This window comes from Macaca mulatta, chromosome 2, assembly GCF_049350105.2.
Source record: "Macaca mulatta isolate MMU2019108-1 chromosome 2, T2T-MMU8v2.0, whole genome shotgun sequence".
Lineage (NCBI taxonomy): Eukaryota > Metazoa > Chordata > Mammalia > Primates > Cercopithecidae > Macaca > Macaca mulatta.
In genome coordinates, this window is record NC_133407.1 from 143,213,304 (window position 1) to 143,790,019 (window position 576,716).

At 42.5% G+C, this 576,716-nt stretch overlaps 3 protein-coding genes, 2 long non-coding RNA genes and 2 pseudogenes across 5 annotated transcripts in view; 2 read left to right on the forward strand and 5 right to left on the reverse strand.

Annotated features, from left to right (window-relative positions):
- The first annotated feature begins 26,070 nt into the window (after nucleotides 1-26,070).
- Nucleotides 26,071-381,492, forward strand: ITPR1 (inositol 1,4,5-trisphosphate receptor type 1). The gene is made up of 62 exons (XM_077993346.1): nucleotides 26,071-26,331; nucleotides 27,154-27,228; nucleotides 49,241-49,348; nucleotides 53,810-53,880; nucleotides 159,584-159,699; nucleotides 170,967-171,053; nucleotides 174,001-174,159; nucleotides 176,052-176,150; nucleotides 177,294-177,377; nucleotides 177,489-177,635; nucleotides 183,968-184,063; nucleotides 185,713-185,757; nucleotides 190,022-190,176; nucleotides 192,881-192,980; nucleotides 193,987-194,147; nucleotides 194,971-195,112; nucleotides 197,070-197,228; nucleotides 199,315-199,487; nucleotides 201,839-201,958; nucleotides 202,908-203,105; nucleotides 205,311-205,562; nucleotides 206,041-206,182; nucleotides 206,904-207,084; nucleotides 208,411-208,598; nucleotides 209,973-210,111; nucleotides 210,781-210,839; nucleotides 212,841-213,002; nucleotides 213,079-213,249; nucleotides 213,733-213,798; nucleotides 214,520-214,657; nucleotides 217,947-218,072; nucleotides 220,566-220,766; nucleotides 223,235-223,486; nucleotides 227,231-227,356; nucleotides 229,912-230,040; nucleotides 232,947-233,067; nucleotides 236,240-236,424; nucleotides 240,381-240,529; nucleotides 241,803-241,914; nucleotides 247,406-247,438; nucleotides 255,514-255,549; nucleotides 257,098-257,145; nucleotides 263,054-263,186; nucleotides 265,151-265,341; nucleotides 300,001-300,181; nucleotides 301,998-302,251; nucleotides 308,798-308,998; nucleotides 310,820-310,930; nucleotides 313,111-313,206; nucleotides 316,505-316,627; nucleotides 317,699-317,803; nucleotides 321,835-322,027; nucleotides 328,836-328,958; nucleotides 334,274-334,449; nucleotides 339,943-340,107; nucleotides 344,972-345,167; nucleotides 346,856-346,948; nucleotides 348,131-348,270; nucleotides 348,761-348,926; nucleotides 351,775-351,935; nucleotides 370,277-370,438; nucleotides 380,136-381,492. Exons 3-62 carry the CDS (start codon nucleotides 49,257-49,259, stop codon nucleotides 380,220-380,222), a joined length of 8,277 nt encoding a protein of 2,758 aa, XP_077849472.1. The 5' UTR covers nucleotides 26,071-26,331; nucleotides 27,154-27,228; nucleotides 49,241-49,256; the 3' UTR covers nucleotides 380,223-381,492.
- On the reverse strand, nucleotides 97,322-97,367 carry LOC114676569 (U7 small nuclear RNA; annotated as a pseudogene).
- On the reverse strand, nucleotides 282,482-355,466 carry LOC114676384 (uncharacterized). The gene is made up of 4 exons (XM_077993344.1): nucleotides 355,404-355,466; nucleotides 354,886-355,040; nucleotides 298,611-298,761; nucleotides 282,482-284,457 (listed from the first exon to the last, which is right to left on the reverse strand). The coding sequence occupies exons 3-4, from the start codon at nucleotides 298,699-298,701 to the stop codon at nucleotides 284,168-284,170; spliced, it is 381 nt and encodes a 126-aa protein (XP_077849470.1). The 5' UTR covers nucleotides 298,702-298,761; nucleotides 354,886-355,040; nucleotides 355,404-355,466; the 3' UTR covers nucleotides 282,482-284,167.
- Nucleotides 381,493-412,161: 30,669 nt separating the features above from the next.
- LOC114676630 (small nucleolar RNA U13) lies at nucleotides 412,162-412,256 on the reverse strand (annotated as a pseudogene).
- An 18,331-nt stretch (nucleotides 412,257-430,587) lies between these two features.
- LOC144339270 (uncharacterized) lies at nucleotides 430,588-433,022 on the reverse strand. The gene is made up of 2 exons (XR_013414108.1): nucleotides 432,799-433,022; nucleotides 430,588-431,773 (listed from the first exon to the last, which is right to left on the reverse strand). It is a non-coding gene; the product is annotated as an uncharacterized LOC144339270 (long non-coding RNA).
- Nucleotides 433,023-506,378: 73,356 nt separating this feature from the next.
- BHLHE40 (basic helix-loop-helix family member e40) lies at nucleotides 506,379-512,008 on the forward strand. Its single transcript, NM_001257518.1, is given in 5 exon segments — nucleotides 506,379-506,719; nucleotides 506,883-506,952; nucleotides 507,213-507,320; nucleotides 508,222-508,345; nucleotides 509,668-512,008. Coding segments are annotated over 5 exon segments (1,239 nt in total). The 5' UTR covers nucleotides 506,379-506,639; the 3' UTR covers nucleotides 510,525-512,008.
- A 59,164-nt stretch (nucleotides 512,009-571,172) lies between these two features.
- Nucleotides 571,173-576,716, reverse strand: part of LOC144339269 (uncharacterized) — a 14,844-nt gene continuing 9,300 nt past the window's right edge. Inside the window, exon 2 of the long non-coding RNA XR_013414107.1 lies at nucleotides 571,173-572,045. This is a non-coding gene — a long non-coding RNA (uncharacterized LOC144339269). The remainder of the gene's footprint in view (nucleotides 572,046-576,716) is intronic.

Sequence of the window (576,716 nt, forward strand, 5' to 3'; positions counted from 1 at the left end):
TTCATCCTCACAAAGACCCTGTAATATTGTGTTCACAGAACAGTGAAGTGACTTGCCCAACATCATGACATAAATATCAAAAGCAAGATTTAAATGCAGAGAATCTAACTTTAAACCCTGAGTTTTAACCATTATCTTGTACTGCAGACAATTAAATAAGTTCCTCCTAACAAGAAATAGAGAGGAAGATGAACATGTGTAAGGATACTTTACCAAGGGATAAGGAAATCCAGACTGTGGGATATGCAAAACAATGGTTCTCAAAGTGTCCTTCCTGAGTGCAGTATTGGCATCACCTGGGAAAGTGTTAGAAATGCAATATGGAGGTGGGGCATGGTGGCTCACTCCTGCAATCCCAGCACTTTGGGAGGCCGAGGCAAGCGGATCATGAGGTCAGGAGATCAGACCATCCTTGCTAACATGGTGAAACCCCCATCTCTACTAAAAATACAAAAAATTAGCCAGGCATGGTGGGGCACACCTGTAGTCCCAGCTACTTGGGAGGCCAAGGCAGGAGAATCGCTTGAACCCGGGAGGCGGAGGTTGCAGTGAGCCCAGATCAGGCCACTGCACTACAGCCTGGGCAACAGAGCAAGACTCTGTCTCAAAAAAAAAAAAAAAATGCAATACGGAATCAGAATCCCTGGGGACTGGACACAGCAATCCCGGGTTTCACAAGCTCTCCAGATGATTCTAATGCACACTTAAGTTTAAGAACCACTGTTCTACAGTTTCGTAAGCGAACAAAATGCAAAAACAAAACAAAAAGAAGATTAAGGAAAAACTTACAGATTAAAAAATAACATAGCAGACCGGGCGTGATGGCTCACGCCTGTAATCCCAGCACTTTGGGAGGCTGAGGCAGGCAGATCACGAGATCAGGAGATTGAGACCATCCTGGCTAACACGGTGTCTCAAAAAAACAAACAAACAAAAATAGCAGCCAACTGCAATATATGAACCTTATCTAAATACTAATTCACATCTACTGATTTCAAAAATTTTGAGATCATCAGGGACTTTTGACCACTAAGTCAAATTATGATATTTGATAAAATTAAGGAATTGCTGTAAATTTTGTTTTTATGCTTTTAGGAGTAATAATGGTATTTGTGGCTATGTTTTTTAAGATAATCCCCTCATTGAGGTATATACATGGATAAAAATATAGGCAGTCAAAGATTTGCTTCCCAAAAAAATGGGTAATTAGGGTCTGGCTAAAGATGAAGCATGATTGGCCATGAGTTGATAACTGGTCATAGCTGGTTGATACGTGTCTGGGTGTTTATTGCACTATTCTAATGTAGTATATGTTTGAATTTTTTTAGCATAAAGAAAAGACCAGCCAGTCACTGTGGCTCATGCCTGTAATCCCAGCAATTTAGGAGGCCAAAGCAGGAGAATCACTAGAGACCAGGAGCTTGAGACCAACCTGGGCAACATAGCAAGACCTTGTCTCTACAAAAAATTAAGAAAATTAGCTGGCCATGGTGATGCAAACCTGTGGTCCCAGCTACTTTGGAGGCTGAGGCAGGAGGATCACTTGAGCCTGGTAGGCGGAGGCTGCAATGAGCCGTAATTGTGCCACTGCACTCCAGCCTGGGTGATAAAATGAGACCCTGTCTCAAAAAGGAAAAGGAAAGAAAAGACCCTTTCTCCTTGTTGACCATTTTACAGTTTGCCAAGGCCTTTCACACATTTTCTCATTTGAGATTACAACCACTTGGCAAGAAATGTATTATTACTATACCCATTTCAAAATTGATGAAGCTAAAAAGTCAATGTCTTAACCAAGGTTGTATGTATTTACTGTGCATAATATATAGTCAAGGTCTAGGTCAACGGTAATCTTTGTTCGCCTCCTTCAAATGTCATTCTCAGCACATGCTGTGTCAGCTGCGCTTCAGAGACCTGAACTTCCTTGATTCACGGTCCAGCTACACCATTAGGCAATAACCTCCATGAAGGTAAGGCTCCTGCCTATTCATTTGCCACTGTATCAGCAAAATCAGGCCAAGCCTGGCACATGAACACTCAGTGTGAACATTTATTAAATTATGGATAAGTGAATGCATGAATGAAGTAATGATTAGCTCTTTCTCTTAAGGGGAAGCAAATCGTGGAGAAAATAATATAGGTCTTAGACTCAGAAAGAGCTGTGGTTAAAGCTGGCCACTACATGAAGTATGACCTAGGCAAAGTATTTCACCTTTCTGAGCCTCTATTTCTTCATGTGTAGGAAAGGGAATTTCACAATGGGAATAATAATTCCTTTTTCTTAGAGATTTCATAGGGATTAAATAAGACAAAGTATGTAAAAGGCTTACCTTGGTGCCTGACATTTAGCATATCTCAAAAATAAGTTTGCTATTACTAATCATTATCAAAGATGGAACTTTGTTCGTTCTCCAGGAAGATCATTCTTTTGTCTCAGTCTAACTTTTTAGTCACTAATCAATGAGTATGTGGAAAATATTGATGAGAGAAACACTGATGAGAGGTTTCTCTCATCAATATTTTCCACACTAATATTTTCCTCCTCTCAGTGAGGATGCTTGTTCTAAAAATTAAGAGTTAAAAAGTCCAACTCTGTCATTGGCTCTGTATAAATTAGTGTAATTATATAAAATATCTCCCACCCTCCATCTCTCGTTTGAGCTCCTTCTGCATTTTGTAGCCTTTCTTGTTTCTTCTATCTCATGAAGCTGGATGAAAGACCCCAGTCCTGAAAGCACCTTGTCTGCTCACTGAACATCAAAGAGGTCAGCATGGCTACAGTGGAGTGAGCAAGCGGGAGAGAAAAAAAGAAAGGAGATCAGAAAGGTAACATTGGGCCAGGTTATGGAGGATCTGGTAAGCTTTTACTGTGAAAGTTGGTGCCATTGCAGTTTTGAGAAGACACCTGACACTCTTCCTGCTGAGCAGTATCAATTTTCCTTCCAGGTTAGAGGCTTCTCTTGCTTTCTGGTTCCTGAACACGGGGAATGCAAAGTGCCCTGATGATAGCCATGGCTTGTAGTTCAATGAGATCCTTGTTGTATCCACAGAAAGAGAGCATCCCATTGGGGATCAGGACCTCCAACTCTGCAGAGCTCAGAGTCGCAGGGATGGGAGAAAAAAAATCCCAGTGAGTCAGTAGGAGTAATAGTAAGTGGGGCTACTTCTACTTCTACCCCTTGGTTCCTGAACCTGTATGTTCTTCCTACGTGGGGACACGTCTGACATCTCTAATTGAGTGCATATACTGCATCCTTATAGATGGCCCCATCTTTGCAGGATATTGCATACAAGCTGGCATTTCAGCTGTGCCTTCAGTAAGTCATTTTCACCCTTTTATGAGGCCAGCTGCTTTGGGTTCATATTGTATGAGATAATACCATTGGATTCCATGATCATGGCCTACCCCTGCACCTCCTTCACTGTGAAGTGGGTCCCCTGGTCAGATGCCATGTGGTGTAGGAATATATGCCTGTGCATAAGGCATTCTGAGAGCCCTCAGACAGTGATGCTGCCTGAGGCTCTTGGAGTAGGAAAGGCACAGGTCAAAATGTTATCTACTTCGCATGTGAAGGACAGTTGGCTCCACTTTTTGGGTGTGATGAATAATGTTGATATGAACATTCATTTACAAGTTTTTGTTTGCAAATGTTTTCATTTGTCTTCATATATACTAGAAGTGGGATTGCTGGGTCATATGGAAACTCTAACCTTTTGGGGTTTTTTGTTGCTGCTGTTGTTTTTTTTTAAAAAACAAACAAACAAATAAACAGGATCTTGCCCTGCTGCCAGGCAGGAATGCAGTGACATGATCACAGCTCACTGCAGCCTCAACCTCCTGGGCTTGAGAAATCCTCCTACCTCAGCCTCCAGAGTAACTGGGATCATAGGCTGCTACCACACCCAGGTCAGTTTATTATTTTTTTGTAAAGATGAGGTCTCACTATGTTGCCCAGGCTGGTCCTGAACTCCTGGCCTCAAGTGGTCCTCCTGACTTGGCCTTCCAAAGTGCTGGAATTATAGGTGTGAGCCACCACTCCTGGCCTTGTTTAACCTTCTGAGGAATTGCCAGACTTTTCCAAAGTGGCTGCACCATTTTACATTCCCATTAACAATGTATGAGGCATCCAATTTCTCCATGATGTAGTTAATTCTTCCACTTCCTTTAGAGTAAAATCTCTTCTCCTTTATCAGGCCCAGCCTACCCTCAGCCAGGTTATACTGAAACTTGACCCTGGTTATAACCCGGCAGCCACAAAAAGATGTGGAGGCACTTTCTTGCTTTCTTGGGGTTGGGAGGCTGTTGTTTTTTCAAAAAAAAAAAAAAAGCTCTGGTATATGCAGTATTTTCCCCATGTGGAAACTACTGGTTCTCGACAGGGAGGCTACCTCTGCAAGCTCCCTCCGGGGTCCCAAAGGAGTCTGCAGAGCCACATTTCACAGGGCCATCCATCTAGATGTCGCTGCCCCACTTTTCAGGGTCCAGGCCCCATGTTTTTCCAACCAGATTCCTGACTTTAGCATAGGAGACTACTTTGGCTGAGCATCCAAACATCTGTAGAGCTCTGGGTTCTGACAGTTAGATCATCAGCCTGCCGCTCGGCTGGGCCTGCTCTTGCACAGCAGGAGAAGAAGACTTCTTTGCAAGCTACCAAAGAGGCCCTCTGGCTCTCACACTTGGTTCTCAGCTGTTTATTAAATGCTCTCAGTTTCTCATTATCCCTTGTAGGAGGGTCAGTGCAGCTTGGTAATAACCAGCCAATTCCATTATCCTTTCATTCGTTGTTCCTGTACACTTTTCAAACTCCTGAGTCAGCATGCTGGCGCAGGCATTCCTTTTCACCTGGACATTTTCCCGGGTCACTGCCGGTAACATTTTTAGCAGTTGGGCCTTGTGCCCGAAAATAGTCATACCCTACTCAAGATGGGATCCTTATCATCAGGCAGGCAGTGGGTGACCCAGTCCCCAAACTCCACTTTACCACCTGCTTTCTCAGACCATTCCCACTACCAATTGTTTCAGTGTGGTTCCTCTTAAAAAGAGATGCCAAGATGTCATTAAAATGCAAGAGAAAGCCAGGCATGGTGGTGCACCTGTAGTTGCACTTGAGCCTAGGAGTTCAAAGCCAACCTGGGTAACAGCAAGACCTCACCTCTAAAAAGAAAAAGAAAAGAAAAAATATTAAAAAGGAAAAAATGAACAAGCAAAAAAAGGAGAGAAAAGGAAAAGAAAAAGAAAAAAGAGAATAAAAAAAGAAAAAGAAATACAAGAAATTTTAATGGGGCCGGCGGGGGGGCATAGAAGTCGCACCTGTGAAACCCCAAGGAGTGAGGGAATAGGAAGCAGTCAGAAGGGAAAGCCTCCAAACTGAATACAAGTCTGATACCTGTGGAAGGAGGGAGGCAGGAAGGAACATGGAGGAGGAAAAGCCTCTGAGTCTGGTACTGCACTGAGAAAGTCTAGTCCGGGTCAACCAGAAGTCCAGAGCAAAGGCTGCTTATTAGAGGAGGTATGCATTGAGCCAAAATGGTGAGCCCTATTCTTCCCACAAGATTCAATCATTTGTTGGAGCTGCCCAGGAAAAGCGAGCGTGGCCTCAGTTGGAACACTGGTCAATCCCACGAGAGCTCTGCTGTGGGCTCTCCGTTGACTGTACACCTTGAGGCAGGGTCTGTCTTGGAGAGCAATCTCAGCCCATACTATAAGGCTGCCACACCGTGGCCAAGAAGGTCCTCCATGATCTAGCCCCTGCCTTCCTTTCTGATCTCTTCCATCGAACTGTCCTTTACTCACCATGCTCTGGCCATGGTATCCTTCTTACTGCTCCTGGAACATATCAAGCACAGCCCTATCTCAGGGTCTTTGCACTTGCTGTTCTTTCTACCTGCAATATCCTACTTTTTTCAAAGCTGGCTGTTTCTTGTCATGTAGGTCTCAGCACAAACCTTATCTCCTCAGAGGAACCTTCCCTGATTGTCAAATGCAAAATAACCCTTTCCCATTCTGCTCTTTTACCTCACCTCTTTTATTGTCTTTATAGCACTTGTCACTACCTGAAATGACTTCGTTTATTCCTCTGTCTCCCCATGGGGGCAGCTATAGCATCTTTAGGATTCAATAGTGTAACCTCAATGGCTAGAACAACACTTGGTATGTATAAGTGCTAAGTAAATATTTACTGAATGAATGAATATATCATCAAATGAATAAAAACCTTCATGGTCTTGGTCCAAGTAGAAACTTGCTGCCTGACAGTGTTATGCTCACATAGACATTTGAAATGTGGCTTTCCATTTTTACGGTCAGGAGGGCCTGCAAGATGGATATAATAGTACTCAAGGATTGTATGAAGATTCTCATTAATTCATTTAACAAGTGTTTATTGAGTGTCAACTAGTAGCCAAGCACTATTCCAGGCACTGAGAATACATCAGTGAAAAAAAAAAAAAAGACAGAAAAGAATTCTTGCCCTTGTGAAAATGACATTAAATAACTTAAACATGTGACATACTTACACATTGCTTGGTGCATAAGAATAGCTCAAGAGTTTTTAGTTATGATTATTTCTATTATCAACCCATTTAATATCTAAACTGAGCATTTCAAAGTAGTTTTTTTTTTTTTTGAAGGACACCTTCCTCTATACTTAGAGAGTGAAAGAGAGAAGTCCAAATAATTAGATGCAGAAAAAAATTGTTCCATATGGTTCTTTCTTTAGACTCTCTTCGGAGCCCTTTATTGGTGAAATCATGATTGGAAAGCCTATTAATTTAGGCTTTTTAGTTTTACTAGTTCACGCTTTAGAGAAAGTTATGTACAGAGAATGTTTCATTTTCGTTTGTTCATTTCCTCTTTTCTTTTCTTTTCTTTTTTTTTTTTTTTTTTTTTTTTTTTTTTTTTTTTTGAGATGGAGTCTCGCTCTGTCGCCCAGACTGGAGTGCGGTGGCGCGATTTCCGCTCACTGCAAGCTCCGCCTCCCGGGTTCACTCCATTCTCCTGCCTCAGCCTCCTGAGTAGCTGGGACTACAGGTGCCTGCCACCGGGCCTTGCTAATTTTTTGTATTTTTAGTAGAGACGGGGTTTCACCGTGTTAACCAGGATGGTCTTGATCTCCTGACCTCGTGATCCACCCGCCTCGGCCTCCCAAACTGCTGGGATTACAGGCGTGAGCCACCGCACCCAGCCCTCTTTTCTTTTTCGAATGCTTCTGGTCTTACTTTCCCCACTCCTTGAAAGCACTGGGGTAGAGGGTGGAGGGCATGGGGAAAGCCTTCCTTAAGGAAAACGCAAAGAAAAGATACATTTTAAGAATACAGAGGACAGAAGCTGCAGACAACAGAATGATTAGTTTCAGAAGGCACTGGCACACTGTGAAAAACAGAACCAGGCTTAGAGGCTGCAGCAGCTCTGGGAGCTCAGCAGTGGACTTTCTTGAACTTCACTCTCCTGCTGTCCTGGTTCACTCCCCAGCTCTCCAAGTTCTGCTTTTCCCTGCACACTTATTTCTTCTCTTCCAGTTGGCTTGCCTTCTTCACCCTCTCCTCGTTGTCTTTTTGTCATTGTTGTTTTTGGCTTCACAGCTTCTGCTTAGTCACAGTTTCTGTTCCCAGCATGCTCATGACCCTTCATGGCCTCAATGCTACTGCACAGCCTCATTCAGCATCACTGTTTCCCCATTCACCCGCTACAAAGGGGAAGCCTGGTTTGCCCCGCTCTTCTTTCTCTCGCCATAAGACACCATAGACCAATAGGAAGCCTATGGTTTAGCTGCATTTGAGTCAGGTAGCTATTTCTGGTCCAATCAGTTGCAATTGGGTCAGGCAAATCTGTAGCTTGCATCAGACTCACTTAGAGGCCTTCTTAAAGCAATGATTGCTGGGGATGCCACCATATTCAGCAGGTCTTGGGTGGGACCCAAGAATTCACATTTCTGACAAGCTCCAAATGATGCTAATCCATACATTTTGCAAACTACTGTGTTCACAAAATAAGCCGCTAGTTCTACCCCTTACTACCTGTGCTGGGTGGGGCACTTTTCTCTTAGCAATGCTAGCAGCATTGCAGGCATTGTGATGGACTACTCTAGTACAGCCTATAATTATTCTCCTCAAAACTTACCGTTTATCTTCCTGATGTTTCTGGACAGTGGTGTTTGGAGAGAAGGGTGAGAAGTAGCCAGAATGGCACCAAAAGAAATTTAGAGCAAGTGAAAGATGCTTTATGTGCCTTCGGAAAGAGAGAGGAAGAAATAATACCAGAAATCACAGTCATGAGTCTCTTTTAGAGCCTAGCTATCACAATGTTTGAAGTCAAATAAAATGAGGAAGAAAAATGATTCCCAAGTTTTTCACAAATGAGAGCTTAATTGTAGAGAGGAGATATATATGTGTTTGTGTGTGTATATATGTATTTTTTTCAGATGTTCATTCAATAGCAGTTTTACTTTACGTGTTCATTTTTTTTTAGAAAATGGAATGTCAAGATGCTGCTGTGAGGCTGTGCATTAGCAAAGGAAACTGCACATGAAATCACATCAGCAGCACCTGTATATATTTGAAGGTACAAATATACATCACCTTTTCAGACTTCAGCTAGTGCTTAACATATGAGTGAACTCTCAATCCTTGTAATTACTCTGTGGTTTCCCGGGGGTCTGTGACTAAAGCTTAGGGGATCAGCGAGGAAGTAACTTCTTTCCAGGAAGACTTACCTTTACTTAGAGCAGTCTTGCCTACTATAAAACAAAGAGTCCTGGAGTTAAGAGTCAAAGATTGGACTTTGGGTCCTGGAATTTATTTAGGGGACTTTAGGTTTAGTCACAAAGCTTCTGTAAGCCTGAGTTTCCTCTGCTTGCCTACTTCATAACAGCGCTCCATTGAAATCAAGCAGGCAGGTATAAGAAGGAAAATAAACACTAGATGAAATTATTATCATATTATTTTGCTTATAAGACAAATTTCTGTCCCAGTTTATGGTTTCTGAAATCTAGACGTATTTTTTTGAGCTACAAATGCCTATAATGTGGTAATACTTCCTCTTCCCTAAAAAAAAAAAGTTTTTAAAGCAGAGATATATGTTTTAGCAAATGGTCTTGGAATAAAGGAAAAATGGCTTTATATATTCCTCTTATTGATAAATAATATATGAATTCATTTTCTCTTTTTTTTCCTATCTCACCTGTAAATATGCCACCTTACATGATAAAAAGGACTTTGCAGATATGATTCAGTTAAGGTCCTTGAGATAGGGAGATAACCTGGATTATCCTGAAGGTCTCAATGTCATCACAAGCGTCCTTATAAGCAGGAGAACCCCTCCTGGCTGTGGTCAGCAAGATGCAACAATGTGGTCAGAAAGCATGGAACAATGCTCAGAAACATGCAACATTGTTGGTTTTGCACATAGAGGAAGGAAGCCAAGAGCCAAGGAATTGGGCGGCTGTCACAAGCTGGGCAAGGCAAAGGAACATTTTCCTCTACAGCCCCCAGAAAGGAACACAACCCTGGTAACACTTTGATTTTAGCGTAATGAGCCTCAGATCGGACTTCTGACCTATGAAACTGTAAGATAATAAATTTGTATTGTTTAAGCAACTAAGTTTGTGATCATTTGTAATGGCAACAAGGGGAAACTAATCCAAATATTTCAGTTCCACCATCATCACTAGGTGCAGGCTGGAACTCAGAGGCAAAAGGGTCAACAGATGTGTGTCCTCCATCCTCTCGGCATTCTTTGGCGAGTCAGACAATGTGCTTTGGCTATGACACAGCTGGACCACAGTGGGACTGTGACCAGAGGAGGGACTCTGCCCCTCAACCTCTCACCACTCTCCATTTTTTGCCAGGAAAGTGGGAGAGTGGTCTTGCATAGGGTAGAGGTGGTGATAACCATTTGGGGCTCAGGCACAGATAGTCTGAGTTCAGATGTCAGCGTTAATGGGAATTTTGAAAAATGCTAACTTCCCTGACTTGGAGATGCCGGGGGAGTCTCTGAAACACCATGGGGGTCTCAGCCCTCCCACTGAGAGATAGGAAACCTCAGTTCCCAGCAAGTTCCTGGCCAACAACCCAAAGTTTTTGGAGTCATTTCCCAGACAATCTTTGTAGTTCTCTGGTTATATGTGTGATGTCTTTGTGCATGTAAAGCATAGCAAGGTGCAATTAATTCTCTAACTTCAGCATCCATCAATCACGTGGAGTGCTGGTTGGAACATAGATTGCTGGTCCCCACCCTGGGAATTTCTAATTCAGTAGATTTGAGGTGCAGGTTGAGAATTTTCTTTTTTCTTTTTTTTTTAGACAGAGTCTCACTTTGTCACAGAGGTTAAAGTACAGTGACACAACATAGCTCACTGTGCAGCCTTATGCACAACTAATTTTTTAAATTTTTTTACAGAGATGGAGAGTCTCACTCTGTTGCCCGGGCTGGTCTTGAACTCCTGGTCTCAAGCAGTCCTCCTGCCTTGACCTCCCAAAGAGCTGGGATTACAGGTATGAGCCACTGCCCAGTCCAAGAATTTGCATTTCTGTCCGTTTCCCAGGTAGTGCTGATGCTCCTGGTCTGAGGACCACAATTTGAGCACCATGGGAATAGTGGATAAGAGTTTAGGATTCAGGCCATCCTTGCTGCTTCCAGGTTGAATGATCTTGGACAGCTTACTTACATTTTGGAATTCTTAATTTTCTTAATCTATCAAATAGAGTAAATAAAACCCGCCTCCTAGGATTGTGATGAGGATTAAATATGATGATCTATGTGAAGGACTTAGCACATAGTAAGACCTTAATAGTTTCTATTATAATGTGTTACCATTATTATAATTAATGACAAGTTCCTAAGTAGCATACAAGGCACCAGAGGCACACCCATGGATAAGCCAACAGAGATGATAAATGTCCACTCACAAACCGCTCACCTCCCAACAGTGAGAGCTTTCTCCAAGTCTCCCGCCCATGGAATGTCATTTAACTTTGTAACTCAAAGGACTCCCAGAGGAAAGAGTCTGAATATAATGATTTACCCACAGAACAGAATGAAGAGGAAGCAGACAATTTTCAAATATTTTGTGAAAATTTGTCCAACAATAGAAAGAGGAAACTCATTTGGGTGTGATGCAATGGCTACAGAAATGAATAGACGTAAATTGGGCCAGGAGCAAACTAATTTGGAAATAATTTCAGAGAAGAAAAAGGAACTATGCCATGCTCTTTCCTCTGGGAAATCTGACAAGAAAGTAAGAACTTTGGTTTTTTCTCCTCCTTGTTCTGGGATAATTGGTATCATTATGTGAAAAAAGAAAAAGCCATCCGTGGAAGGACCCCATTTTCCTTCCGCTATGAGGAATTCATTCTCTGGGTCACAGCAGCAGCAGAACAGGATAGGTCACTGGGAAACTAGGACAGTCTTGTGATTTCCCCCATGGAAAAGTGTTTCTTTCCTGGTGACAGTTGGGCATATCAATGGACAATAACCCAGTGGAATAAAACTGCTGTAATAAACAGTGAATTTATTATAACATAACATGTGTATAATACAGTAAGTAGCATTAGGACTTTAATCATGCCTTTGTTTAAAAAAATTTTTTAAATAAAGAACTAGGCTGGGCACAGTGGCTCCCACCTATAATCTCAGCACTTTGGGAGACCAAGGCAGGTGGATCACCTGAGGTCAGGAGTTTGCAACCAGCCTGGCCAACATGGTAAAAGCCCGTCTCTACTAAAAATATAAAATTTACAAAATACAAAAATTAGCCAGCTGTGGTGGCACATGCCTGTATTCCCAGCTACTCTGGAGGCTGAGGCATGAGAATCCTTGAACTCGGGAGGTGGAGGTTGCAGTGAGCCGAGATTGTGCCACTGCACTCCAGCCTGGGTGTGTCTCAAAAAATGAATGAATGAATGAATGAATGAATGAATAACTGGAAAAGAGAATAGGTATAGAAAAGTTTGCTAAATGTATTTAGTAGTTGAAATCCCAGTAATCTGAGAGTCAACAGACTGAACTCAAGCCTGGGGTCAGGAAGCTCAGCCTCTCATCCCGGCATAGTCTGTTTGGTTGTGTGATCTGGAAGGATCTTTAGGTGTCAGTTCCTTACCAGTACAAGAAGGGATTGAGTAGATCACTAACATTTCTAAAACTTTCATTACCAAGTATCCTTTTATAAAAATCAGTTTTCAACCAAAAGACTTCACATTGTGAATAACTTTGTATAACCAGCTATTTAATTAAGTATCTTTGCTTGCACGGAGTAAAAACACATTAATAAAAATAGACTGTAGTATTAATTAATAATAGTTCTCATTTATTGGTACTTACTATGTGCTGAGCGCTTAGATTTCATGTGGTTCTTTCAACAATCCTGTGAAGGAAGTTCTATCATGATGCCAGGTGGACAGATGAGGGGAGTGAGGCTCAGAGAGTTTAAATGACTTGCCCAAGTCAGAAGTCTAGTAGGTGGTGTGGTAAACTGTGGTTTGAATGTGGGTCTTGAACCTCTGCAGTCTGGTGGTGGCACCTCACACAATGGTGGTGGCGTATTGCAACGCTCCAAATGGCTTGGGGTTGGATCTGTAAATTACCAGGAATTCAGACAATTTTCGGGACTGTCCACCCAGACATCACTCACAGAATTTCTCCTTCTCCATGGCGTCTGTGTTCTCCTCTCACTACCTACCTATCTTTCACAGTTCATGGTTACTTCTGCTCCCTCATCATGACAATTTGCCTGTTGCTCACCCAACCCCTATGACCGAAAATTCAGGCCTCACAGTCATTTGCCCTAGTCTGTGTTTCACCACTTAAATCTAAAGAGCAGGAATTTGATTGACCCAGGGCACGTTTTACATAAGGCAGTGCTGCAGGTTGTCAGGCATAGGACCTGAGATGCATCCTGAATGGTACAAAGTAAAGCAGGGTGGTCTGTGAATGGACCAATGTCCTTTAACAATTAATTAATAATAGCCTGATGAGTCCAGGAGTTCTAGACTAGCCTGGCCAATATAGTGAGACCTCATCTGTACAAAAAACAATTTTAAATTAGCTGAGCGTGGTGGCATGCACCTGTAGTCCCAGCTACTCAGAACGCTGAGGCAAGAGGATCACTTGAGTCCAGGAGGCAGAGGCTGCAGTGAGCCGAGATTGTGCCAGTGTACTCCAGCCTGGGCAATACAGCCAGACTCTGTCAATAATAATAATAATAATAATAATAGCTACTACTTATTTTTGCTTTTTAAGTTAGAGGCTTTTTACCAGGATTTTCTCTTTATAGCAACAATCCAGTGAGGTAGAAACTATATTGGTCCCTTTTCACATAAGTAATTTACCTAAACTAGTAAATGGCAAATCCCAGGATTCAGATTCAACTTTTTTGTTTTTTGGTAACTACTTCATTGATAAATAACTGGGCTGAGTGTGGTGGCTTATGCCTGTAATTACAGCACTTTGGGAGGCTGTGGCAGGAGAATGGCTTAATTCCAGAAGTTCCAGATGAGCCTAGGCTACAATTAAAATATCAGCCAGGAGTGGTGGTATACACCTGTAGTCCCAGCTACTGAGTTGGGGGCCGAGGCTGGTTGATCACATGGGCTGGGGAGGTTGAGGCTACAGTGAATTGTGATCATGCCACCTTACTCCAGCCTGGGGGAATGAGTGAGACCCTGTCTGAAAAAAGAAAAATTAACATGCTATACAACTCGCCCATTTAAAGTATACAATTCAATGATTTTTTTGATAATTACAGACTTTACAATCATCATCACAATCCATTTCAGAACAATTTCATCACCTCAACAAGAAATCCCATCCCCTTTAGCAATTTGCCTCATTTCCTCACAGTACCCCCTCCACCAACCAGCCCTAGGCAACCACTAATCTGCTTTGTCTCTATATGTCTATTCTGGACATTTCATATAAATGGAATCATAGAATAAATGACCTTTTGTGACTGGTTTCTTTCACTTAGCATAATATTTTCTTTCTTTTTTTTTTTTGAGATGAAATCTCGTTCTTGTCCCCCAGGCTGGAATGCAATGGTGTGATCTCGGCTCACTGCAACCTCCGCCTCCCGGGTTCAAGCAATTCTCCTGCCTCAGTCTCCCAAGTAGCTGGGATTGCAGGTGCCTGCTACCACACCCAGCTACTTTTTGTATTTTTAGTAGAAATATTGGCCAGGCTGGTCTCGAACTCCTGAGCTCAGGTGATCCACCTGCCTCAGCCTCCCAAAGTGCTGGGATTACAGGAGTGAGCCACCGTGCCTGACCCCCACTTATCATAATATTTTCAAAGTTCATTCATGTTGTATAGCATATATCTGTAGTTCACTTTTTATAGTTGAATAATATACCATTGTATGGATATTCCATGTTTTGTTTTTTAGTTGGTGGACATTTCTTTCCACTTTTTACCTATTACGAATAATGCTACGATGAACATTTGTTTACAAGCTTTTGTGCGGATGTATGTTTTCATTTCTCTTGAGTAAACAGATAACTAGGAGTGGGAAAATCTAGGCACTTTGAGTCTACTGTACTTATGGGCATGGTAAGCTTCTTGAAGTCTGGCCGGTCTAGGGTACAGATAGCTTACCAGTCAGTATTGTCTATATCTTTTTTTTCTTTTTTTTTTTTTTGAGACAGGGTCTTGCTCTGTCACCCAGACTGGAGTGCAGTTGTGCAATCATGGCTCACTGCAGCCTTGACCTTCCAGGTTCAAGCCATCCTCCCACCTCAGCCTCCCCAGTAGCTGGGACTATAGGCATGTGCCACTGTGCCTGGCTAAGTTTTGCATTTTTTGTAGAGATGGTATTTCACCATGTTATCCAGGCTGGTCTTGAACTCCTAGGCTCAAGCAGTCTGCCTCAGACTCCCAAAGTGCTGGGATTATAGGCATGAGCCACTGTGCCCAATTGGCTGTATCTTAACTTAATTAAAATTTCTAAGTGAATGAATTTTGCTTAATATATATAATTGAATATTAAATAACCAGGGTCACCTAGTTTGTTTATAATATTTTAAGGATCTTCATTATCACTTTAGAGACCCATAAATATGTTGACTACACATACCTATATAATAAATACATATATAAAGTATCCACTATGTGCCAGGCATTGTGGTAGGAACCCAAGAACCAACAAAATAAAAAGGCATAGTGTTGAAAATTATCCTGAAATCCACATGTGCATTCTAAATTCTACCCAAATCTCTTTATTATTGTATGCTTTATGTATGCCAATATTTGCTAAATATACTTCTCTAGAAGAGTATATCATCCTACGGCAAAAAGTCTTCTACACTTCCTGAATAGGCTTCTTCCCTATGGAGTAATGATAGAGGTCCATGATTTCTTTCACCCAAAATAGACCTTTAAGACAAACTCAACTGTTTCCTTATTTCACCAAGAATTTTTCTGTTTCTATTGCTTTTTTTTTTTTTTTTTGACAGGGTCGTGCTCTTCTCCCAGGCTGAAGTGCAGTGGCGTGATCTCAGCTCACTGCAACCTCAGCCTCCCAGGTTCAAGCAATTCTCCTGCCTCAGTCTCCTGAGTAGCTGGGATTACAGGCACTCACCACCACGACTGGCTAATTTTTTGTGTTTTCAGTGGAGACAAGGTTTCACCATGTTGGCCAGTCTGGTCTCGAACTCCTGGCCTCAAGTGATCCACTCGCCTCAGCCTCCCAAATTGCTGGGATTACAGGCTTAAGCCACCTCACCCAACCTCCATTGCATTTTAAGTGAGACAGTGACACAAAATATGACTCATAATTTAATATCACAATTAATCAGTTTACTTATTAAGAGTTATTACATGAAACACATGACAAGTGTTTTTCCTTTTCCTTTACCTTGTGGTATGGATTAATATGTTACCAAGTGCCACTCTGTTGCTTCAAAACATCATTCTAAAATAGGTTAACATTATAAGAAGTCTTTTTTTCCCTTTTCTTTTTAACATTGGTGCCTCTTCCCTTGTGATATGCTCTGAAAATAATTTAAGTGGAAGAGAAATAAAGGCCAATTTAATCTGAGAACCTAGTTTCTAATACTGATTTGGGGTCAGAATGTACACATTCTTCCTTTAAGAAAAAAAAAGTAAGGACAACAAACATAATACAAAGATTTTCTATTTTTTTAGGTTGGTGAAAAAGTAATTGTGTTTTTCCCATTGAAAGTAAAATCTGCAATTATTTTTGTACCAACCTAATAATAGCAACTTCTCACCCTACTTCTCTAACCAAGTGAAAATTTCCAAAACCAGATGGACTTAAACTCCTTTTTTTTTTTTTTTTTTTGAGATGGACTCTCACTCTGTCACCCAGGCTGGAGTGCAGTGGCCCTATCTCGGCTCACTACAACCTCCGCTTCCCAGTCTCAAGCGATTCTCGCCTCAGCCTCCCGAATGGCTGGGATTACAGGCGCCTGCCACCACGCCTGGCTAATTTTTGTATTTTCAGTAGAGACAGGGTTTCACCATGTTGGCCAGGCTGGTCTCAAACTCCTGATCTCAAGTGGTCGGCCCACCTCGGCTTCCCAAAGTGCTGGGATTACAGGCATGAGCAACTGTACCAGGACCATTTTGCTTTTTCTGAAGGCCAAATGAGTGTTCAATAATACACAAGTTAAAAATGATTAACAAATCCCACCCCCCTTGTTTTTTTGGAACAAAATCTTGTTCTTCTGACCAGGCTAGTGCAGTGGCATAATCATGGCTCACTGCAGCCTCAACCTCCCAAGTAGATGGTTCTACAGGTTTGTGCCACCACACTGGGCTAATGTTTTTATTTTTTATTTTGTAGAAAGAGTCTCATTATGTTGCCTAGGTTGGTCTTGAATTCCTGGGCTCAAGCTCATCTTGGTCTCCCAAAGTGCTGGGACTGAATCCTTTTTTGGAAAGACCAAATCTATTTACATATTACCGCATGGAAATTTTTTCATTGAGCCTTATAACAATGTTTCCTCATTCAGGTACAAAGAGTATATTCAGAAACTTAGAAAGAAAAGTCTTGATCTGCCTATGAGTGAGATTCTTTTGGAAATAACAATATTTTTCTTTTAAATATATTTATTTATTTATTGAGATGGAGTCTCGCTCTATTGCCCAGGCTGGAATGCAATGGCGTGATCTTGGCTCACTGCAACCTCCGCCTCCTGGGTCTAAGCGATTCTCCTGTCTCAGCTTCCTGAGTAGCTGTGATTACAGGTGCCTGCTACCACGCCCGGCTAATTCTTTGTATTTTTAGTAGAGAAGGGATTTTGGCATGTTGGCCAGGCTGGTCTTGCACTTCTGACTTCAGGTGATCTGCCCACTGCGGCCTCCCAAAGTGCAGGAATTACAGGCCTGAGTCACCACCCTTATTTATTTTTGATTATAAGAGTACTATTTGCTGTTTATTTATTTTTTCTAATAAACACTGATCTTTACAGAATGGTTAATTTGCTTTAAGATAGCCAATCCCTCCCTTCCCCTCCCTTCCTGTCCCCTTTCCTTTTATTTGGATAGACTCACTGTGTTGCCCAGGCTGGAGTGCAGTGGCATGATCTCGGCTCACTGCAACCTCTGCCTCCTAAGTTCAAGTGATTCTCCTGCTTCAGCCTCCTGGGTGTGTGTCACCACACCCAGCTAAATTTTTTTTAATGTATTTTTAGTAGAGATGGGGTTTCGCCATGTTGGCCATGTTGGTCTCGAATTCCTGACCTCAAGTGATCTGCCCACCTCGACCTCCCAAAGTGGGATTACAGGCATGAGCCATGGCCGCCTTCTGTTTCTTAAGGTATTTCAGGTATTGAGTAAGACTTAGACTACTTTTAAATTAAATCGATGCACTTTCTGTTTCCTCCTCCTCCTCCTCCCCTTCTTCCTTCTAAGCGGTAACACAGTTAAAAATTGAAATAAAAGGGCTTGTTTGGAGGAGAGTTGAGCAAAGAAACTACTTAGAAGAAGCTATTTCCCTCATTCACTCACTATATTATATTCAACATAAATGTTTTAGTGACAAAGAATCATCTTGATAATATGACCTATAATGGAGAAATATTCCAGTGTGAATAGACAGGTGCCTGGATGGTGGTGAAGAAACCAAGGAAGATCAGAGGACCACAGCACCTAGCTGTTTCCTAGGTCACATCTACTAGGTCTGCAAACTATTACTTGAAAGAAGAAACAAGGAGGGAAATGGCATGAAAGACCAGCTGATGACAATAACCTCTGATAAAAAAGCAGCCAGTCTTCTTTGTCATCCTCTAAGCACCATGTATGAAATTCATCTGTAGGAAAGGTAGTGATCAAGAAAAAGGCAGAGAGCAAAAGTACTTTGCATTCTGTTCAGTCTTTTTAGTGCCTAGTGTAGCACCCGGTAGGGTAGGTAGGTACCCATTCAATATCAGTTTAATAATGACAGACATGCAACCAACAAAATGTTCTTAATAGCTCCCTCTACCCTATTCCTCACCACTCCAATCCCACTTCCCTGGGCTGACCCTACCTAAATGATCTGTTTCATAAAGGATTGACTCAAATTCTCTCTCTGAGTTGAACTCATCACACAGGTTACCTATATCCTAAAGCTAAAGTTAGAGGGGGAAATATTACTTAAAAATCTCAAAATAAAATTAAGTGGAAGCAAAAGAAAGCAGTTAATTTGCAAGAGTCTACACTGATAGAGCATGGCAAGTGAAAAAAGCTGTAAGTTCACTTCACTGGTAACTGAATTACATAGTGGAATTCACTGCCCAGTTTAGTAACTAAGTCTGTTGATCATTAAAAAACTTTCACAGGAGAAGGGAAAGATGAAGCCTGCAATACTCAAGTTTTCCACTTCCTTTTTGGAGATGGAGTCTCGCTCTTATTGCCCAGGCTGGAGTGCAGTGGTGCGGTCTCGGCTCACTGCAGCCTTTGCCTCCCGGGTTCCAAGATTCTCCTACCTCAGTCTCCTAAGTAGCTGAGACTACAGGCATGTGCCACCTCACCTAGCTAATTTTTGTATTTTTAGTAGAGATGGGGTTTTGGCATGTTGCCCAGGCTGGTCTCGAACTCCCGACTTCAAATGATCCTCCTGCCTTGGCCTCCCAAAGTCCTGGCATTACAGGCATGAGCCACCGTGCTTGGCCTTCCATTTCCGTTTTCTTATGCATAATTCTTTTTGCTTTTCTGGTTGATTTGAAAAGACACTAAGAAGGAAATACTGCAACAAATACAATTACTCCTAACTTGGAGACTGACACAAAAGTTGCTTAGTTATAGTAAGTAGCTTGTTCTGCATTTTACCCAAAAAGCCAAGAGTAGATTTTTCAATCATTTGTTGAAACATGGCTATCACCTTCAAAAGTAAAAAATAATTATTTCTCCAGCATAACTGTAAAACTATCACAAAAATGGGCACCAACATTTCTATGAATGTGGTGAGATTTTAGATAATTTTTTGAATAAGATAGGTAAGTGTAAACATAAAAATATATACTTTTTAGATTAAATGGGCATGCATTTTATTTATTTATTTATTTATTTATTTATTTATTTATTTATTTATTTATTGTGAGACAGAGTCTTGCTCTGTCACCCAGGCTGGAGTGCAATGGCACGATCTTGGCTCACTGCAACCTCTGCCTCCCGGGTTCAAGGGATTCTTGTGCCTCAGCCTCCAGAGTAGCTGGGACTACAGGTGCATGCCACCACACATTTTTGGAGAGTGAGTTTCAGATACCATGAGATTTTACTTCAAAATGCTTTAGTATACATCTCTTGAGGACAAGGACATTTTCATACATAACCACAATGCTATCATCACACCTAATAAAATTATTTACAATTTTTTATAATATTCAAATTGTTACAGTTGCTCAAAAAGTCTTCTATAGATTCATTTTAATGTTTCTTTTAATCCAAAATTCAAAGGTCACATGTTGCATTTAGTTGTAAAGTTTGTTTCAGTCTCTATTTTAAATTTAGTTTTTAATTTGTAATTGACACATAATCATCCATATTTATGGGGTAAAATGTGATGTTTCAATGGATGTATACATAGTATAATGATCCAATCAGCATAATTACCAAATGCATCACTTTAAACATTTGCATCTAGATAATCCTCCTGCCATATTTTTTTAAATGACACTGATTTATCTGAAGAATACAGGCCAATGGTCTTGTGGAATGTCCTGCATTCTGAGTTTGTTTGAGTGCTTCCTCACGAACATTTTTGGCAAGAACATTTCATATGTGATGTTTTGTACTTCTTATAGAATCATATATGTATGTAAATAGTGTCTAGTTGTCCCAGTATTGCTGGTAATAAATTTGATCACATGGCTACGTGGGTGAATCATGTGGGTGATTGCCATTATCTCTTTACTGTAAAGGTCCATTTTTCACTTCAGAATTCATGTGTGATGTATAGAGTGATTTTTAGGACCACATACTCATCAACATTTTCCCCACATTTGGCATCTATTGATAAGCTGCCTAATTTATTTACTTATTTATTTTTTGAGACAGGGTCTTGCTCTGTTGCCCAGGCTGGAGTGCAGTGGCACAATCACAGCTCGCTGCAGCCTCTATATCCCTGGGTTCAGGTGATCCTCCCACATCTGCCACCCAAGTAGCTGGGACTACAAGTGCATGCCACCATGACCACCTAATTTTTGTATTTTTTGTAGAGACGTAGTTTTGCCGTGTTACGCAGGCTGGTCTTGAATTCCTGGGCTCAAGTCATCTGCCCGCCTCGGCCTCTCAAAGTGCTAGGATTATAAGCTTGAGGCACTGTGCCTGGCCTATCTAAATAAATCATTATACTGGAAGCTGCAAAATGGTGATTTTCTAATGTTATTATTTCTCCTACATGTATTAGCTGAATTATTCTGTAAGGAAGAGCTTTATGTTTTTCCTTTGATACGCAGATTTCATTTCAGTTTAAACACTAAGATAAGACAAAAAAGCCTTTCCCAAGATTTCTTCAAGTCTCCAGATCTAGCTTGTCTACTAGAGCAATTTAGGATGACAGTCTTGCAGGTGGGAGGCAGGAGATGGGGTAGTTAATAATAGACCCCTGGCTCTGCATGTTTTACAGGAAAATAATGAATAAGAAAGTAATAGTTCTCTTTACATGCTTACATGATTCTAGACAATACTGGCAGCAATCATCAGAGATGGTATAGCAGCTACTTCCATAAAGCATAGAGTACTAGGAACTCCTTAATTTTTGCATTATTTTGTAGTTATCATGCTGCCTTACAGATTTTAAATTATTGACATTTTGTCCATGTTCCCTCCACTCACAAGGTGACTGACCAGCAGTTTCTTCCACACTTCAGAGATAGGATAACAAAAATAGGCCCTCTTGCTGTGTCTTCTGTCATTCTCACAGGACATCTAGAGCCTGGATTCAGAAAACATCTTACTTTCTATAGCTCCATACCAAATTGTCCTCTCTCCTCTCTCCTGCCCTTGTTCGAACAGCAACTCCACTTTTTCCATGTCAAGTAGCGTTGATTAAGTGTCTGCAGGTCATTTCTTCTGGTCATCTTTGTAAGTTCCAAGTAGCCAGTAAGTGCTGAATGCTTACTCTGTATCCAGAACAGAGCTAGATGCTACAAAGGGTCCTATATTTAAAGGACTTAGTCCCTATCTTCAAAGAGGTTATCTGAATGGTGAGATAAAAATCACCGAAAAATGGAGCTGAAAGATAATCTAAGCTTGTGGGGGTATCTATGAATGGTTTTTAGAGGATTGGTACAAGAAACTTAAAGAACTGGTGCAGAAATTTGCAGTATCTGTGTTGTGCTGGGGCAAGTGTCCATGGATTTTATGAGTTTCAATGAGGGTTGTGACCCTATCCCTCCACCATAAAACATTAACAATGACCAAGAGAGACAAGTTGGACTAGCTATACAGTAGCTATTTCTCTTTGCTGATGTTTCCCATGGTAAATGGTAGTCCATCATGCTAGAAAATACATTGTCAGCGCCAAAATATAGATTGAATTCTATGATTGGGTTTTGGACATTCTTTCTTGCCATTTAAACGTGACTTAGCGTTATTAATTAAAGCACTCAAGGCTCATCGTGACATTCATAGGTGATTCTGTTCTTTTTAATTTTTTACGGGTACATAGTAGGTGTATATATTTTGGGGTACATATTTTGTTACAGGCATGCAATGTGAAATAAGCATATCATGAAGAATGGGGTATCTATCCCCCTCAAGCATTTATTTTTTGAGTTACAATCCAATTACACTCCATAGGCAATTGAAATCTTATGCCTGAGAGAAAATTGGAAATAGGGCTGCCCCACTAATCTGAAGTTTGGTTTGGAACTGAGTACTGCATCAGGACACATTAACATTATCTTCATTCTTGTTGATAATGTTCTCTTTCTTTAGTATAGCTAGGGTGAGTTTGCAAAGCCCTTTCATGTCCTATGACCCACTGACCCAGTGAGATTGACAAGGCAAGGATTGTTAGTATTACTTTATTAAACAAAACAAAACAGGATATAAATGGTACAGCTGGGTGTCAAAACGATTTTCTCCAATCCCTTCTTTCTCCAGCTTATCTTGCTCTCTTAACCAGGGCAGCATTTGAGGTGGGCTTCTAGGCAGATGAATTCAGTTATAGTTTTCAGCTGTGTAATGCTGACAAAACATGCTTCTATTTTAGGTCTTCCGTGGAGGTAGGCTTGAGTGCTAGTTTTGGACTTTCTTCAGACTTTTGCTCAGTCTATGATACTGTACTGACCTTGCAAAGCCCTTCTAGTTCCCTGCATGAACATTTCAAGGGCAAAGTCATAAATGGCCATCTTAATGGGCTGGTCATCATCTCAAATTGTGATCCTAGGAATCAGATTCCTGGTTTTCTACATCAGTCCTGCATAATATGATACGATATGATAGAAGCTACATAAGTAATTTTTCATTTCCTAGTAGCTATATTAAAAAAGGAAAAAGCAGGTAAAATCAGTTCTAATAATCTATTTTATTTAACACAAATATCCAAAATATTACCACTTCAACATGTAATCACTATACAAATTAAGATATTTTGCTTTTTTTGTACTAAGTCTTTGAAATTCAATGTGTGTTTAACATCTATTTCACATCGCAGAACTAGCCACATCTTATGTGGCTAAATGGCTAGCAGTCACTGTACTGGAAAACACAGGGATAGAAAATTCTTCTAGAAAAAAATACAGTGAAGAGAAAGCAGCTCCTTTCCCTCTACTGATAATGGAGAATGAGTTAGGCAGTGATTCTTTTATTCTGACATTAATCATCATAATTTATCAGTCATACATCATCATAGAGAACCTCTTCACATCACAGCAAAATTAACAAAATTACTTTCCAGTGACCTAGTGAAAATGGAAGAGGTTCTCATTCCATTGAAGAGATGAGAGGGGGTGAATGAGAAACATTTCCTTTATATGGCAGATGCGGGAGTTTCTTGATGATGGGGAGAGCTTCTAGACCTTACAAAATGTTGAATAGGATGATCCATACACACAGGCAGAGAAAACAGGCTATGATAGAGATGGGCTACAAGGTGTGCATGCTCCAAAAATATGGTCATGTATCCTGCTATATGCCTGACAAACCTTCCATTAAAACATCTTTTTAACAAACTTTTTTTTTTTTTTACACATCTACTAAAATGTGCAGAAAGAAGAGTAAGTCCTTCTGAGTCAGGGGAGGTAGAGAGCACAAGCATGTATAAGACATAGATGCTGCCTTCAGTGAAGGTCTCCAAGGGAAGACAGTGGATAAGACAGGTAGGAGATAAATGTCCATTATATGATGAAGATGAAAATTGTCCAACTGGATCTTCAGAAAACCCCTGTTAATATTCCATTGTTTCTGAGTTAGAAGCACATGAAATAATTACCCTTCACTATTTACCAGTTACATAGGCATACACTGATTTGTTGAATTTGCTTGAAAAGTAGAGCCGAAGATCCTTTGAAAATGGAAGAAGTTATCATGGGGGAAGAGACGAGAGGGGGTGAATGAGAAACATTTCCTTTATATGGCAGATGTGGGAGTTTCTTGATGATGGGGAGAGGCAGCTTAAGGTATTAGGCACTAGACTCCAGCGCCCAGTGACCAGGGGATAATGCTGAAAGAGAAGGGAGGGCAGGAGCGAATATCGTGAACACAAACTTTGTCTATTTCAAGAGCTTTGCCCCTTCCTGGACTGGTATTAAATGCATATCTGAGCAGGTAAATGCAGTGCACGTGTTTACATTGGGGAGGTAGCGGAGAGTAGTAGTTTAGGTCTAGGGTTCAAGAGTCAGCTATTTGTGTGACTTTGGAGGAAGTAATTTAACCGCTTTGTACCCCACCACCCCCAGTTTTCTAATAAGTAAAAAAAAGTCTTAATAGGATTTAATTAGGTGCTATACAGAGTTTAGACCAATGCCTGACATATGGCATTCATCCAATAAATGTCAATAATTGTGATTCGTTTTGGCATTATGTCAGTAATAACTATTAGATATGATGCTCCTCTAATTTGTTCCTAAAGTTGCATAAGACTCGACTCTATATTAAGGAATCCTGCTAAAAAGTAGACATATTCTAATGAGAATCTCCTTAAGATGGCAAAACTGGGGCAAAGAGATGAAAATGACTTGCCCAAGGGCTCAGAGGCTGCTCCTAAAATGGGGAGAGAGGCTATTTAAGGCAATGGTGATGGATTTCCCCAAAGACAAGGGTTTGATACACGTAGAGTATGGAACCGGAATCCAGGCTGTACCACTTAACTCGAGGCGTCATTTGGGAAGTTACCTGATTTCTCTGAGCCCTGGATTGTGCACCTGCCAAATAGGTATAATAAATATACCTACAGTTGGTGAAACTCAATAGCATGAAGTATGAAAACTGCGTGTGGTCTGGGCCCAATAAAATCAGCCTCTCCATTGATTATTATCATTATTATTACTATTGTTATAACAGATCTTTAGGCGGCGTCAGGAAGTGCCTGTCTGGGATGCTATAATGCGTTTGGCTCACCACTATGCCCCAGCTCCTGGCACCCAGTAAACACTCAGGAAACGTTTGAGGAATGAATATACGTCATTTGAGGCAAGAGAGGGCAGTCGGCTGACTGCCTCCGGGCTTAGCTCTCCCCTCCTCGCAAAAGCTGGAGCCCGAAGCAGCCCGTAACCCGGGAGCCCAGGCACTACTTGGCAGCGGGTGAAACCCACCTCGCCCCAGTCGGAGCTGTTGGAGAGCGCCCCGCCTGGACGCGCATCTCTGTGTGAGCGGCTCTCTCCCAAGCCCTTATTTTTCTGGTTTGCGGTTTATTTACTTAAGCATTTACAGCTCCCAGGAGCAGAGGGACTGCTAGAGGTAGGGTCAGGACTGAGGTCGCGGTATGTATTTTCTGCCTCCCAATCTCAGAGCCCGCAAGTCACAACACGGCTCCTTTATTTGTGCACCGGAGAGGTCTGCGTTTCTTTACCTCCTGAGGGGCGACAAAAGACACGCAACTCGGGCTCAGAAAAGTGCTCTCACGCGACTTGCCTGTGTCTCCGCTTGCGTGGACCGTCGCTCCCAGGCTTGGTTTTTCGTGCAAACCCGAGCAGGGCGGAGCAGATTAAATAAAGACAACCTCGCGCCTTTAATCCTTGACCGCAAACACTGGCGTTTTTGTGCCCCGGATTTCTGAAATTCTTGGCTCGGGACCCAAGGCAGGGGGAGGGTGGGCTTGTAAAAACTTCCCAAAGCAGAAATCCGAGCTCCTAGCCCCTCCCCGGCCCCAGTGACACCTGGATTCCAGGGAAGGGGGGCAGCCGGAGGAGAGGCGTCCCCAAGGGTTGCGGGCGCTTCCCAGGGGTGCTTTTGGATGGCAGGCTCCAAGACCTACCCACCCAGCCAAGGTACGGGACAAGCAGCCTGAAAGCCTCGCAGGACGCCCCTCCCCTGTCCCCGCGCGCGTCTATTTAGGGCCCAGCCCGGGCGCCCAGGGGGTTCTGGGACTTGTAGTCCCTCCCCGCTGCCTCAGGCGCCGCCACCACCCGGTACTCGGACTACATTGCCCAGGGAGCTTCCCGGCCTATATAAGACGCCCGGAGCCGCTTCAAAGTGCAGTAACCATGTGGATGTGCTGCTGAAGCGTTTCCTCAAGCTCGCTGGGGTGGGAGGAGAGGAGGAGGAGGAGGAGGTGGTGGTGGAGGAGTAGGCAGGGGGTGGAGAGAGAGAAAGCGCACGCCGAGAGGAGGTGTGGGTGTTCCGCTTCCATCCTAACGGAACGAGCTCCCTCTTCGCGGACATGGGATTACCCAGCGGCTGCTAACCCCTCTCCTCGCCCTGCTCCCCCAAACCGGCGTGGCTCCCCGGGCACCAAGGTAGCGGCTGGGGCCGGGCAGAGGGCGCGGGGAGTTGGCACTGGCTTCCCCGGCGCAGAAGTTTTTGCCCCGGTCTCGGGGAGATATCGATGGATGTGCATGCACTTGGCATGCATTTGGGGGTTCCTTTACTGCGGGCAGTGTTTTTGGAGGAGCTCATTTGAGGCTTAAAAAACAAATATCCTCGACTCTAGTGCGTGGCTTTGGGGGCTCCCTATTCTGGACTGGTGTGGCATTCCCCCAAGTTGGAAACTGTTGCTGCAGCTGCAGGAAATAGTTTTTTTTTTTTTTTCGGAGAGAGGTTGTGGGGGTGTCATATGTGAGCCTGCTCAAGGAAATAATCTTTCTAAAAATGTAGCCCTCTCTTGCGCTCCATGGTTGGGAGAATAATGCATGTGTGGGGGGCCCCCGTGGGGAGGGTTTTTAAAAACGGAAGAAAACCGGGGAAGCGGTGAGGGATGAAGTGTGGACGAAGCTCATGTCCAGTGAGGATGCGGGCTTCGGATACTTGGCCTCCTCACCGGGAAACAAGTGCTTTGGGATCTGCCAAACACTTCCCTTAGTTCCAGCCTCCCGCACGTTCGAAGTTTGTGCGTGCCTAGTCTCACTTGTCAGTTACATCCTGGAAATAAGAGTAGTTACCTGTAATCGTCGCCCAAGCGATCCCACCAACCTGCCTGCCAAATTTGGAGGGTGGGGTGGGGAGGGGTCTCCCCAGGGAAGGAGGCTAAAGAAGTTGGAAACTTGTAATTTGGAGCACTTCTGTTAGAGACTCATCTTCCGCGGTCTGGTACTCAGTCTTCTTTCTTTCTAAATATTTAGGAGCGACTACAGAGGAGCAGGATTTGCACCCCTCGCTGGGCTTGTTTTGGCAACAGAGTGCCTGACCCGGGTCAGGTGAGTGTGGAAGCCTGAGTGCTATAGTCAATAATGAGTTTTTGTCCTAAGCCTATTTTAAGTTCTATCTAAATCGCCAGTGAGGTGGGGGATAAGAAAGAAAAAGAAACTCCGTGGCTCAGCCTTCAAAATTTGCCTCTGCCTTTGGTGAGGGCTTTTGGGAGCAGAGGTCCAGTGGACTGTCCGTTTCTTGGACGTAGCTCAGAACTGAAGGAGCCTGAAGGTTTATGAAAGAGGCGGGGGGAAAGGCCATTAAATGGAGCAATAAAACGGCGGCCCATTGCCGGTCTGAAAAGCGTGCTGATTATTTAAATTCTAAAGGACGCAGTGCATTTCATATGCCAAGATGTGTAAGCAATATTAACTGCTTCTCTCCTTCAAAAAATAGTCACTCTTTTCTAATTTTGAACGTGTGCTTAATCAGAGTAGGTTGGATTGCAAGAAATGAAAGTGGTTGCTGCAAGTTGAAAGAATTAGAACTTTAAAAAGGGAAGTGAGTTACTGGAGCTTAAGATAGTAGCATCCAGCCCTTGACTCGAGCCACCTGAAAGTCAAGGAATCTGGCAGGGCCCTGTTGTTTTGGGGCCTGTGGTGGAATATGAGCTGAGAGCAGCATTTATCTGTAAACACAACAGTTCCTATTTTTTCCCCAAAATGGTCAGACTGCATTTGAAGAGTGGGAGGTTTCAGCGGGTTCACGTACATCACTATTGCTGCAGATTTGGCCATCAAAAGTTTTTTTCTCCTACAATGCTCAGGAACATGGTAAATAACAGGGTAACAGAGGTGGGTAGGGGTGGGTGGCTGGGTCTTTGTAACTTTTATAACATTCTAAATATTTAGCTGTTCCCTGGGCTACAATCTTTGGGCTTTTCTAATGAGAAAATAAAAGTCAGACACTTCATTATAGTGGTATAGTGCTTTTGTTTCCTGTTGATAAGATCCTTAGGAGTACTGGCAGAGTGAGAAGCATTTGGATGTGAGAACTCTAGTTTCTTCTTGAAGTTCTTTTATTGACTCACATGGCTGTGTGGGTGCTCTTAAAGCCAAAGATTAGGTCCAGTTCCCCTCTTCAGAATTAGCTGTACAACAAGGAGAAACTGGTCCACAGACTGTTTTCTAACTGGTTGCTAAAAATAATAAGATGGACACATTAAGTACCTGTAAGCCGGGTCCACAGCAATGTATCTCACAAACTCTGTGCAACAGATGCAGGTGAAGAAACTGAGGTGCAGAGAGTGAAATCACTTGCCCAGTAGCTAGTACAAAGTAGGAGCAAGGTATAACCTCAGGCGGTGAGGCTGCACTGCATCCCACAAATGGACCTAAGTTGAATTGGGGATGGTGGTGGTGAGAGGGAAGCAAGGAAAAGTGGTAAACTTACTGCTATTGATGAAATAACTTGCTTACAGCCCACCAATGACGAAATAGTACTTAACATTGATATAAGAAGGAAAGGATGTAGCCACAAACATAGGGATAAAAGAGTGCAGATATTTGAGGAGGTATTAGATGTTGTAATGAGTTCATTTTGGAAAATCTGAATGGGAAGAGTAAAAAGAAACAAAACCAAACCACAAGGAACATTATGTAAGTTAAGCATTAGGCTCACCTCCTGGCTGAAATACCTCTTGATTATTTACATCAAAGCATCTGAGTAGGTTAAAAGGATCAGGCATTTCCCCATCTGAATAATTCGAAAGTTTAAACTGCAGTTAGTCTGCAATGTGAAACGTTGATACCTTTTCATATACCTTGCAGTTTGCTTTGCAGCCAGTTGTGCAGATGTTTTTGTTCTCCATTTTTTCTTTCAAGTTCGTGTGTGTGTGTATATGCACATGTACGTTGAAAGTAAAATCTGCTCTTTGAATAATTCAAATCAGAACAGAAAATCCTTTCAAGATACCGTTCTTATCAGGCAGGGAAAGTTCTTCATGTTCTAAATGAATTACTCTGGCTCTTGCATTGAGACCCGTGAAAGTCATTTGGGGTTGACAATGGTATCGCTTTAAACAAAGTGATTGTCTTTTGGAGGGAATTGGCGTCTTTTCTTTAGGAATGAGAAGTGGAATGGCTGCTTAGAAAAAAAAGAGATAGATGAACTCCACAGAAAGATCAGCAGTCTTTTTCTTCAAAATATTTTCAAGTGAGGAAGATCAGAGTGTTGGTATTACAGGGAGGAAGGAGAGTGGGCAGAGAGAAAGATAAAAAAGAAACCTTTAATCCAATGGTGTGCAACCAACTGACTTCCAGAGGTGGGGGAATATCACATGGCTTTTCAACTCATTTATAAAGATATCATGGAAACTCTGTCTGATTTCTTCACAAGCAGCTCTTAGAAAACAAACCAAAATGAAACAAGCACCAAAGATGAACAACAGAAAAAACAGCCAAAATAAAAGTAGGCCTGAAGTTAGGTTTCTAGGTCAAGCTGTCTTTGGCTACATTTCATTAAGGAGTCTCTGCAAGGCCAGTGTCTATCTTGTTTACTATTGGTTTGATTTTTTAAAACAAAACACATTGCATTTGCAGGCTGTCAACCAGAAGTGCATGCAGTTGTTTTTTTTTTTGTTTTTTTTTTCATTTTTGCTGTTTTAAGTTTGTACATAGCTCAATTGATGAGTGCAATTAAGGCTTGAAGTCAGTGATGTGAATGACGTAACTCCTGTGCTTCCTTACAATTGTCTTGGTGTCTGTGGTTCTGAGATGATTGCTAATGAGGATAAGCCAAATACACCACTGAAACCGTCACCCATTCAACTTTGAGATTTCTGAATTGGATGTAGTTTAAGGCACATGGTGTGGTAAATCTATTTAACAGACTCTAAGGCCTGTTCAAGTTGTTGTGTATGATTCAAGTGTTTTATTCTTTATTCAACAAATTTCTTAAGCACCTGCTATGTACTAAGGTGTATTCCAGGTGCTCAGGATATAGCAATGAAGAAATCATCCTGTTCCCAAGAGGCTTACATCCTAGTTAGTGGGAGGTAGCCAATATAAATAAATAAGTAAGTATTACAGTATTAGAGGTAGTAAAGGCTATGGAGAAAAAGAAAACTGGTTAAGCGGGGAACTGAAAATAACAAGTGGAGAAATTAGATCCCTTGTGCATTGCTAGTGGGAATGTAAAATGGTGAAGCTGCTGTGGAAAATAGCATGGCAGTTACTAAAAAAAATTAAACATAAAACTACTTTATGTCCCAACAATTCCACTTGAAGGTATATATTTTAAAAAATTGAAAATAGGGACGTGAGCAGATATTTGTACACCTGTGTCAGTAGAAGCATTATCACAGTAGCCGAAAGGTAGAAACAACCCAAGTCTATTGATGAATGAGTAGATAAACAAAAGGTGAAATATACGTACAATGGAATATTATTCAGCCTTAAAAAGGGAATTCTGACACATGCTACAATGTGAATGAACCTTGAAAACATGCTAAACGAAACAAGCCAGAAACAAAAGGATGCATAATTTTATGATTTTTCTTACAGAGGCATCTAGAGTAGTCAGATCCCTGCAGACAGTAGTAGAATGGTGGTTGCTGGGGGAGAGAGAAGACAGGAAGGGGGAGTTAGTGTTTATTGAGGATAGAATTTCAGTTTGGAAAGATGAAAAAATTCTGGAAATGGATGGTGGTGATGTCGCACAACAGTGTGAACGTACTTAGTGCCACTGAGTTATAACATTTCAAAGTGGTATATTATGTTATGTATATTTTACGGTAATTTTAAAACAACAAAACATGATGAGGGGTATTAAGGGAGTACTCAGGTGGGGATTAGATCTTTACTACATGACATCTCAGCACAGATCTGAAGGAGGCAAACGAGTTAGCCCTATAGATATCAGGGAAAAAGTGTATTTCAAATGTCAGAGCAGCAAGTACAGAGGCCCTGAGATAGGAGTGGGTGTGACATGTTGGAGGTAGGAGAAGAAGGCCAGGGGAGAGTGCTCCGAGTTCAGGAGGGAGAGGGAGTCAAGGTCCAGACCTGTAGGGACCAGATTTTGCAGGTCAACAGTGGTTTATCTGAGGACTTGTAAACTCTCACAGAATTCTCAGTGTGGTTTTCAACATCACAAAACTACATTGTCCTTTCCGAAGAGGCTCTGGTAAGGTTGGCAGGATCATATACCAGATGGGAACTCGATAGGGGGTAAAACCCAGATTTCTGGACTGTCTGGTTAATGACAGGACTTACCTGGGATTGTAACTCACTTCAGTAGAAAAGGAAAGTTTGACAAATAGGTGAACATACAGTTGACTTGAAGAGCAAATTCTAAGAACTCAATGATAATCATGGAGTTTCAGCACAAACCTTCTATGTCCTACCGCCACCCTGCGGTGTATCCCGTGTCATTTTAAGAGATATTTACAAGGAGGACTAATATTCTGCTCTCCAGCATCCTTGGGGAATTAGAAGCTTCACATCAGTGATTCTCCCTAATAAGTGAAGTGGACCCCTGCGTATGTGCAAACTTAAAGCAAACCTCAAATTTTATTACTTAATACATAAGATAGTCATATTCATGTAGCACACACCCTGGACTCCGCTACTCAGGAGACTGAGGCAGGAGAATTTCTTGAGCCCAGGGGTTTGAGGCTGTAGTGCACTATGATTGCATCTGTGATAGCTACTGTACTCCAGCCTGTGCAACATAGCAAGACCCCATCTCTATTTAAAAACATTTTTTAAGGAGAAAAAGATAGCATATTCATTGTAGTGCAACATTAGGAAATAAAGATGAGCAATGAAACAAAACAAAGCAATTCCAACTATTCGAGATTAGGGTTTCAGGCTTTTCCTCTAAGCATGTATATGTAAAATGTATGTATATATTTAAATTTCATAAAAAGGGACTTATCTAGTACCACTCATTTGGTAAATCACCTTTTATACATCTCGAACATCTTTTCTAAATGTGTCTACCCCTTTGATGGCCTTTCATTTTTACTGAGTCTATGTTTATACTTCCTAGATATATATACATATGTACATAGATATTTGTAAAAAATGCATATAATAATTTTACACATAAACATATTTAACAGTTTGAATTAGGATCCAAATAGGGTAAATACGTTACAAATGGTTGATATCCACTAATCTCTGTATTTCTTCTACAAATCTTTTTTCCGTGCATTTTGTTGTTGTTGTTATTGAAGAAACTGGGTGATACACATCTCCACAGTTTAGACTTTGCTGACTGCATCAGTGCAACGTGGTTTAACATGTTTCTCTATCCCCTTGGTCTACTATAATTTGGTAGTTAGATGTAGAGGCTTGGTCAAAGTTAGGTTCTTTTCTTTTTTAAATTGAGAAGGGGTCTCACTATGTTGCCTAGGCTGGCCTTGGACTCCTGGTCTCAAGCAGTCTTCCTGCCCTAGCCTTCCCAGTAGCTGGGACTCCAGTAAGTCTACTCTGTAAACTTTGCTTAGTTGGGTGTAAGATGTTGGATGTCTACTCTTGTTATATTAGCACCCCTTGATGCTCACTACCCGAATCCATTAGTTCTTTAGTCTGTGAGAAATGGGCTGGTAAAGTTCTTGAGATTTTGACACAGCCCTTGTAGTCTGTGCTAGCTTTTTTGATTTCTATATAACAAGATGTTCTAGGCTCATCTTCTCTATTTCTTGTCCCAGACCAAGAATCAGCCTTTTCTTCAAGGAGCCTTTGCTCTTTTAAGAGGGGAATTTTTTTAATTTTGTTTTTTCGAGACAGGGTCTTACTCTGCTGCCCAGGCTGGAGTGCAGTGGCACGATTTCAGCTCGCTGAAACTTCTGCCTCTTGGGCTCAAGCTATCCTCCCACCTCAGCCTCCTGAGTAGCTGGGACTACAGGCATTCACCACCACATCTGGCTAATCTTTTGTGTTTTTTGCAGAGATGGGTCTTGCCATGTTGTCCAGGCTGGTCTCAAACACCTAGACTCAGGCAGTCTTCCCACTTCAACCTCCCAAAGTGTTGGGATTACAGGCACGAGACATCACGCCTGGCCAAAATGGTATTTGGAGATCTCCACTTAGGACCAAGATCATCCTCATCTTACAGACGAGAAAACAAATTAAAATGAAGAAAACTTAAAATTTGAATTTCCTAGGTGAAAGCATTTCCAAAATGCTATTGACCTATCCTTGCCTTTTTGCAAAGAATTCTGAACATAATCTAAGCTTTTTAAAAAAATTGGTTTTGGGTTTAGCCTTCGTGTCCTGAGGCTGAGACATCGTTGTTCTCCCCAGATGGGCAGGAATGTTACTCTTGTTCTGTATACATGTTTTTCAAACTCTGTGACAACCCACGAAGAGGTTGTTAAATTAATTTAGTGGGCCTTGATGAACTTTTTATTTTTAGTTTTTGAGACAGGGTCTTGCTCTGTTGCCAAGGCTAGAGTACAGTGGCATGATCTTGGCTCACTGCAGCCTCAACCTCCCAGGCACAAGCGATCCTCTCACCTTGGCCTCCTGAGTAGTTGGGACCACCAGTGTGCCCCACCACTCCTGGCTAAATAATTTTTTTTTTTTTTTTTTTGTAGAGATTGTGTCTCCCTATATTGCCCAGGTTGGCCTTGAACTTCTGGGCTCAAACGATCCTCTTGCCTTGGCCTCCCAAAGTGCTGGGACTGGAGGTGTGAGTCACCAGGCCCGGCCAAACTTTTTTTTTAATGACATAACCTAGAATAGAAAACATGGAAGTGTATTGCATGGATACTTAAGAAGAACTATGTACGTCACAACAAAATTCTTTGTCTCACATGCACAATGAACATTGGTTTGTAAGCTCAATATTTTCCTTACTCTGAGCTGCTGTCAAAAGTTTGAGAAACACTATACTACATCTTTGCCACTCCAAGTGTGGTCCCCAGACCAGCGTTACTGACATTAACTGGGAACTTGCTAGCAATTGCAGGCTCTCAGACCCTACCCCACATTCAATGAATGAGAACCTACATTTTTGCAAGATCCTCAAGTGATTTACACACACGTGAAAATATGAGAAGATCTGCATTGGAGGATGCCTATTCCTGTGCTTTTTCAGTCCTTGTCATTTAGTGGTTCCTTTGCTTTTTCATGGCTAGCTCTCACTTGTTGAAGCTGAAGCGGACCTTTGTACTTTTCCCCTGCAGTCTTATTTTTAGTGAATTGGAAAGGTAGGCTAATCACCAACCTGAGGTGAGAGTAAGTAGCTCTCGCATGGTTCCCTCTCCGACAAACATGGGAACTTCCATGCTTATGTTTGGGGATGCTTTTATTGGCTCTTCAGATGAAGACAGAAAGAGACCAGAAGGTACATGTACCCCTACTTAGAGTTGTGCAGTCACTGCTGTTCACCTGCTGTCATGGGACACTGAGGAATTTATGTTTCATCATACTTTCTGACCTGTCCCATCAGCATAACTTCTGGACTGCTTGATATAATGCAGCTCATCAGAAGAAGGTGAACATAAGAAGAATATCACTAGCCTCCAAGTTTCTTGCTGTTCATTTTCATTTCAGAAGGAGCTTTATCTGGGAAATGATTTTCTTTTGCAAGAACAGCTTAAAAGCATCCCAGGCACATATTTCTGAACAGAAAAAGCTGATATGACACCCAGACAATGGACGTTCATTTGTTTGCCTTGTTGTGTGTGTGTATATTCTGCCTCATGTGTCCCTCCCCACCCTCCTCTGTCCACCTCGCCAAATCCTTCTATTCCTTAGGGCCCAGCCCAAATGCTTCCTCCTCTGGGAAGCTTTTTCTGATACTTGAAAATCTGTCATTCGAAACTCCAGGGCCCTGAAACCTATTTTCCTTATGGGCCTTTTGTTTTTTTAACTCATAAGAATACCTGGCACACAGGAAGTGCTTACACAATTAAGTAATTTGTATATGTTTTTTTCTCCCTTTGAAGGCTGCTTGGAAAAACTGATTTTCTATATCCCTCTTCTTTTTTTTTCTTTGAGAAGGAGTCTCGCTCTGTCACCAGGCTAGAGTGCAGTGGCGTGATCTCGGCTCACTGCAACCTCTGCCTGCCGGGTTCAAGCGATTCTCCTGCCTCAGCCTCCTGAGTAGCTGGGACTACAGGCACGTGCCACTATGCCCAGCTAATTTTTTGTATTTTTAGTAGAGATGGGATTTCACCATGTTGACCAGGATGGTCTTGATCTCTTGACCTCGTGACCTGCCCACCTTGGCCTCCCAAAGTGCTGGGATTACAGGCGTGATCCACTGCACCTGGCCCCTGTACCCCTCTCCTGATTAAATATTTCTTAAACTGGCATCTTTCTTTGAAAAGCCTTACAGTCAGGCATTGTGGCTCATGCCTGTAATCCCAGCACTTTGGGAGGCCAAGAGGGGTGGATGACCTCAGATCAGGAGTTTGAGACCAGCCTGGCCAACATGGTGAAACTCCATCTCTACTAAAAATACAAAAAAAATTAGCTGGGCATGATGACGGACACCTGTTGTCCCAGCTACTTGGGAGGCTGAGGCAGGAGAATTACTTGAACTCAGGAGGTGGAGGTTGCAGTGAGCTGAGATGGCACCACTGCACTTCAGCCTGGGTGGCAGAGTGAGACTCCATCTCAATAAAAAAAAAAAAAAAAAGAAAAGCCCTTTATTGCAGAGGGTGATGTGAAGACTGTGAAGAGATACATTAAGCATTTCCTTTTGATAGTTTTTGAGGTGTTGTTCAGTACAACTCTAGAGGACATTCGTCTTGGGAAACTGTTGAGTATTCATAAAAGGGAGTGGAAAAATCAGGTAGTGAAACCAAGCTGCTCTCAGGTCATAATGGTGTTGCCCTGGTGAGCCACAGGATAGGGACTCCGCAGTACCGAGTGTTGACTGCTTCTTGGGTAAGGGGCAAAACATGGAACATCTGTGCATCTGTTTCCTCTTCTGTAGAATAGGTGTAAAAATAAAAATACCTGCTTCGGGTCATTGCTGCCGAGTTGTCTAAAAACAAATGTTTGCAGAAGGCCTTACAGATAAAAAACAAAGCAAAACCTATCTATGTCCTAGAGCAGTGGTTCTCAATGGGGAGAGGGAGGGTGATTTTGTCCTCCAGGGGACATTTGGTATCATCTGGAGACATTTTGGTGGTTCTGTCTGGCAGGCAGGGGTGGGGTGCTACTGGCATTTTGTGAACAGAGGCCAGGGATGCTGCTCAACAGTGCACTGGACAGCCCCCCGACCCCAATACACACACACACACACACACACACAACGGAGAGCTCTCTGCCCCAGAATGTCAGTAGTGAACAGGTTGAGAAACCCTGTCCTTGAGTGAATTTTTCAGGCTTGGTGAGACTTTTATCCCTCTCTGAGGATATTGACCTAACTAGATTTGCTGTTTTTTTGAGGTTTGGGCTGTGTGGGCAGAGGGTTGTCTTTTCAGGCTGGGACTGACTTCAACTTTTTAACAAAATAAGAACCCTCCCCCTCTCGCCCCCTCCCAAAAACCCAAAAACCAAAAAAACACTGGCCTTGGTATCTGGAGCCCTGTGGTCTAGCTTTGGCCACTCGTCGGGTGTGTGACCTCCAAGAAATCACTGGGCCTCAGGTTTGTTTTTTCTACCCGTAAAATAAGGAGTTTTAGCTAAATGCTCTCCACTCACCAAATCTGCAGCTCTCTGCCTTGGAAATGTTGAGCTTTGGGTTGGCTTCTCTTACTTTGGCCTTGAAGAGTAGAAGCCATGAGACCGAATGTCAGAGTGGGCATCTTTTTTGAGAAATAACTGTAGATACTGTACCTGGTTGGGGAAAAGGTTACTTAGCAGTCATGTCTGAAAAAGTGAGTAGGTTAATTTTTGTGTGTGTATGTGTGTGTGGCAGGGGGAATGGAGAATGGGCAACATTGTATTATACTAGAGAATCATTCCTCCGAACTTCAGATTTACAGCTGCTATTTCTGGGATGTCATGAAGGGCCTTGCTTAAAGTTGAAACTTCTGAGTTGGTGACTTCCTTTGGGACTGCCTGAAAACGAAAGCAGAATACGATTTTCTATGCTCCCAGAGAAGTGCTTTTTGCAAAAGAATAAATTATCTGATGATGGGGACATGCTGCATTTCTGAGGACGATCTGATTAGCAGCTAGTGGGACAAGAAGGCAAGGAGGGGGAGCTGTGTGAAAATGTGTGGGGAGGAGGGTGGCATTGTGTCCAAGTCAAAAATGTGCTGTTCATCCTCATTTCACAATAAAGATGATATCGCCAAGCATCTTTGCTCAAAGGAAGTCCAAAATTAACCCTGAGAGTGCCCAGGAACAGAAGCAGAGACTGTTGTAAAGGGAGCCTTTTTCTCCCCCTTGAACAAGTCAACCGTAAACGTGTTAGGTTTTCTCTACCCCGTATTTACAGCCATATTACCATATATGTACCTGGGTGAGGACATCGCAGGGAGACTTGTGCTTACTCTGGAGGGAGTTTCCTTGGCCTCTTGCCAGGAGATTGATCAAATGCCAGCAGCTCTTCCTTTTCCTGGGCATACTCCTTTTTTTCCTGTGAAAGACCTCATGGTTTGCTGGGCTCGGCCCATCGTTAACCTGCCCTGCTGGGTACTGCTTGACCTAAAAAGTGAAACGGTGCTTTTTTGTCTTCATCCTTATCTACGGTTCTGAGGGGCCAACCGCCTTAAGGCCTTTTGGCTCGGCAGGTGCTTTGAGCAAAAGCCCTGTGTGTAAGCCCCTCTCTTTGCACCTAACTTTAAAGGAAGCTTTTTTTTTTCTTTTTTTTTTGAGAAGGAGTTTTCCTCTGTCACCCAGGCTGGAGTGTAGTGGCATGATCTCAGCCCACTGCAACCTCTACCTCCCAGGTTCAAGCAATTCTCCTGCCTTGGCCTCCTAAGTAGCTGGGACTACAGGCACAAGCCACCATGCCTGGCTAATTTTTGTATATTTAGTAAAGATGGGGTTTCGTTATGTTGGCCAGGCTGGTTTTGAACTCCTGACCTCAAGTGATCCACCCACCTCAGCCTCCCAAAGTGTTGGGGTGACAGGTGTGAGTCACTGTGCCTGGCCTTGAGGAAGCTCTTTGATTTTTATTATTTTTTAAAGCAAGCAGCAAGAAAACCAGCACCAAAGGACTTTGGCAAGGGGCTTTTGTCTTTTAGGAGGTGGAGGTAGTGTGGATATACCAAGAAAGAACGGGGAAGGCTGATGGATTTGTTGTTGGCTACATTTTTTAGCAGAAGAATGTCCAAATGCAGGTGCTTTGGGGCCAGGTGGCAAAGCTTGGCGACTGGAGATAGACGCAAAGGGTGCTGTGTGAGTGAGATGCTGGCATTCACTCCTCACCTGGCTGTGCTTTGCTGGTTCTGGTTTTATTAGGAGTAGTGGGGAAAACATTCTGTTGGAGTTGGCATTGACATGTCCAGGTCAGTGCATCTCATGTGTCCCTTTTGTATATTCACTTGTCATTTGAACTTTGCTGTTTTGGCAGAGCTGATCCTCTGCTGATTATAAGCCTAAGAAGTTTAGAAAGAGTAGTTTATGAGAATAGAAAATAGAACAGATTTGAAAGTAGAATTACGACAGCGAATAGGAATGCTTCCTGTGTCCCCCTTTCTATTTTCTTTTTCACAATTAATTGTCAACATAACTATGAGATAAGCGCTCATTATCCCCATTCTGCAGATGAATAAATTGAGGGCCAGATAAGGGAAGTAACTTGATTGAGGTTACAAACTTCCCATTACATTTAGAATAGAAGGCCAACTTTTTACCCTGGCTTGTGAAGTCCTACTGGCTCTGTCTTCTCTACCCTGCCTTTAACCTCTACTTTCTTCCTTTCCCCATTAATGCTGCAGACATTGGGCTGGCTTTCTGTTTCTGGAATTTGCTAAGCTCTTTTCTGCTTTACAGCCTTTGTACTAGCTGTTTGCTCTACCTAAAATGCTCTTCCGCCTGATTTTTTTTTTTGCATGACTGCCTCTATCTTGACTTTCAGGTCTTCGCTTAAACGTCTCATCTCGTTTCTTCTGACCAGCCAAAATTGCATTGTCACTTAATCATATCACCCAGTTTTAATTGTTTGCATGTACTCATCACTATCTGATTTGTTTTGCTTATTTCATCTGTTTCCTGTCTGTCTGCCCTCACTAGAATATAGGTATCATGGGAGCAGGGAGCTTATACGTCTTGCTTTGATCTGTATCCCCAGTACCTAGTGTAGTGGTGGCGTATAGTAGGTATCAATACATATGTTCTATAAGAAGAAAGATTTAAGTTTCAAATCGAGCAGTTCACTTTCTAGAGCCCTGGCTGTTCAGTTGTATATTTTACATTTTCTTCCTGTTAATATATAAAGTTTCCAAACTTATACAGTGAGAGTCCTAAGCATACAGTCGATGCCAGGGCAACTCTTAAAGAAAAGTTTATGGCAACAGTTTTCAAACTTCTGGCTCTCAGGAGCTCTTTACATGCCTAAAAACAATTCAGGACCCTAAAGAACTTCTATTGATGTGAGTTACATCTGTCTATATTTACCATGTTAGAAATTAACACTGAGAAAATGAACACTGAAAAAATATTTTTAAAAACCCATTACACATTAACCTATTGACATATTTTTAATGAACAATAAGAATATTTTCCCAAACAAAAATTTTGTGAGAAGAGTAGCTTTTTTTTTTTTGCGAATCACTTTGAGATCTGGCTTCATAGAACATAGTTGGATTCACAGATCTTATATCTGTTTCTGTCTTCAGTCTGTTGTTACATCATGTGCCTTGCAGCCTCTGGAAAACTTCACTGTACATGTGTGAGAGACTGAGTGAAAATGAAAATAATGCCTCGATGTTATTGTGAAAATAGTTTTGACCTTGAAGTTTCCCTGACTCTTGGGCCACCATTGAGGGCCACCAGCTCCTAGAGTACATAGGTAATTTGAAATGTGGGGTTGTGGCATGGAACATTAGAGAGAGGGAGAAATTGAAGGCTTAAGAGACAGAGTGCAACTGACCATCTCTAAGTCTAGGTATTGTATCAGATCTTCCTGTTCAGAAATAAATGCACGGGGATACTTTTCAGTTGTTTTTGTAACAAAGCAAAATAGTTGTTTTGCTTCCTAGTTAAAGCTCCTTCTGAAATGCAAAGGAAAGCTGCGAATGTGGAAGCTAGTGGTACTTGTCTTACGTTCATCTTTTTCTTAGGAGCAAGATTATACCAAGCAGTCCAGAAGCTCTGCAGTGGGATGGGTCATTAAAAAATTATAAAGCATAGGTTCCTCTCTGTGTCTGAGAATAGCAGCTTCAAGTGTAACTTCCTTTGTAACTGTTAGTCTCCAACCCTTACTTGGTTCTTTTTGTAGCTTTTGGCCTCAGATGAAGTTGTGTCCTACAATAGAAATTAGATTGATGCCTATTGCTCTTAGGTTCTGTCATAACTGGTGTTTAAGGAACCAGGGTAGAAGCTTTTAATAATAGATGAGCTATATTCTGTGCTAGCCAGCTTTGCTGTTTAAGGAGGTTAAATGATTACAAATTCAGGTCTCTGGGGAGTATGTGTCTTGGGTCAGTGATATATAAGATTTTCACTGTTAAGGTAATTGTGTGGTAAAATACAGAGGAGCTTGGTCATCAGGAAATTAAAGGTGCACTGTGGGGAGGAGGTGAGGGGGTGCAGGCATGGCAGGGGATCCGAAGTACCTGATTCTCATGCTTAGAAGGGTCTCATTTAAGGTCAGACTGTCAGTGGGACTGCCCTGCCTCCCTATTACTGAAAGTCAGACTGTTCCGCCCCAGTAGCCAGGCGACTTCATCTTAATTAAATATAGGAGGCTTGCCTTTGTGTCTTGGTGAAAACTGGCAGGTCTGTGGTTTTGGCGTCCCTTAACTAGAATAGAGTCAGTTTCTCATTTCCTCCCAAGCCTGTCCACCCTTGAGGATTAAGTGATCCCTTAGGTAACTTCTTGGTTAATGAAGTATTCTACTTTAGCCTCAGTTTCGGGAGTTGTTAACTTTTAAATTCGGAATTCTGTGTAGGTGAAAATCGAGCTGTTTTTTTGTTTTTTTTTTTTTTTGTTTTTTTTTTTTTTTTAAATGAATGTAATGCAATTAGTTAAGTGTGTGCAGGAGAAATAATAGATGGAAAAATTTCAATAAATGAGTTTTCTGCCACAGTCAAATGAGTGAGTTTTCTATCATACTAAAAGCTTTTAGAAAAAAAAAAAAATTCCAAACCTATCTTGAGCTGCTGCTTAAAATTAAATGAACATATTTCTTTTTTAGTGAGGCTGTGCTTTGGCCTGTTTTAACACCAAAGTGGAAGAGGTTCTAAATATTGAATTACTATCCCTTTGAAGAGGTTTCTACCACCCCCACTGCCAGCAGGGGACCTAGATTGATGTTAGAAGGCGGGGGAGTTGAGTTGAGGTCTGGCCAGCTTGGGTATTGTGAGTTTGGGTACTGAAAAACAACAGTACTTTGGAGATGCTGTCCAAGTATCAGCCACCTCGTGGGCTTACAGAGGATTAAAACATTTCTGGGATCCTTGTTTCTCCAGATGCATTTCCTACAGTATTGACCAGGTAAGCAACATTCATCAAGTAGAGGAATCATACGACAGAGGTGAATGAAGACTATGAAGGAACAAAAACGAATGTTTTCATTTCAGACTCATTCAGACATACAGAAAATGAGCATAAAGGGCCAAGTATTGTGTTGACCATTTTATGTGAATTATTTGGTTTACTCCTTACAATGACCCTGAGAAATATGAAAGGTTGCCCCCTTTTTTACAGATAAGAGAGCTGAGGTTCAGAGAAGTTATGGAAGTTGCTTAAGGACACACAGCTGGTAATTTATGAGGTTAGAATTCAGACTCACATGTTCTGAGTCTGTTTCCAAGTGTACACTCTTGTCAGTACTCCAAGCCATTTTGGACATGTGGAGGGGATGGTCAATGGGGATAAAAGTTACAGTATCTTTCCAGGGATAAAAGTTAGATATTTTGTTTCTTGCTTCCAAATTTCTCATAGAAATCTATTGAAAAGGGCCAGGTAGGCTTCTGTTCTTCTTGATCCAACACTGTAAATTTGGCTTTAATTTGTTTTGGAAAACAGTCACCTAAAAAACAAACCGGGTGTGGTGGCTCATGCCTGTAATTTCAGCACTTTGAGACACTGAAGCAGGAGGATTACTTGAGGCCAGAGTTCAAGACCAACCTGGGCACCACCACGGTGAGACCTTGTCTCTACAAAAATAAGAATGAAAAATTTAGCCAGACGTGGTGGTATGCACCGGTAGCCCTAGCTACTCAGGAGGCTGAGGTGGGAGGATCACCTGAGCCTGGCAGGTCAAGGCTACAGTGAGCTATGATTGCACCACTGCATTCCAGCCTGGGTGACAGGGTGAGACCATGACTCTAAAACAAAACCAGTATAAACTCTTCTAGGCAGCAGCAAAGATGGCACTAAAGTGACGTTGAACCCATATTTGACTGCTTGCTGTATCCCAGGTACTACCAGGTACTAGGATGCAACAGGGAAGAAGACAACTAAGGTTCTTGCCCTCATGAGTTTGCAGCCTAGTGGAGAAGACAAACAAGTGAATAAGCAATGTTAGGACAGTGGTAGTAGACCCAGGTTGCTATATAGAAGAGTATGTTGGAAACATATAACCCAGATTTGGGAGGTCAGAGAGGGCTTCCCAGAGGTGGAGACATCAAACTGGGACTGTGAAGGTGAGTGGCAGTTAGCCACAAGTGGTGGTGGGGGAGGGAGGGAAATACCTCAGGCTGCAGAGACAGCATGTGCAAAGGCCCGGGGAACAGAGCATGGTGAGGGGCCTGGAAAAAAATCATTATGTCTGGAGTATGGAGAGCAGGGGGAAAGGTAGGCAGGGCTAGATCATGAAGAGCTCCAAAGAGATGTTGGAAGCTTTTAGGCGGGGAAATGATATGGTCTGATTTATGTTTCTAAAATATCATGTGGGATGTTGTATGCAGAATAGATTGAGGAGGAAAGACAGATTCAGAGAAATGAGTAGGAAGGCCTTAGGGAGTCCAGTTGAGAAATGATACTGGCTGAGACTGGTTAGCAGGGGCAGGGGGAGCTAGAAGATTCAAGAGAGATAGTAAAGCTTAAAGTCAGCAAAAATTGATGCTGGATTAGACTTTTTCATTAATTTATTCAACAGATATTTACTGAATATCTACTATGTGCTAGGCATTGGTGTTTGGAATACAGTTGTATATAAAACACATCACACACAGATCTCTAGAATACAGCTTGTGCCTTGTAGGGTGTCAGACAGGAATTGCACAAATAAATGTGAACTTGTAACTGAGATGAAGGCTGGGAAGGAGAGATCCATGGTGCAGAGTTTGTAAGAGTAGAATTTAACTTCATCTGAGGGGATGGGGAAGATTTTCTGGTGGAAATGGTAGTTGAATTTAGAGCTGGAGGGTGACTTGGCTATAATTAGAGCAAGGGGTGGGGTAGGGATGAGAGTGTTGTGGGCTTGAGAAAACAACACAGGCAAAGGCCCTGTGGCAGGGAACATGAGAGAGCGAAGACTGGAGGAGCCACCAGGCTTTGCTGGTGGTCACTGAGAAATGGCTATGAAGGAGGAACAGATTGGGCAGGCAGGTAAATTGTTTTTGGTACATTGAGATGCCGTGAGCCGCCAGGAGCAAAACTCTAGTTGCTGTGGGTCATGAGAGACAGATTTGGGAATCCTCGTCATGTAACAGTGACTGGAGCCAGCAGAGTGGACGAGAAGACCAGGAAAGGTATAGAGAAGGTAGAGAGCAATACAGATTCTGAAGGGCAGCTCTGGCTTCTCTTCCCCAAAGAGATCTCTCTGCATTTGTTTTTTTCTTTATTTGCACCTTTCTTGGGAATAGAATCAAATCCTCCCTGCCCCCCCTTTTTTAATGCACAGCTCTGGGAGCAGTTTCAATACAGGGCAAAGGGAAACTCAGCCAGAGGGTGGTGTGAGGCTCAACAAAGCTGCCACAGCCCCTCTGCAAGAGTATCTCCCAGAGGCAGTGATCTACTTTTCTTTGCCTTGGCCAAAGTCACCCTGGAAGAACCCTGTTTTAACAGGTGATTCCACCCATCAGAATGGTGGCGGGTGGCAGTGGCGGTTTAATAGTAATAACATATATTGATGGCACGCCTACTTCATGCCTGATGCTTTGCTGAGTGTTTTGTAAACACCATCTTGCTGAACCTCATGCCAGCTTGCTGAGGTAGGTGCTCTTATTTCCCCCATTTTACAGCTGGGAAAAGCGAGGCTTAGGGAAGTTCTGGAACTTGCCTGAAGTTCTTCAGTGAGTAAGTGGCAGAGCTGAGGTTTGAACCTGGGCACTTTGACTCTGGAGCCTCCGTTCCTGCCTGCTGTGGGCTGAGAGGTGCTCTTCACGTCATGCTGCATCAGGAATTGTGGGGAGGATGGTGATGCTTTGTGAAAAGAAGCAAAGCCTTAAGGAGAAATAATCTAGATAGCATTCACATATGCAGAGGTCTTAGATGCGTCAGAGGACAGATAAATAGCAAAAGTTCTGGCAGGCAGCTGTCCTTTGTGGGGCTAAGGGAGGGGACAGGAGTAATTGTTTTATTGTTTTCATAGGCAGGGTCTTGTTCTGTTGCCCAGGCTGGGCTGCAGTGGTACGATCACAGCTCACTGCAGCCTGGAGCTCCTGGGCCCAAGTGATCCTCCCAAGTAGTTGGGATTACAGATGTGTGCCACCATGCCCTGCTAATGTGTTTTTGTTTTTATTTTTATTTTTTGTAGATATGGGTCTGGCTGGTCTCAAACTCCTTGCTGCAAGCCATCCTCCTGTCTTGGCTGTTTAAAATGTGATGATAGGCATGAGCCACTGTGCCTGGTTTAGGAGTAATTGTTTGAACAAGGCTGTTTGAACATAGAGTAGTCTCTATTGCCCAGTGAGACCATCCATAGGCAGCATGATGGGGAGATTCCATTATTGGGCAGGAGGTGGAATTACATGCTTTACAGGGTTCCTTCCAACTTTTATTCTGTGATTCTGTGTTTTTTGAAAGGCTAGAATGCTCTGTGGCTGTGAGTTGAGTGTAATTCACTATTGTTCACCTTTTTTCATCAGGGGAATTAGGAAGGATAAATTATCTTCCCTGAAGTAAAATCTGTCATCGTGGTTCATATAGGAGTTCATTTGTTATGATACACATATGGCTTTTTAAACAGGGGATCCTTTACTGAGTTTAAATTTTGACGCCCTGGAATCTTTCAGAATTCCACTTTGTCTTTCATGGAAGAAAAATAAAAATAACGAGCATAGAGCAGTTTCAAGTATGTCAGCCACTGTACCAGGTGCTTTTCAAGCATTATTTCATCCATTCCTCACCACAGCCTCTTGAAGTGAGTATTATCCCCATTTAACAGAGGAGGAAATGAAAGCAGAGAGGTGGCTATGGGCTCCTAATAATAAGCTAAATAATAATAATAATAAGAAGAAGAACTTAGGGACAGAGAGCCAGGGTGGAGCGCGGGAGCTGAGTGCCTAAGCCTGCCCTTGTGTATGTCAGGCATGGCTTGTCAGCAGAGCCCCGGGTGTCCATAAGCGTTTGAAGTTCCGCAGCTCCATGGCAGGTTGGCGCCAGCTCTGTTTTCTCTGAGGTGGTCCTTGTCATGGTGTGAGTGACACAGGAGCCCTGAGTGCAGCTGCTAGAAGTTCACAGGCACAAATGGTCCATGATCAGATAAAAAGGCGGGCTCTCCCACCCAGCTCTGAACAACAGGAAGTCTTCCAGAAGATTGCTCCTAGGCCCATCACTTCTGGGCTGACTTTCCACCTCCACCCCTCCAGGCCACAGAGGCCTGTTCTGTTGACTTTCCCGACCTTTGTTTTTCCTTCCAGGACATCACTGATAATTGCACTAAAACCTATCCTCCTCCCCCCATCTTCTTCCTCCACTTCACTAAGGGGAGGCCAGAGGAGATCTCCAGAGGTTTCTAACTAGACCAGCAAGCTTTCTGCCCGGTCTTTTGTGAGGGGAATTATCACATGAGACCCCTGGGGAAGGATCTGTCCTCCCCCACTTTTTGGTTGTTTTTAATTAGTACCCCTGGCAGATTGCCCAGAGGATCATTAGCTGTGGTGGGTGGACGGGCCTGTGATTTCAGGGGGAGATGTAAAATGTAGCTAAAGGTTACTTGTTCAGTTATCTCGGCCACTTAATAAGTATCTTGGTTAGAAGATGCTTATTTTTTTTCTGACTTCTGAAAGTATTACAGAGCCATGGTAGAAAAATTAGAAAACAGAATTGTGCATAAGAATTGTGCATCAGTTCTCTGTAATCATCTGGAGTATAAGAACATTTAACTTTTTAACCTATGTTCCCAGGATCGCTGTTGATAAACACCTCCACTGAAGAGTCAGATAGACCTAGGTCCCGTGCAGTGGCTCATGGCTGTCATCCCAGCACTTTGGGAGGCTGAGGTGGGCAGATCACTTGAAGCCAGGAGTTCAAGACCAACCTGGCCAACATGGCAAAACCCCATCACTACAAAAAATACAAAAATTTAGCCAGGCTTTGTGGTGGGTGCCTGTAATCCCAGCTACTCAGGAGGCTGAGGCAGGAGAATCGCTTGAACCTGGGAGGTAGAGGTTGCAGTGAGCTGAGATCGCATCACTGCACTCCAGCCTGGGCAACACAGCAAGACTCCATCTCAAAAAAAAACGTCAGATAGACCTGGGTTATAACAACCCTGGTCCTCCTGCTTGCTAATTATATGTGACGTGGGCATCTTACCTCTCTGTATTACACCTCAGTGTCTTCAACAACAAAATGGCAATAATGGTAGGTGCCTACTTCCTGCTGTGGTCATGAGGATTCACTAAGAGAACGTTTGTAAAGCACTCAGCACAATGGTGGGCATGAGAAATCCTTGATAAATGCCAGCTATTATTATCAGAAAAGAAAATAATGCAGAACTGTGCTGTAGGAATGCAATGTCCAGACATCTATTGCAATGATCAGCTGCAAGCAACATGGGGTACATCATGCTTTGTCACTTGAGGACACTGAATCGTCTGCTTCTTCCCATTAAGAGCCTGGAATCGTTCAGCAAGGTATCCAGGTGGTGGTGATAGTTCACAAGACAGCAGGCATTTTCTGGCCTAGTCTCTACTGGGGCTGAATGCTTATCTGAAGGGTGATCCTGAAAGGAGAGCCTTAGTCGCACTAGACAAGGCCCTAGTCCTCTTGCCGGAGCACATACCTGTTCTCCTGCATTTGGAAATTCCCTGGTGTCCTTTCGGGAGGCCAGGGTGTACAGACACAAATTTGGTCTGGCTCAAAATTCAAACAAATGGTCTTCTAATAATTGATCTTAGAAGTATGCTGACTTCCTGACCCTTTAAGATAAAGTTTTACAATATAAGCACAGAGGGAAATATTAATCTCCCTTGATGTGTTCCATTTGTGCCACTTTTCTGGATGCTATTTAAAACATTGGTTTGCCTTTAGGTATAAAATATGTAGTTATGAAGAATTAAACAATGACGGACATGATTCCAGAGAGAGGTACTTGGCAAACTGTCCTTCTGCACATTATTTGTGTGTCTTCCCTCAAGGTCTAGAGATACTGGCTCTTTCGTTTGAGAGTTTATTCTGTGTTCTCAGTTGCTGTCTCCCTCTGTAAATAAGTTCATGTTTAATGAAATGCTCTTTATCTCCACTGCAATATCTGGGTTGTTGGAGGGGAGGGAAGGGGATGACAAATTAGCTTTTCCCTGCAGCTTCTCACAAGCAGTGAACTGAGGTTCTTTAACATGAGTTTGCTTTCAATAGCTGACATTGCTGCTAAGGTAGGAGGTTGCTTCCTGAAGTGTCATGCTGATCATTGCTGCATAATTCTTCCTGAAAGAAAACTTGGCACCCAGAAAGCAATTGAAGGAGACACAATACTGTTCCACACCATTACAACTCTTGTGACTGTGTGGGGTAAATGGCTTCTGGAAGGGGAAGTTGAGTAAATTGATGGATAAAGGTGTCTGGGGTTGGAGGAGGGGTTTTGGGAAAACCTGGGTTGCCCTGGGCATCTCCACACCAGGTGCCTGAGGAAACACGGGGTGATTAGCTGCAGTCCACACCAGCACCCAGTCTTCCCACATAACTGACATTTATTTTTTAAATGTCAATTTAGCTTTCTACAATTGGTTCCCACTCCTCAATATTTATGGCCCTGTTGAAAGCTGTTTCTAGGAGTCACATCAGTATTTTTGTTGATATTTATATGTGTTTGTGTGTTTAATGGTTTCTGGGCTATGTACAGATTTCCTGAGACTTAAGAGCTTTTTGTAAGACTGCCTCTCAATAGCTGTGTGTTCCTGGGCAGTGAACCTTATTATTTTTACCCAAATACTGAAGGATCTGGGCCAGGTTCTGTCTAAAGGGTTTTCGTCCTCTGGAAGTGTTTCTTGGTGAAGGATGAGAAGGAAAGACATTTAAGTAGCATTTGGGTGAAGTGCATACAGTTGTGGAATTCTTAAAAGTCCTAAAGGGCTGCTGGAAATTTGTGGTATTTATTACCAGGTTTCCTTTTATTAATGTCATTTTGTTGGTTTGGTACCTTAGCCCAGGCACTGTGGCCTTGCCAGAAGCAAGTTTTTATACCAGGTGTTTCCTTCTGACTTAACATTCCCTGAGGCAAATTGAATATGTTAATGTTTCATAAGTCAGACTTTCCAAGTAACTCCCTAATCACTGCAACGTTCTTGGCTGAGTTCCCTGCAGGCTTTCTACTCACTGCAGTTTTTATTATCAAGGGTCCTCAACTTGTAGAATCTGATTCAGGCATGGTTTTGTTAGAAACAAATGTTACTGTGGTTGGAATATCCTGAAATTAAATAATATACGGGGAAAAAATGTTGTTGCATATGTCTTTACTTGGCTCATTGAATTGCCTGCCTGTCAAACTCTTATTTAAATTTGGCTTTTAAGTAAGGCGCTTTGGAAAATTGAGCTAAGCCAACTCTTAGTGACTTTTTCCCCCTCTGAGCATTTCTTTTCTTCTAACAATGTTGCATATTTTACTTTGTCTAGGATTTTCAAGAAAGACATGTCTGACAAAATGTCTAGCTTCCTGCATATTGGAGACATTTGTTCTCTGTACGCGGAGGGATCGACAAATGGATTTATTAGCACCTTGGGGTAAGAGCATGCAATTTCTTGTGTGGCAGGATTTGTTTAAGACATCATAACATCAGCTTAAAACTGATTTTTCTAACATACGAACATTACCATTTTACTTGGCTTTCTAAGTGCGGTTGAAATCACAAACGCCAAATCCCATATTAGCCAAGTTTAACCTCTCATACAAAAACACAATTTTCTGTATATTTCTGAAAGAGTAAAACCTCATTATTTAGGACACTATTCTGAGTTTATTAAAATTTGCTCTTCCTTTCTATATAAAAGGGAGTGCCTTTATTCCACTATGGAGTACAGTTTAAATGGAATAAAGTGTAAGGATGAATATTTACAGAGCCCAAAGAAGTGCTTTTTAGTTTTGTAACGGCTCTTCTTTTCAAATAGTGACTCCTTTATAATATAAGCAAAGACCAAACCTCCTGGGCTGCCTATCTTTTTTCTTTGAAGCAGACATTTCCTACTTTACATTGCTGTATACGTTTGAAAATTATAAATTGCATAAAGTTCTGTAAATCAGATTTTTGTTCTTTTGTGCTTTTTTCCCAATCTTTATACAACTTTTAAGGGTATAAATATATTTCATAATGTACTCATTTGATTATCTTCTCCCTTCTCCTCCTACGCCTATTGTCTAGAAGAGGAAATGAGAGGTGAAATAGTCCCAAAGGCAGACAGAAGCAGAATGGAGAATCAAGATGGTTAACTCCAAAATAGTTACGAATGGTCTACATTGTCTTTGTGTAGAAAGGAGTAGTGAGGCCCCCCGGGTGGCACTGTTGAATCTGGCAAGAGCTGGTCTCAAATAAATTGGGGGAAGGAAGACCAGCAGCTTCTCCAAGAACCTCATTTTTACAGCAGCCAGACCTTCCTTTTAATTACAGCTATTATTTAAAGCATGCTTGTTTTCTGGTATTTGTGCAGAACGAGTATTTCTAGGCTGTCATGCAGGTTACTCCACACTCAGGGAGCAAATTATTATAGATACAGAATTATAGCTCAATTAGACTTGTGCTCCCACTGTAGAGAGATTTTGTTTCAAATGCCATCTAGTGAAAAGAAGTCATCCATGACTGCCTGATCACCAGATCCAGTGACTTTCTACATTTGACCTCTCTCCGTTATGGACCTACCCTTAACAATTTATCTTCTCTGGCTTTTGGCAAAGAGGCCTCCTTCTGCCCTGCCTCTGACTGTCCCTCCTTTCTTCATGGTTGGCTCCTTCCTCTTTTCATCGTCTGTGGTTGACTCTTTTACCCTCTTCTTATTTTCAGCAATGACAGCAACAGTAATAAATGGAAAGCACTACATGAGCCCAGTGGGTATTTGCTGTGTGCTAGGCATTATGCTAAATACTGTGCCTACATCTTCCTTAATTCTTACACAACTGTCTATGGTGAACACTCTCATCATTACCATTTGTGGAGGCAAAAGTTTTGAGCTTCAGAGAGGCAAAGTCACTTGCCCAAGATTTCACAGCTCAGAAAATTCCAGACTGCAAGGCTAGGGCTGCCAACAGTTGCTCTCTGCAGGCCAGCTTCTCTCTTTCCGGCTTCCTTGTCTGCCCACAGCTCTCCCTCCTCCTTGGCTGTGCACAGCCTCTATCTGGATGCCGGGTTAAACCTCAACCCACTCTATGCCCATGTTTCCCCTGGGGGTCTTGATTTCCCAGTCACCCAGGTACCTCCTGAGCCCCTGAGATCTTAGTACCTTCTTTCTCTTCCAGGGCATCCCTTCTTGAAAATCATATGAATTGCTTTTTAAGTGTTTTCCTCAAACATTGCAAACAAATTAATGGTGAGTCCCTCCTGCCCTTTTAAAGTGAGGAGGGCTGCTTTTTGAACTTTGGGCTGCTAATACTTTATTGAGATGAATACTTTATTTTCTCAGTTGCTTGCACATATTTGAGGATAGCAGTGTAAAAATGGGGTTAGAAAGAAAGTTTGACAACCTTTCTGTCTTTAATATTTTTAGCATTTATGGAGGACCTGTTGTGGACTACAATGAGTGACTGCCAGTTGTTAATGGGACTCACTGTGTAGCACTCCAGCCCCATCCCTTTTGTATAGATGGTGATTACCTCCAAATGGCTTCATCTACTGATTAAACTTTAGAACTCCAATAGGATCTTGGAGGGCAAGTGTGTATGTGTGCACGTTACTCAGTGGCATGCTTCTGAATTGCCTTTTTAGCTTGTTAAAAATAAAGGTTCAGTTTGGTGCAGTAGCTAACACCTATAATCCCAGCTACTTGGGAGGCTGAGATGGGAGGATCCTTTGAGGCCAGGAGTTCAAGACCAGCTTTTAAGACCAGCCTGGGCATCATAGCAAGAACCCTGCCTCTTTAAAAAAACAAGGCGGGGGGATTCTTGGGCCTCATCCTGTAGCACAGCTTTAGTAAGCTGGGTTGACAGAGTCCTGGTGTCAGTATATTTGCAAACAATGAGTCTGATGAACATCCCCCTCGTTAAGAATCCCTGAGACCAACTTTCATTTTACAGATGAAAAAACTGAGACCAGTAGGGGTAAAATGCCATAGTCATGATCATGCCACTAGTAGGTGGCAGAGTGCCATCTACAATTCATTTGTCTTTTGAGCTTGACTGGGGCTCCTCTTACCACTTCCTCCCCATTTGAGAACTTGATGATTTATTTATTTATTTTTTTTCTTGAGACGGAGTCTCGCTGTGTCGCCAGGCTGGAGTGCAGTGGCGTGATCTCGGCTCGCTGCACCCTCCGCCTCCTGCCTCCTGGGTTCAAGCGATTCTCCTGCCTCAGCCTCACGTGTAGCTGGGACTATAAGCACTCACCACCACGCCCAGCTAATTTTTGAATTTCTAGTAGAGACAGGGTTTTGCCACGTTGGCCAGAATGGTCTCGATCTGTTGACCTCGTGATCTTCCCGTTTCAGCCTCCCAAAGTGCTGGGATTACAGGTGTGAGCCACCACGCCTGGCCATGAGAACTTGATTATTTATTAACCTAGCCCTACCTTGGATTCTGAGCTCACCCTGTCAAGCATTATGTTAGCTCTGGGGGCATTACTGTACTTACACTCACAGGAGCTCAGGGTGGGGGTTTTATATATGTATATTCTGCTCTTGATTTTTACATGAGAACTCAGGCCATTGGCTACACTGTCCCTCTTGTTGATACAGTGAGGTCTTGTGTTGTGAAGCTGAAGGAGGCAAACTGCTGGTGGGGTACCATGGATACTTCGATTTACCTACCAAGTAGATACTGAGCTGCCAGCCTTGGGCATCTTCTGGCCTTCATGGAGCTGGTAGCCTGATGCACCTTTGGAGTCTCAGTCAGTGAGGTTGGGAGGACGGAGAAGGAGAGGCAGAGAGTGTCTGAAGCAGGAAAGGCCTGGGGGGCTTTGTGGAGAAGGTGGGGCTCTTAATCTGAGTCCTGAAAGACAGGCAGGACTTTAGGAGGCAAAAGGGAATCTTGGAGAATAGAACAGTAAGGGTAAAGGCTGAATATTTAATGGTACCTTGCATTTGGGATAAGAGGAGGCAGCACAGATGAATGGAGGAACCCTGGAAAACCATAGCATGTTAGCTGGGAACAAGTGCAAGTTCTGTGGTCACTTGGAAGATTAGCCAGTTCTATCAGTACCAGTTTTAGGAGCTTGGACAAGTTGTGTAACTTCTCAGAGTCTCAGTTCCCTCATCTGTTCAAAAATATATTTTTAAGTGGTTCTTCTAAAAGAATTGTGCAAGTTAGACTTAACAGTCAGGATTTCAAATACTGAGTCTTTATGTAATGTCGGCTTATTTATTTGTAATTTTTTTGTGCTTTCCCCACTAGTTGCTTTTGATGCTCCAGAGTCCTTTCATATCTTCATGAGTGTGCGCTCATGGTTCTCTCCACCTGGAAACGCTCCCCTCTAGCCTCTCACATCTATTTCCACTCTTCCAGTAGTTCCATTAGAACTTCCTCTGTCTGCAGCTTCTCAGATGACCTCAGGCACAGTTTGCTTCTGGCTGTTATTTTTTTTATTCCTTCTCTTACAGCCCTTAGATTATATTCTCCTTATCAGTTTGTTCTTAAGGCTCCTGCACTAGCCTTGAGCTCCCAAAGGGCAAGGGCCTGACTCATCTTCACTGGGCACAAAGTCAGCTCCTCAGCTACCCTTAGTTGAATGCAACTGCCCCTTGCTGTGTCTCACGACTTCAGCCACCTTGCATGCTATACTCAAATCTCCCATGGACGTGGTTATGGGAAAGGAGCCACAGAAAACAGTAGCTTAATGTGTCCTTCACAGAACAGAACCCTGGGCTTTTGGATTAGGTTTAGATCCATGCATAGGAAGTCTCTAGTGTAAAGAGTTCCTGGCAGGAGAATATGGTAGTCTAAATGTTGCACAGGAAAAGCCCTGGGATATCTGATTTTTGCATGGTGCTAAGAGTTTCATTTTCATACACTTAACTTGACAGAGCATTTATCTGTCTTCTTTACAGCCTGGTTGATGATCGTTGTGTTGTACAGCCAGAAACCGGGGACCTTAACAATCCACCTAAGAAATTCAGAGGTAAGCTTTCCTGGAGTGGTCACCTTGACTCACTTGAAAATTCATGAAGTGTGTTGTTGGTGTGTGCGTGTGTGTGTGTGTGTGTCGTGTGTGTTTATTAGCAAGATAGGCTTAGTATGTTTTTTTCGGAGTATGATTTCAGTTCTCAGCTTTACAACTTCTTGAAAAATACATACATAAATTTAGTATCAAGATTGTGATGTCTTTCACTGGGTCCTTAATTTGTCTATTGAATATGTATTGACAAGTGCTAATTCGGTTTAAAGTCTTACATTTGTATGGATATTTCTTCAAACAAATAGGATTTATGGATCCAGTCACAGGGAATATTCATTATTTTAGCGGATCTCACTGTCCCTTTGGGGATGCTGATATTCTTAGATACCTTCTTTAAGGAGGTGTGTAATGATACCTCACTGAACGTCTCACTGGAATGAAATGTTCTTAATTATTGCGCTTGTTTTTTGAGTTAAAAGACGTAGGCAGGCTGGGCGCAGTGGCTCATGCCTGTAATCCCAGCACTTTAGGAGGCTGGGGTGGGCAGATTGCTTGAGACTGGGAATTCGAGACCAGCCTGGGCAACATGGTGAAACCCTGTCTCTACTAAAAATACAGAAATTAGCTGGGTGTGGTAGCATGCACCCGTAGTTCCAGCTACTCAGGAGGCTGAGGTTGGGAGGATCACCTGAGCCTGGGAGTTCCAGGCTGCAGTGAACCGAGATCTCACCACTGTACTCCAGCCTGGACGACAGAGTGATACACTGTCTCAAACACAAAAACAAAGAAAAGGCATAGGCAGGGCAGCTTTTCTACCCAAATTAGTTTTTTCTTTAGGCCTCCTGAATTTGGTATCTTTCTCCAAAGGTAACTGAGTTTACTGTAGGAGGTCTTTGAAGTACACTTGGTGTCTTATATGATAAACAGTGGTTTTTCTTTTCTGTTCTTGTGGTTGGTGGTCCTCAGCTCTAGCCACATATTAGGATTATCTGAGGGAGCTTTTAAATTAAATAGATGCTTGGGGCTCCACTGTAGAGCTTAGGACTAAGGGATCCACTGGAGAGCCCTAAGCATCTATTTAATAATTAAATTATTTATCAGTTAAGCTCAACTCTGGAATTAGGGCTGATTCTTTACAGCCAGGGTGGAAAACCACTGGGTTAGGTATTTGACTGATGGCCTCAGTCCCAAAGGGCTCAAATCTTGCCATTTGCAGATTATATAATTCGAGTTCTAAGTTCTTATTGTTTAGTGGTTTAGAAACTGTTTGACTTTTTTGGATAAAAGCTAAATACATTAGAATAAAATAGAACGCAGACGTTCAGATGGAGAAAAGCCATTTGGAAGACATTTGGTGTTGAGTTGCATCCAGTTGGCGTGAGGCTATCAGGAGAATGTTTTCACCTGAGGATGGGTGGGGGTTGGGGGAGACTGTTAAAAAAAACAGAAAGAAAAAGAGTTGTTGATATAAGCTGTAAGAGGAACCCAAGGCGGCTATTGCCTCCACCGCCTTTTTCTTCTCAATGCTTCTTTCATGTTTTCTTGCAAGACAAGACAAAATCTTGAGTGCTGCAGAAATGAAAGATTTCGTCCAATGATCATAATTCAGTCACTCAGAGAATTACTTCCCCACCGTGAATATTGAAAGGGACAAGATCAATTGACTGTGCCAGGCCCTGTGCTGAGCACTCTGCCTGCATTAGCTCAGGGAGCCATCCCTCCTCCCTAGGAAGAGATTGATACACTCGGAACTTAAGAACCTTGTCTGAGGTCACATGGCTGGTGACAGATGGAGTGGGAGCCATGGTTCTCAACTTTAGCTGCACAGGGAAATCACCTGGAGAACTCTCAGAAACACTGATATCTGAATCCAGATCAGGGATTTTGAGTTAACTGGACATTGGGATTTTTGAAAGCTTCTCAGGTATTTCTCTTGTGCCACCAAGATGAAGAACCATGGCTAATGAAATGTAGGCTAATAAAACCTGGACTTCGTTATTCAAGGAAGAGCTGGTCTAGATTTGGCTTTTGCAGCTGGAACCAAGGGGAGGGATATGCATCAGGAAGGCATTGCTTGGTCCAGTGTGACCTCTTATCTTGTTCTATAAACAGGCCTGGGGAGCTGGGAGATGAACCTGGGAGAGATTCTAATGTACTGTATGAAGTTAACTAATGGCTATTTGTCTTTTACAAATATATGCACGTAATTTGAAATTTTATTTTTTAAATCAACATATATTTAAAACACATGATGTTTTAAAATATGTATATATAGTGGAATGGTGAAATTGAGTTAATTCACATATACGTTACCTCACATGCTTATTATTATTTTTGGTGAGAACATTTAAAAACTACTCTTCGTGAGTTTCAAGTATACTGTATATTGTTATTTGCTGTAGTCGCTATGTTGTACAATAGATCTCTGGAACTTATTCCTCCTAACTGAAATTTGTATCCCTTGGCCAACATCTCAATCCTCCACCCCAGTCCCTGGTGACCAGCATTCTACTCTCTGTTTCTAGGAGTTCAATCTTTGTAGATTCCACATATAAGCAAGATCATGTGGTACTTGTCTTTCTGTGCCTGGCTTATTTCACTTAGCGTAATGTCCTCCAGGTTCATCCATGTTGTCACAAATGAACCAGGGGCTGTTTGAATACAGGGTTAGAATGTTAAAAATAAATAGGACTATAGCAGTGGAAGTCGGAGGAGATATGTTTTTCTGGCATGACTGTAAAGGTGCCTGGTGCTTGGGTGTGTATGTGGTGGCTGATTTGAAGCGACTGTTTTGAGATAACAGTAATAGTCTGACAGAAGCTATTTGGAAGGAAGCAAATTCCTTTTACAGCCTGGCCTGGTTCTACAGGTGGTCACATGACAGTGACTTGATTTGTTGACTGCCTTTCTCCCTAAATTAAAAATAAAGGTTTCTGGGTTGTGAGCTGCTTTGTCCTTGTGGGAAAATCTGGTTCAAAACAAGCTCTGCTGCAGGCTTTGGGAATGTAGGTCAGGACTTCCTTAATTCCACGTGCTAAACCAGAGGCCCCCTGCACCCAGGTGAGGGGCCCAGGCAGCTCTGCCTTTGCAGGCTGCCTCAGTGCTGGAACGATCTGCTCCTTCACCATGGAAGTTGGGCAGTGAGGTTTAAAAAATTTTTCCAATGCATTCCTTCAACTGCGGTGCAGCATTCTTTGACTTTTTTTTTTTCTAAAATGAAGAAAAAGATCTCTCTTTTGGAAGCAATTGCTGCCTTTCCAAATATAAGTGTATTTTGGAGCTGAAGTCATTTTGATGTTTAGAAATTGTGCATAGGGCAGTTGGGCAATTTGGAGGCATTTCTAGTCCATTTCCTCACGGACCCGTTGCACTCTAGAGTTTAACAAACACATATGGAAAAGCGAGATGCTGGCAAGCAGCCGAATGGGATGATGGAGTCTTTATCTGAGCAATCAGCAGAGCTGCATGTAGTCATTTGGGTTTGTTCTTGCTTCCATTGTTTCCTTGCCAAGTTATTTCCTATATTGAGAACCATCATAACCTGTTCTTAAGTAAATGGAAATCCAAGGCCTGTTTATGCAGTATTCCCCATGGCTTCTGACTTTGCGTCTTTAATTTTGTGAGCTCCTGAGATCTGCAGCCCTGATGGTTAATAAAAGAGGCTGTTGGATCAGGCTTCCTGGTTCGTATCCAAGTTCCATGAATTCTTTGCTGTGTGACCCTGAACAGATTACTTCACCTTTGCAAACCTTGATTTTCTTACCTGTAAAATGGGAGAGGATAATAGGCTCTATCTCATAAGGTCATTGGGAAGATTAATTGTGTGTTAAGAATTTAGTACTGGGGGAGCCTGACCCTTAGTTAAGAGTTTGGTAAGACTTACTCTTTTCTTTGTGTTCCCAGTACTTAGTACAGAGCCTAGTACTTGTAAATCTCATATTTAATTATATGAGAATAATTATATATTGCTATTCTTTTTGTCTTCAAATTGTTTGTGGGTGGGGACATGCACATGAACCCCTGGGCTTGGATTTGAACCCCATTGCCCCTGTGTACAAGCTAAGTAACCTTGATAGATTACATAATATTTCTCAGCTTGTTTCCTCACCTGTGAAATAGGGTCAAATAATTCCATCCTTATAAAAATAATATGCATAAAGAGCCGAATAGAGTGCTTAGTACACAGTAGTTGTTCAGTGAGTGGTTGCTGTTAATTTTTGCAGTAGATGTAAAAGAGTTCAACATCGAACACACTTGCTTTTTTTTCTCTGATGGCTGAAAGTACATTTCCAAAGTGTATTGCTTTTTTGTTTGTGTGTGATTTCCTTGAATATATCTCTTGCCTCTCACTTTCTCTGTAGAAAGAAAAGGTTGGCTGCACGTGTGTTTCACATAAGCCACATCTTTTTCATCTGAATGAATTTTGGACAATATCATTGTCCTCGTAAGTGATGAGAAGAGCTGAGACTTAGAATAATGCAGCAATTTTAGTTCTTTGATTAATGTGGTACCATTTTAAAGCCCCATTGTCCATGGAAGGTAAGGCAGAACCTCTTCTACTCCCTGATTTGTGTTGTCTTTGCCCATAATCTTGAAAGAACAGAGAAGGCAAACATCAGATTGAAACAGGGAATAGGAACTTGGTGGTTAGTGGATTCCTTTCTCTGTATTATCTTTTCCTCTTCCCACTTTTACCAGTCCCTCCCCCTGCTCCCTCATGCTAAATGTAAAGGCATCTTCTACAAAGAAAAGGTGGAAACTAACAACCAGTCTTCATTTTGCTCCCAGAATCTCTGCTCTTTTTAAATGTAAATCACCTCCAGGGTTGTTGGCAACTGGACCTTTGGGCAATTAGATAGGCTTTAGTGTTGCTCATGCCATTATTGCATAAGATTGGGGCAGTAGTCAGGCTCTTGCTTTCAAAACCTGATCTTCTCTGTTCATATCAAGAGGCCAGTCATGGCTCCACATTCTTGACGTTGGACAGATGTTACCATATCAATAATATCAAAGTGTGCGGCTTTTAACCTTACAGGGAGCCCCTTAGTTTCAGAATAAAAGCTGTTGGAAGGGGAACTTACAGTTCAAAATGAGGAGAAGTTGGGGCAGGAAAAAATGATATATAATATATATAAACAGTTGCAGTGAAGACAACAAATTACATCAATATGTAGTGAAAATCTTTAAGGAACTTGTTTAGTATAATTTGTTGTCTTCACTGCAACTGTTTATATATAAGTAGAAGCAAAGCAGGTGAAATTTCTTCCTACCTAGTATAAAACCTGGCCTACTGGGGAAAAGTAGATGAGGATGCTTCTCATGTCCTAATCTTTCGCTGTGCAGCACCCCCTGAGACCAGAGCACATCTATTTGGTACCTGATGCCATTTGAGATGACAAGAGTTACGAGCTGGCCCAGTGCCATGTGACTTATGAGTGTCGTAGCCAGAGCCCTCTTTCAAAGGCTGGGCCCAGTGCTTTTCTTCCTTTGTAGTTTTATAGAGACAAGGTCTCACTCTGTTGTCCAGGCTGGAGTGCAATTGTGTGGTCATGGCTCACTCACTTTGACCTCCTGGGTTCAAACAATCCTCCTTCCTCAGTCTCCCGAGTAGCTGGGATTACAGATACACCCTTCATGCCTGAGTTCTTTTCAAATTTTTGTAGAGATGGGGGTCTTGCTATGATGCTCAGGCTGGTCTTGAACTCATGGCCCCAAGCCATCCACCACCTTGGCCTCTCAAATTGCTGGGATTACATAATATTTCTCAGCTTGTTTCCTCACCTGTGAAATAGGGTCAAACAATTCCATCCTTATAAAAATAATATGCATAAAGAGCCGAATAGAGTGCTTAGCACACAGTAGTTGTGTACTAAGTAGTTGTGTACTGGTGTGAGCCACTGTATCCTGCCACACTTAATACACTTTTAGCCATTGCCCCGACCAGCTGTGGGATGCGCAGTATGTTACTTACAGTAGAATGAGTCCTGTTTGTAGTACAAATGAGGGTCTGGCCTGGGGCAGTATAATCCAGTTTCTGGCCATTTCCAGAGTAAAATGTTGGTGGAAGACCCCAGGTTCCTCAACATATGCCCGGCTAGAAATAATGACAGGTGAGTATTGTGCGGTCACCATGATACTGGCATGGAGAAGAGTATGTTGCTTGGCTATAATGAGCCACTCTTGGACTTAAAGCATGGCCATGAACTTGAGGATCAGACTCGTGGCCTTTTTATTTTTATTGGAGCCTTCTTTCCCCAGTCCCAGAGTGCTGGCACTATGTTAGCCCCTTCTAGTAGGGGGCTGGTGGATTTAGTAGGATTATTTTATTGAGAGAGAGAAGGGTTTCACATATCATTCAAGCTCTTTGTAATTGACTTTGAAACCTCCCAGCGGCTTAGGAAGGGTCCTCAAATAAGAATGGCATTTTTCATGGTTGAGCGATAAGAAACACTTGAGTGTCAGTAGTCTGCTTCTCTGATCTTGGTCTTGCCTGCAATTTAGGTTAAATGTAGGGGAAAGAGCAACCTCTGGATGCCAGAGCTAGCATACAGCCCAGAATCTGCCATGAACAATATCTTAGAGAAGTCATTTCATCTCTCTCAACTTCAGTTTCCCTACCTGTTAAATGGGGTTTTTCCAAGATTTCATGCAGCTTGAAACTTTGCTATTAGTGGCGGAAACAGGCAGGTTAATGTTAGAAGCCTTGTGCTGTCCAGTAGTAGGTTCTTATTTCTTTGGGATTACAGGTCTCTTTGTCAAGATAGTTGAGTGCCAGTAATAGCCAGGCCTTAACCTTACCCTTAGGCCAGATGAGGACACAGGCAGGGTCTTGGGTCACAAAGTTCATCTGGGGTGGCTGTAACAAACTCACCGGCTTAGCTTTCTTTCAGACCACTCTCCTTTGCTGCACATTGTTTTAGTTGTTGCTAAGCAACGGTATTCTTTCATTTTTTTCTTTTGGCAAGGCATCGAAGGAATGAATCCATATCTTAGTTTTAAATACCCTCCTGCAAAGGGGAGGGCCTAACTTAAATTTTGTTTGTGCTTTTGATTCTAATCCATGACAGGCCTTTCGCAGTAGGGGTTCAGGACTTACTTTCTGCCTGTCTTGTTAAATAAGTCAGAAAAATCAGTCTATTTAAGGTGCTTGTCAAGTATATGCCTCAAGGCATATTGAAGGTTTCAAGAGTATGTGCAGCTGCCTTGTAGAAGAGTCTCCTGCAACTTGTTCTCTATTCACAAAATCAATTCAAATTTAATAAAAAGATTAATAGTTTTTTATAATCTTCATTTCAGATTTACTAGTTTATCTCAGTCTTGGACCAACAGACTCCATTTAAAGGGAACAAAACTGTAATTTAAGTCAATTCCCTGGGCAACATAGAATGCTCACTGTGTGTTACACAATCACTGGGGATGGTGCCTGCTGCCTGATTATGCTGGAGTCCCACACACTGCAGCGTATCCCTCACTGGATTTCTGCCTACTTGCTTCAGGCTGTGAGATGCATGTCTGAAGGCTCTTGGTACCCTGAAAATGAGCATAAGGGAATTTATGTTTACTTTGATGCCCTGGATCTGTTCTTTTTTGCATACCTGAGTCACCCTGGAAAGTAGACCTCAGACCCCTCTTTTATAGTCATTTACCCTTATAATTTAGTTGCTAATGGAGAACCATTTTCAGCTCTATGTGCATAAAATGCTTCTAGTGCAATAAGTAAGTTTACCTTGTCCTCTAATTGAATCACAGTATTGCTTTTGGGACTTCCTCCATTGAGGGTGAAATTGATTTGGAAATCTCAGCAAGCGTAATGGGGTCATATTGTCATATTGTTATATGGTTCTCCTGAAAGCAGTATACTGTGGTTGATTAAGGACTTTTTCTTTTGGCAAAGGGTTTTATAATCCTGTCTTCAGAGCATTGATGAAGATGTGTGGTGAATCACTTGAGCTTATGATAACTCTTTTCCTTTCTTGTTTGACAAGTGAGAACATTAGAGAGATTTAGAAAGTCTCCTGGGGTCAAAGAGCAATCCTGTGCCAAAACTGAGATTGGGATACAACCCCAGTTTCTCCTCACACTGTCTTTTAGGCTACTGTGTTTGAGCCATGAATTAAAAAAATTTTTTGACTCCATCACCCTGTGTAATTAATGATAACCTAATTTTTATAAATGCAAATAATAGTGAATACCTTTGTCTAGTGCTAACAGATATTAGTGAATATAATCTATTTAATATACTTTACATATACTCATTTATTTAATCCTCATAACAACCCCATAAGTAAGGCAGGTACTTTTCTACAGATGAGGAAACTGACATATAAGATGTTTAGTGTCAGGTCCAAGATCACGTAGCTAGAAGTAGCAGAGCTGCGATTTGAACCCAGTCAATCTAATAACCAGAAATCCTCCTCTTAACATCTACCCTAAACTGCCTTTAGAAGTGGACTGGCCTTGAAATATTCTTTGACAAAAATTACCCGATTTCTTAACTTCCTCCTCTGCAACCCCAAAATATGTCATTGTGAGCTGCATTAGCACAGGAGCAAATGTCTATAGACAAGAGGGGCATGCTAACTGCCTACTTAACAATCTTGAGTATAATGTTTATCACAGTCTGATAAATACACAGCTACTGTTTTCTCCTTGCCAGATTTTGGAGCACTCAAAGGGACCAAATCTTGCCCTGCACTCCTGGCCCAGCATCTGGCATAATGTTGGTCCTTCTTTAAATACTGATTGACAAGGAATTGGTGTTTTTTTCTGATATGATTTTGACTGCTCCCAGTTCTAACAGTGTTTTCGCTGACATTTTAAGTTGAATGGCCGCTGATCTTTTTACACTGATTCCTTAACGCTGCCCTGTCATCTTGCTCCAAACTACCTGAGCCTGTTACTCTTGAAAAGCTTTCCTGTAGGGTGGGCATGGTGGCTCATGCCTGCAATGCCAACACTTTGAGAGGCCAAGGCGGAAGGATGGCTTGAACCTAGGAGTTCGAGACCTGCCTGGGCAACAAAGTGAGATTCTGTCTCTACAAAAAATGAAATTAGCCAAGCGTGGTGGTGGTCATGTGTGGTCCCTGCTACACAGGAGGCTGAGGCAGGAGGGTTGCTTGAGCCCAGTAGGTTGAGGCTGCAGTGAGCCATGTTTGCACCACTGTACTCCAGCCTGGGCAACAGAGTAAGACCCTGTTTCAAACAACAACAATAACAACAACCCCTAAAACTTTCTCGTAGTTGACTTGTCTTCTCCCTGGAAAGTGGATCTTATTGGTCTCATTCTCTGAGACTCCTTGACTCTTAATGTTTGATCTTTTTCTCTCTTTCATGCCTATGGTTTTGAGATCCCTTGGCTGCATTCAGTACATGAGCATGAAAAACAAATAATTGTTAAGTACCTTCCTCCTTTGTGCTTGGCTTTCTGACAGGGTCATGCATGCTTTTGTTCTTGACCATTGGAGCACACTGTGACATGGGTACTGTTATTGTCCCCATTTTACGGTTGGGCACCCTGAACCCACAGAGGGTTTGGAATCAAGGTAGACCTGGGATTTGAACCCATGTCTGGAGGATCGCAGAGTGTCTGCCACTTAAATGAAATCATAGAGTCGTGCTGCTCAGAAAACACTTGAGGCTTCTGATGTCCTAGGTTCCACTTTTAAAAGGCATATTGCTTGGTGGGAATAAAGCTAATGCAGGGGTAACTTGGCGGCCAGGGCTCCATTCGATATTGAATGATGACATTTTAGATTAGCTTCAGCAACAATATTTCTCACCAAAGTTGCTGCACAGACTCCTCACCTGTTTCTGTAATTCCACCTTTGCCTCCTTTGTGTCTGAGTGTGGACACCTCCTCCAGTCCACCAGTCCACCATTGACTGCGGGTAGGGGAATCAGCACAGATCTGAAGATGTCACTCAGCTGCTTGGAACCTCTTAGGGGTTCCCCAGTTGTGCTCAGGATAAAGACACATTTTCAGGGTTCCCAGCAGTCTGCATGAGTCACCACTGCTTACCTCTCAGCCTCATCTGCAGTAACCCCTCCAGGTTCTGTGCTCCAGCCAGACGGATTGACTTCCTTCTGGCAGTCAGCATACTTGCTCTATACTCTGTCCTTTTTCTTCCGTCTGAAATATCTCCCTATCTCTGTTGTTCCTTCCTGGACCCCCCAATCTTTCTAATGCCCACTCACCCTTCATATCTCAGGCATCTCCTCTGGGGCACTTTTACTGAACCTTCGTGTGCAGACAAGCAGCTGCTCCTTTTGCACAGACTCTGACGCCAGACCCTGTGGGTTTGACTCTCAGCCCTGCTTTTTACTCGTCATGTCATCTCAGATGTATTACTTAACCTCGCAGTGCCTCCATTTCCTCATCTGGAAAAATGGAGAAATTATTATATGTGCCTCATGGGGTTTTTATGAGGGTTAAATGAGTTAATCTGTGTAAAGCACTTAATGGACTTAATGGACTACCTGGCCCATATTAAATACCATAACACTGCTAATTTTTGGTTTTGACTTTTAACTTGCTGGTTTTGACTTAGCTCTTCCCCCCTACTGCATTAACTGTGAGGACAGAAACCATGCCTGTCTCCTCAAGGCTTTGCACAGGTTCTGGACTATATTAGACACTAAAATGTTTGTGGAATGAATGAGAAGAGACCTCTAAGGCATTGCTTCTGAGGCCTGACTGCGTACAGGAACCACCTGGAATCTTGTTAAAATGTAGATTCTAATTAGGTAGGTCTGGAGTGAGACCTGAGATTCTGCATTTCTTTTTTATTTATGTTTATTTTTATTTTTTGAGATAGGGTCTTGCTCTGTAGCTCAGGCTAGAGAGCAGTGGTGTAATCAAGGCCCACTGCAGACTTGACTTCCCAGGCTTAAGTGATCTTCTCCCCTCAGCCTCCTAATCCTGAGTAGCTGGGATTACAGGCGTGTGTCGCCACGTCCAGCTAATTTTTGTATTTTTTTGTAGAGACGGGGTTTCGCCATGTTACCAAGGCTGGTCTCAAACTCCTGGGCTCAACTGATCCTCCTGCTTTGTCCTCCAAAAGTGTCGGGATTACAGGCGTGAGCCACGGCACCCTGCCGAGATTCTACATTTCTAACAAGTTGTCATGCTCCTGCAAGGCTCTCACGAGCCACTGACTGTTGTCTTCTTTTATTTTAGGGCTGTCGTATAGAAGACAGATGTTCTGAGCCCAGAGCAATAGAGAATGAGGGCTAGTGGATCAAAGTGCCCAGAGGTAGAATTTGAGGCTTAAGGAACTTAATTCTGACTGTTAGTGCTGAGCAGTTACTCCAAGAAGAGGCCTGCTTCAAATTACTGAGTTTCCCCCGAGTCAGACGGGGCTGACCATCTGTCAGGGATTTTGCAGAGGGAATTTCTGCTCTGGGACAGAGGTTAGATGAATGATTCCATTTGACTGTGTGTGTTTTCCCACCGAAGGACCCAGCTGTTCTTTCTGTTTTTGCTTCCTGTGGAAGCCCTATGGTTGGGAGCATTGGGTCAGTAAACAGCTGGGGAGAGCACAGATACACTGGAGACAAGAAGCTCTCTGGAAACTGAATGGGTTCAATCTAATTGGTAGAGAACATTAGTGGAAAGATGGCATTATTGAATATTTGAAAACATGAACAAACAGAAAAAAACAATAGCTTTCTAAGTCAAGGTCCTGCCGAATCTGGTAATGAGTGGGTAGGATGTCCTGGGAAGACACTAGAGCATGGTGGTTAGGAGCACAGGCTCTGGAGTCAGACATGGGTTCAAGTCCCTGCCCTGCTCTTCCCCTAGTTATGTGACCATGGGCAAGCCATTGAACCTGTCTATGCCTGAGTTTCCCCACCTGGCTGCCATGATGAATAACACTGTGGAGCTGATAGGCTTGTGTGAGGATGAGTCGGTGCGTGTGTAACACAGCAAATACCTGCAATACAGCCTCAGCACTCAGTGAAGGGTGGCTGTTGTGACTGAATTTGCAATTAGCAGCTTTCGGGACATCTCTTAGGAAGATCAGACACGGCCTTTGCCATCTTGTAAAACATCGTTAAGTCTGTTTTAAAAACTCAGTCCGTGGAGTATATACAAAGGAATCCATAGCCAGGCAGACTTTAGCCTTCCTGAATTTTTTATATTTTATTGAGTGGACCTGGTAACCAGCTATGACAGAGCTTGGGGCTATTAGAAAAGAAGCCATCAGGTCTTTTCTCTCCTGACACAAGGCTTGATCAGAGCCTCAGTTACTGACGGGTCATTTGCTCGAGATGGTAATCCTGCCTTCTGTATAGAATTACAAGCCTAGCCAGAGAGGAAGTTGTGTTTATCTTACCCCAAACAGCAGGCATTCCAGTGACTCTTGACGGACAGGAGGAAGATATTGCCAATCTGCTCTTTCCCAAAAGCTGCCCTTCCCTGCCCCCCACATGCTCCTTGCATGTTTAGAGAGGTTTCTGCCAGCCAGCCTGCCAAGTGGCATTCTCTCCTGGGCTTTGAGGGCAGTTGCATTTGCAGAAGGGATGTCCAGAGGCTACTTCTTTTTCTTTTTTAACAGATTTAGGGGATACAAGTGCAGTTTTGTTACTTGGATGTATTGTGTAGTGGTGAACTTTGGTCTTTTAGTGTACCCATGGCCCTGGTAGTGAACATTGTACCCAGTGGGTAATTTTTCAACCCGTACCACCCCTACACCTTTTGGAATCGCCAGTGTCTATTATTCCCCTCTATATGTCCATGTGTACCCATTGTTTAGCTCCCCCAGCAGCAGCTACTTCTATATTATTGACCAAGGTGGAGGCCTCTCTCCCCAAGGTGAGAGGTCAGCCTGGCTCTTATAGAAGGCAAAAATTGTGCTTATTCTCATTGGCACTGGCTTGGGAGAGATAAGTGGAGAGGGGCAGTAGATGTGAAGGAAAGAATACATCTCTTCAAAGAACCCACCTGTTTTCCTTTCCAAAACAATAACTGGAGGTCGGTGTAGAAAAACTCCAACTTGAGCAGTTGCAGTAATTGAGAAAATAAGTTGGGCAATTATTCCTCTAACTAAGATTTAAAAGTTCCTTTCTTCGTCTGGTATTTTTCCGGGTACATTTGAGTTCCAATTTGGGTGCTTCTGAAATGTCTGGATGTTTTGTGCTGCTAAAATTATATGTGTCTAAAAATGTTATCAGTGATGACACTTATATATAAGCTCGCTTGGACTTATGCTAGCAAATTTCTGTGACTAAGGTCCTCTCCTCCCCCCATAACCATTCCCAGAAACGTGGCATTTGAGGTAAAGGTAGGAAATAGAATAACCCAACTTAGGTTTAGCAATCAAGTGGAGGACTATCACTTGAGAACTTTGCTTCGCTCTTGTCGACAAAGAATACTGGGGTTTTGTTGCCATAGTTTCAGTGAAAAATTTGACCTTAGCTACAATAACATACAGTTAGAAAGAACCAGCTAATCGGTTTTCTAAAATTAGTGTTCTCTAGTACATAAACCAGTAGGAACAGAGTATTTAATTAAATATTATACAAGGATATAAAAGCCCAAGGGAATGCGGTCCCTTGATCTGGGCCGGGGGGAGGGAGGAAACCCACAGTGCTCCTTTACTGATCTCTTGCAAGCTACAAGAACTTTACTTCTTTTAAAAATGTTAGTATTCATTTTATTTTCAGATCTGTCAGGAATGAATTTATACAGCTTGCTGAGAGAGCAAAATAAAACATTCAGCATTATTTCTAGTTGTCCCCTGCAGGGTACAAACTAACAAGGCAAGATGCGAAAATGATGTTGGGCCAGGATTCTGATAAGGACACTTGTTGGTGATCTTCTAGATGGCTTGATGTGAAGGAAAGTTATTTTATTTATTTATTTATTTATTCGTTCATTCATTCATTTATTTATTTTGAGATGGAGTCTCGCTCTGTTGCCCAGACTGGAGTGCAGTGGCGCTATCTCGGCTCACTGCAAACTCCGCCTCCCAGGTTCATGCCATTCTCCTGCCTCAGCCTCCCAAGTAGCTGGGACTACAGGCGCCCACCACCAAGCCCGGCTAATTATTTTTTTGGATTTTTAGTAGAGATGGGGTTTCACTGTGTTAGCCAGGATGGTCTCGATCTCCTGACCTTGTGATCCGCCCACCTCAGCCTCCCAAAGTGCTGGGATTACAGGTGTGAGCCACCGCGCCCAGCCAGGAAAGTTATTTTCTCTCCAAAATTTGGGCATTTTAAAGCAACTAATTTCTAGACTCTTGTTCCTTTGAATGCCTAATGTGTGATTAAGCAGGGCCAGCATCTCCTTGTTCTGAGTACAGCTATATCTGCCTCCCCCAACTCCACAGGCTGTAAGCAATAATCTATGTGAAGATTATGTAAAATCTGGCATCTCTTTTCATCTGCTTATTAAGAGCCCCAGCAGCAACTCCTCTTTCTGACAGTGGCCGGAAATGTCATCAATATTGTGTGAACTTAGAAAGCTGTGGTACCACTTGTGGAATGAAGTGGCTTCCAGATTTTGTAATTTCAGGACCAAGAGGTTTCTGGTCCTTCGATGACACTCTTCTCTGATTTTATTATCACCTGCCCTGGAGGGTGTAGAGGTGCAATTGAGTTGAATTGTTTGCCAGGCTTATCACCAGTTGGAAACATTGCTCTGGGTTTTCTTGAACTTCTATTGTTGTATCTCCTTGTCAATTACATATTGATACAGTTTCTTAATTTCAGTTTTATGATTTCAGCTTTTTAATTGGACTTTAAGATAACTAATAGAATTGGAAGGGTGAGGTATATTTAAGGGAGTATAAATGTTTTTGTTTGACGTTTTTACAATTTTGCATGTTTCTGTAGTGGCATCTCAACTGTTGCAATGGAAAATATGTCCTTGGCAAGACTTTTAGAAACACAGCCCCAAAGGTCATTGGATTGTGCAAGCTTCTTGACTATTTACAAGGTCACCTACCTGAACGAATAGAAATGCTCCCTGCCCTTAAGGAATTTGCAATTTTATGAGGAGAGATGAGTGAGAACTACTTTGTGGATTATTCTTGGATAATGTTGAATCCCAGACAAGCTTCTAGTCCCCTGGTGTTCATTGTTTTTATCTATGCCATCAGATCACTGTGGCCAAATAATTTGAATTCATGTTAATAATAGCTTACGAAAAATGCAGTACGAGAGCTTGCTGGAAAAGTGACAGCATGCATTTTAAATTACTTCTAGTTGACCTGGCTTTCATTACCCAAATATCCACGGGCCCTTCCATGAATATGGATAATTGAGTTGATATTTAGCAAATACCATTAAAGAGGTTAGATGTGTCAGGTTGGTTGTTGGAATGGTGAACTAGTCAGGACTCTTGATTTTGGATGATAGCTTAAACCTAAACAGAAAGGGGATTTTTTGGGAGGTCAAACAATCCCAGTTGAACAGCTGAACTGCATGAAGGACAGGAGTGCAGCAGGAGCTCAGGAAAACACAGATTCAGGCATTTGAGTGCTGTCAGCAGCCTACATCCATATCTCGTGTCTTCTTTCTGTGCGTCTTTTACTTTGGTTTCTTGTCCTTCCTCTTCTGGTTTTGGTATCAAGGTTATACCACACTGAAAACGAGTTGTAGAGTGTTTCCTTTTTTTATTCTCTAGGGGAGTTTGTGTAATATTGGAATTATCTGTTCCTTGACAGTTTGGTAGAACACGTGAGTAAAGTCATCCCAGCCATCTGTTTTCTTTATGTCAAAATTAACTACTGATTCACATTCCTTATGTCTTTTAAGGGCTATTTCTTCCTGGGTAAATAGTGTAAGGTCTGTTCTTCTAGAAATTTACCCATGTCATCTAAGTTTTCAAATCTGGAGTCTCCTTTTATTATTTTGTTCCTGGATCGACTGGTTTTGTCCTTGTGGTAGGCTGAAGAATGGCCCCTGAATGTCTTCATTCTAGTATATGTTACCTGTGAATATGTTACCTCATATGGTATGGGGACTTCACAGATGTGATTAAGGCTTTTGAGATGGGGAGAGTGTCCTGGATTTCCAGGTGTGCCTGATCACAAGGGTCCTTATAGGAGAGAAGCAGGAGGATTTGAGTTAATAGGAGATACGAGGATAGAAACAATAGATTGGAGTGATGCAGCCATGAGCCAAGGAATGCAGGAAACTGGAAAAGTCAAGAAAATGGATTATCTCCTGAAGTCTCCAGAGGAATGCAGCCCTGCCGATACCTTGATTTTAGACTTCTTACCTCCATGACTTTGAGAGAGTAGATTTGTGTTGCTTTGAGCCACTACGTTTTTGGTTATTTGTTAGAGCATCGGTAATAATACAGTAATAATTGTCCTAATATTGTTTATTTGTGCATTCTTTTTTTTCTTGAATGAGCACTGATCCATGTTTTTTCTGTCTTATTACTCTTCAAAGAAACAAATTTTGGCTTTATTCTTTCTACGGTAGGTTAGTTTTGAAGTTCATTAATGTTTGCCTTTGTTTTTATTATTTTCTTCTTTCTCTTTCTTTAGAGTTATTTTGTTCTTCTTTTATTCTTTTAAATTAGATAATCAATTTACAAATATGACTTCTCACATTGTAATGTTAAGCATCTTAACCTACAAATTCCCTTAAAGTATTGCCTTAAAGTTAAACAAATTTACAAGGAAAAAAACAACCCCATTAAAAAGTGGGCAAAGGACATGAACAGACACTTCTCAAAAGAAGACCTTTATGTGGCCAAGAAGCATGAAAAAAAGCTCAACATCATTGATCATTAGAGACATGCAAATCAAAACCACAATGAGATACCATCTCACACCAGTCAGAATGCTAATTATTAAAAAGTCAGGAACAACAGATGCTGGTGAGGTTGTAGAGAAATAGGAATGTTTTTACACTGTTGATGGGAATGTAAATTAGTTCAATCATCATGGAAGACAGTGTGATGATTCCTCAAAGACCTAGAATCAGAAATACCATTCGACCCAGCAATCCCATTCCTGGGTTTAAACCCAAGGGAATATAAATCATTCTGTTCTAAAGATGCATGCACATGTATGTTCATTGCAGCACTATTCACAATAGCAAAGACATAGAATCAACCCAGATGCCTATCAGTGATAGACTGGATAAAGAAAATTTGGTACATATATACCATGGAATCCTATGCAGCTATAAAAAGGAAAAAGATCATGTCCTTTGCAGAGACATGGATGGAGCAAACTAATGCAGGAACAGAAAACCAAATATTGCATGTTCTCACTTATAAGTGGGAGCTGAACAATGAGAACACATGGACACAGGGAGGGGAACAACACACACTGGGGCCTTTTGGTGGGGGAAGGAAGAGCATGAGAATAAATAGCTAATACATGTGGGGCTTAATACCTAGCTAATAGGTTGATAGGAGCAGCAAACCACCATGGCACATATTTACCTATGTAACAAACCTGTACATCCTGCACATGTATCCCAGAACTTCAAATTTTAAAAAATGTGTATGTATGCATATGAAATAATTATAAACATCGACTTTAAAAAAAATTGCCTTAGTTTCATCCTACACATTTTGACATGCAGTATTTTTCTTATTGAGTTGTAATTATTTTCTTACGTCTGTTATTTTTTATACCTATGAGTTATTTAGAAGTATTTTTATAGTTCTGATTTTAAGAGATGTTTCTAGTTCTCTTTTTTGAAAAAATGTTTTACAACTTAGTTGTGTGTTGGTCAGATAATATCTTTGTTTTATCAGTCCTTTACAACTTGAGAGGCTTGCTTTGTGGCCTAGCATGTTATCAAATTTTATGCATCTTCTACTGTGCTTGAAAGAATATATGTATATTTGTAATCTTAGGTACAGTGTGCTATATATGAGTTTGTTAGGTTTTTTATCTCCTTGATCTATCCAGTGTTGAAAGACATTTGTTAAAATTTTCTTTCTTTTTTTTGTGGGGGGCTTATGGAACTATTCCTGATTATGGTGGTGGTTGCATGAATTTATGTATATGTTAAAACTCATAGAACTGTATACGGTGCTATGGTTTGAATGTCCTCTCCCAAAACTGAGGTTGGAACTTGGTCTCCAATGTGACAGTGCTGAGAGGTGGGGCCTTTAAGAGGTGATTCATTCATGGACTAATGGATTTAATGGGTTAATGGATTAATGAGTTACCATGGAAAGAGAACTGATGGCTTTATAAGAAGAGGAAGAGGGACATTAGCATGCTCAGCTCCATAGTCATGGGATACCCTGTGCTGCCTAGGGACTCTTTAGAGAGTTCTTGCCAGCAAGAAGGCTGTCACCAGATGTGGCCTCTGGACTTGGATCTTCTTACCTTCTATAACTTAAGAAATAAATTTCTTTTCCTTACAAATTACCCAGTTTTAGGTATTCCGTTATAAGCAATGGAAAGTGACTAAGATGCCAAAAAAAAAAAAAAAAAAAGGGGGGGGGGGTAAGGAAAATTACTTACAGTGAATTTTACTGTAAGTAAATCAGTTAAAAGGGTTACAAAATTTCTCACTATGACAGGTGTGCAATTTTGCCTTGTCGTTTTTAAGTTTTTAAAAAACATTTGTTCGTTTACCTCACCCTCTGTTTTTTCTTTATGTATAATGAGGTTATATTAGTAAATGCTTAGACTTATACAGTTATTATCACTTTCTGGTGAAGTAAATGTTTATCATTATGTAGGAAACATTTTTCTCTCTAATAGTGTTTTACGTCTTGTAGTCTGTTTTGTCTGATATTAATATACCCACACCAGAATTGTTTTAGTTAGTGTTTGTTTAGTATACGTTTTATTTACTTTTAAATTCTGTCATTTTATTTTAGAGATGTATCTCATAAACTGTACATAACTAGAGAACTACTCTCTCTGACCATCTTTGTCTGTTACCTATTAATTGGAATGTTTAGTCCATTTACATTTGTTGTAATGTATATTTATGATTTTAATTTGTGGGGTTTTTAAAATCTTTTTTCCCCCTTCTTTAAGTTTCATTGAAGGCTTGTGTGTGTGTGTGTGTGTGTGTGTGTCTGAGACAGGGTCTCACTGTATCACACAGGCTGGAGTACAGTGGCGTGATCTTGGCTCACTGTAACCTCCACCTCCTGAGTTCAAGTGGTTCTCCCCCTGAGAAGCTGGGATTACAGGCATGCCACCACACCTAGCTAATTTTTATATTTTTAGTAGAGACAGGGTTTCAACATATTGCCCAGTCTGGTCTTGAACTCCTGGGCTCAAGCTATCCACCTGCCTCAGGCTCCCAAATTACTGGGATTACAGACGTGAGCCACCACACCTGGCTGTGTTTCATTGAAGGTTTTTTTCATTGTTGTTCTCCATTCTATTATTTCCCCTTTACTGATTTGGAGGTTATACTTTATATGTATTTTTTTAATAGAAGTTACTTCAGATATTTTAACGTGCATATTTAACCCTAAAGTTAATAACTATCATTATTCTCTCCTACAATACTAGGACATTATAGAATATTTAAACTCCTGTCATACTCTCTCAGTCTATGCTCTTGTTCATGATGTTAGTGCTTTGTTTTATGTTAAAACTTGCATATTAGATATGATTTTGTTTTATACTGTCATAAGAAAAATTGACTTATGTATTAGTATTTACTACACCTATCTTGGATAATTTTTTTTCTGCCTCAAGCACATTCTTAGAATTTGGAGAGTCTGTTAGTGGTAAATTCTATTTTGTTTGAAAATATTCAGTTTTAATTCTCTGAAAGTTTTACTTTTATTTTCAGGTGACAGTTTTGCTTGGTTTAAAATTGTAGACTGATGGGTACTTTCTGTCAGCATCATTGTTTTTTTGCCTTTCATTGTTGTTGAAAGCAAGTGGCAGAGCCTTTGCTCAGTACTTTTTTTCCCCTCTGGTTACTTTAGGGTAATCTCTGCCTTTGATTTTCTGTAGTTTTACTAGTATGAATATAGGTGTCAGTTTCTTTTTGTTTATCCTGCATGATATTTATTAGGTTCCTAGATTTGAGGTTGTTTTTTGTTAGCAGTTACAGAGAATTCTGAGCTGTTATCCATTCAAATACCCCTCTTTTTTTTTTTGGGATGGAGTCTCCCTCTGTTGCCAGGCTGGCGTGCAGTGGCGTGATCTTGGCTCACTGCAGCCTCCGCCTCCCAGGTTCAAGCGGTTCTCCTGCCTCAGCCTCCCAAGTAGCTGGGACTGCCTGCACGCGCCACCACGCCCAGCTAAGTTTTGTATTTTTAGTAGAGATGGGGTTTCACCATGTTGGCCAGGATGGTCTCAATCTCTTGACCTCATGATACCCGTGCCTGGACCTCCCAAAGTGCTGGGATTACAGGCGTGAGCCACTGCGCCTGGCGCTTTAGGCTACTTTTTATCTTGTCATCTTTTTCATCTTTGCTCCATAGGCGGGACTCTAGGTAATTTCTTCTCATCTATCTTTGTTTACTATTTCTGTTCTATTATAATCTGCTCTTTATTCTTTGAGAGTTTAATTTTAATTATATTTTTCCATTTCTAAACGTTCTATTTGGGACTTCTGAAAACGTTTGGTCATTCTCATTGCTCTATATTTTCAAGCTTCTATTTTACTTCCTGTTACCAAAAAAGCATACTTTAAATATATTCTATCTCTAAAAATTACAGTAGGTGCTATCTCTACAGATCTTATTCTATTTTCTACATTGGCTGTTTCTAAAAATGGTATCTTATTTCCCTGTGTGTTTTGTGATTTTGACTATCAGCTTGTGTTTTTTTGGCATTTCATCTGTGGGAATTGTTTGAGGCCTGGGTTAAAGTTATGTTTCTCCCCAGAAAATTGTTTCCTTTTGCCAGTTGCCAGAGATGCTGCCAACTCAAGACTATTTAAATCAAATTCTTTGCCTGAAAATTTTAAAATTTTGTTTTAGGTATTTTCTGCTTAAATTTTGTGGATTTCCTATACCTGTCAATTAGGGTGACAAACGGGTATGAGGGTAATTTGTTTATCTTGACTTTGGCTCTAGGTATAACTCTCCCAGTAGTTCACAAACAAGTTACCTTACCTTCCTATTTTAAGAGTTGGTTGGTTTGTTGTTCACCATTGCATTGAAGCTGTAGCTTCTTGTGTGTTGCCAGAGGGCGGGGGGTGGTGGTGGTCTGAGCTTTATGCAGTGGTCTCTTAGGGGGGTAGTGGTGGTCTGAGCTTTATGCAGTGGTCTCTTAGAAAACTTTTGATCTTGAGTAGGTGCAGAACTTTATCCCCTCTACGTGGCACTAGTATCATAATGGAAGGTTAAGGTTACTAGGTTCTACAGATATTCTCAGAGTTCTGGCTTTAGAAATGACATACCTTCCAGGGGTCTTGTTTCCACTTCATTACTAGCTTCTCTGGATTCCCTTCTAGCTAACTACTTCAGTACGTGATTTCAAATGTTTTTTAATATTTCGTCCAGCTTTTTCTGTGTTTTAATTGAGAAGTTTGTTCTGGGTATTTTGGCCGTCGTACTGTAAGAAATGCATCCTTGCTTCCTGCTTCTTGTTTGTCTCACTGTCATTTTCTGTGTGATTGAAAACATGGCTACCCATAGCTCTTAAAATGTGTAATTTTGCAGTTATAATCATTGGAGAGAGACTGATCTCTGTTTGAACATTTAAACAAGTGGCTGGGTGTGGTGGCTCACACCTATAGTTTCACCTACTTGGGAGGTTTAGGTGGGAGGATTGCTTGACCCAAGGAGGTCAAGGCTGCAGTGAGGTGTGATTACATCACTGCACTGCAGCCTGGGCGACAGAGCAAGAGCCTGTCTCAAAAAAAAAAAAAAAAAAAAGAAAAAAAAGAAAAAAGAAAAAAAGAAAACAGCAATTCTAGGTAAGGAACTTTGTGGTTGAGTTTGGGTCAGATTTGCTCCTCTGGGTCAATCTGCTTAGGCTGGGGACTTGGATTACCTGTGTTAACGTGGAAGCTCCAAGAAAACCGTTTGGGCTAGACTCAGTTTCCAAAAACAACAACAGCAACAACAAAAACAAAACAAAACAGGTAATAAATGTACAGTCCAGGTATCCACTGTGATGGTAATCAAAGGATAAAGAATGATACTTGTTCAAGTGATTCTCTTGTCTCAGCCTCCTGGGTAGCTGAGGCTATAGGCACGTGCCACCATGCCTGGCTAATTTTTGTATTTTTAGTAGAGATGGGGTTTCACCATGTTGGCCAGGTTGCTCTTGAGCTCCTGACTGCAAGTGATCTGCCCACCTCGGCCTCCCAGAGTGCTGGGATTACAGGCTTAAGCCACCACACATGGCCATATGTAAGTCTGTTAGGAATGATTTTTGACTGCAAGTAAGAGAGAAAATCCACCTAATAGTGGCTTAAAACATAAAGGCATTTGTTGTTTCCTTAGAAATCTAGAGATAGGCAATATCTTGTGTAGTGAAAGTCTCACAATCCTGTCTTTTTGCTCCACATCCTTAGTGTATGGGCTTCCCACCCACCCCGCCCCACCGCCCCGCCGCCCCCACCATGTTCTTGTCACCTTATGGTTACAAAATAGCTGCAGTGGCTCCAGGCATCCTGTTTCCTTTCATGGTAAGGAGTAAGGGGTGGGGACAACACAGTGAGCTCTCCTTTCTTTCCTGTCCCTTTTTTTAATGCAACAAAACTTATCTTCATGCTTCTAGCAGTCTACTTTTATTTCATTAGTCAAAATTGAGTTTAATGCTTATTCCTAGCTGCAGAGAGTTGAGGGGAAGTGAGGTTTTGTCTTTTCAGGTTTTATATTAGGAAGCAGCCAGGGCACTGTATGTTGGAAATTGTTTGGGTGACAACAAGGTTTCTATACGGTGGTTTATTGATTGCACATTGAGGGATCCAAGCGATTCTCCTTCTATCTAGTTTTTAGTGTCTTGGCGATTGAAGAATATAAGCTTTTGTCGACAGTACAGGTAATGTAACTATCCATAGGAGCAAGTAGCTCTTATTATAGTTGAAGTTACCCATGAAAAAACCATCTCAAATGGATGCAAGTAACCATATGTATTCACCTGATGCCAGTATTCACCATTAATAGTACGAGTATTAGTGACAGCAGAGGCTTTAAGGAGTAATAGCCACTTCATTTGTTTTATTGGCTTGCATCTGAGAAGTACCCAAGCTAATAGTTTCTGCTTTTTGTTAGTGATGCCTTAGTTTGGCTAGATAAGTGGGGCTAGGTAAAGAAAAAAGCATTTTATACACAAGACCAAGTTTGGGAGGGATCCTCTCAATCATTTTGGACTGGCATTGCCAACTTCACAGAGGGAAATGCGTAGTCTGAGATTTTCTCTTTATCTGTCATCCCTTTTAAGTGATGGCGTTGGCAAAGAGTCATTCTCTTAGCTTGCCCATAGGTTTGCTTTCATTGCAACAACAACTTTTTGTTTTTTAGACAGGGTCTCACTCTTTTGCCCAGACTGGAGTGCATGTGGTGGTGCAATCACAGCCTGCAGCCTTGACCTCTCAGGCTCAAGCCTTGACCACTTCAGCCCCCAAGTAGCTGGGACTATAGGCGTGTGACACCATGCCTGGCTAATTTTGTTTATTTTTGGTATAGATGGAGTCTCCCTGTGTTGCCCAAGCTGGTCTCGAACTCCTGGTCTCTAGCAATCCTTCCACCTCAGCCTCCCAAAGTGCTGGGATTACAGGTGTGAGCCACTATACTCAGCCTGGAACTTCTTATGAATCAAAAGCTCCCTGGTAAAATCAAGAACAGTTTGGTTAATAATTTTTACCCTCGAATAGATGAGAGAAAAGTCCAAAATGAGTTAGTTGATCTATTTCCACTTTAATATTTTGTTTCCTTTTCATCCTAAAGGAGGAAGTAGTTTTTCCCAGAAAACAGTGTGCAAACCTTCCTGTTCTTATTTCTATACTTGTATATGGAGGCTGCTTATGGTATATTAAAGAATTTGGACTGGGTACGGTGACTCATGCCTGTAATTCCAGCACTTTGGGAGGCCAAGATGTGAGGATCACTTGAGCCCAGGAGTTTGAGACTAGTCTGGGCAACATGGTGAGACCGTATCTCTACAGAAAATAAAATAATTAGCTGGGCTTGGTGGCGCATGCCTTTGGTTCCAGCTGAGGAACCATACAATTTTGTGAAGTTGGTGAATTATACCCATTTTCCAGCCAAAAGAGGATGACCTCCTAGGTTATGAAACTTGCCCAAACTAAAAATTCTAGCCAGAGGTAGAGCCAAGACTTGGAGCTAAGAGTTCCTGAATCTTTCCTCCTCTCCAGGAGCTCTTGCCTCAGACAGAGCTCCTGCACCGTTCGCTCTATCTGGCGTTCCTCTGACCAGTCAGTAGCAAATGCGTGCTCCGCCTTCAGCCACAGAAGTCTGCAAGCAGTAGTGTCCTTTGTGTTGTTTCTTCTTAAAACGTCATCTACTTAAAAAGGTTGTGAATCTGTCTTAAGGGTAGACAAATAATTTAATAGCAGAGGTGTAGGGTGGTGATTCAAATTCAGTGATATAAACCAAGCACTGGGCCAACTCTGGCCTTTTTTTTTTTTTTTTTTTTTTTTTTTAATCCTTTTGAATGATCTTGTGCTGCATTCTGATGAAATCTTGACAGACCACCCTGGAGAAAGTGCTGTGTGAAGAAGTGTGGGCTCATAAGATAGGACCAGGGAAGAGAGGGGCCACTGAAGGCTGACTTTGAGTGTTCAGAAAACAACCCTGGTGTAGGAGCTAGAGGACTTGAGTCCCAGTCTTTGGTTTGTCCCTGACTAGCAGTGTGACCTCCAGCAACGCTCTTGACCTGTCTGGGCCTTTGCTTCTTCATCTGTGGTATGAACTGTTGGACTAGAAAGTGAAACACAGCAAAACTTTTATTGAGTATCTACTCCATTCAAGGCTAGGCATGATTTATAGTACAGTTGTAGTTACAGTCTCTTTACTCACTCAGATCCCCTCGTGTCCCTGATAAATTTTAATTTCTCTTTTAGAAAAGATTAGACCTGACATTTTATTTTTATTCTTGCATCTTAGTTTTTTTTTTTTTTTTTTGAGACAGAGTCTCTCTCTGTCACCCAGGCTGGAGTGCAGTGGCATGACATTAGCTCACTGCAAGCTCTGCTTCCTGGGTTCACGCCATTCTCCTGCCTCAGCCCCCCGAGTACCTGGGACTACAGGTACCCGCCACCATGCCCGGCTAATTTTTTTATTTTTTTTAGTAGAGACGGGGTTTCATCGTGTTGGCCAGGATGGTCTTGATCTCTTGACCTCGTGATTCACCCGCCTTGGCCTCCCAAAGTGCTGGGATTACAGGCGTGAGCCACCGCGCCTGGCCGCATCTTAGTTTTAAGAAGCACATAGATTTCTCACTCACATTTACTCATATGAGTAAATAACATATGCATTTATGAAAGCCACTTAGCAAAGAAATTATGACTTTTTTCTAAACTCACCATTAATGGAAAGCTGTAATATAAGCAACGAAAAGACCGTTCTTCACGTGTGTCTTGTATTACTGCTCCTGGGCCTCCTACTTCCATTTCCCTCTAGATGACATGGATTTGTCTCTCTTAATTGTTTTCCAGGCCTCTATGGCTTCAAAGGACTTTAGCATATAGGGCGATAGAGTGGCATGGTGACGATATCAAAGACTTTGTAATGTAACTCTGGTTCAAATACTAGCTTTACCATTTATTACACGTTAATGCCTTTGGAACTCAGTTACTTAACCTGTAAAATAATATCCACATCAAGAAAGATGATCTATTAGAAGTCTTGTAGGCACATAAATGGTTAATTGCCAACCCCCTTCCTATCCAGTTACACTGGGAGTTTCAGTATTTACCCAGTCCAAGGAGTTCAACCTAAAACACCAAAAACACCAAAACACCCTTGCCCTTCCCTCCTTAGGACTTAGTAGGTGATAGGTGGAATCTCAAACAGGACACCAGCCTGTTTCTTTGCAAGGAGGCCTTAGAGTATCATTCAGATTATTTTATTTCACTCTGTTAAATTCAAGTTATTTCTGTATCCACTTATGAAGCGTAGCTACAGGATTGGCTCAGCATAAGTACTGGCCTGTGAGTAAACCATTCTACTTATTTCTCACGTTGAATTTAATAATCAGACCCTCTCTTATTTGTCAGCACTTTGTCAGAGCTATGTAGGATGAGGGAGTCTTTCCCCAGCTCAGCCCAGGTTTGTTTTTAGTACTGGATAAAGTTAATAAGACTTTATCTGACTGTAAGTGGAAAGACATGGCCAAGATTAAATTGCAATTGAGTTAAAACTGGTGGAATTGGATTTGGTTAATTGATTGTGTACTATGTCTCAGTCAGCATTCGTCTTCAGTTTTTCACCTTTGGGCTGCAGTAAAATGCCAAGTTTGGGTTGGTTACACATTTGGATTTCCTTTTCCACAATATTTTCTAGCAACATCATCCAAGAACTTGTAAAGTGAAAAGGGGTGTGCATATGTGTGAAACTAGGATATTCTTGTCTTTTTAGTAAATACTCATTCCTTTATTTCTCATTTCTCTAATGGCATGTAACTTTAATTTGGTCTATTTAGCAACTGTTTAATTTCTGTCATGCAGAAAACAAATTTCAGCACCTTTTCCCGAAGCCCGTATGCCTCCTTATGAAATGTACAGGTAGTGATGAATGAACTCTTTGTCCTGTTTATTGGAGTTGTGCCAGTGACCCTTTCCATTGGTCACCTCAGCTCGTTCAAGGTGACATGAAAGGCATTTTATTTGGAGGGATGCCTCAGTCAAGTCAGGAGTTCCATTTGGGGGCTAAATTTGAGGGCTAGTAGCTAAATCAAAAAGCCACTAGCCCTCAAATTTAATCTGAAATAACTAATGACCTTTTAATCTAAAGTAACTTCTTAGAACCCCACATTCTCTGTAAGTCAGAGAAACAAGTTTCCAGTAAGTGTTTGCATTAGACACTTGTTCCAATTCTCACCTAGACTGTTAACTCTATTAAGAAAATCTGCCTTGTTAATTCTCCCTTCTCAGTAAAAACTGACTTCTTGAAATGCAAGGCCGATGTGTGTTCCCATGTTACCAAGGAGTCACTTTTCGGGAGGGGAGGACTTGCTTTTCTTCTTGGTCACAGAGTGGAAACAACACCAGGGCACTCTTGGTTGTCAAGTTAGCAGAAAAGAACTTAAGCCCTCTCAATTTGTTAATTTTTAGGAATTACTAGTTAACATGAAAATTGTAGTATGTAAATGTTTACAAAGAAACTTCTAAATATTAATTTGCCCTATAGAACATAGTTTAAATAAATATGATGCTTTTCTTTTTGTTTTTTGTTTTTTTTTTTGAGACGGAGTCTCGCTCAGTCTCCCAGGCTAGAGTGCAGTGGCTGGATCTCAGCTCACTGCAAGCTCCGCCTCCCGGGTTCACGCCATTCTCCTGCCTCAGCCTCCCGAGTAGCTGGGACTACAGGTGCCCACCACCTCGCCTGTCTAGTTTTTTGTATTTTTTAGTAGAGACGGGGTTTCACCGTGTTAGCTAGGATGCTCTCGATCTCCTGACCTCGTGATCCGCCCGTCTCGGCCTCCCAAAGTGCTGGGATTATTACCAGGGCTGTGTAAGCAGAGGGGCCTGAAGTTATTTTTCTGTGGCAAAAAGTAAAAAATAGGAAAGAACTTCTAAGCTTCTAAAATCCTGACAGCTTCATTGTAAATGAAGCATTAAAGTGCTATGTTCATTTCTCACAAACGTCAGCCCTTGAATTTGGAGGGCCCCAGCCTCCCTCTCTCCGTCCCTCTGTCCCTTCCTCCCTTCCTCCCTTCTTCCCTTCTTCCCTTCCTTCCTTCTTCCCTTCTTCCCTTCCTTCCTTCTTCCCTTCTTCCCTTCTTCCCCTCCTCCCTTCCCCTTTTCTTTCTTTTCTTTTTTTTGAAACCTGGAACGTTTTGGTGTCTCTAACCAGATGAATTTTTCCCAAGTGGCTTAGGTGCTGTCTTCCATCTGAAAAGTGGGGGTGCTGTCCTCTTCTGGGGAATGGAACCGAAGTCTTGGAGTCTTCATCTTGGGTTCTCTTCAGTAGCCTCCAGCTCTTTTTTTCCTCCTAGACCTATAACTTGGAATGCTGAGAAGTAAGAAATTGTCAGAATTAACTGTCACTTTCTTTCTCTTGGCCATTTGTCTGTATATTCTCCCATGGAGGTGATTCTGACTCAGGAAATGCCCCCACATTGCCTGAGCCTTTCGAGGGCAGAAATGGGAGAAAAGGAAAGGACGTGGATACATCTACCAAGTGAAAAGCCAAGGGTGGTTGGTTCTTCCCTGCCCCCAAAAACAAGAGAAGATTTTCTTCTTGAGAGAACCCTTCAATGCCCCTGTTTTCTTTAGAGGACTGTTTTGGCTGATGAAATCAGTGTCTGCAGGATATCCTGTGCTTTCAATCTCTTTCTCTATAGTTTTAACATTCACCTGTCATTATTAGCAAGTTGTCTGCTAACAGCTTGTCACATGCCAGAAAGCTGTTCTTGGTGGGGTTAATTTCTGGCTATTAAAAGTTCTCTGAGACCCCAGATCTCTCAGAGAAGGGCCATATTGGGGATTTCCAGCACATGTGCTATTTAGATTCAAGGGCCACAGCAAGCTTCCCCATCCTCACAGCAGAAACACTGTAGGCACAGGTGACAGCAAATGGACATTGACAAGTCTGCTGCCAGAATGCTTGGTGACCATCCAACCCACAGACGCTCTGCTGTCTACCTAACAGGGTTGTGACAGTGATTTTATTGGGTGCTTCATGAAAATCAGGTAGTGCTTGGTCCATAATAAATGATTGCAGACTATTGTTATCCTCATGCCTGGAACATAATAAATGTCCCTAAACTGTTACATGAAAAATAGAAATTGCCTGAGAGTGTAATTAGACCAGTTATCTTCAAGTTAGATTTCATTCATGATACAAATGGCAGGCTTTTCCAGCATAGGCTAAAAGAAGTAAAAAAAAAAAAAAAAAAAAAAAAAAAAAGAAGAAACACTGAGAGGTGGGAGGATTGCTTGAAACTAGGAGTTTGAAACCAGCCTGGGCAACACAGTGAGACCTTGTCTCTACAAAAACTTTAAAAGTTAGCGAGGCATAGTGGCACATACATGTAGTCCCAGCTACTAGGGAGGCTGAGGCAGGAGGTTCATTCAAGCCCAGGAAGTAGAGGCTGCAGTAAGTTATGATCATGCTACTGTACTCCAGCCTGGGTGACACAGGCAGACCCTGTCTCAAAAAACAAAAAACAAAAAACAAAAACTGACTTGTTAAAGATTGAGATGACTCCGCTAGGAACAAAAATGGTTGGAGAACAGGAAGAGGACTGAGAATAGAATAGTGCTGCCTGGCTTTGTGTTTACATCTTACATAGAGCTATCTTCCCCTCTGCACAGAGTAGATGTAGCTGAAGTGCTCATGTGTACATATGTGAGGGGACAGCAACTTGGAAGAGAAGATACCAGCTGCGGCATCTCATAGTGGAGGTTTGGAGGCCAAGGCAGGGCTTCAGGGAAGTACCTTTTTTACAACATGTGTTTTGTTGCTCTTATTCTTGTCTTGGTCTGCTCGTAACAACAACAAAAAAGACCATCTGGAGTCTAGAAGGGAAAAATAATGGGAATGGAGAGATGGTGTTAGAATCACACCAGCGTCACTGAATTTGTAGGATGAGCTCTTGTACTGGCCTTCACTTTTGGTGCTGAGATTGAGATGTGAAATCATGAAGCAATTCAGAAATGTGTCCTTATGAAAACACTGTCTTCTGATAGCTTTAGCATACAGGGGTTTTTATGAGAACAGATCTTTCTAATCTCTCAGCGTTGCCAAGAAGTGTCCATGCTTCTTATCTAGAGAGATTATTCCATGTTTTAATTATAAAGGGTTGAGTAGCTGTTTCAGGGCTGACGTTGGTTCTTGCTCATGAATCAAGGTCACAACAGAGCTCACCCCTGGCCTTGGCCAGGGACTTAATGTTCATTCAACAAACATCTGCCAAACCCTCGCTATATTTACAGCATGTGTTAATTGTAATGGGCTAGATACAGATAATACTCCATGTATATAGTACTTTTAACAGTTTCTAAAGGCTTATTCTCTTACTTACATGAAGAATCTAAAATCAGAGAAGTCAGCTTAAGTTATATAGCTGGTAAGTCAACAAGCAATAGCTGCAACCAGTCATATCTTATTCTTTTGACTACATCTCTGCTGTCTGAGACAAGGTCCCTACTCTCAAATGAGTTAACTTTTAATAGAAAAGATAATTTGATTGTAATGGACATTTATTAAATATGCTCTGGAGGTTCATGTTGAAAACGGGCTTGCCTTTAATCTAGGTCTCAAGACAGCAGAAGTAATCCCATTTGTATTTTTATCTGTTTTGTTTAGGATGCCTATCACAATTCTAATGCAGAAATTATTTGGATAATTCTGATCATGGAAAAAACAAACTCAAAGTGCTTTTTCTAGTCTCTCACTCAACAACAATCAACACAGAAGACTTCTGTGACCAAATGGGGTGGGGGCAAGTTCTCCGCATCACCAAGCAAGCAATCAATTCTGCAGTGGACAACAGCTGGGTATCTTATAATTTACTGTTTAACTAGAGATAGTATTAGATCCCACAGGTTGGAGGCTCAGCCACCCAGAGTGCCCCACCTCCCACCTGACACACCAGTCTGGGCCTCTGGAATGTCTGACTGACTGGCTTTAAGTTTGGATACCTATTACCCCTTCTTTGGGTTGGATTAATTTGCTAGAGTGGCTCACACAACTCAGGGAAACATGTTTACCCACTTATTATAAAGGATATTACAAAGGATACAGGTAACCAGAGGAGGAGATACATAGGGCGAGGTCTGGAAGGGTCTTGAGTGTAGGAGCTTCTGTTTCTATGGAGTTGGGGCTCGCTATCCTCCCCAGTGGATAGATGAGTTCTTGTTCACCATCCTGTCTGCCTCCACATGTTCACTTATCTGAAGGTGGTCCTTTTGGGTTTTTATGGAAGCTTCATTATGTAAGCATGATTGATTAAATCATTGGCCATTGGTGAGTAACTTAACCTTCAGCCTCTCTTCCCTCCCCTCTTTCTGGGCTGAAAGCTGGACCCTCTGATCCTGCCTTGTTTTTTCTGGTGACCGGCTCCATCTGGAAGCTACCTAGAAGCTGCCAGCTACCAGTCAACTCATTAGCATGCATAAGACATCACATTGGCATTTCTAAGGATTTTAGGAGTTGTATGCCAGGAAATGGGGTCAAAGGCCAAATGTGTACTTCACAATGTGATGGTAATGATTTATTTTATGCCTAACTCCACAGCTGGACTGTGGGCAGGGACTTTCTCGTTGACCCCAGCATCCCCGACACAAAATGCAACATCTGTCACAAAACAGATGTGTCTTTCATCACAAAAGCATGTTGTATGAGTGCACTATAAAGAATAGATGAGGTGCTGTTTTAAAGTGCCATGGCACTGTGGGACCATAGATGAAGTTTATTGTGGTGGGAGGTGCTATCATGAGTAGAGAAGGCATATTAAGCCAGGCAACAAAGGATGTGTGGGAGTTAAAGATGAATAGAGTGAGGGTTGGGATAGAGGAGTGGGACATTTTTCTACAGTGAATTACAGGACCAAAGACACAGATGGGCAGACTCCAGCTATTATTTTTTTGACAGGTAGACAGGGTGTGTGATGTTGAGGCTTAAGTGGTTTATTGGTACCAGATTTTGAAGTCTTTGATTGACTAAGACATTTGAAGTTTGTTCTTGCTATTATTATTATTATTATTTTGTTTTGATGGAGGGTCTTGCCTTGTCGCCCAGGCTGGATTGCAGTGGTGTGATTTCAGCTTAATGTAACCTTTACCTCCTGGGCTTAAGCAGTCCTCCCACCTCAGCCTCCCGAGTAGCTGGGACTACAGGTGCATACCACCACGCCACGCCTGGCTAATTTTTTTTTTTTTTTTTGAGACAGAGTCTCCTTGTTGCCCAGGCTGGATTGCAATGGCATGATCTTGGCTCACTGCAACCTAGGTTCAAGTGATTCTCCTGCTTCAGTCTCTGGAGTAGCTGAGATTACAGGTGCCTGCCACCACGCCTGGCTAATTTTTGTATTTTTAGTAGAGATGGGGTTTCACCATGTTGGCCAGGCTGGTCTGGAACTCCTGACCTCAGATGATCCACCCACCTTGGCCTCCCAAAGTGCTGGGATTATGGGCGTGAGCCACCATGCCCAGCCTGGCTAACATTTTTTTTATTTTTTATAGAGATGGGATTTTGCCATGTTGCCCAGGCTGGTCTTGAACTCCTGGGCTCAAGCAGTCCACCCTCCTTGGTGTCCCAAAGTGCTTGGATTATAGGTGTGAACCACAGCACCCAGCCTTACTACTACTATTAATTTTAAAAAGAACTTTTATTGGTATCTTACCACGCTAAATGTGTTGTGTGCATTACTTCATTTAGCAGTGAGGGCAATCCCATCTTATTGATGAGGAAACAGGTTCAGAGAGTTTAAGTATCTTGCCCAAGATCATAGTCACTGAGTGGCATAGTTAGTGATGAATTCTGTTCGCTTTGGTAGGAACAGAGGCCCACTGATACCTGTGAGGTTAGCAGTGTATCATTTTTTATTTTGTCAGAAGTGAGTACAGTGTTTGGCACATCATAGGTGCTCCAGGTTTTAGAGAATACATTTTTGCCGGGTTGCAGAAGGAATCAGTACTTTGCTTTAGGAAGATTAGTCTGGTAATTACATGTATTGGCCTAGTTAGTAAATGTTTTTTGTGGGCGCAAATCAATTGAATTGTGGTCTTTGATGCTGGCTATGTGCCAGGCAATGGTGTAGGTGCTGGGGACCTATGGTGGTGAGCTCACTGGTGGGTTGGGCTGGAGAGAAAGGGGTCGTAGGGTGGCAGGAAGGCTGGATGGGAAGGAGTGAGAGTGTGGCTACAGGTTACATCAATGAGAGAGAGCAGATGGGCAGAGACTGAGGACTGAGGTTTCGGTTCACCCAGTGGTGACCTAGAATCATGATGGGGGCCAGTGACTCAAAGTATCTGTCTCACTGGTGATTGGATGGAGGATGACAACCTGACCCTGATTTTAAAACGGCAGTTTCTTGTCTTCCTGCTTGTGGGTGGATTAATTGGGTTACATATGTTTATGAATGATAGTGTAAATACATTTCTGATGATAATCCAGGGCAAAAAGCAAAATGGCAATAAAGGAACTGTTGCTCTTATATCAATGGATAAGGCAATTATCTTCTCTAGGAGCACACGGCATTCATGTGTGGGGGCCGGGGGTGAAGAATGATTTCGTTACTGAGAGCATGATCTGGGGATGGAACTGTACCCACGGAATGTGTTTCCATCTGTCATAGGCTGTGCTTTTGAAACAACACACCATGTTCCACAGGGCTTCTAATAAAGGATGAAGTGTTGGAGAATTCATTGCTTTTATTTATAGAAAGCACCAGAATCCCATAATCAAAGTCAGGGTATTTGGGGGATTGGAATCAATGAGAGGCATTACTGAATCCAGTCATCCCTGCCTCTCCTGCTTTAAGTGAGGAAACTACCTTAGGTGTTTCCTGAGTTAGGTGATTTAGCCAAGATTGTACAGGTAGTTATTATAGAGACAGGACTAGAAACTCGGTCTTCAGAGGCAAGCAATTACTTTTGGCAGTTTGGTGTGTATCTTTCCAGGATGTTTCCTATTCATTTGAGGCATATAGGTGTATATTAAAACATACATTTTTATGAATTTTCTAAACATGTAATTATTCTTCTGCAATTTGGTTTTTTCACCTGACTCCTTTCTTAACCCATTTTTTGTTAACGTCAATAGCAAAATAATAAATAAACCATATCCAGGCAATGGAATATTAGTGTTAAAAATAAATGGGTTATCAAGCTGTGAAAAGACATGGAGGAAACTTACTAATCTACCATCTAATTTTTTTCAGCGTTTGAGGATTATTCCATAGTAAGGATGTGCCAGAGTGTAATTAGCCATTCTCTGAATGATAAACTTTCAAGCTGTTTATGTTTTACCATCATGAGCAACACTGCAATTTACTTAACAAAAAATTTATACAGCTCTTACTTTTGTGCCCCATGCTATTCTAAATGCTGTACAAATATTAGCCAATTTAATCCTTGCAACTGCATAATAAGGCTTGTCTGTCTTACAGATGAGGAAACTGAGGCAGGGAGAAATTAAACCATCTGCTTAACATCACATGGCTTGAAGTCAGGATTTGCATGCAGGCAGTTCAGCTCCAGGGTCTGTGCTCCTAGACACTGCGTCATGCTGCATTTACCTGTGAGATCCTTCACCTAGCTCTTCGTTCACATGTGCAAATATTAACTATGTGATGGGTAGCATAGAAATAGAATTATCAAAGGAACTTTTTTTTCTAATTTAGTTAAAACATTATTATTTATTAGGTTTGCAACAACATTAATAGGAAGGTACAGAGATTTCTCATATGTCCCTTCCCCTACTCCACAGCCTCTCTCACTAGTAACATCCCCCATCAGGGTGCACAGCCCCTCTCTCTAGTAACACCCCCCCATCAGGGTGCACAGCCTCTCTCTCTAGTAACACCCCTATCAGGGTGGTACATTTGTTACAATTGATGACCCTACCTATACCCATCATTATCACCCAGAGTCCATTGTTTACATTAGGGTTCATTCTCGAAGTCATACATTCTACAGATTTGGACAAATGTATAATGGGATGTATCTGTAGATCACTGAAGTATCATACAGAATAGTTTCACTGCCCTAAGAATCTCTGTGCTCCTCCTATTTATTCTTCCCTCCCTCCAACCCCTGGCAACTACTGATTTTGTTTTTTTTTTTGGTCTCCCTAGTTTTATCTTTTCCGGAATGTGATAATGTTAGAATCTTCCACTAGGTAACCTTTTCAGATTGGCTTCTTTCACTTAGTAATGTGCATTTAAATTTCCTCCATGTCTTTTCATGGCTTTATAGCCCATTTCTTTTTAGCACTGAGTAATATTCCATTGCCTGGATATACCATGGTTTACGTATTCATTCACTTACTGTAAGATATGTTGATTGCTTCCAAGTTTTGGCAGTTATGAATAATGCTGCTATAAACATCCCTGTGCAGGTTTTTGTGTGGACATACTTTTTCGGCTTCTTTGAGTAAATACCAAGGATCATCAGAGAAGCTCTTTTGAGGAGAAATGGTCAAGCATTCAGGCACAAGATAGCTTTTGAGTGTGGATACTATTATCAGTGACTAGACTTTACTTAACATTGTGCTGAATGTTTTGTATGCAGTCTCTCATTTAGTCCTCACAACACCTAATCAGATAGCAAGTATTTACAGAAAGGACAATGTACTAAGATTTTTACAGCCGGATATCACCAATTTAGTGATTGACACTTGATGACTTGAGCCCAGAGTCTCAACTCTTAATCACCGTGTGTATTAGTCTGTTCTCACGCTGCTAATAAAGACATACCTGAGACTGGGTTATTTATAAAGGAAAGAGGTTTAATTGAATCACAGTTCCATATGACTGTGGAGGCCTCATAATCATGGCTGAAGGTGAAGAGGAAGCAAGACACATCTTACATGGTGGCAGGCAAGAGACAGCATGTGCAGAGGAACTCTCCTCTATAAAACCATCAGATCTTGTGAGACTTATTAACTATCACAAGAACAGCATGGGAAAGACCTGCCCCCATGATTCAATTACCTCCTGCCAGGTCCCTCCCATGACAAGTGGGAATTATGGTAGCTACAAATTCAAGATGAGATTTGGGTGGGGACACAGCCAAACCATACCACTGTGTCATTCGCCACCCCCCACTCTTTTTTGTTTTTGCTATGTTGCCCAGGCTGGCCATGGTAATTCCTTTTTGCCTGTGTTCAGTTGGGCCTGCTTTTGATGAAATATTTTGGCTAAAGCTTTTGACAGACCTCTGAATAGTGATCTGTGGCTTTCAAGCTTCAAGGATTATATATTTCTTTAGCACTTGGCATTGTTTGTAAACTAATTGTTTGAGGTTTCTTTTTCCTTTGCATTATTTTTGAAGATTTTATACTTTTTTTCCTCTATCAAAGTTATAGTGTAGGGATATGACTCAGAAGCCCGATGGGGGTAGGGGTGTTCCCAATTATTCTAAATGTAAATGTAATTAGAGTTTCATGAGGATGCATACCTCCCTTCTAAAAAAATATGGTTATTTTAGCACTCACTATAAATTCACTGGTATTCATAAATTTATGGTGAAACCCTCTAGTTATAAAGTGAATTTTATTACATCCACATAAGCTTCTTTTTAAAACCACCTCCTTCACTTTATTTTCTCTTTCCTACAAGAACATCATTTGTCCCCTCAGAATAAGCTTATAAAAGTGTTTGGACCATTCTCAAACTGGCCAGCTTCTCAATTCAGTTTAAAAAATTGGAACATATGCTTAAGAATAGATATTCTGAGTTAGAATTTCTTCCATCATTTGGCAGGTTTAACATATCTAAGATGTAGGGGGAAAATCTTAATTGGACATACAGCTACCCAATAGAAGGCCTGATATGATGAAGAGTTTGAAGAAAGTTAAGGACATACTAATGGCAAATGGTGCAAGGAAAAATAAAAGCAATTAGAAATTCCAGGAAAAAGTGAAACTGAGCTAAAATTGAAATGTATTCATATGATATTATTTGAGATGCATAGAAAATGTTTACATGGTTATAATATAAACACAGAATCAATTTATAGACAAAGTACAAAGCTTGTGGTTATAAAACAGTAATGCTAATCAACCTCGATGATATAAAAGTAAAAATATAAACAGTAGATGGTAAGGAATGGAAAGACGTGGAAAAGTGAAGAGGGCTCTAATAATATCAAAGTTGGGCCATTAAGAGCTATTGTAGGTGATGCAACAGGAATTAAAGGGACTACTTTTTTAAAAAATGAAAACATACATAGGCAAGTAAATAGCAATCTTTTTAAAAGGAAAATAATGACTAGGAAGTACAAGAACTATGAATATGTCTTCTCTGGAGAGGCATTTGGGAAAAGGAGCTCCTGGTGCAGGTTCAAATCCAGAAAAATAGAGTGATACAGTTAGCCCCCAAGAACCCACCAGACTTAACAGTATTCACATTTTACCATTTTTGTTTCATCTGTCTTATTTCTTTTTTTTGCTGGTATCTTAAAAAATTCAAATATCATGCCATTTGACCCCAGATACTTCCAAATGCATCTCAAGAAAAAGGACATCTACTTAGATAATACCATTATCATAATCACAATACCATTATCACAATACTATTATCATACCTAATAAAACTAACAGTTCCTTATTACCATATTGAATTTTGTTTGATTGAAAAAAATACTCTTTAATTTTATTAGTAGTAGTATTATTTAGAGATGGGGTCTTGCTATGTTGCCTAGGCTGGTCTCAAACTCCTAGGTGCAAATGATCCTCCTGCCTTAGCCTCCTGAGTAGTTAACTACAGCTTGTGCCACTGTGCCCACCTGAAAAAGCTGTTTTTTAAAATAGTTAATACATTCAAATCAGGTTCCAAACAAAGCCCCCTCTTGTGTATGGGTGTTATGTCTCTCTAGTCTCTTCTGAGTCTTTTAACCTTGAATAGTCCCCTTTTCCTTTTTATCATTCCGTTGAGTTACTGAGTAATATTTGATGTTAAAAATGTGTGCATGCATTAATTTGATTAAAAATTTTCAAAAAGTTTTAATTTGCTTTAAAAACTTTAAAGGTTAAAAAGTATAGACAACTTTATATATTTTAAAAGTCTTATGTTCTCTGTAAGTATATTTTTATAAAAACTTGCTTTTAATGACTAAATTTAAGCATCTCAAATGCAGGAACCTTTACATATCAGTTATTTTGGGCACAATTCTTTGCATGCCAAGATGAGTAAAAATAATTGTTCTCTGGTATTTTTGAGTCTAATCAGAGAGGGCAGTTTGTGGACATGCCTGCCGAAGCATTTTGCCACATGGAAGTAATTATTTTTAAAGCTAATAGTTAATGGATTCCTTACTAGGAGCTATCTGTTTTACTAAGTGTTTTAAATTATTTTTATCCATACCACACACTGTGGGAGAATCCGTATAATCCACAAAAGGAACCTGAAGCCCAGGGAGATTAGGTAACTTTGTGTAGGGTCACCCAGCTAGTAAATGACAGCCTGTATAGGAACAAGGTCTTTCTAATACCCTTAATCACTAAACTATATAGGGCCTCCCAATTTGACATGCTAGTCTCCGCTCCTAAGAGGCAGTGTTATGTACCGGTTCAGAGCATGAATTCTAGAGCCATACTGCTTGGTTTTGATTCTGGCTGTCTTACTAAATAGCTCTGTGATTTTGGGTGACTTAGTTAACCTCTCTCTGTCTCAATTTCCTCATCTGTAAAATGGAGAAAATAGTCCTGGCTCATCAGATTAAATAGTATACTATTTGAAACAGCCTTAGAATAGTACTTGGCTTATGCATAAATTAAGAAATGCTTAAGTAACTGCAGCACAGAAATACTGCATTTGGCATATATATGGATTGGTGGATGCACAGATGGACAAACAAAACGTGGGGAGCAAATTGTAGGCTACTTTTTCTTATATTTCACCAATAAAAGGTAAAGGCACCTCCCCCAGTTAATGTAATAAGGTTCTTTCTCAGGTCTCAGAATATTATGTAGATTTTTTTAAAAAAAGGTAATAAAATTTTATTGATGGTATACACATACATTATTTATTATTTTGTAGAGTTCTTAATGCTGAATGTTTATATCAACTTCCTGACTACTATTTTTTTTTTTTTTTTTGAGATGGAGTCTCGTTCTGTCGCCCAGGCTGGAATGCAGTGGTGTAATCTTGGCTCACTGCAAGCTCCGCCTCCTGGGTTCACGCCATTCTCCTGCCTCAGCCTCCCGAGTAGCTGGGACAACAGGCGCCCGTCACCACACCCGGCTAATTTTTTGTATTTTTAGTAGCGACGGGGTTTCACCATGTTAGCTAGGATGGTCTCGATCTCCTGACCTTGTGATCCGCCCGCCTCGGCCTCCCAAAGTGCTGGGATTACAGGCGTGCACCGTGCCCGGCCCCTGACTACTATTTTTAAAGAAAGAAGGAAAAACCAAATTGAATAGTATTTGTTTTTTCCTTCTTTCTTTAAATCATGTGTTTATGGAATAATCCAGAAGCATAAGAGGCGACTTTCATATTAAGCTTTCTCTGGAAGAAGAGAGAACTGGATTTGGATTTTTTCTTTTAAGGAGAAAGAAAAAAATGTTAGTCACATTACAGCCTTGAAAGAATCTTCTTGAATAGTTCTGGAGGAACAGATTAACTTTAGCATGTGGGTAGTAGATACAGTAATTTAGCCTCTGCCACTTAATCTATCCCCAAGGTCTCATGGAGGGAAGAAATAGAGGCGACAGTGGCTTATTATAACGTGACTGAGTGGTTAGTGAATGCTTTAGAACTCTATCTTCATTTGATTGGCTTTTTGTTGGTGTTCTTTTAACCTTTAGAATTTTGCTGAAACATAGGTGCTTTGAATCCAGGATCCTAGACAACTTGGAGGCCAATGAATTGATTTCAAGATGGCCCCTTGCTGCTTTGAGGATGCAGGCTGATGCCTTAGGTCCTGTGTTCATTGATTCTGCTGGAGATGTCCATAGAACGAGGAGGAGAATCTTGGGTTTAATGTCTCCTGATTTATTTTCAGCAGCTGACCTGGTTAGCTGTGATTTGCTGATTGTATGTATGTAATATATGTTTGTAAGTGCTGAGTCGTTTTGAATAAGTAGTCTCATATGAAATGAGATGATCTGCTTGGCCTAGTAGCTGATTCTTCCTGTAATTGATAATGATGAGAGTGAAATTCCATCTTAACAAATGCAGCAGCTGTCCTAATGGAGAAGGATGACATGGAATTTCCCATTGTCTACCTGTACTGTCCTAAAAATATACGACCAATTCCAGCGACTGATAATGATAATGTGACCGAGTGGTTAATAATGGCTCAAGAAATCCCAGCTTGATTTGACCAGCTTTCCAGCTTTTTTTTTTTTTTTTTGGCAGGTAGTGGGTGGGGTTTTAAACCTTTTGACTTTTGCAAATACATAATTTTATGTAATATGTGTCCTAAGAACTGAAACTCACTATATTTCTAGGTTCAAACTTACTTTTTTGGGTCCAATGCTCAATATAAGCCAAAAAGAAGAGGAAAGGAGAAAATAAGAAAGAATGGATATTAGTTAATTTAACTCTGATTTTTGGATCTGAGTGGATTTGGGGTGGTGTTAAATTGGTCTGGGGACTTCTTTATTATTATTATTTTTAATCATAGCATTGGTTTGTAATATTCATGGTTTAACCTGAATGACTTAAAGGATTTATTTTTTAATTTAACGTGGGTTAAAAGAACATGAGCAATAGACCTGCCAATAACTATTTTAAAATATAAACAGATAACTGTTTGTTTTGCTCTAAAGGTCACATTGAGGATTCAGAGCTCATGACTCAGGATGGCTATTTTTCTTAGAGGAATGATTTAGACAAGTTGAATTGAGCTCCTAGGCCATTGACATTTATTCAATTTTGTCTTTAACATTTGTTTACATTTTGAACCTGTAAAACAGGGGTGTCCAATCTTTTGGCTTCCCTGGGCCATGTTAGAAGAAGAATTGTCACACGGAAAATACACTAACAACAGCTTATGAGCTTAAATAAATAAATGCAAAAAAAATCTCATAATGTTTTCAGAAAGTTTACAGATTTGCGTTGGGCTGCATTCTAAGCCGTCCTGGGCCGTGGGTTGGACAAGCCTACTGTAAAAGATTGGAATTTAGATACAGCTCATCAAAATATCTGCTATTCTAAAAATAATTCTCAATTTCTATTTTTTATAAGAAAAATTATTAGACAATAATGTTAAGTTGCAACAAGTAGGTTTGCATTTTGGATTGTAATAGTCCCAGTTTTATTAAAAGGTTGACTTGTGATTTCTTAATTTTTATTTTATTTGTTTTGTTTGCACATACTATTTTACCGATAGTATGTGCAAAAAGATAGTGAGTGAAGCAGTTGGACTAATTGTTTACACTAAGATTACTTAGGAAGGACTATCTGGCCTGTTTATATTACATTGAACAAATTGTTTATAGTAGGGATCATTTAAATATGCATTACCAATATCTCAGGTTTTAGATTTGCCAACCCTGTATGTTGAGATTTTCCAGGATCTTATAATTGCACTGGCTAGTGGTTCTCCCTTGAATAAACTGCAAGACTTTGCACTTAGCTAAAAATGACTCACCTTTGAAGGTGGTATGCATTCATTCAAAAAATATCAAGTTCATGCAGTGCATTGTGCACCATGCTAAGCACTGGAGATAGTGCTGAGTGAGACAGATGTAGTCTCTGCCCTCATAGAACTTACATTCTAGTGGAGTGAGACACTGAGAAGCAAACAATACATAATGAACAAGATTACATCAGAGTGATAAACACTGGAAAGAATATAAAATAAAGATGATGTGATGCAGCATGACTGGGGGTGGGATGGGTGGGCCAGCACTAGATAGGGCAGTTGGGGAGATCTTCTGGAGGAGGTAACATAGAGGTTGACACTTACAAGTTTAGGAAGAGCTGGCCACATGTATCCATGGGGACATGGTATGCTAGCATCAGGAACACCAAGGGTAAAAGCCATGGTGTAGGTACATGCAGTGTTGGAGAAACAGTAAGAAAGCTGAACAGCAGGGAGCCAATTGGTGTGTCTTGGCCCATGCATACCTCAGGAGTAGTGAAGACCATGTAAAAATTAATTTGTTGGCTGGGTATCACACCTGTAATCCCAGCACTTCGAAAAACCAAGGCAGGAGGATTGCTTGATCCCAGGAGTTCAAGACCAACCTGGGCAACATAGGGAGACCCTACGTCTACAAAGAATGAAAAAAATTAGCTGGGCACGGTGATGCATACCTGTGGTCCCAGCTACTTGGGAGGCTGAGGTAGGAGAATTTCTTGAGCCTGTGAGGTCGAGGCTGCAGTGAACTGTGATCACACCACTGCACTCCAGCCTAGGTGACAGAACGAGACCCTGTCTCAAAAAAAAAAAAAAAATTTGTCCTCTCTTTATGCATATTGAGAATTATTACATAAGTTGGGTTTTTATAAGCCACGTAAAGTTTGGGTGATAAAAATTTGATTTCCTACCAAATTGCAGGGTGCTTGATTCTGGTACCCTGAGTTGTGTTGATGTCCAGTGCTCCCTTTACTGTCTTTGGCATCAAGATTGAATGGTGCTAGATTTTTTCATTCAGGATACTTTTGAGTACCTGTGACTTCACAGACCAGTATGCTTGTGTGTAGGATTTGGTGGGTTCCTGGTTGTTTATTAAACAAAACTGATCGTATATAGAGGTTTTATTCATTTGCTAGGGTTGCTGCAACAAAGTACCACAAGCTGAATGGCTTGAATGACAGAAATTTATTGTGTCACCTAAATTAAAGTGTCAGCTGGATTGGTTTCTTTTTTCTTTCTTTTTTTTTTTTTGAGATGGAGTCTCACTGTGTCACCCACACTGGAGTGTAATGGCGCAATCTTGGCTCACTGCAACCTCCACCTCCTGGGTTCAAGCGATTCTCCTGCCTCAGCCTCCTGAGTAGCTGGGATTACAGGCTCGCATCACCACGCCCAGCTAATTTTCGTATTTTTGTAGAGACGGGGTTTTACCATGTTTGTCAGGCTGGTCTTGAACTCCTGACATCGGCTGATCCACCCTCCTCGGCCTCCTAAAGTGCTGGGATTACAGGCATGAGCCACCGTGCTCGGCCAGGATTGGTTCCTTCTGAAGACATGGGAAGAAATCCGTCATGCCTCTTGCCTAGCTCCTGGTGGTTGACAGGAGGGCTTTCGCATTCCTTGGCTTCTGCTCTATTTCTTCTGCCTTCATGTTTGCATGTGTTCTTTGTGCAGGTGTGGCCTTCTCCAAATGTACCCTTTTTATAAGAATCTAAGTCATGTTGGAATAGGTCCCACCCCACTCCAGTATGAATTCATCTTATTGACATCTGTAATGAATGAATTACCAAATGAATCACATTCTGCATGTTTTTGTCCTGAAATTCCTATGTTGAAACCTGATAACCAAGGTAGTGTTAGGAGCTGGGGACTTTGAGAGGTGGTGGGGATTAGTGCCCCCTTGTTCCTCCCACCATGGGAGGACACAGCAAGAAGGTGCCATCTGCGAACCAGGAAGTGGGCCCTCACCTGACTCCAAATCTGCTGGCATCTTGATATTGGAATTCCAGGCCTTCAGAACTCTGAGACACGCATTTCTGTTGTTTATGGGCCACCTAGTTTGTGATATTTTGTTACAGCTGCCTGAACTGACTGAGACACTTTCTGAACTACTGAAGGTTAGGACTTCAACATAGGAGTTTAAAAAAGGGGTTTTCCAGCACTAGACAAATTCTAAAAGAGCTGTAACACTCAGCATAGGAATTTTATAGGGGGGACACAGTTCAACTCATGAAAGAGGTGCATACAATTTGGCTAAATTCATTGTCTCTCACAAATGAAAATACGGACAATACCTGCAAACATTTTGAAGCTGTTTAACCCATTTTTTGCTGAGACACCTGGAAGCCACGGCACCTTTTTTATTTAATAACAGCTGGTGTGTACTGAGCACTGGTAGGCTCCTCTGTGATAAGATCTTGAATGTGTCACCTTGTTGATTCCTCATAAGCACCCTCTGGAGTTTGTTCTGTAAGCAGCTTCACTTGACAGTTGAGGGAACTGAGGCTTAGTTCCAGAAAGAACCTTCAGCTCATTATCGCTGCAGCCCTAGTTTCAGCATTATTTTTCTTACTGATTTTAAACTGCTAGAATTGATAGAATAGTCACAACCACTAGCACTGCAGTCTGCCCTAACCACTAATAGCACCTCCAGGTAAAAGGTTTTTCATTGTGAGGTTAGTTTCTTATCTTCGTAATTCTACCACCTGGTCCATTCAGTGCCTCCCTTGTTCTTTATCCCTGAAAGAGCTTATGTAATATGCAGCAGTACTGAGAAGATTAATTAGTTAATATTTGTGAAGCACTTTGAGGATGAAAAGCTCATGGACACTTAAAGTTAAATTAAATTTTGCCTCCTGGTGCCAAGAAATAAACAGTCTTTCTCCTTCCTGCTTGGGGTCAGCATCTCCCCTTGGCCTGCAGGAGAGCGTGTTCCCACAGAGAGCAGGCTGTATTGATTATCTCCCCAAGACGAAGATCGGAATGGCTACCAATTCTCTTTTGAACTAGATTGGTTTCTACAAACAATTGAACCACTGACTCTCTGCTAAGCAGAAATGTGATTGATATTGAAACAGAATTAAAATGTCAACTTCTAGGGAATTAAAGTGAGCGCAACTTCAGAAATTTGGAGATGAATGTCCAAGTGGTTTGAAAAGTGATTTTCATGTTCCACTAAGTATATTAACATCAAAAGCGATATTGATGTTTGAGAACATTAGGCTGCAGTTGTTTCCTTGTCCATTTCATTTATTGCCATTTTGACCTAAGGTTTGTGCCAGGAAGTTCAGCTTCACTCCTAATGAATCTGAGTGGTGTAATGCTGGCCCCGTCTTGCCCATTGCTTTTCCTGGTAGCCAAATCCCTGTACAATGAGCTGTAACATATCCTCAAATGAACTGCATAAAAGTATGTTGGAGATGGAGAGGAGATCTATAAATTCAGAGGACAAATAAAATGTCAGTGACTTGTAAGAATTCATAAGCCAAATTCAGAGCCAAATTGGAAAACTGAACCTCAGATTTTTCCAAGGCTGTCTTCATTCCTTCTCCTGTTGGATAGATCTTCTAAGAGCCACCCTCAACTCGTGAGTCTAATAATTGCTTTTCAGATGGACAGTTACCTTAATGAACTCTGACTTTATGTACGAGTGGTAGTTTATTGCACAGGAGTTGTTTTCCCAGAATTTATTGACCTTTATTCCAGTCTCTACTATGAGCAAACCTCTATCTGTTGAATCAGCTCCTAGAACCTCAGCTCTGAATAAATAAAGAGCTTAAAGGTAAGGAATAGGTGGGTCAGTTCAGCCAAGTGAGGCCAGATAGAATTAGAGTTCAGAGCCAGGTCAGAGTTGAGAGTGGGAAGAAATAGCCAGGACTCTTTGGCCCAGGATACGTGAACAGGGAAACATACATACATACATACACACACACACACACGCACACACGCTTAAACACACTGCAAAAATAGAGGTGTTTCCCAGGTTCATAACCTCCTGAATGCAATGCAGAGTCTTTCCTCCACCTTCCCTTCATTGTTCCCGTGCAACTCTGACCTATAATCAGCCAACCTGGGCCTGGGCCTTGGTCACTACTAGATATACTGTTGGCACCAAGAGCAGACAGGACCAGTTTTCCTTCTCTTAATTTCCTCCTCAGGAGAGTTGAGTGTTTATCATGTTCTCTTCTTTTCCTCTCTCTTTCTCTGTTCAGCTTAGGCAATCTTCTGTTCCACAGTCTTTCTCCTAGGTGTTTATCTTGAGAGGAAATGCAATGTAGGTTAAGACTGCCTGAGTTGAATCCTGGCAGTGCCACTTATGACTTGTATGACCTCAAGAAAGACATTTAATCTCTTTGCCTCAGTTTCCCATCTGTAAAATGGGGATAATAATGTCTATTTCATTGGAATGTTGTGAGGATTAAGTTGATATGTGGAAAGCTCGTAGGGTGTGGTCTGTAATGTGTTCAATGAGCATTAATTGAAGAGAAGTGGAGTCTCCCCTTCAATCCTTACCTGGGTAACACTGGACAATTTCATACTTTGTTGTCACTATTTTTCTTTCGCTCTTACTGTTATCCGTTCCTGAAGCACTAGTGATCAGGAGAAAAGATGTGATTGCTAATGGAGTAATTCCTTGTTGAATTTGTGTAATGCTCCAGGTTGGAGGGGGGAAGATAAAGCCTAAGAAGATCAACTCCTTATTTCTTGCAACTTAAATTGTTGTGGGAAAGGAGACATGTTGATAATGGTTTGCAGTATAACATAGAACATGCTAGACTCCAAGTCCAAACTGAGGTTAGAGATAGGCAAATGAAGACAATAGTCAACCATGTGCAGTGGACTTGGGGGCTAGGGTGGGTCATGGAGGGCTTTACAGAGGAGGTGACACTTGAGCTAGTTTTTTTTTGTTATTTGAGACAGGGTCTTACTCTGCCACCCAGGCTGGAGTGCAGTGGTGCCATCTCAGCTCACTGCAACCTCCTCCTCCTGGGCTCAAATGATCCTCCCACCTCAGCCTCACAAGTAGCTGGGACTACAGGCATGCGCCACCATACCCAGCTAATTTTTTTGTACTTTTAGTAGAGATGGGGTTTCACCATGTTGTCCAGGCTAGTCTTGAATTCCTGAGCTCAAATGATCCACCTGCCCTGGCCTCCCACAGTGTTGGGGTTACAGGTGTGAGCCCCTCCTTGAGCTAGTTCTTAAAGGTATGAGAGGTTCAATGATAGACACTATCATCACTCCCAATAAGTCAAACAATAGAGGTGAGACTGCTGCTCATTAGATTTATCAGGTATGTGGTCATTGGAAATCTATGCCAAAGTTCGTGCAGTAGGGTGAAGGTGGGGGAGCCTGAAGGCACAGACCTGAGAAAAAAAGGAGATTAAGAGTCTGTGATTTTTACATAGTTGGGCCCTGGAGGCCAGGGTCATTACATAGAGTTTGTGTTAAAACTTTGTGGTAGCTAGTGATGTTGTTTCGGAGAACCTCAGAAGACAAAATCAAAAACTTTGGGGTGAACTGAGACAAAGTAAAAACTAGGCATACTCTACTGCTGAGATCCTTACTGTCTTTTAGGACTGCATGCTTTCATCTTTTTCTATTTTAACTTCTCTTTTATTCTTCTCCCCTTTGCTTCTGGTTACTCCACAGAGCTTTGCTGAACACCTATTATGTGCCAGGTGCCAGGGGATCCCAAGTTGGATTAAGGCATTATTTGTGCCCTGGAGCTAACCTCACCCAAAAGGGGCAGATAGTTGTGTGAAGAACTAATTGACAATGTGAAGTGTAGCTGGTAATATAGGGAGCTGTGTGGGAAGAGGAGGTGTGTCTGGGTTAAGAAGGCAGGGATGCCTTCAAGATCTTGAAGATCTTGCCACATGGATAGATAGTGACTAGGTGGACAGAGGCACTCCAGCAAAGGTAACGCAGCCTGCAAAATCAAGGAGATATGGAAGGCCATAGTTTGAGTAAGGAATGAGCCATGTTGTGTGGCTGGAATAGAGGGAGCCAGGTGTCAGGCAGGTATGGTTCCAGATGAGGCTGAAAATGTTGATGAGGGCTCTATGAGCGTATTAGGCTTTTCTTGCGTTGCTATAAAGAAATACCTCTGAGACTGGGCAATTTATAAAGAAAAGAGGTTTAATTGGCTCACAGTTCTGCAGTCTGTATAAGCATGGTGCTGGCATGTGCTCAGCTTTTGGGGAGACCTCAGGGAACTTTTAGCCATGGTGGAAGGTATGTCACATGGCAAAAGCAGGAGCAAGAGAAGGATGGGGAGGGGGTCACACACTCTTAAATGACCACATCTCTGGAGAACTCACTCCATTCATCACCTCCCACCAGGCCCCACCCCTCACACTGAGGATCACATTTCAGCATGAGATTTGGGTGGAGACAAGTATCTAAACTCTCCGAATGGGGCAGGTTCTTTTTTGCTCTCTTCAAGGTACATGGACTTTTATCTCATAGAATCCAGGGGGATCCCATGAAAGTTTTTAAGCTGGAAAGTGGCATCATTAAATTTGCCTTGTTTTTATTTTAAAGAAAGTTAATTTTGGTGACAGTGTGGAAGATGTGTTTCCTTATATTTAGCCATATAAAATTTGATTTTTAAAACATTTTAAAACAGTTTCTAGTATTCTAACAGTATAACAGTATGTTTATAGATTTATAAACAAATGACGTTTTATGTTTTTATAAGTCAAATCCTTTTTATGACTTCCTTTTCTGTGGAAAAATGAACATTGAGCATCAACATACGAAACGGTGTGTGACAAGCTTGTGCATTGCTGATCCTCTGTGTTGGCCTCATCTATAAACTAAAGGCTCTTAAACTCAAATCTCTGATGCCTTTTAGAAATGCCTTTTACTTTCTTCTTGTGTAGTAAGAGGGATCCTGGAACCTATGATCTAAAAACTGGGAAGCAATGATGCCATGTGTTTGCAAGCATAGGTAACACAGCTATTTTAGAGATGTCTTTAAAAGGGTGCATGAGTGTTCTGGTATTTGAGAACAGATCTTCTAGCTTGTCATGGGAGTTGCATAGTTTTAGAAGTCAGTTCTTAACCTTAAACTTTGTTCACATTGAACTCTAGAATAGCTGTGGTTTTTGAAGACCAACTGTTGAATGCATTTATGCATATTTAATTTTTTTGAATGGCTATTAAAGACCTAAGACAATTATATTCAGGTTCAAGGAAAGAACTTCTTGTGGGAGTTTAACATTTTTAAACTGGTGGTTGGTGGAGGGCTGGTATTTACTGATATTCTTGAGTTAATGAGTCCCAAGTATACAAGTATAATAGCCACAATTGTGCTACCCTTCACTTTGGAGAATTGTGTATTTTTACACTCATACTTTGAGGCTTACTATTTCACTATGGAAAACAAATATAGTTGCTGAAAGAAAATGTGACTAGATTTCAAACTTTATCTGAGGCAAACGTGAGGTCATTAGACTTCTTTCAAACTTCTTAAGTTCCTGAGCCTCATGATATTATCAAATTAAAAGGGTACACTACTGAAATGTTAATTTCATTTCATCATGAACATTTGCACTTCTCATGAAATAGCTATTTCTATGTTAAAAATTTCTTATAATCTGTAAATAGCATTTAAGAAAGCAATGCTAATGTGAGTGTATTTAAAAATCATCCTCTAAGTAATGCTTTTGGAAGCCAGCGTACAATCTGTCCTAACATGTACAAGTAGACCATGTAACCACTCATTGAAGATGAATAATGTTTTTATGCTACAAGAATTAAAGACTGTTTCTTAAAAGGAAACAAGAGACTGCTTTTTTACTTTTTAACCACCTGTACAGCAAATCATGAATAGGAGAATCCGAATGCCTGATAGCCTTCTGTATTATTTTGCTTATTTATATTTATTTTACAATAAACCTTAAAATGATATTTAATTCTACAGTAGCTGTGGATAGATCAGCCACATTCTGTATAATCTAGATTTTTTTAAAGCTCCGTTTTCTTGGTCTATCAATTACTTTCTGTCCATATTTGGCCATTTGGGGAAGCCAAGTTGTCCCCACGTATCAGTGGTGATAACTGGATAAGAAAAAAGTTGATCAAATCCAAGTGTGTTTTTATATATGATGCATCAGTTATCTCTGCCACATAGCAGTTCCAAAACCTCAGGCAGACACAACAAGAAGTGTTTTTTCTGCGTGTGCGTCTGGGTCACAGAGGCTCTGCTGATCTTGGGTGAGCTTGCCCATGTGCCTGAGGGTTGGCTTGCTGTTGGACAGAGTGAGGTGACTGAATGACTTGGCTCTGCTCCGTCTGTCTCTCATTCTCCAGCGTTGTGGCAATGACAGTGGCTCTAGAGAGCAAGCCCAGTGCACAAGTCCATAAAGGCTTTGTTTGTGATATGTCTGCTGACCAAAGCATGTCTCTTTGGGCTGAGTCCGAAGTCAAGGGGCAGAGCTGGCTAGCTCACCTATGGTCAATTGGCATTACAGAGTTTCATGTCAGAGGGCATGGATACAAGGAAGAGTGAAGAGCTGGGGCTAAATGATGCAGTTCACCACATAAGATTTAGAATTTTTATTGATAACAAGTAATTTCACTTCTTTTTCTTTTTTTCCTCTCCCCTCCCCTCCCCTCCCCTCCCCCCCCTCCCCTCCCCTCCCCTCCCCTCCCCTTCCCTCTCCTCTCCTCTTCTTTTTCTTTTCTTTCTTTGGAAAGAGTCTTGCTCCATCACCCAGGCTGGAGTGCAGTGACATGATCACAGCTAACTGTAGCCTTGACCTCTGGGGCTCAAGCGATCCTCCCACCTCAGTCTCCCGAGTAGCTGGGACTACGGGTACATGTTACCACACCTGGTTAAGTTTTTAAAATTTTATGTAGAGTTGCTGTGTTGCCCAGACTGGTCTTGAACTCCTGCGCTCAAGCAATCCTCCTGCCTGGGCCTCCTAAAGTGCTGGGATTATAGGTGTGAGCCACCATACCCGACCTGATTTCACTTCTTACTACCACATGTGTTGTCTCCCTTCTTTAGGCCTTCATCAGGGAATATTTGGGGGTCAAGAACAGAAACCCACTCAAGTTGCTTGAGAATTACCATAAACAGAACAGGCAAGCTCACAGGCCTGTAAAAATAGGAAACCTAGAATGGGCAGGTCTCACCAGAACTGGGACTGCTAGATGTTAGACTTTAAGACCCTTCTCTCATCTCTGCTCCTCTCTCTTTCTTCCCCTCTGCCCCCCTCCCCGCTCTTATGACCCTTTGTGGCCACATCAACTTTAATTTTATGCAGTTTTGTGGCTCAAGCACCTACTGTGAATTTAGGGATATGAATTAGACTTCACTGAGTCTAATTCATATCCCTAAATCCTAGCTCGTGAGTTGGTTATTCCTAAGTCTACTTGTGAGTCTCCTAGGGCTGAGTGCTCAGTCTTCATCTCTTTCTAATACTTTTCTTATTGAGCTGGTCCAGTCCTATGACTTTAAATGCTGTCTTGATGCTGAAGACCCGTAAGTTTCTGTCTTCAGCCTAGACTTCTCCCTTGAACTCCAGACTCACATACACTACATCCTATTCCACATCTCCATTGGGATATGTCTCATAGGCATCTCAAACTTATACCCAATATAGACCACTTGATTTCCTCCTCATAAACCTGCCTCTCCCAGTCTTTTCTCAGTAAATGGCAATTTCAGTTATCCAGTTATTTAAACCTTGGAGTCAAATTCTTGGTTAAATATTAATACTTTAAAATTATATGCATATATTATAGTTCTAATATGGTATATATATTATTAATGAAAGCAAATTTGAAAGCTTCATGTGACATTGATGAAGTAAAATAGATCTTTAATGTCTTGCTAATCAGGATGCTTCATATTTTTATTTACTGATATCACGAGCATAATAGATAATGTGAGTTTCATTTTTTAAAAAATTGTGGTAAAAACACATAATACAAAATTTACCATCTTAACCATTTTTAAGTGTAAAGTTCAGTAGTGTTAGGCATATTCACATTGTTGTGAGACAGATCCCCAGAACTTTTTCATCTTGCAAATCTGAAGTTCTGTTCGCATTAAACAATAAGTCCCCTTTTCCTGCTCTTCCCAGCCCCTAGTAACTACCACTCTACATTCTTGTTTCTATGAATTTGACTACTTTAGATACCTCATATAAGTGGAGTCATATTGTATTTGTGTTTTTGTGACTGGTTTATTTCACATAGCAGAATGTCTTAATAGTTCATCAGTGTCATAGCATGTAATATGATTTCCTTCCTTTTTAAGGTGAAATAATACTCCACTGTATGTGTACACCATGTTTGGTTTATCCATTCTTTTATCAGTGGGCATCTGGGTTGCCTCTACCTTTTTGACGATTGTGATTACTGCTGCTGTGACCGTGGGTGTGCAAATCTCTTTGAGACCCTGCTTTTAATTTCTTTGGCTATATACCAGAACTGGAATTACTGGATTATATAGTAGCTCTACTTTTAATTTTTTGAGGAAACTCCATACTGTTTTCCATTACAGTTGTTTCATTTTATAATCTCACCGACAGTGTACAAGGGTTCTAATTTCTCCACATCTATCCAAACCTTGGAGTCTTTTTTTGGCTTCTCTCTTTCATGCCCTAATCTAGTCCCTCAGTAAATCTTCTTGACTTACATTTGAAATATATCCTACATCTGACTGCTTCTCATCTATCACTGTCACCTTTTTCTGAGTCACCATTGGTTCTTGTCTGGACCATGATACTAGTCTTCTAACTGGTCTCCTGGTCTCAATCCTTGCCCGCGCTACAGTCTGATCTCCATAGAACAAGCAGAGTAGTAATTTAAGAATATAAGCTACATATTGTCATTTCTCAGCTTAAAACTTTCTCATGACTCCCATCACACACTGAGGATAAAATTCAAAGTTGTTTCCTTGGTTTACAGTGTCTTAAAAATTCTCATTCCTTTGCTTGCTTGGCTTCAGACACTGCTGTTTGTAGTTGCTGTCAACACACTAAGATTGTCCCTGCCTCAGGGCCTTTGCACTTGATGTTTCCTCAGCCTGAGTGGCTGTATCGTCCCTGCCTCAGGGCCTTTGCACTCACTGTTTCCTCAACTTGGTAGCTGTATTCACAGACATTTGCCCTTCACAGGGGCCTCTGCAAACAGCCTTCTCTAAAAAGGCACTCACTGTCAACTTTTTCTATTCTCTTACAGTGTTTTCTTTTTTCTCTGCGCACTTGACACTGTCTGACATCATATTGTATTTATTTGTGACTTTCTTATGGCTGTTTCCCCCAAGAGAATGTAAACACCATGAATACAGGGATTCTATCTCAGCATCTGGAAGAATGTCTGATACTTAAAAGATGCTCAATAAATATTTGTGGAATGAGTGTGTAAAATAATATTTTGTGGCCTTGTGTCTAAGCAGCTTTGGCCATGGTGACAGAGGTACCCCATGTACACATGGCGCCTCAAGCTGGGGTGGTTGCCCAGGAAAATGCTGTAATCTGTCCACCATTTCTAGCCAATTTCTCCAGCTAGAAATAATTTATGGGCTATTATTGTTCATGAGGTCTAAGTGCGAAAGTATAGATGCCTCATCTTCTTCTTCTTCTTTTTTTTTTTTTTTTTTTTTGTTTCAGCCTCTTATTGAAGAAAACAATTCAGGGATTGATGGGAATTATTTGCCTCTGCCCTTTTGGCTCCAGATCATCCTTCCTGAGTCTTGGCTGCTCCTTATTACCTGCAGTCACATTTCCTGTTGTAATGTGAGGACAGTGCTTCATTTGCACAATGAATGCTGGAAATTGATTTTAAAGCATTCTAAAGCAAAGCCAGAAATTCCTCCTGCAGGGGAGATGGTCGGTTGACAAATCTGTGAATTATATAATAGAATCTCCTCTTACTCTCCTTGTAAAATATACCAAAATATCAAAAAACAATGGCCTTTTCTTCCCAGTTTGTTTGGGATCATACTGGCATCCTCCTGTACTTTGGGGCTCTGGGATTAAAATCATGTATAACAGCTTTGTTTTCCCCCAGCTGGGTTTGTGATGAAGTTATTCTGATGGAAACAGTCAGTTAACTCTACAGGATCTGCACACGCTTGCTGAGCAGAGTACTTCTACCTTAAATGGTCTTCCATGCTGTGGGAGAGAGCTTCTGATGCGTCAGTCACAGTGATAATGTCATAGGATTGGAACATCAACTTTGCCTGTTCATACCGCCTCATGGCCTGGAGAAGTCTATTTCAGTCTTAGTAGTCTGTTAGAAGCAACAATAATTAAAATGGATCTGCAGGCTTCTGGCGTCTTTGGGTAGGTAGCCAGAGGTCTATCAATTGCAAGAGATTCAAAGATGATTGCAAATGCAGTGTGAGGGACACTCCCTGAGGCACTCCTAGAGTACAAGTGATGGCTTTTTGTACTGGATGGTGCTTACACATGCATGTACCTTTATGAAAATTCAGGTTCTCTACTTACGACTTCTGTAGGTCTCTTGCATATATGTTATATTTTAGTGAAAAAGACTTTCTTAGGAAAACAAACCAACCATAGTTTCTACCTGCAAGAAGATCACCTGGTGGAGATAGTCACATAGAAGATCACACAGTCAACTTAGTGCCAAGATTAAGCAAAGCGTATTATGGGAGCACAAATTAAAGAGATCACACTCATCTTTTGGGGAGGATAGAGGAAAACCAGAGAGAAGGTTTAAATGGAATTTATCTATCATCTTTTCCTGGCTTCCTCCATATAGAATAAGGATTTATATGAGGAAACCAGAGTAAATGGGTTCAATCCTGATTCTGTGGTAGCATGCTTGGAAGCTAAAATATGCTTGAAAGATAAATTGTTGCCTTAAAAAGCAGAAAATATATTAAATATCATCACCCTCAGGGAGTTTGTTGATGGTTGTCTCTCCAGACCTGTCTCACTGTTGGCATGGATAACTAGATTGATGAATGAGTAAGAGCTGAAACACAAGACTGTGCATTTCTCATCAATGTGTTTTGTTATTGTGAAATATTTAATATTATTAAGATCTGGCAGTGACCCTGTGTTGGAGGAGGGTGTGTTTGTGTAAGAGCAGTGAGAAAGTAATGGCCAAAAAAAGTTGATGTCTTCATTAAAAAAAGAAAAAATGTTGCCAGTAGCTGGATGCAGTGTCTCATGCCTGTAATCCCAGCACTTTGGGAGGCCGAGGCAGAAGGATCCCTTGAGGCCAGGAGTTCAAGACTAGTCTGGGCAATATAGTGAGACCTCATCTCTACAAAAAATAAAAAATTATCTAGGCATGGTGATGAATGCCTGTAGTCCCAGCAACTTTGGTAGTTGAGGCAGGAGGATCGCTTGGGCCTGGGAGGTTGAGGCTGCAGTGAGCCATGGTCATACCACCACGCTCCAGCCTGGGTGGCAGACTGAAATGCTGTCTCAAAGAAAAAAAAAATCGTGGCTGGTGATGAAATTTATAGTCTAATGAAACATAAAGTCATTTTATTATTTCTTTTCTTTATAATGAATGAACAAAATCATAATAGGCAGTAATTAATATAGCAAGCATTGCAAGGTGGTATAAAATGAATTTCCCTACTGTTAAGTAGATTGAGCTCATAGAAGAAACTGATGGGTAGGGAATGGAACTGATGGGCGATTGGAGTTGTTAGAGTAGATAGTACCCAAATTGGTCTTTGGACAAATAGGTTGGAACCAGACCTGAACGTGCATAAGAATATCTTGGTAACAAGTTAAAAATGTAGATTTCTGGGTCCCACCCCCAGATTCTGTAGGTCTGAGGTGAGGCCTGGGGTTATGGATCTTCACAAAGAGATTTAGGTGTAGATGGTTCAGACAATACCATGAGAAGTGATGACTAGGAGTCTTGGTAGGGAGAGAGGGCAGGATTGGTGGGAAGCAAATGCTCGGAAGTAAAAAATGATAGCACTCAGTGAAGAGGCAGACTCATTCCCAAGACAGAAGAAGAAAATTTATCTAGAAGCAATAAATGTGCCAGGCAGCTCCTAGCCTTGGAGGGACTGATGGCAAAACGAGTCATGGCAATGGAGCCCGTTATCCATGGAATGCTGCAATCCATAGCTAATGTTTTTATTTGCAGGTGCCTTCAGAATGAAGTCAATATTTAAATGAAAATATCACTCTTGAATAATTTGCACCTTAACATGTGGAGACTGGAACATACCTTAAAGGTTATCTTCCTATTCAACCCTGTCATTTAAGAGAGAGGAATGGGAGGAAGTAACTCATGAGGGATAAGCGGAGATTTGGCTGAAATTCAGAGATTTCCTGATGAGTCATAAACACTTATTTGTTTATTCATCAAAACTTATTAAGCACCTCCTCTACACACCTAGTCCTGGGCTAGACCCCGGGATCCTGCTGAAAAGAAGAAAAAAATCAATACTGCCTTGCCTTTGGGAGTTGACAATCTAATGAAGGTATCAGTTGTAGAATAAGTATGGGAATTTTTCCTACAATGAATTGTGTTCCCCACACTGCCAGTTATATGTGGTAGAGTTGCATTCCACAGCCCCCCCCGCTGAATATACTTTTATTGAAATGAGGGCCCTGGGCACATGATGACACACGACGGCACACGACAAGCCACACGGCTCTCTGTACAGCTGCAGTGTTTGAGTGGCAGCTTGCTAGTTGGCCCTGAGTTCTTTCATTGAATGCTATCTGCTGTGATTTATTTGGATCTTGTACAGCAGTGCTTTTTAAACTTTAATTTGCAAGGCCATCACCCAGGGCTCTTGTTAAAAATGGAGATTCTGTGGGTCTAGAATAAAAACTGAGGTGCCCTGCATTTTCACCAAACTTCCAGGGAAGCTGATGTTGCTAGCAGGTGAACCATACTGACGTCTTTTGGGTCACTGAAGATCTCCTAAATTGAGATCAGGTTGGTTTTTGTTAGTGTTGATCAACTGATTTGTATTTTTTCAGCTTATAGTCACAAGGCCTACTATATATAGTAGCTTATAATAGCAAGGTGCATTATGACTACAAAAATACCTTTGCTGTTGAAATTTGTCCAGAAAAACAACTTTATGATGGAAAGTCCTGTCCTCTGTAACCTCTGATTCTTTTTTACGTCACTGAAAAAAGGGTAACATTTTGGATAAAACAAAATTTCTTGACTTTGCCAACTATCACAAAATAGCAGAACAGACTGTAATTACAAGTGTGACAAACGTGATAAAGGAAATGAGGGTAGGGGTGTCTAGATTGGGGTCCTCTAACCGTAGTTATTTGGATAGAGGCCATATTGGTTTCTTGTTCTGCTCTTCCCTACCTCAATCTTACATTACTGCATAAGGTAGCATAGGCTGGCACAGAAAATCTTGAAGGATAGTTGCATTTTTACCTGAAGCTCATCCAGCAACCAATGCCAGTGAAACTGTACATTCTATACTCATCTTGAAATATTAGCCCTTCCAGCTCATAGTTTGTTTATAGCAAGCAAAAAGAGAAAAAGGATTACTTTCAGATTGCTGTAACGCTTGACACCATTGGGCTTTTTAAAGGTTGTAAGTGAATAAATTGAGCTCTTGTGTAGGCATGTTTCTTTTTAAAAATGGTTTGATATGAGGTTAAAAACTAAATTATGTAAGATTCTACAGAAAATAGTTTTTTTTCTGCCACTTTTTTATTTTTTGGTTTCTAGAGTATCTTTTTTCCTGTCTTTTCTTGTGAGTGACAGCATCAGAGAATGCAAAAATCTTAGGAGGGAGCGGTTCAGTTTGACCTGATGGATTAATTTCCTTCCATTGTGTATTGGCCGCTACATTCAAATGTGGAGTTGTGTGTCTGACAACAAAGTTGCTATTCCAAGTTGCTTTGCCAGTGAGAATTTTTATTGTTTTTTATATATGTATAATTTTTTTTTTTTTTTTTTGCCAGTGAGAATTGTGGAACTCATAATATTCCAAAACCAGAAGGCTTTGGTGCTTAGCCTGACCAAGTGGTCCTGTGTTCTGTGATGGGCTTCTTCAGTGTTTGAGTTATCATCGTTCATAGAGCCACGTGCTAAGTGCTCCTCTAACCAGCGTTTGTGTATAAGATGTAAACATGGTCGGTGCGCTCGTGGTTGCCATACTGAGTTTCTAAGGAACAATGAAGGAGTGGTAGATGACTGCACCTCTGAAAGTTGTTCTTATTGTTGATTTTTAAGTTATTTTAGGTTTTATCTTGTGTGAACACGCAGCCCTTACGCTGGTTCATGTAGACATATAGCAAACGAAGTAAACAGTGAACTTCACATTGTCATTGAGAGAGGGGGACCCACGGGGTCAAGGCATCTTTTGTTTTTTTATCTTGTCATTCTGAGGCTTCCAAAATACTGAGTAGAACAAAAATTCCATTGACCCATGTGATATTGCTGATTTTGCTCTGAGGCGAGGCTGTCCTGACCTGAACACTTGGGTGTTGACTTAAGGTAGTAGGCTCAGGGTCACTTTGCCTGGGTCTGAGTTCCAGCCCCATAGCTCATCAGCTGTGTGATATTGAGAAGATTACTTAACCTCTTCCAGCTGCAAGTTCTTCTTGTAAAAGATGTGTTCTGATGATGAAATGAAACAATATTATAAAGTATATAATAGTACATAGAACATTGTTACTACTACATTGTAGCAATAGGATTGAGCATTTGCTGGCCCCTGTAAATATTAGTTATGTAATTGTGATCATAATTTCTTATTCATATCAATAAATATTCCTAAATACTTGTTAAGTATTAAACACTGAATATGTATATATGTATAACATGTATTATACAGCTTAAACATTGAAAATAATAGATTAGAGGAAATATGATACAGATTCTGTAACCTGATCAAGAGCTATCTTCATGGAAATTAATTTTCTACCTGCAGGTTAAATGACTCTGAAATCGTTGGTTTCTGGCTTTGCTTAGAGAAAGAAAATATTGGTCAATCAATCACCAGTTGAGTGGATCCATCTTTGGTGGCTTCCCTTTAAATAGAAAGCCTGTTACTGATCTTGGTTCCTTTCGGTAGGAAAGCTCATTTTAGACAGTGTATTGAGCCAGGGTTTTTGTTTGTTTTAATGATAGAGAATTGAAAATTGGCATTATCAGATGGCATGATGGCTTCTTTCTGCTGCTGTTTGAATCAGGGTTAGGCAGAGACTTTGTGGGACTGTTCTCCTTCATTACATTTTCTTTATAGTCCCATCCCTCAAAGATTCCAGGCATATTATACCTGTATTGCACAATTAGATCTAACTGTATTTTGAATGTTAAATTCAGCCTTAAGAAAACCTTTATTATTATTTTTTAAAGCATGTATGGTTCAAGTGCTCTTGATGGAGGATATAAACATTAAGTATTCAGGAGTGAGGAGGAAGGTTAAGTTTTAGGTTCAATAAGGAATTATCTGGCTTTTGGTTCAGACAAGTGGTTTTTAACTCGTCCAGCCATTCCTTATGACCCACATCACCCTCTCAAAGTGAGGGCGGGCAGGAGAACTCCACAAATCCCCCACATTTTGTTTTGTAAGAACTGCCAAGCCAATTGTTCAAATTAGCCTAGTCATCTAATCTCCTAATGTCCCTGACAGGAGAACAAGTGTTACGGGGAGGTGACAGATGAACAGCAGAGAGCTTGCTGTGCCTGTGTTCTGCAGCTCACTGGTAAAGCGTGTCAAGGATGTGGCCTTTGCCTTGCTGTCCCATGTGTTGTTCATAGTCCTCCACTACGGTCTTTGTCCCCAACCTCTTGCAGGGCCAGAGTTTCTGCTGCTAAGCCCATTACAACAGATCCTCAGTGGGCAAACCGCGGGGACTGTACTGAGCATGCCTAGTCCTTCTCCCAAACCTGCCAGTCGCTGAATGGGGCCGCCTCTTGGGGAAGAGGGATACAGTCAGGGCACAGGGTGAGTGGTGCCCTTGAGCAGATTTCTCCAGTAAGAGTAATATCAGGCAGGAGGAGTGAACGTTTCCATCTCGGAGCAGCCAATATTTCTTCTATAAATACCAATCACGTTAGGTGCCAGAGCAGTTAACTAGCCTCTCTACTTCTGAACTCCATAACTCATAAGACTTAATTGTGTTGACCTGGGATATAAACCTATCCTGACTCCTCCACATACCAAACTCAAACATTTCAGAAACTTAAAATACCACTTGTTTCACATACTGATAAAAAACTCCAAGTAATTCCTCCAAGGATCACTTAGAAGGGACCCAAATCTACCCTGACAGCCCAGCCACCTTGGAGAGTGCTTTTGCCGAGGCAGCGTCAGCAGGGTGGAGGAGGACTGGGCAAGGTCAGCACCTTGTGTGCTACAGAGAGGCCCATGCGAGTCTTGTCCTCTTCAGAAGGCAGCCCGCGTGATGAAACACGTCTACGGTGATGCTGTGGTGCTGTGCTAGTCTCTGTCCTGAGCTTCACTCCCTGGTGTAGGGTTAAAAACTCGCAGGAAAGGCTTCTTTGATCTTCCCAGACCACTATGGTGTATGGTGCTTGCTTCTACATCAGTTTTAGGTGGCTTGCCATATTCTCCATGAGCCTCTTTTAGGAATATTTGGGATGGTAGTGGTAATCTATATTGGGAGCCATCTCAACTCAGTATTAAATGAGTCTGGGACAACAAGCAACACCCACCCCATTACAAGTTTTATATGAAGCAAACATCTATTTTTGCTTTGTGCAGACTCCACTGTATAAAGTGCTAAAAATAACCAAAGGCTCAGAAACCATTTGTGATGCAAAAATGACTGTAGGGGGAACCGTGTTGTTTTCTGCCCTGGTTATAACTAAATAGTATACGGCAGGAATTGTGCCCAAGAACCAGTTTTGCAAGGTCATTCTGAGGCTTCTCTGGTGTTGGAGGGACCTAAAGTTGTCCCTGTGGACTCAGAATGTCATCTTGCCCACACAAACTGGTAAACTTAGAATAATTTAGACAGGCTTTTTTCTTTTTTATTGCTTAAAAGAAATAGTCTGTTTGGGTCTTGAAGATTTTGTGAGTTTTATTTTATTTTTTTTAGGATTTGCTTTTTTTTTTTTTTTTTTTAAAGGGAAATGGAAATACACAGATCACAGGTTAGGGTAACCAGAAGACAGGGTTGTTAACGCCTTTTAAAATTGCAGCACATTTCCTAATGCTGCTGTCATTTCTTAAGTTATGCTATCTGCTCAGTGCTCCCGTACTGGCCTCAATGTTGTTACCAAGAAGTGCATTGGCCAGTCTTATCAAACTGGCATCAAAAATCAAGCTCTGAGTTCAGAGGTTAGATACCTCTTATTTTTATCAAGTAGGCAATTTTCCTCTCCCCTTAGCATATGAGCTTTGGGTTCTTGACTCAGAACATGCCAAAGAAACCGCTGGTTAATTTAATGCCTAGAGGCCATGTTCCTGCTGTGTCTATAGGAAAATGTCCTCCCCCACCCCCACCACCTCAGTCTGAGTATGTTTAGGAGCCAGTTGACAAAATTGTTAGCGTGCTGTGAAGGGACGGATGGTCACCTCCTCTTCTCCCCGCGCATCCGTGTGTATGCATTCAGCTTGTTCTCCGGTGTGGGTGTGAAGATGGGCATAGTCTTGTGTGCTTCTCTATTCTGCTGAGATTTGTGTCATCATCTCCACACTTCAAGGACAAGAAAAGATCCAAGATGCTGAGTGGTTGACCATGTCGTATGAAAAGGAAGTGGATAGAGAGGACTCATTCTGGAACGGACTAGCAATTGACCGGACAACGTACTTTTTCTAAGCCTCTTAACCCTTTGTTTACATCTCTTTATGGCTGTGAAAGTGTCTTACCATCTGTTAGATTTTTTCTGGGAGATGATTAGTTTTCAGAAACCTAAATGACTCAAGGGAAGTGAAAGCAATACTAGACTTTCTAGAAAAATTTATGGTATGTGTTCTCCTTCTTCCAGCTCTGTGCGTGCTTCAGGGAATCTGCTGCCTCTGCTGTAATATGTCTGTGCTTTTTGGGCTGGTGGCATGTTGTCTGAGACCTGAAGAAGACACTGGTGAAATCTAAATCAGAACCCTAGGCAGATTTTCCTTCTTTCTTTCTTTTCACTCACCAGCCTTTACTTTAGCAATCTTCCTCTCCAATATTTATTTAAAAATTTCTCAGCATATATAAACTCTTGGCATATAGGGGGAGAAGAAGATTTCTAAAAAATCAAGCCATTTCTCCTAGAAGGGAGATTTGCTACAACAGGAAATTGGATTTGGACCCTCTTTGGAAGCAGAAAAATACTGCTAAATAAACGTTTAAATGGAAGTAGTCTTGTAAATATTTTCACTTTCAAAAATGGAAATTCATTGTGTCACTTTTAATATCCATGTTATATCTGAACTTCATGCTCTAAAACTCTACAAATGTAGACTTGGAAAAAAAAAAGTTAACGTTTATTCACTTTTTTTATTCTCACGAATCATAGCATGGACACCCGTTCCAGTTTGTGTTACGTGTTTCACAAGGGAATGTTTAGCAGTTTAGTGGGTTTGAAACTTCCTGAAGGTTGTTGCAGGGGCTCGGATGAGTGCATTACAGGCCTCTCCTTGGCAAAATGTTTTTCCGTTTGTAGTTTCTCAGCATTTTCTCTTCCCCTGCACAATCCAGGCTAGTGGAATTGAGATACTCACATTTCTATCATCCAGCTGGCTAGTTTTAGGAAAGATACAGCTTGAGCCTGTTCCTCCTTGGCTTTTAGCTTTCACTTGCCTTATTTGGTAAAGCTGCGGGGTTCGTTATTCCTGGAAAGGGCTGTTTCACCAGTTTCAAGGACTATTTCCCACTTCCATCCAGTTCTGCGCTGGGAACTTGAGCTTGCTTGCAGCTCTGGGGTATCTGATTTGAACTGGGGCTGTTGCAGGATTGGGGTACCCTGAAGAATTCTCACCATCCATGGCTGGTGGTGATGTACCCCTCACTAATGAGATGTTTACACATCAGATACATAGTTCAGTGTAAACTTCCCTTTGAAACTACTCATAAAATATGCTGGCTTTTTTGCTTTGTCCAAGTACCTGGAATGGGCATGCCTTTCTCGCTTTTCCTGGGATCTTGGTATTTAGATTGCCTTTTCCCCAATTATCCTTTTCATTTCTGCACTCTTTGTACCTTTTTTGGGGGCTTTTTCCTATCCCTTGTAAGGAACAGATAGTTTGCTCACGTTGAAGTCGCTAAGTTTTAATGGAGCTCACAGTTTATTATTATCTGAAGTACCTCTTCTGATCTTGTTTATAGGGAAACTTACTCTTCTCATATTCTTTATATATGAAGTCATTTTCTTAGCACCCACCTCACCCCCTTCTTGTCCCCCAAACCAACTGGAATCCAGAATCCTGACAACTTACCCTTCTGTGGTTCCTAAGTAGCATTGTTTTAAAAACAATTAGCCTCAGTTTTAAAGAGATGAGAAGATGTGGCTTATTCCTTGGGGCTTATATTTGTTTTGTGTCTTAGCCTAAAAAGGAAGTTTATAGGTCCCCCAATCCTCAGAAAGATAGTTATATTCTTTCTGATAAAAGATGGGAACAGGGAAGTGGAGAGGAGAAGAGAAGAAGTAAGGCTGATGTAAGCGAATCCTTCGCTCTTTGCCCAGAGAGGTGTTTTTTTTTTTTTTTTTTTTTTTTTTTGTAAAAGGAAGTTGAATTTATTAAGAGTTTGGAGGGAGGGGGCCAAAGGAAATGTTTTTCCCTCCCAGAATGCGGAGGCTGCCACTCAGTGGGAGAATTAGTGAAGCTCCGGAACTCACTTTCATTTTCAAGAACCTGTTGGTGGAGGCTTTTTTTGTCTTTGGCTTTCTTCTCCCTTCCAACCCTGCCTGTCACAGAAGGACCCCCGTTCATCTCCCTTGCCCTGTAGTTCATTTCTGGAGTGTGCATGTGAAGTTAAGGGACTATCCCCATCATAGGAGATGAAGCAAATGAAGAGGCAAAATGAAGCAAATGAAGAGGCAAATAAAAGACATCTAGAAATTGACTGGGTGGAAGGAGAAAAGGAGAAAAACAGAAGGGGAGCCTTTGAATGTGAAACACCAGAATGAAAACTGACTTGCCCACTGTCAGAGTATATTACTGGTCAACCCACATCAGTGAGAGCTGGTGAGACCCACCCTCCGAGGGTCCTAACTGTGTGCTGCTGTTCTCTGCCTGGGCAGTTGTGTTGTCATCTGGATACTCAGTTCAGTCCTATACTCTTTCGGATATTTCTGTTTCCTTTTAGAAAATAACTAGCAAATTTGTGACGATTCAAAGCAATATGCTAGGCATATTATGAACCAATTTACCTAACGCTGGGCCAAGCATAGAAACCCAACCAATTATCTCTCTCTATAGGATATACAGGAATGTTTTGATTTAACTGCCTTAAGTCATTCTGCACTAGAGAGTTCTGTCTCTCAGCTGGATTTAGTTACCTGTCGTTATCAGTCTTGGTACACATAATTCTTTGTCATACTAATAATGATTACTACTACTACTAACATGTACTTTTATTTTTTATTTTGTTTATTTATTTATTTTGAGACAGTCTCACTCTATCGCCCAGGCTGGAGTGCAGTGGCACGATCCCAGCTCACTGCAACCTCCACCTCCCAGGTTCAAGCAATTCTCCTGCCTCAACCTCCCAAGTAGCTGAGATTACAGGTGTGCACCACCACGCCCAGCTAATTTTTGTATTTTTAGTAGAGACGGCATTTCAGCATGTTGGCCAGGCTGGTCTCAAACTCCTGACCTCAAGTGATCTACCTGCCTCAGCCTCCCAAAGTGCTGGGATTACAGGCATGAGCCACTGCGCCCAGCCTAACCTGCACCCTTTTTTTTTTTTTAAAGTGTAATATTTTTTTCTGTTTTTTAAATATATTATACTTTAAGTTCTGGGTTACATGTGCAGAACATGCAGTTTTGTTACATAGGTATACATGTGCAATGATGGTTTGCTGTACCCATCAACCCGTCACCTACATTAGGTATTTCTCCTAATGTTATCCCTCCCCTAGCCCCTCACCCACCACAGACCCCAATGTGTGATGATCCCCTCCTTGTGTCCATATGTTATCATTGTTCAATTCCCACTTATGAGTGAGAACATGTAGTGTTTGGTTTTCTGTTCTCATGATAGTTTGCTGAGAATGATGGTTTCCAGCTTCATCCATGTCCCTGCAAAGGACATGAACTCATCTTTTTTCTGGCTGCATAGTATTCCATGGTGTAATGTGCCACATTTTCTTAATCCAGTCTATCATTGATGGACATTTGAGCTGATTCCAAGTCTTTGCTATTGTGAATAGCGCCGCAATAAACATACGTGCTAACATGCACTTTTAATACTTATGTTGCACCTGGTCTGTTCTGAAAGGTTTACCCATTTCTACCATCCAGCAACACCACGAGGTTGGTGCTAGTCATATCCTTGGTTTACTATTGAGGAAACTGAGGCTTAGAGGATTAACATGCCCAAAGCGGCACGGTTAGCTAGCAATGTTAACCCTGGCAGTCTGACTCTAGAAACGGACTAACTGCTTTGCTATGTTGCCTCTTAACTGCTATTTAAGTCACTATCTGGTGGCAAGTAGCCTTGAGTGTTATGTTTTTTTTTTAGACAAGGTCTTGCTCTGTCACCCAGGCTGGAGTGTATTGGCACAATCATGGCTCCCTGCAGCCTTGACCTCCCTGGCTCAAGTCATCCTCCCACCTCAGCTGGGACTGCAGGCACTGTCCCCATGCCCAGCTAATTTTTTAATTTTCTGGAGAGAGGAGGTCTCCCTGTGTTGCCCAGGCTGGATTTTTTTTTTTTTTAATACAACTAGTCTCTGGAGCTCATGGTACAAGGATTAACTAGATTAAATGCATATTGGTTTGTTTGGTAATCGCTGTTTCTTACATGAGGCCAAATCTTTGCCCTGCTTTGTTGCTATGCTCTCTTTTAAACTTACTTTCACTTGTTTTCTTATTGTGGTTTTCTCTGACCCTTGTTCACATACCTCTTAGGTAGGTCTCAGATCTGCGGGTCCTCTAAGGCATTGATTCTCAAGCTTGATTGTACTTTAGAATCACTGGGGAGATTACAAAAACCTATATTCCCTGGCTCCATCCTTGCAGTTGGTATAAGACTCAGGAATAAATATTTTTTACATTTCCCTGGAGATTTCGATGACCAGCTTGCTTTGCATTAAGGCAGAGTTTCTCAAACCTTGCGGGTGTACTGCATGATCTTGTTAAAATGCAGATTCGGAAACAATCTGCTATCTGATCTGCACTGAGGCCCAAGGGGCCTGCATTTCTAACAAGCAGCCAGTGCTGCTGATGCTGCTGGGTTTTGAGACAGAATCTCAGTCTGTTGCCCAGGCTGGAGTGCAGTGGGGCAGTCTTGGCTCACTGCAACCTCCACCTCCCGAGTTCAAGTGATTCTCCTGCCTCAGCCTCCCGAGTAGCTGGAACAACAGGTGCATGCCACCATGCCCCATTAATTTTTATATTTTTAGTAGAGATAGGGTTTCACCATGTTGGCCAGGATGGTTTCAAACTCCTGACCGCAGGTGATCTGCCTGCCTTGGCCTCCCAAAGTACTGGAATTACAGGCATGAGCCACCCTGCCCGGCCCACACTTCTCATTTTGAGTAGCTGAGGCCTGGACTGTGCATCTTGACTGTACTCTCTCTTACCCTTTCAGTCTTTGGATTGTGTGTCACACTGGCTGGAATTTGTGGCTTCCAACAGCCTACTGGAGGTAACTGCCCACAGGATAAAGTGAGAAAAAGGAGCACAATGGGAAGATATTGAAAGACAAACTGTCTCAATTTGGGAAGGACTTGTTAAAAAGACAGGCATTGTTAATTAGTAGCTTAGTATCTAATCTTTGTCACTGAAGGCTGCAAATCATGCTTCCTGGAGTCTTCTTAAAGACAGCTTCTGCAGAGGTTTTAACACCTCTCATCTGACTTTTGTTAAATAGCCTGCTGGAATCCAAAATAGAAGCTGTGTAGGGAGATTCTCCCTAAGCATATTTTAGCTGCCAAGCCTGCTCTGTTAAGGCTGTATTGATTTCTCCCCTCTCTTGGTATGAAATTAGTCATATAAAATCACAAAGACATTTGGTTCAATCTGGCACTTAATGCTTGGCTGTCCCCTTAAGCACCCCCACCGAGGGATCCCTAGACCTTGCTGCATATCAGAATCATTAAGAGGTTTAAAAAATGATTTTCTATTATATAAGAAATAGATGCATACAGTCTTCTCATAGGGCTTGCTGCAAAGGCTTAAGTCTCCTTGTTCTCTTCCTGACCCTAGAGCTAGCTATTACCAGAATGCTCTGTAACTTTGCAGACTTTTCCCTTTGCGTGTACTTACATATGTGTATACCTATTTCTTTTTTTTTTAAAGTCTGTTAGTGCGGTGTATTTTAATATTATAGTGGATTTTTAAACCTGTACTCAAAGCAGCTGTGAAGTCATTATCTCACTTGGCTTTGCAGACACAGTTCTCTGCTGGTTCTCTAGAACTTCCTCTGTTGTTCCTTCTGGATCTCCCTGACTCTCTTTTCCTCTTTCTCACCTCTAAATGCTGGGCTGGTCCTGGGCTTCAGCCTTGGCTCTTATCTTTATCTGTGTTCACTGTCTAGATGATCTCATCCACTCCTTGAGGTTAAATGTGCTGATGACTAACAGATTTGTTTCTCCAGTGCCCATCTGTCTCCCAAGAGCTAAATGTGCATCTCCAACTTTCTAAGTGACACTTCCACTTGAATGGACTTCAAAGGCATACTAGACATAATCTGTCTCCAACTGGCAGTGTCTCCCTGCCTCAAACCTGTTCCATCCCTGGTCTTCCCCATCTTGATGTATGGTGACTGTTTTGGCTTGTAGTGTCTTGATTCCTCTCCCTCCCTCACACGTCACATCTTAGCCATCTGAGGCCAGTTTCCTAGTCCTTCAGTTATATTCCCAATTTACCTACTTCTCACTACCTAGTCTACAGCCCTCATTCTGCTCTCAACCGTCATTATGTCACCCAGGCCATTGTTTCCCAGACTTCTTTGACTGGACCTCATGGCAAGAAATTTATTTCAGCTGGGCATGTGGTCCCAGCTACTTGGGAGGCTGAGGCAGGAGGGTTGCTTGAGCTCAGGAGTTTGAGATCAGCCTGGGCGACATAGTGAAATGCAGTTTCATTGTGTCTCAAAAAAACATACACACATTCGTGCGTATATAAAACTGCAACCTAGGAGACATATTCATATATATAAGCCAAAGGTTCACAAAGCAGTACTTACCTTTACTGTTTGCAGTATACTGTGATACTTCATTCTCTTATTTTGTGAGAAAACAGATAGTGGTTGAGGCCCACTTTATTCATTTCATGACCCAGTTTCAGTCATGATCTGCAGCTTGAAAAATGCTGGTTTGGATCCTTGCTATTTAAGGTGATCTGTAGAGCCAGCAGCATTGGCATTAACTGGGAGCTTTTTAGAAATGCAAATCTCAGCCCCTCTTCTGGCCCGCTGAATCATAATGTGCATTGAAGGAGATGCCCAGGTAGTTTGCAGGCAATTGCAGTGTGAGTGTCACTAGTCTGGAATGACTGCTGTGGCCTTCTAGTAGTGGATCTCCTTGTTTCCAGCCCTGATGGCTCACAGTCTTTCTACCATGGGTGGAGCTGGAGTGGTCCTTATAAAGCCATTTGGGTCATCCTGCGCCTGCTTTAACCAGCCTCCCACCTCATGTGGAACAGAATCAAGCCAGGTTCTCAACCCTGGATAACTGCTCATTAAGATTACCCAGAAGAATTAAAAAACAAATGAAAACGAACAAAACAAAACCTCATGCCTGGGATACATCACAGACAAATTGGATCAGAATCTCTGGGTATGCAGCCAGGATTGAGAACAGCTGTATGAGAAGACCAGGCCCCTGCCTGCCTCTGGAAATGGGCCTATCTAGGGCTCTCCTGGCTCATTCAGCTCTAACCATACTGGCTGCTTTCCTCTTCCCTGCACAGAGCAAACTTGTTTCTGCCCCAGGGCCTTTGTCCTTAATGTTCCTCCTGCCTAGAGTTCTCTCTTGCAGGACTCATGCCGTCACTTGTTTCATGCTTCTGCACAGATGCCAGCACTCCTGAGAGACCTCTGCGATCTTCCTGTCTTACCAACTTATCCCTCTAGCTGCTTCCTCCCTTTGTGTATCTTCACCTTGCTTTTTTTTTTTGTCTTCATAGCAGGTACTACTCTCAACACAGTATGTCATGTTACTTCCTTCCTTCCTTACTCTTTATCTTTCTCTGTAGAATTTAATTTGCATGAGGACAGAGACCTTGTCGGTCTTGTTGAATACTGTATTCCTAGTACCTGGAACTGTGTCTAACCATAAGCAGATGATGAATAGTATTTATGATGAATGACAGTAGTTAGTGATTCACTGTATTATGGTGTTTCTGGCTTTTTATAGCTGAGTGGGCCCTGGTTGGAAAGAAGCAAGAATGCTTCATCCCTGGTAAACTATCAGTCTGGTCTTCTCCATGTATTTTGTTCTTATTAATAATAATTATTTTTTATTTACTATTTTTATTAATTATAGTAATAATTACTAATTATTATTATTACACACTGGGACTCACTGTGTTGCCCAGGCTGACCTTGAACTCCTGAGCTCGAGCGATCCTGTTGAGTAGCTGGGACTGCAGGCAAGCGCCAGCATGACAAGCTCAACTTTGTTTTTTGTGTCTTTTTTTTAAATTTTAGGTTTGGGGGTACATGTGAAGTGTGTGAAGATTTGTTACATAGATAAACATGTGTCACAGGGGTGTGTTGTACATGTTATTACATTACCCAGGTATTAAACTCAGTACCCAATAGTTATCTTTTCCACCCCTCTCTCTCCTTCTACCTTCCCCCTCCACAAGTAGACCCTGGTGTTTGTTGTTTCCTTGTGTTCATAAGTTCTCATCATTTAGCTCCCACGTATAAGTGAGAACATGCAGTATTTGGTTTTCTGTTCCGCATTAGTTTGCTAAGGATGATAGCCTCCAGCTCCATTCGTGTTCCTGCAAAAGACATGATCTCATTATTTTTTTATGGCTGCATAGTATTCCGTGGTGTATATTTACCATATTTTCTTTATCCAATCTGTCATTGATGGGCATTAGGTTAATTCCATGTCTTTGCTATTGTGAATAGTACTTCAGTGAACATAATTGTGTATGTGTATTTATGGTAGAATACTTTATATTCCTCTGGGTATGTACTCAGTCATGGGATTGCTGGGTGGAATGGTAGTTCTGCTTTTAGCTCTTTGAGGAATCGCCCTACTGCTTTCCACAATGGTTTACTTTCCCACCAACAGTGTGTAAGGGTTCCCTTTTCTCCACAACGTTGCCAGCATCTGTTGTTTTTTGACTTTTTAATAATAGCTGTTCTGACTGGTATGAGATGGTATCTCATTGAGGTTTTGATTTGCATTTCTCTAATGATCAATGATATTGAGCTTTTCTTCATATGCTTGTTGCCCAGTTCAACTTTGATTCAGGAAAGCATTTCCTTGTTTCTCCCAAGGGAAGAGTGTAAAGAGGAAAAATAAAAAATGACAGGAAAGCCTGATTATTTTCCTGAAGCAACATGACTGTCTTCAAATGATCAGATCTTTGCCTTGAATTGGTTTGACTTTTTTGATAGGGTTTGGAAGACTTTTCATTTACCCTGATCAAAAACATTTTTAAAGAGAAGTTTATGATCATTTGTAGTAGCTAAGATTGATATCGGAATGTTAAATATCAGAGGTTATTCTGGCTTGGATTTGGAGATGATGTATTGAACATAATGGCTCACTTCAACTTGGTTGATTTTTTTTTTTTTAAGTCTTCATTTGGAGCAGTGTCAGTTTAACAGTCATATATGACATAACTGTATTACATAATCAGACTTTTCAAGGATACAAATTGAAAGGGCTTTTCGGTTAGGTCTTAGAACTTCTTTTATTTTGTATGCTTTGAGATCAGTCTTCCTGCTTTTGATCTTTTGCCCTTGATCCATGTTTCTTCAGTAGGTTAATTCTGAGCTGGCATTCTGAGGAATTCTTCAACTTAAAAGAGAACACATGATAATGTCTTTGTAATAACAAAATTGGGTGAGGGCAGGGAACTACATCAGTCCCATTTGAGAAGTATCACTAATGCCTACCTGCCATACCTGGAAATGCTAGTAAGTTGCTTGAGCAGTAGTGATTCAGGTGTGAGATTCAGTCCTGCATACAAACTGACTGTCCTGTTTTAAGTTTTGTGTTTAATAGCTTTTGGTCTCTGTTATGCACCTTGTCTTTTAGTTCTAACACATTGATGATATTCATTGTACGTAAAACGTTTGCATCAAATTTTGCTCGTTATGTATAAAATATACGGTCTTTCATCTCTTGTGATACCATTTATTCTCTTTAAGCAGAACGATTCCTCTTGTTTTCCCTTTGTGGCCTTTTATGGTCCTCTAGGGCACAGACACCTGAAAGCTTAGCTCATACAGGAATTAGTTGGCTCCCATAACTGACTGGAGCTCAGTGGTTGAAGTGATGCTGTCATGTCTCCAGGGGCTGGACTCTGCCACCCTCTCCATGTTTCATCTTTGCTTCCCTCTAGGTGGGCTCCATTGTCAGGCAGGTCCTCCCTCTTGATGTCCACACCATCGTCTGCAACTCTCGATTTGCAAGCTCTTTTCAGCTGTGTTAGGGGAAGGTGAATGTCTTTGCCCTGTTTCTCAGTTGGTTAAATCCCACTGACTCTGAGGCAATGAGCTCTTAGCACTTAGATGCCTCTTTGACCAGGGCTAGGTCACAGGCCCATGTTTGGAGCAAGGAGATTGAGTGAATTCTATCCAAATATGGGGACTCTGACTGGTGGGAGACTGGTTCCCTTAGGAAATATGAGAAGTGTTATTGGAACTGTGGGGAACTGGTCTTAGCTGGGCACACCAAGACCAACTGGCTTCTCTGGTGTAATAACTGAAAGTGGCCCATTGTCTGATAACTGAGGACCAGCTGTATGCTAGAGGAGAACTTGCTCGAAGTCAGGAGATTTCAGCTCTTCTTTTTGCATGTGTGATTTAGAAATCTAAATACATTTTCACTAACTCATTGAACAACACGATGCGATGTGGGGTTGAAGGAGATTTTAGGTCTTTTGATCATTGCTATGGCACTTGGAGCTGTCTAACAATACCTATTGTTGGTACTTTACCTGTTGGTTTCATGTGTGCTATTTATTCTGAAGTTTCATGAACTTAGACATGCCATTTCCCTTTGCTTAGTAACTGTTATATTTGTAAAATGGAGGCTTAGACAAGGTCACATTTAGCTCTAAAACTTTATGCTGTCATTTAGGCTACTCCTTCCATTTTCAAGAGGAAATATGAGACTCCAAGAAGGCGAGAGATGAAAGTTGGTTGCATTTTATAGTTTCTCTAAGAGCAGAATCTGGGTTGCGTTTTATAGTTTGTCTAAGGGCTAAAATTACAAAGGAGTGAACGCAACAAGAAAGCTGGTGACAGATTTTTTTGAAGCCTTGAATTTGATTCAGAAGCATAAATTGATAATTATGTGTGAAGTTCAGATGCTAATGCCTTGGGAGAATACAAAAATAAGAGGGGCCATGCTGTTCTTTGGGCATATAGAATGCTATAAAAGGTAAAAGGCAACTGTGTTTGTTATAGTTCACTTATAAGACGTGATCAGATAAATACTAAACAGACTTATATAATATACCAGGAGAGACCAGTACAAAAGAAACATGAGACATGTTATCAAAGACACACAGGATAAGGTGGGAGAAGAAGCTGGAAATGTGAATTGAGGCCTCTGACTGCTGGTTTAAGGAAGTCAGGCCTTTATTCTTGGCAATGAGAGCCTTTGATGATTTCCGGTTGGGAAAGGGTATGATCAACAGTGTTTCTGAAAGCCATTCCTACTGGAGAGCCGAGATCATTGGAGCCAGGGAGACTACCAGGAGAATCTGTGTGGGAGATACGATATGGGAAATGCGGGACTTGAACCTGTGGCAGAGGCAGCAAGAATGGTGGAGGTGGCCATAGGTAGAAGGTCGACTCTTTCGGGCTTGTTCATTGACTTGCGGAGATACAAGTGCGAGAGAGAAGTTGAAAGTAATTTAAGCATTCTTTCCTGATTTATGGGAGACTAGAGGGGCCATTAATCAAGACAGATGGTTAGGAGGCATAGATTTGGGATGAAGACAGGTACGGAGAATGATTTGGTTCATGTTGCCACAGTCATGAGGCAGATATCAGCTGCCCAGATCCTGGAAGGAACCAGCTGAGGTGTGAACAAATGTGGAAATATATAGCAGGCACTTAAGTTCTGGTCTGCAGTTCAGAAGAGAGGTCAGAGCTGGAGATGCTAATGTGGACATCTTCTGCCAAGAAGTTGTATTACTAAGATTTAGGTCTGGCTATCTATAACAGAAATACAAATCACAGGGACTTAAAGAAGATGGATGTTTTAATGGATATGATCTGCTCTGCCTGGATGCCCTGGGGTTACTTTGTGTTTCTCTCTGGTTTTGTGGGCTCCTGTCTCCTATAGCTCAGGCCTCTCACTCATCACGAGAGGACTGCCCTCAGGCTGTACAGCCAATTTGCCCTAAGACTCAGCCCAAAGTGCCAGGACGTCTCCATCCTTTCCCACCTTCACCAGGGACTCGCTGGTACAGAAGAACAAAAGCTTCAGTAACCCAGTTTTAGGTCAGGAGAACAGGAGGCATGATTTGTATTCCAGAGTTCCTCTTGAGATCGGGCTGAAGTCATCCTCCTTAAAACTTTGCCCGAAATTCCATCCTGATGGGCTTTCCCCCCTTCCCTGTCTTGCTTCCTCTACCTCCTTACAGGTTTATCCTGGGAGCACTTCTTTAATAAATCACTTGTATGTGAATCACTTGTTCCAGGGTCCCCTTCTGGGGAACCAACCCAAGATAAAGATTCGTTTTTATCTTAGATAAATCAAATCCAGGTCTGGTGTGGCAGCTGCATGATCCATGAGAGCCAAGTCCCTTGTCTCTACTCTCCCATTCTTAGTGTGTGCCTATTCTTAGGTTGGCTCTTTATCATAAGATGGCTACACTAGCTTCAGCCATCATGTTCGCGTTCCAGGAAGCAGGAAAGAGGTAAAGGGCAAAAGGATGCACCTACCCATTGAGGGAGCCTCCTTTCAAACCGTTGGCCAACCCACCCTCCACCTCCCACCCCAACCATGGCCATCTCACTCACAGATATCTGCAAGTGAGACTGGGAAATGTGTGGCCGGAGTGTGTTTAATCTGGGCCTGTTGTCATCTCCTATGATAAAGTGGTCGATTAGTAAGGAAGAAAGGTGGGATGAGTACTGAAAAGAAGCAGTCTCTGCCACAAAAGTTAAAACTGAAATTGAGAGTGTAGACGGTATCACCCTGTATGAGGAGGGAGAAATATAGCAAAGTGGTTAAAGATATAGGTTCTGGACTTAGCCGTGGTTTTCAAACCCTTCCTTTGTGCTCACATTTGCCTGATGTATGACGTGGGCCAATTACTAAGCCGCACTTTTCCCATCTGAAAAATAAGGTTGGTGAAAATAACTCAAAAGGTTGGCATGGGAATTTGCTGAGGCAAATATAATGAAACGAGTATTAGTCTATTTTTGCATTGCTATAAAGAAATACCTGAGACTGGGTAGTTTATAAGAAGAGAGGTGTAATTGGCTCATGTTCTGCAGACATACAGGAAGCATGATGCTGGCGTCTGCTTGGCTTCTGGGGAGGCCTCAGGAAAGTTTCAGTCATGGTGGAAGGTGAAGGGAGAGCAAGCTCATCTTACGTGGCCAGAGTGGAAGCAAGAGAGAGAGTGGGGAGGTGCCACACACTTTTAAACAACCAGATCTCTTGAGAACTACTATCAGGATAACAGCACTAAGGTGATGGTGCTTAGCTGTGCATGAAGGATCCACCCCTGTGATCCAATCACCTTGCACCAGGTCTCACCTCCAAAACTGGGAATTACAATTCCACATGAGATTTGGGTAGAGACGCAGATCCAAACTATATCAAAACTCTTAGTCTTAGCATAAGCTCTGGTATATATTATAGTTAATTTTGGCCATTTTTTTATATATATGAGGAGCTGGGGTGTCGGCTTAGAGATGTTTTTAAGAGCAGAGAGTAAACAGGCCTACAAGGACAGCAAGACCAAGAGTAGGGGCTTGGGGGTTGCAGGGAGGTGGATGCTTTGAGGGGAGGTGATGAAGAAGGTCACATGGCACCAAGACTGGGGAGGATGAGGTGTGAGAAGTCAGTTGACTTTAGCATTTAGGTCACTGATGACCTTTGAGAGCATTGTGGTAGCATGGCAGTGGCAGAATGTTCTCAATAAATCATTTCTTAGATGAAGAACTATGGTAACTGTATGTTTTCTTTGAAACTGGCCTAAGGGCACCCTGCCCTGCCACTCCCACCACTACCAAACTGATGAAAGTGACACCAGAAATGAAAGCAGATCCCCTGATTTATGGCGGGGTTGGGGGAGGTGGTTGGTTACTGTGAATACCAGCAGCAGTTACAGAATTGTGATACGTCCAAATTACAGACAAATGCTGTTCTCAAAAGTTCTCTGCATTTCGGAAAGCTCTGCATTTCACCGAGCTTAAGTTGCTATCTATATATCTATATTTCAGGTAAGTTTCTACAGCAAAATTTCCTGATGAGCCAAGAATTAAGCAAAAGTTCCTTAGAGTTTGTTGTAAAGGGTCTGACTTTATGGTTAAAAGCCTTGGCTCTTTCCATGAGTTTTTCTTTCCTGCTTTTAAAGTATTAGTTTTAAAAAATGTTTATGTCTATTCTGTATTTATCATCTTTGGTTCCAAATCTCAGTCTTACTAGCTGAACGAAGTAATAGTCTGTTCACTATATAGTGTTTGTTGCTTTACTAATCCCTTATTTATAGGTAGCACGGTTGGAACGTGGAGTTTATTTGTGTTTCAAAAGGCTTAGCAACTGGTGGTCACAGATGGGTTTTTAGTTATCTGAGCCAGGTTGTTATTGTAATAAAGGTATAAAGTGTCACCTTTTTGGTTTGGGGTCATATGGGTTATATGACTGCCTCTGCTAGAATCCTTTTAACTCTGGTAGATGGAACTATCTTTCCTCCCTGAAATCTTAGCCTCTTGTAATCAGAGCTGCTCATTAGCTGCTGGTCTTCCCACAGCCACCTTTCATTTGTATACCCTGGCAGTGTTTGAACCCAGCGACTCCTCCATGCTCATTATACACGACAAGCCAGATGTCACTCTCTGGGGGAAAAGGAATGTGGTTGTAATTCACGTGGAAACAAGTTGACTTTATATTATTTCTCTGGGTCAGTAAAAGTACGTCACCTTTTAAAGGCTGATATTTTTAGTGTGTTGATATGTTACCAGGGGTTTGCGGCTTACTGTATATTCAGCAAGAATGAATTAGTATTGTAGAGCACTGAGTGAGTACATTTCCTCAGAGAGGACCGGGTGAGAAAAGGAACGATGTGGCCTGTCTGAAGGGATCTTCTTACTCGCCTCCAGCTTCTTGCTGCCATGCAGAAGTGTGAACCCAGTGGTGCCAAATCCTGTTTCATTTGTTTTGTTTGTTTTTTAAGGAAAAGATGTGGAGGTGGATTTGAATGTGAAATTGCCCTCTTTTAAAAATAGTGACAATTAATACCAGTCTGTTTAAAACATTGTGTAGGGCAGATAGAATGTTGTCTGTGAGCTGGATTTGGCTTGAAGTCAACCAGCTGGCAAATTTTGCTTAAGGTAATGTTTTTTAAATGAAGCTACTATTAGTCCAGTAAATGTATCCAGATGTGCAGAACAGCGAGCAAGGTTTTATGGGGATTTGGGTGTGTGTAGATGATGAAGACGTCATTTGAGCCCCCACGGAGCCTGCGGTGTGGTAAAGAAATGAGACAGTAATCCAAGGCTGTATAGAAGTGTCCAAAGAGAAGGAAGACGAAAGGGTGGTGGAATTTCCCAAGTTGGAGAGGTGACATCTGGCTGGCATCACCAAGGAAAAGGGGCGTTTGGGTTCCACTGTGAAAGAGATGAGGCAAGGCACCAGGGAGTGTGCATCAAATTGCAGAAATGAGAGAGAAAGCAAGCTGTGTTTTGGAAGCGTCAGTGACCTGGTTTGGCTGGAGGTAAAGTCCAGGTTAACTTTGATCCGGAAACTCCAACCTGGTGCGATGTGTGATCCTATTTAGCCATTGTTCATTGCAGGTAGCCTCCTAGCTTGGCAGACCATTCCTGGCTGTCTGGCCAGAGTTTAAAGTATACAGAGTCACAGTGGTCTTCTCACTAGTGTGCATGCCTGAACTTGGTTTTGCAAACATCTGTGGAGACCCATCCCAAGCACTAGGAGGCAGATAGTATTAGAAGACTCAGATTCAGAGAGCTAGGTTGATAAACCGTCCTTCAGCTTTCCTGCGGTGTGATTCTGTGACTGAGCGCCTGCTGAGTCTTCTATTTCCTGTGTCTTATTGGTTGGCACATGGCATGGGCTGTTAGCACCTATGCAGGGTCTATGGGGCCTTGCATGGCTAGAGCTTTAGTGCTTCCTCTCAGTTAAAATTTGTACCATCCTTCCCCTCTATCCTGGTTGAAAGGAAGCAGACCCTCCTCCGTGGCCTGTCAGTAGCTTCTGTGCATGTCATATGGCAGTAATCTTTTTAACCAGGATGTGTGATTCTTGAGTGTAGCAAGGAGGTCCTCTCCTCACTTGGAGGAAACCCTTGTTTGAACAGAGAATTAAAAAATAAAGGCAGACTGGGGGCAGGGGCTCACGCCTGTAATTCCAGCACTTTGGGAGAACTAAGTGGGTGAATCACTTGAGCCCAGAAGTTTGAGACCAGCCTGGGCAATGCAGTGAGACCCCATCTCTACAAAAAATACAAAAACTAGCTGGGTGTGGTGGTGCATGGCTGTGATCCCAGCTACTCGGTGGGGCTGAGACAGGAGAATTGCTTGAGCTCAGCAGGTTGAGGTTGCAGTGAGCCATGATCACATCACTGCACTCCAGCCTGGGAGATGGAACTAGACCCTGTCTTAAAACAATGCAGAAAAGTTTTAGGAAATATGGTTATCACTTCTGCATTTAAGATGTTCATAAAGCAGCTGAGTTATATTAAAGGCTTTGTGAAGTCTTTCAATAAAGAAATTTTCCCAACGTTGTCCCAGTGTAGTTTTCCAAAATTATACCTAAAACTCTGGGCTCTAAATCAGAATGTTTCAATTCAGGTGCAATTTTATGTCACTTCCTGAACTTCCCTGAATCTCACTTTACTCTGAGAACATTGTCAAACCCACTGGGTGGGTACCTCTCACAGTGGCCATATCCACTATTTTTCCTCTTTTGTACAGTGTGGCTTCCAGAACTAAAGGTCATATTCTAGGTGTGGTCTGTAGTGCACAGGATCATTACTAATGAGCTTTTTTTTTTTTTTTTTTTTCATCTTTTCTGGGCATCACCTAATTTTGGAAAAAACCTATTGAAATGCTCTCACTTGGAGACTGTTATTGAGAATACTTATTGAGGATTTTTCTATGGGTAAAATATTTCATTTTTACTACAATCCTCAGATGGGGATCCTTTATTGTTAGTCCTGGTTTGCTGATATGGATATGGGATCTCAGAGGGTTGCATATGTTGCCTGCGGTCACAGAGCTAGTAACCACAGAGCCTGTGTTCGTGGCCTTCACTCTCTGTAGCTGCAAATCAGCAGCTCATAGGTTGACTCCTGCTCACACTTGTTTTTTGTTTAACTTGCACAGTGTTTTAAAATCTGAGTTAATTGGTTTACCTTTACAGTTTGGGGATTTTACATAAAAAACACATTTCTGACTTCTGGGAGAAAATGCAGAAAATCTAGCCACAGTGGATTAGCATTGCCAGGTGACAACAAGTGTCAGAAACTGAGTAGAGCTTTCTTTTTTTGAGGGGAGAAGGACTCTGCAGTCTTGCCAGCATCCTTCTACTTCCTGTGGCCCTGACCTTATAGTTCTTGAGTGATGGCTGTAGGAAGTTGGGTTTGTGATGCTGTACTTGAGTGATGAAAACTGGGGACAAGAGAAGCAACGAAGTCTAAATGTGAAAATGGTTGAATGAAGGACCTGGGCTGCGGCAAGCCTTCCCCTACTCCGACAGTGGCTGCTGTTTTTGCAGCTAGGTCCCGCAGGGTGTTGGACTTGACTTTCCTGACACCAGCAGGAGGCATATGTATGATATACTCTTCACTAGATCAGTCTTGGAGTGGACAGTGTCAGGTTGGAGTGTCAATATGTAGGGTGTTGGATATAGTTGTCAGTTTTGACATATGTATGAAACCGTGAAACTCACCACAGGGTAATGAAGATCTTAGTCTGTCCCAGAAGTCTCCTCCTGCCCCTTGATGGTCCCTACTCGCTCCTTCCCACCCTGGTACCTGCCCCCAGGAAACCTGATCTGCTTTATCACTATTATTTGCATTTCCTAGAATTTTGTGTATAAATGGAATCATACAGCAAGTCTTCTCTTTTGCCTGAGCTCTTTCATATAGCATAAGTATGTTACAATTCATTTGTGTTGTATGCATCAATAGTTTAGTCTTTTTGTCTTTTTAAAAAATTTTACTTCTGTGGCATTGTTTCATTGCATACCATAGTTTCCACTCAACGCAGATTTTTGGACATGCTGGCCCCCAGTTTCTGGTACCCACAGCCATTCATTCTACATATCCCTCAAGTTCCCTTGTGAGTTAGAACTGGCATTGAGGATTTCTGTGGTTGTGTATTGATTCTGTGATTCTAAGGAGATTCTGAGCCCCGGGTTTTGTTGTGGGTGGTCTTGCTGGGGAAACTGTGGATGGGCTCTTTGAGGACCCACAGGCTGGCGCTCAGAAAGGGCACCATCTCTGTGGACCTTCCTGTTTTGTGTGTGTGTGTGTGTGTGTCTGTGTCTGTTTTGAGAAGAATTTAGCTTTAATTTTTATCTTCTAAATGAGAACATTTTCCTGGCATTTGTCAAATATATGTGAATGTTTATGTGTCTTCTACGTAAAATGATAGTCTGTGGACTGTTTAGGAACTGTGATGTGGAGATGATGGTGTGAAGGTGGCATTTTGGGAAAGTGAAGTTGATGGTAGACATATTCCTTGGGAGGTCAGGATTGTGTCACATGAGCTCATTTCCTGTACCTCTAAGATTGATTCACTCCCACCCCCAACAAGGGTGACTGCCGCAGAATGTCAGGAGCCATCAGACAATGCAGGAATGGAGAAATAAAAATATGAGCACTACTTAATTTGTTGATTGTGTGGGGACAGCTCATGAAAGTACACCATGATTTTTTTGTTCTTCAGTGAAATTCATTCATTGTGAAGTTGCATTTATTCCTGGAGTAAATAAATTCTTAGTTTCCAGAATATTTTCTGAGTAAATAATTGAGGAATTCTGTTCTTCTTTTGTTAGTGGTGGTGGGCTGTGGAGAGGGTTTGGTAGACATGAATCACCTTTTAAATGTAAAGGGGAAGGAAACCCATAATTTGTGGTCAATTAATTTTTCAACATAGATATCAGAACAGTTAAATGGGGAAAAATATTCCTTTCAACAAGTGGCACTGGGGCAACTGGATTTCCACATGCAAAAAAATAAAGTTGAGCCAGGCACATTGGCTCCTGCCTGTAATCCCAGTACTTTGGGAGGCCAAGGTGGGAGAATCACTTGAGCCCAGGAGTTCAAACCCAGTCTGGGCAACATGGTGAAAACCTATGTGTACAAAAAATACAAAAATTAGCCAGGCATGGTTGCATACACCTGTAGTCCCAGCCACTCAGGAGGCTGAGGTGGGAGGATCACCTGAGCCAGGGAGGTTGAGGCTGCACTGCACTGTAGCCTGGGTAATGGAGTGAGACCCTGTATCAAAAAAAAAAACAAAAAAAGTTGAACACCTCTCTCATACTGTATGCAAAAGTTAACTCAAAATGATTCAAAGCTCTAAATATAAGAGCTAAAACTATACACCTCCTAGAAGAAAACATAGGTGTAACTCTTCATGGTCCTGAATTAGGTGGCAGGTTCTTAATATGACACCAACAGCATAAGCAATAAAAGAAAATTAGATAAATCGCACTTCGTCAAAATTAAAAACTTTCATGCTTCAAAGGATACTATCTAGTGAAGAGACAATGTATAGAAAAGGAGACAATACTTGCAAATTTTTTTATGATATGGGACTAGTATATAGAGTATATAAAGACTTCTCAGAGCTCAATAGTAAAAGATAAATAGCCTAATTGAAAAATAGGAAAAAGATTTGAATAGACATTTCTCCAAAGAAAACATATAAATGGCTAATAAGCACATGCAGAAATGTTCAGTAGCATTCGTCATTAGGGAAATGCAAATCAAAATCGCAGTGAGAAATCCCTAGGATGGCTAGAGTAAAAAAGATGTGCAATTATAAGCAATGGTGAGACTGTGGAGAAATGGCAACTCTTACACATTGCTGGCAGGATTGAAAATGACACAACCACTTTGTAAAAGTTAGGCAATTCCTCAAAAGGTTAGACATAGAGTTACTATATGATTCAGCAGTTTCACTTCTTAGGGATATACCCAAATGAATTGAAAACATACGTCTACATAAAAACTTGTACATGGGCCAGGTGCAACTATTTACGCCTACAGTTTCAGCACTTTGAGACACCAAGGTGGGTGGATTGCTTAGGCCCAGAGTTTGAGACTAGCCTGGGCAACGTGGCAAAACCCTGTCTCTGCTTTAAAAAAAAAAAAAAAAAATTAGGCGTGGTGGTGTGCACGGGTAGTCCCAGCTATTCAGGAGGCTGAGGTGGGAGAATCACCTGGGCCCAGGAAGTCAAGACTGCAGTGAGCCAACGTTGCACCATTGCTCTCTAGCCTGGGTAATGGGAGTGAGACCCTGTCTCAAAAAACAAAAACAACAACAACCAAAAAAGCTGTACATAAACAATTATAGCAACATTATTCATTATAGCTAGAAAGTAGAAACAACTCAAATGTCCATCAGCTAATAAATGGATCTTAAGAAGGGTTGTAGACACAGAATGGAATATTATTCAGTCATAAAGAGGAATGAAGTGCCGGTACGTGCTACAATATGCATGAACCTTACAAACCTCATGCTAAGTGAAAGAAGCCTGTCACAAAAAGGCTACCTATTTTGTGATTCTATTTATGTAAAATGCCTAGAATTCATAGAAACAGACACTAGATAACTAGACTCTTGAGAGAAGGGGAGAATGGGGAGTGACTATTAATGGATATAGGATGTTTTTGTGGGGGATAATGTAAATGTTCTGGAATTAGATAGGGGTGGTAGTACCAATCTGTGAATTTTCTAACAACTGCTGTGTTGTACTCTGAATTTTGTTGGATGTGAACAATATCTCAATAAAAATGACTACATGTAAAAAATGTTCAAGCTTACTGGTAACAAAATAGATGCAAATGAAACAACAGACATCAAATAAAATAATAAAGCATCAACTTTTGACTACAAAACAAGTGAAAAAAGAGATAAAGGGGAAGGAAATAAGGCAAGACTTGCTTTTTGGATGACAGACTTTTTTATTTTGTTTTTCTTTATAGTCAACTATAATTTTAAAAATTATTTATTTTTAAAATTTCAACTTTTATTTTAGATTCATGAGGCACACGTGCAGGTTTGCTACATGAGTATATTGCATGATGCTGAGGTTTGGGGTGTGAATGATCACCCAGGTTGTGAGCATAGCACCCAATAGGTAGTTTTTCAACCCTCCCTCCCTGGTGCATATGTACCACATTTTCTTTTTTTGTTTTTTTTGAGACAGAGTCTCCTTCTGTCACCCGGGCTGGAGTGCAGTGGCAGAATCTCGGCTCACTGCAACCTCCACCTCCTGGGTCAAGCAATTCTCCTGCCTCAGCCTCCTGAGTAGCTGGGACTACAGGTGTATGCCACCACACCCAGCTAATTTTTTGTATTTTTAGTAGAGACAGGGTTTTACCATGTTGGCCAGGATGGTCTTGATCTCCTGACCTCATGATCCACCTACCTCGGCTTCCCAAAGTGCTGGAATTACAAGTGTGATGTACCACATTTTCTTTAACCAGTCCACTTTGATGGGGCACCTGGGTCAATTCCATGTCTTTGCTATTGTGAATAACACCGTGATAAACATACGAGTGCATGTGTCTTTTTGGTAGAATGATTTGTTTTCCTTTGGCTAATACGCATTAATGGCATTGCTGGCTTGAGTGACAGTTCTTTTAAGTTCTTTGAGAACTCTCCAAACTGCTGAACTAATTTACATTTCCACCAATAGTGTGTGTCTCCTTCTCTCTGCAACCTCTCTAACATCTTTTTTAAAAAAAACTTTTATTTTTTAATAGCTATTCTGACTGGTGTGAGATGGTGTCTCGTTGTAGTTTTGATTTGCATTTCTTCAGCGATTAGTGATGTTGAGCATTTTTTCCTATGTTTGTTGATTGTATGTCTTCCTTTGAGAAGTGTCTGTACATTGGGTGAGTTTTCAGATGTGTTTAAGGATATGTTTTAGGTGAGAGGCACATTCATTAACAGAGGTTATGGAAGACGTATGTGTTGGCAAGACTCTTTGGAACACAGTGATGAGTAAGACACTGGACCTATGCTTGTGGGCTTTCATGGAGGTGGGAGGGAGGTCAGATAGGCAGGATGGAAGTCAGGAGTCCCTGCTGAGGCACCAAGACATAAAGGATGTTCCATTCCCGAGGATGAGTCAAGGTATTTATAAAGGTGTTAGCTGAAAAAGTTACAACTGTATTACTTGGAGAGCTGTCTGTGTGTCTCCTCTGCTTAGGGAGGGATGGGGTGTCCAATTCTGACGTGGGATCAGCAAGGAGATGAGCTATCTAGCTGCATTGACAAGCAGTGTAAAGAAGCATTTCAGCTAATTTGGCATCAGTTTGCCTGAGCAAGGAATTCATGATTCTTTCATGGCCAGGCATGGGCCATGTGTGAATGAACTGGTATGGGGTCATCTTAGCTGGGAAGGGGCCCTGCACACAACAGAACTTAGGGGTGGAGCTTAGGATCTGCAGTAGCCGGGGAGGACCTGTGACTACTAGAATAGAGATCTTTCCCCCTGAAGACGGAATGTAGAGAGGGGCCTCTAGCGATGGCAGGCTTATCTCCAAGATGTCTGTGGAAATGCCAGCAAGAACAGATGGACATCATGAGTCCTCAGATTTGATGCCCGGGGTAGGACACAAGCCCTGCATGGAGTGTTCCAGCTGGAATCTAACCATGAGAAAACATCAGACAAGCCCCAAATGAGGAGCATGCTATTTTTTTTTTTTTTTTTTTTTTTGAGATGGAGTTTTGCTCTGTCGCCCAGGCTGAAGTGCGGTGGCACGATCTTGTCTCACTGCAACCTCCGCCTCCTGGGCTCAAGCAATTCTCCTGTCTCAGCCTCCCCAGTAGCTAGGATTAGAGGCACATGCCACCACGCCTGGCTAATTTTTTGTATTTTTAGTAAAGATGGGATTTCACCATGTTGATCATACTGTCTAGAACTCCGACTCGGCCTCCTAAAGTTCTGGGATTACAGGCCTGAGCCACCCTGCCCAGCCCTATAGTTTTTTAAATGGGGGACCACATATTATTTTTAAATGTCCTGGACATAAAAGACAGAGAACAGCTATAAAAAACATGGCAACTGAATGCAGTACCTGATCCTAAGTCAGATTCTGATTGGAGGGTAGAAAGTGCCAGAAAGGACACTGTCTGGTCAAATGACAAAATGGGAATGTGAACCGTAGGTAAGATAAAAGCATAGGATCGGTATTGGGTTTGCAGAAGCCGATAGTAGTGCTGGGGTCATATCAGAGAATTGCCCTGTTCTTAGCAAATGGACACTGAAATAAGGGCATGGTATATGTGACTGACGAGAAAATGGTTCAGGAAGTTATTTTGTATGTACGTATTATACATACAGAAAGAATATGAATGATCAAGCAATTGTGTAAAAGGTTAGCAATAGGTGACTCGGTATAGAGTGGTCCATGTACCATTACTCTTGCAACTTCTGTAAATTTGCAGTTGTCTCCAAATAAATATCTAAGAAAAAATGACCATGAATGCCTAGCTTTCAGCATCTATCGCTGAGGCCTAGAGTGTGAAGCTGGTGTGATTCCACTGGCCTTTCGTGGTCTTCTGGTTGCTCTCCTCTCTCCACATCCTCTGCCTCCTCCAAGGTGAGATCAGAAAGTAAAGTAGGCAACAGGGAGTGGGGCTGATGTCAGACAGGAAAGAGACAAGGGATCGTGGGGAGGAAAAATCTTAGCTTTGCTTGTCAGGTGGGTCTAGATTATTTTAATTGGATCATTATTGTTTGCAACCATTTCCAGAGGCTTGATCAACTTTTTCTTTTCCAAAATCCAGGAGCAAGGGAAAGAGCCTTCCCCACTGAATAAATTTTAAAACAACAGTGGAAGATAAAGATGTTTTCTGATTATGTAATCCAGGTTCTTAATGGTCACCGTACCTGTTGCACAGACAAATTCTAGGGCAGTACTAGAATGAAGGTAGTGTTTGGGATTCTGGAGGAGGCCGTGATGAACCCTGTGTGGTAGGGTGGAGTAGGATGGAGGACATGAAAGTCTTCCTTTAGGAGTGGAACTTTGAGGGTGAGCTTACAGCAGGATAGATGAAGGGTGTCCCAGATAGAAAATGGCACTGATGCTGCTGGTAACATGGGAATACAGTTTGTAAACGAAAAGGTATCTGAGGCAGGTCTCAATCAGTGTGAAAGTTTATTTTACCAAGGTTAAGGTGATGCCCGGAAGGAAAAATGAAACAAACACAGAATCACAGAAACAGTCTGTGATCCTTGCCTTTCTCCAGAGATGATTTTGAGGACTTTGGTACATAAAGGGGAAGAGTGGGCTGGAGGGGAGACAGAGAGGGTATGGTAAAACACATGTTGCAAGGGAAAAGGAGCAGGTAGGGGCATGTTAATTATGTATTCGTCTCATGCTCAGCCTCATGCACTTTATATAAGATAAAGTGAACATAGAGTAGCTACCTGTAGAGATATTTAACCTTTTATCTGTAGCTATCTTCTTAGGAACAGAAGGAAAGGCACTTGCATGACTCAGCTTTCAGCTGGATTTTTTTTCATTTTTGGCGTAATAAATTGGGGTCCTGAGTTTTTATTTGCCTTTCACAAGTTTCTGGCAGAGGGAAGGAAAAACTTGGGAAAGGCAGAGAAGAGTGATACATGGTTTACATTTATGAGACTTGTCATGAGTTTGGAATGGCTGGAGTGAAGTATTCGTGGGGGAGATGTTTTAAAGAAATGAAACTGGAGAAGTGGAGGGGCCACATGAAAGGTCTGACATTCCTGGCTAATAATCTTTCTACCACACCAAACAACAGTAATATTGAAGTCCTCTGGATATTTTCATGAGTGAGCTGTTACAGATGTGTCCCGTCAGCACTTGGGAATCACCCTGATTGCTGGCAGTGACGTAAGTCCTAGGACCTTGTCGCTCAGCGTGGTCTCAGACCAGCAGCTTGTTAAGAAATGCAGTCTCAGACCCCACCCAGACTTGCTGCATCAGAGTCTGCATTTTAACAGGATCTCCAGATGATTTGATTGCACACTGAAGTTTGAGATGTGCTGTTTTTAGAATTCAGTTATCCTGCAGGTCAGTGTTTCTCAGAGTGTGGTTGGGGGGCCACTTGCCTTAGAATCACCTGGAGTACTAGCTTAAAACGAGGATTCCTAGGCCACACTTCCACCCAGGCCCGTGTGTTTTAATAAAGTCCCCTTATAAACCACCCAATGGGTTCTTCTTGCCCGCTGCCGAAATGGGGCCAATTGATCAAGGCAGGGGAATTGCGAGAGAGAAAGGGTTTTATACACATAGTGCTTACTAAATGGAAGCCTGGAGGTTTATTATAGCTCAAATCAGCCTCCCAGAGAATTTGGGGGCTAGGTTTTTTCCAAAGGTTGGTTGGGGAAGGGTGGGGGTGGCGGGCAATGGGTGCTTGCTGCTGATTTGTTGGGGGGTGCAGTCATATGGGGGTGGGTAAAGGTCCTCTGGTGCACTGAGTTGCTTCTGGGTTGGGCCACTCAGGAGCAGTTGGCAGGTCCAGGTGGAGGTCATCAGGAGTCAGATTTGCAACAAAACCTGAAAATATATCTCAAAAGGCCAATCTTAGGATCTACAACAGTGATGTTACCTGCAGTAGTAATGAGTAAGTTGCATATCTTGTGACTTCCAGAATAATGGCTGGCAATCGATTATGTCTACACCTTAGCAGAATTCAGGCTCCTCTATCTGCCTAGCCTGGTGGCCTCTCGTTAGCTTTACAAAGGGTTGAGTTTTGGGGAAGGGCTGTTATCATTTAAACTATAAACTAAATGTCTCCCAAAGTTAGCTTTGCCTAAGCCCAGAAACAATAAAGGGCAGCTTGAAGGTTAACGGGAAGATGGGGGTTAGCCAGATCAGATCTTCCCCACTGCCATAATTTTCTCAATGTTATAATTTTTGCAAAAGCAGTTTTACCCTGGCAATTACGATTTACTCCTAAGTTTGAGCACATACAGAATCCTCCAGAGCATTGTATCATTTTAAAAGCCGCAGGAATCCCTGCTGCCATAGAGAGTCCTCTGGAACATTGTATCATTTTAAAACCTTCTCTATGTGACTGTCAGGAGCAGCTGGGGTTGAGAATCACAGCCCAATAGGACTTGAGGCAGAGGAGTCAAGTGTAGAATTCCAACCATCAAGTAGTATTCCAAAAAGTACAGCAAAGAAGCTTCTTTTGAGACACGATTCAGAAGGGTCTAGAATGCTTTTTGCTGCACTCTGTTGTATTCATCAGTCCATCTTCCCACTTTTGTTAACTTCAGGGCATTGGTTCTCAAGAAGGATGGGGAGGAAGGTTTCCTCCTATGGATCTCATTTGGGGGTGATTTTAGCTCCCAGAAGACATTTGGTAATCTGGAGACAGTTTTGATTGTTAGAACTAGGGAGTGGGATGCTACTGATAGCTAATGTGTAGAGGCCAGGGATGCTGCTCAGCATCCTACAAGGTACAGGACACCTCCACAATGAGGAATTACAGGTAACACCCAAAATATCAATGGTGGCTGGGCACGGTGGCTCACGCCTGTAATCCCAGCACTTTGGGAGGCCAAGGCAGGTGGATCTCTTGAAGTCAGAAGTTTGAGACCAGTCTGGCCAGAATGGTGAAACTTCATCTCTACTAAAGATACAAAAATTAGCCAGGTGTGGTGGCACATGCTGGTAATCCAGCTACTTGGGAGTCTGAGGCAGGAGAATTGCTTGAACCCTGGAGGCAGAGGTTGCCGTGAGCCGAGATCATGCACTGCACTCCAGCCTGGATAATAGAGTGAGACTTTGTCTTTAAAAAAGAAAAGAAAAGAAAAGAAAAAAATGTTAGCAGTGGTGTTGAGAAATCCTCTTTTAATCTAATCACCATTTTGGAGGGGTGGGGTCATTCTTGAGGTGCCATCCTTGAGAATCTCTACTATAAGCCTCTACTGGGGGTGGGAAGGTGTCATATCTTTCAGGTGGGTGTTCTGGGGAAAAGAAAATGCTTGGCAGTCATTGTTCTTGGCAGATATTTGGACTGAAAAAACCTGTTTAGTGGTAGCTGTGTTTGCTAGGATAAAAATATAAGGTAAGCAAAGGAAACATAGGTCATGAAATAAGAGAGCAACTTTTCTCTTTAGGGTATATACACAATGTTTTTGAGTAAGTCCTGATTTGTCTAATTAGTTCTTTCTTGTTGGGCTTAGGGTGGGTGAAAGGGTCTCTTTGGAAGGAATGTGTTCATTAGGGGTATGTTGAATTGTACAGGTGTAAAAACTATGTGAGGGCATGGCGCATCTCACGTGTGGTCGGGGAATGCTGGGATGGACGGGGAAGCACTCTGGTGCTCAGGGCTGGGTCACGACGTATTCAATGGAAAGCATGGAGGAATAGAATGGGACAGATGGGGTGGTAGCTTGGCCACCTCACATGTGGTTGCAGCTGGTTAGAAATGCTGGGATAGAGGGGGAAGGACCCTGGGGTCCTCAGGGCTGGGTCACCATGTATTCAGTGGACAACATGGAGGAATAGAACAGGACAGAGCTTCCTTTGGTCCTTCTTGTCTCTCTATGGAGAAACAGGGCCAGACCAGCAGTGACAGCCCTGCCTAGCCTGCCATGTTGCCTTGAACTCCAAGAGCAGGACACATGAGGAAAAGGCACTGTTGCGGTCTAAGGGATACCCAACCCAGATGAGCGAGGAAGGGGGGCCAGGTCAGCTGTACTTGGTGTTTCCGCTCTACATGGTGGGCTGTATCAAGAAGTCTGGCCCACCACACAGAAAATTCATTCTGGGGCCACTGTGCTGGCTGGAATGCAACAGATTCTGTAGCATCTCTTTCTTTGCTTATCATCTATCCCTCTTCCTGGCCCAGCCATTGACTTATCCAGTGGATCCTGCAAAACTCAAATGAGGAATCTTCTTCTTACTGCCTCTCCCATCTCTACCTGGGCTGGGTTAGTGCTCCTCTGTGTGCCAGACACCCTGGAGTTTCCTGTTGGTTCCTCCCTCTCCCTGATGACACCTGGGGATCAGGTTTTATTGACTTTGTATCTCCAGCACACAAGCACTTAATAACCGTTTGAATGAGAGAGAAATAAAATTGCTTCAAGTCTGCTCTTCCTTTGTGTAGTGGGAGTTTCTGATAGGAAAAGGATTTTTCCTGGAGGATCTCGATGACCAGGCCAATAGCTTATGTAACTACTTTCATGCCAGCTGCTCCCAGGCTTTCTGAATGCCCTTTTGTAGATGTGGCATATCCTCATAGGTTCTTAAGTACTGTCTTTTTTTTTTTTAATACCCAGGGGAATGCACAGGGAAATTTCATTTGCCTTTAATGAGGTACTGAAAGGTACTGAAGATGTAGAGTGCTCGTCAGCAAAGGTTTTTAACCCAAAGTCCATAGTTATTGTTTGTTGTTCACAAATCTAAGTTAGAGCAGGGCATTCTCATTTTTTTTTTTTGTGCACTACTTATTCCACAGGTCCATCCAGCTATGGCCTCCTTTCCAGAACATACTGGTTTTCAGGTGGAATGGCAAATTGTCTTTCTCCTCTCTCTCCTCTCTCCTCTCTCCTCCCTCTCTCCTCCTCCCTCCTCTCTCCTCCCTCCTCCGTCCTCCCCCCTCCCTCCCTCCCTCCTCCCCCTCCCTCCCTCCCTCCCTCCTCCCCCCTCCCTCCCTCCCTCCCTCCCTTTCTTCCTTCCTTCCTTCCTTCCTTCCTTCCTTCCTTCCTTCCTTCCTTCCTTCCTTCCTTCCTTCCTTCCTTCCTTCCTTCCTTCCTTCCTTCCTGTCTGTCTGTCTGTCTGTCTGTCTGTCTGTCTTGACTTAAAGAAAAATAACTGCCAGGCATAGTGGCTCATGACTGTTATCTCAGCACTTTGGGAGGCTGAGGAGAGTGAATTGCTCAAGCACAGGAGTTTAAGAACAGTCTGAGCAACATGGCAAAACCTCGTCTCTACAAAGACAAAAAAACAAAAAAACCCCAAAAAAACCCACTTTATATATGTACAAAAATTAGCCTGAGTGTGGTGGCTCACACCTGTAATCCCAGCACTTTGGGAGGCCAAGGTGGGTAGATTACTTGAGGTCAGGAGTTTGAGACCAGCCTGGCCAACCTGGTGAAGTGGCATCTTTACTAAAATTACAAAATTTAGCTGGGCATGGTGGCATGCACCTGTAATCCCAGCTACTTAGGAGGCTGAGGCAGGAGAATGGCTTGAACCCAGGAGGCTGAGGTTGCAGTGAGCCGAGATCATGCCACTGTATGCCATCCTGGGTGACAGAGCGAGACGCCATCTCAAAAATAAATAAATAAATAAATAAATAAATAAATAAATAAGCCAGGTGTGGTGGCATGTGCCTGTAGGGAGGCTGAGGTGAGAGGGTCACCTGTTCACAGGGAGGCCAAGGCTTCAGTAAGCTGAGATCATGCCAGTGCACTCCAACTTAGGTGGACAGTGAGACCCTCTCTCAAAAAATAAATAAATAAAATAAAAAAATCCTTGCTTTGAATTCAATGAATACTTGTTTGGTTTTTATGAAAATTTTATACTTGAAAATAAATTTCATAGATGATTTTTTAAAACTTCCTATTGTAAAAAAAAATTTAAGCCTATTTATAAATTGAGAGAATAAAAATACAGCGACTTTGCATGCACAGTGGCTTTCCATGTCTGAAGGTTCCACATCCACAGATTCAACCAACCTCACGTCAAAAATATTCAGAAACCACCTCCCCTAAATAGCAATACAACAATTAAAAATAATAAAAATAAAATTATAGCATAACAAGTATATCAGACACTTTTTTTTTTTTTTGAGTCGGAGTCTCACTCTGTCACCCATGCTGAGTGACAGAGTGCCACTATATCCAGGCACTTTTGAGCATCTGTGGATTGTGGAATCCAAGGGGTTGTCCTGGGCCCAATCCCCCATGGATACCAAAGGACAATGACAGTACCTCAACACCCACCTTTAACAATGACCAACTCATGGCTAATCTTGTTTTTTTTCTGTATCCCCCCACTTCTGTCCCCCTGATCATTTTGAGGTACATATCAGACATCATATCATTAGAGATTACACTTTTAAAACTGCTGCTTATTGGCCGGGCACAGTGGCTCATGCCTATAATCCCAGCTCTTTTGGAGGCCGAGGCAGGCAGATTACCTGAGGTCAGGAGTTTGAGACTAGCCTGGCCAACATGGTGAACCCCCATCGCTACTAAAAATACAAAAATTAGCCAAGTGTGGTGATGGGGGCCTGTAATCCCAGCTACTGGGGAGGCTGAGACAGGAGAATCGCTTGAACTCAGGAGGCGGAGGTTACAGTGAACCAAGATCTTGCTCCTGCACTCCAGCCTGGGTGAAGAGAGTAAGACTGCGTCTCAAAGCAAACAAACAAACAAACAAAAAACAACAAAACTACTGCTTATTAATGTTTTAAAGCTGTCTGGATATGTGGATCCCAAATATCAGAGAGAGGTCTCAGCCAAACTAGAAAGTTTGTTTTGCCAAGGTTAAGGACGTGCCTGTGACACAGCCTCTGGAAGTCCTGAGACATGTGCCCAAGGTGGTTGGGGGTACAGTTAGCTTTTATACATTTTAGAGAGACATGAGACGTCAATCAATATGTGTAAGATGTACATTGGTTGGGTCCAGTAAGTCGGGACAATTCAAAGTGGGGACTTCCAGGTTAGGAGTAGATAAGAGACAAAAGGTTGCATTCTTTTGAGTCCTTTGTCAGTCTTCCACTAAATACACAGTTTAGTCTGGCTCAGTGAATCTGTATTTTTACATAAACAATAGGGGAGAGGAAGCAATCAGATAGACATTTGTCTCAGGCGACCCTCAGAGGGATGACTTTGAATAGAATGGGAGGCTGGATTGCCCTAAGCAGTTCCAAGCCTGACTTTTCCCTTTAGCTTAGTGATTTGGGGGTCCCAATATTTATTTTTCTTTCACAGAAGAGGGAACTTAGGGGGAACTACCCTGTGTTGCAGCTCCTCTGGGCACTTGTCCTTGGGCCAGGGAGTGCTCATTGCCTGAGTTTCCTGTGGGTGACGCAAATACCAAGGCCATAAGGGGAGTCGGTGATGTCATCTCTCTCCCTTCTGCCTTTCCTCCTCTTCCTTATAGACCAGCAACCTCCAACCTCCAAATCCTGACAAAACAAAGCATGTTTTTCCAGCGGTGCAAATCGGACATTGTTATCTTTTTATATGAAGGGAAAATTTGTTTTTCCATTATCAGCACGATCATCCTCCTTTTCATGAGAACATGAAAAGCATTTTATTTTTATCTTTTATTGAGGTATTTCATATATGCGTGTGTAGACAGATATATAGGCATATATGCACATGCCTTAAATGTATCGCTGGATGGAATTTTGCATATGTACATTTCCACATGGCCTACACTCAGATTGAGATAGAAAACATTTCCAGTGCCCCAGAAGGTGCTTCTTTCTGGAAAATACCACCTCCACCTCCACCCTCGACAGAGATAACCACTATTTTAATGCTGTGACTCTAGTTTTGCCTATTTTTGAACTTCATATAAGTGGATTCATTCAGTATAAATGGACTGTTTGATTTGGCATCTTTCACTCCAAATAATGACAGCAATACAAAAAAAATTAGCCAGGCGTGGTGGTGCATACCTGGGAAGCTGAGGTGGAAGGATCTCTTGAGCCTGGGAGATGGAGGCTGAAGTGAGCCTTGATATCACACCTCTGTGCTCCAGCCTGGGTGACAGAGCAAGACCTTATCCTAAAAATCAAAAACAAATAACGATTGTGAAATTCATCCATGTTGTAACAGTAGTTTGTTTTTCGGTGCAGTGTGGTCTTCCAGCATTTCAGCATAACGTGGCTTTGTCACCTGTTTATCCCTTCTATCATATCATAGCAGCTAGTATTTATTGAATGTTTACTCTGTGCCAGGATCTGTTTGAAGGACTTTAAACAAAGTAGTTTAGTTTTTAAAGTTAATTTCTGAGTTAGCCATATGGTTATTACCTCTTTATAGGCAGGAAACTAAGACTTACGGAGACTAGATAATTTTCCCCCAAATCATACAGCTGACATGTGATAGAGCTGGAGTTTCAACTCAGTCAGTCAGATTCTAGATTGGTGAACACTTTAGCGCTTCCAGGTCTAGATTTTCTGTTAGACGCATGACATGCGACTTGAGGTTTTACAACAGGCGTGCAGTTTCTGGGTGATGATCTCTTCTAGAGGAGGACATGCAGACACAGAGAGCTTTCATCACATAGACAAGGCTGCTCAGCCAATAAGTGGAGGAGACAGGGCTGCTGGAAACCTGGAAACCCGGGTTTCTGGATTCCCTTTCTCTTATGTTTTTCAGCGTTTTCTTGGGTGATGGTGAAAGCCTTTGTGTATTTTCATTCGCAGCAGAGCACATTGTCTTATCACTCTATGGTTCAGCTAGGACTCTTGTTTGCAAACAACAGAAACTGACTAACATAAGCCCAAAAGGAAACTATTCAAGAATATTGTATAGCTCACAGAATCAATAGGGAGACTGGGAACTGGGGTCAGGCACTGTGGGAGGCATGGCTGTAGAGCCAGGTCCGTGTGTGGGAACCTTTTGGAAGGGTGCTGCCTCTGTCGCAGTGACCCCCATCCCTTACTGACACTTCTCCACATTGCTCCTGGACCTCTGACCCAGCTACCACAGTCTTTAATAGGCCCTGAGTCTTTGGCAGCCTTCTCTCCAGGTGCAGAGGTCAGGGCAGAGCATCTGAACGACCACGTGTGGGCAGGTACCTGTGTTCGGGCTACTGGTTGGAAGGAACCTCTGGCTCCTTTTGTCTTTTTGTCTCCACAATGGGGAGAGACCTTGCCTTTCCAACTGATTTTTTTTTTCTTTTTTTTTTTTTTTTTTTTTTTGAGACGGAGTTTTGCTCTTGTTGCCCAGGCTGGAGTGCAATGGCGCGATCCTGTCTCACTGCAACCCCTGCCTCCCGGGTTCAAGCGATTCTCCTGCCTCAACCTCCTGAGTAACTGGGATTACAGGCATGCACCACCACACCTGGCTAATTTTGTATTTTTAGTAGAGACAGGGTTTCACCATGTTGGTTAGGCTGGTCTCGAACTCCTGACTTCAGGTGATCCACTTGCCTTGGCCTCCCCAAAGTGCTGGGATTACAGGCATGGGCCACTGAGCTTGACCCCAGCTGACTTCTTATACCTTTCTCTGTGTTTAAGCTGATCCACATACAGTAATCATTGTAAATAGCTAAATAAAAAGTAAATTGCTTGAACTGGATCAGGTCAAAAAGGAAGTTTCTCCTTGTGTTTCCAGTTGATTAATGTGTTGGTGAGTGGTGGTCCTGCAAGTAGGAGAGGTGGTTAAAGGCAGAGGGCAGCAGCCTGGGGTGTTGTCAGCCTGAGTTTTCTATTTAGAGAAAGCATCTGGTTGTCTGAAGTGGGGAAAAAATTAGCTCATCTTTTGTCTTCTAATAACATTGTCTATGTTTTTTGCAGATGGGTAATGGGAAGGTTTTTGGCATTTCCAATTGGAAAATGTCACTTCAAAAGGCTACTGTTATGGCTTGAGAAATGTGATTAGCATGCAGCAGACACAACAGTGTTTTACTGGTTTCCTCTTATACTGAACTGGAGTTAATTGCTTGTTCATGGAAGGCTTGTTGGAGATTTTCCTTGTATTAACTGCAATTTTAGATTATTCTTCTACCTTGAGTATCCATTCATTTATTAATTAATCCTGTGTTTGCTGAATATATCAGGAATAGAATGATAAATAAAGCAAATAAGCCCTGCCCTCATGAGACTTAGAGTCTAACAAGTTTGAATTGGGTTAGTTCTTAAAATATGGATGATTTTATATTTCCCTCTCATTACTACTTTTAAATCTTAACCCCCTTGGTGGGGAATTAATATTCCCTCTTCCCTATGTTAATCATATTGTCTTTTCCTTCTGAAATTTTTATTCTGTTTCCTCTTAGCCTTTTCAAAAACAGGACAAGATATGAATGATGAACACTTCCATTTTTCATGTTCACTGCTTTTGTATATCACCCATTGATTTCATCCTATATAAAATTGCATTTATATATGCTGGCTGAATGAAGAATTTTTAAAATAGTGGTAGCTTGTTGATTGTCTTTTTGGTCAATGAGATGGTTTTGAAGAGTTCACATTCTGAAAGAGAAGGGACTGTGTTTAATTGCTGCAACTCAAGCCAGAGTGTTGCCTGAGGTGTGGGGTAATAAGAAGGAATGAAGTAGATTATTTGTTGACCTCAAGGACAGGCTGTAGCAGAGATGGGCTAGGTGCACAGGAAACTCCTATCTTCTTCCTGGGCACACAGCTAAACTTCACTTCTTAGCTTGTCTGTATCCTGGTGGTGTCTTGTGATTTCATTGTCACTGAAGACATGTGAATGCAAGTGTTGCGTTGCCTCTAGGCCAAAGCAGTGAAGAGTTGGTGCGCCTTCTCATCACTCTCTTCCCTAGAACGTCCTTCTGCTTGTGGACGTAGTGAGATTGGAGAACCTATGTGAGAATTTCTTTGGAATGTGTGCCCCATAGCAGAATGGCTGGATTACATGTTATAGGTTATACATACGTACTTGCTTTGACTTATACCAATTGCCACTCACAGTAGTGGCCCCAGTGTGTGCATTTATCAACAGTGCAGGAAGATTTCTCTATCTCCATTGATACTTGGCATTTTCCAGTGTCTTAGTCTATTTGTGCTGCTATAACAGAATACCACAGACTGGGTAATTTATAATGAGCAGAAATTTGTTGGCTCACAGTTTTGGAGGCTGGAAAGTCCAATGTCAAGGTGCCAGCAGGTTTTGGTGTCTGGTGAGGGCCTGGTCTCTGCTCTCAAGATGGCATTTCAAACATTGCATCCTGTGGAGGGGGAGGATGGCTGTTCTTCATAGGGCAGAAGGGCAAAAGAGCCAAGAGAGAGACCCGCCGAACCCCAGAAGCTCTCGTGTTGAGGCATTAAGCCCACTCATGATAGTGAAGCCCTCTAATCACCTCTTCAAGGCCCCACGTCCCAATACCATTACATTGACCATTAAATGTCAGCATGAGTTTTGGAGGAGACAAACATTCAAACCATAAGATTCAGATTTTGTTGCTTTTTGTCAGTCTGTAGTTGTGAAAAACTGAATGCCAATTGAGTACCAAAAGGTAGTTGAAAAAATTAAAATATTGGCTGGGTTTGGTGGCGCACGCCTATAATCCCAGCACTTTGGGAGGCCGAGGCGGATAAATTGCTTGAGCACAGGCATTCAAGATCAGCCTGGGCAACATGGCAAAACCCTATTTCTATTAAACAATACAAAAAAAAAAAAGAAAAAGAAAAAAAAAAAGGCTTACACCTGTAGTCCCAACTACCTGGAAGGCTGAGGTGTGAGGATCACCTGAGCCCTGGAGGTTGAGGCTGAGTGAGCAAGGATGGTGCCACTGAGCCACAGCCTGGGCAACAAAGTGAGACCTTGTCTCAAAAAAAAAAAAAAATTCTTTGATATATGCATATCCTTTAAAAAGTCAAATGTAGGGTGTTGAGGAGGTTGGGGGGTAATTAACTGCTTAATAGGTACAGAGTTTCCTTTTGGGGATGATGAAATGTTTTGGAACTAGATAAAGATGATGGTTTTACAGCATTGCAACTGTACTAAATGCCACTGAATTGGTCACTTTAAAGTGGTTAATTTTATATTATGTGAATTTCACCACAAAAAAGTCAAATACTGATAAACATAACAGTCTGACACCTCACGCCTTCTCACTTTCCAGAGGCAACAATTCCAAATATTTTAACATTTGTTTCTGATATTTACCACTGTGTTTCTAGATGCTGTGTGTCTCTTGATATGTGTAATGTATTTTAAATAACATTTTTCAACTTACTGTTGTTACAGATGAGATTAGCTTTGTGACACTTCTCTGTTCCTCCTCCGTCCTCCTACTAGAGTTATGTCCCAGTTTTCTGGCTAGACTAATATTCAGTCTTAATATTTTTATGACTATGTAAATATTGTTCGCTAGTGAGCCAAAGATACATTGGAATTTTCATATGCAACCTTCCCCTGGAGTTAGTGATTGTCTTATTTTTCTTTATTTGCATAGCTCTTTTGTAGCATTTACTGAGTCTTCCCTCTCTCCAATTGCTCAGCATGTTTTCCATGTGCTAGATCCATCAGATGATCTGACCCTCCTGTTCCTCACCACCGTCCTCTGTCCCTGGAGCATTTTGCCTCTGCTCCAGGTTGTGGCACTGACATGACCTACATGGTGTCATTGTGGGACTTTCTTTCTCACCTCTGTCTGTGGGATGGATGACTAGTATTAAGCATATTAAGCATACTATTTTGACTATAGAACAAGGGTTGGCATTTGAGCTGGGCCAGGGCAACCTCTTTGATAAATAACCAAAGGACTCTTTAAAAACTGTTCTCTCCATTTTTTGGTGGAGTACAGCCTCCAGCAGCTTCTTGATTTTAGACTTTATTGTACTTTCATACGTTGTTATTTCAATACAGTTCAGAATTCTAGATTGAGAATTCTTTTCAGTCAGTATTTTGAAGATACTGTTCTGTTATATTTGAGCTTCCAGGGTTGCTGTGAGATGTCTGATGTTATTCTTACTCTTCTTTTGTTTGAGCCTTTTGTTTCTTGCTAGAAGCCTTAAGGATCTTCTCCTTGTCTCGTTAGTCTGAAATTTTGCGATGACATGTATGAGTGTGTGTTTTCTTATGCTGGGGAATTACTGGATTCTTTCAACCTGGGGAGTCATCTCTAGTTCTGGTATATTATCTTGTATTTTTCTTTGATTGTTTCCATACCTTCAGTTTCTTTTTCTGAATTTTCTCTTGTATTGGACCTATGGATTGCTCTGTTAATCACTTTCCCTTCTTATTCTTTCTTTTCCCCCGCTTTCCTTCCTTTCCTTTCCTCCTTTCTTCTTTCCTTACCTACCTGTCTCCTCACTCCTCCCTCTCCCCTTCCTTCCCCTTCCCCAACTTTCCCTCCCTTTCCTACCCCTTCCCCTTTTCCCCATTCCTCCTCACCTCTTTTTCCCCCCTTCCTTCCTTTCCTCCTTTCTTCTTTCCTTACCCAACTCTCTCCTCACTCCTCCCTCTCTCCTTCCCTCCCCTTCTGCCCCTTCCCCACTTCCATCCCCTTCCTCTGCCCTTTCTCTCTTCCACCCTTTCTCTCCCCTTCCCCCTCCCCTGCCCTCCCCTGTTCTCCTCTGCCCTCCCCTGCTGTCCTCTGCCCTCCCATGCTCTCCTCTGCCCTCCCCTACTCTCCTCTGCCCTCCCCTGCTCTTCTCTGCCCTCCCCTCCCCTTCTCTGCCCTCCCCTCCCCTCCCCTCCTCTCCCCTCTCCTCCTCTCCCCTCTCCCCTCTCCTTCTCTCTTCTCTCTTTTTCCTCTGCCCCTTCCATTTCTCTTTGTTTTTTGTTCCTACTTTCTGCAGTACATTAAAACATTTTTTATCATTGCATTTTAAGTTTCTCAGAGTTTTTATTTGGTTGCATTTTAAAATTATGTGCTTTTTCACTTTATGGTTATTATCTCCAGTCTTTGAGGATATTATGGTTGACTTTTTTCCTAACTATTTGAAAAGGTAAAAACCATTCTGAGTTTGTGAGTCATACAAAAATGGTCTGCAGTGGACCAGATTTGGGCCTTGAGCTATAGTTAGAAGACGATGGTCCAGACACCTGCCGGAGAGGAGCCTGGCTGGAGTGGAGCCTGTGCATCTCACCATGCCAGGTGTGGATTTTTACTTAGTCACTTTATTGCTATTTCTGTTCCTCAGTTTTATATGCCTTCATTGTACATGGCACATGCAGCTGCAGAGCCTCAGTGGTCCATTTTCTCCCAAGATTTAGTCTCCTGCAGGGTTTGAGAAGGAACAGATTTCTGGACTGTATGGGGTGGGTGGACACAGGGGTCTGACTGCTCTTCCTCTGTGTTTTCATCCAATCCTCCACTACTGGTTCTCATCTCACTCCCGTCACCCTTGATGCCTGGAGCCCCCAGTTCCTAAGCCTTTCCAGGGTTCTGCAGTGCTAATTGCTTGCTTTTTCATGGTACCTCTGTGCGGGAACAGGGGCCTCACTTTACTTCATCTGTCAAGCTGCATCCCTCCATCCTCTTTCCATCTTCATTTATTGCAACTTGAGAAGATTGATTTGGGTTTTATAGAAGATGGAGTTGGGTTTTTTGCTTTTAATTTTCTTTGTGGGTTTTGTTTTTCTTTTTCTTTTTTTTTTTTTTTTTTTTGTTGGTGGTGGTAAACAGTAAAGAGAGTAGAAAGGGCCTTATTGTGCTCTACAAAACTTTGAATCAAGTTCAAGCTTTTGTCAGCCTGAATTAAATTATTTTTTGGATTTGAATAGGGAGATTGGGATCTCCCTCACTCCAGATGTATAGCTACAGTGGATTTGTGCAACTGACTTCCTCAACTTTCCTCCTCTCCAGCTCCCCATCCTTCTCTTTTTCTGCCACCTCCTACCCTCTGACACCTTTAAATAACTGACTGTTCTTTATTTTCAACTTACTAGTTGATGGGCAGCCTACTCACTCCTCAGCATTTCAGCTTGGATGTTTTGTAGGCATCTCAAACTAAGCAGAGCCAAAATTACAATTCTCGGTGTCCATTCCTCTCCCCGCAACCCCACCCCTCATTCTTCCCTTTCTTGGTAGGCATCACTGTATTAGTGTAATGTTGTCGCACTGCTACAGAGAAATATAAGATATACAAGAGGTTTAATTGGCTTACAGTTTCACAAGCTGTACAGGAAGCATGATGCTGGCATTTGCTTGGCTGCTAGGCAGACCTCAGGAAACTTACAATTATGGCAGAAGGCGAAGGGGGAGCAGGCACATCACATGGCAAAAGCAAGAGCAAGAGATCGAGGTGGGAGGTGCCACACACTTTTAAATAACCAGATCGTGGAGTGCTCACTCAGTATCATGAGCACAGCACCAAAGAGGTGGTGCTAAACCATTCATGAGAAATCCACCCCCATGATCCAGTCACTTCCCACCAGGCCCCACCTCCAAACTGGGGATTACAATTCAACATGAGATTTGGTGGGGACACAGATCCAAACCATATCAATCACCAGGATGAAAGCTCCCTTAGAAGCATCAGCCACACCAGGTTCTTGCTTTCCTAAAGCCTTTGTGTGGTTTCACACTGTGTTTAGGATGACTCGATGCCTTCCCATGGCCTGCACTGCCCTGCACGGTGCAGCGTCTGCTTGCCTCTCCAGCCTCATCTTCCGCAGCTCCAGCGTTTGCCTACTGCTTGCTACCAGCCCTGCTTTTCCACTTAGTCTGTCAGTTTTCTTCCAGCTCAGGGCTTTTGCGCTTGCTATTCCTTCTGCCTGAGAGGCTTTGCCTGAGTTTTATGAAGGCTGGCTCCTCCCTTCTCATCCTGCAACTCCAAGTTCAGATGCCATAGTCCTAGAAATGCCTTTCCTGATGATCCTGTAGGAAGTGTTGCCTCCTTACCTCAGCCCTAGTGCGTCCGTAGATAAATCTTGCCTCCATAATACTTCTAGCTTGCTATAATTCAACATGAATATTTGACCAGTTTGTCCCTGTCACTGGTATTGTATGAACAGACTTGTGCAACTGGATCCCTGCTGCATTTTCAGCATCCAGTCTTGCACCAGCACACAGTAGACTTTTTTATTTTTTTAAATTTTGAGATGGAGTCTCGCTCTGTCACCCAGGCTGGAGTGCAGTGGTGCGATCTCGGCTCACTGCAACCTCCGCCTCCTGGGTTCAAGCAATTCTCCTGCCTCAGCCTCCCGAGTAGCTGGGACTACAGGCGCATGCCACCATGCCCAGCTAATTTTTGTATTTTTAGTAGAGATGGGGTTTCACCGTGTTGGCCAGGAAGGTCTCAATCTCTTGACCTTGTGATCTGCCCGCCTCGGCCTCCCAAAGTGCTGGGATTACAGGCATGAGCCACCACGCCCGGCCTAATATTTTAATAAGTAGTAATTGAATCCAAGAATGAACACTGGGAAGCTTAGAGCTGAAAGTGACTTCAGTGGACATATCTACAGTTGTTTCTGGAGCACTAGGGATTGTAGCACATTTAAATCATTAATTCAACACCATTGTTGTGCTCCTACTCAGTCTTTAGACCCTGGGCTACCATAGCATACAAAACAGAAGTCTCTGCCTTCAGAGACCTTACACTCTTGAGTTGAAAGTTCTAGCAGTGGGGAGGAGGGCGTGGACACAGTGGGGTTTCTGCTGTTCTGGCAACCTTTATTCTTTTATTTGGTCACTGGCGTGGATACCTCTGAAGGTTGGCTGACTTTTTTGCTTTCTCGCTTTGCTTCTGTCCCATCCCGGAGTGCTGGAAGCACACCTGTGGCTCCCCTTGCTCCCATCTTCTCTTAAATGTGCACCACAAGTCCTGATTTGATAGTCAAACTCATCTATAAAGCAGTTGAGCATTCTCCCTCCATCCAGGCTCCAGCATGCCTTTGATACAATGGATGCTCACCTGTTGCCTGTTCTGTCTGGCTTCTAGCCCTCCCAGCCCCTTAACGCCTACTCCAGCCCCTTTATTCAACTGCATTCTCCTTTGCTAACTCAATGTGGCATATGCTCAAACTTCAGAATATTCCACCGTAATTTTTTGAAAGCTAGTTTAGTTTATTCCTCAACGGCCTAAAATAACACTTGTCACATAAGACATTCTTTGTGGCATTTCTTTGGGGTGAGTTCAAACCATAGTGTGTGTGTGTGCGTGCGCATGCATGCATACACACACATATGTACACACATGTGCTCTCTTTCCCCCAAATAAATATTACATATATTCTTCTGGTTTTCCTGTATTTGTACATTTCAATACTTAGCAGAGTATTAGGACCCAGTGGAAGTTTAATTTTGCTCTGCTTTGCCATCCAAATAGCAAAGGGCAATATGGAACCTACAAATTGCAAAATTTTGGAAGGTTATTCTAACATTACATTTGAATTGCTTAATTTAATTTTCACTTTGAATCAGTTGCTAAGCAACTGGGAAGGCAGGGCAAAATCAGCAAGGCTAATTTGATTCTGTTACTAGTATGTTAGCATCTCTTATATTTACACAGACAGTTGGTTGTAAATACACTTAATGCAATGCAATGCTCTGTTTTACCCAAGGAAAATAGTTGGTGTGGAAGTTAGAGCAAGGCTTTGGTTGGATGGATGTTATTTAAATACACCCTCTCACCTTAGGGGAATGTAAAGTTATCCGAAGTTTAGAGCTTGTGATGTAGCTCCTTTGTTAGGCGAGGTGCTTGACTTGGTGGTACCGTGAAGAGTTGTAAAATACTTTCCACTGTCTGTTATCCTTTGGCATCATGAATCCACCCTGATTGTCCCCCACATCTTCCTAAATCAGTTTTTTTGGGAATGCATACCATTTAGTGTCATCATATGAAGCATGTTGGAGAGAAAAGGATAGGTCATTTTACTCTCTGTAACTTACTATTGGTGAAAACTGACATTGTTAACCCCGTTTGGTCCATAAAGTAAGTCATGTGTCAAATGTTAATGCCAGTGACTTAAATATTTTGAATATTTAAAAAAGTCATGTGGTCATTAAGGACACCATTCTTGCCCAACCCAGATTCCTGAATTAGAGGAAAGTAGAAGTTAATGAATAAGATTAAGATTAAACAATAAGACTGGGTGAAGTGGCTCAAAATGTAATCCCAGCACTTTGGGAGGTCAAGGTCAGTGGATCACTTGAGGTCAGGAGTTCGAGACCACCCTGGCCAACATGGTGAAACCCTGTCTCTACTAAAAATACAGAAATTAGCTGGGCATGATGGCAGGCACCTGTAATTCTGGCCACCTTGGGAGGCTAAGGCAGAAGAATTACTTAAACCTGGGAGGCGGAGGTTACAGTGAGCAGAGATCGTACCACTGCACTCCAGTCTGGGTGACAGAGCGAGACTCCATCTCAAGAAAAAAAAAAAAAGATTAAGCTATAATGCAGTATTCTGTTATTTATTATAGTTTTATATTATCATTAACACCTTGAAACACATAGATGCTTTGGAGTAATGTTCAGTCCTGTGTCAAAGATGGGATATTTAATGTAAACTATTGTCTCCTGGTTGCGTATGGTTATCCATGGAATGAACAGATAATTCATATATACTAATATTAAGCTGGTAGGAAAACTGCATCTCTGGAAATAATGTCATTAAATTGCCACTAATATAGCGAATGACCATGACCTGTACCTTTCCTAAGAGGTGGGGAGAGCAGGCTGGTCTTTTAAACTGGTCTCCTGCTGTATCTTTTGTTCTGCAAAGTCCTAGAGAGTATCTTTCATATGCAGTAAAAATTACTTTCAGTAGATGGATTAGATTCTTGATAAAGATAGCTATCATGGTCCCATATTTGCCTTATAACTGCCTGTGACTAGGTAGAAATATTTAGTGATGAAGGAGATTACAGAAACAGGATAAGTACCTATTACTTCTACAATTAAGTATTGTTATTTTGTTTCCTGAACAATCTCAGGTATTTGTGTGTGCAGTACATAGTAATAGTTAATTATTGATCCTGACTAGAAGAAAGAGTGATCTGAAGTAGAGGAAAGACCTAGTGTTTATATGCTTGACAGCAAATCCATTGTTCTTACTTTGAGATACTTACTAGACTAGGACAATAACTAGATATTTACCTGTTCAAGGTACTTTAAGGGAATTGGTTTTAATGAATAGGTAAGAATAAGTGTACGGTTAATAATTTCTTAAATGCTTGTCCAGACCTAGTCTCAGGGTGTCATTTTTCTGAATATGAGTATCCACTCCAAGTTCGTTAATTTTACTCTACAGATACTGTTTGAAAACTCAGTGTGTCAAAATGTAAACTTTTCATGGGGAGTGTCAATTTTAAATATTGGTTTCCTAGCGTAGTTACGGTTTGTTGATGACATATCCCTGTCAGAAAAATCTGGTGAAGCCCAAATCCTAGCTACTTGAGAAGCTGAGGCAGGAGGATGGCTTGAGCCCAGGAGTTCCAGGCTACAGTGTGCTATGATTGTCTGTGAATAGCCATTGCACTCCAGCCTGGGCAACATAGCAAGTCCCCATCTCTTAAAAAAAATTGGTGGCTATACCCTACACTTTGTGTGTGTGTGTGTGTGTGTGTGTGTGTGTGTGTGTGTATGTGTGTGTTTTTAAAAGTTACAAACACGTATTATTGTAGTAATATATTGTAGGCATTATAAAACAAGTGGAAAGTAGAAGGAAATAACTCAGATTAAGATTAAACAATAATATATTCTGTTATTTATGATGGTTTCATATTATCATTAACGCCTTAAAACACAGATGCTTTAGGGTAATTTTCATCATTAAAAACAATATTTTAAGTGGTTCTATTTATGATTTTTAATGTCTGGCTTTTTCCAGATCTGATTAGATCATCATTCTTTTTACTTTACAAGAGCTCTAAGGGAAGGCTTGGTTCCGCCTTTTTTGGTTTGCTGGGTTGCATTACTATTGCCTTTGACGTTTTGATTTTTCTGCAGAAATCTTTTGAAGCCACTTGTCCATTCTGTGAATGTTGGTTATACCACATAAGACAATGTATAAAGTTGTATAAGCCGAGACATGCTAAATGGAAGCACATGACAGTGCACTGAGAGTGAGGGGACAAGGGCACAGACTATCTAAATGCCAGTTTATAGATTTTCTTTCTGTACCATAGAGGGTCATCTTGCACACAATACTCAAGAGACCACTGCCCTAGGAGAGCCCTCCAAATAAGCATCTTATTTATTTATTTATTTTTGAGACAGAATCTTGTTCTGCCGCCCAGGCTGGAGTGCAGTGGTGTGATCTTGGCTCACTGCAACCTCTGCTTCCCAGTTTCAAGCGATTCTTGTGCCTCAGCCACCAGAGTAGCTGGATTACAGGCATGTACCACCACACCTGGCTAATTTTTTTGTATTTTTTAGTAGAGACGGGGTTTCACCATGTTGACCAGGCTGGTCTTGAACTCCTGTCCTCAAGTGATCCATCTGCCTCAGCCTCCCAAAGTGCTAGGATTACAGGCATGAGCCACCACGCCGGGCCTGTAATATTTTTTTCTAAACTGAATAGTACTGAAGAGAGTTGGATTTGTATAAAAAAATGCTTGTATGCATTGTTGTATACAGCAAGGACTATTTGTCCTTGTATTTATTTGTTCATTGTAAAGGAAAGGAGATAACTGTGGGGTAGCATTAACAACATGGCAAAACCCCATCTCTACTAAAATATAAAAACTTAGCCAGGCTTGGTAGCACGTGCCTGTAGTCCCAGCTACTCAGTAGGCTGAAGCAGGAGAATCACTGGAACCTAGGAGGCGGAGGTTGAAGTGAGCCGAGGTCGTGCCACTGCACCCAGTCTGGGTGACAAAGGGAGACTCTGTCTTAAAAACAAAAAAGCAAAACAAACAAACCAAAACACTGAATTTGGACAGCTCTGCCACCAACTAGTTCTGTAGAACAGACAAGTGACTCACTTTCTGTAAGCCTCGGTTTCCTCATCTGTACCCTCACACAGTGGTGGTGGCAATTAAATTTAAAAAGAGATTTGTCAGAGAGCTTTGTACCCTCATTTTATATCTATGTATGATGTAATTTTATGTAATTTTTTAAAGTGGAAAGCCTTTTTTTCTTAGGCTGAGTGTCTATACATCCTCAATAGCAATTTCTGTTTGTTTGCTTTACTTCTAGACTGCCTCTTTAAGCTATGTCCCATGAACCGCTACTCTGCCCAGAAGCAGTTCTGGAAAGCTGCTAAGCCTGGGGCCAACAGCACAACAGATGCAGTGCTGCTCAACAAACTACACGTACGTATTGCAATGGGGCTGTCAATGGGGCAGTAGTGAGTGGCTGCCTTGGTGGTGTCTGGGTGTAATGGTGGGAGACTGCTTATGCAACCCTCCAACTCTAGCTGCTGGCTTTCTTATGTTTTTTCATGAAGAGGTAGAAGGGAGCTGACCCTAGGGAGGGATAGATCCTAGTCATCTTGAGATATCTGGAGAGGTCTTTTCTCAGCCACTCTCTTTGCACGGGTAGCTTTGGATGGAGAAGTGGTTTTGAGCACAGGCACTGGAAGCAAACTGCCTGGAATGGAATCCTGGCTCCACCACTCAGTAACCGGTGCTCTAGGGCACGTTATGTGCTATTTTCCAATTCTGTTATGTTATCTGTAAAATGAAGATGGTAGTACCCACCTCAGGAGGTCATTGTGAGGATTACAGAAAATGAGACATAAAAGGCACATGAACAGTGCCTGGCACATAATAAATACTTAATAAGTTTTGGCCGTTAGCATTGCATCTATCCTGTTATCAGGCATTTTAAAGATGTGCTCATTCCATTGCTGATGTGCTGTGTGACCATAGGAAGTTTTTGAGCCTCTCTGATCCTGTTTCATCTTGTGTAAAATAATGACTTGGTTCTTTTAGTGCCCTGCATTCCGAGGCTAATCAGGAAGTTCTCTGAGATGTTTAGAAGGAGACATGACATATAAGCCAGTGTACTAATATCGAAATTGTACCCCATTTCCTGTTCCCTGACCTACTTCATTTTCTCCCCGTCATGTAACATCATCTTTCTAATGTATTTTGGTTACTGGCTGTCTCCCTCCCCTGGCATGTAAGCTTCGTGAGGGCCCAGGTCTGTGTCACTGTTACTTGTTGCAATAGCCTTTGTGTCTACAACAAGGTTGGGCACTTACCAGGCACTTAATCAAATATTTCACAGAATACACAGTGATCTTTCCTGGGGCTCAGTGATGACAGTTGAAGACCTAGAGCATCTGTGAGCCCTGAGCAGCTCAAGAGGTTCTGCCTCTCACCTTACTCCATTTTTGACTAGCATATGGCAAAGTCACAGCTAGCTGCATTTGGTAAGATGAGGGTCACGTGAAGGGATTCCTACGTTCAGTGTGTGTTGTTTCAGACGGGATGTGATGAAAAACCCAGGCTCCTCACCTCAGGGAGCTTACAGTCCAGCATGAGGACACGTAAGCATGAGACACATGAGGTCATTCTCATTGAACCTAAAGTAAAATCCAGGCTGTCGTCATCTACAAGATGGTACATGCCTGGACCCTGCTGTCCCCACAGGGGCTTCTTAACTACATTCTGGCCATATGAGCTTTATTTTATTTTATTTTTTGAGCACCTCAGACTCTCCACTGTCACACGAGCTTTGCACCCTCAGTTTATCCTGTTGAGAACATTCTTTTCCTGGCTCTTCTTGAGCTAGGACCTTTGAGCCTTTGTGTCTCAGCTGAAGTGTCATCTTAGCAAAGTCTTCCCCTCTTATCTAAGAGATGTCTTGCTTGTTTTTCTCCATCATAGCACCCTGTTTATATCTTTCTCAGTACTGATCAGGGTCTGCAATTACATTTCGTAGCTTCATTAATTATCACCTGTTGCTTATTAGAATGACAGCTCTACCATGGCATTCTCTCTCTTGCTCACTGCTGTATCCCAGCTTCTGTAATAGTGTCTGGCACATAGTAGGTGCTCAGAAATATTTATCAAATAATAAATGAGCAGTGTGCTAGGCCCTAGAGATAGAACTATGACAGTCTTCACCCTGTGGGAGCTGGATATCAAAGAATAAAGAGGCAGTGATAAGCAGTATATTACAGGACAAACCACACAAAGCTGCGGGAGCACATAGGAAGGGTGCCAAATCTGTCTTTGCTGGATAAGAGGGTGTGATACAGTGGTCAGGGAGGGCTTCCTAATGGAAGAAGGAAGTGCTGAGTAAGCCTCAGTTGGAGGCACCCATGGGATTTAGAGAGTAGAAGAAGAAACAATGAACTCATAGACTTGGAGACTAGTGATTGAAGACTTGTGGAAATGCATCATTATTTTAATAATGATGATTATATCAGACATCCTCAATTCCAACAAAACCACTGTACCTTCTTTAGAGCAAATATTATATGGCTTTATGAACATGGAATAAAATTCATAAATAATAGATACCAATTAAAAAATTATAAAGGAGAAATAAAAGGAAAGTAATAAATTATATAATAAATTGAATACTCTTCTTAAGTCAATGCTAAGGAATGACTACTCTAGAAGACATAAGGAAGTAAATGCTTGCACCTCTTTGTATAAATCTCATGAGTGGGGAAGCTGTAGACTGTGACCGATGCAGGTATATGGTATTGGCAACGTGAAAAGCATGTTATCTAGGATGTGGTTTTCCAAAAGGGCTTCAATCATAATCACAGAAGACATAATCTCAAGTGCCGTCATCCCAAATGTTGAAATCCCTAAAAATTGAATTCTAAAAGCCTAAATCCCTAAAGTGTAAAATCCCAAAAATCTCAGTCATAGGATAGCTGCATGTTAGGCCAGCTCTTATGGACTATCTCTGTTTAAATGCCCATAATCTATTACTGCAGTACACTTTTTCTTATGTCAGATTTTAAAAGTTTTTTTTCAGTATTTTAAATTGTCAGCATTATTATTATTATTTATTATTATTATTATTATTTTTAAGGCAGAGTCTCACTCTGTTGCCCAGGGTGGAATGCAGTGGTGCAATCTCGGCTCACTGCAACCTCCACCTCCCAGGCTCCAGCGATTTTCCTGCCTTACCCTCCCGAGTAGATAGAATTACAGGCATGCACCACCACGCCTGGCTAATTTTTTTGTAGTTTTAGTAGAGACAGCGTTTCACCATATTGGCCAGGCTGGTCTCGAACTCCCGCCTTCAAGTGATCCACTGCCTCAGCCTCCCAAAGTGGTGGGATTATAGGTGTGAGCAGCTGCACTCAGCCTTGTCAGCAATTATTTTTTTACAATTCACTATGCTATGTATTTCATCTTCACATCATTTTCAATATTGGAGATTTAAATCATGTGGAGACTAATATTAGAGAGTTCTGATTGATTTTATGCATTCTTCTGCAAGTTTAACTTAATGAAAGTGCATTGTCACAACGTTGACATTGTGAATATGTAAAAACATGGGAACTTCCCCTGTAAATGAAGGGATGTACTTCCTCGATGAATGAAGAGATGTTTGTGTTTGTGAAAGATAAAACTACTTGAGCTCTCAGCGATTTGGGCAACTGCATATCCAGTGGTGACCCTCCATGGTTTTGATCGATCTCGTCAAAAGACTCAGGTTGCTGGTCATGGTATTTCAGATGACTGCAGTATGAGCTTGGTGCATACAATCACCAACCATAGTGATATGCGATTTTACATTTCCCTTTTTATCTATTTATTTATGGTTAATCTGCTTATACTCCCTGTGACCATTGTTAGTGTACTTGAGTGTTTATGCTTGCAAAAATATGTATGTTACTATTCCCCATTTTATTATATAAAATGGCCTGTGAAGTGTTCTGTTGTATTTTCACATGTTTCTCAAATCCCCTTTTAAAAAATCAGTCTCTTTTAAAGAATTTTAAAATTATTTTAATTTAAAAATTTTTAATTTTAACATTTTTGTATTTTGGGGATTTTGGTCTTTTTTGACCATTGGGGATTTTAACATTTGGGATTATGGTATTCTGGATTGTTGTGCCTTTTGGGATTATGATTATATCTTTTTCCAAAATAATCAGCAGCTCTCGATCATGTTATAAATAATGCAAACTACACTCTTTTCTTTCTTAAGTAGTACTTGTACTTTTGGAAAATTTATTAATAGTATTAATAAAACCATGGGAAGCTGTGATTTCTGTTGGTATGTAAAATGGAGTGAGGTGCTAGGTTCAGGTAATTACAGATACTCCCAGGCTGGAGTGCAGTGATGCCATCATGGCTCAGTGCAGCCTTGACCACCTGAGCTCAAGTGATCCTCCTGCCTCGGCCTCCCAGAGTGCTAGAATTATAGGCGTGGACTACTGCGCCCAGCCGACAGATAGCTTTTTAACTTACGTGAATGTCCAGCTAGACATAGAATTGTATGGGATAAAGGATGGTTCATCCTTGCATAGGACTGTAATATGCATTCACTATACCCAGCACCCCTAGCTCCTGTCCACTGAACATCAGTAGCACCCTCTTCCACTCATTGCACCAATCCATAATCTACCCAGAGTCTGTGCTGGGAACATGGGAATCTAGTTGAATAGATGGGGAAGGTTGGTCAATCCTGCATGTATGTATATTTAGTGCATATGCCCATAGTGGGCTATCTTTGTGGAAGGTCTGTGTGTCTTTAGTTGTCCTGACTTTGCTTTTCTGGTATAAAGATCATTCTGTTCAGTGAGATCTTATTAATACATCTCCAACTCTTTCCTCTCCTACACTTTTTACCACAGGGGTTGTAAATTCAGATTCCTCTTGGCCATGCAGGAAACCAACAGGAATAAAGTGGGCTTGGTGGGTAGTGTTGCCAAGTGGAGGGTCCTGTGGGTGAGTCTGGAGGGGCAGCTCTACTTCCCTACTGTCACTGCTTGGGAACGTGGGCTGAGAGCTGCTGCCACGTCTTCTGCTTTTTAAGAGAAGATAAAAATCCATGCTTTTATGTGTAATATCTCAATTTTGGAAAAGATGTTGGAAACTAACTCAATTAAGGCTTGACACTCAACACCAAGAGAAATGGCTCAGGCCGGATGTGGTTCTTCAGCCCTGTTTGCAACCTGTGCTCTATATGTTATGTTTCATCAGCAAGTCCTTTTGACATTCCTTCCTATGAATGAACTGTGAAGAAAACAGCATGGTTGAAAAAAGTTCAATCATAAGGTGATCAAAAATGGTCAACTCCTTATTAAAAAGAGAAAAACAGTGATCTCTCTCATGCTGTTTATGCTTTAAAAAAATAAAAAAGGAAGCCAGTTATTTTCCCTGATTTAAGATTACTGATGTAACTTTCAGGTCTTTTTTTTTTTTTTTTTTTTTTTTTGAGATGGAGTCTTGCTCTGTTGTCAGGCTGGAGTGTAGTGGCACGATCTTAGCTCACTGCAACCTTCACCTCCTGGGTTCAAGCGATTCTCCTACCTCATCCTCCTGAGTAGCGTGCCACCTCGCCTGGCTAATTTTTTGTATTTTAGTAGAGATGAGGTTTCACCATTTTGGCCAGGATGGTCTCGATCTCCTGAGCTCAAGATCCGCCTGCCTTGGTGTCCCAAAGTTCTGGGACTACAGGCGTGAGCCACTGCACCCGGCCTCAGGTCTTGAATGTTGACTTTGTGCTTCACTTTCTGCAGTTCCTACTTTCCTGCTTAGCTGGAACTTTTCCCCCTGGTGTCTTAAAGTCATCTACATGTTTCATTCAATTTACGTTCCCACCAGCCAATAAGATGTTGTATTTTGGGCAGCCACTTTGCCGTTGGGACTGATGGCCAGTCTCCAGTGGGTTTTCATTTTTATTTTTGTCAACTACTATGCAGCACCCCAATCAGAGGTCAGATTATTTTAAATTAATGCCATTTAAGGAATTAGTTGTCTAGACCACTTGACTTCCTTTTGACTAGGATAAGCAACATAAACAGCACTTTGAAGGAGAGTGACATCTAGTGGCTGGTTACTGCCTATGCTTTTTCCTTCTCTGGGAATAACTGGATTTTGACTCTCTTGGTCATGATGTCCTAAGGTCTCTTGACAAAATGAGCTTCTTCCCATCTGCAAATCACATAATTTCTTCTAAAGGCCGTTACTACTGTTTTCTGACAGCAGCGTAGCTGTTACCTTGAAACAAGCACCTACATTGTTTTGTTCTGAGAAATGATTACTTAAGTCACAGCTTTGACGAGCTAGGAAGAGCCAGAGGAGTGCCAGGTCCTTATTGTCTGGGTGCTACAATGCTTGTTTTTAGAAGCCTTGCTTCAATATCACATTACATGATTCAGAGCTTGTTGACTTTAACAAAATAACCTTTCCTCACTGTTTCAGTAACTTTTCTATTGTCATTTGATAATAGTTTCTCTATCTCTGAAATAAAATAACAGGTGGCTATGAAGGGGCAGACCTTGATGTTGCTTAGGGAACATGGTGAATAATAGTGGTAGAAACCATATCATAGAGTGGTTTTTTTTTCCCCTTAGAAATGAAAACAGTCCGCAACCCATTATTCAAAGGAAAAGAGTAATAGATATTTAAATTATCAGGATTTTGAAATAATGAAAAGGTAACATGTTTAAGATGCCTTTCCTTTTTTTTTTTTTTTTTTTTTTTTTTTTTTTTTTTTTTGAGACAGTCTCACCACTCTATCACCCAGTCACCCAGGCTGGTGTGCAGTGACATGTTCATGGCTCACTGCAGCCTCAACCTCCTGGACTTAAGTGATCCTCCCACCTGTCTGCCTGGTAGCTGGGACTACAGGCACAGACCACCGTGCGTGGCTAAGTTTTGTATTTTTTGAAGAGTCGGGGTTTTGCCACATTGCTCAGGCTGGTCTTGAACTCCTGAGCTGAGCTGAAGCAGTCCACCCGCCTTGGCCTCCCAAAATACCAGGATTACAGACATGAGCCACGGCGTGACTTTAAAAAATTCAGAGTACTTGACACAGAGACATGATGAAGATGTTTTTGAAGAAATTACACACATGTGTTTTAGGAGGAGAATTCCAAAATATATGAGTAGGAAAAGCAAAAAAATATTAATTGATGGGATTCCTAAATTGTGTTCCTCAAAGCTAACCTTGGGTTTTATTTTGATGTTTTCCCTACTCTCCTACCCGCTATTCTGTTCCTGTGTCTCCACATTTTAAACTATCAACAGGAGTATGCTATTCACTTCCCTTTCTTTAACTTGCTTTTTTCCTAGTTAATATGTTGTGAATAAATTGGAATCTCTGTCATTCTTTTTTTTTTTTTTGAGACGGAGTCTCACTTTGTTGCCCAGGCTGGAGTATAGTGGTACGATCTTGGCTCACTGTAACCTCCACCTCCTGAGTTCGAGTGATTCACCTGCCTCAGCCTCCTGAGTAGCTGGGATTACAGGCATGCACCACCACGTCTGGCTAATTTTTGGGAATATTTTTAGTAGAGATGGGGTTTCGCCATGTTGGCCAGGCTGGTCTTGAACCCCTGACCTCAGGTGATCTGCCCGCCTCAGCCTTCCAAAGTGCTAGGATTATAGGCGTAAGCCACCATACCTGGCCTCTATCCTCATTTTTAATGGCTATATGGTCACTTCCTTGTATGGCAGTACTGTAATTTTAGATAACCAGCCTCTATGGGCAGAGGTTAGGTAGGGAGTGATATTCAGGATCCTGACAACCTTTGCCATTCTGAAAAAAGTTTTATGGCCTTGTGCATATGCCAGGTTGTCCTCTTAAGAGAAACTCCTAGAAGTGAAATTATTAATGTTATATCGAGTGAAAAGTTTTTTGGTCAATATTGTGTGAATATCCTTTAGAAAGGCACTTAGTATCTTACAGTGAGGGCCCATTCTTGGAATGTACTTGAGGGATTTAACCAACCAGATCTCATTCTTTTCAAGGGTAGAAACAGCCTTGATCAGTGGCCTGTAGTGTTTGTACCTTGTTACCTTTTCATCTACCTTATTGCCTTGCCTCTTGTTGAACCTAAAAGAATCATGAATGGTTTTGTCTAAATACCAGACTTGGGTTTTTTTTTGTCTTTTTTGAGACGGAGTTTCACTCTTGTTGCCCAGGCTGGAGTGCAATGGCATGATCTTGGCTCACTGCAACCTCTGCCTCTGGGGTTCAAGTGATTCTCCTGCTTCAGCCTCCCGAGTAGCTGGGATTACAGGCATGCGCCACCATGCCCGGCTAATTTTGTATTTTTAGTAGAGATGGGGTTTCTCCATGTTGGTCAGGCTGGTCTTGAACTCCCAACCTCACGTGATCCACCCACCTCAGCCTCCCAAAGTGCTGGGATTACAGGCATGAGCCCCCGCGCCCAGCCCAGACTTGGTTTTGTGAGGGGATTTATGTAACGACTAATGTGAACTGAAATGAATTAAATTTGATATTTGTACATTTAGTAAAAAATGAAATGGGGAGTTTTCTTCTTAAAGAGAACTTATAGGAAAAGTGAATTCTCAAAATGGTCCATAAGCTTAATACATGTAATACTTATTCAGTGGTGATGTGAAGGCTCAGTTATCATTAAACTTTATAACAATTAAAATAGTATCAACTCTTAGTTTAACAGAGTTGTGACAGTTTTAGATGTGATATTTAAGAATGTCTTATTTATTTATCTGTTTTTGAGATGGAGTCTCTCTCTGTCACCCAGGCTAGAGTGCAGTGGCGCGATCTCAGCTCACTGCAACTTCTGCCTCCTGGGTTCCAGTGATTCTCCTGCCTCAGCCTCCCGAGTAGCTGGGACTACATGCGCTTGCCACCATGCCTGGCTAATTTTTTGTATTTTTAGTAGAGACACTGTTTCACCATGTTTGCCAGACTGGTCTCAAACTCCTGACCTCAGGTGATCTGCCTGCCTCGGCCTCCCAGAGTGCTGGGATTACAGGCGTGAGCCACCACTCCTGGCCAAGAATATCTTTATTTTAAAAGAAGTCTTTAGATATTTATTCTCCAATTTTGTTTTAATTTTCTGTTCTTCCCCTGCCTTTTATATGTCTTTTGACAAATGCCCATGCTCTTTAGAGCTGCTGGTGTTTAATTAGTCTTTAATGTGGAATATATGCCTTCTTGATGGCTAATTTGACATTTCTTTCTAGATAAACCAGTAACCATTGGGTTGCTGTTTTTGTACTGTACTTATTCTAAGCATAGGTAGAAACATAATATTAGTATTTCTTAAACTGAAGCCATTGGACGTTCTTGAGAGTAAGGGGAATGTTCATGAGCATTTTTCCACTTAAAGATGAGTTCTTTGATCATTTGAGTCCAAGAAATGCTACTTAAGAACTCTCTAAGGGTGAGTCCTTTCTGCGTGGGCTTTGAAGAAGGAAAAACCATATTTGCATGTTGGAAAATGTTGTATTTTATTTTACTGAATCCATTGGGTTTTCTCCCTTTGATATTTTCCCCCTCTTGAGTTTGCAGTCAGTGTTAGCTGAGAACTCTTAAGCAGAAAGAACAAACGGCTCTCCACAAAGAGTAAGCCTTCATTCCAAATGGATGCAGTCCAATGTTTTGTTTGGAAAACTACCTGCAGAACCTGTGGGTACTGTAGAAATCTCCAAAGGGAGTGTAAGCTCAGGCATGAAATTAGGGAGAACAAGAGGTGGGAGGCTGCTAAGGAGAGTATTTATGCAGAGGAAAGAAAAGATTCAGGAGAACTGTGCTGAGGGCAACTTGCATGCCAGAGATTGCCATGTTGCAAGCACTGGTATTATTTCTGAATGTGTCTTGCACCCATGGATTTTATCCTTATGTCACTGAGAATAGCAGACTGGTAACTAATTCTGAAAGAGAGAGAGGGAAGTTTTGAATGGGCCATTGTTTTAAAGAGCTGATGCCAGATGTGGTTAACTTGCAGTGATCCACGCTAATGTGTGCGGATCATTCCCCTCCTGTAATATGGTTTCATTTTGGCTTAGAATTGCTTCCTGCAGTTCATTTTTCTCAAAAGATGTGCTTTCCTAAAAATACCTATGTTCTAGGTAGAAATGGAACAGATGCTGAATTTGAAGGAAACAGAAAGGTTCTTGACCCAGCCAACTTAGGTCACCTTTTGAAATGTTAATCGTCAGAACATTTCTTAGTTTTAGAAACTAATGTATAATAATAATGATTAAAATTTATGATCAAATGGCAATTATGTGTCTGGCATACATTTTCTCTAATCTCTACAATGGCCCTAAAAGGCTTCCGTTGTCCCCATTTTGTGATGAGAATACTGAGTGAGGCTTGGTGGGATTCAGTAGAGAGGACAAGATGATGAGGCAGGTAGGTAGGGGACCCAAGACCGTGTCCAGAAGACTCTGTGAAAATGAAGACATTACCTGGGAAATAGGACCCACTGGCACCTGGTAGCATCTTGACCTAAGGAAAGGAGACACTCGAGGAAGAGTGCTTTCGAAACCCTTCTGAAGTACACTCTTATCATCAGGGTTTTACCATTCATCAGATTCAATACTGAATTTCTTCTCAGTTATTTTACTTCCCCTCCACCAGTGTCTGTTTGGGAGATGGGTTGGGATAACAGTTTGCTGACTGCCTAGGATAAAGCCCATTGCCCTTCACCATTATTGTAGTGTGGTAACAGTGCTTTCAGAGTTGCACAGGTGAATGAATTCGGGAAGGTGGCCCTGCCAGACTATTCTAGAACCTTCTATTCAGCTTTACCATGTCCCCTCTAGCATGTCACATTTGGAATGATAACCTCTCCCAGCCTCATTTGCAGCTATACAGTTTATCCATATGTGGACTTGAACACTATCTCTGCCACTTAATAAATGTGTGGTTTAAAAAACATTAAGCAAAGTTTCAAATGTACCCAGAAGAAGAGAAATGGTATAACAAATCCCTTTCCTACCCATCATCCAACTAGCTATGCAAGGATGACCAACTTTTTTAATCACTTTGAGTCAATTTCTTCTTTAAAAGTGGGGTCATAATGTTCCCTTCAGGGAATGATTATAAAAATTGATTACATTATAATTAATGTCTAACAAGAATAACTAATAACTCCACGTGTGCTACAGTGTATCGGGTACTGTGCAGTGAAGTTCCTGTGAGGTGCAGGTACCATTTTATCCTTATTTTACAAAGGAGGAGATGGAGGTTCACTGATACTAAATAACACATTCAAGTTCACAAAACCACAAACCACCCAAATCCAGCATTTAAATTCAGTCTTCTTTTAGTCCAAAGCCTTAAAGAGGACTTTCACAAATTGTAAAGGGGCTACGCAAATTCCCTCCAGCCTCCCTCCCTGACCCTATTTTCTTTGAAGATTTCAGCTCTTGACTTATTCTCACCCTAAGAAAATACCCATGAATTCCTTAAAGAAAGAAAACAAAAACAAAAACATTTTAAAGAGGCCAAAAAGGTCAACAAAGCAAAGGCAGAGTGGATGGGCTGTTTGAACCCTTTGGCTCATTTCATGAAGCCTCAGTGTGTGTACGCAGGGATTTGCTTATTTCTGTGATTCTTGTATTAACTGGCGACATTTGTTCTGCATAACTGCAGTGGGCTAGAACACATTGTTCCCTCTTTGTGACCAATCTTTCTTCTCAATGCACAGCACGCTGCAGACTTGGAAAAGAAGCAGAATGAGACAGAAAACAGGAAATTGCTGGGGACCGTAATCCAGTATGGCAATGTGATCCAGGTAGGTCAAGGCGTCTCTTCCCTTCTGAAACTGAAGCGTTACAAAGAACACAGCTGGGAAAACAAACACATAAGACAGGGTTTGGACACCTTTATGGTAGGACTCCATGGAGGCAGCCAGTTTATTGCAAAAAGTCTAGTGTTTCTTGTTAGATGTGATGGACTCTTGGGCTGTTTGGTTGGTCTTCTCTCAGTGTGAGCATCTACTTCTCTCTGTCTGTGGCTGATCGTTTCACTCCAGACACTTCAAACGGGAAGCTTCCTACTTTAAAAGGAACCTGGCTGTTGCAGTTCTGTTTAACTTATAATGCTTGAAAATTCTTCCTATTTGGTGAAGATTAGCTTCCCTGTAACTTTTATCTACTGGCCAAGAAGAGCTGCTCCCCAGAGGTAATAAGAGCAATTCTGTACCTTTGGGACTTTTCAAATAAAAAATACTTCTCGTTTTGATACATTTTATACTTATCAAAAATATTTATTGTTTTCATGTCTGGTCTCATGGGTTGCTTATCTTTTGTGCCTTTACATTTGTCATGGAGATAAAACACAAACCAGGAAACAGCTAATACAGGTTTTACTCAGAAGATCTCTCTGGGTCCATGCCAGTCTTCGTGGAAGCCCAGTGCAACATGTGGCTTTCTTGATTTGTCCAGGCACAAAGAGTAGTGGTTACCAACTGTTGAGCACCTAGACCCGTTTGATGATCTTCCTTCATTATTTTCCTTTTTGAAAGATTTTGCCCACTGTGTAAACATTACTAATTACATAGGAATCCTTCCCCTTTCTCTCGCTATTAGATATAGAGCAGGGCTAATCAGGAAGATGGGAACACTAGTAAAAGATTGGTAAAAGCAACGTTTTGGGGTTAAATGGGCTCTTTACATCAGGCCTTTTGAAATAGTGAAAGTAACTTGAGAATCTGGTTGAAGATTAGATCCTGCCAGTCCCACTCATCCACTTCCTCCTCCTTAAGTTCCATCCTCTTCAGGATGGACACAAGTGTCCAGGTGGGTTCCAAGTTCAGTGTCAGCTTTATTACTAAGCCAGGCCAGTGCCCTGAAATTCAGAGTACAAGACTTCCTAATTTGGTTAGATTGGAGAATATGGCTTGACCCGAAGATGAAAGGTGCAGAGGCTAAGGACATAAACTTCTAAATGCATTCCGATTCAGGTTTTGTAACTCACTGTGAGATTTGGGGCAAGAAATCTTGCCATGTGTTACTTTACTTACCAGCAAAATGGAAATGGTAATGGCATCTGCTCTTTAGCATGGTTGAGAGGTGCCTGTCCCAGAATAAGCTGTGGATACACTGTAATTAATCTTAGTTATTATTACTTCCCCCAACCCTGGATCTTGGGGCCTACCTGTAGGTAACTTTAGTTTATAAACAAACAGTCTGGCACCTAGACAGATGTGTGCAGGACCAGAGGCCACTCACCAAGGGATCAGTTGAGGGGTTGGGAAGACGTTGCCTTCTCCTTGTTTATTTTAGATAGGGGTCATCGGGGCTTATGGATCAGACAGGTTATTCTTCTACCTCCAACAGCACTGTTCGGGGATTTGGAGGACCTCTGAACACTTCTAGCAGCTGTATCTGTTACCATGTGAAAAGGAGGATATTCGCAATTAGCAATGGAGTCTCATTCTGGTTATACCATTTCTTTTTCCTTTTTTTTTTTTTTTTTTTTTTTTGAGATGGAGTCTTGCTCTGTCACCCAGGCTGAAGTGCAGTGGTGGCATCTTGGCTCACTGCAAGCTCCACCTCCCGGGTTCACGCCATTCTCCTGCCTCAGCCTCCTGAGTAGCTGGGACTACAGGCACCCGCCACCACACCTGGCTAATTTTTTGTGTTTTTTTAGTAGAGACAGGGTTTCACCGTGTTAGCCAGGATGGTCTCGATCTCCTGACCTCGTGATCTGCCCACCTCAGCCTCCCAAAGTGCTGGGATTACAGGCGTGAGCCACCACGCCCGGCCGGTTGTACCATTTCTCAAGGGATTGGGCAGTCTTTCATATTCCTTTCCACTTTCTCTTATAACCTGTTGAGTTGGGAAGCCTTGGCCAACTGTTTCTGGTCTAGACTGACTATCAGACACGTTATATCCCGTCTAGGTCTTCAGTCGTTCCATACTGCTCGTGTAATTGTTACCCGAAAACCAAGAATAAAGTACTTGGAAATTCAAACCATTTTCTTCCAAATTAAATGACAATCCTCCAGAGGGGTTGCATTTTATTTTATTTAATTTTTTTAGAGACAACGTCTTGCTCTGTCACCCAAGCTGGAGTACAGTGGTGTGATTTCGGCTTGCTGTAGCCTGCAACTCCTGGGCTCAGGTGATCCTCCCACCTTAGCCTCCTGAGTAGCAGGGACTCCAGGTGTGTACTCCCACACTTGGTTGATTTTAAATATTTTGTAGAGACAAGGTCTCCCGGTGTTGCTCTGGCTTGTCTCAAACTCCTGGGCTCAAGCAATCTTCTGCCTCTGCCTCTGAAAGTGCTGGGATTACAAACGTGAGCCACTTCGCCTGGCCCTGCTTTGTTTTTTAAACTCTTGCCTGTGCTCAGAGTGGCCTTCCTCAGCTCCACCTATGTGTCAGGGCATGCCACACTGCAGTTCCTTAGCCCGTTCACACAGGGTTAGGTCTATCCCACTGACAGATGGCAGCTGATGATGGAACAGTTGACCTGAGCAACATCCATCTTGTCCAAGGCTATGCTGAAAAATAAAACATGACAGTTTTTCTTGTATTCTGCCCTCTCTTTCTGCTCCCTTTTGTCTTCTTCCTTTTCTAATCATCTGCAGCCTTAGGCACTTTGTGATTCTTTAGCTTCACCAGCAGCTCAATGGTGGGAGGAATGTTTGCTACGTAGTTGATATGATTGAAAGAAGGAATGGTAGAAAATTCAGATTTGCTGACACTCACTTTTTTCTCTTGGTGGGTTTTTAGCTCCTGCATTTGAAAAGTAATAAATACCTAACAGTGAATAAGAGGCTTCCCGCTCTGTTGGAGAAGAACGCCATGAGAGTCACATTGGATGAGGCTGGAAATGAAGGGTCCTGGTTTTACATTCAGCCATTCTACAAGCTGCGATCCATTGGAGACAGCGTAAGTGCGGATTCTCCGCCTAGAAAGTGTTCCGTGCCGTGCTTCCAAGTGTGACTGTATATTAGAGTCAAGGAGGAGACTTTGAAAGTTGGAACCAGACCCTCGTCCTGCATAAAGAGAAGGGAATTGCTATGGAAACTAGTGTTTGGGAAACAGGGAGCTGTGGAGAGAAGTGTGGCCTAAATACTGTCACTGTGTTTTTCCTCCTGGACGTCTGAAAACATTGTATGAACAGCCCATTGCCTTAGGAACTTTACCACAAAAACAGCTCTCCCGTATTAATGTCCTGGAGAGGGTCCCTGTCATTCCAGACCCATTAGTGGAATAGAAATGTCTTTTCTATTTTGGAAATAAAGTTAATAAAGGATGGAGGATGGAAGAGAAATAACCTACCCATAGTAGGGGAGGAGAGTAGAAATTGGGATCAGCTTCATTTGTTCCTATGTTGAGAAGCATTCAGTCTCCCCATCGTGTTCAGCAATGCAGTGGGTCTGGAGCAGGGCCCACTCCCGAGGGTTCTCTAGTATATAAAGCCACAGGAAACCTTAGAGCAGTTCTGGTATTTGTTGGCTGAATTAGTCAGCCATTATGTGGGCATATACTTAACAGTGATTGTGGTTAAATGCTATCAGCTATGTTTTTGACCTTGTTAATGATTCTAAAATAGCTGCTTTTTATTGAAAAATATGCCTCAAACAGCATGAAATAGTCTCAAAATGCTCAACCAGCCTTAACTTTAAAACTGGTTTTGACACTTTTTAATAGTGCCGTTTAAATTTACAAGCTTTGCGAAGTTCAAATATGTTTATATATTTGTGTGTATATGATAAGGAATGTACCAGAAACAGGTGGTACCAGACCATTCCCTCATAGTTGGTAAATAATTGATCCTTAACTGTGAACAGGAAGAAAAGCCCAGTAAAACTTAGGTTTTACCAAAAGTGTTGGATTTATCAAATGAACTTATATTCATTTGGAGTTAGAGAAAATTCAATTCTATATGCTTCTCAAATGTGATAAGCTTGAAAATAGATGGTTTTTCAAGTTAGGAAACCATCTTCTCTAACCAAAAATAAAAAACAAGTGTGCCTTATTCTGAATTTCATTTTCAGCACATCCTTTGCTTTCCTATCCTTTAAATGAATCTGTGTGTGGCCATGACTTAGTTGAGAAGATGAGATGGACTTGAATTTAAAATAGTATTTTACAAAAAATAAGTGTAGACCCATATGTGGGCCATGACATCAATTTAGTGGCTTGTGACTATCCTGTTTGAAAATGGAATAGAACAGAAAGATCAGACTGTGTTATACCACGTAATGATAAGTATTGTTTTTTTTTGGGGGGGGGCAACTTTTGTTTTAGTTATATGTATAGTATATTGTATATATTATAAATATACAAACATGCATATAAGTCTAAATGGCTATATATATGACCTGATCATAGAAAATGTATTTCCAAATGTTATAGTAAAAATATGAAAGTAATTGCTTTAGAAACATAAAGTTGTGGCTTTGTCTGTCAAAGATAAAGACTTACTCAGACTCTTTTTTTTTTTTTCTTAAATTTACTTAAAACTTATTTATATAGGTACCCTAAACTGAAGTGTTTTTTTGTTTGTTTTTTCCTGCTCTGGACTGGCTTTGAAATATCTCTGTATAATCAGTGACACTCGGGGAACAAAATTCAGGTTTAACCTTGTAAACATGACCCCTTCTACACAGGGTCAGCTTTTGAGGGAGGTATGGTGTGTGCTGTATCTTTATACTTGCTGGGGATAGGCCTTGTCTCCTTCAACACAGACACATACGTCTCCTAGAACTGCCCAGTGGTCAATCTGCAGTCCTTATCAGTTTTGTGCAAAGCTGTATTGCTCCTTTCCTTTCCAGGTGGTCATAGGTGACAAGGTTGTTCTGAACCCCGTCAATGCTGGTCAGCCCCTACATGCTAGCAGCCATCAACTGGTAGATAACCCAGGCTGCAATGAGGTAAGGACGTTGAGTTATGCCTGTGGGCATGGGTATCCTGCAGGAGCAGGTCTGGCTGGCGCCAGTGCATGCGTGTGCTGAGAGTGACTTCCGCAGTGACTTGGGGCAGGTGCCCATTCTGCAGGTGAAGAAACAGGCCCAGGGTCAAGGCTGCCATGTAAGGTTGTGCAACTCTGTGTATTGAGTAGTAGATGCGGGCTGATATTCACTCTAGTGCTCAGTTTGCTAAGCCTCACATCACTGAGGGATTGTTTTTTAATTGGTGAAGCCAGAGATGACCCCTTTTACTAATTACTTTCTGGCCATAGGAGCACCTTTTTCTAATTTGTCTCCCTATACAGGATGCCTCTTTCTAATTTGTTCAAAAAGGAACACTGCAGATTATCAGCAGCTCTGCAAGGGTGATAGCTTGCTTTTGGCAATACATCTCCTTATCCTCTAAATTGGCAATTATAGGATACAAGGAGGTTACTTCCTTGTGACATAAATATTTGTCTGATGGGTAAGGACACAAACTCTTCGGTGGGATAGATGTGGATTCACATCCTGCCTGCCATTCCTAGCTCTGTGATGGTAGGTTGGTTACCCGGTCTCCCTGCATATCAGTTTCCTTATCTCTGAAATGGGGGTGGTGGTCAGACCTATTTTTTAGGGTGTTGCAAAGAATTAAAGGAGATGGTGCATGTTAGCGCCTAAACCTAGTGCCTGGCATAGATTTAGTGCACAAACGATGGCTGCTGTTGTTAACAATGCTCATTAACATTTTCGAGTGTATACACTGGACTCATTTTTTTCCCTTTATAGCTCATTCCATTTTGTAAGTACTTATTTTCATCAGGCCTTTACTTTCTGGCTACAGAGCAAGAGACTTGGAGGAAACGGAAAATATCATTCCAGAAAGGCAGGAGGGTTGGTTCCATTAGTCATGGTTGGACTGTGCATAGTGATTGGTGCAAATGAACCATTTATTGCCAAACCCTGCCAATTGCATTTGCAGGTGCTGTGATTTTAGTGGCATCAATCTTTAGAGTTTTTAGTCTGAAGTACAGCCCTGCTTCCTAGGCTGCAGTGAGAAATTTGGGGGCTGGATGACACAGTTGTTGTGAGGGGTACATGAAAAAATAACTCTAATCTGTTTTTCAGGTCAACTCTGTCAACTGCAATACAAGCTGGAAAATAGTCCTTTTCATGAAATGGAGTGATAACAAAGATGACATATTAAAGGGGGTGAGTTTGATGCTTTATGGGCTGAGCGTTACTTGACTCTTCTTGAGGGCAGCAGTCTAATTCTCTGTTTAAATTCTTTTTTCCTTAATTCTTTCTCGTGTTGACTTTTAGGGTGACGTGGTGAGGCTGTTCCATGCTGAGCAGGAGAAGTTTCTCACCTGTGACGAACACAGGAAGAAGCAGCATGTCTTTCTGAGAACCACGGGCCGGCAGTCGGCCACATCTGCCACTAGTTCAAAAGCCCTGTGGGAGGTAGAGGTAAGGATAGGGTGGAGAAAGGGCTCTTTCTATATATATTCTACAAATATATATACATATATACACCTGTATATGTCTATACACCTATATATCCAACACCTACACACATACACACAGAATATGTGTGTGTGTGTGTGTGTGTATTTTTATATATATATGTCACAAACAGGTACTTATACCCACCCTGTTCCAAAAATGGGTTGTGGATGGCTTAGTGAAGTAAGCGCATCATGACATATCATGGTGCTGGATGTTTGTGCAGAGGGAAAGAATAAGTACTTTGGAAACAAATTCAAAAATGAAATTAGAAATATCTTTCTCTGAGCCATCTAATCTCTTCTATTGTTTTCTTTCCTTTGCTCATTTATCTATCACAACAATATTTAACCAAGTGTCTACCTGACATGATACATAGGTGATGCCCACATTGGCGATGGGGCAGAAATGAGAAGATATGCACCCAGATAACTAGAACACACAGGGGGATGGTGAAGGTGATAAGAGGCATATTCCACATGCTTTGGAGGTTTCAGTGAGAGAGGGTGAATGTCTGGTTGGGTGAAGAATTAAGGAAGACTTCCTGAAGGAGATAGCATCTGATCTGGTACCTGCAGGATGATTTATATTTCAGAAGGAAGAGATGAATGGAGTAGGTTACTTCATGTAAAAGAATGATGCAGAATGTGGAAACATGAAGCAGCGTAGGATAAAATTCAGTAACTGGTTTGGTGAAGGTCATGGGATAGGCGTGGAAAATTAAACAGAAACTGTTTTTGGAGACCAGAGCCTGAAGGGCCATATATCCAGGCTATAGGGAGTTGGGATTTCATTTATGGACAGGAGAGAAATGTGGAAAGTTGTTTGAGGAAGGGAGTAACGTAATCAGTGTGCAACTTAAAGAAGCTAGAAGATTCTGCCCACAGCATGTAGTTTATTGTGAGGAGAGTCTAGAATTGCAGGATAAAGAAGGAAATTATCTGAATGCTTGGTGAAAGAGGCAATGAGAGCTTCAACTAACATGGAGCTCTTTCGTCACCTCAAGCCTTCCTTTCTGTGTAATTGCAGCATGAATTAGAATTCTAGTTTAAATTTTGAATTTGAATAGATACATTTTTCTGTCTCTGCTTGCCTTCTCTTTTCCTCCTCCCTAGCTTCAATTGTTTCATGTTGCTATTGAGGACTAGCCTATGTACAGTAAAGTGCGCAAGTCAAGAGTATACAACTCAGTGAATTTTTACGTATACATTCAGCCATGTAACCAGCACCTAGAACAAGAAATAGAACGATAGCCGCACCCAAAAGGTCCCTTGAGCCTCTCTTTCCCGGCAGTGTTTCCTTTTTCCTCCTGGAGACTTCTATTTCCATAAATTAGTATTGCCTCTTCTTGAACTTCGTATAAATGAAGTCATACGGTATACAGTCTTTATGTTCTGTTTTTTTTTTTTACTCAGTATAATTATTTTGAGATTCATATATATTGTTGTATGTATCAGATTAATTTGTTCCTTTATATTGCTGCATAATAGTCCATCATATGGATACACCACAATTTGTTAATCTGTTCACCTGTTGATGAACATTTGAGTTGTTCCCAATTTCTGGCTATTTCAAATAAAGCTTCTAGGGATATTTGTGTACAAGTTTCTGTATGGATGTAACTTTCCTTCATTTCTCTTGATTAAATACCTAGCAGTGGATTGGCTGGATCATATGATAGCCGTGGTATGGTATGGTATGGTATGGTATGGTATGGTATGGTATGGTATGGTATGGTATGATATGGTATATATTCAACTTCATAAGAAATTGCTAAACTGTTCTCCAAAGTGGTTGGACCATTTTACATTCCCACAAGTCATGTGTGCGAGTTCTAGTTCTTCCACATCCTTACCAACGCCTGATATGGTCAGTCTTTTCAGTGTTAGTCATTCTAGGAGGTACATAGTGAAATTGCAATGTGGGTTGAATTTGCATCCCCCGTTTGATTTAGTAGGTGTGTAGTGAAATTTCATTGTGGGTTTGGTTAACGATGTTGAGCATTTTTCTCATGTGCTTATTTGCCCTCTGTGTAGCTTCTCTGGTGAAATGTTTGTGCAGATATTTTGCCCATTTAAAAAATTGTCTTACCACTCTTTTAACATGGATATTGTAAGAATCAAGTTCAGCCGGACATGGTGGCTCAGGCCTGTAATCCCAGCACTTTGGGAGGCTGAGGCAGGTTGATCACCTGAGGTCGGGAGTTCGAGACTAGCCTGACCAACATAGAGAAACCCTGTCTCTACTAAAAAATACCAAATTAGACGAGCATGATGGTGCATGCCTGTAATCCCAGCTACTTGTGAGGCTGAGGCAGGAGAATCACTTGAATCTGGGAGGCGGAGGTTGCAGTGAGCTAAGATTGCATCATTGCACTCCAGCCTGGTCAACAAGAGCGAAACTCCATCTCAAAAAAAAGAAAAAAAATCAGCTTCATCTTGGGCATTGTATAGAAAAGTTTCCACAGTTATGATAAAAAGGAATCTATATAAAGTTTTTGTTAATTCCCACCCTCTATCCATTTTCCCCTTTCTTCCTCTTCTCTACCTGCATTTGCCCTTTAGTTACTGTATGTGTCTACACAGGGACCTGTCAATCCTACTAGATTATAAACTCCTTGAGAGACATCAGAATGAAATATCAGTTGTCAGATTCTTTTAACAATTATGTCTTCAGAGTTTTTGCTTTAACATCTAAAAAAAGGCTCATTTTCTCATTTTAAACTATTTAAATACTCTAGGTGAGATAGATCACTCATTTGCCTATGACCTTTTAGAAAAGTTGTTTTGGCCAGGTGTGGTGGCGCATGCCTGTAATACCAGCACTTTGGGAGGCCAAAGTGGGAGGTTCACTGACGGTCAGGAATTCAAGGCCAGCCTGGTCAACATGACGAAACCCTGTCTCTACTAAAAATATGAAAATTAGCCAGGCGTGATGACACACATCTATAATCGCAGCTACTTGGGAGGCAGAAGCACAAGAATCACTTGAACCTGGGAGGCGGAGGTTGCAGTGAGCCAAGATTGCACCACTGCTCTCCAGCCTGGGTGACAGAGCGAGACCCTGTCTCAGAAAAGAAAAGTTGTTTTGTTAAAATATTGTACATATGCTTAATCTAAATTTGCATTGGCTATGTTTTGGTGTATTTATAAATGGTGAACTCAGTTTCTGAAATAAAACTTTTTGTTTGCCAAAGAAAAACCTGCAAAAAACAAAACTGCTTGAGAGCCAGAATTTGGTCTTGAACTTTATCATTGAAGATTGATGCCCCCATGGTCCCAACCACAGAGTTTTTTACTTTCAGAACAGTCTCTCAAAACCGCTTCTCATGTGTGATTTGGATATTGGTACAAAAAAAAAATGGAGACTTTCTCATCTTTCAGAGTTAATTTAAAGTAATAATGCAAACTAAGGAAATATAGAAAATCAAGAAAACAAGGGCAGAAGTGAAGTGTTGTTTCACTAATTTAATGTGCCTACTTCTATTGAGCTGTTTTTCTATGAACAGGATATTTTTGCATGGTTGATACCATTTTATAAGCAATTTTTCACCTTGTTCTCCTGAATTGCTTAGGGAGACATTGAATATTTTTTTCTCTCATTTTTTAAAATGACTTCTGGCAAGTCAAGTGCGCCTCAAAATAAAAGAGAGAAGACAACATCGTGTATTGTATATTTGTAGTAATGAGCCAGGGTTTACATTATATGACTGTAGCTTATTCATCATCCCCAAATCAATATTATGCTCATTAGCAGTCACTCCCTATTTCCCCTTAAATATCCCCCATTCTCCTGCCCTTGGTAGCTAATCTACTTCCTATCTCTATAGATTTGCCAGTGCTGAATGTTTCATATAAACAGAATCCTACCATATGTGGTCCTTCATATCTGACTTCTTTCACCTAGGATGATGTCTTAGTCCAATTCGGGCTGCTATTATAAAATATCATAAACTGGGTTGCTTATAAATATCAGAAATGTATTTCTTATAGTTCTGGAGGCTGGGAATCTAAGATCAAGGCACTGGCAGATTCAGTGTCCGGTGAGGGCACTCTTCCTGGTTCATCTGCCGTGTCCTCACACGGCAGAAAGAGAGGGGACTTTCTGGGGTCTGTTGTATAAGGGCACTGTTTTTATTCATAAAGGCTCGGCCTCATGACCTGATCACCTCCCAAAGGTGAAGTATAATGTAAACGATCTTCTAATACTATAACCTTAGGGGGTAGGTTTCAACCTATGAATGATGAGAGGACACACACATTGAGACCACACCAGATAACATGTTCAAAGTGTATTCATAGTGCCACATGTATCAGTACTTCATTTCTTTTTATTGCCAAATAATATTCCATTGTATAGATGTGCCATATTTTATTTACCCATTTATCATTTAATAGCATTTGGATTGTTTTCACATTTTGGCTCCTCCATAACGCTGCTATGAACATTGATATACAACTTTTTATGTGGATGTATGTTCTCAAGGCTCTTGGGAGTGGAATTCTGGGTCACGTAGTAATTCTATTTTTGACCTTTTGAGGAACTGCCAGACTGCCTTCCACAGTGAATGGCTGCACCATTTTATATTCTCACCAGCAGTGTGTCAGAGTCCCATTTTCTCCATGTGGTCTTCATTTTGGAAGACTTTTTTTGTGTATAGAATTCTAGGTAGACAGTTTTTTACTTTCTTTAAAGATTTTGATCCATTGTCTTTTGGCTTGCATTGTTTGTGATTATTTGATGGGTTAAAAAATGTGTTCCTTGTATATAATGTCTCTGCCTTGCATCCTCCCCCTACCTCGGCTGCTGCAAAGATTTTTCTTTTTTATTTCTGGTTTATGTTAATCTGATTATGATATGCCTTTGTGTGTGTGTGTGTGTGTGTGTGTGTGTGTGTGTGTGTGTGTGTGTGTGTATGTTTGTGTCTGTCTGTGTCTGTGTGTTTACCCTGCTGCCTGACCAACCCCCACAGATGTGCTGGGTCATTTGATACTGTCTGACAGGTCCTGAGTTCATGGTTCACATTTTTCTGATTCTTTGTCTAGTCCTTTATTTACTGAGCATTGTAATACAAGTTTGTTGAGTATGTGGAGTCTGTTGTTCCTTTAAAGAGTACTGAATTTTCTTCTGTTATACACTAAAGTGACCTGTAGGATCCCTTTGCTCCTTTGAAGGCTTATTTTCAAGCTTTATTCAGCCAGGTGTTGTGTAGAGTTAATTTTGGGGCTAGTTTAGCTCCCCTTCCAAGATGAGACCCCTTTGATGTGTGTACTAATGCGCAGGGTGTTCCACGTGATCTCTCTGCTTTGGCTTTTCAGAATCAGGACTCCTCCCAGCCCTGGGTGAGCTCTGGGAAAGTTCAGTGTTCAGACTCCTTGTTTTTCTTCATTTGGCTTCGTAGGGTCTTGCCTTATGCATATGCAGTCTGATGTTCAGCCAGAAACTCAAGGGAGGCTCCTATGCAGAGTTCCAGAGCTTTTTCTGTGTGTAGTTCTGTATGCATTAGTACTCCATCCCCACAAATTCTAGCTGCCTCAGTCTCCCTCAACTTTGATCTGTCTCCTTAACTCCATGAGCTTAGTGCCCTCAGCTTGGATTCTTCCTCCTCATGCTGCCATCCAGAGAGGACCCCTGGGTAGAAAATCAGAGCAATAGCCGAGCTGGCCTCGTTTGTTTCCCTATTCTCAGAGATCACCATTGTGCACCACCAGTTGTCCAATGTGTGAACACAGTTGTTTGGGATATTTTATCCAGTTTTCTAGTTGTCTATGGCAATTTCATCTATTCTCTGCAGTGTCTGATTGTTTATGGCACCAACTACCAGTGCTGGTTAACTCTGTCATGGCCAGAAGCTGATGTGACATTTATTTTTCTGATGCATTGGCCCAGGCACTGAGTTTCACATTTCAGAGCAGAGGCCTGCATGCATAAGTACATGTGCGGATGGCTTTAACAGTTCTCCATGAAAGCCCTTTTTATTGGCTGTGCTTTTTGTAGAAACATTTCAGAATCTGCTACTTCATTATGGCTAAGGCAAATAACCCGAAAACCATTGAAGTTTTTATTCCAACCATTGTATGTTAACTAGGAGACTCGATGCCTTCTTTGGAGAGACATTGCTTACTTTCGAGTTTGGATGTTACGTGTGACGCTGGCAATGGGTTTGTTGAAAATGCTGATTTTTTTTTTTCTAGCTTATAAATACCACTCCTGAACTATGACTTGTGATGCCTGCAATTTAATGTCTTCCTAGTGTAGGTAGACTTTTCATTGACTCCTGTTGATCATTCTTGCAGGTGGTCCAGCATGACCCGTGTCGGGGCGGAGCAGGGTATTGGAACAGCCTTTTCCGCTTCAAGCACCTGGCCACGGGGCATTACTTGGCAGCAGAGGTAAGCAGCAGCCCTGTGGTTTTCTCTTTCAAGGCTGACGCATCTCATCACCTTTTCTCATTCCGCTGTAGCCATCGTGTAGTAAAAGGCTTAAGGAAATGCACTCAGTCACTTTGCTTTTCCTTCTGTTTTTCTGTTTCTTTCTGCCTCATTTCCCTAGAAGAGTCAAAAATGATTACCACATTTTAGTAGGTGACAGGGGTGCTGATCAAGATGTGGGGAGAAAGTAAGTTAGAAGATAATGCCAATCTAGGTTTTCAGTATTATCTTCCGTTTTGCTCTTATATGCTACCCTTCCCACGTCTTGTCTACCAGCCCCACACCTAGCATGAGCGACTGAGGCTGCAGCGGAAACATGGTATGTAGAACCAGAAGCACTAAGACATATAAAGAAGTGGATAATCTTATAATTACTTACAATAATCTTATAAAGAAAAACAGCATTAGTGGAATAGACAGTGGCTTGTCTTTTACTTGTAGGAATGTCAAAACATCACAGAAATTAACTTTACCTTAAGTGTCTGTGAAGGGGCCAGGCACAGTGGCTCACACCTATAATCCCAACACTTTGGGAGGCTGAGGAGTTCAATATCAGCGTGGCCAAAATGGTGAAACCCCGTCTCTACAAAAATTAGCCAGGTGTGGTGGGGCACACCTGTAGTCCCAGCTACTTGGGAGGCTGAAGTGGGAGAATCGCTTGAACTTCGGAGGTGGAGGTTGCAGTGACCCGAGATCGCACCACTGCACTCCAGCTTGGGTAACAGAACAAGACTGTGTCTCAAAAAAAAAAAAAAAAAAAGTCTGTGAAGAGTTTTTGAGGAGACGAAAGACTCAGTGCTGAAGGACAGGAGGAATTTACCTTTTAATTTTTGTATCACATGAAGGAGCCATCCTAGTGTGTGACAGATGTTGAGTTTTACTCCAATCTGCTGGGAGATGTACGATGCATATTTCTATCAGATTCTAGTCATGCATCAAAAGACCCCTACTGTTATCTGGGACCACCCATGAGACCGCTGAGAGATTTCCAAGGTGATGGTGGGTGTCAGCACTGCTCCTGTGCCTAACCCGAGGAAGGCTGGCTCTAAGTGTGCTCAGCCCCCTACGGTGCCTAATACATGAAGTGGTGATTTTGATATATGTAAGAACTGAAGATCAAAAAGTCTAAGTTCAAACTTAAGATAAAGCCATAGGGAATTACAGGCCCAGCTAATCAGCTGTGAGAGATGATCTATGTGATTTCCTGAAGACTAGTGGTGGTGGCATTATCTGCTATGTTTTGAGGCTAATGTAGCTCTTGCTGGAGGCCTAAATTTTTTATTTTTAACTAAAAATAAGCAGGATTATCAGTGACTGTGTATTGATCTTTTATCCATCTCAGGCTTTTAACTATTGCTTTGCCAGTGAATTCATTGTCTTCCTCTGTCTATACTTGAGAGCCATCTCTTGGTGACTGGTAGATGTTCCATGTGTGCTGTACCCGTGTGACCTGTGTCATTGTTGTGGCATGCTGGTTTTGTGAACAGAGGGAATGGACAAGTTCTTAGCTGCTCAAGGATGTTTGCAGGCTTTGAAGTCTCCTGCAAGTGGGGCCCAGTCCTTAAGAAAGCAATGGATGTTTTAATTTCCTAATGATTCTTTTTCATCAGGTAGACCCTGACTTTGAGGAAGAATGCCTGGAGTTTCAGCCCTCAGTAAGTATGGACAAGAGCTTTCTTGTCTTCATCTGGTAGGGTGCGGCCAAATGATCTGGAGCTCCATTTAAGAAACTGTCACTGCGGTCACTGAGTGCTGGGGAAGGAGAAACCTTAGGCGCCCTTAAAACACGATCATGTTCTGTGCTTCCCTTGAGAGGGACCGTAGTCCTTTGTGTCTTGATTAGTCCAGGAACTGTTGTTCATGATGGTATTTCTGTGTGTAGTAACAGAGTCTCCATTTCTAAGTTGGAGAAGTTCATGGTATCACTTGGAAGACTCCTAGGGTTGGAGACAGTGATGCCCCATATAGAAGATGGACTTTTAAAACCAACTGTCTTACTGGTATTGACCTTAATCTATGACTCACACAGCTTTTTCAGGGAATAAGTATGTGAGGTGGATAGTGTTACTGAGGCTATGGCGGTAACACATGAGGCGTGGTGCACCTGGCGTGTGATTAGATACTCAGCTAATCAGTCCTTGATTTCTGCAAGGTCAGAAATAGGCTTTAGTGTATAATATGGTTTAGAATTTTAAGTGCAAAATGTATCTTTCTCTGGAGACCTTATTGCCAAGTAATGCTGATATGTAGACACTTTGGACTTCAGGTGTCCACATTTATGGGTTGAAGAAGGCAGTGGTTGTGTTACATGGAAATGATAGGTGTAAGTAAGACAGTTTTCTTGTGGAGTGCTTGATTCTGGTCTAGGATTAAGGAAAAACAGTTGCTCCTGGATTTGACGTGTGTCTCATGATGATCTCAGTGGGTCTGGAAGGTGATATTGAGGGTATTTCTTTCTTTCTTTGGCAAGATTTTGAAAAAAAAAAATAGAGGGATTTTCTTAAGGCACATTAATGAAGGGAACTGGGTGAAGGGAATTCAAATTGTAATTGTCCTTGGAAAGAGTTGTGAATTCTGCTGTCATGGTTATCCTTCTAGTTATGTGTCGGTGAAATGTTGGCTTTGAAAGACACTCTAGCTGAGACCTTCCTGCTGTGGGTTTGTGGCCTTGCTGGGGAGCCTCTCCTCCCCTTTTTGCTCCCTACTGGGGTACCTGAGGCTCACCTTCCTTCTTTTCATCCTGGTCACCCCTATTTCTAGAGTCCATTTTGAAAGCTTTGCTTCCACAGTTAATATGGCTTGGAAAACCCTGACCTAGTTTAACTCTCTGTCAGTGCATGAGGAACTCTGTGGCAAAACTTCTCTGCACCATGTTCATGTAGTTACTGTTTGAACACTTAGACTGGCAGGGACATCGTGTTTCAGAGGACGGTTCTTGTCCTTGCACCTTCTTTATTTCCAGAGAAGGAGCTGCCTCTGTGTGGCCGACATCCGGTGATCTCCATGCTGCCGTCTGTGGTGACACAGAGGAAGTCTTACCTCTGAGATTAGGCAAGCTGCAGCTCCTTTCAGTAAGCGCTGATGTCCAAGTGAACTTTGTGCTCTGACGGGTAGAGGGCTGCTCTCCTGGCCTCCTGGTATGGGAGGGAAGACTGGCATTTACTGTGCAGGAGGAAGAGCACAGTTTAAATACCAGATGTACCATTTATGAGCTGTGTGACCTTGGACAAGTTACTTTCCCTCTCTGAGCCTCAATTCCTTCATCTGTACAAGTGGCATTTTTCAACTTCTCCAAGATCGTTAGCATTTTTAGTGCCTTTGCATCCACCAGGTTGTCTGGGCTGCACAGCAGCGTATAAAAGGAGTTAGGGCGGGTTTCAGGATCTTGCTGGTACGGAGGAGGAAGCAGCCATTGAGAGTGGTCCTGACTCATCCTGCATCTGAGGCTCCCTCAGAGTTCAGTGGTCTTTTGACGTTTTTGTGCTTCTTGGTATCAGAGAGGCGGATGTGCCAGCAGCCTTGGGTGCAGATCTAGACTGCATCACTCTGGCTACTTCGATGTTGATTGGGGATGGGCTGCGTGTGGAGGAGGGGTGTGTGGAGAGGGGATCTTACCCTACACCCACACGGCCAACAGCACAGATCTGCCTCTGTGGCAAGGTGTTAGTACTAGGAGGACCCCACCCCACTCATACTCTTCTTGGTTTGGAAACTTTGGTGGAAAACCTTGAGTTGTTTGAGTTTGGGAGAGGAGGCGCCTCATTCTATATGCTGGTCGTTGGTTGGTTTCCCTAAGAACAGCTTCAGTGCCTGTGGTTTTTGCCTGGGACCTCACTTGGCTTTGTGGTGCTCATCCTTCTAAATTCAGGACCCTGAAGACATTTGCTGCCTGGCGCCAGAGGGAGAAAAAGGACCACCAGAGGCTCCTGCTCCTCTGCCAGGCTTTTGCACATGTGCCTTTCTTCCCACTAGGTGGCAGGCGCCGACTGCACACTGAAAGGATGTCAGGACGCTGCCTCTCAGTCGCGTTTCCAGACACAGTGGACGTAATGCAATTGTGATTTTCCTCTTGACTCCCACAGGTCTCTGAAACTTAACTGCCAGCCTGTAGCTGAGCTCTGTGTCTCAAACCATAACCGGGTCAGAGTTTATTTTGAAAGTGGCATGTGGAGTGCTTTGCCAGGTGGTTAGGAGAGAACAAATGTTACTCAAAGTTCTTGCTCCTAAACTGAGGTTTTAGAAGTGTTCTGTCGCTCTCCAGGTGATTCTTCCTTTAGCGTAGATAGAATAAAGGGTCTGGGATTTGTTCAAGTAAAGGGACGAGTGATTAGAGGAGAAAGCGTGAGACAGAAGAGATACAGGTTTTGGGTATTAAAAGAACCTTTTTTAAAAAAACACACATAGAGGTTGGGAGTCGCGGCTGAACTGACAGGCTATCGCCCTGCGCTCCTGCATTTCAGGCCCCGTGAAGTTAGATTCTCTCTCCTTTGCCTTTGATTTGATTTCCATTTTTTGATTCCTTTGTCTTTCTGGTGAAGTCTTCTTCCTCCCTGTCTGGAAAGGAGGCAGAGCTTCAGCCTAAGAAAAGCAGGCTGTAGTGACAAAGAAAATGTGCTTCCTCAGTAGATGCAGGTGGATGATGTCATCCTGCAAGGATGTTAGACATGGAAAATCACCCAATGTACAGTTGCCGGGCTGAGAGCGAGCTGGCCAAGCCCTTCTGAGCAGGCTCCATGTCTAAGCCCCCTCCTTGAATCTCTGTAGGCAGATGGGCTTTCGAGCCTAGAATGTGCCTTTCTAGTTTCTCGGGAAAGTTTTCATCATCGTTCCTCAGCCTTCGCTGTCAGAGATTTTCTTCGCTCCCAGGCAAATCCCTGATGTCGCAGCAGAGGCCCGTCTTCCCAGACCTGTCATCAGCAGCCCTCTCAATTAATGATGGACATCTTTTTCAGGGCTACGCTGACTTCTCAAATATTTCTTTTGGCTGCATTGGGGTTGCTGCTTACGAACACTTGGATTCAGGTTTATTTTGTTTTAGTTTTTCTCCTGGGAAGTCACTGTATCATATTGTCAGTAGACAATTGTCACTGTAGATGAATACAGCTACCGATAATCAAATCTGCAGGATGAGTTTCCTGAAAATGCCCTCTCCCTGAGCTCCTGCAGATGGGTGTACCTGTGTCGAGTTTTTTTCTTTTTTTAAATCAGCTAGAGCACTCCTTCCATGGTCATCTATTAGTGTAACTCCACATTGTTGAAACTTTTTTTTTTTTTTTTTTAAAGACAGTCTCACTCTGTCGTCTAGGCTGGAGTGCAGTGGTGCGATCTCAGCTCACTGCAACCTCTGCTGCCCGAGTTCAAGCGGTTCTTCTGTTTCAACTTCCCAAGTAGCTGGGATTATAGGTGCCTGCCACCACGCCCAACTAATTTTTGCATTTTTAGTATAGATGGGGTTTCACCATGTTGGTCAGGCTGGTCTTGAACTCCTGAACTGAGGTGATCCTTCTGCCTTGGCCTCCCAAAGTGCTGGGATTATAGGCTTGAGCCACTGCACCCAGCCTGGGCTAATTTTTTGTATCTTTAGTAGAGATGGGGTTTCATTATCTTGGCCAGGCTGGTCTTGAACTCCTGACCTCATGATCCACCTGCCTTGGCCTCCCCAAGTGCTGGCATTACAGGCGTGAGCCACTACGCCCAGCCAGAACATTTTTATTGCAACACAAAGAGGTAGAGTGTAAATATCCTTGGCTGCATGGCCAGTTGTCATCTTTTAGGACTGCTCTGTAACTGTGGTCCTTTTGCTGCCAACTGCTGACGTTCACGATCCTTTCTTCTCCGTTCCTGTGGATTGTGGAATAATTGTAGAGAGTGAAGGGTTTGGCATGCACAGTTCTTGATTTGATGACTTTACCTCCTCAGGTAGACCCTGATCAGGATGCCTCTCGAAGTAGGTTGCGGAATGCCCAAGAAAAGATGGTGTACTCCCTGGTCTCTGTGCCCGAAGGCAATGACATCTCCTCCATTTTTGAGTTAGACCCCACCACTCTCCGTGGAGGCGACAGCCTTGTCCCAAGGTATGATTTTAAAATTGCTTATCCCCAAAGAATCAGGTCTTGTATGGGTGGCCTGACCAGGTTTCTTGGGATCCAAATCGTTACTGCCTTTTCTTTTAGATTTTTATAAAGGATTTGATGAAAGGTATGGCAACTAATTTTTTTAATGACTCACCACTGGTAAGTTCTCAGTAGTTGAATGAGAAGTGCTATATTTAGGTAAACAAGCCAAACCTTAAGCCCAAGTAGCTCAATTTTCCTAGTTCCCTCTACTCCCTTCCTCCTTCCCCAAACCTTGGGAGAGCCTTTGGTTTGGGGAAAAAGGAAAGGAGTAGAGGAAACTAGGAAATTGAATGGAAATAGAATAAACCATTGAAAAGAAAGATTCTAGAAGATAAAATACCTAAAGTTCACTGTGTGCATAGTAATTTTATTAACAAGTATTGAGACGTTAGATCAGAAATCTTGTTATTTTTTAAAATTTAACTTTTAGTTTTGTTGCTTAAGAATGCATTTTTTGAGGGGAAATAACTAGACTATAAATGGGGGGAAAAGCTTACTCTTAACAGAATCAACAATATTAATAATAATGGATGATACTTATTGAGCGCTGACTGCATGCTAGGCACAAACTAAGTACTCCACTTGTGTTAAATAATTTAATCTTTCTCAAAAAATCCAGTGAGAGATAGGTAATGCTGTCACTCTTTCTTGTAGATGAAGAAACTGAGGCTCAGAGAGTTTAAGCAACATATCATAAGTCAGTGGTCCCATAGCAGAACCCAAAATCTTAAATGTTTAAGACAGATAGGGTTGTCTGGGCAATTCTGACTCTTCAATACGATGTTGGTTAATGGAAATGTCAGTGTTGTCTATGGATTACACGTATGGCCCCTTGTGAAGTATTAGTTGTGTTTCAACCATTCAGAGGTAGCTACTGGTAACATTTTGGTTTATGTAGTTTTAGACAAGTCTCTGGTCAGACAGAGATGACTGTATCATTTATTATAGATGGGATCATAAGCTATTTTAAACATTTTTTAACTGAATACTATGTTTTATACATATCTCCAAACAAATGAATATCAATTGTCGTTTAAAATAATTGTCGTAATCAGGCCTGGCACAGTGGCTCACACCTGTAATCCCAGCACTTTGGGAGACCGAAGCAGGTAGATCACTTGATTGAGTCCAGGTGTTTGAGACCAGCTAGATAATATGATGAAACCCCGACTCTACAAAAAATGCAAAACATTAGCCAGGCATGATGGCACACACCTGTAGTCCCAGCTACTTGGAAGGCTGAGGTGGGAGTATCACCTAAACCTGGAGGCAGAGGTTGCAGTGAGCCCAAATTGTGCCACTGCACTCCAGCTTGGGCAACAGAGTAAGACCCTGTCTCCAAAGAAAAAAAAAAAAAAAACAGAACTGATGTAGTCAATTGTAATCATCTTTAAATAACTATAGTATCAACTAGTTAATATTGTATTAACTGGTTCATATTTGGACTGTTCTGTTATACTGTATTAATACAATATATTAATATAATTATTAATATGTAATATGTTAATATTACATTGTAACAATAGAATATAATAGAATTGTATTCTATTAACAAGTCCCTTATTGAAATATCAGATTGTTTACAGTTTTTATTATTATACATGATGCTTTGTTGAACATCTGTTTGCCTCATTTGTACCTGTACTATCACCACTGAAGGAAAAATACCTGAAAATAGGACTGGTAGATGAAAGGATAGATATATTTTATGTGTTCTACAAGGTTCTAGACTTCTTTTCAGAGTTTTACTTGATTACACTCTCACCAACAATACATAGGACTTACTTCCCTAAGGTCTTATTGATGCTGGGTTTTATCAGTCTTTAAGATCTTTGGAATATGATACAATAAAATGATACTGTTTTACCCTGTGTAACTCATATACTAAGGAGGTTGAATCTATGCTTCCATGCTTCTTGGTCGTTTGTATTTCATTATTAAATTACCACTTTGTGTCCTTCTCCCATTGTCACTTCCAATATTCATATTTTTCTTATCGATTTGTAACAGCCCTTTGTGTGTAGAGTAATAACCTTTTAATGCAATGCGCTACTCTTTTATTTTCCCAGGCTCTGGTGATATTTTTTCAACTTGATTTATGATGGTTCTTTTTTTTTTCTATATAGATGATATAAAATTTAAACTATGTCATGAGAGTTATTCATCTTTTACTTTTAAAATTTAGGAATCTTACATTTTGTCACATGATTCAAAGGGCTTTCCCTACCGCAAGATTAGTAAATACTCATTTTTTTCCAGAAATTTTATGATATAGTTTATTGTTTCACTGATCCATATGAAAATTTCAATCATTGCTGTATTATTATTTCTTGTTATAAGCACTAATATATACCCCGTAAGTACTTCCTGTTGCTGTCTCACGCTCTGTTTATGCTGAGACACTCATTCGTGGAGTATGATCTTATATTTAGAAGTATAGCACATAACAGTAATTTTGGAGTCATTATGAATGCTTTTCTATTGTAAATGCATCAGAATGTGGCTTGGACCGGAACCATTTGTCCCTTTGTGTGTATTGCCCAGTGTATGCAGTGGGAAACCACTTTCCTATTTATATTTTGATAGATTATATTCTAGACTAGGGGCTATAGAGTAAACCTTAATATTTATTTTCCTAAAACCCTCCTTTTTTTGCTGTTAGGAACTCTTATGTTCGGCTCAGACACCTATGTACTAATACCTGGGTTCACAGCACAAATATTCCTATTGACAAGGAAGAAGAAAAGCCCGTGATGCTAAAAGTAAGTCCTGGGACTTGCCTGTCTCTTTTTGGTCTTGTGTTTCCGAATGAAAGGGCTTCTTTGAGGACACATTAGGGAGTATGGAGCTGTGGAGTTTTGTTGCTTTGGCGAGAGTGTGGTCATGGCCGAACTTGAATGTGACGAAAGAATACTCTCCAAGAGACCTGAGTGGAGCAAACCTAGGGCTTTTGAAATAACTAGAACTTTTTAATTTTATTCCGTGGCTTCTGCCCTAATGGTTGAGCAATTATCTGGATTTCAACCACATTTCATGACTAAAGGATAATTTGGGCTGGGGAATGTTTTCTTGTATCATGAGGTACATCAAGTATCTAGTTGATTCTCTAGTTGATTCTGATTCCCCAATCTCTATTATTTATTCCTCTCTGTATTTCAATATACACTTTTATTTCATGAATGTTCTCTCAGCCCCTTTACTTTCTCTCCCTACTTCTCCTTTCCCCTGTCTCCCGGCTCATAGAGTATAAATACATATACATGGGGCTTTTCTTTTAAAAAATGGAAGGACGCTCTCATATAACTTTTATTTTGTTGTGGCATTGGGGAAGGTTATTGGAATTTTTTACTTCTTTACTGAACATTTTTAGATTTATAGAAAAGTTGAAATAATGGTGCAGTGTCTATCCTTATAATGCTCCTCACTTAGAGTCATTAATTACCATTTTCCATATTTGCTTTTTCTCTATGTATTTACAAACATCTTCTTTAAATATGAGAATCTGACATGCTCCCTGTAACAAATGAAGTTAAAAATGATAGTAGTGCCCCTTTTCTGCCTCACTGGTCCCCATAATACCAATTTCCGGAGATAACATCTGTTAACCATTTGGAGTACATCCTTCCAGATTTTTTTCCTGTGTCATTTTAACTGCAAGATAGCTCCAGTATCTTGGGATCAGCCAATGTCTTGTAAATGTAGTGTTTGATTAAAGTCTTACCCTTCCCATCTAAGAGATTATCTCACAAGGACCACCTTGAATTTCAGATTGGCACCTCTCCTGTGAAGGAGGATAAGGAAGCATTTGCCATAGTTCCCGTTTCTCCTGCTGAAGTTCGGGACCTGGACTTTGCCAATGATGCCAGCAAGGTGCTGGGCTCCATTGCTGGGAAGCTGGAGAAGGGCACCATCACCCAGAATGAAAGGAGGTGAGCACTCCCATGTGCTCAGCACAGCCGTCCTCCCCCACTGAGAATTTCTGACATCCACGGTGGAGGGAGAGAATGGTGACTCTGGTCAGCTGAACACGGGGTAGCAGGCCTTGGCATTTATGGGTGGCTTCAATTTGTAACTTTTAAGAAATAGTACTTTTACATTCATTTTTTGACTCTCTAAAGTTATGAAGATCAGGCGCAGTGGCTCACACCTGTAATCCCAGCACTTTGGGAGGCTGAGGTGGGTGGATTACTTGAGGTCAGGAGTTCAAGACCAGCCTGGCTAACATGGTGAAACCCTGTCTCTACTAAAAATACAAAAGTTAGCCAGGCATGGTGGTGGGTGCCTGTAATCCCAGCTCCTCGGAAGCTGAGGCAGAAGAATTGCTTGAACCCAGGAAGTGGAGGTTATAGCGAGCCAAGATCATACCACTACACTTCAGCCTGGGTGACAAAGTGAGACTCTATCTCAAAAATAATAATAATAATAATAAAGTGATGAAGACCTGTCTCTGTCTTTCTGTCTCTAAGTTGGTCTCTAGAACCACATTACTAAATGTCAGGGAATGAGTTTACTCTGAGATAAAATTTTGTGTCTGATATTTCATAAAGATGATCATCCTTTTGTGGATAATGATTCTTTTTGTGTCTTTCACTCTCTGTGGTACTTGGCCTTGGTTATCAGTTTCAAAGAAATTGGTAAGAGTGGGTCTGCCCCTGTTTAACTGGCTCATTAGCCCAGAAGGCTTCCAAGGCAAAGCTTCCAGCCTGCTGAACACTGAGCACATCTGTCTCTAATAGCTTCTTTCCTCCTAAGGTCTGTAACCAAGCTGCTGGAAGACTTGGTTTACTTTGTCACTGGTGGAACTAATTCTGGTCAAGATGTTCTTGAAGTTGTCTTCTCCAAGCCCAACAGAGAACGGCAGAAACTGATGAGAGAACAGAATATTCTCAAGCAGGTTGGTGAGATGTGGCATACTGGGGATTTGGCTTTATGAGAAATCAATGGGATGGCCAGGAGCGGTAGCTCATGCCTGTAATCCCAGCACTTTGGGAAGCTGAGGCAGGAGGATCCACTTGAGCCCAGGAGATGGAGGTTACAGTGAGCCGAGATCACACCACTGCACTCCAGCCTGGGTGACAGAGAGAGAATCTGTCTCAAAAAAAAAAAAAAAGAAAAGAAAAAGAGAAATCAATGGGATCATTGAGGGATATTGGTGATTCCCTCAAAGGGATATTGGTGATACCTCAAAGGCTTGATGAATTGATTTTTCAATAGACTATTTTCTAGAGCACTTTTAGGTTCTCAGCAAGATTGTGCACAAAGTCCAGAGAATTCCCATATCTCCTTTTCCCCAACATACTTGGCGTCCCCCACTATCGACATCCTACATCACAGTGAGACATTTGTGACAATTTGATGAATCAACATTGATGCATCATTATCACCTGAAGTACATAGTTTATATTAGGGTTCACTCTTGGCATTTTATTTTCTATGGGTTTTGATAAATGTATGATGCCATTTAGGCACCATTATAATATCATACAGAATAGCTTCACTGCCCCGAAATCATCTGTGCTCCTCCTATTCATCTGTCCTTCCTGCTAACCCTTCACAGCCATGAGTGTTTTTACTGCCTCCTTTGTTTTCCCTTTACAGAATGTGACATGGTTGGAATCATACAGTATGTACCCTTTTCAGATGGGCAAATTTCACTTGGTGATATGCATCTAAGGTTCTTCAGTGTCTGTTCATGGCTTGACAGTTCAGTTCAATTGATTTTTACCATACTTGTGGGATGTCAATCATGTGAGAGTTTACCTGTTAGGAACCTCAAGAAACATTCAGTTGACAACTTTATTTTCCTCAAAAATAATATAAAGTGCAATGTGACCTTAAGGTTATTTCATACATTTCGGAGATATGGCATATTCTATACACTCAGAAGGCCTATATAGGCTCTTACAGAGGGCCCTATAAGTCACCACAAAATCTTTCCATAAAGAATGAGTAGTGGTTAACAGGAAATACATAGATGATATTGTTGGATGTAAATGTAAATAAACTGGTATAAAGACAAATTACAGGCAGTAAAGTGACAAATCCAGAGTAGATTAAATGCACAGAGATGCATACCATGTCGTTCTATAACCCAACTAGAGGTTAGCCCACAAGCTTGCCATGGGAATTCCTGGCCACCAAAGCTAAAAGAGAAACCATTACAAGTCCCACTGTTCCCCATGGAACATGGGATTTGAGATTATTTTTTTCATGTTGGTCTACGATAGACAGAATTTATTAACAATCCATCATGTTTCAACAAGAATTTCCAGTTCAAGAGTAAATGTCCAGCTGTTGTTTCATGTGATGATTCTCAAATTAGACCTCTGGCTTGATGCCCATGCTCATTTGTATAGTAGTAATTCCTGAGAGGCAAAAAATAACTGACTCATGGCAGGAGCCTTCATTGATTACTTGTTCTGGGCACTAGTGCAACTTAAAATTATCATCCACTTTCATCCTTACCACACCTTTGTGATGCAGGCATTATTATTTCCATTTTGCTGGTAAGGAAATGGGGGTTTACTTTGTGATGTGTACTGCTAGGAAGTAATAAAGGTATGTGTTTCCACCTAGAATCTGCTGATTCCATTGTCTGTGTTCTTAAACACTTCGCTCTAAACACTGTGCTGTTAGGTATATGAGGACCAGTGAAGTCCAGGTAGACTTAATTCATTGAGTTCCCCATCTCAGCTGATGGGCCGAATGCAGTGTTCAGGTTATGGATGTCTTTGGATAGAGAAACTTTCCGATGCAATCCAGCCACCCTTGAGCTTGCGTTACTTCCAAACAGAGAGTTAGCTTTGAAGCCCTAAGTGATTGCCATTTTTGCTCTTCATTTTCACAAACAGATCTTCAAGTTGTTACAAGCCCCATTCACAGACTGCGGTGATGGCCCAATGCTTCGGCTGGAAGAGCTCGGGGACCAGCGGCACGCTCCTTTCAGACACATCTGCCGGCTCTGCTACAGGGTGCTGAGACACTCGCAGCAAGACTACAGGAAGAACCAGGTTTGGATTAAACATTGATGGGATGTGGTCGTCAGTTTCCTCCCTGAAGTTTATGTACTTTCCTCATGAGTTTTTAGTGTCACATATCTATTTATAGAATGGATAGAGAATAGTTCAGTGTTAAGCTTGCTCTTGGGAAGGAAACACAAGCCCAGGAATAATATTATTACCGAATCGTTAAGAAACATACTGGAGAATTCTCTTCTGCAGACAGCTTTCTATGAGATTTCTGGTTTTGGAGTTGGTTTTACATTTATAGAATTTTTAATGGCATATTCCCTTAGGGCTTAGGGGTGAGATGATGCCATTATGTTTATATTAAAGATATAGTGGAGTCTTTTCTTCCTGCCACCTTTAAAATCCTCCATCTCTTTCTAGAAACATGATCTTTATTTTGTTTCTGGTTCATGTTTTATGGCATTATAATTCATTGTTTATAGATATATCTTATACATAGTTATATTTTACATATTATACATAGTATGTGTGTATTTATATACACACACACAATGTATAGTCTCCTATGAAATAAATGTTCTAACCTCTTTGTGGGCTCCAAACAACCTTCAGATTCTAAGGAAAGCTGAGAACTGTATTGCTACATCATTGGTTCTTAATTGGGGGTAGCAGTTTTGTCCCCCAAAGAATATTTGGCAACGTCTGGAGACCCTTTTGAGTTTTACAACTTCTTGGTGCTACTGGCATCTGGTGAGGGGAGGCCAGGGATGCTCTCAAATACCCAGCAGTGCCAAGGACATCCCCCCACAACAAATAATTATCCTGCCTAAAATGTCAGTAGTGCTGAGGTTTAGAAAATTTGTGCCACATGGAGTACCATAGGCATACAAAATGATGCTTATTATAACCTTGACTCTTACCACTTTATGTGAACTATCCCTGCCTTTTGGTGCAAAAGGCTTTTGTTTTTAAGGTTTTGACTGCCACTCTACCTGGACTTTTAGACTTTTTTCTTTGTAGTTAAGGGTTTTTGTCGTGTCATCATAAAGATAGTGTTGATCTTGAATAGTGCTTTTTTTGAAGTGTGGCAAGCTGTGATTGCTTTAAATTCACCTTCAGTGCGTTGATACTATAATCCAATAGCCAGAGAGATTTTATTCTGTTCCTCTCTCCCATCTTCAGATGAGGATACATCTGGGTCTGTGGGGTGTGTCAAGATACTTTGCTTGTACATGAGGAAACAAACTAGTCCCTCTTGGAACTGCTGGATTAGACATCTTTGCTTAGTTGTTTATGGATCCTTTGCTGGCTGGCAGATGATGAGTTCCTAAACAATGCCTCCTTATAGAGTACAGGCTGAAAAACATGGCCTGTTTTCATTATGTTAATCCTAAATAGTTTCCGGGATTTAGGAATTAATGGGAAAAAAATTAAAGCAAGTTTCAAGGGCCACTTGAATTTTTGAGCAAGCAGTCTCTCTTGGCCAGGGAAGCATCTTTGAATAGAAACAAACACGTATTTGTAAGAGATTTCCTTCAGTTCACAAATATTTCTATGGAACGTGATATCTGATCCCAAAAGAGAGAAACCAGAGATGTATTCATGAGTTCCATGCATACGATGGATTTTCTTAGGTATTCCTGAACTTCTTATGCACTCATTGACTTTAAAAAAGTATTTTTACCACAAATAAAGGAAATGAAACAGATTAACATTGTTTCAGATATCCAGGCTTTTATCTGTGTTTATTTAGCAGTGCAGGTCAATGGGGGCACAGTTAAGTCCTCTTGAATTAGGAATACATTTAGAGGTGAAAACCAGCTTTGGACCTTTTTGAAACATAAATCACTAGATTAAACTTTATACTGTGCACTTAATAAAATATCCCCATGTAAATACAGGCTATTTTGCTTAATTACATTCGTGTGGCAGGCTTAGTAAAATAAAGGATGTGAAGGAGTTTGCAGCTGTTGCCCTAGGACAGAAAGTTGTAGAAAGACCCTCACTTCTGTAATTTCTCTTAGGAGCAGTAGTTCTCATCAGGAAACGTTGCTGCTTTCTTTATTCTACACTTAACCATATTGTCATTTATCCTTCCTGCTGACGTCTCTTTTCTCTCCCTATAAAGGAGTATATAGCCAAGCAGTTTGGCTTCATGCAGAAGCAGATTGGCTATGATGTGTTGGCCGAAGACACTATCACTGCCCTGCTCCACAATAATCGGAAACTCCTGGAAAAACACATTACCGCGGCAGAGATTGACACATTTGTCAGCCTGGTGCGAAAGAACAGGGAGCCCAGGTGAGGCGGGAGTGGGGCCAATGCAGGATGGTGTCTGTGCCTTTGAGATGCAGGGACTTAGCTGGTGCTTTTTACTACGTTTTCTTGTGCTGCTAGTGACAAGTTTTGATTAGTTAGGTCCGGTGAGGCTCTTTGATGAGTAGTGACAAGAACATGGTGTTAAAATGAGACCCGGGGGGTGCATTCCTAGCTCCAATATGTACCACCTGGATGAGCTTGGGTTTTTCCTGAGCTTTAATTTCCTCATCTGCTAAATGGGTAGTTATGAAAATTAGACTAAATGCATGTGACATGCATGGCACTTAGTAGATGCAGAGTAAATGACAGTTATTGGCCACTCATTCACTTTTTAAAAAATGTTCTTAATTGTTAATTTTAATGGGTGCCTAGTGGGTATATATATTCATGGGGTACATGAGATGTTTTCATGGAGGCGTGCAATGTGAAATAATCACATACTAGAGAATGGGGGATCCATCCACTCCAACACTTATTTTTTGTGTTACAAAGAATCCAATTCTATTCTTTTAGTTATTTTAAAATGTACAATTAAATTATTGACCGTAATTACCCCATTTACTGTCAAACAGTAGGTCTTATTCGTTCTTTCTATTTTTTTTTGTACCCTCTAACCATCCCCACCTCCCCGCTGCCCTCCCACTATCCTTCCCAGCCTTTGGTAACCATCCTTCTACTCTCTCTGTCCATTAGTTCAATTGTTTTGATTTTTAGATCCCACAAATTAGGGAGAAGATGCAATGTTTGTCTTTCTGTGCTTGGCTTATTTCACTTAACATAATGACCTCCAGTTCCATGCCACGTTGTTGCAAATGACTGGATCTCACTCTTTTCATTCACTTTTTTTTTTTTTGAAATGGAGTCTCACTCTGTCGCCCAGGCTGGAGTGCAGTGGCGAGATCTCAGCTCACTGCAACCTCCACCTCCTGGGTCCAGGCAATTCTTCTGCCTCATGCTCCCGAGTAGCTGGGACTATAGGCACTTGCCACCACGCCCAGCAAATTTTTGTGTTTTTTTTTTTTTTTTTGAGACGGAGTCTCGCTCTGTCTCCCAGGCTGGAGTGCAGTGGCCGGATCTCGGCTCACTGCACGCTCCGCCTCCCGAGTTTACGCCGTTCTCGTGCCTCAGCCTCCCGAGTAGCTGGGACTACAGGCGCCTGCCACCTCGCCCGGCTAGTTATTTTGTATTTTTTAGTAGAGACGGAGTTTCACTGTGCGTGTTAGCCAGGATGGTCTCCATCTCCTGACCTTGTGATCCGTCCATCTTGGCCTCCCAAAGTGCTGGGATTACAGGCTTGAGCCACTGCGCCCGGCCTAAATTTTTGTGTTTTTAGTAGAGACGGGGTTTTACCATATTGGCCAGGCTGGTCTCAAACTCCTGACCTTGTGATCCGCCCACCTTGGCCTCCCAAAGTGCTGGGATTACAGGCGGGAGCCACCGCACTTGGCCTCATTCACTTTTTAGCACCCCTTGCTTATCAGTTAAACACTCCCCTCCCTCAATATAATCAGTAAGTCTTGCAAGTTCAGTTGTTGGTTGAGCGTTTTTATTATAGATTAGTGAATTCTGTTGATTGTATCTCATTCACACAGATCTACTCCTCTTTCGTACACCCTGTCCCCATTTCTTTCCCCTTCTCTTGTCCTTCTAATTAAGACCCACATTTTCAGTTGAAGCAGGAAGCAATTTACAGTGTGGGTGTCACAAATGATTACAATGGAGCGCAGACACAGTTGCTGTAAAAACACCTACTATACCCATGAAAATAACCCGCGTTTTCTGGAGCCTGCTCACGGGCCAGCTAGTGAGCAATGGAAGCACTCCCGTTAATCATCTCATTTAGTCCTCAGGACAGCCCTCAGAAGTGACACATTATCCTTTTCTATAGATGAGCCTCAACTAAAGCACAGTGAAATTAGTAATTTCCCCAAATTAACGCTCCATAGCAGAACTCCACTAATAAGATCCTAACCGGGCTTCCAACACGGGTAGCCAAACATCGGGGCATTGCCTCTCACCACTGTGGTTCCCCTGTATCTCCACCACACCTTCCTTATGTGAGCTTCTTTCTTGTCTTGTTCCTTCTTCTCACCTTTGCCTCATCACCTCTTCCTTGACCACAGCCACTACTGTCTCTCCTTCTTGCTTCCTCTTCCTTCTTTCTAGCATGTGGGTTTCTGGTGGTGCCATAAACACTGGCATCGAGACCTAGAATGCTGCTGACATGTCTTGGTAAAGATACATTGGACCTGTGCACTTAAGGAAGGGTTGGGCTCCAGGAGCCTAACCTCTGCTCTAACTATGGAAAATGTTTTGTTTCTATTTCCGTTTAGATTCTTAGATTACCTCTCCGACCTCTGTGTTTCCATGAACAAATCGATTCCAGTGACCCAGGAGCTAATATGTAAAGCTGTACTGAATCCCACCAATGCTGACATCCTGATTGAGACCAAGTGAGTGGGGAGCCGGGGTTTAGATGGAAAACATGTGGTTCATTCCGTGTTGGCGCTCATGAGGAATAAAACCTAGCCCTATCGTTTTTTGAGTTGATCTAAAGTCAGCATAGCTGGCATTTGATCTTCCTATTGGAAAAGTCTTGATTAGGAGAATTACTGAATTTGATTTTGGTGTGGCCTCCTCTGCATAGTGGTGTCACTTACTTTGCATACAAGTTTAAAAGTCATGTAAACTCACTGGGGAGCAATTTACACAGTTACATTTTAAGAGTTTAAAACTCTCTGTGTGACCGTCAATCTAAAATTTCAAATGACATAATTAATATTCAGTGTTAAGATTAAGTCAATGTTGGGAGGAGTTTTAAGTTATTACTCTTCAGAATGTGTTTATTGGTCTGAAGAATTTTTCTTAACAGTAGTAATTCATTTTTGGCAAAGGAACAGTTTTCCTGAGAACTATAGTGCCAGTAATATGGGCAACATTTAAAAAAAATTACTAAATTATGTCCTGAGCTAGTGATACTGCATTGATTCTCATGTATAACTCAGTTTTGGGCTTGGGCTACTGCAGGGTTTTTCAGTTTAGGTATTTTCATATTTCGGGCTGGGTAATCCTTTGTTGTGGCTCTGTTCTAGGCACTGTAAAATGTTTAGCAGCATCCCTGGCCCCTACCCACTTAGATGCCAGTAGCACCTCTCCATTTCAGTTGTGACAACCAAAAACCTGTCCAGAGACATTGCCTAATGTCCACTGGGAGCAGCAGCACCACAGTCAAGAACCACTGGGTTACGGTATAAGAAGATGTTAATGTCAGGCTCTCTGCGGCTCTGCCCTTGGGTGAAATACAAAACAAAAAGTGGCTTTCCGTGTGTCTTTATGCTGAAAGTGAAGCTAGATATCAAAGTATTTTAAAAAATAGAGTTTTTCCTTCTTCTTGTTTTCCAGGTTGGTTCTTTCTCGTTTTGAGTTTGAAGGCGTTTCTTCCACTGGAGAGAATGCTCTGGAGGCAGGAGAAGACGAGGAAGAGGTGTGGCTGTTTTGGAGGGACAGCAACAAAGAGATTCGTAGCAAGAGTGTGAGGGAGTTGGCGCAGGACGCTAAAGAAGGGCAGAAGGAGGACCGAGACGTTCTCAGCTACTACAGGTGCGTGGGACACATGTGGGGCTCAGATTGGGTTGCCCCAAAACAGTGGCACTTAGGAATTTGTTGCTCGTTTGTTGATTACTTCAAGGAATCGCAAGGTGTCATCTTGTGAGATTGTCTTGAAAAAAGCCAGATGTGTATTTTAGGAGTTTAGAGTATAAGATTTCAGTCAATTGACATCTGGATGTGGCTGGGTCCCAAGAAGGATGAGTGCTCACATCAGTCCCTGGTGACAATTTATCCTTAAGCAGCATGGCCTGTAGATATGGTGGTAGGTACGTAAGGGGCAGGCTGTGGGGTGAAATCCTGACCTCTCCACTTACCAGCTTTTTGACCCTGGCCAAGTTTGATTGTATGCTCTAATTTCTTTATCTGCAAAATAAAGGTGATAGTGCCAATCTCACCAAATGTTTATAGACAGAGCCAGAAGATGTATGTATGTATATACATATATCTACATACTCATCCACATGTCTATTTCTATAACTACACAAATATATAATAAAAATCATGTGCTTACACTAATACTTCCAATTCCATTCCAACACCATGGGGTTTATTCTAGCCTTCATTTTTTCCATTTCATGACTCGTTCCAGCTGCCGTGATTCCCTGTATGTTTCCCTGTCTGCCCGTTCCCCTGTGTGTACCTGTCTCACCTCTGCTGGCCACCTCCTCAGTCCCCAGTGTCTGCTTGGCTCCAGCTCGAAGACCTGCCAGCCCTGCCACCTGAAGGGAAGGGAAGGGGAAGAAAGAAGGGAAGTGAACCAATAAATACTTTTAAAAGAAAGGGAAAGGGAAGATAAAGCAAGGCTTTTATTAGTTTTTAATAAAATAAATAAAACTTTGCAGATAAAATGGCTATTCTTGCCTCCTGTATTCTGTTCTCTTTCATTCATGTGTGATGTGTGCATCCTATCCACATTCTCTGTGTGCTACATTTGTATGCATCTATAAATCATATGTAGTATTTTATCTCTACTTAAAATTTTATATAAATGGTACTGTACTCCAAATATCATTCTACAACTTGCCTTTTTTATTCAGTATGGGTACTGAAGCATATCTGTGTTAATAGAGGTTGATCTATTTCTTTAATTTGGACTGCTGGATGATATTCTGTTTTATTGATTTATCACATTTTCATCGCTGTTTGATATTTGGTCACATGCCACAGTTCTTCATGTCAGAAAACATCTTCATTCAAATTTTTCTGAGCATATGTATGAGTTTCCTTTCCACACTGGGAGGTGGGCTTGGAGGATATTCATATTTTAAGCTTTACTAAGCAATTCTAAATTGGATGTTTCAATGTACACGCCCACCAGTTGTAGATGACAACCTTTGTTTCTTCATATCTTTGTTAACCTTGAATATCATGATGCTTTTTAATTTTTGGTAATTTTATAAGTGTGAAATAGAGTCATGTCTATACTTGCATTTCCCTGATATCTAATGAGGCTGAGGATGTCTTCAAATCATGATTATTAGAAATACATAGGGTTTTTAAGTTAGAAGGCAATATTTGTTAGTTTGAAAGCCTATGGCTTTCTTGTTATTTCACATTTCAAGCATGTTTACTCTTTCAATGTTTGATGAATCTTCTCCCAAGTGAATGAGAAAGAGTCCCTTAATTGATCAAGTTCCAGTTAACAACATTCACTTGCAATTGGATGAAGATGAAAAGTGAGGAGTCTCCTGCTTTTGTACATGAAAGGTTTTTTTACATGTGTAGGAATTAGAGTGACTTACATGATGTAAGATCTTTAAAATGTTATAAAATTTCTAAGTAGGCTTAATATGTGTGATATCTTTAACATTTCCTACATGGTCTTTACTGTATGAAACACAGCTGAAGGGATAGAAATAGACAACCATCTTAGGCCTTAGCATTCCCCATTTATTTTACAAAGTAAACAAGGACCTAATGGAATAAGGTCGTCACAGAATTGCTCCAACACAGCTGGATAGACACGTGTTCCTGTTGGCTGTCAACCCACACTCTATTGCACAGCTTGAACAGTTCTTTGATCTGCTTGGTACCAAAGCCAAAATCCTGGTGTACAAGAGCAATTTAGGGGTGTTGATGTATGAGTTTAGTTGGCCAAATGTCACTCCCATGAAAGTCAGGGCTGCCCAGGCAACCCTGCATTCATCCTGAATGATTTCTGGAGCGTGAGCTGTGTGCCCTTGTTCTTTCCTCTAGATATCAGCTGAACCTCTTTGCCAGGATGTGTCTGGACCGCCAATACCTGGCCATCAATGAAATCTCAGGCCAGCTGGATGTCGATCTCATTCTCCGCTGCATGTCTGACGAGAACCTGCCCTATGACCTCAGGGCATCCTTCTGCCGCCTCATGCTTCACATGCATGTGGACCGAGATCCCCAGGAACAAGTCACCCCCGTGAAATATGCCCGCCTCTGGTCAGAGATTCCCTCGGAGATTGCCATTGACGAGTGAGCCTGGCCCCTGAAAACCTCACTTTACGTTGTTCTGTGCGGCAGTAGATAGCCCCATATAGTCTCATTAAATCTTAGAAGAAAGATGAAGTGTTGTTTTTTTAGCTTAAAATAAAATTAAATGGATGGCAAATATTTTTTTCCTCAAGAATGTAAAAGATGGCATGATCATGTTTTTTATATCATTTATCTCCTCTTCTACAAATATTTAAGTGTGTACTCTGTGCCACACTCAAGAAATATATCAGTGAACAAGCTAGAAAGCAGTCTCTATGCTAGTTGGTGAAAGACACAATAGGCAAGATAAACGACTCAAACATATAGTTGGTGATATGTGCTAAGGAGGGAAAAAATAAAGTAGGGTCAAGGGACACCAAGGGTTAGCGGATGTTGACTTTTGAAGCTGAGTGACCCAGGAAGACCTCTCTGGGAATAACTTGAAATTTTGTTTCCTTTCTTTCTCCTTTCTTTTCAGCTATGATAGTAGTGGAGCTTCCAAAGATGAAATTAAGGAGAGATTTGCTCAGACCATGGAGTTTGTGGAGGAATATTTAAGAGATGTGGTTTGTCAGCGGTTCCCTTTCTCTGATAAGGAGAAAAATAAGCTTACGTTTGAGGTAACTCACAAATGAAATGATCTGTGTGTATTATCTGCCTCTCAGTGGTCATTTTTCTATGGGGCAAATAGAAAATATTTGAGTAGGTAGTGATTTTGGTCATGATGCTCTGGTTTTGTAATGGAAAGGAATTCAGCTTGGTTTTGTTCCAGAATAAGATAAAACAGATACCAGTCACATGGCTTAATAGTAGTTATGTTCTTAAAAGAAATATACAAGGTGACTTGAACCACATAAAATGATAGAACATCACTTTGTATTAAAACTGACAAGGGAGAAACACTGTGTTTGCGATCTGCTATAGATTAATCATTTGCAGAACGTAAATCCTCGTTACTTCTGAGTTAACAATGTTTCTGAGACTACTTTTGCCTTTTAAGAGCTGTATTTCTGAGGATTGCAGAATGTTATTACCTGTGTCCTTGTTGGGAATAACTCTGCTTGCCTTGTGTTAATATTATCCTTGGGAAGCTGTGCAGAGCAAATGATGAGGTCTTTTTTTTTTAATTAGTCATCAGAGCAGATCAGTAGCTCTCCATTTCTTATTTTTCCTCCTTATGAAACAAAATGAAATTTTATCAGAAAGTGCAAGGAAAATACATGCCTTCTCTTACCATAAGGAAGGTCCAAATCTGTCATTTCTAAACTGGTCAACATCAAATGGATTTGAAGGGGGTGCAGTTTATGTAATACCATCTTCTTCTTTTATTTTATACAATAGGTTGTAAATTTAGCTAGGAATCTCATATACTTTGGTTTCTACAACTTCTCTGACCTTCTACGATTAACTAAGATCCTTCTGGCCATATTGGACTGTGTGCATGTGACGACAATCTTCCCCATTAGCAAGATGGCGAAAGGAGAAGAGAATAAAGGTAACAATGATGTGGAGAAGCTGAAGAGTGAGTATCTGAGGGTGCCCATACATCTGAGAGATGCCCTCCCAGCCTTTCCTGTTACGCTCATGTCATACCCTATGTGTGATGCCACATCCTTTCTTTGCTCATTCCTTCCCAACTTTTCATCATGAACATTTTCAAATACTGTGTAAAGAAAAGCTGGAAGAACAGTATGATGGAGTCCCATGCACCCATGACTTTGAGTCAACAGTTATTCACATTTTACTGTCTTTCCTTTGTATTTATGTGTGAGTCATGTGTATATTTTGTTGAACAATTTGAAAGTTACCTAACACTTTGAATGTTTATATAACAAATACATGTCCTGTTGTTGTCCTTGACATTCGTGAGGCCCTTGGTAATAATATTTGTTTAGGATGTAAGAAAATTCAGGCTTGTATCTTGGTAGCTATTTCCACTTTGTGAGTAGGACAATCTGCCTTTGCATGTTTATTTCTTCCTCTGTTTTAGGGTCAGAGTCGGCAGATATTGGTATCATGTATCAATTATTGTTAACTGGTCTTCTGCAGCTAGAACAGAAAAAAGTACATTCACTTATCTCTATTTGCTAGGTCTTATGCTAAGTCATGTTGCATTATACCATTTAGTTCTTTTGTTGAGCTCCTTTATTTCCATTTTATAGATGAGGAGACTGAGCCTCAGAGGTAATATGATGCACCTAAGGTCAGGCAGCATCAGGATCTGTGCCTTGTTAACTTTATATACCTAGTTCTGTGCTCATAACAAGCACATAGTTGATGATCAATAAAATTTGGGCAGGGCACAGTGATTCATACCTGTAATACTAGCACTTTGGGAGGCTGAAGCAGGAGGATTGCTTGAGGCCAGGAGTTCTAGACCAGCTTGGGCAATATAGAGAGAACCTATCTCTACCAAAACAAACAAACAAATTAGCTGAGTGTGGTGATGTGTGCCTGTAGTCCTAGCTACTTGAGACGTTGAGGCAGGAAGATTGCTTGAGCCCAGAAGTTTGAGGCTGCAGGGAACCATCATTGTGTCACTGCACTCCTGCCTGGGCGATAGAACAAGATCCTGTCTCTAAAGAAAATTTGCAAAAATGAAATTTGATGGGCGAGTTAATATACATAAATGCCCCTCTGGGGATTTCGAAGTCCATGATCTTTCTATTGCTCTCAGAAGCCCAGATTTTTGATGTGCATTTACCTTTCCAGGTTTCCAGGGTCCTGAGATTATGCTGGAATAGGGATATGTTAAATAATTTATCTCAAAGAGCCCCTGCCCCTTGACAGATGCCTCCGAGCATTCTCTGGAGACATGGTGACCGTGGTCTGTCCTGGCCTTTCCTAGGCAGTAACGTGATGAGGTCTATTCATGGCGTGGGAGAGCTGATGACCCAGGTGGTGCTCCGGGGAGGAGGCTTTTTGCCTATGACTCCCATGGCTGCTGCCCCTGAAGGCAATGTGAAGCAGGCAGAGCCTGAGAAGGAGGACATCATGGTCATGGACACCAAGCTGAAGATCATTGAGATACTCCAGGTATCCACCAGCTGGAGCTGGGGCAGGGAGGGTGTGTCACAGGGGCACTGTTCAGATCCAGTCCCTCTGTTCTGATGGAGCCCAAGGCTTTCTGGGGAGAAAATGGGAGCAAATTCTTAGCTCATCCCTCCATGTTGTTTATGAGCTGGCTCCTCCTCTTCGGAGGCCGAGAAGTCCCGCGGTCTGCCACAGCAAGCTGTGTCCCAGGAAAGCCAGTGGTGTGATTCAGCCTGAGTCCCAAGGCTGAGAACCAGAGGAGCTGAAGGTGTAAGTCTCAGTCTGAGGCCAAAGGCCCGAGAACCTGGAGCTCTGATAGGCAGGAAAAGATGAGTGTCCCAGCTCCAAAACAGGTGGATTCGGTCTTCCTCCACCTGTTTGCTCTATCCAGGCCCTCCGTGGATTGGATGGTGTCCACTCACACTGGGTGAGAGCAGACTTCTTTACTCAGTTCACTGATTGAAATGTCACTCTGTTCTGGAAACCCCCTCATAGATGTACCCAGAAATAAGGTTGTACCAGCTATCTAGGACCCGGTCAAGTTGGCATCTAAAATTAACCATCATGGTTACTTTTGTACAACACTGAGTTTGAGGCCCTGGGAAGATAGCAAATAGGATGTCCACCAGACAGTAGGACACATTCACTGAGAGCATGGAGGCAGGCAACAGATCTGTCTCCCTCTGGAAGAGGTGACGGCCGTTGGACTGGGAAAAGTTGCTGGGAGGGCTAAGCAGAGACAAGGGGAGAATAGAAGGAAGAATGTGAGTGAGATCCCTACATGATGTCAGCTGCTCGATCTTTCTTTTCAGTTCTAGCAGCAATCCTGGGAAAAGTGACCCTGTGTTGGAATAGAGGGTAAGGGAATACAGGAGGCAAAAGAAGAGGGTGTCCAAGGGTTTGTACCCAAACCAGGGGAAACAACCAGAAATAGGAAATAGGAACCAAGCTAATTTTCCATAGTAAAAGCAAATTTTTTTTTGTTAATTATATTAAATCCAAAGCAGGCAACTTTACTCTTCTCAGTGTTAGGCCCAGAGTTGGCATTCAGCACTTACTGAAATGGAGTCTTGTTTATTATAGACTCCATTTATGGAGCCAGGAGTGAGTGATTTAGTGTTCTAATTGTTAAATTAATTGCCAGGATGCTGAAGTTTACACTAGAGGCTAAGGTGCTATGGGCAGACTTCATATGCCCCATGGAAGTCTGCTGTTGTTAAAATGAGTGTTGAAATCTAAGCCAAATATTTGGCTCACTTAGTGCTTAAGGTAATTGATGGAGCTGATACCAGGCCCTGCCAGTGTGTGGTGGCTTGGCAGAATCAAGGTGGTATGTTAATGTAACCAATCTGTTTCCATTTCCACTTGAATCTTTAGTTTATTTTGAATGTGAGGTTGGATTATAGGATCTCCTGCCTCCTGTGTATATTTAAGCGAGAGTTTGATGAAAGCAATTCCCAGACTTCAGAAACATCCTCCGGAAACATCAGCCAAGAAGGGCCAAGTAATGTACCAGGTTAGTGATTCAGAATGGAATTTCAGCCATAGAATGGGACCTGGCTTTAAGGAAAATGGGGGAGAGCAAACAGTATCTTCTAGAAAAAGGGTAAAAATGGTTTTGATTATTGTGCCAGGGCATCCTCCTGGCACTTACTCTTTTTGAGCAGGGGAATAATTGATAGAGCCCAGATTCCTTCTGAGTTGGATCTTGTTTCCTTCCATCTTGGAGTGTCTTAATCATGCGACAGTTGAGGTTTCCAGCGTTGTGGTTACCCACCCCCCCAAAAAAATACCAAAATAAAAACAATAACAAAAAACTCTCCAGGAGACCTCTTGTTCGCTAGCAGCTTTTACTCATGTTGGAAGTTGTTCCCTGTCCAGGAACTAGTGGTGAAGGGAGAGGGTAGTAGTAGAAATAATCCCATCTATCAAACCCAAGCTTCCATGAGTGAGATCATCACTCTCCTTTACCAGGCCACCATGCAGTGAGGGAGGAAGGGGCAGGAATGTGGAATACGGGGGTAACATCATCTGGGTTAGTCACTCTACATAGCTTTGCAATATAATGTCCTGGAAGATTTGGGGTTAACGCAACAGATTTACCCTGCAAAACTTATGTATGAGTTCACCGGCAGCATGTTTGCAGGCCTTCCTGCATCTGAAGTGATATGTTCTAACTTTTCAGGTGCTCTTGACTTTGAACACATTGAAGAACAAGCAGAAGGCATCTTTGGAGGAAGGAAAGTATATTTTCAGTTACTGTTTTGTAGGTGGTTCTACAGTTGGGAAGTCTGCTCTTCCAGAGCTCTCAGAGGCCTTCCCTTTATTATGTTAGTAAATGTTTAGTGTCTGGGCTTAGGTTGTTTTGGTGCTATCTTTGGAACTGTTAGTACTGAAGTCAGAGTTATCTCAGTTGGCTTGATTGGGAGGAGGGAGAGAGAGATAGAGAGTGTGTGAGAGTGTGTGTGTGTGTGTGTGTGTGTGTGTGTGTGTGTGTGTGTGTCCCACCTAGGACAGAAAGGATTTAAGGAGATTTCCCAGAATACCTACATTACAAGATTATTTTTACATAGTGAGGAAATGCAATCAAAAGAAAGAATAGAAAGAGAGAGGGGCTCAAAACAGAGTGAAGTTAGTAAGATCATGTCCTGCTGTTGGGCTGTAATTTTATCCCTGAGCTCCTTACAGGCTATGCAACAAAAAAAGCAAAATCTGTTGTTCTTTCATGATTTCTAATATTAATCTATGAATCCCTTTAAAAAATACCACACTGGTCAATTTTGACTTAAGACATTATTATAATTATGGAACCCTTATACCTACAGGTATAAAATTTGGTATAAACACCCTGTGCATGTAGTTCTTATAATTAGCACACTTGGTTTGATTATTGCTTTATAACATATTACTCCAAAAAACTTAAGGATTCAAACAACCACCATTTTATTAATACCTCTCACGGCCCTGTGGCTTGATTAAACTGGATGGTTCTTCTGCTGGTAGTCACTGTTGGGTCTGTCACACTGTAGTGAGGTGGTAACTGGGGCTGGCACATCCAAGTTGCACTCACATTTCTGACACTATAGCAGAAATGCCTGCAAGGCCAGGACTTCTTTCTCTCTCTGTCCATGTGGATAACTTGGGCTTCTTTACAGCATGGTGGCTGACTCAAAGAGCAAATGTTCTAAGAGGACAAGCCAACAGTATGCAAGTGCTAATTGGGCCTCTGCTTGCATTGCATTTCCTAGTATCTTATTGTTCAAGCAAATCCCGTGGCCAAGTTCAGTGTCAGTGTGGGAGGGGACTACATAAGGGTTTGAATACTTTGTTGGGGCCCACCAGTGTTAATAGTCTACCTTCAAGCTTAATGTAAAACCTGTGAAATTTGAATTAGCAACGTTGTATACTGTGATGGAAGATGTTTATCTGAAATTTAAACAAGGTGTTGTGAGTTTATCTTAATACAGGTTCCATGTGCTGTGTGATCACTCAGCTCTCCCGCCATTTTCCTCATATTAAACAGCACTGAAACCTTCACACCTTTTTGGAATACACAGCATGAATACAGTATTTATAAAGTCCTCTCTGTGCTTTTCTTATTAGCCAGCAACCATGAAGATTCCACCATTTGTCATTCATTTGCCTCTAAACCCAATGTAGATGCAGACCCAGTAATTGACTGGCAGTGCTCAGTTATGGAGTACTCTGCCATTGGATCTAGGATATGCTTATTAATATTTAATATAGTCAAGCATGGTGGTGCATACCTACAGACCCAACTGCTCAGCATGCTAAGGCAGGAGGATGGTTTGAGCATAGGAGTTTGAATTTCGCCTGGGCAACATAGCGAGACCTCATCTCTAAAAATAAAATTACATAAACTAATAAGAGAAACACATCCTCTTGCAGTTCTCACACCACAGATGAAGCCCAGCAGAACACCCTATGTAGATGTTGAGAATCTGGTTCTGATGCTAGTCTTGTCACTTTGGGAGGGGAGGGACTTTGGCTTAAAATTTGACTTATCTTTTATGATGACATCTTACTTGTCTCCTCACCTCACAATATAGTTGAAGATGAAGCAAGGCGGTATTGTTAAAGGAGCTAATGAAAAGTGAAATTGCTTGTCTGGAGATCATAGTGCTAGAAATCTAACCAGGTTAGGGGCATCTGGGTCCAAGGTACGTGAGAGGAGGCATTTGTGATTCATCTGGTCTTTCCCCCTCCCTGTGCTCCTTTAGCGAGGAGAACACCCCACTGGACTTGGACGATCACGGCGGCAGAACCTTTCTCCGTGTCTTGCTCCACCTGACGATGCATGACTATCCACCCCTGGTGTCAGGGGCCCTGCAGCTCCTCTTCCGACACTTCAGCCAGAGGCAGGAGGTGCTCCAGGCCTTCAAACAGGTAGCTCAGGTCACCCACGTGTGTGTTGTCTGTCCAAGAAGCTGTTGTGTGCACCTAATGGATTGCATTCATTAAGGTTCAACTGCTGGTTACCAGCCAAGATGTGGACAACTACAAACAGATCAAACAAGACTTGGATCAACTGAGGTCCATCGTGGAAAAGTCAGAGCTTTGGGTGTACAAAGGGCAGGGCCCCGATGAAACCATGGATGGTGCATCTGGCGAAAATGGACATAAGAAAACGGAGGTGAGTGAAACACAGGTTAGGCTGCCAAAGTAGGTGGATGGGCTTCTCAAAACTAGCAAGCATCCTCCTCTGGTTTTAGGTATAAATGTGATAGAATGGGATTTATTTTCAAGAGATCTGCTTGTTAAGTCGCTAAGATCACAGCTGTTGGCCTAGGAAATAAGCTATGAATCAGAGTTTAGCTATGTCTCCTGTGCAGCCTCAGACTGTGTAGAAGAGACTTTGACGTTGAGTGAATTAGCACCAGGTTTCCCTTACAGACCCACTTGGGAATTGACCTGTTCTCTAGCCGTGGCCCAGCCCACTATCCCCTCCCAAGGAAACCCATAGCAAGTAGGTAGATGAGTGGGGCATAAACCCAGCATGACTATTGGAAAACAGTGCAGAACTCCCTTTCTTTCATAAAGATTGATGCTAGCTGTAACAAACTGACAGTAGCCCATGAGTCGTACAGATCACACTTGTGTTCACTTTGGTTCCTAGGAGGGAAATAACAAGTCACAAAAGCATGAAAGCACCAGCAGCTACAACTACAGAGTGGTCAAAGAGGTAAGCTCCTCCCCCACCACCGTATTTCCCTTCTTTATGAATTCTCTAAGGGGCTTTCATTTGTGATAGTCAAGTTGAAGGTACACACATTTGAGCTTTTTTCTTCGTGTGGTTTAACAGGGAGAAAGTAGAGCTCAGAGGTTAAGCTCATGGATTTCGGCATCAGATCTGGGCTCCACACCCAGCTGTGTTCTTCTTCTTATTTGTGTCCTCAGCTTCCTCACTGTTTATAGGTGCTACCTTTTATAGGCACCACATATTTCTGAAGCTTTACAATTGAAGGAAGGACTAATTGAGAAAACTGTCAGGGGTCATCTAAGTGCCTGGCACACAGCATCCCCACTGAGAGCTGTAGTTCTTTGGAAACCTTTGCTTAAGCTGGTTCAAAGTTGGGAGGCTGGGAGCTTTGTGTGTTTTACCCCAGAGCAAACTCTTCCCAGGGTCTCAGCAATGATGCCAGGTCATTCCATTTTAAGTGATATCTCTGAAACTGTCCCACTTGTTGTTGAAGCCATTATCCCCTGCTTATTCTGGAAGACGTGCCCTTAGCCTTATGGATTTGGCTTGATGGAATTAACAGAAATGCCACATACTGAAGGAATTTCGTTGTAGGTTTTTAATGCATTATTCCCTTTGCCTACCTGCCCACCACCACCCCCTGCAATCTGTTTTCCAGCTGTAGTTCCTAGTTTTCTGAGACTGATTTCTTTCTTTCTACTAGATTTTGATTCGGCTCAGCAAACTCTGTGTTCAGGAGAGTGCCTCGGTGAGAAAGAGCAGGAAGCAGCAGCAGCGTCTGCTCCGGAACATGGGTGCACACGCCGTGGTGCTGGAGCTGCTGCAGATTCCCTATGAGAAGGTGAGTGGGGCCTCACGCTCAGCAGCTGCTCCCAGGATGGGGCGGATTCCTGGGTTTCCCCAAACCCTTCACATCTGGATATTGTTGGTGAAGAAATGCATCCAGTGTGACTATTGTGACTACAAAGCAATTTCAGATATTGATATGAAACAGAGCATCTGAAAAATAAAGTACAGTCACCCGTGAATAATCCTCATCCCCAGTTTTAAGATTCTGTAAAGAAAGAGAGTCCATTTATTCTCCATACTCCCAAGCCGCATTGGATACAGACATCTTGGTCTGTGTCAGAGCTTAGACCTCTGTCTACCCACGGGTTGGTGTGTTTCAATTTCATTTGCAATGTGACTCAAGCAATTTAAGTAACACCAGCTATTAAGTGCATGTGGGAACAGGGGATGTGCCCACTTTTGAGGTCCTCACTAAGATGCTGACATCTGCTTAAGTATTTGGATTTATCAGGTGATGCTTTGATGTAGGTCTTTTCTGTTGTTGGAAGTTGTACTTTGCCTCTAATTTTTCACATAAGTATTTGTCATTGATCTGTATTTGATTTACAGAGGCAGGAGCAGGCTGACAGTGCTTTGAGTGAATGTAGGCTGACAAGACGCTTATGAAGTCATTTGTTGAAGCCTACAAGACCCACTGGGGTATTTGTGTGGTGCCCACTTGACAGATGAAGAGACTGAGGCTTTGGGGGGTGTTTAGAGGTAATGGGCTCAGACTCAGGTCTCTTGAGTTGACTATTAACTGCTAGAGAGACTCATTTGCTAGAGAAGAGTCACCTGATGAAGGCTCATTTCTAGGTGCTTGCAGGGTGCCAGGCGCTATGCGGAGGCCTTTATACACATTATTAGCTCTTGCCATCCTCAAGACACATGGATGAGATGAGTGGTGCTATCTTCAGCCCCATTTTCGATGAGAAAGCTGCAGCTGGAGAGGTTCAGTAACTTGCATGGATGGCACAGCTATGTACAGTGAAGCTGACTCCACTTCACTGTGGAGCTGGGACCTGCTGCCTTCCCTGTGCCTGTCGCTTTCCACCCTAGGAAATTTCTTGCAAAAGGAACTTCCTCCTCAGTCATGGGGACCATATGAATTGGGCAGGTCAGGCCTTTCAATAGCTACGAATACAGTCCAAGCGTAATCCCTGTCATAGGTATAATAACATAGCTAATTTGCAGTTGATACAGGTGTGCATATCATCCAAACTTTGCCTATCATTTAGACCAGAACCAACAAGCTGATCTACCTCCTCTTGTGTAAGGAATGCGAGGGGATCATTTACTGACCATAGTGTTGTCTCATAATATCATCAGTTTCCCTAATGAGAGTCATGCCTTCATAGAGCGGGATTAATCTACAGGTAACCAGATGTGGTTGGAATTGGTGACTCAAAGGCAGAATATCGTGTGTGTGTGTGTGTGTGTATATGTGTGTGTGCACATGCACGCTTTTATTTACTTTTGGATGGGCACGGACTTCCAAAGAATGGTGGAGGAATCCTCCACAGGTAACCTCTTGTGACTTGATGTCTTTGGGGCTTGCTTACCTTGGAAAAATCCACTTCACACCACAAAGGTTCTTCACTTAGCTTGTGCACAGCAGATTCCTTTTATACAGGAGGACTGGAGGCATGTGGAACTGTTTAAGGTTACTGCTGTCAACCAGCAGTGGCTGTCTATCCCAAGCCCTCTGATTTCTTAGAGCTAGAAGGTTCACCACTCCTCCTGTTAATAAGGGAAAAATGTAATCCCCATTATGTTGTCCTGGGACTTGCTATTAATGTCCTTTTAAATTTTCCTCTGTTTTGGTTTGATTATCAAAGCTGGGAGCTCACCTTTCTCCCTTAGCTCTGTTTTATCACAGAATTATTTTTCTAGACCAGGGGTTAGCAAACTATAGGCATGGGCCAAATCTAATCCACCACCTGTTTTGAACAGCATGTCAGCTAAGAATGGTTATTACATTTTAAAATAGTCACATAGGTACCTATATAATGTCCTTGATATTCCCTCTGTACCCACAAAGCCCAAAGTATGTGCTGCCTTGCCCTTTAAGAAGAAGTTTGCTGACCTCAGTCTAGCCCGGAACCAGTAGCTAACATTTACAGAGTAATCACTGTCTAAGCACTTCATGTGACTTTTCTCATTTAATCTTCATAGCAATCGTATGAAGTGTGCACTTTTGTTATCTCCTTTTCATGGATGAGTAAACAGCGACACTGAGAGGCTAAGAAATGTGCTCCAGGTCATACAGCCAGGAAGTTGGAGATCTGGGATAAGAGGAACGTAGTCAGGTTTGGGGACCTGCATTCCTACCTGCTATCCTCTCTTGCCTCTGAAATGAGGTGATGGCTCTGAAGACTTAGGAAGACTATTGTGGGCTGTAAAAATATGAAGGATGATTTCCATTTTAGAAATTCTTGTTCTGTTTTTACTTTCTTAAATGTTTGCTTGTTTAGAATTGGACACAATGGTCATGGGTTTTATAGAATTGGCTTATTATAGAATATTTAACTCTACAAATACTGAGTTTATGCTATTAATGTATGAATCAGATAATCCAACCTGTGAAATGCCAGGGAGGGTATTATCCCCATTTTGCAGATGGGGAAACTAAGTCTGAGGTTAAAAATTGTACTTGATAAAGGAGTTATGGCAGGCACAGTTGTTCTAATGTATAATCTAAGGAGATTTCCAGTTCGCCATGTAAGCTGATAGCAAAAGTTAATGTCTAATAGGTTGGACAACTTAAAAAGGTGAACCCAAGAGGGAAAATGACTACTCAGCATCAGTGAGGAAGTCAGCCCCTGTTCTGTTGTCAGTCCCTGTTTTTGTTTATTTTTAAAATTTTTATTATTTTTATTTTTTATTAGAGATGGGGGTCTCACTATGTTGGCCAGGCTGTTCTCAAACTCCTGCCCTCTAGTGATCCATCCAAAGGGGTAGGATTACAGGTATGAGCCACTGTGCCCAGCCACTCCCTGTCTTTAGAAGTAGGGGGTTCAGAAGTTTCAGTCCTTGCTGGATGATGGACTTGTGGATGCCTTCTATTAGCCTTCACTCTGCAGTGCTCCCTCCCACCCAAATAAGATCTTCACTTTCATCATTGAGCATAGACAAGTTTTTGGCTTCTTTTCAGGGTCAGCAGTGCAGCCCCTCAATATTTACCCACAACAGGCCCCCAGCAAACACCTTCTGACTCCCACGTTAGCAGGAGGTGTTGGGTATAGGAGAAGCTGGTCTCCTGGCCCAGCAATCAGTGCTTTCATCTCTCTCCTCCCACACAGGCCGAAGATACCAAGATGCAAGAGATAATGAGGCTGGCTCATGAATTTTTGCAGAATTTCTGTGCAGGCAACCAGCAGAATCAAGCTTTGCTACATAAACACATAAACCTGTTTCTCAACCCAGGGGTAAGACTTGAGGCCAGTCTGCAAATCTGTAGAGGGAGGAGGGCAGGGAAGAGGGAGGAGGAACAGCTTGTTCTTTGGCTATTGTGGCTTCTGGGGCTTGTTATAATGCAACATTCATTCCAAAGGGGAACATTTTCATAATTTATCAGGAGGACATAAATACTCATCTTTTGGGGATGGAATGGCAGGAGTTGGGGAGGGGAAAAGGAGGAAGGTGAGATGGATAAAGTAAGATACATATCTTTATTTTCCTAGTCAAGTCCTTCATCGTATCAAACTTCAGCAATACAGAGGGGCTGAATCTCTCTCCTGCCACATCTTCCTGAGGTCATGCATAAAGTTTTCTGTGGCTATATATACGTATATAGTATCTCCATACAAACATATCTATAATACATCTTAGTTTGTTAAATATATTTCTGAAAGTATATTAAATGTATTATAGGTTTTGTAAAGAAAAATGATGCGCTCTACACATTGTCTTGTGTTCTGCTTTTCTCACTTAACACATTATGGCTGCCTTTGCAAATCAGAGAGAGAGAAATTTTTCTCATTCTTTTGATGGCTAAATGACATTCCATAGAATGGCTGTAACTTTTAAAAAACCATTCTTATATTAATGGACAGTTAGGCAATGGCTGATTTTTAGCTTTGTAAACAGTACTGCAAAGGACATCTTTGTGCATGCGCACACTCACTCAGTAGTACTGCTAACACTTTCCAGGAAAAGGAGTGCTGAATTGTAGGATAATATAGGTTGAGTATCCCAGATCTGAAAATCTGAAATCTGAAATGCTCCAAAATTCAAAGCTTTTGAGTGCCAGTGTGATGCGCAAAGGAAATACTCATTGGAGCATTTCAGATTTTAGATGTTTGGATTTGGGATGCTCAACCAGGAGACTATAATGCAAATATTCCCAAATCCAAAATGTGAAACCCTTGTGCTCCCAAGCATTTTGGATAAGAGATACTCAACCTGTGTTCCCTTGGTGTCATGTTAAAAGAAAGAAAAGTCAAAAGATAAAAGGATTAAATCCTCTACCTCACCCCAAACGTAAAACTCAATAACTGTGGGTAAAAAGTGAAAAATAAACCTTCTAGAAGGTAATATGCATGGCTGTGTGGTAAGCAAAATTTTCTTACAAGGTATGCAAAGAACACTAATTATTTTTGAAAATTGATAAATTGGACTTCTTTTAAGAACTTCTGTTTGTCCACTGACACCATTAAGAGCATCCAAAGGCAAGGCAGAGAGTAAGAGACATTTGCAATGCACGTTCTCAACAAAGAATTCATATCCAGAATATACATAACACACTCAAAAAAGTCACTAAGGAAAAGGTTGACCTTTTAAAAATAGGCCAGGTGTAGTGGCTCATGCCTATAATCCTAGCACTTTGGGAGGCCAAGGCAGGCAGATCACTTGAGGTCAGGAGTTTGAGACCAACCTGGCCAACATGGTGAAACCTTGTCTCTATTAAAAATACAAAAATTAGCTGGGTATGATGGTGAGCACCTGTAATTCCAGCTACTTGGAGGCTGAGGCAGGAAAATAGCTTGAACTCAGGAGGTGGAGGTTGCAGTGAGCCAAGATTGCACCACTGCACTCCAGCCTGGGTGACAGAGCAAGACTCTATCTCAAATAAATAAATAAATAAGAATGTAAAGGCAAAAAACTGGAACAGACACCCTGTTGGAGAGGATATCCAAATGGCCAATAAATGTGACAAAGTGTTCAACATGATTAGACATTAGAGAAATGCAAATTATGTTTAGCCACAGTAAGCTGTGACTAAAATTTAAAAGACTGACAATACTAAGTGTTGACAAGGATAGGAACAGCTGGAATGTAGAATGCAAGTTGTTAACATCTTTTGAAAGCTGTCAGTATCTTCTAAAGCCAAACATACTCATACTTTGTGACCCAGCAATTCTGTTCTTGGACCCAACAGAAGTATGAATTTAAGTACACCAGAAGGCATCTGTAAGAATGTCCACAGCAACTCTAGTATTTATAATACTAGTAATGTTTCTATTAAAACTGGATCCTACTCCAAATATCCTTCAACCATAGAATAAAGATATTGTCATATATTCATGCAATGGAACTTATATATCAGTGAAAAAGAGTGCAAGAGGTTTAAGAACAGGCAAAACTAATCTAGTTATACAAGTCAAAATAGTAGTTAAATTGTGAGATAAGGCATAAAGGAGACCTGTTTTGTTTCTTGATCTGGGTGCTCAAGGTCCCTTTGTAATCTGTTCAACTGAATGCTAATGAGTTGTGTATTTTTCTGTATGTTTATTTGTATGTCAGTGAAAAAAGCTTACTAAAAAGGTAGTGCAGAAGCAAGAATGAGAGAAATCTATCTTCATGGGTTTAAATGCTTCCCTTGTGTGTGTTTTCAGTGGACTCTTCTTTTTCTCACTTTTTAATCTGTTCTATCAGCTTTTTGACCTGTCCCTGTGCTCTTTTCCTCACTCTTGTGTCAGATCCTGGAGGCAGTAACCATGCAGCACATCTTCATGAACAATTTCCAGCTTTGCAGTGAGATCAACGAGAGAGTCGTTCAGCACTTCGTTCACTGCATAGAGACTCACGGTCGGAACGTCCAGTATATAAAGTTCTTACAGACAATTGTCAAGGCAGAAGGGAAATTTATTAAAAAATGCCAAGACATGGTTATGGCTGAGGTGATTGTTATATATTCTATATACCTCCATCTGGTGTTCTGTTGAAATTTTACAATTATTTAATCTTATCTGTATGAACTTGCACCCTCTTCAGGAGCCATACAGAAGGACAGAAAGTAATTGTGTGTGCATATGTGTGTGTCATCCCTTGTGTGAGCTTAAGTTGTAGATATAGGCAAGAATCTGATCTGATATTTCATAGCAACCAGTTTGCTCTAAGGAAGGATGGCTTGGATTTTTCTGACAGGGGACAGAAAGAGGAATAAGGAACTGAATTATAGAGAATGGAGATAAAATGTAGTGAGGACCCAATGAGCCAGAACAACTTCCATTCTTGTGGATTATGAATTTTTTAAAATTTTTCACATAATTAATTAGATTGAAAAAATTTTGCCTGATGCTTCTTGAGAAGCAGTTGGTCTATGCAATCAAGGAAAAGTCTTACTTGGTTTATTATGGATTCACTTTAATTTACAATCTTGTCTATGTATATGGTTCCATTGGCAGGGAGGGTAGTGTGATTAAGAGTTGGGGCCAGCATGGTGGCTCATGCCTGTAATCCCAGCTCTTTGGGAGGCTGAGGCAGGAGGATCACTTGAGACCAGGAGTACGAGACCAGCCTGGGCAACATAGTAAGACCTTTGTTTCTACAAAACATTTTAAAAATTAGCTGAGTGTAGTGGCATGTGCCTATAGTCCCAGTTACAGAGGAAGATCCCTTGAGCCCAGGAGTTTGAGGTTGCAGTGAGCTATGATGGCACCCACTATACTCCAGCCTGGGCAAAAGAATGAGACATTGTCTCTTAGAAAAAAAAAAAAAAGAGAGAGTCGGCTCAACCTGGGATACAAATGTCGCCTGAACCCTTTCACCGAAGGGTGCCATGAGATATGTTACTTGACCTCTCAACTCCTCAGTGAACTTTTCTATAAAATGAAGATACAGCAGATTTCACTTTAAAGAGTTGATATGCGGAGTAAATGAGATAACGATGATATTAATGCCTAACACTTTTTGGAAGCCTGCCATAGTCTAGGCACCATCCTAAGCAATTTGTCTATAATAATTTATTTAATATACATAGTACTGTGAGTTAGCTATTGTATTTGTCCCGGTTTCACAGATGAAGAAACTGAGATACAGTGAGGTTAGGAAGTTCATCTAAAGAGTTTATCTTGGTATCTGGCATCTAATAATTAGAGCTCATAAAGGTTAGTCATTAGTAAGTATTGACCGTGTTTATTTTGACTTCTGTGCCAGCCCTCTCAGTTTTTTTGTACTTCATGTACTGCTGATGAAATTGATTTATTCTTTTTTTTTTTTTTTTTTTTTTTTTTGAGACGGAGTCTTGCTCTGTCGCCCAGGCTGGAGTGCAGTGGCGCGATCTCGGCTCACTGCAAGCTCCGCCTCCTGGGTTTACGCCATTCTCCTGCCTCAGCCTCCCGAGTAGCTGGGACTACAGGCGCCCGCCACCTCACCCGGCTAGTTTTCTGTGTTTTTAGTAGAGATGGGGTTTCACCATGTTAGCCAGGATGGTCTCGATCTCCTGACCTTGTGATCCACCAGCCTCGGCCTCCCAAAGTGCTGGGATTACAGGCTTGAGCCACCGCCCCAGCCTGATTTATTCTTAAATAGATTTGCAAGAAGCCACATCTTAGGGGACAAGTTATAAACAGGAATGTCTCAACTTTTTGAAGAGTAAGTGTGGAGAGGAAGGCATATCTTAATTAAAAGTAATTTGTGATTGAAGAGATAAGATGGCAGATTAAAGAATTTTAAAGGGGATACATTGTAAAGCATAAAAATAAGATGGAGGCAGGGCACACTGGCTCATACCTATAATCCCAGCACTTTGGGAGGCCGAGGCGGGTGAATCACGTGAGGTTGAGAGTTCGAGACCAGCCTAGCCAATATGGAGAAACCCCGTCTCTACTGAAAATACAAAATTAGCCAGACGTGGTGGTGCATCCCTGTAATCCCAGCTACTCAGGAGGCTGAAGCAGGAGAATTGCTTGAACCAACCCGAGAGGCACAGGTTGCAGTGAGCCGAGATCACGCCATTGCACTCTAGCCTGGGCAACAAGAGTGAAACTCCATCTCGAAAAAAAAAATAATAATAAGATGGAAACATTTAAAAACAAATATCATAGCCTAATTGGTAGTTTTGGAAATACAAGTGCAAGCTTGCAATCTCTATTTCCACTTGATACATTAATGCTGGTATGCAGACTTTCTCTCCCCCTAATAGCTTTTTAGGGCCTGTGTGGTATTTCTGTATCTGTGGACTAAAATTATGATGCCGAAGATTTCTAGTTGTTCAGTTATATAAATGAATGAAGTCAAAATAGGTAAGACTGATTTGGGAAGATAAATGCTAACAGAACCTCTCTCTTTCTCTGTGGATAGAATTTTTTCATGCTGCCCCACCCCTGCAAGCTTGTAATCTAAACCCACCCTGTTCTTTATGTAGCTGGTCAATTCAGGAGAGGATGTCCTCGTGTTCTACAACGACAGAGCCTCTTTCCAGACTCTGATCCAGATGATGCGGTCAGAGCGGGATCGGATGGATGAGAACAGCCCTCTCATGTACCACATCCACTTGGTCGAGCTTCTGGCTGTGTGCACGGAGGGTAAGAACGTCTACACAGAGATCAAGTGCAACTCCCTGCTCCCGCTGGATGACATCGTTCGCGTGGTGACCCATGAGGACTGCATCCCTGAGGTGAGCGAGCCCAGCCTGGCTGTGCCCTTCTCGTCCCTATGTGGTGCCTGCTGTCGTGGCTCACTGGGAGACATAGTGGTGGCTGGCCTGGGGGAGCCCTGACGGTTCTGAAAGCTGCAGCTCATTTTGTAGTGGGATTTCGGTTCCCTAAAACATGTTCTCGAGCATTGATTTTACATGAAAGGAACACGGGAGAAGTTAGTCATTCCTTCTGTATCTTTAAGAAGAGTGAAGAAAAAAGCTTCAGCTCTGTGGATCTAATTTAGCCTGTTGAGCAAAGGGGATGTGACCTGAATGAACTTCTCAAAAATGTGAAGAAAAGTAGGTTGAGATCCAGATCGTATGATTGTAAGACTTAGTAAGTTAATTCTTTAAAACAAAAACCCTTACTACAGAAATAATGGCCGTTATAAAAAATTTAGGAACTACAGACAATCAATTAAAAAATAATAATAATGAATCCCTAAGTTTTGAAGTTAATCCTTCCAGGCTTCCTTTTTTCCTACTCATAGATTATATTGATTAATAATGAAATGGATTGTAAAGTATATATTTTATGATTTATGAAGTGTATATTTTATGATATATAAAGTATATTGTAAAGTATATATTGTATGTTTTGCATACAATGTTATGTTATGTGTAATGTTAGTTTGTAGTACACATTTATATTACATTAAATATATATGACATATATATATTGCTTTTAGGTTTTTTTGAAAAGCTAGTAACAGTCATGTGTTGCTTAGTGGTGGGGATATGTTTTGAGAAATGCATTCTTAGTTGATTTCCTCATTGTGCAAACATCGAACAGCGCACTTACGCAAACCTAGATGGCACAGCCTGCTACACACCCCGGCTCTATGGTCCGGCCTCTTGCTGCCAGGCTACAAACATGCACAACATGTGACTGTCTCAGTACTGAAGGCAATTATAACACAATTGTATTTGTGTATCTAAACATTGAAAAGTTCCAGTAAAAATTGGGTGTTATAATCTTATGGGTCCCTGTTGTGTATGAGACCCATCATTGACCAAAATGTCATTATTCAGTACCTGACCATACTCTTTGAAAAGTTCAAAAATCAAAGACTGTAAAGGGGTAAACCATGAAGTCTTATAATCTGTTTTCCCACCCACCGTACAGAAAATAATTTATTATGTTCTTGTGTATTTTTCTAGAATTTTGCACATAAACACATACATTATATATACTTTACTCCCCCCTGCCGTTTTTTTAAATTCAAAAGATGATACTTTAGGTACACAATTCTGTACCTTAACACTGTAACTTCTTTTCATATCAGTTCATAAAGAGATGCCAGATTGTTTTTACAGTTGCATAAAATTCCATTGTAAGGATGTACCATCATGGCCCTTTGTAAGTGTTTAACTAATTTATGATATAATGAGATAGTAATGAATAATCGCTGTAATAAGAAAGCAATGAGATTGCATTTTTTTCACAGTCTTGGCCACAGTATATTATCAAACTTTTGGATTCTCATATATCTGGCAGGTGAAAATGGTCATTTCAACATAGTTTTAATTTACATTTCTCTTGTTACGGATAAAGAAGGTAGAGTTATAACTAGCATTAGGGATGAGAGAAGCATAGTGTTATAACAAGCATTAGTTTGTTTTTTACCCTTTTTTGTTTGAAATACAACAGAAATGCAAAAAAAGTACATAAATCTCAATTGTATACTAAAGAACAATAGAACGATTATAAAGAGAACAGCTTTGTAATTGCCAGCCAGGTCAAGAAATATGCAAAAACCTCCCCCATTCCCCTTTCCTGTCCTCACCTCCCCCAAGGGCTGTCTCCTGAGGATAACCACAAGCTGACTTTTATGTAATCCTGCAGTTGCTTTTCTGTATACATCCCTCAACAATATAGTTTAGTTTTGTGAGGTTTTGGACTTCTTCTGTGTATCATTCCATGCCTTTTTAAGTTCAACTCTGTGTTGTTAAGGTTGATCCACCCTGACATGTAGCTGTGTCCATTTCCTTTGCTTTGAAGCATTCCTTTCTTTTTTTTTTTTTTTTTTTTTTTTTTTTGAGACAGAGTCTCGCTTAGTTGCCCAGGCTGGAGTGCAGTGGCGCGATCTCGGCTCACTGCAAGCTCCGCCTCCCGGCTTCACGCCATTCTCCTGCCTCAGCCTCCCGAGTAGCTGGGACTACAGGCGCCCGCCGCCTCGCCCGGCTAATTTTTTGCATTTTTAGTAGAGATGGGGTTTCACAGTGTTAGCCAGGATGGTCTCGATCTCCTGACCTTGTGATCCGCCCGCCTCGGCCTCCCAAAGTGCTGGGATTACAGGCGTGAGCCACCGCGCCCGGCCTGAAGCATTCCTTTCTATCATGGCACCATGATAGGATTTTCCATTCTTCTACCGATGCTCGTTTTAGTTGTTTCCAGCTTTTGGCTGTTAGGATCATGCATACATCCTGGCCCACACGTGTACTCTTCTGTCCAGGGTGTGTGGATAGTCAGAAGTGGAAGTGCTGGATCATAGGCGGTGCATTTCTTCAATTTGATGTAACACAGTCCAGTTATTTTCAGCATAGTTGCTCCAGTTACCATTCCTCCTCCTAACCCTGCTAACATTTGCTATCATCAGATCCTTTATTATTTTTTTTTCAATTTGGTGGTTGTATAATAGTATTGCATACTAGCTTAATTTTTAGAAGCTTCATGGAGATATTTGCAGATATGATTCACTTGTTTAAAGTGTGCAACTGAGTGGTTTTTAATATATTCACAGAGTTGTGCAATCACCGTCACAATATAGTTACAGAATATTTTCATCATCCCAAAAAGAAACCCCATGCCCATTAGCAGTCACTTCCCATTTCCTGCCAACCCCCCAATCCTAGGCAACTGCTCATCTTTCTGAATATATGGATTTGCCTATTTGAGACATTTCATGGAATCCTGCAACATGTGGTCTTTTAGGACTGGATTTTTTCACCTACATGATTTTTCTCAAGGCTCACGCAAGTCGTAGCATGTATCAGCACTTCATTCCTTTATGTTGCGGAGTAATTTTCTATTCTGTACGTACATCACATTTTGTGTGTCCATCAGTCAGTTGATGGGGATTTGGATTGTTTCCACTTTTTGACTATTATGAATAATGCTGCTATGCACACTTGTGTACAGGATTTTGTATAGACACATGTTTTCATTAACCATAGTGATTTTAATGTCTATGTCCTTGATTCCTAATTGAAGTTGAGCCTCTTGCCGTGTGTGTGTGTGTGTGTGTGTGTGTGTGTGTGTTTGATGTTTGATATTCCTTTAAGAAATATCTGATCCAGTTTTTTTGCCTCCCTTTTCTCTGGGGATGTCTGTCTTATAAGCACAGATCTAGGGGCATTCTTCATTGGAACATGCCTTGCATGTATCTTCTCCCAACTTGTGCCCATTTAACTCTCCAGTGGTGCCTTTTTATAAATGGAAATTCTTAATTTCAGGTAATCAAACTTGTCCCTCTTCTATGGTCAGAGGTTTTACCTCATTCTTTCCCTTGAGGTCATGAACATATTCTCTTCCAAAAGCTTTATGGTTTTGGATTTTATAATTGAGAATTTCAAATGTCAGAAAATCATAGAAGTAAGACTTGGCAGTGGGGAATGGGATGCCCATTTTGATCTGTCCTTCTTGCTGTGAAGTTGAAGCAGCTAATCACGTTCCATACACACCAAGATGGTTTTTCAGAAAAGCTTCTTTCTATCTTGCAGGTTAAAATTGCATACATTAACTTCCTGAATCACTGCTATGTGGACACAGAGGTGGAAATGAAGGAGATTTACACCAGCAATCACATGTGGAAATTGTTTGAGAATTTCCTTGTAGACATCTGCAGGGTAAGGCTTTTGGAACTAAGGAGGCAGAGTTGGAGAGTGAGAGGGGGTGTGTGTGTGTGTGTGTGTGTGTGTGTGTGTGTATGTGTATGTGTGTGTAACATCTTCATGCCCACATGAAGAAAACAGCTGCATCATTTCTACTCTAATTCATGGCATGAAGAGGCACTTGTGACTCTTTTCTCATGTCTCATTTCTTCCTTTTTTTTTTTCCCTTTGAGATGGAGTCTTGCTCGGTCACCTAGGATGGAGTGCAGTGGCACAATCTCAGTTCACTGCAACATCTGCCTCCTGGGCTCAAGCAATTCTCCTGCCTCAGCCTCCCAAGTAGCTGGGATTACAAGCACCTGCCACCATGCCTGGCTAATTTTTGTGTTTTTAGTAGAAACAGGGTTTTACCATGTTGGCCAGGCTGGTTTCAAACTCCTGACCTCAAATGATCTGCCCACCTCAGCCTCCCAAAGTGCTGGGATTACAAGCGTGAGCCACCACACCTGGCCATTCTTCCTACCTTTTGCTCTTAGCCACGAATGGATGTTATTTATCAAGCTTCAGGAAAGAGAGGTTATTTCTGGTTTTCGTGTCACCCCTGTGGATTGGTTGGTGAATGATAACCTGGACATATTAAAATTCAATTTATAAGGATTTATCTTCCTTGGTAATATGTCTGTGCTTGAAGGGCACTTCCCTGAGCTTGAGCATTTGTCTCCTGCAATCTGGTCTTGAGGATTCTGCAAAACTCTTCACCTTCCATTTATTGCTTTCCTGGCTCAGCCTCAAGAGTGGCCTTCAAGATACTTGATTTGGTTTTGCATTGAGCTTAATATTCATGCTAAAGCCACAAGACTGCCACATAGCAAAGCATACCACAGATTGAATATGAGTTTTGTGATGGTGGATTTGGGGGAGTGGGGTAGATTAAAAGATTATTTAGAAGATAATTGTCAGATACATCCCAATTTCAGAAACATTGTGATGTTAAGGTGCATTATAGAATCCTAGAATGTGGTATTTTCTGCTTGACTGTATGATTGCTAGTATGAGACAAGGAGCCTGTAAGAACTTATTTTCCTTCTGGATGAGAACCCTATTTAGTAATATTTGGTCAGGTGTTGGTTTCACAGACATGTTTTTTAAAAAATCTCAAACTCCTCCTAGTTTTTTAATCCCATTAGCCTAGGGATTTTGGCTTGGAATGGCAGGCCTGCTTTATTTCTTTAAACCAGTGCTCTGAAATTTTCTGTAAAGGACCAGATAGTAAATATGTTCAGCTTTGTGGGCCATTCATCTCTTTCATGACTACTCAGTTCTTCCCTTCTAGCGTGAAAGTAGTCATGGCAAGCAGGTTTGGCTGTGTTCCAATAAAACTTTATAAAGATAATTACTGGCCCTTATTTTGCTGATCCTTTCATTAAATTACTTAGAAATGCTGTAAAATCAGTTCTTAATTTCATTCTTTGAATATGTTCTCAGACTGTCTAGTTTTAAGGTCAGAACGTGAGAGTCTCTTAAGAACACTTGATTTTTATGTCCTTCATTCTTTTCAGTATAAGCAATTTTATATCTTAAATTATAAAACTTGATTTTTTAAAAAATGTGCTAACCGTCTCCATGGCAAATCTTATTCTAGGCGGCAGACTTAAGTAGAGTATGGGTGAAACTGAAGGTGTCTCCTCACCCCAAAACATGTATAGTCAGCTATTCTGAAATATGGCTTGCTATTTTGAACAATGTTGTGTATTGGTAAGATTTTAATTGAATGGAAGATTGTTGTAGGATTGGAGCATGGTTAGGCCAGGCGTGGTGGCTCACACCTGTAATCCCAGTACTATGGGAGGCCTAGGTGGGCAGATCCCTTGAGTCCAGGAGTTCGAGACTAGCCTGGCCAACGTGGTGAAACCCTATGTCTACTAAAAAAAACCACAAAAATTAGCTGGGCATGGTGGCGGGCACCTCTAATCCCAGCTACTTGGGAGGCTGAGGCACGAGAATCGCTTGAACCTGGGAAATGAAGGCTGCAGTGACCCAAGATCATGCCACTGTACTCCATCCTGGGTGACAGAGTGAGACTCTGTCTCAAAAAAAATAAAATAAAATAAAAAAGGATTGGAGACGGTCAGGTCCATAGGACCTCAGTAACGTGTTTGACTGTCTTGATTATTTGGATAAGGAAACCATGGTCTAGACCAGAGGAATGGATTACTCGGGAGAGCAGTTTTCTTTTACGGGAAATTTAAGACACCTGTAGTGACTGTGCTTCTTACTGCCCTTCAGGGTTTTGGATTTTCCAGACACACGTAGGAAGTTGCAAGTGGTGGCCTTGTTGGTCTCATACCCATTTTAATGTTTGTGATTTTGCTTCATGTTGTCTGAGCTGATCTGCTTTTCTTTTTTTCATGATTTATATTTTATTATTGTGATTCCTTAAGGGGAGAAATATTGGCCAGCAGGCCTTTACCTTTCATTTGTTAAAAGTAACCCACAGGAGGGAGTCGCAGATTTCTTAACGTTTGATGTAGGTTTTGGTGTCATGCTTAACATACCCACTTGTCTTCCAGGCCTGTAACAACACTAGTGACAGGAAACATGCAGACTCCATTTTGGAGAAGTACGTCACCGAAATCGTCATGAGTATTGTTACTACTTTCTTCAGCTCTCCCTTCTCAGACCAGAGTACTACTTTGCAGGTAATAAATACCAATGTCAAGCAGAATGCTCATGATACACCTTTGGCAGTTGGGCAAGATGTGAATTTGGGGGTGAGCAACTGTAAATGAACTGGTCTGCAAAGCATTAATAAAAGATACATTTCTCTTGGTGGAAGGTAGCTTTGATGGGATTTCTTGGCTAAAGAAGTACCTGGGGATATTTTCTTATACTGGATGGTTCTGTTAATTGTTGATTTTAAAATCAACAATCTCCTTAAAATCTTTTCTGCGCTTTTTTTTTTTATTTTGGTCCTTCAGTCTTCTCCTTCCCTGCCCTCCAATTCTAGAGATAACGTTTATAAAACATCTAGCACGGTGCCTGACACAGAGTAGGTGCTTAATAAATGGTAGCCTGTGCTATTTCTGTTAGACTATAAGCTACATGAGGACAAAGTTATGCCTTATGTGCATGATCATCTCATATACTAGTCTATCCCTTGTACCTGGCATTGTGACTGGCAACAAGTTGCTAATTTATTGAACAAATGAATAAATGAGACTCAGGAGAGTGGTAGAGATCAGAGATAAACATGTACTGGTTGAAGCCTTAGCCAGGAAAATGAAGTGGTAAACGAAAAGGGACCTGGAGAGGACACAAATAATGGATGATGGGATGTGAAAGAGGCAGAGGAAGGTCAGGAGTTTTCATGCAGGCAGGGTGCAATTTGGGAGTCTGTGGAACCTCAGGAATGAAGAAAGGGGAGGATTTTAGGAAAAAAGCAGATGATGAGCCATCATGTCCTTTTGTTCTTCCAAGAGGTTGAGTGAGCTGATGTCACCTGTATTAGTCCATTTTCACACTGCTGATAAAGACATACCCAAGACTAGGCAATTTACAAAAGAAAGAGGTTTAGTGGACTCACAGTTCCATGTGGCTGGGGAGGCCTCACAGTCGTGGTAGACGGTGAAGGGTATGTCCCACATGGCAGCAGACTAGAGAAGAGAACTTGTGCAGGGAAACTCCGCTTTATAAAACCATCAGATCTTGCAAGACTCATTCACTATCACAAGAACAGCATGGGAAAGACCCACCCCATGATTCAGTTACCTGCCACCAGGTCCCTCCCACAACATGTGGAAATTGTAGGAGCTACAATTCAAGATGAAATTTGGGTAGGGACACAGTCAAACCATATCCCACCTGATTGCCCGTTGCATTTGGATAGTTAGTAGGCAGCTACTCTTACCCATTTAATCATCTTTTGTACACCGAGGTGTCAAATAGGAGCAGAGCAGGTGTTCCAGGAATAGGGTTCAGTGGAGTTATTTTAGTCTAGGGATACTTCTTTCTTTGAGCTGGGTTACTGGGTTCCCATCCCAAATTCAGCACTTACTGGCTAATGGGGCAGGTAATAATGCCACTGCTTACTTCACAGGGTGATGGTGAAGGCTAAATGAGATGTGTATAAAGTGCTTAGCACAGAGCTTGGCATGTAGGAAGTGCTTGGGGTAAACGACCATTCTCATTGGGCCCTTTGAGTTAGCTTCAGAGCTAACGAGCAGCCACAAAACTCGGACTAAATTCTAGGTTCCCCCGGCCAGTTTGCCAGGCTCCCTCTGCTCCTGTCCTCTATTAGGAACACAGCTTACTATCTCAGGTGGCTGCAGGGAGTAGGACAGAAAGAAGGCAATGAGATTCTGGCTCCCAGGTGAACTTCATGGAAAGAACATGGAGGTTTGCCATCAGAGAGACCCTTGCAGTTCACTTCCTGCTTTGCCATCACTTCTCTTTTCTTTTGGATAATTTCTTTTATTTTTGCTGGGTCTTTGTTTTTCATGTGTGACGGGAAGGTAATTCCAAGTCACCGAATTGTTCACTGAGGCCTGAACGAGATCGTACGTGAAATGTCTGACACATAGTTTGCCCTTAATAAATGAAAGTTATCTGAACCATGTTTATCAGGGAGGTTCTGAATTTTTAATTAATCTGTTTTATTTTCTTATAATAGACTTCCTTTTTCCCCTGACACTTTGTTTTCTTTCATCTCAGAGATCTCTTTTGGGGTTTTCAATACTTTTTTCTTTACTATATTAACTTCCACTGTTTTTAGAGGGGCTATGCAAGTTGTCTCCTCTCAAATGAAAGACCAGTTGAATAGTGCAGCATACGCGGCTATCTATCTTTGCCTTGCTGGTCCAAAGCTACCCTTTGAATGGAGACCAAAACTATAATTTTTTCATGTACTCAGAAAGTCAGTGTCAAATTGATTCAGTGGATGTTTGAGTACTCTTACTTTAAAATGAGTACAAATTTATACCTTTGTGGAAAGGAATAAATCTTCTCATGTAACTTCTGAATACTCATCATAATAAATGAATATTTATAAAGAGTAACCATCTGAATTCTCTTTATGTCGTTGAAGACCTTACCAGAAATGAAGAAGTAGCATTCTAGGTGAGATTCACTTATCAGTTTGTTTTTGCTGATTTAAAATATGGGTTCTACTCAATAGATATAATGTCTGGAAGGAACTTTGGGGTCCATCTGCCTCAATCCACTTATTTTATACATTGGATGAAACTGGAGCTCAGAGAGGTGAAGTAATTTTGCTTAAAGTCATGCAGCTGCTTGGTAACTGGATAAGAATACCAGTCTTTGAATTGTGGATCCATTGCTCCTTCTTGTGCTCAAACTTAGTTAAAATAGCATCAAGTTAATGCATTGCCCTAAAATGCTTCTGAATTGCTCTCCCTTGGCTAGGTAACTTCTGGAATTTAGCTCTTATCCAGGCATCTCCTCTCACACTTGCCTCAGGGTCCATTAACAACAATGTCTATCTCGGGTCTGGGGTCTCGTGGTTCAAGACAATGTCTATCTCTGATCGGATCATCAGTAGTCTATAAATAAGTCTGTTATTCACATTGCCTCTTTCGGCTTCTTGCAGACTCGCCAGCCTGTCTTTGTGCAACTGCTGCAAGGAGTGTTCAGAGTTTACCACTGCAACTGGTTAATGCCAAGCCAAAAAGCCTCCGTGGAGAGCTGTATTCGGGTGCTGTCTGATGTAGGTAAGATACCAAGTCAGTTTGGATATATGTGATGAAAATGAATTGTCTGACAGTGGTAAGGCTGCCATTTATTGAGCACTCATTACAACTCTTCTAAAGTTACACAGACAGGAAGTTTCAGAGTCAGACCTGGAACCAAGGTCTTCTTGATTGCTGGGCTTCTTTTTTTTATCTACCAAGCCAGCATTTCCCAAAGGAAGAGCCAGTGAGTCCTAAGTCAGATAGGCCTCGAAGAATAAGCTTCCGTGGTTGTTAGGCAATTCTTGGCAAGTCACAATACACACAGCTTATTCAAGGCCCTGGGAAGTCCCTCATTCAAGAAACTAATTTGTTTAATCCAGCAAATGTACTTGACCATATGGAAACTTTTTCCTGGAAAGCACCTGTCACATCCTAAGGAACACCCTTTCTCAGAAATGGTGCACTGCTCCCTTCTTCCCCTTGAGGAGAAATGATTCTCCATTTCCTCTGTGACTCCCCTCCTGTACCACCTCTCATAGGCAGCCTTTGAAAGGAAGTTGGGAAAATTTCTTTTTCCTTCATCCTGACTTTATCGGATTCCATGACTTGACCCATTCCCCACCCCCTATTAATGCTGTGCAAAGAGGTAAGCTTCTTGCCTGAAGTTAAGAAGAGAGTCCTCCAGGCAGGTAACAAGAAGAGCAAAACAGGTGTAGTTCTTAGTACTATTTAGTGGCTGTCCAGCAAGTGTCAATTGTGTAGGTAAGATATCAAGTCAGTTTGGATATACCTTGGGAGATATGTATAATCTATATTAGGACCTGTTGCCTAATTTCAGTAGTCTCTGGCCCAGTTCTTTTACTCTCATATGGTGGGTGTTGATGTCTTTTTATTATTGGTGTGGCAGTATTTTGCAGTCATAAATTAGGTTTTGGAAAATATATACATGACAGGTTCATTGGGTTATATCTTAGAAACAGGGCCCTGCAAGGGAATTCCCAGATAATCCTATACTTTTTCCATACACGATTATCTATCATAAAGAATGTACTTGGTGAACTAACGTGGAAGTAGAAAGCCAGATACCACACATTCTCACTTAAAAGTGGGAGCTAAATATTGGGTCCACATGGATGTAAAGATGGGGGAATACTAGAGGGGGAAAGGGGAAAAGGGCTGAAAAACTACCTGTTGGGTGCTGGGCGCGGTGGCTTACACCTGTAATCCCAGCACTTTGGGAGACTGAGACGGGCGGATCACCTGAGGTTGGGAGTTCAAGACCAGCCTGACCCACATGGCGAAACCCCGTCTCTACTAAAAATACAAAATTAGCCTGGCATGGTGGCGCATGCCTGTAATCCCAGTTACTCAGGAGGCTGAGGCAGGAGAATTGCTTGAACCTGGGAGGCAGAGGTTGTGGTGAGCTGAGATCACACCACCGGTGGCACTCCAGCCTGGGCAACAAGAGCACGGCTCTGTCTCAAAAAAACAAAACTACCTGTTGGGTACTCTGTGTTCTATCTGGGTGATGGGTTCGATCAGCATTAAGCAATACACCTTTGCAACAAACCTGCATGTGTACCCCCTGATTCTAAGATAAAAGTTGGGAAAAAAAAAAAAAAGATCTGCTTGTTGAGGCCAAAGGAAATGTGAGAGACAGTCCTTGTCAGAGGTTAGTTTTTGTTTAATATTTTAGCAAGTGGCTGACTTGACTAGCAGCTCAGTGCTCATTAGAGAGGGGAAATCTTTCCATTTGTCTTGGCGGTGATAAGAAAAAAGACAAGGAGGGTTGATGTCTATGAAATGGTAAGACATGAAAACAGCACTACCCAGAGTCCCCACTCTGTCTTTTGGGGATTGCTTCCTCATGACTGATACCACACCCAGAGTCCACTGTGTTAGTTGTTTAGCTTATGAGTATCCAAGGCGCAGAGTTTCTAGCTGTGATGAGTGTACCCTGTACATCCTGCTTTTTAATTTTTTATTATTTGTATTTTTCCAAATTTCCCACTTTCTGTATTAGACTGTTAGAAAGTTGTTGGCTGGCTTATAGTTTTTTTTTTCCCCTAAATTATGTGTGTGTGTGTGTGTTTTAAATGGGATTTAAGTAATTGCTTCTCAGATTCCTCTTTCAGGATGTTGGCGTTGTTTTTACAATTAGATACTAGAGTACTTTCTTTGCTTCTAGTGTTTTGAAGCATTGAAGACAGGAAATAGTTCTTTTTTGGACATTTTCCCGTATGGAAAAAAATGATTATTACTCTTAATTATCTTCCTTTTCAAAATCTTTTATTTTGGAATAATTTTAGGTTTATGGGACTGTAGCAAGGGTAATACAGAGAATTCCCACAGACCCCTCACTCTTTATCACCCATTGTCAGCATCTTATGTTAGCAGGGCACCTTTGTCAAGGCTAGGAAACTGACTCTGATACGGTGCTATTACCTCAACTCCACACTCAATTCAAATTTCACCACTTTTCCCACTGCTGTCCCTTGTCACACCCTTTTTCTGTTCCAGGATTTGGTCCAGGCACTACCTTGCATTTGGTTGTCATGTTTCCCCAGTCTCTTCGGGTCTGTGACCATTTCTCAGCCTTTCCTTATTTCTTATGACTTTGAGAGTCTTGACAAGTACTGGTCAGGAGTCCTATAGAGTATCTCCCATCATGGGTTTGACTGATGTTTGTCTCATGCTTAGACTGGAGTTCTCCTTTTTTAAGAGGAAGAGAGAAGCACCTATCCAGAAAAAGGAGTTTATGCCATTGTGAATGCTACCTTTAGGATTATGTTTGGGATAACCCAGCATTTTTGTAGATTGTTGAACAAACCTGAAAAATAGCAAATGATTCATTGGCCAAACGAGTTCCCTGCCTTGATTATTCTTAAAATACACAAACACCTCAGTGACCCTAAGAAGCCATTCATTGAGGAAACCCATTGAGCTTTAACGCTGACCTGCCCTAGCCTTATGACCTGAGAGTGTTTTAACATTCCTCAGAACTGCTGACCCCCAGAATTCACACTGGGAAACCCTGACCTAAAAGATGGTAAAGTTGACTTGAGCTCCTCAGTCTTTAAGCTCAATACTAGGCAAGCCGGCCCATTCTGGGTGTGAAAAACCTGCCCAATGGTGAATAGGGCATTACGTCCATCTGTAGGGTGTCCCCCATAAAAATTGTAGGCTCACGACTCATCTTTCTCCTGTACAGCCAAGAGCCGGGCTATTGCCATTCCCGTGGACCTGGACAGCCAAGTCAACAACCTCTTTCTCAAGTCCCACAACATTGTGCAGAAAACAGCCATGAACTGGCGGCTCTCGGCCCGCAATGCCGCACGCAGGGACTCTGTTCTGGCAGCTTCCAGAGACTACCGGAATATCATTGAGAGATTGCAGGTAATGCCTGGTGTTGAGAGAAATGATGCTTAGCCTGGCCTCAGGTGACTGCCACACACAGCAGTGTGTTCTTGGGCCAGAGAGCATCTAAACTGGGCCGTAGGAAGATGTCAGCGTGGTGAACCAATAGTCAAATGTTGTGTATGTAGGGCCAGGAGTGGGAAGTCACTTAGAAATAGAAAAGTTCCTGAAAAAGTGATGGTTTTTAAAGGTTACTCCTAGATTTGCAGATTTCTTGGTGAAAAATTGGGACTCTGCTCTTATTAGAAGGAAATATTGAAGTATTACAGAGGATGTTTAGAATAAGAGCATAAATGTTCCATTTTTTCCATCGCTCTGGGATTATTTAGCCTCTTGAATCAGCAGGTGAACAAGGGTGGTGATGCCTGAGAGAAGAATTTTACATCAGAATGAGGCAGATGAAAACAAAAGTATTACTTGCAGCTAGATTATAGACCTTTTTTCTTAGTATCTACCAAGACATCTGCTCTTCTTTTATTAAAGGGGAGAGTAGAGAGTATTAGATGTTAAACACTTAACGTTAACATCTTTTTTATACAAGCACCTCAGATGATGCTCTCACAGGTCATAGACCACAGTTTGAGAATCACAGATCCTTTGAATGAGCCCGCAAGCAGTGTTTAAAAGTGTAGTCTCAGGCTAGTGCCTGGGTTAAATTTAAATCCTGGCTCTGCCCCCTAGAAATGGTGTATTCTTGGGCAAGTTACTTGACTTCTCGGTCCTTCAGATTCCTAGTCTGTAAAACAGTGACACCTGCCTCATGGGGTTGGTGTGAGAATTAAAGAGAGTTGATAGTATGTCCCAGTTACCTGTATTTTGTGCAGCAAATCACAACACTTACTTTATTCTCTTTTGCTCTTCTGGAGGTTGACTCAGAAGGGCTCAGTGAGCTATTTCTTGCTTAGAGTTTTTCATGGGGTTGTAGTCAGATGGTGACTGTGGTTGGACTCATCTTGACACCTTGCTCACTCGCATGTTTGGCAGTTGCTGGTTGTCGGGTGGGACGTCAGCTGGAGTTGTTGACTGAAACATCTCCATGTAGCTTGGGCTTCCTCACACCATGGCAGCTAGGTCCCAAGATGAGTGTGTATGGAGAGAGACAAGTGAAAACTTTATTGTTGTTATGACCTAGCTTCAGAAGTCACATAACGTCAGTTTTACTGTACTCTGTTGGTCAAGGTGGTCTCAGAGGTTCACTCAAGTTCAGGGGGAGGGAATCTAGGCCATCATTCAGTGAGAGGGATGTCAGTGTCATATTGTAAGAAGAATGTGCAAGACAGGATATATTGTGGTATAGCCATCTTAGGAAAATACAGTGCACATAAAATACATAGAGCAGTGCCTGGCGTGTAGTGAGCACTCAGTTGAGGGCTGCTGTTATTATTACTCTTATTACTGTTGTTTACTACTGACTGTAACAGTTACTGAGTCTCTGTATGGTTACACAACCTACTTGAAGACAGATGAATTCATTAAATCATTCATCAGCTCCATGCTAGGCTCTGGGAATACAATGGTCACCAAAACCAGAAATGATGTTATTTGTCTCATAGTATTTCAAGTATTGGAAAGGAAAAAGAGACATTAATTTTAAATATAAAATGGTGAGAGGGACAAGTGGGAAGTGCAGAGAAGTGAGGAGCGCTTGAAAGATTCTGATGAGGAAACTAATTTTGTTTGAGGTTAGGAATGAGGGTCAAGGAAGACCTTGCTGAGGAAGGTAACGTTTGAACCAAGATGAGAAGGAACAGTAGGACCTAAAGAATAAAAGGGAGGGAAACAGCATGTATAAAGACCATTATACAGAAAAGAAGATGAAAATAAAAATATTACTCAATTCCAGCTAGATTTTCCCTTTTTTTCTTAGCATCTACCAAGAGATCTGCTCTCCCTTTGTTAAAAGGGAGAGTAGTGAGTATTAGATGGGTGTTAAACACTTAAACATGCATCTTAACTTGACCTATGAAGCCCTGCTCTTATGAGCAAAGGAAGGTTAGTGTGGCTGGAGCCAGGAAGCTGGGGAGGCTGGCGGGACTTCTCGGGTCAAGTTAAGAATTTCAGCCTTTATCATAACACTGCCAGTTCTTAAATAACAAAGAGAACCAGTTCTTGATTCCTGATTGAGTGCTTCCTGATCCCACTATGCTTTTAGAAAGGGGGAGGGATGTTGTAGACTCCTAACTCCATGAGCACACAGTATTTTCTCACCTGCTCAAATGAAATAAACTATCTGCAATCAAACATGCTGGTTTCTTGTGCTCTTCTTAGATTTATTATGCATATTCTTGGGAAATTAAATGAAACACATAGGTGGGCAATACTGTTCTAAGGACTTGGCCAGTGGCTTAAAGGATTGCGTTATCCAATTATTTACTGTCTGAGTTCTTGTGGTTTATGAGATTGCCTAGTACAGCAAAAGTTGTAATAGAAGAAATTCACTCGCAAACTGACCACTTCTATAATTAATCCCCATCTAGACATCCCTCTCACTTAAAGCTAGCATCTTTCCCCTCCCATTGCTTTGCCATCTTTGTTGGTGTCTCCTTGATTGCTGAATGCTATACATTTGACAATACAATGCAAATCAATTGCAATGTAAAGTTCAAACTGTGCAAAAGATGCAGGATTTTATGAAATACATGAACATGATAAGAACAACTTTAATCCCATGGAAATACTGTAGACAAAGATTTGCCAGAGTCAAGATCAGTTAACTATTGAAGAGAATGTTGAATGGGTGCTTCCAAAAGGGATGCTATGGTGGGGAACTTATAAGATCCTCAGAATTTTCCAAAAATGACCCTTTTTTGACTGTGCTGTGAAAGTCAATATGAACTAAGGGATGTTGCAAAGTACTGTCTTACAGTCTTGTTGGGAAAATTGCCCCACTCAAAATTATTTGATTGATTCATGTATCTTTATGCATCTTAAACCTTATTGAGTGATTACATTCATCACCCAAATTGTGTTAAATCTAAGATTAAATTATCTCCATATCGTTAGTTTTAGTTTCTGGATAAAAGATTTGTTAATTCTTTCTCAATCCCAACTGGGTCCCAATTTAAGCAGCTTTTCCCATGCAAATGTCCTTGGTTAACCAGGCCTTCCTGTATTATCCGACGTGCTGTGTTTGGCCCCTGTCTTAGCCAACATACCTCTAGGCAGGTTCCGAGTCACCAAACCATAGAGCAGACTTTAGCATCTTTTGAAGATAATTTCTCATCTGTTTTCTATCATTTGCCTTCAAATGGTGTTTGTTGTGTTGGTTTTGCTGCTCTTTCAACTTCTCTCTGTTTTCCTTTCCTACAGCTATGTGTTTTGCATTTGAAGACCATCATGCTATCAGGGTACATGTATTTAGCATGTTGATACAGCATGTTCATTCATTGGTGTCCTTATGTTTGTATGACTTTTTATTATGTGAATAATTCATGCTCATTGAAAATAGACAACACTGACAAGTATTTCTGTATAGAAGAAAATTAGAATCACCTGTAATCCCACCACCCAGAGAAAACCAGTAGTAATGTTTTAATAATATTTGATGTTTATCCTTCAGCTGTTGATGATGTTTATAAAAATAGATTATTGTTTGACCTTTGTTACGCCCATGTCATAGACATCTTTCCATGTTGTTAAATTGATTTTTTGCATCATATTTTAAGCTATATGCAATGGTACGTTGAGTAGCATAAGGCCATCTTGAAAGAAGGGGTGGTGGGAAAGTTGACTTGTTTTTACTTTGTTTTCCGCATCAGGGGCTAATGTTTCAGGTAACCATTGGGCACTATCTAATAATTTGAGATGCCAGACGATACTAAAGTTACTCTAACCTAGCCTACCCGTGCATCAGTGTTTTAGAGAAATCAGTGTCCTCACCCTCCTGTGGTCAGTGTCTGCCTGAGCCATTGACTGAGGCTGTGTTTCCGTTTTAGGACATCGTCTCCGCGCTGGAGGACCGTCTCAGGCCCCTGGTGCAGGCAGAGTTATCTGTGCTCGTGGATGTTCTCCACAGACCCGAGCTGCTTTTCCCAGAGAACACAGATGCCAGAAGGAAATGTGAAAGTGGCGGTTTCATTTGCAAGTAAGCGGCCTCTCTCTCTGGGGTGTTCATTTGCCAGAACCTTGATGACCTCACAAAGCTTTTGTTCCCGAAGAAGGAGACGTTGTCCTGTTTTTTAACTTTGATGAATGCAAGGTCATGTGCTAAAGTCCTGTTCTGACCTCCCCAAAGTAAGTTTGTCTATTAAATCCTGCTTACTGACACTTTTTTGTTTTGTTTTGTTTTGCTTTGTTTTTTGGTGAGAAGTTCTTATTTTAACTGCATGCCGATTCATTCGTTCATTACGGTGCACCCACTGTGTGCTGTGGTACAGACATAAAAAAGCCATGACCCCTCAGCCCTCAGAAATCTCAGACCTATCGTGACCTCACCATCTTTTCCTAACAGTTTTTTAATTTCTTAGTTTATGCCTTATGCGTAATCTGTAAGCAACAAGCAGACCCATGGTTAGAAATCTCCATTAGATTTTTGCCTTAAGGCCAGGCACAGTGGCTCGTGCCTGTAATCCCAGCACTTTAGGAGGCGGAGGCTGGTGGATCACCTGAGGTCAGGAGTTCAAGACCAGCCTGGTCAACATGGTGAAACCCCATCTTGACTAAAAATACAAAAATTAGCCAAGCATGGTGGTGGGCTCCTGTAATCCCAGCTACTCTGTGGCTGAGGCAGGGGAATCACTTGAACCCAGGAGGCAGAGGCTACAATGAGCCAAGATCATGCTACTGCACTCCAGCCTGGGCAACAGAATAAGAACCTGTCTCAAAAAAAAAAAAAAATTTTTTTTACCCTGAGATTAGTTGTTTGTTTAGCTTGGGGCTGGACTCTGCCTATGAGTTTCTTACTTTTCTGGACCCCTCTAAGGACAAGCTTGTGCATAAGGGAACTGTGTGTATTGGCCTCAACCATCGTCCTCATGAGTTGTTTCTTTTTTTACAGTGTTGGCATATTTGACCCATTTTACCGGCAATTCTCAGTGGATAAATAGCCACGCTTTATATACGAGCAGGTCTGAGTGGACCTCTGTCTCGGTTCTTCTGTCCATATAATCTCTCCATTGTATGTGGCTGACTCCTGCTCAGTGAGCCTGTTTGCTGTGACTTACCAGCAGGTGTCGCTATTGAGATACAGTCGCTAACTGGCTGTTCTCAGTTCAGGGAATGCCCTGAAGTATGTTTAACCTGAGAGCTCTTAATAAATATTTGTTCATTAACGGACTAGTTAAAATAAATTGCTTGTGAAGTGTTTTTAATTTAAAGTTAGCTTCAAGGACGTAATCCATGGCTTTCCCCCCATTCAGGTTAATAAAGCATACAAAACAGCTGCTAGAAGAAAATGAGGAGAAGCTCTGCATTAAGGTCCTCCAGACCCTGAGGGAAATGATGACCAAAGATAGAGGCTATGGAGAAAAGGTATTGCATTTTGTTTTCATGGTCAAACCAGGTTTTGCTATGAAATTGAAGGGAGGGACCTTTAAAAGCCCACCTTAGCTCGGGCATTACTGACTTAAAAAAAAAAAAAAAAAAAAAAAAAAAAAAAGCTGGTTATCCAGCCCTTAAAGGGAGCTAAATCATATGACTCTCTCTTTTAAAAGTCAAAAATACTTAGTCGTCTCTCATAGGCTGCTTGCCACATAATCTAATGTCAGAGAAGTGATAATAACAAGATTTTCCATCTATTTAAATTCCCAGTGAGAAGCAAATGCCTCTTGTGTATCAAAGTATGCGTTTCTGATTTTTAGGTTTCAGCTAAGCATACCTGTAGGTTTACTTGCCTCGTTCGGATGAGATGTTGCACAATCCTTTCAGTGCACCAAGAAACGCCCTCCACTTCTAACTGCAATTAAGGCAGGCATACACGTCACCACTGCTGAGGGAGATTGGGAAATGGACAGTCCCGTGACCTGATTGTTCTTAGTATATTCAGTGAGCAAGGATATACCAGCTCCATTCCTTACACCTCTAATGTTGGGCAGAGCAGGACAGAAACAATCCCATTCCCTTTCCTTTCAGCCCCCAGCAACAAATCATGGGCATGAATTTAAGTCTCACCCATTTTCATTTGAAGGTAATAACGTTCACTAATGGTCAGCCAGCTATGCTTAGCAACAATTTCTGAGTAGGTGAATATGCTGATATCACCAACTTATCAAAATACCCAGTAAGTCATTTTTTCAGCTCTAGGAAGAAGCCTTGATAGTTAAATCAGCCTGCCTTGTCAAAATGGATGGTAACAACCAGATTGTCGCAAGTATAAATGTCTGCAGTAATGTTGCTTTCTAACCTCTCTCTCATTAATATTAGAGCAATGTTACTAGTGAGACTCCTTGGATAAGAAAACAGAAAACAGATTTTGTGGTTTCTTAGTTTATACCATGGGGCATAATCTATAAGCAACAAGCAATTCTGTGACTAGAAATCTCCATTACATTTTTAGAAACTAATTAGAACATAGGTTTCTGTAACTCAGTAGGAATTTTGCAGAGAAAACCTGCCAGACAAGAGTTTATAAATATAAATGATAGAAGTGAAGACCCCTGGTAAGGTGAGAAGTGCTGGGATGGCCTGTTCATACCTGTATAGGCACCTAGTAGGTCTTGCTCTTAAAAACAAGAAAAGAAAAAAAAGGCGGGGGGTCGGGGGAAGGCTGATGGCAGAGAATACACTTACCGGACAGATAAATAATAACTTTATTTCACAAGATCATCATTTCTCTTAAAGTTAGTTTTCAGAAACATTTATAAAATATGAATCTAGTTACAGAAACTTGCTCTCCATAAAAAAGGTTAAATCCACCAAAGCTGAGTGAGTATTTTTGCATCCATGGGCCTAAAACCTGATTTTTCAAATCTGGAGACCACAAATTTCTCTTATTTGGAATATCTATTTCTTTCTATAACCGAGGTATTTAAAGTAAACTTTGGTGCCTCTATTCTAGTGACTGTTACAAGTTGTGATTATACATGCAGTTCCCTGCAGTTGTCTTTTTATAACCTGGAAAGTAGAAGCATTGTCCTGGAGTTTCCTGAGTCTCGATTGCATGGCGGACAAGTATGTCCGGGTCTTTGAGGCCATATGGAAAGTGTGCTGCCCTGCTCCCTGCCCCTACCCATTAGTGCCAACGGGGAGAGCATCCCAGGCCCCAGGGGATGCCACATGAGAAATATCGTAATGCACGTTATAAAGCTCATGGAGAAAGAAAGGGCATAGGGTTGAGAGGACGCTCAAAGGAGATCACTTGGAAAGAGTAAATTATATCACAGTTTCATAGAGATTCCTGGGGTCTAGTTAAATCCTTTTCAGCTGCTGAAGAAATTAGTCACACCTAAGCAGAGAGGCTTGGAGAGAGATGGCATTTCTTTCCAGTCTGGTTAGGGCTGTCATTCCCCTCCATGAACATGAGCAAACTATAGGCCAGCATGGAAAATGCCATGAAACCAAGGAAGATGCTCTAGAAACCCACGTTAGCCACTCTAAACCTGCAAGACTTGCAGTGCTGCTGGCCCAATGCTTGACTACCGGGAAATGCTACTTAAACATTCCTATTAATTGAACTTCAAAAGAGAGAGAAGGAGAACAAGGGACACTAAAGTATTTCTGTCTTCTGACCTGGTAGCTGGTATTCACTTTGTCTGTCTCACTAAGGCTTTTTGAAGATGCTTTTTGATGGTTTACTGGCTGCCCCGTTTGACTAAAGAAGCATGACGCACAGGGCAGGCCAACTTTTTCAAGGGCAGAAATAACCCGGAGCCAAAGAACTAACCTTTCTCAAGCAAACCAGTTCGCTTGAGTCAGTATAATAAATGAGGTGTTCTTTGGCCTGAGTGCTGAGGACGACACCACGGTGAGTGTAGAGGCCGTATCCCTCCTCCCATCCCCGTTTGCTGATGAGTGGCCTCTTATGGAGCTTGTCCCATGACTGACACCTCCTTGGTGATGTCCAGAATTGTTCTGCTTCTCTGCCCCCTCCTGAGCCTTCACAGCCAGAGAATCGGATCTGGAGGGGCCCTGGCATGGCCTCTTCCAACTCTCCCTGTGCATACGAGGAGGCTGGGGCTCAGAGCTGAGAGACTGCCTGAGGTCACGTGTGAAGTCTATATGAGAGCAAGACTAGAGTCTGGGTTTCCCGAATCCCTGTGCAGTGTCCTCTCCAGCCTCCCCTGAGGTGGTGTGCACCATGTGTGGGCCGGGTTTTCTTGCCTTTTTTCTAAGCAATAATCCTTAAAGATGATGAGACGTAGGTACCTTTTCCCATCTTTACTATTTCATTCAACTTGAGTATTTAGTCAAGGTCACAGATGACAAAGACAGTTGACATCATTCTTTATTATCCTGTTCAAAAACATTGGCGTGCCTGTATGGATCTCCCTGCCTTGGGGAAAAAAGCCATGAAGAACTGTCACCCATATTACCAAATAGACTAAACCATGATAGAATCACTGTAAGACTGACCTACACTTTTTAAAAGTCATGGATATTCACTCGTTTCCTAGATTATGTCATAAGTAACAATGATAACATGGATCGACCTCTTGTCATGTGCTAGCCACTATACTAAACACATCTACCTTATCTCAGTTCAGCCTCAGAGATAGATACCACTATTGTCATTAACTATTTTATACGCAAGGAAGAGAAAACATAGGCTCAGAGAGCTCCAGAATTTGCCCGGGGTTACATAGTTAATAACAAGGAAACCTGGCGTTCAAACCCAAACAGTCTGATCCTAGAGTCCTAGCTCTTCACCATTGCATTATCAGTGAACAGATGGACACCATTTGAGTGTTTTGAGGTCTACCTACAGTTTGAACCTCTAAGTTTCCATTATGTTACACGATTAGGTAAACAATAGTGGGCATTAGCCCTGAGAGCATTAAATGTGTCAAAACTTAAACATCTAGTCTTCAGCTCTTGCTGATTTTTCACACTGTTGAAAACACTCTCCAGTAGATGACAAGTGAGTTTACAAAGTGTGATTGTCCCAAGATCTTCCAAAATCTGTAGTTTTGATCAGTTCCCACACAGAGGAATCAGGCTAGTGAGTAGCAAGTGGTTGGTTCACTTGTCTGGGTCCAGTGCCCCCAAGAAGTACCTGTTCAAGAACTTTCATGGCCGGGCACAGTGCCTCATGCCTGTAATCCCTGCACTTTGGGAGGCCGAGGCGGGTGGATCACCTGAGGAGTTTGAGACCAGCCTGGCCAACATGGAGAAACCCCATCTCTACTAAAAATACAAAAATTAGTCTGACGTGGTGCCACACTCCTATAATCCCAGCTTCTTGGGAGGCTGAGGCAGGAGAATCACTTGAACCCAGGAGGTGGAGGTTGTAGTGAGCCAAGACTGCGCCATTGTGCTCCAGCCTGGGTGACAGAGCAAGACTCCATCTCAAAACAACAACAACAACAACAAATTATCACGTATGATGAAAGGTAGGGGCTGACTGAAGAAGATGGCCAGAGATTTTAATCATGACCACTTAGGAATAAAAAAAATCATCTTTAATTCTTATGTCCCTACAATTCAGAGGACCACCAATGCATATACTTCTCAGAGAGTGTTAAATATAAAATAAATATTAAAACTATCACCAAGATAATGATACAATATATTTTTGCATGATGCTTATAGTGTCTTTCTATCCTGGGTATTCAAAGTTAATAAACTTTAACATTATATCAGGACTTTACAAATACTCTGTGTGCAATGCCTACTAATCTCTGCTTTTAATCTACAATTTAAACCATGTCTGTGTTGAAAAGAAAATAATCTCCTACAGCTAAATATCTCTAAAATTTAATCTGAATCACTCTCTAACTCAGAAAATCTTCAAGCCCCTAGACCTGGCTTGAGAAGGAAACATAGTTATTTTATGTATTATTAATAACTGATTCTGTTTACTGTAGGTTTTCATTATTAAACTGCTGTTGACTTAAGTTATTACTCAAAGAGCTTTGGAAAGAAATTCGGAGGCCAGGAATTAATGTAAAAGGATATCTCAGAATGTATTTAAAATCTGTTTCCCTTCTGAATAGTAGGAGCTGTTTTAGTACTAGAAAGTATATGACCTCAGGTAATGCCTGGGCTTTCATTTCCTACATTGTCAGTCTCCTATTAATTACCAAAGCGTCTTTGCTGCAGGTGAGTAAAGTATTAACATTTCCAGCTACTAGTGTTTTTGACAGCAACTTAAATTTGCAAAATATACTCAATGTTAACAAAGCCTAATAAAAAATCAGTTGAGTATCATCCATCTATCCTTAAACAAGCATAACTGTGATACTTCTCTTGTGCTTTTGTTTTTCTTGGACACGATGCTGATAAATCCCATGTCACTATTACCACTTGAGTTGGCACTAATCATCCTAGAGGGAATGTAGTTTCCTTTAATCATCCACAGGACCAGGCTGGGGATATGCTGGTCTTATTAGCTGCTGAAGTTACAGCTGGTACTGTTTGAGCTTCTGTCCCCCCACTGAGTCATAAAATGAGGCTAAGGAAAGAATTTTCTTTTAAACTGGGCTAATTCTACTCTAGTCTTTCACTCTACTCTTTCCCACCCTCTGTGGAAAAAACATTGGAGAATTTGCCCTTGCTCCCAGCTCGGTTCAAGTTTTCATGTCCACAAGCAAGCGCAGGGCTGTCTGCACACGTGGTTAAGTGACCTGTGAGGTCTGATGCCTGACATGTGAATAAAGTATGGCAGCATCGTGTCCGTTTTGGTCCCGAGCAGATGTCACTGTGAGCTCTGGCCATGTCCTCAGTGCCCAAGCCTCTTAGGATGGTTACCCGTCTGGCAAGGCTTTAAGGAGAAAGCAGCAATAAGAGTAAAGTCTGTAAACTTGGCTGGCTTGTATTTCCTTTCCTAACATTTTCTTCTTTCTCTCTCCCCTTTTTTCTTTTCCAGCTAATTTCCATTGATGAATTGGATAATGCTGAGGTCCTAATTTTGTTGTTTTTTGTTTTTCATGTCTCATGGTGGTGTTTCTGTGACACCCTCCCAGTTAGCCCTGTGATCCTTCCTCTAGTCTCATAGCGTCAGAGTATCTGGCTTTGTGTGGTGTGCCCTCTGGGAGTGAGTGGAGTCTGTTGTGTCTGTGTTAGCATTTCCCATGAGTTTGTTTGCCATTAGTCCTTGGAGATCTCATCTAAGTCTAGATAAAGACTTTCTAAACTGTGATAAGATTTTAATTGTTCGCTGTCTAAAATCTCAACTGAATTGGTGGTTGACGCTGGCCATTAACCTATCTCTGAAAGTCAGTTTTGAAATTGACCTAAAGAACTTTTCTCTATCTGTAAGTAAAGCATCTGATGCCAAAAGATACAACAGCATTGGTATAATCTGAAAGTAGTGAAAAAGGAAAACTCATTACTCTCTTGGTCTATGTATTGAACAGTATTGAGTGTGAGAGTTCATATACAACTTTTTTTAAGTGCAATGTGAATTCCTACGTGCTAGTTGAGACTTTCCATCCGCAGGCTCACCGGCGAGGTTAGAAATGTACTGTATCCATGGCTTCTCTTCTAGGAAAACTATGTATAGATCCAGAAATTGAATATCATCCAGTGGCTTCTGCACTTATGTATCAAGCTAGTTTCCCTTACCCAGAATTACCCTGGAGACTGATTAGTGGTCATTTTGTTTGGGATTTGGGAGCCTCTTGAATGTTTTCTGTTTTGTCCATTTTTTCAATATTCTTTGCTATATTTTTAGGTTGTGATACATGCTAGGTAAATGCTACCGGAAAAATTTAATTTGAGGAATTCATGTACATAATTGAGAGGGTTTAATTGGTTGGCAAATCAAACAAACTGGACTAAAACTTAATTTGTCTTTTAAAAGTCACTTCTCTGACCTACTTCAGATCTCTGTTTCTTCTTTTGCCAGAGCAACAAATGCCTTTAGATGAGATGGAGCTACCAAATAGAACATGCTGTCTACTGTAGTATCTACTGTAATTAATACACTGTAATTTCAGGAATACTAAGAAATGGTTCAGATATCCCTAAGGAGAGTTTGAATTACAGGTTTGAAACAGAAAGCAGCATGAGTAGTTATATTGAATTTGCAGAGTTACTTCAGGAACGGGGCTCAGAGAGGCTCAGTGGCTGGTCCTAGCTCACACAGCTAGACAGTGACTAAATCAGGACAAACACATGACTGGCTTTCCCGATGTGCTTACCGTTCTGCCACAGTAAATTCCATAAACACAGACTTTTCCTTAATTAGACAGGAGCAGTTGAGAGGGCCATGCCTTCTGGGAAGACTGGAAGGTGAGAAAAACAAAAGGGAATGCACCAACTTAATTAACTGCTATAACTGCAGGGAATTTTGCCATTTCCTGTTTAGCATTCCTTCTTCCGGGTTATTTGTATGCCAGAAAAATCACTTCTATGCTGAATTTGGTGTTGGCACCCTTTAAGACTCTTGTTTCTACATAGTGTTGTAAATGCCTCACTGATGTAAATTTTCCCCCTGAAATATTGAGGTAGAGTTTCTATTTGCTTAAGTACAAATTAAGTCGGGAAAGGAAAACCTTCCCCAATCAGAGTCTGTGGTGTTATTAATACACTGTTTTGCACCATAGTAATCAGTTGATGTGTTTGCTTGCTCAAGATAGAACTTGGGTCTCCTGGCTGGGAGTTTATTGCTCGCTTATGGAAAGATTCCACAGTTGGAGCAGGTGTGTTTATAATTATACTCTAGGAAATAGAATACTGTCTGTTTATAAAAGAGGAATGTTCTGGCAGCCACTCAGATTCTTTGAAAATTCCCTGAAGAAGCAACTGTGGATCCCCCTCTGCGTTGTTCCCCTGGCAACCGTCAGTGCCGGGACACTGATGCCCTGTCCCCAGCCCCTCAGGCTGGTGGATCTGGCCCTCTCAGCAGAGATGCCTCCTTGGCCTTTGTCGTTGATGCTGTTCTGGAAGCTACCGCAGCTCCCGTGGTTTCTCCCCCACCAAGCCGTTTGCCGGTGTGTACTCCTGGAAACCTGCAGCCCACAGCTGGAGGTCTGCAGAAGCTTAATGAGAGTTCATGCTGGCCCAGGATGAGGGCAGGGCCTCACATCTGAACTGCACACCCATGCTCCAAAGTCTAAATGTGGTGGGGAATAGCCCCAAGGCTGTGTAGGGCCTGCCCAGCGGCCCATTGAGGAAGAGCCACCACGCTTTGATCATAAAGGCCACTTGATGTGCAATCAATGACTTGAAAAAAAGCACAATGCCTACTGAGGCCCTGTCCGTGCTCTGAGAAAACAGGGTGAAATGAGGACAGAGGTGTAGATTTCCTGCAAGAAAAGTGCATGGTATGGGGTCTTCCCCGCTGCCTTCTAGAATAAAATTTTGTTTGAAACCAGGAAAAGGAAGGGTTGTTTGCTTTTTGGCAAACAAAGAAGCAGAGTCTCCATTCTTACCCCCTGATTTTTCTTAATCCCTTGGGGCTGGGGTCGGGGGACAGATGGGGTGGAGGAGAGAGGGAAACTCCTTGTGTTGGTGTACTTTCCGCTCAGAGCTGGACGAATTGTTATGCATGTGTACACCAGTGTGGCCACCACCTAAATCAAGATACAGAATGTTTCCATCACCCCAGAAAGTTCTCTCCTCTAGCCATTCTTGGCTTGAAACCGTTACCAGCTGGTGCTAAAGACATTGGTTTATATGACTAATATTTGAGTGCCTGTTACGTCCAGGGGATTTGGATTCAGTGGTGCCCCAAATGGGCACAGTGTCTGCCATTCTGGAGATTACAGTTTTGTGGGGGCAAACGGATAATAATATAGGTTCGTGCAAGATGACAGCTCTCAACCATGAGACACATTAGAAAGGAGAAGCTCATGGAATCCGGGGACTTCTACCTAAGCAGGGAGGCCAGGTAGCAGCTTAGGAGATCAGGTGATGACAGGTGAGTGGCCCCAACAGGTAATCATGTGAATTACTTTCCTAAGCTTTAAAGCGCTGCGCTAATCAAACAGAGAGTTCTGGCGAAGTACTCCCGAGGTGGCGAGCAGAACAGTAATCCGCCTAGTTTTCATAGACATGTCTGTAGAAAGGATTGGTGTGTTTAGAAAGCGTGTACTGTAGTTCAATGGATGTGTCTGTTTCTACATTTTTGAGATGTGATTCCCATTGAATCACTGCCTCCTTGGAACTGTGGAATCTCTGGAGCCATTGGTGCTAGCTAGCAACTTTGCCCTCCTGCATTGCAACAAAAAAGCTAAATTCACATTCCAGCTACTCAGGGCAGCTGCAGCCTGCATATGTTAACTCCTCAACTTCTACCTTGAGCTGCTTCTGCAGGCAAAAGATGCCATTGTAAAATTCAGAGAGGGGGGAAAGGGAGAAACACAGAATGATTAAATTTCACCTTCAGGGGGCGTTCTCATGACGCCCAACCCAGGGTGGAGGTGTCCTACTTTTTTACATTGCTGTGAACTGCTGGGTTGGGTACCTGCCAGTGTTCAGGCAGCAGTTACATAAGAGCTGCTTTTTTTCCTGGAATTTAGGCTCACTGCTGATGTGTGACCTTCAGCAGTAATTGCCAATAAATGCAGTAGGGCTGTTTACTGTTAGACACTGGCAACCACAGAGCAAACTCAACTCAGAACATACAGAAGCTATTGCAGAATCAGTGGAGATATATATATATATATATGTATATCACTGAGATTATTCCATAATGACTGAAGTTGTATAATTTGGTCATGTCAGAATGTGTTTTTAAAAAATGAACTTTGCTATTGACTTCCGATGAGCTCGTTCTATAAAATGTAGGTGAAACCACATTGTTGGAGCTAAATAATTTTTGCTTAGTTCTGTTTCTAAAAACAAATACAGTTAGTAAAGATAGTTGTCTCAGCAGATAGGAAGACTTAAAGTTGCTCTACTGAAATGCTAGATAACTTCTATTTTAGCTCAATTTTCTTTAAAGCTTTCTGTTTTCTTGGTGTGGGTTTTCAGAGGCTCATGCAGGACCGGACCCAGCAAACATATTTGCAAGCCTGTTCGCTATTTGTTTGTTGGTCTCCTCTGAGGTTGTGAGTGAGTGGAAAGGAACTCTGAAGACTGATTCAAGGAGCTGGAGATACAAATTGTCTTTGATTTGCTGATAACTAGATCTGTGATACAGTTACATTTTTTGAATTGCATTCAGTTTCTATCAGGGTAGTCATAGAAAGAGACATCCCATTTCAAAGGAAAATTCTAGAGACCCCAGGGTAGGAGGGGGATTCCTGCTGAGGGCAGTAGAAAACAAAGGGTGTTTGCAGGCCGCGATCTGTGCTGGTCTGTGATAGGCACACATGAAGCGGATGGATGGATGTGGGTGCTTGCAATTGTGCAAACACCAGAAATAGTCACCTTAGGAAGTCTGTGTGCTCCTTTTCATTTAAGAATGATAAAGTATAATTTTCTTCATTTATAGTAGAAACTCGTTCCTTGATAAAATGCTAGGTACATTATGTGTTGCAAGTGAGTAGATCCGTGTCGTATATGCATATATTCAGTTACTACCCAAGGTACCATAATGAGGGCCTGATTCATGGCCTCATGCGGGAAGGACACTTAAGATTCAGAGACTTGAGACGCAGTTTGAATTTCTATTTCAAAGCCAGTCATTGGGAGTTATTTTTCTATTGTTAGGTTTTGCTCACCTTGCCTAAAAACACTGGGAAGACTTAAGATTGCAGAGTAAATATGAAGAGGCAGTAGGGGGCACTAGTTGGTTTCTAAGCTCAAAACCAGACCACATCAGATCGCTATGAATCACCTGTTGACTGGCTTTGACTGGAGGTGCCAGCACCTGAATGTAGTGACTGGTCCTGGGACTAAGCAGGAATACAGAACATGGGAATTTCAGACAGCCCATGCCCTCAAAACATTCCTCGTGAATACATGTTCAATGAGGGCTTCACCTTTCATGTAAAAAAAAAAAAAAAAAAAATAGTGACAATAAAAATATAATTCCATTTATTCACTTATTAAACATTATCTTTTGCTTGGGGTATTATACATTGTATTTATAAAGATCTTATTTGAACATACATATCCTATTAATGTGCTTATATTTATTGAAATTACAGCTTATTGCTGTAAAATAACCTTATCCTCAAGGAAACATAGCCAACATTCTTATAGGAGGAAGTGCTAGTATAGGCTATTGGTGGTTTTACCAACTTAGATACCACGTGTGGCCTGGCCCCTTCCATGCCTGGAAACATTTTATGTCCCAGCGGGTTGGATTATTCAGGGAACTTGCCGGCTAGATATTGTGAAATGAAGTTTACTGAAAATAAACCAAGGATTAATTAGTATTTTAGCTAGAAGGAATCCTAAAGAATATTTGCAGCCATGCGCGGTGACTCACACCTGTAATCCCAGCACTTTGGGAGCCTGAGGTGGGCGGATCACTTGAGGTCAGGAGTTCCAGATCAGCCTGGCCAACACGGTGAAACTGCGTCTCTACTAAAAATACAAAATTAGCTGGGTGTGGTGGCGCATGCCTGTAATCCCCGCTACTCAGGAGGCTGAGGCAGGAGAATTGCTTGAACCCTGGAAGTGGAGGTTGCAGTGCGCCAAGATCATGCCACAGCACTTCAGCCTGGGCGACAGAGCAAGACTCCGTCTCAGAAACAAACACACAGAAAAAGAATATTTGCTTTGTCCTCCTTGAATAGGTCAGGAGCTGAATGCCCAGAGACGTTCAGTGACTGGCTCAGGGCCACACAGAGCGCCAGAGCTAAACCCTGGATGAGCCATAGTCACAGGATGCTCATGCAGCGCTCTGGGGTTTTCCAACCTATTCCATAAAGAGATCACATTTAAAAGTGTTTTTCTGGTTAGACGTAATTCTTGAAGCTGCACAGTATCCTCTGTTTCTCAAACGGCTTCATAAAATTTTCAAGGGAAAAAAGACAGTTATTAATTTACATTTAATTTTTGTTTTAAGAATTAATTAAACTAATTTTAGAACAAGCATGACAGCAGTTTAACAGAGGAAACAGAGTGTCAGTACAATCATAAAACATAATCCCTGCCGAGTGATTAAGAAATAGATATATACTACCTATTTCTATTCTGAAAGAATTCGAGATGCTTCTCTGGACAAAGAGAGCACAGGCAAGAGAGTTCAAACAAACGACACATGAGTTCCATCTTTATTTTCTTTAGCTTTTGTTTTGATTGGCAAAGGGGTAAGAGGGTAGCTGTGTGCATTCCTATGGTGAATCCATGCCTATAATCCTTTTGTTCGGATCATATTGGATCAGTATAAAGGATGCTGTAGTGGGAGGGTTGTCCATGCAAATAGTAGAATATAATACTTCTGTCTGTATCTCTGTCTGCTCTAAAATGCATGGGAAATTGCTTTAATTCTGCTTTTTCTCGTATGTTCGTTTTGCACTAAGGGAAGATAGCAAAAATGTTTACACAGGTTTAATTCTTTAGCGTACAGAATGTAAGGGTAGAGTTAAAAATGCATTCTTGGATTGTGATCTTTCTATCATTTTGAAAATACCTTTACCTGTGCTCTGCTTTTACTTTTCTCCCCCACTCAAGTCCTTCCTACCACCAGCACTGTCCCTCCCCACCCCGAACAGGAGACTGCATGCTTCAGAGGCAAGTTTTCTCCCTATGATTAGTGGAGTTGGGCTCACGCATGAAAGGTCATCTGTCCAGAATTGAGTGAGCAACCCTTGTTGTCTTTGCCGAAGTAGTTTAATCCCCTGGATCTTTCTTTCGTTTTCTCTATTGGGAAATAGAAGACAGAAATCATTAGATTACATAATATAGCAGCCCTATATTAAGAGGCTTTCTTCTCTCTTGGTGATCAAACTACCAAAGGGGTAGCGTGGAGCTGAATGAAGACACCACCAGATTTCACAGTGTCACTGCTCTCATGCTTTCAACACCAGCCCTGGCCCGCCACCCGACAGCCACCTTCTGGCCCTGAGATGAATGTGCTGGAGCTCTGTTAGAGGCCAAGGTCACACAGTTGCAGCATGAGCCTCGGGTTTGTCCCGTGGCCTCAGACTACACCTCACACCAGTCACACCGCTGGTGTGTGACTTTGGTCCCGAGATGTCCAGGTGGGGTCTGGCAGTTCCATCTGACATCTCTTGTCTGCTCCAGGCACATGTCCTTTTGGAGGGCAGATTCACAGCACTGTCTGCAGACGGAGTGGTAGACTTTTCTCCAGGCGTATCTTTGTGTAGCCCCTCTTTGCCCTCTCATCCCTTCCCCCTCACCTGCATGTCCTTTCGAGGCATCCTTTTGTTGCTCATCCATGGGTTGGAAATTGTGAAATCAAGGGGGAGGGTGGTATCTGTGTGGCATGGCTGGGATGGGGCCAGGAAACCCAGACCATGAAGCCCCCAAGGGAAATGCATGGGGTGGGAAACTCATCTCCATAGTCACTGTGAGTGCAGGAGACATTGTTTCTCCTAGAGACACTGGAGCAGGGAGGCTGCACCCCCGAAGCCCAAGCTGGAGCCTAGGTCTTCTTTCCTGCTGTAGGACAGGATGTGGAGAACGGAGAGACATGGGAGAAAGCCGAAACCCACAGGAGACATGTGGCATGCGGAACTTTCCCTAGCCTTGGGCCCCTGCTTTCATCACTACCCCTGCTCCCCTGAGAGCCTCCATGGACACGCATACTATTGCTTTCCCTGTCTCTGTGGACCGAGACACGGATGTGCTGTGGTTCTTCCTTTTACTTGCTTTGTTTTAAAGCATCATTCCTTCTTGGTTAGTGGTAGACGTTTTTGTTTCATTCTTATTTTTGATGTGTTCCCCCATTGCAGGTCAATTGTCTCCTCCAGCACAACCACATTCAGTTTGATTTGAAGGTATCTGGTCACCTTGATTGCTGAAGCCCCCTTCGGCCGGTGATCCAGCAGGGTTGCCTCATCTCTGATCCTTCCTTCCATGTTTTGTCCTTGCGTGTTGGTCTCTGGACTTCTCTGTGGCCCACAAGATGCAAGTGCCATGACTAACGTACTTCGTTTTACTCCCAACTAGCTTCCTCCCGCTCCGGATTCTGAGAACGCCACCGAGGTGTGTTGCCTGCCTATATTTGTAGTGCCAGTGCCAGCAAATATGGGTGCCTCTCGGTTGTCCTGGTTGGGTGTCTGAATTGTTGTGACAAAGAGTCTGTCCCAGTGGTAGATGTAGGAGGGAGGTCTCTAGGCTGGCTGCAAACAGATCATTGCTGTCGTGGATGTGGCTCTCAGTGTAGAAAGAAAGTCCTGAGGAGCTGGATCCAAACTGAGCATCCTCCAGGTGCCAGGACGTGGTTCTTTGAAAGTTCTCACTCAGAACCATCTTAATCATGAGACGTTTAGTTGAGACATGTGAGGATGTTTGTATAACAATTTCTGCTGTTATACAAAATTGACTTTGGGTCCTGTGCAGAGATGATACAGTTTTGAAGTTATTCTAAATTAATAATAAAGAATATTTATAATTGTAAAAAAAGCTGCTAATAAACTTGTAATTTTAGAATGCACTTTTTAAAATCTTTTTATTTTTTGAGACAAAGTCCTGCTGTCGCCCAGGCTGGAGTGCAGTGGCACAACCTTGGCTCACTGCAACCTCTGCCTCCTGGGTTCAAGCGAATCTCCTGCCTCAGCCTCCTGAGTAGCTGGGATTACAGGCATGTGCAACAACGCTCGGCTAATTTTCATATTCTTAGTAGAGATGGGGTTTCCCCATGTTGGCCAGCCTGGTCTCAGAACTCCTGACCTCAGGTGATCCGCCCGCCTCAGCCTCTGAAAGTGCTGGAATTACAGGCATGAGCCTCTGCGCCCAGCCTACAATGCAGTTAAAAAAAAAAAAAAAATCCTTCTTGCTACTAACTAAACTCACTAAATGAGGGACTAACATTTCCTAAGGTGTGTAAGATCATAGAGAAGCTTTTTGGGGAGACATATTTCCAAGTATCAAAATTTAATTTCAGAAACTATTCCAAAATCACCGTAGTTCAAGCTAGAATGAAGTGTACTTCATTTGAAAGAAGCCTTAAAAATGAAACATGAACAAATGATTGAATAGCGAAGTTGTATGTCTGTGTTTTCTAATGATCAGTGTTTAATATCCTAATCGGAGCTCCTCATTCTGTTAACAGTTTTGTTACAAGACTTGTGTACTCGTGGGGCGGGGAGAGCCGTGGTCCCATGTCTGTGTCTGCTCAGAGGCGTGTGTCTTGATGTCCTTATGCATGTGCTGTGCAATGATGCATGTATGAATCATAAGAACCTGCCCTATTGAACCTTGAATTACAACCCTTTTTGGGTTAATGTCACAGCATATAATATAGAACTTCTTCTTCATGGTCTTTGCAATAAATTATGTTGGCCAGAAAGTCCTATGTCTGCCCATTTTAAACAGTGCATTAGGGTCGGGGGTATGGGACAGTCATTAAGCAGCATCTAAAGTAATCGAGCATGGATATTCGGGGGAAAAACAAAAATCTAGACCTATTCTCCTTTTGTGTAACTCTTGTCTATATATGAACTCTCAACGTATTTTATGTGTGACTGATGCTGCAGATGGTAGTGTCTCCTTAGTGTTGTACTTAAAATGGAATTTCTGCATGCCTAGCAGGAGCTTGAACCAAGTCCACCCCTGCGGCAGCTGGAAGACCATAAAAGGGTACGTAGTCTTGAGTCTTGGGTATTGGGAGCTAATGATCAATGACCATCACACATCCATCAACCACACACTGTGATTGAGAGGCAGCTTTTGTTGTTGATATTGTTAAAGCACTAATTGACTCAAGAGCAATCACAGCCATGTATATAAATGAAACTAAATAGTGGTTCTGCCTGTTGTCTACCTGATCAGAGCACTGTAACCAGCTGGCCTCCAAATAATGACCAACTAAGCTTTTCATGTCCTTTTTTCTTTTCTGTGGTGGCTTTCTATTTAGGTGAAATGTTAAAAAAAAAAAAAAAAAAAAAAGAAAAACTGTAATGGCTGACGACCATTATAGATAATTTATAATAACAATAATGGAAAAAAGTTCATAATTATATTACCTAGCCACAAGAGCCACTAATGTTTTTGTTATTTGGGTGGTTTTTTAGAGACAGATATCACTCTGTTGCTCAGGCTGGAATGTAGTGGTGCGATCTCAGCTCACTGCAGCCTCAACCTCCTGGGCTCGAGATCCTCCTGCTTCAGACTCCCGAGTAGCTGGGACCGTAGGCACCATGCCCAGCTAGTTTTCTTTTATTTTTTATTTTTGTAGAGACAGAGTCTTGCTATGTTTCTCAGGCAGGTCTCAAACTCCTGGGCTCAAGCAATCCCCTTGCCTCGGCCTCCCAAAGTGCTGGGATTACAGGTGTGTGCCACCATGCCCAGCCCCACTAATGTTTTAATATTTCCTTCTACCCATTTTTTTATACACATGAGCACATGTGCTAACAGACACAGGCACATTTGCATTGTCATTGGGATTATTCTAAGTATACAACTTTTGTACCCTGTTTTGTTATTAAATACCGTATCTGAGCATTTGTTTTGAAAATCTTTGAAAGTTAACAGCTGCCTGAAATTCCCCAAATTGACAGGTGGTTCATCATTTTTTCCTTTGATGAAGAAATGAATGAATGTGTGCATCTTTGAATAAATTCCTAGAAGAGGAATTCCTTGGCCAAGGGGTAGATGTGTTCTTAAGGTGCTGATTGTGCCTTGCCAAACCATTTCTAGAAGATTGTATATATCCATGAGCATGCCAACAGCACTGATTTTCATGTTGCCCATTTTTGGGAAGATAACCAGATGTCCTGGTGACACAGGCTTCATCCTCATTTCACAAGTAGGACGTTGAGATTCTGGGATGTTCAACATCTTGTCTAAGGTCATGGAGTTCAAAAATGACCTGTCACTCTGAAGACTGTCTTGGAACTATGATCATTGGTGTCTAGGAGAATTTTTCTATTATTTTTGTGGGTACATAGTAGGTGTATGTATTTATGGGGTACATGAGATATTTTGACAGAGGCACACAATGTGAAATACTCACCATGGAGAATGGGGTATCTATTCCCTCCAGCATTTATCCTTTGAGTTGCAAACAATTCAATTACACTCTTTAAGTTACTTTAAAATGTACAATTAAGTTATCGTTCACTGTAGTCACCCTGTTATGCTATGAAATAGCAGGTCTTACTCATTTTTTTAACATTTTTTTTTTGGTACCCATTAACCTTCCCCACCTGCCGCCTGTCTTGGAGAATTGATGCCTGAGATAAATGGGGAGCCAGATGCACCTTTACTCTGCTCACACACCCAGGCCCCTGCCCAGTCCCACTGCATCCTAAATCCCTTTTGTTTTCTTGCTCTGATAGAGACATCAACTTTGTGATTTCTCAGACTAGGACCGGAGAATAGCTCCAGGAAGTTGGCATTTCAGCAGAATTCAGGACGTGATGCTATAGTCCTTCTTCTCCAGCTTCCTGTATCTCCTGCATTTCATGGCCCAAGGCACCTTGCATTCTTCTATTTTCCATCCTTGCCTACCCTTTAGAATTGTCCCAGGTCCTAGGAGTAGCTGGTAAACGCACACAGCTGTCCCTCATGTCCTAAGCTCTCAGAGGACTTGGTATTGAATGCTGCCTATGCCCGTGAACTTTATAATTAGAAACAGGTTCAAGTTTTGGGGTTTTCTTTTGCCAGGTACTAGCTGTGTGATTTTGAGCAAGTTAACCTCCCTATGCCTCAGTTTCTTCTGCTGTAAAATGGGAGTGACAACAGTCCCCATACCTTAGGACACTGAGCTGTGCACATGAAGCTCTTAGCACAGTGACTGGAATATGATAAGGGATATTAACTTGTAGATACCTTGTGGATTGAAACATTGAGGTGATTTTGTAGACAACAAGAGGAGAAAGAAGGTATTTTAAAATCCAGGCGCTACCCTCATGCTGACTAAGGTGTGAGAGGCTCACAGCTCACATGAGAGGGCGATCTTGCCTGAAGCACATGATCTTTAAGTGGCTGGAACCTGGGAAACCGAAAAGGTCAGTTCTCTCTCTCCTTTGTGTGTGGCAATGTTAACTCCTTAGTGCCTTGTTCAACACTGGCTCTCTTCCCATGTAGTTCCTTCACTTATTTAGTTCAATTGGTATCAGTGGAACACATGTTGGTAGAGTGACCAGTAGGAGCTTGGTTTCATTACTCCACATCACTAATCTACCAATTTTCATTGTTTTAATGTGACACTTATTACAAATGACTTTTTCTTTTCTCAATCTTAGGTAACAATGTGTGGGAATTTCTGACTGAGACAAACATCTGATATTTGTTTGCATACTGTAGGTGTAAACTGCTGGAAAAAAACTGGTATTATTTTTAAAAAGGGTTGCACAGCCAAATGTTAAAGCTGAAGAAGTGACGTTATTTGAGAAGTCATTTTTTTTTTTCCTTCTCTGCAATCAGATTTCTCAGCCTGGTACACTGTGAACAGCTTAGTGCTGTTGAGTAATTTATATCAAGATGATTAGGAAGGCTTTTCTCTGCAGATTTTAATTTTTCTTAAATTAAACCACTGTCTCAGAAAAACAGAATTTTCCTTGAACCCGAGTTTTCACACTAGGGATTTGCATAACTTTTAATGATTCTTATCCATTTTTCCTTTCTATCTCCTCTTACCTATAATTCTCAGTCTTTATTCTTTCAAAAAAGGAATGCATCTCGTCTTTTTAAACCCTTGCTCTCTGTTTTTTCTTCCTTGCAGTTTAATTTTGTGTGTGTGTGTGTAGAGAAGGTGAGATGAATATGTGCCAAAAACCTTATAATTAAAAGCAAAAAAAAAAGTTTGTGGGGTGGAATGTGGTTTTTTTTTTTTTCTTTTCCCCAGAATGAGCACATTTCATGATATTCTCTTATGGGGGAAAATGTACCATTTGATGCATCAGTTGCTATGGTAACTGCTAGGGTTTTTCTGTTGAAGGAGAGACAAAATGGTAATGTGAGATCCCTTTGTAACTTGAGTTTGGCATCCAGACTGCATAAATGTGGAGTTCCTGTTCCTGGCGTCCACGTGCTCCTTTCATTACCTCCTGCTTGCTTGATTGCAGACTGACCAGGGTCTTGCTGTTCACCCTCAAAACCATGAGGAGGGGGAGAAAAAAAAAGCCGCCACCGGAAATTGAAAATCTAAGCAAGTCATTCTAGCTCCAAGTGGAATTGTGGTGTGCAGGCTCCAGATGAGACCTCCTTAAGAGATGTGTGTTTGTTGACTGGTCACAGCCATACTGCCTTTGACTTGACCACTCAACCCTATGCACTTTCAGATTCCTGTTGCGATGGCTACGTTGGCTGTCTTCCCTGACTGCAGCTTATGGGTCTCAGCCCAGCCGTCTAGCACTCAAACAATGTTCTCACAGTGCCAGAGGGGATTCAGTTAGAGACTTGGGATGGTCAACTGCCAATCACTCCTGTTGCTGGAACTCAAAGTCTGTGTCGTATTGAAAGAGAATCAAATAGATTCATTATGATATTTAAAAAGGGAAATCATATTTAATCTATCATATTCAACATATTTAATCTATCATATTCAACATATTTAATCTATCATATTCAACATGGAGACAACCTTTTCTTGCCCTCAATTCTTTCTTCATAGGCATTCTTGAATGTAGCTTTAAAACTTGTGCTTCTCTTATGAAGTCAGCCTTTTAAATCACTGTCTTCCCAGTGACTTCTCCAGAGAGTGCTCATGTGTTTACACTGGTGCCTGAGACTGGAATACCAGTAAAGTTGTATCTTTGTTCCGGAATGGGGTCTTCTAAGTCATTAAAGAATCTTGCACTGAAACTTTCTTCCCCACCTGTGAGCAGTTTATTTAAAAAGTACTTAAAATATCACAAGTAACTTGCCCATTTGAAGCACTCTTGGAATTCTGAATTTACCGTCGGTCCAGTGAGAAATGAGTTTCATGAGCTGATAGAAGTTACCCTCCTTTGCCGAACTATGAAGAGAGACATATTTGTGGGTGGAATGGAAAGAGGAAATTTGGGATTTTTTTGTTTTCTGCACATTCATTTAAAAATCAGTCCCCTCCCGTCTCCCCTGTTTATCCCATCCCAATCTGTCCCTGGAATCTTTAATTAGCAGCATGAATTAAAGAGTAGATAAACCTTTTCTGGGACTTTCAGCGGTTTTGATGATTGACAGGAGCCAGGAGTTTCCTGCCTATCTCCTTTCTTCCTTGGTCCCCCACTTCTCCCAGGGTACCTCCCATTTCCCAGGGTCCCCGCTTCAGTCTGCTCCCTCCCGTCTTGTTTTGCAAACGCCTCACTTGAAATCTCCAGACCTATTCTCAGAGCTTATTAACAAATCATTTTAAATTCTACTGACTCATGGTTCAGTTGCAGGTCTTTTCAAAAGAACTCTTGAGTCTCTGTTTTAGAGACCTGCTCCATTTCAACACCTTTCGTCTCGGCCAGACTTCTTTTCCCTCACCTCTCTTGATGATGCACCAGAGGAACTCCATGCCTTGCTACTTTCATTCTGGAAAAGAGTCCAGGGAAGATTTTTACAGCCTTTGACTTTTAGAGCCTTCAGATTGGGAGGTGATCTTAGGGCCCCTTAGAAGCGCGGCTGAAGGTGTAGAGCTGAGAATGCAGAATGCAGCTGCCTCTGGTTACCTGCTTGCCAGCATCCCCCATTATTACTGAACAATGGAGGTTTTTTAGGTTAGAGTAATTACAAAGAGTTACTGTATCCCTGTTCAGGACTCTTTGATACTTATACTTTTAACAAATTTTATTATAGAAAAGTTGAAATCTGTATAAAAGGAGTCAGAAAGGTTTCAAAACCCCTCATTCATAACTCCGCTTCAACAGCAACTGTCAACTCATGCCTACTCTTGTCTCACTTATATCCCTTGCTGCTTCCCCTTCTCTCCTGTATTGTTTTAAAGAAGATTCCAGACAAAATGCCATTTTACCTATGATGGGTTTTTTTATATATTTGATATCTGCCACTCATGCCACTAATTTATTTCCTATAGCATTATGAGGTTTTTGTTGTTTTTGTCTTTTGTTTTTTAAAACATTTGGCCCATTGACTATTTTTGTAAGAAAGGCTTACTTTTGGCTTATTGTATCATCTTACCCTATTACTCTGAAATCTTAATATTTTTTTGGACCTTGGGAATAAACCTTGTGCTTGAAATAACATTTTTATATTGCTGTGTGGAAGCTGACCTGTAAGCATTTTCAATTTGTCTTAATTTTATCAACTTACCCCAAAGGGATTTTTGTTTGTTATTGTTAGTTGTCCTTCAAAATTACTGTTCTGTCTTATCATTGTGTGAGAGGGTACTTCAGTCAATATTTTAGATTGCTACCATTTTTTAAAAAAACATCTGGTTTTCTGAGAAAATATTGAAGTTAACTTCAGAGTTTCTAAATGCTTCTATTAATAATTTATTTTTTCACTAAGTGAAACTGGGCCAATTATAACTGAGTACCCCTGTGTGTTTTGAATATTCGTCACTCAGTTATGCATTAAATGCAGAACCTGATTTTATTATCCTGTTTGAATTAAGGGTGAGGCGCTCAGGCAAATTCTGGTCAACCGTTACTATGGAAACATCAGACCTTCGGGAAGAAGAGAGAGCCTTACCAGCTTTGGCAATGGCCCACTGTCACCAGGAGGACCCAGCAAGCCTGGGGGAGGAGGTAGGCTCTGTGGTGTAATTAGCTTCATGTGTGAATCAAGTGTGTTCTATGATAGCTGCATGTTTCCTCCTAACAGGTTGAAACGCTAACAACAGATGAATTTGTGTTGCAAGTGTATTTTTTAGCAACTTGTTTTGTCTTTGGTCTACCACCAAATTGATGTCTAAACATATTTTCCTGCAAACTAGCATTTCCCTGCAGCTAGATAGTGGCTAAGCCTTTTGCTCCTCCTTCCCATGCAGTGACCATCTTGGTGATATTTGAATGATTTGAGGGATTTGATTTTATTGCACTTTGTCCTGTGGTTGTTAGGACTCTTGTCTTTCTGTAAAATGATGAGGATATTGGCACCCAGGATAGTGAAAGCTGCCGTTTATTATACATTGACTGAGTGCCAGGGGCTTTCCTAAGTGCATTGCATTCTTTACCTCCTTTTCTCCTCCCAGCTGCTCATCATGTGATAGGTACAGTCTATCCCAGTTCCACAGAGGAAATGGAAGCTTGTCAGTGGCTGGTCTGTAATTTCAGCCTGGTGCATCTAATTCTAATGCCGTGTACATCCACAAACTCCTATGGAAGTATACAAAAAACATCCCTGTACAGAAGTGCTTCCTTTAAATCGGTTTAAGCACCCTTACAAGTAAAAGATACAAAAACATGGAACTCAAAGGTGGGTCTTACCGAGTTTGTGTTTTTAGGCAGTGCTCAGCACAGATGTGAGTTGCCTGATTTCCTGTCTTATGGTGATGACTGTGGGGTAGCTTCAGATCCTTGGTGGGTTCCATGCATAGCACAGAAATACTCAGTGTACACTTAATTTGTCCTAGCACATGCTAAGGAGGAAGCTTGGATTGCTCCCTAAATGAAAACTGGAAGCATAGCTGCCCAGTTCATGGAGTTATGCCAGCCTCAATGAAGATGCAGTTCTCAAGGCATCCGAGAGGTGGGAACTTGGCCTTTCAAGTCCAAAAATCGATGCAGAGGTTCTTCACATAATCTCTCAAAACCATTCTCTTTACTTTCTGTAGTGAGGTCATTTAACAATTATGTGAAGCCCTTGGGGAGGCATCATGACAGGGATTTGGAAATGCAAGACAGACTCCGCTCTGAGAAGCTGTAGCAGAGAGAATGTGCAACCCAATTTCTACCTTGTGCTATAGATATAAGGACAAGTCAAGGACAAGCAGTATAAAGGAGGTGACACTGGAATTGAGTTCTGCCAGAAAGGACAGATAGACAATTTTCTGCTTTTTGAAGCTGATCAGCCCATTTCTCCATGTGCGTTCATGTTTTGGTTATTGCCAACAGTAATACAAGGCAAGTCCTTAAATACGTACCTTCCAAACACAGTCAAAATCCATTCTAAATGGCCCTCTCTTCTTAAGTATACTCATCTCCTCTGAAGTGCAGTGAGAACAGGAACCTTGTTTTGTTCACTCCCCCATCCCCAGCTCTTGGCTCCATGCCAAGCAGTGAGCAAACATTTGTTGAATGAATGAACCGATGAATTATGGAAAAGAGTAAGTTGGGGGTTAGAGTGGGCTTGTTAAAAAGAGGGCTAAAGTGATCATTATAGGCTAAGCTTCCTTGAGAGTGTTCTAAGAAGTGTTTGACTTTGGTTTGTTTCTGAAACCAGTTCTGAACTCTGCCACCAGTCATTGTGTTTAATGTAAGGGAGAGTCTTTGCTGGCTGGCTTTAGGTCCCTTGCTGGAAATATATCATTCTTTTTGCATCTTACCTGTCTGAATTCAGACACCATCTCTGCTGCTGACAAGCTGGTGTCCTTGGACAAACATCTTCATCTCTGTGTTAATACTCAGTTCTTTCCTTGTGGGGTTAAAAGGGTTAAAGAGATGAACATGGGTAAAACATTTAGTGCGTAAAGTGTTGGTGCGTAGTAAGTATGCAGCAAACATTAGCTGTTCTGATTATGCTTAGTAAAAACAATATTCCATCTTCCTAGGGGGAGGTTCCGGATCCAGCTCTATGAGCAGGGGTGAGATGAGTCTGGCCGAGGTTCAGTGTCACCTTGACAAGGAGGGGGCTTCCAATCTAGTTATCGACCTCATCATGAACGCATCCAGTGACCGAGTGTTCCATGAAAGCATTCTCCTGGCCATTGCCCTTCTGGAAGGAGGCAACACCACCATCCAGGTAGGAAGGCAGCTTGGCTGCGGGTGTGGCATCCCTGCTGAGCAGGAGGAGAGTCTGTTCTGGGAGCCAGATGCCTGGGTGGTACCAAGGCTTGTTTGGGAGACAGCTCATTCTGAGGGCACAAAATTCTGTTTTGAAAAATGAATTCTACTGGTATCCTGTTGTGATCATTTGGTCATAAATCAGACTTGGTTCCAAAACGTGAGTTACATTTGAAAATTGATAAAACACTGAGAATATGCAAAGGAAATTGGCGTAAGTTCTAGGACATAGTGGACACTCCATAAATGTTTGTTGAATGAGTAAATGATTGCATGAAGTTTATTTATAGTTTTTATCCAAGATTGCAGGGGATCTCATCACAGGATAACCAAAAGAGTTTGAACTGTGTGTGCTATTTAGAAGATTTAATTTTTATGTATCTGTAGATACTGCAGCTGTTGCTTACTAGAAGTTTCTCTACCTTTTGACTGAAAGTTTAATAAAGCCAAACCAATTTGAAATAATAGAGACACCAGGCTATGTTAGTCAGAAATGAATAGATGACTTTTTGAAAGGTAGATATGATTTATATTTAAAACTAATAATAAAAACTCAAATCTATTTCTAGTTCACTTTTTATAGATGTCCTAAAAAAAAATTTTCATGATTTTTTTCCCATAACAGTCATCTTAGAACATGAATTTTAATAATACATAAATAATATAACTTCTATATATGATTCCTTTAAATATTTTTAATACCTCCTTTATGTACTCTTCCTTCTTTGTTAGCTCTCTGAATAAGAGTTTTTTTTTTGGATGTGTATCTGTGTGCAGACTTGTGTACACATACACACACATATGTATTTTGATAAAAGCTTTATAGAGATACAGTCCACATACCATAAAATTCATCCTGACATATATATTTGACCTGACATATTCTTGGCCTTGAATTGAAATTCAGAGTCTCGGTTAATGAAGTCTTGGTTCTTTGTGCAACTTTGAAAAGGGCGTTTCTTCCTGTGAGTCACTGTGCCCTGGGCCAGGGTGCCTGGCTTGGCAGGTGCAGCACAGTGAGATTTCAGTCCCTGCTTGCTCCCCCAGCCAGCACCCTTGTGCCTTGGCACAACCTATGCAGCCAACTGTGGTGGCCCTTTTATTTCGCCTTCCAATCCCCGCTTGCCCCAGTGTACACTTTTGAAAGTTCATTATCATGCATTGCACCAGGTTGGGGTTTGTGACAATGAGTTAGGCACCTGGGCCAATGGCAAGGCCCACTGCTTGTCTAAGTTGTTACATGGGCACAAGTCATACATATTGGGATTGCTTTTCATTTTGTCATGTGTGTGTGGGTGGGTCCTGCAGTCCTTCTCATCATTGCAATGTTGCCCAGCCACTGCTGTTTTCTGGGCTCCTGTGTTGGGATGGAAGCAGAGCTGAAATGCTCCTTGTCTTTGAACCACATGATTTCCTGTGATTAGAGCAGTTGAACTGCATACTCACTGAGCCCTTTCTGTGTATGTGCAGCTATACCAGGGGTGATGGGGCAATGGTTTCCAGACATGGGAGCCAATTCGTCTATGAGAATTTTCTCCAGGCATAGTCAAGTGTGGAAAATGAGGACAATGTGGTGAATTTTTCATAAACCAATGTATTCAGTTTGAAGACCTGGCCATTTTATTCTGAGATTATATCTCTCCAACCTTTATTCTTAGCCACAGTGTCTTCTTTAATGAAATGGTGTTGATTATAGATCATAGATTTTTTTTTTTCTGTTGGCCAGATTAGAAGTTGGAAACTCTAGGTTGTTATCCCTTCCCTTCCCCAAATTTTAAAGCTTTACTAGTTTGAGAACTCCCAGAATCCCAGTCTTCAAGAAATTGAACCTCTAACAAGGATACATAGATGTGCACATAGGAAGCTATGTCTCAAGGATGACATTTAGTGCCCTCCAAGAAGTAGAAGTGATGCTGGGGAACCATCAAGGAAGAAGGACCAGCATTTCTCTGGGGAGTTTGCAGAAGGTCTGTGGATGAAATAGGCTTTCAAGGATGGGCATAGGACTGAAAGGGGGAAATTGGGCATGGACCTGGGGCGTGAGGAATCTTTGTCATATTCCATGGAAGAGAAGGCCCAGAGGTGTGAGAGCAGCAGTTGGGTTTCCAGAACAGGGGTTAGGTCTTTCAGACCGAGGAGTGCTATGTAGAAGTGAAGGGCCTTGGATTTTGTATTTGGAGTTGGGGTTTGTATGCAGCAGCAGTGCAGCCCTCCAAGGGGCTTTGGAGCTGTAATGGAGGACTATACACCTGGTAGTATAGGACAGGTTAACTGAGGAAAGCAGGGTCCCAAGGAGGCAGTCTAAGAATTAAAAAGTTAATGGGCAGTAATTTATGGAAGAGCTGATGAGAACCTGAACTTAAATCTCTGATAAAAGAGGTCATAACTTGGGACAGGATATTTTCTCATAATGGCACAAGAGAGCTCTCTGGGTGCTGGAAACATATTCGACCATTTGTTTAGGTGGTGGTTACGTGAGTATGCACATGTTTAAAACTCAGTGATCATGTCCTTTGATGGGACACGGATGGAGCTGGAGGCCATTATCCTTAGTAAAATCACACAGAAACAAAATCAAATACCGCACGTTCTCAGTTATAAGTGGGAGCTAAAGGATGGGAACACATGGACACTTAGAGGGAGAACAACACCCACTGGGGCCTTTCGGAAGGTGGAGGTGGTGAGGAGGGAGAGGATGGAAAAAATAACTAATGGGCACTAGGTTTAATACCAGAGTGGTGAAGCAATCTATATGATAAACCCCAGTGACACAAGCTTACCTATGTAACCTGCAATTGCATCCCTGAATTTAAAATAAAAGTTTAAAAAAGAAAAAACAACAATTCAGTTGAGCCAGATGCTTAAAATTGGTGTGCTTTACTGTAGATATGTTATTTGTCAATCAACAAATAAAGGAGGGCAGGGAATGGGAGTCTGAACCTTGCTGGGACTAAAGGGGTGTGGGTGAGGGACAGGATATCATAAATAGAAACCCTGTCACTCCCTGCACCAGGCCCAGGCCTGGACCTGCTGATACTTGGCAAATGTTGGCTGAAATGGCACCTGATTAGACATGGGAGAGAAGTCAGAGGTCCCAGTCGGCTCTGGGCTTGGCATCAGGATGACCAGGAGCACAAAGGCACCATTAATTAAGTACTAACAATGAAGTACAGTGGCTGGTGGGGGCTGAGGGCTGCCGCACTGAGACTCCTGGGCAGACGATGTCTGTGGCTCTGGTGAGATGCCATGTTTCTCATGGAGCATCCTGATGGTGACGGCCAGGCACACACAAGCTGTTTTTCCTTCAAGTTCTTTATCTTGTAAGGTAATTATGAATATTAGTTTCATGTTTTCATACACTTATTACTCATACACCCAGACTGCAGATGAAATGCCATGATGGAGTTACAGCAGTTTAGCCATGTATGGAGTGGGGCTGTTTTCTCTTGGGGGTACTCAGTGGTGGTGCGGGGGGCCTGTGGGCGCATGCCAGGATGGAAGGGTGTGGCCCCGAGGGGCCGCACGCACATGCTGTTTTCTCCTCCCTGCTTCTGTGACCCCTGGGGGGCCCAGTCTAACCCCGTGTCTCATAGGAGGCCGATGGTTCCAGGAAAATGTCTTCTAGCCTAGACTTGACTTGTCAGAACCCCTTGGCCTCAAGCTTCTCTTTCTCTGGAGAAAATGATGTGGAACTAGGGTTGTGTCTGGGGCCAGTTAAGGACAGGAACCTTGAAGCCCCAGGAGGAGTGATTCAGAGTTTCATCTTGCTGTTGAGAGTTGGTTCAGAGTAGTAAGTGGCCAGCTGGGAAGTGAGCCTGACTTGGGCTAAGACCGCAATGCGGTCAATTAATTAATGATTGCTGAGATGCTGTGCTCCACTGAAGACACGGTGGGTTCTGGCCAGAGCTGGCGGAGCATGGTCACTTCCTGTTCAGTGTACCGTGGAGGGTCTCAGGAAGGGAAATGGGTCTGTGGTCAGCTGGTCTTCTTGAGATCCATGTTTCCTGATGACAGGTGGTAGAAAGGGGAATTGCAGGGAAGCAGGCAGGCCTACATGGTTCCAGAAATGTATACAGTCTGCCCTCTGTATTTGTCAGTTCTGCATCTGGATTCAACCATCTGCAGATTTAAAATATTCAGGGGAGACTGGGCACAGTGGCTCACACCTGTAATTCCAGAGCTTGGGGAAGCCGAGGCAGGTGGATCACTTGAGGCCAGGAGTTCAAGACCAGCCTGGCCAACATGGCAAAACCCCGATTCTACTAAAAATACAAAAATTAGCTGGGTGTGATGGTGCAAGACTGTAATTGCAGCTACTCAGGAGGCTGAGGCACCAGAATTGCTTGAACTCAGGAGGTGGGGAAGGTTGCAGTGAGCCAAGATTGTGCCACTGCACTCGAGCCTGGGCGACAGAGCAAGATTCTGTCTCAAAAAAAATAAATAATAAAATAAAATATTTAGGGAAAAAAACATTAAAAATAATAATTCAGCTGTAAAAAGATAATACATATATTTTAAAATGAAGCATTAACAAGTATTTCCCATCCCTGGGCTTTCCGTTCTCATGTCTGTCAAGTATAAGGCATAAATGGACTCCCAGATTCCCTGCAGCTGTGAAGCAGGACATTTCAGTGATCATTAGATATTTTCCCCCAGGGAGTCTTAGAACCCCAGTGGTGATGGTCAGCTGATTCCATTTCTGAAGTCTTCCCTGGCTTGTGAAAATAACTATTAAAAATAATGGTGATTAGACAAACGATGGTGCATTACATTGTGTTGGGCATTGTAAGTAATCTAGAGGTGATTCAAAGTATACACGAGGATGTGCCTAGGTTATATGTAAATACTACACCATTTTACATAAGAGAGCATCCCTGGATTTTGGCATCTGCAGAGGTCCTGGAACCAGTCTTTCACGGATATCGAGGGACAACTGTATTGCCTGTCTGAGGACAGGCCTGCAAAAGAGCTCTTATGTTTAGCAGCACCTCCTCTCAGGATTCCGAACATGTTTCACATGGAGAAGAAGAGTGAGACCTGCTTTCAAGTCCAGTTTTGTGTGAGATGAGGGAAGTTATCCCTGGGCTTCTGTTTCCATGTCTAGCATGTGTGAGGCATAAACAGACTCCCGGCTTCCCTGCAGCTTTGAGTCAGGACATTTCAACAATCATTAGATATTTTCCCCAAGGAGTCTTAGAACCCAGTGGCAATGGTCAGCTGGTCTTATTTCTTAAGTCTTTCCTGGCTTGTGAAAATAATTATTAAAAACGATAGTGATTAAACAAACCACCATACATCTATACAATGGAATAGTAGTCAGCAATGAAAAGGAATATATTGATGAGTGCAAGACATTGGATGTCTCTCAGAAGCATTATGCTGAGTGAAAAACATCAGTCTCGAAAGGTGACATACTATGTGGTTCCATTTCTATGACATTTTGAAGGGGCAGAACTCTTTTTTTTTTTAATTTATTTATTATTATTATACTTTAAGTTGTAGTGTACATGTGCATAACGTGCAGGTTTGTTACATATGTATACTTGTGCCATGTTGGTGTGCTGCACCCATCAACTCATCATTTACATCAGGTATAACTCCCAATGCAATCCCTCCTCCCTCCCCCCTCCCCATGATAGGCCCCTGTGTGTGATGTTCCCCTTCCTGAGTCCAAGTGATCTCATTGTTCAGTTCCCACCTATGAGTGAGAACATGCGGTGTTTGGTTTTCTGTTCTTGTGATAGTTTGCTAAGAATGATGGTTTCCAGCTGCATCCATGTCCCTACAAAGGACGCAAACTCATCCTTTTTGATGGCTGCATAGTATTCCATGGTGTATATGTGCCACATTTTCTTAATCCAATCTGTCACTGATGGACATTTGGGTTGATTCCAAGTCTTTGCTATTGTGAATAGTGCTGCAATAAACATACGTGTGCATGTGTCTTTATAGCAGCATAATTTATAATCCTTTGGGTATATACCCAGTAATGGGATGGCTGGGTCATATGGTACATCTAGTTCTAGATCCTTGAGGAATCGCCATACTGTTTTCCATAATGGTTGAACTAGTTTACAATCCCACCAACAGTGTAAAAGTGTTCCTATTTCTCCACATCCTCTCCAGCACCTGTTGTTTCCTGACTTTTTACGGGCAGAACTCTTAAGATGGAGAACACATTAGCATTTGCCAGGGCTAGGCAGGAGGGGAGAATTTTACTATAAAGGAAGAGCACAGAGGCATATTTTGGGTGATGGAACCATTGTGTGTTCTGTTTTTAGTAGTAGTCACACGAATCCACATGTGTGTGAACATTCATATAGCAGTACACCGAAGAAAGTCAATTTAGCTATATGATAATTTTATAAATTAAAAAAGTAAAAAACATATAATGATGATGATGATGAGAACCAACATTTATTAAGTGCTTATTATGTGCCAAGAATTACGCATAAGGACTTTCTATGTATCATCTCATTTAATCTTCACAGCCTCCCTATGAAGATTATCCCTTTTTATAGATGAGGAAACCAAAACTCAAAAGAGTTAAGGAACTTACCCCAAATCATACAAGCATTAAGTAGCAGAGCTGGCCGGGCGTGGTGGCTCATGCCTGTAATCCCAGCGCTTTGGGAGGCCGAGGCAGGTGGATCACGAGGTCAGGAGATCAAGACCATCCTGGCTAACATGGTGAAACCCCATCTCTACTGAAAACAAAAAATTAACTGGGCGTGGTGGCAGGCGCCTGTAGTCCCAGCTACTCAGGAGGCTGAGACAGGAGAATGGTGTGAACCCGGGAGGTGGAGCTTGCAGTGAGCCAAGATAGCATCACTGCACTCCAGCCTGGGTGACAAAGCGAGACTCCATCTCAAAAAATAAATAAATAAATAAATAAATAAATAAATAAATAAATAAACAAACAAACAAACTAGCAGAGCCAACATTTGAACTGGGGCAACCTGGCACCCCAAATTCCTCACTGCTCTTAATGGCTTCATTCTTCACGATGATCTGAGGTAGGAGGTCAGGTGCTTTAGGAAGGAGGCTGACTTGGCTTCTTCTTACAAGGTAAATAATTGTCATCTCCAAAGGCAGAGGCATAAGAGGTTTGGGGATGGGTTCGTGGCTGCAGAGCTCAGAGCTCAGTAGCAAAGACAAATATGACTAGTATACAGTTTCATCTTGCTTAGCGATTTACTGCCTATGTAGTCCTTTCGTTCAAAATGTCTCATTTGAGTCTCCCAGTTGCTCTGTGGGTATGCCGAACCTGCATTATCCCCATTATAGAGATAAGGAAACAGAAACTCAAGGAGGTTATGACTTACTCAGAGCTCCAGAGCTGGACAAAACCCATGATAAAATATCCTGTACCTCTTGTCCCTCCCACCTCCACCTGTAGTTATCTGTCACTGAGTAACGATCTAAAAATTGCATAGCCTAAAGCAATGGCCATTTTGGTGCCTAGCATGATTCTGTGAGCTTGGGCTCAGCTGGGTGGTTCTTTTGCTCTGTGTGATCTTGGCTGGGTCTGCAACCATCAGGGGGTTGACTGGTCTTAGAACAGCTTATGTGGTCACTTGTATGACTGTGGCCGTTGGTGCTGGTCCTTTGCTGGGAGCTCAGCTGGGGATACTGACTGACTGGAGTGCCTTGGTTCTCTGTGTGGTTTGGGCTTCTTAGAACGTGGTGACTGGGTTCTGAGAAGCAGTGTTTCAAGAAGCAGGAAGTGGAAGCTACTAGCCCTTTCAAAGCCTGAGTTTAGAATTCCTAGAATGTCACTTCTACCACATTCTATTGGTCAAAGCCAGACATGAGGCCGGCCCCACTTCAAAGGTGGGGAGAAAAGCTCCATCTCTTATTGTGAGGAGGGTATGTGTATAAAAAGAGAGAATTGTTGGAGACCACATTTGGGGACTGGGTCCCTCATCACCACCCCCATTATAATCGATTGAGCACCTACCATGGGTCAGCAAGGCCCCCAAGCTGGATGCCACAGCTACAGGAAAGGGAGACACCATTGTCTCTGCAGTTGAGGAGTTTGGATCTCCCTGCATACTAAATCCCTTCTTTGTGAAAGTGTCGACTCTGTCTTTCTCCTTTTGGATGTTGTATGAAAATTCAGTCCTGCCTTAGGATAAGCTCACTGGGAATCACAGCACTCCAGAAATTCTAGATTTCATTGTCCAGACCCTAGAAGATTCAATTTATGGGAATCCACAAATAATGACATACAGTGCTTGCTAGGCACTCTCATGGAGTTTGCTCCCTTATTATGAAACCCTGTCATCCATCACATCCTCACCTAAAGCCCTGAAATGCCTGGAAGCCAAATACAAGTTACTTCCCAGTCTGGCATAATGGGCTCCCAGGGGTGGTGTCCCCAGGTCTCCCAGCATCAACTCTCCCTGTCCCGGCTCCTGCAATGGTGATAACATCTGAGGATAGATCGTGACTCCCAGACTTCTACCTGGCTGCCATCAGAGCAGGGTTCACATTGAATCCTCTGCTTGTGGGAACAAGGAGACAGTACCACAGCCCATGGATTTTCCAGAAACGAGTGACACGTTGTCAGGTGACGGGATCACGCTTGTCTTGAAGAGAACTTCCTGCTTTCTTTCTCCCCACTCTGGTGCCACCCGCTTCCTGCCAGCCCCCAGAAGCAATATTTCCTTGTGGCTTGATGTTTTGTAGCAAGTGGAAAACTATAAAATAAGCATTTGCTTATGAATTAATTTTTGGCACACACGGGGCTCAGCAGGGCTCACGGCACTTTCATATCCGTCCTTCGAGTCCTTGCCAATTTCTGTGTTCCTTCCTCCTAAGATGTTCCCACCAGTGTCTGGGGGAAGTTCCCTTCGCTTCCTCTTCCTTACAGAAGGACAGGGGCTGTCCTTACCTGGAATGAAGAGTAGGAGAGGCTATCTTTGGACATACCTCGTTTTTTATTTTTCTTTTTTTAAGCCAATACAGATGTTTTGGGATATGTATGTTGACGTGCCCATAGAGAACCTCCTAGCACATTATGGGGATAGATGGTTAAACATTTTTTTGGACTAATTGCTTCTGGTTTCAGAAGCACCGGGAATTTCATGTATCAAATGGCTGCCCACGTCTATTCCTATGCCAAAGTCTAGTCTACAGACACACCCGAAAAGGGTTTTCTTTTCTGCACGTAAGCAGCTAGAGATGGAAAATGTGAGAAGTGCTCCATCAGGAAACTGGCCTGCGAATTCAGCAGAGAGAGTGATCCCTGGTTCATGAGGCCTTTCCTACACCACACTCTTTTTTTTTTTTTTTTTTTTGAGGTTGGCTTAAGAAATCAGCCCAAGAACCAGTGTTAGATAGGAAATCTCACATCCCTTCCAGAAGTCACTGCAACACAGTGTGGGAGGGACACGTTGGTTGGGCTACCTCTGACCCCAGTTAGCAGAGAGATGAGGGTGGAAAGGGTAATTTGATTTGCCTCTGCTGGAAACGGAAGGCCAGTTTGTGAGGAAGATCAGCCTTGGTTTGACAGGGCAGTCACCCTGAGGAGGAGGAAAAGATTGGTGTGTGAGCAAGTTACGTAAATGGGTGTTGTTTTTGGCAGGGAAGTCAGGAATGAGTCACTTCTGAGCGGTGTTTTCTAACCTCAGTTTTATCCATGTGGGAAAGGAGTGGAGCCAGCATTGGAGTCAGGGCAGCTCTCCTCCTGCATGTGAGGGGTTCGAGAGCTGTTGGCATTAAAGAAAGAGGGAGGCAGTGACTTGTCGCCAGCAGGCGTCCCCAGAGACCCTGCCCTTCCGCTGAAGCTGTGAGGGGTCAGCAAAGCTGTCCCAGGTTGGCTCAAGGACCAGCTGGGCTCCTTTGAGAAATGGTGGAGTAAAGTTGGGGACTCGGGGAGGACCCCTGGAAGGAGAGAGCCTATCACATACAGGAGCATGGCCTTCAGACCACAATATTTGTGCTGGAATTCTAGCTCTGCCCCTGCCAGCCTTGAGTGACCTTGGGGTTTGTTAGAGCAACTTTGAAACTCAGTTTCCTCATCTGCAAAATGAGGGTTGGAAAAGCCTAGTCCCTTCCTTATGGAGTTGCAAACAACATGGGGGTAAAGTGTGTGGTCCGGTAGACATGTAGAGGTGCTGCCGGAGCTGCTGATTTTGTGGTGTGGGTACAGCCTGGGCTCAAGCCCTGCCTCCTACATGCCCACATCAGGACTCCTGGCGAAGTCCACCTCACTCATCCCACTGGTTCCTGACTTGGAGAACAGGATGGTGACAGTTCCCACCTCAGAGAACTCCTGAGATGGTTTCATAGACTATTTATAGAAAGCACCTCACGCAGCGTCTGGCCAATACAAAGATCTCAAGATGATGTTCTTATTTTTATTTGTTCGTATATGTTTTTAAGAGATGGGGTCTTGCTATGTTGCTGAGGCTAGACTTGAACTCCTGAGCTCAAGCAATCCTCCTGCCTCAGCCTCCTGAGTAGCTCGGACTATAGGTGCTGGCCACCATGCTTGGCTCTAATTAATAATATTTTTATTTATTTTAAATACATGCTGTATTTTATGAAAGTTGTTTTCTGTCTAAAATCCTACTTCTGATATTTTCCATTTTTGCGTAGTGGTTTATCATCCAGCGGGCCTGGGGGACGCTCTGTTTTATGTTATTTACACACTCAATTGACCCAAGTCCCTCTGACTGTATATTAAAAATGATTTTAGAACTCCAGGACATTGGGAAATGTCATTGCCTTGGGTACAGGTTATTTAGGTTGGTGCAAAAGTAATTGCAGTTTTTGCCATTAAAAGTAATGAGAGACATTCTGGGATGAAGCAGAAAGAAAAACAGCAATCTACTCACTTCTTTGTGGTTTGAAGTGCTCCCTGGCCCAGGCCATTGTCTTGTCTGTCCTTTTTTCCTTTCCTTTCTTTCCCTCCTTCCCTTCCTTCCCTCCTGCTTTCTTTGCCTTCAACCTGAACACCTCACACCCTTCTTCACCATTCCCAGGAAACTGGACTGTTACTGAACAAGAATCCTTGGGGATTTTTGGTTTAAATCCAGGTCTTCAGGAAGAAACTCAAAATTCACAAGTCATTGCATTCTTAGGCATATCAGACTTGAGTGAGCTCTCCTGCAGAAGAAGATAGCAGTTCCCACAGCTCTGCCCTGGTCATCCTTAGCGCAGCTCTCCTAGTGATGGCAGATATTAGGTAATGCATGCACCTACTGGCATTCAGTTTCCCAGTTCGGGGCAAGAAATTACGGCAAGAATTGTCAGCATCATTCATCCGTGAGTCCTTCCAGGTTGGTTGTAAGAGGCACAATCCCTTTGAGGTGGTCCCAGGGGAGAATGTGCATCCTGGTTCATGCTTCCAGAGGAGCTGGAGACCCAGCATGATTTTTCTTCTTTCCTGAGTAGTAGAACCAACAATATGGACAGAAGTGGACAGTGACATACATCTGCTTGTCTGGCCTTCCATGACAGGACTGCAACTGTTGAGGGGGAAGGGGGAGGGGAAGATCTTTGGAAGCAGAATGTTAATCTCCTTCCTTCCTGCGAAAGCTAGAAGCAGGAATTTGTATCTTGTTTGTTTGTTTGAGACAGAGTCTCACTGTGTTGCCCAGGCTGGAGTGCAGGGGTGCGATCGCAGCTCACTGCAACCTCTGCCTCCTGGGTTCAAGCAATTCTCCTGTCTCAGCCTCCTGAGTGGCTAGGACTACAGTTGCCTGCCCCCATGCCCAGCTAATTTTTTGTATTTTTAGTAGAGATGGGGTTTCTACATGTTGGCCGGGCTGGTCTTGAGCTCCAGACCTGAAGTGATCCACCCGCCTCAGCCTCCCAAAGTGCTGGGATTACAGGCATGAACCACCGTGCACGGCTAAGAATTTGTTTCTAAGAGGAGATGTCTTCAGAGAGAACCTCAGGTTTTCCACGGTCTCTAAAATGTTACTAAAAGTGCAGAGAAAAATGACAGAGAAGACCTGGAAATTTTTGTAAAGCCATCAATTCATTTTATCCCACTGAATCCTCAACAGGTCCAGATATTATTATTTCTTTCTCTTCCTTCCGGTCTAGCAAGAGGTCTGTGTTCTTCCTAACTTTCTTTAGTGACTTCTGAGTATGAGATGCCTCTTGGGAACTGCCAGGCAGAGGATTGGTCAGTCCTCCTCTGGAGGTTCAGGGATTAGTAAATGGTAGCCCACGGGAAAAATCCAGACAGCCGCCTGTGTTTGTAGATAAAGTTTTATTGGTGCATAGCTGCAGTTTTTCCTTCGGGATTGTCCTAACTGCTTTCCTGCCTCAAGGGCAGAGTTGAGTAGTTGTGACAGACTGTGATGACCCTCAGCGTGTGAAATGTTTACCATTTGGCCCTTTGGAAAAATGTTTGCTGACCCCAGAGTTTGTTTAATCTTTACTACGTAGATGTTAAACTGCCTAAGGGAAAGAAACACAGTATTTTCCCTTTGTTCTGTGCTCCTCACCCCCTAGTATGGCAATTTTTAAGTAAATATTCACCAGATGAGCAATATCCTAAGTCCCAAGGTATGTTGGCCACTTACTCAGCTAATAAATGGGAATTCAAGGAAACAGGCTAGGGCGGGCCTGCCTCCCTGCCTGCCTCCCCGCCTGCCTCCCCGCCTCCCTCCCCGCCTCCCTGCCTGCCTCCCTGCCTGCCTCCCTCCCTGCCTCCCTCCCTGCCTCCCTGCCTCCCTGCCTGCCTCCCTGCCTCCCTCCCTGCCTCCCTCCCTGCCTCCCTGCCTGCCTCCCTGCCTGCCTCCCTCCCTGCCTGTCTGCCTCCCTCCCTCCCTCCCTCCCTCCCTTCCTCCCTCCCTCCCTCCCTCCCTCCCTTCCTTCCTTCCTCCCTCCCTCCCTCCCTCCCTCCCTCCCTTCCTTCCATCCTTCCTTCTTTCCTTCCTTCCTTCCTCTTTCCCTCCTCTCCTTTTCTTTCCTTCCTTCCCCTTTTCTTTTTTTTCTTGTTTTTCTTTTTCTCTTTTTCTTTCTCTTTCTTTTGCTTTCTTTCTTTCTCACTGTCTTTTTTTTCTTTCCTTCCTTCCCTCCTTCCCTCTCTTCTTCCCTTTCCTTTCTTTTCTTTCTTTCTTTTCTTTCTTCCTTTTGGTGGGGGCAGACAGGGTTGTTTTTTAAAAGACGTTTCCTTTCCTAGAGTGATCTCTGCTTTCCCCACATAGCCTCTGCCAGGATGTACTCCATCACTCCAGTTTAATACCTTTCAACACAGATTTGGGAGGCAGATAAAGCAGGACATTCCTTAGGGAATTGTCTGTGTAGCCTGAGAATCCGGACACCTGCGATTACAGACTTTTGATCTGTGAGCCCCCTCTGACCATCCTACCCCAAAGCATCACGTTTCCAGGTTAGTCACTCCCTTATGGCTTAATGCTGTGCTATTTCTGTGCCTCCTACAAACGTTTTCCTAGTGGTGAACACAGGGACTTCTCAGGGCATGTACAATTGACCTTAAAACATCTGAAATGTTAGAGCCCCGTCTCCAGCCTGTTTGCCTTCTTTTTCTACCGATCCCCTTGGGTAATCTCATCTACTCCCAAGGCCTCCCACAGCCATTTATGCCAACACCTCCCAAAGATATAGCTCCCGGTCCCACCTCTCTGCTGATTTCTAGATTTCTGCTCAAATCCCTGATGGGCATCTCCACTTGTGTTAGCTGTAAGTTAGCAGGACCCCATGATGCCGTCATCTCCCTTCCCCCATTCCATTTGCTCTCTTGTGTTCCATAGCTTTGTCAGTGGACTCACCAACAGCCAAGGATACCCAAGCTAGAAGCTTTGCAGTCATCAGATTTCTTTTTCTCTTGCTTTTGCTCCAGGAACTAATCTGTGCCCACTTTACCTCCTGGGAGTTTAACCATTGTTAGGACTTACAATGAACCAGATAGTTGGCACTGTGAAGTCAGAGTGGCCCAGCTGGGAATGCAGGAGCTGCGGTTTGAAACTAGGCACTGTGGCTTCAGGACTCATATGCTTGACCACCAGGCTTGACCGCCTGCCAGCATGGGGCTGCTGAGCTCTGCACTTGCCAGCCTTTTCGCCTGGATAACTGAGTTAGCCTTTTAGTGGCCTCCCTGCCTCTGGGCATTTCTCTCTTCCACGCGGTTGTCAGTGATGCCCCCCAAATGGAACCCTCACCACTTGCTTCCCCATCTGAACAGCCTTCTGTGGAGTATGGAGTCCATGGCCTCCCTGACGGAACGCATCAGTGCCTTGCGTGATCTGGCCCCACCTGGGTTTCTCCACTCACTCCCCCACACTCATTGTCCTGCAGCTGCAACTCACGCCTGCCAATCCCCAGCGGGGCCATGAACTCAGATGCCTTTGCTCCGTGTGGACATGCCTTCATTCCCTTTGCCTGGAAGGCTCCCTGGGCCCTGATAGAAATGTCTCCTACTCTAGAAACTTCCTCTTATCCCCTGAGGCAGAGATAATGGACTGTGCTTCATTTACTGCAGTAATGACCACACTTCAACTAGAGCTTGACTGTAAGACCCAAGGGGGCAGAGACCAAGTCTGTCTTCACCCCAAGTCCCCTCGAGGAGCCTCCACATGTGCTGGATGAAAGGTCTTCAGTGTGTACGTGATGAATCAGTGTGGATACTCCTACTGTGTAAATTATTCTGGGAATTCACTGAGATAATATGTGGAAGGCACTCAGCTCAGCATGAAGCTTTTAACACATGGTAACAGCCCATCCAAAGCAACTTTGCATACTTTTTGGTTGTTTATCTTCCCTCACCCACTAACTCACCCAAGAGTGCACTTTCTTCTGAGGTCAAGTCTCCATCTGACTCCCCAGCACTCAGACTGTAAATGTAGAAATTGAAGTTCTGACCCAATGTGGCCACCATGTTACTTTAGCCTTCTTACCATTTCTGAATAGAAACATGAGGATGTGAAATGTGAACGTGTGTTGTTGATGGTTATTACCATTTTAAAGGAGACCTTCTTTAGGTGTGGGAGGGAGTTAAGTTGATCTGATCCCACAGGAAATACATAATGTCAGCTTGGAGAAATATCCTTATGATGGCAGCAGTCCTCTTTTCTTCTTGTTTGTAATAATGATGGACAGTAGTGGTAACAAGTGCTCATGTGCCGGGGCTAGCCAGGAGTCCTCACTGCATGGTCTCATCCACTCTTCCTGGGGCTCCTATGTAGTAGGTACTGCTTTGATCCCTTTCTGCTAATGAGGAAATAGAAGATCCGAGAGGTAAGGTTATGTGCTCAGAGTCACAGAGCCAGCTGGTAGTTGTGCCAGGGTTTGTTTTCTGCCAGAACATGAGTTTGTAGCCTCTCTACCATGCCGTGCCACCTCCTTACTCCACCGATTTTCCAGGCACAGACATGGCCGCTTCAAGGACCTTGCATCTGTTTGCCAGGCGGGATGGAATTTGTGGCTCCACATTTTGTTGTCTTTGATAATGGAGTCTTTGTGGGAGACACTGTGCCCTCCTGATAATCAGAAGGCAGTTCAAGTGGTCGGTGTATTTGCTTTGTTTATAAGGTCTGCCCATGAATTCTGGAGGAGGAAATCATGAAAGACTTTTCCTTTCAGACTGGGCATCTCATTTGCCAAATGACAATTATATGTGCTACATACATGTACTTCCAGCAAGTTCCAGGTTCCCAGGTCTTAGGAAAGTTAATGACAATAAGACTGTCCTACGGAACTTCCTCACTGTGGAAGAAATTGATAGCAGCTCATCTAATCAGGGCCCTTATGAAAAGTTAGATTAATAGCAATTTTTGTTTTTCGCTTGCATCTAAAGAAGCATATGTTCTTTGGCATCGTGTGAGGATTATTAGATCTCAACTTTTGCCCGTTTTGCTCAGAGAAGCTAAATGCACCAGATATTCCCCACATCTGAGTCTGTACTGGTTGAAGAATATTCATGTTTGGGGGAAGGGAAAGGAAGGAGGGTCTTCTCATTTTTGTGAAGTGCCCAGCACTGTGCATGGAGCCAGTAGGTACTCTATCTGGACTACATGGAATAGTCCCAATTGCAGATGAGGAAACTGAGTCTGAAAAAAGCCATGTGTCTTACCCAAAGTCAGCCAGTCGGCAGAGCTGGGATGTGAACACAAGGCCCTCAGAAGTCTCTCAGCTTTCTACCATGCCAGCCAGCCTTTAAGTTACATGAGTCCAATGTGAGGGAGCTCTTCAGTGCCCTGTACCCACTTTGGAGCTCTGCCTACTAGAGAGCAGTGTCTATCTTGTTTTCGTTCAGGGTGGGAACAGGCCGCACTGATTATTTGATCTGAGAAGCAAGTAGTCACTGCTTGGTTAGCCAATGAGTTCTCAAGGTAGACCTATCAAATGGAGTGGAACAGAAGCACATTTTGTTTTATAACCATGTATGAGCTTTTCCTTAATTTCTGCTGGTGTCCTTCTGGTGGGTTCCTTCCTCACAATAGTTAGAGGAGAGCTTGTCCCCGATATAAGAAAGGTTCCTCAGTTATTGTTTCTGTAGGTTTTCTGGAATTCATCTTGAGGTTAAGAGTGAAGGCTGGGATGCACTGCAGAGCTATTGCAAACCCCTCTACTATTTCCAATTAGTGGATACATGTGTGAGTTGTATGCCTGTCTTATATTTACAAGAGGAAGTATCCCATTTAATTTTATTTTCACACCAAAAGCCCAAGTGTTAAGAGAACACGGTGTTTTAACACTCCCTCGGTTATCAGCTGCAGAGCGGAGGTTGTATATTGTCACATACAGTTTTTGGAGTATATTTCTACATTTGTTACCTGGCAACATTGCTGCATCGGGACGTGAAGTTGTATTGGTTCCTAGCAGACCCTCACTGTTCATACTGTAGAAGGCAGAAGTTGTTTTCCTCCACAGGGATTTAGAAGAGAAGGCACAAGGCTAGTGGGGTTTGGCTGACAGATGGGCTGATGCGCTTCAGTGACATGACCCAGAACCAGGCGCTGGGCAGGGGATGTGGACTCTTGTCCTGTCCCAACAACAGCTCCCTTTAACGCTAGATCTGGTTCCTCACATGTTAGACAAGGGTTAGTATTAGGTAACCTTGAATACTAATTCATGATTCTTTATCTTCTTGAAGTAAAAACAAAACAACAAACTTTTATTCTGGTCATTTTATGAGTCATCTGAGCACTTCCAGTATCGTAATGGCAAATAGCTAATAGATGGGTACCTTTTCAATTGCTCACATTGGATACCCAATTCCCTGCCTTAATTTATGCATTATTGTGGTTTTGACCACTTACTAGTTCTGATGAGAGAGGAAATCCCATAGTAGGAGTGACAGCCAGAGCATCTCTTGTTGAAGTAACCCCTTGAGCTGATTATAGCCCTATGGGGTATTTTGGTTTGCTGATATATGATACATTGAAAACACTGTATATAGAATTTTTCAAATGCTTAACTGGGGCCTCCATACACACTGAGGTCATTTTATTCCCCCCTACTTTCCACCTGTTTCACTGACACTTAACCCTGAAGACATTTGCATTGGAAACTTTGCATTATGTGTTTGAAAGTCCTCTCGTTTCAAGCCATACATTCTAAGACTCAGCAAAAGCTTATTGACACCAAGGGCATTGAATTCACCAGCACCTTTAACGTTTCTGGAAGAATGCTTGCCAGGGAAAAGTTCCCATGGTAACTGTTTTTAAAAGAGTTTTGTAGCATCAACAGGTTAGACGTGAAGTCAAAACCATGGAGCTCAGCAGCATACCCTATAAGCATGTACTCCTTTTTAACCACCCCCTAACAAAGACACTGAAGCGACCTGTTCGTAAGCCCTGACAGGCACTGGAGAGTCTAGCCAGGTTGGGCTGGATTTCAGGGGACCTGATTTGTGTTGCCCTGTGCAGTGCTCATTTCCATAAGCATCTTTAAGGAGAAGGCCTTTTCCATCCACTGGACTCTTACCGTCATGCCTGTTAAGGAACAAAAAGACAACTGATTATGCCTGGAGGGTATTTAGAAACCATCAGTTACCTTTGAATATACCTGTGGTGCTCCAACCTCCTTTAGAAAACCCAAGATGCCATTTTAATGATGCTTTGCTCTTGGGTATCAAATTTACTCCTTAATTTACCTCAGGAAATGTTCTAAGAGGAAGCCACAAGATTCCATACCTGCTGTTGTTGTTTTAGAGCTAGTGGATTTTTTTTTTTTAATCCTCCGAGGAGGACTTGACCCTGAGGGTTCCTAACTTGGACGACCATGCAGAGCACCCTTAACTTGGAAATCTATATCTGCTGTTTAAACTTTAAGATGATTCCTATCTGGATTAAAGTCCTCAACCAGCAGGCCGAGGCAAACTCTAAAGAAAAACAAGGTCATGCTGCATTTTTTTTGGTAAGCACAGGAATCAACAAAGAGATGTTATATAACTTCTATTTATATCCTCCTTGCTCACTATCTGCAGGCAGACAAGAGTCGCTGAGAAGGGATTTAATGAGCTCTCTGGGTTTGCTCACCTTCCTGAGCTGGTAGGAACCAGCTTGTTCTCAAATGCGTCAGTAAAGAATCTGGCTGTGGGTGGGCGGCCAGGGTAGGTGGACTGAGTTGTTGCTATGGTGTTTTTTAATTCCCCTGTCTCTCAAAGATCTCACTCCCCCCTTCCCTGACTCCTTCCTTTTGCCCCCTTCCTTTCTTTCTTTCTTTCTTTTTTTTTAAATCTATAAGCTTCCTTGTTTCTCACACCTACTCATGATTCTTGGAGCTGTCTCCGGAAACAGAATATTTTCCCTCTTCTTCCTAACTGCTCAGCTCCCCCATTGTGTAGCCCCAGGACATCAGAAGTTGTTTTCTAAGGTATATTTTTTCCACCCTCCCCTGTTTCTTTTCCCATGATTTTTTTTTTTATTACCAACCCCTCCATCAGAGGGACCTATCCTAGGAGTCTTCCATCTTGCCTGATAGAAGTTTTCTCTGGCAGATTCCAAATTCAGATTGCTCCAAAACCAGATGAAGTGTATTGCTAGTTGGACAGTCGGTATGGCCTGGAGGAGAAGGGCCGTTTGTATTTCCATGCATCCTCCTTTGTCCTCTTGCCCTGGGTGGAGTGATGACGTCTCCATCTCCTCTAGTGTGTTAGAAAATAGAACCGCAAGAAAACAAGAGAATGGGTTTACCCCACAGTCATAATTCCTGGAGCTTGGGTAACTCCTGTTACCTGAAGGTTGCAGGTTGAAATTACTCAGCTTGCATTTAATTTAAAAAAAAAAAAAAATGCTGCCCCATCAGATTCTCAGCAGGGACGATGAATGCACCTTGCTGAGAACCCTATGGCTGCCCAGGGAGTGGCCCCCTGCACTCTGGCCGGCCTGGTGGTGGCCACAGAGGGTTTTGAGATGGCTCTGTGTTGTCCATTACATTCCCACCAGAGCAGAGGCACTTAGAAGATGTGAGTAGGGAGGTTAGGATAAAAAGTTCTTAGAAAAGAATACATAGTTCCATGAGGACAGGCTGAAAAAATTTTTTAAAAGCCAAACCCACCCCTGCCTTGCCCAGAAGTTGTGCAATCCTTAACAGCAGTAGCCTGTTTGAATAATCAGAGGCAAGCTGACTTCCCTTTATTAACTTCTGTTAGAGACATCTGCATAAAATATCCCCGGATTCCAGACCAAGTAGGTAATTTTTTTTTCCCCTCTGAGTAACTGGAGGGACTTTCCCTTTGGAAATCTTCCAGCAGAGTTAACTTCGTGGTTGAGACTGTTTTCTCATTATAAGTTGCCAACAGCTAGATTCCCGATGCAGGGACGACGAAGGCACCTCACATACACACTTGGACCCCCCGCTTCCCTGAGAACTGATTTGATATTCACAGTTACCTCTGGTTCTTCTGCCTTGACCCTCCTTTTCACTGAGAAATCTATGCCCGCTCACATTGCTCACATTTCCTGAGTTCCTCTGAGTTCCTCTTTGAAACTGTCAGAGGCTCTCTCAAAGTTTCTACCAATTTCCTATGCCTGGGTTTTAGACTTTTCATCAAGATGGCCCTGACACTGAAGGGGATAGTCCTGTAAACCCTCTGAAGTCTTCAAGCCTCTTTTTTCCCCTGGAATTCAGGACTTTAAAAATATATGTATTTGATTGCTGTTCGAGGAGGATGTGTTTCAGTTGCCCTTACCATACGGTATTTGAGAAATATGTTTTTATTAGCCTCCTTGCAACACAAACCCACAAACTGTTCAGCCCAGAGCTTGTAGCTATCAAGTCTGGGGAGGAAGCCAGGTTTGGAGACGGAAGGTGCACAAATGATCATCCCTCGTGGGCTGTAGTTAATAATGCAAGCCGCTATGTCACTGGGGCCGGGGTAGTTAACAGTTAACTCGATGGATTAAGGATCCCCAGCCAGGCTGAGCCCATCACAGAGTTATGTGCAAAAACCGGATAAGCCTGTAGAGGTGACACGACCACATCAGCCGCCTTTGGCTGGTCAGCAGTGTGTGCTGCATTTTCCCACTTAGCAGGAATTTGAAGGTTTCACATGCAGGGATCTTCTGGCCATAAAGTTATACTTCAGCTGCCATGGATGCAAAGCTTGGCTTGAGTGTTGTGGAATTGCACCTCCTTCAGGATTATTGTTCATTCATTAATATAGTAAATTTTTTTAAAAGAGAGAGAAGAGGCCTTGCTATGTTGACCAAGCTGGCCTTGAACTCCTGGGCTCAAGAGATCTTTCTGTCTCAGCCTCCGGAGTAGCTGGAACTACTGGCTTGTGCCACCACAGCCGGCTTAATATAGCAGATGTTTATGTACTGAGCACTCCCTGGGTGTCAGGTGCTGTACACGTTGGCATTAATACAGTCAGGGATGAGACCAACATAGCCCCTGTCCTCCCGGAGCTTACAGTCTTGTGGGAGACAGAGATAGGAAATCTGCTCATAATCAGCTAAATCACAGCTTCAGAGAAGTGTGAAGGGGAAGCAAACAGGGGCCACGAAGGGTGGTCAGGGAGGGCTTCTCTAGGGAGATGCCATTCAAGCTGAGGCCCAGCAGATGGGAAGAGAAGGAGCTGTGTGAAGAGTAGCAGAGGGCAAGAGTATTCCAGAAGTGGGTTGGCTTGTGCTTGGGATGTTGGAGGAGCTGAGTGAAGGAGGCCGACGTGGTCTACCCCATGGCGGTCAGTCGGGGGCAGAGCTGTGGAAAGTATTTGCTCCACCAAGGTGACGGGCTTGTCATCAAGTGGGGGCTGGATGAGGTGATCTCTGTGGTTCCTGCCAATCCCTAGTCAGTGCTTCTAAAGGGCACCAAGTTGGCTTGGGCCTGTCCCCTGCTTGGATATGCACTGCTGCTGCCAAAGCCCTAATATACAAAGCAGCTTTACCCAGATGAGTGCTGTGTGATTTCACCCTGCCCTGCTCTAGCCTCTTGGCCATCTGTACATCTTACTGTCAGCTGCCAGGGATGCTCTCTGTGACCATGTGGAAGTTACCTGGTGGGCCAGCACACAGCAAAATGGTTCTGTGGGTGGGGAGACACGAAAAGCCCCAGCACATTCTGCTCAGGACCAGACTTGGCTGTACCCGAGAGTCATTTGAGTTGGGAAGAACTGGAGTTGACTAGGGGTGACTGCAGAGTCTTCATCAAGGAGGCACTTGCTTTGCTTGATGCTTTGCCATCTGTGAGCCAGTGTCCTTGCCTCCAGCAGGCCAGGGTGGATTTACTTTTTTCGGCTTCTACGGCCAAGTGTCCTTGTCACAGGTGTGTGGAGAGCAGAGAAGGGAACGTGGCTGGTGTAGACATCCTGCTGGTACTGTGTGGGCTCTCACCTGTTTTCTCTCCTGTACTCCTTGCAATAGAGCCTCAAGTGGTTCTCCTCCTCTTTCTCCATTGCAGATGAGGAAACTGAGGATAGAAGTTAATAAATGAGCTGTCCAAACCCACCTAGTTCCTAAGTCACCCCTTTGCATACGTTTCTACCTTGCTAAAGATGCAGGATAGAGAGCTCTGTCACTGAGCCATGTGACTGCACAAACACAGAAAATGGGTGGGGCAAGGAATATTCTTGGCATCAGTATACATTTCAAGTTGAATTCCCTGGGAACTCTGGAGCATTGAGGACAGGAAACATTGATTGGTGTTGATTCATTGCCCCTCGGGTACACAGAATGGAAATAAGACCTGGGGAGTTGGTCCCAGAGATCAGCTCCCCTAACCCTGCATCTCCTACTTCAGCCCTCGCTCTTCACGATGCAGATTGCCACCCCCGTGGAGGAATAGCACCCAAGTCACTGCCAGGTCCTCAGCACTAGACCCTCCTCCCGGGAGGATGACTTAGTGATAGAATTTTCCAAGCACCTCTTGTATCTGTCTTTTCAGGGTTCATGAGACAAGGTAGAGGTCTGATGAGGAGGTCTTCGTGTCCTTCTGGTCACAGTTCCCACAGTGATCATGTGGGTGAGCCAAGACAGGACCTGAGAGTTTCACAAGAGCCACCAGAGGATACTTGTCATTGAATCGTAGAACCAACCCTGGAAGCCACCCTCAGAGGCTGGCATGTGTCTCCTGCAGCCCAGACATGCAATTCACATTGTTCATTCCTTCTTTATGGACTGAAATTTTAAAGCCCCTCTGATTCCTTGGGCAAAAGTCTTTCCTGAGATCTAACCAAACTCTCCTTTGCTTTAGAGTACCTTTTTAATTAGCCTCATGTTGGCTTGAACAGCCACCAGAATACCTTCTTGCCCTCCTGGAGGATTACTAAGGAGCTTCCTACCACAGTCCCCTTCCACTTCAGGCAAATTTTGAGGTTGCGTCTATTTTATGTCTGTTTTCAAAGGTGTCGTTGATTTGCCACTCCACTGGTCATCTTTGTTTTGTCTGGAGGCTTTCCAATCTTCATGACTTGGCTGGACGAGACAGACGGCGGTGCCATGTATCCCCACAGAAGATACTGGCCTTTGGCATCTGTTTGACCACTGAACCCAGAGAAAATTTGGAGTGTCCTTAACTTCCTGTTCCTGGGTCGGAACCACAGGGTTCTCCAGAGTGGTGGCTGACCTATTTCTCTGAAATCCAGTTTTACTGTTAAATATTGCTGGAAACAGTGGTTGCCAGCAGCCTGCCTACACCATCAGAGGCTTCCTAAGATAATACCTTTAAATTTATTTTTTAGGAATTACTGTTTGTTGGTTGAGTTGTTGATGAATATGTGTGACACAGTTAGTGTTCTGATCCACACAGGGTGTAGGGGACCGCGTTGCTTACCAGATAGGGCAGAGCTTTCCCAGTAAGTCCCAGTTCCCGTGGGCACTGGGAGACAGGAAAGGAGAGCTGTTAAGCTTTCTGGCTCAGAAGAAAGGTGTTTTTTTTCCTCAGTTTAAAACATTTTTTTTTAGACATGGGGTCTTGCTATGTTGCCCAGGCTCGTCTCGAAATCCTGGGCTCAAGCAGTGCTCCCACCTGGGCCTCCCAAACTGCTGGGATTACAGCTGTGAGTCACCACACTGGACCCTGAAACGTGTTTTTAATAGAACAGGTTAGACTTTGTTGCCTGAAGAAAACTGAATTCACCTTGAAAATCATCATGAAGATCCCCTGCCTTAGCCTTGACCCTGGAGCTTAGGCCCTTCCCTAGAGCCCAGTGACCAGATTAATAAGAGTGAAGGAAGGGTTCCTTGTCTGCCACCTTTTCTCTCAGGTGTCCGGCATAGCGACGGGCGTCTGCCCCACCCTTACCTGGCAGGGTAGTTGAAACTGGTTTGTCTCTCACTTGTTAAGAGGTGACTGTACAGTGTGGATGGGGGAGGACCTTGTTTCAGAAAAATGAAATTGAAATGTTGACACCTCTCCAATACAGACTTGCTTCACTTCATCACTTCCTTTCTACTTGGAAGTTATTTCTGAACTCATTAAAGCTGGAAACAACCTGAGAGAGGTTGGTAAACTGAGAGCTGCAGATGTTGGCTGGTTGAAAGCCATCAGACCTTGCAAAAAAGTTTTTGTTGGGGTGAGTGATAATTTATGCCAAGAGAGTGTCCAATTCTGAATGCCCATTGTATTAATGATTAGACCCTTTTCATAGGTCAGAATTTTACTGAAGTCAAGACTGGTCTAAAGTGTTGGAAAATGCTTTATGTGGAAAGGCTTGGGATTGTTTGAGAGGAGGGTCTGACACAAGCTTGTATTCTGCCTTTGGGTGTGTTAAACTTTGACAAGTGGAAGCAACGATGTTTATCTCTGCACATGCAGAAATTTGGCTTCTATAGCTAGTGAAATTTCAGCCAAATTTTTTTTAACTTTAGGTTTGGGGGTACCTGTTAAGGTTTGTTATATAGGTAAACGCATGTCACAGGGGCTTGTACAGATTATTTCATCACCCAGGTACTATGCCTAGTAGCCAATAGTTATTTTTTCTCCTCTTCTTCCTCCTCCCACCCTCCACCCTCAGGTAGATCCCAGTGTCTATTGTTTCCTTCTTTGTGTTTATGAGTTCTCATCATTTGGCTCCCACTTATACGCCAGAATGTGCGGATTTGGTTTTCTGTTCCTGCATTAGTTTGCTGACGATAATAGCCTCCAGCTCCATCCATGTTCCCACAAAAGATACGGTCTTGTTCTTTTTTTATGCCATCCAAACTTAAAAAAAAAAAATCTACATTGTGATGGTTAATGGGAATTGCTATTCATTGTGTTTTTGCTGTCAACTTAGAAGCCATTCAACCTACCAGAACCAACTGGAATTATCACTGGATGCAATTTGGATACTAGTCTTTGTCCATTTACATAACACCCAGCTCCTTTCTGGATCCACTTATCTTATACCTTCCCTGGAAAGGGGTACTGTTGTTAGACAACTGTAGCACCTTCCGTCTGAGTAGTTCTTGGTAGTAATCAAAGTGTTTTTCACACCTAATGTTTCATAACAGCCTTACTGGGCCCCAGCTTCCATGTGATGCTGACATGGCAGGTGGTAGGACCCTCATTTTTTAGCTAAAGAACCCAGGGCAGAAATGAGGTTAAGTAAATTGCCCATGATCACATGGCTGGATAGCAAGAAGCCAAGGCCAAAATTTAGGTTTCCCGACTTCCAGTTCTCTAGGCACGCTCTGCCTACTCAGGTGTGTTTTATTACCTAGTTCATGGTTCCTGGTCTTTGAGTTTTGATTGTAATCACTGGTTTCTAAAAGAAGGACTCCAGACCCACAGCAGTCATTGTGTGACAATGGTTTTGTTAATAATTGATTACCCCAGCCCTGGCAGCCCTTCAGCTTGCAGAAGGGGATTGTTTGGGAGCCCATATTAACAAATGTATTAAACGTCATGGGAAAGTTGAGGCATTCAAATGCATGTGTGCCTTCCGCCACTATTCTTTACTGTGAGAGGAGCCTGTTTATGCCTCTGAAAGACCTGGTGGGTAGGGGTAGGGGTGGGGTGGATTATAAAATGCCAAAAGGTGTTCAGAACAGGACAGACTCCTGCTCAGGAGAGAGGCGTTTAACAGAGCTAGTGGTTGGGAACAGGGCTGAGGCGTCAGACAGGTGGGGCTTGGGTGCCAGGGCACTCATTAGGTGGATGACTCAGCAGGCTACTTCTTGGGGCCTCAGTTTCCTCATCTGTAAACTGGGAATGATAATGGCACCTACCCCATGGGGTAGTTCTGAGGATTAAATGAGATAATGCACATAATGCACTTAGCACCCAGCAAACTGGAAACGTTCAGTTGCCGTTCACTATAATAAAACTTGCAGAGAGAGGGTCCCTAGGGAGTGGCGAGTTCTCAGTTAATCACAGGTGTAGGAAGACAGCCAAGGTAAGCCCCACCTCTTGGTAGCCACTGGCATTGCTCTGTCACCCACAGAGTATCTGTTCAAGCTGGGCAGGAGTGGGTTAGTCTGGTTGGAGATGTCCCCTGAAATCCCTGAGACTCCCAGAGTTGATGTGGAAAGGGAAAAATCAAAGATGCCCACAGAGAAGTTACCTCAGCCCGTGGAAACTCCAGCTTTGGCTCACTGTTCAGCAGCCACATTTTTCAAATTCTTGGCCTTAGCGTGAGAACTTAAATCATTTTGCAGCAGATAAGTGAGCAGCCATGGTGTCGTGGGCTGGATGGGTCAGGGCCGTGTCTTATGAGGCAGTGAGATGGAAAATCCCATTCTCTGGATTCTCTCAAGGCCCAGAGCGAGGGCTTCTGAAAAGTGGACCAACTTTCAGAGCGGATGGAAATGCTTTTCTTTGGGGAAGGATCCGAGTCCCACAGTCGTCACTCTGTGCTGGACTGCTCCCCTGCAAGCCATCCCCACTCCCGCCAGGCTCCAGCCTGGGACACATACATCTATGCTCCCCACCACTGCCCTGTCCTGCAGCTGAGACGCTGCAAAGGGGCTCCTCCCCCAGAATGGCCTGGTGGCCCAGGAAGGGACAGGTAGGCTGGCTCACATTCCAGGAAACGCCATGATCCTTGGACTGCAAAGCCTGGCTTCTCCCCTGAACTTCCCGAATTCTCGGAAAGATGGCTTCATGGGTATATGTCCAGGTCGTGGAGAAGACTTGTCTCTCCTATTCTTCTCTCCAGGACCACTTGTTTACACAGTTTGATTAGGACTGTGACCTCTTGCACCTAAAGAAAGGAGTGTCCCCCTTTGAACTAGGTAATAAAACACACCTGGCTAGGCAGAGAGTGCCTGGAGAACTGGAAGTCAGGGAACCTAAATTATGGCCTTGGCTCCTTGCTATCCAGCCATGTGATCATGGGCAATTTACTGAACCTCATTTGTGCCTTGGGGTTTTTAGCTGAAAAATGAGGGTCCTACCACCTGCCATGTCAGCATCACATGGAAGCTGGGGCCCAGCAAGGTTGTTATGAAACATCAGTTGTGAAAAACACTTTGATTACTACCAAGAACTACTCAGATGCAAAGTGCTATATGTCTAACAATAATACCCCTTTCCAGGGAAGGGTAAGATAGGTGGATCCAGAAAGGAGCTGGGTGTTATGTAAATGGCCAAAGACTAGTGCCCAAATTGCATCCAATGATAATTCCAGGCCCTCTGTCTCCCTGCTGTCACCAGGGTGGCCACCACTGTCTGCTAGCCCCTAACCTCAGGGTGGCTCTTGTTCTTGAAGCGAGGCAGGCTCATCATAACCATGATCCATGGCTTTGCAAGGACTTGCGGGGCCAGGGGAGGATGGGGAGCCAGGCTAATTAAGCAATCTTTTATTATTTTCAAGCCTGATCCGAAAAGGTAGTTTTGTTATTCTTTTAATCTAAGACCCTGATTCATTGGCCCCTCTGCAGCTCAGTCAACCCAAGGAGGGAACATTGTGTACTTGATAATTAGCAGAAGGTGAGAATGTAAACTCGGGTTGTGGTTTCAACCAGCCACACCCCAGTGTGGTCAAAAGTAACTGTCTTGGGCAGTCAGGAGAGGGAGGTTCTGTGTGACCCTGGCAAGTCCCTTTCCCTTTCTGGGCTTCAGTTTCCTCATCTGTGGAATGTGGAAGGATGGCCGATGTGGGTGGTTTTCAAGTGCTGCTCTCCTGGAGTTCCAAGGAGTTTCAATGGCGAGAGGGAGGAGACCCTCTTTGCTCTGCTTCATGTGGATCTGTTTTGCTTTTTCTCTTTTATCTAGGGGGGTCTTTATCTAAGATGGTGTTTGGGGACTGGAGAGGGAGCACGTTCCCCTGCTAAAAAAGGCATTTGGAAACTGCTGGAATCCAGTGCTTCCAGCTGCAGGGTTCTGTGATCTGTGTTCTCTTTGCTTGTGGTTGAAGGTTGGCTGACAGCAGCCATGCCCACTTCCTGTTCCCCCTTCCCAGTGGATTCAGGATGGAAACGGCCACTGCCGGGGTCACTGCCTACCCTGCCCCTGCCCTGGCCTTTTGCTTAAAGCATATTGGGTCAGACCTGTCATCAGGGATGTCTGGGACTGGCGCTGCGGATCTGCCCACAGACCAGCTTCGTGTCTTCTGCTTCCCCTGCCTTTGACTCCGGCCTCACTGCTGGGGCTGGTTGTCTGTGTTGGTTCAACATGCAGACAGGAGGAGAGTTGGTTGTGGCTCTGCCACAAGTCACTGACCTCTCCTAACCCCAGCTCTCTCATCTATAATGTGACAGATTTATGAATGATGATATCTGCCTTGGCAATCTCCTAAGACTCTGGTGAGACAGCTTATATGGAAAGGGCTCTGGAATCAAATGTGATTTGGAGATGACTGGAGGGTAAGGAGGGGTCAGCCTGGGGGCGGGCAGATGCTGTTCCCTGTGGTGGAGAGGCAGCCTCAGAATGTGGCCCCTCTACAGAGTTCCCCAGCTTTCTGGGAACAAAGCAGACTTTCTGTTATCTTTTTTAAATTATTATTATTGTGATATAATTGACATATAATCATCAGCACAGATTTTAAATGTAGACTTTGATTAGATTTGACAAATGTTTTTATACCCATTATACTAGTTTTCTGTGGCTGCTGTAACAAATTCCTACAAACTTAGTGGCTTAGAGTAACCAAATGTATTGTTTTATAAGTTCAACATGAGTCTTACTAGCTAGACGAAAGCAAGTGCTGGCAGGCCAGCGCTCCTTTCTGGAGGCTCTAGGGGAGAAGGCTTCCTTTGCCTTTTCCAGTTTCCAGAGGCCACCCACATCCCTTGGCTTGTGGTCCCTTCCTCCATCTTCAGGTTTAGCAATGGTGAGTGGAGGCCTTCTCACATTGCCTCTCGCTACCCTCCTCTCCTGCCTCCTGCCTCCACTGTGAAGGCTCCTTGTAATTATGTTGGGCCCACCTGGGTAATCCAAGCTCATCTCTCTACTTTAAGGTCAGAGATTAGCAGCTGTTGTTCCATCTGCACCTTTAATTCCCCTTCGCCACATAAGGCAGCATTTTCACAGGTTCCAGGGACTAGAACATGGACATGTTTGAGGGGGCCATTCTGTCTACCACACCTGTGAAAGTGCCGATTTAATCAAGATGTTTCTTTCCTTCCAGAAAGTTGTCTTATTCCCATTTATAGTCCTTTTCTACTCACAACCCCCTACCTCCCAGAGGCAACCACCATTTTGGTGTTTTTTTTGAACGTTTATTTTAGATTCAGGAGGTAAATGTGCAGGTTTGTTATCTGGGTATATTGTGTGGTGCTGAGGTTTGGGGTACAAATGATCCCATCACCCAGGTGATGAACATCGTACCCAAGAGTTTTTCAACCCTTGCCCCCGCCCAAGTACTCCCCAGTGTCTCTCTTTCCCCTCTTTATGTCCGTGAGTACCCAATGTTTATCTCTCACTGACAAGTGAGAAAATGTAGTATTTGGTTTTTTGTTCCTTCATCAATTTGCTTAGGAAAATGACCCCCAGCTGCATCCATTTTGCTGCAGAGGACCTGATCTCAATCGCTTTTATGGCTGTGTAGTATTCCATGTTTTATATGTACCACATGTATCCAGCTCACTGTTTGTGGGTGCCTAGCAACCATCATTCTGATTTCTCTCACCATCACCTGATGTTTTCTGTTCTGGGCCAGGTTTATGTTGAAGGGCTACCTCACATCTGCCAGGTAGGGTGGAGTGAAGAGTTTGAAAAAGTAAAATCTCTGATGATTTGCTCTTGGTCAGGGTGAAGAGGGATGAATTGAAAGAGGTTCGGAGGAGGGGGAGAGAGGGAGGCGTTGTCGTGTATAGAGGGGCCCTGCTTCAGGAGCCTGGGGCGGGGAGGCTGTGCACCCACCTCCTCTGCTCTCAGCTCCCACCAGCCATAGGGAGGCAGTCCCGAGGAGGACACTCCACTCCCCACCCACACCCTGCATCATTACAGAAAGAGGCTTAATGAACAGGTCTGGGACTGTGTGGAGGGCTCTTGTCTCTCTAAGTCTAGGTCACACCAGGTACCAGAGGGGGCAGGTGAACGCCTCCAGCAGCCACAGCCAGCAATTCCAGAAGGCCCTCCCTGGGGACAGCCACCCCTCTGCCTCCCGTCACTCCCAGGGTATGCCCCTTCTAAGGAGAAGTATGTTAGTTCTTTACCCACACTACCATCATGTTTCACTTCTACTCTCGCAACAGATACCACTGCTTCTCTTCTAGAAACCCCACTTCTTCCTTCGGGGGTACCTTTTTAAGTTTTTTATTTCATTGGGACAGAAGCCTCACTATGTTGCCCAGGTAGGCCTTAAACTCCTGGGCTCAAAAGATCTTCCTGCCTCAGCCTCCGGAGTAGCTGGGACTGCAGGCGTGCGCCCCAGCACCCGGCTTGGAGTGTCTTTATTTGGCTTCTCAGTCAGGGGACTTACACCTTAAGCCCTTGCTTGTCCTCCCTGTTAGAGCTGTCTTCACCTGAGTATCCTGGGGAGACTGCGTTCTTCGTAGTTGGGTATCTTGGGGCTGTGCTAAAATATTTGATGTGTACTATCTTTCAGGGCCCCCTGAGCTCTCCAAAGGAATAATCATTGTAACTAGCTCTGTGGGTTTTTGGGCGAGATAACATGTGAAGGTTTGCCTGAGCTCCTGGTAGCTCGAAAGCAGTCAGTGAGTGTTAGCTATCGTGTTACTGTGGTGATCTCACTGAGCCTTCATAACCATCCATGAAGTACGATTGTTACCCATTTTGCAGATGAGAAGATTTGGGTTTCGGAGACATTGTCACTTCCTAAGGTGACCCTCGCTAGTAAGTGGTGGAGCTGAAATCCAGGCCTTTCCGACTCTGGAAACACAGCTGTCACCTTGATATCGTGTCCTAGCTGCTCGCAGGGTTACCTTCACCTTGGGGTTTTCACATTCTACTAATGTAATGGTAGTAGAAAAACAAAATTAACACCATCAGTTTGCACTGTACTGAGCACTTGGCATGCATCGTGGCAGCCCTTCCATGTGGATTGAGAGAGGCTGGGCAGTGTGCCCAAGGCCACAAAGCCAGTGGGTCAAGGACCTGGGACTCACACCCAGGAAATCTGATTGCAAAGTCTGCCCTGCTAATTCCTCTGTTAAGAAACGCCTTCCCAGTGTGGCAATTCCTCAAAGATTTAGAACCAGAAATACCATTTGACCCAGCAATCCCATTGCTGGGTACATACCCAAAGGAATATAAATCATTCTGTTATAAAGTTACATGTATGCATATGTTTATTGCAGTACTCTTCATAATAGCAAAGACATGGAATCAACCCAAATGCCCATCACTGATAGATTGGATAAAGAAATTGTAGTACATAAACTATGCAGCCATAAAGTGTGGAATACTGTGCAGCCATAAGAAGGAATGAGATCGTGTCCTTTGCAGGGACATGGATGAAGCCAGAAGCCATTATCCTCAGCAAACTAATGCAGGAATAGAAAACCAAACACCGCATGTTCTCACTTATAAGTATGAGCTGAACAGTGAGAACACATGGATACAAGGAGGGGAACAACACACACTGGGTCCTGTTGGGGGAGGCGGGGGTTGAGGGGGAGCATTAGGAAAAAGAGCTAATGCATGCTGGGCTTAATATGTAGGTGACGGGTGGGTTGATAGGTGCAGCAAAGCACCATATATTTACCTTTGTAACAAACCTGCACATCCTGCACAGATACCCCAGAACTTAAAAAGTTGTTTAAATTTTAAAAATTTATTCAAACAGAATTTTAAAAAAGAAATGTCTTCCTTCTGTTAAGGCACTGGTTATATTTCTCCTTTTGATACCAAGAGTAGTGTAACTGAGCACACCTCTCATTTCAGCTTGACCTCAGAGCCCGGCCTGGGACTCCTCTGAATCCTCATTCCCCATTCTCCAGTTCCCAACCTATTCTCTTTTTGATCTTCTGTGCTTACTCATGTCTTCTAGACTTTATTATCCCTTTTATTATTTTATTGAGCACATTCTATCGATAAAGCTGCTTCGAGCAAGTGAGTACTGGAATCAGTAATGCGAAACAAACACACACAGCAGTGTGGCGTTCTCAGTGCCTGGCCCTGCCTCATCTCATAAGAGCTTCCCTTACCCTGACCCTAGCGGTTGACAGCCGTTGGGTCACCCGGCTGGCCGTCAGACAGTGCGGTCTGTGGCAGGCTATCTGTGTGTGTCGCGTGGCGCTGCTATCAGATGACAGATGGCGGGCTTTATTTATTCATTTGCTTACTTAGTTGAAGGGCTTTTGTTTCCTTGAATGACCAGATTGTCCAAAATGCTTTTAAAGCTGCTTCTATGCCACAAGAACAGGGTTGGGATACAACTGAAGCTAATGGTCCTGCACGGCCACCTTCTGGTGCACCCCCGCTTTAGCAGGCAGTCCCCTGTGAGCCCACATGGGTGAGATGTTGGATGGCCTGTCTTGGTGGGAAATTCAGTCACCATAATTAGGTGGCTTCAGGTTGCATTCTTTGTACCCACTATTTTTTTGTCTCTTTTGTTGATCTGAGGGTTCAAGAGCTCTCAAAGAAGTGAACAATTGAAAGTTGCTTTCTCTTATTTGAGCAATTTTCTAGAATTCATTTATTTTGGAGATTTATTTCTGTCATGTCCACCAAATATAAAAAGGATCCAACTGTGGGGAGGGAGGCATCCGGTTATGGGGAGCCATAAAGTGTTGGGTTATATTCATTCTTTTGTCAAATAATCATGGAGTGCCTTCTGTGTGCTGGGTCTCTTCTAGGAGCTCTGGGGGCAGCTGAAAACCACTGAGGTGAGGCATCTGCCTTCATAGGGCTTGCACTCTGCATAAGACAGACAGTAAGCAGGCGAACAGCCAGTGCGACAGTGCAATTCAGAGGGCTCGATTGCTGTGAAGAAGATAAAACGGGGCATGGAGAATAAGCAGTAGGCTTGGGAGCTGCTGTAGGGGCAGCCTCACTGAGCAGGTGGCATTGGTGGTGGGCCCAAAAGATGAGGAGCCCTAGCCAGGGGAAGAAGCAGGAATATAAGAATAGGGCAGTGGCATTGAGTGTCTGCCACAGCACTGTTTACCAGCAGCCTCCTGGGTCACTTTTGTAGGGATAAAAGGCTATTTAGTAAATAGTTATTATGGTGTTTATTGAATTACTGTGTGTTTTCCTCCTGAGACTGTCAATTTCATGGGGGGAAGGTCTAGGCTCGTTTTTGCTCACTTCTCTTATAACTGACATAGTGCCCACCTCGTGACAAATGCAAAAATAAGTAGTGGGTGGGTGGGTGGGTGGATGGATGGATGGATGGATGGATGGATGGATGGATGGATGGATGGATGAGTAGGTAGATGGATGAGTGGATGGATGGATGAAATAGCAGGAAACCTAAAAGAAAAGAAAATAGGCAATAAAGGGCAATGGAGGACACTACAGACTTACCTTCGTTCCAGAGTGGGAATCGTGAAGGCCTCAGCGACACGCAGGGTGACAAGGCCAAGCACAGGGGAGGTGGTAACTTGTGTCCTGGCATTTGGCAGTGGTTGGAGAGAAAACAAACCAGGGAGCACAGGCAGGAAGGATGGATCCTGTGCTGTAAAAAACAACCAGAGGTAAAGAAGAACAGTTAGAAGGAAGAGAAAGGGCACGACCAAGAAGTGCATTGTGGGCAGACGGGACAGATGTTTGTCCACAAAGTGTGTGAGTCGATGGCTGGAAGAGTCAAAGCAGCTGAAGTTGCATGTTGATGATGGAAATGTGGTGGTTCCCTAGGGCTCTGCTGAATCAGGCATTGGGGTGTGTGTATGGGTGAGTTTCAAGAGTTAGGGGGCTTCGAGAAGGTGATAAGATTTAAGATCTTTCTGGGATTGGAAGCCTAGGACTGCCTTCTATAGGGAAGTGCCATCTTTCCAAATGGAAGGATTTGAAATTGGCAGAAGATCCCCTGGAAGAAGCAAATATATTGTTTGGAGCTTTGTTTTTTAAATGACCGTATTGTATTTTTATGTAAATAATTTACAACAGTGTGGTGTTTGCAAAGGGGTGAAAAGCGAATACTCATAAATGAAGTTGAGATACCATGTTGTGTTTTTCCATCAACAGTGTATACTACTGCTTGCAGTGGGTCCAAAAACAAATGTGTATCCAAGAGGAGAGCTACCTGTTCATTTTGAGCTTCTTCATTTAACTACTCTTACCTGTCCTTTGAGACCCGATTTGAAGATGACCTTTTTCTTGAAGATTTTGGAATCACTATAGCATAGTGTCATCCTCACCAGCTCTGAGCATCTATAATATAGTTGTGTAGCTTCCTGAGCACTTTTTACTTAACATAATTTAGTCTGATTTATGGACATGTCATCCTAACATGTTAATGAGCACAGGCAGCATATCTTATTCATGTGTATATTTTGATAGGGCTCTGCCCAAGGGAAGAGTGCATAGAAGCCCTTAAACAAATGATTGGCCCTGCAGTAATCCCCCCACAAAAAGTCAGTTTTCATTATTAACAGTGTTGTTTTGCGTGTGTGCAACAGTGAAAGGGAGTTGTTCTTAGTTGGCAACAGTCTGCCTACGACACTCGAGCATGCTCCCAAAGCCTATGTGTCTGTTCCAGTCACAGCAATTTGTTTCAAAGGCTGTGTGTTGAAAACCTCAGGCCTTAGAACCCAGAGAACTACAGTGTGTGGAGTGGTCCTTAACGTTGACCTAAACTTAGATCATGCGTGAGCTTTTGCAACTGGCTCTAATCTTCATTAGGTTTTGGTGTCATGAGTGGGGTGCAGTTTCTGGTCAGTTACAGTGTTCACAATCCATGGATTTTCCTTTGCAGCACTCCTTTTTCTGCCGTTTGACAGAAGATAAGAAGTCAGAGAAATTCTTTAAGGTGTTTTATGACCGGATGAAGGTGGCCCAGCAAGAAATCAAAGCAACAGTGACAGTGAACACCAGTGACTTGGGAAATAAAAAGAAAGACGACGAGGTAGACAGAGATGCCCCATCACGGAAAAAAGGTAAATGTTCTTCAGTCTTCAGTCAGCTGGACCTTGAACAACAGAGGAGTCCTTGTTTTCCTTCATTGTTTTCCTTACTTCTGTGCTCTAAAATGCATTATGATGGGAGCTTTCAGAAGAAAAGCCAGCCTGGTTATGACGTAATTCTTCCTCAGTGACCTGAGCTGAAGCCCTGCTGCTCAGAAGGATCTTCCTGTTTAATAAAGAACATTCCTCTTGGTCAAGCTTAGGGTTTTATTGGCAAGGGATCCATGAATATTCTTTTCCTGTGATTTATATTTAATGTTAGAGAAAGTTGAGGGAAATACGTATTTTAAAACTGGGTGTCAGTCCTTTGTCAGATAATGTTCTTTTGTTTTCTGAGGTATTGGAAAGCTTATAAAGCTTTTTATCCAGTATCTCACCAGAACAGAAGTCATACTGGGGAGTGGGTAGACCCACAGGTGTTGGAGTCAGGTGGTCTTGAGAAAGTTAAGCACCCTGAGCCTCATGTTTCAAGTTTAGAACTGGGTTTCTCAACCACAGCACAAGTGACATTTGGAGAATTCTTTGTTACAGGGCTGTCCGGCTGTCCTGTGCACTGTAAGATATTTAGCAGCATATACATTCTCTACCCATTAGATGCCAGCAGCATACCCCTACTCCCAGAATGTCTCCAGACATTGCCAGTTGTCCCCTGGGTGGGGTTGGGGGCAAAATCACCCCTGGCTGAGAACAGCTGGTCTAGAATGGAGCTAAAGAGAAGAAAAAGAAGAATGGCTACCATTTGCTAAATGCTTACTAGGAATCAGGCACTGTTCAACGTTCTTTTTTAAAAACAAAATCTTGGCTCTGTCTCACTCTGTTGCCCAGGCTAGAGCGCAGTGGCACGATCATTGCTCACTGCAGCCTCAAACTCCTGGGCTCAAATGATCCTCCCACCTCAGCCTCCTGAGTAGCTGGGACTGCAAGTATGCACCACCACATCTGGCTAATGTTTAAAACAATTTTTTTTTTTTTTGGTAGAGATCGAGTCTCACTATGTTGCCCAAGTTGGTCTTGAACTTCTGGCCTCAAGTGATCCTCTTGAGTAGCTGGGATTATAGTCCAGCCACTGTGCTGACTGTTCAAAGTTCTTTACAATTCCACTCATTTCAAACTCATGTCACCTCTGCAAGATAGATAAAATTGAGTTATCCCCATTTTACAGGTGAGGGGACTGAGGCACAGAGAGGGTAATTAAGTCATTATGGACATGCAGCTAGAAGGCAGTGGAGCCAGCATTTGAACCGAGCTTGTCTGGCTGCGGAGTCAATGCTGCTAACTGTAATGCCATGGTTACTTCACAGGGTTATTCTGAGGATGAGATAAAATAACACAAAGTTCTTAATCATGGTGCTTTGACAGTTACAAGCTCAACATAATGCTAATCACAATTATTGTTGTCGTAATGACAATAATTGTGATTAGCATTATGTTGAGCTTCTTAAGAACTTTCTTGAGATATTATTCATGAATGCTCTCCCATTTTAAAGATGAGGAAGCTGAGGCCCAGACCCTTATATTTTTGAGGTTGACAGAACCTGTACTAAGGCTTTTCCTCTAAAACATCGCATGCATAGGTGAAATGGTAGCACCACAAGTAAGGTGGCAGGGCGTGGCTCAGTTTTAATCCTGTCTGAGGACTGAAAGCAGATTGTGACTTCTTGGAGTGTTTTGCCAACTTTGAAGATCTATAGGAGATACAGGAATGTAGGTTTCTGAGTGTCACCTTTGGAGTGGTGAACAGGGACCATGAGGACTCTGCAGCCTTTCATGCCTTATGCTTGCTTTCTAGCTAAAGAGCCCACAACACAGATAACAGAAGAGGTCCGGGATCAGCTCCTGGAGGCCTCTGCTGCCACCAGGAAAGCCTTCACCACTTTCAGGAGGGAGGCTGATCCCGACGACCACTACCAGCCTGGAGAGGGCACCCAGGCCACTGCCGACAAGACCAAGGACGACCTGGAGATGAGCGCGGTCATCACCATCATGCAGCCCATCCTCCGCTTCCTGCAACTCCTGTGCGAAAACCACAACCGAGACCTGCAGGTGAGGGCCTGGGGGCGGGGGCATGGAGGGAGCTCGGGCAAGGCTGCCAAGGCCTGCCTTCCTCTGGTAATTCAGCACCTCTCACTTGGGCCAGATTGCTTGAGCCAAGGATTCAGCAAGGTTCTTTTTTATCTTTTTTCTTTTTATCTTTTCTTTTCTTTTTTTTTTTTTTTTTTTTTTTTTTTGAGATGGAGTCTCGCTCTGTCGCCCGGGCTGGAGTACAGCGGCATGATCTTGGCTTACTCCAACCTCCACCTCTTGGGTTCAAGCAATTCTCCTGCCTCAGCTTCCCGAGTAGCTGGAATTACAGGAGTGCACCACCATGCCTGGCTAATTTTTGTATTTTTAGTAGAGTCGGAGTTTCATCCTGTTGGCCAGGCTGGTCTCGGACTCCTGATCTCAAGTGATCCCCCCACCTTGGCCTCTCAAAGTGCTGGGATTACAGGCGTGAGCCACCAAGTCTGGCCAGATCAGCAAAGTTCTCTGATGCAAAAGCCTGGGTCAGTGATGCATCTCCTTGTCTGTCTTCCTGCTGTTTCCACAGAGCCAGAGACCACATCTTGTGCACCAACATAGGTGCCTGCCCCATATGTATTTGTTAAGTGTCTGTATGTGCCTGTTTATGTGTGTGTCTTGTAGCCTGTCACTATTAGACATCTAGGTGCTCAGGTAAAAATGGGATGGATGGGCCGGGCGCGGTGGCTCAAGCCTGTAATCCCAGCACTTTGGGAGGCCGAGATGGGCGGATCACGAGGTCAGGAGATCGAGACCATCCTGGCTAACACAATGAAACCCCGTCTCTACTAAAAATACAAAAAAATTAGCCGGGCGAGGTGGCGGGCGCCTGTAGTCCCAGCTACTTGGGAGGCTGAGGCAGGAGAATGGCGTAAACCCGGGAGGCGGAGCTTGCAGTGAGCCGAGATAGCGCCACTGCACTCCAGCCTGGGCGACAGAGCGAGACTCCGTCTCAAAAAAAAAAAAAAAAAAAAGGGATGGATGGATGGTTAGATAATTAAATATATTAGATTTCTAAAATTGGATACATAGAAAGTTCTGATTAAATATTTGTTGACTGAATAAAGGAAATGGCTGCCTTTCAGTGTTTTACAGAAAGAGGTGCTCAGAAATCTTTGCTGAACTGATTATTCCAGAAATCGTTTGTTCATTTTGTTGTTGTTTTTGTATAACCATGGCCAAGGTTCGTTAGGCACTTATGATATCCTGGATCCTTAGTGTTGCTTATATGATTATATTTTATAGAGAAGGAAACTGAGGTGCAGAGGACACAGGGAGTGCAGAACTAGGACTTGAACCCAGGCATCTGAACATCTCCTTTATGATGGAATGTTTCCTCCTAAGACACTTCAGTCAGCTATGGTAGTTCTGTGTAGTTGGGTTATGAGGGTATGGAAAGGAAATAATGCTAGTCCAGATCTGGCCAGGGGAAGGCGCAGCCTTTAAATATTTACCTGGTTGACCTTATCCCCCAGGTGACTTGATGCCTGTCACACCTTGATTGTGGCTACACAGTTGGTATTGCCACAGTGAATTGCTCTCACTTAAAACTTGCCACAGATTCTATGCCTGGATTAGCTAAGAAATGATATTGTTAATCAGTAAGGCGAACTGTGAAATGGAATTGAGAGAAACCTGCAACGTTAATACCTTCTATAGTTGTTTGAATTTTCAATCGGATTGAAGAGCCTCAACTTTGAAAAAGCATCTGAGATCTGAGGTCATCACCTGGCCAGATCTGACTCATGTTGGAAAGTGAAGGAATTTCACACACACCCCACTGTCAGCCAGGCTGGACCCACAGTACCATGTGGCTTGCATGCTAGTGGGGGCCCCTCCAGATGAGGTTGGTTCTTTCTTTTCTTTGGTGCCTGGCCCATTTCAGCCTGTGGTGCTCCCTGCTTGATCCCTGTTGCCATCTGAGTGTGGGATCTCAGCCATCAGTTTCCTTAGTTTTCTTGTCAGTTGCTCAGACTTTCCTCTTTTGGGCTTAAGAACACCTCAGCCCTAGATTTTCTTGCCAGGACTGTGCAGTCCAGTTGGGTGGAGCAAAGCACTTATGTGCCCCAAAGGCTCAGGGCCTGGTAACCATCTCACTGGCTGATAACTTCTATCTGTAGGCCACTGTTTCCCCGACATTGTCCACCCTCCACCTTCCATAACCCTACCACTAGTCACAGGGTTCAGGCAAAGGGGGAGTGAGTGACCCACAGAGGACTAAGCCTGAGCAGCTCAGCTTGGCACCTCTGTGGATGGGAGTGGGGGCACCCTGATGCTGGGGCCTGTTTCTGGGTAGAGCATGGTGATCAGTGCCCCTGTACTATTCCCCTGTGCAGGTGTCATTGGTCGCTGCCAGCCTTGGGGTCCACAGGGGAAGTAGGTTGAGATGATGCCCAGGCATGTGTGTGTCATGTAATCAATATCAGTGAATCCCTGCTCTATGCGCAGCATCCATGGTGACAGGACCTCACCCCTGCCTTCACAGAGCTGAGTCTAGGGTAGCAGCCACTCGAACTGAATGGAACCAGCCACTCCTTAGAGGAGAGGAACCAACCCAATGCAGGTCCAATGCAGGTCCTTGTTTAAGGCCTCTTAGAGGAGCTGGCATCTGCTGAGTTCTGAGTTGATGAAACCCAAGACTGCCTGGAGTAGAATCCCTCCATGAGTGTCAGAGGGGCAGTGCTAATGTGCTTGTTCCCAAGCTTAGCTCTGGTGGCACGGGCTTGTTCCGCCTTCCCTCTCTCCCTGACCTTCCCTCCCTCGCCCATACACCCACTTCCTTCCACTGTGGAAGCAGAGTAAGGCTTTAATTGCACAGGTTCATCATTTCTTGTTTGGAAGTCTTCAGAATTTTAGTTTTAGCTTAGCTTTTTGCAGAATTTGAATCAATGCCCTGGGAACCCCATGGACAGAAGCACCTTTTAATGAAGTCCTTCCAAAACTCGTTTCTCAGTGCATAGCTCTGTGGGAAACAGTGCTGTGGGGTGTTGGGGTGTATAGTATATTTTAACATATTTTAACTTTAAAAAAAGACCTAGCAACATAATTTTTGAAGGTATCATAAAGATTATCCAGTTCAGTGCTTTTAAACTTTTTGGTGGGCGGGGGGCATACAGGATCCTTTGTTTGAATATCTTATGCAGAAATACACTAAATACTGCAGAGGAGAGCAAAGCTGCTCTGTTCAGAGTGGAAACTAGAGTGCTCCCTCACCTACAAGACCCCTGGGATGGCAGGGAGGAATTGCACGGAGCCCCCAGGGTTCTGCAGGGCCCAGTTAGAAGCCCGTGATCTGGACCAGTGGTTCACAAGGATGGAGGTTGGAATCATCCTTAAAAACTCTTGCAAAATCAGACTCTCTCAGGTAGTGACTTGCTGCAATACAATTATTGTGTGTAGAAATCCACTTCTCCAAAAAATAGTTTTCAGCAGGACTCAGCCACTCTGAGTGCCATTCTGTGGCAATATCCCAGAACAGGGGGTGGGTCACTGTGTCCGGGATTCCCCTTGGATCGGACGGAAGGAGAAGGCATTCTCATAAGGAGAGAGTGTTCGGCTTCCTGGTGTACAGCAGCTCAGAGTCTGCGCAGAGGGAGAAGGAATCTGGCCTTTTGCAGCAGCAACCTCTGGGCTCCTGCCCGGAGTCACTTGTCATATTTATAACCTTAACTTTCCTGTTGGTAAATGTTCAGAAGAGATAAAGTCACCAAGTCTCACTTTGCCAAACAGGCAGTTGCTGCCTTAAGCAAGCCTTGTTTACAGTGGTCAGAAATGTGATGGGAAAAACCGTTCTTCAGCCAGTTGGCATGTGTTTGGGGGCCCTCCCCTGAGAAGCTGGCTTTGCTCTTCCCCGTGGGGCAATGAAGGTCCTGCTCTCTTTCCGCCAAAGTCTGTCTAAGCACAGACTTAAAGTCTTCCATTTCCTTAACCCACCCATCTCAACTTGGTCCCAGGCCCTCCAAGGAAGACTGCAAAAAGGGCAGGATTTCTCTAGCCTGGACAAGCCAGGGTGGTACATGCTGACGGGGAGTTCTCTTCTCTGAGAAGGAGTTCCCTGTGCCTCGTAGTGAGTGGCGTGCCTCTGTTTATGGAGAGGGCCAGAGGAAATGGATCTGAGTCTGGGACAGATTCCGCCCAGACACTCTGAAAGCCATGAAAGATGAGAGAGGCTTTCAGGAATGGGCAGCCATTGTCTTCATGGGGAGTTTGAAACACGTGGGCCCAGCTAGCCTCGAGGACTTCCTGGTCCTCTTCCCTCCATTCATTTCATTTAGTTCAGATTATTTCAACCAGTGTTTGCAAAGCACCTGGTAGGTACCAGTCCCTGTGCCAGCTGCTGGGCACCCAGCGCTGTCAACGTGGTCCTTGGTGAGTTGATCGGCCCCTCTGTATGCACATCACGGAGTGAGGAGGGCCGGAAGAGGCAACGCGCAGTGCTCCCATCTCACTGGAGCAGAGGCCAGGGGTTGGAGGAGCTTCCTAGAAGTGACTTTAGACCACATCCTGAAGGAAGAGGAGTCATTCAGGGTGGAGGCCCTGAGGGCAACAGGCAGAGGGCATTGGCTGGTAGGAGCCCAGAGGCCAGGCAGAGAATGAGGAGTGCTTGAAGTGTGTTGTAAATACTGGTTGAAATAATCTGAATTAAATGAAATGAATTCACTGGGAGTGGTAACAGAAGTTTGAGAGACAGATGTTATAAGGTATAAGACTTGCCTCTCAGATGTTATAAGAGTGGCCTCTCTTTCATCCATAGAGACTTGGTTGTTGGTTTAGACTATATCCTTAAGTCCTTTTTCTATATATTCTAATGGGAACATTTGTTACGTATTAATCTATATGCCTTTTTAAATTCATTGGGAGCAGTAACAGAAATTTGAGAGGCAGATGGGCTAGGAGAGCCTTGCTGTGAATTTCAGCTATGGACAGCCAGGCCCTCTCCAGAGTTGTCCCAAACACTCCTCCTGCGCCCCTGCACAGAGCGGGGCTGAGCCAAGCCCTCACACAGGTAGCGTCTTCCCTGAGGAGCTGGAGCAAGGCAGAAATGGCTATGAAATCCTCCTCTGGTTTCCCTTAGAAAAACAGTTGAGCCCGCACAGTCCCAAATCATCTATTCTCCCTCCACCTCCCACCTGGACCTGAACTTGTTATGAAGCAAAAGGGATTTGGGTTAAGTTGTAGTGGGGAAAAAGGAGGCGGTTAGTTTGGTGATGAGTCAAGCATGGAACTTGGTTACCAGCTCTTAACCTGTACATTTACAAATGTTTTAATTACACAAGGAATATGTGGATATATTCTTTTTATAAAGATGAAATGAATATAAGTATTTAGTTACAAGAGTTGCCTCTCTTTCATCCATAGAGAATTGGTTATTGGTTTAGACTGTATCCTGTAGTCCTTTTCTATGTATTGAAATGGGAACATTTGTTAGATATTAATCTATATGCCTTTTTGAAAAAGCTTGACAGTGTATCCTAGACATCTTTCCATATTGGCACATATGGATCTACTCAGTGTTCCTAATTTATAATATTAAATGATATAGATATACTGTAATTTATTTACTCCTCAATTGGTGTGCAATTAGGTTGTTTCCAGTTCTTCACTGTCACAAACAGTACTATAGTGAACATCCAATACAGACTTTGTGAGTAGAAGTGAATACTTCATAGAAGTGGAAATTACTGGGTCAAAGATCATGTCCATTTTATCTTTTCGTATTGCCCAGTTTTTACAGTAACCATGTCGCTTTGGTAACTGAGAAAGAGAACATACATAATTAATTTTTGCTTCTTTTTAAGAACAGATTACTGGAGCCTCTGAAAAAAATCTCCTCGTTAAAATACTCTATTTCTCAAGTTGGGTGAATGTGGCTTTTTAAATTTTGTTGAGGAAGTGTCTTGCTCCTATCTGTGCCTCTTGTTTACATTTGGAACTCACCTGGAGAATACCTGCTCAGGCACGTGCACATAAGCACACACACGTTTACTCACACTCACTCCTTCCCTTAATCATAGAAATGGTCAAACAAGTAATCTAGGCTCCCTCCACATGGCACTCGGAGTAAGCCAGCTGATCACACCCCCATTTTATGGTGAACCCTCCCCAGCGCTGGGCTCCGGGCATTCAACACTCAGACCACACCATCATCTTTAAACACAACCACTGCCCTTGGAAATGTCAGATGCCTCTGAACTTAACACCTGATGGAAGCTGGGGTGGGCAGGAGTGAGGAAGGGGTAAGAAGTGAATGGAGAAATGAGGACTCAGAAAGATGACAGGAGTCAACTGCACTGCATTCCACATACTGACACCTTGGAGAGCAGGTTGCATTGTTGAGGGCCATTGCCGTACACCAAGTCTATGGGCTTATCGTCGTGGTGGGGGGGGTACAGTGACTCTTCCATGCTCTCCCACGTGGCATCTCTCTGTATAATTACCAACCTATGAGAGGCTATCAAAATGGCAGGATGAATAACGTTTCCCTCTTTTCTCTGCCTTTGCTCCCCTAACCTGGGGACTACTCAATTGCAGAACTTCCTCCGTTGCCAAAATAACAAGACCAACTACAATTTGGTATGTGAGACGCTGCAGTTTCTAGACTGTATTTGTGGAAGCACAACTGGAGGCCTTGGTCTTCTGGGCTTGTATATAAATGAAAAGAACGTAGCACTTATCAACCAGACCCTGGAAAGTCTGACCGAATACTGTCAAGGACCTTGCCATGAGAACCAGGTAATTAAATTTCTGTTTTGGGATGGGGAAAAAAGTGTCCTATTTTAGAAATGTTGACAGAAACTAGTTCAGACATCATGAAGCCTGTGCCTGTTGGCCTAGGGAGTCAGTAGGACAGGAGGCTGTCTTCCAGCAGTTGAGAAATAGCCATGGTGTTTCATGATACTTCAGAACCTTCCTAATGAAGGGCATTGGAGGGGCAGTCTGTGGTCTCTTTCTTTGCCTAGGTTTGGCTTCCTTTGATTTGGTTTGAATGTCCAACTTTTCAACTTGACTTCTAGGAGTAGGCAATAAAGCAAGAGTTAAATGAGAACCAAAAGACAGTGATCTATTTTAAATACTAGGGGATTTCAAAGAGTGACTACTCGAAGGACGTTTAAGCCTAGCTAGAGAGAAGAAAATTACTACACGTGAGACAGCTTGAAAGTAATACAAGGACATTTATAGTTGAGATTTAAACATCATGGACATTCAGGGAAAAGAAAGACGAGATAGTCTTGACTTTGGTCTCTCAAAGAGGTATATTTTGGGAGTACAATCCAGTAACTTCTTGTCTTGAGTAGAGTCGTTGCTTATACATGGCATCTTAAGGATTTTGTGAGTTTTTGCATTGTGCCAGGTTGAGTATGATTTTTTTTTTTTTTTTTTTTTTTTGGAGACAGAGTCTCACTCTGTTGCTCAGGCTGGAGTGCAGTGGCATGATCTCAGCTTACTGCCTCCCGGGTTCAAGGGATTATTCTGCCTCAGCCTCCCTAGTAGCGGGGACTACAGGTGCATGCCACCAAGCCTGGCTAATCTTTGTATTTTTTCAGTAGAGATGGGGTTTCACCATATTGGCCAGGCTGGTCTCGAACTTCTGACCTTGTGATCCACCCACCTCGGCTTCCCATAGTGCTGGGATTACAGGCTTGAGTCACCGTGCCCGGCCAAGTATGATTTTTAATCCCAAATTATAGCTTCATCCTGATTGGAAAGGGATGACTGAGCTTTCAAATGGTCAGTGCTAAACCCAGCAGCCAGGGAAGGTTACTTGTGTGACTTGGGGAGCCAGGCCCTTCATTCAGAGGAGAATGGTTTATGAGAGACAACTCATTGTCTATTAAAAACCTGGTCTCAGTTGTCTGTGAATGTGAGAATAGCATTTTGTGAGATGCACTTTCCTCTCCCGGTTCCCTCATGAAGCAGATGGTGTAGTCCTAGTTAAAATGAAAAGGAACAAAAAAATACAACAGGCATGGGGAAAGGCTTTATTTGACATCTAAGTGAATTTCCTTATTACCTCAAGTTTGCTTCTCTGCCAAATAGAGGCCTGTTGAAAGGAACAGATCAGAGTGGATTGTGCTGCAAACAGAGATGTTACCTGGGGGCAGATGATTAATTTTGATATTGTGTGCCTTAAACAGGAAACTTGCTTTCCAAGCTTAAGCCTTAAGCTAAAGTACAAAATACGAAAAGAGTGATTTAGAGAGAATGGAACACACCTTGAAAGGGGAAAAAGGGTTCAGAACCCAGAATCAGTCATACACCATATTTTCCTTTAAGAACAAAAGCCAACTGTGCTGCATGATTTGGATTAGACACGACCAATTTATCAGTTACAGTGCATGGGGACTTTCCTACTGTTTACTGTTAATTCTGAAACTAGAGATTTTCATCTGTCTTTTATTCTTACCACTTTCTCACGGAAAATTTGCAGCTCTCCCCTAGAGACATTACTGGGAGTGGTAAGCATTGTGTTGAAATAGCAGTTCAGCCTGTTGGCCTTTGACGTCTGATTTATGACCAGCATTTGTGTAAATGTCTGTGTGTGTCTTTGCCCAGAACTGCATAGCCACTCATGAATCCAATGGCATTGACATCATCACAGCCCTGATCCTCAATGATATCAATCCTTTGGGAAAGAAGAGGATGGACCTTGTGTTAGAACTGAAGGCAAGTAGGAACTAAAAGCAAAAGACAGTCATTTGTAAACAGTCGCTTTTGTGTTTTGCCTTGGCACATGTACATGGTCAGTTAGTCATGAGACTAAATATTAAAGATAGTTCTTTAAACTGAATGAATGACCCAAGTTGCTAGTGCTGACTATGATGCAGAACTTCACCCTTTCTCTTCCACATAAGGGTCTCATGAGGGGATAGGAGCTTCTGAAATGTTAGGTCACATGGAATGAAGATTCCTTGCTCAAAGCTGAGAAATCAATTCCAACAGCATCGAGTACTAAACGCCTCGGTTCTGAAAGTCACAAACAGAGAAACAATGGAAACGCCATTCCTTCTATGGTTTCTGATTTTTCCCCATTTGAGGGAAAAGGGCCAGTTGAAGAATAGTACAACTAAGCCTATCTAGGACCAAACACACACACACACACACACACACACACACACACACACACAAAACATGTATTTTTATTTAATCAAGGAAATACCTTTTTCTTCTCTGTCACTGATTTAGCAGAAGAGTGGTTATTAATGTTGGTTTAAAATAAGGAAAATTACACAAACCAAAAATGTGCCTGCAGGCCTCTGCTGAGTTTCTCTGAATTGTGTACAAATGCGGGACTGCAGGTGACTGATGTGGAAGCCCCACTGACGTTTGGACTCCCTGTTATTCAAACGGCTTAACGGAGTGAAAATCGTGACTTCTTGGTGCTAAACCTGCAGCATTTCCAAGCTGGCCTTTTGGATATTTGAGAAATTGATATACCATTCCTGATGTTGACTTCTGAAGTATACCCAGAAAAAATCCTCGCTTCTATGTAGGGATTCCAAAGATTCTCAGAGAATCCCATGATTCAGTTTTAACAATTGAACTTGCAGGCATCAGGTTTCTAAAGTATATTTCAAAACATGTTAGCCTTTCTGGACACATTTCCTTTTTAACTGTTCCCATGTCAGGGCATGTTGAGATTTGTCCTCTGTGTGCCATCCGCAGCAGCGAGCACTTCATCAATATCATGAAAGAGCCTAGAACTACAGGGTTTTGGCTGAAAGGCTGAGCTGTATTCATTGCATGAAGGATGTCATAGGAAAGGTCATTAGGAAAGATGGGAACACAGAAACCTGTGGGAATGGCATTTATTTTTTCTTTACTATTTAGAACTGAGAGTCCACACTAACAGTCGATTTGGGTGTGTGGTTTAAATGGACTTTTTTCTGTTATTTTTAAATCCTTTTGACAAATCGTGTTTTAGAATGAATTTTAACACATTCAAGTTCATACCTGGCTACCATTCCTCAGAAAGTCCAAAATAAACAGAAGTCCATATGTTCCTGGTCAGCATTTTAGTGACTTTTTCAACTAATTCAGTGATCTGTGGATGATTATAGAAATTGGTGCCCTGTGATAGCATGATATCCTGACTCAACTGCTGTGACCTAAGCTAGGGGAAGAAATAAGACCGCTCACACTGTCCAAAACCAAAACAAACAAAACAAAAAGACAACTTTCAAGTCCTGTACATAAAGAAGCATACAAATTATCATAGACCCAGGGCCTAAAACGAAGTCAAGCCAGGAAGTACAGAATGTGGGGTGCGAACATGGGTGTTTTTCAATGTAATGGGAAATTGTGGCTTGGCCTGCATATATTGTTCCTTTGGGTCACATTTGTTAACTAGTGTCAGATGTACTCATTATATTAGGGGTTATGAGAGCTAATAGAAATATTTTAGGACAGGGACGAATTACCTTTATTACCTGTCTTCTCTGGCCTGCAAGGCCCTGCCCTGAAGGCAGCATGGATCTATGTAGCAGCAGCTTCTTCCTGACCGCTGTCACCATGAGGGTGACAGTGTATCCATAAGCACCCATGTGTAAATTCCCAATTTCTTCTGGGACTTGTACCAGCTGACATTAGGGCATAACACACGTGCCCTAACAAATATGTGCCTCTTTGTCCCAAGTCAGATTCTACACATGTATCTGGGGTCTGAAGGGGGACATTCTCTGCCTGGCGCAGATAGCTTTTGATGTACTTGACCCCGAGCTTCCTCATGGGGTGAAATGTTCGTCTGTTTAGCCAGGATGCCTCACATGTGTCAGTTGGCACCTGCATTCAGGCCGGGCCCCCAAGCAGCCCCTCTACATTTCCTCTCCCTTTGTTTCTCCAATTAGAACAATGCCTCGAAGTTACTCCTGGCCATCATGGAAAGCAGGCACGACAGTGAAAACGCAGAGAGGATACTTTATAACATGAGGCCCAAGGAACTGGTGAGTTGGGTGATGGATCTGATGGTAGCACCAAGGAGCATTGCAGTGATATGTGGGACAGAGCAGAGGATCTGCTTCCTGGCGCTTTCTTGAAGGTTCCCAAAGTCAGAAGTATAAAGGGAACATTTAATTCAGGCCTCTGACTGAGAGAGAAGTGAAATATTTTGGTTGGTGCAAAAGTAATCGCGGTTTTTGCCATTACTTTCAATGGCAAAACCATGATTTCTTTTGCCATTGAAAGTAATGGCAAAAACCGCGATTACTTTTGTACCAACCTATATGACGTTGAATACGTGCTATTTTACCTTCTCCCTTTGGCGCAAACCACATGGAGAAGCCTCCCTCCCTGTTTTTCCCTCATGGAGGACAGTGTAGTTACGGAACCCAGCAGACCTGAGTTCAAGTCCATAGCTCTGCCTGTTTTGCTGTGTTACCTTAGGCGCCTGCTTGGACCTCTCTCAGCTGCACTTTCCTGATCCATAAAAGGACGATAATAATAAGAATACCTAGTCCAGAGGGTTGCTTTGAAGACTAGATGAGAAGATTCATGTCAAGCCCTAGCACAGTGCCTAGCACCTGATACACCCTTAGTGAACGGAAGCTCCTTTTCCTCTCTTTCCTCGTTTGCTGCTGGTATTTGAGCCATATCTTTGTCCAGTGCTGAAGAATTCATGTCTCTTCTTGGTGCCAAGAGTCTGAGCTACAGAAGTGTTTTTTGGTTGCTGACGTTTGGGTTTTTTGTTTGTTTCTTTTAAAGAAAACATGATCTGGTTTATTTTTGAGGGGTGATAGTCACAATTGGCTGTGACTTGCAGGTTGAGAGAGTGTTGCAGGCTGTGAGACGAGCAGCTTTCAGCGACAGTGACATGAGTTGAGGGCAGAGCTCTCTATTTGGACTTTTTTCCACGCAAATAAACTGTAACTGACAGACTTAAATGAGGGCACCAAAACATTTCTGCCTCCTGGTGACCTGAATGTGCACTTGGGGGCCAGGCAAAAGTCCCTTTATGTACACTTTTAAATAAAGTTAAGAGCAGCCCAGTTCTTTGATCTCTGAGGTCAGGGAGTAAGTTCTCAGCCCGAGATGGAAGGCCTCTCTGAGTTTACATAACAAGCTTACGTAACTCGGGGTCACTGGGGAGGCAAGGCTTGTCATTCTTGAGCAGGGATGGAATGACTACGCAGGGACCCCATTCGGCTTCCCAGGAATCAAGAACATGCCCCAGCTCTCTGACCTATCTCAGGTGGGGAAAATGTCAACACCCAGTGCGGTGGCTGGCACCGGCTCTGGGGCAGCCCCCTGGTGGTTGGAGAACATCATTCTGGCTCATAGGAAGAGTCAGGCTTCCTGGAACAAACACTATTCTAGGAATCCAAATAGAACGTTTGTGTACATGCATGTGTGCATACATACGTGTGTATGCTCCTGGCCTCAGATCACGTGCAACATGTTGTCTGCTCGATTTGGTATTGGAGAGAATTGGCAGGGAAACGAGCTCAGAGAGTGAGGCTCTCTTGTCTCCATCGTTACTTCCAGGGCCTGACTTGGTGTCAGTACTGAAATATGTGGCCTTTGGTATTAGATAATGACAAATAATTCATGGGCATGGCCTTGTGGCAATGGGGGAGGCAGAAATGCCCACTGAATCATCAAAGAAAATTATAATTTTTAGTGCAAATTAGAGGTTGAAGGTTCTTTCTTCTTCTTCTTTAAATGATTCAATCATGGCCGGGCGCGGTGGCTCAAGCCTGTAATCCCAGCACTTTGGGAGGCCGAGACGGGCGGATCACGAGGTCAGGAGATCGAAACCATCCTGGCTAACACGGTGAAACCCCGTCTCTATTAAGAAATACAAAAAACTAGCCGGGCGAGGTGGCGGGCGCCTGTAGTCCCAGCTACTCGGGAGGCTGAGGCCGGAGAATGGCGTGAACCCGGGAGGCGGAGCTTGCAGTGAGCTGAGATCCGGCCACTGCACTCCAGCCTGGGCGACAGAGCGAGACTCCGTCTCAAAAAAAAAAAAAAAAAAAATGATTCAATCATGAATGATGTGTTCATTTGATAAATGTCGGCCACACCCTACATTGTCCTGGGCATTGCGGAGGGTCTTAGGGGAAGGATTCAGATATGAGCAGACCCAGTCCTTGCTCTCAAGAAACTGGAGACAGAAACTTGAGGGAACAGACAGGCACAGAAATGCTCTGAGAAATGTGCTCAAACCATGAGACGAGCCAAGTGTGTGGTCGTCTGGGAGCCAAGTCATGCAGCTGTGAAGGGTAATAGAGCCAAGTTCACATCCCAGCTCACTACCTGTGACTTTAGGAATGTTATTTTATCTCCTTAACTCTTTCCTCACCCACTAAAAAAATAAATAAGGAGACAGGTGCAGTGGCTCACACCTGTAATTGCAGCACTTTGGGAGGCTGAGGTGGGAGGAACACTGGAGTCCAGGAGTTCAAGACCAGCCTGAGCAACATAGTGAGACCTTGTGTTTACAAAAAAATAAAGCATTAGCCAGGCATGGTAATGGACACCTGTACTTCCAGCTACTTGAGAGGATGAGGCAGGAGGATCACTTGAGCCTGGGAGGTCAAGGCTATAGTGAGCCATGATTATACCACTGCATTCCTGACAGTGGTGACAGAGCAAGACCCTGTCTCAAAGAAAGAAGGGGAATCTCTGATACCTTATAAATGTTTGTGATCATTACATTTTTTTTGAAAGAATGTTAAACACTGAGACACAGTCCTTGGCACATAGTAGGTACTCAGTAGGTAATACTAGTTCATGCTGTTATTTTCATTTGGAGTAGGCTGTGGGGGACCTGGAAAATTTGGAAAATGAAAAACTAGTTTCACCAGCTATTCTTCAATGCGAATAGACTTCTTATTAGGTTTTCCTGAAATGGCAAAGGGCTGGGAGTAGGGAGAGTTGGTGGGAGGAAATGTTGAGATAGGAAAAGTATGGCTTGTAGCCTGCATTCATATCATATTTATTGTTTCAAGGCACTTGAAAGCCATTGCTCCCTTGTAAAGAAGAAGGGCAGTAACCAGCCACAGCATGTCTCTTGGTCTAAGTAGAGTGAATGAGTTTCATTTCTCACGACAGGAGAGGTGGATTGGTGTTGACTGCCTGTGCCAGTGTCATGAAGGATTCTGAGGCTGTATCCAAGCCTGATAGGAGAGAGTGCAGAGCAGCCTTTTCCCTGGGAGGGGAGACAGCCAGCGTGCGTGCTGTCCATCCAGTCCTGTGTGGGTCTTCCTTGAAACAGGAGTTTTGTTCTCTTGGCTCTTGTTGCAGGTGGAAGTGATCAAGAAAGCCTACATGCAAGGTGAAGTGGAATTTGAGGATGGAGAAAACGGTGAGGATGGAGCGGCGTCCCCCAGGAACGTGGGGCACAACATCTACATATTAGCTCATCAGGTATCACCTCTCCTGTGCCTCCTCTGGGTGCTGCTTCCCTATAGGTCCAAAATTCCAAGTTGGAGGGTGCCCCTGGTCTTGCTTTTCCTTTATGACTTTAACCTAGGACTGTCTGTACTCCTGAGACTGCGGCTCACAGGTGCTTGTGGCAACCTGACCCAGTGTGCAGAGTTCCAGGACGTTTCCATTTTTCCACAGTGATAGGGTCATGTAGTTGGAAATTCCCATGTTTCTTAAAAGCATTCACCCCCAAGCAGTGACACTTGGATGGTTTATGACTCTGTCTGGAGACAGTTGAAAGGAGTCTTAGGCTTTTATAAATATTGATGAGCCTGTCTTAACAATCTAAAGAAATAAACTTCAGCTTCCTTGCATATTGCATTTGGAAATCTGTGGGAACTTGTCCTTATGACTTCCTTTTATTTCCTTTTTTGGGGATACAGCAATACTTTACGCCCTGGCACCAGAATGCCATATTTCATAATTCTTTTTCCAAGTGGCTAGGTTTTTGAAGAGCCTTTCTCTTTTTGGATGCTGATGTGCCTTGAGCTTTTGGTGGGTAGGAGCAGGCTGTAACCCTGCTGGGGCCTTGTGTTTCCTGTCCCGTCCACCTCTTTTAAACTCAGGTATGGGAACCAGATACACAACAGTGATGATATTGGGCCCGAGGTTGGTGGGTCCCTGTTACCACCCACTGGTTAAAGAATTTCAAACAGTCTCCTGCCCCCTTTCCCTTCCATGACCACATCTGCCACCGAGAAGGTGTCTGAACATTCCGAATGGAGGCTCCTCCCTAGGCTACATAGAAAGCCCCATCTCCCTCCTGCCTGGCTAATGACATCGGGGGAAAGTGGAACCATGTGTGGTCACAAGCTTTCCATGCTTTTCTACCAAGCTCCCAAAATAGCGCCTGTGCACAGCACGCCAGATGGAGTAAGCCTCGTGGCACCTTTGCCGTTCGGCTTGCTGCTGGTTATTATGCATTTTTTAATACCCAACATTAGAAAGGAGTTTCTGTGTTCCTGTTGTGAAGAGACACCAACCTCCTGTATCTCTGTCCCTGTATTCTAGTTGGCTCGGCATAACAAAGAACTTCAGAGCATGCTGAAACCTGGTGGCCAGGTGGATGGAGATGAAGCTCTGGAGTTTTATGCCAAGCACACGGCGCAGATAGAGGTAAAAGCTGAGTAAACTCTGGGCACGGGGTTGTGTTGAGGCATTAGTGTGCAATGCCCTGCTCTGGGGCTGGCGTGCATTCATTCATCTGAGCAATAGACATATGAGTGTGTACTGTGTGAGATACAAGGGTAGGTCCTGGGCTGGGTGCTGGACATCCCATGGCCAAGACAGTCATTATTGCTGCTTGTGGTCCGGTGGGGAAGAGGACACTGAGCAACTCTCATTCATCACGAATTAACGAGGACAGGTGGGAGGCATCATAAGCAAGTTCAGCAGAGAGACCTGCTGTAGATCATGGTGCTCACAGAGGCCTGTCTGAAGAAATGCCATCTAAACCCAGACCCTAAAGAGCAGAGGGATGAAACAGGTAGAGACTAGCAAGAGGAACTTTTCAGACGTAGGGAATAACAGCAAGCGAAAGCCCAGAGGTGGGAAGATTCTAGGTGATCCGGAGGGGCTAAGCAAGGCTTCAAGGCTCAGGGCCTAGAGTTCAGTGCAGATGGAGATCCGAAGGGAAAGGCAGGCAGCCCTGGTCTCACAGGGTCCTATCAACCAACCTTATGAGAAGTCTGGGCTGCATCCCCAGGGCAATGGGGAACCATTTGAGAGTTTTCCCCAGGAGGGCACTACAATCAGATCTGTGTTTAAAAAAAAAAAAAAAAAGTGTCATGTGGCTGGGCACAGTGGCTCACGCCTATAATCCCAGCACTTTGGGAGGCTGAGGCAGGTAGATGACTTGAGGTCAGGAGTTTGAGACCAGCCTGGCCAACATGGTGAAACCGCTTCTCTACTAAAAATACAAAAAAAAAAAAAAAAAAAATTAGCCAGGCATGGTGGCACATGCCTGTAATTCCAGCTACTTGGGAGGCTGAGGCACAAGAATGGCTTGAGCCTAGGAGGCAGAGGTTGCAGTGGGCCAAGATCATGCCACTGCACTTCAGCCAGGGCGACAGAGCAAGCTATCTCAAAAAAAAAAAAAAAAAAAAAAAAGGTGTCATGATGCATTGTGAGTGTGGAGATGGCCATCATGTGAAAGGGGAGACTCCACCTAATCTAGAGAATGCTAAAATTACAGAAGCAGGTGCTGGGCAGCCGTAAGTTAAAAAGAAGACAAACTGAAGCCACACATGTTGCTGTTATATTGAAAATGTGACTTAAATTCTTTCAATAAAGCTTTATAATTTTCTCTGGGGGAAAGAAAGAAAGAAACAAAAAAACAAAGCCTCTGCAAAGTCATTGGTATATCTCCATTTTGCAAATGGGGAGCTGTGAAATAAGGCTCATAGAGGCTGTGTCACTTTTCCAGCCACCAGTGGCAGAGCTGGAATTTTCATCCTAATCTGTCTAGTCCCTGAGCCTGTGGGTCCATTTGTACATGTACTGTCTTTTAGAGTCCAAGAGAACACAGACTTCTTTCTACAGGCTTTGAGCAGTAAGGAATGATGTGCTTTGTTTTGCTAATGAGGAAATGCACAAGTTCAATATCAGTGTTGGCACAAAGATTTTAAAGACTGGACAGACTCCTTTGGGCAATATGAAATGTTCATGATGGAGACTTTTCAAGAATGTGTTCTGACCTGATGTCTCAGGTCTCTGGGCTATCCTAATAAAACACATCATTTCACTGATTAGCCAACCATGCCAGTGTATGTGAGCAAATATCTTTGATTTTTCATTAATGCCTAGGAGCTTGACTGAAAGGCCAGCTCTGTCCTCTAGAGCCCTTAAAAGGCAAGCTTTAGATGTCTGTGATACAGAATTTCAGAGGAGAAAAGGACCTTGGAGATTATCTCATTGAGCTCCTTGACTCACTGGGGAGAAGCCTGAAACTCGAACAGGTTTAAGAGGTGTGAACAAGGTCACCTAGCTTTTGAGGGATTGTAGAAGGACTGGAATATGTTCTGACTCCAGATTCTAAATCTACTGAAAACGAGTTATGAGTAGATCTTAAATGATAAAGAGAAGTGACCAGCCATGCCCTAGCTCTCAAATCCTGCCCTTGGCCAGCCACCCAGCTCTTCAGGTTTCCTTAGGGAGTGATCGACGCAAAGCCAGGAACATTTTGTTACTACCGGGGGTTTCCATGCAGACCCAGTGTCTTCACTCTGGTGAACTAGGCTGGGTAGCCCTGGAGCCTAGAACTCAGTTCTTGTCAGGAGGCCTCCTTGTCTACTCCTCCTTTCCCTCCTGGACCCAGATGTACACCTCAGATCATCTTCCTTCAGTGAAAAGAAGCACTTGTCCATAGTCCACTTGACTATATGAAGCAGGCAGGCTCTTGATAGCAGGAGATGACAGAGGTGATCCCTGATCCTTGCAATCACCAAAATCGTCAGGGGAGCTGCTTGTGTGCAGGTTCTGGTCACTGACCCCACACCACAATTCCAATTAAATGGGGTTGGGTTATGGACAAGAATCAGTACGGTAACCAGCCTGATCTCCACATAGATTTGGGAACCACTGGTCTAAAGAACACACCCCCCAGAACTTATGGAGGCAGGACTGTGGGAACCTGTCTCACCTCTAAGAGAGTTTCCCACTACAACTTGACCTGAGTCACCTCTCTTGCTGTATCAGGGAACAAAGGTTTTGGGAGAGCTCGAACCAGCTCTTCTTGTAGAGCACGTTGCATCCTGGGCCTCACCTGACTTCTCCAACCTCTGAGGAGGAAGAAGAGAGGCTTGTGCCTCTACTGTACTGTAACCCATAGCCCTTTTGAAATCACTGCCTCCCAGGACTATGACACAATCAAGTGTGCTAGAATGTGAACAATCCAACCAGAGTTCCTCCTCTCTGGGGGCTGAGCCAGTATAGGAAGGGCATGGAGGAAACTTGCACGGTGTCCACCCCTGGGGCCCAAACATAGCCAGCATAAAGAACAGCGAGTGCTGCCCCAGAGGTAAATAGGCATGTTGATTCATGTATTGTATGGTTTAGATCCTTTGACAAGAGGTAGGAGGTCACTGCAACTGGATATAACCAAAGGTCTCTTTTTAAAGTTCCCATCTAGGAAAAATAACCAATGTTACTATTTGAGAAAGTGCCTTTGGTGAGATTTACAACACTGCCTAGCAGTGTACTCTCCAACATGATCGTCACTAGCTATGTATGGCTATTAAATGCAATTAAATAAAATTAAATATTCTGCCTCTCAGTTGCACTAGCCACACATGTTAGTGATTGGGGCCACATGTGACTAGTGGCTGTCTTTGTGGATAGGACAGACACAGAACCATTCCATCATTACAGAAAGTTCTAGGGACAGCACTAGCCTCATGTGAATATGCATACAAAACACAGAGTAAATTGATCCAGATAAAAGTTGGTCACATTAGAATTTAATGGGTTCACCGGGAGGTGGAGGTTGCAGTGAGCTGAGATTGCACCACTACACTCCAGCCTGGACAACAAAATGAGACTCCATCTCAAAAAAAAAAAAAAAAGTAATGGGTTTATCATTGTCTTGGATTAGATAAAAAAATAAACATTAGGCTGGGCACAGTGGCTCACGCCTGTAATCCCAGCATTTTGGGAGGCCGAGGTGGGCAGATCACCTGGGCTCAGGAGTTTGAGACTAGCCTGGCCAATGTAGTAAAACCCTGTCAATACTGAGGGAAAAAAAAAAGAGAGAGATGGGTGTGATGGTGCACGCCTGTAGTCCCAGCTACTCTGGAGGCTGAGGCAGGAGAATCACTTAAACCCAGGAAGTGGAGGTTGCAGTGAGCCAAGATCATGCCACTGCACTCCATCCTGGGCGACACAGCACGACTCTGTACTCTGTCTCAAAAAAAAAAAAAAAAAAAAATTAAATAAATAAAATTAATGGGTCCGAAGTTAGGAAAATATTCTTCCAGGGTTACCCAAGCTATTTTTTATATAAATCTGAGACAGACAGCCCAGTCTGGGGTTATAAAATCAGAGATCATATTATACTCAATCTTAACCACAGAGTCTACCACCAGGAGCAAATAGTGTTAGTAAAAGATTTCAAAGATGAATATTTAATCTCATCCACTTTTTCATCCTAGATTGTCAGATTAGACCGGACAATGGAACAGATAGTCTTTCCTGTGCCCAGCATATGTGAATTCCTAACCAAGGAGTCGAAACTGCGAATTTACTATACTACAGAGAGAGACGAACAAGGCAGCAAAATCAACGATTTCTTTCTGCGGTCTGAAGACCTCTTCAATGAAATGAATTGGCAGAAGAAACTGAGAGGTGGGTTCCAACGCATCAGCAACAACACAGACACAGTTCTGGGATTTCACAAACTTGGGCTTGATGGTGCGTTTATTTCCAAGCAGGAGCAAAGCTAGTATCATTTATGATACTTTGCACCTCTGTTCCACCAGGAACTCATAACCACTTTTGCAGCTGATCAGTGGGCTCGAGCCAAAGTATGATAACTCCCCTGAAAAGGCTTCCTGCATCAGAATTTGAGTTGATTTGATTGGAAAGCTCCATGGAAGACTTTTTGAATGCCTCTTTTGGTATCTCTATCTAGAAAATGAAAAGGGAAAAGCCCAGGCCCTTGAGCTCACAGGACGGTTCACTTGAGCAGGAAATTCACACTGCTTGCTGGCCCATTTACTAGCACACCTGCTCCAGAGACTCTGGTATTTTCCCTTTTACGGGGTAGCTTGGATTTTAGACTAAATTGTTTTACAGGCAGTGGAATCATTTGCCACATAAGATGCATCATTGCTCAGCAGCGAGTCCCATTGAGTATCCCAGCCAGTCAGGTGGAAATTACTCGTCTGAAACACATTCGTAGGGCTTCCCCAGGGGGCTTCTCTGTTCTTGGTTTTCATTGGGGTTTTAATGTGATCCTTCAGTACCAGCCTTGTGCTTGGAGCTTGCTGTTGAGACCAACTTAAAAAGGATCGTGCTTCATTTCTATCTGTTCATCAGGAGCCAGATTTTTTTATTTGAAACGCTGGATTCCAGCTATAGTTGTGATGTGTTGAGCTCTTTCTGAGGGGTAGAGCTGGGGTGGAGAACAGCCGTGTTGGAATGGAGGTCAGTTTCCCAGAGCTTTCGTCTTCTCCGTGATGCTGTCAATCTGAGCAGGCACGGACCAGCGCTGTGTTTTTCTTCCCTTTTCTCCCTACCTGCCTGCATCCCTAGATTAGGCTAATGGCAAAGAAAGCGGTGCAAGAAGGTTCGCCCAAAGGTCCCATTCCCACCTCACTTCCAGCCCCGCTGTACTCTTGCTCATCTCTAAGGGGCACCTCCCTATGCAGCACTTTCAAACATTACAAAAAGTCTGGCCAGGCCAAATCCATCCCTCAGCCAGCTCCATGTCTAGTGTCTGACCGAGGGGCCAGGGGACCATTAGCAGACCAGCCTCTGTGCCCTCCACGGTGTGGACCTCAGGAGACACAGGTGCAATTCTGTCTGGTATCAGAGTGTCCTCATGGCCTACTGTAGATTCCTCAAAGAGTCTTGCAGCTGCAGGATCCTCATGAACATGGAAACTTTTACAGAGCACCATGCTTGGGCAATAAGAGGGAAAAAGATACCCTGCCCCCAGAAAGGGAGACATAGACCCCACCCATTTCATCCTCATTTTTCTAGCTATTATGTTACATAGAAGGAAATGTATCTGTTGCGATCTCAGCTCACTGCAACCTCCGCCTCCCGGGTTCAAGCAATTCCCCTGCCTCAGCCTCCTGAGTAGCAGAGATTACAGGAGCATGCCACCACACCTGGCTAATTTTTGTATTTTTAGTAGAGATGGGGCTTCACCATGTTGGCCAGGGAGGGTCTCAAACTCCTGACCTTGTGAGCCACCCCCCTAGGCTTCCCACAGTGCTGGGATAACAGGCGTGAGCCACTGTGCCTGGCCAGTCCTGAGTTTTTGTATCCAAACCTCCATGATAGTTAATAAGCTGTAATTTTAGCCTTATCCGCATATGTGTCTATGAAATTGGTCTATGAAATTGGTCAGACACATACACTGATACATTCATTCTCTACAAATTATTTTATGAAATGTTTATGTATAATGTATGTATTTTATAGGTTCTCCAAAAGGCTTATTTTGGAGATGACAAAAAGGTTTTCACCTTTTCTGGTGAGATGAGATATCTCCTTATCCTTTTTTATGAGATATTGTCTCCAGCCTGGAATAGTAGGAGGACCCTCAGCCCCAAAGAGTGATGAATCTGAGTTCTAGTCCATTTCTGCACCCCACAGGCTCTGTGGCCCTGGGACAAATGGCTTAACTGCTCCCAGACCCTCACCTGTGAAGTGAGGGATTAAGATGACCTAATTGATGGATTGTAGCATGGTCATTATTCCAAGACTTATATTACATTGTAGCTAATACCTTCCTTATTTCAGTCATTCTTTTTTTTGAAAAACAGTTTTCATTTCAGTGAAACTTAAGCACAACTGCAGTTGTCAGCTGAAAGATTTTAATTGGCTTCAAAACTATCTGCTGGTAAGAGAGAAATTGAAAATAATAACTGAATTAACCATGATTTGCACACTTGGGGAGGGAGAAATGTACTCATCAGAAATATAATTAAAATGAAATGCATTTTCCCCTCTAAGTAGCTTATATCTCTTCTAATAAGTCTGCAGAATCCATTTTTCAGGCTCATTCATTTAGCTGTTTTACCTTTTCCTGAATGCATTGCAGAGGATCATCTCTTCTTCAGTAAATCTGCAGCTAGGACTCAGACATGTAGTGAGGTCTGTCTGAGACTGATGGGGCTTACTATTTTCTTCTGCAAGATTAAAATATGCAATTGCTCTGCACTTCATAAACTCTCTTCCCTGCTTTATTTATACTAGAACACACACATACTCTTCTGTGCACTCACATCCTCTCTCTCACCATCCCCCTCTGACATCCTCTCCTGAAAATCCTATCCCCAGTGAAGTGAAAACTCTGGGCTAGGAAAATGAGAAGAGAGAGAAAGAGGAAATCGAGGCAGAGTTGAATATGCTGACACTTTCTTGCATGGGGTTTTCCCGTGTGATTATCCCACTCATAAGTATATGTGGAGTCCAAGCCTTCCAGTAAAGGCCTGTTCCTCTAAAACAAACACAAACAAACAAAAAACTAGGAAGGAATGTTACCAGGAGATGCCCTAGGCTGTGGTTATTTAAATTGCCCTGCCAATCCAGGATCACAGCACTCCACCTTTTGCTATAATGTAGCAGGTATATTGATCCAACCAACTTTTAGCCCCTGCTAAGTAGAAAACATGCTATAAGGCAGCAGTCCCCAACTTTTATGGCAGCAGAGACTGGTTTTGTGGAAGACAATTTTTCCACAGATTGTGGGGGTGGTATGGGAAATGAGGGATGGTTTTGGGATGAAACTGTTCCACCTCAGATCATCAAGCATTAGATTTTCTTAAGGAGTGTACAGCCTACTAGATCACTCACATGTGCAGTTCACAATAGGGTTCACACTCCTGTGAGCATCTAATGCCCTTGCTGATGTGACAGAGGCAGAGCTTAGGCGGTAGTGCTTGCTTGCTGCTCACCTTCTTCTGTGCAGCCCAGTTTGTAACAGGCTATGGGCCAGAGCTAGTCCGTGGCCCCAGGGTTGGGGACCCCTGCTATAAGGTACAGTGAGGAATTCAACAGTGTGTAAGCTATGACTCCTCCTGTGGGCACTTACTGTCTGAAGTGGACAGACAATAACGGTATATTTTTAAGTGGCTGCAATACCAAGCTGTTTGTGACCAGAGCTGTAATCAAGCATTGATACATGGAAGTACAAGAAAGGAAGGCTTCAGAGAAAAGGTGGGATCAAGTAGCATCTAGAAAGGTCTGTAGGACTTGGACAGATGCAGCCTGAGAGACTGGGGGACGGGGAGATGTATTTGTTTCCCCTTGCTGCTATAACAAATTACCACAAAGCTTGAAGCTTACAACAACATACATTGATTATCTTACAGTTCTGGAGGTCAGAGGTCTGAAAAGATTCTCGCTGGCCCAACACCAAGGTGTTGATAGGGCGGTGTTCCTTCTGAAGGCCATATCCTTTTCCAGCTGCTAGAGGCTACCTGTGGCTCCCAACCCCTCCTTCCACCTTCAAAGCAGCATTGTCCAGTAGAGCATTTCTCACGCTGCGCCACTGTGGCTCTGACCCTCCTGTTCCCTCACTTTCTCACCTATATGGATGCTTGTGACCACACTGGACCTACCCAGATAATCCAGGACAACCTCCCCACCTCACATCCTTAACCTAATCATACCTGCAAAGCCCATTTTGCCAGGTAAGGTAGCACATTCACAAGTTCTAATGATTCACATGTCAACATGTTTGAGGGGGGCATATTATTTTGCCTGCCACAGGAAGTAGATTAGTTGCTTTTTATTGTTGTATAACAAATTGCCCCAACATGTTGTGACTTAAAACAATAAATGTTTATTTTCTTACAGTTTCTTGGGGTCAGGAACTTGGGAGTGGCTCCTCTGGATGGTTCTGGCTCAGGTCTTTCATTAGGTTGTCGCCAGGATATCAGCCAAGGCTGCCATTAGAAGGCGTAAGTGGACCTACAGGGTCCGTTCCTTGGTGCTCTTACATGGCTGTCAGCAGGAGGCCTCAGTTCCCCTCCACATGGACTTCTCCATAGGTCTGTTTCAGCATCCTCGTGACGTGGCAGATGATTTCCTCAGAGCAAATTATTGATGAGAGAGAGGGAGAGAGAAAGGAAGAGGAGGAGGAAGCCGCAGTGTTTTTATTATCACCTAGTCTCGGAAGGCGTGAACCAACAGTTTCAGCCTACTTTTATTTATTAGTAGCAAGTTGTTAAGTCCAGCCCATACTCAAGTGGAAAGGACATTAAGGTGTACCACTTGGAGGGAGGAGGATCAAATAATTCATGAACATATTTTTTAATTGACACAAAGGGAGTGTGCAGAGGCTGGAGAGGACGGGCTGTGTTCGGGAACCATCACTAGATTGGGATACAAAGGCAGAGTATATGGGGAAGGGGAGTGGGAGAAGTGTCTGGAAAGGTAGACAGGGACATAATTCCTTGTGCCACAGGAAATAAAAGACATTGCATGTCAAGATTGGTCTCTAAGCATCTTCTTGCACCTGGATAAATACCTAATTGATTTGAAGTACTGAATGTTTGTCCAGGTTGAAAACAACACTACAACTTAAGTAGAATGTTAGCTTTGTAAAAATAAGGTTTGTTTTATGAGCTATATGCCATAGTTGAAGACCATTTATTACAATCATATTAGCATATCCTGCAGTGCACGCACTCACATTTGATACTGAGCACTCCCTCTGAAGCGAATGCTGGCTTACACAGACCATCATTGAGCTTTACCAGCTCCATTTTTCCCCCCAACTTCGTTTTATGAGCTTTTCATACACACACTAGTGTGGAGAGGATATTTCAGATTCCCATGTATCCATCACTCAGCTTCAGCAATTATCAACTCTTTGCCATTCATCTCTTCTGTCCTCTTCTGGAGTTTACATATCCAGATCAGAAATGGGCTTCAGTCCCAGAAGAAACACAATAGCTGTTGTTTCTAGAGCAGATAAATGTCTCAGCTTAAATTTACTTCAGCAATCAACTTCCCAAAACAACTACATTGCTACCTAGTGGTTGACTGGGTCCTGGCTGGCTACCCCATTGAATTGTCACATCGGTCATTTATTTTTATCCCTGTCGCTGACCCCAGAGGATCACTAACCTGGGTAACAAGATCTCCACTGCTTCTGCCCTGTGCTGAGCCTCAGTTTCTCTCGTTTAAACAATGAGGGATTTTAAACTAGATGATTGCTCATGGCTCTAAAACTCTACAGTTTGGAAACACTGCCTGTTACCAAGTGCAAACATGATATGGGCGATTAATAAATTACCCAGGGCTCTATTTAATTGCACCATAATTTTATTTTGGTTGGAAGCTCCCAAAGGCTTGGCTGCTGCTACAAGCATTATTATAGGGCCATTGGATTTGTCATTGGCTGCTGTCCCAAAGTTACATGATGACTTCATTGGGAAAAAGAAATATACGATAGAGATCCATTCTCACGTACTCCATGCTTTTCTCTGGAGGGGGGTGATATGGAATGAGACTGTGTTTTGGAAACTTCGCCTCTGACATGGACACTGAAATTATGCCTACCATGTCTATTTTGGAGCGTCACCCTAAGTGTAAAGCACCATTGAAAAAGAGTTCAGGGAAAAAGGCACCCCTGTAACCAAGTGTTTTGTTGTTCTAAGACTGAGAATGCCCGGCCAGCATGGGATAACCTGTGGGCAACGGTGGATTAAGGTGGCAGCAATGTCCGAAGTGGCTCTGTCTCTTGCCCTTTTGTGATGGCTTTGCTGCCACGTTCTTTCTCTGCCATAGCCCTGGAGATGGGAACTCTGCTGCTGACCACCAGGTCAGCAACTTGTACCCCTCGCTTCCCTGTCCTCAAGAATGATCATCCAACTTCAGGGAAATGGCAGATGACTCAATGCCAGGAAAGGAATCATTGCCTTGCTCTTAGGCACTGGCGTGTTAGCGGAGCGTGTTGAGCCAGAGAGGAATGTGGAAATGGTACCAGCCCTAGTCTGGGGCCCAGCTGGGCGGACTCTGAATGCTGTATCTCCCTCGCCCTTCCCCAGTGCCCTGCACTTCTAAAAAGCTAATTGAATTCTTGGGTCTCTCCAGGCATCTCGTCTGGTCCCGGAGCCCTAGGGGGAACCAAGAACTCAATGTGTGAACTCTGGATAACCCCCAGATTCCATAACTGATGGCTGTGACTGGGGTATACAGGGTTTATAGATGCTCCAACTTTTCTCTTTTCCCTCTCTCCTTACTCCACCCCCAATACATCTTCTGTTCCAGTAAGTACTCCACACAAAAATAAACCAATCTGATGTCATTATGTACCAAGTTCAAAACAAACGATCATTTTTACTGTTGTGGTAAAAACCGGGAACAAAAGTGGACTTGTGGGGCAGAGCGGGTGGAAGGGCCACATTGCATTCCTGGCGTTCCCGCTCGGGGTCTCCAACCTCACATGGCTTTGCCTTTGTCTCTGCAGCCCAGCCCGTGTTGTACTGGTGTGCCCGCAACATGTCTTTCTGGAGCAGCATTTCGTTTAACCTGGCCGTCCTGATGAACCTGCTCGTGGCGTTTTTCTACCCATTTAAGGGAGTCCGAGGAGGTACCCATATCTTTAATTTCAAAAAATCTATTAGAAGCAGCAGGAAGGCTATGACTTGCATCTCGATTGTGGTTCCTGGATGTATTGGTGCAACATGGGGGATCCCAGTTATCCACGTTCAGACAAGAGGAGATTGTAGCTATTACCACAGATTTAGTTTTAAATCTAAATTAAAATAATTTAACTTTTTTATCCATTTATTTTTAACCAGGAAAGAAGAGAAGCAGCTAGATACTATTAAACCTGTGAGAAAGTCTCTTAATAGGCCCCTTGTTTTATATATGAGGAAACTGTGTCTCAGAGCAGTTAAGAGATCAGGCCAAAGTCACGTAGCTAACGAATGGCAGAGCTAACTCTAAAACATAGATGTCTTGATGCTCAGTCCAGTATATGTATTCCCACACCGCACTTCTGGAATTGATTTCAGACTAAAGAATTTGTAAGAAATCTCTGGAATTTTTTTTTTTTCTTTTTGCCAGGGGAGGCAGGACTTGAATGACTGCAGACTGTACAATGTTTAGTCTATTAAGAGCTACCTGCCATTATTCACATAACAAAACATGATGATTATGGTCTTTCTGGATTCCCCCCAGCCCACCTCCTTCCAGGCTACACATTTTGCTGAGAAAAGGCAGACAATTCGGAGGGAGGCATTTTGCTATTTGGGGCCCCTCAACACATTAATGGCATCCTAGAAGCATCCTCACTTGTGGGGTTCCAGTGGCAGGCATTCAAAGCTCCCCTTCTGTGATACATTCACGGCCCCTTTTCTGACATCCACAACAGCCACCTGGGAGGTCCATCTCCCAGCTAAATTTTTCATCAGAGCTTTTTGATAGATCACCTCACATACACATATAACAACCTGCCAGGAACCACCTTGTGTGAAAGATAATGGGATAAAGAGCCCAAACATAAGACACACAAACCACACAGGAGTAAGTTTTAGGCTCCAGTCTTTAGCTTAATCATACAGACATCAACTGACCAGACATGTATGGGTAATAAGTCAGTTTAAAGACCAATCTGAAAGCAATGACATGTTATGTAATGCTTATATGCCTAAGTTACCCTTTTGAGGATTTAGCTTTTCTGTTTGACCTTAAGTTACATGGAAGGCACCATTTGAATCCTCCCCACCACCCAAAAGTACAATCTAAACACAAGTCCGGGGGGATTTTTTTTTTTAATGTCATGTCAGGAAGCATGAATGCCCATGTCTGTGTCTAAAACATTTGACTAGAACCCAGGGCTGCAAGGTTTTCTCCTTGGGGATGTCCACCTTAACCCAGCTGCCAGTCAGCAGAGGTATGTGTGGCAGAGGGCTAGTGAGGAGCTCAGCCAGCTGTGGCAGAGGAGGCCCAGGTCTCCTTTCACCTCAGGGAAGTTGTCATGCTCCTCACAGCAGATTATTCAACCCTTACCTTGTCTGTGTTTTCGTTTACTCTCCATTGCCTTAAAAGTATTTCAAACAGATTTTATTATTCACCACATCCATTTTCTTCACCGGTCATTTGTGGCAGCATTCAGACCCGTTTTGGGGACACAGAGTTGACAGCCCCCCTCCCCCCCTTCAGTGACAAGCCTCCTGCCGTGGCATTCTTAGACTTAGGAAGTCCAGAGACTTAAGTTCCCTGCCTGACTCCTGCCGCCCACTTGCCAAGCCACTCTGGGCAAGCCACTTCAGCAAGTCCTTGTCATCCTCTGTGTGAAGAGATGCTTACATTAAGCCCATGGTTGGAAAATTTTCATATGGCTTCAGAAAGTCCTGCAGAACCCAGGGAAAAACAGTTGCCAAACTAGTCAAGATCTCCAGAGCATGTGTTTCTTGCCCATCCAAGCTTGAGATCCCCTGGATGGCATGACTATTGAGGGTCCTTCCAGCTCTAAAATGGGGCATTCTGAATGAGCCATCAACTCAGGCTGGTCTGCAGGAGGCAAGGATGCCTGGTTTGGAATCATGGGCTTTAGAACTTCATGCTGATGGACTAAACAAAAAGCAAAAGCAAAAATCAGAGTTCCTAGGAGATTTGACCTGAGGTTGATCTGACCTAAGGAAGCCTTTGCCATTGTCTAGTGGCTGATATTGCCTTAAGTGCCTCAATTCACTCTCAGAGGGATTCTTTTTTCCTTTTGTGAGATGCATTGAGGGCATTTTCTATACTCACTGCTAACCATCCTCAGGAGAAGGGTTGTATTTACCCTGCCTAGAAACAAGATCTGGTTTGTTGACCTGAAAGCATTTCTTTGAGCTAATATGTGTTAGAATTTGTTGCATCCTAAAGACAAGATTTCATAATGTCCCTCTTGAATGTGTATAACAGCCATATCATGTATGCTGATTTTGTGTGGTTCTGTGGCTTACAAGGTTTGTGACTGCCAAGAACCAGTGGCCTTAAAAGCTCCTTTTCAAAACTATCACCACCCCCACACCTTTGTTTTAGAACTGACAAGTTTCAGTCTTTCAAAAGCATGCAACTCAGGCAGCTTCAGATTGCTTACTGAATTTGTGAGCATGCCATGATGGCTAAAGCAAATGTAGTACTACTTTTTAAATGTTTTTATTATTGAAATTGTCAAATATACACACAAGTAGAAAGAACAGTATAATGAGCTACCATGTACCTATCAGCCAGCTTTAACAATTTGGCCTGTCTTATTTCATCTATCCCTGTACTATATTTTCTGAAACATTTTAAAGAAGTCTAGACATCTTGGATTTTTTGTCCATAAATATTTCAGTGTATATCTCTAACTTATAAGGACATTTTAAAATATGTATAATCACCATGCCATTATCATATCTAACAAAACTAACAGCAAATCCTGTAATAGCCTGTCCAAATTCAGATTTCTCCAACTGTCTCAAAGATGTCTTTCTAGAGTTGGTTTTTTGGAATCTAGCACTGTGTTTTTTAACACTGCTGTTATAGTGAGGAGACAGCATTTTTACATTGGCCTCTTCAGGATTTGGGACATACCTTGTACTGGTCACATTGATGATACTGAGATCATCCTAAGAGTCCATTTAAAATGGCATTAAGCACTTCAGAAAATGATAGGTAAGCCACAGACTGGAAGAAAATAGTTGCAAAATATATATCTGATAAAAAGCTTATATCCAGAATATGTAAAGAATTCTTACAACTCAATAATAAAAAGGCTATTCAGTTAAAACAGTGGGCAAAACATTTGATCAGACACTTCACAGAAGATATATGAATGGCCAGTAAGCACATGAAATGATGCTCAGCATCACTAGTTATCAGGGGAATGTAAATTAAAATCACAACACCATTCCACTGCAAACCTACTAGAATGACCAAATGAAAAAGATGGGCACTACCAAGTGTTGGTGATGCTGTGGATCAGATGGAACTGTCATATACTGCTGGTGGGAAGGCAATGTGATACATTCACCTTGGAAAACAGTTTGGTATTGTCTTTTAAAGTTAAACATATATGTAGGATCCAACATTCTACTTCTTTATGTTTGTTCAAGAGAAATGAAACTATGTCCACTCCAAGAATTGTACGTGAATGTTTCTAGTAGCATTATTTGTAATCACTCCAAACTAGAAACTCATTGACTGTTAACTGGACAAATAAATTGTAATATATCCATACTATAATATACTCAGCAATAGAAAGTACAAAGTATCAATACAAACATGGTAACCTGGATGCATCTTAAAAACTTGCTAGGTGAAAGAAGTCAAGCACAAAAGACTACCTGATAGGATTATTTTCCCATTTTTATGAAATTCTAGAAAGTGCAAAGCTATAGGGACTGATATCAGATCAGTGGTAACTGGGGGTAGGGATGGGGCAAGGCATCACCTGCAAAGAGGCACAAGGAGACTTTTAAAGTGATAAACATGTTCTGTATCTTGATTGTGGTGACAGTTACATGTAGTGGTTTCATGACTATATGAACTGCCAAGATTCACCAAATTTTACCCTTAAAATGCATGGATTTTTTAAAATATTGTTTAAGGACCATCGACTTCAGAGGCAAATGGTCTGCAGCCATTTGCTGCATCACTTTGGGCAAGAAATGTCACCTGAGACTCAGTTTCCTTTAGAGTAGACTGGGGACAATAGGCTAAATAAATGGTCATCAACGTCAAGGGCTTGACAAGATTGTCTAACAATTGTTAAATGCTTGGAAAGCAGCACATGTGCCTCAATGTGCACTTCTTGAATTTCCGAGAAACCTCTGCCTCTTTGTCCCCATTCCCCATCAGCTTTGCCTTTTGAAGGATTTCAAAAGGGAAGAGGTAAGTGGCTGGGCGGGGGAAACAGTTGTTAAAGTGAGGCTGAATCCCGGCAGGCGTGGACTCAATGAACTAGGGCAGCCAGCAGCTGCTGGAAGAGCTGTACCCTGCAGAGGTGTCTCCTCCCCAATGGTGCCACAATCCCAGCATCTCTGAAGAAGTGAAGCTCCTTTATATAAGTGGCCTTAATCATGTAGTGCTGCTTGTTTACATCTGAAGGAGACTCAAAATGTGACAGCATTTGAAATAGGGGTGTTTTTTTTTTAATGAGTGTTTTACAGAACTATATTTTTAGCCGTGTTGGCTCATGTTATATAACCAAGCCGTCTCGTGGGACACTCTAAATAGAACTTGCAGTAGCAAGAGATGACAAAAATTGGTATAAGCTCTTTGACTGCAGGGATAATCTAATTGTAGGATGATGCTCATGACACGGAAGTTGCCTTTCTCCTTCCCTTGGAGAAATCTGATTCAGGCAGGGGACCTGCATTTTTCCTTTGCATACTTTTAATAGAAATTAAGTTTAGGCTTCCACGTCGCCTTCTCTGAGTGAAGTGTGACACATGCATGAGTTTTATTTCTCGAACAAGCTTTTCGTGAGTGCCTGCCAGGCACCAGGTACTTCCCTTGGGGAATGTGCAATCAGGTGAGAGAGAGACAAGTAAACTGACCATTAGGAAATAGTGTCCTGTAAGGATGACTGGAAGCAGGGAATCTGGAGGAGGAGGGAACTCCTGACATGTTTTTGTGGGGAGGAAGAGGATTGGGCAGGCTTCCTGGAAGAAGTGATGTCAAAGCTAAGACCTGAGATGAACGAGAAGGGAAGAACTTCCCAGCAGAAGGAGTGTGTGTGAAGGCTTGGAGGTCAGAAAACGCTGATGGGGCTGGTGATGGATGGGGCAGAGAATTTGAGGTGAGAGTTGGGACTCGTAAGCCAAAAAAGTTATTGAAGAATCTGTAATGGTGCATGTTTTAGGTGTGTCCCCTGTACTCAGTGAATGCACAGATTTGTGAGAGAACCCTGTTTTGTCCTTGCAGGAACCTTGGAGCCCCACTGGTCGGGCCTCCTGTGGACAGCCATGCTCATCTCTCTGGCCATCGTCATTGCCCTCCCAAAGCCCCATGGCATCCGGGCCTTAATTGCCTCCACAATTCTACGATTGATATTTTCAGTCGGGTTACAACCCACCTTGTTTCTTCTGGGCGCTTTCAATGTAAGTGTGAATACCTTCCTTGCCACTGTTTTTTGTTTGCAGATTAATAGGAATGCCTTGCATTCTGGTTCCTAGAATCCTGGCCTGTGCTTTCAGTCCAGAAAAATATTATTTGGGGCAACTGTTAAAATAGCAGAAGCAAGGGATCGCTGCAGGTGGACGTCTCCCCCTTGGGCTCCTCATGGTGCAGTGAGCCTTGTAACGTATCCCTTGGACATCAGCATTCTCACTGTTAGGGACTATCCCTGTCAGGAGATAGGCAGAAAAAGTGGTAGCGCTTTGAGATTTAAGTTAGTTTTGCCAATCTGTTTAAAGGTTTGTTGGGACAGGAGATTTTAGACAGTAAGTAAAATGATCAAATATTAACACAGCACCCACTTCTGGAAAGGGCCACATAGAAAAGAGGGGAGAGGTAAGAGGGCCTGGCCAAATACAAATACGGGGCAGGTAGAGAGGGAAGAGGAGAAGCAGAGACAGTTGTTTAAAAGTCAGTGGTGACATTTAGAAATGCTGTTTCACTACCATTGAAAGATAGAAGCCAATTTCATCTCTGGGAGAATTCTTAGGACAAACTGATATAAAACCATACATTGGAGAGATTTCCTGGTGAAGGGAAGGAGAAAATTTGGACATGTGAGGCACTGGAGGATCTAAAAATGCCTTCCAGGGGTTTCTGCCCTGAGCATATAAGGAAGCTGAGGTCCCATGCAAAACTGGAAGTGATATTGCAAAATAATAGAGTAATTCAGTGCAACAGCAAATGTCCCAAAGGGAGTATTCATATGGCACAGGCAGCAAGGACTTTAGAGGAGAAGAGGCCATGTCAAGCTGAAGAGCTTATAACAGGGAGGAAGCAGGATGGAAGTTAGGGCTTAAGGAATGGAGGGCCAGGCTCAGTGGCTCACATCTGTAATCCCCGTACTTTGGGAGGCCAGGTGAGCAGATCACTTGAGGTCAGGAATTTGAGACCAGCCTGGCCGACATGGCAGAACCCTATCTCTACTAAAAATGCAAAAATTAGCTGGGTTTGGTAGCATGCACCTATAATCCTAGCTACTCAGGAGACTGAGGCAGGAGAATCACTTGAACCTAAGAGGTGGAGGTTGCAGTGAGCCGAGATCGTGCCACTGTACTCCAGCCTGGATGACAAACGGAGACTCCATCTCAAAAATAAATAAATGAACAAATAAATAAATAATAATTAAAAAAAAAAAAAAAAGGAATGGAGAGGATCTGGCCATGAAGCAGGGATTGAGAAGAGTGTTTTGGTTTTGTGGGCACCATAGGCCAGGGCAGAACAATGGGAAAGCCCTGGATGTTATCAAGAGACAATAAAGAGTTTCACCTCATTCGTGGTCGGTAGTGATCAGTAGGAAATGATCCTGTATGAGTCACTTGCAGCACTGAATTTTAGGATAAAGCAACTGGACTTCATCCCCCAGGTCAGCATTCCCAGAGCATATTCCACGTTGATAAATATGAGGTGAAGAAAGGGTCCCGTGATTGAATCCACATGAAAAATGCTGGGGTAAACACATCATGAAGGGTTTCGTTACTGCAGGCTTCCTCACAGACTTTACTGTACTAATATGGATTAGGAACCTCCAAGGAAAACAGTGTATTTCTGTTTCCCAAACTCGTTTTCCTGCAGTTTTTTGTAAGTATCCCTTGAGATTAGTGTTGTATAGAATATATGTTGGAAACTCTGTTCCGGGTAGTGGAAAGTGCCTGTGGTGTTTTTGAGCCAAGAAATGGTCCATACAAAGAAGTGTTCTGGAGAAAATGCATTCGGTATGGCATGTGATGTGGATTCATCGGGAGGGACTAGAGGCAAAGAGGCTTTTTAGGGGCTGTAGCGGCGCTTTGATTGGGTTTGACAAGCCTGAGTCTTGAACATAGTGTACAAGAAAGAAGGAAGGTATGGACGTCAGAAATGGGAAGGAAATAGGTTGGGCACCGTGGCTCAAACCTTTGTAATCCCAGCACTTTGGGGGGCCAAGGTGGGCAAATTGCCTGAGGCCAGGAGTTCAAGACCAGCCTGGCCAGTATGCATGTGAAACCCCTCTCTCCTAAACAAAATACAAAAATTTAGCCTGGCATGGTAATACATGCTCGTAATCCCAGCTACTCGGGATGCTGAGGCATGGGAATCTCTTGATCCTGGGAGGCAGAGGTTGCAGTGAGCTGAGATGGTGCCACTGCACTCCAGCCTGGGTGATAGAATGAGACTGACAAAAAAAAAAAAAAGAAAAAGAAAAGAAGAAAAAAAGAAAGAAAAAGAAAGAGAGAGGAAGGAAATAGTAATACATGGTGGACACAGTGTCAGAGCCTTACCCCACCCAGAAAGCAATGTGCTTGTATTAGTTCATTCTCACATTGCTATAAAATGCCTGAGACTGGGTAATTTATAAGAAAAGAAGTTTAATTGGCTTGAGGTTTTGCAGCTGTACAGGAAGCATGGCAGCATCTGCTTCTGGGGAGGCCTCAGGGAACTTTCACTCTTGGCAGAGTAAAAGCAGCAAAGTTGGAGCCGGAACAGGAGGGAAGCGGATGGGGAGGCGCTACACACTTTTAAACAACCAGCTCTTTATCACTATAGTGTATCCAGGACAAGTGGCGCTAAACTATGTATGATCCAGTCACCTCCCACCAGGCCCCACCTCTAACACTGGAGATTACAATTTAACAGATTTGGTGGGGACACAGAACCAAACCATATTGCCACTCTGGGTCCCTTTTTCAGACAAAGAGGGTATCACTGTCTTGATTGGGTAACGAAGGAGGCGAATATGGCTCCAAATTGTCAGTCACAAATGATTGCAAGAAGAATACTGTAGCCATCTAAAATGAAGTCATGCCAAGATCTAGTTTTCAGGGTGAAAATACATTTAAATTGTTGAACTACTGGGCTTCAGGTGGAAAGACAGGCTGTTAAACATTAGCTGGGGCATTTGGAAATACATGACCAGAACTACATATCGGTGTGGGGAGGGGAATGTAAGGATTGCCTACAGCGAGAGGAAACCATTTAAGAAGGAAATACAAAAGAATTACATAAACAACTAGGTAGAAAAAATGTTCAGTACTTCAGAGGCTGTCTTCTATGGACTGCCTAGTTCTTTTTTTCTTTGGCCTTCTGTGATAATCATTCCACAGTTATCACTTCTTTAACACAAATCAGGTTGGGGAAAGACTCAGCTGAGAATTAATTACCATTTACAACAACATGAGCTGGGGTAGGGGGCAAACAGCTATAATAAATAATTATTTAGAGTGAATTTTATTTTACATATTTTTTTGAGACGGAGTCTCGGTCTCTCACCCAGGCTGGAGTACAGTGGCGTGATCTGGGCTCACTGCAACCTCCGCCTCTTGGGTTCAAGCAGTTCTCCTCCCTCAGCCTCCTAAGTAGCTGGGACTACAGGCGCGTGCCCCCATGCCCGGCTAATTTTTTGTATTTTAGTAGAGATGAGGTTTCACCGTGTTGCCTAGGCTGGTCGCGAACTTCTGAGCTCAGGCAATCCACCCTCCTCGGTCTTCCAAAGTGCTGGGATTATAGGCGTGAGCTACCACACGGGGCTTAGAGTGAATTTTAAAAGAGAGAAGCACCCACATGGAATGTATGGGAGAGGGAAAGTAGCTGTGGACAGAGACAGAGAAAGAACATTGGAGTTCTGAGAGCTGGAGGAGAAGGCAGGGTCCTGAAGCCCAGCTGGGAGAGTGGTAAGCAGGGTGCGGTGGGAGCCTGGTCACGCTGCAGGGAGCTGGGAAAGATGCTAAGAGCAGACAGGAAGACTGCTGGGTGCGCAGAATCCTTGGAGACTTCACATGAGCTGCCTCTGTTGAGAGGTGGGGATGGGAGCCAGATCTCAGACTAACAAGCAGAGTCCAGCCGCAGGCTGAGACCACAAATAGCAGCTATTTCCTGGGGAAGCAATGGAGAAAACTAGGGCAGAAGTTAGAGGGGAGAATGGATTCGGGTGAAGTGGATCACCACCCTGTTAAGATGGCAGGAGCTGGGGTGTGTTTGAGGTCCTGTAATGTGTGATGTCACCCAGGGCACCATCTGCCCCTCCCTGAAACCACATCATCATGGATCATCCAGAGTCAGTGCTACTTTCCCACCCTATGAAAGCCCCTCCACTAGCAAAGGTTAGAATTTTGGAAAAAACTGGCAGATTGAATGCTTAGCCTGTCTGAGAAAGCCAGCAGCGATCTGTGGGTGTCGGCTTCCTCGCTTATCTGATTGCCGAGAAGCTCACTTACACCGACCTACCAGATTAACTGGCAGTATTTCCCCCGCACCTGTGGCCGAGGGAGCTCGAGTAGCAGAAGATGGTTTTACCAAGTGCATCCAGAGAGGCTCCTCACTGGCCTCCTCCTGAGCCAAGTTTTTCTGTCAACATATTGCTAGAGATGGACTTCCAGGCATTGGGGTTTCTGTCAAAGGTGGGACTATATCGCACAGTAGTTCAGTGAGGACTCCTTCAGGTGCAGATACCAGAAAACCTAAAATCCATGCTAGCCTCAGCAAAGGAGAACACGTATTGGTTCATTTTGACCAAGAAACCAAGAGCCTTGCTTCAGGCACAGCTGATACCGGGGCTCAGACGGTGTCCTCAGGGCCCAGTTCCTCCTTGCTATCTTTTGGCTCTGTGTCCCCAGTGCTGGTGGTGCCTTCAGTGTTGGTAATGTGGTATCTCCAGAGTTTACAGCTGCTCAGGTCCAAGGTCGGTAGGAAAGAACAAAATTACCTTTTGCTGCAATCCCAAGAAAGAGCTCAGTGGACATCATTGGCTCCATTTGGTCCTGTGTCTCTCTCTAAACCAGTCATTGTACCCAGGGGAATACAGTATTGTGATGGCCAGGTTGGAGTCCCACCCAGACCTCAAAGACTGCTACTCAGAGGGGAAATTAGAAGTTATTCCCAGAAGAGAGGGCAGGGGAATAGAACTCATCCTGGAGTCCCTTATGTTTCTTCCCCCAAGAAAATTCTTGTTTTCCCTGTGGACTTAGGAGCAATGAAAGGCAAGAACTGATCACTGCTCATTCAATTGCCACCTTCCAGTGCCTAGAATGTAGCAAGTTCAGAAAATGCTTTTGATCATGCTGATCACAGGGTTCGTGGATTGAGGTGACTTCTGTGTTTGACTAACTCATATAAGAATGTTAGAAATGATTCATATCTCATTTTGAAAATCATAATCTCAGTATGTGTTAATTTTGTTTTTGCCATAGAGAAATGCTACTTGATTACTGTTGCACATGAAGTTATTTCACTACCATGTAATTTGTAATATGCCTGAAAAGCAAAGTAATGAAATGACTTAGATCTGCAAATGGTTCTTGGTGGGTTTGGTGGGCACTGGGTGGAAAAGGAAGCGTTTGTTTGGGCATGGTGACTGAAATACGTCTGTGTGAGACACTCTCTTTGCTCTCATGAAGAGTTGGGCACAGTCCGTGCCATCTGACTGGTCCTGTCATTGTTCTCAGGTATGCAATAAAATCATCTTTCTAATGAGCTTTGTGGGCAACTGTGGGACGTTCACAAGAGGCTACCGAGCCATGGTTCTGGATGTTGAGTTCCTCTATCATTTGTTGTATCTGGTGATCTGTGCCATGGGGCTCTTTGTCCATGAATTCTTCTACAGTCTGCTGGTGAGTACCTGGTGTGGAAATATTTTATGTGTGGGGAAACTAGGAAAGGGTCCTAGGTCTTCTCTCTCATCACAGACCCTTCCTTTTAATGGTGATTGGTGTGCCTTGTCCATCAATATTGAAGCTCCACAGTTTGCAACCTTTGGGGGATCTGAGAGGAAAGCTCCACAGGAATTGGGTCAGCCCAGGAATTCAAGAGTCGCACAACTGCACTGTGTACTGTGCAGTTCAAATCTGTTAATTCTCAGTAATGGAAAATGCCTGCAGTAGGTTCAGATGTTTCCTCTCCACGCACCTTCGTTTTTCTTTACTTCTTAGACTCAGCCAGCACTTACAACAAGAGGAGTGTTTTTGAGGCTGTCATCCAACAGTTCTCATGGAATCCATTTCTCGTGAACACATGTAGCGACCATAAGAGTAGGAGCCAGTTTTGAAGCCCCAGGATTCATGATCATGAGCTCAGTAGATTTATTGGTCCAGGAGACCCTTTCAGTAGCAGTTACTTTGTTCCGATGTGAGCCAAGTGCTTAATGTCTTGACAGTCTATTAAACAAGCTGGTTCCATCACCTTCCTCCTGAGCAGGTTTTTAAATTACAAATCAAATAACTGCTTACTTTCCTGTAGTTAGAGGGAATCTAGACCTGTGGCGTTGTAGATAAGAAACCATTTTCTTGTGCCTACATAAAATGACAGGAAGCATAAAATTGACCTATCTGCAAGCAACACCGTAAAGAGCCTAGAAATATTAAAATATTTGTGAGGACAAAAATGATCAAGGCCTCAGGGTTGACTTACAAAGAGGGAGGGACTTGCAAAAGGCAAAGCAAGGAAAGCTCTTCAGGGAGGTGCTTAGAAAATCCCTCCGAAGCATGTATGAGAGGCATCCAGCCACAATCTAGTTTGATCCTATTGCGTTTTCTAAAAGTGAACTGAGGTAGCAGCATCATCAGAAGCTGGGAGTTACCCTTATCTTTCTGCAATAGGTTAGAGATTTGAAAGCACAAAATGCAACTGTGTGAGATGCTCCCTTCGCTTAACGTACTTGACTGCCTTGTGCCTCAGTTTCCTCATCTGCAAAATGAGAACAGTGTATCTCCCTCACAGGGCCGTCACAGGGATTACATGCAGCTGTTCAGGTCAGCGTCTTAGAATAGCACTGCCGAACGATTGCCAGCTATTATTATTGTCTTTGTCATTCTATATTCCTTCCCCCGTCCAAAACACCATAAGGAATTCACCGTTCAGATCACTAGGATTAGCTCATTCCATTAGGGGTGGATTTTGGCAGGCTAAAGGGAATGGATTCTTTTCCCTCATCTTAAAATAGATCTGGCTATATTTTGAGGTTTTAGGCAGAGAGGTCTCAGGATAGACTTGTGATTCCCATTATGTGGCCTATTTTGGTCACTTTGTATCAGAAATCTTTAGAGACTTATGTCTGTTTCTGGAACTTTCTGTCTCATGCCATCATGTCCCTGGATAACAAATTCCTGTCCTCCCTTGGCAGGGTGGCAGAGTTCAGTTGGTGGTCTCTCTCATCTCTGCCAAGGGGTCTCTCCCAAGAGACAGGAGATTCCCCTTTGGCCAACGCCACCTCGCCCCAGTAGACGCTTCGCCCTTTCCTCCAATCTGCCTCCAGTTGACTTTGCTTCTTTTCTGTTCATTCGAGTCCTCTTCTTTTCATGACTTGCAATGTAGGCCAGTGCCAGTGCCTGATGCAGGGCACATAATGGTGAGAGGAACACAGTCCCTACCCTCATAGGTCTCACAGTCTGGAGCACAGCACAGGGACAGCTGTTGCGTGAGTGCTCACCCTGTACTCTTCTCTACGCGCTCTCACTACCACCTTTGAGGTAGATGGTATCTTCCAATTACACCTGAGGAAACTGAGGCTTGGTGAAGTTAGGTAACTTGCTCAGAGTCACACAACTCTGTTGATGCCCAAGTTGACACTGCCTTTTATTCAAGCATGTGAAAAAGTCCTTGCATCAGTGAAACTGGTATTTCACATTCTAGTTTGCATCTGTGCTTTCAAGTCTCTAACTTATCACAGAAAGATAAGAGTAACTCTCAGCTTCTGATGATGCTACCTCAGTTCAGTTTTAGGAAATGCAATAGGATCAGACTAGATTGTGGTTGGATGCCTCTCCTGTGCTTCAGGGGGGATTTTCTAAGCCGTGTGGACCTTGACTTGTTTGTAGCTTCAAGTAATATGCTCCTTTTGGTATCAAAGCAGTCCTGAATGTGTCTGGTAAGAACCAGAAAACACTGACACTTCAAATTATTCTACTAATAAGGAAAGCCTGCAACCAAAAGAAATTGGGCTGCCTATAAAAGGAGAGAGACCTCAGCAGGGAACACCCATGTGTTCTAGGGTTGGGAGAGCTGCCTCCATGCTAGCAGGCCAGAAGGCAGGGAGGGTAATCTGGTGGCCTAATTAAACTGCCGCCCCCCCTTCACCCCCCGAAGACTGGCTGGACCTGGTCTTGAGCCTGCATTAAAGCTGTGTCCTTAGAAAAATATTAACACCTGGAGATGAAAGTGTGCAAAGTTCATAAGCAGGCAGTTAACAAAAGCAGAAATCCGGATGGTCAGTAAACATGCAAAAAGGTTCATCCTCGGTGCTAAACAAAGACATGCTAACGAAAACAGCGCAATCCCGTGTTTTACCTGTGACATTAGTAAAGGTTGAAAAGCCTGATGGTGCCCAGTGCTAGTGAGAGTGGGGTAAAACGGGCATGATTCTTTACTAGTGGTGAATGTAAAGTGATCCTGCCTTTCTGAAGGCAGTAGGCAAAATGTTTCTCTTATACCATTTGACCCAAATACTCCATTTCCAAAAATTTGTCGAAAAGAAATAACTAGATGAGCATGTATAGAGACATGTATAGAAGTGTTCCTCACAGCATTATTTATTACGACATATAATTGGAAACATCTTGACTGTTTTTAAAAAACATTGGTTATGTTAATCATGTTTTTCCCATGTAGTGAAATACCAGGTAATCATTTTTGACAGGAAAATGTTCCTGATGGCTTGGTGAAAGTCTGGTTATGTGCCAGTATTATGGTCTAATATTTTTGTAAACAATATGTATCTATAAATTGCATTTTTTTAAGGCCAGAAGGAATTAAGCTATTGAACAAATGTCTCCAGATGGTGAAATTTTTGTGACTTCTTTTTTCTTTGTGCTTTTCTTTGTTTTCCAAGTTTTCTCCATTGAACATGTATAATTTTCTAATTAGAAGAAAGCTTTTCTTTTATACAAATAATACTTATTGAATGTTTTAAAATCACAAATTACAGATGGGTGAAAAGAAAAAAATTGCTTGTCATTTCAATGATTTGGAGCCTGTATAATCTCTGCAGTCCTTAACAACAGAAAACAAGTATCATTTGCTTGTTGTCTGAAGTTGCCCTTACTTGCCGCTTTATATTGAGCTACTGGAAAATATTTAACCAACATTAACAGCAACACTTTGCCTTCTGTCGTGTTGTATTGTATTGACTAAACGCCTCTTCCTTGCTTCCCTTGAAGTATCCTACTCTACCCAATGCCTTTCACAGAACTAGTCTCAGAACACAGATTGGTGTTAAGGAGGCAGAAAAGCCAATCAACCAGAAAATGACCTCGGATGTAAAATTCTAAATTGGAAGGGACTCAGAGATCAGCTGTCTCAGTCCACTTATTTTACAGATGAGGAAACAGAACCAGAGAGCTTAGATGGCGTGACCGACATCTTGCAACAAATTAAAAGCAGAGTCAGGATTTGACCCTGTCCCCTGACTCACTTCATGGTGCAGTCACACCCCAAAGCCACAGTGGAGACCAAATCTTCTGTACAAGATTAGACAGCAGCCAGAGGCCATGCTAAAAACTAGCCTCAGGTCTAAGAGTAACTTCAGAGAGCTCTCTCCCCACACTCCCCACCATTCTCCTAGCCAAGTATCTGTGACTGTAGCTCTTGGAAAACTAGCCATCATCCTCCCATACCTATATGTACCTACAGGGATCCTCCATTCCTCAGGAAGCCAACTTCTTGCAAACAGCAGGTTCCTTAGCAGAGGGCAAGCCTGGATTGTGAATGCACTGTGACCTGCAGGGGTCTTACCCTCACAGTGTTACCACCACTAATGTCCCTGCGATATACTAGCTATGTGACCCTGCCCCAGTCTCTTGATTAGGAAATTAATAATTACTATTTATTATACTTACTCAACATATGTATGCCAGCGTGCTAAGCACTGTGCGTACGTGGTTTACTTATTCTTTATAATAACTCTACATCCTCCAGTTTGCAAATGAGGAAATGGAGACTCAGAGGGGAAGATGAAAGTGCCTAGCCTGAGATCCTATGGTGGACAGTAGCTGAGCTAAGATTTGAACTTATATCTAAGTCCAGAGTTCTCGCCACTGATGCTGGCTTGTAGTATGTCTGCCTTCCCAGCAGACACTTGGCTGCAGGAAGGCAGGGACCAGGGTGGCTGGCTCTTCATAGAAACTCAATTCAGTACCTTCTAAATGAATGGATGCCAAGACCCTCATCACTTTCCTCTTCCTTTCTCTCTGAAATTTATTGGCACAAGCATGTATTTTCTCTATTTTCAGGCCCTCTAAATGGCTCTGGATACTACTTGAAATTGCTATTGTTTCCTGCTTCCCTCTTCTGTGTTTATTTTTCCTCATTTTTACCATCTCTGTTTCACGGTGAAGCCAGGGAAGATGTTCACTGTTAAGATCATGTGTAATGCTTTTGAGTTTCTAAGAGGGTAAATGCTCTATAAACCAAGTTTTCATTATGGGATAGTGATGTACATGTAACATCAAGGCTTCTTAAAATTCTTTTTGTTTGTTTTCAAAGCTTTTTGATTTAGTGTACAGAGAAGAGACTTTGCTTAATGTCATTAAAAGTGTCACTCGCAATGGACGGTCCATCATCCTGACAGCAGTTCTGGCTCTGATCCTTGTTTACCTGTTCTCAATAGTGGGCTATCTTTTCTTCAAGGATGACTTTATCTTGGAAGTAGATAGGCTGCCCAATGAAACAGCTGTTCCAGGTGGGTTTGGGATCTTCTGATCTTTTTAATATTAAAAGATTACTTCCTGATTATAACTGAACTAAAGAAAATAATGACTTTAGTAATGCAGCTATCTCCCCGTTGTATCTCCCTAACACGTAGAGTGTGAATTTCAAATACAGATCTTCATTCTCACTTTACTCAAAAGGCAGTGTGGCATATCAAATGCTAAGAGTGAGTGACCAGATCTGACATTTATTTATTCACTAACATCATCTTTTAAACTAATGCAACGTTTTTGTAAAGCAGTGACCATATATATTGAGAGCATTGGAGTATGCATCCCTTTAACTTAGTAAATCTACTTCTAGGCATCTATACATAAAGAGAAACAAGCCTGCTGACTGTGCATGTAGAAACAGACATATTTGGGAGAACATTCGCTGCAATGTACAGTTGGAAGCAGTCTAAACGTTCAGGGGTGTGTCATCAGATCATGGTACATCCATGAGGTGGGGTGCCTTACACATAGGTACATCTTTATAAACCTCCATGGAAAAATACCCACAAGATATAGCTGGAAATGGCAGAAGGATAACTATAGTAGGATCGCATGTATGTCTTTTTTTTTTTTTTTTTTTTGAGACCCAGGATCTCACTCTGTCTCCCAGGCTGGTGTGTGGTGGTATATGATTTCAGCTCACTGCAACTTCCAACCTCCCGAGCTCAAGCAATCCTCCCGCCTCAGCCTCTCCAGTAGCTGGGACTGCAGGCGCCTGCCACTGCATGTGGCTAATTGTATTTTTTGTAGAGATGGGTTCTCGCCATGTTGCCCAGGCTGGTCTCAAACTTCTGGGCGCAAGCGATCACCCAGCTTTAGCTTCCCAAAGTGCTAGGATTACAGGTGTGGGTCACCATGCCCGGTCTTCTTAAAAATTAAAAAGCTCATATCCATATATGAAAACATGGATGACTATACCTCCAGACTGCTAGCAGTAGCTCGCTCTCTGGGGCTTTTTTACTATATGCAGGTTTTACAGTGAGCTCGTTATTTTTACACATAGCAAGAACAGAAGAGATTTCCAATTTTGAGAGTGAAAAAAACTGACCATAATACTTTATTGATACCCAAGTGCCCTTTTCTCTCAGTTACAATAGTTGGCCCTACTTAGTGAAATACTACTGGTTTTTCATCCCCTCAGTCTAAGGAACAGACTAGAATCATTGTGGCTGACTGAGCCAGCCAGCGTTTGTGCTCTCCCTCCCAAAGGCTGTGTTCTTGGCATGTATCTCCAGCCTCCCAAGTTGACACTAAGTTACACTTAAACTGCCAGCCATCTTAGAGTTGTGGACTAAACTGGCCTGGACCTTGGATTTCAATGAATGCCTGCTGATGCTTCTCGTGCAGACTTGGTATAAATCTTCCTGGAGTCTGTACGTTCAGTAGTATCTGTCTAAGAGTTTCAGCTGTTTGTCTTTAAAGTTGGAGAGGTGCTATTTAAGTGCGATATTTCTAGTAAGCCTACAGGAATTGACATTTTTGGCTTTTTTCCCATCCAGATCACCAAATGAAAGTGTAAATTGCATTTCTGCTTTGAATTTATATGCAAGATTCTAGGGTGTTATTTATGTAAAGAATTGTTTAATCAGCCGTGAATTGGGGACTTCAAACATTTTAACCATATGCTGCCAGATTGTTCATCATAAAATTTCCTTCTCTCTCCCAGAAACCGGCGAGAGTTTGGCAAGCGAGTTCCTGTTCTCCGATGTGTGTAGGGTGGAGAGTGGGGAGAACTGCTCCTCTCCTGCACCCAAAGAAGGTAGGACCTCCTAACTGTAAGCCCCATGTTAATATCGGATTCCTTCAGATGCTTAACTGATGCAGGTGATGTTGGAAAAAGATTAAATTTACTGCTCAGGAGTAAGGCTATAGCAAAGGGAAAGACTGAGAGAGAGGAGGGAGATAAAGGGAAAAGAAAGTTACACATGAAGAAAAGATCTGATGTGATTCAGCCGATTGATACTGAGTGCCCGCCATTTGCCAGGGACCATGGTGTACTCTAAGAGACAGCAATGTAGTGGAGGGTGCAGGCAGGCCAAATGGTGATTGCTAGACAGTTGCCCAATGCTGGGAATAAGGGTGGAATACAGAAGTTAGGCACCCAGCCTGCTACTGCGGTCAGCGTATCATCAAGGAAGTGATACCCAAACTATAACAGAAGAGTCTTGATATTCCAAGGAGAGGGAATAGTACATCTACAGGCTTTAAAGGTCAAAAGGAAAAAACAGCAAGTTTGGGGAGATAATGATTATAAGGAAGGAGAGTAGCAAGAAATAAAGCCACAGATACAAACAAAGGGCTAGATCATGAAGGGTCTTCTGTGTCAGGCTTAGGAGGCTAAACTTCATCCAGAGGATGGTCAGGGGTTGTTGGAAGATGAGTAATGAAATCTGTGTTTTAGCAAGACCCTTCTGCAGCTGGAGAAAGGAATGAGGCAGACAGCAAGGCATGGCTCTTACTGCATAAACCAGTGAAAATGAACAGCCTCCAATGCAAAGCAGTTTATCCAGAGGCCCTGCCATGAAATATCCCTGGATTTAGTCCTCACATCATCCCCAGTGAGGAACTTGGGTCCTGTGGCATAACCCTCATCTGAGAGACAAGATGCCTGTGACTCAGAGTTGTGAAGCAACTCATCTAACATGAAAAGACTGTTTGCAGCTGGGTCTGGGGTTTAAAACCTGAAAAGGACAGGGCATGTTTTAGATCCCATAGAGGGAGAGCAATACTACCATAGCTGGAGAAATTAGCAGGGGTTAGCGATGAAAACAGAGTTGCCCCAGACGACTTTAGCTTTTGAAAGAAAGTACTTGGCTCTTGATTCCTTAATTTTATTCTTTCGTGTGCCTGGTAAGATGGCATTCAGGAAACAGAATTTCAAAATCCCGGTCTCTCCCTTCCCCTCACGTTTTCTGTCTGTTATTACTTGCCATGTTCACAGAGCTGGTCCCTGCAGAAGAAACGGAACAGGATAAAGAGCACACATGTGAGACGCTGCTGATGTGCATTGTCACTGTACTGAGTCACGGGCTGCGGAGCGGGGGTGGAGTAGGAGATGTGCTCAGGAAGCCGTCCAAAGAGGTAAATTAATCCCAAGGGGAAGGAAGGGCAAAGGCGGCGGGTGGGGTGGTTGGTGGGAGCACCATGCAGTGGTGTTGAGTGTAAACTGCAGACACAGAGGAAAAGCTGGGAGTAGGGCTGAGTAGCTGCGGAACTAGCTCGTCAGGCTTCTTTCCTCTCTATCATGTGAGGTGGTGCCGCAAAATCAGCTGCGTGGAAAGGGTTAGCTCTGGCTCTCTGTTCAGTAGATTTAGGGACTGTTTCCATCAGGGTTAGGCCTGATCCACCTGAACGCACGTCGAATATCCCTCCTGGCTGTGTCACACCACACTTGGAGAAATCACAATTGAGACAGGGGATATGAAAAGAGATGCAATTTTGAATTTAAAAGTTTAATGCCCAGTTTAATTTCTACCCAAGTAGACGAGGTCTCGCTTGAGCTGTGTCCCAGGCTCTGCAGACCAAAGGGTCACAAGGGACCCAGACTGATTCAGACACCTTTCTTTTCCAGGAACCCCTGTTTGCTGCTAGAGTGATTTATGATCTCTTGTTCTTCTTCATGGTTATCATCATTGTTCTTAACCTGATTTTTGGGGTTATCATTGACACTTTTGCTGACCTGAGGAGTGAGAAACAGAAGAAGGAAGAGATCTTGAAGACCACGTGCTTTATCTGTGGTGAGTGTTGCTGGCCAGCTGCAGCAAGGGTGTGAAGGCCCAGCGTGGCAGAGGCATGTGGAGACTGCGAGGGTGTGATGGGTGGGTGCGTGCCCGGTTATGCAGGAGGGGGCACCGGCTGCGTCCTCTTGACTCTTCTACCCTCTGCAGTGAGTGAGGCTCTACTTGGCCTTTATTCTGCTGGGAAGTATTTACAGACCTGGGTCTGATTGAGCTGCTACCACTTACTAATTGTGTAACCATCATTTAGTCATTTAACATCTTTAATCCTTCTTTCTTCATCTGTAAAATGGGTACAATAACATGTCCTTCTCTGCATTATTGTGAGAATTAGGAGAGACAGCATATGTAAAATTCCTAGCTAGAACCTGGCACACTGTAGGCATGGGAGAAGTAGTTAACTGCTACATAAAAGAGGTACATGGGCACCAAAGAAATCATTTTCAGTATAACTACAGGAAAATATTTGTAAATGTAAACTAATCATGGAGGAATCTGGGTTGCTGAGTAATCATTTCAAGATTATTCATCATGTGGCTACTAAATACATAAATTTCCTAGTGGTATGTATGCTTAAAAAAAATCATTTTCCAATTAAAGACTTAAATTCTTTGCTTTTTGCCCCCTTAAAACCTTTTTAAGCTTTTTGCCTTGGCATAATTTCAGAGTTACAGAAGAGACATGACTATCCAAAGAATTTCTATATGCTCTTGACCCAGAATCCCTAAATATTAATATTTTATCTCATTTGCTTTATACACACACACACACACACACACAGTCTAATGTGAGTGGCTGACAGTGATGCTTTCTTATCCCTAAATATTTTAGTACACATTTCCTAAAAACAAGAACATTCTCTTGTGTATCTACAGTATAATTATCAAAATTGGGAAATTAAAACCGATCCAATACTGTTATCTCATCTACAGACCTTATTCACATTTCATCCTTCATTCCAAGAATGTCCTTTGCAAATCTCACCTCCCATGGGGCTGCAGTAACCATGCCTCATTAGCCTCCACTGACACTGTTGAAGCATATAGGTCAATTATTTTGTATAATGTCCCTTGATCTGAGTTTGTCTGATGTTTGCTCATGGTAAGATTGAGGGTATACGTTTTCCACAGGAATATCAAAGACATGCTGTGGTGTTCTTCTCATTGCATCATATCAGGAGGCATGTAATGCCAGTTCATCTCCTAACTGGTATCTTGGCTCATTGTAACCTCTGCCTCCTGGGGTTCAAGCAGTTCTCATGCCTCAGCCACCTGAGTAGCTAGGATTACAGGTGCCTGTCACCACAACTGGCTGATTTTTTGTATTTCAGTAGCAATGGGATTTCACTGTGTTGCTCAGGCTGGTCTCGAACTCCTGAGCTCAGACAATCCACCCGTTTTGGCCTCCCAAAGTGCTAGGATTACAGGCATGAGCCACTGCGTCCAGCCATGATACTAACTTTGATCATTTGGTTAATGTGCTAATTGCCAGGTTTCTCCAGTAACTCCATAAAGTTACTTTTTTGGAGAGACACTTTGTAAATATCCTGCTATTCCTTAAACTTTCACCCCTTAGCTTCAGCATTCATTGATGATGTTTGACTGGCTCTATTATGATGATGGTTGCCCAATGATAATTTTTATTATTACTTCTACATTTCTTTATTGGCTTTTTATTGTAAGAAAGATTTTTTTCTTCTCCTGACATGTATGTATATTTCTGTGTTTATATTTGTAACAACATGGACTTATGGATTTTTATTTTATTCAATGGGCTATAATCTTTCACTGTCATTATTTATTTAGATGTTCAAATTGCTTCAGATGTGGCCAGTGAGAGCCCTTTCCAGCTGGCTTCTGGGTTTAGTCATATTATCTTCATTTTCTATGTACTTTCTGACTTTTTTGGCATCATTACATATTCCAGGCTTAGGCTCACCTCATACATTTCCTGACCCATCCCCGGAATCAGCCATTTCTCCAAAGAGCCCTGGTTCTTTTTACTGGAGAAAGGTATTTAGAAGCCAAGATCTGGGGACTGAGTGTGCTCATTCCTGTTGGTGTGCTGCTGCTCTCAGGGCTTATTAGGGTACAGATCTAGAGGAGAGGTGTATGCATCTGCATATGTGTGTATGTGTACACAGCACATGTATCTGCACACATCTGTGTCTATATGTATGAAAAACGATGAATTCATACTGATACCTTTAATTCCATTTCAGCATTACAGGGTTTATCCTTTCTCCCTTTCTCTATTTGCGTTCTTTTCTCAGGCAGTGAGGAATCCAGCTCCCATTATCCTCAATATATTTATTTGATCAATCCTAGAATACATAGAGACTAGAATTGCCCACCCAGGCCTCTTCAAATTATAAACCTACCAGCTAGAGTTCAAAATTTGTTTAAAGTTCTTGTTGTCCTTATTCTGCTTCCTCAAAAGCCCTTAACATACCTGCATTTTGGCATTTACCTGGGCGAAGGGACTTCACACTCCCTGGTTGTCTGCAATGTGTGAGTGTGTCACACACATTCTCATTTTACCCCTAAACACTCCTGGAACCTAGACGTTGGTCGTCCCATTCACTGACAAGGCCACTAAGGCATGTGGAGATGAAGCAGCAACTGCTAAGTGGCAGAGGTGGGATTCAAACCCAAGTCTGTCTCACTCACAGCCTGTGTTTTCCTGCCATAATGTAAACATGAATGCACTTACAAGGCCAACAGAATCCGACTCTTTATAAAGACAGGAGTGAAACCACAGCCCGCTTTCTACTGACAGTTCTGTTACTGATTTTCTCCTTTACCAAGACTGCTCATTTGGGGCCGGGGGCTTTTTGTCTCATTTTTAGGCTTGGAAAGAGACAAGTTTGACAACAAGACTGTTACCTTTGAAGAACACATCAAGGAAGAACACAACATGTGGCACTATCTGTGCTTCATCGTCCTGGTGAAAGTAAAGGACTCCACCGAATATACTGGGCCCGAGAGTTATGTGGCAGAAATGATCAAGGTGAGTGGAAAGGCCTCCCGGGAGCAAGGTGGTGGGCCTCCTGGCCTGGCTTCTCAGCTCTGAGCAAGGCCCCGGCAGCCCATGGGGGAGCTGCACAACAGAAAAATAACATCCGATGTTGCCTGAGCCCTTCTCACGGATGGGGCACTGTGCTCGGTGAACTTCGTGTGTTCTCTCAAGTGATCCTCAGAACCACCAGACAGGTGGTATCAGCCTATGTTCATGGGGGAAATGTTGAGCCTCAGTGTGATTAGCATGTGACCATGGAGCTGGGGCTGGGATTTTAACCTGGATCAAACTCCATAGCCCGATTTCCTGTCGCTATGTTAATCTGCCTCTTTTCTTGATAATGCTTTTTTCTCCCTGCTTTTTAAATAACATCTACTCTCTAAGAGGTGTCTTAGATGGAAAGTGATTAGCCTGGTTTGTGTTTGCCCTCAGCCTTGCCTTTCTGGGAGACACTCTACTGATCATTAAGACGTGATCATATGATGGAGGAATTTGAGTTCCAAATTAATCTTCTCGCTGATGCGAAGTGTGGATACTATGTCCCAGGAAGGGGAGAAGCTGCTTCAGGCTGTTAGAGAGCACTTCTCAGGCAGGTTTTGCCGAGATACCAAACGTGCACTGTGGGTGTCCCAGGCCAGCTGTCCTTTCAGACCTGTGCTTTTCAAGCATCATTAAAATGTTCAGGGGTGGAGAGTGGAGTGAGAAGCATGAACTGTGAAATCGAGGGAGTCTTTGTGATTCACGCTGGCTCCCTCTGAGGAGAAGGGACTAACTCTCCTTCCAGTTACCAAGGACTTGAGCGCTCGGCCTGATAATGACTTACGCTAAAGGAGCCTGCTTTTTATGTAGATGTAATTTTCAAGCTTTTTATGTAAAGATACTGGAAGTCAGGTCTGTTCAGATAAGTATCATCATTGACAGGCCTAGAGGCAGCCAGACTTTCAGTTTTATTGCCAGCAGGGCAGCGGTTATGTGGTTGTATTTGCTGAATACCCCAATTACAGAGGCACAGAGGCCTCTCCTAGGCTTTGGAGGGCTTTCTGGAGATACTGTGCTGTCTGCACCTTTGAGGTCCTTAGAGTTGAATTCTGTGCTTCCCAAATTTTAATGTACATGTGACTCATCTGTGGAGCTTGTTAAAATTCAAATTCTGACTCAGCAGTCACTTCCAGGACTTGAGATATTCTGCATTTCCAACAACCTTCCAGGAGATGCCGAAGCTGCTGGTCCGGGAATCACCCTTTAAGTAGTAAGAGCCTCACAGCGGAGACAAAACAGATGCTTACTTAAGATTACTCTCAGAGGGGTTGTGTGAATGATGAGGAAAAATATCGCTAATCCTTTACATACAGTTGGCCCTCTTTGGTTTGTAAAGTCCTCTCACCTCTAGTGTTGTATTTGGTCGTTAAAGTTACCCTCCGTGGGGAACCTGGAGGAAGGGACTTCTGGGGTGGGGAGAGATGGATGGAGGTTCATGGCGTAACTTTTGAAAAAGGTTTTGAAAGAGAGGATGAAGACACTAGGGTCATAGATTAGCAGAAAGAAAGGAGAAAAAAAAATCAGCACAGAGTGGAGAGAAAAAGACACAAGTTGCAGAATGCGGATGATGGCTTATCCCTTTTACAGATAAAAGCCAGGCTGGGGGTTAAGCGACTTCCTAGGAACAGCTCAGAAGGAACTGAGCCAGAATTCAAACCAGGCTTGGCTGACTGTAGAAATCGCATTCCATAATCATGTTGTTGGTAGGAAACTGGGAGGATGCTGGTGATTCTGGGCAGACTCCTATTTTTAAGCAGATTAGGGATTTCTGATGGGTGCCAGTGTGGATTTCCACAGGTGAGGTTTCCAGGGTCAGGACACATTAACTGAAAAGTCCTCAATTCCTTTCTTTTCCTCCAATTGTTGACACCGGCAAATTAAACCCTACTCAATCAGCATATATACTGACACAGATCTGTCCACATGCACAGATAATGACCTTCATTTGCATTCGAAGTCTTAATGTCTAGAGGAGGCCTGTACTGTTCACCCTTGACTTATGTTCCTTCTCACCCTTCACTTTGTTCTCTTGTCTCTAAAGTGTTTGAGCGGGTCCTATCTTTAAATCTTCCAGAGGCCAGTTTTGAAGTTTTCTGTTAATCACCTTACTTTCCGGTCACAGAAAACTCTGGCACACTTTTGGGTTTCTGTCTCAATCGTGGAGACTTAAAGGCGTCTTGTGAGCAGTCACTTGATGAGGATTAAGAGCCAGAGTGACCTGTAGCCCGCCACCCACCCAGCCCGGTCAGAGCCCGCTGCATGGCAACACTCTGAGAACCCGGGCGTTTGGTGTGCTTTCCCCATCCACATCATTCTTTGATTATATGAGACATCTTGTCAGAAAAGCTAAAAATCTACAGTATCAAAGAATTATTCTCTGAATGTTAAAGTTGTTGCAGAACCAGATGTTCTGTGTGCTAAGTGGTGGCTCAGAGAAGCATCAGATCTACCAGCTAAACGGTGGTGCCTTCTTGCCTGCGCTATCTGCTGTGGTGTTTGGTCTTGAAACCACAGGAATCCCTGCTGGGGACTCCTAAGGGAGCATTAGCCCCATCACGGTAGCAGCTGGGGTGCTCAGCTGAGTCATTTGGTGTGGGTGGGGGCCGGGGCCCCATGGGACCTCAGAGCTGCGGTGCAGAGGCTACAAGACCACCTGCGGGCCCCGATTAGTCACACCCTGTGGAGGCAGCCACAGCTGAGACGAGGCCCCCACAAGCCTCCCCCTTGAGCAGGGGCATCCTACCCACTGCTGCTGAGAGGGAAAATTAGGTGATCTCTTGAATGAGCCAACCCCAGGAGGCTGTAGCTACTCTAGTGTGGAGGACAGAGAAGGGACAGCTGATGGGCAGTGGCAGAGATGGAAGGAAAAGCAGGTTGGAGGGCTCACTGCCCTCTTGCTTACCTTGTCTTTGAGACAGGCTCTTTTAGGGTATGTGGTCCTCAGGAAAAATACCTCTTGCCTAATTGCAGAAGGCTGGGATGTTGGATTCTTCTGCAGCTCTCCTTTAGCCCATGGATGAAGATCCCAGAGACTCCTGGAGACTTGTGGAGTGACATCTGCCAAAAGGCAACCCAAGAGAACCAATGGAAAAGGCCTCAGATGCCACTCAGGCAGGGAGGAGCCCAGCTGCCCTGAGAGCAGCTCCTTGCAGACAGCAGCATCAGAGATAGCAAATGGGTTTTCATCTCAACCCACACTGGGTCATAGAATTCACCTGGGGCACTGTATTGAGAAGGGTTCTTGGAAACCCAGGCTGACTTGGAAAGAATGACATTTGCGGAGTCATGAATGAAAGAGGTGTCTGTGTGCAGAGCCCTGGCCCTCCCTGCCTAGACCCGTATCCCAAGGGCACATTCCCTCCATTGGTGGCTGCTCAGCCATGTGAAAACACAACAGCCTGTCTAGATCAGATATTTCACCTTTCCTAATTCCTGCTGGAACTGGCCTGCAGACAAGGTGACAGGACCTCTTCTCGCTGTTCATCTCTGGAGGGAGGGAAAGAGGGAACATGCAAAGAAGCTCTGTCTTAAGTTGAGAACTCTGCAACCAGCTGTTCATCCACAGGTTAATCTTGTTTAAACATAATAGATAGAATATTTCCCTCTCCCCTTTTGGTCTTACCCTCTCTCCTTTCACTGGAGATGGGAGTATCCCCCTCAAAGCTGGGGCCAGGCTGATGCCTACCATGAAGTCCTCACTACCCAAGAAGTGGAGGCAGCAGATCCAAGGTGAGAGTTTCTGCTCTGTGCCTTCCCGCACCACATGACCTTGGGCAAGTCATGGGACTTTGCTGACCTGGGTTTCCTGTCTTACATCGCGGTTCATACCACCTCACACATCCATTGGGTGGTAGACATGAGATAAATGAGACCTGGCAGATGGGAGGCACACATGGAGGGAGGGAGCAGGTGAAAGAACAACTGAGCAACAGGCCCAGAGCACAGCCAGCCAGGAAGCAGGGGCTGCGGGGCTGACAGCAGAGCTGACAGAAGCATCGTTTCCTATGGTTCCAAGACTCTGCAAGACTCCTTGGCTGTGGGCATGCTGTCACTAAGAAAAGTGAGAGTGGGCATCTTGACTCTTAAGAGCCTCCTCCCCTGGAAAATCCCCATGTCTTCCTCGCTCTTGAACTTTAAATCTGTAAGCGTGCTTAAAAGTTGAGGCAGGGCATGGTTGACATTAGCGTTCTTTGTTGAATAGGGCACAGATACTTGTGAATTCCATCCATGTCTTCAGTGGTTTCCTCTACTTGCTTTTACTGCCCAGAAGTAGGGCTTTCAGTGATTTGGGGAGTGGACCCCGAGTTCTGTGTATTCAAGGCAAACCTTAGATTAATCATGAAATCATTCATGGTTCGCTGGTAGATTTGTCCTTCAACTCAAGCACCTGATGGAAGGCGATGCTGTCGAGTACTCAAATGACCAGGGGAAGTGAACCCTCCTCCACTGTATCTCACAGTGCCACTCAGTTCCCGAGATGCAATTTCATATTCATTGACTTGGGCCCCAGACAAGCCTGTGCTTTCAGAAAAATGTGACTGAGGTGACCTGACATAGCCCTTGGCAAAATCAAGGGAAGAGAGAAAAAAATTTCCTTTCCCTGCAGGAACTTGAATTTGGTGCCATCATCGTTTTGGTGATAGCCTTTTTTAATAAGCAAATTTTTATTAACCTTGATCTACATTTAAGTTTTCACAGTAATTTATATGCTGCACACCCTTTTTTGAATAATTTTAGCACTGTTTGGCTTTGCTCTAGTGCCAACTAAACTGAGAATTTGTGTTAGTCTACAGATGATGATTTGAAAGGCCATGCTATTGGAGCTATTTAATCGAAGTAAGTGGTGAATTCATCATGAGCACTTTGCCTGACAGAATTTAGATACTGCACCCTGGGCATGTTTCAGGTAAAAGACCAAATATTTGATTCCCAGCAAAGAAACAGCAGCCCATTTTTCTAGTACAGTCAAATGCAGAAGACTAAATTATTCTTGAAAATTAGAAATTTGAGCAGCATTAAGAAGGAAGGTTGGTAAAGAAGACCAAACAGTAACTTAAGGACACAATAGTAACAATACGGAATTAACATGCGTGCCCATCAACAAATGAATGAAGAAAATGTGGTGTATAGATACAATGGAATACTATTTGGCCATAAAAAAGGAATGAAATCCTGTCATTTGCAGCAACATGGATGGATCTGGAGGCCATTATCTGAAGTGAAATAAGCCAAGCACAATAAGACAAATACTGAGTGTTCTCATTTACATGTAGAGGCTAAAAAAAAACAAAATTGATCACGTGGTGAGTGGAAAGCTAGATAACAGAAACTGGGAAGAGTGAGACGGGGGAAAAGGGAGAGGATGAAGAGAAATGGGTTAAAGGGTACGAACATCTAGTTAGGTAGAAGGAATATGTTTGATAGCACAGTAGAATGACTATAATTAACAAGAATGTGTGGTGCTTGGGTGATGGATGCCCTAGATACCTTGACTCGATCACTAGGCACTATATACATGTAACACAATTTCACATATACCCCATACATTTGTACAAATGAAAAAAATATAAGACATGTCTTCTGCTAATTATAGATTTCATTTCTATATCTTGGAATTCTGCCCTGTTAACATAACTCTTACATTTTCAGAGGTGTGTTTTTGAGTGAATTGCGTATAAAGACAGACTGATCCAATAGAATATTGTTCGTCCACATTTCAGAATGTCCTGATACCTTGGACTGCTCTGGCTACTCCTCTAGGATAGCATATTCATTGACTAATATGGACAGTGAAATAATGGGGGAGAACCTGCCTCCCCATGATAGCCAGAGAGTTCTGGAATGCAGCAGGGCTGCCGTTTCTGGAGGAGCAGTCTGTGCTGGGCTCTGCTTTACCCTGGGAAGGGCAGATTGGATAGTAACGAATAGGTCATGTATAATCAGTATGCATGACATAAACACTATCCATGCATGATCTCACTTAATCCTCATCACAGCATAGTAGGTGGCACTATGAACATTTTACAGATGGGAACCTAAAGCTCAGGAAGGTTGAGCAACTTTTGCAGGGTCGCGGCGCTGGGAAGTGCTAGAGCCAAGACTGAAATCCAGAGCTGCTGAACCAGAACCCACCCTCAGGTTGTCCTGACTCACATATCCACATGTGGTTACAGATGTGGTTACCTCTGTGTGCGTGCACACAGCCCTCCTGTCAACCTGCAGCCACTGGTTGGCTGGCGGCCTCTGGTTTGGACTGGTGCATCTTAGACTTGGACTGGCTTATCCCCCAGCCCCAACCCCAAGTGATACTGAATTAGCCTCCTTTAAAAGAGGCAAGATGCAGTAAAGGCCCCTTTGCGGGTGGAGAGAAGAGTGGGAAAGAGGATCTCCCGGGGATGCTGACTGGCTAATGCATAAATCAGTAAGACAGGAGTTAGATGGGGTGTGACTCTCAGAGCTGCTGTGACTCTCACCAGCAACCACTGCTCAGACAACCAGCTCAACACTCTAGGGCTTGCTGAGAAGGCGGGAGTTCAGGAAAGGGTATCAAGTGCGCCCTTGCAAAGGATGTATCTGAAATATATGTTAATTTTGACCTGCTGAAATATGAGAAACTTCACTACCCTCACCTTAGCTTGAAACAGGGAATGATATGTCCTTTGGTGGCCAGATTCAGGAGATGTCTAAATAAAAGGAGGAGGACGATTCACTAGAACCACAGCCAGACTGGAGCTTCCACACCCAGGTGACTCATCTGAATGAGTTTAACTCCCTAATAATTACACATGAGAATGTCTGGTCCATCATCCTTTAAGCCTGGTGCTGACTTTTTCTCACAGTGGGGGTAGACACCTCTCTACTTTCTCTCTCTGCCTCTCCTGCTCCCTCTTCCTCACCCTCAACATTCCATTGGAGATTTTTCAGTTTGTTCCATTATGGGTTAGTTCACTTGACCTCTTCAGAAACTAGCTATACAGGATCCAGAAGCAAAGGAGCAATTTTCCAGATCAAAAGTAGTCTCAATGTGGCAGCAAGTGGGATGTTCTCAGAAGGTGGTGAGGTGCTTTTGCATAGGAGGGGAGAGTCCAGGAGCCCGCATTCCTGGAAAATGCTTTCCTGAAAGCTGCGGCTAATTTGCTTCAAAAAAGCAACAGGCAAAAGAGCCTTTTTGCCTGACAGCACCTCCTGGGTAACACTTCCAAGCAAATAAGTTCTATTAGCTAATTCAGTGCTACTAAACATTATGAGGAAATGTTTTGAGAAGATTCAAAAGCAGTAGGACATCTGGCCCTTGTGTTTATCTATATTTGATAAGATGACACAGGAAGCAAACACAGAGAGTAACTCGTTAACAAGGGCAAAAGATCAAAATGGAAACTGAATACCTGCGTGTCACTACCTTCTGTTTAAAAGGGGAACTGGCTGAAGTCTTACACCTTTCTTGACCCAAGAGAGAGCCTGTGAAATCTGCAGACACTTTCTGAAGTTGGGGACAACAGCTTCCAGCCAGAGGCAATGCAAAGAACCAAGTGCAGGGGCTGGTGGGAGTAGAGTTACCTGTAGATCATAATTAGATAAGAGTAAGGACCTAAGTAGGGGGGAAAAGATGGTGGCAGCAGTGACCAGAGCCAAGAAATGAGCATAAAAATTCACAGAGCCATCATGGGTCATCTCAGTTGAAGGAAATCAGAAGCTGGAGTCCCTGCCAGACAACACTTAGGTGCAGGAGAGAGGAAGGGCGAGTCCAGCAGGGCGTGCACTTAACCCTGCCCTGACCTTTCCAGCTGCGTGTGCACCTCCTCTGTGCACGAAGCAGGCAGGTCCTGGCTGTTGATAAAGCGCAGTGGACGTCCTCTGCTTCGCGCAGATGCACGCCGATGGGTTTGGGCCTTTGTTCTGAATTCCAGTGAGTATGCTGGGAGGAAGGGAGTGCCTGGGTATGTTCCTAGAATATTGATATTTCAGCATTGGTAGTGCTGAGCAGCAGCTTTCCTTGTGGCCTAACCTGGGAGGCCACGAGCGCTGGTTAAACTGTCACCTGGACTCTGAAAGCCGTTAACCATGGGTGAAGATCCAGCCTGTGCTGCCTGCCAAATACGATTCCGAGAATGCCCCCTGAAGTTAGCTGGCACCACGGCAGAGTCAAGAATATCAGAGCAGGGAGGAGTGAAGAGGGATTTGGCACTGGCTTCCCGGTGGCTGGAAACAGTGTGTCAGCGTCATTGGACTCGCCGCCCAGCCAGCCAGGCCTCTCTCACCCCACCCTGTGCACTCGAATTTGGGTTCGTGTCAGTGGCAGCTGCACAAAGCAGTTGCTGAGCTTAAGTTTCCCCACCCAGCCTTAGAACACATTCTGCCCTTTAGTCTAGAGGGGATGAAATCACCCCTTGTTCCACGGAGCACTTCACAGGCACTTTCCTTTCATTGTGAAGCAGTTGGCATTTGGGCCCCGGTTCTGCACTGACCTCCCAGTGCTCTCCTCCGTATTTCCTACGTTCTGACCTTTGTGGAGGGTGTGTCAGGTGCTGTTTGTAACAGTGAGTTGAGCAGAGCCATGATCCTCCCTGAAGGAGCTTGTGTGCTAAGGGAGAGCATGGGGCATGAGTCAGGTATACCCAAGAGTCTAGTCCGTGAGACTGTGCAGGACCTGAGGGTTATGCATAGACATTGTTCCATCAGCCACTGAAGACTGGCTTCACCGCGCATGAAACCACTTATCCCCATTGGCTAGTTGGTCCGGGGATGTATGAGTTTGTACGTGCTTATTACACACGTGAAATACCTGCATACATGCACATTTTCCCCAACTTGGCAGATCTGATCATCTCCAAAAGTGCATTTTCTCCCCCCGCCCATACCCTGACCCACCCTCCTGCTCCTTCCCCGACTGCACTGCCACTGTGCTGCCCCACTTGCCCTTTACTTCCAGACATCCTAACTACATTTGTAACTCCCCTGCTTCAACTCCTTTATTTCCTGTGTATTCTAAATATTGACTGTGTCTGGTAGCGCTGGACTAGAGTATCATATGATACTGAGAAGTGTGTCACCATAAAAATGCACTTATAAAACTGCTCTCACCTGGAAAATGTTCTGAATATGACTATCTAGATCAGGTATATATATTCAGAGTTCTTTAAAACCTACGTCTTTACAATGAAGCCTACTGTCATGTCTCTAGGAAATGTGAGAATGAGGAAGAGATGTCAGTATTTAGGGATAGTCATTTGTATGTAAAAGATCTACAAGGTGAACTAGACTGAGTTTCCACCTTTTACAAATCCTCTCTCTTCAGGGCCTCAGTTTTACCACCTATAAAATGAGGAAGTTGAATCAAAGGGTCTCTTGTGCCCTTTGTAGCTCTAAGATTCCCATAAGCAACATTCAGAGTGGGGATAGGAGTTCGTGAAATATGAAACAGGAAGGTGTGAGCCTTAGGGTCTGGGTCAGGGATCAGAGTACAAGGGGCTGGTTAGAAAAGGGGAGGGTTTGGAAAGGATTAAGGAATTTGGAGAACATCCACATGGCAGATGATCTCTTTCCCCCTGAAGAGATCTAGCAGTGTGGCACCTTTCTTCCAAACCACTCTTAAGTCAGTAACAGTGCTGGTACCCTTCTCACTTCTTCATGAAGTCCTGTAGATGGTGAGACGGATAATATCTTCCATCACTTCTTTCTCAGTGTGTCTAGACAGGACTGACCTCGAGTAAAACCATTTCAGCTCAGAGCTTACCAATATAAAAAGCCCATCAGATGATAAAGCTGAGATGGAATGTGGTTGTGTTGAAGCAGCTTATTGGTGAGGGTGTGTGTGTGTGTGTGTGTTTTCAAAGATAAATGTATCTTTCCCTGAAACAACAGCACAGAACTTTGGAAAGATGTTTCAGTAGGCTTAAACACAATGTATTGTTGTATAAAAGCAGTAACAGATCAAAGTTGAATACTAATGGAATCCAGAAAAGAATAGAAGAAAACCACGAAAATTGCTAAAAATCCTCATACATGGCCACTGGGAATGTTCTGGCATATTTCTTAGCTAATTGAAAGTGCAGGGGAAGTTGCCTAAGCAAGATGTCATAAGCCAGCTTGGACGCTGATGTGGGGAGAAGGGTAAGTGAGCCTGATTGTTCTTTATTCAGAGTCTCAAATGGGCTCGCCCTGCCCTTGTCCAGCATGGGTGGCTGGCCCCACCTTTTTCTCCTCCTGTGACCTCTGGTTTCCTCAACCTGGCAGCCTAGGTGCCCAGGACCCAGCAAGTGTCCACCCTGTTTATCATGGTTCCTGTGGGTGCCCAGGGAGTCCTCCACCTGTGGCCCCAGAATGACTTGGAAGGATTATTCTGCGGCTGGCTCTTCCTAGGGATTTCATCAGAAACGGGTGTGGTTCTCTCTGCTGGGATGAGCCCATCTTTGTTGTGCTGTATCATCCAAGAACAACTATGGAGTCTGGGAAGGGTGATTGGTCATTCCAGGCCAGCTGAAGATTATATAATGTGGCCTGTTTTGGTAATGTCATTCAGAGCTCAAAAACAGAACCAGACTGACACCTTGATTTGTGCAGTTTGGATACCCTTCATGTGGCTTAGTTGGTAAAAAGAGAAATCAGTATCCCTAACATTTTTATCCCAAAGAAAGAAAGGAACTAACTTTACACGGGAGCTGAGTACTGAAACGAGAGTCAATACCTGGATGGCAGTGCTGACTCCATCCCCGCTCTAGGCAGATGGCATAGTGATTTATAATACTTTCGCATAATGCTTTCCAGTTTATGGGACATTTTTACAGCCATCTGATCCTTACAGTAACCCAGTGAGGTAGCTGGTGAGGTGATCTCTTTCAAAAAAGAAAGAAAATAGACCAGGTTGGTGAGCTAGCTGACTCATACACTCATTAACCATCCTGTATACACACAACTGAAACTCTTCTTATTACAGGCCATTGTTTTTTCTACTGACACACTAATGTCACAAGACTGTGGCAGAAATGTACAGAACCTGTGAAATACAGGAATATTAATATGCATGTTGTCTGAAGTCACTGTACTTTTGGGACAAAGAGAACTGAATTCCTTGAATCTGGTGCTAGCCAGCAAATTCTGGGTGTGGAATCCCAGTTTAAAAAAATTAATAGACTCACAAGATAGAAGAAGAAAAAAAAAAGGAAAAAAGGACAATTTTTTAATAAGATAAATTACTAGACTTTATTTTTTAGAGCAGTTTGGGGTTTACAGAAAAATGGGGCAGAAAGTACAGAGTTCTCATACATGCCCTTCTCCTCCTGACTCCCTGCCAGTTTCCTCTGTCAGTAACGTTTTGTATTATTGTGGCCTGTTTGTTAAGATTTGATATGCCAATATTGGATACATTGTTATTAATGTCCCTCCATCATTTGCTGCTTACTTTGCGGCCAGCTTTTCATATTGTGCATTCTGTGGGTTTTCACCAATGCAAATGACACCTATCCACCATTACAGTATCATACAGAATAGTTTCTGCTGTAAAATTCCTCTGCACACCTCCTATTTATCACTCCCTCCTTCCCTCCCCCTGAGCCTCAGGCTGTCTCTGATCTTACTGTGTCCAAAGATAGGAGCCATTTTTTAGGGTTTTTGTAAAACATGTATAACAGATTTTTTTTTTTTTTGAGACAGAGTCTTGCTCTGTTGCCCCCACTGGAGTGCAGTGGCACCATCTCGGCTCACTGCAAGCTCTGCCTCCTGGGTTCAAGCGATTCTCCTGCCTCACCCTCCTGGGTAGCTGGGATTACAGGTGTGAGCCACCATGCCCAGCCTATAATAGATATTATTAAGTGGTGTTTCAGAGCCACTGAACATAGTTAAAGATGACTATTTTTTCACCAAAACCAACAGATTCTGTGTTTTTGTTTTTGGAGGGTTAGGTTTCATTTTGTTTTGCTGTGATCTTAGAAAAAATAGCTCTAAAGATTAATTTTTTTCTTCCTTTTCAATGAAAATAATCACGCTAGCTCATAAAAGGGACAAATGATTTAAAGTCAGTTAAGTGTCCCATATTCCTGCTTTTGAAGACATAAATATTATCTTCAAGCCGCCTCCTCCTGACATTTTCTGAGGGTTTAAATACATGGAGAGGCCAAATCTCTCAGGTTCCCAGGCCTACCCCATACCCACTTCTAGTCATTTCCATCACCTGAGCATCCCTAGGCATTCTGGGAACATCCAGTTTGTCTTCCTGCCTGGTAAGAGCAGTAGAAATGAAGCTGCCATTTGAGTTGGAAAGACCATCTTTGCCTCCTCGCATCTTCCCAGAGGGGATTCTCAAGGGCCGAGAAAGCAACAGGACCATTTTTCTAGGACCCGTCTTCTGTCCCATGACCCTTTCTTTTGCCCTCAAGCCCCCCTCTCCCTCAACACCTCATTTTCTGATTTAGCTATAAAAGATTCAGCAAAAATGTTCCATTGTTTAGGTGGTAAACATAATACTCTACCTGAGCAGACTTTCTCTGAGGAGGTGATTGATTACTCGGTAGTCTTTCTTAGAACAGCCTCTTCTTTTGAACCTGGGAAGAAAAAAAAAAATACCCCACTTCTCAGAATGATTAGCATTTGCATCATACAATCCAACTTCCTCCTCCGTCTGTCTGTCTCTGTCTCTCTCTCTCTCTCTCACACACACACACACACACACACACACACACTCTCTCTCTCTCTCTCTCTCTCTCTCTGTCTCTCTCCCTCTTTCCAGTCAAGGACATTTCAAGAGGTTGGTCAGTACCACCCCCACGTCTAAAACTTCGTGTTTGCCTTTGCAGGGACTTTTCCAACTTTACCTAGAAAAGAACTAACCAGAACCTTAGCACTTGTGGTCAGCCTGCTTCCGGCTGTGGCTTCAGTTAGTTTGTCTGCTCTGAGAGAGGAAGCACTTGCTGTGACGGGAACTGCACTGGCTGGATTGTAGGAGGACCAGGGCAGACAGTGCCTAATGACATTGGTATGTGAGATGCCAGCAGCAAGGAGTGAGTGAAGCAAAGCAGAGTGAAGCCAGAGTCAGACCCAGTGGCAGATGCGGCCGACAGACGCTTAGTGACCCCGTAATCCTCTCCCCACCTTCCCCTCCTGACTGCATATACACACACACCCTGAGATAATTCACAACAAAGTGTCTTAGCTGAAGATGACTTTTCCAAAAATCCATTAGAAGCCAAGACACTGAGACATGTTTTTGATCTTGAATAGATAATACTGGCAAGAGTCTGCAAACATTTCTAGGCCTTCAGAATCTGGCTGGCTGGAGAGGCGTGGGTGACAGGCTTCACTGGAGTAATTCAGCACTCAAACAAGCTCAGAGTTTTGTATGAAAGTCTTAGCTAGAGAGAAATTGGATTCAGGTGTTCTCTCTCTGTACCTATTCCAGTAATTGGGGTATAGTGTAAACATTTGCACTTTTGAGATTTAGATTCTCTGTGCAGAGGGGAACCCTGTTGGTGGGGAACTTTCTACCACACTAGAGCCTGTCCTACTGCACAGGATGCAAAACCAATGGGAAATTGAGAGAACAGTTTGGCTAAAATTGCTAATTAATTTTAACTACCAGGTACTCCTTGGTAATTTGAGATTTAATTTCATAGCCTAGGATGATGATTTAATTAAAACACTGGGAACACCTAGGATCTCAAATTTGGTGCTCTCCCCACTTCAGTGCAGAAAAGATACGAATGCTTGCCAGTAAGATCCCTCCTAGCCCATTTTTTCATTATAAGATATTAAGGGAGTCAATGGGGGAGAATCTGTGTGGTGGTGATTGATAATTTTCTAGACCAGAAAATCCTTTTGCTATCTTTGCATTGAAGGCCCCCTATGAAATGGAGAATGAGGCTTTATCCCTAGGATGGGAGCACATGGGCCATGTGGCCTGCAGAACGTATGACCTTCTTTGAAGCGCTGGGTTTTATCTTTAACATTTGAGCACTTTGGGAGGTGGTGATTGGATCACCTGAGGTCAGGAGTTCAAGACCAGCCTGGCCAACCCCATCTCTACTAAAAATACAAAAATTAGCCAGGCATTGTGGTGCATGCCTGCAGTCCCAGCTGCTTGGGAGGCTGAGGCAGGAGAACAGCTTGAACCCAGTAGGCAGAGGTTGCAATGAGCTGAGATGGTGCCACTGCACTCCAGCCTGGGTGACACACCAAGACTCCATCTCAAAAAAATAAATTGACCTTTCTATCTGGTCTAGGTAATTTTTTGAGTTTAATATAAAAATAGTTCAATCATTTACCATTGGTTAAAATGGATAGTCTACATTCTAAAAAGATGCATTATTTCTTTTTATGGCTTTATGTACCCCTTGGGTAGGGCCATCAAGTCCCAGGATTACAGGTATGCCATGTAGCAGCACAAGACGCAGGGCATCAGTGCCTCTCCACCACCACTGAGGTGAGGGGCACAGAGGCCAGGAGCAGCCCTCGGCATGCTGATGGGCCCCATTCGTGTCTTCAGCACACACTTTTTGAGACACTCACACGTGGAGGTAGGGCCTCCGTGCAGCTCCACAGAGCCGAAGAACTATGTATTAAGACCTGACCAGTGACCACAGTTCTTGGACTAAAACAGCTTGAGAACAGAGACCTTGTCTTTCTCGTCTTTAGATCCTTAGTGCTCAACACCATGCAGGGCATAGATATTGTAAAAGTTCAGTAAAAGGCTGGTTGAATGGAGAATGTCTGTGTATTTTGCATTTATTTGTTCAAAGACCCTTCTGAAATCATTGCTTAGAGGGCCAGGAGTCACATACGGCATGAAAGGTGAAGAAAATTCTCATTTTAATCTGTAGTCATTTGGTCACTTGCTATTAGAATAAGGGAGATAAGCTGTTCCTTAAACTTTCAGCTATGTGCAGACTCTTGCATCGGTTTTCTGGAGTCTTTTGAAGGCCTCATTAATGTGGACTCTGTTTGGAAATCTGTGTTTTCTATTTTTATAGAAGGTTTGCTAAGCAAATGAACATATGAAGGATTTGAAAGCCAGATTTTAGATGGATTCACTAACATTTTAGGCAGTTCAGCCTTCATTTGCATGTCAGTAATAAGTGAGCTACAGGTGAGTTCTGACTACTAGCAGTGAGGACTGTGAATGTCCATCCTCTGTCCTTTCCACTGGTCTGGTCAGGCAGGGCGACCTTTCACAGAGCTCCTGCTTCCTTCTGTTTCCCTCTAGTCTTCAACAGTCTGAGCTGCTCCTGCCTGTCTGCCCTCATCCCCAGCTCCAGCCACACTGGAGCCTCACTGTGCCAGTGCCCTCTGTGAAATGCCCACACGCTTGCTCAAGGGCTAACCTTCTTTAGGGCCAAGCCTTGCTTGAAGAGGATTCTAGCCAATCAGTCACTGGCTGTTGGGTCTTACTTGGACGCTACTCTCTCTACCGCTCCTAGATACAACATAGCCTATATTATTCCTTGTTTTTTTATTTGTTTTGAGAGAGTCTTGCTGTCACCCAGGCTGAAGTGCAGCGGCACAATTATGACTCACTGCAGCTTTGACCTCCTGGGCTCAAATGATCCTCCTGCCCCAGCTTCCCGAGTAGCTAGGATTACAGGTGCCCACTACCACACCCAGCTAATTATTTTTATTTTTTATAGAGATGGGATCTCACTCTGTTGCCCAGGCCAGTCTCAAACTTCTGGCCTCAAGCTATCCACCCACCTCAGCCTCCCAAAGCACTGGGATTATAGGCACCAGCCACCAGAACTGGCCTGGCCTATTAAAAAAAAAAATCTAGATGGTCATTCTCCTTAACTAAATTGTAAGCACTTCAATGGCAGGAATTCTATCACATACTTAGGCATCAAAACTGCTTGTCCTTTGAGGGGGTCTAGGATGCAGTGACCATGTCTGTGTTGCTCACTGTAGTATCCTCAATATTGTTGTATCCAAAGTGGGACTTTGGATCTTTTTTCTTGAATTTGTTTTCTTCAATTGAGGTCAGTCTGCAAAAACATGTAGCAGCCACCCGTGAGTATCTAGGGCCTTGTGCTAAGTGATCTCTCTGCAGCTGTGCTTTGGTTTGTGGCTTCAGCAGCCCAGCCCACATCATCCCTCCTCCCCTCGCCCTAGGGGGAGTGAGTGATCACCAGTGACCCGTCGCCTATGTGTGCCCTCTTCTGAAAAATGAGGTTTCCTCCTCAGAGTTGCATAGTCCTTGAACATGGGCTACGTCCTTGGTGGGAAGACGTGGCTATGTCTGAAGGATTGACACAAGAGAGATGAGTATGGTCAGTGATAGGTCACTGCAGCTGCACGGGAGAAAACTGGTTACAGATGGGAAAGCACTTTGGGTTTCTAAGCTAGTCATCTCTGAAATGGAATATTTTTTAATGATCTTTTGCCCATTGCTCTGTGATGGGAAATTGATGAATATAAGCTAACGTTAAGACACATGAATGAAGTGTTTATTCAGGGTATACGAAGGTAGAGATTGCCACTGTTCTCCTCCAGCAGTCACGATAAGCAGCTCAGGCTTACTACCTAAGCATTTGTTATCAGGTTCCATGCAGAAAGAGAGTTGCATATCATTCTGTCCTTCCACAAGCTGGTATTAATACTGAATGTCTACTATGCTCTAGTCAGTATACTAAGGTGGTTCCTGCCTTCATAAAGCTCACAAACCCTGCCCACCCACCCACCAATATCTTAAGCAAACGCTCTATGACACCTTGCTGTCAATGTGGTATGACTTCTTGTGATATTTTTCATCTAGTTCTTATATGGCTTCTGTATTGCTAGATGACCCTAGGTCAAGGTACAGTTTAATAATCTCACTTGATTTGTAATATTTAGACATGTCTCATGGAGTTCTGTTATTTTAAATATATTGATGTCTTCTATTGTATACAGCAGAGGTGAGCAAACCCAGCCTGCTGCCCGCATTTGTAAATAAAGTTTTACTGGAACATGGACATACCCATTTATTTATTTACTGGTTGTTTGGGGGTTATAAGAGAGAAACTGAGTAGTTGTTACAGAGACCAGATGGCCCACAAAGCTGAAAATATTTACACAGAAAATGTTGCCGACCCCCATGGTGTACACACGGCAACAATTATCCACCATTCCGAGTGTGTGTGTGTGTGTTTGTGGGAGGGGGGCTTGTTTTAGAAAGACCATTAAATGTATCCTTAGAAGATGAAACTGGTCCAGGTGAGAATGACACCAGACATGTGGAATGAGTCAGTTTTCTTCCCCCTGTCTCATGCTAAGCTTTTCTTACTGTTCATTCCTGCCTCTCTATACGGAACTTATGTATGCGGCATGCTCTTTGGGAGAAAGGCATATGTGGGCAGAAGGAAGTGAGGTGGGAGGAGGAGTTGTCCCATTCTGTTAACCAGTAGTGAGAAATACTGTTTACAGGCATAAGCTATAGACATCAAAAGGATGGAGATGGACGGGGGAGGAAACTGAATGGGCCTGTCTTAGGCTAGTTGCCAGCACCCATCAACCATTTCAGGCTGGAAGGAAAAGGAAACACGGGGAGTGGTTTTTATAAGCTCACAAACGGGGACATTGACGGAGGAGCCTATTCCCCATTTTCAGCCTCTTAATAATCTCCTCAGCCACGCAAACGCATACATGCACATGTATCTGTGAAGTGACAGAACACTTGGGACCTTAAAATTCACTTCACTTCGAGTGTTTGCAAAAGGTTTTCCCAGTATAATGCATTTTAAAATACACAGCATAATATGAGGCCCCTCGAGCCGTCAAATTCAAGGAGACAGAAAATAGAATGGTGGTTGCCAGGGGCTGGGGGGAATGGGGTTAATGTTTAATGGGGATGGAATTTCAGTTGGGGAAGATAAAAAAATAGTTCTGGAAACAGATGATGGGGATGGTTGCCCAGCAGTGTGAATGTACTTAATGCCACTAAACTGTATGCTTAAAATGGTTACAATGGTAAATTTTATGTTATGCATATTTTACCACAATTTTTTAAAAAAACAAACTCATCAGCCATGTAATTTGCAAAGATCAGAGCTGCAGTGGCAGTATTCAGATTTGGAGATTAGGACTCTTGTTTGGAACCTACATTTCCTCTAAATTTAAATTTAAAGTGACTTCCTCTAAGAATTAAGAGTTCCATTGTATGCAATTAAAAAGATAGCTACTGAGCAATTAAAAAAATACACAGCACATTAGTTCTGCAATAGAAGGAGATAACCTAATGAGAGCTAGGAAACATGGCATGGTAAGCTGGCCCTTCTTGTTTTTACCTCTAGAAGTGACTCAGTCTTTTTTTTTTTTTTTTTTTTTAATGTGGATTTTAGGAAAGAAACCTTGACTGGTTCCCCAGGATGAGAGCCATGTCATTGGTCAGCAGTGATTCTGAAGGAGAACAGAATGAGCTGAGGAACCTGCAGGAGAAGCTGGAGTCCACCATGAAACTTGTCACGAACCTTTCTGGCCAGCTGTCAGAATTAAAGGATCAGGTAAAGAAAGACAATCCCAGTGCCTACCCCCTATCGCCATCCTCACCCCCACTATCACCACACCAAATCTGATGAGGAAAAATCAGTAGTGCTTATGTTACAATGTTGAGGCGCTTCACCTAGATGGAAAAGGGAGCCGGGCAAGAGGACAAACCCACTCACTCCTCCAGTCTCCTCACCCTAACCCCCTTCACTCCCCTTTTCCAGGATAAAGCCATGGTGCTACTTTCAATGCTGCTCAGGACATGGTTTTAATATGAAAAATAAAACCAAAAAAACAAGGCGGGGAAATGCAGACTACTTCAGTGAAGTACTGTCCAAAAACCACTATGCATAAAGCTATACCCTTTTTACTTTATGTACTGATGGAAGATTAAAAGCTGTTTCTTGTTTTGCTTCCTAGCCCTCAGACTTGTCAAATCCTCACCCCCAGATATTTAAATTCAGCATCCTAGGCTAAACCATAGTCATGGAAAAGCCCTTTTGGTTTCATTCCTTTCTCAGCAGCTTACTGAGTGGCTATCATAGTACAGGAATTGTGCCAGGTGCTGGGGATAAAACAGTGAATAATATAGACATACTCCCTGATCTCACAGGGCTTAACCATCTACAGAAATACTGCCCACACCCCGCTTCCTATCCATAAGGTAAGTGCTTTGCTCTTATCCTACGGATAGGAAGCAGGACGCGGGCAGTACTGCGGGCAGAATTTAAATTGGAAACATGGTGTTTCCAATTTAAAGTAAGTTGTAGGAGACGTGTTTATACCAAACCCTGCGTACTCTTCTTCCACCCTTTTGACTCCATTGAAATGAACCTGCCACAGTCACCAGGTGGTTATCTAGTGATAGGATGCAGCTGTGTGTTAAGGACTTGTACCCTGGGTGGTAAGCAGACCCTGATTTGTTTTATTAGTGCTTTTCTGTAAGTGACTGGGATAATCATGTCCAGGTCAGCATTTTATATGAGTTTCTGAAAGCTCTTTAATCAACTCCATAGACAAGATTATAGTGTTGCACAGCAATAGGCATGGGCCATGTCTGCACTGGAGGTAAGTTGCAAGGTACACCCATGGGTGATTTATCACTCTTACAAATATCATAACTAATGAAGACCGCATCTAGAATGCTCTTACTGGAGACAGTTTACAGAGCATTTTTCCAAACTGTACCCTGAGATGCCATTGGCCTCAAGTTCTTTTCTTTTGTCTGTATTAATATGCAAATAAAAAAGACTAGTAGGAAAAGAAGGCCTTATTTATGAAGGTTGTCTATAGCTCTGAGCTTGGTAGCAACATAAAATGAGTAATAACCTAAATAAGTAAAACTAATGAAGATCTAACTAGATTACTTCGCTTAATATTAGCGTTTTAACCCCTCTATGAAACATTTGGCAAATATTCTGCAGGACTAAACTGACTCTTGAGGACACTGGTGGCTACAGCTGCTTCTGGCACCCCCCCCAACCCCCTATCCAGCAAGCTTTAGTTATCTTCTTCTCCCATTTGAGATAACTGTGGCTACCAGAATCTCAGTTAAATCAGATGTTTAAATTAGGTGCCAAAAAATCTTACAGACACTGAGCTAATATTTAAATAAAGGAACACTTCATTTCTCCATAAAATCTGGTGCCATTTTCCAAAGAAACAGGATCTTTGTTTCACACCCGTGGTACTGGAATTGCAACAGTGAGGCATTCTAGCTCTCACGTGCCAATGCAAGTGGCGTTCATTCTTGCTCACTCATTTCTGCTTCTCATTGTCACACTTGGAGGCTCTCTGGGGGTATGTTTCAGTTGATCTGAGAAACTAGGTGTTACCAATTTACTAGAGAGTTTCTTAAAATGTATCTGAAACAAACTATTAATGGGCATTCTGTGGTGGTAAACCAGGCACCGCCTCCCTACATTACCTGTCCTTTCAGAGCTAAGAATGTGTTATTTTGAATTGTTCACAAAGAGTGACTCTGAATCTGCTTCAGTGCGCATTTTACAAACCAGTGAGCCTCGTCAAAGGAGTGAGTTGAGCTGAGGAATTAAAGAATACAGGTACAGTGCCGGGCATAGTGGCTCATGCCTGTAATCCCAACATTTTGGGTGGACAAGGAGGGCGGATCACCTGAGGTCAGGAGTTTGAGACCAGCCTGACCAACATGGAGAAACCCTGTCTTTACTAAAAATACAAAATTAGCTGGACGTGGTGGCCTATGCCTGTGATCACAGCTACTCGGGAGGCTGAGGCAGGAGAATCGCTTGAACCCAGGAGGCGGACGTTGCGGTGAGCCGAAATCACGCCATTGCACTCCAGCCTGGGCAACAAGAGTGAAATTCCATCTCAAAAAAAATAATAATAAAAATAAAGAATACAGGTATAAGAGAGTACCCAAGACTTCAGATGTCATCTCACCTCATTCCCTTATTTTCTTGATGAGGATACCAAAGGAGCCCAGAAGGTTCTTAGGCATTGCCAGGGCGGGAGCTCCTGATCATCCAGTCAGAGAGGGGTGTGGGTGTGGGTGTGGGTGTGGGTGTGTGTGTGTGTGTGTGTGTGTGTGTGTGTGTGTGTGTTGTTATGCCTCTGTACTGTTTGCCTTTCATGGTTGATTGACTGTTTACATTCTTGCTCTTTTTTAAAAAAAAGCTTAAAGTTTCAGAAGTCAAGTCACATCATATACTTAAATGGTATGGAGGATACATTCATTGTCATTTTATACAACTGAGCATAGTAGAGACTTGGCATTTCTAAAATCCAAGATAAGATTATTTTGGTTAAGCCAAAGTTTTAGTTTAAACAAAGTATGTAAAATTTGATTACATATGGACTAAGGTTCATTAAGTGACATCGAAACCAGTATGGTTTAAACTGCTTGATTCCAGCCTTTTACGCATTTTTTATTTTGAAGTTGGCAGTTGGAACCACTCTTCAGAAAGCCCTTCCCCTGTGAATGAATTTGAAATTGAACTGTTTTTTTTTTTTCTTGGAAGATATAATAAGTTAAAAAGAAGCATGAGAAGCCAGTAGTACATTCTCAAGTGCTTTTACCAGGATGGATCTACTTAAGTTTTAATGTACTCAGAATTACAGGAAAAATTCAGCATAGCTGCTTTTTTTTTTTTTTTTTTTTTTTTTTTGAGGGGGCAGGGGGATTTGCATCTTTTAAACTAGTCAGTGTTTTCTTTTGATTACGTAACTTCCTACAAACCTTTAATGCATTTGAGAATCAACTTGTTGAATAGATTTGAATTTTACTAAGTTTGGTTACAGCAATCATAAAGGTTTAAAAACCCTTTATGTGCAAAACGTATCACAAAATGCAGATACGTTAGAGAGCTTCTCTTTCTTAAATAGTAATTGTGAGAATTCTTGCTCTCTGTGGAAAAAATTTTTGAATTAAAAAATAAAAGCTGCATGAATGATTAATGGACAAGAAACCTGGTGATATTGTTTAAAACAGCTATGAAAGAATACCACTCCGAGTCAAAGTGCCAGAAAACACAAAAACCGCTCCATTACTTAGAGGGTTTTTTGTTGTTGTTGTTGTTGTTTGTTTTAGATTTTCTGATTCAAACCAGCAGAATCGAGCAATGATAGCTTAAATGTGGATGACTTTGGTCTTAATCTTCACTGTTATTTACCTCTTTGGTTGTTTGTTATGAGTTGATCTGAGAAACTGGGTGTTACCAATTTACGAGAGAGTTTCTTAAAATGTATCTGAAACAAACTGTTAATGGGCATTCTGTGGTGGTAAGCCAGGCAGCGCCTCCCTACACTACCTGTCCTTTCAGAGCTAAGAATGTGTTATTTTGAATTGTTCACAAAGAGTGACTCTGAATCTGCTTCAGTGCACACTTTACAAACCAGTGAGCCTCGTCAAAGGAGTGAGTTCAATCTGAGGGAAAAAAGTTCTTGTTAGGTTTTTAGTAAAATTATGGTTAGTGGTGTCACTTTTTCTATTATTGCCAAGAATGGTTGGTTAGGATTGCTATTCTAAGTATTATTTAACGATGCCTCTCCTCTTGAAGTTTCCCCTCCCAAGAGATCTGAATACTAAATGTGATTCTCTTACATTCTTATTCCAAGGAGAACTAATGTAAGAACTTAAACAAATTTTTGCTTCATAATGCGAAAGAGCAAATACTGAGAAGGGCTAACTTTCTTGAAAATGTGACTGGCTTCCTATAGGACAGCGACCATTTGTTGTTGCTAGGAATACAAGAAGTGCTTGAAAATTCAGATCACATTAGCATGTTACAGCATTTGGCATTTTTCACGCAAGAGGGTTACCTTGCTGAAATTTACTGCTTAAGGACAGAAGGCGTAACACAATATTAGAATAACTGCCCAAAGTTGGAAAATGGAATATTAAATGACCCGTACTGCATCTGTGTTCCTTATACTGTGCTGGGACCACAAAAGAAGACTAAGTCAACATCTGCCCTCTAGATCCAGGATCTAGCAAGAAAGACAATGAAGTAGACCTCTAGCAATCTGATACAGTATGAATGACTTGAGGCATGAATAGTTTCATGGAGCACAAAGAAGTGGTCCTGTGTGAGGTTTGCAGTGAGGAAGGAGTTTAGCTTCTATAATCTTACAAGCAGGTGACTTCTGAGCTGGCAGAGAAATGCAGTAGGGGGCTTCCCAGGAAGGAATCAGCATGAGCAACGGCATGAAAATGCATGGCATGCTCAAGGAATGGCAGTATGTTCTGGTTAATTCCGTTCCTTCTTTCAGCCAACATGTATGAAACACCTGTTTGCCAGGTGCAGCATTAGGTACTGGGGCTACAAAGATGAATAGATCCCATTCTCTGCCTTCAAGAACTAAAAGTCTAGAGTGGGAAACAAGTAAACAGATAAATTATAATTAAACATGGTGAGTATGTAACCGAGCTATGAACACATTGCTCTGGGAATGAAGAAAAGGGAGCGATTTGTTCAATCTGATTTTTGGGAGAAGATTAATTACCACAGAAGTCCTCTCAGAGGTGGTAATGCAGGAGCTTGGTTTCAAAGCTTGAGTAAGAGGCCCGGTGAAATAGAGAGGAACAGAGCATTAGGGATCAACTCTAAGAATCTGAATGATATCTATACATTGATATTAAATCAACATAATTGTATTCAAGGGATGCTTTGGTTTCATTTCTTAGTATTTAAGGCTCAACATTCTGAACATGACTGATTTTATAGGGCTGTAGAAAGTAATTGTGATTACTAGAGTTTGCTAGCTGTTTAGAATCTGAGTAACCAAGACCTTACTGTAACATGAAAGCAGCTTTTCAAAGACTATTAATATGTGTTATAAACCAGAAATGTGGCATTTGTGTGCTGTCAATGAACTTTCCTTCCTGTGCCAGCCTTTAATCATTTAGAGGCCATACTGGTAGATTAAAATTTGCCCATTTCTACTGTATGCCTCATGTTTTCATGAACAATCTTTCAGATGTTTGGCTGTATCTGACTTGTAAAGGTACATTATTCTTTGCTTCTTATTTAGATGAGTCAAAAGGAGGAATGCTGAAATTCAAGCTAGTTTCTACATTTGTATAGATGTGAAGAACAGCATTACTGTAACTGTTTATCCTCAGCTACATGGGAATTTTGAGGTTTGGTTTGGGTTTTTTGTTTTTTTTTTTTTTGAGACAGAGTCTCCCTGTGTTGCCCAGGCTGGAGTGCAGTGGCACGATCTCGGCTCACTGCAGCCTCCACCTCCCAGGTTTAAGTGATTCTCCTGCTTCAGGCCACCGAGTAGCTAGGATTACAGGCATGTACCACCATGCCTGGCTAATTTTTGTATTTTTAGTAGAGACGGGGTTTCGCCATGTTGGCCAGTCCGGTCTCGAACTCCTGGCCTCAAGTGATCTGCCTCCCAAAGTGCTGGGATTACAGGAGTGAGCCACCGTGCCCAGCCATTTTGAGGATTTTTAAATGTACTATAAATGAGACATCTCACACTACTCAAAATAGATGTTTCAATATTAGAATTTTGAATATAGTTACCATAGATTTTTTTAATCAAAGAGTCAATTTTGTTTCAGATGTCCAGAGAGACTATTATCTGACAAAAATGCTAAGGATAGAGTTTGGTCATGATATTTGTTTTGATATAGGTAACAGTTACAGACAATAATGATGCCTTATAACAAGACATATAGATAGTACGTGTGAATGTGTGTAGGTGGGGTAGGTAAGTAGGTAGAATTGAACTAATAAAACCAGAAATTATGTGAGAATATGCACTAAGAGGCTAGGGAAACCTAAGCGGCCAGAATTGTTGGCCTCAGTTTCTTACAGATTTAGTCCTTCGGGGTTTTGAGGGATTTTTTTTTTTTTTCTGTTTTGGTTCCTTTATAATTGTAATTGGATGGTGACTGCTACTAAAAGACCAAACATCTTAGCAGTTGCCCAGTTCCTTCTCATTTAGCAGTCATTTAAATGGCAGGGATGTTGACTTAAATGACAGCCATTCTGTCTAAAAGGCCATGGTTAATCAAAACAGGATCAGTCAAATGTGTGTGCCTACTATATGCTCGGTTGCAGAGAATCTTCTCCAAGAGCTTCCCTCATTTGAGAAAAATAATATATGTACACAAATTACTGTTTTTAAAAAAAAAGTGTTCAAGTATATACTCAAAGTTATCTTGTCCAATTTTATCCAGTTTTGGAGATTATCAGTGAAAAACTTCTTCTAGAGCAGTGGTTCTCAAAGTGTAGTCCCCAGACCGGCAACATCTACATCATCTGGGAAATCGTTAGAAATGCAGATTCATGGGACCTACCCCAGACCTACTGAGTCAGAAACTCTGTTTCTGATCTGTGTTTTAACAAACCTTCTGGGTGATTCTGGTGCATGCTGAAGTTTGAGAACCATTCTTCTAGGGAAACAGAAAAGAACATTAGATGTATAGTTGGTACTTAAAATTATCAGGAATATGACTACCTGAGCAAAGAATTGGCTGCTAACCCACGTCAGTGGGGAGCCTGGAGCCTTAAGGTTAGGGAGGGAGGGTGGGTGATGGGATCACTTAAAAAGACAAATGAATAGGGCTGCTACCTGAGATATCAGGCCGCGGCTGTGGAAGTGAAAAGGAAGCCAGGCCACCAAATAAAGACTCCTTTGCTTTAAAGTTTAAGAGAAAGACTAACCGACAAATTGAAAAGTCAAGGAGAGCTGATTTAACAAACAGGGATGAAAATATGCATACTAAAAGGTCATCTCAAATACAAGTAGTTATTTAAAGCAAAATTACAGGGGGAAAGAGTCTTAATGGCCAACTTTGACATTCAACTTTGAGTTAAAAGATCTCAGCAGCTTTAAATATAAGCTTTGAGTAAAGTATCCTTCAATAAGGGTTGAGCACACCAAGATTTCTTTTTTTTTTTTTTTCTTTCCCCAAGACAAGATCTCAGATGCCCAGGCTGGAGTGCAGTGGCATCATCGCTGCTCACTGCAACCTCTGCCTCCCAGGATCAAGCAATCCTCCCACTTAGCTTCCCAAGTAGCTGGGACTACAGGCACATGCCACCATGCCTAGCTAATTTTTTTTTCCTTTGATAGAGACAGGGTTTGCTATGTTGCCCAGGCTGGTCTCGAACTCCTGGGCTCAAGCAGTCTGCCCATCTCAGCCTCCTCAAGTGGTGGCATTACAGGCGTGAGCCCACTGCACTCGGCTGAGCACACCAAGATTTCTAAATGACTTTGAACACTTGAGATTATCCAAATTTAGCTAAGTTGTATTGGATTCCCTCTCAAGGTTACCTGCCAAGGGAAGGGTTGTGGGAGAAAAATCTGAGCTAAACATCTGACCTATCAGGCAGTAAGATGAATGAATTACTGGCATTTTAACCTAATTGTGAATTTATTTCATGTGTCATATTAGTTCTCCTTCCTGAGCTGAATCTGTGGATACAGTGTAGTGTGTAACACTTCCTTTAAAGATGTCACTCACCTAAGGAAACTTCAGGGGCTAGCTGGAATTTCCTAATCCATTTCTTCATTAAAAGCTTTATTGAAAGCTACCTTTTGGAAATACTAAGTCCTTGTAAATCTTCCCATCTAAATTATAACAGAGAAAGCATTTCCACAGGAGCCTAAAAACAGTATTTTGATTTGAGAGGATAATGCTAGTTTTGAAGAAGAAAAAATAACCATGTTAAAACTGAACCTAGGCCGGGCACGGTGGCTCAAGCCTGTAATCCCAGCACTTTGGGAGGCCGAGACGGGCGGATCACGAGGTCAGGAGATCGAGACCAGCCTGGCTAACACGGTGAAACCCCGTCTCTACTAAAAATACAAAAAACTAGCCGGGCGAGGTGGCGGGCGCCTGTAGTCCCAGCTATTTGGGAGGCTGAGGCAGGAGAATGGCGTAAACCTGGGAGGCAGAGCTTGAGAGCTGAGATCCGGCCACTGCACTCCAGCCTGGGTGACAGAGCGAGACTCTGTCTCAAAAAAAAAAAAAAAAAAAAAAAAAGCTGAACCTAGGTAAATTAGTCTTATTTTATGTTCTCTCCAGATATTTTGTACCAAAAATTAGTTCAAGTGAAAAGTGAGATTAAGGCATCTACTATGTGACAGATGCTGTGCTGAGAAATTTACATATAACCTCGCAATTCTCCACCAATGAGCTAGGAATTATCATCCTGATTGTATGGATGAAAAAACAGACTTTGATAAGTTAAATGACAAAACCATAAGAAAGTAGGTCTGATTCCAAAGTCTTTATTCTTTTTACCCTAATTCTTCTACAATTTTAGGAAGCTGAAAACATAGGAGTAGGACCTTAACCCACTTGTAGACAACAATTTTTTCTAATATATATTTCATACAGCCTTTTTATCTCAGTTGACTTGAATGCTCAGCCTTAAATCCAAAACTAAGACTAACTACTGGGTTAAGGAAAATCTTAATACAGAGGCAGAAGTATGTATGCCATCAAATACCTAAAACAGGTCTAGAGACCCATCAACATGAGAATATATTTAGTTCAGCAACCAAATGAACAGAATCAGCTTCTTGTTTGGGGTTTTGAAAGCACTTTTTCATTTGAACTAGTCTTAGGCAATGATCTCACCTGACCTTAAGCAAGCCTCAGTGTCTACTGGGTGGCAGGAAATAGATAACATGAATGGCCACAGCATTATTTACAGCATTTAATCATTCTGGACCTCAAAGAGATTTGAGAACATTTCTCATTTTCCTAGTTGTGGTAGGTAATTTTTTTTTTCTCTAACCAACTACTCAAGAATCATTGAAGAGAAAAATCAGGACCCACTGAAAGAGTGTGGACATAAGCCCTCCCTCTCAAACCTAGGATTGTAAACACTGCTTTTCTTGATAGTATGGCGTGTTGTTACTGTCGTACAAAGCCACCATTTTCCGATGAGTCTTCAAATCATTTGGAAATGGATTTGGGAAACAAGAAAGAATCCTGTGCTTTTATTGTTTTTTGTTTCTTTATGAAACAAGTAGCAAGCAATACTTCTGAACGTTACACTGCATGACTAGGTCACAGAATTTCCCATTCTGCCTAAGAAGATGCTCTTTTTGAAGTGCTGTGTGTTTGATATAGCGATGGTACACTATTTGTAGAAAGTGGGTTTCAGTATAAACCATAACCACAGAGGTAAATCTATGGTTCAGTATGCGATTTGACGTACAGGAAGTATCTGGGTCTAATGATGAAACTTTTTAACTTTCCAGATGACAGAACAAAGGAAGCAGAAACAAAGAATTGGTCTTCTAGGACATCCTCCTCACATGAATGTCAACCCACAACAACCAGCCTAAGCAAATGAAAAAAAGGAATTGTATTTACCTACCTTTTATAATTATTATTAGTGTGGGTATGGCTAATGAGTTCTGATTCACCCACGAAGGTTACATTTATGCTGAATACATTTGTAAATACTCAGTTTTATACCGTATGTATATGATTGCTACTCTAAAGGTTTGGATATATGTATTGTAATTAGAATTGTTGGCATGATGACATTTCATTTGTGCCAAAAATATTAAAAATGCCTTTTTTGGAAGGACTAATAGAAAGCACCTGATTTGCACTTGAACCAGATTATAGATTTAAAAGTATATGACATGTATTTTGTATTTAAAACTAGAATAGCCAGTATTTATGTTTTTTATAAAACTGTGCAATACGAATTATGCAATCACAATAAATTTGTAGCTCCCGAGTGTCCTAAAGGGAGTGCACATCTTTGAAGCTGGTGTGTTAATACTATGTAATAAATGGTTAATTATCAAATGATGCTGCTGCCAAAATTATATTAATAGTGAGTTTCAGGCCCCTGGGCATTTTGTACCATGTAATTATCCTATGGTGATGCTGTTTCTCGTTGTTAGTGGCAGTAGTGCCTCCGTCTCCTAGTGATAATGCTCCAAGTCTATGAACTGTTAAATCAGCATTCATTTTAAGAAAAGCAACTTTAGTTTCAAAGATACTTTTAAGCTTCTAAATTGATCATTTAAACTATTTCTTTAAATAAGAGAGCCAAATTAGAGGCTCATACTTTAGCTTGTGAAGAAGATAATGAATTTTTTAAAGGGAACTTTTTATGCAATGTTCAGGATAAATGCATACTGCTGGCCAATCAGTGTCATCTCCTGGGTAAATTTTGATGTCACGTTATAAAGATATGCATAATTGATGGTTTCTAGATTATCTAGTCCAAACAATAGTTTATTTTTTTCTTCATTTGAACCAACATGCTACAGTAGCTAAGAAGTATTAAAACTATATACATCCATATAAAGATGAAATACGAACTATCTCATTAGAAGTCATAGTTGAACACAGACATATTATTCTTCTGAAAGAGCCACATTTTATTTGTCACATGATTTCTTTTCTTGATGGATGAAAAGTATGAAAGGAAACTTTTATATCTGTTGCCTAGTTTTGTACATGGATCTCATTTTACAAGAGAATCTCTCTGCAAAAAAAAAAAAGTTTAAAAATGCATTGAAAGCAGAGTTCTGAAATGAGTAAAGTTTGTAAATGCATATATAAAAATATTTAATAAATGATGCAGAATATACAGTGACTGGCTGGTGGCTTTCATTTGGAATTTGTGACTTAACTGCTATTCCAATTATATACTTCCTTTAGGATCAGTTTGAAGTACAATCGGTTTGATTACCAGGTTAATTCAGAAAATGTTTACCTGATTATTAAAAAAAAAACTTGTTGTTATAACAACTCTGAGGAGAATTATTAGAACAAACATTGGGGAGTATTTAGTACAACATTCATTCATTCTTCGGGATCAGTGACTGCCAGCCAGGCTGTTGGGAGCATCCTACTAAATCTTTTGTCTCTTCTGCTTTCACTGGGGGATCTTTTATTTGCTGTATGCAATGTGGAAGTATCGGGAACAGCTGAAATTTGTTTTAGTTCATGCCCAGTGGTCAGGGTCCTTCAGCAGTGTGTAAAATGTTTTTACAGAGCCACCTCGCCTGTCCAAACGTAGTAAAACCTGTTCCCTCCTCAAATCAGTGCTTGTTCTGGCTGCTTTTTTTGACACTCATTTTCTCTCTGCTTTGGTAAATAATACCACCCAATGTTGGGAACTGGGTCAGGATTAAATTCCAGTTAAATGGCTAGTTTTGTAATTAATGCTTCTACTTTATAAATTTGATAACTTAAAAACAAACTAATTTTTTCCAGTCAGTGCAACCTGTCTCCACAAAATTTTTCCATCGTAAGGCAAGCCTAAGAGAGATACCTACTTTTATCTGTAAGCAAAATGGCAATCTATGCTACCACAACGCACGCGTTAGCTAGCAAGGACTTGCTTTTCCCCTGGGCTTTCTCTTTGATCTCTCACACTGCCCAGCGCAATGTGGCAGTGTGTGTGGTTTGTCTCCCAAGTCCCATCCAGTTCATTGGAAAGTTCTGCATTGACATGCCAAGTTGCAGCTTTTACAGGTTTGTCATGTTCCGTTTGAATCCTGTCACTTAAGATATAAATCTTCATTCAGTGTGCCAGCTTCAGCAGAAAATAAATGAAATTGGAATGCCACTCCACCCTCCATGTAGTAGATCCTACCCTTGCAGTTTGGGTGTGAACACTAAAGCTAGTACAATTGAAACATGCAATTTGAAGTTAAAACTCCGGTGGCCTTTGATGTGTAATTGTAATTCTGCCTGCTTCCTTCACATTGTGACTTTCCGACACCTCTATTTTAAGATCAAGGTCCAAGTCACCTTCAAAGTTACCTACCCAGATGAAGAATTAGTGTTATCAGGGTGAAAGTACACTAATATGCGAGAAAGCCAATGTTATTTAATTAAACCATTTTATTTAATATTAAAAGTTTGCTGTAGCACCAATTCAAGTTTCAAGCATTTGCAAATTTCCCTAACTAATCCATTTGTTAAAAGGTCTGGGAAATTCCATTCCACTTTTCTAACATTTATGGGATCTTACCCTTTCCATGCCCCTAAAATTGTGTAGTGATTACCCTGTTTCTCTCTACAAATAAAGCTTCCACTCTGTTGTCGTCCTAAAAGTCTAAATGATAGTCCATCCTGTTCAGTTTTCTCCTAGAGCTGTATTTATCTGTATTTACCCTGCCCCCAACATACAAAATATGACTTTAATCTCATTCTTTAAAAATTTGAAACTATTCACTTAGTTTGCTTTCAAGTTCATATTCCTAATCCATTGTTCTTCATTCAGCCAATTTTTTTTTTTATTTGGTTGTACTTTCTGGAAATGGATTGCTTGACTTTGCTCCTGCAAAACGTGCTCTTTCACTGTGTTTCACTGAGTACTTCCTAATATAAATTATAAAGCAAGCATACTTCATCTATGGATGCTAATCAACAATTCAATCTTTGCAGCAGCAAACTACACAAAGCTGTTTGGCTCCCAAGTCCCAGCCAGTTCACTGGAAAGTTCTGCACTGACATGCCATGTACTAGTGGGAAATTATTAAGATATCCAGAGTAAATTAAGGAAATAACCTGTTAAAAACTCAATTGTAGATCTCTGTATACTTCTACTATAGACGGCTTGGATAAAGCGTTAATGGGCAGCGGCCTGAAAGTTTCTGAAACTTATTTTAAGGCTGACAATGAGAACCTTAGACTGACTTTTGAGCAGCATGGAGGGAAATGTGCTCCTTCAAAACTATTAGGAGCATTACTACATACTTAGAGAAGTAGAGTTGGGTTTTTGCCAAAATAATTTTTTTTTAACAGATTTTGGTAACATACGTGTTTGTTAGAAGACAAATTATATGACAGTAAAAGTCACCTTTACATAAGACAGAATATAGTAACAAAGGACCCTTATTGAAGGCTCTTGAGACACTATATAGCAGAAGTGAAACTTATTTTAAATAAGATAAGAAATTGAGCCCTAAAGAAGTAAAGTAACTTGCCCAAGGACTCAGCTCCAGAATAAACAAAGATCTCCTGACTAAGCAAAATACAGAGAGCTCTTCCCACTTGCTATCTCCCTTCCAGAATGGGGATATCAGTAACGAGTTTCCCATAACAGTTCTGCGTTTACACAAAGCGCTCATGCAGAACTTTATTTGGTCCTACATGTGGAACAGTACAGATTGATTTGTTTTTTCTTTTCAAATCTCTTTCATGAGATGATGGATCTACACATTAGAAAGTATTGACTCTGAATATTTTGTCAAGACCGAAAACTTTGTGGCAAAGATAAGCAGCGAGTGAGCTCCTAAAGTCTTTATCTTTCACAACTACAAATCTCGTGTATATAGCTCTTATATAACTGCATTTTTCAAAGGGAGAATCCATCCTCGGCCCAATCAAGGTGGCTTCTTCCTAGGGAGAATATGCAGGTGCACACTGGTGTCCTCTCCTACCACAGAAGTCAATGTCCTTGGTCTTGTTCCTTACACTAATAATTTAACAATCAACTAGAATGTTGGAAAACCCCCATAAAGATTTCAATTTTACAGAAAGTACCCAAAATTCCACTAGTTTTGCATCACAAAGTAGTGGTTGAAGTAAAGTTTTGAGTAAAACGCCATGTGTGTGGTTTTTGTGGGTGGTTGCAGCTCAGAACAACGTTTAGGCCTCATCAATTATCTGACAGGAGAGAGTATGATGGCAATTTATAATAAGATGATTATAGTTATCATAAACATTTTTCCATCTCTGGTATCATATGCCACATTAAGCAACTCTTACAACCTAGAAGCCAATTCAGAAGCATAACAAGCCTTCAGGCCTGGAACCAAAAAACTCTACCAAAATCAAGAAAATAAAAAGCTGTCTACCTGGTGGGTTTTTATATTTGGTCAACTCAGACAATGCTGTGGAGTCTCCAGCTGCTTGTATTTTAAACACATTTGGTAAAACAAATCTCTAGCTTAGTAGGGCGCGACATTAAAAAAAAAAATTACAAAAGGAACATCTTAAAATACTTTAAGGTCATGACAAACCAGTGTGAAAGAGAATCCTAACACCTAGAGGCGAAACTGCATCATCCACCCAGCTTGGAGAGAAAAAAGAAAGCCAAAAACCACTATAGAGTAAGAATGCAGAGTTTGAGAAAACCCCTAAGGTAAATTCTGAACAACAACACAAAGAATCCAACAACATAAGAAGTGCATACTGTATGCAAGAACCACTAATGGAAAGAGTTTGCCAGCACATTTATAATGACCTCACCACAGATGGTTAGGCCCAGGTAAATGGAACTTTAGACAATCCAGGAATTTAAACTATTTACTCCCGAGCATAAGTCACATACTTACCACCTATGGTATCTCATAAAGTCCTATGAGAAGCTTTTTGTAAAAGTTATCTGCAGAAAAACAACTAAGGTTTGGTATAAAACTGGGACAAGGAGACCTGAACCACACAAGGCTTAGGTACCAGGTCTATGGCAGAGTCCACATGGCAACATGGTGGAATGGAAAGAACATGGGCCTTGAGGTGGATAAGAATTCTAATACCATTTCTGTCACTGAAATGTTATAACTTTGAGCAAGTTACTAATGATTTTAATGTACAGTTCTCCGTTCTCAAGAGTAGAGATGCTACCACATACTTCTTTGGGCAGTAATGGGCATCAAGAAAGATAATCTGTACCAAGTTTGGCATACACCTCATACGTTACTTCCCATTCCTTTGCAACATAACCATTTCCTTTTTCTCATCCCTATCCACAATCTCAGCTAACTATTGCATGACCAAAAGCTTCTTTCTGTTCCCACTAAATGGGTCTGATGTTATTACTGTGGGATCCTAAATCTACATGTCTTAACATGACATATTTGGGCCACATCCAGTCATTTAAAAAATGTTTATCTTTATGTCCAAATTATGTTTTAACTATCAGTTTGAACCGAATAAATTCATAAAGAAACCTCTCATACAGCTTATGACTTCCAGATAACTATTACATTTTTTAGCAGTGCCGGATTCAAATCTGACTTCTCTTTTCAAAATATTCAGTTTGAACCAAATAAATTCATAAAGAAACCTCTCATACAGCTTATGACTTCCAGATAACTATTACATTTTTTAGCAGTGCCGGATTCAAATCTGACTTCTTTTTTAAAAATAAATCTTGGGCCAGGCACAATGGCTCATGCCTGTAATCCCAACTCTTTGGGAGGCCGAAGTGGGTGGATCACCTGAGATCAGGAGTTCGAGACCAGCCTGGCTAACAATGACGAAACTCCGTCTCTACTAAAATACAAAAATTAGCTAGGTGTGGTGGCGCACACCTTTAGTCCCAGCTACTCAGGAGGCTGAGAAAGGAGAATCCCTTGAACTCAGGAGGCAGAGGTTGCAGTGAGCCAAGATTGTGCCCCTACACTCCTGCCTAGGTGACAGAGTGAGATTCCATGTCTAAATAAATAAAATAAATCTCTACAGCAAAAATGTTTTATCTTAGGAATGACAATGTATTTCCTTAGTTTCTGAAGTGTCTTCACTTATATTCTTATTTAAACCTCCCAACCTTATCAAGTAGATATTATCCCTGACATCTGAATGGTCATAAGTTGTACTATCTTAATTTAACGTTCAAATACAAATTCTATACCACGTCTCACATACCTATAGAAGACCCAGAGCCTCCTTAATAATTTCTTTCTGAGAGGGATCCTGAGAAGGAGCAGAGACCCCACCTTGGGGGCCCATGAGCCCCTCCGCAACCCAAGCATGAAAATAAAGGAAAATCTTGAATTCCTCCAAGGGCAATTCCAGGCACCTAGCTAGCCCTGAGAAGTAAATAAGCAACTTGTTAACCAATGAAGTAATATAACAGCAGGCTCGGCACAGTGGCTCATGATTTGGGAAGCTGAGACAGGTAGACTGCTTGAGCCCAGGAGTTCAAGACCAACCTGGGCAACATGGCAAAACGCCATCTCTACAAAAAATACAAAAATTAGCCAGGCATGGTGGCACACACCTGTAGTCCCAGCTAGTCAGGAGGCTGAAGTAGGAGGATCTCCCGAGCCCAGGGAGGTCGAGGCTGCAGTGAGCCAAGATCACACCACTGCACTCCAGCCTGGGCAACAGAGTGAGACACTGTCTCAAAAATAAAATAAAGTAATAGCAGCTTAAAACAATCGCCAAGGAAATTAGAGTCATGAGATGTTTGGTCCCCTAAAGAAACTATAGATAGTATCTTAACATATGTCCTGAAGTTGTTTTTCAAAAGCTCAGACCACTACCAAAGGAAAAATGCTGTCAGCTGTCAGGTAAACCTCAGGTAATGGGGAACTGAAGACAGAACTCTGACCACTGTTCTTTGTTCTAACTTTCTTCTTGAAGGGCCTGGAGGAAGTTATTGCCCACAGGCCAGAGCTAACATTCTTTTCTGCTGACCTCAAATTTTTTGACAAAGGTTCACCTCCTTAAACTATTGCACATTAGAAAATCTCTGAATCCACCTATGATCTATGGGCTCCACCCTTCCACTCCAGCTCCACTTTGAGATATCCCACCTTTTTAGGTTAAACCAATATGTAGCCTCATGTATTGATTTATGACTGCCTGTAACCTCTGCCACACTGCCTTTAAAAACTCTTACCTGTGTAAGCCATCTGGGAGTTGAGGTCTTAAGCATGAGCTCCCTGACCCTCCTTGCTTGGTGCCCTGCAATAAATGCCTCACTTTCTCTCCCTGCAATCCCGATGTCAGTGTTTGGCTTTGCTGCTCTGTGTGAGCAGACCCAAGTTCAGTAAGTAACCATTCTAAGGAGGGTGCTTACACCTTCTTCATGATCCCTTGTCACGTTTCATCCTAAATCCTGATTCCAACCCAAGTATCGGTTCCTTCTCATCATCTCCCCTCTCTTTATTTCACTAGTGTGGACACAGCTCTCTCTCCTTCCTGTCCCCAAAGCACCATTATCATCTGGGCTTTGTGAAGAACAGATCTTTAGTGGAAGAAGATTACAATAAGGAATAGGAAACAACTTAAAATTGAGAATCAGCCATTAAAGCTCCCTCCCCCTTCCTTCTCACTTATGGGAGGAGCAACTTCTCTTGTCAGCCTGTCGGCAGGCAGGCATCTACTTTTTCTTTCTCACTTGCCTAAACAAACAAAAGCGAAACAAAACAATAACAGCAAAAACAAATCTTCCTTCCAGCCTCATCTGAAAACCAAAAATTCTTGTTTCTTTACTATGCAGAGCAATTTTAGCCCTCAGTTCCCAGTCGTTCCTCTCTAGATTAGGCCTTTACCTTGGCCTAAAAACAAAAAAGGGCTATAATTCTGTCGTCCTTAGCTTCCACTTGCAGGGCAAACTGGCTTCTAAAATAGCATTTTTTTTTTTTTTTCCTGATACATCCCTATTTTACAGAACAAGAAATTTCTTTAGAAAGTTGAAGTGATTTGGGCCGGGCGCAGTGGTTTGTGCCTATAATCCCAGCACTCTGGGAGGCCGAGGCGGGTGGATCACCTGAGGCTAGGAGTTCGAGACCAGCCTGACCAACATGGAGAAAACCTGTCTCTACTAAAAATACAAAATCAGCCAGGATTACAGGATTACACGCCTGTAATCCCAGCTACTCGGGAGGCTGAGGCAGGAGAATTGCTTGAACCCAGGGGGCGGAGGTTGCGGTAAGCCGAGATCACGCCATTGCACTCCAGCCTAGGCAACAAGAGCGAAATTCCATCTCAAAAAAAAAAAAAAGAAAACAAAAGAAAAAAAAAAAAAAAGAAGTTGAAGTGATTTGACCAAACCAGAACATTAGACCTTGGGATTCAATGCCAGATCATCTGACCTCATGTAGATTCTTCAGTATTCCAGTGGGAGGTGTCATCCAGCTATGTTCCTGTGTCTGCACCTCTACCTCCCCACCTTGCCTGGGGGAGATATGTAAAATATCAGAGTTCTAAGAGATGCAAAGAAAAGTCAGAGTTCTTAAAGGCAAAAGCTGCAAGTAGTTCATTTCTGTATTGTTAGTACCTAGCACAATTCCCCCCAAACAAAGAGGGTCAATGCCTTTGAGAGGTAAAAAAAAGATTATTTTGAACCCTCACTTAATCTGCTTGATAGTTTTGGAGCCAAGGGCAAAGAGGAGTCTTTCATTAAGGAAGGAATATCTGGCAGTGGCCCAAAAAGAAGGTGCCTTCTTTTTGGATTAATACTTGGTAGCAGGATTTCTGGATTTTTTAGTAAGTATGTTTATTTTTTTTTTAACTTCAGTTGTTTTTCAAAGTGGTTGTACTGTACTCTACCCATGTCACTGATGACAACTGAACATCAGGCAGTCACGACTCTTTTTGCTGCTGACCATTCAATCCTATAAACTAACCATTAATCATAATGCCTCTGGCTCCAGTAACCCTGCTTCACAACATTCTCCATTTTGGTCCCTCTAACCAGGGGATCCCAATCTTTCTCTTCCTCCTTCTTTCAATTCTTATAACAAAGCTGTGATTTAGCATGGTCTCTATGAATGTGTAAATTCAGACTCACATATACTTTCATACTCCTCTCTCCACCCAACTCCCTTATGTAACAATGCTAAAAGATAATCCCTCAACGATCCAGGTAGTATTATGGCAGTTCTCAGATTATACCTGAAGAGACAGCATATTTAAGTAGCCTAAAGAAATTATGGCCATTTTTGATAACGAATAATTATAGTTCATTTATACATAAACCATATGTAAATCACTTGAGTTAGATTCTCCCAACCAGATTTAACAAATTTTAGTATTTCTGCTAATCCTAGAAATTTCATAATAGGCTAAAGGACTTGGGGATGGGTGGAAGTCTTTCATAGCTCTTTTTGTACCATTCCATAGTATTTTAAACTGGAACTCTGACATGCTTTGGATCTGTGTCCCCACCCAAATTTCAAGTAGAACTGTAATCCCCAGTGTTGAAGGTGGGGCCTTGTGGGAGGTGACTGGATCATGGGGGCGGAGTTCTCATGAATGGTTTAGCACCATCCCCCCGTGATACTGTATAGTGAGTGAGTTCCCATGAGATCTGGTTGTTTATAAGTGTGTAGCACCTCCCGTACCCTGTCTTCCTTCTGCTCCAGCCATGTGAAGTGCTGCCCCACTGTTTTCCTTCCGCCATGATTGTAAGTTTCCTGAGGCTTCCCCAGAAGCAGAGCAGATGGAACCATTCTTCCTGTACAGACTACAGAACCAAGAGCCAAGTTAACCTTTTTTTCTATAAATTACCCAGTCTCAGATATTTCTTTATAGCAATGTGAGAATGGACTAATATAAACTCTCATAATTATGGGTAGACTACCGTACAATCACTTTGAAAAACAACTGAAGTTAAAAAAATAAATAAACACACTTACTAAAAAATCCAGAAATCCTACTACCAAGTATTAATCCAAAAGAAATGAAAATATATGTCTATACAAAAACCTGTATGCAAATTATAAACAGCTTTATTAATACCACCTCAAACTGGTAACACACCAAATGTCCATCAACTAATAAATGAGTAAACAAATGGTGGTACAAACATACAATGGCGATTGTGTGCAGGTGGCCCACAGCCCACACACCCAGGACTGCTAATGTTTGGGTTGACTCACGGTACCTTTACCCTTTTTAGCACATTCAGTGTGCACACTTTTTGAACTAAGTATTTCACAGAGTTAGGCAGGAGGGCAAGAGTCAAAAACCTGCTCACTAGAGAGCCAGGTAATGCTGGCAGTGAAACTTGAAATGATTTGTGCTCCTGATTTAAATAAAAATAATCAGTTGCCTGTGTTTTAGAACTTACAAATGCAACAGTCCTGTAGGTATGCTGCACTAGTTTCCCACTGTTGCTGTAACAAATTACCAAAAACTTAAAGGCTTAAAACAACAACACAAATTTATTATTTTACATACAGTTCTGCTTGTCCATGTTCCTTCTGAAGGTACTAGGGAATAATCCATTTTCTTGCCTTTTTCAGGTTCAAGAGGCTGCCTCCATTCCTTGGCTTGTGGCCTGACCCCATCTTCAAAGAGAGGAATGGCCAGTTGAGTCTTTCACACATTGCATCATTCTGACTCTGACTCTTCTGCCTTCCTCTTTCATTTATTAGGATGCTTGTGATTCCATTGGTCCAACCTGCATAATCCAGGAAATCTCCCCATCTCAAAATCCTTAATCACATCCACAATCTCCTTTTTGCCATGTAAGGCAACATATTCACAGGGTTTGGGGATGAGGACATGAACATCTTTAAGGGGGCCGCTATTCTGCCTACCACATTTGCTTAGGCAAAATCTAGACAGGTTAAAGACAAGAAAAACAAATCGCATATTTCTTTTCGACTGACGGATTTGAATACAATTAGGAAGGTCACATTTTCTCATGGTCCAAACAGGCTAAACAAGTTAGTTCATTAACATGATCGTAGAGACTGATAAAGCTATAAATGATTGCCCAAGAGCTGCTGCTTCCTTTTACGTTCACTATTGCTATTCTTGGATAACCAGAAACAACTATAAAAAGATGTTTGCTTTTTTAGACACACACACACATACACACACACACATGCACCCCCGATTAGAGACTTTCTTCCTCAGGTTTTATTTGCCAGGATTTGCACTTTAAAAGTAAGATCCAGTGAGGTACAAAGAAAATAAAAGTAGATCATAAACTTCTCAACCAGATAACCTTTACTGATTTTTAAAAAATGGATGCATACCTGTATAAGGTTAGAAAAGTTGTAAGTTACTAACGTAATAGAGTCGAAAAAAGAAAAAAAGATTAGAAAAATTAAATAATATGCCAGCTATATTTCTTTGGTGAAGTGTCTGTACAAATTTTTTGCCCACTTTTTACTTTCTTTTGTTATTAAAATGTTTAGGACTTCTCAGACTATGAATATGTTATTAAAGTTAAAATTTTGAAACTTGTGCTTTTTATATTCTGGTTGCCAGTTCTGTACTAAATATATGTTTTGCAATATTTTTTTCCCTCGTCTGTGACTTGTCATTTTCTTAGCAAAGGCTGTCTTTTTTTTTTTTTGAGATGAGTCTCCCTGTGTTGCCCAGGCTGGTCTCAAACTCTTGGGCTCGAACAATCCTCCCACCTTGGCCTCCCAAAGTGCTGGGAGTACACGTATGAGCCACCACACCTGGTCAGCAGAGCTTTTTGAAGAACGAAAAGTTTTAATTTTGATGAAACCCAATTTATTAATTATTCTGTTTCTATGGTTCATACTTCCTCCTATGAAATCTTTGCCTAAGATTCCAGATTTTTTCCTAGAACAGCATTGTATAATATAACTTTCTGTTATGGTAGAAATGTTCTATAATCTGTGCTAACCAATACACTGGGTATAGCTAGCCAGATGTGACTTCTGAGAACTTGATATGTTGCTGCAACAATTGAGGAGTTGAATTTTTAAATTTTATTTTGTTTTAATTAGTTTAAATGTAAATAGCCACATGTGGTCACCATCATGGGCCAGGAAGTTCTAGCAGTGTTATAGTTTTAGGTTTTACATTTTGGTCTATGATACATTTTTACTTAACTTTTATAGATGTACGAGGTATCTGTCAAGGTTATTTTTTAAAAATATGGACTCCTAATTCCTCCAGCACCATTCTGTGTGAAGACTATCCTTTCTCCAATGAGTTACTTGGCACCTTAGTCAAAAATATCAATTGACCATGTTGGTGTGGATCTATTTCTGGACTCTATGCTGTTCTATGGACCTATATGTCTATCCCTTCATCAACTGAACATATAGTCAACTGATATTTAAAAAGAGTGACAAGAATAAACAATGGGGAAAGGGTAGTCTCTTCAACAAATGGTATTGGGAAAACTGGATAGTCACATGCAAAAGAATTAACTGGACACCTCTCTTGTACCACACACAAAAATCAACTCACCAACCTGGGCAATATAGCAAGACTCCATCTCTACAAAAAAAAATAATAATAACTATTGAGCACAGGAGCTTGAGGCTGCCGTAGGCTATAACTGCACCACTGTACTCTAGCCTGGATGACAGAGTGAGACACTGTCTCAAAAAAAAGAAAAAATAAAGAAAAAAAGAAAAGAAAAAAAAATTCAAAATGGATTAAAGACTTAAATGTAATACCTGAAACTATAAAACTTCTAGAATACAGGAAACCTTCATGGCATTGGTCATGGCAATGATTTCTTGAATATGGCGCCAAAAACACAGGCAACAAATGCAAAAATAGACAAGTAGTACTGCATCAAACCAAAACGCTTCTGTACACCAAAGAAAACAATCACACAGTGAAAAGGCAACCTACAGAATGGGGGAAAATATTTGTAAACCAAAAAATCTGATAAGAGGTTAATATTCAAAATATATAAGGAGCTCCTACAATTCAACAGCAAAAGAACCAACCAAACGAAAATAACATAATTTTAAAATGAGCAAAAGCAGGTGCAGTGGTTCATGCTGATAATCCCAGCACTCTGGGAGGCCAAAGCAGGAAGATTATTTGAGCCCAGGAGTTCCAGACGAGCCTGGGCAACACAGCAAAACTCAGTCTCTACAAAAAAAAATACAAAAATTAGGCGCAGGAGCACACACCTGTAGTCCTAGCTACTTGGGAGGCTGACACGGGAGGGTCACTTGAGCCCAGGAGGTCAAGGCTGCAGTAAGCTGTGACTGTGCCACTGCACAACAGGCTGGGTGACAGAACAAGACCCTGTCTCAAAAAATAAAAACTTAAAAAAAAATTTAACGGGCAAAAGACTTGAATATACATTTTTCCAAAGAATTCATACAAATAGGCAACAGGTGTATGAAAAGATGCTCAACGTTGCTAATCATCATAGAAATACAAATCAAAACCACATGAGATATCACCTCACACCTGTTAGGATGGCTATTATTTAAAAGCAACACCAACAATAACAACAAAACCCAGGAAATAACAAGTGTTGGTGAGGATGCAGAGAAATGAGAGCGCTTGTGCACTGTTGGTGGAAATGTAAAATGATATAGCTGCTATGGAGCATAGCATGGAAGTTCCTAAAAAATTAAAAATAGAGCTACCATATGATCTAGCAATCTCATTTCTGGGTATTTATCTAAAAGAATTAAAACAAGATATCTGCATTCCCATGTTAACTGTAGCACTGTTCACAACAGCCAAGAGGTAGAAACAACCTTAATGTCCACTGGTGGATGAATAAAGAAAAGGTGGTGTGCGTACATAATGGAATATCATTCAGCCATAAAAAGGAAGAAAGTCCTGTCACATGCTACAACATGGATGAACCTTGAGGACATTATGCTAAGTGAAATAAGCTAGTCACAGAAGGACAAATATTGCATGATTCTTCTTACATGAATTACATAAAATAGTCAAACTCATGGAAGCAGAAAGTAGAATAGAGGTTGCCAAGGGCTGCAGGTAGGGGAAAAACGGGAGTTGCTATTCAGTGGGTATAAAGTTTCAGTCACACAAGATGAAAAACTTGTAGAGATCTGCTGTACAACTTTGTGCTCATAGTTAACAATACTGTACACTTAAAAATTTGTTAAGAGGGTAGAGCTCACTTTTTTTAACCATAAAATTTTTAAAATCATTTTGTCTTGATTTCTGTAACTTTATAGCTAGTCTTGAAATCAGGTAGTGTGGATGATCCAATGTTTTCTTTTTCAAAATTGTTTTGGCTATTCTAGGTTCTTTACTTCTCTATATAAATTTTAGAAATAGCCTGTCAATTTCCACAAAGATGACTGCTGAGATTGTGACTGTATTTGCATTATATCTATCGATTTAGGAAGACTGACATTTTGACAATATTGAGAATCCTAATCCATAAATTCAATATATCTTACCACTAGTTTAGGTCTTGATTTCTCTCATTAATGTATGTCAGTTTTTGGCATGCAAATCTTATACATGTTCTGTTAGATTTATTCCTAGGTATTTGTAAATTGGATGCTATTGTAAATATACTTTAAAAAGTTTTCAAGTTCAAAATGTTTGCTGTTAGTATAAAAAAGTATGGTTCATTTTCATATATCGACCTTGTATCCTGTGGGCTTGCTAAACTCACCTACTAGATCCAGTAGCTTTTTTTTTTTTTTTTTTTTTTTTTTTTTTTGAGACAGAGTTTCGCTCTGTTTCCCAGGCTGGAGTGCAGTGGCACAATCTCAGCTCACTGCAAGCTCCACCTCCTGGGTTCATGCCATTCTCCTGCCTCAGTCTTCCGAGTAGCTGGGACTACAGGCGCCTGCGACCAAACCCAGCTAATTTTTTGTATTTTTATTAGAGACAGGGTTTCACCATGTTAGCCAGGATGTTCTCCATCTCCTGACCTCGTGATCTGCCTGCCTCAGACTCCCAAAGTGCTGGGATCACAGGCATGAGCCACCATGCCCAGCTAGATCCAGTAGCTTTTTGTAAATTTTTTGGATGTTCTTCATAGACAATCACGGTATCTACAAATGAAGGCATTTTTGTTTTTTCCTTTCCAATCTGTATGCCTACTTCTTTTTCTTGCCTTATTACACTATCTAGGACCTCCTGGACAATATTGAATAGGAGTGAAGAATGCCAACATTCTTGCTTTGTTCTGATCTTAGGGGGAAAGGATTTTATATTTATGAAGTATGATGTTAGGTGTTTTCATAAATCCACTTTATCAGGTAGAGGAAATTTCCTTCTATTCCTTGTTTTCTGAAAGTTTTATCAGGAACAAATGACAGATTTTTGTAAAATGTTTTTTCTGTATCTATTGAGATAATCATATGACTTTTTCCTTCTTTAGTCTGTTGATATGGTAAATTGCATTGATCGATTTATGAATATTGAACCAACTTTGCATTCTTGCAGTAAGGCTCATTTGGTCATGATGTATTTTCTAATCTTTTTATATACTAGATTTTATTTGTTAATATTTTGTTTAACATTTTTATGTCTATATTCATGAGGGATACTGGCTTGTAGTTTTCCTATAAATTCTTTGCCTGGTTTTGATATCAGGTAATGCGGGTCACATAAAACTGAAAAGTTTTCTCTCCTTTTCCTTTCGTTTTTCCAAGACAGGGTCTCACTCTGCCACCCAGGGCAGAGTGCAGTGGTACAATCATAGCTTGCTGCAGCCTCTATCTCCTGGGCTCAAGTGATCTTCCTGCCTCAGCCTGCTGAGTAGCTGGGACTACAAGCATGCACCACCACACCCAGCTACTTTTTCTTTTATTTTTAGTAGAGATGAAGTCTCACTATATATTGCCCAGGCCGGTCTCAAACTCCAGAGCTCAAGTGATTCTCCTGCCTTGGGCTCTCAAAAGGCTGGAATTACAGGTGTGAGCCACCATGCCCAGCTTTCCTCCCTTTTTCTATGTCTGGAAAGATTCTGTATAAAAATGGTATTACTTCTTCCTTAAATGTTGTAGGATTTGCAATGAAGCCATCAGATTTTTACTGTGGGAAAGTTTTTACATTGCCTAGTAACTCTTAGGTAAGCTTTGATAGTCTATCAAGAAATGTGTCCATTTGATTTATCAAATTTATTGACATAAAATTGTTTATGATATTCTCTAATTTTAATGTCTGTAGGATCTACAGTGATAGCACCTTTTTCATTCTTGATATTAAAACTTATATCTTCTCCCCTTTTCCATCTGATAAGTCTGAGTAGAGGTTTATTAATTTTTGTCTTTCAAATACCAGCTTTTGGTTTTAGAATCTTTTTTAAAATTTCGCTTCTGCTCTTTAATATTTCCTAGTTTCTACTTGTTTGGGATTTAATTTGCTCTTCTATTCTAAACTTTTTAAGGTGGAGACTTACATCATTGATTGGAGGCCTTTTTTGTTTTATAATATAAGCATGTAATGCTACATATTACCTTTTAAGCACTGCTTTAGCTTAGTTTCATACATTTTGATGTGTTATATTTTTATTGCCCATCCATTCAAAATAGTTTTTAATTTCGTTATGCCTTCCCTTTGACTTACAAATTATTTAAAAGTGTGTTGTCTAATTTGCAAATACTTGAGAATTATGCAGATATTATCAATTTATAGTTTAATTCTATTGTGATTAGATAACATATTTTATATTACTTCAATTCTTTACATTTGTTAAGGTTTTATGCCTCAGAATATCATCTAACTTGGTGAATTTCCCACATACATTTGAAAGGATATGTATTCTGCTGTTGGTGGTGTGTTCTCTAAAACTTAATTGAATCAAATTGGTTGATAGGGCTGTTCAGGTTTTCTATATCCCTACTGATTTTCTGTTTACTAGTTCTATGGATTACTGAAGCAGGAACACCAACATCTCCAACTAAAATTGTTAGTTTTTCTATTTCACCTTTGGTTCTTTCCATTTTTTGTGTTAGGTCCATTAATATCTGTGCTTGTTGTGCATTCTTCATGAATTTCTCCCTTATTCATTATGTAATGTCCTTCTTTTTTCCTAGTAACATTCTTTATTCTAAAGTCTACTTTGTCTAATATAGCCACTTCATCTTTCTTTTGATTAGTGCTTTGCATGGCATATCTTCCTCCGTCCTTTTACTTTTAATATATCTATGTCTTTATATTTGAGGTGGGTTTCTTGCAGGTAGCATATAGAGTTAGGTCTTGATTTTTTAACCCAATCTGGCAATTCTTGTCATATTTTTAAAAATAAGTTAAAATTTCCCTCTACCTACTCCACCTTTTAAAAATTCAGATGTCTTTATATATTAGGCAATGCTTCAAGCCACTCGCCACTTCTATGTGCAATGTTTCCCTGTCCTAGAGGTTTCTTATAGATTTGTCATGCAAATTAAACATAATACCCTTATTCAAAAATAACTTAAAAACATACTTGATATTTCTATTCTCCCAATCCTAATGAGACAGAAGAAAGTATTACACACCCAATGATTCCCAAATATCTGTCTGCAACTAAAATCTCCCAAGTCATTGTCAGACCCATTAAGCCAAGTCTACTTAATATCTTTGATGTTTCACAGGTACCTCTTACTCAACATGTCTAAAACTCAATTTTTTATCATCCCCTGTACATTCTTCCTTTCAAATTTGTACCCGTTTTATGTCTCTCCTCTTAGTATAGTAGTACTATCCTGCCAATTGCCAAGTCAGAAATTCAGGAACCACCTTCTCTTCTCCCTCCATCCAACTGATCATTAAACCCCCAGTAATTCTACTCCTATATATTTTTTTGAATATCTTACCTTTTCATTCCCCATCTTATCTGCAATGTTACTAGCCTTTTCCAGCAACCATCATTGCTTACCTGGACTTCTGTAAAAGTCTCTTAATGGTTGCTCCTCCTACTTGTAGTTTTGAAGCTCCCAGCATTCTTGTACCCTACTCCCCAAAACTTCTACTCACAAAGTCCTCTGGCTCCTTCTTATCTATCCTCCTCTCACCACTCCCTCCTTCACTGAAGCCACTGCCCCAACATACACACATAAATCTATAATAATTAACGCTGTGCTTCCCAAGTCCTGGAACAACAGATGCTGTCTTTTGCATCATGTCTTTTCACTTGCTATTCCTTTATTTAGAACATCCACCTCCTCCTGTGTTCACTTGACTAACTTTTACTTATCCTCCAGGTTTTAGTTAAGGTATCCTTTCTCCTGGGAAGCTTTATATAACACCCTAATCTAGGTCATGTGCTCTTTATCTTTTAGCACTTAACACACTGAAATTATTTTTCTCTCTGTATCTCTATCTAGATTGCAACCTCCATGAGAGCTGGGGCCGCTTTACTTGTTCATTTCATTCATCACTCTGTTTCCACTATTGCTAAATTCAGTAATCCTTATTACTTAGAAACAGGCACAAACCAGAACAAAGCAGTCAATGGCATAGTGTAATTTGGGTGTATTGACTCTCAGTGCACCACACTGACCATGGTCTCAGTCAAAAATATTCATCATCCACCATGTCAAAATTCCTATTATTGTGTAAGGCATTATAGGACTTAGACTCAGACAACCTTGGGCAATTCTTTTCAGCCTCTCTGAAGTTTTTTCTTCATTTCTTAAAGGGATTAAGCAATACCTATACCAAAGTGATATAGGAGAAATAGATTATAGAAGATAAAATGAAAGCATTTTGTAAATCAAACAATGATACTCAACATACACATATATATATCCTTAACTAATCCATGGTGGCCAAAGTATATTGGCTTATTTTTATCCATCAGTGTTTTCCACTACTACTAATTTCCTACATTTTCAAATTTATTTTAATAAAGGACAGGATAAATACAAATTACCTTTCTTTTTCTTAAGTCTAAAACCCTTGTTTTAAAATCCTCATCATCCAATATCAATTTTATTAAAAGATTCTCAAATAGTTGCTGTGCATCAAAATAAAATTATTGATTCCTTTATTAAACAAAAGATCTATTTTAAGTCCACATTAGCATTTTCAGATTTAGTTATTTCACTTGAAACAAACAAAAAACAACAAAAATATTAGAGGAAACAAAAATTTCTCAATGAAATATTATAAATAGCCAGGATGTATACCACAATTAAAAGGCATAACTTTTCAGGAAGATTCTTTTTTCTTAAAAAAAAAAAAAAAAAAAAAAAAGGTAAAAACAATGCTATGATTTTCCAGAGGTGGAAGAGCATATAATAAACATTGTTTTATTCCCCATTATCCAAAATAGTACAGTTGGTCTTTGAACGATCTAGGGATTAGGGGTGCTAGCCCACTGTGCAGTCAAAAATCCAAGTTTAACGTTTGACTCTGCCAAAACTTAACTACTAATAGCCTACTGTTGACTGCAAGCTTTACCAAGAACATTAACAGGTGATTAACATATAGTTTGTATGTTACATGTATTACACACAGTATTCTTACAATAAAGTATGCGAGAGAAAAAAATGTGATTAAGGAAAATACATTTATCGGTAAATATCAACCCCATAAGTTTACAAGATGAATTGTGTCTGAAATGGCGGGCAGCTACAGCTGCAGACCTCCATCTATGGCACATATCAAGCAATTCAACTTTTTCTTCTAATGTCATGACTTTTCTCTGCTTCTTGGGAGCACTTCCAGAATTGCATGGGGCCCATGGTGTTATGCAAGGTATTGCACTAAACACAATGAAAAATACATGAGAACCTCAAAGATCACTTTTTACTGTGATACACAATTTTCTGGAGAGACGGACTGCTCCTGCAGAGATGATTAGCATCACATGACATTTTAAGTGGATATGCACAACACTTGAGCTCATGGCAATAGCGGCAGGAGGTGGCTACAAAATTATTACGGTACAGTATGTACTACAGTTAGTTTTATGCAGTTACAATTTAATACTGCATCTTTATTGTTTATATTTCTATCAACTACAAATGGTGCCAAGAGGTTTATGTTTGTATACATGTTTTAATAAATTTTACATTTTTATAATAGATTTGTGTATATTTTATAGTAGTAAATGATAAAATAGACTAGTATCTACATATATGTTCTGCATTCATGATAGACCTAAGTTTTTCTTAATTTTTTCAGTATTTCTAGGCTACTTGGTTTGTTTTTTCAAATTGTCACAAATGTCCAAAAATTTTTCTAACACATCAAAAAAATTATTTCAATTATTAGAAATTATTTTTTGAATTTTTTTTCAAATTATTGAAAAAAATCCACCTGTAAGTGGACCAACATAGTTCAAATCCATGTTGTTCAAGGGTCAACTGTAAAATAAAATCATGAATATAAATGGTATATTTATATACATATACCATTAAAATGGTAATTTAAATAGTAAATATAAATGGTACAATCTCGATAAATGTTTATTATGATTGCTGTAGTTATTTATACTGTGTTAAATAACGTATGTTGAGCTGAAATAGTAAGACCAAGGACAACTAACTCGTTTATGCCAATTTCAAAAATCTGGACCATTAGTAGCTAAACTCTGCAACTGTTTAAAATATTAAAATGAAAAACTGGTTAAACAGAAAAGTCAAACCCTGGATTCCCTCATATGTGTATTTTTCCCCCCGTGGATCTCATCTGACTAGACCTCATATGCTTTCAGTAATTTATTTTTAAATTTTCATACATAACATCAATCAAATGGCTGCTTCTCCCAACAAGGAGCTATGTGTGGGCAAATCACTGACTTTAGCAAACATCCGACAGTTAATCAAGGGGGTCAGGATCAATCAGATATTTGTACATATTTTAGATGTATGGCATCGCACACTGCATGCGGTCATGAAAGGCTCACAAAAAGCTAGTCACATCCTGGTAAAACATGTTGTGCGATAAACAGACCATAAACAGAAACCATCACTGGCACTTAGGGGCAAACTCCAGCTGGGTTTCTTTATCCCTAATCCCAGTTTCAGCTGCAGGTTTTTCCCAGAAAGAACAGTAGTTTGATTTACTCAACACTGTAGAAGTCAGGGTGTGGTTATCCTCTAAATAATATTACAAATAGATTTTCTCTGAACTCCTGTAGCAACAGGATCTGACAGTGGTTACTGGTAGGAAAAGGTGAAATTAAGATCAAAACAAACGTCTACAAAAAATAACAGCTTTTAAGGACCACCTAGAGACAATGGAGGTAGGGGTATTTTTGAGACCAAAACCCAGAGTGTAACACAGCATAGAACATGAATACTTTTCAAGCTTTCAACACAGTTAACAGTTGAAGAGTATCTGGTTTTGCCAGCTCTCCTATTACTGTTTTATCCCATGTTATTCCAATACACTAATAACCTCCACAAATACAGATCAATCACGTTTCCTTCTTGATCATTAGGAAAGGACTAATTGTAAGCATAAATATAGGGGGAAAAATCAATGAAATGCTTCCTTTAGCTTTTCTAAAACAATAAACTAGAAAGATTTGGAAAGTAAGACTGAGCAGCTTTTTCTAAGGCAGGGATCAATGGGAGTGTACTTAATAAATGAATAATTGCATTCCTTCTCCCTGGCCAGCCGACAGAGTGGAACTCGACCTCTGTTCGGCGGGCATGCACAACCGGCTGGCACGATGTCTGCGTTCCCCTCCTATGAAAGGATCAGCTTTAGTTACATGCCTTGTGCGCGGCCTGAAGCCTGTAACTGGGTTTACGAGCCCACTATGTGCCAGGCACTAAAGGTGACAGATTTCACCTCTTTTCATTACCTTTGAAGGAAATTCTGTGCCCCGATAAGGAAACTGGGGCCAAGCTCGCATAGGCAATGCGGCCGAGATTGCCCTGGGGCCCCCAAGCCAGGGTACAAATCCACGGCAGTGCTCCCAGAGCAAAGGCATGACTGGGCATCTAAATACCCACTAGGCAGGTAGTGACTGCGACATTAACTCTTTTCTTCTTCGCCACTCTCAGGCCGCAAGCCCTCAAGAAAAGGGGAAACTGAGACGCAAGCCAAGTGACTTTCCAAAGGTCACAGCTAGTAGCGGGGCGAGGAGGGCCTCGAGGCTTGGTCTTTGCGACCCTCAACGACCATCTGTAATAATGCCCAGAGCCTCCGCCAGGATTCCCCAGCCCTAGGTTCCCGCGGCCTTTGAGGGGAAAGGGCCAAGGCCTAGAAGCTCCCCCTCCCGCGTGGTTTTCCCGTCAGCAGCTTTCGTCTGCAAGGGAAAGCGGCGGCCCCACCCGCAGACAGCTGCGAGGCACCGCGCCAAGCGTATGCTGCCTGTTCCCAGGCACTCCCTCCTGCGCGTTCACCCTTTTGCCACCTCCGCCCTCCACCGGGCGCCTGCGCGCCCCGGCCCGTGGGCCAGCGGGCAGTCTACTCACGTGGGCCTCCGCATGGCCCAGCGCTGCCAAGGGCAAGGCGGGGCCTCGCGATCGCCCCGCCCCCCTCGTGCCCTGCCCCCTGGAGGGAGCAGGGGACCCTCGGCAGGCGCGGGCGCTTGCCGGCCCAGCCCGGGTCTCTGGCTTCGCCGCGTGCGCGTGCGCGTGGTGGGGCTTTGGCTGGGGGTGGGATGCGGTCATGGCCGCCGAGGCCGCAAGCTCTAGTGGGAAGGCGGCGTGCCGCGGCCGGCTTAGGTGGAGGAGGGGGCGTTTCCCCCGGAAAAGGAAGGAAGTGGGTGTCACGGGCCGCAATACGGCCCCTTTGGCGTCTTGAGTGGGAAATCACAAGATACTGCTCCAGATTTTCCCATTTTATGGTTAAATCCAAATGACTCGGACCCCTGCCCCATCATGTCAGGAACTTCAGCAGTTCCTTCCACCAAAGCTCAACTAGTGCTGCACCCGCTGTGGTAATCATGGGCATCATCTATGAAGCTACTGCTGTGGCCAGGGCCCCAGTCGTCCTGCTGAGTAGCAGGCTTTGAGAGACGGTGTCCAAGGCCACCCTGCTGGTCAGTGACCTGCTCTAGAGGCTAAGCTAAGGAATGCTTAGAACTTTGATATTTAGATTTCTTACATCAACTTAACCCAGTTAACAGGTTTGTGGGGGCATTTTTTTTTTTTTTGAGACCGAGGCTCGCTGTGTCACCCAGGCTGGAGTGCAGTGGCACAACCTCTGCTCACTGCAGCTTCCGCCTCCCGGGTTCAAGCAATTCTCTCACCTTAGCCTCCAGAGTAGCTGGGATTACAGATGTGTGCCACCACACCCAGCTAATTTTGGTATTTTTAGTAGAGACAGGGTTTCACCATGTTGTCCAGGCTGGTCTCGAACTCCTGGCCTCAGGTGATACACCTGCCTCGGCCTCCCAAACTGCTGGGATTACAGGCGTGAGCCACCGCACCCGGCCTTGTGGGTTTTTTTGTTTTTTTGTTTTTAGAGACAAGGTATTGCTCTGCTGCCCAGGCTGGAGTGCAGTGGCATGATCATAGCTCACTGCAGTCTGGGACTCCTGGTCTCAAACGATCCTCCTGAATCAGCCTCCTGAGTAACTGGGACTACAGGCGCGTGCACCATGCCCGGCTCATTTTTAAAAATCTTTTTATAGAGAGGAGGTCTCGTTGCGTTGCCCAGATAGGCCTCAAACTCCTGGCTTCAAGCTGCCCTCCCACCTCGACCTCTCAAAGCACTGGGATTACAGGCTCTGAGAGCCACCGCACCCAGACACTTACTGATATTCTTATGCAGTTTTCTGGTGGGTAGTTTTATTAAGAGAAGTCTATATCCAGACCGTGTCACCATATTCAAAATAAAAAATCCCTGCCTTAGGTGAGTTGTGTGTGTTCGACAAGCATGCACAACCATGGGTTCCTTGAGAACACAAAGTTTTTTGTGATTGTTGTTCTTAACATTACATTACTTTGAAGCTGTCCTGATGGAGTGTGGTAAGATGGGGCATTCCTGGGACAGGACTAAAGTGAACATATGTCCCACATTTATCACATTTGGCGGCATTTAGTTTTGCTTGATTATGAGTTCCTGTGGATTTTTTTAGGTTGATTCCTGGGTGCAAATACCATAAGGAAGTAGCTCCAGATCTGCTGTTCAACCCCCAAATTTCACTTTCTCGTTAATATGGAATTACTGCTACTCCTGTTTTTCCCATCCTCTTATGGTGGGTAGTTTTACTGAAGATTATCATCAGAAGGTAAAGAGAATGGGAGGATTAAGGAACAATGAGAATTGAACAGATAACAAAAACTTTACTGATTGGAGATCTTCAAGTGCTGCTCCCTCCTTGCCGCCCTCTCACCCAAAACTCAGTGACCGTTCACAGATTGACTCAAATCTTTGCTCATAACATCTGAAAGAATATTCTTCCTGTATTTGGATTTGAATTGCCTAAATTGAAATTTTGGCAGAATGGATGCATTGGAAATTGGGGAGGAGGCAGTCTCAAGGTATTAGGGAAAGGAGGGGATGATCTTGGCTAGGAGAGAGAACAAGAGTTTAGAGAAAGAATTTTTTTAAATGAGTGAGTGGTGGATCTAACAATGTTCTATGATTTATTTATTTATTTATTTAGAAGCAGAGTCTCATTCTGTCACCCAGGCTGGAGTGCAGTGGTATGACCTCGGCTCACTGCAACCTCTGCCTCCCAAGCTCAAGCGATTCTCCTACCTCAGCCTCCCGAGTAACTGGAATTACAAGAGTACTCCACCACGCCTGCCTAATTTTTGTATGTTTATTAGAGATGAGGGTTCGTCATGTTGGCCAGGCTGGTCTCGAACTCCTGACCTCAAGTGATCTGCCCACTTTGGCCTCCCAAAGTGCTTGGATTACAGGCATGAGTGACCATGCCTGGCCTCTGTGTTTTCATAGTAATGGTAAGCTACATTCTTGAGCATAAGGATTTCTATATTATTTATGGTTACCAAAAACATTACCATGTCCTCATTTGGGGAATCTTTTTAGTTAAACAAGGCCTGAGAATTCTTGACAATAGAGTAGGAAGGGCATAGGGAGGGGTTGAGAGCTTAATGACAGAAAGATAATCTAGGATTGGGGTAGATCTCAGTTCCAGTTCTTTTAGTGTCTCTGTAGCACGCAAGTAACTAGCTAGCACCAGGTATACAGAGGCCTGAGCCTGGGGGTTGTTGCTGAAATTCCTCAAGTGGATGCAGCCAATAAGGGCTCAAATGCTATGTCTAACTTAGTCGCCCAAATTAAAAAACACCAGATTAATTTACTGAATTATGAGCTCAAGATAGAGACCCCATGCACCTAGCATAGATACTACAAATTGAATCTCATCAATTACTGATCAAAGACTTAGCTCAGGGGGCCCCTATGGCAACTTGTGGTCCTCCTACAATGAAGTTTTTGAGAATACTTGCTGAAAGAATTGTATATTTCAAAGTAATAAAGCCCATGGTTGAAGAGTTTTTAAAATGTCTCCCCACCAAAATCTGTTTCAGTTTACTTCAGAGGTCTCATTTTGCAATATTGGATTCAGGTTGTTTGACACAACATTTATAAGAGATGTTCTACATTATTTTCTCAAAGCCTCGTTTCCAGGATCTTTCTCCCAACTTGTTTTGTAACCTAAAGCTTCCTACTCCCTATAAAAGATAATACCTTAGCTGAAAAAAAAAAACAGTATTTTGATTTCCCACCTTGTGAGGCTGAAGTAGAATAAGTTGTAACAGGAACAGAGTCCTAAAGATAGAAGAATAGGCCTCAAAAGCTGAGGTTGTGTAATGGTTGATGAGGGAGATGTCACAGCAGTCCACAGTGAAAGGTTAAACAGCAGCCCAGAAGAGCACAAGTGAATAATTCATACATTGTGTTTCTGTTGACTTCCCTTCCTCTCCCACCTTTTAGGCTAATGTAGGTTCTGCCTTGATTAGAAGCAAATTTTTAGAACTAGACAGAATCTTGGAGCTTATGGCTCATTTTGCTCACCTGTCCTTTGAGCAAACCGGTTAAGCATTTTCAGGTGACTTGGCCAACACCGCAAAGCTAGTTATTGGCAGAACCAGAATTAGAACCACTCCCTCCCTGCTCAGATGCAATTGCTCTTTCCTTTTCTCTCCAAAATGGCCACCATCAATTTCTTCCCATCTTGTGTACACATAATGTCACACAAGTCAAGAGGTGGAGTCTCTTTTCCCTCCCCTTGACTTGGTTTATGATTTCATTTGGCAGTGGAAGGATACAATGAAAGTGAGGTTCTGAGACTTCCAAGCTCAGGTCATAGAGGTCTGGCAGCTTCCGCTTCCTCCCTCTAGGGGGACCAGCCTCCATGCTTTAAAGTTTAAAGCAGCTTGGGGAGGATTAGCACAGTGGTTCACGCCTGTAATCCCAACACTTTGGGAGGCCGAGGCGGACAGATCACCTGAGGTCGGGAGTTCGAGACCAGCCTGACCAACATGGAGAACCCCATCTCTACTAAAAATACAAAATTAGCGGGCATGGTGGTGCATGCCTGTAATACCAGGTACTTGGGAGGCTGAGGCAGGAGAATCGCTTGAACCCGAGAGACAGAGGTTGCGGTGAGCCAAGATCGCACCATTTCACTTCAGCCTGGGCAACAAGAACGAAACTCCGTCTCAAATAAATAAATAAGCAAGCTTGGGCTAGACTTGTGAGTGATAAGACCAGCGACTAGCACGCGGACTCAGAGAGGCCATGTAGAGGAGCAGTCAAGTGAGTTCAAGTCTTCTTTTTATGTTGTTTTTGTTTGCTTTTGAGATGGAGTCTTTCTCTGTCACTCAGGCTGGAGTGCAGTGGTGCAATCTCGGCTCATTGCAACCTCTGCCTCCCAGGTTCAAGATGTTCTTCTGCCTCAGCCTCCTGAGTAGCTGGGATTACAGGCATGCACCACCACTCCCAGCTAATTTTTGTATTTTTAGTAGAGATGGGTTTCACCATGTTGGCCAGGCTGGTCTCAAACTCCTGACCTCAGGTGATCCACCCACCTTGACCTCCCAAAGTGCTGGGATTGCAGGCATGAACCACCACGCCTGGCGAAGCCATCTTGAACTACCCAGTGGAGCTCTACCCCAATTCCTGACCCAGCGAATCATGAGAAGTAGGCAATGGAAAGGCTGCTACACCCTCTGCCTTTTTATTAACTTGATGGTCATAGTTAAGAAATCAGGACATAAGACTATGGTTAAGTTTCAGAAGTCTTGTTAGGAGACCCAGTCAGCCAACACTTACTTCCATGTATGTCAGCAGCTCTTATCAACATAATTTTCTGCTTCAACTCCAACAATAAAGCTGTTATTTAAATTACAGTTTATTAATTTGCGGATCAAATGACTCTATGGGTATATTCACTTATACTTAGCATTTGGCTGTAACAAAGTTTTTTTTTTCCAAATCCTAATGTTCTGCTTATCTACTGCTATACAGCAGACCAGCAGAGAACTTGGTGACTTAGAATGACACTACTTATTTATTTATTTTGTAGAGACAGGTTTGTGCTATATTGCCCAGGCTGGTCTCGAACTCCTAGGCTCAAGCAATCCCAGCCTCCCAAAGTGCCGGGATTACAGGTGAGTGACGGTGCCCAGCCAACACTACTTATTTTGCTCACCACTTTGCAATTTGAGCAGGGCTTCATGAGGATGGCTGGTGTCTGCTGCCCTCAGCATCAGCTAGGGCTGGCTTGAAGGCTGGGAGTGAAATGATTTGAAGACTGGCTCTCTCTTGTCTCTCTCTTTTGGTGGTGAAAGATTTCAATAACTGGAGTCTAGAACAGTGGGGTTCCTCAGGTATCTCTATCTCTATCATCTCTATGGAGCTTTTCCACACAGTATCTTCAGCATGGTGGCTTCAGGCTGGCTAGTCATTTTACATGTTGGCCAGAGCTCCCAAGACACACACTCCCAAGAAAGTGATCCCAGAAGAAGATGTATTGCGCTCTGGAAGTCATATAGCAACCCTTGTGCCTTGCCATTTATCCACCCATACTTAATAAAATGGATTATCGGCCCGACTTCTTGAAGTAGGAGCGCCCATATCACAGTGTTAAAAGGGCAGGTGGCTGTTGCCATATTTGGAAAATACAATCCTGCCTTGCCCAGGTTCCAAACTCTGCATCTGAATTTCATGCTAGGGATAAAACTTGATATAAAAACTAATTCCAGCAGCTTTGATTGCTTTAAAAAAATGCCAATTGCAACACTTAACATTAATTCAGTTTCCTTATACATGTCTTGATTTGGGGGTGCAGTTCATCTCACCCTCCCCAGGGATCTGGATTTGAACTGGGGAGGGTAGAATATGGATAATCTATCATTTTTGTTTGTGTAAACCTTTTTTTTAAAAAGTAGATTTTATAGCCTGCAGTTGACACACATAGAATTTTCATCAAGGTTGAGACATTATGAATTTAATCTGACAGCCACCTATTTTCAAGAAAATTTGTTGTATGTGCTCTGTAACAAGTTTTGGGTAAATATTAATAACATATATTTCTACCTGCATGTGTATGCGCACATACCCACTCATGTTGTATCTCATTCCTGAAGGATTTCCAGCTTCTCTGCCCAGTTTGCCTGGCATTGTTTTCCTTAAAGCTGGCAATGCCATACCAAAGGGATGTGATGCCTTTTTAACTGCTGTCAGCAACACTTAAATGGTCAGGGCAGGAAGTAATGTGTGCAGTATCTTTCTTTAATTCCAGTAGAATCCTATTAAGGCTGAAATTTAATTAGCTACATTGGGGTTTGTATGTGAACAGCAAAACTAACATTTCTATTATTGTAAAAACATGCCCAAGACATATAGCAATTGGATAAAAGCTGCTATGCTTGTGTGGCATTTTGTAGTTATGGGATAACTTCTTAGAATTATTACAAATAAAAATAAATATCCAATACATTTATCTATTTCTTGAAGATTATTGTGCCTATGTGAAGTATTTCTCTGTCTGTGGTCTGGCTTTTAAACCTTGCTTTTCCAGCTTACTGTCTTCTAGAATTAAGTTCGCTAAACTATGTTTTCATCAAAATCTGAAGACATGATTTTACGAGTCTTTTAACATTGACTTTCCAGACTATCTCTGTAGATTCCACTTGGAGGTTGCCAAATAGCTATATCACTGAAAACTTTGGTATGTATCAAATGTTTGCATTTTAAATTATCTCCTCAACCATGTGATGTCAGAGATTTTGGTAGTCAACTGACTCCTAACATTTTGTGTCTGAAAATTAAATGTATTGCTAACAGAACCTATCAGTGAGTAAAGAATTTGTATGTCTTTCTTTTTATTACACATGCCGGTGCAAAGAAAAGAATTCTTTTATAAAGTGAATTATCTCCCTTTGTTTATTGGGAATTTTTCATTTTCATAGGTTCTCTCAAAGCTGAGCAATCCAGGAATATTTTTGCAAGAAACAACAATAGAATGAGGACTGAACGCGTTCCTAGGAAACATTTGAACATTTCAGTTCATTTTAAAAGGAATGAGTTTGTTTTTAAAATTGTTTGTTAGGAAGAAGAAAATTGGATTAAATGCCAAAGAATGGTAAAAGAATGCTGTGAGGTGACATTAATTTAGAACAGAAAATGTAATTGCTAGGAAGAAATGGCAGAGTGCATCTTTGTTACAGGCTGATGGGAGGCATTACTTTTCAAGTAGCTCTAAAAGATAAGCCTCATATAAAGCCACTGGATCAACATATCTCCCAGCCAAGTAAGACTAGGGCCAGCCAGCACTGTATGGTGTGAAGGCCTGTATGCCCCTTTAGCAAAGCTACATTAACCAAGGAAGCTGAGCCTTGAAAGTAGCTTTCACAGGCTACCTACACACAGAAATTCTCAGAGAAGTAATTTGCATTTAGAAATGAGAAAGTTACTGGAGTTATTACAATTGTTCTTCATCACCTCCCCACTCCAAGCCCCTCAAAACAGTGAAAAATGATTTGAATCTACCCTATTAACATTCAGCTCAAGTTGAACTTGAAGCCATTAGCTATGTGACTATATAGAATATCTGACGGTACCAGATCTTTGGGGGTTCTAACCCCACAAGAGTGGCTCAGCGGGTGTTTCACATTCCCTATGTGTTAGCTCCACCCTAAGGAAAGGGCCCAGGGAACTCACTGGATTCCCTTTTCCAGTCTTGCCATTAAGACTGCAATGGAAACTCAATTTAAAATGAAAGAATTACTTGTCATTCACCTAATCTCTCTGAACACTATTTTCTTCTTTGGTAAAGTAAAAATAATCCCACATGCCCTACTTTTTCATAAGAGTGTTGTGGTTTAAAAGAAAAAGACAGTAAGTAATGTGAAGTGAACATTTGGCATAATCTAGCCCCTATAAGCACATTCTATGCATTGTCCCACCAAATCTTCATAATAACCTTAGGAAACAGGTACAGAGATAAAACTGAGGCTTAGAGAAGGTCAATACCTTGCCCAAACCATATCTGGTAAGTGGCAGAGCCAAGATTTGAGCTGTCTGACTTCAGATACTAAACTATTATACCTCTAATATAACATATATAAAAACAACTATCAAATGGTAAAGTCCTAGGCAAACATCAGCTCTCACTATTATTAAAACTTCTTTTCTCTGAATCTTTACTTAAAAATTACATTATGTGACTGGGCACCGTGGCTCATGCCTGTAATCCCAGCACTTTGGGAGGCCGAGGAGGGCAGATCACGAGGTCAAGAAATCGAGACCATCCTGGCCAACATGATGAAACCCGGTCTCTACTAAAAATACAAAAATTAGCTGGGTGTGGTGGCGCACACCTGTAGTCCCAGCTACTCAGGAGGCTGAGATGGGAGAATCGCTTGAACCCAGGAGGCAGAGGTTGCAGTGAGCCGAGATCGCACCACAGCACTCCAGCCTGGTGACAGAGGAAGACTCTGTCTCAAAACAAAACAAACAAAAAATTATATGTGTGTGTGTTCATATATCACTTTTAAAGTTTCCATTTTTATTGGTTTTGGTGAGGGCAAGATGTTTTTATGCAGATGATTTTTATGATAGTAATATATGCCAAAAATATATGGTCAGTGAAGAAAATGCAGAAAATACATAAAAGTCTAGATTAAAAGAAGAAAACATGTGATAGCAAGTCAAACCCAAAAGCATGTTGAATAAGCAGTAACCCACATTTCTCCCCCAAAAAGTAAGGTCATTATAACACTTTTCTCAGAGGAAGAATAAAATATATTAGCACCATGCACACATTGTTCGCACTGCGATATTTATTAAAGGAGGGTCAAGTGACATGTTGACCATAGCACGTTGTCATAGCTTGTCAGCTATAATTAGAAAAAAAAAAAGAATTGTAAGAAAAATTAAATGAATAGATTAGCCACAAAATGCTCGACATAGGTAAGATTTGGCAGACACCTCGAGACTCTAAATTTGCTCACATTACTAAAGATTCATTTCTAGAAAATCCAGATCTAGAAGAAAGATTCCCATAGTGTAACAGTTTTCATAGGGTGCTTTAGAATATATTTATTTATTGAGACTGACCTGAGAATTTATTCTGGCAAATGTTCATTTTGGAAATACAGCAAAGGGTCGGAGAATTCCTAGAATTCAGAGTTGCACCTTGGACTTTAGAGGGACATTTGAGGCAGAAATGTGAGTAGTATGCAGGAGACTGGACTCTGAACATGAGAGGCTCTCGTTTAAAAGATTATTACTAGAAATGAGCAGTCAAGAATGTCTGTTTCTGTGCTTTTAGTAATGGTTGGAAAGAAGCAATCTCAGACATAAACCATGAGATTCCAAAGAGCAGAAAAAGAATCCAGGGAGCCTGTTAGGTAAGATATTCAGAGATGAAAGAATCTCACCATGACTTCAAAGCACGTGCCCCTCACCCCATTACTCCGGAAAACCAAGGTGTTTTGTCATTTCTCTGCTATATTGATTTCCCTTCTGATTTCAACTGCATTCACACCTGAGAGGAGCAACTTTTTTTTTTTTTTTTTAGGTTAGATGGGTAATGTGCCAATGTGGGCACAAGGTTCAGGGGGTGGCACATGTCATGAAAACCCAATCGTCATGCTCGTGAACTACAGAAGAATCAGAGGAATGGCACTTTCCAATTGCTTCCCTAGACAGGCTGTCACCTATAAGGCCCATCCCCAGATCCAGAGGCTGCAATGAATCCTCTGAAACCACTGCTTTGTCGTTCAGACCTAATCCCAGCCTTTCTCTGTACCACCGGGCTTCCCTCTATGGCATCTTCAGCCAGTAACTCAGGAAAGAAAAGTTCTAGGGGAAAAAAAAAAAGATTGGTGTGAAACACACACACAAACACCCCACACCTTCAAAGTGCCCCCAGTGACATGTTAAGTAGTCATCCGAGATTAAGTAAAAAATTCCTGAATCCTGTAAGTCCTGTCCTTTATCCCTATCTAAGCATCAATAATCCAATTCTCTGATTCCTGGAAAAATATAGGCAATATGTAGAAGGAGAGAAAAAAACTGACTAGTCTCTTTCAGAAAAACTTTCTTGGCCAGGCACGGTGGCTCACACCTGTAATCCCAGCACTTTGGGAGGTCAAGGCAGGCACATCACCTGAGGTCAGGAGTTCGAGACCAGCCTGGCCAACATGGTGAAACCTCGTCTCTACTAAAAATATAAAAATTAGCCAGGAGTGGTGGTGGGCACCTATAATCCCAGCTACCTGGGAGGCTGAGGCAGGAGAATTGCTTGAACCCGGGAGGCGGAGGTTGCAGTGAACTGAGATCATGCCATCACACTCCACCCTGGGCGACAGAGTAAGACTCCATCTCAAACACAAACAAACAAACTTTCCTGAGCTGACAGTTCATGTTGTCGTTGTGTCTGAAATTTTGTGACCTGAGTCATATTAGACATTTAATACACACTTAAATATTACATGCAAGGGAACATACATTTTGTCACCCACACAAAATAATTTGCCTAAAAAATAGAGACAAAGTCATTCCCTTAAGTATAGAAAGTGCTTAGTAAATTCATTAATTACAAAAAAAAATCCACAAACCCTAGAATGAAATACTTAGAAAAGGATTAATGTAATTGTATTTTATTATACATGAGCCAGAGTAATTTGATTTTATACCAGTTTTATTTTCCCTTTTAAAAAATGTATTTTCAGTTTTCATTTCTCACATGTAGGCTTCATGAAGAACCACTAAAAGGGAATCAGAGAGATTCATGCTGCCCAGGCAACAAAATCAGCAAACAATGAAAGCCAAACTAGGCGTTGATGGAAATAAATTGTAATCCCTGCTTTTGTTGCTTTGCCACAGAATTATCACCTGCTGCCCACCATTACATTAATTCTTGTCCCTCATACTAGCAACTTTACAGCTGCTCTGTCTCCTTCCACCTTAGTCCAATGATTTTTGGGGGGGTGGGGGTGGGGGGAGAAATGGGGTCTTGCTATATTGCCCAGGCTGGTCTCAAACTCCTGGGATCCAGTCATCTTCTCACCTCGGCCTCCCAAAGTATTGGGATTATTGTGAGTTACCTCAAGTAGGTTGTTTCACTATTGTGCAAGCAAGCCCAAAGATGTACTATTTTGAGAGAATAGAACATTTAAATAAGCATAGCATTTAAATCATCCAACCTTCTAGTCCCAATTTTGATTCACCCATTTCCTTATTCTTAGAAAAAATTCACATATGGGTCAATCACGTCATACAAGAAAGTAACTCAATGCTCACAATTAATAAACTTTAAAAAAAATTGGAGATTTTCTCAGTAATGCCTTTTTTCCTTCTTTTAGATTATTAATAAAGACCTATACATTTACTGAGGAAGTATTTAAAATTAATTTTGACTTCATGCATTTGCATTTATACATGTTGCTATTTATGGGCAAAAACTATTCAATGTACAGTTAGTAATATTTTTCCCCAAGGGATGAGTTTATGTTTCCACTGAAGAAATTAAACACGCACTTTTGATGTATTCACTCTAATTTCAGGATCGATATTCTGAAGAATAAAAATACCCTGTCCAAAACTTGGAGAGTAACTTGGATTTCTTTTTTAATTTCAATTTCATATGTAAGCTCCACCCAAGACTAAGTTCTGCTCCAGATTCTGATAGTACTAAAATTGCTTTCTCTTTTTTCTAGAGTACTACATAACTCTTACCTAAATGTCAAATAGTCATGATATTCTTATAAATACCCTTGTTTACAGCAAACTTAATGTATGTTTGGAAAATAATTCATTAAACACTGTAAAATGCTAGTGTTGATGACCTCCTTGGGAAGGGTGAAAGAGTTGATTTAGGATTTGGCCATTTATAGTGACAACCTAGCAAAATAATCAAGGAAAAAACGATTCAAAGTTCCCGTTACATTGATTTCATTTACAGAATGCCAGCTAGTTCCAGTGCTTCCCTGTTTAAACGAATACTAACTTCAAGCTTTTCGAACAGACATTGCTTAAGGAAACTCAGGAATAAAACATGAGCAAGTTATCCAGTATCAAGTGCAGGCTACATGCCTGATGTTTGCAACTGACTCATGAGATTCTGGTGTCTCAAGGATATCTATTTGATCTCTTATTCTCAGCTATATAATCTTCCAGATTAAATTGCACCAGAAATAATCTGTGTACACCCCACAGAGAGTAAATAATCAGACATATCTCTGTTCTTCCCTTTTTCCACTCTCGCACATGACTTTGCATGTGATTATGTAAAACCTGCAGGCCTGATATTTTCATTATAATCCTGCAATTACAATTATATAACCAGCTTGCTGTTTCCAATTAAAAATATTTTTTTAAGTGACAAAACTGCCCTATAATAAATGCAACCTACGGTGAAGTGTCCCGGCGATCACACTGGGAGATTGAGAAGCAGAGCTAAAACACCTTCTTCCAACTCTCTGCCCAGTTGATCCATTTATCCCTTTAAAATACATTATGTAGAATCAAAAAATATTTCTGGTCTGAGTATACGGAGGTTCCCTGGGATTTAGGGGATTTCGCTTGAAATAGATTTTTTTTTCCCCACAAGATTTCAGCTTTTGCAGAATTAGCTCTGATATGAATAATATTTTCACATCATTTCAAACACATTTAAATTTCTAAAGGTGTTGCTCAAGGAAGCAACTAATGCAAACTTTGTTAACAGGAAAAACCATGTTTAAAATAAAAAATTAAGCACGGCAGGTACCTAAAAGGAGCCTAAAAACAGAAACAGAATGGAACATTTCTAAGAGTTGGAACATGTAAAAATATGTATGTTAAAAAAAAAAAGAAAGTTCAGAAATAGATCCAAATACATGTGGGATAAAAATTGCATTATAAATCAGTGTGGAATGAAAACAGGGATAGTTCAATATTTGATACTGAGCTACCTAGGCAGCATTCTAGGGTTAAGCCTATCTTATACCAGGCCAAATTTCAAATGAATAAAAAATGTAAAGGTAAACACCAAAACCTACCCAAGATCTAGGGGAAAAACAGGATACTTTCTTAATGACCTTGAATATGGTAGACCTTTTAAATTATGAGTCAAATCCAAAAGCCATAAAAGAAAATATTGGTAAATTCAGGTACATAAAAACAAAATTTCTGTGGCAAAAGTCACCTTAAGCAAGTCAAAGACAAATAAGATGAGATAAAAATATTTGTAATTCATACTACTAATAAAGGTCTTATCTTCCTAATACAAAAGAGCTTAAGTTGAGAAGAAAAACACAAAGAACCCAATAGAAAATCGCATGAGAGAAAAACAATGGGAAAAATGAGATACCATTTTTCTTCATTTGTTCACACACACACAAAAAAAGTTTGATGACATCAAATGGAAAATATTGTTATGTATTACTGTTAAATGCATTAAGTTACTATCAACTTTATGTAGGGCATTTTGGCAATATCTACAAAAATTACTAATTATTCCTTTGGCTAGCAATTCTACTTCCACGGATATATTTGTGAAATGACCCTACATAAGATTATTCACTACAGAAATGTTTATTGGAAACAACACAAATATTCATCAGTTGGAGACTAGTTAAATAAATTATAGTAGCTCCATATAGTGGAATACTGTATAGTTGTAAATAAGGAGAAAGGGAAAGGGTCCACGTACTGATTTAGAAAGATCTCCAAGAAATAAATAATATTAAGTGGGTGGGGAGGAAGCAACGGCACAACAGTGTCTGCAGTATGCTACCTTTTGCATAAAAAGAGACAAGAAACACTGTATTAAGATTTGTATCAACCCAATACTACCTGAGAAAAAAAGATTTGTTGGTATGTGCTAAAAAACTATGCTTACATGTACACATAACAACATCAGGGCCAGGTGGCTCACACCTATAACCCCAGCACTTAGAGAGGCCAACCCTGGGGGAGGATGGTTTGAGCCCAGGAGTTTGAGATCAGCCTAGGCAACACAATAAGACCTCGTCCCTTAAAAATAAATAAATAAAAATTAGCTGCGCGTGGTGGTGCACACCTGTAGTTCCAGCTACTCAGTAGGCTGAGGTGGAAGGATCACTTGAGCCTGGGAGGTTGAGGCTGCAGTGAGCCGTGATACTGCTACTGCACTCCAGCCTGGGCAGCAGAGTGAGACCCTACCTCAAGAAAAGAAAAAGAAAAAAGAAAAGAACATCAGGTGTGCAGCTGTGTGTGTCTAGGGTGGTTGGGAACTAGGTAGATGGGGAACAGGGTTGTGAAACAATTTTTAAATTTTCAATAATATGCATATTACCTGTTCAAAATTAAATCAAAACCAATATGATTCCCTAATCTAAGCCTAGATGATATTTACTTTACTTCTGATTATGTATCTCTTTAATGACATATTCTCTAAAATCATATGTTGTGCTAGAAATGTAAGATTAATTAGGTTTGGTTGAAATTCATTACTGAAAGAGTAGGTTACAAAAATTAATCATATTCTTGACACTTCTTACTCAATTTAGGCTTTCTTTGTATAATTCTGTCTTTATACTTCTACTCAAATATAACCCTTCTATGTTGCTTAGAAATATGTGAGAACATTCACTGATCAAGGACCCTAACCTTGTCACTGAAGAATTTTAATCAATTTGAAGTTTTTATGAGCATATAAACGTGTTAAAGTTTTTTTGTTAAAGTTTTGTTCTTTATCACGTGCATGAAGTTCTACTAAAGAAGTTAATTGGCCATCTGCATTTCTTATCTATTTTTCCTCTTAAAGTGGAATATAAAATCCTACTTTTATCCTAGGATGAAAAATCATTCCTTCAAGTGGTAAGATGTTGTCTTCAGTGCATGCAAGGATATTTTCCTGACCAAACAATAAGATTCTCACCAAACAACACCACATTTCTTTTAGCGATCTTTCGACTCTTCATTTACTTTGTATTTAACAAGAAATCTTTTTTTCTTTGACATGATTAACGTTTTATTCCAGTTCATCGCAAACACAATTTAACCTTCAGGAGTTCCCTTTTAAAAAGTTTGTTCTTTCACTTCATTATACATCCTCAGTCCACCCTGTAGATGTCTTTTGGAACACTTCACATAATTATTAAGTAATTGTGTTATTTGTTGTTTCATGTTTGTCTTCTGGTAGAATTCAAGGACAGGAACCAAATCTCTCCTATTCACCGTAGTTATAGTCCCCATGCCCCAAGAAATGTAATGAATTGTCTTGTACATAGTAAATTCTCACTATGCAGTATATTTGTTGAACAAATGAATTGTCTTTGTCTTCTTAACATCTATTAAAATTACAAGCTCCTTGAGATTAGAGACCGTTTCAAAGGAGTTGGTTTGGTATATAGCTAACACAGTATAGAACCAAATTACATACTTAATTCATTTATCATGAATTAAGCAATCACACATCACTGGCAACACTAATATTGACAGACCCCATAATCAACATCCTTGAAGTAATAGAACATTGCTGGCTTCACTAAAAATAATAAAAATTTCAAAATATATTTTGTATCAAATAATTCTGACAATTTTTATGCTTTACTGAGAATATTAATTAACCTTTGCAATGAGGTGTTATCCACTTCCAAGATAGGTTCTATATGACCTATATGAAATACAGTTTACCTCCAGTAGGCAGTCTTTTCATAAAGACCAGCAAAATAGAGCGAGGGTTGGATACTAAAAGCATTTACAGTATGTACAAATGGAAAAAGTATATCATCCATTCAAAACTGTTTAATTCTCCTTGGGTTGTTATAATGACAACTTCCTTAACCTGATAACAGATTTTTAAAAATGTAATCATGTATTTATTTTATGGTTTGCACAAGATGTACCTTTAGTACATCCAGATTTTCATAACCCGTCAAACAGTTTTTCAGTATGTGTTATGGCAGGATATTCTAGAACTGCCAAGAAAAGTAAATTCACAGAGCTGCCTGCAATTCACTAACTATAACAAATTAGCATAAGCAGCCCCATTTTAGAAGGCACGGCTTTTACAAGTTACACAGAAAAATAATGTGGGTTTGCATTTCTATCATTAAAAACTGCCCATGCCATGAATGGTTACACTGTGAATATTAAACACAGCCCAGATAAGTCAATGTAGCTCGTCTATTTGAGGTGGAACTCCTTAATGAAACATTTGGTTATGATCTGAAGACTAACTAGGAAAACTAGCTAACAAGTACCTATTTTTACGGATTTTTTTCTACTTTAAAAAAAAATGCATATCAAATAAAACCTCTCAACACTTGTCAGCTCTCCTGTGAACATACCATATAAATGGACTGGCACCGGCTGCCAGAGAAAACGAAAGGCCAAATTACTCTCTTCCACCCATGCTGTGAAGTTCAGAGAGAAATCTGTCCTAGACCCAAACCACACAGATAGCATACAATGCACCATTTAGCAAGAACGAAAGAATGGATAAAATTCTTCAGATTTCTCTGCACAATAGCAAAGATCTTATTTTGTGAGTCACCATCACAATTTAAAAGGCCTCTGGCGGGTGCTCATGGAACAAAACAAAGGTATTTTCAAATATCTAATTTGCTTAAGCTCTGTTCATTCTGGCCAAAACTCCAAAAGCCATAAAAACCGTGGCTGCAGGCTTACCTTATTCCAAACATATCCGCAGTGCAGTCAGTTGCCAGTGTAATAATAAAGAGGTCTCATCAGTACCTAAAGCAATAAAGAAAGTGAATTTAGAGTCCGGTTTTTGATTCTGGGAAACATGAAACTGTTTATAACCATCTTGGGAATACTATCTTTGAGCAACCTGGGCACTATCGTGAGACCCTGCCTCAGGGGGAAAAAAAAAATCTTTTTACAGAACCAAATACACTATTGGCCAGATTCGGAATTTTGTGAATGCAGCTGCTTGGAGGGCAGGACCTTCGTTCATCCCTTCCACTGCAACCCGTGGAGAAGGTTAAAGAGACTGTCAGTGCCAATCTGCTTTATGGTGGGCAAGAGAGTGTGGGGATGGGGGGCAGAGATGAAAACTAATTAAGGTTTAAAGAGAAATTAGAAGATGCCTGTCCTGCCGTGGGCCGTCACAAACAGGCTCTTATTTTTCTATTGGACTCTAAACTTTAATTTACCCACGTATTTTCTCTTCCTCAAACTCAGAATGTTAGACTTACCCTTCACCCTCCCACGTGCCTCCTCCCCGAGCACTTTCTCGCAGGTATTCCCTATTGAAACGCAGCTGGTTGCCCATGCTGGAAATTTGGGAATGTCCCAGTTGCAGCCCTTTTCAATCAATCACCAAGTCCAGGTGAATTTACCTCTTTAATAACTTCAAAGTGTTTCCAGTTCTGTGCATCCCTACAATGGCCACCTAATCCAGGCTATTCTGGTCTCTTTCTTGGATTTTGATAACAACTTCCTAAATTATCTTCCCACCTCCAAGTTGTTACCACTTCCTTCTAGTCTTTTTTTTTTTTTTTTTTTTTTTTTTTGAGACAGGGTCCCACTCTGTCACCCAACCTGGAGTGCAGTGCAGCAAACACTGGTCACTTCAGCCTCAGCCTCCAGGGCTCCAGGGATCCTCCCGCCTCCCGAGTAGCTGGAACTACATGCGTGCGCCACAATGCCTCGCTAATTTTTGTATTTTTAGTAGAGACGAGGTCTTGCCATGTTGTCCAGGCTGGTTTTGAACTCCTGAGCTCAAGTGAACCTCCCACCTTGGCCTTCCAAAGTTCTGGGACTACAGGCATGAGCCACCATGCCCAGCCCCCTTCTAGTCCTTTTTTTTTACACCCACATCAGTTTCCCGCCCCCCCGCCGCCCCACGCTGATCATAGCATTCCCAAACTTAATATCTGATATTCAGAGCCATCGTGTTTTTTCCTTATCTTACTTTGACCTCAGTTTACCTCGTTTTATCTTGAGCCTCTTCTGTGCACAAACACCAAAACGCTCTACTTTTTGGTTGCCTGAGAGCAGCGTACCGGATCAAAACCTGGGAACTTTGTATTTGTCCTTTTCTCTCTGCCGGGAATGTCGTCATCTCCATTTGCCCAATGAGCCCCACCTCCTCACCATTTTTACCTCTGTGGAAATCCCTTCCTTCCAGAAGCGTCCACTCACTTCTGGTGCCAAGGAGCTTCCGCAGCGCCCTGTACGCACCTCTACAGATGGAGATAGCTGTTTTCTGTGTTAGACAGCAAGCTCCCGTGAGCTGGGTTCATTGCTCATGGTTGCCTTGGCCTGGCAAATAATGACTTGGCCTGGTAAATAATCATTATTTGGTAAATAATGATTACATGAACAAATGTAACTAAGACATCCAGATAGAATCTAATGCATTTCGTGCAGCTCATGTGTAACCAGGTGAGGTTTTCCAGCTGTTTCAGCTTCTATTATAACTTACGTTACAGAACTGGGGTGTCCCAAACCCCAGATTATAAGAATCACCTGAGTTGCTTGACAGACTAACAGCGTCCTGTCTCTTAAAGAGACACACAGGAAACTGGTAAAAGTGAATCTGAAGGAAAAAACTGGTGATCAGAACCAGGAATAAACTTGTTTTTCACTGCATACCCTTTTGATTTGCCTTGAGTTAAAAAAAAAATACACAAGAAATTGAGACCCGTGACAGAGTGCCATCCATCACCCAACTGATAGGTGAATTTCTTCTCAGTGTTGTGTGCACAGAAATATTTCCATCAGTATTGCAGCCGGCCTTCAAGAGAGCCCTAGGTGATTCTTTATATGTCTTATTTATTCATAAGAATACACAAGAAACCAACAACATTGAGCACCTCCAGGTACGTGAATTGGGATACTGAGAGAACAAAGTTGGGAAAGAGACTTTATAATGACACTCTTTTATATCTTTTGGAATTTCCCATCATTTTAAATGTATGACCTGGTCAAAAAATTTAAAAATTAAACAAAATCACAGGCTGGGCACAGTGGCTCATGCCCGTAATCCCAGTGCTTTGGGAGGCCAAGGTGAGAGGATCACTTGAGTCCAAGTGTTCAAGACCAGCTTGAGCAACATAGCAAGACTCCGTCTCAACAACCACAAAATTTTGAAAATGAGCCAGGTGTGGTGACACATGCCTGTAATCCCAGTTATTTAGGAAGGTAGGATGGCAGGATCACCTGGGCCCAGGAATTCAAGGCTGCAGTAACTGCACTCCAGTCTGGCAAGACTCTGTCTCTTAAATAAACAAATAAATAAATACACAGATTTTGAGGCCCATCCTTGGATGTTCTGATTCATGAAGCTGGAGGTGGGGCCTAAAAAATCTGTATTTTTAATAAATTCTCTGGGTGATACCTATGATCATGTAAGTCTGAGGAAGACTGTTAAGGTTGGACTTGACCTTAGAGATCATCTAATCCAGTCATTCCCAAACCAGGGCATCATCTTTGACTTAATCAGAATATCCCGGGTAGGGCGCAGGGAAACCAGTGCTTTAAAAAGTGGCCCCAGATGATTCCAATGCAGGCACTGGCTTGCAGCTTGCATTGAGACCCGTGACAGAGTGCCATCCATCACCCAACCAATACATGAATTTCTTCTCAGTGATGAATGCACAGAAATGTTTCCATCATTATTGTAGCCGGCCTTCAAGAGAGCCCTTGGTGATTCTCCCCTCCTGGTATTCATGCCTTTAGGTAGTTTCCTCCCACACTGAGTAGGGCTCACCTGTAGAACCCATAGGGTATTGTGGGAATGATGGAGCGTGGCTTCCAACACTAGGCTGTCAAAGATATTGTGGCTTCTCCCTTGCTCTCTCTTGGCTTGTCTGCTCTGGGGAAACCAGCTGCCATGTTACCAGGATGCTTGGGGGCCACATGGTGAGCAGCTGAGTCCTCCTGCCAATCACCAGCACTGACTTGCCAGTTACATGAGTAAACCCTGTTGAAAATGGCTCCTCCAATCCCAGGCAAGTCTTCAGATGTCTGCAGCCATGGCTGACATCTGGACTGCAACCTCATAAGAGATCCTGAGACAGAACCACCAAGCTGCATCACTCCTCCATTTCTGGTCTGTTGAAACTGAGTGAAGTAGTAAATGCTTAATATTATTTTAAACTGACAACAGGGTTTTTTTTGTGGGGTGGGGTGGGGTGCAGGAGACTTGTCACACAGCCATCGATAACTAATACAATCATATTTTCCCACAAGTGCATTTCTTATCAGTGGCCCCATTTCTGTTTCATCTCCCATCTGGCAAAACGTTCTCTTCCCCAAGCCTGCGAGTAAGGTATTATAATATATTTACTTTCACAGGTTGAGTGTTAGAGTGCCATCATGGGGCTTTCTGACTTGGGCAGCACAACTTCTCAAATACTGTCAGTCAGCAGTGTGGAAACTCGTCAGTCTTGCTTCCTGTGGTTCTCTGTGGCTTGGCTTGAGTGGATGGGGGAAAACCAAATGATCTTTTTTGTGGTGATGAAGTGCTGAGCCCTTGTCCACTGTAGGCCCAGTTCTGGCATTCTCCATGCCCACTGAGGCCTCTCTCTGACCTTTCCCTACACATAGAAGGCAGGACAACTGTAAATGCACTTTAGCTTGTGATGTGATGTCTGTGCATTACACCTTCCAGATTCTGGATCTTGACCTGAAAATATTGGTTTCTGTTTTGACAGAGGAGATGGGCATCTGATTTTCATCTGGAAAATGTTATGTGTGCGACATTTCTAGTGTCAGAAAGAGTATTTCATATGCAATTACCCTCCAAGCCCTAGGAGGACTTTAAGTCCTTGGAAGGAAGCCCACCTACTCACTGTCCTTGATGTCATCTACAAAGTCAGAATGGCAGAAATCACATTAGACTTCACTAACGAATCATCAGCCAAAGTCTTAAAACAAATATGTGCATTTGCTTCATGCCAGCTCTTCCTTTTTTCTGCCAGTTTCTGATAGTTATGGTCACTTAGCTTTGATCTCACCGGACACCTGATTACTTAAAAAGCCAAAATCCTAAACCCACTGGTGTTATTCTGCTTGCAGATAAAAGCAAAGGTCCATTTGTGAAACATCAAAAGGAATTAGGAAAATGTGGGATGCGTGTTGCTTGGTGTTGCCTAGCAATATGGTTAGGGCACAGGAATCACAGAGAGGATGAAATTCACACCCACAAGGAAATAATATTATTCATAATAAACACACACGCACACACACATCCTGACATCTCTGCAAGAATGTTATAAACTGAGTACAGAATTATAGTCACAAGTAGAATAATCTTCGGAGCACTGAAGAGTAAACATTCTAGTTGATGGGTTGTTTATATCTCAGTGTCTACATGAGTACATCACTCACTTAAAGGCAAAAGCATTAAATACCTGTGAATGGAGTTTACAATATCTCTCATAGACATGAGCTCTGTCAATATAAGTAAAACATACATTTTAAACCAAATATATTAATATGTAAAATGATAGGACAGAGTATTTAATAGATAAAAACAACTTTAAGCCCTTTGCTCACCCTTATTTCAAAATATCTAGGTTTACCATGAATGTTCACAAGAGTGGTGGTAAAAAGCACGACCATCAGAGTCAGGTGCTTGTTTTCAAATCCTGACTCTGCCTTTTGCTATGTGACCATGAACGGGTTATTAAATTTCCCTAAACCTGAGTGTCCTCATCTATCCATTTGAAATGATTGTACTACTAAATTTATAGGGCTGCTGTGAGGATTAAAATAAAGGAATCCGGCCAGGTGTGGTGGCCAACGCCTGTTAATTCCAGCACTTTGGGAGGCCAAGGCGAGCAGATCACTTGAGGTCAGGAGTTTGAGACCAGCCTGGTGGTGAAACTCTGTCTCTACTAAAAATACAAAAATTAGCTGGGTGTGGTGGTGGGTGCCTGTAATCCCAGCTTGTCAGGAAGCTGAGGCAGGAGAATCACTTGAACCCGGGAGGTGGAGGCTGCAGTGGGCCAAGCTCACACCACTGCACTCTCGCTTGGGCAGCCTGAGACTTTGTCTCAAGAAAAAAAAAAATTAAAAATTTAAAAAAAAAAAAAAAGGGAATCCAGGTAAAGGATGAGTACAGGGCTTGGTTCTACACATACATTGGCCTTTCTACTTATTATTATTAATAATACTGTATTGTTATGCAGAAGGCCTCTTGATTGCCTTTCAATAAATATAGATGCTACCAATTAAGCCAAGAAAGTGTTACAAGTAGAATTTTTGCCTGCAAGGGGGCTTTGGGGTGTTAGGAAAAGGAGATTATAGCCTCTAATCCCTCCCCGCCCTATCAATTGTTCTTCCAAAGTCAGATCCAAGCAACTCGGGTCCAAGAATGAGATGCAAGCCTCCAACATGGCCACTCACTGAAGGAAAACTCATTTCATGAGGCTGTTCCATCGTAGGGCTACACAGACTAGTATTCTCCCAGCTCCAGGCTCCCCTCCCAGAACAACTCACTCCTGTATCCTGCATCCTCCCGGGTTACAAATCTGGGAGTCTTCTAAAAGGGCTTCCACTTTTCTTCTTTGTAGCTGACCTTGGAAATGTTCTCAGTTCTGAGTAGAGCTTTAATTTCCTCTGTAAGTACTGCTTTCCCAGGCTATGACTGCTTTGCCAGGTTATGACGATGGGAACTGCAGGTGGGGAAGAAGGGGAGGCATCAGCTGCCTCTTCTGCTTGATTTGGGAGCTCTACTTCCTAGAAACATTTGTGTCCTAAGATATAGGTGAAACAGAATCAGAACAGCTAAGCTACCAGCCTTCCCCTAGGGAAAGGTAAACAGTTAATAGAGCACCCTGAGAAACAATATGTGTACGCAAAATAGGCAAAATATGAACAGTGAGTGACTTGTAAGAATGAGAAAATTATATGGATCCTATTTTAAGATTCAAAAGTCAGTCATGAACCAATCGTAAGGCTAGGTGCAGTGGCTCACACCTGTAATCCCAGCACGTTGGGAGGACAAGGTGGGGAAATTGCTTGAGGACAGGTGTTTGAGAGCAGCCTGAGCAACATGACCAGATTCCCTGTCTCTACAAACAAACAAACAAACAAAAAAACAATCTTAAGAAGAGACATTTTAATGTATTCCTAATATGATTTTACTTGTATGAATTTGGGAAAGGTTTTTGTCTTCTTCCTACCAATGAAATATTTAGGACAGAATTAACTTGCAAGTCCTGTTGCTACTTATATATTTATGAGAGTTCATTTATGAAGGTAGAATAAATGTGTTTTTTTGGCTTTTAAGAATTGCTGAAACAACATTGGGTTAAAAATAGAAGGGCCCTATTTATATTAGAACAAAAAGATTAAATTCCTAGGCTTAAGAAGTGAACAAGAGCTGTATGAAAAGACTTTAAAATGCCACTGAGGATCACAGAAGAAAACTTGAACAAATGGAAGGATGTATGTATTTTTAGATAAAAAGACTTAACTATATAAAGATGTCAATTATTCCCAATCTATAATGCAAAACACTCAATTTTAAAAAAGAACTTGTAAAAACTATACAAGCTCGTTATAATATGGAAAAATAAAGGAGCAAGAATATTCAGAAATCCTGAAAATAAAAAACAAGTGTTTCTTAGTTGTATCAGATATTAAAATATAGTATAAAACTCTAACAAGTAAAACGGTATGGTATATGAATAGACAAGGCAACTCAATGAATTATAAATGCAAAGTCCAGAAATTGACTCAAATACAAAAAGAAATTTAGTATATGATAAAATGCCACCACTTACCAATGGAAAAAGATGGTCTGTTCAATAAATGATGTCAGAGCAACTGAGTAGCCCTCTGGGGAAAAAAATGAAAGTTGTATCCAAGCCTTACATGTTTCACCATGATAAATTCCAGATGAATTAACATTTTTAGAAGGGCAAAGGGGAAATAAAATCATGAGAGCACTAGAATAAGCCATCAGATAATCTTTAAATATAATCTTGGAGTATGCTTTGAAGCATAGCGTAAAAGCCAGAATCCAGGCTGGGCGCAGTGGCTCATGCCTGTAATCCCAGCACTTTGGAAGACCGAGGAGGGTGTATCGCCTGAGGTCAGGGGTTCGAGACCAGCCTAACCAACATGGTGAAACCCCGTCTCTACTAAAAATACAAAATTATCGGGGCATGGGGGCGCATGCCTGTAATACCAGCCACTTGGGAGACTGAGGCAGGAGAATCCTTTGAACCCGGGAGGCAGTGAGCTGAGGCTGCGCCATTGCACTCCAGCCTGGGCAACAAGAACGAAACTAAAAAATGGATTCTTCAGGACTTTCACATTAACTTTGTGTTTATGATCCCCATTAAAAGTGGGCAAAGAACATTAACAGACATTTTTCAAAAGAAGATATCCATGTGGCCAAACAGCACATGAAAATAGCTCAATATCACTGATCACTAGAGAAATGCAAATCAAAACTACAATGAGATACCATCTCACACCCAGTCAGAATGGCAATTATTAAAAAGTAAAAAAATAACAGGCTGGTGAAGTTGCAGAGAAAAGGGAATGCTTATACACTGTTCATGGGAGTATAAATTAGTTCAACCATTGTGGAAAGCAGTATGGCAATTCCTCAAAAAGCTAAAAGCAGAACTGCCATTCAACCCAGCAATCCCATTGCTGAGTATATATTCAGAGAAATATAAATCATTCTACCATAAAGACACATGCACGTGAATGGTCATTGCAGCACTCTTCACACTAACAAAAACATTTTTTACGTTCCCAATAGCAAAGTCAACCTAAATGCCCATCAATGACAGACTGGATAAAGAAATGTGGTACATACACACTATGGAATACTGCACAGCCATAAAAAAGAACGAGACCATGTCTTTTGCGGGAATGTGGATGGAGGTGGAGGCTATTATCCTCAGCAAACTAATGCAGAAACAAAAAACTAAATACCACATGTACTCATTTAAAAGTGGGAGCTAAATGATGAGAACCTATGAACACAAAGAAGGAAACAACAGACACTGGGGTCTACTCAATGGTGGAGGGTGGGAGGAGGGACAGGATTAGAAAAGATAGCTATTGGGTACTGGGCTTAATTCCTGGGTGATGAAATAATCTGTACAACAAACCCCAGGGACATGAGTTTACCTATGTAACAAACCATCACATGTACCCCTGAACCTAAAATAAATGTTAAAGCAAAACAAAACAAAAAAAACTTCGTGTTTTAAGGAACTGTGTTTTAAATGTCTATCCTCTAAGCAAGAAGCATGCCAAATACAGCATATTTCATCTTCTAAGTGTGGAATGTTCTACTGTTAGATTATCCGATTTAATTTTTCAGATGAGAGCTATCAGTAGGCAGAATTCTGAGATGGCCTCCAAGTTCACTTGAGTTTTATTAGAACACAGTCATGTTGCTGTGCGCGGTGGCTCACGCCTGTAATCCACCACTTTGGGAGGCTGAGGTGGGCAGATCCCTTGAGGTCAGGAGTTCAAGACCAGCCTGGCCAACATGGCAAAACCCTGTCTCCAGTAAAAATACAAAAATTAGCCAGGTGTGGTGGCCCACACCTGTAGTCCCAGCTACTCAGGAGGCTGAGGCAGGCAAATAGCTTGAACTCAGAAGATGGAGGTTGCAGTGAGCTGAGATTGTGCCACTGCGCTCCAGCCTAGGCAAGACTCTGTCTCAAAAAATAAAAATGATTTAAAAAAAGAACACAGCCGTGTTCATTTGCTTTTATGTATTAGCTATGTCTGCTTTTGTGCTACAACACAGAGTAGTTGAGAGGAAAAGCTGGATGACCTGAAAGACTTACAATCTGTACTATCCATCCCTTTGTAGGAAGTTTGCAGCCTCTGGCTTAAACCATTTTGAGTTGGGTCTCCTGGGGTGCTCATGTGCGCTGTTTAATCCCCCCTCCCTTGACTGGAGTCAGGACCTGTGAATATAATCCATTTCACTCTTTCAATTAGATTACATTATGTGAGATGCTCTTAGCAAATTGGATAGAGCCATTCTCCAGCTGGGCTTAAATAACTGAGGTGTCTCGTGGTGAGGGGCGTGTGGTGGGCACGGAACTGTCAGTGGCTTCTAGGAGCCAAGAGTGACCTCCAGCTGACATCCAGCAAGAAAACAGGGACCTCCTTCCCACAGCTGCAAGGAACTGGATTCTGCCAACAACTACATAGGCTTGAAAGAGGATTCCACGCCCCAGAAGAAAAGCCTCGTGACATGTTGATTGTAGCCTTGTGAGACCCTGCGTGGAGAACCTCAAGCCCTGCTTGGACGAGCCACAGAAACCGGGAGGTAGTTTGTATGTTGTTTTAAGCTGCGAACTATGTGGCAATTTGTTACATAGCAATAGGAAACTAATGCAGATCATGATGTGGGTTGCCTGCCTAAAAACAACCACTTACACACACCTCACCTGCTTTCTCAGTCTTAGAAAGTGAATCAAGTCTTTTAGGAGGCATCTAAAAAAGCTTTCCCTGCTGGGCGCGGTGGCTCACGCCTGTAATCCCAACACTTTGGAAGGCTGCAGGTGGGCCAATCGCCTGAGGACAGGAGTTTGAGACCAGCCTGACCAACATGGTGAAACCCCGTCTCTACTAAAAATACAAAAATTAACTGAGTGTGGTGGCGGGTGCCTGTAATCCCAGCTACTTACTTGGAGGCTGAGGTGGGAGAATTGCTTGAACCCAGAAGGTGGAGGTTGTAGTGAGCCAAGATCACGCCACTGCACTCCAGCCTGGGTGACAGAATGAGACTGTGAAAGAAAGAAAGAGAGAGAGGGAGAGAGAGAGAGAGAGAGAGAAAGGGAAAGAGAGAGAGAAAGAAAGAAGGAAAGAAAGAAAGAAAAAGAAAGAAAGAAGAAAGAAAGAGAGAGAGAAAGAAGGAAGGAGAAAGAAAGAAAGAAGAAAGAAAGAGAGAGAGAGAGAAAGAAGGAAGGAAGGAGAAAGAAAGAAAGAAAGAAAGAAAGAAAAAGAAAGAGAAAGAAAGAAAGAAAGAGAAAGAAAGAAAGAAAGAAAGAAAGAAAGAAAGAAAGAAAGAAAGAAAGAAAGAAAGAAAGAGAGAGAGAAAGCTTTCCATGGTCCTAGAAAGGGGACACAGGAAAGAGACATTTGTGGCCTTTGGACACTGTTGTATGAAGACATGTGTGGAGGACTATGGTCATCTTATGACCGGGAGGGACCAAGACTGGGGACACAGCCTGCACAAAGTTGAGCAAGCAGATGGAATGAATTGAGCTCCTGGATTGAGATGTGAAGCTGCTGAATCAACTAACCCTGAAGCTTACATTGCCTGGAACTTCTTGTTACTTGTGTAATAAATTCAGTGATTGTTTAAACTAGAGGTCAGCAAACTACAAATCCTGCTCACCACTTGTTTTTAAAGGTAAAGTTTTATTGGAACCCTGGCATGTTCATTTGTTTACACATTGTTTATGGGTGCTTTCATGCAACAACACAGAGTAGTAAAGACAAGGGGCCACATGGCCTGCAGAAACTACAATGTTTACTATTTATTCCTTTAAAGGAAAAGTTTTCCAATCCCTTCGATCATTTTGAGTTGGGTCTCCTGTCATTTGCACCTTATAAACATTCACACAATATTTGATCACTTTCATTCTGATGATGAGTGGTAACACTAAACTATACCTGATGATAATGACTCTCTTAGTCCATTTGGGCTGCTATAGTAAAATACCATAAACTGTGTGGCTTATACATAGAATTTAATTTTCTTACTCTGCTGGAGGCTGAGCTGTCCAAGATCGAGGTGCTGGCAGATTCTGTCTCTGGTGAGAACCCATTTACCGGTTCATAAATGGCCATCTTTTCACTGTGTCCTCACATGACGGAAGGGGTGAACCAGCTCCCCTGGCCTCTTTCATAAGGGCATGAATCCCATTCATGAGCGCTCCACTTTCATTACCTAATCATCGCCAAATGCCTCAACTCCTAATGTCATCACCTTGGGGGTTAGGATTTCAACATATGAATTTGGTGAATGGGGGGACACAAACATTCACACCATAGCAATGACTATGCATGTTTTTAAGCAAAGCTTTATTGAAGCATATCATACATATATAAAAGTTTGAAAAATCATTACTGCACAGCTCAATGAATTTTCGGAGTGAATATGCTTGTGTGATATCACCAAACCCCAGAAACCCCTTATACCCACTTCAGTCACTACATTCCCCTCCCTAAAGACAACCACTCTTCAGACTTCTATGAGAATGATCTCCACTGACTAATTTTGTCTGTTTATGAACTTCATACAAATGGATTCATAAATGTATATCCTTCTGTGTCTGGCTTCTGTTGCTCAGCATTCTGTTTGTGAAATTCATATCTGTTGTGTGTAGCATTTATTCTCACTGTCATGTTCCATGGTATGACTATATCATGATTTATTTATCTATTCTACGGTTGATGGATGTTTGAGTTGTTTCCAGTTTTTGACTATTATGAATAGCGCTGATGTGAACAATTTAATGTTTTTGTGCACATATACACACCTTCCTGTTGGAGTGAAATTGTGGGTCATTCATACATGTTTTTTACTGTGGTTCTAAAAGTGATTCGATGTCCAAAGGTATATAGTTTAACTGAATAGAAATGTGGACTTGTTCCCTCTTGACTTAAAAATCAAAGGTAGGGCCGGGCGTGGTGGTTCACGCCTGTAATCCCAGCATTTTGGGATGCCGAGGTGGGTGGATCACCTGAGGTCAGGAGTTCAAGACCAGCCTGCCCAACATGGTGAAACCCCTCTCTAGTAAAAATACAAAAAATTAGCTAGGCGTGGTGGCCCACACCTGTAGTCCCAGCCACTTGGGAGGCTGAGGCAGGAGAATCTCTTGAACTCGGGAGATGGAGGTTGCAGTGAGCCAAGATTGAGCCACTACACTCCAGCCTGAGCAACAGAGTGAGACTCTGTCTCAAAAAAAAAAATTGAGGTAAGGCCAGGCATGGTGGCTCATGCTTGTAATCTCAGCACTTTGAGAGGCCAAGGTTGAGGTCAGGAGTTCGAGACCAGCTTGACCAAGAGGGTGAAACTTCAACTTAACTAAAAATACAAAAATTAACCGGGCATGGTGGCGGGTGCCTGTAATTCCAGCTACTCGGAAGGCTGAGGCAGGAGAATTGCTTGAACTTTGGAGGCAGAGTTTGCAGTGAGCCGAGATTGTGCCACTGCATTCCAGCCTGGGCGGCAGAGCAAGGTTCTCTTAAAAAGAAAGAGAGAAAGAGAGAAAGAGAGAGAGAGAGAGAGAAAGTCAAGGTTAATTTAGCAGAGTATTGGGCTCAAAAGATCATATATAATCAGGTAGTGAATGAATTAACTGAAAAATTAAAACAATTGAAAACAAACCGATTTCCCCTCCAGAGCCTAAACTATTGCTGTAAGGAAGTTTCAAGCTGTCTGCTTAGAGAATGGTTTTTTAAGCAGCTGAATTCAAATCAGTATTTCTTTTGGAACGCTGGGAAGGCTCAGATGGATTTGAAATGTTGCTGAGTCACAAAGGCACATTTTCTGGGACACACTTCTTACTTTGAGGAAAAAGTGATGAAAAGTTATAGATGGATAGGGTGGCAGGGAGCCTTGGTGACTTAGAGTTCCAAAAAACAAGAAAAGCAGAATTGATATAGTGAAGTTCCAATGGCTTTCCTACTTAGCCACCCAATTGCACAGAAAAGCCACAGAAAAATCAAGATTTCTTTAGCAAGTACTTTCTCCTACTTCAGCCACCACTGACTGCTACTTCTGCCTCATTCCCCTCTTCACACAGTCACCAGACTTCAAGGGCCTGAAGACCGTTTATCCACTTTTTAATCAAGCACTCCACAAGGATTGCATGGATAGCATATCTTCTCCAACATACAGGGAAGTGTAGATGATCCAAAGAACAAATTTGCAGAGGGGGATAAGGAGGCTGCTTATTAAGCATGCGCATCTGATTGATGTTCTTTTTCCACTCATCAGTTGTTATCAAACCAGTAGAGAAGATTCAATCTGATAATTTTCAAGATGAGTCATCAGTAGCCACAGAGTTCTGGGGTCAAACTCAGGGCTTTGTGGCTTAAGTTGTTGTCCTCCCAGTAAGACAACATATTGAACTATTTTGGCCTATCTTTCCTCTCTGGACAACTGTAAGGTAAAAATTTATTTAAGAAAGAAAAGGAGAGAGAGAAAGAGAAGGTTACAATGGCAAGTGTTCTCAGTAGGATCCTAAGAAATATTTTACCACTCACACTTTCCAGAGCAGAGCAGAACTTGTCTTCTAGCCCAATTGTCTTCTCCAGGTGCAGTGTGGCCACATCTCGGGGTTGGGTCTTCAGCTTTCTTGAGAGACTTTAGTGTCTTCCTCGGCCACCAATGGCCAATGGCACAGGTGACACAAAGATGGCTGGCTACAAGGCAGCCCTTGTGTCTGCAGACCCTGCCACAGTCCCTCTCTAGGACAGATTAGGAAAATCTACAGAGTAAAGAAAGCACAGAAGGAGAGATGCTTCCCTCTGCACCTTTATAACTGAATAATACCCAGGAGAATTGAGCAGAATATTCCAAGCTTTGAAAATGCAGATAGAACAGATATGTGAGACCACATTCTCTAAGGTGGTCCTGTCTGATTTTGAATATTCTCTTCCATTCTTAAATAACAAAGAAGATGTCCTGACGTTAATTTAGAATTTTGACTGAGATTTTTTGGGAGGCCAAGGCAGGAGGATCACTTGAGCTTAGGAGTTCAAGGCAAAGCCTGGGCACCATGGTGAAACCCTGTCTCTACAAAAAGTACAAAAATTATCCAGGAGTGGTGGCATGCACCCCTGTAGTCCCAGCTGAGAGGTGGGAAGATCCCTTGAGCCCAGAAGGTTGAGCAGACAGATTTTGACTAGTAGACTATGGGTACCTTTACTCACCTGTAGGCTTTGCATCATTCATCCACAATCATTTCTGTTGTACAAAGTAGTCTCCTATTTTAATTTTGATAACCTCATTTTCCCCCCTAGATGATTGAAAAAGAACCCTCCCCACCTTGTCCGTTTCCAGGAGCACTTACCTTGAAAGGTTTTTGTAGACATTTATGACACTCCTATGAGGTGGCTAAGGTCTGTTATCCCCATTTTATGGCTGAGGAAACTGAGATAGTGAGACGTTGAGTTCTTGCCGAAGGTCAGGCACTGAGTCAGGGGCAAATTCAGAGGCAGAACTCAGTGTTCCTGGCAGCCTCACCAAGTTCAGCTGCCTCGCCTCTGTTTGAACTGCCTTAAAATAGGACTTTCAAGAATTCTGATGAATAGATGGAAACCCTGCAGTGCTTTATGTGTTAATGGTGACTTGGTAACTGCATATATTAATGTTGTTCATTGGCTTACAGCCAAGAGCCACTCATTTCCTAGGTGCTCAGCCTGAGAGAGACTGTTTTCCTCATTTTTCACTGATTATCATAAAACACTTCCAGGTAACCATATGAGACTACGGTTCTTTCCAACACCAAAGTAAAATGCAAACTGTTGTCCTTTTGGCCTCTAAGTGCGGGAATCTCTCCTCTCCCTCTGTATACACTCCTCATGATGGCCTCCAGCCTAGGACCCTCTCCTCGCTTTCCAGTCTTGGAATCTACTCTCTAGCCTCCCCAGGTGCTTCTGACATGGAATCCCTCACTGGTTCCAGGACATAGTGCTGACCCCTCTCCATCTCACCCACTCTTATTCATCAAAATCTCTTTTTATCTTCAAAGTTCATCTAAAGAAAACCTGCTAAGAAGCCACTCCCTATTTCCCCACCAAGCCTGGTCTCTCTTCCTTTGAAGCCCTTATCTGGCGCCATCTTCTTTCGCCTTTTGCTTACTAGGCTCTTGCCCCTTAGATGCAGATTGTAAATTGCTTAGGGGCAGGGATGGTTTTACTCACCTTTACTAGATGAGATGGCACACAGACTGTGCACAGTAGGGGAGCTGCTGACTACAGGAGTGGGCAAACTTTTTTTGCAAAGGATCGATTAGGAAATATTTTAGGCTTTGCTAGCCACAAATGGTCTCTGCCGATTCTTCTTCCTTTTCTACAACCCTTTAAAAATGTAAAAAAAATCATTCTTAACTCCCAGGTCAGCTGGGGCCTGGATTTCTCATACTGTGAAAGATCAATTGCAGCACATAGCCCTAACACATTTTGGGGCCCAAGTACATTTTTGTACTTAAAAAAGTCTCTGAAATTACATACTGTGGTATCTGTATTTATTTTGTTTAAAACTCCAATCAATTAAAACATGGATGGAACCCAGCATTTACAAAGGTGAAAGTAGGAACTTGCAAAATCCATGCACACGTCTTTGTGCATCATTAAAGGGCCAAATTCTTTCAGCTTTACATAGATTCTTCCATGGCTGATGAGGTCTCATGGCTTTTCAGGAAGTGGGATAATAAAACTAGTTCTGCCACACTGATGGGATTTTTTTTTAAGGTGTCCCAAAATGTTTCATTTGTCTCATCAATGACTGCTGTGAAACAGGATCTTGAACAAGTTAATACTTGATTTTATTTTATTTTATTATTTGAGACAGGGTCTGGCTCTGTCACCCAGGCTGGAGTGCAGTGGCAGCACCATGGCTCACCATAGCTCAACTTTCTGGGCTCAAGGGATCTTCTCGCCTCTCAGCTGGGACTACAGGGGTGCATGCCACCACTCCTGGATCATTTTTGTATTTTTTGTAGAGACAGGGTTTCATCACGATGCCCAGGCTTTGTCTTGAACTTGTAGGCTCAAGTGATCCTCCTGCCTTGGCCTCCCAAAGTTCTGGTATTACAGGCATGAGCCACCATGCCCAGCCACAAGTTAACATTTTTAATGCCTGAAACTCTAGAAAGAAGGAGAAAGTAATGGTCCCTTTAAAGTCTCACTGACCTGGGTTACCATCGGTGCCCTCACAATGCCATCCATATCGCCTCCCTAACTCCAGGAATACTGCAAAGTAATGTTCAGTCATTTTGCAGTGGCTCACGCCTATAATCCCAGCACTTTGGGAGGCGGGCAGATCACAATGTCAGGAGATCAAGACCATCCTGGCCAACATGGTGAAACCCCATCTCTACTGTAAATACGAAAACTAGCTGGGCATGGTGGCACTATGCCTGTAATCCCAGCTACTTGGGAGGTTGAGGCAGGAGAATCGCTTGAACCAGGGAGTTGGAGGTTGAAGTGAGCCAAGATGGTGCCACTGCACTCCAGCCTGGTGACAGAGCGAGACTCCATCTCAAAAAAAAAAAAAAAAAAAAAAAAAAATTTAGTCATTTCCTGCATCATGACATCATAGCCTTCCCCTATTAACTTATCTAACTGAGTTACAGTTCAAACCGCTGGTTCCATATCAGGAGCTGTTAGGTTTAACATCTCTTCAGCAAAGGTACCATGGGAGCTTTTCAGAAAACTTCAGGTTAATATTCCAACCATTTTCCTGAGGAGATCCAGCTATGAATAATAGTGTTGACTCGGTATCGTTGATCATTTGCCAGAATGTGCGATTTGTAAAACTTTGGCAGGGAAAATTGTATTACAGATGTTACATCGGAAAACCTCTGAACTGCTGTGAAATATAATTGTGTGTTGGAGGGCATGTCATGTCGTTAGCAGGCTGAGTTTACTCTGTTTGGGTGAACAGTGCACATACACTACAATGGGTAGCTGCTCCGTTTATATGAACGTCAGATCGACGGAATAATAATCTAACCCTCGAAGACAGCTATAATTACAGCATGTTGACTCCGTCCCCTTGACAGGGAAGCTGCAATGTTTCAAACAGAAAGCTCCATTAGCTAGGTGACCAATTAAGGAAGCAGAAAACAGCGAGAAGGAAGGTATAAAAATATCTTGTTAAAATTCTCTTCAAAAATAGAGATATTTAACACATAACAAGAATATATAGTCTAAAGCAGTAGAGAATTTTATTTAAAAATAACCTTGTCCCGTAAAAGTAAAGCTGATCTACGATAAACTGTTAAAATATCTGTATCCCATTTAGAGACAATGGACCAGGCTGAGCAACCTAGTGAGATCCTGACTCTACAACAAATTAAAAAGAAAAAATAGCCAGATGTGGTGGCCCGGGCTTGTGGTTCCAGCTACTTGGAACTCTGAGGTGGGAGAATCTCTTGAGCCCAGGCTATGATCGGGCCACTGCACTCCAGCCTGGGTGACAGAGTGAGACCCTGTCTTAAAAACAGAGAGAGAGAGAATGGGCTTTCATGCTAGAAATAGCTAGCTATAATTTTTTTAAAAAAATAATGTGATATTTACTTATATTTAGAAAATGTCATTTCCTACATCTAAAATGGTTTTTGAAAATGGAAAAGCAACAAACTGAAATTGTATTGGATTAATTATATCAATACTTTCTAAACTTCCAACAGCTCTGGTTAATATTTCCTATTCTGTTGTTTTTTACTCTATGGTTGTTTCACGTTTTGGAAGTAAGTGAGAAGAAACGGTAGAAATAGACTGTCTGCTTTGGTTTTGAATCCTTTGCCTGGGTGTATCTGGATTCAAGGTCTACTAGGCTGAATCATATGAAATTGCTGCTTATTTAGTTAAAATGACATCAAATATTGGCAATTTCTTAAGTGGTTGCTGGCTACCACTTCAATGTTTTTTCTGGTGTCCCTGTGATAAAGTCTTTGGTCCTCGTCAATTGGCCATGGGTAAATGGGACAATTACAGGATAAAAACTTTATTCTTGGATAAAAGGGTAATAGGCAATAATAATAAATAACAGATAGAAAATAGATAATAATAGATAATTGATATACAGATATTAGCTAGGTAATAGGTAGGCAGATAATAATAATAGTATTGATAGAATTTCTGCTCCAAGGTTTGTATGTCCACGGAAGAGTATTCTCTTCCTTCCAGTCTTTTGAAAACAACAGTAGACACTTTCTCACTATGTTGTCCAGTCCGGCCTCACATTTCTGGGCTCAAGCAATTCTCCTACCTTAGCCTCCTGAGTAGCTGGTACTATAAGGGTGCATCCCCACACCCACCAGCCAGCAAGCATTCTTTTAACCTGCAGCAGGTAAGAGGTTTACACGCCCTTCATTTCATTCTTTCATTTGCTGATCATCATGATAATAATAGTTAACATTTCTAGTGATCTCTTAGTATCCGTGGGGATTGGTTCCAGGACCCCCTCATGGATATCAAAATCCAAGATGTTAAAGTTCCTTTTATAAAATGGCATAGTGTTTGCATATAACCTATGCACATCTTCCCATATACTTTAAATCATCTCTAAATTATAAGTAATCTTATAATACCTATTACAATGTAAATAGGGTTATATTGCATTGTTTTTTATTTGTATTTTTTTGAATATTTTCTACTAGAGGTTGGATGAGTCCTTGGATGAAGACTTGGGGATATGGAGAGCTGACTCTCCAGTACTTACTAAGTTCCTGGGTGTATAATAAATTCTTTACCTGTTATTATTTCCTCCTCAAAATGACTCTCTGAGATAAGTATTAGTATTATAATCTCTGTTTTACAGATGAAACTTTTGGGAGAGCAAGACAGCTACAAAACCTATTTTTCATTCTACAATGTATTTGATTAAATGGAGGGAAGACAGGAGAGATGGAGAAAAATTTTGACCAGTCAACCTTCAGATCCTTACGTCAAATGTAGCCTTGGTGGCAGAATCTGGAAATTCCTATTGAAGTGGTTTGGTGGCAAATTGTACTTCTGATCCTTGAATTTGAACTTTAAAATCCACCTTTGGGTGTGACAATATGATTCCAGGACTTAATTAACCTCTTAATATGTCATTATCTTTATCTGCAAAACAATATAAAATTATCTACTTCACAGAGTCACTGAGGTTTCCACTGATATTTTACATCCTCAGATGAAGACATACAAAATAATATAACCTATTCCAAAACTGGAAGGAAGCACTCTTTGGTTTTTGTGTTTTCATAATAATTGCTATTTCTCATTAGTAAGTTTGTGGCAACAGATGGACAAGAAAAAATTAGAACCCATAGAAAATATTTTGATAGATATCAGTTTTATAGATTTATAGTTTATTTTCCTAAGCTGTACTGTTCAACAAAAATAATACAAATCTTTTGACTAGGAGATGCATTTTTAAAGGCATATAGACTCCTAGTAATTTATATCCTCCGTACAGCTTATATTTTCTATATCACGAAGAATAGGAAAGAAAAACAGACAGAATTATCATCATTCCCCAAAAAGAGCATATGCTTATGGGAACCTTGCTCTGAAACCTAAGCAGCCACATGAAAATGATTTAGCTTCCTGAAGATTGCACAAGAGTCAACAGCACAACTAGACAATATTGTTTTAATTCTTCACGTTGCAGAATTATCTAAAGAAAAGAAAGCTGATTTTTTAAATGATAGCTGAAGATACTTTGAAGACAGCTGAATCCGGGTTGGCAAGGCAAAAAGTCAAACAGCACATCAAAACAAGAGAAGAAAACTGTGACTAAAATAAAAGTGATGATATGTTCATCTAATTTAAACATTCAACTCTGTATAAATGAATTAAAAAATTTTCTTTGAAAAGCTCTCACCAGTTGTGAGATAGACCAAATAATTTAACACAAGCAATCTGTAGAGGTTGAATTAAGGTCCTGTTTTAAAAACATTATTAGTAAGCAGATGGTGACTATAAAAATTATCACAAAGCAATGATTATACACACTGCCGAATCAAGCTGCCTGCTGGTCCTGCCCATTCTTTGACTATTTCATGTATGTCAAGCTCACTATCCCCTGCACACCTATTGTCCTGGCATTTCACAGTTTCTTCTTTCAACAAGGACAGAAGTTGTTTATGTGACACGGCTGTCAAAGAAGAACATGTGAAGAGGAAAGAAAGTCCAGGTGAGGCCTGGGTATGGTGGCTCACACCTGTAATCCCGGCACTTTGGAAGGTCGAGGCAGGAGAATTGCTTGTGCCCAGGAATTCAAGACCAGCCTGAGCAACATAGTGGGATCTCATCTCTATAAAAAATTTTAAAAAAAATTATCCTGGCCTGGTGGTCCCACTACTTGGGACTGAGGTAGTAGGATAGCTTGAGTGTGGGAGGTGGATGCTGCAGTAAGTCGAGATCTCACCACAGCACTCCAGGCTGGGTGACAGAGCAAGACTTTGTTTCAAAGAAAGAAAGAGAGAAAGAGAGAAAGAAAGAAAGAAAGAGAGAGAGAGAGAGAAAAGGAAGGAAAGGAAGGAAAGGAAGAAGGAAAGGAAGAAGTAAAGGAAGGAAGAAAATGTCTATGTGGGAACACAAGCTAAGGACCCAGTCTTCAAATTCCAGGACCTCTTGGATCATCTACACACACAACCTTACTCTCATTCACAGAAGTACTTTTCACGAAAACATTATGTTACAATGATTTAAACACCCTTCTCCAAATTAGTTAACTTGCTTTTCTTTAGATTAGCTAGTTTAAAGAGAACATAATCGATTAGTGAAAAAAACAACTTGACTAATGAGTGAGCTCTGGGAATAGGTTTCTGGGTACCCAAGAAGCATTAATTCATACAAATAAGTCAGAACAATGACTCCAGCTGGGAAAAGAACAGAGTCAGAACAAGCAGTTGTCTAGGGCAATACATTACCAAGGCAGCCGACTCTGCAAGTGGTTTCTGTAGAGCAAATGCAGCCTTTGAATTTAGATATTAACCACTTTGCTTGGGGTAGGTGAATCTGTAGATGAATTACTCACCCCAGAAGTTAAGCAGCCACTCTCCTGAGCTCACTGGATGGATGACGGATGGATGTTTTAAAAGTGAATATTCAGAGTTAAGGGTGCAAATGAAGGCATTCACTATATGGCTGCATACCCTGCTCTGGCTATAAGTCAAGCTTGCTTTCCACCCCTTCCCTCTAGCCCAGCATAGGCCGCTGACTATAAGCCAAACGCCAATCACCAGGTAGCAATGACTGGTCTTTGCACTGGCTGTGAGGCGGCTTAGTCTTTTTTAATCCTTCACTGCTTGCAAGTGAATTGGGCTACTGGGTATATATGTATATGTATACACACACACATATTCAAATATGCATATACGTATATCTATCTAGCAAATCATCATATTTTCTTTTTTATTTATTTTCTGAGACAGGGTCTCCCTCTGTCTTCCAGGCTGCCATGCAGTGGTGTGACTATAGTTCACTGCAACCGTGGCCTCATGGGCTCAAGCCATCCTCCCATTTCAGTCTCTTGAGTAGCTGGGACTACATGCACATGCTACCATGCCCAACTAATTTTAATTTGTTGTTTGTTCTAGAGACAAGGTCTCACTATGTTGTCCAGGCTGGTCTCAAACTCCTGGCCTCAAATAATTCTCCCGCCTCAGCCTCCCAAAGTGCTGGGATTACAGGCGTGATCCACTGTACCCAGCCTATATTTTCTTAGCCATATTTTTTTTCTTTCCTCAAACTCATTTCAGTTTATTTTATTCTTAAGCAGAGCCTATATTTGTATAAGCTGCTTCAAATCCCTCTGTGGAAAGCCGCAAACAGACAAATACATAAAGTATAGAAAGAATGTTAATATGATAGACCGTGAGATCTCAGAGTCCTTTTTAGTGAAGCAGAGATGTCACTTGTTTAAATTGTTAACCCTGGAGACTCTTAAGTGTAAACAAATCCCTCAAGTGTTCAAGTTGCAGGGCTCTCAAATTCAGAGTAAAAGAGAATTTATAAAAGCTCTAAAGAACAGGATAATTTATTGAATGGCTATAATATTAATGCAAGTTCACAAGGAATAGTTTCATTTCCTTTGTTAAAATTCCTGTTTGTTCTTTGAGAATTTTTTTTTTCATTAGCCAGAAAGCAAAATAGCACTGGAAACTGTTTTTGAAATGGACGTCATTGGGCTAGATTGTTCACAGCAATCTCTCTTGACATTGTATATAATGTGTTATTACATTTGGGGCATCACTGAAAAAAAGGGAATAGAATCCAACATTCACATATAGCTTTGTAAGGCAGCTATTGAATAGATCTAGCAAATCTTGTGGCTGTTTTGAATGTAATTATGAATCTCTGTTCTGGAGGTTGTCACTCCTCATTCTTAGGAAGGGGTAGTTCTACCTGTCACGAAGAGACTGGGCGACCTAAGGACATCCATCAGTAGCTTGGGGCTCCTTTGTCTTTAAACTGAGGGGCCTGAAGTTAGATCGTAGGGCTGTAGAATTCGCCTACTACTTTCACAATCATTAGCTCTTTTGATCTTCACAGCAACCCTGAAGGGAGGCAGGGTATTTGTTATTTAATACACAAAGAAATGAAGGCTCTGAGATAAAACAAGGTGTTTGAGATCTTAGAGCAATTAAAATAGAACACCTGAGACAGAATCCAGTTCTTGGAGATCTGTTTTATTGCTGTTTTAGCATTGTGATTCAATTGGAATTTCCTACCTCACTTAATATGTAGAAGAAGAAAGAGAGAAAAACAGTGCCAGTGTTGGGGTGGACACCAGGTGGAATACGCTATTGGTTTGACTCCTTATGGACTGACTTTTGATCTTGTAAAGAATGTACAGAGTCTAACTTTAGCAACAGCCAGCTAATTAACAGCTGGAGACAGGTCACAAGTTTGAGGTGAGCATGGGTTGAACCAGCCCTGCCTTGCTTTTGGTGGGGCGCTTAGCAACAGTGCTACCCCAGGTGGTTCCACACTGTAGCATATGCTCAACCTTTTAGTAAAGGCCACGGTCTTATTTAAAAACAAAAACATCCAAAATTTCTATTATGAGCCTCCCAAATCCCCGTTAAATAAAAATGCAGTCTTTTCCTCACTCTTCTTCCTATGCTGACATTTAGAAATACCATTTTCCTATTTCATTTTATATCTTCAGAGAGGAAACTATGTTATGCAGCAGAAAGAACCCCATTTGGAATTCAAGAAAGCTGGGTCCTCAGCCTTGCTTGACTTAGCTGTGTGATTTTCAGCAAGTTACTTAACCTCTCAGAACCTATTTCTGTACAGGAAATCTAGGGGTTTTCCTATCTAAGCTCTGAGATCTTGTCTCACTCTCAAATTCTATGATTCATTTCCAACTTAGGTTTCTCTTATTTAATGTTTGCTATTTGTTTTGTTAGATATTAATTCATATTTGTGGGCCTAGTTTAACTTTCAATTTATAATATTTTTATTATTTGCATTCTATTACTCCTAGGTTCAGGATCTCATCCCCGTTAGACTTTGCTTTGTTTTCCTGGGTAATCTTTCTATTAAGTATCATCTTCTGACAAGCATTGCAGGTACCAGTGTGCTTACCACTTGCATCAGTTAGAACGAGAAAAGCCAATTCAAACCGCCTAAATGAGAAAAAAGATCTCCTGACTCATAGAACTAAGAGGTAAGGAGTAGTGCAGGTTCAAGCAAAGTTGGATCAGAGTTCTTGATCTATTTCTCTGTGATTTTGTTGACTCTACTGATTTGTGTTTACGATGTTTATGCCGAGACAAACAGCAAGAGGATGCAATGGTTCGGGGCCTCCTATCCCTGCCCAATAGGTACTATAAGAAGAATACTCTACTGTCTATTCTCTATTTTTGTAGCCAAGAAACTTTCCCTGGAATCCTCAGAAAACTCCCTTTTATCTCCTTGGCCTAAACGGAGTCCCACACCATTCCTGAACCAGCCACTGTGGCCTAAGGAATGCCATGCCAGGCTTGAGCCTGGGTATCTGAACCAATCATCAGCAGGGAGTAGGGCTACCTTGACAAGTTTACACCAGTCAGTGCTACCCATGGAACTGATGTCCAACCCCACAACTACACAGTGGCTTCATCATGGTGGAGGAGAGGATGTTGGAGAGGCAACCTTATTCCATTATATCTTGCCCATCCAGCTCTAAGAATGGGGGCAAAAATTGCATTTTCAGATCTTCTGCATGCCAGGCACCCAGCTAATGCTTGTTACATTGAATGGAATGGAATGGAATTTTAGGTAGTGGTGAAGACATAAAACCAAAACAGAAAATAACACGCAGTTCTCTCTACCTCTTCCTCTCAATTCTATTCTTGCCATGGCTGCTGTTCATGCTCCCTAACTTTCCCCACTATTTATATGTTACCCCTCTTATTTTTAGCCATAAGTTTTACTTAGTCTGAAGATAACCAAATATTTCCTGAATAATAAGTCTCTGAATATGCATATTCTCTAAATATGAATATAAGCCTATTTGCAAATCTAGCACTTACATTTAGAATGTTGTTGGCAGGACTCTGAAAATCAACTTTTTTTTTAATGGAAAAATGTACTACAGCAGAAGGATTTGTTTTCCACAAAGCAGAACCAACTTTTTTGATTTCAATGATTTTTTGATACTTCCATATATGTTTATATGCTCATTAAATAAATAAATATTAAGTCAGACCTTCCTGATTAGAGAATTGTCTGCCACTAAAAATTGAACTTAGGACTTATAGGTCTCTCTCATTAAAGAGAAGGGGCTGTAGAAGGGCTGGGACTCCTGGATTTATTCAGCCCTTCTCTCTCCCATTCTAGCTCCCAGTGTGGTCCCCTTCCCTGAGAAAGTACACGAGGCCCTGGGGCCTGGCAGTAGGTGATATTCATAAGCAACAAGAAACAGGAAGCCATCTATATGGGTTTAGTAGTGCCCCTCTTCCAAAACAAGACCACAGCAACTGGCTGATCAGGGCTGCCCCTCAGGAAATACTGGACCCAGGGCCACCCAACTCAACAACATGTTCAGTCCTTTAGGAGCTTTTATTGAGCATACCATCTGCATCAAGTTCAGTGTTCTGTGATATAGACCCTGCCCTTGAGGAGAGGTAGACAAGGAAACAGGCAATTACAATCTAGCAGTGAAGTCCCTTGAAGAAGTAAACCCAGAGGGCTACCAAGATAGAGAAAAAGGGCCTGTGGGAGGGCTGCTCCATGGCCTAACTCCAGGAGTGGTCAGGATTCACTCGAAACACAATGCCAATGATGTCCCCTGCAGCTGTGCAATGTGGCAGCCCTGACCCCTGCCCCATCTTAGCATGGTCAAAGAAGGTTTCCCAGAAGAAGTGATATCCAAGCTGAGGTTTGAAAGAAGGAAGGGGAGAGCATCTGGCACTCTATACCAGGCTTGGGAGGGGAAGTACACATATACGGTGTAAGCATGGCACAACCCTTAAAGAGGAATATAGACAGCACATCCTCAGGTGAGTGCATGCAAAAGGAGCACTCCTTCTTTTACTGCAGGGTGAGATGAAGGATGTGATTATGTTCAGATACATACGGGCCTTAGATCTTTTTGAATACTAGCTGATACTTTATCAACAGTTGTCTTCCTGAGTTCTTGCATATCTGCTAATATTGGAGCGTTTAAGGAGATAGCAGAGTCCAAACTCAGGGCATGTCTTGAGGTGTCTTAAGACAGATTATCACTGTGAACAAAACAGGAATAATTAATGATATTAAATAGTTCATCTTTCCCTGCCTTTATAAAGTCTCACTGAGCTTGCGTTTGGCAGCCTGAATTACCTGTAAGATTATAAAAGAAATGAATTCGTAAATATCAAAATAATTCTGTTTGCCACACGTGTGAATGTTAAGAAATTCACTGTCATAATTCAAGAATCTAACTCAGCACAGGTTTTAATAGAAGCACGTGGATCTAAGCAAAATCAAATAAATGGACCAATGTTCAGTATACAGTGATGGATGTCTTGAATAACCTGAGTTGACAGATATGAAATGAGATCATAAAAACGTTGGCTTTTTAAAAATGCATTATTTACATCATTTCTTGAAGCCAAACACTGTAATGCCATTAACATTATTAGAAAATCTGGAATCAGATTAAACTTGATCACTTGTTATTATCACTTTTGTGACATAAGTCACAATTCTACTTACATCTCTCTGGGTTTTGAAAATGTAATTACCAGAGTTGGGCTCTTAGGACGTACACTTGAAAAGACAAATTATAAACTATGGAATCATTTTCTGAACTGTTTGTGAGATAACTGTTGATAGTTCCAGAAGCATCCCTAAAGAAACCACTATTTTTATGGGATAAATTTTACTCCTGGATGAATGCCTCCTCTGGAGTTTATTAGAACTTCCATTGGGCTGGGTGAAGTCAGTATTTCAGGATGATACTGTTAGAGCTATGTCCTTTGAACTCCTAGCAGTTCATTTTGATTTTCATTTGTTTGTCTTTATAACACTGTGAATCTGAAGAAAATCTGAAGTCTCCATTCTTCCTCTACCACTATAGAAGTTGAATGTTACGTATAATGACTTTTCACTCTAAATGATGTGCCTAAGGAAGCCACTGTAATTGCAACCACAAGTGTAAGAGTTTCGTCACTGGCCCTATGGCATCTAATTATGAACCACAGTTGTCTTTAGAATGAACACAAGCCCCTCATTTATCGCCAGTCACTTTACCTTTTGCAAAAAAGAACTGTTTTAAAACCTTAATCTTGGGCTGGGCACGGTGGCTCATGTCTGTAATCCCAGCACTTTGGGAGGCCAAGTTGGGTGGATCACTTGAAGTCAGGAGTTTGAGACGAGCCTGGACAACATGGTGAAACCATGCCTCTATTTAAAAAAAAAAAAAAAAAATTAGCCGGGCGTCATGGTGCCCATTGCAATCCCAGCTACTCAGGAGGCTGAGGCAGGAGAATCGCTTGAACCTAGGAGCCAGAGGTTGCAGTGAACCAAGATCGTACTACTGCACTCCAGCATGACTCCATCTCAAAACAAAAACAAAAATAAAAACAAAAAAACAAAACAAAGCAAGCAAAAACCCTTAATCTTTTCAAGATGACCTTCTTTTCAAGCAGAAACATGCATTATGCTTAGCAGACATCCAGATATACTTTCATAGCAGACATCCACATATACATAAATTTCTACTCGTTAATAAGCATAAAAACTAATTAGTGTCTCCATTTTATTCAGATCTATTCATCTAATCTTAATTTCTGTGTTTTTAATCACCGTATATAATCAGAGGTATGGAAAGTTAAATTTTTGATAATGAAAGCCAGACTTGTTCGATAGGTTTGCAAGATGATTCTGTTATTAGAAATCATTGATGAAGGCTGTGTTAGTTCATTCTCCCACTGTTATAAAGATATACCTGGCCAGGTGCGGTGGCTCATGCCTGTAATCCCAGCACTTTGGAAGGCCGAGGTGGGTGGATTACTTGAGGTCAAGAGTTTGAGACCAGCCTGGCCAACATGGTGAAACCCCATCCCTACTAAAAATACAAAAAATTAGCTGGTGTGGTGGCACATGCCTGTAATCCCAGTTACTTGGGAGGCTGAGGCAGGAGAATAGCTTGGACTCAGGAGGCAGAAGTTGTAGTGAGCATAGATCGCACCACTGCACTCCAGCCTGGGTGAAAGAGTGAGACTCTGTCTCAAAGGAAAAAAAAAAAAAAAGACAGATCTGAGACTGGGTAATTTATAAAGAAAAGGCTGGACATGGTGGCTCACATCTGTAATCCCAGCACTCTGGGAGGCCAAGGCAGGTGGATCACCTGAGGTCAGGAGTTCAAGACCAGCGTGGCCAACATAGTGAAATCCTGTGTCTACTAAAAATACAAAAAACTAGCCAGGTGTGGTGGCATGTGCCTGTAGTCCCAGCTACTTGGAAAGCCACGGCAGGAGAATCACTTGAACCTGGGAGGTGGAGGTTGCAGTGAGCTGAGACTGTGCCACTGCACTCCAGCCTGGGCTATGTAGTGAGACTCAGTCTCAAAAAAAAAAGAAAAAAAGTATATATGTGTGTGTGTGTGTGTGTGTGTGTGTGTGTGTGTATATATATATATATATATATATATATAAAAGAGGTGTAACTGGCTCACCATTCTGCAGGCTGTACAGGCTTCTGCTTCTGGGGAGGCCCCAGGAAACTTACAATGATGGCAGAAGGCAAAGGGGAAGCAGGCATATCTTTACATGGCCAAGAGGAGAGGGAGAGAAATGGAGGACAGTGCCACATGCTTTTAAACAACCAGATCCTGTGAGAACTCTATCATGAGACAGCACTAGGGGGATGGTGCTAAACCATTAGAAACCACCCCCGTGAACCAATCACATCCCACCAGGCCCTATCTCCAACATTGGGAATTAAAATTCGACATGAGATTTGGGTGGGGACACAGAGCCAAACCATTCCAAAGGCTTATGTCAGAATGTCACCCTTGAAAAGGGTCATATTTGAAAAATTCATGCTAGCACTATGATAATTGTGAGATAACTATCGATGATTCCAGAAGCATCCCTAAAGAAATGAGTAGTTGTGCTATGACTTAAATTAGACTTATGATAGCATTTTATAAATGGAAGGAACCACAGAAATTATCAGGGCACAGGTAAGGAAATTCTTTCAAAGAACAAGAGTGTACTATTAGAATAGATGAAGCAGCTCTTCTAAAACCACTAGATTCATATAGTTTTCTGAAGCACGCATCTGAACCGAACAAAAGTATTTTTGCATCTGTGTTTTTTTAAAAAAATGATAGAAGTGCATCGTGTATTAAGAGTTCCACATTCTAAGATTATAGCAAAAGCTAGAAATGAATGGAAATTTTTGGCAGATCAGTCTTCATCTTAGGTGTCTATATTCCTCAGAAGCCTTTTCTACTTAACTGCGTCCCTTTATAGCTTTCTATGATTGATATCTTCCTGATATCCACATAGGAAGTGTGACAATTATTGAGATTTTTACTCAAAAGTCTGAATATAATTTTTGTGTATTGTAGATGTGACCATATGTATGCTGAAACAGCTAAGAGATTTAAATTCAGTTAGAGAATAATGAGTTCTAGTCTGTCTTTTTGGTATCAAGAGTTGTAATCTATTGAAAGAATGAGTTAGAATTCACTTATACGTGCCTGTGAGTGCACACACATGCCAATGTACATATGCACAAAAAACCTACCAGACACACAATAGCAGCAAAGTATCCCATGAATAGTTTAGAAAATGTGTCTGGCTTGATATAGAATTTGCAAGGAATTAAAAAATAGACCTTTTCAACTTGGTCATTGTCTTTGTGCATTCCTGCTGTCCATTCCTTCCTTTGTCCAATATTTTAAACTGGATAATTTATAAAGAAACAGAAATTTGTTTCTCACTGTCTGAAGACAGGAATTCTAAGATCAAGTCACCAGAAGGTTCAATGTCTAGTGAAGGCTCACTCTCTGCTTCATAGGTGGCAACTTGCTGCTGTGTCCTCACTTGATGGAACGGCAAAAAAGGGCTAAATAGGCTTCCTTAAGCACCGCCACTTTTTTTTTTGAGATGTAGTCTTGCTCTGTCATCCAGGCTGGAGTGCAGTGGCATGATCTCTGCTCACTGCAACCTCCACCTCCTGGATTCAAGGGATTCTCCTGCCTCAGCCTTCCGAGTAGCTAGGATTACAGGCGAGTGCCATCATGCCCAGCTAATTTTTGTATTTTTAGTACAGACAAGGGTTCACCATTTTGACCAGGCTGGTCTAGAACTCTTGACCTCAAGTGATCTGCTGGACTCGGCCTCCCAAAGTCCTGGGATTACAGGTGTGAGACACCACGCCTGGCCATTGGGGATTAAGTTTTAACATGAATTTTGGAGGGACACAAACATTCAAACCATAGCAGTTGTGGTTCTGACATATACACAAGCATAACCCTGTGCTTTCTTTTTTTTCTATAGAATATTATAATTTTTTTCTCTTTTTTACAGGATATTATAATTGCCCAAGGCATTGATTACCAGGTCAGGAACACCAAGTGTATTAGTTTGCTAGAGCTGCTATAACAAAGTACTGCAGACTGGGTGGCTTAAATATATTGCCTCAAAGTTCTGGAGGCTAAGTCCAAGGTCAAGATGTTGGCAAGGTTGGTTGCTTCTGAAAGCTGTGAGGTAGAATCTGTTCCAGCCCTCTCTGGAAGCTTCTGGGGCTTTAGCTGGCAATCTTTACTGTTCCTTGGCTTGTAGACAATATAACATCCCAATTTCTGCCTTCATCTTCACATGGTATTCCTCCTATGTGTCTCTGTGTCTAAATTTATCTTTTTATTTTATTTTTTAAAGGGATGAAGTCTCTCGCGCTGTCACCCAGGCTCCTAGGCTGGAGTGCAGTAGCAAAATCATAGCTCACTGCAGCCTTGAACTCCTCGGCTCAACAGATCCTCCCGACCCAGCTTCCTAAATAGCTGGAACTACAGGTGCACACTACTGTGTCCAGTTGGGTTTTCAAAAACCTTTTTTAGAGACAGGGTCTCACTGTGTTGCCCAGGCTGGTTTCTGACTCCGGGCCTCAAGCAATTCTCCCACCTCAGCCTCCTGAGGAACTAGGATTACAGGTGTGAGGCACCACACCCAGCCAAATTTCCCCTTTTCGTAAGGACACCATTTATATTGGTTTAGGGCCCACCATAATGACCTCATTTTAACTTGATTAATTACATCTGCAACAACCAGTTTGTCAATCTGCAAATAAGGCCACAAGGCCATGTTCTGAATTACTGAGGGATAGGGGTTAGGACTTGAACATATCAGTCTGGCAGGGGGACACAATTCAACCCTTTACAAAAAGAAAAAGTGACCTTGCTATCAAACAATTTCCCAGGGTCCTGTGGAATAAAGGGATTGATTATGAACATAGCAAAATGCAATCATGCAAACCAGTGTCCTGGTTTACAAGAATATCTATTGAGCACCTACATGGAGCAGGCATTTCTTAATTACGGGATTAATTGAAATTCTCAAGTGTTGTGATTTTTAAATTAAAAAAAAAAGCTCTCACATTGTGCATCTAAGAAATGTGTTCTAATATCTTTCACTAAGTGAAATCATAAGATTATGAACTGTCAAAGCTGTAGGAATGATAATGACCATCTCGAGTCATGGAGAAAAACTGGAGACCAGAGAAGTTAAATGAGTTAAGATCACATGGCTAGTTAGTGGCAGATTAGAGACTGAAACCTTGGTCTCAGATTTGGCTTTCTAATGCAATGACCTTTCCATGGACCCCTGAGTAATAAGCTGATCATGCCCTACTGCTCTGAGTTCTAGAAGGCCATGTGATCTATCACACTTTTGCATCTATTTTTTAAAATAGAGGTCTGCTCCTCAACACTCTTGCATCTAAATTTCTATTTGTATTTAAAAGTTATCTAAACCACTAATTGGAGTTGATATATATATAAGGAAGAAAAGAAGCAAATGGATTCCACCCCACCCCTCCAATTCCAGGTCTTTGACATTCTCTCATCATTAAAGCAGTGGCTATTTCAGAGCTTAAAAGACAAAAAAAATTCCTTTTCAATGAAGAGTTCTAGTGGAGACCACTTAAACTGAGAGATGAACTTAGTAGGGGAATAAGTTGATGTCATACTCCTCCTAATACGATGCTATAATTATATAGCTTCACTTACTAAATATTCTTCTAAAAATATTTAACCTGGATTTAATCAAACCATTAGAGTTCAACTCCAAATTTGCAGATCCTGGGAATAAAAAAGCAGGATTAACAACACCATGAGTAAACAATCAGACAAATCTAGAATGTGGGACATTCTTAAAGCCAATTAGTTTAGTCTCTTCAAAATGTCAATATTATTTTTTAAAAAAAGATATGGCAACTGTTGTAGGTAAAGAAATAAGAGAGATAACAACAGAAATGCAGTGTGTGGATCTTGACTGAATTTTAGTTTTTAAAAAAAGATAACTAAAAAAGACATTTTGGGGGACAAATAGAAAAATTTGAATATGGACCAGATGTTTGATAATATTTTATTAGAAAATTATTTAATATATGTGTGATAATGATATTGTGGTTAAGTAAGAGAATATCCTTATTCTTTGGGGTGAAATGTCAAGAAATCTGAAATTTAAAACTTTCATATCACTAAAAGCCCAGACTTTACTACTATACAATATATGCATGTAAGAAACCTGCACTTATATCTCCTAATTATATGCAAATTTTTAGGCCAGGCATGGTGGCTCACACCTGTAATCCTAGCACCTTAGGAGGCCAAGGTGGGCAGATAGCTTGAGCTCAGGAGTTTTCTACCAGCCCGGGCAACATAGCAAAACCCTATCTTAAGAAAAAAAATTTTTTTAATTGAAGAAAACCTTTCACATGGCTCAGCAAACAAAGCAAATAATGCATCATTATAGATAAAGATGGCAAAATTTTAAAAACTTTTGAATCTAAGTAATTGTTACTTGATTTTTCTTGTACAATTCTTTCAACTCTTCTGTTGAAATTTTCAAAGTTAGAAGAAATGGTGTTAACAACTTTTTTGGCTGCAGTATTCCCATAAATGAAAGTAGAAAAATGGAGTGAATAAAAGTTAGGCCTTATTTTCTTTCTTTCTTTTTTCTTTTTTTCTTTCTTTCTTTTTTTTTTTTTTTTTTTAGATGAATTCTCACTCTGTTGCCCAGGCTAGAGTGCAGTGGCGCAATCTAGGCTCACTGCAACCTTTGTCTCCTGGGTTCAAGCGATTCTGCTGCCTAAGCCTCCCCAGTAGCTGGGGTTACAGGCACGCACCACCTTGCCCAGCTAATTTTTGTATTTTTAGTCGAGATGGGGTTTCACCATGTTGACCAGAATGGTCTCAAGCTCCTAACCTTGTGATCCACCTGCCTTGGCCTCCGAAAGTGCTGGGATTACAGGTGTGAGCCACTGCACCCGGCCAACTTATTTTCTTTAACAAGTTTTATTGTGCTCTATACAACAGTAGGGGTTAAATAAGTAGTGGAGATTAAATAAATATTCCCTGACTTTTAATTTATGTGACCAATACTGCTGATAGTTAGACTATCCTTCAATAGAGAATTCATTCAATAAATAATGGTATAGCCATAAAATGAAAAACTAAGCAACATTTTCTAAAAATAAAAAAGTTCTTTACTGACTTAGAAAGATCCCAAGATATATTGTTAGGTAAAAAATGCAAGGTGCAGACCAGTATATATAGGCTGATATTTATGTTAAAATATATTTTCTTATATATGAATAAACTACATCTGGAAGAACACACGAAAACCTTCAGGCTGCATCTATGAAAAAACCCACAGTTAACATCGTACTTGACGGTGAAAGACAGATAGCTCTCCTCTTAAGATCAGAAATAAAATGAGGATGTCTATCCTCACTACTTCTATTCAACATTGTATTGAAAGTTCTAGCCAGGGAAATTAGGCAAGAAAGAGAAATGAGACAATCAGATTGAAAAGGAAGAAGTAAAACTATCTCTATCTGCCAATAACTCGATATAATACATAGAATTCCTAAATAATCCACACAGAAAACTATTAGAGCTAATAAGTTCAGCAAAGTTGCAGAATAAAAGATACATATACAAAAACCAGTTATATTTCTGTACACTAACAGTGAATAAATGAAATTAAGAAAACAATTTTATTTGTAATGCCTTTAGAAATAAAATATTTAGGAATACACTTAACCAAGGATGTGTAAGACTTGTACACCAAAAACTGAAACACATTGTTGAAAGAAATTAAAAGACCTAAATAAATAGAAAGACATCTCATGTTCATAGACTGAAAGACTTAGTTTTATTTTTGTATTTTGTATTTTGTATTTTTTTTGTAGAGATGGGATCTCTCTATGTTGCCCAGGCTGTTCTCAAACTCCTGCCCTAAAGCAAACCTCCTGCCTTGGCCTCCCAAAGTGGGATTACAGGTGTGAGTCACTGCACCTGACCTAGTATTGTTAAGACAGCAATATTCTCCAGGTTGGTCTACAGATTCAATGCAGTCCATATCAAAATTCCAATTACCTTTTACCTTTTTTCTAACTTGCTGAATGGACAAACAGATATTAAAATTCATACAAAAATAAGAGGGATCCCAAATAGCCAAAAAAACAAAAACAAAAAAACAAAAACAAAGAAAAGTAAAGTTGGAGTAGTCACACTTACTGACTTCAAAACTTAATTTAAAACAATGATAGTCAAGACAGTATTATACTGGCATAAGGAGAAACATAGTCCATACATTGATGGTCAATTGATTTTTGGGAAGAGCACCAAGCAAATTCAATAAGAGAAATAATAGCCTTTTCAACAAATGGTGTTGGGATAACTGGATATGCACACACAAAAGAATGAATATTGACCCCTACCTCACTCCATATATCAAAATCAACTCAAAGTGGATCAAAGACCCAAATGTAAGAGCTATAACTATTATAAAATTACTATAGTTATAAACTATGTTTATGGTTAGAAGAGAGCTAGACATAAATCTTTGTGACTTTAGGTAATGATTTCTTAAATATGGCACCCAAAACACAACAAAAGAAAAAGTACTTACAACTGGACTTGACCAACATTAAAAAGCTTTTGTGGATCAAAGGACACTATCATAAAAGTGAAAAGGCAACCTAAGGAATGGGAGAAAATATTTGCAAATCATGTTTGATAAGGGTCTAGGATAAGGGTCCAGGATATATAAGTAATTCTTATAATTCAACAATAAACAATCCAATTCAAAAAATGAGAAAAGAACTTGAATAGATTTTTCTCCAAAGAAGATATATACAAATGACCAATAAGCACATGAAAATATGCTCAGCATTATTAGTCATTAGGTAAATGCAAATAAAAATTACAGTAAGATACCATTTCAGCTCACTAGGAAGGCTATAAAAACACAAAAACAAAATAACAAGTGTTGGTGAGGATGTGGAGAAATTGGAACCCTCCAACATTGCTGATGGGAATATAAAATTGTTCAGCCAATTTGGAAAACACTTTGGCAGTTTCTAAAAAAATTAGAGTTATCAAAGGATCCAGAAATTCTACTGAAAATACACTCAAAAGTATTGAAAATGTATGTCTACACAAACACTTGTACACAAATGCTCACAGCAATGTTATTCATAATAGCGAAAAAGAGGAAAGAATCCAAATGTCCATCAATGGTTGAACGGATAAACACAGTGTGGTATACCCATACAATGGAATATTATCAAATCATAAAAAGGAAATGATACTTGCTACAACATAGATGAACCTTGAAAACATTATGGTAACTGAAAGAAGTCAGTCACAAAAGGTCATGTGTTGTATGATTCCACTTTGATGAAATGGCAAAATGGGCAAACCCATACTGCTAGAAAGTAGGTTAGTGGTTGCTAAGGAAAAAGGGATGGGGAATTGGGGTGTAAGGGGTTTCACTTTGGGGTAATGGGAATATTTCAGAAATGGATAAGCATCATGGTTGCCAAACACTGTGGTTATACTAAAACAACTGAATTATAATACCTTAAAATAGTTAACATGGTGAATTCTGTTATGTGAATTTTACCTCAATTAAAAAACATTTTTTTTGGTAAACCTCGGGCCCCAGAGAAGGGGACTAGATGGCTAGGGGACAAGGATAGGAGGGAAATAATCCACTGTATACACTCTTGTCCCTTTTGAATTTTGTACCGTGTGAATTTGTAAAAACAAAACAAAACAAATAACCAAAAATCCAGGAAGATTAAAAAAAATAAATTACTGGACTTTCATTTTTAATGACAAAAGGTGACAAATTCCAGATGTGGAAATTGAAACCAAATTTTAAAACTGCCCACTTTGAGGACCTTTAAAAATAGTATATCTTATTTTTTCCCGTGGGTCCATATGAATATCCCTGTGTATAATCAGATCATCTCTCAAATCTCTCTTTCCATCCTAGATTTTAGAAAATTAGTACTTCTAGGATGCAATTCTGGTATAGACACCACATTCTGCCTCTTGTGGGAAGGTATAATTATTCCCTTCTTTCAATCAGTGACAAAAGATAGTCACATGTTATAAAATCAGACCCATTCACCCCCACCATGTTACCACAGGAGGTGAACTTTGGGCTGTTTCCACTGCTGCCTACTCTATGTTCAGCTGAGCTGGATTCTGTGTGTGTGTGTGTGTGTGTGTGTGTGTGTGTGTGTGTGAGAGAGAGAGAGAGAGAGAGAAAGAAAGAAAGGAAGAGAAAGAGAGAGAGATTTTCAGAATCACTAAGAAACCTGGTGAAAATACAGAGAACCAGGCCACACTCAAGCCTACTGAATCAGAATCTCAGCATCCCTGTGGGTAGAGCCAAGAATGGGCTTTTAAACTAAGCCCTGAAGTCTCCACCCTCATTGGAAACCACTGTTCTCTTAAACAAAGTGCAGTATTAGCAGCAGGTAAAAGGAGTCTGAAGCTAGGAGGCACCTTCTTTCATTTCCATACACATAAAGGTCTACCTCTAAGTCAAAGATACAGCCATTTACAAGGAGGATTCTGCCCAGGACTTTGTCTGCCTTGGGGCCTAAATTTCCTCATTTAAGGGAACTAGACTTTTGGGTGAAAGTTATGTAAAACATTAAGCTAACATCAGTTACTAACACCTCAGTATGAACCAAAGTATGAGTCTGCTTTCAAACCCATTAATGGACTGCAAGGTTCTCGCAGGCCAGGCCAAAGTAGAGGGTGAGTTTTAATGTGGGGTAAGACACAAAGTGGTCACTGATTGCGACTGGCAAGCCAGAGAGATGCTCAAGGGTGTGTGTGTTGTGGGGTGGTGGTAGTGGTGAGGTCGTGGGAAGTTTGGAGGAGTCTCACTTACATAGTCTCTGTGTAACAAACCACCCTAAAACTTAGTGGCTTAAAACAATGATTTGTTGTTTCTCACAATTCTGTGGGTTGTGCTGGTCTCATCTAAGCTCACTCATGCAGCTGCAGTCAGCTGGTGGGTTAGCTGGGCTGGACTCCCCTGGGCTCTGCTGAGATAACTGGAATGTCTGGGCCTCTTTCCACTCCACTAGGACAGTGACAGTCAGCTAGAAGTCACTCCATAATTTTTATTTTTTTAGATACGGGATGTCTTTGGACCCTCATGTCTTTGGACCTTCTCTTAGCAATCTTCTTTCTCTTCCCCATCCCAACTCTGGAGAGATGTCTAGGGTCTTCATGTTGCCTTCTTTGGGAGACTGAAAAATATGGCAAAATATTTTGCATCTACTCTTGTTAATAGGTAGAGTCTGTTTGTCCATACCTTGAGTCTGGGCTGGTCTGGCGATACTCATGGATCAAAAGAATGTTCCTTAAGTGATCGTATGCACATTTAGGAGCCTCGAGAGGCCTTTCCACTTCTGCATTTGCCTCTTGCAACACTGTCTCAAGACCACCATGCTAAGAAAAGCTTTAGGATGAAGAACTAGAGTGGTCCAGAGACTTCAGGGCTTATTTTAAAAGCCCATTCTTGGCCCTTCCTTATAAGCTGGGCACAGTGGCTCACATCTGTAGTCCCAGCTATTCAGAAGGTGGAGGCGGGAGGATGGCTTGAACCCAGGAGTGTGAGAACACCCTGGGCAACATAGCACGATCCTGTATCTAAAAAAATAAAAATTACGGAGTGACTTCTAGCTGGCTGTCACTATCCTAGGTGCTTTTATGTATTTCTTTCTTGAATCCTCACAAGTTTGCTGAGTGGTAGATACTGCCCCCAGCGTACAGATGAGAAAGCAGAGACAAGGAGGTAATTTGACTCAAGGATGTACCACTGGTAAAAAGCAGCACAGGCCTGGGATCCACGTCTGTCTGTCTGTTTTTTTTTTTTTTTTTGAGACAGAGTCTCACTCTGTCGCCAAGGCTGGAGTGCAGTGATGCGATCTCGGTTCACCGCAACGTCCGCCTTCCTGGTTCAAGCAATTCTCCTGCCTTAGCCTCCCGAGTAGCTGAGACTACAGGTGCAGGCCCCCACGTCCGGCTAATTTTTTGTAGTTTTAGTAGAGATGGGGTTTCACTGTGTTGGCCAGGATGGTCTCGATCTCCTGGCCTCATGATTCGCCCACCTCGGCCTCCCAAAGTGCTGGGATTACAGGTGTGAGCCACCACACCCGGCCAGGATCCGGGTCTTTCTAACCTTCATTCTTGAGTTCTTCCTAAAGCTCCACTTTACAAAAGGACTTTTGTAAAATAAGTTATTCTTTTCCTAATCATAACCTGTAAACTAAAATTAATTTGAAGATAGCTTTGGAAACAGTCAAGCATAGGCCTTTAGTACATGCTCACCAAGGGATCTCTGGAAGGCTAATTCCCTCTCCTGTCATATTTATCAGAACCTTTGAGCCATTTGAGGAACAAATGCTTCTCTGAAAGTCTAAAAACAAATTCATCAAATCCTTTTTACCACAGAAAGTGAAATCTTGAGTAGTAACCTCTGGGACAACCAATTTACTTAGGGATATAACAGTTCAGGAAACAGAAATTATTTTAGATCCTATATCTTAGTTGCGAAAACCACAAAATAAGAATGTACAATTAATGGAAAAAACGTAAAGAATTATGCTTTCAAAATGGTTTTAGAAAGTTTAATTCCTCTTAAAATAGAGATATTGAGAGCCTTTCAAAATACAATTGTCACAGATAAATCCAGGCCTATCAGCAATTTTTGAATAAATTTCCCCTCCCATTCTGCCCAGCTAAAATGTTTCAACATTGGTCCAGCCAAACACGTCTTATCTTCCAGAGAACAGGAAATATTACACTTTATCCAGGTGATGATCTGGATATTGACTATGTGACATACTACAGTTTTATTAAGATATATTTTACATAGGATAGCATTCACCCATTTTTAGTGCACAATTCAATTATTTTTAGTAATGTCACTGAGCAGTACAACTATCATCATAAATCAGTTTAAAAACTGTTTCGTCCTTGCAATAAGATCCCTCATGCCCATTTATAGGTGATCTCTGTTCCCAGCCCTAATCCCAGACAACTACTAATCTACTTTCTGTCTTTATAAATCTGCTTTTTCTGGATATCTCATATAAATGGGATCATACAATACATGCTTGCCTGTGTCTGACTTATTTACTTGTCATAATATTCTTTTTTTTTTTTTTTTTGACAGGATCTCATTCTGTCACTCAGGCTAGAGTGCAGTTGTGCAATCACAGCTCACTGCAGCCTTGACCTCCTAGGCTCAAGCTATCCTGCTGCCTCAGCCTCCTAGGACTACAGGCATGTGCCACAACACCTGGCTAATTTCTTATTTTTTGAAGAGATGGGATCTTGCCACGTTGCCCAGGCTTGTCTCAAATTCCTGGGCTCAAGTGATCCTTCTGCCTCAACTTCCCAAAGTACTAGGATTGCAGGCATAAGCCACCTTGCCTAGCCAGCATAATATTCTTGAGGTTCATCCACGATGTAGCATGTGTGAGTAATTTGTTCTTTTTTGGTGCTGAAAAGAATTCCATTCATGGATAAGCCACAATAATTCCATTCATGGATAAGCCACATTATGTCTATCTATTCTTCAGTTGATGGACATTAGGTTGTTTTCAGTTTGGGCCTATTATGAATAAAGCTTCTGTGGACATTCATGTGCAAGTCTTTTTGTGGACACGTTTTCATTTGTCATGGGTAGATATCTAGGAATAGCATTGCTGGTCATATGTTTTATGTTTAACTTTTTGAAAAATTGCAGAACTCTTTTCCAGAGTGGCATGGTTGATTTTTGAGATGAGGAAGATCGTTTCCTGGTAACTGGTTTAAAATCCAACCACTACCTCCTACTGGTCCCCAACCAGAAACATTAGCTTGCACTTCAGTGGCCTCCAGTCTAGATTACAGGTATGAAGATAAGGTTTAAGGACTAAACTACTAGAGTTGCCATTTTAGCTGTCCCTGGGCAGAAAGATATCCGTCTAAGGAGAATTTCTACGAAAAATTATAATGTATTCATATTTTTAAGGAATAGAAAAATAAGGCAACCTTCTATAACTGAGAAAACAAGTAAAATGTTTGTTATCTCTGATGTTTTACTGGCAATTTGCATATCATGCCTCTAATGAGAACAGCTTCCATTTAAAAACATCAACATCATATTTTCCCCATCAGTTATAGTGGTTTCTAATGCTGGTGTTTATCTGAAACATCATATTTAATTGGAACCGTATCTTCCCCCTCCCCCAAGAACCACCAATCAATAATTTGGATTTCTATCTTCAGAATAATAATCATAGGAATGTGTGTGGTTATTTTTCTAAATGAAAGATGAAGTACTTCATCTTCCAAAGGTCTAAAGACAGCAGATATCAAATGCCCAGATGTACTCAAAAGCCTGATTCCTGGAAAATTCTTCCATAGGTAAAATCTGCCATCATGAAATCTGCAGCTGAAGTAACCAGGAAAGAGAGATAAATGGGAGAAGGGTAACTTCAAATATATAGCAGCAAGCAGAATAAAGAGACCATGCTAAGAGAAATTAGGAATTGGCCATTGGTTTGTTCTTTCTGGAATGTTCTAAATCCTAAAGTCATCCTGAGATGAAGTTAAAAATGGAGTGTGGCCATTGGAAAATCATCATTTTTTGCAATTGACAAAGTAAATATTGATACAGACAAGAATTGTTCATGGATGCTAAATCTAGGAGGGTGAGTTTGATGAGGAGCTGGACAATTGCATGATCTTTAAATGTCTACCCAAAGATTGTTAGGTGTAAAGGAAAAATAGTAAGCATTCAGTGGAAAAAATCAGACAAAGCTTCGACGAGGTGATCAAAATTAACATCACCAGCATGGGGCAGATGTGTGCTATTATGGCTAGGTGTGGAGACCCTGATTCTAATAGCAAGGAAACATCAGACTAAACCAAAATGAGAAATACTCTTGTTTAAAAAGAGAAGGCCCCGTATTTTTCAAAAATGTCACAGTTATAAAAGACAAAGGAAAGCTGAAAAATTGTTTCAGATTAAAGGAGTCTAAAGAGATGTAACAACTAAATACAATGCCAGATCCTAGACTAGATCCTGTATTGAAGGGGAAAACATGCTAAAAAAAAGAAAATTATTGAGTCAATTGACAAAACTGGCGCATGGGTGGTACACTAGATGAAAATATTACATTAATATTAACATCCCAGCCAGGTGTGGTGACTCATGCCTGTAGTCTCAGTGCTTTGGGAGGCTGAGGTCGGAGGATCTCTTGAGGCCAGGAGTTTGAGATCAGCTCAGGGAACATAGTGAGACCTTATCTCCACCACAAATAAAAACAAAAACACCTCAATACTTCAAATACTTCAGAAAAAAAAGTATGTGTGGCCGGAGGGAAGGGAGGTGGAGACAGGGAGAGAGAGAAAAGGAGCAAATTATAAAGGAGAGAAAAATGTTAACAACAGGTTTGAGAGCCTGGTTTTGGTGAGAAAAAAAAAAAAAAGAAAAAGAAAGAAAAGAAATGTTAACAACAGGTAAATCTGGGTAAGGGGAATAAGGATGTTCTTTGTACTGTTTTTGCAACCTTTCTGCAAGCTTCCAAATAAAAAGTTTGAAAACTCATATTTTAGGCTGGCCATGGTGGGTCTCGCCTGTAATCACAGCACTTTGGGAGGCCAAGGTAGGGGGATCTCTTGAGCCCAGGAGTTCGAGATTAGCCTGGGCAACATGGCAAAATCCTGTCTCTACAAAAAACTACAAAAATCAGCCAGGGATGATAGTGAAGTGCGACTGTAGTCCCAGCTACTCGGGGTGGTGGGGGTGCTGAGGCGGGAGGATCACTTGAGCCTGGAAATTGAGGCTGCAGTGAGCCGAGGTAATGTCTAGATGACAGAGCAAGACTCTGTCTCTAAAAAATAAATAAATACATACATACATAAATACATGTATTTTATTGAATAGACAATATTAACTTATAATAATAAGAACCAGAAGAGTAGTTGCATTTTGTGGGGGAAACTGGTTGGGGGTTTGAGGGAAACTTCTAGATGCAGGAAATTTCTTATATTTTGATCCAGTTGGCAATTATACAGGTGAATAACGTAAATGTAAAATGTAAAAATTCAAAGAAACTTTGCACTTAAGATTTTTGGACTTTATGTAAACCACACGTTAACACAAAAGTAAAGAAAAAATAAAAGAGAAAATGTATTTTATGCTTCTTAAGTGGGTGAAGAAAACATGAAAAAAACTAGTATTTTTATTTATTTATTTATTTATTTATTTATTTATTTATTTATTTATTTTTTGAGATGGAGTCTCGCTCTGTCGCTCAGGCTGGAGTGCAGTGGCCGGATCTCAGCTCACTGCAAGCTCCGCCTCCCGGGTTTACGCCATTCTCCTGCCTCAGCCTCCCGAGTAGCTGGGACTACAGGCGCCCGCCACCTCTCCCGGCTAGTTTTTTGTATTTTTTAGTAGAGACGGGGTTTCACCGTGTTAGCCAGGATGGTCTCGATCTCCTGACCTCGTGATCCACCCGTCTCGGCCTCCCAAAGTGCTGGGATTACAGGCTTGTGCCACCGCACCCGGCATTTTTATTTATTTTTAATTAGAGGACAGTGCATCTGATTGGACATACTGACTCTCATTTCTTCTGTTGTTGTTTGTTTAAACCTCCACCCACTCCTGAAATTCCAGAAGTGACTTTAGTCCTTTTTAAGTTTAAATTTTTAACAAAAAAGAAAAGAAAACCAACAGCAACTGCACAACAAAAAGATTTCTTTAGCCAATAAGCACAACATGTGCTTATTGTTGAGTTCTGTCATTTAATAGTGGATTTCAAATACAATTAGATAGGACAGGGAAATCGCCTATGGGCCAATTAAAAAGTTAACAGCAAGGCAACTTAATTCCCACACACTGTCTCCTCTCAAAAAGATGATGTCGGCCAGGCGCAGTGGCTCACACCTGTAATCCCAGCACTTTGGGAGGCCGAGGCAGGCAGATCACAAGGTAAAGAAATCGAGACTGACCTGGCTGACATGGTGAAACCCTGTCTGTACTAAAAATACAAAAATTAGCTGGGCGTGGTGGTGCATGCCTGTAGTCCCAGCTACTTGGGAGGCCGAGGCAGGAGAATCATTTGAACCCAGGAGGCGGAGGTTGCAGTGAGCTGAGATTGCACCACTGCACTCCAGCCTGGGCAACAAAGTGAGACTCCATATCAAAAAAAAGAAAAACAAAAAATGATGTCTTTTCCATGGAGCCATTGCTATAGTTTTAAAATTCAACCATTACAAGCAGCCAAAATGCCAAGATACCAAGAACACTTCTGTTATTTCTGAGACAATCAGGAATTCCTTCCTTCCTTCTCACCTTCCTTCCGAAGAGACCTCCCGATAATGCTGGGTGTGGTAAGGTGCACGGCTGTAAGACTAGATTTCCAGCTTCCACTGCAGGTGAGGGCAGCCAGTGAGCTTCTAGGAGAGCTCTTTAAAGAACATAACTCAGAGCCAGGTGCAGTGGCACATGACTCAGGAGGCTGAGGCAGGAGGATTGCTTGAGACCAGCAGTTTGAGTCCAGCCTGGCAGTATAGCAAGACCCCATCTCTAAAAAAAAATTACACAAGCATACCACTCAGTTTGTTGGAGCACATTTTGTCTTTGGCCACCATTTTGTATTACCCTCTTTCTTCTTCCTGCTGCCTGGAGGTCACATATGGTTGTCGGAGCTGTTGTAGTTATCATGTGACCATGAGACGACCTTGAATGTGAATCCCTTGTGCTAAAGATGATGGAGGAGAAAACCAGAAGGGATTATGGGTCCCTGACAGCCATGGAGCCATCATACTGGTCCTGGACCATCTACCTCTATGTGAGAGAAAAACAAATTGATACCTTGTTTACACAATTTGAATATAAATCCTATGAGACACAACCCCATTCAACAACTATTTTTCACATTGTTGTTTCTTCCCACAAAAAGCATTGAAATAATTAATCCTTCATTAAAAAGCAGAGGACAGTGTCTATCAACAGATGAAAAACAAAGTGTAGTGTGTATATACAATGAAATATTATTTATCCTTAAAAAAGAATGAAATTCTGACACATGCTACAACATGAGTGAACACTGAAAACATGATGCTAAGTGAAATAAGCCAGATAAGATGACAGATATTATATGATCCACTTATTGGAGATACCCAGAATATGCAAATCAGAGACAGAAAGTAGAATTGTGATTAGATGGGGTGGGAGGGGAGGCAGAGAATGGGGAGTTACTGTTTAAGAGGGACAGAATTTCTGTTGGAATATGAAACAAGTACTTGAGATGGACGGTGGTGACAGTTGCACAATAATGAGAATGTACAAAATACCACTGAATCGTACACTTAAAAATGGTTAAAATGGTAAATTTTATGTTACGTGTATTTTCCCACAATTAAAAAAAAACACACAAAAAACAGAGGGCTGGGCATTGTGGCTCATGCCTGTAAATCTCAGCACTTTGGGAGGCTGAGGCTGGTGGATCGCTTGAGGTCGGGAGTTTGAGACCAGCCTGGCCAACATGGTGAAACTCCGTCTCTCCTAAATATATAAAAATTAGCCAGGCCTGGTGGTGCATGCCTGTAATCCCAGCTGCTTGGGAGGCTGAGGCAGGAGAATCTCTTGAAGCTGGGAGGCGGAGGTTGCAGTGAGCGGAGATCGCACCACTGCACTCCAGCCTAGGTGACAGTGAAAGACTCCATCTCAAAACAGAAAACAAAAAGGAAAGCATCAGGTCAAATCATTCCTTTTCATAAGCCCTTCATTGTCCTCTCATCACATTCAGAATAGAAACCAAATTCCTTCCCAAGGCTTACAGAGTCTTGCATGATCTGGTTTCTGCCCCTCCCTCTAGCCTGTCTTGTGCCTCTCATTTTTGGTCACTTCACTGCAGTCACTTTGGCCTCCTTTCTGTTTCTGGAACATGAAGCCTTTCCTGCCTCTGGGCCTTTGCTCCTGCTGGTGCCTCTGCTGGGAGGCATTTCTCATGTTCTCGTGACTGACTCAACCTCACCTTTGTGGTTTCAGGTCTCAACTCACATTCATCTTCTCAGAAAGACCTTCTTTCAAGTAGCCTCTCCTTCTTTCTCTCTCTCTCTCTTCATTTGGTTTATTTCCTTCCTAGCACTTTTTGCAAGCAGTAATTTATTTTTTAACTTATTTTTTGTCTTCTTTTCCCTCTAGAATTAAGCTGCACAGTGCACGGTCCTTGTCTTTGTTTATGCTCCATCCCCAGTGCAAGCATCCTGGCACAGAGCAATCCTTTGATAAATATTTGTTGAATAAATGATAAATATATGAAAAGAGCTTTCAAGTGTCAAGGAATCAGCCTTAATTGCATTTTTAACTATGTGAAGCTTGCATTTAAACATTCATTTTGAAGTTAATTTTCTAATAAAAAATAATAGCTCTCCTTGGCCTACTTAGTTTCACATTAATGATTTTTACAAGACTCGTTCCCACATACAAGTATGATGTGGTAAAACATAATCTAGGAAAACTTATTTCCTTCGTATCTATTATTTAAAGAAAACTCTTGTAAGAGTTAGAAACAAAGATTAAGATATTTGTGTGTAAACTCCTTTACACACAAATTATGAAAAAACAAAGATCATGGAAAAAGGACTCGCACAACCTTCGGACTAAATATTTTCCAGAGTGAAAGTATTGCCTTTGCTACAAGTCAATAGAATGAATGCAAAATTCTAAAATTATTATGGCAAGTGGACAAAACAATTCCTAAGAGAGATGGAAGAAAATGGAATTCACATATTAAAATTCTGTAACATATAAAGAATTTTATTTGCATGATGGTTACGTGATAAACGCACGATTTGTAACAAAACTGACAATTGCAGAATTATGTGTTCCAGTGGCAGTGCCTCTATTGGGTAAAACTGTGAAACAAAAGGAATTCTGTCTGTAATTCCCATCTTCCATCCTCAGGGTGTTCAGTATCCAACCAACATGGTACACCCTGCCCTGAACTGTCTTCTAAAGCGGCATTACATCTTCCTATGCCAATTAAAACCTACCGATCCTATGTCCAATCCTTCAAGCCACCATTATAGGCAGAAAAGCTGATAAACTAAACCATAATGATGTGTTAGTGGAAACCAAAATGTCTATGGGCCAGCACAGAGTCTCCACTAACATACGTTTTAACGGTGGCCTTTTAAAGATAATGCCTTCATAGAAAGGTGAGGCTGCATGGCTTTAGTAGTGACATGGAGGGAGCATTGGAGGAGAAAAAGACTTCAGAGGAAAGAGTAGAAACTGAAGTGCCTATGGAACATGGAAAAAAAAGAGAAGACAAACAGGTATTTGGAATATGGGGGTCTGAAACTCAGGAGAGAGATCTGGGCTAGAACGTAGACCTGGGAGTATCAGCATGTGAATGGTAATGGGAACCACGGAAGCATGAGTCTATACGACTGTCCAGAGATGGTCACTCCTCTTTGTTTCCACTGCTGCCCTCTTGCTCACTCCCAGAGCTTCTAGCTGGTCTCTCTATTGCCCTTCCTGCCACCTCTGTTCTCTTCTCAGTTCAGCAGCTAGAGTGATTCTTTTGATGATCGGATGACTTCATTCTTCTCAAATTTCTCCTGTGACCCTTCATCTCACTCAGAAGAGACAAAAGCCTGACTATAATTTACAAGGTCCTATAGGACCCCAGGAGCCTGAGATTTCTCCAGCCTCATCTCCTGATGTTCACTCCATTCCACCACAGGGGACAACCTTCTTGTCTTCAAACCTTTCAGACATGCTCCTTGCTTTCAGTTCTCATTGAAATACTTCTCTCTTCGCCAGAAATGCTCTTCCTCTAGATAGTCACATGTCAGGTCTTTTTGCCTTTTTTAAGGTTTTGCTCAGACATCATCATCTCAAAAAAGTCTATTCTGAGCACTCTTCTTTACATTGCCCTACCCTTCCCTTGTGCTACTCCCTACTTCTCTTCTCCTTACCTGTTGATTTTCTTTTCTAAAGCACTTATCAACTTCTAGCTTTTGCAAAAATTTAGTTTATTATGTGTACATTTAAAAATTTCTCCAAGGACTGGAATGACTTTTGTTTGCCTGTTTTGTTTATTAAGGTATCCAATGTACCTAGAAAAATGCCTGGTATAAAGTACATTATGTCATAGTTTATATAATTTCTATGTAGAAATATAAATTATAATTTTTAAAAATTTATATTTCTACATAGAAATTATATAAATTATAATCTATATATAGAATATACACTTATGAATTTTAAAATATATCTTTTGAATATTGAATGAAATCTAAGATAGAATTCTGAGGAACTCTAACATTGTTGGGCAGAATTTCCAAAAGAAAATTGATAAGGAACTTCCTGTAAAACCAGAGAAAGTTTGGAGATCATGCTGTAACTGAATAAAAGGGAAAAATATCTCAGGAACCAAGAAGTGGTCAACAGTGTCAAATGCTAGTCAAGAGTCAAATGAAGTGAAGACTGAAAAACCTCCACTGAATGTAACAAGGATAAGGTTGTCTTGGTGAGAGAAGTTTCAATGACACATGGATAACACAATTTAGAAAATGTTAAATAAAGCTTACAAAAAGTTAAGAAAAAAGAAAAGAGCATAAAAATTTAAACTATGAAATCATCAAGCTTATACAATTCAGATATTGGATCGTATAATTTGTTGCTATTGTGACTATATAACAAAGCATTCCAAAACTTAATGGTTTAAGACAGCATCCATTGTATTGCTGCTCATGAGTCTGTGGGTAGATTGGGCTCAGGTGGCCAGTTCGGTGTCACATGAAGTCAGCTGGTGCTGCAGCCATCTAGGGCAGGCCTCAGCAAACTTTCCCATAAAGGACCAAATCACAGATATATTAGGCCTTGTGGACCATATGGTCAACTGGCATGATGATTCAGCTATACCATTGTTGTGAGAAAGTAGTCATAGATAATATATAAATGAAAGGGCATAGCTTTGTTCCAATAAAACTTGATTTACAGAAATCAGATGGCGGACCAGATTTCGCTGAAAGGCATCATTTGACCACCCATGATTTAAGGGCTCAGTCTGGGGTGATACATTCAAGATGGCTCACTCTTGGAGTGCCTTGGCACTGCTCTCTGTGGCCTCTTCGTGTGACTTGGGCTTCTTAGAGCATGGTGGCTGGTTCCAAGAGTGAAAAGCAGAAGTTGACAGGCTTAGGCCTGGAACTTGCATCACTTCCACCACTGTCCATTGGTTAAAGTGAGCCCCAAGGCCAGACCAGATTCAAGGGAGAGGGTTATGAAAGGGTGTAAGTAGCAGGAGGCATGGTTCACTGGAGGCCACCAAATGTTTCAGACCATCACGCAATTCTAAGAGGTTTGCTTATTAAAACTGCGTTTCATTCCATATTCTGTCTGGAGACCCTCACCTAAGGGAAATGTTCAGTGACTTGTGAAGCCATCCTTTGATCCTTTCAAGAATTCTCTTCTCAATATCACTTTAAAGAATCCACGATTTGGCCAGGTATGGTGGCTCATGCCTATAATCCCAGCACTTTGGGAGGCCGAGGCGGGCAGATAACCTGAGGTCGGGAGTTCGAGACCAGCCTGGCCAACATAGTGAAACCCCATCTCTACTAAAAATACAAAAAATTACCCAGTTGTGATGGTGGGTGCCTGTAATCCCAGCTACTCAGGAGGCTGAGGCAGAATTGCTTGAACCCGGGAGGTGGAGGTTGCAGTGAGCTGAGATCATGCCATTGCACTCCAGCCTGGGCAACAAGAGCAAAACTCCAACTCCGTCTTAAAAAAAAAAAAAAATCCGTGATTTATTACTTAAAGACAACAGTTCCTTCCTCTCATCAGCTTGAGAAAACTCTAGGTCTTCTGACACCCACCCTTAAAAATGCTATTTCCAATGCACTGCACTTAAGCTAAAAGGCACTACAACCCATTCAACTTAGATTACAAATGTGATAGAAAATGGTTTTTAGTAGTAAGATTAAAGCAATCATACTTAACTACTTAAAGATCAATCAAAGTGCTGTTATTTTACAAAAGTAAGTAAATTATAATCTATATTAGAATATTCACTTATGAATTTTAAAAATATTCATTAAACATTCATAAACTGTTAGGTCTTATGCTAGGTTTTGGTAAATACAGCCATCATTTTGCTCTTAATGTAGAACTGTAGCCCATTAGTTGACCTTTAGTATACAGTAAAACAAACACTGCATAAGATCAAATTTTCTCAGTGAAGTGGGGGAAAAAAAAAGAAGAATTTAGGTTCTCATAAAATTATTGAACCACGAGAAAATTGAAGGCATATATACATTTTTAGGTTGGTATTTTAGTGAACCATGTGGTTTGATGTATCCAGATCACTTTAATCAAACACTACCATTATATTGATAAGAAGGTAATACTAGCTGGCCAGGGGCAGTGGCTCATGCCTGTGATCCCAGCACTTTGGGAGGCCGAGGCATGTGGATTACCTGAGGTCAGGAGTTTGAGACCATCTTGGTCAAAATGGCAAAACCCCATCTCTACTAAAAATACAAAAAAATCAGTCAGGTGTGGTGGTGGGCGCCTGTAATCCCAGCTACTCAGCAGGCTGAGGCAGGAGAATTGCTTGAACCTGGGAGGTGGAGCTGCAGTGAGCTGAGATCGTGCCATTGCACTCCAGCCTGGATAACAAGAGCAAAACTCCATCTCAAAAAAAAGAGAAGGTAATACTAGCCAGGTGTGGTGGCGCACCTACAGTCGCGGCTACTCGGGAGCCTGAGGTGGGAGGTCGCTTCAGTCCAGGAGTTCAGAGATGCAGTGTGCTATGATTGTACCTGTGAATAGGCACTGCCCTCCAGCCTGGGCAACGTAACAAGACTCTGTCTCTTAAAATATACATATGTAATAAATGAAAACCATTTTTTAAAAGGTAATACTAGAACATTATGAGAAGAACTGATTTTACTCTTTAAAAAGTGTGACCCAAAAAATGCTGAACATGCTGTGAGGGATATGTGGTTGTAGGCCAGAGGATATGAGATGCTACCAGATGAGTACAGCACATTTTCCTATGTCAATTGCACTTAAACGTTCTAGGAGGAAAACATTTTAACTGTTAAGTGCTTTAAAACATAATTCTAGCTGGGCATAGTGGCACATGCTGATAGTCCCAGCTTCTTGGGAAGCTGAGGCTGGAGGATTACTCGAGCCCAGGAGTTTGAGGCCAGTCTGGGCAACATAGCAAGACTCCTGTCTCTAAAAATTAAAATAAAAATAAGGCATAATTCTTATCACAATACAATAAAACTACAAAAGATTTTAAAGGCTTTTACAGGTGAAAAATTAAAATACTGTCTATTAAACAACACTGAGGATTAGCCAGATATGAGCCTGTAGGAAAAAAAAAAAAAACCACTTAGGTGAAAGTGGAAATAAAAACTGCAATGGTGGCATTTCTAAAAAATAATAATAATGAGGTCAGGCACAGTGGCTTATGCCTGGAATCCCAGCACTTTGGGAGGCTGAGGCGGGTGGACTGTTTGAAGCCAGGAGTTCGAGATTGGCCTGGGCAACATTGCGAAACCCCGTCTCTACTGAAAATACAAAAATCAGCCGGGCGTGGTGGCACGTACCTATAGTCCCAGCAACTCAGGGGGCTGGGGCAAGAGAATCACCAGCCTTGGGAGGTCGAGGCTGTAGTGAGCCATGACTGGTCCACTGCACTCCAGCCTGGGTGACAGAGTGAGACCCTGTCTGAAAAATAATAACACTAATAAATAATAATAATAATGAAAGCACTGTAAATGAGAATTTACAGGATACATTAGAGTAGTGATCAGAGGGAAATTCATAACCTTAAATGCTTACATTAATAAAAATAAAAGGAGGAAAACAAGTGAATTAAACTCCAACTCAAATAAGCTAGAAAAATCACAATGAAATCAACCAAAAGAAAACATAAGGAAAGAAATAATACATATTGAAGTAGAAATTAAAGGGCTTAAAATAAAAACAGGAAAATGATAAAACCACGTAAATTTAAATGGTGGTTCCTTGGGCAGAGGGAAACAGTAGCTAACCAAATCAAGAAAACAAAGAAGAAAACATAAATCTGGCCGGGCGCGGTGGCTCAAGCCTGTAATCCCAGCACTTTGGGAGGCCGAGACGGGTGGATCACGAGGTCAGGAAATCGAGACCATCCTGGCTAACACGGTGAAACCCCGTCTCTACTAAAAAATACAAAAAAACTAGCCGGGAGAGGTGGCGGGCGCCTGTAGTCCCAGCTACTCGGGAGGCTGAGGCAGGAGAATGGCGTCAACCTGGGAGGCGGAGCTTTCAGTGAGCTGAGATCCGGCCACTGCACTCCAGCCCGGGCGACAAAGCGAGACTCCATCTCAAAAAAAAAAAGAAAAGAAAAGAAAACATAAATCTATAAAGAAGAAAAGTGACAAATAACTTTTATGATGGAAGAATTTTTTTAAATCGTGAGACACTACATTGCACAATAAATAAATGTGAAAGCTTTTGAAATGGATAACTTCCTAGGAATACAGTTTTACAAAATTGACCTCAGGAGAGAGAAATTGCTTAAGCAGACAAATTTCCAAAGAATTGTTAAAGAACATTTCAAAGAACTACCCCATAAAAAGCCATCACAATCAGATGGTTTCACAAGAGAATTCCAGAAAACCTTCAAAACTGAAATAATACCAATGCTACATGAATTATTCTGGAGCATAAAAAATAGAAAAAGGCTCCTAAATTTTTTATAAAGCAAGATTAACGTTTATACTCAAACCTAATAAATACAGTGCATGAACACACAAATATAAATCATTCTAACCATGAATTTTTTTTTTTTTGAGACGGAGTCTTGCTCTGTTGCCCAGGCTGGAGTGCAGTGGGGCAATCTCAGCTCACTGCATGCTCCGCCTCCCAGGTTCATGCCATTCTCCTGCCTCAGCCTCCCGAGTAGCTGGGACTACAGGCAGCCGCCACCATGCCCAGCTAATTTTTTGCATTTTTAGTAGAGATGGGGTTTCATCGTGTTAGCCAGGATGGTCTCGATCTCCTGACTTTGTGATCCGCCCACCTTGGCCTCCCAAAGTGCTGGGATTACAGGCGTGAGCCACCGTGCCTGGCCTCTGACTTACGAATATTGATGTTAAAAAACCAATGAAACATTCACAAACAGAATCTAATACCTCATTTAGAAATACATCATGATCAACTACAGTTTATGTCAGGAATGCAAGAATGGTTTGATATTAGCAAATTCATTAAAATAATTCATCATATTAACGTAAGAACAGTTATATAATAATTTCTATAAATGTTGAAAAGGATTTTGATAAACTTCAACACTCATTTCAAATAAAAAATTCTCAATAAAATAGGAAGATGGATACATGGTTAACATAATAAAAATACTTAAGTCAAAAGCCAACTTTTATTTAATTGGAAAAAAATTGGTGACATTCTCACTAAAGTCAGATATATGGCAAGGATGCCAACTATATCTACTACTATTTAACACAGTATAGAAGGTATCAGCCAATGCAATTAGGCAGAAGGAAGCAATTTGAAGCATAAGAATTGAAAGAGCAGAGGTAAAACTATATATATTTGCAGATGATATGGTAGTATGCCTGTAAAACCCAAGAGGTTAAATAAAACTAACTCAAACAATAAAGTAATTCAATAATATAACAGGGTATAAAATTAACCTTCAGAAATCAATAGCTTCATATACACGAACAATGACCAACTAGTTAGAAGGAATAATGAAAGCAAAAACCCCATTTACAATAGCAACAAGAGTAAAGATAAAAACTTAAGTATTAATAAGAAATGTGCAAAAGCTATATGAAGAAATCTGTAAAACATTCTTAAAAGATATAAGTATACACTTGATGGAAAGACATTCTTTGTTTTCGGAAAACATGACTATCATAAAAATGTTACTTATCCTTAAATTATAAATGTAATGCATTTCCAATAAAAATACCAATGTTTTTGTTTTAAAACTTCAAATACATATATAAACATATTCACACACATATACATACACACATATTTGTGTGTGTATATGTATACAAATATGCATATATATGTATGTGTGTATATATACCTATTTGTATAGGGGTGTGTGTATGTATATACACCTATACAAATATGTACCTATTTAATATCTATATCTATTTGTATGGGTATATACATACACACACATATATACAAATATATATATAATACCTATCTGCATGTGTACATATATATACTTATTTATTTAAAATAAAGCACACAAGAATTGCTAGAAAAACTAAAAAAAGACAAAGAGGTAGAAGTAACCCTAATAGACATGAACACATACTATAAGACCTCTAGAATTAAAATTATGTGGTACTGGAGAATAAATAGTAGAAAAGAATGAAAAGTGAAGTGAAGAAATAGATCTGAGTATATGGGAAAATTAGCTTTAGATACATATTTAGGATAAATTCCCAAAAGGGAGATTGATGGGGCAAAGGGTCAATATGGCTATTTTTAGGTATTGCCAAATTCCCCTTCACTGGGACTGTTCTCTTTTGCATTCCCACCAGCAGGTGAGAATGCTTGATTCCCCCCCAGTCTCACCAACAATGCATATTGTCAACCTTTTGATTTTTTGCTGTTGATATAGGTGAAAGTGGTGTCTCAGTGTTTTAATTTGCATTCTCTTATTACAAATTAAGCTTAATAACGTTCCATTTAAGAGCAATTTATAGATTTTCATGTCTTTCTTTTTCATTAAGGCATAATTTACGTACAACAAGATGTACAGCTCTCAAGTGTTCAGTTCCATGAATGTTGACAGTTGAATATATCTGTGTAGCCACCACTGAGCACAATCTCTAGAACACTGCCATTGCCCTAGAAAATCCCCTGACTCCCTTCCAGTCAATCCTCCCACCCACTCCAGAGCAACCACTTTCTAGTTTGTATTCTCATCAATTACTTTTGCTTGTATCAATGGAATATAAATGGAATATGCAGTAATGTGTAACTGATTATTTCACGTGTCTAGTGTTTTTGCTCAACATAATTTTTCAGAATTCATCCATGTTGTGTGTTGAACATTATTTCCCTTCTTTTTATTACCGACCTTCTATGGATATAGTGTTTACAGAATTACTTTTTCTCTACTAATGGTTTCTCATTATTGAGTTGCAAATATGGAAAGTGAGAAAAATAGAATGAATTCTATAGTGTTGGATTGGAATTGGAGCTACCAGTATGAACTCACTGTTTTTAATATGTATAGATACATATAGAAGTAGTTGTAGATATGTGTGGATATATCTCAGTATGTGCATGCATATATACAGACAAGTATTCCCTGGCTCTGTTTACTTATAGAGCTTGGGAGTAGTGTCGTTCCAACAGTAATAAGCACACCTTCCACCTATACCTTGGTTTCTAAATACCATTTTCTATGATAAAGAATCAGTGCTCTTTGGAGAAATGACTGTTTCCAGAGTTAGGGAGAAGAAAGTACAAGTGTGAGTTTGGAACATGTTCCCACAGACAGTAAAGACACTTTCAAAAGCTGATGTGGCTATCTTAAAAGGACAGGAGTGCCAGCCTGAAGGTACTTTGGCTACATTTCAGACAATACGAAACATCAAAATGAATAAAGACAGTAATAGATTTTTAATCATTGAATTATTATTACTAATTGTTATTAAAAATGTGAAAACTAATGTTAGGTGGAGGGATATTTTTAAGAGAATACTGCTAACTAATAAATGTAGAAGAAAGGATAGAAACCACCATTTCACAACTGCCATACTAATAACTGATTCAGACAAAACTCACCATTGGGTGGAAGGTTGTTGGAAAACAGGATATTCACATGATCTCATGTGAATTACTTATTATACAGGGAAAATAGTGTTATAATGGTGGATTTGGCAGGCATGATTATAACCAAGTGATCAAAGTTAACATTACCAAGTAAGTCATATCGTGTGCCCCTGAGGGGATGCACTGAGAAGTATATAGTATTCCAGACAAAAATGTTGATTCTAACCATAAGGAAAAATGCATCGAGTTCCAAACTAAGGGATGTTTGGCAAAACAACTGGAACTTGGGCTCCAAATATATCAATGATGGGAAAGACAAAGTAAGGAGACTGAAGAAATAAGACAACTAAATGCAATGAGGCATCCTTGATTGGATACCAGAGTAGGAGGGAAATAAAACATAACACTTTAAAGGACATTGCTGAGGCGAGGCGTGGTGGCTCATGCCTGTAATCCTAGCATGTTGGGAGGTTGAGGCGGGTGGATCGCTTGAGGTCAGGAATTTGAGACCAGCGTATGGGCAACATTGCGAAACCTTGTCTCTACAAAAAATACCAAAAATTAGCTGGGCGTGGTGGCACCCGCCTGTGGTCCCAGTTACTAGGAAGGCTGAGACAGGAGCATTGCTTGAGCCTGGGAGGTCGAGGCTGCAGTGAGCCAAGATCACATCACTGCACTCCAGCCTGGGTGACAGAGTGAGACCCTATCAAGAAAAGAAAAAAAAAAAGCACATTATTGAGACATTTGGGACAAATCTGAATATAAATTATGTTCCATAATGTTCCTATATGTTAGATAATAACATTGCATCAATGTTAAACATCTTGAGTTCAATAATTACATTGTAGTCATGTAGGAGAATGTCCTTGTTCTTAGAAAATATATGCTGGAGTATTGAGGGGTGAAGGGTCATTATACCTACAACTAACTCTTAACTGATTTAGAAAAAAAAAAGTAAATATACATGTGTTTTTGTTTGTGTCTCTTTCTCTTTATATATGTGTGTGAAGAGAGAAAGAAATAAAGTGAATGTAGTAAAATGTTAACAATTGTTGAAATTTAAGGATAATGTTAGTAGTGTTGGTACTGTGTTTTCAACTTTTCTGTAGGTTTGAAATTTTTCGTGATAAAAATTTGAGATTTTTTTTTTCTTTTTTTTTTTTTTAGATAGGGTCTTTGTTTCCCAGGCTGGAGTGCAGTGGTGCCCAGGCAGTCATCCCACTTCAGCCTCCCGAGTAGCTTGGGACCACAAGTGTGCATCACCATACTTGGCTAATTTTTTTAAAAAAAATTTATAGAGACAGGCTCTCCCTATGTTGCCTAGGCTGGTCTTGAACTCCCGGACTCAAGCGGACCTCCAGCCTTGGCCTCCTAAAGTTCTGGGATTACAGAACTTTGAGCTGCTGCGTCCGGCCAGAGCATTATTTTTAATTAGAAACAAGAGACTTCAAAAAAAAAAAAGTTAGGTCTGAATATGTCTGCTTTGAGATTTTACCTTCAGGAAATAAAAACTCACTATCTTCGAAGTTACTTCAAGAAGGCTCCTTCAATGTGGAGCCTTAAGAAGCTTTGCCTAGGCGATAGGACATTTCCCTTTGGGGCTAGCTGGTGTCTTCAGTTGTTTGGGCAAGTCAAGGTCATAGTTTGGAGTAGATACTTTCCTCTGGCAGTAGCAACCATACCTTCAGGGAACTGCCTCTCCTCAGTCATGTGCTTCTCTTGTGGTTGCCAATCATGTGACCCTGTCCCCGGGCCAAAGGATGGGCAAGTAATCCAGGCCTGGCCAACAATGTACCCCAGTCACAGTGATTAGCTCAGGGAAGGGTGTGGGACCTTAGCTGGGCCAATCAGGCTCCTATCCTGGTATCTTATTTATGGGTGCCAGGAGACTTTCATTTATTTCTGAATGCTGCTACTTTCCCCTGGGATCCTTTGGATAGTGTGATGTCAATCTGGAGCTCCACCAAGAATCCAGATTATTATGATTAACAGCTGTGCCCTTCCACAGGGTGAGCTGCAGGCAGAATGAGAAGCAGTTGGCTTTGCTTCAGGGTTCCTCAAGGTGATCTTCTGGCTCCTGGGGCCTCTGTTTCTAAATTACAGGCAACATCTTATGTCACAGACCGAATTCTATTGTGTAAACCACATGGCACATATGCAAGTGTATGTGCCCCTCCACCAAATGTCTCCTTGTTTGCTCAAGGTCCTACCCTCTCATTGGTCATTCTTTCCATAGACATGGTAGGCCAACTGTGAGCAAAACCTTGAGCAAAGTGCTGTGGCCCGGTGCTTCCCAAACGTCACACTGGTTGCCTAAAATCCCCCAGAAGCCTTCTAAACACAGCTTTCTGGGTCCAATTCCCAGAAGTTTTGACAAGAGAATCTGTATGTTTAACAAGCCACCCAGGTAATTTGAAGGCTTGTTTGGGTTTGGAAAACACTGCAGGGGCAGGGAGGGGTATCAAGGTAAATGTGGCTCAAAGCCATCTCTCAGGGAGCATTTAGATTAGGAAAAAGGATAAGGCAACTGAGCTAATTACACTATGAAGCAGGAATCAGTGCCGGGCACCAAGAGAACCCTTCCCAGCTTCGTGGAGGCGTGAAAGCTGACCAGTCCTAAGGTGACGCTGGGTCTTGCTGATGGGCACTCATGGGTTCTCCCTCCTCATTATCAAGCCTGCTCGGATCTCAAAACAGTGCCTTCCAAGGAAAGAGTCACCTTGTGTTTCCGCAAGTTCGCGCTGGAGAGCTGGGAAAATCAGACCATTTGGGGAGTTCCTACTGATGCCTTTTTTTTTTCTTTTTTTTTGAGATAGGGTCTCACTCTGTCACCCAGACTAGAGTACAGTGGCGCCCACCGTGGCTCACTGCAACTTCCGCATCCTGGGCTCAAGCAATTCTCCCACCTCAACCTCCTGAATAGTTGGGACCACAGGGGTGCACCACCATGCCCACTACTTTTTTGTTTTTTGTTTTTTGTTTTGGTAGAGATGAGGTCTCCCTGTATTGCCCAGCCTGGTCTCAAACTCCTGGGCTCAAGTGATTCTCCTGCCTTGGCCTTCCAAAGTGCTGGGTTACAGGCATGAGCCACTGAGCCTGGCCTCCTGCTGATGCCTTTTATGGAAAGAAAGGGAGGGTTGGAGGAGAGTGTGTGTGTGTGTGTGTGTGTGTGTGTGTGTGTGCTGTGATGTGCTCTGTGTGTGTGTGTGTGTGTGGTGTGTAGTCTTAACTAGGGTGCTTGGCCAGCATGTGTTCACTACATTCTTGTCAAGCGAGAGAGTGTTTCATGGAGCCAAATAAAACTCCAAGTGACCTTTTCATCAAATCAGAGTGTGCCATTGTGGATAAAAAGCACAGTCCATTGTAGTCATAATTACTGTTGTTTATTGGCCACCCATTAACATGCCGGGGAACATAATAGCTGCTTTACATACATTCTCATTTAATCCTCTCAGAACCCCATGAAATTAGGACTATTTTTGTTGTTGTTGTTTTACAGATGGAGAAACTGAAACTTAGAGGGGTTAGTACAACCTTCTGTTCATGTTTTTTTAAAGTGTTTTTGTGAATGATCCTTAATAGATATTATAACCAAATGTACATCAGTTAAGTTGCCAGCTTTCTTCTTCAAATATTTATGTGATGAATAGTTATTGAGCATCTATTATGTGCATAGTCCCTACTAGGTATGATAGGAAAGACTGAAAAATATCACAAATAGCTCTTTTCCCTAAGAAGCAGTTAATTTGGTTTGGAGGTACAACAATCAAAGGACAGGCCAGGGGTGAAGGGTCATGCCTACAATCCCATTTCTCTGTGGGGCCAAGGTGGGCAGATTGCTTGAGCTCAGGAGTTCGAGACCAGCCTGGGCAACACAATGAGACCCTGTTTCTACAAAAAATAAAAAAATAACTGGGTGTGGTGGCACATACCTGTAGTCCCAGCTACTCAGGAGGCTGAGGTGGGGAGAATTGCTTGAGCCCACGGGCAGAGGTTATAGTGAGTCAAGATCGCAACACCACACTCCAGCCTAGGCTACAGAGCCAGACTGACTCAAAAAAAAAAAAAAAAAAAAGAAAGAAAAAGAAAGAAAAGAAAGAAAAAATCAAAGGATTTTTTTTTTTAGCTGCTTTCCCTGTTTGTGTTGTGCTTTTACAGCAATTATCAAATTGCGTTTGGACTTAAGTTGTGTAAGTCTCTGCTCCTCCTTAGCCCCTTAGGGGTAAGGAACTCCATTTCACTCACCTTTGTATTCTCAGCACATAGTAAGTGCTTAATCAATGTTGATGAATCAATGAACTGATAAACTGGAATTTGGAGAGTGTGACTAAACATTCTAATCCTTTCTCAGATGCTGAAGAGCTTAATGAAACTTGCAAAGAAATCTACATCCAGAATAGAAAATAGCTATTATTGAGCAAGGAAAACTTTTCAAAATAATGAGTACATTCCATACACAACCATTCAAAGTATTTCTTAACTAGCAGCCCTGGATGTCCCATGAGATGTTAATAAGTATTTCTTTAAAAAGAAGAAAGAATTCCAGAGTCCAGTACATTTGGGAAATGCAGGGTTAGATAGGATTTCCTTACTGCAGGAGATCTCAGAGCCTTTAATAGACTGGCGTGCACTGTGTATAAACCAGAAGCTGTAGGTAGTTTGAAGAATATACTGTACATGGTAAGCAATATTTTCCAAGTGTATCTGACAGTGGACACTTCAGGGTAGAAGTGGAGGGAGTAAAGAAAATAATTAATTGCAGGATCAAGACTAGAATAAGGTAAAGGAGGCAGCTAGGGCGCAAAATTTAAGGAAGTACCTACTTGCACGAAAACACTAGCGCAACCCTGAGACTGGTCTCCTTACATTTTGCACCCTGATCACCTTGCCTCATCCCAGGCCCAGACCAGGGGTAATCATTTTGTTTCTGTTTGTTTGCTTGTTATCAGTACTCTACAAACAAGGAAGGGGTAATCATTTTGAAGATGTCAACAAAAATTTCTGAATCTTCTTTTTCCCTATTTTGTCATGATTCTGCCTCAACTTCAGAGTTGTGAGTTGTGGAGGCCTTTCCTGGCCCTGGCCCCAAGGCAGAGCCTTCTATGGAGTTCTGGCCAAGGGCACGGGAACCCAGTTGGTGCTTGGAGCAGGGTCAGGCTGCCCCTTCAGACTGGTTCAGGAAAAGGAAATCCAAACGGAATGAGTCTGTTCCACATACCAGAAGAAGTTGCCAGTTGCTCAATTTCCTTTCCTTCTTCTCCCTTTTTTTTTTTTTTTTTTTTTTTTGAGACGGAGTCTCGCTCTGCCGCCCAGGCTGGAGTGCAGTGGCCAGATCTCGGCTCACTGCAAGCTCCACATCCCGGGTTCACGCCATTCTCCTGCCTCAGCCTCCCGAGTATCTGGGACTACAGGCGCCCGCCACCTCGCCCGGCTAGTTTTTTGTATTTTTTTTTAGTAGAGACGGGGTTTCACCGTGTCAGCCAGGATGGTCTCAATCTCCTGACCTCATGATCCGCCCGTCTCGGCCTCCCAAAGTGCTGGGATTACAGGCTTGAGCCACCGCGCCCGGCCTTTTTTTTTTTTTTTTTTTGAGATGGAGTCTTGCTCCATCACCCAGGCTGGAGGGCAGTGGTGCAATCTTGGCTCACTACAGCCTCCGCCTCCTGGGTTGAAGCAATTCTCGTGCTTCAGCCTCCCCAGTAGCTGAGATTATAGGCAGGTACCACCATGTTTGGCTAATTTTTGTATTTTTAGTAGAGACAGGGTTTCACCATGTTGGTCAGGCTGGTCTTCAACTCCTGGCCTCAAGTGATCTGCCTGCTTTAGCCTCCCAAAGTGCTGGGATTACAGGTGTGAGCCACTGAACCTGGCCCCCTTCATTCTTGAAAACAATAGAGATTAAGAGAAAGTCAATAAAGAATTCCCTAATGACTAGGACAATGTCCAGCACTCAGTAAGTTGAATGAATGAGTGAATGAATAATGAATAAATAAATGGAAGAGGAGCCAGGAAAAGCATCACAGAATAAACAAATATGAATCTCTCCCTTTTTAAATTGTGTTCCTTTGCACTATGGCAATAACTGACCTCCCTTGCAGTCTCTCCTCTGAGGCGGATGTTCTGCTTAGATCTTTGGGTTTTTCCATTTGTACAGTCTCCTCATTAATGTCCCTCCCAACGTAAAGTTCTGTTTGATCTTAGAGCTAATGACTAAAGCTGGGTGGGGCAAGAAGCCCGAGAAAAAACTGTTTGTTCAAGAAAGTGTGTACACTCTGCAAACTCTCTCTCTTTCCCTCACCCATTTTATTTCTTCTGTTTTTTTTTTTGTTTTTGTTTTTGTTTTTTTTGAGATGGAGTCTCACTCTGTTGCCCAGGCTGGAGTGCAGTGGCACAATCTCGGCTCACTGCAACCTCCACCTCCTGGGCTCAAGCAATTCTCCTGCCTCAGTCTCCTGAGTAGCTCAGATTACAGGTGTGTGCCACCACGCCCGGCTAATTTTTGTATTTTTAGTGGAGACGGGGTTTCACCGTGTTTGCCAGGCTGGTCTCGAACCCCTGACCTCACGTGATCTGCCTGCTTCAGCCTCCCAAAGTGCTATCCCGTTTCTTTAAATCCATGAAAACAATCATCTTGAAGGGTTGCAAGCTTGCCCAGCCTGCCTTATTTTGTTGTTGTTATTGTTCTGTTTTGTTTGTTTTCGGTTTTGGCAGTCTGAAGCCATTGGTTTTTAGTTTCTGTCTCTAGTGAAAAGAGGGATGAGGAAGGGGCTTTACTGGCCCAACCAGAAAGAGAAACCAGGAACCCATGACTGTATTCTCTTCCTTGGACACCCCTATACTAGTGATAGATACTTAGAGGCACTTAATATACTCATGAGTTCAGTGTCTTTTTAACTCTTAGGGACTCCACTCCTTTCTTTTTTTCTTTTGAGATGGAGTCTTGCTTTGTCGCCCAGGCTGGAGAGCAGTGGCACAATCTTGGCTCACTGCAAGCTCCGCCTCCCGGGTTCAAATGATTGTCCTGCCTTAATCTCCCCAGTAGCTGGGATTACAGGTGCCCACCACCACACCCAGCTAACTTTTGTGTTTGTAGTAGATGATCTCTACTAATGTTGGCCAGGATGGTCTCGAACGCCTGACCTCAGGTGATCCGCCTGCCTCAGCCTCCCAAAGTGCGGGATTATAGGCGTGAGCCACTGCGCCCAACCACTCCACTTCCTCTTAGTGAAAATATTTCAGGGTAAACTCAATCTAAATAAATGTAGTAGAATATATGGTTTTTAAATACTACGTTGGCATGACAACCATGCCCATTCAGATGGCATGCTGAAATATTAGATAATGAACAAAGCTTCATTTGTTTGGTCATTAATCTAATTAAATTATTATAAGCAACTGATATTAAAATACCATTTTTGTATATCGTAGTCCAGTTAAATAATTAAAAAGCGTAAAGGGCATATTTCCAGAATTAAAATGGCTACCGTATTTGCCAAATATCTATAAACTTCCTGGGCAATCATTTGGTATCCTGAGAACTGGCATCAGAAATGTAATACTCTAGATCCAGAAAGCTGAAAAAACATCTTTGTGTGTTTCTCAGGACCTCATCTGACTTGCTGGTGTAAATGGAGACTATGCCTGCACTATCCCATTAGATTATCAATTTATCTTTCCTCTTAAACGTTTTCAGTATTCCATCTCTTTTTGGTATTTGCATATCATTAGACCAGACCATTTTAAGTAACAATACTTATTTTTCCCTTGATGACAAAACATTTCAACCAGCACATAAGATGCTTGTAATACATTTAATAATTTCTATAATCAAGTGGTTGAATCTATAAGGAACCATGCATCCTCACAGATGAATATAGGTTGGAGGGTAAACCTTACCCTCCAAACTGCAGACACTAGAGATCAAAGGCTGCCAATTTTCCACGCTGTTCCTGTGTTTATCTTTGCATGCTTTTTTGGAACCCTTTCACTGTAACACACGAAAGCAGAGGAGAGGACTTAGAGATCTTTTCTGGGTGAAGAGAACCTTGTATTCTACTCCTAAACACTCAGTGATATTGGGGGAAACTATTAAATGTACCAAAAGCTCCACGAAGCAAATATTTTGTACCTTTCCAAGATGTTGTTGGCATAACATCAGGTCTGTATACAAAGGCCTCCTCGAGTTCTTCTGCCAGGACAAAAGCTCTTTTGTACTGGATGAGGAGGGGGAAAATGCCTGTTGGGTTTGGGTTGGCTTAAACAGCATGGTTTTCAGCACCAAGTGGGCTAATTTACTGCCTCAGTTCTAGTGAGTCACACTGCATCCTCTCTCTTGAGGGTCAAGTCTCCAGTCCAAAAGGGTGTTTTTAATTGGTCACACTATTGTGTATGGCTGGTCATCCCCAGCTGATTTCAGTGTGGTGTCAGATGGCCTAAGAATTCATTATTAATATAATAATGAAAACCTGCTCCAGGTAATGAATCAACTTGGCTTAACTTCTTCCATGCTGGGGATGGTATCTGCCGTCTCCTGAGTCTTCCTGAATGACCAAAAGTGGTTAGGTGTCTTGGTTTCAGAGGATATTTCTGTAGGTACCGTGCATTGAGGAAGTGAGATGATCAACACACATTGTAGAGTATTGAAGGCAATTGAGTTTAACTTATAACAAGTGCCAATGTACCAAAAAATACCCAGGTATTACTGACTATTAACAAAACTGCAGATAATCCAGCCCTTAGCTACCACTAAAATCTTGTCTGTGTCACTCGCCTTACAGTCATGACCCTCAAATCACACTGGTCTTGTATCTGGTCTGAGAACATGCCGAGCCCCCTCCCACCTCAGCACCTTTGTCCTTGCTGTCCTTCCTCCCGGAATGCCCCTGTCCTGGCTTTTCTGGCTCGCTCCTTATCATTCCTTGGGTCTCAGCCTAAATGTTCCATCATCAGAAGGATCTTGTGGCCTCCTCACATCCCGCCCCATTATTTTCTATCTCACTACCTCGTTTATTTCCCTCATGACAGCCATCATGTTCAGAAATTAATTGATTTTATTTATTTGTTTATTGGTGTGTTGTCTGTTTCTCCCCTCTAGAAGCACAGTGACTGGATTTATTTCTCCAGTACACAATGCCAAGCACAGGAAGGCATTTGCTGTGGATTAAATTGTGTCCTCCCACAAATTGTAATGTTGAAGGCCTAACTCCTGATGTGATGGTGTTTGGAGATGGGATGTTTGGGAGGTAACTAGGTTTAGGGGAAGTCGTGAGGGAGGGCCCCTCATAATGGCATTAGTGTCTTTATAAGAAGAGACACCAGAGTGCCCCTCTGCTAGTGAGGACACAAGGAGAAGGCACTTGACTGCAAGCCAGGAAGACAGCCCACACCAGAACCCGACCATGCTGGTGCCCTGATCTCAACTTCCAGCCTCCAGTGAGAAAATAAATTCCTTTTGTTTAAGCCATGCTGTCTGGCATTTTGCTATGGCACCTGGAGCTAACCAATATAGCACCTAAGTCTTTGTTGAATGAATGAATGAATATACAATCTCCTGTAGTAATCAAGAGTTACATTTTGTAATCTGAGTGGTTCTGGATAATTTTTTTAAGTATCCATTCACCAGGAGTTCACACTATATTTGTGAAGCCATTATGACATGGAGCTTTATTAAATGACATGGAGCTTTATTAAATACAACTTATCTATTTTTCTTTGGTACTCTTATCACAAATCCTTATTATTGCTAAACTGTACTGAAAGATACATCCAGGCAAAGTTCATGTGCACAGCTGGCCATGAGTTCATAAGTCTTAACCAACCAGGCTTATCTATCAAATAGCTTTAAAAAAAAAAATACTGGCCGGTTGTTTGAATTGTTCAAAAGTTTTAACACCATGTAGACAAATCTACAAAGTTCTGAACATCTCCAGAGGACATGTGCCCAAAGTGTTCAGGGCATAGCTTGCTTTTTTGTTTGTTTGTTTTAAATTTTTTTATTTTCATAGGTTTTTGGGGAACAAATGGTATTTGGTTATATGAGTAAGTTCTTTGGTGGTGATCTGTGAGATTTTGGTGCACCCATCTCCCAAGCAGTATACACTGAACCCAATCTGTAGTCTTTTATCCCTCACCCTCTTCCCACCTTTTCCCCCAGGGTCCTCAATGTCCATTGTGTCATTCTTATGCCTTCGCATCCTCATAGCTTATCTCCCACTTATGAGTGAGAACAGACAATGTTTGGTTTTCCATCCCTGAGTCACTTCATTTAGAATAATAGTCTCCAATCCCATCTACATTGCTGTGAATGCCATCCATTCATTCCTTTTTATGGTAAGCTAAAATTTAAATTTTCTTTGTTTAAAAAAAATGATATTCGGTTATTCTGAGCAACTTCATGTTGGGGAAGGTCAATTTTGCCTTTTTCTGGATTAAAAAGTTCAGGACTCCTAAATCATTTCTTTGCTGCTGGTGCCAAAGAACAATCAACAAGAACCATTCAGTCTTAGAACCTTAATTTACCTTCAGCACGTTCTACAGAGAAAATTCTGGTTGTGCTACTAATAGCCAAATTATATCTATGTGACTATATACTCAGGTATGCTAAGCAATTACTGGCATTCTACCAATAAAAACAAATATTATCAACAAACCTTAATTAAGTCATCACCATATGCTAGGCACTGTGATAAGTATTTTAATCAAATAACTTAATCTGATAATCACAATGATGCTAGGAGGTAGATACCATTGTTGCCCCATTTTACAGCTGAGCAAACTAAGGCTTTAAGTAGGAAAGGGGCACTGCTTAAGAAAACTAATAGTGGCTGGGTGCAGTGGTTCACGCCTGTAACCCCAGCACTTTGGGAGGCTGAGGTGGCCTGATCACTTGAGGTCAGGAGTTTGAGACCAGCATGGCTGACATGGTGAAACCCTGTCTCTACTAAAAATACAAAAATTAGCTGGGTGTGGTGGCACGCACCTGTAATCTGAGCTACTCCTGGAGGCTGAGGCACAAGAATCACTTAAACCCAGGAGGCAGAGGTTGCAGTGAGCTGTGATCACACCACTGCACTCCAGCCTGGGCAACAGAGTGAGACGCTGTCTCAAAAACAAAAGAAAAGAAAAGAGAAAGAGAGAGAGAAAAAAAGAAAACTAACAATGCCAATAATAACTGAATAAACTTGGTCTAAGTACTTAAAAGAACACATTATTTTCCAGTTAAAATGTCCTTGTTTGTATGCAGAGAACATGATAATTTTGAAGAATTCCTGTCTAGTCATTAAACAGTCGCCCTATGGGAATAGCATACAATAATCTGTTAGCCTAGTCCAAGTACCTCACATGCTTCAAAGTAATAACATTGTGAGCTCCATGAGAGCACAATCATGAATTTTTTTTTCATACAGCATGTGTTTGGTAGACAGAAACCCCTCAGTAAATGTTTCTGATTAAATAAATGAATTAAATCTTTTAAATTTTCTTTCATTAAATGTCACAAAACTTTAGACTACTTCTCTCTGTTTCTTTGAGTGGTAAAGTTTTATTAAATTAAGTCTTTACCTTTAGTGGATTTATAATCATTTCCCTTGCTTTCTTCCTAACAAGGTGGCCTATGCCCTAGTGACATCGGTTTAAAATTCATACTGCCTTGCTAAACCCAGAAAATGATGGGGAATTTATTTTCTCTTCTACGGGTACATTAATTAGTCCTGTGATGAATGTGGGACCAATAGCTAATATCGCAATTACAAAATTCCAATCACTAAGTCTCTTCTGGTGAAAAACAAACAAATCTGGCAGTTGAAAAAGAGGATAGTGGGATTCAAGTGCTAATTTATAACTCAGTGAATGTTTTCTGCAATTGTTGGTGCTGTGAATGCTGTCTTGAATAGCCAGATTCTTGGCATCTCCCTAATGTTACCCAACCTCTCTCCCCACAGCCTTTCCCCATCCTTCTTTCCCTGCTGAACTGGTGCTTGATGCTCTCAGGCAGATGTGAGAGAGCAGAGCTGTCAAAGGCCTGGTTCTGAATGGCAATGAATGCCAGTTCCAGCCCCAGCTCCCAGAATGGCAGCTACCCACTTCAAGAAAAACTTAAACCACCCCCAGAGAAGCCAGTTTGATGAATTACAGGTCTGTCTCTCACTAGATTTCCTCAACACTGAAATGTCACTTTTCTCTGCACCTTGCATGACTCTAAGTCACATTCTAGCTATTTCTTGGGAGTTTTAGATTGTTGATTTTATTTATTCAGTTTAAATATTTTGTTTCCTTTATACTGTAAACTCACCTTAGCACAAATGATTTTAAGTTCCATTGCTATGACCCACCTAAAAATAAAGGTATACATACTCTAGGACCTTGCTGGTCACATACCATTAGCAGTATCTAATTGTTAGAAATGTATGTAGAATCTCGAGCCCAACCCCAGGCCTACTAAGAATGTGAATTTTAACAAGATGCCCAGGTGATTCAGATGCAGAGTAAAATGTGAGACTCACTACCCTAAGAGACAGAATAGAGAGTGGGCAATCACCCAAAATAAAACACAACACACTTTAGTGCGCTACATATTCTATCCAATCTCAGAAAATAAATGTCACTTGCAAGGTGCACAGATCATCTCTTCTTTGCCTTAGTCTTTGGGCGAGTGTGTGTGTGTGTGTGTGTGTGTGTGTGTGTGTGTGTGATTAGCACCTCAGCACTTGTTTGATAGACTACGATGCAAACCTTTACCATCGTCTATTTTTTTTTTAATCTCTGCACTGGCTTCAGCTTTAAAATTTTCAATTCCTATGTGATTGATTGCTTTCTTCTGATTCCTACATACTTTTCATTGCTAGTAAGAGGCAGTTATCTAGCGGATTTCTACCAGATGTACAGGGTCACATGAGACTATTCCCACCCTAATAACCAAAACAAGACAGGTAAGCTCAAAACAATCATTGATTTTTAAAACCCATCAGAGAACTGAGAGCGCAAAGAAGCCTAAATGAACCAAACTCAAGAAAGTGACAAGCTCTACATATGAGAGGAGAGACTCATGGTCATTGTCACCTCTGGGGGAATGGCAGAAGGAAGACGAGTCTGTGAACAGCAGGGATGAGAACTCAGCTGCAATTTTAACAAGCTTGGAATGGCTGCCTGTGGGCGGAGGAGCCCCAGTCACAGAGGGAGTCTGCACCTGCCTGCCTCCTCTTTCTCGGGAGTCTTCACATCATGCTGGGAATAGTTCACCAAAGCTGGGGGCAGGAAACAATGGCTAGGGGGAAACTCCTTGAGGCATTTTGGGCTTTCATAGAGTCTAAGAAGTTGCTAGGGCCAGTGAGGAGCCAAAGGGCTGAAAGAGTTCTCCAGAAGTACAGAATGCAGGGAAGCAAAGGGCAACGAGAAATAAAAAGCTATCAGCTGGGCTGTAAAGCAGGCTGCGATCCCCCACAGTTCTGAAGTCTGTCAGCTCACTTTTGAAATACAGGCCGATCTCAAGAATCTCACCAGTGCTCAAATACCCAGTTCTGCTGAAGACAAAGTCCTAATCCCAGCCTCAAAACATTGAGAACCGTTGTGAACTGAATTAAACTAAAGCTACAACAATGCCCAGACCCAGATCAATTACAGATCAGATAGACTCAGCTCCTTGCAGAAGGGGCTTGCTCTTTTCTTTTTTTGAAGGTAAATATTATTTATTTTGTATTCATTCCATTTTTCTTTCAAAGTATTCAGTGTGCAATAAAAAATTTCAAAGTCTGTGAAAAAGCAAGAAAATAGGTCTCATGGGTAAGATAGAAAATAATCAACAGAATCAGATCCAGAGCTAGCTTAAAAGTTAAAATTATCAGACTGAGATATTAAAATAAAAAACATCTATAATATAAAAATGTTAAAGGACCTCATGGAAAAGAGGACAACATTCATGAAGAGATGGGGAATTTCAGAAAAGTGGTGGAAACTAGAAAAAAAGAACCATATGGAAATGCTAAAAATGAAAAACACAATATCAAAAATAAATTCATTAGTAGCAGCTTAGTAGCAGACTCAACAGCAGAGGAAACTGAGCATCTGACAGTATTTGGGTTAATTTCAAACAACCCAACATATGTGCAAATGGAATCCCAAAAATAAGAGAACAGGGACAGCATGGCAGAAGAAATCATTAAAGCTTTATTGGTCAAGACTTACCAAAATTGATTAAAGATATCAACTCATAGAATCAAGAAGTTCTACATCCATGTTGTGTGTCGGGGGAGGGTTGGGGGTGGGAGGAGAACCAAGAACCTTAACACACCCACAAGGAGAATAAATATGGAAAAAGCAGCACCTAAACAAATCATAGCCAAACTGCTGAAAAGCAGTGGTAAGTGGTAAATCTGAAAAGCAATCAAAGGAGGAAAAAGACATAAATATAAGGGAATAATGATAGCAATAACAGATGACTTTTCACTAGAATCAATGGAGGCCAGAAGACAATAGAATATCTTTAAAGCGCTAAAAGAAAAACACTGTCAAACTAGAATTCTATACACAGTGAAAACATACTTTAAAAATGAAGGCGAAGGCCCGGCCTGGTGGCTCACACCTGTAATCCCAGCATTTTGGGAGGCTGAGGCGGGCAGATCACAAGATCAGAGGTTTGAGACCAGCCTGGCCAACATGGTGAAACCCCATCTCTACTAAAAATACAAAAAATTAGCTGGGCCTGGTGGCAGGCACCTGTAATCCCAGCTACTCGGGAGGCTGAGGCAGGAGAATCGCTTGAACCTGGTAGGCGGAGGTTGCAGTGAGGGAGACCATGTCACTGCACTCCAGCCTGGGCAACAAAGCGAGACTCTGTCTTAAAAAAAGAAAAAAAAAAAGTGAAATAAAGTCATTTTCAGACAGGTAAGAATTGGGAAGATTCATGTCCAGTGGACCCATGCTACAAGAAAAGCTGACATAAGTTTTTCAGACTGAACAGAAAAGATAGCAGCAGGAAACCCAGATCTGTAGGAAGAATTTAAGACTCCTAGAAAGGGTTTTAAAAAATGGATAGAGCCAGGTATGGTGGCTCATGCCTGTAATCCCAGTATTTTGGGAGGCCAAGGCAGGTGAATCACTTGAGGTCAGGACTTAGAGACCAGCCTGGCCAACATGGTGAAACCTCATCTCTACTAAAAATATAAAAATCGGCTGGGCATGGTGGTGTGCACCTGTAATCCCAGCTACCCAGGAGGCTGAGGCATGAGAATGGCTTAAACCCAGAAGGTGGAGTTTGCAGTGAGCGGAGATCATGCACTCCAGCCAGCCTGGGTGACAGACAGATTCCATCTCAAAAAAAAAAAAAGGCCAGGTGCAGTGGCTCGTGCCTGTAATCTCAGCACTTCGGGAGGCTGAGGCAGATGGATCACCTGAGGTCGGGATTTCGAGACCAGCCTGACCAACATGAAGAAACCCCATCTCTACTAAAAATATAAAAATTAGCCGGGCATGGTGGCACATGCCTGTAATCCCAGTTACTCGGGAGGTTGAGGCAGGAGAACTGCTTGAACCTGGGAGGCAGAGGTTGTGGTGAGCTGAGATCACGCCATTGCACTCCAGCCTGGACAACAAGAGCTAAACTCTGTCTCAAAAAACAAACAAACAAACAAGCAGACAAAACAAAAAACGACGTTAAAGATCTTTTACAAAGAAATATTTATATATCTCTCTATTTATGTGTGTGTGTGCATATAATATTTGAAAAGATAACTGATTGTTTAAAGCAAAAAAAAAATATATTGTGAGGTTTATTACATATTTGGGAATAAAGAGTAAAATGTCAGATAATAAGAGCACAAAAGGTTGGTAGGGGAAGAAATAGAATTATACTGTTGTAAAGTTCTTGCACTATTTGTGAAGTTGCATAATAATTTTTTTTTAGTATACTATTTGACGGTAAAGGCAGAGAATAATTTCTAGAACAGTGGTTCTCAAAATGTAGTTCCCAGACATATATCACCAGCATCATCTGAAAACTTACTAAAAATGCATATTTTTGAGCAATATCACAGACCTACTAAATAAGGAGCTCTAGGAGTATAACCCAAAAATCTATCTTTTAATAAAAGCACTAGGTGTTCCTAATGTACGGAAAGTTTAAGAACCATTGCTTTAGAACAGCCACTAAAAATATACTATCAAGAAATATAGCTAAAAACAAGAGATAAAATGGAATGATTAAAAAATGCAATATGGGGCCAGGTGTTGTGACTCATGCCTGTAATCCCGGCACTTTGGGAGGCTGAGGTGGGTGGATCACTTGTGGCCAGGAGTTTGAGACCAGCCTGGCCAACACAGTGAAACTTCATCTCTACAACAGATAGGAAAAATTAGCTGGGTATGGTGGCACACACCTGTAATCCCAGCTACTGGGGAGGCTGAGGCATGTGAATTGCTTGAAACCAGGAGGCAGAGGTTGCATTGAGCAGAGACCGTGCCACTGCACTCCAGCCTAGGCAACAGAATGAGACACCACCTCAAAAAAAATACATAAATAAAAATAAAAATGCAATATGGGCTGGGCACAGTGGCTCATGCCTGCAATCCCAGACTTTGGGAGGCTGACATGGGAGTATCACTTGAGGCCAGAAGTTCAAGACCAGCCTGGGCAACATAGCACGACTCCATTTCAAAGAAAAATTAATTAAAAAGAATGCAGTATACAAAAAATGAGGCAAGAAAGTAGAAGCAGAAACAAAGAATAAAAGGGATAAGTAGAAAATCATACCAATATGGGAGAATTAACTCAGATAATAATTATATCAAATATAAACATATTAACACTTAAATGGCAGAGATTATCAGACTGATATAAAAGCAAGATCCAACAATATGCTCTTAACAAATACAAAATTATAAGGACATAGTTTAAGGCTAGGTACAGTGGCTCATGCCTGTAATTCCAGCACTTTGAGGCCAAGGCAGGAGAACTGCTTGAGGCCAGGAGTTGGGGACCATCCTGGGCAACACAGGAAGACCCCCTTTCTACAAAAATTTAAAACTTAGCAAGGTGTGGTGAGACATGCCTGAAGTCCCAGCAACTTGTGAGGCTGAGGCAGGAGGATTACTTGAGCACAGGAGTTCAAGGTTACTGTGAGCTGTGATCTCACCACTGCACTCCAGCCTGGGCAACAGAGTAAGAACCTGTCTATAAAAAACAGAAGAAAATAACTACAATATAAAAAGACATAGTTTGAAAGCACAAGGGTAGAAAAAAATATGCCACACAGACATTAAGTATAAAAAAGCAAGTATAGTTATATTAATATTAAGATGGGCTTCAGAATAATTATATTACTAGAGCTAAAGAGGAAAAGTATTAATGATAAAAGAAAAATTCATCAAGAGGATCTGTCAATACTAAGTGTGTATGCAGTTAAGAATGGAGTTCCAGCTGGGTCAGTGGCTCACACCTGTAATCCCAGCACTTTGAGATGCTGAGGTGGGTGGGTCACCTGAGGTCGGGAGTTGGAGACTGGCCTGACCAACATGGAGAAAACCTGTCTCTACTACAAATACAAAATTAGCCAGGTGTGGTGGCGCATGCCTGTAATCCCAGCTACTCAGGAGGCTGAGGCAGGAGAATTGCTTGAACCCAGGAGGTGGAGGTTGCCATGAACCAAGATTGTGCCATTGTACTCCAGCCTGGGCAACAAGAGCAAAACTCCATCTCAAAAAAAACAAAACAAAACAAAACAGAGTTCCAAAATGCAAAAATAAAATTTGACAGAAATGGACAAATTGGTTGGGTGTGGTGGCTCACACTCTAATCCCAGTACCTTCGGAGGCTGAGGTGGGAGAATCCCACTTGAGGCTAGGAGTTCAAGACCAGCCTGTGCAAAACAGTGAGACTCTGTCTCTACAAAACATTAAAAAAAACCAATTAGCTGTGAATAGTGGTACATGCCTGTAGTACCAACTACCTGGGAGGCTGAGGTGGGAAGATTGCTTACGCCTAGGAGTTTGAAGTTATGGTGAGCTATGACTGCGCCACTGTACCCCAGGCTGGGTGACAGAGTGAGATCCCATCTCAAAAAAAAAAAAAAAAAAAAAAAGAGAAAGAAAAAGAAAAAGAAAACAGAAAAGAAAAGAAAGAAATGGACAAATCTACAATCATAATTGGAATGATTTTTAACACTCTTGTCTCAGTAATTGATAGGATGAATAGACAAAAAACCAATAGAGATACATTATATTTGAGCAACACTGTCAACCAACTTGACTCAATTGATTTTATAAAATATTATACCGAACAAATGTAGAATATGCATTTGTTTGTATTTGAACCCACATAAAACATTCATTAAGATGGACTATATACTGGGCAATGAAAGACGTTTTAATAACTGTTAAAAATTAAAATCTGGCTGGGCGTGGTAGCTCACATCTGTAATCCCAGCACTTTGGGAGGCTGAAGCAGGAGGACTGCTTGAGTCCAGGAGTTCGAGACCAGCCTGAGGAATATAACAAGATCCCATCTCTATAAAAAATACCAAAATTATCTGGGCACAGTGGCACATGCCTGTAGTCTCAGCTACTTGGAAGTCTGAGGTCATAATTGTACCACTGCACTCAGCCTGGGCAACAGAGTGAGACCCTGTCTGAACAACAAAAACAAAAAGTTAAAATCTAATAGAGTGTATCTTCTGACCAAATAGTAATAAATTAGAAATCAATAATTAAAAGATACCTGGCACTACATACCTATTTAAACATCTAAAATTAAAAATAATGACAATACAAAATGCTAGTAGGGACGTAGAGAAACTAGATCTCTCATGCATTGCAATTGGAAATACAAAATGGTACAGCTATGCTGGCAAATACTTTATCAGTGTCTTAAAAAAATCTCCATTACAAAATGATCTAGTAATTGCATTCCTGGGCATTCATCTCAGAGAAAGGAAAATTTATATGCACACAAAAATGTGTACATAAATTTTCATAGCAGGTTTGTTTGTAGTAGCCCAAAACTGGAACAATTCAAATGTCTTCAGTGGGTGAATAAGTAAACAAATTATGGTACATCCATATCATGGAATACTACTCAATGATAAAAGAGAAACTACTGATACACAAAACTACTTGGATAAATCTCAAGATAATTACACTGAGTGAAACAAAGTCCATCTCAAAGGTTATATATGATGTGATTCTATTTATATAACATTCTTCTTAAATTTTTTAATATTTATGTTTAATTTTTTAATATAGAGATAGGGTCTGTATGTTGCCCAGCCTGCTGTCAAACTCCTGGCTTCAGGTGATCCTCCTACCTTGACCTCCCAAAGTGCTGAGATTATAGGCATGAGCCACCATGCCTGGTCTATATAACACTCTTGAAATGATAAAATTACAGAGATGGAGAATAGATTGGTTGCTAGGGCTGTGGGACAGGTGAGAAGAAGGGAATGGGTATGACTATGGAGGGGTAGTATGAGGGAATTTTACTGTGATAGAACAGTTTTGCATCTTGATTGTGGTGGTGATTACACTAGTCTGCACTTGTGATAAAATTGCATAGAACTATATATACACCTACATATAAGTGAATGCATGTAAAACTGATGAAATACGAATATATGTCTGTGCATTGCACCAATGTCAATTTCCTCATTTTGATATTGTATTATAGTCATGTAAGATTTTTACCATTGGGTGAAACTGAGTGAAGATATGTGGAAATTCTCTGTATTATGTTTGTAATTTCTTGTGATTTTATTATTATTATTATTATTTGAGACAGGGTCTAGCTCTGTCACCCAGGCTGGAGTGCAGTTGCATGATCTCGGCTCACTGCAACCTCTGCCTCCTGGGCTCAAGTGATCCTCTCATCTCAATGTCCTGAGTAGCAAGGACTATAGGTGCGTGCCGCCACACCTGGCTAATTTATTTTTATTTTTTTAGTAACAATATTTCACCATATTGCCCTGCCTGGTCTCAAACTCCTGGCCTCAAGCGATCTGTCCACCTTGGCCTCCAAAGTGCTGGGATTACAGGCATGAGCCACAGCACCCAGTCTATAATTATTTTATTTATTTATTTATTTTTTTATTTTTATTTTTATTTTTTTTTTTTTTGAGACGGAGTCTCGCTCTGCCGCCCAGGCTGGAGTGCAGTGGCCGGATCTCAGCTCACTGCAAGCTCCGCCTCCCAGGTTCACGTCATTCTCCTGCCTCAGCCTCCCGAGTAGTTGGGACTACAGGCGCCTGCCACCACGCCCGGCTAGTTTTTTGTATTTTTTAGTAGAGACGGGGTTTCACCATGTTAGCCAGGATGGTCTCGATCTCCTGGCCTCGTGATCCGCCCGTCTCGGCCTCCCAAAGTGCTGGGATTACAGGCTTGAGCCACCGCGCCCGGCCTATAATTATTTTAAAAGAAAAAGAAAAAAGTTACCTGGAAAATTCATAAATATTTGGAAATTAAGCAACACTCTTCTAAATAAACTATAAATCAATGAAAAATTACAAAAAACATTAGAATATATTTTGACCTAAAAGATTAAAAAAAAAAAAAAAAAATTCCAAACATTGTGGTATGCTATGAAAGCAGTGCTCAATGAAAAATTTTAGTTTTAAACACCTTATTAAAAGTAAGTAATGGGGACTGGTTCCAAGATGGCTGAATAGGAAGAGCTCCAGTTTATAGCTCCCAGCCTGAGTGATGCAGAAGACGGGTGATTCCTGCGTTTCCAACTGAGGTACCAGATTCATCTCACTGGGACTTGTTGGACAGTGTGTGCAGCCCACAGAGCATGAGCTGAAGCAGGGCAGGTCATCACCTCACCCGGGAAGTTCAAGGGGTCAGGGAATTCCCTTTCCTAGCCAAGGGAAGCCGAGACAGACAGTACCTGGAAAATTGGGACACTCCTGCCCTAATACTGCACTTTTCTAACAGTCATAGCAAATGGCACACCCGATTATATCCCGCACCTGGCTCAGTGGGTCCCATGCCCACAGAGCCTTGCTCACTGCTAGCATAGCAGTCCGAGATCGAACTGTGAGGTGGCAGCGAGGCTGGGGGAGGGGCGTCTGCCATTGGTGAGGCTTGACTAGGTAAACAAAGCGGGTGGAGCCCACCGCAGCTCAAGGAGGTCTGCCTACCTCTGTAGATTCCACCTCTAGGGGCAGGGCATAGTTGAACAAAAGGCAGCAGAAACTTCTGCAGACTTAAACATACGTGTCTGACAGCTTTGAAGAGAGTAGTGGTTCTCCCAGCACAGAGTTTGAGATCTGAGAACAGACAGCCTGCTTCCTCAAGTGGGTCCCTGACCCCCGAGTAGCCTAACTAGGAGACACCTCCTAGTAGGGGCAGACTGATACCTCATACAGCTGGATGCCGCTCTGAGACAAAGCATCCAGAGGAAGGAGCAGGCAGCAACATGTTCTATTCTGCAATATTTGCTGTTCTGCAGCCTTCATTGCTGATACCCAGACAAACAGGGTCGAGAGTGGACCTCTAGCAAAATCCAACAGAACTGCAGCTGAGGGACCTGACTGTTAGAAGGAAAACTAACAAACAGAAAGGAATAGCATTAACGTCAACAAAAAGGACATCCACACCAAAACCCCATCTGTAGGACACCTTCATCAAAGACCAAAGGTAGATAAAACCACAAAGATGGGGAGAAACCAGAGCAGAAAAGCTGAAAATTCTAAAAATCCTTCAAAAAATCCTTCAAAAAATCAATGAATCCAGGAGCTGGTTTTTTGAAAAGATCAATGAAACAGATAGACCACTAGCAAGACTAACAAAAAAGAAAAGAGAGAAGAATCAAATAGATGCAATAAAAAAGGATAAAGGGGATATCATCACTGATCCCACGGAAATACAAACTACCATCAGAGAATACCATAAATACCTCTATGCAAATCAACTAGAAAATCTAGAAGAAATTGATAAATTCTTGGACACATACACCCTCCCAAGACTAAACCAGGAAGAAGTTGAATCCCTGAATAGACCAATAACAGGCTCTGAAATTGAGGCAATAATTAATAGCCTACAAACCAAAAAAAAGTCCAGGACCAGATGGATTCACAGCTGAATTCTACCAGAGGTACAAAGAGGAGCTGGTACCATTCCTTCTGAAACTATTCCAATCAATAGAAAAAGAGGGAATCCTCCCTAACTCATTTTATGAGGCCAGCATTATCCTGATACCAAAGCCTGGCAAAGACACAACAAAAAAAGAGAATTTTAGACCAATATCCCTGATGAACATTGATGCAAAAATCCTCAATAAAATACTGGCAAACCAAATCCAGCAGCATATCAAAAAGCTTATCCACCATGATCAAGTTGGCTTCATCCCCGGGATGCAAGCCTGGTTCAACATACACAATATCCATCATATAATAATATATGTAATCCATCATATAATAATATATGTAATCCATCATATAAACAGAACCAAAGACAAAAACCACATGATTATCTCAATAGATGCAGAAAAGGCCTTCAACAAAATTCAGCAGCCCTTCAGGTTAAAAACTCTCAATAAACTAGGTATTGATGGGACATATCTCAAAATAATAAGAGCTATTTATGACAAACCCACAGCCTATATCATACTGAATGGGCAAAAACTGGAAAAATTCCCTTTGAAAACTGGCACAAGACAGGAATGCCCTCTCTCACCACTCCTATTCAACATAGTGTTGGAAGCTCTGGCCAGGGCAAACAGGCAGGAGAAAGAAATAAAGGGTATTCAATTAGGAAAACAGGAAGTCAAATTGTCCCTGTTTGCAGATGACATGATTGTATATTTAGAAAACCCCATTGTCTCAGCCCAAAATCTCCTTAAGCTGATAAGCAACTTCAGCAAAGTCTCAGATACAAAACCAATGTGCAAAAATCACAAGCATTCCTATACACCAATAACAGACAAATGGAGAGCCAAATCATGAGTGAATTCCCATTCACAATTGCTTCAAAGAGAATAAAATACCTAGGAATCCAACTTACAAGGGATGTGAAGGACCTCTTCAAGGAGAACTACAAACCATAGCTCAACGAAATAAAAGAGGACACAAACAAATGGAAGAACATTCCATGCCTATGGATACGAGGAATCAATATCCTGAAAATGGCCATACTGTCCAAAGTAATTTATAGATTCAATGCCATCCCCATTAAGCTACCAATGACTTTCTTCACAGAATTGGAAAAAACTACTTTAAAGTTCATATGGAACCAAAAGAGAGCTCACATTGCCAAGACAATCCTAAGCAAAAAGAACAAAGCTGAAGGCATCACGCTACCTGACTTCAAACTATACTAGAAGGCTACAGTAACCAGAACAGCATGGTACTGGTACCAAAACAGTGATATAGACCAGTGGAACAGAACAGAGCCCTCAGAAATAATACCACACATCTACAACCATCTGATCTTTGACAAACTTGACAAAAACAAGAAATGGGGAAAGGATTCACTATTTAATAAATGGTGCTGGGAAAACTGGTTAGCCATATGTGGAAAGTTGAAACTGGATCCCTTCCTTACACCTTATACAAAAATTAATTCAAGATGGATTAAAGACATAAATGTTAGACCTAAAACCATAAAAACCCTAGAAGAAAACCTAGGCAATACCATTCAGGACATAGGCATGGGCAATGACTTCATGACTAAAACACCAAAAGCAATGGCCACAAAAGCTAAAATTGACAAATGGGATCTAATTAAACTAAAGAGCTTCCTGCACAGCAAAAGAAACTACCATCAGAATGAACAGGCAACCTACAGAATGGGAGAAAATTTTTGCAATCTACCCATCTGACAAAGGGCTAATATCCAGAATATACAAAGAACTTACACAAATTTACAAGAAAAAAAATCAAACAACCCTATCAAAAAGTGGTCAAAGGATATGAACAGACACTTCTCAAAAGGAGACATTTATTCAGCCAACAGACACATGAGAAAATGCTCACATCACTGGCCATCAGAGAAATGCAAATCAAAACCACAATGAAATACTATCTCACACCAGTCAGAATGGTGATCATTAAAAAGTCAGGAAATGACAGGTGCTAGAGAGGATGTGGAGAAATAGAAACACTTTTACACTGTTGGTGGGACTGTAAACTAGTTCAACCATTGTGGAAGACAGGGTGGTGACTACTCAAGGATCTAGAACTAGAAATACCATTTGACGCAGCCATCCCATTACTGGGTATATACCCAAAGGTTTATAAGTCATGCTACTATAAAGACACATGCACACATATGTTTATTGTGGCACTATTCACAATAGCAAAGACTTGGAACCAACCCAAATGTCCATCAATGATAGACTGGATTAAGAAAATGTGGCACATATACACCATGGAATACTATGCAGCCATAAAAAAGGATGGGGTAATGTCCTTTGTAGGGACATGGATGAAGCTGGTAACCATCATTCTGAGAAAACTGTTGCAAGGACAGAAAACCAAACACCGCATGTTCTCACTCATAGGTGGGAATTGAACAATGAGAACACTTGGACACAGGGCGGGGAACATCACACACCAGGGCCTGTCGTGCGGTGGGGGGAGGGGGGAGGGATAGCATTAGGAGAAATACCTAATGTAAATGACAAGTTAATGGGTGCAGCACACCAACATGGCACATGCATACATATGTAAGAAACCTGCACATTGTGCATATGTACCCTAGAACTTAAAGTCTAATAAAGAATAAATAAATAAAAGTAACAAGAAAAAGGTTTAAAATCACATTACCTTGCATCACAAGAAACCAGAGAAAGTAAAGCAAATTAAATCCAAAATAAGTAGAAAAAAAGGAAAAAAATAAAAGAGAAAATGAAATATAAGATGAACAAACAATAGAGAAAATCAATAATATCAAAATTTAGATCTTTGTAAAGTTTAATAAAATTGATAGGCCCCTTAGCAAGATAATCAAGAAAAATACATAAATTAACAAAAAGTTTTAAAAGGAGTGAAAAGAGGTTTATCACTACTGACTATAAACATTGAAACTGATAAAACTTTATACGAATATATTGGCAAATTTAAGTGAAATAGACAAATGTCTTAAAAAACACAAATGACCAAATGAAAGAAGAAATTAAAAACTAAATAGCCTAATATCTGTTAATAAAATTATATTCATAGTAAAAAACCTTTCCCCCAAAGAAAACTTCAGGCTCAGGTGGCTTTTCCATTTAAGGAAGAAATAGTACCAATCCTACACAAGCTCCGTCAGAAAAGAAGTAATACTTCTCAACTTGTTTTATAAGACCAGCATTATCCTGATAAAGTATTAAGGCAAAAAAAAAAAAAATTAAAAGATCAGAAAAGAAGTAAAGCTGTCATTATTCACAAGCAACATGTTTGCGTGTGTGAAGAACCCTATTAAAAATACTACTCAAACTAATAAATGAATTTAGCAAGGTTATAGATCCAAAAATTGACTGCATTTCTATATACACTCCATAAACAATTGGGAAATGTTTTAAAATTTACAGACATATTTAAAAAAATCAAATATGAACAGATCTAACAAAAGATGTGTAAGACCTCTCCACAGAAAACTACAAATATTGCTGAAAGAAATGATGATGACATAAAAAAATGGAAAGCTATACCATATTCATAGATAAGAAGGCATAATATTGTTTAAATGTTCATTTTTCCTAAGTTGATCTCTAGATATGATGCAATTCCCATAGAAATCCTAGCAGGCTTCTTTGAAGAAAGAAAAAACTCAATCTAAAAGTTATATGGTAATGCAAAGAACCTAAAATAGCCAAAACAATCTTTTTTTTTTTTTTTTTTTTTGATATGGTCTTGCTCATGCTGGAGTGCAGTGGCGCGATCTTGGCTCACTGCAGCCTCCACCTCCTGGATTCAAGTGATTCTCCTGCCTTAGCCTCCTGAGTAGCTGGGATTACAGGTGCCCACCACCATGACTGACTAATTTTTGTATGTTTAGTAGAGACTGGGTTTTACTATGTTGGCCAGGCTGGTCTCAAACTCCTGACCTCATGTGATCTGCTCACCTCAGCCTCCCAAAGAGCTGGCATTACAGGCGTGAGCCACTGTGCCCGGCCAAGACAATCTTTAAAAAGAACAAAGTTGGAAGATTTACACCATCCAATTTCAAGATTTCTGTAAAGCTCCAGTATCAAGAAAGTGTGGTATTGTTGAAACCTAGACAAACAGACCAATGGAACAAAACAGAAAGTATATAAATAGAACCACATGTGTATGGTTGATTGATTTTCAACATAGTGGTGAAGTCAATCCGATTGGGAAGGGAAAGTCTCGTTAAGCGTTGCTGGAACATAAAACTGAATCTTGACTCTTCTTTCACTCCATAAACAAAAAATTATTTCGAGACAGATCACAGACCTCAGTACAAAAATCTTATCTATAAAGTTTCCAGAGAAAAATATAATATCTTTCTGACTTGAGTCATGCAAAATTTTTTGATAAAGACCCACACACAAGCTGTAAAAGAAAATACTGATAAACTGGACTCTATCAAAACTAAAAATTCTACTCATAAAGGACATCATTAATAAAATCATGTTTTGACAAAGCTCTTGTAATTCGAATATATAAGGAACTCCTAAAAGTCAACAATATAATGGCAAGGTTGCAGGATACAAGGTCAATATAGAAAATTGGATTGTATTTCTATATACAATTATAAAGGCAAGTAATTCAATTTAAAAACTAAGTAAAAGATGTGGACAAATACTTCAGAAAATAAGATATACCAATGGCCAATAAGCATATGAAAAAGTGCTCAACTTCATTAGTTATCAGGGAAATGCAAATTAAAATGACAATAAAATATTATTTCATACCCATTAGAATGGCTAAAACTTAAAAATCTGTCTACCCTAAATGTTGGTGAGGATGTGGAGCCCCTGGAATTCTCATACACTGTTGGTGGTATTGTAAAATGGTAACACCTCTTTGGAGATCTGTTTGGCAATTTATAATAAAGTTCACATATACTTAATCTGTGACCCAAGAATTCCACTCCTAATATGTATCCAACATAAATGAGAACATACGTTCACAAAAAACTTGTACATGAATGTTGATAGCAGCTTCATTCATAACAGCCCCATACTGGAAGCGACCTGAATATCCATTAACACGGAACTAGATAAACTGTGCTATCTGTGTACAATGAAATCCACTCAGCAATTAAAAAAAGGACAAAATTCGAATACACGTGACAATATGGCAGGATCTCAAAACCATATTGACAGAAACTTTACTCTGAAGAGTACATTCATTTATGTGAATCTCCATCGTGGACAAAGTTAATCTATAGTGATAGAAATCAGAAAGTAATTGTGGGGGTTGGGGGGTTGATTGGAAAAAGATATAAAAAAACTTTCTGGGGTGATAAAAAATGTTCTGTATCTTGTGTGGGGCAGTGGCTACACAGGTTGTACATTTACCAAAAATCATGCACCAAACATTTAAGATCTGTATTTTATGTTTACCTCTCAATTAAAGAATTAAATGCCGTTATTTTTTAAAAGAGCAGGAAATGAGAAGGGTAATTATAAATAGGGAACAAAGGTAGGAATTAACAGATATTTTCCTGAATGGAGACCTCTATACCATTAAGTCCAAACAGGATCAGCAATTTTATTTAACACTTTTATAAGTGATTTGGAAGATCTTCAAGTGCGTAGATGCCACTGATCTGTTTCTGGTGGGGCCAAGCCAAAAATACAACACTGTCTCTAGAGTAAGGCAAGTTTTTATTTTTTATTTATTTTGAGATGGAGTCTCACCCTGTCACCCAGGCTGGAGTACAGTGGCGTGATCTCGCCTCACTGCAACCTTTGCCTGCTGGGTTCAAGTGATTCTCCTGCCTTAGTCTCCCGAGTAGCTGAGACTACAGGCGTGCACCACCATGCCCAGCTAATTTTTTAATTCTTTTAGTAGAGATGGGGCTTTACTATATTTGCTAGGCTGGTCTTGAACTCCTGACCTCATGATCCACCTGACTTGGCCTCCCAAAGTGCTAGGATTACAGGCGTGAGCCACTGTGCCCCGGAGGCAAATTTTTAAATTTCAGGTCATGATCCATTGGCGGGTGGTGAGATCAACTTAGTAAGTCAAGACGTGAATATTTTTCTTTTAATAAAACAGATGAGACTAAACTAGAAAATATCAGAATGCATGTAATAAGAGTGAAATATTGTTCTGTGAAATTTTTGTCTGAAATGCATTGGATTTTTTTTGAGACGGAGTTTTGCTCTTGTTGCCCAGGCTGGAGTGCAATGGTGTTATCTCCGCTCACTCACCACAACCTCCGCCTCCTGGGTTCAAGCAATTCTCCTGTCTCAGCCTCCTGAGTAGCTGGGACTGCAGGCGCCCGCCACTGTGTCTGGCTAATTTATGGTATTTTTAGTAAACTCGGGTTTCACCCTGTTGGCCAGGCTGGTCTCGAACTCCTGACCTCAGATGATCCGCCCGCCTTGGCCTCCCAAAGTTCTGGGATGACAGGCATGAGCCACCACACTCGGCCTGATTGACTTCTTTCTAAGTGGCTTAATTTTTTTTTTTTTTCTTTTTTAAGAGAGCAATGGTTACTCAGGAGTATAGGAGAGAGGGTAGTGGTCACTTATTGCTATAGCCCAACCAAGCCTTGGCTGCCCTATGCTTAAATATACTTAAGATGTGTGTAAAGACACACGTGTGTGTATTGAGACATGATGTAAAATGCATTTCTTACTGTGAGTTGAGATAAAAATTTTTGAGGTTTCATAAGCAGGTAAAAAGTGGTATCTGAGCAAGCAAGTTGTGGGGATGAATAGGGGAGCTTGGAGCTCTAAATTCTTGCACAGGAAGGGCCCAGGAGTTACTATAGATAGTAAGAGTATAGACTCATTCAGCACACAGTGTAAGGCCACCAAGAAGCTGAGTCCCAATAGGAAAGAAAAGAAAGATCCCATCTTTCTCTTGTGCAAAATTATGTTCTTTCCCCACTTAGAAGAGACAAACAGCAGGGATGGCTACAAAATGGCAGGATTACCCAGTCAGTGCAGCTGCTCAGTGCCACACTGCACTACTCCAGAGGGTGCTCTCACACAGACTGCAATGTGAGTAGCTCCCCCTGGAGTTGAGCGGTGCACAACCCAAACAACCCTACCAGGCAACCATAAGTATAGTGATTAAGAGCACAAGCTTTGGAGTCCAACAAACCCGGGGGGCTTGTCTCAGACTGAATCCCAGACTATATAACCTGGGGCAGGTTATTTAGCCTCCTTGAACCTCAGTTTTCCAAACAGAGTATGTTATACATCCCTAGGCTCTATTTCAGTGTCTGGCATTGAATAACAATAAATATGTGTTAAATGAATTGAGCTAATACTAGTACCTGCCTATAAGGTGGTGGTGAAGAGCAAAGAAATTGACATATGAAAGGTTTTTAATATCTACAAAAGATGACAGACTGAAATAGTAACATTCTCCAGGATGGAAAGATACATGCCAGGTAGGAATTGTTTGTTCAAATTGCTATTTTTTAAAAGCCATAAGCTATGGAGAGAACAACAGATTTTTTTTTTTTTAATCCGGATACGGTGGAACTCTGGTAGGATGTGAATAGTTCTTGAAGCTTGAGAATACATTTGGAACAAATAAAAAGTAGGAAATGCATACATGTTATTTACAGTTGTAGGGCAGGTAGGGGCAAAATGTGTTGATAAACTCAAAGAATTTTAAGAATGATATTGTCATGAGCCATGAGCCATGGAAGCTGCAGGGTTTGGGCTCACTCCTGCCATCGGGTGAGGAGTGTCAGCGGAAGGGGGTGTGTGTCCTTTCCTCTCCCAGTGTTTATTTCCTAGTGGAACCGTGGTTTTGACGCAGTCATGACAACTCTTCATCCTTATTAAAGTCACACAATGAAGCAGGTCGCCCAAGATTGAAAGCACGTTTCCAGGGCGGACTCCGGTTCCTGTCTTTGGCCAGCAAAAGTACATTCTGGCAGGGAGGGATCTCTGAGCCCCGAAGTGAGGTCATGCCAGTTAGCAGTTAGAAAAGGAGGCATTTCTCACACTTGCTAATGAGTTTGACGCTTGTGAAATATAAACAGGAAGTGGGAGCTCTCCAAGGCGACCTGAAGGAAATACACTCCCAGTTTGGTCAACTTGTGAATGCCAGTTCTCTAGGGCGTCAAGGACACTGCCAGTTAAGACTGACTCCCTAACTGCACCCGAGGCTACTCTTCACCCAGTCTCAGCAGTGACCCCATTTTTTTTTTTTTTCAATCCTTCCCACTGCCAGGTCACTCAGCAGCGCGGTGACTGACCCAAAGCGCAGTGGGAAAGGCTTACAGTCATCTCTCAACTCCCCGAACTTGCAGGGCAGGGGAGCGCAGAGGTCAGTGAAATCCCCAGCCAGGCCTTATTTTAGTCATGAGTTTCCACTGGCTCCCTCCTCTGACTGTATCAGCGCTGCTCACAACACGGGATTGGAGTTTCAGCTGTTTTCCCTGCTCCAGGCTGAGTGAGAAGGTCACAGAGCCCGGACTTTTCCGGGGGAGGTGGGTGGGGCCCTCCGGCAGCCTAAGTGAGATTGCAGAGATCTGGGGCCGTTGGAGGAGGTCTTTCCGCCCCTGGCTCGGGACTTTGGGTTAGCTTCTCCCCCGCTTCTCTACCTAGGCATCTTGGTTAGAATTAAATTAAAAACACAAAGCAACACAAGTTCTCTTTTTTTTTTCCCTCTGTCAGCCAGTGGCCTCGATACAATTTTCCCAGGGCTGCCTTTCCTTTATTGCTCAATTTATCCTCTTCCTAGAGGTTCTGTAAGTTCAAGGGCAGGATCCGTGTCGGATTCATCAACAAACACAGCGCCTAGCACAGAGTAGGGGGCTCAACAAATATGTGTCGACTGCATGATTGCTAAGATTTTACTGTGTAACAGGCGGTTTTATTTCTTGTCTCTCTCATCCCTCCTGCCCTGGGTGCAGACCGCAAACAGCGCCGCCGAAGTTCCCAACAGGCAGGGAGAGGGCCGATCCGGGTTGGCACACCACGTCCCCGGGGTCTCAGTCCCTGGGTCAACGCAGAGGGGCTCGCGGTCCGCGGCGCTGCGACCTGAGCCCCGGCCACGTGAAGCGTCACGCCCTGCGCTGCTGCAGGGCAGGCGCCGCCGCCGCGGTTGTGTAACGCTGCAGCCGGAGGGGAGGCGACCCGGGCGCCTCTGCTCTGGAGGGGGCAGAGGAGGGAGGGAACACCGGGCACCGTGCCCGGTATCTTTCTGTGCTTGACTGGCCGGGAGGAAGGGGGTGACACTGGGGCACCCAGGGGGCTGCGCAACCAGGTGCCCGCCCGCCCGCAGGCTGTGCCCGGGAGCGGAGCTCCTGGGGAGCGAGGGGCCCTCGGCTCACACCCTCCTCGGTCAGGTGCGCGCGGCGTGCTCGGCGGCAGCCTCAGCTGCCCCTGCGCTTGGCTGTCTGCCCGCTTCCCATGGGGTGACATCCGCCCCGCCCCTCGGTCCCTCCCCAAGGCGGGCAATTCCTGGACGCGAGGGTGAGCAGTGGGGGCAGGGAAGCCAGGACGGAAAGAAACCCCAGCCTCTGGGGAAGGCTGGGGGGCCGGGCGACTCCCTCCGCTGAGCGCCGGTTCCTCCAAGCGGGCCGGGCGGGGGAGGAGGAAGAGGGCTGGGCTGGAGCTAGCAAGGGGATATTCCTCTCCCGGCTTGAGTCAGACGCGGGCGGATCCGTCCTCCCCCGTTCCCTCCCAGGAGACGGGAACTTACTTCATTTCCCTGGGGCAGGTTCGCCCACGTTACCAACTCTCCCCCTCCCCCAGCAGCCCCGTCCCTTCCAGCTTCCGCGCCCCCCACCCAACTGGGCAGGACCCAGGTTGCGCTGCCACCCCCTCTTCGGGGAAAGGCGGCCGCAGCCGCAGACACCTGGGGGCCGGGGCTGGGGGTGGGGGCTCCCTAGCAGCCGCCGGAGCGTTGTCCAACACGTGAGACTCATGTGATGAAGCCGGGGGAGGGCGGGCAGGTCGCTCCTTCCCTCCCCGGCAGTGGCCAGACGTGCCTGGAGTCACAGGGTAGAACACGTAGCTCCAACCCACCCACTCGCTCCCATTTAACCCAGCCCGCAGCCTCTCCATTACTCCTCGGCTTGTGCCCCCACCCCCCCCACTCCGCCCTAACCGCCCCCCCCCCACCCGCTCCCTCCCGCCTCCCCGCCCGCCCCACTTCTCATTCACTTGGCTCGCACGGCGCAGACCGCGCAGGGAGCACACACCGCCAGTCTGTGCGCTGAGTTGGAGCCAGAGGCCGCGGGGACACCGGGCCATGCACGCCCCCAACTGAAGCTGCATCTCAAAGCCGAAGATTCCAGCAGCCCAGGGGATTTCAAAGAGCTCAGACTCAGAGGAACATCTGCGGAGAGACCCCCGAAGCCCGCTCCAGGACAGTCCTCATCCAGACGCTCCGCTAGAGCAGACAGGAGCGCGCAGTGGCCCCGGCTCGCCGCACCATGGAGCGGATCCCCAGCGCGCAACCACCCCCCGCCTGCCTGCCCAAAGCACCGGGACTGGAGCACGGAGACCTACCAGGGTAAGTTGGCACTCCTTGGCCCTTCAAGCCTCAACTCCAGCCCCATGTTATGCGCCACTCTCAACTTGGAGCAGCTCCGGGCGCACCGGGGGGTTCTTGCCCGGCAGAACGCCTGCAGCCGTGCGCAAGCAGTCACGACCCTTCCTGGTCTCTCTTCCTGCAGGATGGATTTTGCCCACATGTACCAAGTGTACAAGTCAAGACGGGGAATAAAGCGGAGCGAGGACAGCAAGGTAAGCAAGTGCACCCCTGGGGACCCTGCGCTCAGCCCCTCGCGCGCGCTGAGTTTCCAAGAAAAGTTTTCTCGCTTAGAGGTTGGCGAGGGGATGCAGGGTGTGGGCTCGGTGCCTCTTCTGAGTGACTTGGAAAAGAAGGGGCAGATGATGGTTCTGGTGCTATTCTGCTCCTCTGCCGGACTCGTGCTGCGGGGCTGGGAGGATAGGCTTCTCATCTCCTTTCCCAAGCGCCCACCGCCTCCCCGTGCGTCTTGCAGGAGACCTACAAATTGCCGCACCGGCTCATCGAGAAAAAGAGACGTGACCGGATTAACGAGTGCATCGCCCAGCTGAAGGATCTCCTACCAGAACATCTCAAACTTACAGTAAGTGAGAAGCTGGCCCCTTTCCAACCCAGTCCTTTGCCCAGAGGGCGGGCGGGGGTCACTCGCCGCCTGCAGGTTCCGCGGGGAACTGCAGACCAGACGGGCGGATCAGAGCTGGCGGGTGGCTCTGTGGTGGGGTCCTCCTCCACAGTCCTTGCGTTTTCTGGCTGACTCATGCAAATGAGGCGAGAACCGCTTGGACCTCTCCAAGTTGGCTACAACACCAACTGGCCTTCCTTTTCAAGAGTTTAACTTCTGGTGATTTTCAGGATTCCCTAGTTTTTCTAACTTAAAGGAACACGCCAAGCAACACACACATTTACCCCTTTCCCTCCACCACTCCCCCCACCTTTTTTTTTGTTGTTAAATAAGTGGACTTGCTTTGGTGTGTGATTTTTACGGCCTGTCCTTTCTTGACAGTAGCCCTCAGCTACTTGGCAGCCTTTGGTTGGGGAAATGGAAAAAAAAAAAAAAAGTATTTTGGGAGGAACAAAAAAGCCTGAATGAGCTGGAAGTTCTGAAAGGGTGTAAGGAAAGAAGTAGGGAAAGCCTATTGGCTGCCAGACATAATAGAGGTCCCTCTCTGAGTTGACACCCCTGCAGAAAAATGTTATCTCTGGATTCCCCTGAGTTAAGGTCAGCAGAGGCTGCTGGAGAAATTTATCTGTCAAAGCATTTTCCTGAGGTAGTTGCAGCTTCCAAAATGCCTCCAAAGAGAGATGGCACCCTTTTTAAAATTATTTAATCATATATATTTTATATATATGTGTGTTAGAACAGCCAACGAAGAAAGACTATCCACTTTTTTTTTTTCTTTTAGAGACATTTCTCTTTGCTAAGAAATATCCCAAAGGTGGGACTTCTTTGACCTCACCGCTGACTAAGCCTCTTTTCCTTCTAGACTTTGGGTCACTTGGAAAAAGCAGTGGTTCTTGAACTTACCTTGAAGCATGTGAAAGCACTAACAAACCTAATTGATCAGCAGCAGCAGAAAATCATTGCCCTGCAGAGCGGTTTACAAGCTGGTGAGTGCTGATTCTGGCTCTCCTCTTTTTAAGAGTTTGAGCACAAATAGAGAGCCTGTGGGCTCAACATCTGATGGAATAAACATTACTGCAACAAACTGCTTATGCACCTTCATTGGGGGAGATGCAGTTTTATCTTTCCTAAAAGGTCAGACTTTTCATTTGAAATGCAGTGTGCCACCTGGCATGAATACGTATTAGTGAAATGATAAGATATTCCTGTGGCATTTTAGCTTGAGAGTCTCTGGGTTCTGGGAGATTTCCCTACTCCCTTTTAAAATGCCAAGGCACCTATAATTTGCCTTGTGGGTGTTTTACAGTTGGTCTTCTTAGCCCTCTTTCATTGGAGAAGAAATCGTGGGTATGCCCCAGTGTTTTCCTGTTTCTTTGCTTCCTTGTCACTTGGTGTGTGGTGTGATCCTGGCAGGATACAGCAGGAGTTTTTCCTGCATTTCATGTGGTTCCCTGAATAGCCACTAGGTATCATGGTAAATTGCACAATCTAGCGAAACCACTGAAGTTTCATCATTCGTTTCAACAGACTTCCAGATAATCGGAGTCACCTAACCTTCTAGTCTCACTTCTTCCAAATAATACTGTACTGACTGGGGAGAATTATTCTACCCACTCCCTCATTTCATTCTCTGCCTTCCTCTCCAAGGCTCGTATGATGAAAATTGCAAAAACCCAGCAAATGCTTCTGCCAGTTTCCTCATTAAAAATAGGAAGATGGTCATACCTAATGTCTTGAGGATCATGGATAGAATATGTGGAAAAGATATAGAAATAGAGAGCCTAATTAAAGATCACAGCATGACTGCAACTTTTACAAGTCATTGAAAATAAGTTTACTTTAGGTGATTATTGTTGCTTCAATCTTTTCCTCATTTTATAACTATCTGGCGTCTGCCCATTTTGCCACGGTGCAATGTTGTATGCATTGACTCAGGTTTATGAATACATCAGAATGTTCTTTGCTGCTTCACTTACATGGAAAACTCACAAACCACCTAGACATTCCAAAAGAGGGGAAGCAGCTCATCTCTATTAATTATGGTCCATTTCCATGATAGGATATTATGCAAACATTAAAAATCGTATTTTATCTGAGTGTTAGTATATGGATTATTTTAATTTAATTATTTATACTTTTCAGTGTAATTCTTCTCTGAGCATACTACTTTTGGAGTTAGGAACACAAATCAGTAAATGCGATTTCTTTTTTTAACAAAAACGAAAGCACCTGGTTTTTTGGCGTATAGGTATCCAGGTGCACCACAGGGCCTTCTGAAACATTTTCCTTTGGATTTTTGTTTCCCTAGGTGAGCTGTCAGGGAGAAATGTTGAAACAGGTCAAGAGATGTTCTGCTCAGGTTTCCAGACTTGTGCCCGGGAGGTGCTTCAGTACCTGGCAAAGCACGAGAACACTCGGGACCTGAAGTCTTCGCAGCTTGTCACCCACCTCCACCGGGTGGTCTCAGAGCTGCTGCAGGGTGGTACCTCCAGGAAGCCATCAGACCCAGCTCCCAAAGTGATGGACTTCAAGGAAAAACCCAGCTCTCCGGCCAAAGGCTCGGAAGGTCCTGGGAAAAACTGCGTGCCAGTCATCCAGCGGACTTTCGCTCACTCGAGTGGGGAGCAGAGCGGCAGCGACACGGACACAGACAGTGGCTACGGAGGAGAATCGGAGAAGGGCGACTTGCGCAGTGACCAGCCGTGCTTCAAAAGCGACCACGGACGCAGGTTCACCATGGGAGAAAGGATCGGCGCAATTAAGCAAGAATCCGAAGAACCCCCCACAAAAAAGAACCGGATGCAGCTTTCGGATGATGAAGGCCATTTCACTAGCAGTGACCTGATCAGTTCCCCGTTCCTGGGCCCACACCCACACCAGCCTCCTTTCTGCCTGCCCTTCTACCTGATCCCACCTTCAGCGACTGCCTACCTGCCCATGCTGGAGAAGTGCTGGTATCCCACCTCGGTGCCAGTGCTATACCCAGGCCTCAACGCCTCTGCCGCAGCCCTCTCTAGCTTCATGAACCCAGACAAGATCTCGGCTCCCTTGCTCATGCCCCAGAGACTCCCTTCTCCCTTGCCAGCTCATCCGTCCGTCGACTCTTCTGTCTTGCTCCAAGCCCTGAAGCCTATCCCCCCTTTAAACTTAGAAACCAAAGACTAAACTCTAGGGGATCCTGCTGCTTTGCTTTCCTTCCTCGCTACTTCCTAAAAAACAACAAAAAAGTTTTTGTGAATGCTGCAAGATTGTTGCATTGTGTATACTGAGATAATCTGAGGCATGGAGAGAAGATTCAGGGTGTGTGTGTGTGTGTGTGTGTGTGTGTGTGTATGTGTGTATGTGCGCGTGCGTGCACATGTGTGCCTGCCTGTTGGTCTAGGACTTTAAAGCTCCTTTTGGCATAGGGAAGTCACGAAGGATTGCTTGACATCAGGAGACTTGGGGGGATTGTAGCAGACTTCTGGGCTTTTCCCCACCCAGAGAATAGCCCCCTTTGATACACATCAGCTGGATTTTCAAAAGCTTCAAAGTCTTGGTCTGTGAGTCACTCTTCAGTTTGGGAGCTGGGTCTGTGGCTTTCAGCAGAAGGTACTTTCAAAAGAGGGCTTTCCAGGGCTCAGCTCCCAACCAGCTGTTAGGACCCCACCCTTTTCCCTTTATTGTCGACGTGACTCACCAGACGATGGGGAGAGAGCAGTCAGACCGAGCTTTCTGCTAACATGGTGAGGTAGCAGGCACTGGCATAGCACGGTAGTGGTTTGGGGAGGTTTCTGCAGGTCTGCTCCCCACCCCTGCCTCGGAGGAATAAAGAGAATGTAGTTCCCTACTCAGGCTTTCGTAGTGATTAGCTTACTAAGGAACTGAAAGTGGCCCCCTTGTACAAGCTGAGCTGCCCAGGAGGGAGGGAGGCAGGAGTTCCCTGGGCTTCTGGCACCTGTTTCTAGGTCTAACCATTAGTACTTACTGTTCAGGGATCCAAACCAAGGTCTGAGAGACACAGACACCCCGAACGAGCACCCCAAAGGGCACAAAGCTGAGTAACAAACTGCTGCCTTCAAACAGAACTAGACTCAGTTTTCAGTTCCATCCTAAAACTCCTTTTAACCAAGCTTAGCTTCTCAAAGGCCTAACCAAGCCTTGGCACCGCCAGATCCTTTCTGTAGGCTAATTCCTCTTGCCCAACGGCATATGGAGTGTCCTTATTGCTAAAAAGGATTCTGTCTCCTTCAAAGAAGTTTTATTTTTGGTCCAGAGTACTTGTTTTCCCGATGTGTCCAGCTAGCCCCGCAGCAGCTTTTCAAAATGCACTATGCCTGATTGCTGATCGTGTTTTAACTTTTTCTTTTCCTGTTTTTATTTCGGTATTAAGTCGTTGCCTTTATTTGTAAAGCTGTTATATATTATATAAATATATTAAAAAAGGAAAATGTTTCAGATGTTTATTTGTATAATTACTTGATTCACACAGTGAGAAAAAAATGAATGTATTCCTGTTTTTGAAGAGAAGAATAATTTTTTTTTTCTCTAGGGAGAGGTACAGTGTTTATATTTTGGAGCCTTCCTGAAGGTGTAAAATTGTAAATATTTTTATCTATGAGTAAATGTTAAGTAGTTGTTTTAAAATACTTAATAAAATAATTCTTTTCCTGTGGAAGAGAAAGATGGTCTCCTGAATTTTTTTTAAATAACTCAATTGGTGTGATATGGCTGACTCCTATGTCCTTCCTTCTTGGCTTAAGCAAACCAGTTAATCTCAGTGTAATTTCATTCAGCTTTTCATGTGCTTTGTATTCAATCAGAATAAGCTTAGTCAACTTGGCAGGTAAATATTGGTTTAATTTTTTTTTTAACCCTTGCCAGGGGTACACGATCATCCTCTACCTCTCCAGAGTTAAGTAAAAAGCATATTTTCCCCCGCCTGCTTTCATCGTGGTCCTTGGAACTTGACAGAAAACCAAGGTATGATACCGTGGGCTGCAGTGTCTGGGGAGCCTGCTGGAGGGAGAGGCACATTGAGAAAAGATTTACTGGATTATTATGCAATACTAATTGATGCTGGGATAGCACCTCTTTGCCAAAGCAGTCTAGCTTTTTCAAATCTATGAAGGTCTAATGGATTTGCCATATCCTGTCTTATTCCTGCTGGAGGCAACATTCCATAATTATTTTCTACATCCTTCCTGGACTTCCTCTCCGGTGTGTTTGTGCGTGAATGAATATTGGGTGTTCCTTAGACAAGTGCTCTTATTGAAAAAAAAAAAAATTCCATTGGAAAGGTAGGAAATGACCCAGTCGTGTATTTTTGCCTCTCTCCTTTGCCTTGATTTGCAACATTCCTGTGGGATACTCCCTCTCAGGGGTATCGTGATGTTTCCTGATGGCCAGCGCCTGACTCAACAGGCTCCAGCTCCCAAAGCTGCCAGAACCCCCTGGTTGTGTGGAGCACAGCCGGGAAGCTGTCCCTAGGGATTTCTCAGTCAGGCAGAGGCTCCAGCTGACCATGAAGACTGCTTCACATGTCACCTTCCCTGTCTCCTCACGGGCCCGCAGGTGAAAGTGAGCATTTTCTGCTTGTGCTAGATGCATACGGAATGCACATAACTGTCCCCAGGCCACACAGGCTGTTGTGCAAGGAGCCGGGACCAGGAGTTGGAAACCTGGCATCGATAGCTGGTGGTCTATCACCTTCCTCTCCACGCCTGCTTTTGACTCCATAAAAGAATTCCGAGCCCTTCCCGCAAGTCCTGTAGCAGGCAGATGGCAAATTCTGTGTGCCACCCTTTCTCCCAGCTCAGCGCCTGGGCTTCCAGGTCTCATGCCTGTGAAACACCTCAATTGCTCCATGAGTTGCCAGACCTCTCTAGCTAGACTTTTTTGGAAAAAGCCCAACAAATCAAACTTATCCTGGTGATACAGCCGGGGGTTGAAATCAAGACCAAACTCTTTTTGCATGACCCTCTCTTTTTCCTAGGCCACTGCGGGAGGAGTAGCTATGGGGAAAGGAGGAAGTGGTTGGAGCAACCTGAACTAAAAAAAAATATTTGAGGGTTCCACGCAGTCAACCCAGAATCCCCCTATGGGAACCTGCCCCTGTCAAATAGCCCCTAAAGTTGCAGCTGTCCCTCCACTTCATTTTCTGCTTCCAGTTCGCCCTTAACCTTTCCTCTAGCCCAGTTTTAGCTGCATCCAAGTGCGCTCAGAGGGAGGTGCGGGGGAGGGGCGTGCACCCCAGCCTAATGCCCACTGCGGACAAAGAGGACTTCTGTTTAAAAAGCGGGGTGTGTGAGTTTCAGGGGGCGAAGCGCTGGCTCCGGGGCCAAGAAGAGGTGGCAGGAGGCAGGGGAGCGGAGGCTGGGGATCTGGCCGCCTTCAGACAGGGCGTGATCCGCCGGGCCTGCCGGGATGGTCTCACCCAGCGCTGACCTGCCTCGCCTGTTGACACAACGTCACGTTTCCGACTGCAGCCCTTTCATGTGCGGCCCGCGGCTAAAAGCGGCTGCCGGTTCCTGGAAGCAGACGTGCCTGGCACCGCGTCAGCAGAAACCTGATCCCCGGGGAAGCTTGGCAAGGCCTCGGGATCGCTCGGCCCCCAGAAATAGGGCCTGGCAGCGGGCGCAGGACGCCCCCCCTTCCCTCGCGCCCAGCAGGAGGGAACTCGAGCGCTCCCCGTCAGGGGTGGGAGGGAGGGCTGGGTGGGGTAGGGAGCTGGATTTAGGCAGAGCACGGGGACCAGGGCTTAATTAACTAGAAGCTAGAAACTTCCCACGGGTCATCGCTCACTAATGCACGTCAAACAACCTAGAAGTATCATTATGGGTACTATTACAATTCACATTTTATAGATAAATAAAAGCAGGCTCAGAGAGGAGAAGTAACTAGCCCAGGGTCACACAGCTTCTGAGGGGGCTACACGTCTTGTAGGATGGTGGATCTGTTGGTCTGTAGATCTCCTAATTGGATCCAAGGAGAAGGCTTTCACAGAGTCGAGTTGTTAATGACTATAATAATACAAATATGGATATTTATTACTAATAAAAATTACAGCAAATGTGTTTGTAGCATTTACTATTTGCCAGGCACTCTGCAAAGTGCTCTACATACAATAACTTAATTATCACAGCAAGTCCATGAAATAGGTAAATTAGTATACAGTTAATGAACTGTAGGCACAGAAAGGGTAAGTAATTTGCTTAAAGTGACACAGCTCCAGTGATGAATTGTAATTTAAACCTAGGAAATTTGGCTGCAAAGTTTGCTTAACTATAAAACCACACTGCCCTTCTAATTAAGTTAATAGTAGTAAAAGTAGTAATAATTACAATTATTACTATCCTGTTTTGAGTAATTTCTTTGTGCCAGGTATTAACCACTTCATGTGAATTGCCTCTACTTACAGCAACTGTGAAGGGTAGATATTAATATGCCTCTTTTTTTAAGTAAAAAATTTTTAAACATGCTCATTTTACAGATGAGAAAACTGGAGTTCAAAGAGGGGAAATGCCTTATCTGAGGTGACACAACATGTAAGGGACAAAGCCATCCCATTTTCTGGTATGGAACTGCTTCTACACGGAGCTCCTGTGATGTTGGGCTTTGATACACATTATCTCATTTAATCCTCCAAATAGCCCTGCGGAGTCGGTACTGAGCATCATGCTCAGCCTGTGGATGAGATAACCAACCTCATAATAAAGTTATTTGCCCAAGTCTTTATTTGTTCCTTACCAATGTCCCCACACACCATCCCACAGCGAAGAATGGGCCCATCCTCTGGTTAGAGAAACTAACCCAGCATGACTATCACAGAATATGGGGGGCAGGGGAGGCACTCCATAGGTTGACTGTGCTAAGAACCAGAATCTGGGCTTGAAGAAACTATATCAAAGTATTGTGGGCCAGGCACGGTGGCTCATGCCTATAATCCCAGCACTTTGAGAGGCCTAGGTGGGAGGATCACTTGAGACTGGGAGTTTGAGACCGGCCTGGGCAACATGGCAAAATCCCATCTCTACAAAAAATACAAAAATTAGCCAGGTGTGGTGGTGCATGCCTGTAGTCCCAGCTACTTGGGTGGCTGAGGTGGAAGGATCACTTGAGTCCAGGAGGCAGAGTTGCAGTGAGCATGATTGTGCCACTGCGCTCTAGCCAGGGTGACAGAGAGAGATCCTGTCTCAAAAAAAAAAAAAAAAGGATTCTGTGGGGAAGGAGAGAGATTCCTTTTCTCATGTCTCTCCTAAGGTTAGGAAAGGTATAAGCCTAGGGGACTAGCAAGGTGTGAACCACCTGGGGCAGGGCAGTTCTGCTGGAGGGAGGGAGAGAAGGAGGGAGGCAGAGACTGAGTTCCAAGCTCTCTCTCTGGAAGGGAGCCTCTGCAGGCTTAGAGACCGGGCCACCACAGCTCCTGTCCCTCTCAGATTTCTTTGGCCCACCCACACCCTGGCCTGTCTCTTCCCCTTTGGCCACCATCCCAGTACTTGGCTGGTGAGGGGTATACAAGAGACTGCCTCGCTTTGTGGAACGGGCCAGGATCTCAGGTTAGAGAGGAGACAGCACGTGTTGAGTTCCCACATGGTTTCATAGGAAGACTGTGTGTTAACGGGATCGGCGTGTTCTCCTGAGACCCAGCTTTCCCTGAGGTATCTGCCACGTGGCGTGCAGGGAGGGAAGGCTCCAGGTTTCTCACCCTTCATCGGCAGGAACAGCTTCCTTTTTCTGTCTTACTGCTGTAATAGTTTGTTTGAACAAGAGTTTTATTGCTGAAAAGACATCACAAACAAGTTTTGAAGGCCACAAATGACAGCCCCTTCCTCAGGCACTGCCTTCACCTCACTCGCCTCTTTCCCTAGGATCCAGAGGGAGGCTGAGGCCATTCAAAGCCACCCCAACACACACCCCACCCAGCACCACCCCCTGTTTATCCCCAGCCATCTGTTTGGCCCGACAACCACAGCAGAACATGAGCCGGGTGAAGCCTCTCCCATTGGCCATGGAAGCCACTGACATGCTCGTCTCGCGGCTGGGCCATCCAGTCTTGTGATGTGGCTGGATTTGGGCCCAGAAGGTTTCTTCCACTATAGATGGGGCCCTCCCTTCCCTGGGGATTCTCAGCAAAAATGTGGAGGTGGGACATGAGGGTGTCACAAGGCTGCTGGGTAGGGGGACCAGCCTCAGGCTAGGACCAAAGGAAGTAGGGCAGCCAGCCTCTGCTCACCCTAAGTCCCGGCCCTGTTCTCCCACGCCTGCACCCACTTTTGAGGAGGCAAAAGGGAAGAAACTTGTGCTTATTTGTTTGAAGAGCAAATATGTTTTTTTGAAACCGAATTGCGGATGGGGATGCGGGGGTGGGAATTATGCAAGGGTCTCAGGGGAATTCAAGCCGGGGGGGGGGGGGGGGGAGAAAGGAGGGAAAAACCACTCTCTTCTCAGATGGAAAAAAAAAACCTGTTTCTTAAAGTTTTAAATAAAATATCTAATATTTTGTATCTCTTTTACTGTGGAGAATTTAAAACATATTCAAAAGTAGAAACAACAATATACGTTTCTCCAAAGAAGATATACAAATGGCCAACAAGTGCATAAAAATATGTTCAATGTCATTAGTCATCAGGGAAATGCAAATCAAAACCACAATGAGATACCACTTCACACCCACTAGGATGGGTATGATATTAATAATAATAACAACAAAACAATGGAAAATAACAAATGTTGTCGAGGATGTGAAGAAGTCTGAAGCTTTTGTATATTGCCAGTGGGAATGTGAAATGATGAAACCACTATAGAAAAAAGTTTGGCAGTTCCTCAAAAAGTTAAATATGGAATTACCATATTACCCGATGCCATTTCTAAGAGTTACATACCCAAAAGAATTGAAAACAGGAACGCAAACAAATACATGGACACTTACGTTCATAGCACTGTTCACAAGAGTCAAAAGGTGGAAACAACCTAAATGTCAATCAACAGTTAAATGGATAAACAAATTGTGGTATATACATACAATGAGGTATTATAGAGCCGCAAAAAAATTATTAAAGTACTGGTATATGCTACAACATGGATGAACCTCAAAAACATTATGATAAGGGAAAGAAGCCTGGCAAAAAAAGTTACATGTTCTATGGTTCCACTCATATGAAATATACAGAATAAATAAATCCATAGAGACACAATACAGACTGATGGTTGCCAAGGGATGAGGGAGGGAGAAAATGGGAATAAAATGGGTACAGGGATTTTACTTTGCAGTGATAGAAATATTTTGGAACTAGCCATGGGGCAGGGGGGTTGCACAACATTGTGAATGTAATAAATGGCATAGACTTGTTCACTTTAAAATGGTTACTTATATGTAGATTTCACCTCAATAATTTTTTAAGTAGATAGAATAGCATAATGAACCCTCCACTTATCAGTCTCCCAGCTTCATTAGTCATTAATTCATGTCCAAGTCAGTTTCATCTGTAATATATACCCATCCACGTCCCCTGCTCATGTATTATTTTGAAGCAAATCCAGATATCCTATAATTTCATTTGTAAATATTTCTAAAATATTTAGGATATATCTCTAAAAGAAAAGTGTTATAAAAATGACTATAATATTATCATACCTAAAAATATTTAACAGTATAAAAAGGCAACCTTTTAGACTAGTTCTTTAAATAAGAATATAGATTGTTTTCAAATTTTAAAAATATAAAAAGTGATCAGAAAAAAGAATTTGTTCCCTGTCCCTATCCATCATCCTGGTCTCTATGCCTTCACCAAACTCACCCACAAGTAGGCAAGTAGGCACTGTTTTAACTACTTTAGTTTATTGGCCAGCCATGTTCGTTCATACCTGTAATCTCAGCACTTTGGAAGGCCAAGGTGGGAGGATCACTTGAGCCCAGGAGTTCAAGACCAGTCTGGGCAACATGGTGAGATCCCATCTCTATAAACAATTAAAAACTTATCAGGGTGTGGTGGTGCATGCCTGTAACCCCAGCTACTCAGGAGGCTGAGGTGGGAGGATAGTTTGAGCCCAGGTTGGAGTGAGCCATGATCGTTGCTACTGCACTCCAGCCTGGGTGACAGAGTGAGATCCTGTCTCAAAAAATAATAATGTTTTTTAAAATAGAGTTTATTTATGCCTGTGCATATAAATATGGATGTGGGCTGTCATTTGTCCCCTTTTTCCACACAAAAATAGCATGCTATTCACACTGTTCTGCACTTAGTATGTCTTGAGGAGCTATCCACATGAATACATAGAAAGGCTTTTAATTCTTTTTTAGAACTACGCAGTATCTCATTGTATAGATGTCCTATAATTTACTTGACTAGTTCCCTATTATGAACATCTGGATTATTTTTGATCTTTTGCTATCACCAGCAGAGTTGCAATAAGTAATTTTATACACATGTCATTTTGCAAATCTCTAACAATATTTATGGGGTAAACTCCCAGATGGAATTGCTGGGTCAATGTCATGAGCATCTGTCATTCTGATGGGTATCACTCCGTGGGACACAGGTCATCCTCCTTTAGAATCCAATGTTGTTGCCTGTCTTGGAGGCAGTTTGCAAGAGATGTCAGAAAGCTTAGAACATGTATAACTGGAGACCAAATGATTCCACTTCTAGGAGTTATCCTAAATATGATTTTTAAAATTAATTAATTAATTTTTAAATAAAAAATAGAGACAGGGTTTTGCTATGTTGACCAGATTGGTCTCAAGCTCCTGACCTCAAGCCATCCTCTTGCCTCGGCCTCCCAAAGTGCTGGGATCATAGGCCTGAGCCACCACGCCCAGCCAAGAAGTTATTAATCAGGTTTTCAAAGACTAAGCTACAAGATTGGACATCTTTGTGCCATTCATAGGTAAAACAAAAAAGGAGGAAGAAAGGGAGGGACAGAGGGAAGGAAAGAAAAAGAAAATCAGAAAAATGGCTGAGAAGGAGACTGGTTGAATAACTTACAATATATGCAAATACTGGAATCCTAATAGTCACGAAAAATTATGTTAGGAAAGTAAATTTATTATTTTTTATTTGTTGTAAAGGGAGAAAAAGTAGGCCGCAAAATAGTATGTTCAGACTGGTCCCATTTTTAAAAAATAATAATATGTATGCTTCTAAATGTTCTCTCTGCCTCACTTTGAACAACTGTAAAATGAGGACAATAGTATTTAGCCTAGTGAGTTGTTGTGAGGATTAAATGAGTTTCAATGTCTAAGATGCTTAGAACAGTCTCTGGCACAGAGGAAGCTCCATGTCAGAGTTAGCTAAAATTAGTGTTATTATTATTATTATTATTTTAATAATTGTATTGTAGTTACAGAGGAAAACGGTCTGGCAGGCAATACAATAAAATTTTAACCACCTTAGCAGGATTTAGAATTATTGGTTATTGTTTCTTTAAGATTTTTGCTTTTCTATATTTTCCTTTTTTTTAAAATTGTATAATGAACATGTGGTATTTCTGTAATATCTATCATGAAGTGCCACAAGAGGAGTGGAGTGGGGGGCGAGAATGGAGTTCAAGGTTGTCATGGACATTTGCACCCAGCAGTCCGAGGGGATGATGTGCAAAGGAGAGGCAGGATGCTTTTTTGGTTTTGCCAGCTCAGCCTTGGGCAGGGCCAACCCTACACCCTGGGAAGAAGGCAACTCCCTTAAAAGGGTGAATGGAAGATCTGGAGAAGGCTCTCCCTGCCCACATGCACATAGGAGCTTTTAACAGGGACCTTAACAATTAGAGAGATGAAAAGGGGTTCGAAAAAGGTGCAAAGAACACTCAATAGGCTGTGAGGGTCCTGGGATGGGGGCCCTAACTCATTCACTGCAGTGCTCCCAGTGCCTAGCCTGAAACAAAGCTGAAATTCAGTCAATGTTTCCTGAATGAACAAGTGAATCCAGACTCTGCTGTGTGACCTTGGGAAAGTTCTTTCACCTTCCTGAATCTGTTTCCTCATCCTTCAAATGGGGATATTAGTGATCTTGTAGAGATTGCTGTGAGGATGAAAAGAAATCCTAATGTAGAATATACAGCATCTAGCTACAATCAGGTATGTGGTAGGTGCTCAAGCATTTGTTGATTGAATGAATGAAAGGAGCCTGGGCAACATAGCAAAAACTCTGTCTCTACAAATAAAAATTAAAACATTAGCCAGTCATGGTGGTATGGACCTGTAGTCCCAGCTACTCAGGAGGCTAAGGTGAGAGGATCTTAGCCTGCAGTGAGCCATGACCACGCCACTGCACTCTAGCCTAGGTGACAGAGTGAGATCCCATCTCAAAATAAAAATTTAATTCAATTTAAAAATAAAAGAAAATAAAAAAATAAATGAAAGGAAACAATGACATTTATAGGAACTTATTCACTCTAAAGTGTAAATATATACATATGTGTGTGGTGTATATCTGAGATCTCTCTGATATATATATCAATCAGACTGTGTGCTAAGTACTGTACTAGGCACTATGCATGCATTATCTGGTGCAATCTCCAGTTTTTACATTTACAGAAATTGAGACTTAGTGAGATTAAGTGACTCACCCAAGGTCACACAGCAAGCAGATGGCACAGACAGGATTTAACTCAACATATGACTCAAAAGTCCTGGCTGAAAGAGCCCAGGATGTCAAAATGGACAGAGGCATGAGGAGGGAAGAGGGTCAGAGATAAGCTCCCCACTGTGTGCACACTGCTGAATTACCCATCAGGTAGACCTGGTGTGTGCTCAAAACACTGGGAAAGCAGCCCCAGCTCCCTTCCATTTCCCCAAAATTGGAAAATAATTTCTTTTTGATATTTCAAAGAAAAACATGGAGATCATCTTATGATTAAAATCGAGGCCTTATTGGGGTTTCTCTAAATTTATTTTAAGCTTTGTGTTTTCAGTTTGCACTTCGTATGGGGAGGAAGAATCAGAATACTCATGTCTCAGGACCTTAGCGCTTAATTGCCCTGGGGCTTAAGGCCTCTCTAGACCTTATCCAGCAAGGTGAGCCTAGGTCTCCAGAGTCTGAGCGGGAGGCAGCATGGACACCCACCTGGCCCCTTCTTCCCCTGGGGCTCACGTGGCAGTGCAAGGGGTGTTTCTTAGGGCAGTGGCCTTGGCTCCCCTGACCCGTGGCTTCTCACGGTCTGCCTTTCAGACAAGGCGCTCACTGTCCAAGCATGTTCCAAGCCACCGGCTCAAGTCCCAGCCAGCCCAGGCCTGTTGCAATGAGTCAGCCTTTCACTGGGGAAAAACGTGGTGACTGGTCTCCAAGTCATTTTTTCCAACTTGGCCCTTGTCCTGGGCTGGGTTTGGGGAGACCTTCATTTTTCCCTTTGGGATTCGGCTGCCTATGAGGTATTCCCAAGGGTCCCTAGGAAGCAAGGGGGCTGGAATTCCTTTGAGGCAGGTTGAGTTGCTGTAATTCAGCCAAATGAGGGTCCCTCAAGGTGCCCACCTGGTCTCTCTCCACCGCCCCCTGCTCATATAAGCAAAAGTAAAGACCACAGAGGGTAAGTTCTTATGGCCCTTACAGTTGTGCCCAATCATGGGGAGGGGGATGAGGAGAGGACTTATAAAGTCAAGTCCACCCTTGGCATCTTTCACAGGCCGTGCTAGCGCAGCAACCTCAGGTAGCTGGAGCTTGAGGCACACTTGGCCTCTTATCAACTAGTGGTGCCTTCCTGAAAGATGATGCTCCCTTGGGCCCCTTGAATTTTAAAGCAAGCACCATTACCTTCGGTGAACCCTCCTGCCCCCAGCTATATGCCAGGGTTCCGGTTTCAGAGCTGTTCACCTTACCATCCCGTCTGACTCACCTCTGGCTTCCCAGGGCTTTGTGAGGCCTCCCCTGCATGGCCAGGCTGATATGGATTCTCCCTAGGGTGACCAGGTGGGAGGGAGGAAGAGGCAATGACCATTAGTCAAAGGGTGGTGAGGGTGTGTGAGGGCAGGGGTTTAGCCCTCGTGGATCCCACAGTAAATTCATTTTCTCTGGAGGAAACATTAACCTCACTGCTTCTGAGGCCCTTACTTAGAACCTCCTATTCATTTTTGCAATTAGCAAAGATTAACCTCTCAATAATTCATTCATTCAGGACACAGTTATTTATTGGTACCTTTACATGCCAGGTACTGGGCTTTGGGGCTACAATGGTGCACAGAAGAGTCATGCTCCTGTCTTTCTGAAGCTGATAGTCTGAGAGGGACACAGATAGCAACCTGGTAATTACACAGATAGATACCCGCAATCCAATATCAATATGCAGGAAGAGCACAGAGGAGCAGACAACAGTGCCTGGAGTGGTCTGGGGTGTTCAGGGAAGGTTTGCTTGAGATAGATGGGTAAGTGGGCATTGTCTCGTTGAGATGGGGGAAAACACATTGGGGTCCTAACCCCGAGTACCTAGATAGTGACCTTATTTGGAAATAGGGTTTTTACAGAGATAATCAAGTTAACATGAGGTCATTAGGGTAGGCCCTAATCTTGACTGGTATTCTTATCAGAAGGGTAAATGTGAACACGGAGACAGACATGTGCACAGGAAGAATGTCATGTGAAGATGAAGGCAGATATCAGGGTGACGTCGGCTGTTACAAGCCATGGAATGCCGAAGATAGCGAGCCAACACCAGGAGCTAGGAGAGAAGCTTGGAACTGATGCTCCCTCACAGCCTCAAAGGAACCAAATCTGCTGACACCTTGATTTTGAATTGTTAGCTTCCAGAACTTGAGATCATACATTTCTGTTGTTTAATCCACCCCAATTGTGGTCTTTTGTCAAGGTAGCCCTAGCAGACAAACTCAGTGTTCCAGACAGAGGGAACTACACATGCAAAAGCCCTGGAAGTGAGGGGAGGGGATGTGGGTTTGAAAAAAGAGGCCACCCTGGCTGGAATGCAGAGTCAAAAATTCCTTTATCCAGACTGACAGGGAAGCAGATCAGTGTGGGCACCTCAGGCGACTATTAAAATAGCTATAAAAGTAACCACCTTGAAGATGTGTAGAGTGTACCAGATAAGCCTGGGGAGGCAGGAAGTGACTAGAGCTGTGCAGGGGCTTCCTTGTAGGGGTAGAAGTGGAGCCTTTAACCTCAAGAGAGAGGAGAAGCTAGCAGGTACACAGGCGACCTAGAGCCTCATTTGAGCTGTGTGACTTTGGGAAAATGGCTGGCTGTCTCTGTGCCTTAGTTCTTCCATCTCTCCCCTTATTTAGGACATTCTGTGACCATGTGACTAGCAGTGTGCTCTGTGTTGCTGTCTCCTGTGTGGTGAGCCGGTGCGAAGGAAGAGAAAAGAATGAAAATAGCACTGGACACAGTTGTGGATCTTTTTTTTTTTTTTTTTTTTTTTTTTTTTTTTTTGAGACGGAGTCTCGCTGTGTCACCCAGGCGGGAGTGCAGTGGCGGGATCTCCGCTCACTGCAAGCTCCCCGCCTCCCGGGTTCACGCCATTCTCCTGCCTCAGCCTCCCTAGAAGCTGGGACTACAGGCGCCCGCCGCCACGCCCGGCTACTTTTTTTGTATCTTTAGTAGAGACGGGGTTTTACCGTGTTCGCCAGGATGGTCTCGATCTCCTGACCTCGTGATCCACCCGCCTCGGCCTCCCAAAGTGCTGGGATTACAGAGTTGTGGATCTTATGGAGCTTATAGTCTAATTGGGGAGATGACATTCATTAGGGCCACTGCACAATGAAAGTGCTAAGTGTGTGAAGTGTACAATGTCAGACATTCTGAAGGGTTAAAGTGGTGGCTTCCCTCATGGGGGGTCTCGAAGTCTAGTGGGACCCCAGATACAATTTCTATGGTGTGCATCTCCACCCGCCCCACCATTCCATAATTAATAGGTCTGGGGATGGGTGGGGTTAACACGTGACCCAAGCTGGGCCAATCGGGATCTTTCCCTGGATTTTTTAGTCAGGAGCTAAGGAAGAAAATGCAGTTTCTCTCTTGGAGGCTATGTTTGCTGCTACATAGAGAGGGCTGACGTGAGGGAATGGAGCTGAGAGGCTGACCCAGAGAGAGACAAGAGGGAAGGAGAGAGAGAGAGGGAGGGAGGGGAGGAAGGTGGGAGAAGAGAGGGAGAGAGAGAGAAAGAAAGAGAGAAAGAGAGAGAGAGTGCGAGCGAGCCCCTTGGCTTCCCTGGCCCTGCTGCATCTCTGCCTTTCCCCTGGGCTTACTGGAGATACCCTACCCACGCATTCTTCACCCTGCATTTATCAGTTTCCCCTAGGCTAGCTGGAGAGGAGTTTCTGTCACCTACAGTCCTAGGAGTTCTGATTCCCACAGGGATCCCCCGTGTCAACCTCAGCCACTGTTTATGAGTGAGGTGATGAGACCCTGCTCTTGGCCCTAGTGTGTGCTATTGTGTCAGGGACCAAGAAGCTGTCCCTGCCCTCTTAGGAAACCCTTCATGGAGCCAAAGGCCATCTTCACTCTTTACACTACAGGAGGCGCTTGAGTCTTCACCATGCCTCTGTGAGCCTGGCCACATTTGTTTCACTTTGCAAACCCTGCAAGTCAGGAATTAAATCTCCCCTACCCCAGTCTTACAGTTGAGGAAACTGAGGCTCAGAGGAGGAGAAATGCCTTTGTATCTAAGTGGCAGAGCCTTTTTTGGGCCTCACAGTCCTTAAGATGGTACACGTGAAACAGCAGCCCAAGCCCTGATCAGGGAAAAAGTAATCATCTTTCATTCATGAATTCATCAGTGAACGTTTCCCTACAAAAAAAGAAGAGACATTACCAAAGGTTTGTGCAGAGCCTGAAGTGCAAATTCAGGAAGGTAAGCACAACCTTTTATCTCTATAAGCCCAGTAATCACTATACACACAAGGTCAGGCATAAGTTAGGTGCTTAAGAGATGTTTGCTGAAAAAGAATAAGACCAACGTCTTAGTTACTGAGTGATTACTATGTGCCAGGCACTATTTTAAGTGATTCATGGGTATTCATTTAGGTAACCCTCACCCAGCCTTGTAATGTTGGTACTATTATGCCTGATTGATTGATTGATTGATTTAGACAGGGTCTCACTCTGTCACGCAGGCTGGAGTGCAGTGGCATGGTCATAGCTCACTGCAGCCTCAAACTCCTGGGCTCAAGCAATCCTCTCACCTCAGCCTCCTAAGTGGCTGGAACTGCCTGGCTAATTTTTTATTTTCTATTTTTTGTAGAGACAGGATTCAGTATGTTACCAGGACTGGTCTCAAACTCCTGGGCTCAAGTGATCATCTCACCTCGCCCTCCCGAAGTGCTGGGATTATAGGCATGAGCCACTGCCTCCAGACTATTATGCCCATTTTAGAGATGAGAGGGCTACAGCAGAGTAACCTCTCTGAGCTCACACAGCTAGTAAATGTCAGAGGGACCTCCAGCCTTCTGGCCTCAAGTGCACTCCTGACCTTAGACTGTATTGCCTATCTTCATATGATTGAATGAATGAATGAAAGCACATCTGCTAGCTACAGGAATACACATACACATACATTTCAGGAGAGCTTTCACTGGAGAGAGCTACAGGGTTGTGAAGCCTGGAGAAATTTAAGCTCCAGAAAATTCTCCAAGGAAGTGGGATGCCATGAGCCTTAAATCTGTGTGGGACTTTTGAATATGAAAAGAGATATGCACATTTAGTTCTGGAATCTCCATATACTCAAATCAACATAATAATTGCTTTGAGAGCTTTCTCTGAATGAATTGAGAGCTTTCCCTGTGCCCCACACCCTGCCTACTTATCTTTGAATCTTCCTGCCCTCTCTGTGTTAGGGTGTCAAAGGCCTGTCTAATCACTCTCCTAAACCACTCTCCCCTCATCTCCTGCAGTCCACAGGAAGGTCAGCCTCGTGGGGTGTTCTTTGCAAAGCCACAGAATCTTCCCTTGATAATGACCAAGTTTCCAAGGCAAACATGGACACATGCTTATGGCATCCACAGGCCCAAAGAGTTGAGGCCAGAGAGACCAAAAGTCCAGGATCTGAGTTGGCCAAGATCCAGGCTTGGAATAGAGCCAAGGATGCAGGTGGACAGGCCTCAGGGTAGATGACAAAGCTGGGGGAATTCTCTTTACCTGCTTTTGCTGGAGGGCTAGATTTCACTATCTCCACTGAAGATCTTGAGAGCACCCATTTCACCCTGGGGCAGGGACGGGCTGCATGTTAGCTTTGAGGCCAGGCCAACCACAAGACAAGAAAAGACACATCCCAACTTCAAAGGGCTGCCGAAGACCAGGGCAGCTGAGCAGAGCTTCATGCCCCCCAAGTGAATCTAGCTGCATCAGGCTCAGGCAGGTGCAGGGTAGGATGGAGCGCTGCCTGCAGGCTCAAGGGGAATCTTAATTGCCAATGGGAGATTAGATTGGTATTTATTTTCCATCCATCTTCATCTTTTAGGAGAACAAATTCTGGGATCTTTTGGGGGAGTCCTAGGGATAAAAGTCCTTAAGGGAGAAAAATGGCCCATAAAAATGCATCCTCACTCCTAGACATATTATTTTTATATAAAAATTTCTTTCCTTCCCAGCACTTTGGGAGGCCGAGACGGGCGGATCACGAGGTCAGGAGATCGAGACCATCCTGGCTGACACGGTGACACCCCGTCTCTACTAAAAAATACAAAAAACTAGCCGGGCGAGGTGGCGGGCGCCTGTAGTCCCAGCTACTTGGGAGGCTGAGGCAGGAGAATGGCGTGAACCCGGGAGGCGGAGCTTGCAGTGAGCTGAGTGCCACTGCACTCCAACCTGGGTGGCAGAGCGAGACTCCGTCTCAAAAAAAAATAAATAAATAAAAAAAAATTTAAAAAAAAATTTCTTTCTTTATCAAAAAGAGATGAGGTTTCACTATATTGGCCAAGCTGGTCTCAAATTCCTGGGCTCAAGCAGTCCTCCTGCCTCAGCCTTCCAAAGTGTTGGGATTACAGCTGTGAGCTGCTGCACCCTGCCCCTAGACACATTAGAACTTTAATAAGTTTGGAGCATTTTATTTGCTGCTGGAATTATGCTAAGCACTTTATATACATGACCTTGTTTAATCCTCAGGATACCCTAGTATAGAGATGATGACTGTCCTTACTCTATGTCCCAAGGAAACAGAGGCTCAGAGACCTTCTCAATGTCGCACAGCTAGTAAGTGTCAGTCAGGAGTCAAACCCAGGCCTGACTTCAAGTTCCTCGCCCTTAACCACAGTACTATGTTAGGTCCTTTTTAGGCACACATGTTCACTAAAACCTAGATGTTTTGCTTGCATCTGTTTATCCAACAAACATGTATTAAGTACCTACTATGTGACAGGCCCTGTTTTAGATGCTGGGGATATATAGGGCATAAATAAAACAGACAAAAACCCCTGCTTTCAGTGAAATCAAAATAACATTAAAAGGCAAAAGATTATTGTCTCCCATTTTATAGCTGAAGCAACTGAGGTAGGTATTCCTTTTCGTCTGCTTACCCCTCAGATTCATTTATTCACGTGTTTTGTTGTTATTGCTGCTCAGCAAATATTCCTTGATAACTTACTAGGGGTCAGGTGCTGTTCTAGGTGCTGAGGTCCCAGTGGGGATCCAAATAGATATGGTCCCTGCCCTTGTGGAATTAGCGGTATCTTCAGATTGGTCCTGTGTGTCTTCCTAACCTATAGCTGCTACTCAGGGCACATGAACAAGCAGTACTGACTTGTGTCCCCAGGAAGCTGATGCTGTTCCTCAGACAGGCCCAAAGCCAAAGGGGCAAGTCCAGCGGCGTGCAAAACAACCAAGTCAGCACAAGTATTTGGGATCATAGGTGCCCTTTGCTCTTCCCATATGGTGATCCCTGCCCCAAGCTGTGTTAGAATGCACTCTGATGTAAATGTTAGTAGGCTCTGTGGGGAGTGGTGGTTCCCACCTGCAATCCCAGTACTTTGGGAGGCTGAGGTGGGAGGATCAAGTGAGCCCAGGACGTCAAGGCTGCAGTGAGCCATGATCATGCCACTGCACATGCAGCTTGGGTGACAAAGTGAGACCACCATCTCTAAAAAGGTCAGTGTCTCTGGGTGTTAATTAGCTGTGTGACTTTGAGCCAGTGAAGCTCTCCAAGCTTCACTTTCCTCACCCATAACATGGAAATTGAAGCACTTTTCTTGCTTGAATATTTCCAAGAATGAGATGAATTCAAATGAAATAATGGCTATGTGAATATCTAATTTCCTGAACTGTAGATATTATTTCAGTGTCTTCCAGGTCTTCATTTCCTATTACCACAGTGCCTCAAAACGGCTCTTATAAACTCATTCATAAAAAGGTATAAGTGACTGATGATATTTCAAGTCTTGCCTCTCCCAGGCCTAAAGACTTTCTTATAAGAAAAAAAAAAAAAAAAAACCTGTGGAAGAGAACTTTGGATTCTGGCCAAATAGAGTAACAGGTGCCAGATTTACCCTCCCATCTGAAACAATTAAAAAGTACCTTAACTCTGTCCTAGACAAAGTTCAATGGCTTTTAGAAGAGTACAAACATATCCAATGTCCGACAAGATAAAGTTCCCAATGTCTACCATCTAATCAAAAGAATTCCCAGTGGAAGCGCCTTGGACTGGAATATGAGCTCCCTGAGGCCAGAGATTTTTATCTGTTTCATTCTCTGCTGTATCTTCAGTTCCTAGAAGAGTGTCTGGCACATAGTAGGCATGCAATAACGATTCGTTGGATAATGAATGAATGAATCGGGGTGTCAGACGTCAGTGAGGATCATGGGAGGTGCTAATCTGTGCAGGGGTCTCTCCCAAAACCCCAGAAATCACCTGACACTTAAGGCCTGCCTAACTGATAAATTCCTCAAGTCAGCCCAAGCATGGCAGCCCAAGCATGGAGGATGAGACCCTCTAAAGAGTGACAGCCTTTAGGGGAGGGAGACATCTACAAGCCCTGTCACAAGCCCTGTCATCACCTCAGGAGGAAAAGGAAAGCTTGTTACTCATTGATAACCATCACTGTGAACGACTCCTCCACACGGCACCCCTCCCCACCCCCTACCTTCCAGCCCTGGCCTGTTTACTGGAAGACGCGACCCTGTTTTTTACATCCTGAGCGATGACAGATTTCATCACTGGCTTAAGGCAAGACAGAGAAGCTGGGTGTCAGGCCCTGGTGATAAGTCATGTCAGATTTTGGGTGGTTGTGGTAGTGGTGGTGGGGGCAACTGTAGCCGTTACCACACAGGTTTATGCCTCGATCTGCTCATTCATTTGTTAATCCTTTTATTGCGTACATATTAATTTGGGTCAGGCCTTGTGCGTGGGGGCTCCAGACACAAGACAAAAATGACAAAAATGAAAATGACGGTGATTAAAACGAATTGCAAAAGCCACCATTTTCTGAATGATTCCTTCAGAAGGCAACATGCTGGCGTGGCTAGAAACGTAATTCTGAGCAAGACACCGAGGTTCCTAGTCTTAGCTCTGCTTCTTCATAGCAGTGTGACTCTGGGCAAGGTACCTAACCTCTCTGAGCCTCCATGTTCTCATCTCTAAAATGGGGCAGTTGTGATTAAATGAGTTAACACAGTTAAAGCGTGTAGAACACTATTCGCTATTTCTTTGCTTGAAGTCATATTAAATACTTTACAGCCTCAGTCAGAAGAGGGGAATTGTATCATGGTTAAGAGCTCTGAGTTGGAATTTAGACACCCACTTACTGTGTGACTTTGAGCAGGTAACTTACCTTCTCTGAACCTCAGTTTCCTCATCTGGGAAGTGATGCAAAGTAAATTCCACAAGGGTAGGGAATTCTGTTTTGTGCACTCCTATCTCTACAGTGCCTTAAACAGCACATGGCCAATAGTAGATGCTAATGCAGTAACCAGGACCAATTATATAATTTGTGAGACACAGTGCAAATGAAAATGCAGGGCCCTTGTTTTAAAAATTATTAAGAATTTTGGGTCAGGTGTGGTGGCTCATGCCTGTAATCCTAGCACTTTGGGAGGCCGAGGCAGGTGGATCACAAGGTCAGGAGTTCGAGACCAGCCTGGCCAACATGGTAAAACCCCGTTTCTACTAAAAATACAAAAATTAGCTGGGTGTGGTGGCGGGCGCCTGTAGTCCCAGCTACTTGGGAGGCTGGGGCAGGAGAATTGCTTGAACCCAGGAGGCAGAGGTTGCAGTGAGCCAAGATATGCCACTGTACTCCAGCCTGGGCAACAGAGTGAGACTCCATCTCAAAAAAACAAAAAAAATATTAAGAATTTCGTCTGGGCTCAGTGACTCACACCTGTAATCCCAGCACTTTGGCAGGTGGATCATCTGAGGTTGGGAGTTCGAGACCAGACTGACCAACATGGAGAAACCCCATTTCTACTAAAAATACAAAATTAGCTAGGCGTGGTGGCACATGCCTGTAATCTCAGTTACTCGGGAGGCTGAGGCAGGAGAATCACTTGAACCTAGGAGATGGGGGTTGTGGTAAAAAAAAAAAAAAAAAAAAGAAGAAGAATTTCAAGACAGCATTGGTGGAGAATTAAACCAAGTGTGGGGCCCTTCTAAGTGTGGGGTGGCCCTCTGTGACTGCATAGGCCACATGCCCATGAAGCTGGCTCTGATCACAATACTCCCCAATATTGTTGTTATGAGGAGGAAGGAAAAGTGAGTTAAAGTGTATAGGGCAAGTGGCACATACCTGGCCCAGAGTAGACTCTCAGTGCTAACTGATATTACTTTTATCATATTTAATGTTCACTGACAGCCCTGTGAGAGCAGATAGGTGTTATCCCACCTCACAGGTGAGGGATTAAATGACTTGCTCAGGCTGGGCCCAGTGACTCACGCTTATAATCTCAGCACTTTAGGAGGCAGAGGTAGGAGGATTGCTTGACCCCAGAAGTTTGAGACCAGCCTGGGCAACACAGCAAGACCCCACCTCTACCAAATCAAACCAAACAAAATAAAACCCAACTTGCTCACTGCCCTAGTGTTTACGGGAGGTAGAGGCAGGATTTGAACCCAGGTCAGCTGACGTGTGAGAGAAGGGTGGGTGGAGGAAGGGGGAAGGCCCAGAAGCCTCGCAGGTAGCTGGTAGGGAGGTGTTTGGGGTTTGGACAGCTGCTCCCTCCTCTAGGGCTGGCTGTCCCATCAGCGGGGGGTTGTTTCTGTTGCTCAGTGGGGAATCTGCAGGCCTGGACAGGCTCTGAGCCAGGAAACAGGAGTGGCCCTGCCTGTCCTATGACACACTGCGAGTGGAGGGGGCTGTGGTCAGTGGGGACGTAGGGGAGTCACACCCGCCGAAGCCCAGCTCAGAGTCAGGACTGGGGCCAAAGGGGCAGAACCTGGGCTGGCCATGGAGGTCCGAAGTGAGGGATTAAAATCCAGAGTGGCAGCCTCTGCCACTGACAGCCCCAGCTCTTCCCGTGGCCCCAAAGGCCGGTGTGTCCCTGTCCCACCGGTTTCCTCATCTCCCTCCCTCCCATGCACCTCCCTGCTCACCTCAGTCCCACTGGCCTCCCTGAACCTCCTGAAAACCAACCAAGCTCTCTCCCCACACAAGGCCTTTGCTGTTAGTTTGCCTCTGCTGTAAACAACCTTTCCCTGGCTCCTTCACACTTACCAAATCCTAGCTCCAGTGTCACCTCCCTTAAAAAGCCTTCCCTTGGCTGGGCATAGTGGCTCATGACTACACTCTCAGCACTTGGGGAAGCCAAGGTAGGAGGATCACTTGAGCCCAGGAGTTTGAGACCAGCCTGGGAAACAGAGAGAGACCCCGTCTCTACAAAAAATAAAGATTTTTAAAAAGCCTTCCTTTCTCTTCCTTTCTAAAGCACTGCCATGTTCTCACTTCTTCCACATCCCCCTGCAATGCCTGTTTTCCATTCCTATCTGCGATTCCCATTCCCTTCCTTATTGACTGGCTATGTGTTCACCACCTGACTCCCCTCAGTAGAACACACACAGATGAACCCTGAGGGCGGGGGCCATGTTCAGGGCTCCATTCCTCTCATCTAGAGCAGCGGCTGCCACACAGCAAGGACTCCATGCATACTTATGGAATCAGTGGGCGAATGAATAGCCAGCTGTACCATGTTGGAAAAATGACTTGTGGTCTTTGAATCTGTTTCCCCATCTCTAAAATGAGATTGGGATTCCTGTCTCTGTCACCCACGCTGGCAAATGGCATGATCTCAGCTCACTGAAACCTCCACTTCCCGGGTTCAAGAGATTCTCCTGCCTCAACCTCCCAGGTAGCTGGGATTACAGGCACCCACCACCATGTCCAGTTAATTTTTCTATTTTTAGTAGAGATGGGGTTTCGCCATGTTGGCCAGGCTGGTCTTGAACTCCTGACCTCAAGTGACCCGCCTGCCTTGGCCTCCCAAAGGGCTTGGATTACAGGCGTGCCTGGCCTCATGCCACTTCTTAAGGTGGATTACAATCATACAATCAAGCTACCATTTATTGAGGACTTACTGTGTTCCAGGCACTGTACTAGATACTTAAAACCCGGCATCTAGAAAGTGATCAGTTAATTACAATATTCCCTATGTTACTACGATTGCTACTACTAAACTCTATAGGTTGGGGTCCCTGATTGAGGGACTGAACCCTTGATCCTAAAATGCCCCCCTGCTTCCCCCACCCCCAGAGGCTACCCCAAGGAAGAGAGACAATCCCAGGGGCTTGAAATAAAGGGAACATGCTGGGAAAGAAAACTACTCTGAGGCAGGGTGCAATGGCTCATGCCTGTAATCCTAGCACCTTGGGAAGCTGAGGTGGGCAGATCACTTGAGGCTAGGAGTTCGAGACCAGCCTGGGCGACATGGTGAAACCCCGACTCTACAAAAAATACAAAAATTAGCTGGGTGCAGTGGTGTGCACCTGTAGTTCCAGCTACTCAGGAGGCTGAGGCAGGAGAATCACTTGACCCCAGATAGCAGAGATTGCAGTGAGCCAAGATCACGTCATTGTACTCTAGCCTGGGTAACAGAGCGAGACCCTGCCTCAAAAAAAAAAAAAAAAATTAAAAAAAAAGAAAAAGAAAAAAGAAAACTACTCTGATATTCTCAAAGGGGTTCCTTCTTTTTGGATTTCTCTATCTCTCTTGAGGATCCCATCCTACCCCACCCCCATTCAACCCCGCCTTTCCCAACCACATACCAAGAATAAACCTCACACCCTGTGTGCCTCGAGTGTCATAGTTTCCTGCCTCTATGGTCACGGGCTGCTCGGGCTCAGAGGGATTTTCCAGCTCAGGGCAGTGCTGGTGGGACCCGAGGCAATGTGACATAGGAGGAGCTGTGATGAAGACCTAGAAGGAGGAAAGCCCCGAGCAGATGCTGACAGAGAACTGGAGTGGGGCCTCACAGAGGTACCTGGAGTGCAGGCTCCCGGGAAGGGGAACCAAGCCTTGCCTCTGATTTCATCAAGTGCTCTCAGAGCAGGCCATCCGGCAGCTTGCTCCCAGCCAAATGCTACTGACCAAGGACTTCCAAACTGACCAGGCCCAGAACAAGAAATTCTGTTCAGCGTCTGGAGATCTATGGCCAGGCTGGATCCTAATGGATTCCAGTTTAGAGGGCTGTCCACTCCTTGGTGAAGTCCTATTTTCTTGGCCCTCTCTTCCCTTTGAACAGTGATCAAGGACTCTCCCAAATCCTGCTCTAATCCCTCATAGCCCCACTGACAGCCATCACAGTCAGACACCCTCCTCAGAGAGCCATTTCTCCTCCTTGGTCTTTCTCTTCTAATTTCCACTCCTGATATCTAGCTAGCTGCTTCTTCTAAACATGTCAAGGGACCTAGTTTCCAGTTCTGCTCTGGCTCTTACTCAGTGGCTTCTAGTAATTCCCAGCCCTTCTCTGTGCCTCAGTTGCCCCATTTGTAAAACGGGGCCCTAAAGGGTTCCTTTCAGCTCTGACATTCTCGGATCCAAAGTACGGAGATTAAGCCACAAGAATCCCCACCAGAAGGTAGGGAATCCAGCCTGGACCACACCCCCAGGGCTTGACAGTTTCCTACCCAGCACCACTTGCCCACCTTACTAGCTGTGTGGCCATAGCCAAGTTTCTGTTGAATGGACAGAGGGTAAGATGTCAGGATTAAAAAGTCAAAGTGAGCCAGACATGGTAACTCACGCCTATAATCCCAGCATTTTGTGAAGCCAAGGTGGATTGCTTGAGGCCAGGAGTTTGAGACCAGCCTGGGCAACATGGCAAAACGCCATCTCTACTACAAATATAAAAGTTAGCTGGGTGTGGTGGTATATGCCTGTGGTCCCAGCTACTCAGGAGGCTGATGCACAAGAATCACTTGAACCTGGGAGGCGGAGGCTGCAGTGAGCAGAGATCGCGCCACTGCACTTCAAGCCTGGGTGACAGAGCGAGACCCTGTCTTTAAAATAAAAACAAAAAAAACCCTTAAACTAGCCAACACAGTGCTTTCTAACCCTAGCAGGAGTGCATTAAGAGGAAGCCGTTATGAATTTAGAAGGACAAGAAGACAGAAAGTCTGAAGAAAAAACAAGTAGCCAAAGAACAATCCGTTTGACAAATAATAGGAGCATCTCCTATGTGTACTGAGGTTACAATATGGATATGGAGCTCAAAAACTCAGAACCCAAGGTGCTTAAGGTGGAGGAGACAGATTTGTCAACAAATGTTGTTATACCCTTCTAACTATTCCCTGGCATCTGTGGCCATTGTATACAGTTGTGTAGGTTGCTGACTGCACAAGGGTGCTGGCTCAGGCATAGAGGGGCTGAAATTCAGGTCAGGTCCCTTTCCTAAGCATGGGCCTGTGGGGCTGCATCTTCCCAGAGGGGCACCTTCTCCTAATTCTTACAAATGTGCTGTGTGGGCTGGCCTAGTCCCTGCAGCATCCACATTACCTTGTTCTGACCCAATCAGCTCCCCAGCTACGAAAGCACTCATTTTAGGTACAATTTACTCACCCCTCCACACACACCTATTACCTCATGAGCACTCCATCATCCTTAACTTGGCCTTCAAGCTCCTTCGTGACCTGCCCCCAGCTCCTTCTCTGCCATCTCTACCATCTCCTTCCCTGTCATCTCTACCATCTCCTTCCCTGTCATACTCCTCATACCACACAGTCCACACGGTAGAGTTTCACTTCCTTGAAGGAGCCATGATCCATCTGATCTTTGCATACGCTGCTTCCTCTCTCTAGAATAACCCCCTTTTCTCTGATTGGCTGGCTAATGCCTCAAATGTTCAGATCTCAATTTAAACTTGATTCTTTCCAAGAAGCCTTTGATTTTGTTTTGTTTTGAGACAGAGTGTCGCATTGCTGCCCAGGCTGGAGTGCAGTGGCGCGGTCACAGGTCACTGCATCCTCGACTTTTGCCCAGGAGACCCTCCTATCTCAGCCTCTCAAGTAGCTAGGACGATAGAAACAGGGCACCATACCTGACTTTTTTTTTTTTTTTTTTTTTTTTTTGATAGAGGTGGGGTCTCACTGTGTTGCCAAGGCTCAAGAAGCCTTCTTTGAATCCTCTCCATTCCCTTCCTTCTCACTCAATCAGATCACATTCCTGATGCCCTCATAGTGCCTGTGCTTCTCTAAAGCATTTGTCAGAATTATAATGAAATGATTAATAGTATTAATTATTGATTATTGCCTTTCTCCTCTAGGAAATTAGAAGCTCCTGGAATATGGGGACTGTGTCTTTTATATGCTGTATATGCTATATAGGCCATCTATCTGCTATATGCTAGAATCCTAGTGCATATAGTAGCTGCTCAATAAATTATTATTGAATAAATGAATGACTATAGCTCGACATAATACAGGCCATTAGACAGGTGATTCTACTTATTTGAGGATAGGGAAGTCTGCACATATAGCTGGTGCTCAATAAATAATAATTGAATAAATAATTACTGACTAAATGAATGACTATAGCTCAATCTAATACAGGCCAGTGGACAGGTGATTCCACTTGTCCGAGGACAGGGAAGGCTGTACATGGCGAGGTCTCCTTGTTTCAGAGGGGTCTGGGAAGACAAGTCAAACTCCCCAGGGACTCTGGGGACAGGCAGAAGCAGCATGTGCTGGGCCTGAGGGGGGCCAGTGCAGAGGGGCCACTCCCAGATGCTTGGCCATCTTCTGGAAGCCAGAGGTCTCATCTTCGCCAGTTTTCTGGGTGTCCCAGGATGTGGCTTTGCTGAGAATATTTATGAGAGATTCCCCAAGTCTCTGGACAGAGTGAGCGTGAACCACATATGGTTCCAAACTCTGTCATAAAACCACAGCTTGGCTGTGGGATCCCTAATGCGCAGTCTCGACTTGGCCAGCAGTCTGGGGGAAGATTGTTCTCCCGGACGCAGAGAGAGCCATTGTGGTTCACGGAGAGCAGAACCAGGAGGCCTTAATGAATACCTTCTTGAAGCCGACCTTAAAATGCTTTCAGCTGTGGGGTGGGGCGAAGGACTGCTACCCCCATGACAGGGCATTCCCAGGCCAGTTCATTTATCTTGAATTTAGACTTATTAAATTTTAAATTAAAAAATTTTTTAATACCATGGAACTTCTCAAACACGTTCACTACAGGAGAACAGGATAATGAACGTCACACCCAATACTCAGCCTCAAGGGCTATCAATTCACAGATAATTTTGCTTTATTTTTGCACCACCACCCGCATGGAATAGTTTAAATCAGATTCCAGGCAACATATGTTATTTGCAAGTGCTGTGATTGGTTACTCCCTTTTAAAACACAAGCAATCCTGTTCATTATGGGGAAAAAAAATGTTTTTTTGTTTGTTGGGTTTTCTTTGAGACAGAATCTCACTCTGTCACCCTGGCTGGAATGCAGTGGCGCGATCTCAGCTCACTGCAACCTCTGCCTCCTAGGTTAAAGCGATTCTCCTGCCTCAGCCTCCCAACTCGCTGGGATTACAGTTGCCCACCACCACACCCTACTAACTTTTTGTATTTTCAGTAGAGACGGTTTCACTGTATTGGCCAGGCTGGTCTCGAACTCTCGACCTTAAGTGATCCACTTCGCGTCGGCCTCCCAAAGTGCTGGGATTACAGGCGTGAGCCACTGTGTCTGGAAAAAAGAAAAAAAAAAAAATGTTTTTAATTAAAAATAAATTACATATAATCCAATCACCCAGCATTGATTTAAATGGTGTGGCTCCGTCAAAAGGAATCACTCAGGTTGCATTTGCATCTTCATTTTGTCACCTGTGGTTACAAGACCCTGGGCGCGGTGCCTCTCCGAGCCTCAGCTTCCTCAGGTGTAAAATGGGTGTGTGCTTGGTACAGGGTTGTTGTAGGGTGAAAGGAGGTGTTACTATTGGCTTGATGCCTGGCCCATAGAGCACAGGTGTGAACAATGACTGCTGATGGAACATCCTGCCTGCTCCAAGGCCTACATGTTTGGCATTGGAGCTCACCAGAAAGCACAGCTGTTTCTTCCACAAATCAGCCCAGTTGCTCAGGAAGGAGGGCGGCCCTATGTAGGAGGGAGAACTTCTGCTTGCCTGCGGGAGGTTGGAATCTCAAATCCTTGGGTCATCTTGGGTTCTTGACTAATCCACACCATTCAATCAGGGTGACTTTGGCCTTAGAATTCCACATCGCTTGCTCTGGAGGGAAGGGAAGAGGAAGGACTAAAAGGAAGATGTGGCCTCAACCCTCCATTTTACAGATGGAAAAACTGAAGCTCAGCTGGTGGAGGCGTTAAGATCCCAGGGCTGCTAATGGCAGAGACAGGACTGGAGGCCAGGTTCCAGCTTCAGTTTTCTCACCTGCAAATGGGTAGGTGAAAGCAAGGGAAATCCAGCTATCCTTAGAGGCTGGAAGCCCGCCAGTCAGAAAGGCTAATCCTGTTGTGCTGACCAAAAAGCCACTGAGGGATTTCTTTAGTTAAGATGAAGGCAGCTTCTAAGAATCAGGGACTTGTGTTTTCTCCCAAGAGACTTTTGAAAGCAAAACTTGCAGGGACCCCCTCCTGAGAGACAGGAGGTCACAGCTGAGGTATCTGGCCAGATGCAAAGAACTTCCCTCTCTGTTCTTGTTAACACTGATAAAAAGGCTTCCTTCCTCATTCTCGGGACCAGCTTTTCACCCCTGGCCGCCAGCCGACTCAGCCCCCATACCCCTCTTGTCATACTATCCTCCCACCGCCTCCACCCTCTTGCCACCCCGGACTTGACCTTGTCCTGGACTGTCCCTTCAATAAAATTCATGGCCACCCGACTCTTCTTACCTTCGCTGGCGCCTCTTCCTCTGTCTTGCACTGATGGGTTCATGTTTCACTTCTCCACCAGGGCAGTGGGTGGAGACCACGAGGGCTGTCCCATCAGCTCATGTTTGGCAGCTGTGGTGGGCCTGGGTGGGTGGGATAAGGGTGTCTGGTTCTGGTTCTGCTGTCAGGAGAGGGCCTCTCCACCTGGCCAGCCCTGGTTTCCTCTTTTGCACCCTGGGGAGAGTCACATCTCCATCACAGGGTTGGGAGGTGGAAACTGGTGATCATGGCTAAGGTGTATGGAGTATCTACTATGTGCCAGGGATGTGGGATTTATCTCACGTAAGCCTCCTGACAATTCTGTTTTACACATGGGAAAACAAGCTCAGCGAGATGAAGTGGCTTGCCGGTGGCCACCATGGAGTGACAGGTGGAGGAGGTAGCATTTGAACTCGGGTACTCAGCCCCCAGATCATGAGCACTTAACCACATCCCCACACCGTCTTCCTAAAAAGTAACATCTGTACGACACCCTCGGAACTAGCGGCAACAGAAGCTGCAGACTTTTGGAAAGGGAAAGGAGCTCCTCCATTCCACCCCCACCATATTTCGATGACAACTATGGACTGGATGCTCCGGCTTTCTTATCTCACAAAGGTGGGAAGGCAATAGTCTATGCTTTCACTGGCACTCTCTCGTGTATTGATAAGGGAAGTAGCAGCTCAGACAAGTTAAGGAAGTTGAGCAGGGTCACACAGCTGGTCTGTGGCAGCAGGGAGAGTTGAATGCATGCTAACTTGTTCAGTTATTGAGCACCTGCTGCATACCAGTCTGCAGGTCAATTGCTGGGTATGCTGTGGGATCTACAACAGGTCTCCTGCCCTCTCAGGTCTTATAGCTAAAGGAAGGGTGTTGATGGTGGAAATTGTGTGATAACAGATTTTTTTTTTTTTTGAGATGGAGTCTGGCTCTGTCACCCAGGCTGGAGTGCAGTGGTGTGATCTCAGCTCACTGTAACCTCCACCTCTTGGGTTCATGCAGTTCTCCTGCCTCAGCCTCCCGAGTAGCTGGGATTACAGATGTGCGCCACCACGCCAAGCTAATTTTTGTATTTTTAGTAGAGACAGGGTTTCCCCGTGTTGGTCAGGCTGATCTCAAACTCCTGGCCTCAAGTGATCCACCCACCTCGGTCTCCCAAAGTGTTGGGATTACAGGCTTGAGCCATCCAGCCAGGCCAAGTGACAGATCGTATAGCTGGGCTGATCCCGCTCCACAGGGCTGTCTCCCTTGGGCTGTTGACATTGAAATGGCAAACACTGGGCAGCCAACTCACCATTAATTGCCAGGATGAATGGAACCACCCCAGCTGCAGGGCTCTGGCAGCTAGACCCTATGGCCACAGCAGGTCTTTTGGAGTGACTTTGAATGGCTTCCCATGCCCCTACTGTTTCTTGGTTTCTCCTGATAACACCCAGCCGCTGTCAGGCCTATGGGCAAGGAGAGGCCTCCTGGGGCTGGTAGGGGCTGGGTGGGGCCCTGACTCATCGACACCAGTGAGCCTTTGTCTGAACACTTCCCCTCCAGAGCACAGGGACACCCATTCGGAAACCAAGGTGAACAAAAGGGTGGAGCCCAGTCTGGGATTTGAGACTGATTATCTACTTCACCGGGACCCTTTTGGTCTCCAGGTTTCCTCCTTCTCCCTCCCTCCGTAAGTGGACATTCATTTGGGCAGAGCCAACCAGGTAGTTGCCTAAGCTGGGGCTGCTGAAGTCTCATCTCAAATTTGTTAAGATCAGTCACCTTCTTCCCCCAATTTCAGCTCCTCCTCCTCTCCTTCTCCTCCTTCTCTGCCTCTGCCTCCTCCTCCTCTGCCTCTGCCTCTCCTCCCCCTCATCCTCCTCTGTCTCATTCCTCAGGCTACTGTGACTTCTGCTTAATTTCCCTTCCCCTCTCTTTCCCTCTCTGCTATCCCCACTTAATTTTTCACTCACTTCACTGATGAGGAGTACCATTTTCTCCTTTTCTATTACTTTTCTCCCTGTTTACATGTTAAGAAAAAGTTACCTTTTTTTCCCAAGACAGGGTCTCACTCTGTCACCTGGGCTGGAGTGCAGTGGTACAATCTCAGCTCACTGCAGCCTTGACATCCTGGGTTCCAGCCATCCTCCCACCTCGGCCTCCTGAGTAGCTGGGACTACAGGTGCGCGCCACCACGCCTGGCTAATTTTTGTGTTTTTGTAGACATGGGGGCTTCGCCATGTTGCCCAGGCTAGTCTTAAACTCTTGGGCTTAAGAGATCCTCCTGAGTCATCCTCCCAATGTGCTGGGACTACAGGCATGAGCCACTGCACCCAGCCAGAAAAAGTTACTTTTCTCCTTGGCTTCAAAATGATATTCCAAGGCTATTTTGTCCTTCAAGAGACATACATTTCATGTGCCTTGAACATACATATTTGTTGTAAAGGATATACTGTGGTTATCCTTCTCTTGCAAAAAAGAGACACATGCCATTAATTTTATTTACCTGTCCATGTGTTGTGAAGGAAGGCCGGAGTCCAGACCAGCTTCTCTTCTTTGCAGGTCTGTCTGCTGAAAGTCATCAAGACACTTTCCAACTCACTGTTTTGAACAAGGATGGAGGCACAAGCTGGGAGCGCTGAGGGGCTGGCTTAACTACCAGATTTTGAACCTCACAGCTTGAGGCTTTTGTGCCTCTGTCCACAGAAGTTCTCACCAAAAGTGTAGTGAAGGCACAGGGCCTGGCTTGTGGGATTTCTACAAGCCAGCACCCACAGTGAGTTACTGAAAGCATATTCTTCTATCGCATACGTGTTTAGTCATGGTTGGTGAGAATGCATAACGTGCGGAAGAGAGAGACACAGAGAGACAGGGAGAGACACAGAGAGAAGGAGAAAGAGGAGGAGGAAAAAGGGAGGACAGAAAAAGGAAGAGCAGAGAGATGGCAAGAAAAGAGACAGTGAGAGTCTTTCAAGAAAGGAGTCATGGACGGGCGCCAGTGGCTCAGGCCTGCAATCCCAGCAATTTGGGAGGCTAAGGCGGGAGGACTGCTGGAGACCAGGAGTTTGAGACCAGCCTGGGCAACTTGGCAAAACCCCATCTGTACAAAAAAATACAAAAATTAGCCAGGTGTGGTACACATCTATCGTCCTAGCTACTTGAGAGGCTGAGGTGGGAGGATCACTTGAGCCTGGGAGGTTGAGGCTGCAGTGAGCCAAGATCACACCATTGCACTCCAGCCTCAGTGACACTGTGAAACCCTGTCTTAAAAAAAAAAGAAAAAAGAAAAGAAAAAAAAAAGATGTCAAGGGAAATACAGAGAGACAGAAACAGAGAGTTCCCAAGAGCAGGAACAACAGTTAGAGACACAGAGAGACAAAGATGGGAGAGAGAGAGAGAGCAAGAGTGGGTGGAACAGAAAGAGCGAGCGAGAGGGAGAGACAAAGAGGACAGAGTATGAGAGAGAAAGGAGGAAAGGACAAAAGGAGAGAACTGGGAAAGGAGAAAACAAGAGGAAAAACATCAAAAGAACCTGAAGTTTGTAGAGGTGGGAAGGACTCTAAGAGCGAATGATTGATTTTGCCAACACACAACCTCTAGACCCAAACTGTCTTGTTTCCCATTGCCTAGCCGTGCGGTCGAGACAGGTTACAGTATTAAATATATCTGTGCCTCAGTTTCTTCATCTGCAAGATGCAGACAACTGTCACTACCTCATAAGGCTCCTGGGAGGACTGTCGAGTTAATACATTAAGCCAGGAGAGTCCAATCTTTTGGCTTCCCTGGGCCACATTGGAAGAATTGTCTTGGACCCCCACATAAAATACATTAACACTAACGATAGCTGATGAGCTTTAAAAAAAATGCAAAAAACTCCAAACTCCTTTTTTTTTTTCTTTTTTTTTTTTTTTTTTAAGATGGAGTCTTGCTCTGTTGTCAGACTGGAGTGCAGTGGTGAGATCTCAGCTCACTGCAACCTCCGCCTCCTGGGTTCAAGCGATTCTCCTGCCTTAGCCTCTCAAGTAGCTGGGACTACCGGCACCCGCCACCACACCCAGCTAATTTTTGTATTTTTGGTAGAGATGGGATTTCATCATATTAGCCAGGATGGTCTCGATCTCTTGACCTCATGATCTGCCCGACTCCGCCTCCGCCTCCCAAAGTGCTGGGATTACAGGCGTGAGTCACCGCGCCCGGCCTCATAATGTTTTAAGAAAGTTTACGAATTTGTGTTGGGCCACATTCAGAACTGTCCTAGGCCTGCGGGCCATGGATTGGACAAGCTTGCGTTAAGCAAATGCTCAAGATGCCCTAGTTGTTGTGATGACCATTTGTTGAGCATGTATGTGGCAGGAAGTGTGTCGTGTGGGACCCAGAGATGACAAAGCCCCTGACTCTGTAGTTTAGGGGGAGTCTGTTTTCCAGTTTTCCCTGATCTGTCTGGTTTATTTGTGGTTATTAATAACATATCACTTTCACTCTCAAAGGTGTCCTGATTCAGAGGACAGGCTTATGTCATCACCTTATTTTGGGGGCAGAATGTGAGTAATCGTGCTGGGTGGAGCCTACAGTAAGCCAGGAGCACCTGCCCCCTGAAGCCAATGCTCCCACAGGTGCAGGTGATGATAGGGGCTTGTATTTGCAGAGTCTCTAATTTTCCAAGAGAAGCAGGAAACTCAGATTTTTATGTGAAATCATCCCATTTTTAAAATAACCGATTTGTTTTCGATTTTTAAAAAATACACCTTATTAAAAGTTTTCCAGACTTCCTGTCCCCAGTCCAGCTAAAGCACACCTGTGGTTTGGGCCAGCATGTGGTCTGTTTCTAATCTCTAGACTTGAGGAAGTGACAATCTATTGAGAGGAGCTAGACAAGTAAACAGGCAGTTACCACACTAGTGATAAGGGTGATGACAGCAGTGACCCAGGGTGAGTCAGGAGGCAGAGGAGGGGCAGACACCGGAGTTGGAGAGTGGAAACCTGGGAAGCCTTCCTGAAAGAGGGTAACAACTGAGCTGATTCCTGAGAGTTGAGTATGAACACATTCCAGAAATGATCATAATGATGGCAGGGAATGTTTTCCCTTGTTGCCTTCTGGGTGTTAGATATTGCTGTAAACAACTCTGCAAGCATCATCTCATTCAACTGCACAATAACCCCATGAATTAAGGACCAGTGTTATTCTCATTTTTCTACAAGAGGGGACTGAAGCACAGAGAGGTTAAGTAACTTGCCCAAGAACACACAGTGAACAGATGTCATGTGATCTACCCTACATAGATTTAAGAATTACCCTGGAAAACTCCGTGGAAGAGCAGAATGACATGTCCAAAGACTAGAAGGTAAAAGAGAGCAAGGCACATTAACAAAACTGAAGATAGGCCACTGTGGCTGAAGTGGGATGTATTCACCATATGGGGCAAGGAGCTGGACTGCCAACTTAGAGGCAGGAAGGTGGACAGGAGTGAAGCTGGGTCGTGCTAAGGGGCTCGGGCTTTATCTTAAAGACTAGAGGCAAGATTGAAAGGCTAAAAGATTTAAAGATCAGTATAACTCCTGCTCCTCTCTCCCCTCCTCCATTTAGAAGAAAGCTCAGAGGCCGGGCGCGGTGGCTCATGCCTGTAATCCCAGCACTTTGGGAGGCCGAGGCAGGTGGATCACGAGGTCAAGAGACCAAGACCATCCTGGCCAAGATGGTGAAACTCCATCTCTACTAAAAATACAAAACTTAGCTGGGCGTGGTGGCACGCGTCTGTAGTTCCAGTTCCTCAGGAGGCTGAAGCAGGAGAATTGCTTGAACCCAGGAGATGGAGGTTGCAGTCAGCTGAGATTGCACCACGGCACTCCAGCCTGGCAACAGAGCGAGACTGTTTCAATAATAATAATAATAATAATTTAAAAAGCTCAGAAGGGCTTTCTTCCCTTACCCTAGGTCACACAGCCCAGTTCTGGGGCCAAGTCCAGGTCTCTGGACTCCTACCAGGATAGGGCCGCACCCCAGGGAGTGACAAGAGGGAAAGGGAGAAGGCCCAGAACAGTGGCTTTCACGACTTTATATTGAAGATTAAAGAGTTATCTCAACAAGAGAAATTAATCTGCCCTGATTCCGTTCCCTCGCACGCCCTGGGTGGACCCAAGTTGTTCTTTTGGCCTCACCCTAACCCCACCCACCAGCTTGCGAAAGGAGAAGGCTAGGAGACAACTCTCCCTTAGAAAGCCCAGGTTTGGGCTCCACACAGGGCCCAGCAACTCAGAAAAGGCAGCAGATCAGATGGGCTGGAGCCAGCCCTTTGAAACCACCACTGGGTGGTGAATAAAATCACTGGAAACGAAAGCAGCTTGGTCTGTGGCAGCTTGGTAGGTGACCCCGCCCAGGATGAAAGGCCTGCCAGGGCTGGGCTGGGCCAAGCTGTGCACAGAGGACTGACAAGCCCTTCAGAGGCAATTCCTATCTCTGCTCCCTGGGGTGAATGCCTGCCCGTGGATAGATTGATTAATGTGCAGTTGTGAGGACAACTAGTCAAGACCTGTGGATTTAGACTTTGTCTTGTCTTAGCTTGATTTCAGAGTGGAGTGGTCTCACTGTGTTCTGAGGCCCCTGGCTGGTGGGCCTGTGCTAGTTTGCATGGGCAAATTCAAACCACTTGGTGGGCTCAAGTGGATAGAGGGACATTTAATGTGTATTACAGAATGCTGCCTTGTGCCAGGCACTGTTCTAGCAGCCACAGGCAGGCAAGTCTCTGATTTCATGGAGCTTATGTTCTAGTAGAGGGATGAAGGCATTGGACAAATTAAAAAGTCAATAAAATAATCTGAGAGATGGTGGCGATGTTTCTAGATGAGACTTTCTCAACCTTGGCATTACTGACATTTGGGGCTGGATAAATTCTTGGTGATAAGGGGCTGTCCTGGGCACTATGGAATGTTTAGCACTATCCCTGGCCTCTACCCATTACATGCCAGTAGCAACCCGACTACTTATGGCAACCAAGCCAAAAACGTTTCAGACGTTGCCAAATATCCCTGGGGTGCCAGAATTACCCCTGCCTGGTTGAGAACCACTGCTCTAAACCAGAGCTATTCACTAAAAATATAACGTGGCCAGGCATGGAGGCTCATGCCTGTAATCCCAGCACTTGGGGAAGCTGAGGCAGGACGACCACTTGAGCTCAGGAGTCGGAGACCAGTGTGGGTAACAGGGAGACCCCATCTCCACAAAATATAAAAAAATTAGCCAAGCATGGTGGTGTGTGCCTGTAGTCCTAGCGACTCAGGAAACTGAGATGGGACGCAGGATCCCTTGACTCCAGAATGTTGAGGCTGCAGTGAGCTATGATCATGCTACTGCACTCCAGCCTGGGTGACAATGAGACTCTGTCTCAAAATAATAATAATAATAATAATAATACAAGCCACATGCATAATTTTACATTTTCTAGTAGCCACATTAGAAAAGTAAAAAGACACAGTTGAAAAAGATTTGTTAAAAATCTATTTGAGTTTACCTCAAATATTATTTCAATATGTAATTCATAAAAAGAATTATTAATGAGATATGTTATATTCTTTTGTTCTTACAACACCTTCAAAATCTGGTGTGTATTTCACACTCACAGTACATCTCAATTAGGATAGTGCAACTCTAGACCACCCACCCCTGCTGCCCGAGTGAGGAATTTAAGCTCATGCTGTTGTATAAAGACAGCCTCAACCTGGAGCCTCGCTTGCTATTCAAAGTGTTGTCTCAGACTAGCAGCAGCGGAGCTTGTCAGATGGTGGGATCTCGGGCCCCTCTGAATCACAATTTGCCTTTAAACAAGCTCTCAGGGAATTTGTGAGCACATTGTAGTTTGAGAACTGGGTGAGGAAATCAGAGTGTTCAGGGGCCAGGCATCCTGGGAGTGACTCAAGTCCATAAAATGAAATTGTTCTGTTGGTAGACACTGCATCTTCCTGTTAACTAACTCGAGTCTCAGTTTTCCTATCTCTAGAATGGGGATTATTCATACTCTTTCTCAGGGCTGATGGTATTTAATAAGTGTGAACTCATCGCCATGCCCCCCTTCCTCTCTGGCCACAGCTCCCCCCTCCCCTCTATTTCACAAAAGCCTTCCTGGAATCAGACTTTCTTAATGTTGTGCCCTAGGTTGAGGATGGGGTGAACAGGAGGCAGTTTCTGCTACCAGGGATGCTACCCCAAGAGGGAAGACCCTGAGCCCAACTGCAGTGCCCACCTGGGTGGAAGAACCCACGTGGAGCGGCCTGAGGGGCCTGGGTATGGCGTGCGGCTCCCACACCAGGGCATGTGGCCATGTGGAGAATGACCTGCACAGGCTCACACGTTGTGCAAGGTGTGTGTGAAGTGGTGGCTCTGTCACTTAGGAGGACTTCCTGTTCCCAAGGCCAGAACATTCTAGAAAAATCATTAAGGAGTTAGAGGTTCACTGTTTGGTCACCCTCGGCAAGTTCCTCACCTGGCAAGACTATGTTGTGCGGTCTCACCCTTGCATCTGCCCAGGGGACCCCCCTCACCCACACCAGCCCAGCATCTGGGAGAAGCCCAGCCCTCCCTTTGGAGTGCCAATTCCTCTTGATTTCTAGTTCCAACATGTCCAAAATTGAAGGTGCTTATCTCCAAACCCCACGGCTCAGCATGGTGCTCACTTCCCTTGCCTTTCATCACGGCTTGGGCAGGCTCCCCAAGTAGGCAGGAGAGGGTGAAAGAAAGGTCAGGCGAGGGCTGAAGCTGAAACAGTGTGGAGAGAAAAGGGTGCCCCTGCCACTACCCACCTCAGTCAGAGCTGGCATGTGAGTTAAACAGATTAGGAAAACTTCATGCAGAGACTGGTAGATACAGAGGCGTGAATTGGAGTGGGAGGAATCCCATGTGCCTTGGTTTCCCCCTTCCCAGTGAGCTAGAACATGATCTTGGTCAAGCCAGAGTGCTGATGTAGGGGTCACGGCTGGGGGTTCCTCTAGGGGTGGCAGTCATGTTTATGAGGGTGAGTGCTTTAAAAATGACTAAAGCCCCAGTATTTATCCTGTTATGATTCAGAAATATCACCTTGGACCAGGTAAGGACTTCAAAAAGTGGGGAAAAAAAATGGGCCGGGTGCAGTGGCTCACGCCTGTAATCCCAGCACTTTGGGAGGCTGAGGTGGGCATATCATTTGAGGTCAGGAGTTCAAGACCAGCCTGGCCAACATGGTGAAACTCTGTCTCTACTAAAAATACAAAAATTAGCCAGTCGTGGTGGCGGGCACCTGTAATCCCAGCTGTTCAGGAGACTGAGGCAGGAGACTCGCTTGAACAAGGCAAGTGGAGGCTGCCGTGAGCTGAGATCACGCCACTGCACTACAGCCTGGGTGATGGAGCGAGACTCTGTCTCAAAAAAAAAAAAAAGGAGGCAAGTGGGGGGAAGAAAGAGAAGGAAAAAAAGGAAGGAAGAGAGGAAGGAAAGAATGAAGGGAGGGAAGGAAGGAAGGAGAAAGCTAGGACCTTTTGAAGTGCCCAAAGAAAGAAAAAGATGGAGAAAAGTGAGGAAAGAAGTGAGTGGAAGAACAGATGAAGGGAACTAGATTTATTGCATACCTAATATGTTATGGGCATTTTACTGTTTCAGTATTTTTCCTTTTCCTCCTCTTCTGCCACTTTCTTCTTCTCCATGTCATGTCCATTTTTCAGGCATGGAGAGGGAGGGCCAGAGAGGCTGCCTTGAGTCAGAGCACCCTGGGTTGGAGTGTCCCTAACTAGCTTAGTGACCTTGGGCAGGTCACTTAATCTGTCTGATCTTCAGCTTCCTCATCTATAAGAAGGAGAAAATAATAACCATTTTGCAGAGCTGTGGAAGACTATGTGGAGTAATGAGATAATATATGTAACACCTAGCACATGCCGAGTGCTCAAAACATGGTAGTTATCAGCACGGTTACTTTTAAGTAAGTTGCCCAAGGCCACACAGCTAATGAAGAGCCAACATTTTGACTCAGGCCTGTTGAGTCCAGAGCGCACTCATTCCACCACATCAGACTGACTCACTAGGTAGTGACAAATCAGCAAAGTGCCACATAAACTATAAACCCTCTCTCCCACAGGCATACATTTACACACAGGGAGTGACACCTATTGCTTTTGCCTGCCCAGCAACCATTCCTTTTTATTCTGGAAACTGCATCTTATGGCTTTAACACCATCTCCAGGTCTAGGGAGGAATATGTGACTCAAGCGAGGCTGGCCAGAGTTAATCCTGATATTTTTGTTGAGAAGAAAGATCTCTTTCTAATGAGGTTGTTAAGCTCACAAAAGGTAAGACTAGAGCTACTGGGATGATTCCTTGTCATCTTATAGGCAGGCAGAGCTGCAAGATTTAAAAAAAACCAACAAATCTCTAACACTAGCATTTGGGCACCTGGAAACAGCTATGCCTGAAGCCATCTGCTGGATTTTTTTTCCCCCTGTAGCTAATTTGAATCCAATTTCTGTCTTGCAACTAAGAGTCCTCACTGACTCATTTGAGGCTTGTCTGATACTGAGGCTCATGTACCTTAAACCATCCCAGATTGACTCAACAGTATACAGCCTAAAGAGAAAAAAGGAAAAACAAATAAAGCAAATACTTTCTCTTTCTCACTTCCTTTCATCTTATATAGATATGGTACCTCTGCTAACAACTGCTAGATGAGTGTACAAACATGTCCAAGACAATCCTGTCACATTACTACTTATTAATGACCTCATTACCTGCATAAACATCATGATTCTTTGTGTCAATATCATAGTTGTCCACATCAAACCTGTGTCAATTCCACAAAAGTATGTCAGCTCCATTTCTGGTGCCCCTTTGAGAAAACTAGAGTTGGTGAGACATAAGTAAGAATATATGTTTTTCTTTTTCTTTCCTTTTTTTTTGTTTTTGAGGTGGAGTTTCGCTCTTATCACCCAGGCTGGAGTATAGTGGTGTAATCTTGGCTCACTGCAACCTCTGTCTCCTGGGTTCAAGCGATTCTCCTGCTTCACCCTCCTGAGTATCTGGGATTACAGGTGTGTGCCACCATGCCTGGCTAATTTTGTATTTTTAGTAGAGACAGGGTTTCACCACGTTGGCCAGGCTGGTCTCGAACTCTTGACCTCAAGTGATCCACCCGCCTTGGCCTCCCAAAGTGCTGGGATTACAGGTGCGAGCCACTGTGCCCGGTCGAGAATCTATGTTTTTCACTCATAGTTTGGGATTGTTCTTGCAGTTGAATACCTCTGAAATAATAATCAATGAATATTTCATTCAATAAATATTTACTGTCCCCTTCCGTGTGCCAGTCTCCTGAGTTGTCTTAGGATAATAATTATTATCCTAAATCATTCCATTACTTCTTAGATATTTAGCATTCCAACAAACAGAAAACAAGCTCTCTCCTCTCCCTTCCCAAGGGTTTATGTCTTTCATCTCCTCCTTGGCCATCCAGGTTCCCACCTCGGAGTTGGCTTTATAGCTACTGGAGCCTTCCTGAACCCATCTGTTGGGATACTGAGTCACTGAGTCATAAAGAGGAATGTTTCCCACTAAACATCACACCAGAACAGATAGACTTCCAGCTGAGCCAGCTGGTGACCTGGCCGCCCCTGAGTGGAGAGAATGGGAGACGTGGGAGGTGGGAGGCACACCACGCAGACGGTCACCTCATGGTGACGTCACCTGCCAAACCAGTGACTCACCTCCCAATTCTCCACTCTACCAGCCATATCTTGTTCACTTGGAATACCTGAGGGGAATACCAGCCTCCTGTGTTTAGTGAAAACACACACTCGTGAGCTAGTTTTTAAAGGCATGGTGTTTTCTTGCTTTCAAGTGCAGGCCTGAGTTAAGGCTGCTTCTGCTTTAATAAGTACCCAGGAGTCTCCTTTTAAAGAAAGAGTTGGATGAGAATGGGGCTTGCTATGTGGGTTACTTTTTTTTTCCTTAAAATTTTTCATTGTAGTAAAATATACATAACACAAAGTTTACCATTTTAACTTTTTTTTTTTTTTTTTTGGAGACAGAATTTCCTCTCTGTTACCTAAGCTAGAGTGCAGTGGTATGATCACTGTTTATTGCAGCCTCACCCTCTAGGGCTCAATCAATTCTCCCACCTCAGCCTCCCACGAAGCTGAGACTACAGGCATCTGCCACCACACCCAGCTATTTTTTTTTTTAAATTTTTTGGAGAGATGGGATTTCACTATGCTGCTCAGGCTGGTCTCGAACTCCCGGGCTCAAGTGATCCACCCATCTCAGCCTCCCAAAATCCTGGGATTACAGGGATGAGCCACCTTTTAACCACTTTTAAGTGCACAATTCAGAGGCATTAAGTATATTCACAATGTTGTGCAACCATCACTACCCATTCCTAGAGCTTGTTCATCATCCCTTCAATTCATCATCAATTAAATTGTTCATTGAATTCTAATCAAATGAGAACTCCCCATTTCTCTCTCCCTCCAGCCCCGGCACCTCTACTCTACTTCTGTATCTATAAATTTGTCTATTCTAGGTATCCCATATAAGTGGAATCATACAATACTGTCCTTTTGTGTCTGACTTATTTTACTTAGTATCATGCCTTCAATGTTCATCCATATTGTAGCACTCACCAGAATTTCATTCCTTTTTAAGGCTGAATATTTCATTGTACGTACATACTACATTTCGTTTATCCATTCATTTGTTGTTTTCACATCTTAGCTATTGTGGGTAGTTTACTTTTGAGTCCCTAAAGATCATTTTTTCTCTTTAGTAGTTAGAAATTCTTCTTTAGAAAGCTTCTCAGAGTTCACCTGCAGACTGGGACTAAGATGGCCAGTTCTAATGACTTCTCAGGGGGATTGTGAAGATAAAGTTAACTCCTGGGTAGCAAAGTGCTTTATACATTCTAAAATGTGTCTACCGCCATACCACCCTGAACACACCCTAGCTCTTCTAAATTCTAAAATGCCCCACAAAAATGTTTTTACTTTGTTTGTACTATTTGCTTAGCTTTTCCCCACAAGCAGGAAAACACACACACATACACACATACACACACACACACACACACACGACCCTAGGCTCCTTTCAAATTATAGTAAAATCTAGATGGAAATGGTCCAAATGAATGAGGTTTTCCCGGGATGTTTGTATACACTGCAGTCTCTCCATTCTTTCCAAAGCAGAGTACAAGTGTATTAAGTGTTTACATGGACCAGGACACTATTCTGTTAATTACTAAGCATTAATTTACTAGCTTTGGGACATGGATGAGTTACTTCACCTCTGTGCCTCAGTCTCTTCATCTGCGAAGGAGGGACCAAAGTGATAGAACTGACCTCATAGAGTTGTATTAAATGAGGTAATAATGGTAGTGGGTTTGGCACAGTGTTTGGCATACCTCAATGTAGGCCTCAACGCTAGTTGCATTGATGTTATCACGTGTTTCTTATTTGGAATTACTTTTATCCTCATCTCACATTATTAACACATAATTGAAGATTAAATGCACGGTCTTAAAATGCAGTAAAAATGCATCAATTCCAAAGAAGAAGGGCCCTGTCTGCCATGTTAATTGACGTTCTGCAAGGCTGCCTGGTAATGGTAAAGACTTCTAGTTTAGGACTCAGATTTGATTTTACTTCCCAGCTGATCTCACATTAACTGGGTATTCTACTCTGTAAAATGGGGATAACACCTACCTCATAAGGTTGTGTTTAAGCCACAAGTTCATGCCTGTGCAGCTTTGCAAGACTTAATATATGCTGGCTAGCACTGTTATTATCCTTCTCTGTCTCTTCACCTGGCACACTCGGGGTGCTCAGGAAATACTTGCCAAAATTAATTAAAACAAACATTGCAGCCAGGTGTGGTGGGTCACACCTGTAATCCCAGCACTTTGCGAGGCCAAGGTGGGTGGATCACTTGAGGTCAGGAGTTCAAGACCAGCCTGGCCAACATGGTGAAACCTTGTCTCTCTAAAAAAAAAAAAAAAAAAAAAAAATAGCGAGTGTGGTGGTATGCACCTGTAATACCAGCTACTGGAGAAGCTGAGGCAAGAGAATGGATTGAACCAGGAGGCAGAGGTTGAAGTGAGCCAAGATCAAGACACTGCACTGCAGCCTGAGTGACAAATCAAGACTGTGTCTCAAACAACAACAAACAAACAAACAAAATAAAACAAACATTGCTTCACTGATAGCAGACGGGCCATTGACTCTTAAGAGGTTTGTGAGACACTGATCTATGGCAAGAAAGGTAAGAAAAAAACCCAATCCAACCCAAACCAAACCAAACCAAATCACAGAGGCTTGAAAAGTCAGCTCTCCCAGTTACAGGCTATCTTAGGGCCCTTCTCTGGGCTTTAGTTTTCTCTGGCTTGTTTCTAACATCCTCCAGCAACTGTGCTTTGAAAACTTGACAATCAGGTACAATATGGAAGGTGGGCCACCGGATGCCTCCAGGGCAGAATCCAGGACCCGTAGTGGGTGGCCTAGTCTCCTGGGGCCTGCACCCTAGAGCCAGTGGTTTCCTGAGTGGGCCGTGCCCCGGGTCACTTCCCGGGGGCGGGTTAGCCTCACTGAGGCGGCCAGGATGCTGTTGGTCTCCTAGGCAACAGTGTGTGATCGAGAGGATGCAGTAAACCAGTGGTGTCATCCTGCGACACCAACCCACCACCCTCCCGCCCCCTCACAGCCGGGGCCCCGGCCGCAGGAAGTGGAATTCTTCTGGGAAAGCGACTGACGTCGCCGGTGGCCGCGGTCCCTGCCCCTGCCCTGGCAGGCGCTGATGCAAGCGCCGCCTCGCGCCTGCAGGCAGGCGGTCCCCGGGGAGCTGGCGCAGCTCTCTCTCCGTCTTGCTCCCTTCCGGCCACCCCCGCCCGGCTTTCCCTGTGAGAAGTCAACAGCTCCTGGGTGGTTTCCCACCGAAAGGCCCAGCGGGGTGTGTGTGGGGAGGGGCTGAAGTGTCTTTGCCCAAATCCGTTCTTCTTTCTCCCCAGCTCCTCCCAGACTGGGTTTGGGAGAATCCCAGCATCTCAACCTGGCCACGTGTCTGGGTCAATATGAAGGGCTCTCGGTGCCTCCAGCCCCTCCCTGGGACAACCTGGGTGGCCTGAGATACCTGGTGCCAGCGATGCCAAGGAAACCGTCCGGACCACTAGGGAACCTTGGGTCTGGATGGGGAGGCGGTGAAGGGCCTCTGGGGAGGAAGTAGTCCAGCCGAGGCTGGTCTCCATCGCCTTCTGCTGGCAAACGGAAGAGTTGCTCTGAAATTCCTCCTGGAACCTCCCAGAGGCTTGGGGAAGGCTGGGGGAGGGGCGCGGCCTGGAATGTTAGAGGCCACCCTTTTCATAAAGCAGACCGGGAAACTGAGGTTCAGAGAGGGCAGGGTACCTGTCCATAGTCCCGCAGCTATTCTAAGACCAAGTCAGGACCAGAATTCGCAGTGAAGCACACCGTACAATTTCCATGCTTTTGTTTTGTTTTTGAGATGGAGTTTCACTCTTGTCGCCCAGTCTGGAGTGCAGTGGCCCAATCTCAGCTCACTGCAACCTCTGCCTCCTGGGTTCAAGCGATTCTCCTGCCTCAGCCTCCCAAGGAGCTGGGACTTCAGGCCTGGGCCACCATGCCCAGTTAATTTTTGTATTTTTAGTAGAGACAGTGTTTCACCATGTTGGCCAGACTGGCCTCGAACTCCTGACCTCAAGTGATCCACCCATCTCGGCCTCCCAAAGTGCTGGGATTACACGTGGGAAACACCGCGCCCAGCAACAATCTCCATGCTTTTTAAAGCCAGGAGGCTTCACATAGTTAACTCCTTCTCTCTGAGGCCTTGTGCTCCTGTGAGCCCTTTCTCCATCACTGCATCCCAGCAGCAGTTCCAAGTGTGGTTCCTGGGCCCAAGCCTTTACCAGGGAGTATGTGAAGTCAAAACTAGTTTCATAACAATACTAAGAGGATATTTGCCTTTTTTCACTCTTTCTCTTCTGTGTGCACGGTGGAGTTTTCCAAAGACCTCATGACACGCCACGCTGCAATAGACAGACTGCAGAAGCAGATATGAGAAGCCAGCTGTCTTCTATTAAGGAAGACACTAAAGAGATTTGCAAAAATTGAAACTATGCCATTCTTCTCACTCATTTTTTGTTGTTGTTCATTTTAGAAAATACAGCTATTTTCATAAAACATATGTAAATATATAAGGGTTTATTATTTTTAAATGAACTACAAATAATTTAAAAATGGAATTATGAATAATTTTTAAGTAATTATTAAAAATAATTACAGGCCAGACGCAGTGACTCACACCTGTAATCCCAGCACTTTAGGAGACCGAGGCGGGCAGATCACGAGGTCAGGAGATCAAGACCATCCTGGCTAACATGGTGAAACCCCGTCTCTACTAAAAAAAAAAAAAAAAAAAAAAAATTAGCCAGGCATGGTGGTGGGCGCCTGTAGTCCTAGCTACTCGGGAGGCTGAGGCAGGAGAATGGCGTGAACCCGGGAAGCGGAGCTTGTTGTGAGCCGAGATCGTGCCACTGCACTCCAACCTGGGCAACAGAGCGAGACTCCATCTCAAAAAAATAATAATAGTAATAATAATTACAAAATAATTTTTAAATAATTGAATTACAAATAATTAAAATTTTTGTTTGTTTGTTTTCTGAGACAGAGTCTTGCTCTGTCACCCAGGCTGGAGTGCAGTGGCATGATCTTGGCTCACTGCAACCTTCACCTCCCGGGTTCAAGCAATTCTTCTGCCTCAGCCTCCCAAGTAGCTGGGACTACAGGCACGCAGCACCACATCAGCTAATCTTTGTATTTTTAGTAGAGATGGGGTTTCACCATGTTGGCCAGGCTGGTCTCAAATTCCTGACCTCAAGTGATCTGCTTGCCTTGGCCCCCTCAAAGTGCTGGGATTACAGGTGTGAGCCACCGTGCCTGGCCTAAAAATAGTTTTTTTTTTTAAGAATGTAAATGGTCCTGAGACCACAAAATTTTAGAGCAACTGTTCTGTGTAAAGTGCCTCCTCACAATCACTGCAATATCACCCTCTTGAATTTTATTTTATTTTTTTTAAACGGTGTCTCACTCTGTTGCCCAGGCTAGAGTGCAGTCACATGATCTTGGCTTACTGCAACCTCTGCCTCCCAGGTTCCAGCAATTCTCCTGTCTGAGCCTTCCGAGTAGCTGGGAGGCGTGAGCCACCACACACGGCTAATTTTTGTATTTTTAGTGGAGACGAGGTTTCACCATGTTGGCCAGGCTGGTCTCGAACTCCTGACCTCAGGTGATCTACCCCCCTCAGCCTCCCAAAGTGCTGGGTTTACAGGTGTGAGCCACTGCGCATGGCTGTACCTTTTTTATTTACTTCACAGTTCTTTTTACTAAAGACATTACTTTGTCTTCCTTCCTCCTTCCTTCCTTCCTTCCTTCCTTCCTTCCTTCCTTCCTTCCTTCCTTCCTTCCTTCCTTCCTTCCTTCCTTTTTTTTTCTCTTTTTCTTGAGACCAGGTTTTGCTGTGTTGCCCAGGTAGGTCTTGAGCTCCTGGGCTCAAGCATTCCTCCTGCCTCAGGCTCCCCAAAGTGCTGGCATTACAGGCGTGAGCCACCATACCTGGTTGACCTTGTTTTACTTTGAATGTGCTTATGAATCAACTGGGGATCCTTTTAAAGTGCAGATTCGTATTCCATAGGTCTGAGGCAGGGCTGAGGCTGTATTTCTAACAAATTCTCAAATGATGCTGATGCTGCTGGTCTGGAAACCACACCTGGAGAACCCCTGCTCTACACTTTCCCCTGTCCTTGGAGATGGTGCTTGCCTGAGACCTCTCAGGTGAAAACAAATCAGATGGCTCTTCAATTTCAGCAATGACGGAGAGAATTTATGCAATTAGGACCAGTTCCTCTCTGCTGGGACTAAGGACCACTGAAGGAAATTGAGGGTCAGTTAATTTGCAAAGTGGGAGAGGTAGAAAAAAATGGTATCAGGCCTTAAGAGAAATTGGAGCTGGCTTTGCAAATATGCATTGAGTTTCAAACAGCAAACAAAAAAGCAATTCCTTTAATAAGCATTAAATTAGATATGCTAGGGGCTGCATTGCTGAAAGTTACTCAGAAGACAGGTGTTATGCTTATTCAGCTATAATTCTGGAATCAGCTAGAATCATCCCCAAATCTCAAAGCATGGTAAATAGTTGAGTGGTGGGAATTTCAGTTGTCATAAAAAAACCTTTACTGGGGGTGAGGGCAGGATTTCTAAATATGCCATATAACATTTTTGCAGTGAGGTGGAAAATATATTTAAAACCAAACTCTTTGTAACTGCATCTGCAATCTAAATTGGGGTGGTAGTATAATTTACGTCAGTGGAAAAATGAATCTCTATACTGGGTCTTTCCACTTATGAAAGGGAAGAAAGAAGACTGACATTGTAAAACCTCTGATTTTGGGGTTACATTGCCAAACAAGGGATTACAAACTCAAAAGCTTCCAGCAGCTAGAGTGGTCACACAAACAAGAGAGGCTGGTGGATTCTGGGGAAGAAGAGGGCCAAGCTATCTTGCCTGGCCAAAGGGGGCAGCCATTACTCAGTTACTCAACTTTAACTTGTTGCCGCCATGTTTGATTGAACACACTGAGTTGTTGACTCTTCCCATTTTTTGAGAGAAGCATGGAACCAGGGTTATATGTGAAATGTATCCTTTTTGTTTTGTTTTGTTTTGTTTTTAAATGTCAAAAAGAAAATCAGGCTGAGCACAGTGGCTCATGTCTATAATCCAAGCACTTTGGGAGGCCAAAATGGGTGGGTGGATTGCTTGAACCCAGGCGTTCAAGACAACCAGCAATATAGGGAGACTCCCATCTTTCCAGAAAAAAAAGAAGGCCGGGCGTGGTGGCTGACGGCTGTAATCCCAGTACTTTGAGAGGCTGAGGCGGGTGGATCACCTGAGGTCAGGAGTTCAAGACAAGCCTGGTCAACTTGGTGAAACCCCATCTCTGCTACAAATATAAAAATTAGCCAGGTGCGATGGCAGGTGTCTGTAATCCCAGCTACTCAGGAGGCTGAGGCAGGAGGAATGCTTGAACCTGGGAGGTGGAGGTTTCAGTGAGCCGAGATTGTGCCATTGCACTCCAGCCTGGGTGACAGAGTGAGACTCGGTCTCAATAAAAAAGAGAAAGAAGGGAGGGAGGGAGGGACAAAGGAAGGAAGGAAGGAGAGAGAAAGGGAGAAAGAAAGAAAGAAAGAAACAGAAAGAAGGAAAGAGAGAGAAAGAAAGAAGAGAGAGAGAAAGAAAGAAGAAAGAGAGAAAGAAGAGAGAGAGAGGGAGGGAGGGAAGGAAGGGAAGGGAAGGGAAGGGAAAGGAAGGGAAGGGAAGTGAAGGGAAAGAGAAAAGAGAAGAGAGGCCAGGTGTGGTGGCTCATGCCTATAATCCCAGCACTTTGGGACACTGCGGCAGGCGGATCACCTGAGAATTCCAGCCTGACAAACATAGTGAAACCCTGTTTCTACTGAAAATGCAAAAATAAAAGTAGCCAGGCATGGTGGAGCATGCCTGTAGTCCCAGCTACGTGGGAGGCTGACGCAGGATAATTGCTTGAACCAGGGAGGTGGAGGTTGCAGTGAGCAGAAGTCTTGCCAATGTACTCCAGCCTGGGCGACAGAGCAAGACTCCATCAAAAAAAGGAAGGAAGGAAGGGAGGGAGGGAGGGAGGAAGGAAGGAAGGAAGGAAGGAAGGAAGGAAGGAAGGAAGGAAGGAAGGAAGGAAGGAAGGGGAAACACACACACACAAACTTTGTGCTGGGACAAACAAAGCCAGTCTCCCAAGTTTTGAGATCAAAGGGTAAGAACGAGATTAGGTGAGCCTTTCTTTAGCTAAGCACTGAGCTCTGATGTTCTCCAAGGCATACCATTCCTAAGGAGAGTGTAGGAAAGTCAAATGCTTTGTCTAATCAAAAGAGAGATTTGAGTATTTTTGTGCAAAAGGAGCAGCCCAAAGTGTGGTGAATCTTGGGAAATAGAGGAGCAGAAAAATTGTGAGGGAGAGAAAGGAGAGTCAAGGAACTTGGAAGGAGACTGGGGCCTGAAGAAGAAAGGTGCTAGTAGATCACTCCTAGTTAAAAATAGTGTGTGGGGGCCAGGTGCAATGGTTCACGCCTGTAATTCCAGCACTTTGGGAGGCCCAGGTGTGTAGATCACCTGAGGTCAGGAGTTTGAGAACAGCCTGATCAACATGGTGAAACCCTGTCTCTACTAAATACAAAAAATTAGCCGGGTGTGGTGGTGCATGCCTGTAATCCCAGCCACATGGGAGGCTGAGGCAGGAGAATCGCTTGAATGCTGGAGGCAGAGGTTGCAGTGAGCCAAGATCATGCCATTGCACTCCAGCCTGGGCAACAAAAGTGAAACGGTCTCAAAAAAAAAAAAAAAAAAAAAATTGTGTGTGTGCATGGGGAAGGCAGGGGTAGGAGTTGGGCCTCTGTTAGGTGAAAGAGATTTGGGGGTGTAGGGGTGGAGACTGAAGGAAAGGAACTGTGTTGCACCATTTCCATGTTGGAGCTGAGCAGACAGAAGTTATCAGCTTCAGCGAGGTGGCTCACGCCTGTAATCCTGACACTTTGGGAGGCTGAGGCAGGAGGATCACCTCAGCCCAGGAGTTTGACACCAGCCTGGGCAAATATAGTGAAACCCTGTCTCTACAAAAAAATTAAAAAACAATTATCTGGGTGTGGTGGTGCATGCCTATAGTTTTAAGTCCTCAGGAGGCTGAGGTGAGAGGATCACTTGAGCCCAGGAGGTTGAGGCTTCAGTGAGCTGTGATCACGCTACTGCACTCCAGCCTGCGTGACAGAGTGAGACCCTGTCTCAAAATAAATGAATAAATAAATAAATAAAAATTAAAATTAAAAATTAAAGAAAAAAGTTATCAGCTGCCTGAGATGAGATGCAATTGAGATAAAATGGTAGGAACAGGACAGGCCTGGTGACTGAAAGAACACCAAATCCCAGGAAGTTCCAGAAACATTTGGACTTAGCCTAGGAGGTAGGTAGGGGCCTTCAGTCATTTCTATGTTTCAAAGAACAGACAAGACCCCACCCTTGGTAAAGAGCCCTGAGCAGTTACATTACTCAGGGTCAGGTCCTGATGCCATTGTTCACCTTTTCTACCATTTGGGTGAAGTCATTTAGCATCTCTGGGCCCCAGCTTCCTTTTAAAATGGGTAATAATGACATCTGTGTCACCTTCCCCACAGGGTTCCTGTGAGGCGTAATTGAGGTATTAAATGAGAAATGCTTTGTAAAATGGAGAGTTCCAGATCAATGGGAGGGATCGGTTAACAGTTCATATTCAATTGATCTGAATGACGACACTAGTACAATAATAACCTACAGAGTGCACTCCATATGAAGCACTTCCTGTGTGTTATCTGACTGAAACTTTACAACCATGATGGAATATTGCTGTCTGGATTACACAGGGAAGAAAACGGAGATTCAGAGAGATAAAGTAACTTGCCCAAGGTTACTTAGTTGGCAACTGGTAAAACCAGCCGTGAATGACTCTTTTTTATTCTTAACCACTTTGTGTCATGTTATTTTAATAATCATTCTTAACATTATGCTAGCCTGCATCTTGAAGAATATTGACCCATGTGCTTTTTAAAAATTATAATATGGCTGGATGCAGTGGCTCACACCTGTAATCCCAACACTTTGAGAGGCTGAGGTGGGAGGATCTTGAGCCTAGGAGTTCAATTCCAGCCTGGGCAACATAGCAAAACCCCATTTTTACAAAAAATGCAAAAATTAGCTGGGTGTGGTGGTGTGAACCTGTGGTCCCAGTTACTGGAGAGGCTGAGGTGGAAGGATCAATTGAGTCTACGAGGTCAAGGCTGCAGTGAGCCGTGATCACACCACTGCACTCCAGCCTGGGTGACAGAGCAAAATCCTGACACACACACACACACACACACGTACACACACACACACGGGTATGGTGGCTCATGACTATAATCTCAACACTTTGGGAGGCTGAGGCAGAAGGATCACTTGAGCCTAGGAGTTCAAGACCAGCCTGAGCAATATAGTGAGATCCTCATCTCTACAAAAAAATAAAAATAAGTTAACCAGGCATGGTGGCATGCACCTGTAGTCCCACTCGGGAGGCTGAGGTGGGAGGATTTCTTGAGCCCAGGAGGTCAAGGTGGCAGTGAGCCGTGGATCATGCCACTGAACATAAGCCTGGATGACAAAGTGGGACCCCGTCTCAAAAAAAAAAAATTATAATACGTTAGTATATACTGGTAGTGGTTAAGATTTTAAAATATTGTTTTGGGCTGGGCATAGTGGCTCACACCTATAATCCCAATACTTTGGGAGGCTGAGGTGGGTGAATCAGCTGAGGTCAGGAGTTCAAAACCAGCCTGGCCAACATGGGGAAACCCCATCTCTACTAAAAAATACAAAAAAATGCCAGGTGCGGTGGCTCACGCCTATAATCCCAACACTTTGGGAGGCTGAGGCAGGCGGATCACGAGGTCAGGAGTTTGAGACCAGCCTGGACAACATGGTGAAACCCTGTCTCTACTAAAAATACAAAAATTAGCCAGTGTGGTGGTATGCGCCTGTAATCCCAGCTACTTGGGAGACTGAGGCAGGAGAATCGCTTGAACCCGGGAGGTGGAGGTTGCAGTGAGCTGAGACTGCGCCATTGCACTCTAGCCTGGACAACAGAGCGAGACTCCATCTCCAAAAGAAAAAAAGATTAGCTGGGCATGCTGGCAGGTACCTGTAATCCAAGCTACTCTGGAGGCTGAGGCGGGAAGAATCACTTGAACCCGGGAGGCGGAGGTTTCGGTGAGCTGAGATTTCACCACGGCACTCTAGCCTAGGTGACAGAGCAAGACTTGGTCTTGGAAAAAAAAAAAATTTGGTCTTTCATTTGACATATCTCTAGTAAATACCTACTCTGTGTATGTATTTGGAATACCTCCATGAGCAAAAGACACAGGGTCTCTTGCCCTCATGAAACATACAGGGTAACAATAGAAAAAAGGTATTAAGCAATTACAACACTGGGTGCCAAAGGGGAAGTACTTTGGGTTGAAGGAGGAAAGGACACCTTAGCTGAGGCCTAAAGAATCAAGGAAGGGTGGGAGAGTGTTCCAGGCAGATGAAATCAATAGCAATGAGAAGGCCAGGAAGCAGAGCATGCATGAGGCGATGGAGGACATGGAAGTGATATCCTGTGGTCCAGCTTGGAGGGTGGGGTAGGCAGTGGTGAGAAAAGACACTGGGGAGGGGGTCTGGGACTAGACCACACAGTGGCTTTGTGAGTCATGTTGTCATACATAAATATAAAACATATATTTTATATATAATTTATATATTTTAGTTATAGATTAATATTTATCATATGTAATTTTACATGTGAATCTATTACCTATAATATGTATAAATGTATGTACACATGTGTATCTATATAATTTTTCCTTAGAAACCAAACCAGTTTGGGCCAGGCGTGGTGGCTCAAGTCTGTAATCCCGGCACTTTGGGAGGCCGAGACGGGCGGATCACGAGGTCAGGAGATCGAGACCATCCTGGCTAACACGGTGAAACCCCGTCTCTACTAAAAAATATAAAAAAACCTAGCTGGGCGAGGTGGCGGGTGCCTGTAGTCCCAGCTACTCGGGAGGCTGAGGCAGGAGAATGGAGTAAACCCGGGAGGTGGAGCTTGCAGTGAGCTGAGATCTGGCCACTACACTCCAGCCTGGGCGACAGAACGAGACTCCGACTCAAAAAAAAAAAAAAAAAAGAAACCAAACCAGTTTGAGTCCCACTAAAAAAAAAATTAAAAATAATTTTAAAAAACCTAAACCATAATCATGCATAATACTGTTTCTTAAGCCTTATTGAGATATAATTGGCATACAACAAATGACATGCATTTCAAGTCTACAATTTGATGAGTTTTGACATTTGCATACACCTGGGAAACCATCACCACAATCAAAGAGCAAAGAACTCCATCAACCTCAAAATTTACTCATGCTGGGTTGGGCACAGTGGCTCATGCCTGTAATCCCAGCACTTTGAGAGGCCGAGGTGGGAGAATTGCTTTAGCCTAGGAGTTTGAGACCAGCCTGGGTAACATAGCGAGACTCTGCCTCTACAAAAATACACACCTGTAGTACCAGCTACTCCAGAGGCTGAGGTGGGAGGATTGCCTGAGCCCAAGAGGACGAGGCTGCAGTGACCTTGATAGCTCCACTGCACTCCAACCTGGGTGAGAGTGAGACTCAGTCTCAAAAGAAAAGTTTATTCATGCTTTTGTGACACCTCACTCCTGGCCCTCTCAGTCGCCTGGCAACCACCCATCTGTTTTCTGTTGCATTTTCTAGAATTTTAAAAATTGACTGTATCATGTATATGAAATCATATAATCTGTACACTTTTAAAACGTACCTTCTTTCCCTCACGTAACTATGGCAAGAGTCATCCGTGTCACTGTGCATATCAATGGTTTGTTCCTTTTCATTGCTGTAGTATCCTGTACTGTTTTGAAACCTCTTTTCTTCCTTAATATATCAAGATAGCTGGGTTCTAGGTCAAATTGCCAAAGCTGAAGTATCAGTCATGCTGTTTATAAGTGGGTGACTTTGGGCAGGAAACCTCGATATGTTACCCAGTTTCCCTTGAGCTCAATGACCATGTCTGTAAAATGGGCTAAGAGTAATAGTCACAAGGGAGGCAGGTTGTGATGAAATGGGTCGAATGAAATGATGTATATGCCTGTGTATAGCAATTGCTCAATGAAAGTTATCAAGAATATGATTGCTATTACTACTATTACAATTCACACCTGGAACATTTTAAGAAAACATCAGACACAGTCGTGGAACATGGATGTGCCCCTGAGTGTAGGAGGGAGAGACCAGGGGCCAGGTTCCCTTCTGATAACATCATGGGCTCCAGGGTGGCGAAGGTTGGTTCCTTCACCCTTTTGGTCCCCAGATTCTCCTTTTAGGGAACAATGGCATCCAGAAGTGGGGGTTGGGTGGAAAAAGAGTTTAGAGAGTCTCTACAGACAAGAGAAAAGGGAAGCTAGCTTGCTGCAATCAATTTGGTCACCAGCCTGTCATGCCTCCTCGTTTGAACCCCAAAGACCCACATCTTCCTTGATTGCTCACTCAACTAACAGATTAAATCATCTCTAACACGCAATGACTGTGTTATGTTTAAAAAGAAGTGTTTCCAAGGCTCGCATACAAAGGAGGTGCCCGCCTTGTGTCTTGACCACAGTCGTATAAAAATTAACTGCATTGATCATATCCTTCCTGGGCTCCACTTTTTCATCCTCCCGGGCTAGGTGGTCAGTAACAAAGAGAGCCATGTAGTCTCATAGAAATATACCCAGCCACCTCAGCTTTAGAGTCAGGTGCGTCCTGGGTTCAAATCCCACTCCCACCGCATGTTAGTACTTGTACTTGAACCAGTTACTTGAACTCCTCCACGGATATTTTCAGTGGGGATGAACATGATGCCTTGTATCATGGGTATGTTGTTAAGGCTAAAGCACAAGTGGAGTGGACAGTCCTGAGCACAGTGACTGGCACAGGGGAAATGCTACACATAGGAAGTAAAGGGCTTACTATCAACCTCTGAGAGTTGCATGTGTGCGTGCAACGTGTGTGTGTGTGTGTGTGTGTGTGTTTAAAATAAGCATGTTCTCTAACTCTAAGGCTTCTGTCTTTATGGTCCTCCTGAAATCACACCTTGAACAGCAGCCTGCCTATTTTAGGCATCTCACCAGCTGGACATGATGTCCCATGAGGAACAGTCAGAAGGAAGTGAGGATGTGTAAGCTGGGAGCTAAGTGGGACATGATCATTGTCATCAGGAAGGGCTGCCATAGGGAAGGTGCTTTTAATTCACACTGTTTCACCCCAGAGGACTAAGACCCATGTCTTGCTATCAGGGAAGTCAAGAAAAGGAAGGGGACTGCCTCAAGGCTTACTCAGCTGCCCGTGTGGATGTGTTCAAGCTGAGGCTAGGTGACCAGGTGTCAAAAATGTGGTCAAAGTGATTCCTGATGTAGGAAGTTGGACCAGATGAGTAGCTTTCAGCTGGATACAGAGGAGGTGGTGGGCAGGGCTCGGGGTCTTCACACTCTTACAGTTACCACAGCACTTCCTCTTTTGACTGCTTTATATATTTGGGTTCCTGAAGATTTGAACATTTAGCTATTTAAAATAAGAGGGATTTTTTGTTTGTTTGTTTTTGTTGTTATTGTTTTTTAAGCTGCTGGCCTGGATGACCTTTTGAGGCCTCTTTGAACTTTGGGGCTCCACGTCGATGATTCAGAATTACCTGTGACCTTGTGTATTTGTCAGAACTCTTTGGTTGCAAGTGTCAAAACTCCTCTCAATGTGGCTAAAGCAAGAGTGAATTTAAGTGACTTGAGAAGCCTGCAGGGCTGTTGTGGTAGTTCAGAGAACTGGAAAACAGGGTACAGCAGCCATGGCCTCCGGGACTAGAACCAGCAACCCAGGGCTGCCCGGACTCTCTTTCTTTGTCTGACTCTTGGCTCTGCTCTTCTCACTTCTCTCTGTGTTGGCCTCTGGGGCACATGGCAGCCAGCAGCCCCAGTTGTGGAAAAGGGATTTGGCTCAGGTCATCCATCTGGGCCCACATTTTGAGCTCTCAGTCACCTCTGGCAATTTAGAAGATGGGGAAATGGGTCAAGTTTAAACAACAACAACAACAACAAAAATGGAACAGGGGAGCTGAGAGTGGTGGCATGTGCCTATAATCCCAGCTACTTGGGAGGATGAGGCCGGAGGATGGATGGAGGCCAGGAGTTTGAGGTCAGCCTAGGCAACATACTGAAAATGCCTCTCCCTTGACTGTATCTCTACAAAAAAAATATATACTTTAAATTAGCCCAGCATGGTGGTGCATGCCTGTAGACCTAGCCACTTGTGAGGCTGAGGCAGGAGGGTTGTTTGAGCCTAGGAGTTTGAGGTTACAGTGAGATATGATCATACCACTGCACTCTGGCCTGGGTGACAGAGTAAGACCCTGTCTCTAAACGAAAAAACAAACAAACAGGTTGGGTGCGGTGGCTCACGCCTGTAATCCCAGCACTTTGGGAGGCCAAGGAGGGTGGATCAATTGAGGTCAGGAGTTTGAGACCAGCCTAGCTAACAAGGTGAAACCCTGTCTCTACCAAAAACCATAAAAATTAGCTAGGTGTGGTGGCACGCGCCTGTAATCCCAGCTACTCGGGAGGCTGTGGCACGAGGGTCGCTTGAACCTGGGAGGCAGAGGCTACAGTGAGCCGGGACGGCGCCACTGCCCTCTAGCCAGGGTGATATAGCAAGACTCTGTCTCAAAACAAACAAACAAACAAACAAACAAACAAGGAATAGGGTTCCTCAGTTTAGGGGCTGGTGAAAAAGAACACTGAACAGGAAGACAAGAGATTTGAATTTGAGTCCCCAAATCTGCTTGTGCTACTGATCAGCTGCAAGCCAGAAGTGTCTTTTCAAAAGGCAGATCCAACTGTGTCACCCCTCTCCTTGGATCATTTCAGTATCCCCAGAGAATGTTCACATCTCTCACCAAGGCCAGCAAGCTCCTATGCGTCTGCCTCGCTCTGTAGCTGCTCTTTGCACCTCTCTTCACCTTGTGACTCTGGCAGTTTCTTACAGGTTTCGGGCTTCTTTGCAAAGGTTGTCCCCTCTTCTGGAGTACCTGTTCCCTTCTCCCTTTTTGAGCCAGTACTTACTCTTTCCTGCTGGTTGCAGCTTCACCTCTTTGGTGAAGCTTTCCCTGATTGCAGGTAGGTCAGAGCTTTTTGGTACGCACCCTCAATGCACTCTAACTTCTCCAAAGCACTTCTCCCGGTGAAAATGAATCATCACAGTTAGGCTGGCCATTAGACTGTAAGCGCTGTGAAGGGCCAGGTACCTTATTTGCCTTGTTCATCTGTGTCCACAAACCTAGCAGAATGCTTAGTACATAGTGAGAGCCCATTAAGTATTTATTTATTTTGTTATTATTATTTTCAATCCTGCTCCTTCTGTACATTAAGTATGTATTGATAGACACAATGAGAGTCTGAGAACCCATTCTGGGCCTCCATTTTCCCATTCGTAAATGTCAGGATTGTGTAGGTGTCAAATTCTATGATTCTAAGAGTCTTCAACGTGAAGCACCTGGGTAAAGAGGGAGCTAGTATCAGTGGGTGGAATTTGGTTAAATCCCAGAGGGTGTTGCATTTTATTTGAAGCTTATGAAAGAAAAGGCTAGCTGGGGCCATCTGGTCTGGTAACAGGTGGACTCAAAAATGAAGAGGAGAAGTTCACTTAAAAAGCAGCCCTGCCTGCAAAAAAAACTCACACTCCTTCCCTGAAGAAGGCTGTCACTGGTTTCTCTCTCTGGCTCTGACATATGCTTCAATCCCTCGCTCCTAAACGTGGTTGATATTCGGAGCTTGCTCCGTGTGAGGAGAGCTGCTGTGAGAACTGCAAACAGTTTCTCTGAGAGCAATTAGCAGAGGAAGAATTCGGCATTGCCTTCAGGCCCAGAGTCTTTGTACTGTGTGTCAGCGGTTCACATCTGGACACCGCAGGCTCCGGGGAAGACAGTGGCCCTGGCTGTGCTGCAGACAGACAGGGTCTTCTGAGGGTTTGGCTAGAATAAAGAACCTACTAGCTCAACAATAGGTGGGCATTTGTCTTGCCTGCGGCGTAGTCTCTGGAGACTGGGTTCAAATCCTGCCTCTGACCCTTACTACTTATGCAATCTTGAACAAATAACTGAACCTCTTTGGGCCTCAGTTTCCCCACTTGTAAAATAAGGATAGTTATAGTACCTATTTCTTTTTTGGTATTTATTTATTTATTTATTTATTTGAGACATAGTCTTGCTCTGTTGCCCAGACTGTCTAGTGGCCCAGACTCAGCTCACCTCCGCCTCCCAGGTTCAAGGATTCTCCTGCCTCAGCCTCCCAAATAGCTGGGATTACAGGCACCCGCTGCAACGCCTGGTTAATTTTTGTATTTTTAGTAAAGATGGAGTTTCGCCATGTTGGCCAAGCTGGTCTCGAACTCCTGACCTCAAGTGATCCACTCACCTCGGCTTCCCAAATTGTTAGGATTACAGATGTGAGCCACTGTGCCTGGCGTGGGATGGTAATCGTACCTACTTAGTATTGTAGTGAGAAGTAAATGAGCTACTTTAGGTAAAGTTCTTAAAATGGTTCCAGGTTCATACTAAGCATCATATAAATATTTCTAGTAGTATGTTATGAAAAAGCTTCTCAATGCCTAATCTGGTATCAGACAACTGGACTGGTACTTCTCAAATGGTGGTATTAATAGTAATAATTCAGTTTCCTTTAATTGAGCAATTATTGAGCTATATGGCAGGTGTAGTGCTCGGCACTGGGGATTCCAACATGAATAAGAAATGCCTTGAACTTTAGAAAACAACAGATGTGAACAAATATAGATAGTATAATGTACTGGGTGGAGTAGTGGGGTGGCCTTTGTCTATACTGCTGGCGCCCCAAGTGGTTAGCCCAGGTGATGAAGCTCCTAGCCAGGGGTCCGGAAATGGTTGTTTTTATTTATGCTATCTATTTCACTGAAGATTTCTCCCCTCATATCTTGTATCATTTTAAAAAATTTCCTTAAATTGGACTTCACTTTTCTCTGGTGCCTCCTTGATTAGCTAAATAATCGACCTTCTGAATTCTTTTTTTTGGCAATTCATGGATGTCTTCTTAATTTGGATCCATTGCTGGTGAGCTAGTGTGATTTTTTGGGGAGTGTTTAAGAACCTTGTTTCGTCTTTCTGGTTTGAAAGAATTGTCTGGTTTGAAATAATTGTCTTTCTTGTTCCTTTTCATTTGGGTAGGCTATGTCAGAGGAAGATCTGGGGCTCAGGATGCTGTTCAGATTCTTTTTTTTTTTTTTTTTTTGAGACCGAGTCTTGCTCTGTTGCCCAGATTGGAGTGTTTGGAGTGTAGTGGCATGATCTTGGCTCACTGCAACCTCTGCCTCCCAGGTTCAAGCAATCCTCCTGCCTCAGTCCCGCTAGTAGCTGGGATTACAGGCACGTGCCACCATGCCCAGCTAATTTTTCTATTTTTAGTAGAGGTGGGGTTTCACCATGTTGGCCAGGCTGGTCTCAAACTCCTGACCTCAGGTGATCCACCTGCCTCAGCCTCCCAAAGTGCTGGGATTACAGGCATGAGCCACCGCACCCGACCTGTTCAGAATCTTTTGTCCCACGGAGTGTTCCCTTGATGTAGTAATCTCCCCCTTTTCCTAGGGATGTGGCTTCCCGAGAGCCGAACTGTAGTGATTGTTATTTCTCTTCTGGATCTGGCTACCCAGGAGGGCTACCAGGCTCCGGGCTGGTACTGGAGGTTGTCTGCATAGAGCCCTGTGATGTGAGCTGTCCTCGAGTGTCTCAGCTGTGGATACCAGCATAGTATCTGGGCTGTCTCCCAGGTCCTGCAGGAGCAATCTGCTTCCTTCAGAGGGTCTGTGGATTCTCTTCACTTTCCCGATATATTCCTGCAGTAGTTCTGGAGTAAAAGTTCACGATGCGAGTCTCCACACGCTGGTCTGTCAAGCAGCAAGCTTGTCCTGCCTTCCACCTTCTCTGGGGGTCAGGAAATGGAACAGGGGGCGTTTAGCAAAGGAAGAATGTTGCATGTTGAGAGAAGATGTAGCCCTGTGAAGGGTCATGCCTCATCAGGGAAGGGCCAGCAGCTGAGGGTGGCCAGAAGGTAGAACTCACAGTCTAGGGACAGGTGAGTAGTGGGTTATAAAGGGCTGTGTATTTCTCCGTGGTAAATGATGCTCGTAGAACCCCACCAGGCCTATCCTGGACTGTGGGCATCACAGTTGTGGGAAAATTAGAATTGACCTAAACGTCCAAAGTGAGCACTTGGCTGAGTGACTTGGTGTTCACTGCAGTGCTTAACAGCAAAGTGATAGGTTTATTTCATGGAACAGTCCTCAAGATACATTTTTGAACAAAAAAAGCAGATGTGAAAGAGTATAATCCTAATTTTTGCATTAAAATAATAAAAATGGGATTACCCTTATTCAGTCCCAGAACCACTATTACTAGCTGTGTGATCTTGTACAAGTTCCTTAACTTTGACTTATCTCAGCTTCTCAAGCCATAACACTAGGATGATGAAGAGTCATTACTTCATAGAGCTATTGTGATGTCAAATTAAATCATCCACATGAAGCACTGAACCTAATTCTTGGCACGAATGAGGCACACAGTAAGTGATTGCTTTTATCATTACATGTACAGAGAAAAAAGTCCGGGCCAATGTACCTCAGAATAGTCATAATAGCTCTCTAAGTAACTGGATTAGAAATTATTGTAGTTTTCTTTTTGTGTGGCTGTATTCTCTAAATGGCCACAGTGCGCATAAATTACTTGTGTAAAAAGAAGAAAGAAAATGAGTCTTGATTGTTGTCCTGCTCCTAGCTGTGCCTGCCATATACATATCTTTGCACAGTAAATGTTTTAAAGTACATGCACAGTAAATATTTTTAAAGTGATTGATTGGATATTCATATGGCCAGGTCATACAATTTAAGAGGCTTCATTCACATCAAAATACAGTTCTTGGCTGGGTGCGGTGGCTCACGCCTGTAATCCCAGCACTGTGGGAGGCCAAGGCAGGCAGATCACCTAGGGGAAGGAGTTTGAGACTAGCCTGGCCAACATAGTGAAACCTCATCTCTACTAAAAAAAAAGAAAAAAATTAGCTGGGCCCGGTGGCGGCACCTGTAATCCAGCTACTCAGGAGGCTGAGGCAGGAGAATCACTTGAACCCAAGAGGTGGAGATTGCAGTGAGCCGAGATTGCACCACTGTACTCCAGCCTGTACAACAGAGCAAGACTCCATCTCAACAAACAAACAAACAAAAAACGGTTCTTTAGTTTGCTAAGGATTACCACACTTAAAGTTTAAACAAAGTTTTAAAAATAAATGATTTCCTATATTCTTTTAGTATTGTTTCATGAATCATTTACAAAAAACTGGAATCTTCAAGTTTAGAAGTTGTTTTCTATTAAAGATTACATTTTTAATTTAATTGATATCAGTTGCATTCGTGGGGACTCTGAGATACAAATTACAGGCATTCAAATGAAACTGGCTTAAGCAATAAGAACAGAAAGATTTATTTGGGTTCTTATAAATAAGAGTCCCTAAATATTTGGTCTTTTGAGGGGAACAGATGATTTAATCATGCTTCTCTAATTCTATACAATAAATGAGATGGCTGCTGGTGGCCCCAGTGTTACAATTTGAGGAAAAAAGAGATATTTTGAATAGCTGTAGTAAAGGTCCCAGGGAAGCCTCTGATTGGTCAATGGGTCATGTGGCCACCTTTGGGTGAAGGTTGGGGGTAATGAACTGAATATATTAATATGAAATGGGATGAGGGATGGAGCTCAAAGAAAATATTGTTGATCAGACCACAAAACAAATGGTCACTATGCATGAATAACCAGGCACCTCATTTCCAGAAGAAGGTTCTTCATAAGGGTCTTTGACTTCATTAGAAAAGCAAAGCTACATAAAATGCAAGAAATTATGATTTTATTGACAGAATTGAGCATCATACAGATTCCAGTCTTTCTGGATTATGGGGAGAAAAATGGTAGAAGATGAGTATTGAAATAATGCCTCATGATTAACCATTGAATATTTGTGTCATACAGAAAATCTAACTTTTAGTCTTTGATCTGCCGTTTATAGACATCTCCAGGCCCCAGTTAACTCTTTGGTAAAATTAGAGAGCTGGCTTTGATGATGTATAACATCTGTTTGCTTGAAGATGCTACGATTCCAGACATCAGTACACAAAGACAAATTCTGTCTGAATTTCAAAGTAACTCTCATTTTCACAGGCCTATAATGTTCTAAATGATATTAACCTTCAAGGAGTAATTTCACAGAATGAATTCTTAGGAAGCAAAGAACATTATGTAACTCAATAATAGTAGCTATAATTATTGATTATGCACTGTGCTGAATAATCACTCCCTACCTTTACATAGTTTATTTCATTTGGCCTTCACAACAATTCTGAGAGGTAGTATAGTAGGTAAAATAATGTTCCCCTAGAATGATGTCCACATCTTATTCCCAGCACTTGTGAATATGTTAGGTTATATGGCAAAGAGGAATTAAGCTTGCAGATGGAATGAGTGATGCATCTGGCCTTGAGAAGGGGAGATTATTCTGGATGGTCCCAAGGTGATCACAAGGGTTCTTACAAGTGAAAGAGGGAGGTAGGAGGGTCAGAGGCAGAGAAGGAGATGTGATGACAGAAGCAGAGGTTGGAGCAATGCAATTGTTGCTGAATTTCAAGATGAGAGCAGTCCATGGGCCAAGGAATGCTGGTGGCCTCTGGTAGCAAGAACACGGATTCTCCTCCAGAAGGAACACGGCCCTGCAGACACGTAGATTTTGGACCAGTGAGACTAATGTCATCTGACCTCCAGAACTGTAAAATAATAAATTTGCCTTGTTTCAAGCCATTACGTTCATGGTAATTTGTTGTAGTGGCAATAGGAAATGAATAGAGGTAGATATTAAAAACTCAAGTTACTGGCCAGGTGCGGTGGCTCACGCCTGTAATCCCAGCATTTTGAGAAGCCGAGGCAGGTGGATCACCTGAAGTCAGGAGTTCGAGACCAGCCTGACCAACATGGAGAAACTCCCTCGCTATTAAAAATGCAAAATTAGCAGGGCGTGGTGGTGCATGCCTGTAATCCCAGCTACTTGGGAGGCTGAGGCGGGAGAATTGCTTGAACCTGGGAGGTGGAGGTTGTGGTGAGCCGAGATTGCACCATTGCACACTAGCCTGGGCAACAAGAGTGAAACTTCGTCTCAAAAAAAAAAAAAAAAAAACCAAAAAACAAACAAACACACACACACACACACACACACACACACACAAACAAAAACTAAGTTACTGAGGAGAACACAGTCATAGAAAATATAAGTGATGTGTCCAAGGTTACACAGCTACTAAATGGTAACACTAGAATTTGAGCTTGGGGCTGGGCGTGGTGGCTCATGCTTGTAATTCCAGCACTTTGGGAGGCCAAAGAGGGCAGATCACTTGAGGTCAGGAGTTAAAACCAGCCAGGCCAAAATGGTGAAACCCTGTCTCTAAAAAAATACAAAAATTAGCCAGGTGTGGTGGCAGGTGCCTGTAATTCCAGCTACTGGGGAGGCTGAGGAAGGAGAATCGCTTGAATCCAGAAGGTAGGGGTTGCGGTGAGCTGAGATCGTACCACTGCACTCCAGCCTGGCTGACAGAGTGAGTGACTTCGTCTCAAAAAAAAAAAAAAAAAAAGTGAGCTTGAATGTGCTTGAATTTAAAGCCCATGCTCTTAACCACAGCACTGTAATTTTTTTCCTACAACATCCAGAGTGTGAGTATTGTATTTTTTGAGTGCCAAGTGTATGATACAATATTGGGCCCTGCAGGTCACAAAGAAGCACACAAACATAATCCCCAGCCTCAGGGAATTTATGATCCTGTAGTGGGTTAACAATGAAACAGTATTACTTCCCTTTTATTGGAAGTACTGAGGCCCAGGCCCTTCACATATGTAATCTAAGCACTATTACCCTTATCTTGAAAAGGAAGCCTCTGTTATGGGCTGAATTATGTCCCTCCAATCCCAAATTCATATGTCGAAGTGCTAACTCCCAGTATTCCAGAATGTGTCTGTGTTTGGAGACATGGCCTTTAAAGAATTAATTAAGGTAAGATGAGGTTATATGTGTGGGTCTAATCCAAGATGACTAGTGTCTTTACAAAAAGAGGAGATGAAGACACAGACACACACAGAGGGAAGCCCTAGCCGAGGACCGAGGCCTCAGAGGAAACCCACCCTGCCGATACTTTGATCTTAGATTTCTAGCCTCCGGACTCCAAGAAAATAAATGTTTGTTGTTTAAACCACCTAGTCTGTGGTATTTAGTTATGGCAGCCCTAGGAAATGAATATACTATCCATAAGTAAATGGACTTACTGTTAGCCAAGCTACACAGATCAGAACTAGAAGAGTTGTTTACTTTGGGTTTCAGTGGCTAATTCTAAATCGGGGTAAGGAATTCAGGAGTGACTTCTCTACTCTAGTCAATTCATTTCCTGCCATTTCAGTGAGTGCAAGGCCTTGGGTCTCAGCACTCTAGGAGCCCAAAGGGACCTCTCTCTGTTGTTTGAATCTTTCCTTTTCTTCTCTTCATATCCCATGCTCCCCTCAGTCTATTCAATTTCTTTTTTTTGAGACAGAGTCTTGCTCTGTTGCCCAGGCTGGAGTGCAGTGGTGTGATCTCGGCTTACTGCAACCTCCACTTCCGGGGTTCAAGCGATTCTCATGTCTCTGCCTCCCAAGTAGCTGGGATTACAGGTGCACACCACTGTGTCTGGCTAATTTTTGTATTTTTAGTAGAGACAGGGTTTCGCCATGTTGGCCAGGCTGCTCTCGAACTCAGGTGATCTGCCTGCCTCAGCCTCCCAAAGTGCTGGGATTACAGCTGTGAGCTACTGCACCCAGCCAGTCTATTCAATTTCTTTACCCGCCTCCTTTCATGTAGGGTCTAGCCTTTTCTTTCTTTTTTTTTTTTTTTTTTTTTTTTTTTGAGACGGAGTCTCACGCTGTTGCCCAGGCTGGAGTGCAGTGGCGCGATCTCGGCTCACTGCAAGCTCCGCCTCCTGGGTTCACGCCATTCTCCTGCCTCAGCCTCCTGAGTAGCTGGGACTACAGGCGCCCGCCACCGCGCCCGGCTAATTTTTTGTATTTTTAGTAGAGACGGGGTTTCACTGTGGTCTCGATCTCCTGACCTTGTGATCCGCCCGCCTCGGCCTCCCAAAGTGCTGGGATTACAGGCTTGAGCCACCGCGCCCGGCTGCCTTTTCTTTCATTTAATGTCTAGAGTGGCTTCTCTGTCTAATTGTACTAGATGGCGCCTGAATCTTTTTTTTTTTTTAAATTTTAACTTACTTTTTTTTTCTGTTTTTGAGATGGAGTCTCACTCTGTCGCCCAGGCTGGAGTACAGTGGCGTGATTATGGATCACTGTAACCTCCACCGCCCAGGCTCAAGTGATCCTCCCACCTAAGCCTCCCAAGTAGCTGGGACTGAAGGGTGTGCCACCTTGCCCAGCTAATTTTTGAATTTTTTGTAGAGACAGGACAGGGTTTTGCCATGTTGTCCAGGCTGGTCTCGAACTCCTGGGCTCGAGCAATCCACCTGCCTTGGCCTCCTAAAGTGGTGGGATTACAGGCGTGAGTCACTGTCCCAAGCCTGGGGCTTGAATCTTAAAGGCAATGTGGGGAGGGGATAATAATTTTGAACTGTAGTCTAGTTTTAGAGTGAATTATCAGCCATTTGGAGTGGCTCACCCCTGTAATTCCAGCACTTTGGGATGCCAAGGTGGGAGGGTCACTTAAGGCCAGGAGTTTGAGACCAACCTGAGCAACATAGCGAGACCCCTATCTCTATGTTAAAAAAGAAGAAGAAGAAAAAAAAGAAACTCTTTTATTTTTTAAAAAATAGAGTAAATTATCTAGAAAGGAATCAATCAGACTTTCACACCAAAGATTTGCCTTCTATTGATAAATCTCCTATACCTCCCATCTCCTTCTTTTCGAGTCTCTGTCCCCTTATTTAAATATATTTGCTAAGGTGTGTATCATTCAGGAGAAGCTAGGTTTTGCTACAGTAACAACTTCCAATTTCATTGGTTTAACACAACCAAATTCATTTCTTATTCACACTATATATGTGATGCGGGCTTCAGAGACCTCTATTTATTGTAGTCCCTGGGGACTCCAAGTTGCTAGCATTTTCATCTACACATCCTTGATGGCTTAGATAGGAAAGGAGGGCTTGGAAAATTATACTGGCACATACAAGCTTTCACCTGGAAAGACACACACCACTTCCACTCACATTTTATTGGCCAAAGCAAGCCAAATACTTGCACTTTACTTCAAAGAAGACAGGGACGTGTAATCCTACTGATATGGTTCAGCTGTGTCCCCACCCAAATCCCATCATGAATTGTAGTTTCCATAATCCCTATGTGTCATGGGAGGGACCCTGCGGGAGGTAATTGAATCATGGGGGGCATATACCCTCATGCTGTCCTCATGATAGTGGGTTCTTAAAAGATCTAATGGTTTCATAAGGGGTTTTTCCCCCTTTGCTAGGCACTTCTCCTTGCTGCTGCCATGTGAAGAATGGTGTGTTTGCTTTCCCTTCTGCCATAATTGTAAGTTTCCTGAGGCCTCCCTAGCCATGTTAAACTGGGAGTCAATTAAACCTCTTTCCTTTATAAATTACCCAGTCTCTTTATTAACAGCGTGAGAATGGAACAGACTAATACACCTCCCGTGTGCCCAAAAAAAAAAAGAATGCAAATATTTGCAAACCTTCCTGATAACCGCTCTGAGGGTGCTTTTGATGGCAAGTAACAAAACATCTGTCTGGAAGTGACTAAAACAATGAGGATATTTATTATCTTATATTGGACATTTGCCAGCTTGGTTCATTCACTGGCCTAATGATATCATCAAGCACCCAGGTTCCTTCTGTTTTCTGTCCTCCCAGTCTCAATTTGTTGCCCTAACCTCATAGGATGGCATCTTCATGGTCTGAAGTGGTTGCCTTCTTTCATGTGTCTATGTAGAGATTGTTAGAGTAGATAGCTAGGCAGACATGAGCAGGGCAGGAGAGGCCCCTGCCCCAGGAATGTAAGGCAACCACCAGGTGTTGGTCAGGTGGTTGTTAAACCATCTCTAAAATAATAACTGGTCAGAGGCCGGGCGCGGTGGCTCAAGCCTGTAATCCCAGCACTTTGGGAGGCCGAGGCGGGCGGATCACGAGGTCAGGAGATCGAGGCCATCCTGGCTAACACGGTGAAACCCCGTCTCTACTAAAAAATACAAAAAACTAGCCGGGCGAGGTGGCGGCGCCTGTAGTCCCAGCTACTCGGGAGGCTGAGGCAGGAGAATGGCGTAAACCCGGGAGGCGGAGCTTGCAGTGAGCTGAGATCCGGCCACCGCACTCCAGCCTGGGCGACAGAGCCAGACTCCGTCT

What these genes read in the sequence shown, in the direction of transcription:
- ITPR1 (XM_077993346.1), top strand. Translation starts at nt 49,257, where the DNA reads ATGTCTGACAAAATGTCTAGCTTCCTGCATATTGGAGACATTTGTTCT. An exon ending in AAGCCCTGTGGGAGGTAGAG is followed by an intron (nt 177,636 to 183,967) that starts GTAAGGATAGGG and finishes TCATTCTTGCAG; the next exon opens with GTGGTCCAGCATGACCCGTG. An exon ending in ATCACCCAGAATGAAAGGAG is followed by an intron (nt 194,148 to 194,970) that starts GTGAGCACTCCC and finishes TTTCCTCCTAAG; the next exon opens with GTCTGTAACCAAGCTGCTGG.
- LOC114676384 (XM_077993344.1), bottom strand. Translation starts at nt 298,701, where the DNA reads ATGCCAGGACACAAGTTACCACCTCCCCTGTGCTTGGCCTTGTCACCC. An exon ending in ATTCCCACTCTGGAACGAAG is followed by an intron (nt 284,458 to 298,610) that starts GTAAGTCTGTAG and finishes CTAACACACTAG; the next exon opens with AGGAGATGGAGACGTCATCA.